We start from the raw sequence: 572,942 nt of genomic DNA on the forward strand, positions 1-572,942 counted from the left end.
TCAGTGAATAAAGGCATCTGCCACCAAACACGACAAGACAATCCCTGGGACCCGCGTGGTAGGAGAGAAACCACTTCCAGAAAGTTATCCTTTGATTTCCACATGTGTATCATGGCTGGTGTGTGTGCACACATGCACACACACACATGTACACACATGTGCCCGCGAGTACTCATGCGTGCACCCCCATACAGAAAATTTCTCATGAAATAGCTCTGTTAAAATCCAAAGCCTCTCAGTAACATGTAAACCCTGCCCCTCCTTGCCCCCACACTAAGATTCACTAAGATCTGTTGATTTCATCTCCCTCCCTTCCCACATTAGCTACATATACTTTCCTCCACAGCTCGCAGGTCATTACCTATTTTGGTGGAATGGGAGGGGCGCAAGTGGTATAGGTCTAAGGAGATTTGATTTTGTGTTTTGAAACAAAGTCTTATAGTCAAGGCTGCCCTCCAACTTGCCAGGTAGTTGAGGACAGCCCTGATCCTCCTGCCTTCACCTCCCAACTGCTGGAATTACAGGCCACCGCTGGCTTCAATACTCTCCCTTAAAAAAAAAAAAAAAATTAGGGGGCTGGAGAGATGGCTCAGTGGTTAAGAGCATTGCCTGCTCTTCCAAAGGTACTGATTTCAATTCTCGGCAACCACATGGTGGCTCACAACCATCTGTAATGAGGTCTGGTGCCCTCTTCTGGCCTACATACAGACAGAATATTGTATATATAATAAATAAATATTTAAAAAAAAAATTATCTTGCCAGGTGGTGGTGGCACATTTGCCTTTAATCCCAGCACCAGGACAGTCAAGGCTACACCGAAAAACCCTGTCTTGAAAACAAAAAAAAATACACAAACACATAAATATGTATTTCCTTCATGTAGTTCTCATTTTTTCGAACCTGTTCTCCCTAGTGTAGCCAGGAAACTGTTCAAATGTAAATCTTTCTGGTTCGTTTTGTTTTTGTTTTCTTTGGTACTCATTTTCAGCTCTTTACACAAATTCTGCTTCTTGGGTTTCCGTTGACTCCAGGATAGTCGAAGACTCCTGTGTTCTCACATCCTGTTCCTTTCCTTCCCAGTGCTTGTCACAGATTATAATTAGATATTTGTTGGGACTGTTTCCTTAGTAGCTGTCATCTCTAGCAGACTAGAAAACCTTGGAGGGCAGGAAGCAAGCCTCTTCTCATACCAAAGTATCTGCAACCACAAAAGCTTGATAGCATAATGCCTTACACATGGAGATACTCAATTACGTGTGTGGGGTGCATGCATGTACATGCCTAGTCAAGTGTCTGCAGAAGTTACAGCAAAGTTGACCTGGAGTGCGGTGACCTCATAAGGACTAAGTTTCCACCCTGTCAGAACAACCCATCCACCTCCCTCACAAGCACCTCCCTGGTTGGACCGCTGTCATGTGCAACATGTAATAGGATGTACCACCTACTTGTTTGGCTTCTGAATCATCTGAAACCACCCTCATTCAGCAATGTGGTCTATCAACTTTCAGAGATAGAATAATAGTTGCCATTTATTCATTTGACTAATATTTATTCTGTGCCTATTCCCTTCTTGCGTTCAAACACTGTGTGGGTAACAGAGGATCAGAGATGAATAAGGCTTCCTTATTATTCTCAAGGAATGTGTGGTTTTGAAGCACAGTCAGACATACATGCAAATTATAGCTTCCTCTGTTAAAACAATCTTGCAAGGCACGCTCGGCGTTCAAAAGGATCACAGAGTGGCTATCAAAGCATTTAGCAAAAGCCTAGCTAAAAGAGGTGTGTTTAGAATGTCCACCCAAGGGACATACTTTTCAAATCTTCTAATCTCTCATTTTGGATCTGTTTATACCACAAGAAAACAATTTACTTGGCGATCTTAAACATGTCCCCTTAAAAAATAACCACCATTAAGTGGCTTTTCATGTCCTTGGCTTTTATTGAACATAAGAAACAGCCATACAAGTCATCTTGAAGGCTTAATTATATCATTCACTGTTTCCCAATGAAGTCACGAGAGTCCACCTTTAGAATGGAGTGATAGACAAAATGATGGTCTGTGTCCTCTGGTGAACTGATTCCTGTCAGATAATAACATCTATTCAGCTCGACTATAGCTTCATTTTCCCTTGGCATCCAAGAAGCTCGGAACTAAATTTTAAATTCAGTAATGGTCATTTAAAGCCAAGATAATTGTGTTCTTTTCCTTTAGCACTAAGGTTTGTTTTGAAGTTTTGTTTGTTTGAGGTTGTTTATTTTGGTTTTACAGGACAGAGTTTCTCTGTGTGTAGCCCTGGGTGTCCTGAACTCCTTCTGTAGACCAGGCTGGCCTCGAACTCACAGAGATCCTCCTGCTTCTGCCTCTTGAGTGCTGTAATTAAAGGTGTGTGCCACCACCACCTGGTTAGCTCTTGTGTTTTATTTCTAGATTTTAGTTTAAACTACCTTTACATCAATATAGACAATAAATATGCTAAAATAAACTTAACAGTACAGGGGCTAGACACATACATAGCTCATGGGTATGCCTGGAGAGGCCCAAGGGGTTGAATAGGGCAAAAAGCAAACAAAAAACCCAACAATTTGCTATGCTGGGCCATATTCGAATTGTTTATTATATTTTACAAAAATCAATGTGAAAATACATGACCAATATTATGATCCTTAAAGAGTTTGTAGAAACAGAAGAAGACTCAGAGAAAACAACCAAAAAAGACTTAAAAAAAAAAAAAGACTGGAGGTAGTATGCCTTTTCTCTAACCCAAGTGTGAAGTACAGAGACAGCCACCTTGGCTATTAGAAATGAGTACTACAAGAGCTAGTTCCAGGACAGGAACCAAAAAGCTACGGAGAAACCCTGTCTCAAAAAAATAAAAAAAGAAAGAAAGAAAGAAAGAAAGAAAGAAAGAAAGAAAGAAAGAAAGAAAGAAAGAAAGAAAGATGAGTATCTCAAGTTTGGACTGTCTGGGAAAGTCGATTATAGAGCTATGTTGAAGCCAGACTACAAGAGCCACAACCATTAATATATGAATAAGGCTTTGGACGAGGACAGGGACTCAGATCGCTCTGTTGATGAGTTTGAAAGCACCTGAGTTACTCCCCCAGAAAAATAATAACCACACACGGTTATAAAAGCAGAACTTCCCTGTGTTCTATTCATTTTGCAGACTATCAAAAGCATTTTCCAGCCAAGAGTGTGGCAGAGAATCTAGATGAACCTGAGGAAGAGCTTGCCGGCGTTGCCAAGTCAGATGAGGAAGCTAGCTGCCAAATCAGCTATCAGGGGAAGTTCCTAGCATTCTGGTAGCACTTGCTTAGACGGTTTAAGCCAGCGAGTTCTCTGGTAGTTTTCTTTTCTTTTCCTTTTTCACCCTTTTTGAGTAACACATCCAGCTGATTAATGGACATGTCATCTAGCTCCAAAATACATTCACTCATAACACACCTCTTCCAATTTTGCCCATGATAGCACAGGGTTCATGGATTAAATAAAGCCTATCCTCAGATAACCCGGCTATGTTTGTGAAGATTTCTTGGGACTGGGCGAAAAGCCCTTGATAACCCTTTAGAATCACCTCTTTTATCAGGGACAAGACTGCCCAAAAGCAGGTCACGCAGCCACGGGGAACCCCGGGTCTCCCTAGGTCTCTCCCATTCCCCCCCCACGACCCCTCCCCCCCGACCCCTGCCGCGCAGGTGCGAAAGACCTCCGAGGCCACCCCAGCCGAGCCCGGGAAGGGGGGCCCTGGGAGGGGCGGAGGCGGGGGCCTTCCCAGTGTTGCTAGGCGACCACGCTCTACGCCCAGACCGGCCCACTTCCTCCGCGGGGGGCGCCTCGGGACGAGCCCAGGCCTGCGGACCTCCTGGAGAGGCCCTCTTCCGGCTTACCCCCCCTCCGCTGGGCGGTGGCGCACGCCCGTGACGTCACAGGAGGCGGGGCCAGCGCGGCTGCCGGGTGCCGGAGGCGCCATTGGAGCCGGCTTGGCTTGGGACCCGTAGCTCAGGAGTTGGGTCCTGGCCGCCGTTGTTGCTGCGTCTGCGTCTGGTCCTTGGCCCCTCCGCGGGATGGCGTGCGGGGCGACATTGAAGCGGCCCATGGAGTTCGAGGCGGCGCTGCTGAGCCCCGGTTCCCCGAAGCGGCGACGCTGTGCCCCTCTGCCCGGCCCCACTCCGGGCCTCCGGCCCCCGGACGCCGAGCCACCGCCGCTTCAGACGCAGATGCCGCCGACGAGTCTCCAGCAGCCTGCCCTGCCCGGCAGCGAGCGTCGCCTTCCAACTCCGGGTAACCTGCACTGCTGCTGCGGACTTGGCAGGAAGCCAGGCCAGGGCGTGGGGAGGGGGGTAGGGAGGGGGCGGGGGTCGCGGACACCGGCCGAAATCACCTCTGTACCTCACATCGGCCTTGGGAGAAAAAGGAACTGGGGTGCTGCTGGGCTCGGTTGCTTCCGGGGACAAGAGACATCCGGAAAGGGCAATGGCCCCGCTGTGTCGGTTTTCGGGGTTTCCGAGGGCTGGAAAGCCTGGAGGGGTGGGCACCAAGATGAGGTGGGGATACCCCCAGGTCGCCGAAGGCGTTTGGTGTCCCTGAAGCCCCTCCTGCCTCCGCTGTACGAAACCTCCCCGCAGATCCAGTGGGCCATGGAAAATTGGATTCTGCTCACGAACCCTGCCTTGAGTGGGGCGGGAGACCAATTAGAGAGGAGGGGGCGTGAGTGTGTGCGGCGCCGCACCGGGCTGGAGCTTGTAGGGAGACTTGATTTCTAGAAGTCTTTAGAGACCAGGAGCCACCCAGCAGCCATGGAATGGGATTTCAGCCTATTTCTTCGAGGGACTGGCCATGTTTTATTGTATGGCTATTGTCTTGTCTCCTGTATGGCTGGGAGTGGGTAAGCTGGTGGGCTAGTGTTTGAGAATTCTTCAGTATACAGAGATTCTGAACCAGAAATACAGATGTCTAATACGGTGACTTGGACTTCATTTGGCCAAGGCAAAAAGGAAGGACTCATGTGACAGTCCAGATACCTATCGTATTGCAGCAGGAGGAGGGAAAGTGCCTCAGCATTCATATTCAGCAATTTCAAAGGGTTCCCAGAAATGAGCTCTCAAAGGGGGATTTGGTCCAATCGTTTCTTTGGATTGCTTAATTATTCTAAGCGTTAGCAAAACCTGTAATCCTTTTAAGTCATTTTTCTCACCTTTTCAGTCGCTAGAGCCTTTAGTTTTCATTTCCTCCCTCTGCATGTCCACTGGGAGATGTTTGCTGCTACCAGCAGACCTCTCCAGCTTTGTCTCTGTGCGCCTCTTCCCTTCTTAATCCTAGAATCTTTAACCGGTGTCTCTGCCCTTTCCCCTAGAGCCACTTTGCTGTATCTTTACCCTTGAGTTTGTTAATCTCAATAGTCACTTCCTTTGCTGATTTGTGACAGTGTCTCACTGTCTAGCTTGGCCTTGAATCCACATTGCAGCCGGCCTTTCTTGAGCTCAGCAGTCCTCCTGCCTCAGCCTCACAAGTGCTGGACTCACAGACTTGAAACTCATCATGGCTGATCCCAATAATTATTTCTAAATAGAGTCTCCCCTTCATTACCTAGTCTGACCCATGATGGAATCTTTTCAATTTAAATGTCCTGATGACTCAATGTTATATATAACCTTACAGAATGACTGAACACTGGAAGTGGTTTTTTGTTTGTTTGTTTGTTTGTTTTTTATGAAGGGCCACCAAAGCAGGGGAAGACAGGACTGAGACAGAAAGATTGCTTGAGCCTAGAAATCCCACACTCGCCAGAGCAGTGTAGGAAGACCCCAGTTCAAAAAGGCAGAGGCATTGAAGTCTGTTTACATAAAGTTTTTTCTTTTTTTTTTGTTTTTTCGAGACAGGGTTTCTTTGTGGCTTTTGGTTCCTGTCCTGGAACTAGCTCTTCTAGACCAGGCTGGCCTCGAACTCACAGAGATCCGCCTGCCTCTGCCTCCCTGGTGCTGGGGTTAAAGGTGTGCGCCACCACCACCCGGCTACATAAAAGTTTTTATTTTTATGTGCATTGGTGTTTTACCTGCGCGTATGTCTATGTGAGGGTGTCAGGTCCCCTAGAACTGAAGTTACAGGCAGGTATGAACTGCCACGTGGGTGCTGGGAATTGAAGCTGAGTCCTCTGAAGAGCAGCCAGTGCTCTTAACCACTGAGCCATCTCTCCAGCCCCAGAAGTTTTATTTTTTCAATACTTAATTTTCTGTACAATTGTGTTGTGGTTCAGATGATCTTAGCTGTTAAATGTTAAATGTATTCAGAAAATTGAATATGACAGAGTTTGCCTGGAGGTGGTGCACACATTGAATCCTGGTACTTGGAAGTCAGAGGAAGGTGGACTCTCTGTGAGTTCAAGGCCAGCCTGGTCTACAGAGTTCCTGGACAGCCAGGGCTGTTACAAAGAGAACCCTCACCCCCCCTCCCCGAAAAATATGGCAGAGTTCTAGAATGAGGCCTCTTTTTGTTGTTGGAGGTGGTGGGTTTGGAACCCAGAGTTTCAGTCATGTTCTGGGGAAAATAAATGCCCAGAATTCTGTTAATGCTTTTTAAAGTTTTTTATTTACTTATTTAATGTTTTTGTTTTTTGTTTTGTTGAGACAGGGTTTCTCTGTGGCTTTGGAGCCTGTCCTGGAACTAGCTCTTGTAGACCAGGCTGGCCTCGAACTCATATAGAGATCTGCCTGCCTCTGCCTCCCAAGTGCTGGGATTAAAGGCAAACGCCACCACCACCGGAAAAGTTTTTAATTTATTAAACATACCCCATTCTCATATTTCTTACTGCTTATTGGATTTTGGTTCTGTCGGTCATGAAAAAAATATGAAGCATTAATGCATTATTTAATGCTTTTTAAAATGTATTTAACTTTATTTTATGTGCATTCGTCTGACAGTATCAGATCCCTGGAACTGCAGTTATGGATGGTTGTGAGTTGCCACGAGGGTGCTGGGAATTGAACTCAGGTCCCCTAGAAGAACAGCCAGTGCGTTCTTCTCTCCAGCCCCCTGTTTAATGCTTTTTATCTTAAGTAAAAAATGCCTTCTGGACTCAAAGATAAATAGGAGCGATGCTGTCAGTAGCTCTACAAATGGAATAAGATTTGACACTCCATACGTAATCTCAGCACATAATGTAATCTCAGAAGCAAAAACAGGATTACTACAAAGTCAGGGCCAACCTGGTCTATATGAGTTCCAAGCTACCCAGGTCTTATCCAGACCCTGCCACAGAACTCCAGGAAACAGTGATATCATCTAAGGGGGAAATGAATGTAACAATCTGATTTTTGCATTTTCCTTCTCTTTTTCCTCACTCTTTTGGGAGTTTGGGGGGAGGGAAACATGTATCTTAGGCTGGTCTTGAATTCAGTAGATAACTAAGGATGACTGAACTCAGCCTTCTGAGCTCTGGGTTTCAGGCATGTCTTGGTTCTGAACCAATCTGGCTGTATTGGACTAGCTTGTTAATGTTGTGTAGCCAGGGATGAGTCAGGGTGAGTTTGAACTTCTATTCTTCCTGCCTCCACCTCCTCTATGCTGAGTGGATTACAGACTCCTGCTACCATTGCCATGCCTACCTTGCGACTGAGTTTTTTTGTGGGATGGGGCGTTAAGACAAAGTTTCTTTAGGTAACCCTGGTTGGCCGGGTGCTGGGATTCAAGGTGTGCTTCCCCCATGCTCACACAGGGAGGGCTGAGTCTTGCAGAGCAGTTTAATTGTGGCTTGTAGTAGTCTAGAAACACTGTAGAATTTTGAGGAGGAATTTAGCCTGATAAATAACTGGGAAGCTGCCGGGCGATGGTGGCGCACGCCTTTAATCCCAGCACTCGGGAGGCGCAGGCAGGCGGATCTCTGTGAGTTCGAGACCAGCCTGGTCTACAAGAGCTAGTTCCAGGACAGGCTCCAAAGCCACAGAGAAACCCTGTCTCGAAAAACCAAAAAAATAAAATAAAATAACTGGGAAGCTAAAAGCTAACTAATAGAAAGGAGGATTAAAAGCATAACTGTTACAAAGAAATTTGCATTTTTAAAATAAATGCTGTTTCCTGTTTTAGGAGGTCTTCAGAAGAAAGTCACACCATGTTCTTGCGTAGATTGTAGTTGGCATCCTGGACTGGGTAGCGGATCCGCTAGCCTTGAAGTTGTGTTTGCACTGTGCACCCTGCTGTGCACCAGAGCCTCTGCCCTCGTGCTTGTCCTTTCTTGTTTCTTACAGTTGCTCACATCCTTGCACTGAATGAATCTGGCAGGTGTGCAGTGCACTTCAGGATCAGGACTTTTTTAAAAAGCCTCTCTGTATTCAAGAATCTAGAGGCTGGATTTCATGCTTCTGTTAAAGAAAAACATTGCTGTGTTTGTTCTAGCATTTAGGCAGAGTTAGTTTACCTAGATGTGCAACTCCTGGACCATACCTTTATCAGCACCATTAATTCATTCTGTGGTTTTGGTTCTCATTACTTGTTCAGATAGGCATTTTCCATTTACATTGAACAACTAGAATAAATATTTGAAATGGCTTCCTAAAATTGCCATGGCAAAATGGTATTATGAGTTTAAGACTATAATTTCTGGTCTTTAGACTGGTCTGGAATTTGTTACATAGGCCAAAATGGCCTCAGACTTCGAAGTTATCCTCCTGCCTCCATCCCTCTCCTCCCTGTACTGGAATCACAAGCTTTGGTCACCATGGATGCAGTCTCTGCTTTTGTTATGGGGGCTTTGTAGTATCTGAAGAAGGAATTTAGTATTATGCCACTATGTATAAAAACTTGAAACCCACATCCTTCTGGACTTTTGTCTCCAAGAATATAGTTTTATGATTGCTAATTGGTGTTTCCTGCATATTGGCAGATTCAGTTTGTGATGACTAACTCGAAACTATCATATGAGTCGTAGCAAACATTGTCCATTATATCACCTTTCTTTATTTTTCCAGTGCTGGAAATTGAACATAGATTACATGTGAAGCCAGTGCTCTACCACTGAGCTGTATCCTGGGCCCTCAGTTTACTTTTTAAGATAGTCTTGCTTGGACTGGTGAAGCCTTGATCTTGGGGTCCTCTTTCCTTGGCCCCCAGAGAAGCTGGGATTACAGGTTGGCATCACCAGGCCCAGCTCAGAAATGTTTTGGGTTCATGACTGGCTTGAGAACATGTGTTTGTTTTGAGACAGGGTCTCACTCAGCCCAACCTGACCTTGACCTAACAGTGCTTCTCTGGTTGCTATTTCCCAATCACTGAGATTACAGGCATGGGCTACCAACGCAGCTTGTTTTTGAGATGGTGTCTCATGTAGCTCAGACTGTTCTCAGGCTCTTTGTGTAATCGAGGATGACTTTGGATTCCTGATTCTCCTGCCTACCTCCTTCCAAGTGCTGGGGTTACAGGCATGGGCTTGCCACCACACCCAGCTCAAGCTTTTTTTTTTTTAAAGAATTAGTTTTATTTTTAATTCTGTGTGGGTTTTTGTTGTGTGGTTGTTTGTTTGTTTGTTTTTGAGACAAGGTTTCTCTGTGTAGCCCTATTTGTTCTGGAATTCACTCTCGTAGACCAGGATGACCTTGAATTTACAGAGATCCTCCCAAGCGCTGGGATTACAGGTGTGCACCACCAGCATTGCCTGGCCTTTAGAAACACTTTTAATGAGCCATGAAAATCCCAAACAGTAGCCCTGAGCTTCTCCCCTGTCTTCTTTTGTCCAGACTGTTACAGTTAATGGTTTTTGCTGTGTGCCACTGTCTTCTCACGCGACAAAAACTTGTTAAGAAACCTTTCATGATAAGAGATTTACCCTTAATACTGTGTTTTGTGGAAATGTAAAACTTAACTGAACTAAGACAGGGAGATTGCTTTAAATTTAAGACTAAGGTGGACTACAGTTTGAAAGCAGATAATGACAACACACCTTTAATCCCAGTGCTTGGAAAATAGAGGAGAACAGCAGGAAGAGTCACACAGTCCTCTCAGCTCCAGCAGGATCAAGTCCAGCCTAGGCTCTATGTGAGACTCTTTCCAAAAACAAAACAAATTAAAAATAGCAACATGGCTTATTTTACTTTAAATTGTAGCAGTGAATGCAGCAAAATTCAGGTCTGACTTGCTTGTTTACCACGGGAAAAAAAATTAAGGAAATTGATTGGAAGGCTTAACCAAAATAGCTGTTATTTGAGGAATTAAATTTTTTTGAAGTTTGTTTATCTTTATTTTATGTATATGAGTGTTTTCCTGCGTGTTTGACTGTACCACTTGCATGCCTGGTGCTGTGGAGGCCAGAAGAGTACTTAGATTCCCTGGAACTGTTGTTAAGGACTATTATGAGCCCCATATGGGTGCTGGGAATCAAATCCAGGTCCTCCAGGGGAACAGTCAGGGCTCTTAACTGCTGAACCATCTCTCCAGCCCTTATTCTAGGCATTTAAAATGTTTTAAAATTTGCTCCAAAGCTACACAGAAAGACCCGGTCTTGAAAAAAGTTTTAAAATGTATTATGTTGTCTGCTTGACACATGTGTGGCGGTCAGAGAACAACTGTAGAGCTGGTTGTCTCCTTACAGTTTGTCAGGAACTGAACCGGGGCACCAGACTTGCACAGCAGATACCTTTATGCACTGAGCCATCTTACCAGCTCCATAGATAGTCAGAATAAGAACACTGAGTCTTGAGCTCTAGGACTGGCATGTGTGAACATTTACCTGTTAATAACATGGAGATGAGGAAGAGACCTATATGACAAAGAAAATATTTAGTCAGAATATCTTCTTTGGGCTGGGATGTATCTCATTGGTAGAGTGCAGGGCTAATGTGGAAAATACTCGGTTTGAACCCCAGCATCTTCTCGAATAAAATAATAAGACCTTTCTTGCCTATCTTCTCAAAGTTTTTAGGGATGGGAAGTTTGAAGAAATGACCACAAATGAATGTTCAAGTTTTTTTTCTTTTATAGAACAAATTTTTCAGAACATAAAACAAGAATACAGCCGTTATCAGAGGTGGAGACATTTAGAGGTTGTTCTCAGTCAGAGTGAAGCCTGTACTTCAGAAAGCCAGCCTCCCTCCTCAGCACTCACCGCACCAAGTTCTCCAGGTAAGCATATTTGGTTTTGAGAATCTGGTTCAGAATTTGTGAGCTTAGTTTTGTGATGCACATCTATGACCCTGGCATTTAAGAAGCTAAGACCAGGATGGTGAGTTTGAAACCAGCTTGTGATCTATAACAGCACTGTGTCTCAGAACAGTTTCCCCTCTCAGCAGCAGTGTGTCCTTTAGCCACCTGTGCTGTGTGACTTTCTCAGTTCTGTGACAACCTGACAAATTAGGCAGGAAGGTTATGGTTTCAGATGGTATTGTTCTTCGTGGCAGCAGAGACATGGGGAAGTGACTTGATTCATGCAGTGAGCTTTTGGCTTCCTCTTCATATGGTACAAACCAGGAAATGGGGGTGACATGGAACCAGATGCAGAAACATAAACTTCAAAGGCCTGTCCTAGTGACCTATTTGCACCTGCTGGGCCTCATCTTTTAAGACACCACAACCTTCAAAATAATGCGGCAAGCTGGGGAACAAGCCCTTAAAACATGGAGTTATGGAGGATGTTCTAGATTCAAACCATGAAGAGCTAGTTCCAGGACAGGCTCGAAAGCAACACAGAGAAACCCTGTCTCGAAAAACAAAATAGATTCAAACCATAAGATGGAGCTAAGTTATTTCTTATTTAAACTTACTAATTAAGTTTTTTTTCTTAAATGTTTGCTTTGAGGTTTTGGTTTTGGTTTGGGCAAGTTTGTTTGTTTTGGTGATTTGTTTTTATTTTATATGCACTGGTATTTTCCCTGCAGGTATCTATGTGTCTGTGGAGGTGTCATATTCCCTAAAACGGGAGTTACAGACAGCTGTGAACTGCCATATGGGTGCTAGGGATTGAATCTGGGTCCTCTCTTAACCACTGAGCCATCTTTCCAGCCCCTGGGCAAGTTGTTTTTCTTTTTTAGTTTTTCGAGACAGGGTTTCTCTGTAACTTTGGAGCCTGTCCTGGCTCTAGCTCTTGTAGACCAGGCTGTCCTCGAACTCACGGAGATCTGCGTGCCTCTGCCTCCTGAGTGCTGGGATTAAAGGCGATGGGCAAGTTGTTTTTAAGATAGGGTATTACCATGTAGCCCTGGCTGGCCTGGAACTCCCAGGGATCCTCTTTGTCTCCTGGGTGCTGGGATTAAAGTTGTGTGCCACCATGCCTTGTCCCTCATTTTGTTGTTGAGACAGTGTCTCAGTATGTAGCCCTGGCTAGACTGGAACTCAGTATAAAGACCAAGCTGTCCTCCAATTTGTGGAGGTCTTCTTGCTTGCTGTCTACACCCTTGAGCTGTCACACCCAGCAAAGCTAAAAATCCAGTGCTTGTATGCATTAATCTTATTTTAGGCACATTAATAGAAACCATATGTGGCACTATATTGGGCAAGCAACTGTGGGAAATTTGTTTTAGAAGTTCTGTTGGACTGTCCTGTTTTGTAACCTTGACATGTGGTTTGCCAGGGCAGTGCTCTAAAATCTCAGGATTTGACATTGTCTCTGTCACTTAGTGAACTAGACTTGCCTGTTTTGTCCCTGTAAATGGTGAACAGGCCAGTGTTGCAAACCTCCGTTCCTAAAACAGTTGAAAGTTTATTTCCTCAAAGTATTTCTTTTCTCCCGCCCCCCCCCCCCTCTTTCTCTTTCTCTCTGGGTGGGATTTCAATACAGTTTTTCTGTGTAGCCCTGGCTATCCTTGAACTCAATCTGTAGATCATGTTGTCCTCAAACTCAAAGAATCTGCCTGCCTCTGCCTCCCGAGTGCTGTGATTAAAGGAGTGCGTCACCACCGCCTGGCCAGAAATACAATGTTAACGTAGTAGAAAACAATGTAAGTAGAGAAATGGTGAGTGGGTAGATGTTTCAGTCATGTTTCATTTGTAGATAAAAAAAAAATACTTTGTTTAGTTTAAGAGGAAAAAGCCACAAAAGATTTGTTTCAGGGTGATAAGTAGCTTAAATACTGACAGGAAAGAAGAAACAGATTCTAGACTGACATCTGAGGCCTGGGCTAGAGCTTGGTCTTTATGTTGATTTATAAGGTTGTTCTTTTACCATCAGCAGGCAGGAGAAGTCCTGTGGACTCTGTTGCTCCAGAATCAAACTTTTGCTGTCTTCTTTTGGCCTCACTTCAAAAGTAGAAGCAGCTTGCTATAATCTTATCCCTTCCATTTTTGCTGAGTGTTTTGAGTGAGCTTGTTTGATAAAACATATTTACATCTGAAATCTTAGCCCCCAAGAAGCTGAAAATTACAGTTTTGATTTCCACAGCCTCTGCTGGTAAAGCAACAAAACAGAAAAAGAGGCCCATAGGTAAGAGATTCATTATTAGGTAGCAGAGAATGATCTTGACCCCAATTCCTTATCCTGATGCCTCCAAGTGCTGGATTTATAGGAGTCTGATTAGTCATAAAAGGAGCATGAGTTAATAAAGATGTGATCACTGGCCCAGTTGGTAGAGTGCTTGTCTCGTGTGCTGATGAAGCCCTGAGTGGGATCCCCAGCACCAAATAAAACTGTAGCCCCAAGGCCGGGCGGTGGCGGCGCACGCCTTTAATCCCAGCACTTGGGAGGCAGAGGCAGGCGGATCTCTGTGAGTTCGAGACCAGCCTGATCTACAAGAGCTAGTTCCAGGACAGGCTCCAAAGTTAGAGAGAAACCCTGTCTCGAAAAACCAAAAAAAAAAAAAAAATGTAACCCCAGTATTCGGAGAGGCCGAGGCAGAAGGATCAGAAGTTAAAGGTTATTTGGGGATACTAACAATTTGAAGGCCAGCCTGGACTTCTTGAGACCATTTCCAAAAAGGGAATCGTAGGAGGTTAATGTCAGTACTTGTTTTATATTGTGAGCAGGTCCTCTGGTCCTAAGCCCCAGACTCCCTGTAGCTTACAGAATTACTTGCGGATCCTAAAAGTAAAAGATGCCCTGGCCCTGGCCTGCTACAGAATCATTATCAGAAAGTGTATTTTTGGTGTCTGTTTTACAGACTTTTCTAATCTGATGTCCACGGGAGTGAGGCACATGTACCCCCAGGGTAGCTGTGAATGAAGTCTAATACAAAGTCATGAACTTTAGACATTTTGAGTGACGGAATCTAGTGTTGAACACCTTTAATTTCAGCACTCAGAGGCAAAGACAGGAAGATCTCCATGAGTTACAGGCCAGCCTGGTTGACATAGCAAGTTCCAGGCCAACCAGGACTATATTTAAAAAAAAAAAAAACAAAAAACCTTGAAAACATTTTTTTTATCTTTCTGTATATCTTGATTATACAGTTAGTTCTCAGGCATGAATTTTGTAGATGACAGTGTTGTGTGTCCCAGTATGTGAGAAGGTTGGATACCTCTGAGTGATTTCCAGTGACCTTATGTTCTAAATGTATTTTTCCTAATCAAGACTGGAGGCAGAGGCAGGTGGATCTCTGAGTTTGAGGCCAGCCTGATCTACTGGAGTTAGTGCCAGGACAGGCTCCAAAGCCTGTCTTGAAAAAAACAAACAAACAAACAAACAAACAAAAAAAGACTGCAGGCTTCAGCTTTAAGCTTTTGGTTCTGGTCCTTTATGGACTATGAACCCAGATTATTAGGACTCAGCTAGCACATGGCACATGTCTGTTCCCCTGCTGCTCAGTTTACCCTTAGTTTTGCTTCTAGAGCACAGACCAGGGAAATAGCTCCCATTTGTACAGGGTATGTCGGAGGGCCTGAGTTGGAGTCCTCAAAATACACATTTTAAAAAACGTAGCCGGGCGGTGGTGACACATGCCTTTAATCCCAGCACTTGGGAGGCAGAGGCAGGCGGATCTCTGTGAGTTCGAGACAAGCCTGGTCTACAAGAGCTAGTTCCAGGACAGGCTCCAAAGCTACAGAGAAACCCTGTCTCGAAAAACCAAAATAAATAAATAAATAATAATAAAAATAAAAAAATAAAAAACCCTAATGTGACAGTGCACATTTGTGATCGTAGCACTTAGAGGTGCAGATGGGCAAGATCCCTAGGGCTCCCTGACCAGCCAGGCTAGCCTAGTTTTTGTGTATTTTGAGTATTTCTCTGAAGGTCATTAATTCTGAACCATAGAACAGGAATATATTGTGTAAAGAAGATTTGTCTTTTTAGGGAGATAGGGAATACTTGAGGTTCAAGCCTTGAATTAGGCAAGTGCCCTACACCAATCTTTGATTTTTGAGGGTCTTTCCCATTTGTGCCTCAAACTCCATACTTTTTGCCTCTAGAGTAGCTGAGTTTATAGGCATTTGCCACTGCACCTGGCTTATGTTTATGTTTTTGCCAGGCTCTTCCTGGATGAAGAAGGACCAGCCCACCTTTACGCTTCGACAAGTGGGGATAATATGTGAGCGCCTCCTAAAAGACTATGAAGATAAAGTCCGGGAGGAGTATGAGCAGATCCTCAGCACCAAACTCGCAGGTAGGCTGAGGCATGGGTTGCTGCCGTTGATGTAACTCAGAAAAGAGGGCTTCGTGCAAGAGAGCTTTTGGAGTTGTGAGCACTGCAGCTACTCTTTGGGTTACAGGTGTTACTTACACATCATATGAGAATTCATTTACATTTCTAAAAGCAGATAAGCCAAATTATATGTAAGAATTTTCTGGAACTATAGGCATTGAGTAGGCCACCAGCTGGCAAATAGGTAGTTGACTTATGGTGCTGACTTCCTAACAGGTGTCAGCAATTTTTCAGTGCAGCATCACTAGCAAGTGTTGTGATAAGGAGCAGCGGGCTAAGTTCCTGCCACCCAGCTCCCGGCCGCCTGCACTGCTAGCTTTATACCCGAAATAATTACACGGAAACTGTATTCTTTTAAACACTGCCTGGCCCATTAGCTCCAGCCTCTTATTGGCTAGCTCTTACATATTGATCTAACCCATTTCTAATATTCTGCACTGGGCGCCAAAAAGTAGGCGGTGTAATAACCAGGCTAGCTTAATATGAAACAGCAAATTTTATTCTTTTTTTTTTTTTTTTTTTGGTTTTTCGAGACAGGGTTTCTCTGTGGTTTTGGAGCCTGTCCTAGAACTAGCTCTTGTAGACCAGGCTGGCCTCGAACTCACAGAGATCCGCCTGCCTCTGCCTCCCGAGTGAAACAGCAAATTTTAATGAGGGGATATCTTACAACACCAGGGATCCAGCGGTAAGCAGGAGATACAAAAAAAGAGAGCGGGCTCACCAGATTTATATGTAAACATTAGCCCGAGGTGAGCACGCCCCCTAAGGGGGCTGGGCTATCCCTACAAGCAAGTTCAAAATTTCTGCACTAGAGTCACTTTGTTGTTGCAGAAGTTAAGCGTTCTTTGGGAGGTATGGTAGAAAAAAAGCAACTATAGGTCAGCTGAGGCTGGAAAAAAGGTGGTTATTAGTAATGACAAGTAGAGCCTTGTGTGATCAAGCATCGTAATTGGGCCGGTGTGGCTCAGCAGTTAGAGTGCTTTCTGTTCTCCCAGAGGACCTGAATTCAGTTCCCACCACCTATAACTCCAGCTCTGGCTGATCCAACACTGTCTAGACTCCAAGGGCACTAGCATTCAAATGCACATACCAACATGTGCATACAAAAAAATGCTAAAGAGCTGGGCTGTGGTGGCGCACGCCTTTAATCCCAGCACTTGGGAAGCAGAGAGAGGCAGGCAGATCTCTGTGAGTTTGAGGCCAGCCTGGTCTACAAGAACTAGTTCCAGGGCTGGAGAGATGGCTCGGAGGTTAAGAGCATTGCCTGCTCTTCCTAAGGTCCTGAGTTCAATTCCTAGCAACCACATGGTGGCTCACAACCATCTGTAATGGGTCTGGTGCCCTCTTCTGGCCTGCAGGCATACACACAGACAGAATATAGTATACATAATGAATAAATAAATATTAAAAAAAAAAGAAGAACTAGTTCCAGGACAGGCTCCAAAGCAACACAGAGAAACCCTGTGGGGGGGGGGGGGGGATTAATAATAAAAATAAATCTGTCGTAAGGCAGAAGCAGGCAGATCTGAGTTTGAGGCCAGCCTGGTCTTAGAGTGTGTTCCAGGACAGCTAGGGCTGTTACACAGAGAAACCCTTCCTTGAAAAACCAAAATAAATAAATAGAAATAAATCTGGAACTTACCATGTGGACCAGGCTAGCTTCAAATCAAGAGCTCCCTCAAGGAATAGGCTTCCAAGGCTGAGCCACCATTCTCAGCTTATTTTTTTCCTTTATTTTCTTAGTTGGGGATCCACCTCGCCCATTTGTGTTTAGACAAGCCCTCTGTTGCTGACCACACTGTAACCCCACCCATTCATGTTTTCATTTTGTGATAAAGGACTTGAGGGCTTCAAATTTGCATATCTTTGTTCTTGGAGACCGCGGGTAGTAGGTGGAATTACGAGAGAGAAAAGAGAATGTTTGAGTAGAGAGTACAAACAGGGAAAACAGATTCCAGCCTGCTTAGTAAATTGCCTAAAGGGCTTAGGGATGGGTTTCTAGGATAAGTATATACTCTTTACTATATCTTCACAGAACAGTATGAATCTTTTGTGAAGTTCACACATGATCAGATCATGCGGCGATATGGGACAAGGCCAACAAGCTGTAAGTTTACCAAGTTTTTCTTTAAAATTTCCAAGTTCTAAGATTTTGCTTGGGAGTATTTTGTGTCCTGAGAGCAGAAGGCCCTGGGTTGTTGTTGCTCTTGCAGAGGACCCAGACTCAGTATCCACATGGCGGCTCACAAACACCTTTAACTTCAGCTCCAGATCTGATGCCTCCTCCTGATCTCCGAGGGCACCTGGCACACACATGGTGCACAGCATATATACAGGCAAAATAAAATACTCATGCATAAAATAAATATATCTGAAAAATAAACGGTTTGAAAGACCTTGTAAAGTGAAGTGACTAAGAATACTTCGGTGTCCAGAACAATATCAAACCACTAAATCTAATTTTACATAATCCTCACAGTATCCTATGAGGTGGGGCTTTTACTGTTGACCCCACTGTATTGTACTTAGAGATGTACAATAATTGACTCATATTCAGCCACAATTGCCGCCTGTGGCCATCTGTCTCCAGCACCAGTCTCTCTGTTATGTCTTTTCTCCAAAAAGGTGGCTCCGGTTAGTTTATGGAAGTTCATTATCCAGGGAGTGGTCAAGATTTCTTAATTCTAAATATTTGAAATACTTGGCAGATTTCTTAAATTCTGCCTTTTAAGTGGTAGCTCAAGCACTATTTGATCGTTTACTGCTAGTGTGTGTTTTAAAAGCATGATGACTGCATCTTCATTGTTCTTTCCGTTTGTCTTTTAACTCTAAATTGCAGATGTATCCTGAAGCCTTCTTGCCTATCTGGGTACCAGGTGTGACCTCAAGAGATGGCTGCTGTACACTTTTTGCAACTGGTTTGATATCACATTTCAGCTCCAACTTTGCATCCTGAGAACACTTAAATGTTCCTGCAGGTCCATTTTATACAACTTGAAAGACCTTAAAACTTTCTGGTTGCCACAGCATATCTTTCTTTTCTGCTCATCCACTACACAGCTGTGCCCTACTGTGATAGGTTTTCCAAACAAAAGTACCTGGAGCAGCAGTTTAGCAAAGAATGCCTTCAGTGGCACGCGACATGTGGAGTTTCCCCAGCACAGCTCTGAGAGAAGTGTGTGTGTGTGAGTGTGTGTGTGTGTGCGTCTGTGTGTTTTAAGTTATTATTTGTAATGTGCAAAACTTTTTTTGATCTTGGGGATTCTGGCTGTGAATTTGATGCACGACAATTATGGTTAGAAACATTTTTTTGGTCTACAGAAGATCATTAATGTTTGGTGACCATATAAGTTGTAACAGTGGATTGTTTTATGTGTAGGTATTATCGTTAAATACAGGGACTGTTTCCAGGCACAGAATTTGAATCATAAGTTAGGATGGACATTAGACATGATTATGATGCTGTAGGGAAGGTCTGCAGTCCTAAATCTGCAAATACATGGTGAGAAATTAGAACAAACTGGAGACGGGCCATCAACACATGGACTCTGCCTAGCTGTGCTGGAAAACTACTTTGACTCCAAGCCTTAAAATACCCTGTGGAGTCTGAGCTCACCTCATTCATACAGTCAAGGAGCTCCCTGCTCCCTGGACACTGAACTTCTACAGGGAAAAGTTCTCCCCTGGAGCGGAACATCAGGGTGTGCTCGGAGCGTAACACGGGGAGTGCAGGGCTGGGCCAGGCCTTGCAGCACTGCTACTTGGGAGGAGCCACTTCACCTTCTCATTGGTTTCAACAAAGAATCTGGATCTTTTGTCCAGGTTCCCCCAAACTCCCCTAAGGTGTCTGTGTTCAACTGTTAGAACTTGGTTTTGGCAACCCCCTGCCTAAAGTCACTTTTTGGCTGTTCTTTGCCTTGGTCCCAAGGCTGTGAGCAGAAAGCAGCCTCTGTGTTGAGGAGGTGGGAGTTAAGTATACATTTATTTTTACTGTGACTTGTTCAGGACCACATTATACAAAATGCCTTGTTTCCTTTACTGTTGTTTTGGAAAGGAAAGTTTTATTAAAATTGTTGTAGTTTGAATATAGAATAGTTTTATTAATTACGGCTTTATTTTGGAAAACTCTTGAGTTTTAATTCAAATGTTTGCCAATACCTTCCAAAGTAAGGTGATATTCAGAGACAGTTGTTGAGATCTGATAGCTTATGGACATTTCTGGGGTATTCACATTTGAAGATTCCTTATTAATGAATGTCTTTGACTTAAATCTAACCAAAAACTGCAACATTATTCTTTGTACATTTTCATTATATAGTGTTAACAAGCTTAGTTGCAAACAAATAAAATCCTTAAGCTATTTGTTTACCTTGCCTTCTTGGTACTGTGATAATGTGTACTCAGATAATTCTAAGGCTGCTATAACCATTTCCATAGTTCAACAACCTGTTGAGATTTACAGATGCCTAGAGCCCACCTTCGCTCTTTTAATAATTAAAGAATGATTGACTCACATAAGGGACAGCTTGTTTCATCTCTTCTTTCTTTAGGGCAGTTACTTGTTCCTTGAAGAGGAGCCATAGTAATGTTTTTGATGGCGTGACTAAAGGCCTGTGAGGGGCCAAGTCCCAAAGGCTGCTCACCCAAGGCCCATTAGACACCAATGCGCTGTGCTCCCTTACTAAGCGTCGGCCAGCTACTTTGATGAGTAACAATCATGCCACCCTCTCAACTGCTAGCAGGGACTGCAGACTGCTCTTAGCTTACCCATTGGGGCCACTGAGTATGATACCACTATGGTTGGCCTTAAGGGCATTAAGGCTACACACAGGAGACCTGGAAGCCTGTGGGTCTTTGAAGTTCAAGGTCATCCTTGATTACGTAGCATTAAAGACGCTGTATGTATGTGTGTGTGTGCGTGCAAGCATGTGTGTGTGTGTTAAAAAAAAATTAACTTCTAGGGATAGAACTTAAGGATATTTCCCGAGTAGGGAAATTCCATTGTCTTACGGAAATCCTAACTTAATAAAACCTACAAAAACTACAAGGATGCATTGGAATGTGTAATTTCAGAAAAAACCTGTCCCGGGAGCGACTTAAGTTACTCAGCTAGGTGTGATAACTCACACTGATAAGTTTTGCCTTTTCGACAGTACTGGGGTTGGACCTAGTGCTTCACAAATGCTGGGCAAGATGACTACCACTGACTGGGCTATTTCTTTGTTGCTATAATAATGACCCTGTGTGCCGGGCGGTGGTGGCGCACGCCTTTAATCCCAGCACTTGGGAGGCAGAGGCAGGTGAATCTCTGTGAGTTCGAGACCAGCCTGGTCTACAAGAGCTAGTTCCAGGACAGGCTCCAAAGCTACAGAGAAACCCTGTCTCGAAAAACCAAAAAAAAAAAAAAAAAGACCCTGTGTGCCTCAGAGGAAGAGTGCCAGGTGATCCAAGAGTCAGGGTTAGAGTAGGCTGGGGATGCAGCTCAGTTGGTACTGTGTGTTCAGCATGCACAAACCTGGGTTTGGCCGGGCGGTAGTGGCGCACGCCTTTAATCCCAGCACTCGGGGAGGCAGAGGCAGGCGGATCTCTGGGAGTTCGAGGCCAGCCTGGTCTACAAAGCTAGTTCCGGGACAGGCACCAAAGCTACAGAGAAACCCTGTCTCGAAAAACCAAAAAACAAAACAACAACAAAAAAAAACCTGGGTTTGGTCTCTAGTACGACTTGAAAGCACACATGTGGCCCATGTGTGTATCGCAGCACTTAGGATGTAGAACTAAGAAGAGAAGGTTAAGGCCCATAGCACGTGATAAGGTGGAAGCTTGTGCTCTGTGAGAGCCTTTCTGACAGTGACATGTACTGCCCTAGCAGAGGACCCAGGTCTGGTTCTGGGTCCTACAGTCCACTCTAGGTAACTCACAATCACATGTAACTCCAGTTCCAGGGGATCTGATGCCTCTGACCTCGGGTACCCATACAACATGCACATTCCCCTACACATAGGCATAATTAGAAACGACAGCCTCCGGGAGTTTTTTGTTTTTTTTTTTTTTTTTTTTTTTTTGGTTTTTTGAGACAGGGTTTCTCTGTGGTTTTGGAGCCTGTCCTGGAACTAGCTCTTGTAGACCAGGCTGGTCTCGAACTCACAGAGATCCGCCTGCCTCTGCCTCCCGAGTGCTGGGATTAAAGGCGTGCGCCACCACCGCCGGGCTTCTGGGATTATTTTTAATGAAATGGTTTACGTACACTGGGCAAGGTTGCTCACACCAAGATACCAATATTTGAGAAGTACAAAGGTCAAGATGGTAGTTCAAGGCCAGTCAAGAGGTATTTAAAGCTCTCAAAGAGGAGCCGTCAGTAGTAGCGCACCTCTACTCCCAGCACTCGGTAGACAGAGGTTAGAGGCCAGCCTGGTCTACAGGATGAGTTCCAGGATAGCCAGAGCTGCACACAGACACCTTGTCTGAAAAAAAACAAAAAGAAAATGAGCTGGAAAGATAACTCAGGGGTTAAGAGCACTGCCTTAGAGAATAAAGGAAAGCGGCCGACATTCTCATGCCCCAATGTGTGTGCACACCTGAATGTGTGTATTCTCACACAAGATTTAAAACGTCAGTGAGATGGTAATGCTAGTAACTGGATGGCTAACCTAGATCGTAAGGGCTTCTGAGGTGTGCTGCACACACAGTACTTCATACCCCTTCATTTTATGCTTTCATAGCATCCTGTGATGCATTTGCTTCGTGACTTCCACTACTACATTGAGCTCTGTATCACTATGGCCCTTTATCTCTTGTCTCCTGGTGAGGGGCTAGCTGAAGTGCGCGTCTGTATTCTGCAGTAACCTAGGACTTCCCTCAACTCCCAGCTCAGATGATTCAAGCCTTGTCTCGGCTATCAGTCTAGTGGACAGAAGGGTAATATGGCTCCCTACTTTGTTAGGTGTGTGCCTCTAGGAAAGAGCAGTGTTCGCTAAGGAAGGCCCCTCAGCCCAGGCAGTGGCCTGCAATGGGGTCTGCTCTTAGGATGCTGACGCAGTAACAGCTGTTGTGGTTTCTGAAACCAGACTGCAGTGTGTTAATCTATGATGAGAATGTGTAGCAGGTGTAGTAGACTCTGGTTGGCTTTACCATGCCACGTTAGAACCCTCATTTGGTGAGCCAGGAGGTAGCACCTTACATCAAGAGGAAATTTAGATTGAGATGGTATTATGTAGTCCAGGCTGTCTTCTCCCTGAGGCTGAGGTGATCTTCTTGAGTTTATCCTCCTTCCTCCACCTAGTTGTGTATATGACTCTGGAGTTGGAATCCAGCACTCTTACCAACCGAGTCACATTCCTAGCTCAAGGGGATTCTTTTTGTTTTTTCCACAGTCTTCCTATATAGTCCTGGCTGTCCTGGAATTCACTATATAGACTAGAATGGCCTCATTCACAGAAAACCACTGTGACTCCCAAGAGCCCAAGGGTGTAGGGTAAAAGAGGCCAAGGAAAACCAACCTGACTCTAGCTTGACCCCCAGGGCTATGGCTTGAAATCTTATGAATCCCTAAGCTTGCCCCAGAATCAGGCTACTAAAACCCATCAATCCCAAGCCATCCTGGAAAGCTCTGCCCCCCCCCCCCATTGTACTCTTAAGTTTCTTGCTGCTTCTCACCCTAGATTCTTCCTTCCCAGTAAATTCCTTGAGTGAGGTTTGTTGTGGGACAAGACCGTTTTGCTGGAGCAGAGCCTGGCTAAGCCTGGGGAAGCTTTCCCCAGAGCAGAGCTGTGAGCTGCTACACTTACGGTGACTGTAGTGTTCCTTGGCTCCCAACTGCCTTTCCATCTGAGCTGCAACGCTTGCAGGAGGGAGTTTACGTCTGGCATCTTGAGCCTGACCTTTTGCTCACTTGGTTTTAGGAATTCATGGTTTGTTCAACTTCCTCCATCTCCAAATGGAATTCACACAGTCTGGTTTCTGTCCTGCAGCTCAATTACCAGCCTGAGAGTTTCCAGTATCATGGCCTTCTCTTGTGCCAGGCTTCTTTTTTGGGGTGGGGGCGGTTCGAGACAGGGTTTCTCTATGTAGCCTTGGCTGTCCTAGATCTAGCTCTTGTACACCAGGCTTGAACTCACAGAGATCTGCCTGCCTCTCCCTCGTGAGTGCTGGGATTAAGGGCGTGCGCCACCACTGCCCAGAGTGCCAGGCTTCTTAAGCTAATACTTTGTTTAGATCTGCTTAGTAGTAAAGTTTCCGCTATGTGAATGAGCTCATGAAAGAAGTAATGGGAGTGGATGCCCAGGGTACCTTTCCCCACCAGTGAAGCCCAGACACCTGGTCCTCAGGCAGCCACTGAATTTTGTTCAGAGGGATTGGGCCCTAGGCCTGAGTTCCGAGAGTCTTGGAGTCTTGATGCTGCGGAGATGAAGACAGGCATGAAGTTCTTTGCCTCATTATGCAGTCCTAAAGAAGCGCTGAGGAAGTTGTGGGAGGTAGGGACTCCTGATGGAGGACCCAAAAGTTCATGTCTCTGCTTCGGGATATAAGCACAGAATTACAGAAGCCTGGGCACCATAGCAACAATGGCTCAGACATAATTTCTGCTTGGTTTGGGAGTTGTGGCTTTTTTTTTTCAGCCTTTACATTCAAGGAAAGGCCAATGTTGCCTGTGAGGACCCTGTTGTTCAGTAGTAGGGACCCACCCATTCATACTTAGATCTACAGCAGACATTGATAGGGCTGACAGACAGTGCCCTCATGAAGGTCTTAAAAATCTCTGAAGAGCCGGGTGTTGGTGGTACACACCTTTAATCCCAGCCGTCAGGAGGCAGAGGCAAGTGGGCCGATCTCTATGAGTTCAAGACCAGCCTGGTCTACAGAGCAAGTTCCAGAACAGCCAGGGCTGTTATACAGAAAAACCCAGTCTCAAAAAGCCAAAAAGGGAAGAAAAAAAGAGAAAACTTAGCAAAATCTTATACCTTAGTTCTCTCAAAACAGTAAGATGGATAGCTCTGCCCCCACCCCCAAGACTGAACTGTACTTTAAACAATACAGGGCTCCAGTTTATCAGATTTCCCACTGCTACTGTCATTCCTCAAACCGAGGCCAAGGATCGTTTGCGACTGAGCACATGCCTGTGCAGTCATTAATATTGGGCCCTGTTTGGCTTCACAAACACTGGGATTGTCCTTCTTTCCGCTATTGCTGCATAATATTTCTGAGGAGAGATATAATAAAGTCTGTACTCTTGAAAGACTGGTCATGAAGATGGATTGAAGAACTGGGGACAGGAAGTAGATACTGAAAACTCGTGAAAGGACTCTGCCTTTACCTGTCTGAGGGACTGAAAAGATACTTCCACCAAGAAATAAGAAACCAAGGGTGAGTCGTGCGGTAGAGGTGCCTGCTTTTAATCCCAGGACTTGGGAGGCAGAGGTAGGCGGGACAGCCAGAGCTGTTACACGGGGAAACCCTGTCTTTAAAAAAAAAGAAGAAAAGAAAGGAATGAAGGAAGAAAAGGGAGGGAGGGAGGGAGGGAGGGAGGGAGGGAGGGAGGGAGGGAGGGAGGGAGGGAGGGAAGGAAGGAAGGAAGGAAGGAAGGAAGGAAGGAAGGAAGGAAGGAAGGAAGGAAGGAAGTATTTTGCTGGGCACACATTGAGTGCTCAGCAAACGAATTGGATTGAAACTTTTCACGTGGAGCATTTAGCTGATGGAAGAGGGTGGGTAGAGCAAGTTGGAGTGATTGACATTAATATTATGGATCTTGGGAATTTTCTACAGAAATGTTTTTTGGGGGCGAATGGGATCTGGCTACGTAGCCCAGGCTGGCCTTGAACTCACAGGCAGCCTTCTGTCTCAGCTTCCTGATGGCTTTTATGCAGATATCCTCTGGTAACATCGAAGAAAATTTTTTCTTTTTCTTCTTGTGTCTGTCCACCTGCCCCTCCTCCTGTCCCCCAAGACAGGGTTTCTCTGTATATTCCTGACTGTCCTGGAACTCTTTGCAAACCAGACTGGTCTCAGACTCAAAGACCTGCCTGCCTTTCCCTCCAGAGAACTGGAATTAAAGGGGTGAGTCACCACTGCCCAGCCAAAGAACTTTTTTTCACCATGTAACAGTCTAAACCAGTTTCTATAGCAGCTCTATAGCTATTTGTAGTCCTGGCGGCCTGGAACTCAAGAGATCCACCTGCTTCCGCCCCTCAAGTGCTGGGGTCTAAAGGCGTGTACCTCGTGCTAGCCCCTATCCGCTATTAACTTTCTTTTAAGATTGACTTTGTTATGTGTATGAGTGTTTTGTCTGTATGCATTCTGTATCACGTGTATGTTCCTGGTGTCGCCGAAGTCAATAAAACATGGTGGGACTCGGCTTCCTCTGCCAGAGCAACAAGTGCTCTTAACCTCTGAGCTCTCTCTCCAGCCGCAGTCACGTTTACTAATAGGGAAACAGGCACCCTGAGCTTAAGAAACATGGAATCACACACGTGCTTTGGGGCCACGGCCCACGGGCAGAACAACTACGTGTGCTTAAAGTGAGAGAAGTAATAATCTTTCCCAAGTGTAACCTCGGACAGTGCTGAGAGCGAGAACACACTACGGCCATAGTCGCCTAAAGGTCAGTTAATCCGCGGTCAGCATCTGGAGGCGGGGCCGCTGGGTGCGCAGGCGCAGATCGGCGTGTTTGGTTTCTACGGCTCCCGCAGGGGTACGGCCGGCGATCGGCTTGCAGCGTCGCGCTGTAAACGTCGCACGGCGAACGTCCTTTACGGCAGGCGTCTGTGTCTCCCCGAAACCGGCTGTCGTGATCTGCGCCCAGGGAGCCTACAAGGGCACTTCTGTGGTGCGGTAGGTGCTGCTGTGTCCGCACAGCCAAGGTGCTTCGCAAAGACGTCTCCTTGACAAACTCCCTTTCGCTGTGGATGGCCCGGGCCCTGGGAATGTCCCCCCGTTCACCGCCGGCCCTCCAAGTCATCTCCGTCCTGTCCCGGACTCCTGCCTTGGCCTTTCCGCCCTGACGTCCCGCTTCTTTTTTTTTTTTTTTGTTTTTGTTTTTGTTCTGAGACAAGGTCTCTCTGTGTAGTCTTGTCTGTCCTGGAACTCACGCTGTAGACCAGGCTGGCCTCGAACTGAGATCCGCCTGCCTCTGCCTCCAAGGTGCTGGGGTTAGCCACCATGCCAGACTGCACCCCGTTTCTTAACCGGATCCTCCAGTGATTTCGGCCCCCATCCTCCCGAGTCTTCTGCATTCGTGTTGTGCGCTCGGCTCATCAGCCGCACCAGAACCTCTGTCCCCACACATGCCCTAACTCTTCCTATTGTCGTTGCCATATTGGAACTCAATGCTCTGTGTGTGTGTGTGTCTGTCATTGCCATATTGGAACTCACTGCTCCTATGTGTGTCCCTTAGAGTTACAGGAAGTTATAAGTTGTCATGTGGATGTGGGACTCAGAATCTCGAAGATTTTTCTCATCTCCTGAGGATTCCTCCCGTGAGCTCTAGCTGGTTTCCCGCTTTGCCTGTAACGTGCAGAGTAAATTATTGAAAGGATAGGAAGGAACTTTATAAGTTAAATTCACTACAAAAAGTATGCATACAGGGTGCTATTGATGGGTGCTGTGCTTGCTTTCCAGTCTTAAGCAGTTTTGTCATTTAGGATTATTTTGTTCTCTCTATGTCAACATTACTATAAATTTTCCACTTATTCTTTTTTCTCAATGTATGTCATATTTATTTGTTTGTTTGTTTGTTTATTTATTTATATTTTGGTTTTTTTCAAGACAGAATTTCTCTTGCTATGCAGCCAATCCTGGAGCTCTGTAGACAAGACTGGCCTTGAACTCTGCCTCCTAGGATTAAGGGCGTGCACCACCACTGACTTGCCTGTCTGTCATATTCTACTGGGCACCAAAATTTACCCATTTCTTTATGGTTGTATGTGTAAATTGTTTGAAATTTTCTGTTTTTAATTGTACTTATTTTTTTTAGCAGTTTCCCAGCATTTGTTCTGATTTTTCTCTTGAAAGCAAAATCCAGTAAGACAGACATTGTTACAGAAATGGATAAAGTACTTTTTTAATTTGATTTTTTTTTAGTTTTTTTTTCTTTTTTTTTTATTTTTCTTTTTTTTAAAAATATTTATTTATTTATTATGTATACAATATTCTATCTGTGTGTACGCCTGAAGGCCAGAAGAGGGCGCCAGACCTCTTTACAGGTGGTTGTGAGCCACCATGTGGTTGCTGGGAATTGAACTCAGGACCTTTGGAAGAGCAGGCAATGCTCTTAACCACTGAGCCATCTCTCCAGCCCTTTTTTTTAGTTTTTTGAGACAGGATTTCTCTGTTGCTTTGGAGCCTGTCCTGGAACTAGCTCTTGTTGACCAGGCTGGCCTCAAACTCACAGAGATCCACCTGCCTCTGCCTCCCGAGTGCTGGGATTAAAGGCGTGCGCCACCACCACCCAGCTTTAGTTTAATTTTTAATTATGTGTGGATGCGTGAATATGGGCATGTAAGTGTAGCTGCTCTGTGAGGCCAGAGGCATCATATTCCCCTGAAGCTGGAGCTACAGTTGGTTGTGAACAGCCCCCAATTTGGTTGCTGAGAACCAAACCTGCATCCTCTGCTAGAACAGCATGCACTCTTAACCACTAAGCATCTCCCCAGCCCAGGGCAGACTACTTCTGTGAAAGGAGACACCCTAGAGTCGAGAGCTTCCGAAGAAAAGTGTCATCTAGGTCAGGATGGAAAGAGTATATAGGAGAATGTAAGGAAATGTGTGTTTACACTTCTGTTTTTGTTTTCTTGGTTGTTGGGGTTTTGTTTTTGTTTTTTGGTTGTTTTCTTGAGTCAAAACAATTTTTTCACTATATATATATATATATATATATATACACACATACATACATACACACACACACACATATATAGAAACTCTAGTTTTCCATGAGTTTTGTGAAAGACCCCTAATTATTCCACTTGGAGAACTTGTTTGATAAAAAAGTTTGGTAATCTCAGCACATGGAAGGTAGAGGCAGGAGGATGAGGAAATCAAGGCCCTCCTTGACTACACTAGTGACTTGAAGGCAGGCTGGGTGAGATCAGGTAGTATCTTAAAAAAAAAAAAAAATGGTTGGTGAGAAAAGATTTAGGGACCAGGACTTCACAGATGAACTGTCTTGTTTTTTCTCAGAAGCATCTCATTTTATTACACTCTTATTTTCTTATCATTTGTAGCCATGCCTTTCTTTGATGTGCAGAAAAAGCTGGGCATTAGCCTCGATCGCCACTTCGTATTCCAAAGTGTTGAGCAGCCCTTCAAGATTCCCTCCCGATGCCATGCTTTCGAAAAAGAGTGGATAGAGTGTTCACATGGCATCGGTGCTACCCGGGCTAAAAAAGAGTGCAAGATAGAATTTGAAGATTTCGAGGAATGTTATCTTCGGTATAAAACGGTCAGTAGGTAACGGTGATGGGAGCTGAATGCCTTCCCTCCCTTTCCCCTTTGCCTTCTCTCTGTCTGGTCATGCTGGGGATCGAATCCAAGTCTTTGCACATGTTAGGAAGGTGCTCTGTCACTGAACATTTCTAGTCCCTTGGGCCATCTGCAGTGTGTTCAGTTGGTCTTTGGGCAGTGTCTTGCTCACAGGTAATTAACTGATAAAGCTTTTGTCGCGAAACATCCTGCACTCAGGAAATGAAGAGCCTCTGAGTCTGAGGCGGCCCTGTTCTTCCCTGGTGCTCTTCCTCTTCTCAGCCTGCCCCCTGACTGAGGCTAGAACTGCCTGTGTATTTAGGCTGTATCTTTTCAGTAGTCTGTAAAGCAGAGACTGCCCCCTGGCTTTAGTTGGTTGTTCCTGAAAAGTTTTTTGGGGTCTGGAGAGATTGGTCAGGACATGGTTAAGAAGCACTGTGACTGCTCTTCTAAAGGACCTCAGTTCCAGTCTCAGCACCCACATGGCCACTCACAACTATCTATAATTACATTTCTAGTGAATCTGATACCAGGTGGCCTCCACTGGCACCTGGCACTCTTGTAGTACAAAAATGTACATGCAGGTAAAACACCCATACACGTAACATAAAATAATTTTTTACATTTAAAAAGAAAAAGTTGGGGTGGAACTCCCACCGTCTTTGAGCCCCCTTGGAGAAGCTCTCAGACCCTGTAGATCTAGCACAGTGAACATGATGGAAGTAGCTGGATGTATTGCTGAAGAAGATGGGGGCGTTCATTAATGTCTGCCTTAAGCAAACTTGACCAAAGGTTCAGGGAGGGAAAGGTCTTAGCTAAATGAACTGCATAACATGTGGGCCCTGATCTTAGAGAAGAAAGCATTGGCTTAGGCCATCATTTCATCTATTTTTATGTTGCAAGTATATCAAATAGAAATTACTTACTTGTTTACTTACTTATTTTTGAAATAGGGTCTCACGGTATAGCTCTGGCTGGCATGTAACTCCCACTCACATGTGCCTTTCTCTGCAGAGTACTGGGATTAAAGGTGTGCACCACTACCCCTGGCTCAAGTTTATTTTGTCTCCTAGTTCAGGGAGACAGTCTAGATGTTTGTTAAATTTACAGCCAAGTTACCTGGATGAGAAATTTTCAGTAACGTAAGGGTGTGACAGCACAGGCCTTTAATCTCATGGCTACACTGTACAAAGTGACACATGCATGGCCCAAAAGAAAGAAAAAAGAAACCAAAAAGAAACTTAGAAAGAATGAGGGAGTCTCATTAATTTTTTGAATCTTATTTATTTATTTATTTTGTGTTCTTCAGCCTTGCAGGTGCTGGTGTTAGCAGGCATAATACTTAATGCCCAGCTGTCCTTAAATATTTTAAAACATTTTATCATGTACAAATGTATTGATTTGTATGTATGCATGTGTGTTCATTGTGTGGGTGAATGCATTTGCATGGTAGGTACATGGTGAAGGTCAGAGGACATCTTTGTTTAGTTGATTCTCCCCTACCACGTGGGTCCCAGGGATTGAACTGCGTCTTCAGGCTTGCATCAGCTCCTTTACCCACTGAGCTAGCTCACAAATATCTCTCTTAATAGTATTGTGATTAGGGCGATGGTGGCACATGCATTTAATCCCAGCACTCGGGAGGCAGAGGCAGGCGGATCTCTGTGAGTTCGAGACCAACCTGGTCTACAGAGCTAGTTCCAGGACAGGCTCCAAAGCCACAGAGAAACCCTGTCTCGAAAAACCAAAAAAAAAAGTATTGTATTGTGATTATATATATGACAACATGGGGTGTTCTCATGCCTGTGTCACAAATTCATTCTATCCTCATATAACCTTAATTTAAACCCCAACACTTGTTGATAGTAGTGTTTGAGGCAGGGTCTTACTGTAGCTCAGGTGTCCTCTCCCGGAGTGTCCTGAGTGCTGGAATTATAGACAGGAGCCACAATGAGCCATTTATAAATTATTTTGTTTTATTTTTTGAGACCGAGTTTTTCTGTGTAGCCTTGGCTATCCACAAATATATGTTATATATAACTATATATGTATAATACACACACATAAGAAATCTTGAGTCCGTCGTTTTGGTGCACACCCTTAATTCTGGCTCTCAGGCAGACGCAGGCAAGTCTCTGAGTTCAAAGCCAGTCTAGTCTACAGAACAAGTTCAAAGATAGGGTCACACAGAGAAACCCTATCTTGAAAAATCAAAAAAGATAGGAATTTTTTTTTTATTTATTTTATTTTATTTTATTTTTTTATTTTATTTTTTATTTTATTTTTTTTGGTTTTTTCGAGACAGGGTTTCTCTGTGGTTTTGGAGCCTATCCTGGAACTAGCTCTTGTAGACCAGGCTGGTCTCGAACTCACAGAGATTCGGCTGCCTCTGCCTCCCGAGTGCTGGGATTAAAGGCGTGCGCCACCACCGCCTGGCCAAAAGATAGGAATTTATTAAAAAGTTGGGAATTGATTTCCAGGTAGTCCTTTTCTTTGTTTTTCAGTTAGTTTTTTAAAGATTAATTTAGTAGGCTAGAGAGTTGGCTCGTCGGTGAAGAGCATTTGCTGCTCCTCCAGAGGATTAAGTTGAATTACCAGCACCCACGTCAGGCAGCTTACAACTGCCTGTCCCTCAGTTCTCACTTCTGTGGATATACACGCTCGTGTGTACACATGCACACACAAATACACATACATAATAAAATCTTCTTGTAAAATGGTAAACTTCAAGTCTGGGTGGGGCAGCATTTACCTAGCATGTCAGAGTCTTGGGTTCAGACCTCAGCACAGAAATTTTACTTTATCTTTTTGGGATTTGGGGGGTGTTTTTGTTTTTGGTTTTTTTTTAGGTTTTTGTTGTTGTTTTGTTTTTTTGAGACAATGTTTCTCTGTAGTTCTGGCTGCCCTGGAACCTGGCTATGTAGACCAGACTGGACTGGAACTCACAGAAATCCTCCAGCCTCTACTTTGGCCTCCTGAGTGCTGTGATTAAAGGCATGTGCCACCATGGCAAGCTAGGAAGTTTTAAAAACAAAGACAGAAGGAGACTCACTGGACTTCTTGCATGAAAGTATTCCTGAATTTAACAGTGCAACTACAACCTAGCTTTTTCTCCAGCCTTCACTTTCTGGGGCCTATTTCCATTTACCTTAATGCTTTTTTTTTACCCTTAACAGATGAAGCGCCTGGGTCAAATCAAACGACAGCGGGATACGCTGGTTAAAGAGGGGAAATACACCCCTCCCCCTCACCACAGGGGCCAGGAGGAGCCCAGGCCCTGAGCAGAGCAGGTGGACGCTGCTTTTCATGCTGTTTTCCGCTGGGAGAAAGTCTAATGAAAACTGCTTCATTGAGTACATAAAAATAAAGAATTAGTCAACCTCACTTGTTGTGTTTTCTCTCGGGCCATGCTTCGCAGTGGTGAAAGTTTGTCTAAGTCCTCCTCCTGATTAATGCCTGAAGAACTGAAGCTGAACCAGGGGCTCAGGGCAGCCAGGCATTCGAGTGCAGTTTGTACAAGGCTCATTATCATCACACCGCCTTTGATAAGAGGGCTGCTTCCCAGGCCAGCTGTGCAAGGTTATTTAAATGCTCAACCATGTTGTTTGTCTTCAGGAAAACATCTGAGGTACAGGAATATTTGAGGAAGGCCGCAAGCATTCCTGTGTTCAAATGTCCTTCTTGGGATAGCAACATGGGGTGTTCCCATGCCTGTGCTACAAATTCATTCTATCCTCATGTAACCTTAATTCAAACCCTAACGGTTGTTGATGGTGGTGTTTGTAGCCCAGGTGTCCTCTCGCTAAGCCTCCTGCCTGCTGGAATTATAGACAAGAGCTACAATGAGCCTTTTACAAATTATTTTGTTTTTTGAGACAGTTTTCTGTGTAGTGCTGGCTGTCCACAATTATTTTATTAAAGCTTCTTTTGACTGCATTTTATTATTTGAATGTGTTTGTGTTTATAACCAGAAGGTAACTTGGATTGACTGGCTCTCTCCTTCCACTATATGGGCCCCAGGGATCAAACTCATGTCTTCAGGCTTGACGGCAGGCACCTTTTATTTAGCTGGTAAGCCATTTCAGTGCCCACAAGTTACTTTGTGCGTTAGAAATGCCTGAAGGCCTGGTGGTGGTGGTGCATGCCTTTAACCCCAGCACTGGAGAGGCAGAAGCAGGTGGATCCCTTGTAAATTCAAGTCCTGGTCTATAGATTAAGTTCCAAGAGGATGGCCAAGGCTACACAAAGAAGCCCTAGCTGCAAAGTGAATGAATTTAGGTGTGCAGTGGTGGAGCACACCTTCAATCCCAGCATTTGGGAAGCAAAGGCAGATGGACCTCAAGAGTTCAAGGCCAGTCTCATCTACAAAATCAAGTTCCAGGATTGCTAGGACTGTTACACAGATAAACCCTGTATTAAAAACAAAAGAAAAAAAATGTCTGAACCTATACCTTAAAAGTTAGTATTAGAAAATAACATTTTTTTGAAACAACCTTTTTTTTTTTCCTGAGACAATCTCTCTTAGTAGTCCTATTCCCTGGAACTTGCTTTGTAAACCAGGCTGTCCCCAAACTCACAGATTCACCTACCTGTGCCCTCTAAGTACTAGGATTAAAGTCCTGCACCACCATGCCCACTTCTTACAGAGGACCCAGGTTCATTTTCCAGCATCCACATGGTGACTCAGCCATCAGTAACTCCAGGGGATCCAATACCCTGTTCTAGAGTCACCACTGGGCATGCACACAGTGCACATATATACATACAAGCAAAACACACACATGAAATTAAATCATTTTAAAAATAGAAATTCAGACTGAGGGGTGTTTTGTGGGTTTATTCATCCTTTGGACTCAGGTGTGTAAGTGTGTGTCAGGTGAATGTAGTGTGACAAAAATGTCACCAATACGTGCAACACCTAGTTTTCTGGTGTGCTAGAAAACAAACCCAACATTACCTTATTATTACATTGATTCATTTATATATGTTTTGCTTACACGTATGTATGGTACTACATGAGTGCCTGGTGCCCCAGGAGGTCAGAAGAGGGCATTAGATCCCCTGAAACTGGCATGGATGGTTATGATTCACGATGTAGGTACTGAGGATTGAACCCAGGTCCAACTGCTCTTAACACTGAGCCATCTCCCCAAACCCCAAAACCAGCACTTGCATGTTAGGCAAACACCAAACTGTGCCCTGCTTTTTTGTTTTGTCTTGAAGAAGGTATCACTGGGCCAGGCTGACCTTGAACTCAGTGATCCTCCTTCCTGAGCACACCAAATGCTGGGATTGTAAGAATAAACTACCAACCCATTAGCCATCCTTCCACCCTTTGTGAAAAATGACAGGAGGCTGCTCTTACAGGGGATTTGGTTCTTAGCAACTACATCAAGCTGTTCATATCTTCCAGTAGCTTTAATTTCAGAAGATTCCACACCTCTGGTCTTTGTGGGACCTACACACACACGATACACATACACATTCGAGCTCAAATATATATAATTATATGGGGCTGGTGAGATGGTTCAGCAGTTGAGAGCACTGGTTGCTCTTTCAGAGGACCCAGTTTGATTTTCAGCAATAGCATGGTGGCTCACAACCATTTGTAACTCCAGATCTGATGGCCTCTCCTAGCTTCCCAGAGTACCAGACGCACAAGTGGTACACAGTCATACCTGCAGGCCAAACACCCATACATATAAAAACTTAGAGTTGTAAATTAATTTGCTAATTTGGATAGGAGAATGTAGCTCATAGGTATAGCGCTTGCTTAGTGTGTGCAAGACACTGGCTTCAGTCCGTAGCATTCCCCTTCCCAACTATTCCCTTAAATGTGCAGTTGGGTGGTATTAACTACATTCATATTGCTGTGCAACCATCACCAGAACAATGCCACCCATTTCCAGAACTCTCATTTCTTTTTTTTTTTTTTAACGCAAACAGCTGACAGCTTTATTTTCACATTTCACGATGTAAGTGAGCGCTGCACTTTTTCTAATTCCACTTCTCCCCTCCAAACTATTCTGTCAGGAAAGGGGAAGCCTTGCTTGTCATGCAGCTAGAAAACACCCAGGCTCAGCACCGTGATCAACTGCTGAAACAGAACAAGAAATACAAAACTGAGAAAGAGCCTTTCCGCTCTTATCTGTCTGGCCGAGTCATGCCAGGCCGTGTGGGCACCATCATAGGGCGAGCAGGGGGTCTCATCATTGGAGGCCCGGGCATCATGGGCATATGGCCACCCATGGGAGGCCTCATTCCAGGAGCAGGTCCCACAGGCATCATCCCAGGAGGAGGAGGACCCATCATAGGCATCATGGGAGGGCCTCCCATGTGGGGTGCAGGCATCATGCCAGGGCGAGGAGGACCCGGGAGACTGGGGGGAGGCGGGATCATGGCCCCTGCAGGAGGAGGAGCAGAGAATGGAGCTGGAGGTATCTTTCCTTGTTGAAATGCAGCCGTTGTTTTGTCAATCAGGCTCTGGGCCTGCTCTTCCATCCATTTCTGGTAGTAGTCTTTCACGTTCTCCTTGTGCTTCCGACCGCTGCAGTGTGTCTTTCTCACAGATGGAGAATCATGGGTAAGATACGTATCACAGTAGTCACAATAAAACTTAGGCATGTTGCTCCGCAGGCCGTTGGCTACCTCCAGAACTCTCATTTCTAAAATGGAAACTTTTCCCAATAAAGGCTAATTCCAGTTCTCTCCCATGAGCCCCTGGCTACCACCATTCTGGCTTCCTGTGGTTCGGTTTCTTTGAAGTACCTCCTTAATGTAACATCCCATAATGTTAGTTTTCTTGCTGTTTTCATGGTGCTGGGGATGCTGTTTCCTCTGAACTTGATGCTGAAAAAGTTTAAGTTCTTTAGATATTGTAGGCATTAAAAGAGGGAGCGGCCTGAGGCTGTGATTCTCTTGGTAGAATCCTTGCTTCACAAGCACAAGGATGTGAGTTCAGATTCCCAGGACTCATGTCAAAAGCCAGAGTAGATGGGTGTGGTGCATAGGCCTTTAATCTCGGCACTCAGCACCCTGAGACAGAGGCAAGTGGATCTCTGTGAGTCTAAGGTCTACATCGTGAGTTCCAGGACAGCCAGGGCTACAGAGGAAAAAACCTGCCACAAAAAATTATTAAAATTACACGGTATGAAAATAGGCACATAAGCCGGGCGGTGGTGGTGCACGCCTTTAATCCCAGCACTCGGGAGGCAGAGGCAGGAGGATCTCTGTGAGTTCGAGACCAGCCTGGTCTACAAGAGCTAGTTCCAGGACAGGCACCAAAAACTACAAAGATGGGGCTGGAGAGATGGCTCAGAGGTTAAGAGCACTGTCTGCTCTTCCAAAGGTCCTGAGTTCAATTCCCAGCAACCACATGGTGGCTCACAACCATCTGTAATGAGGTCTGGTGCCCTCTTCTGGCCTGCAGGCATACACGCAGACAGAATACTGTATACTTAATAAATAAATAATTAAAAAAAAAACCTACAAAGAAACCCTGTCTCGAAAATCAAAAAGAAGAAGAAGAAGAAGAAGAAGAAGAAGAAGAAGAAGAAGAAGAAGAAGAAGAAGAAGAAGAAGAAGAAGAAGAAGAAGAAGAAGAAAGAAGGCAGATACCTATAAACCTAACACTGGGGGACAGAAAGAGGTGGGTCCCTGGGGTGTGCTGGTCAATCATTCTAGTCAAATCAGTGAGCTCCCCAATGCGCTGTCTCAACAAAACAAGGTGGAAAGTTCTTTAGAGAAATGCTTGCTCAGCCTAGGCATCGGTGGAGAAACTGTTATTATAATACAGAAAATCTATTACTTATAAAGAGCAGATCAAAAGTTGTCTATGTGGGCACGTGTATTCTGGCATTCAGGCAGAAGCACACAGATTTCCAAGTCAGTCTTCTGGAACACATAGCAAGGTGCTGTTCAGAAGTGGGAGGACAGGGGTGTGCATGCCTTTACTGGGGTACTTGGGAGGCAGATGAGGATCTCTGTGAGTCTATGAGTTCCAGGCCAGCCTAGTCTACATAGAGTTTCAGAACATCCAAGCCTACGTAATGAGACCCTGTCCCAAAATAAGTAAAAACAAACAAACAAACAAACCCTGAAACCAGGTTGTACATTGTGGTACACACCTGTAATCCCAACACTTAGGAAGTTGACGCTGAAGGATCTGGCGGCGTTCAACCCAACCTGAGTTACATATTGAGATTCTGTCTCTAAAGAAATAAAAATAAAGCAAAACAAAACGGTAACTGGAAAACTACAAAATGATGGTGGGAGCAATTAAAGAACAAGTGGAAAGTTGTCTGTGGAATAGTGCTGGTGCACACCTTTAATCCCAACACTGGAAGGCAGAGGCAGGCGGATCTCTGAGTTCATGGCCAGCCTGGTCTACATAATGAGTTCTAGGACAGGTTGGGATACATAGAGAAACTGTGTCATTAAAAAAAAAAAAATTAAGGGGCTGGAGAGATGGCTCAGTGGTTAAGAGCATTGCCTGCTCTTCCAAAGGTCCTGAGTTCAATTCCCGGCAACCACATGGTGGCTCACAACCATCTGTAATGAGGTCTGGTGCCCTCTTCTGGCCTGCAGACATACACGCAGACAGAATATTGTATACATAATAAATAAATAAATAAATAAATAAATAAATAAATATTAAAGAAGATGAGGAAGAAAGGGAAAAAGATACTATTATGCAATACTGAATGGCAATATTCCCCCAAAGTATTCTACAGACTCAACACACTCTCTTACTAAACCCTTAGTGTCTTAATAGAAATTGGCCAACGTTCAAATTCATATAGGACTATAAAGACACCAGAATAGGCAAAATAATACTGAAAATGAATAACGTGGTTGGGGGACTCCGTTCCCGATTTCTGACCTCGCTACAGATCAGTAGCAACTAATGTGATGTGTACTGGCACAGGGGTCAACAGAGCTCCATTGAGAGGAGCCCTTGTCCCCATATAGCTATGGTCAGTGGATTTTGGCAAGAATATCCAAGACCATTTAATGAGGAAAGAACAGACTTTCGACGGGTTCTGGGAATTCAAACTCAGGTTCTTGCATTTTCCTGGCAAAAATTTTAATATACTGAGTCATCTTCCCAGCCCCCGCTCAGAGAATTGTTACCAAGGTAGATAGAGGCAAGAGTGCCAACATAATCTCATGTCCTAACATCGTCCTAACATCGTTATTGTTCAAGGCCGAGCACACTAGGCACACCACCAAGTTTAACCTTGGGGCACTTAAGGAAGAACCAAGATGGCAGATGGAGCAGTAGTCTTGGACCTCAAACTCAGAGAGCAGTAGGGATGAAATGCAGGCACAAATAACACTTCCTTCAGACGTCTCACTCAGCCCTACAGGGAAACAAATCCTACCTGGCGACCCTGGAGGAGGGAGAAAGACTTAAAGCAGAGGTTCTTACCGTGGGTAGAAACCCCTTTGGGGGGGAGGGGTCGAATGACACTTCCACAGGCATTCTCAGACTGTCAGAAAACATATATACTACGATTCATAATAGTAGCAAAATTACAGTTATGAAGTAGAAAAAAAATAATTTTATTGTTGGGGGTCAGCACAACATATTGGCGAACAGTAGTAAACGGTCCCACCATTAGGAATGTTGATGACCACCACCTTACAGAGTGTGGCAGCACGCCTTGGGGCTGGTAAATGAGTTAGCTCTTTCCTTATGTGGGAGAAGGGAACACTGTTTCCCTTGTAACTGCCCAGAACATTTTGTGCTTAGTTGTTTCTATCCTGGGAGAAAGGAAACATTTTTGCAATGAGGTAGCAAATCCTGTAAGGATCCCTGCCAGGGACTCCTTCCCCACACTACATTCAGTCTTTACTGTGGCCATCACTTCCCAGAGATGACACCAGTTTGATACAGAGGTGTCAAGCTCCAGCTGCAGGGCTGGATGTGAGGTCAGTTTGTAAATCAGCATGGATGATACCCTATTTACAGAGAGATGTATCTGGCTTTGACCAACTGTTTCCAGACAGAAGGATAGGATTATGGTGACAGCGCCCATACAAACGTTTTTGTGAGATCAGAAACGTTTATTTTGCTGTTGTTTGTTTGTTTTATAACAGGGTTTCTCCGTGTAGCCCTGGCTGTCCTGGAACTCATGTAGACCAGGCTAGCCTCAAACCTGGAGATCTGCCTGCCTCTGCCTCCCAAGTGCTGGGATTAAAGATGTGTGCCTCCACTACCTCAAAGAAACCTACATTTTTTATTAGAAATTTGTATTGATGTTATTGTTTTAATGTTGAGATTAATTTTTGTTTTGCTTTGAGACAAAATCTCACTATGTAGCCTGAGCTGGCCTCCAAACCCTCCTCTCTCCACATCTCAAGCACTGGGATTCCAGGCCTGTGCCACTATGCCTGGGTGTAGTGGGAGCTGCAGGCTGCGTTCCGCCACCCGGCTCCTGGCCATCTGGCTAGCTTATGCCCCGAAATAACAACACACAAACTGTATTCATATAAACACTGCTTGGCCCATTTGTTATAGCCTCTTAATAGTTAATTCCACATCTTGCCTAACCCATATTTAGTAATCTGTGTAGCACCAGTCTTACCGGGAAAGATTCAGCATGTCTGACCTGGCGGCTTGCTTCATCGCGTCTGCCCTGGAGAGCAGAAGCATGGCATCTTACCTCACTTCCTCTTCCTCCCAGCATTCTGTTCTGTTTACTCCACCCACCTATGTTCTAACCTATGAGGCCAAGCAGTTTCTTTATTAATTAACCAATGACCTTCCCACATCACCTGGGTAAAGTGTTTTAATATTTAGCCCGGTTTCTGTCTCTGGAAAGACAGAGTAGACAAACTTTTCCTGAATCCTCTTACTCAGTACAGTTAACTTCTGGACACTGTATATAAATGGAACAGGCAGGTTCAATAGGAAATGAGACCTGCTAGGTACTTTGTGATCAAAGAATGACTTGGGTGTCGTTTCCTGGATGTTCTTTTTGTCCCACATATGTCAGGATGGATGCCGGAGAGACACCAAGAACCCAAAACTGCCAGTAATGGTGCCAAGGAAAGTCCGGAGGAGAGCTTGCTTCCTTAGTTAAAGGATAAGGAAAGGTTCTGAAGAGACGGAGAATGTTTAAACAGTGCCATCTTGACGCTAGCCTCATTCTTACCCCATCACTGGGCCAAGTAGAAAGCCTAGAGCTAGCTAGGCTAACTGATGAAGCCCCTCCACCTCCCCTCCAAGTGATTAGAACATCACCAATAATGAGGACATCCATGTCTTTCCACAATAGCAGTGGAGGCTGCTGGGAGACATAAAGAGATACCATCCCACACACAGCTTGTGTGGTGTCAGTGAGGGCCTAAAGCAGAACCTGCCTAGTGTTTAGAAGGACACCCCTCCCGCTCGAGCTCCAGCTGCCAGTGGAGACCAAAGGAGACCCTGGACTTTCGCACCCTCCTGGCATTAGGGGATGCCATTCCTGTTCTTCCCACAGAGTGGTGAAGGAGGAGTAAACACAGAGTAAATTGAGGCCCAGAGGTTGAGCTAGTCCAAACTGTCCTAGTCTCGAGCCAAAACCTCTTCTCATACCAAGAACCTCACAGGTTTAACTTGAGGAAAAGGGAAGACAGATGACTCAGTGGGCAAAGGTGCTGCCCGCAAGCCTCACAACCTGAGTTTGATCCCTGGAATCCACACAGTAGAGGAGAAGCCAACTCTCACATATTGTCCTTTGAGGCAGAGGCAGGCAGATCTCTGAGTTCAAGGCAGCTTGGTCTACAACGTGAGTTTTGGGACAGCAAGGGCTAAACAGAGAAACCTTATCTTGAAAAGCCAAAGATAGATAGATAGATAGATAGATAGATAGATAGATAGATAGATAGATAGATAGATATGAATCCATTCTAGGCACCAGCACAAAATAACACAGATATTAGAGTAATTGGAAAAAGCTTTTTAAATGGCCACCATGAAATGTCTCACTTCACGCCTTTAATCTCAGCACTCAGGAGGCAGAGGCAGGTGGTTCTCTGTGAGTTCAAGGCTAGCCTGGTCTACAAAGTGAGTTTCAGGACAGCTAGGGCAATTACAGAGAAACCTTGTCTTGAAAAAGCTAAAAGATAGCCAGGCAGTGGTGGCGCATGCCTTTAATCCCAGCACTCAGGAGGAAGAGGAAGGTGGATTTCTGTGAATTTGAGGTCAACTTCATCTACAAGAGCTAGTTCCAGTTCCAGGAAAGGCTCCAAAACTGAAGAGAAACCCTGCCTCGAAAAACAAAAACAAAAAAGAAAAGAAAAGAAAGAGAAAGAGAAAAAATGCTTCACTAGCTGGACAGCACGTTGCCACCAAAGGCCGCATGGATACCCAGGGTCTAGGCCACAACTGTGGTCATGTGGGTGTCCAGGGGCCATGCTGTCATTGGGGTCATGCTGATCTGAGTGTCCTGTGCTGCCACTAGGGTCATAGTGACGCCAGGGCCTGGACTGATGCTGAGGGCCATGTCTGGATCCATGGTCCTTCTAAGGGGCTGGGGCCTGTGCTGAAGGCTCATGTCTCCATGAGGGTCACAGGAACCAAGAATGTGGAAATCTGAGGACCATGCTGAGCTGCTGGTCAGCATCTCACTGGTGTGGGATAACCATTTTGTAGACCGTGAAGATGTATCTTTGATAAGGTGCCTTCTGATTGGCTTAATAAAGAACTGAATGGCCAATAGCAAGTCAGAAGAGGATAGGCAGGACCTCATCTTCTACACATCCTTCTGAGTCTGGCTGGTTTCTCCGCCCTTCTTCCCAGCATTCTCTCAGTCTGGTTCTCTTGCCTAACCTCCTCCTGCCTGGGTATTGGCCAGTTAGTTTTTTATTAAACCAGTAAGAGCAATATATCGTCATAATGTACAAAAGGATTATCCCACAGCATCCCCCTTTATTTATTTCATGTGTATGAATGTTTTGTCTGAGTGTATGTCTTTGCACCACATACACACAGTGCCCTGGAGACAAGAAGAGGGAATTGGATTCCTTTGGCTTGGAGTTACAGATGGTTGTAAGCTGCCCTGTGGGTGCTGGGAACTGAACCCTCATCCTCTAATACTAATACTAATAAGTACTTTTAACTGATAAGCTATCTCTCCAGCTCTGCACATAAAGGGGAAATGCTGAGTGTGGGGGCCCATGCCTTAATCTTTTTGTTGTTGTTGTTTTTGGTTTTTGTTTTGTTTGTTTGTTCTCAAGACAGGGTTTCTCTGTGTAACAGCCCTATCTGTCCTGGAACTAGCTCTTATAGACCAGGCTGGCCTCGAACTCATAGAGATCTACCTGCCTCTGTCTCCCAAGTGCTGGGATTAAAGGTGTGCGCCACCACCACCCAGCCCATACCTTAATCTTAACACTCTAGAGGCAGAGGCAGGCAAATCTCTGAGAATTCAAATTCGACTTAGTTAACATAGAGAGTTTTAGAGAGTTCCAGGCTAGTCAGGGCTACATAGACCCAGCCTCAAATTAAAAAGAAAGAAGAAAGGAAAAAAGAAGGAAGGGGGAGAGGGTGTTGAGAAAAGAAGAGAAGCAGATAAACATGTCTGAGAAGGTCGTGTATCAGATATATATATATATATATATATATATATATATATATATATATATACCTCTAATGGGGCTGCAGGTAGTTCAGTGGGTAAAGACTGCAAAGGACTGACAGCCCCCGTTCAATCTGTGGAACACACAGACTGACAGCCTCCCTTCAATCCGTGGAACACCCATTTAAAAAGCGGGATTGCAGCTGGTTGTGTTGGTGCACAACTTTGATCCCAGCACTTGGAAAATAGATGTAGTTGAACCTCTTGGAGTTTAAGGCCAGCTTAGCTGACATAGCAAGCTCTCTGAGGCTACTCTGAGAGACTCTATCTCAAAAAAAAAAAAAGTCTGAATCTCAGCACTAGGTAGGAGGAGAGAAACAGGAGAATTGCCCAGATGGTTGTAGGCCAGTTAACCAGGTATATACATTGAAGAAACAAGATGTCCTGTCTCAAGAAAGTATAAGGCAAGAACCAACTGTCCTCTGACTTCAACACCCTGCCACAGCATGTGCCTGCTTCCCCAGTTTGTCTCACACATACATAACTAAGTAACTAAAACAGAAACTTCTAATGAGCTGGGAGGACCAGACAGACATAGAACAAGTACATGTTTTCCAACACTACCATGGCCAGAGCCAAAGTCAAAAGTTTGCAAAGTTGAAAGAAAATCCTGGATCTCACTGTGATGTGGAGTTTATTGCTGGCTCCAGGTTTGTTAAGCCCCTGAGGAATTTTCATCCATCACACAGTGTAGAAGTGACATAGCGACTCTAAGTGCCTATGAGAGGTCTGCTGAAGAATTTTTGGAAACTCTGAATAAACTGGTTGAGAAAGAAAAATAGTTACCAAAGCAAATCTTGAACATGAGTGAGAATTCTCTGTCCTGGAATCGTGCCTAAAGATTCCATAAAGAGGCAAAGTCAGTGCCAAGTTTCCATGGTATTTAAGGAGAGTTTGACTGTCTTGCTCGGGGATAGATCTATAGGCTACAAGCTGAGTTCTTTTCAGCTCTCGGATACAGTGAGAGCCCCCGGGCCTTTGCTCTGTAAACCCCACCAGTGGCAGCAGGAACTCTAAGAAGTCAAAGATCCAGGCCCCTAACCACTAGCACTTGGAGGCAGAGGCAAGTTAAAGGTCAATCAGTCTACATAGTTAATCCCGGGCCAGCCAGGATTATATTGTGAGACCCTGTCTCAAAAAAAAAGAAAGAAAGAGGTAAAGATGATTTTTTTCTTCTTAGATGTTCTCCTGAGTTGCTATGCCAATGAGATAGAGAAGTACTGTTGGAAATATGCTGCTAGCTTTTGTCAACTTGACACAAACCTAGACACCTAGACATATCTGGAAAGAGAGAATCTTTTTTATTTTTTTATTTGGGTTTTTCTTTTTTGGTTTTTCAAGATAGGGTTTCTCTGTAGCTTTTTTTTGGTTTTTCGAGACAGGGTTTCTCTGTGGTTTTGGAGCCTGTCCTGGAACTAGCTCTTGTAGACCAAGCTGGTCTCGAACTCACAGAGATCCGCCTGCCTCCGCCTCCCGAGTGCTGGGTTTAAAGGCGTGCGCCACCACCGCCCGGCAAAAATGTGTAGCGGAGAGTGCTCCTGCCTCTGCCTCCTTCAGCAAATCCTACCTGCGTGCGCCACCACAACCGGCTCTCTGTAGCTTTTGTAGCGTGTCCTGGAACTACCTCTTGTAGACCAGACTGCCTGCCTCTGCCTCCCGAGTGCTGAATGAGAATAAACATCTATTAATTTAAGCCACCAAGTCTGTGATGACTTACTGGGGAAATCCTAAAAAGCAAAGACACTTTGGGATACTTACTCAGCCATAACAAGAAGCAGACTAAACAGTTGCAACCTGAATCTGAAAGATTGAGAGAGAGAAAAAAAAATCTCTAAAGGCTGAAGGTCGTGGTGCACACTTGTAATCTCAGAACTCTGAGAGGTGGGAGCAGGATCCCAAGTTTGAGACCAGGCTGGGGTAGGTACAGTGAGACCTGTGTCAAGAACCAGCTGTAGTGCCTTTAACCCCAGCATTTGGGAGGCAGAGGCTAACCTGGCTTTTATCACGACATAGCGAGTTTCAGGCTGGCGTTGAACTCACAGAGATCCTTCTGTCTCTACCTCCAGGGAGCTGGGTTAGAGACATATGCCACTATGTGCATCCCCAGTCACTCTTTTGCTGTCTATAACCCTCAGGGAAGGAAGGGACTTGGCGACCCCTCCCATTGTGGTGCTCTGTAGTGCTGACTGCCGTGGCTGGAAGAAACCAAATGGGATGAAATGACATAGAAGTGTATCTGCACTCTGTACTGCAAACGTTGCGTGCTTTTACTATTGTGTTATAGCTATGTCAGATGTGACCCCTGGAGGAAATGGATGAAGGGAGCATGGGGCTGCTGGTTCCCATTGTAACTTCTTATACATTTAAAATGACTTCAAAATAAAAAGCTGAAAATTAGCTCACTGTCACGGGGGAGTCTTTGTGAGTGATAAATGTTTTGACTGGAGTGGTGATTATGACTACTGTTCTCAAACTTCGTCTAACCAGACCCTTCACTTGGCTACATTTTCTTTGTTTGTTTGTTTTTTCAAGACAGGGTTTCTCTGTAGTTTTGGAGCCTGTCCTGGAACTAGCTCTTGTAGACCATGCTGGCCTTGAACTCACAGAGATCTGTCTTCCTCTGTCTCCAGAGTGCTGGGATTAAAGGCGTGCATCACCACTGCCTTGCTTGTTTCATTTTTTAATTTTAAATAAAGACTTATATTTTTATGTGTATTGGTGTTTTATCTGCATGTATGTCTGTATACTACTTGTGTGTCTGGTGCCTGCAAAGACCAGAAGAGGGTATTGTATCTCTTGGAACTGGAGTTACAGAGGGCTGTGAACTGGGTGCTAAGAACTGCACCAAGGTTCTCAGGAAGGGCAACAAGTGCTCTTAACCACTGAGCCATCTGTCCAGTCTCAGAATGTATGTCTCTGCATACTGAGGGCCAGATGTCACTATGTAGCCCAGACTGGCCTTGAACTTGGGGATTCTCCTGCTTTGGATTCCCAAATGCTGGGGTTGCAGATATACAGCACCTTGTCCATCCCAATTTACTTCAATAAAGTTGAATTTTTAAGTCAGAAAACACGAGCAACCCAAGATTGTGGAGAAACGAAGCAGCACTTTTAGCCTGAGATTCCCCAGCCCAAGACTGGGATATTATTTCCTTTGTTATTCCAAACCTTAGAAATATCGTATATCTCTGAAGGCCTCCATACAAGGCTTGTATTGCCTCACCAACATCCCACATGGAATGGATGGATGTAAACATTTATCACATGAAGGAATCCCGAAGGCCGCAGCAGAAGAGATGAAGTCTGGTCTGCAGCCTACTGGAGTAATCCAGATAGTATCTCGCTGACGTATGTTAGGTCACTGTGTGTGGCTGTAGACTTGAGTATACGTAAAAAACCAGCCAACCGCCGGGCGGTGGTGGCACACGCCTTTAATCCCAGCACTCGGGAGGCAAAGGCAGGCGGATCTCTGTGAGTTCGAGGTCAGCCTGGTCTACAAAGGGAGTTCCAGGACAGGCTCCAAAGCTACAGAGAAACCCTGCCTCGAAAAACCAAAACAAAACAAAACAAAACAAAACAAAACAAAACAAAAAACCCAGCCAACCATAGGCTGCAGCCCCATCATCCAGAGTGAAATCACCCCAGGACATCAGGGCTGGAAGTCTGGACCAGAGGCTATAACGGCTTTGGCTCACGTGGGCCATCATTCCTCTTCTATCCTGTCTGCCTATAAGACTGAGCTGTGGGCAGAGCTTTCCATGTCGTTCTAACCTCCTAGTCCTGAGAGTTCATTAAGCCCGGAAGCCCATCAACCATCATTCAGCTGCTGCTGAATACTAGCATCCTGTGCTCAAGAACATATATAACTAATAAGAATATGAAGGAGGGGCTGGAGAGAAGGCTCAGTGGTTAAGAGCACTGACTGCTCTTCAAGAGGATCCATGTTTTACTCATAGCACCTACATGGGCACTCACAATTGTCTCTGACTCCAGTCTCAGAGGATCTGATGCCCTCTTCTGGCCTATGAGAACATTGCATGCACATGGTGCACATAAATACATGCAGACAAAACATCTAAAAAATAAATACATACAAGTTTTTTTTTTTTTTTTGGATTTTTCGAGACAGGGTTTCTCCGTAGCTTTTGGTTCCTGTCCTGGAACTAGCTCTTGTAGTCCAGGCTGGCCTCAAACTCACAGAGATCCGCCTGCCTCTGCCTCCCGAGTGCTGGGATTAAAGGCGTGCGCCACCACCGCCCGGCTACATAGAAGTTTTTAAAAAATAAATAAAATATGGGGGCTGGAGAGATAGCTCAGTGGTTAAGAGAACTGGCTGTTCTCCTAGAGGACCTGAGTTCAATTCCTAGTACCAACACAGCAGCTCACAACTGTCTGTAACTCCAAGAGCTGACACACTCAGACAGACATACATGCATACCAGTGCACAAGTGCACATAAACTAAATATAAAAAATTAAAATAAGTAAATAAATAAATAAAATATGAGCTAGGAAGTGGTGGTGAACACCTTTAATACCTGCACTTGGGAGGCAGAGGCAGGAAGATCTCTGTGAGTTCAAGGCCAGCCTAGTCTACAGAGTAAGATCCAGGACAGCAAGTGCTACATGGAGAAACCCTGTCTTGAAAAACCAATAAATAAATATGTAAAATATTAAGGAGAAGTTCATATTTAAGAAGTTAGTAAATTGGCTGGTCATAGTGACATATACCTATAAACAGAGGTGGAGCCTTGCTTTTGTCCCAACTGCCCAGTCCCAAATAATCACTCAGAGACTTAATATGAATTGCAAAATGTTTGGCCTATAGCCTGAGCCCAGGCTTATAGCTAACTAGTTCTTTAAAAAAATTATTTATTATGTATACAGTGTTCTGTCCACATGTATGCCTAGGTCAGAAGATGGTAGCAGATCTCATTACAGATGGTTGTGAGCCACCATGTGGTTGCTGGGAATTGAACTCAGGACCTCTGGAGGAGCAGCCAGTGCTCTTAACCTCTGAGCCATCTCTCCAGCCCAGCTAACCAGTTGTTACAACTTAAATTAAGCCATTTTTATTAATCTATTTTTTGTCACATGGCTCCTGATTTTGCTTGTCCTCCAGCATTTTGCTTCTCTGGTGGCTGGTTCATCTCTCTTCTCTCCATCCTCCTTTCTTTCTGTATTTTTAGTTTGACTTTCCCACCTAACTTGTTTGTTTGTTTGTTTTTCGAGGCAGGGTTTCTCTGTGGTTTTGGAGCCTGTCCTGGAACTAGCTCTTGTAGACCAGGCTGGTCTCGAACTCCCAGAGATCCGCCTGCCTCTGCCTCCCAAGTGCTGGGATTAAAGGCGTGCGCCACCACCACCTGGCTATCATTCCCACCTAACCTTATTCTGTCTTGCTATAGGCCAATTCAGTTTTAACCGATTAATTAACCAATTGACCAATGAGAATAACACATAGTCACAGCATATAGAAGTATTATGCCATAGCATTTCCCCCTTTCTGTCAAATCAAAAAGGAAAGTTTTGACTTTAATATAGTAAAATTACAAATCAGTTATCAAGTAAGAATTACAGTTACAATATCTAGTCTATTTGTATTTGACAAAATTAGAGAAAATATCTAATTATCTATCCTATCTTGTTTTATATCTAATTTATCTTTTATCATAACTAAGAAAAACTATAATTATAATTATCTAGTCTTCAACTCTATCAAAAACCTGAGAAGGAAATAATATCCTTGAATCCTGGCACTTAGGAGGTAGAGGTAGGTGGATCTCTGTGAGTTCCAGGCCAGTCTGGTCTACAAAGAGCATTCCAGGACAGCCAGAGGTGTTAACCAGAAAAACCCTGTCTCAGAAAAAAAAAAAAAAAAAAAAAAAAAAGTTAGTAAATTGACAGTAGGTAAAATACTTAAATTGGAGCCTTCCTACCCCAAGTGTTGGGACTCCAGATCCATACCCAATTTACTGTTTGAAACAGCCAAAGACCATTTCTAGATATAAAGTCTAAAGAGACAATAACATCTACATAAAAATGCATGTAGAAGCTGGGCCTGCTAAAGTATGCTGGTAATCCTAGCATCTTGAGGCAGGAGGATTGTGAATTTGGGGTCAGCCTAGGCAGTATAACCAGACCCTGTCTCAGAAGCAAGGAGGGAAGAAGGGAGGCCCAAGGGAGGAGGCATCTTGAATAGGCGGATGCCTATTTGTAAGTTGCCTCACCGGGCGTGGCCTGCTTAAAAGAGAACCCTGCCTCTGAGATCAGTAGCTACTGTCCTCCTTTCTGCTACAAAGTATCTGACAAAAGCAACTTAAAGAACAAAGGGTTTATTTTAGCTCAATTTTAACTGTTGTCTCTCAAGATCCAGCCGGAGTTGAAGCAGGCGTGGGACAGTTACCGACTTGCTCTCTCCTTTTCTTCACCTTAGGACCACAGTTCGTGGACAGGTGCCTTCCTCATTTGAGGTGGCTCCTCCTCTCTCTCCACACTGCGGCACTGGCATCTGATACAGTCTTTTCCTCTCAGAATCGCCCAGAGATTTGTCCTCTAGGTGACTCTAGGTTCTGTCAGGGTCACAGATTTACCACCACAGGGGGCTTGGGGGTTTTGTCCATTTCATACAATGAAGCCTAACTTCGGACTTGGTACTAGCTCCACACTGTTGGTGCCTCCTTTGTTAGCGAGCCTGAGTCTCCAACTTTTACTGCCCTGGTGTTGATCACCTTCTCAGAGGCTATTATTAACTCATTCGTTCATTCACCCATTCAATTAAGGAATATTTACTGAACACCATCTTAAAAACAAAAGTAAAACAGAGACCAAGTAGGCACAAGTCCTGCCTCCACAGGCTTTTGTTCTTGTGGGATATTTTTTGAGACAGGTTTTCTAGGCTGGCCTCAAACATGCTATCCAGCTGAGGCTAGCCTTGAAGTCTTGATTCTTCTGCTCCCGGAGTACTAGGGTGATGACTGCTCTACCTTGAGCGGCTCTCAAGCAGCACTCACGTGTCTCAGCAACCCAGGTGACAAAAGGACAGGGACTATAGATGCCTGGAACAAGGTAGCAGAGCCCGCCCCAGCCACACCTATGTGCCTGCCACCTTGATATCCTTTCTCCACTTTGAAGGCAGGCCTGAGTGCCTCTTCAGGAAGCTCACCCCTGCAATACAGTCTTCACAGCTTTTCTCTCTAATATGTCTTTTAGATCAGCCATCCCAGTGGGGTTAGGGGTGTCAAGCACACAGGGTGAGTAGGGGTCTAGTGCTAGGTGGAAAAGGTGACATCTGGAGATACAAATGTGACCCAACTCTGGATGGCGTCATTATACTAATGATGGGTGTGGTGGTTCCTGTGTTTAATCTCAGCACTCAGAAGGCAGAGTCAGGAGGATCTTTGTGAGTTCAAGTTCCACCTGGAGTTCCGGGACAGCTAAGAATACACAGAGAGACCCTGTCTCGAAAAACAAACAAGCAAGCAAACAAACAAACCCAACAAAACCCAATGATCATAACAAAAGAAATCTGAGCACAGAGGCCCATGCCTGCCATCCTAGCCACGAGAAGAGGAGACGAGAAAATTAAGAGTGATTAATTCTCTTAATGAAGGTCATCCTCCAATATAGTGCTTCTCAACCTTCCAAATGCTGCGACCCTTTAATACAGTTCTGCATATTGTGGTGTCCCCAACCATAAATTTACTTTTGTTGCTATGTCATAACTGTAATTTTGCTACTGTTATAAACCATAGTGTAAATATATCTGTGTTTCTGATGGTCTTAGGCCACTCCTGTGAAAGAATCCTTTGACCCAAAGGGGTCTCGACCCATAGGTTGAGAACACTGCTCCAGTACATAGTGCGTTTCAGGCCAGTCTCAAACAAACAAAAATCAAAGGAAGGAAAGAAGAAAGGAGGGAAGGGGAGAGGAAGGCAAGCCTGGTAAAATTACCTGGCACCAATCTTTTGGAAGAGTCCCTTTTCTGTCTGTGCCTATTCTTGGGGTCCCCCTACTGTCTGTGCCTATTCTTGGGGTCCCCCTCTTCATTCCTCTATCTCAGCAAAAATGAAGCAGAAGTGTAATTTCCCATTTATCTATTTTTGTTCTCAAACTGGGAGTAGCTTAAGAACAGGGACTGTTTGTGTCTCATTCATTCATCCATCCATTCATAGATAAGAGTTTCACTCAGGGCTGGAGAGGAAAGATAGGTCAGAGATTAAGAGCACTGGTTGCTCTTTCAGAGGTTGTGAGTTCAGTTCCCAGCGACCACATGGTGACTTATAACCATCTGTAATGGAATCTGGTGCCCTCCTCTGGTCTGCAGGCATACACGCAGGCAGAACTCTGTAAATAAAGTGTGAGCTTTCTGATTCCCTTCCCTTCCCTCCCCTCCCCTCCCCTCCCCTCCCCTCTCCTCCCCTTCCTCTTCCTCTTCCCCTTCTTCTCCTTCTTCTTGCCACAGGCACAAAGCTCAGTGAGTGTTTGACTGCTTTTGTGGAGTGGATGTCATTGTTCCAAGAGTGAAAGGAACAGTGTGGCCCAAGTTGCAGGACTAAGTCAGGAAGGCAGGACTCACAACAGCTGTGTTAGTGAGAAGCTGCTCTGGGCTCCCCTACGGCCCCAAGAGGACCCAGGTTAGGTTGTTTGGGCTGTGAGATTCCAAGCCCACTTGAGAGAAGCAGCAATGACCTGCGTGGGAATAGGATGAGGTGGAAGGGAGCAGTTGAGGGTGTTCTGGAAGGCAATCCTTTTGAAGTGTCTGTCCACCCCTGTACAGGTCCTGAGGTACCTCTACAGTCTTCAAGGACAAGAACCTGATTGGATTGACATCTGTGTTCCCAAAACAGCCCCAACTCCCCCACCCCCACCCCCAGCACACAGTATTCCTCAACAAAAGATTGCTGAAATAAACGGGAGTCCAGTAGCCCAAGGTCATTGGCCCACTGCCAACAGAAAAAAAAAATCTTGGCAAATCTCATCAGCAGCTCAATCCCAGGGTAGTAGTACTGTTGGAGCTAGGGACATAGCCCTGGGGGATTCACAGCTGTACGTCCTAAATCCAGAAGGTTCCGGAAGCTCTACCTTCTGGCAGCTTGCAACATGAATAATTCAGGGCTGGACTAGTGGTCAGATTTGGGACGGTCACTGAGGGCTGGGCAGAGAAAACCTTTAGGTGTCCTCTAGCCAGGCAAGTGGAGCCTTCAGGTTTCTGGTAGTTCTCTTCTTGGACCCCACAGCTCCCTGCCCCTGTGGACACCAGTTCCCCATGCTCTCCCTATATTTTCAGCTTGCCCATCCCCCTTGGCACCCACAGTCCTGTCTCACTGGGCAAGCACTGCGATGCTCATTTCAACATTAAAAATGACCTTTCAGCTTAATGCTCCCACACCTCATAGCATTTTTATTTTATTATATTATTTTATAATCTAAATACAATTTGATTTTTTTATTTTGGATGTTACTGACCATAGCAACAATTAATTTCATGGAATTTCTTTTAAGAATTTCATACAAGCATATCATCATGATGTGTCTTGATCAAATCCTCCCTTCTGCTTTCTCTCCTGCTCCCCCCACTTTCCCTCCCAACTTTGTGTGCTCTGTTTTTAATGTCTTCTTTCTAGATGCATTTATTTCATTTTATATTTATGAGGTATGTATGTGCCAGCGAGGTCGGAAGAGGTTGTCAGATCTCTGGATTCTCCAATAAGCGGTTGAGCTGCCAAGGAACTGACCCTGGGCTCTTTACCTCTGATGTGCTCTGTTTTAAACCCACTAAATCCATCTGGTACTACTTACACATGCATGGAGGCAGGACTGTCCCCAGAACCAGGAACTTTGTTTCTTATATTTGTTTATAGACAAGTTACTGTGGCTGGGGTGTTGTGTTTGTTTGTATGTTGTTTTTGAGACAGGGTTTTTCTGTGTAGCCCTGGCTGTCCCGGAACTCACTCTGTAGACCAGGCTGGCCTTGAACTCACAAAGATCCACCTGCTTCTGCCTCCCAAGTGCTGGAATTAAAGGCCTGCACCACCACTGCCCAGCTATAGCCAAGTTCTTAAAACATAGCTCAGGCTGTCCTGGAACTCACTTTGTAGTCCAGGCTAGTCTTGAATTCTCCAGCCTCAGCCTCTTAAGTGCTGGTATTGTAGTCATAAGCCATCACACAGGGCAGTTTTTCATCTTAAAAATGTATTTTTAGGGGGGCTGGAGAGATGGCTCAGAGGTTAAGAGCACTGACTGCTCTTCCAGAGGTCCTGAGTTCAATTCCCAGCAACCACATGGTGGCTCACAGCCATCTATAATGGGATCTGGTGCCCTCTTCTGGCATGTAAGCATACATGGAGGAATGTTGTATACATAATAAATAAATAAATCTTTAAAAAAAATACATATAAACTATAAAAAAAGTAAAAGAAATGTATTTTTAGGGTTAGTGAAATGGCTCAGCAGGTATTTTCAGCTAAACCTGAGGACCTCACCTTAGACTCTGGGAGCCACATGATAGAGGAGAACCAATTCCCACATGTTGTCCTTGGACCTCCACACTGTGAACCTTGGCACACGTGCACACATACATATATACACAATGTAATAAAAGTTCAAAATTGAACTAGAAAGACAGCTCAGAGATTAAGAACATGGGCTCTTCTTCCAGAGGTCCTGAGTTCAATTCCCAACAACCACATGGTGGCTCACAGCCATCTGTAATGAGATCTGGTGCCCTCTTCTGGCGTGCAGGTATACATGCAGACAGAACACTTTATATATAATAAATAAATCTTTCAAAAAATTTAAAATTATTTGGGACTTATGAAAGTTAAATATATTTAGCATTTACCATATGCAATGACTTCTTTATTTGGGGTTTGGTTTTCCTTTGAGTCAGGATCTTGTGTATGTAGACCTTCAACTCCTGATCCTTGATTCTCTTTCCTCCACCTCTGTGTCCTCTGATTTCATTTTTCCGGCCAAGTCTCGGCTGGCTTTGATGAGCTTGTGATCTTCTGCCTCTATCTCCCTGGAGGACCTTTGAGAACATTATCTGATTTTAGTTTTGCATTCATAAGTGAAAGACCATAATGCAATCTCTTGGGATGCCTTATGGTCTTTATTTGATCTGCTGGACTGTAAACTCATTGGGGCCTGTGGGCAGGGATTAGATGCATACTCCTCTTTTAGGGATCTTCAGTAACTAGGGTGTAGACGTTCAAAGCATATTTGTTGAATGAATGAATGATAAGAAATCTATGTCTATCATCAACCAGGTAAAGTACTTTGCACAGTAACCAGAAGGCATACCCATAAGGTGGCTGTTTCTATGTAGAAACATTCTAGATACATTACTTATCTGCACCACAGAAGATAGCAGATGTGCCTACATCGCTAGCTCACGCATGCAGAAGGAGCTCAATAAACGTCTCATCAGTGGAAGAAGCTTCCTCCAAGCAAGGCGCTGCCTTTACCCTATAGCCTCCAAGTGTCTCCAATCAATCAAGAGACAGAATTCTCTTGGGGGAGGGGGTGCTGGCTCCCCTCTTCCCTTTATCCCTCGGGAGAAATGGAGCCTTCAAGTTCCTCCTGGACTCAATTCCCCCGGGGCCTTCTCCAAAAGGGGCCCCAGGAGTGATGACAGAATGTGGTTTTAGAGGAAGTGGGCAAGAGGGCAGGCCGAGGTTATTCCAGAACCCCGGCCGAGCCGGACCGGGCAGAGAGCCCTAGCCTGGGAGAGTCATCCTGGGACTGGCCGAGAAGAGCTCCAAGGGGCGGGCCAGGGTCAGCGAGCGGCCCCGGGCCGGGGCGGAGAGGTCTGCAGCCCCGAGGCCGGGAAGTGAGGGGTGTGAATCGTCCCCGCGGGCCCTGGTGTCCTTGCAAAGGAAGGGACTGTGAGAGGACGCGGGGTGAGTGCGGAGGGGCGCGGGGCCGCAGACCCGTAGGGCGCGGCGGGAGGGGTGCAGGGCGGAGAGCGCGGCGGGCGGGGGGCGGCGCCGGCGCCGGGGGTGGGGAGCGGGTTGGGCGGCTGCGCGGGCTCGGCTTCTGCCGCCGCCGCTAGGGCGCGGGGGGCGGGGGGCTCGGCGGCGCGAGCTCGGCCATTGTGGGAGCCGCTCCCCTCCGCCGCGCCGCGCCGCGTCGCAGCCGCCCGCCGGCCTCCTCCTCTTGCTCACAGGGTAAGGCGCGGGGCGGGCTCGGGGGGCTCCCAGCTCCTCCGCCGGCTGCGCGGTGATGCTTGGAGCCGGGGCGGCCGCTCCGCAGCCCCGGGGCGACTGGCATGCGGGTTGACAGGCACGGGCACCGCAGCCGTGCGGGCCTCGCACCTGCAGCGCGGGGAGTGCGGAGCGCGCGGAGTCGGGGTTCCCTCGGGCGGCCGCTGCCCGGGCCAAAGGGAGGCGTGTTTCTGGGAAAAATGGGGCACACGACCGTGACCTGCAGGAGCGGGCAGGGCTGGACAGAGAAACTCGCCTCTTGGTTCCCGAGATCGGTCGATGGCACCGACGCCCTGCCGATCCTCGGTCACGCGTCCCCGCTCTTTGTCAGCCACGCGCGGCGGGCACGCGGACCCACCCGCGCCGCCACCGACTCCGGGGAGCGCCCCTCCCCCCCCGGCGCCGTGGGGGTGGAGGAGAGGTGGGGAGGGCAGCAGCTTGTCGGTGCAGGGTCAGATGCCTGTAGAGGACCCAGGTGGCCTGGGGACCTTCGAGATGCATTGGGGGTGTGGGCGCGCGTTCCTGCCAATCCGGGATGGATAGAGTGACCTGACTGATTGAGGAGTAGGGCGGAAGCCCGGAGGTCACACAGGTGTGAGTGTGTGTGTGAGAGGTCGAAGATTGTCACCGGCCTGGCTTGAGCCGAGGAGGGCCCGGCTTCTCACCGAGGAGGCCTTGCCTCCGAGAGCCTTTGTAGTAAAAATGGGCGTCTAGGAGGGGAATGGGAGGCTCTAGAACGAAGCAGGTGGTCAGAGAGGAGGGGCAGTCTCCTGCCCAGGGTTGAGGGTAGAATGGGTGCACAGCCTGAGTTTCCTAGAGGTTGGGGCTGTCACTTCAGCACCCGACCGAACCAAAGAGGTAGGTACTAGAAGGTAATGAGGAGACTGGGGTCAAGTGCTCCGATAAAGGGCAAAGCCGTGCCCGTCCTTGGATCTTTTCAACTCTTTCAGGGGGCAAGAAGGGTCTTGGTGTTCCCTGGGAAGCGCCTCACTGCTGACACACACAGGAATGCCCTGACAGGGCCGCTCTGACTGCCCCCGAGCTTCACAGAAACCCATGCATGGTGGGATCTTTTGTTATCTGAGTTCTGTGCTTCTGAGGGAGACGTCCCTGATCCAGGAGAGTGTCTCTACCTCTTGCTGCTTCTAAACTGAGATATCCCAGGATCTACAAGGAGCTGTGCCCTGGGCATTTAGGCCACTTCCCTGTTTTGCACAGCCCTGTGTGCAGGTATTCCCCGTAAGGAAAACTTGACAGCGTTTCCATGTCCTGCCTTTAGAGCCCAAAGGAAACTATTTACCTGAGCTAGCTCTGGGTCCTTATGGGAAGGCTGACAGCTGAAGGCATGCATCATCTTGGCTCTGAGAGCCCTTGGGGTGGTGGGCCGTGTGTAGCAGATGGTTCAGGGCAGTGAGCTGGGCCTGGCTGAGGGAAGGCTGCCCAGTCTGACTGGTGGAGTCCAGCTGGCTTGGAATGATTGTGTTTCCACTCCTCTCCCTCCGCTAGCTAAACTGACCAGAAAAACTGAAGGTCCTTACCGTCACCCCTGGCCCCACGCTGTGTGATGTATTCCCACATAGCCCTTGGAATGAGCCAATGAATATTTCATCTAATGCCTGCTGTGTGACATACATGGTACCAGCTACGTTTACATTCGCATTTCACGGGTGTCCTTAAAATATCCTGGAAGGAGAAGTACTGCCCCCTCCCCCACTGTGATGAAGCTGAGTCTCCGAGAGGTAGAGTGGCTTGCCCCTGATCTCACCGATTGTGAGTGGCAGGACCAGAATTTACAGCCAGGTCTCTCTTGCTTCAGGTTTAGTGCTGTGTCTAATCTGTGCTGGAGAAATCAGGAATTCCCACTTATTGTAGCTCATGTTTCTTTTCGTTCCTGCCGCTGAGACTGTACATTAGCTTTTTGAAAATGTTTCCCATCTGTTGTCCCATTTTATCCGTATAGATTCCTGGGAGGTAAGAAGGGGAATGTAATAATAGCTTCTGCACTGACTGCTTACTGGGTACCTGGCATCAGATGAAAGGATATTAGTTAGTTCTTGCAATCAACACTACGAGGTTAGATGGTAGCATCGTGTCCATTTTATAGAAGAGAATGTCAAGGGTAACAAAATTAAATCGCTTTTTCAGGGTCATACAGCTAATGAATAAAGGAGTAGAATTTGAACGCATATCTTTCTGTCTGGCTATTAGTAATGGAAGGTAACATTCACACATTATTTTTTTTTTTTTTTTTTTTTTTTTTGGTTTTTCGAGACAGGGTTTCTCTGTAGCTTTGGAGCCTGTCCTGGAACTCCCTTTGTAGACCAGGCTGGCCTCGAACTCACAGAGATCCGCCTGCCTCTGCCTCCCGAGTGCTGGGATTAAAGGCGTGCGCCACCACCGCCCGGCACATTCACACATTATTTTTGTTTGTTTTTAGACAGTGTCTCAATATGTAGCCATGACTGGCCTGGAGCTTGTCATGTAGACCAGGCTGGCCTTGAACTCACAGAAATCTGCCTGCCTCTGCCTTGTGAGTTCTGGGATTACAGGCATGTTATAGTATGCCTGGATAAAAATTCATTTTATTTTTAATTCTGTGTGCATGTATTGTGTGTGCATGGATATGTGCACGTGAGCCTGGTGTCTGAAGAGGCCAGAGGGGGGCGTCAGGTCCCTGGAGCTAGACTTACAAGTAGTTATGAACTGCCTGCCGTGGGTCATGGGAACTGAAGTTGGGTCTCCTACAAGAGCAGTATGTGTTCTTAACCATCTCTCCCTATAGCCCAAGTTTCTTTGTATGTTTGTTTGAGACAGGGTCACCGAATATAGCCCAGAAGACACTGACCTCACAGTCTTCCTGCCTCAGCCTCTTAGCCTCCTGAGTGCTGGGATGACAGGTTTGTGTACCATATCCAGCCACATGGTGCTAATGATTTATAAGTACTTGCGGCTAGGGTTGTAACCCAGTGATATAGCCCTTGCCTAGTATGTGCAAGGCCGGAGGCCCAAGCCCCAGCATTGGAGGAGGAGGGAGATTTCTTTCAACAGACTTCCATGCTGATTCCCAGGCTGGCTTGGTACTCAATATGTAGGCTAACCTTAAACTACTTGTGGGATCCTCTTGCCCCTCTTTCTTTTCTCTTTTAATCTTTAAAGACAGTGTTACTTCTGGGTGATGGTGGTACGTGCCTTTAATCCCAGCACTCAGGAGGAAGAGGCAGGCAAATTTCTGAGTTGAGGTCAGCCTAGTCTACAGAGCAAGTTCCAGGACAGCCATGGCTACACAGAGAAACCTTGTCTTGAAAAACCAAAACATACATATATGTGTGTATGTGTGTGTGAGAGCACATATATATGTAGATATATTACTAATTTTGTCATGTTGTGTGCGTTTTAGCTGCTACATGCATGTCTGTGTACCACAAGCATGCCTGGTGCCTGCAGAGGCCAGAAGAGGTCATCAGATTTTAGTTTGGTTTTGAGAATAGAACTTAGGACCTCTAGAAGAGTAGCCACAGCCTCCCCTCCATCTCTGTTTCACAAGCACTGGAATTATAGGCATAAGCCATCATGCCTGACTTTTTGTTTTGTTTGAAACCAGAACTCATGTAACCCTGGATAGCCTTAAACTCACCATGTTGCAAAGGCTGGCCTTAAACTCTTGATCCTCCTGCCTCCACCTCTTAAGTGCTGGTTCTAATAGGTCTATCTATCTATCTATCTATCTATCTATCTATCTATCTATCTATCTATCATTCACATTCTATCTATAGATAGGTAGGTAGATAGATCTATTACCTAATATAATTTTCCCCTAAGCCCTAAGAATTAGTCTTGGCATGTGCTATATATATATATATATATATATATATTTTTTTTTTTTTTTTTCTAGAAAGGGTTTCTCCGTGTAGCCTTGGTTGTCCTGGAACTCATTCTGTAGACCAGGCTGGCCTCGAACCCAGAGAGGCATCTGCCTGCCTCTGCCTCCCGAATGCTGGGATTAACGCCTGCGCTGCCATGCCCAGCTGTGTTATTACATTTGGTAAAAGAGGAGACTGAGGTTCAGGAGGGTGAAGAGATCAAGTCAGTAGCCGGGCCAGGAGTCGCGATTCTAGTCTCATTGTTCCTTATGTGATCCTTCCATTCTGCTCTCATTCTTCCCTCTCTCCTCCAGATCCTTCTCCCAGGACAGCCAGTCCTTCCCGTAGCCGCCCCTGCGAGCCGCCATGTCTTCCTCAGATGAAGAAACGCTCAGCGAGCGGTCCTGTCGGAGTGAGAGGTCATGCCGGAGCGAGCGATCTTACCGGAGTGAGCGGTCAGGGAGCCTGTCTCCCTGTCCCCCCGGGGACACCTTGCCCTGGAATCTGCCACTGCATGAGCAGAAGAAGCGGAAGAGCCAGGATTCGGTGCTGGACCCTGCAGAGCGGGCCGTGGTCAGAGTCGCTGGTAAGAGAGACCTGCAGCAGCTTTGGCTAGCTGGGTGCCGCGGGGTTGAGGGAAGAGTGGGCCAGTGCGCACCACCATGGTAGGGCCAAGTCAGCTGGAATCTAGCTTGTTGTTATGACTGCTGTTATTATTGAAAGGACATTCAAGAGAAACCTGAAGGAAAAAGAAAAGAAAAACCAGAAAAACCTTGCCTCCCCCAATACTGAATGAGGCTTGTTCTCATTTCTGCACCCTGTGCTTTTCCCACTCCGTTGTGGTTTATGTATGTAATAGTTACCTTCCTGGCCTCTGTTCCCGTGTTTCTTCATTTACCGGGAAAAAGATCTTCTAATTTACATCTCAGATTTTATGGTTATTTGAAAATTTATTTTTGTGTTTTCATCATAGGGTCTCACTATGTAGCCCTGGCTGGCCTGCAACTTGCTTTGTGGACCAGGCTAGTCTCAAAATCATAGAGATTCACCTGCCTCTGCTGGGATGAGAGGTGTCCGCCACCACACCTGGCTCAGACTGTATATATATGTATGTATGTATATATTTCCTTTAACAGTAACTACAGTCAGGGTTTTTCTATGTTCTATTCTTATTTCACTGATCTGCTGTAGTAGGGTAGATAACACTATGACGATCATGGTTAGGAATAAAAACTTTTGATTTCTGTTACATTATTTCCTTACAAGGAAGCCTTTGGCGGAGGCGATTTTACTCACCTTCCGAAGGTTGTGTGCGAGGAGGGCTAGGGCCTACCTCCTCTGATCAGGAGGTGCCCGTTTGCCTTTCCCAAGCAGCAGAGGTTAAGAGTGTAGGCTTTGTTATCAGACGAGGATAAGGAGTTATAGGTGATGAGCTTGGAACTCAACCTGGGTCCTCTGGAAGAATAGCCAAAACTCTTAACTGCTGAGCCTCTCTCCAGCCCTCAGCCTAGTGTTTGGCTTTAATAAAAGAGCTGCTTCACTGGAGGCATCCAGAGCTGGATCCCGGATGTGCGGATGTGCGCTCAGCACCTCAGCAGACCTTGGTGTCAGAGTCATCAGCGGCCTGCTTTGTGTCAGTCAGATAACATGTCTGCCTCCTTCGCTTCATCGTCTCACCTGGACCTTCTGATCAGCCGGATGGTTCTGGTTCCCTCAGTCTTTTCCTCCTGCTTCCACGTGACTATCAGAGCATTTTAGTCTAAGATGCAAACCTGCTCCCATCACCCCAGCTGCTTATAAGTCATCTCTGGCTCCTCGTTGCCAGTGAAGTAAAGGCTTCAGCATAAGAACTCAGCCCAAACCAGGCCCCACTCCATCTCCTCCGCTTTACCAGCTGCCCACCCCCATCCCCATAGCACTGCGCAGTTGCTCGCCCTTCAAGGTATGCAGCATGTGGGATCAAACCTCTAGGCTTTAATTTTCTTCTCTGCAAGATATTGGCCACTCCTCCTCCTCTCTTAAGTACCAGCCCTTCTAGCCCTAATGTCCCCAGTGGTACCCAGAGTCTCCTCCTCCACTCTTATATATTCATGCTTTTCTCTCCTCCTCTTCCTTTGCCCAGCAGAGCAGTGAACCCACAGGGAGCCCATCACTCCCTCATGACTGTGAGCTATTCAGTGCCATGGCTGATTTTATGTCTTGACCTTCAGTAACTTACACAGGGGCCCTGTGCACACTAGAGGTCATCAAGTAAGGAGCGACCGACCAAATGAGTGCAAGAAGTACTTAGAGGCTAATATGTGGCAGTGGGCTGTAACAGGAAGTTAGGAGGGAGGGGCTCTGTAGACTCTGGGTCAGGAAAGATGCAGGAGCGAGCTCTGGAGGAGCCGATGGCAGAGAAGCATGGTAGGCAGGAACTGCTGGTGGGCAAGAGGGAGCCCGTGGAGGAAGTCCTCAGATGTCTTGGTCCTGAAACATCAGCTAGTAACCAAGTTTGGAGCAGGCCCTAGGATGCAGGAAGAGGTTTGCTTGCCCAGCCTTGAAGGGGCATACCTCAGGGGCCGCCGAGTCATAGACCTCTCCTCCTGAAGGCAGAGGGGATGCATCACTTTTGTCTCCTTGTTTCTAGCCCATCCTCCATCTCTTATATATGGTTCTAGATGGCTCAGTGACAGTTTCTCCCTCCAGTTCTCTGAGAGGGCTCTGCTGTTTAAGATTCTGGTCTAGGCAGTAAGTCAAGGGGATTCAAGGGAGTTTAATCATCAGGCAAAGGCCCTTAGGACCCTGCCAAGTCAGTTGAGAAAGGGCTGGGCAGGTGTTGGGCTGTGTTCTTATGCTCTGATTCTGGCATCATGCTGATCTTTGCATCCTGATCCACCAATGGCTGTCTTGGGGAGGGGGCTGGACCAGTGAAGCTGGAGAAGGGGAGGCTGCTGCAGTTAAAAATAACTGTGCTGCCGTTGGGTGTTTCCTTAGGAAAGAAGAGAGGCAGCTGAGTCGGACCAGGCTGCTACTTTAGTGTCTGGCTCAAGTCTCCATACGGTTTTAGAATGTTGTGGGGGCTCCACCAGAGTAATGAAACAGGCGGTCTTGCTTCTGGGGAGACTCCCACATGTGGGTGCTGGGACACCCTGAATGCTCTGAAGCTCTCTGCTGCAGAATTTGCCTTCTGGGGGGAAGTGAAGTCAGGCTCACACTGGAAGCAGCTGTGTCCTGTGTAATCTTCTCCTCCCCCGGGTTTTGGGTTATGAAGCTAAGTGGGGGTGTCAGAATCAGTCTCATCAAAAGCTGGGCAGTGGTGGCGCATGCCTTTAATTCCAGCACTCAGGAGGTGGAGGCAGGCGGATCTCTGTGAGTTCGAGGCCAGCCTGGTCTACAGGAACTAGTTCCAGGACAGGAACCAAAGCTACAGAGAAACCTTGTCTTGAAAAAAAAAAAGAACCCAAGAAGAAGAAGAATCAGTCTTATCAAGTGTAGAGACTTCCAAGTCCCTAGCCTTTACAGTTGGTGTCTTGAGCAGGTCTTAGGACCCCACCTTTGGTTGAGGGGTGTGATGGGAACTCCCTGCTGGTCACTATTGGAGAGAGGTAAGCCAGTGTTGAGAAAGCTTCTTCTCAAGGCAGACTTGCCAGACTCAGAGATGCTGCCATCTAGCCTGTCCCTGCCTGCCCTCACTGCCCTCACACCTTTCTTGCCAACCCTGTTCTTATCTCCCCAAGCCTAGCCCCTTCGAAATGCACCAAGAGTCAATTGTGAGAACTTTAGGGTTTCCAGAGGTTTCAAGAGGCTGTGAGCTGTCAGGACACACGCTAGGCTAAGGCCCTGAGGCCCTGGGGACTTCTGTGAAGTCACACAGGATTGGCAGGCACAGATCTAGGTAACTCCTAGTGTGAGGTTGTTCCCATTTCTTAGACCACTTGGCCCTGTCTGACTCCTGCACAGGTGACAGTTTAAATAGCTGGCCTGATCTCCAAGTCACCGCTGGGAGCAGCCTTCAGATACTGACCAATAGAAAAAGGAGAGGGCAGGGGCAAAACTGGAGAGAGCCAATAGCCTGTCTCAGTATCTCCCTTAAATTCAAATTCCACACCTCAGGCCTCTCTGTTGTTTCTTCTCCTCTGACTCTGTCTAGAGTGAATAGCAGCCCTAATGGCTATCCTTACTCACTGAGGGCGGTTGACACGTGGTGGTGGGGGCTGGGGAGCTTATTTTAACAAGGTATACAACATCAAACTGGGCGCTGGGAGTGCACGCCTTTAGTCCCAGCTCTAGGGAGGCAGACACGGGCAGCTCTCTTGAATTTGAGGCCAGCCTGGTCTGCAGAATGAGTTTCAGGGCAGCCAGGGCTGCACAGAGAAACTCTGTCTCAAAACAAAACAAAACAACAAAGCTCTATTCTTTGAGGCCTGTGGAAATAGGTGAAGAAAATGGTCAGATATCATGTGGTTTTACAACTACACAACTCTAGGGGGCACCATTCACATTTGTTGCGCTGTGGATTTGTACAGTTGTTGCGACTAGTTTCTCGCAGACACCTGTCAAGTGTCTTGTTTTGACTAGGACAGAGTTGGTGCAAAGGGATTCATTCACCTTCCACCCATCAATTAGGTATTCATTCATCCATCGATTTAGGCCTTTCTTAGTTTTTGTTTTGTTTTGTTTGAAACAGGGTCTTATATAGCCCAGGTTAGCCTCGAACAATGAGGCTGGCTTTGAAGTCTAGTCTTTCTGCCTCTACCTACCAACAGATGGATTTCAGATGTGGGTCACCAACCCCAGCTTTGTTCAGTTTGTTTTATTTTGTTTTAAGGTTGAGGAAAATTTTATTAGCATCTGCAAGAAAATCTGCAGGGCAGGCAGCTGTAAATCTCAGCAGCTGCCTGGAGGAGGAGAATGGAGAAGAGAAGGGAAAACACCTTGCGGTTTGCGTTAAGTGGGCCTAGCGGTCAGCGAGCCACACAGTGGGAAGGGGGACAGTGGAGGAAGAGTAAGGACACCCCGTGTGTAAGCATCCTTCATCAGCAGGGAGGAAGAAGGAGAGGAAATTGTGTTTTTCGGATTAATTAGAAAAGTGAGCTAACATAGGAAGCTGAAGCTGCAGGCCTGCAGCCCTACAGGAGACTGCCGTTGTTCTGTTTCTCCCTATGATGTCAGACTCTCAGTCTCTCTGCAGCAGCTTCCCATGCTGCCCCCCCCCCTTTTGCTTTTGCCATTGATATTCAAAGGCAGCTGAAGATGTGGTTCTTTCTTCGTGGAATTCAGTCTAGCCGAGAGGATGGGAAGAAACTGATTGTGCTGTGAAAGTCGTACACAGGAACTCAGGCTAACCAGTTGGACAGCATCGTAGAAAGTGCTGTTCCCAACATCTGCTCCATTGCAGCCTCCTCCAAGAAGCCGCCTCCAATCCCTCCTATAGAACAGTTCATCTCTTCCAAGCCCTTTTCCATCTTATGTTCTAGCTCCTTGTTTCCTGGTTCATTGCCCACACCAGACATGGACCTTGTTCTAATCGGGAGTCCCATCTTGCTTTTCTGACCGTGGGCAGACAGTCCTGAGAACACTGGTGCCACGCTCTTCATGGAAGGGCATCTGCTCCTCTTTTTTGTCCATGCATCTCTCCTCCGGAACAACAGATTCATCCATCCATCCATCCATCCATCCACCCATCCATTCATCTATCTATTCAATAAAAAGATTGAGCCCCTGCTATGTACCAGGAACTACAGACACAGTTGTATCCAGAGTCAGGAAATCTATCTAGCCAGATGACTTTAGCCAGTTTCATCTGTAGAAGGAGCTTCACTTTCATCTGTAAAAGACAGGGCGAGGGGAGGGGAGAGCAGTCATACCTGCTTCCAGCAACCTTTGACTGGGGATCAGAGAGGACTGGTAAAAAGAGGTGTACATGTCCATTACTGCACTTAGTGTGGTCCTTCCTAGTACTTGGTTAGCAACCTAAACTGTAGGAGGCCAGCAGTTTCCTAGGTCAGCAAGGAATGGGCCTGAGCTTGCCACTTCCGTTGCTTTCTTTTGTTCAGTCCAAAGGCTTTGTCAGAGAGCAGGTGGACATGGTTTGTTCTGGCCAAGCCACAGATGGGATCAAGGGCTGTAGGGGTAGGAAATGGGACTCCAAAGAATATTTCTACTGGGGACCCCTATTCCCGGGCAAGCAATCTTTCTTGTTCCGAGCATTTTGGAGCTTTGTACCCAAGAAGGCTCCTTCGCTTCCCAGCTTCTCTCGCTTTTCTTGGCTGTATGTTGTGGGTCCCTGGCTCTGTTCTGGAGCTTGGTTTCAATAGCAGGAGAGGCCTGGGAAAGTGGGGCAGCGAGCTGTAGCTACACCACCAGCTCAGCTGCAGTGCTTTGAAAGTGAATCTGGGTCACATTTGCTGGAGGGATAGAAAATGACCACGTGGGCAGGATTCTGTGCAAGCAGCTAAAAAGACAGCCAAGCCGTCCTTTCTCTGAGGCTCAGGGTCCCTTTGGGACCCCAGCTGGTGAAGGAGGTGGTTGCTGGATGGCGAGGGGCAATCCTTTCTTTGCACCATTGGTTTCCCACCATGCTTTTCGAGTGAGTTCCAGGTAATACAGAGGAATAGCAATCTGGCTTGTGGCTGTCTCTTCTGGACGTTAGGAATGCAGAGAAAGGACTTGGGGACAGTGGAAGGCTGTCACGAGAAGAACTGACTGTCACAGGATCTAGGACCGCACTTGCCTCTACTCTAACAGCACGCCACCTCACAGGCATGTGATCATTCCTGGGTGTGAGAATTAATTAGCCACCACCCAAGTGTTAATTCGAGCCTGTCTGGCATCTTTTCTCATAGTTGCTGTAGCTGAGGCCTGCCGTGGTTTGACTTGATAGCCTGCCGGTAGTTGCCTGGCTTGGCTCTTCTGTAGCATCAGGAAGGGTCTTCCCAGCTGGACTCTCTCCTTGAACTAAAGATGCTGCTAAAGAGAAGTGAAGCCCCGTGATCCGAAGAATGATCACGACCTGTGCCCCACTCTTACCCCGATGTTTTATGGCCAAGGGGAGGATTCTGCTCCAAGCCTCAATGAGTGTGTCTTTGGGCATGCGCTCCTCACACCTTTGCTTGTGGAAGAGTAAACGACAGTTTAGGCTTCCATTCATCCATGCGAGGGAATGATTTTGTGTTCCCTTGGTTGGGGACCCTAAGAAGTTACTAACCTCACATTTTCATTGTTAAAATCGGGGAGCAAGAGAGCTGCCTCAGAGTTTTACAAAGTGGGTTAAGAGATCACAGGAGTAAGCCGCCTGCCCTGTAAACTGCCTCTAACGACATTGGCCAGTCCCCTTAGTATCCTTGATTCGCGCACACGCTTCCTCATTGGTCTGTGGGCGCTGGTTTACCTGTCTTTCATTGGTGCTGCACTTAAATCGGTCCTTTAGCTACCTTGCTCAAGGCTCAGCCAGGGCTTCAGGGTTCAGCTCCTACCAAGGAAAGCGGTGGGGATGCAGGCTGAAGAAAACTGTGGAAGTTCCGTGGGGAGAGGGTTCCTCTTGCACCTGCCCATCTGGGACCTGGAGCCGGGAATGCCTTTGATCTGGGACTTGGAAAAGAACTAGGAGCTTGCTAGGACATCCTGAAGAGAGGGACACACCCACTGGGTTTTCATCCTTTCTCTCCTTTCTTTGCCCTCAGCAAGAAGGGGGAAATGAAAAGGGAACAGTTGGTGGGAGTTAGGAGTTAAAGAACACTAAGGGTGGCTGGGGCGTGAACTCTGGACCCAGCTTGGGAGCTCCTGAGAGCTCATGTCATGGTTGGTAGCCCGACTGCCAAGCCCTAGGTGTGTACCAGGGCTTCACACATGTCATTTCGTCCTCACAGAACCCTAGGACATCACTGCTAGCAGAAAAACTAAACACCTTGTCTAGATTTGTGCAGCAAGCTAACGGGAAGTCGGGGTTCAGCATTATCAGTATGCGGTGTCTCCAGAAGCCCCACAGGCGCACCGCTCCCTGGAGTTACTGAGTACTGGGCGCCAGGTCCAGCTGATGCCAAAGCCTTTGCTCTGTCCAGAGAGCTTCAAATACAAGAGCAGCGAGAATGGAGTTCTGATAGTCATCACCCCAAAACAAGAATTACCAACCAGAGCATGCCTTTGATTGCAGTGCTCATGAAGCACGGGCAGGTGGGTCTCTGTGAATTTGAGACAGTCTGGTCTACAAAGTGAGTTTCTACACCAGCCAGAATTACATAGTGAGACCCTATTTTTTTTTTTTTAAAAAAAGGAAATTTAGAATGATGGTGAGTTTTAACTCTGCCCGCACGCTCTGCTTCTGCCTCTGTACTCCAGTTATAAAGGAAAGTCTGTAGGTGCTGTAGGCTCCTTAGGAGGCTGAGGCAGGAGCATTCATGCTTCAAAGCCAGCTTGAGGAGCTTTAGTGAGACTCTGTCTCATAGTAAAGGTACAAATGGCAGTTGGGAACATAGCTCAGGAGCAGACTACTTGCCTAGCCTGCAAAAGGCCTGACATTCAGTCCCCATTACTGAAAAAGACAATTTGGGCAGTCAGATACTTTTGCATGCCCTCCAACTTTTTTTTTTTTTTATTAGCATATATCTAGTATATAAAATAATGACTTGGCCGGGCGGTGGTGGCGCACGCCTTTAATCCCAGCACTTGGGAGGCAGAGGCAGGCGGATCTCTGTGAGTTCGAGACTAGCCTGGTCTACAAGAGCTAGTTCCAGGACAGGCTCCAAAACCACAGAGAAACCCTGTCTCGAAAAAAACCAAAAAAAAAAAAAAAAAAGACTTTTTTTGTTGTGACAGAGTTTCTTTGTGTAACCCTGGCAGTCTTGGACCAGGCTGGCCACAAACTCAGTGATTTGCCTCTCTGCTGAGATTAGAGGTGTGTGCCTTTAATTTCATTACTTTTTTCTTTTTTAAAAAGATTTATTTATTTATTATATGTAGTGTTTCTGTACTGCATATATGCCTGCTGGCCAGAAGAGGGCACCAGAGCACATTACAGATGGTTGTTGGGAATTGAACTCAGGACCTCTGGAAGAGCAGCCAGTGTTCTTAACCTCTGAGCCATTCCCCCAGCCTCTTATTGACTGATTGGTTGATTGATTGGTTTATTTTTGGTTTTTCTGTGTACTTCTGGCTGTCCTGGAGCACACTCTGTAGACCAGGTTGGCCTCGATCTCTGCAAATTCCGCCTGCCTCTGAATGCTGGGATTAAAGGCCTGCACCACCATTGCCTAGCTTACCTCAGAAGACTTTTTTTTTTAAGTCCCCCTCCCCTAGATTTATTTATTATGTATACAGTGTTCTGCCTGCAGGCCAGAAGAGGGCACCAGAGCGCATTACAGATGGTTGTGGACCATCATATGGTTGCTGGGAATTGAACTCAGGACCTCTGGAGGAGCAGCCAGTGCTCTTACCCTCTGAGCCATCCAGGCCTGCCTCAGAAGACTTTTAAGATCATAGAGAAAAGGAATCCGCCTTGTGAGCAAAGCCTGTGTGTAAGACCTGTTCTGATGCTTAGGGAAGTATTCCACCTGACTGTTCTCACCTAAAACCAGAGACTGCTGCACTGTAGAGCCTGCCTGTTGAGGCCTTGGGGATTAATGCTCAATTTTCTCCTTTCACAGGTTTCTATCATGGGGCAGTGTGGGAAGGAGAGATTTAAGGTGGAGGGAAGTCTCATAGATAAATTGCTGCATCTTTCAATTTTGGAAACATCCTAATTTACTGAATTAAGAACCTCACTGCCAGCACTCGGGAGGCAGAGGCAGGTGGATCTCTGTGAGTTCGAGGCCAGCCTGATCTATAAGAGCTAGTTCCAGGACAGGCTCCAAAGCTACAGAGAAACCCTGTCTCGAAGAAGAAGAAGAAGAAAAAAAAGAAACCTCACTGCCTAGGAGGGTGAGACCCTTCCTGCAGGAAGGGCAATAGGGTGTGAATGAGGTTTGACACTTTTATTTTGTTTGCTTTTGTGTTTTTTGTTGTTGTGTTGTTGTGGGTTTTTTTTTTTTTTTTGCTTTTTTTCAAGACAGGGTTTCTCTGTGTTGTTCTAGCTGTCCTAGAACTAGCTCTGCAGGTCAGGCTGGCCTCAAACTCACAGAGATTTGCCTGGCTCTGCCTCTGGAGTGCTGGGATTAAAGGTGTGCACCACCACCGCCCAGCATGAAGCTTGACTCTTTCAAGAGGGAAAAGAATACAGTTTTATTTGCACAGAGGTTGGGATCGCTATTGATTCGTTCCTTTGCATGTTACATGCTGTTTTGGACCACTGTATCTGGTTTTTCTTTGACCACCAGCTCCCAAATAATGACACAGGGAGGCAGAGGCAGGTAGATCTCAGTGAGTTTGAGGCCAGCCTGTTCTATAAAGTGGCTTCTAGGGCAGCCAGGACTGCTATACAGAGAAACCCTGTCTCGGAAAAAAAGAAAAACAAGCAAACAAAACACAAATTTAAATTAACCTGTTTGTATTAATCTACATTCTGCCGTGTGGCTCATTATCTCTCTCCTCAGTATAATACATGCAATGCTTTCTCTGCATCTTTCTGGCTAATCCCCACCTCTTAGATTCTTTTCCCGGAAGTCCTGCCTATCCTATCCTGCCTAGCTATTGGCCATTCAGCTCTTTAATAAATCAATCAGCAGGTGCCTTTAGGTAGGCCAGGAAGGACAAACACATCTTCACACAGTGTGATCAAATATCCTGCAATAGATCCCAATGGTTAAGTGGACTTTAAGAAGCAGGTGTTCTATAGTATAAAGGAGACAGACACCTTGCCCTGAGGTCTCTCAGCTTCAGTAAGGGGCCAAACTGTGAATGACTCTAGGTCTGCCTAAGGCAACCCACTGTCTTTCTAGTGCACAGTAAGATAACAACAGCTAACATCTGTGCAGCACTTCAAGGTTCACGGAGTGTCTCTGCACCCAGTCATGAGAGGCCAGGGCACGTGAGGCATTCCACACACCTTTGGGACAGCCGCTGATTAGGGCGCCTTTGCTCATTCTCCGCATGGGAGATTCTTTGGCAGTGACTCTGAGAAGCCACAGGAGAAGGCCTAGGGAGACTCTAAGGTGGTGAGACTTGGCCAGTTGCTATGGTTACCCAGCCATCTGGGTAACCATTTTGAAGGTTGCTATGGTGATGGGCTGCATGGTGGCAGGGAACCTTCTTCCTGGGTGGCTGGCACCAGCCAGGCTTTTGAGATGAGGGGTACTGCCCTTCCACAGCAGAAGAGGGCAGCACACATGCGGGTGAAGTCTAGCTGCCCCGAGGGGACGTCAGACAAAACTCAGGCTTCCAGGCAGCAAGCAACTTTATCTGGGACTGGCCAGAGGGAAGGGCTGGACCTGGAGACAGGACTCCTGAGACAGAGACTAGAAACAGGCTGTTTGCTTTCAACCAAATGATAAGATTGAACAGTCTCTGTCTTGCCTGTTACCAGATTCTATATAGGGGAATGTAAAAGACACAGCAGACAGTGCTGTAAAAAGGAATAGAGCTCGCGTGCATGCGCGCACACACACACAAACACACACTCACGCCCCTACTTGCAAATGTATTTATAAAGCATCAATTAACACATAGAAAATAGAGCTGTGTACACCGAATGGAAGAAGTGCTGGGAGTAAGCCTCCAGAGGCTGAGGGGCCTCAGCCGGAGATGCTATCCTTCTCTACTCTTTCCAAGCGGCTCAGAAAAGGACCTCAGTTCTTGCTCACTGAGGAAATGTTGGTTTGACTTTTTTCTTTTCTTTTTCTGAGACAGAGTCTCACCATGTAGCTCTGGCTGTCCTAGAACTATGTAGTCCAGGCTGGCCTGAAACTCATAGAGAGTACCTAGGGAGTGCTGGGAGGAAAGGCATGTGTTACGCCTAGCTTCTGAACTGGATTTGTTTGTTTGTTTGTTTATTGGTTTTTAGAGATAGGGTTTCTCTGTGTAATAGTCCTGACTGTCCTGGAACTCAATTTGTATAGTAGATTTTTTGTATACAAAGATTTACCTACTCTGTGTGTGTACCAGCCACTGGGAGTTCTGGGATTTCTTTCTTCTTATTTTTTTAATAATTTATTTTTTTATTTTCTATGTATTGGTGTTTCACCTGCATGTATGTCTGTGAGAGGCTATCAAATCTTGGAGTTACAGACAGTTGTGAGCTGTCATGTGGGTGTTGGGAATTGAACCCGGATCCTCTGGAAGAGTAGTCAGTCGGTGCTCTCAACCTCTGAGCCATCTCTCCAGTCCTGAATTATGGGATTTCTGCCCGGGTCAGTTAAAAGTAGCTTCATGTGTTAGAGTGAGCTTTCACGTGGGATTTCAGCAGGCAGGAAGAGAGTGGACTTTTTAGGCAAAGGGTCGGAGTTTGGTTCCGGGGAGGACGCTGCCCACAGAGTAGGAGACGCTGTGAGAAACAAGCATACTATTTATGTGGGTGTGCGTGCCTGTAGCAGCTGAGATTGAACTAAGGTCTGTTGCATGCTAAGAATGTACTCTACTACTGAGCTACAGTCCCAACCCAAAGGATTTTTCAAGTACCTTAGCCTAATCAGAAGCCATGATCAGCTGAGTATTTGGGGTCATCTGGTTCACTCATTTTTTTTTTTTTCCTTTGGTTTTTCGAGACAGGGTTTCTCTGTGGTTTTGGAGCCTGTCCTGGAACTAGCTCTTGTAGACCAGACTGGTCTCGAACTCACAGAGATCCGCCTGCCTCTGCCTCCCAAGTGCTGGGATTAAAGGCGTGCGCCACCACCGCCCGGCTCACTCATTTTTTTGTAGTTGATCATAATTTAAAAAATTCAAGGAGCCGGATGGTGGTGGCGCACACCTTTAATCCCAGCACTTGGGAGGCAGAGGCAGGCGGATCTCTGTGAGTTTGAGACCAGCCTGGTCTACAAGAGCTAGTTCCAGGACAGGCTCCAAAACCACAGAGAAACCCTGTCTCGAAAAACCAAAAAAAAAAAAAAAAAAAAAAAAAAAAAAAAAAAAATTCAAGGAGTGTCCTAAATATTAAATGTTATTTGCCATATGCTGAGGATTTCATGATAACTAACACATACAAAAGCCCCAGGCCTCTTAGAGCTAATGTTTTAGAAAGGGTAAAAGTTAAGTTGGCAGGGGCTGGAGAGGTGGCTCAGTGGTTAAGAGCTCTGGCTGCTCCTGCACAGGACCTGGGTTCAATCCCCAGCACCCACATGGTAGGTCACTACTGTCTGCAGGGCCAGTTTCAGGGATCCACAGCTCTCTTCTGGCTTCTGTAGGCACATGCTTTGTACACCTACATCCATGCACACAAAACATTCCTGCATATAACAAAATAAATTTAAAAGATAAGATGGCAGTGCATGCCTGTAGCTGAGGCTGAGGCAAAAGGAACTCAAGTTCAAGGCCAGCCTAGGCAACATTGTGAGAACTTTCAAACAAAGAAGAAAGACCTTGTCTCAAAGAAACAAGAACAGTGGTCGAAGAAGAGATCCAACACCCACACTTTGTCGTCTGACCTCCATTCCTATGCTTTGACACACACACACACCCCCCATGTGCACAAAATAAATAAAAATGTATTAAGAAAGAAACAAAGAAAAGGGAGCAGTGTACAGAGTACAGGCCTGTATCTCAGGTACTCAGTGCTCAGGAGATAAGGTAGGAGAATTGCAAGTTCAAAGCCTGCCTGGGAGCCGGGCGGTGGTGGCGCACGCCTTTAGCCTTTAATCCCAGCACTCGGGAGGCAGAGGCAGGTGGATCTCTGTGAGTTCAAGACCAGCCTGGTCTACAAGAGCTAGTTCCAGCACAGGCTCCAAAACCATAGAGAAACCCTATCTCGAAAAAACAAACAAACAAACAAACAAACAAAACAAGCCTGCCTGGGCAATTTAGATATTGTCCCACAATAAAGAGTAAAAGGGAGGCCTGGTTTAGTGTCAAACAGCCTCAGGAGTCAGAAGCAGGTGGATCTCTTTTAGTTCCCGGCCAGCCTGGTATACAACTAGAGTTCCAGAATAGCCCAGGCTACACAGAGAGACCCTGTCTCAAAAAAAAACAAAACAAACAAATGAAAACAAATGTAAAAGAAGGGGAGAGACAGCTCAGCAGTTTAGAGCACTTGCTGCCCTTACGAAGGCAGGAGAGAGCTTCACAACACACATAGGGGCTACTGACAACTCCAGGGGGCCTTGTGGCCTCTGCAAGCATCCACAATGATGTCCCCCCCCAATTAAAAAAGTCTAAAAAGGAGGGCTGGGGATAGAGTTCACCTGTAGAGTGCTTCTGCCGAACCGGGAAATCGAGGAAGGCTTCCCTGTGAGCATTTCCAAGAGGAAAACGAGTTACACTAAAGGAGAGGAACAACGGAGTGCGTAGTTTTGGAGAAAACCCGATGGGAAGGCTCTGAGTTAAGAGAACATATTTGACGCACACCTTTAATCCTGGCAGGCAGATCTCTGTGAGTTTGAAGCCAGCCTGGTCTACAGAGCTAGTTCCAGGACAGTTAGGACTGTTACACAGTAAAACCCTGTCTCGAAAAACCAAAAAGAAAAAAAAAAACAACAAAGGAGAGAAGGAGAAAGGGAGGAAAAGAAAGGAAGGAAGAATGAAAGAACGAAGAAAGGAAGAAGGAAAGAAAGAAAGCATATTTGAGGGGCTGAAAAGTGTCAGGGTTTTTGGCAGAGGGGCGCTTGACAAAAAGTGGGTTTACTGCCTTGCACTACCGGTCTCACCCACTAGAGGTCCTCCCAAGTTCGTTTTTACGTCTGCTCCTTCCATTGCAACCTCTTTAGAAATTCCACAGCAGGCCCACAAGTCAGGAGGAGCCTCAGAGCTTTCAGGATTGTATGCTTTGGCAATAAACTTAGACTCTCGCTTGGGAAAAAAAAGTAAAACAAAAATAAAAGCAAAAACCCCGCATTTTGGAAGGCTTTCTTCCCCCCCTTCCCCCGCCCCCCAGCAGCTTTGAGCCTAGTACAAATTTCTCCCTATAAAACAGGAACAGCAGCCAAACATGTGGACTTCCCCTTTCCCATTCATCAGAAGAATGCTTTACTTCAAACTCTCAGGGGAGTATTTAAATGCAAATTTCGTCAAGAAAGCCACTTGGGTTGGAGAGAGAGGCACTCTAGCTACAGCGCAAACCAGAGCCTTCTTCCTAATTACCAGGTTTCTTTCCTTTTCTTCCTTTTTCCCTTTTGGGGGCTGTCACTATGTATAAATATAGTTTAGGCTGCCCTCAAATATACAGTTCTCTTGCCTTAGCCTTCCAAAGGCCTGGACTGCAGATTTGCATCACCACTCCTGGCTATACTGTTTTTTCTTTTTTTGGGGGGGGGTAGGTACTCACAGAATGGGGACAATGACACAGGGTGGGGGTGGTGGTGGGGGTCTCACTGTGTAGCCTTTTCTAGCCTAGAACTCACCTTGTAGACCAGGCTGTTCTCTGATTCACTGTGATCCATGCCTGGTTTTTTACTGTGTTTCTTTTTTTTTTTTGGTTTTTTCGAGACAGGGTTTCTCTGTGGTTTTGGAGCCTGTCCTGGAACTAGCTCTTGTAGACCAGGCTGGCCTCGAACTCACAGAGATCCGCCTGCCTCTGCCTCCCAAGTGCTGGGATTAAAGGCGTGCGCCACCACCGCCCGGCTTTACTGTGTTTCTTAATAGGAACCTCAGCCCTTTGCCTTATCCTCCCTAGCCTCCTGGTCTAGACGCTTCCCTCTGTTATTTCCCAAGCTTTGACGAGAATCAGTCACTATTCTTGAGAAACCTGCTCACAAACCGGTGCTGGGAGAAGGCCTAGGAGGGATGGGGGCCTTTTCTGTTTGCTCCAATGTACTGGGAGAGGAGGCAGGTGTTGGTTGGTGAAGGGGGCGAGGGTGGAGGCCTGTGGAGGTGAATTTGGCCAGGCCCTCTTAGCCCTATTGGTGTAAGCAGTGTGGAAAATGCAGTGACTCAGCGCTGGCCCAGTCCAGAGCTCCAGAGGAGGCAATTCCCTAGTCTCTGCTGTCAGTCACCACACTCACGCCTTCAGTTTGAGTTCTCTATAGCTAAGACCCCTTCTCCTTGTGTTTGCAGACTAAGCTCATTAGCAGCTGGCCTCAATCTGTGAACTATGATTTTTTTTTTTTTAAGAACAGAGTAAAACTGGAAAGAGAAGAGCATTTGCCCCAAGGATCTTCCTTGTTCTCTTTCAGGCCCTCTTGGTGTAACCTCCACACTTAGAACTTGGGCAGCTCAGCAAAAAATGGATGGGAAGACAGACAGACGAATGATTAGTTATTTGCTCAGCTGCTTTCCGACCAGGGTGTGACGCGGAAGGCTATATTGCACCTACTAGTGAGAAGCGGCGTTTCTTTTTCTGGTTATTGGTGTGCTGAGCAATGGTTGACCAAATAACTGACATTACTCACGAGGTACAAAGCTACAGTTCTTGCTCTAGGCTAAGAGGCTCCTACCTCAAACTCTTAAGAATGGGAACTGAAGTGGAATTCCAAGTGTCAATTTTGGTTGCTCAATGCCACGTGAAATCTTTTTATATGTGCTCATGTGCCTTCACGGTGGCATTTACTAGTCTAAGTACCACAACCACTTCCCCGTCCCCTGAAAAACAACGGTTGAATGGGGCCTGATGTGGGTTAAAAGTATCCTTTACAATTACCAAAGTTCCTCTCGTTTGTCTGAGACAGGGCCTTACTCTGTGGGCCAGGCCAACTTTGAACTGTAGCAATTCTCCTGCTTCAGCCTCTTGACTGCTAAGATGACAGGTGTGAGCTGCCATAACCGTCTCGGAATCCCTCAATCATTGCTCTTGGTTCCAGCCAACCCATGAATCCTGGGATTGAAGGACACAATGAGAACCTGAGGACGCTGGGAACCCTTTTACAAAATGGTCCCAAAGAAATTCCTGCCCGTATTTACGTTTCTTTTTCTTTCTGGAGGGCGGGGAATAATTGGCTCTTGGCTTCGCTCTTGTTGTCCTAACCAGTTTTACTGCAGAAGCCTTTCTTTGTTCCCTGACAGTCCTGCTGCGGCCTCAGGTTCTCACATTTGTCCCTTTTGATCTAAGTCGCTCCGTTAAGAGAGCTGTCACAGTTTACTAATCCTATTGGGTCCCCCTTCCCTGGGTTGATGCCCTCCTCCCACATGCAGTCGGAATCCTGTTTTCATTGCTTTCTCAGTTGTCATTTCTCAGGCTCTGCTCCTTGGCCTGGTTTACTTTACGGTGATGGCTCTGTCCCCCTGGCTTCCACTTCGGTTTTGTCTCTTTCTGGACAACCCTTTGTTCCTGGGCTTCTTTGTGGTCGTACTTCGGCCTCCCAGAGCAGTCCTGGCCGGGGCTTGCCCTCGTCTCGGTTCTGGAGCCGTCTGGCCTTGGATGTAAGGCGTCTAGGTCTTTTGCTCCCCGCCTGCCTTCAAGGTTTTCTCTAGGACCTTCTCCCGCAGCCGCACAGGCCGTGGCTCCCGCCTTTGTCCCGGCTGCCGGTGTAGGGCAGCGCTGAGTGGGGCTGCGGCTCAGCCTGGGTCGGCCCGGGGGGTCTCCCGGCCGCCACCACCCGCCGGGCCTCTGATCCTGACGGACCCGGGGCCTCCTGTCGGCGGCCCGGCCTGCTCGCCGCCCCGCTCCCTCCCGCGGCCCGCCCGGGCGGTGTTCGGTGGCCCACCCGGCCCAGCAGGCTGCGGCCGCGGGCTGAGACGCGCCCGGCGGCGGAGGCGGAGGGCTGAGGGGCGGGGAACCGGCCCGGCCTGGCGCTCCTGACAGGAGGCGCCGCCGCCGCCGTCGCGCCGGGGCGGGCTGAGGGAGGAGCGGAGCCGAGGGGTGGGGAGGCGGAAACGCGAGCCGGGACCGGCGGAGCGCGAGCGGGCCGGGTGCGAGCGGGCTGAGGAGCCGAGCGCGACTGCCGGACCGGGCGCGAGACGGACGCAGAGCCGAGAGCGAGAGAACCGAGGGAGCCGCCGCCACCGCCGAACCGCACAAAGGCCGAGGCTGGGGCCGCCGCCGCCGCCGCCTCAGCGCGCGGGCCTGGAGCCGGCGCCCCCCGGGGCCCCGGCAGAGCGCGGCGCGGGCAGCCATGGCCGGCTACGTGCCGGGTCAGCAGCCGGCCAACCGCAGCCAGGAGAAGGAGTTCGTGCAGGCGTACGAGGATGTGCTGGAGCGCTACAAAGGTGAGGCTGGCGCCGGGCCGCCGCTGGCCGGAGCCCGAGGCCGCGGCTTGGCCCTCGCTGCCCCGCGCGCGGCCGGCTGCAGGTGGGGCGGGGGGCGCGCCCACCCGCGCGGGCCGGGGCCGGGAGCCGCGGCCGCCACTCGGGGACCGGCTTCTGGAGAGTTGAGATAAACCCGGCGAGCCCTGCTGCCAGGCCGGCGCTCCGCTATCACCACTCACACTGTTTGCTCTATTATCTGGCCGGGGCCGGAGGAAGAGAGACGTGGAACTGGCTCTGGAGACCGACTGCTGTGGGACTGGGTGGCGGAGGAGGAGCTGGGCTCGAGGGAGAGGCTCTCCATCGGTTTCCCGGGGCGAGCTTCCCAGCGGTGGCTCTCCGGAGGTCGCCCGCCCGCTTTTGTCTCCCCGACTCTCGGAGGAGTGGCGCGCGGGGAGCCTAGGTTGCCGAGCAGCGCTCTGGCCGGGGGTCGTGGGGGATCCGGGTGGGTTGCGTGGCCCGTGAGTGTGCAGATTTCGGTGGCGAGGCCTCCCCACCCCCACGTCACTCCCTCCCTCGGTGTCTGGGCTGCCGGCATGAGGCAGGGGGCTATTTTTCCCCCCTCTCAGAAATAAAGATTGGTCTCGGAGCTCGGATTTCAGCCCCTGGAGGCTGTCTTGCGAAGCGGTTGAGCGAGTTAATGCCTAATCTCCGCCGAGTGCACGCAGAGAAAGTTTTGACAGGCCAGCAGGGCTGCAGGCTGCCTTCCCTAAGCGCCCAGGTGCCCCGAGTGGAAGGCAAGGGTGCGTGGCGCTGGGGCCCCAACTTTGATTTATCAGTGTGCTCTCGACCGCAGCTTGCACTTTCTCCCAGAAAGTTCACAGGCAGCCCCCCCCCCCATCCCCTTTTAAAGCTGGGGCTCTGTGACTAGCCTTGAAGGAGAGAAATCTTCAAGCCTTACGACCGAGGCCGGCATACGTGTTTACAACACCTACCCAGTGAAGGGAAACTAACGACAAAGCTGTAACCCACCCCCCATTCTTTTTCTGGTCACACTAGAGCTCTATTTGGAAATGCAGCATGGGGGTGGGGACCAGATGAAATGGTAAAAGGGACCCTCTGGGGTTCTATTTGTTTTTGCTGCATCAGCTTCTATAAGCCGTCCAGTTTTCCTGCCTGCAGGGAGTTTTCTGTCAGCCCCCCGTGGCCCTTTTAAGAAGTACGGATTATTCCCGAGCGCGGAGAGGTTAGGTTGTGCTGTTCAACTTCATTGAAAAAGCTGCTTGCTGAATACTTCCATTAAGTCTCCTCTGCAGGCTTTTTAGCAACCCTGGGCGACTCCTCAGAGGGAGGCTGTGGTGGGGCTGGCTCCGGCTGTGGCAGCTTTCAGCCGGCAGAGTTAAAGCCCAGATACAGGAAGAAATCTCAGGACCTCCCTGGGTTTAGCTACTGGTGACTCCCAGCTGAAAGGAAGTTGGGCTCCCTTGTCATGGTAAAGAGGAAGCAGGGCTTGTTCCTGGATGGGCGCCTGGTGTTTCGGTCTTTCAGGCATCTCACTCAGTATGACTTTGTTCCAGTGTGGAGGAATTCGATTCTTTTCAGATGCAGGCCCATTTCTTTCTTTTATTTCTAAAAGACGCTTTTCTTTTCTATCTATCTTGAGTGTTTTGCCCGCATGTATAGCTTGTATGGCTATGTACCGCGTGGGTGCTTGATGCCTGAGGAGGTCAGAAGAGGGCTTTGGATCCCCTGAAACTGCAGTTATGGATGGTTGGGAGCCACCATGTGGGTGCTGGGAATCAAACCTAGGTCTTCTGTAAGAGCAACAGGTACTCTTAACTGCAGGGCAAGACAATCTTTCCAGTCTGCAGTCTATCAATTTTTTTTTTATTAAAAAAAAAAAAGCCTTGGGGTTAGAGAGATGGTTCAGCAGACAAGAGCATGCACTTCTCTTGCAAAGGGTCAGGGTTCAGTTCCCAGCACCAGTGTAGTAGCTTACAACCTTTGGTAACATCTGTTCCAGGGAATCTGACAAACCTCTTTTGGTGTCCTTGTGGACCAGGTACACATATGGTACACATGAATTCCTGCTGACACACACATGCACAAAAACAAATAATCTTTAAAAAAATTAGCACATCCATGCCCTCAGTTTCAGCATCTGGGAGACCAAGGTAGATAGATCTCTGAGTTGGAGGCCTGCCAAGTGAGCTATGTCTCAAAATAAAATAAAAGTTGTAAATATTAAAAAAGAATTCGTTTTGGAGAGAAATGGGAGAAATTGGTATTACTGCAGGCTTCTAGACCTTCAGTGGTAAGCCTCCAAGTTAGTTGCATCCTTACTGTAATAATTCGAGGAATTATCTTTATACAAAACAAAATGGGATTTTCAGATAGAGCAGGAGGTCTGTAGTTCTCAGCGACATAAATTGCCCATAGAAGGGGCTAACGTGACAAGTGATGTAGTCACAGTGTGGATGGAGCAGAGCTGGGGACGAAGCAACTTTATTGGGAATGGTTGTCAGGATTTTCCAGAACTGCTTGGCAACTCTTACCCTGCGTGTTGGTAGTGAGCATGGTTTTGGCAGGACTGGAAGATTCAGCATGGACATAAATGCTCTCCTTCACTTCCCAAGTAGCCCACAGGCTGTTTCGGAGAGCTGGCCAACAGTCAAGAAGCACTGGATAGCTTGATGCTAACGTTTCGGAGTGGGAGCAACCCCCCATATCCCTCAACAAGTGGCTGGGCATTGGAGATGCTAGGATGATGAGAGAGGTCTGGTTCCTGCCCTGGTTATTCATATCTAGCAGGGCAAAGACAGACACAAGTGATTCTGAGGCTGATGAGGACAGAGAGAATCTTTCTGGGGTTCCTTGGGATGTTTGGGCTTGTCCTTTTGTTTGTTTGTTTCAGGGTCTTGCTGTATAACCCTGCTTTTAATTTTAAAATAGTTAGTCGACTTGAAGACAGGTTTTCAGCCTCGGACGGATGGGCTTGTAACTAGCTGAAACTGGCTTTGAGTTCCCAAGTCTCCTGTCTGTGCTTCTTGGGATTACAGGCTAGTACGCGGCGCCAGTTCAGAATTAGATTTTGTGTTTTCACAAAATTTTGAAACTTAAAAGTCTAAATGTGTCAGCCTGGGCCAGGAATAAGAAAGCGTTTACATTTCAACATGGATAATGTTGACAAACTTCAGAATTGACTTACAAGTTGAAATTCTTGTTATGTAGTTAGTGAGGACTGATGGTCAGCATACCACAGAAAGTCACTGCACAGAGTTACACGAAAGATATGTCTACACACACACATAAATGTGTAAGCACACACACAGGACAATTTGATTGTGGTAGAAAGGTTTTTGAGTTCAGATTTGGGCTCAAGTCTAGCTCTGCATCTCTGCTGTCGTAACCCTAAAAACACTGCTGACTCACTCTTTATGTTTTTGTCTATTAAAATCAAACAACCAATGATTTATTGGTTTTTATGAGAATATCGAGCTGTTAGCATACATTATGCTATCACTGTTTTTAGAATTTTCATGTATAAAATTTAGATTTTCAAAGCCATTTCTTATTCATCTTACTTGAGTTCTGTAATACCCTACACAGGTAGTATTACTAAGAGCATTGAATTTAGACACAAGGACTTGTCCAAACACAGGTTTCCGAGCTCGGGATAAGGGTTTCACATTGAGGAAGTTTTGACATCAGAGCATTGACTTGGGTTTAGTTGTGAAAACGTTAGTAAAACACAATTATTAGTGTCATTGCTGGCCTTTAGCCTCTGAAGGATAGGGGCATGATGGAAGGGCCTTGTAATTCTACAGCTCTGAACTATGGAGACTTTCTTCTCCCCTTGTTTATTTTAAACACAGTCTTGTTATGTAGCCCTGTCTGGCCTGGAACTCATTATATAGACCCGGCTTGGCTCCAACTCCCAGAAATCCACCTGCCTCTGCCTTCTGATTAAAGGTGTGTGCTTTTCTCCCACTGGTTATGGAGAAGTTTGTGATATATAAGCCTCTGAGAATTTTATACACAAAATGATGCAATTTTGCAAACTCATCAGAAAGTGTAGACTGAAGATTTGGAATTGCTTACCTAAGTAACACCCTGAAGAAACCCTAGGTCAAAAGTGAACTCAGTTCTTAAGTTCCCTTTTAGAACAAAGTCCTGGAGTTGGAGTGGATTGCTTCTAGAAAGAACAATGGTGTATTTGCTGTTTCTGGACATAGACACTGTTAATTCAGAAATTGAGTCAAGTTCATCTGCTGGGAAATCACAAGCTTTGGTCTTACCACACTGTTGAAATAATACAACGTGTGCATGTACTAGCAGTGCTTATGGGAACCCTGGCCTTGGTCTGGCTTGGCAAGTGATATGACAGGCGAGGGGGATCCGCTAGCCATGGTCTGTTGTCCTGCTGGGTTTCAGTGCCTGTTCCAGATCTTGGCAGGAACAGAAATGTCCAGGGATTGAACCTAGGACCTCCTGTGTACGAAGCAAGTCTTTTACCCTTGGTCTATATCTCCAGCCCTTTAAATATTCGTTTGTTTATTTAATATATATTTATTTTGAGATATAGTCTCTGCCTGTCCTTTAGTGCTCCATCTTCCTGCCTCAGCCTCCCTAGAGAGCATTTTGTGTTACTTCTAATAAAACATCATTTTTTTCCCTGCAGAACTTCTCAGTTTGGGATAGATTACAGTAGGTCGCTGAGTCTTTGTCTCCAGGGTTGGGCTTTTCCATGATTTGATTTGGTCTGGACACAAACTGTGCCTCTTGCTACTGTTCAACAGGGTCCTCTGTGTCTGTGCTGATCTCAGAGCCCTTCATTCAGGTTCTCATCCTGCCTCTGCCTTTTCTTAGGTCCCCTCTTCTTACAATGGCCTCTTCCTTTCTGGGTATGTGAATCTTACCTCCTTTAATGAAGCTAAAGCATCATATTTGCATCTCCCGTGCATCTTTCCCCAATTATTTTATCCGTTGGTGGCTTCCTTCTTTCTCTCATGTCTTATAATATCTACATCACGATTAGTTTCTCAATTACATATATATTGTAAAAATAATGCTCTTGCGTTGCTCTTGACTTTTAGGGAAATAATGCTCTGTAGTGTAAAAGTGCTAAGGCTTCTGTCTTTTGTGGTTGTACCATCTATGGTATCATCCATGTACTCTCCCATTGAGTGACACCCCAACCCCTCAAATAGGAGCTTTGTTTTATTTATTTAAAAGATTTATTATGGCCGGGCGGTGGTGGCGCACGCCTTTAATCCCAGCACTCGGGAGGCAGAGACAGGTGGATCTCTGTGAGTTCGAGACCAGCCTGGTCTACAAGAGCTAGTTCCAGGACAGGCTCCAAAACCACAGAGAAACCCTGTCTCGAAAAACCAAAAAAAAATAAATAAATAAAAGATTTATTATGGATACATACGCCAGCCAGAAGAGGGCACCAAATCCCACTATAGATGGTTGTGAGCCACCATGTGGTTGCTGGGAATTGAACTCGGGACCTCTGGAAGAGCAGTCTATCCTCTTAACTTCTGAGCCATCTCTCCAGCCCCTCCCCCATTTGTTTGTTAATTTTTTTTTTTTTTTTTTTTTTTTTTTGGTTTTTCGAGACAGGGTTTCTTTGTAGCTTTGGAGCCTGTCCTGGAACTCCCTTTGTAGACCAGGCTGGCCTCGAACTCACAGAGATCCGCCTGCCTCTGCCTCCCGAGTGCTGGGATTAAAGGTGTGCGCCACCACCGCCCGGCTCTGTTTGTTAATTTTTGAGCTAGGGTCTCAATTCAGCCTTTGCTGGCCTTGAACTTACTGGCCCTCCTACTTCAGCCTCTAAGGCCAGGATTGTCCAGGTACCAGTCTTTTAGGGCAGTTGGTATATTTATTGGATGTATGGTTGATTGTTGGGAATCTCTCTCTCTCTCTCTCTCTCTCTCTCTCTCTCTCTCTCTCTCTCTCTCTCTCTCTCTCGGTTTTTAGAGACAGGGTTTCTCTGTGTAGCTTTGGAGCCTGTCCTGGAACTCACTCTTGCAAAACAGGCTGGCCTCGAAGTCACAGAGATCCTCCTGCTCCTGCCACCCAAGTGCTGAGTTTAAACCTGGTTAGGAATTTCTCTTAAGAGAAGGGATAGTTGTATGAGTACTTTCAAGCTATATTTTTGTAAAATTGCTCAATTTGGGTTGGGAAAATGATTTAGTAGTGAAAGCTCTTGCCTTACAAGCAGCAAGTGTGAAGATCAGAGTTCAAATCCCTGTAACCCATGGAAATCTCACTGTGGTCTGGTGGTACCCTACTAAATATAATTCCAGTGCTCCAAAGGTAGAGACAAGGAATTCCTGGGCAAGCTGGCTAGCTAGATTCGCCTTATTGGTGAGCTCTGGGTTCAATTGAGAGGCCCTGCCTCAGTGAGTACAGTGCACAGTGATTGAGGAGGACTCCCAGTGTCAGCCTCAGATCTCTACATGCCGCATGCACACACGTATGAACACACATGCACACTTGCATGAATACCACATATACATGAAAAAATATGATATTTAATGTATAAAATTTTAACATATGGGAATGAATGTATATATAGGTTTTGTGTGTGTGTGTGTGTAGGAGCCAACAGATAGATGCAGTGTGCCTAAGAGAGAGTACAGTGCTCAAGGACAGCTTTGTGGTCAGTGTCCTGTCCTTGTTCTGGCTGTATAAAATTGTGTTAGAGTGGAAAGCTCCCTGCGTATAAGCGTGTGTTTTTCTCTTTTCAGACTTTGAGTGATCATGTGTCAGTAATCAGGGATGTTCCAATTATCAGGGATGATTTGGCCAGTAACCTGAGACAAGTTAATTAATTGGTCAGTCATCATCATTTTTTAGACAGGGCTTTGCCAGCTGTACTGCTGGGTTCTGTCTTGCTATAATACGTTTCTATAGTAATTTTTACTCAGAAAGATAAACATGGTTGCTTTGTGTTGATGCAAAGAATAAGCTTGTTTGGGTTGCCTTTTGGAGTTCAGACAGTTTTCTATCCAAAGGAACATGCTGATTGAAACATAGGAAGTAATTTCTTTTGGCTTTGCTTTTTAGTCAGTGAATCAGCCCACTGTCCTTTATGTTTTGTTAGTGCCTCTAAGAGATACTGTGTTGGAGCATGTGGTACTGGGGAGATGGGTGGGACACTTAAAAGCATGGAAAGAATGAGATTGAGATTAGGAGTAGATGTGGGGCATGATGGTGTGCATGCCTGCAATTCCTTCCAGTTGAGGAGGGGGGTTTGAGACCAGCCTGGCCTGCATAGTAAGTCTCTGTGTTTTTAAAAAAAGGAAAAAGAATCCTGGTGTGGTGGTTCAAGTTTATAACATCAGCTATAGAGGGGCTGAGGCAGGAGTATCTCTAATTTGAGGACAGACTGAACTGCAGAACTGAGTTCCAGATCAGCCTAGGCCAGATAACAAGATTCTGTCTCAACAAAGCAAAATAAAGCATAGCTGAGTTGGTGGAGCACTTGCCTAGCATTCAGAAGCCCTGGGTTTGCTTCCTAGCCCTTCGTAAACTGGGTGTTGTGTTGAATGCCTGTAATTTCAGCCCTTGGGAGCTGTAAAAAGGAGAATCAGGAATTTAAGTCATCCTTAAATACATAGTGATTTCCAGACCAGCCTGGAATGCATGACACCCTGTCCTCAAACCAGACCAGAGCAGAGCAGATCAAAATCTAACCAACCAAATAAACAAAAAACCCCAACCAACCAACCAACCAACCAACAAGCAAACATAACCCCAAACAACTAAACAGAAATAAAACAGAAGACTCTGGATAAAGTGCTTGATGCAGCCTCAGATCCCCACAATGCGCAGATGCAGGCGGGCTGTCTGTATTTCAGAGAAGGGATCACCGGTGCAAGCTGGTTAAGTAGACTAGCCCAGAATAAGGTGGGAAGTAGTTTGAAGAAGACACCCGCTTCTATAGGCAGACATGGGTACACACACATACCTACACATTTTTTAACACTAAAACATGAATGCATAACTTGTGCACATGTGCACTCCCATGTGGTGACACACACACACACACACACACACGAGAGTATGCAGAGAGAGAAAAAAGAAAGGTAGAATCTATTAGGAGTAGGGAGGAAACTCTGAAATGCGACTGTGAAAGCCTGTGTTTCCTACTCTGGGAGGAGTGATGTGGATGATGGTGAGAGTGAGAGTGCTCTGCAGGCGCCAGCTACTCTAGAGGTGATGCAGTTGAGTCATGAAACTAGACTAAGAGGTGATAGAAAGGCTGGAGAGAGTGTTCACAACCACCTGTAATCCCAGTTCCAGGGGACCTGAAACAAAGGCACCAGGTCTGCATATGGTACACAAGCATACATGCGGATGTTCACACCAGGTCTGCATATGGTACACAACCATACATGCGGATGTTCACACCAGGTCTGCATATGGTACACAAGCATACATGCGGATGTTCACACCAGGTCTGCATATGGTACACAAGCATACATGCAGACATTCACACCAGGTCTGCATATGGTACACAAGCATACATGTAGATGTTCACACAATAAAAAGAAAGAGGGATGAGTAAGGTCTGGTGGCACAAATCTTTAGTCCCAGTGCTAGGGAGGCAGAGGCAGGTGGGTCTCTATGAGTTCAAGGCCTGCCTGGTCTACATAGTGAGTTCTAGGCCAACTAAGCCTACATGGTACAATTGTCTCAAACAAACAACCCTCCCCAAAACACACACACACACATAGTAACAGAGAGAGAGAGAGAGGAAAAGAACAAAGATGTTTAGGTGGAAGCCCTACCGCCGTCCATGTATACCCAAAAAGGTTGGGATGTTGGGGATCTCCAGCTAGGGGTTTCATTCCTATTCCATGCTCTGGTCTCCTTTGATTTCAAATCCCGTCTTTGAGAAAGCCTGCCAAAAGTCAACCCCTCCCTGGGGCTGCTCAAGACCATGCCTATAGGCCATATTTGCCGTTTGATTTCTCACCTACTTTCCCAAGGGTCACCCAGGAGATGCTTTGCTCTGTTCATTAAACCTGATTTATCAGTTCGGTTTGATTTGGCTTATTGCATCCGTGATGGAGGAACCTAGCAACCGGGGTTCCAATATCTATCAAAAGATATATTGGATACCATTGGGGCATCTTTACTGACTACACTTCAGGATTTTGTTTAAACAATTTTTAAATTATTTTTAATTATGTGTGTGTGTGTCTATGTTGTGGGTATGTATTTGGTGCTCATGGAGGTCAGGGTTTTGGATCACCGTGTAGCTGGAGTTTAGGGAGTTGTGAAGCATCTGACATAGGTGCTGAGAACTGAACTCAGGTCCTATGCAAGAGTATCAGGCACTCATAAACACTGGGCCATCTCTCCACCTCTGACTTTAAATTCAGATACTAATCTTGCTAATGGTTTCCTGTAAGATTTACCTTCAAAAATAATAATTGGAGGATGGAGAGATGGCTCAGCAGTTAAGAGCACTGACTGCTCTTTGGGAAGACCCATGTTCTATTCCTAGCTTTCAAATGGTGGCTTACAAATCATCTCTAACTCCAGATCCACAGGACCTGACACTCTTCTGGACTCCCTAGGTACTAGGCACACAAGTCGTGCACGACAGACATATATGCAGGCAAAATACCCAAGCACATTAAAAATAAAGAAGAAAATAAATAAAATGAGAATTAATCCCTATCCCAGGACTTCTTTAGAAACTCCTCTTTGTCTGTATACAAGCATCATGTTTTAAAAGGATTTGACTCATGAATTTGTAAGATAGAACCTGCCACTCCTAAGTCATGTTTAACCTTTTCTTCTCATTTAAATTAGCAAATGCTGGTGTCCCATTGCTGTGGGACAAACCTTCTGTAGCCTGTGAATACGTTTCTCTTGTTGGTTGATAATGAAGATGCTTTGGCCGATAGCAAGGCAGAATATAGCTAGTGGGAAAGCCATACTGAATACAGGGAGGGTCTGAAGAAGTGTGGGTCAAGGAGATGCAAGAACCTGCCACTCCTGAGTCTTGTTTAACCCTTTCTTCTCTTTTAAATTAGCAAATGCTGGTGTCCCATGATATCTAGTTGTGTTGGTTGTTCTCTTTTTTCTTCCTCACTGCTCCCCTTTGGTCAGCTTGACACCAAATAGAGCCTCCTGGGAAGAGCAAACTCTAGTTGAGAAAATGCCTACATCATATTGGCCTGCAGGCATGCCTGTGGGCCAGTTCTTTATTAATGATTGATGTGGGAGTTCTCAATACACTGTGGGCAATGCCACTTGGGCTGGTGGTCCTGTATTGTATAGGAAAGCAAGCTGAGCAAGCCAGTAAGCAGAGTTCCTCCGTGGCCTCTGCTTCAGTTTCTGCCTCCAGGATCCTGTCTTGGTTTCCTTTGATGATGGACTGTATTTGTGTATTGGAGGACTATATTTATTTGACTGTTAGCTGTCAGGCAAATGTCCTTTCCTCCTCAACTTGCTTGGTCATGGTTTTATAGCACAGCAATAGAAAGAAAACTAGGATATTAGTCTGCCTATTCTCTGCACAACTTTTGTTGTAATCATTTTAACAATAAATAACTGGCAAGGGTTATATAAGAACCCATTAAATTTTCATCAAGACCTATTTTGCCATTTTTGTTTGTTTTGAGACAGGGTCTCACTCTGTAGCTGTGTGGCCTGGAACTTGTGGCTGTTTTCCAGCCTTAGCTTTCTGAGTGCCTAAGTTACCTACCATACAGCGTTCAGGTCTACCCCGATTTGTCAGTTTCTCAGAGTGTTGGGGGTTTCTTTGGAAGACTTACGTGTTCATCAGTAAATATCTATTGAATTTGTATTCTGAACCAGGGATTAGGTGAAGTGCTGAGCAAGCAAAGATCTTTGTTCTTGAATCTCCGTGATCTTACAGTTAAATGGGGGAAGTGCTGCTAAGTTGATGATTAGCATCTGTTGTAGGCAGTGCTGTAATATAAATAAATGCTGGTATTGTAGTGCCAGTGCAGGCAAGGTGAGAAGGCAGAGGAGGCGTCTGAGGGAGATTAAACTGGGTTTTACCTTAAGAATTTGAGTCTCTTTGGGCAAAAAGGTTGGGTAAAGGGCATTCATGTCTCCACGCATAGAGGAGGGACTGAAAGAGCTTATTGGGAGAAGAGAATATGGGTGGGATTGGGAGTGTAGAGTGTGAGGGAAGAATGAGATGAGTGGGAAATGTGGATAGGGAAATGTGGCTTTGTATACCATACTGTAGTTTGTATACCATACTGTAGTTTGGATACCATACTGTAGTTTGTATACCATACTGTAGTTTGGATACCATACTGTAGTTTGGATACCATACTGTAGTTTGGACTTTTTTTTTTGTAAAGACTCGTGGGAACATTGAAGGTTTTAGGCAAGGATTGTGGTTAGGTTTACATTTTAGGAACACTTCCTTTCTGGCAGCAGTGTGAAGGAAGATTGGAGTAGGGAGTAATAGTGACAAACCAATTAGGAGTCTGTCACAGTAATGGAGGCAGAGAGTAGGCCGTGGAGGTTACTGATGTAGGTAGCTAAGGCAAGTCAGGAACTGGACATGGTTGTGATAGAGAAGTAAGGACTGAGACTGACTTGTGAGTCCCTGACTCAGATATCTGGGTGGGTGGTGTCACAGAACGAAATAGGAACTAGAAGGGGGGTGGCTAATTGTAGTTAAATGGTGGCGGCAAGCCTCAGGCCCAGGGAGAGGCCACCTAAGGAAGAGGTTGAGGACAAAATCACCCTCTATAAGGAGGATCTTTTCTGGCGCAGAGGTAGAAGGTCCTTGGGAAGAAATTGTCTGCAAAACAGAAGTGGGAGAGAGTTAGGAGGAACCAAAGAGAAGTTTCTAGGAGGATATGTGTGGAGGGTGTGTCTCGCAGAGTTAGATTATGTGGAGATAAAAATGAGAGGTGAGCTGTAGGTGTGTAACACCCAGGTCACTTTTAGTGGAGGTGTGGGAAGGGAGTGCAGAAGGGAAGAGCTTTGAGAATGGATTGGAAGGAATTAGAGGAAACTGACCTTTAAAAGAGGTGGTTGTAGGGCAGAGATTTATTTATTTTTTAACTTTCTAAATAGGGTTTCTAGTCCAGGCTGACCCTGATCTTGTGGGTGGTAACCTTGCCTCAGAATGCTGGGATTAAAGGTGTGCGCCATCTTGTCCTGCTTGCCTTTCTTTATTGTATTCTTGGTGAGATTTGAGAATGCCTAACTAAGTGCTGTTTGGAAGGAGCCAGCAGAGCAGGATAAGTTAATAAAATTAAAAGAAGGGAGAAATGCTTGGAGCATAGGGTCTAGTGGGGAAAACAAAAACAAAAAGAGCAGTGGTGGCGCCTGCCTTTAATCCCAGCACTCACCAGAGTTCAAGGTCAGCCTGGTAAAAAGAAGAGCTTGGCAGTGGTGGCGCCTGCCTTTAATCCCAGCCCTCACCAGAGTTCAAGGTCAGCCTGGTAAAAAGAAGAGCTTGGCAGTGGTGGCGCCTGCCTTTAATCCCAGCACTCACCAGAGTTCAAGGTCAGCCTGGTAAAAAGCAAGTTCCAGTACAGTCAGGCTGTCTTGAAAAACCAGAAAAAAAATAATTAAACCACACACACACGCACACACGCACGCATGCACACACGCATGCACACACGCATGCACACATACACCTGTTCCTTTGAGAAGATCAAACAGAGGTAAGAACGCAGGTGATTGAACTTGGTGCTTTCTGAGAAGTGGGACTTGAAGCCTTCTACACGGAGAATCAGCAAAAGAGAAAGGGATATTCTGTCTGTCTGTCTCTCTCTCACACACACCTTTTCTCCAGCTGCAGAAGCATTCAGTCACCTGTCCAAGAAACTGAGGGAGACAAGTAGATTGATCCAAGATCAGAGATTCTAGCATAGTTTTTTAAAATGTGCTCTGTGTTTATGTATATCTCTGATTGGGTCTGTGCAGTGAATGCAGGTGCCCGCCAAACCCAGAAGAGGGGTTACAGTTCTTGGAACTGGAGTTAAGCAGTACTCTGTTAACTGTGGAGCCATTTCTTTCACTCTCCAGTGTATGTCTGATGCTGGAATGAAGGGTTCTTGTCTTTAAAAAACGTAGCACCCAACTTTCTGTTTCACTTGCATTTTGTACCTTGAGCAAAACAGTTTGCTCTTTCTGGGAAGAAGCTATATATGTAAGTTTTGTATTTTATGCCAGCAAAGTGCTGGGAAGAAATTGTTTGTTTTCAGTATTAATTAATTTGGTGGGTAGGGGTTTTTGTTTGTTCTTCTGAGGTCCTGGGGGTTGAACCCTAGGCTTGTGTAAGTGCTAGGTAAATCCTCCATCATTGAACTTTATTATAGTCCCTGAAAAGATATCTTATTCTTGATACAGAGAAGAAGAACCCTTCTCACCTGTGGCCTTTAATCCTATCTCACTTCTGATGCGGAAAGTGCAGGATTCACTGGTTTGGAAACCTCCAGGCCTAGCTCCTACATAAATCTTATAGGTTAGCCTCACTACCAATTTGTTGAGTTAGGAACATTCGTGGGACTTGTGCTCTACGACAGTTCAGGCCTTAGTATACTCCATTCCATTTGTACCAGGCTTTTGAAGACCTGGGTTCTTTGCAAGACTGGACAGAGGGGCTATTGTGGGAGATACAGCTTCTTTCTTGTTTATTTTGACAGGCAGGCAGTGCTGTGATGGGTTTGTTCTCATGACTCAGAGCTCTCTGCTTTACCTTTGCAAGTTCAGTGTAATTACCACCTTCCAGGTGCTGCTGCTGTCCTGCAGTTTATCTGACCTTCTATCTAACAGGAGTATCAGGTTCCCTTGTCCTCTCCTTGCATTTTTTTTTAACCTTTACTCTAGTGTAGAGGGTATTTCCTAGTATTTTAGGCCTACTTCAGAATTCACTTAGGTCTCAATCCCTTTTGGCACATCTCATGGCTTTTGGCTGTTAATTGACATGTTCTCTACATCGTTGCTTGTTTTCTGCACCTTATTTTGTAAATCTGGACTCTGTATCAGATGGTTTATGTGAGTCACTTTAGGGAGTGGAAGGTAATGTCTCCACTAATTTAGAGAATCTTTGATCTTGTTTCAGTCCCTAGTTTGGTTTATCCTGTTGATTTTCTGCCCTGGAAGAGGTGTGTGTGCACTTTGTGTCCTTTGTGCCTTGTTTCATGGGTTGTTGCAGATGTTCTGCTCTCAGAGATGCCACTTGACAGATAGAGATCCCCTCCAGAATCCTGGTTATCTCAATCACAAATAGAACTTTGTTAAGAACTTCTTAGATGTAATTTAGCATATGACACTGAATAGTAGGTTGCATAACCTTCCGCTGCTTTCGGGGGGTTTATAGTATACAATAGATATTACACATGACAAAGGATAATAACCATGTAAATAAATGAACAAATGATGGTTGAAGAAGAGACACAGTGACAGCCTCTGGCCTCCATGTGCATGTACACAAATATACACACATACACATATATGAGTAAGCACACATAGACACAAACACAAAATTAAGACAACAGAATCCTAGGCTTATTTAACAGGGAGACCTACAGAGACAAGAGAATCTTCTGTCCAGTCCGTGGCCCTCACTAATGTTCTTCTAGGCCCTTTGCGCCATATTTTCTTTCTATATTGCTGGGGCAGAATCCCAGTGGGGCTCTTACTCTACAGTGACCTGTGGCTGAAGAGATAGGCTCCAGTTCCAGCAGGGAGAACACCTGGAGGGCCGGCCTTCTCGGTATAGTTGTGTCTGTAACATGAGGACGCTCATCTTAGACCTAGGACAAGCATTTGTGTGCTCATAAACACCCCTAACTTGGCATCAGGGAAGGCTACCTCATACTGAGTATGGATGTCAGGGTTGGTTCAGAAGATGCTGGCCTGGCCCATGCCACCCCTCCAGGAAAATAGCAAGTTCAGTTCCAGTGTTTACTGGTCATTTTTACTAACAGTAAAAACAAGGGCTAGGGCCAGTGAGATGACAGCAGGTAAAGGCACTGTCCACCAAGTCTGACGCCCTGAGATCGACTCTAGAACCAGCACGATTCAGGGGCTGACTGCTACTAGCTGCGCTCTGCTTCCACACCTACGCTGTGCCCCTCCCCCAAATAAATAAATGTAAGTTTACAGAACTTAGAAATCAGGGAAGCCAGACGGGGGTGTTGCATGCCTTTAATTCCAGCACTCCTGAGGCAGAAGCTGGAAGATTTCTGAGTTTGAGACCAGCCTGGTCTACAGAGATCCAGGACAGGGACAGCTAGGGCTACACAGAGAAACAGGGATTAGACTAGTTTATCTGGGATTATTTAAAATCATTGTATGTGTGAGAGGACTTGTTATTTGTTATTTTATTGGAATTTGTTATTATATAATGATAGTATTCATGTAATACTGTCTTTATCAGGAAGAATAGGGAAATGCTAGGGCCTGGAATTTCCCTGTATCCCTCCATCTTTCTTTTGGGAGAAGCAAACAGGGAAAGCAAGGCCCCATCTCTGGGTTCATCTCTCCTGGATTAGCCTGTAATCTTCCAGGAAAGGGAAAAGAAGGCAGTACAGGGAACAGTCTAGGCTCTAGCAGGAACTGGCCTTTGTGAAGGGGTTTGAGGCCAGTTCTGGGGTAACTTTAGCTCAGGTTCTGTGTTAGAGAAGATAGACATGGGACAGAACTGGGAACTAATGGCGGCAGATAGTAGTGTGTGTTGTTATTTGCCTTTTCTTACACATGGTAAGAACAGAACTGAAGTGCTAGCATTTCTTTTTTCTGTTCTTTTTCTCAACTACGTCTCATTTTCTGGCTTTAAAGATGGTATAGTACTTGGGACTGGAGAGATGGCTTAGCAGTTAAGAGCCCTGACGGTTCTTTCAGAGGAGTAGGGTTTGACTCCCAGCATCCACAGGGTGGCTCACAGCTGTCTGTAACTCCAGTCTGTCCCAGGGAAATCTGATGGCTGCTTCGGGCATTGAATGTACATGATAGACATATATACATGCAGGCAAAACACCCATACACATATAAAACCAATCAAAACAAAGCCAAAAAAGATGACATGGTACCTTCAACAAATAGGCTGGTGATGATTTGGAAAGTTCCATTGGAACTGTTATTGGAAGGTAAGTAATGATTTGATTATGCTCTTTAAATGTAGCAAATGTTTTTCTTGCAATTCATTCTTGTAGCCCAAACTGCCTTGCTCACCCCAGTTCTTGTATTTTTGTACTTAACTCAGCATATGTTTATCTGAGCTTTCCAGCCTAATTGTGGTCTCTCTGAGGCCTTTAAATGAGATATATAATATGATCTGTTTCATGAATCGAGCCACTTTGTAAATTGTGATAGCTCTTATGTTTTTTAGTACTTGTAGTAACTTTCAGCACCTTTGACAGCATTTTCCCTGTGGTTATTCTACAGACATCCTAAATGCTATAAGTCTAAATGTCTATGTCTCTCTGTTCCCAGACCTGCTGCTTCTGTCTTCTTTGCTATCTATCCAGTGGCCCATGCCAAAACCCAGACTTCATGTGTCTCTGTCCTGTCCTGCAGCTGCCCAGACAGTCAGTCCTTCAACAAATTTTGTTGAGTCTATTTCCTATGCTTCTCTCTACCTGTCATCTCCTTGGCTCCACCGCTAGCCAACACAGGAGTCCAAGCCTGTTATCTCTGCTAAGGAACTGCTGGTAGCTGATCTTTCTTCACTCTGTTTCTCATCAAGCTTTCTTTCACATTCCAACTAGAAAGATAATCCTCAAAAGTATGGAAGTGCCAGGTATGGCAGCCACCTAGCACTGGGAACGTTGGCGCAGAGGAACTGCATTGAGTTTGGGGCCAGCCTTTCCTATAGAGTGAGACTTACATTAAAAAAATGCTAAATTAATCAGGTAGATTTTCCTGCTGAAAAAGTCCCACAGTGGACCTAGCCAGAGAGTGTAGTCTAAATCCCAGCTACTTAAGAAGCTGAGGCAGGAAGATCTCAAGTTTAAGCCCTGTCTAAGGTATAGAATGAGTCTAGCCTGGGCAGTTTTTAGTGAGATCTATCACAAAGTTTATAAAGGAAAAGAAATGTAAAAGGCTAGGGATATAGCTTAATGGCTTGCTTAGATATGTGAGGCTCTGGATTCATCACCCAGTACAAAAAATTAAAAACAAAAGCTTCCTTAGTAACAGTCCCCATTGACTGGATGATAATGCCTAAGTGCACAGTAAAATCTGCTTCTCTAACCTCTGCGTGCCTCTGGGACCTCTTCCCTGCTCTTTTTCTCCTTTTCACTGTGAACCTTTAGCCTGCTGGGGTGGGGAATGTTGCTGTTGTTTGCTTTGCTTCTAATTTACCCTCAGTCTTGAATTTCTTCTGTACATGTTAAACTAACCTGTAAGCAAAATAGTAAACACAGCTCAAGCCAGACCTTGGTTGTGCAAGCAGTGTTCTCAGCTACTGGAGAGAAGTGGAATAGGAGGAGTGTTCAAGGCCCATGCAGGCAACTTAGTGTGACTTAGTTTTGAAATAAAGAACCCAAAAGGGCTAGGGATAATAGTTCATTAGTAGGACACTTGTCTAACATGCATGAGTCGCTGAGTTCAATGCCCAGTACTGCCAAAAACCACATAAAACAAACAGCTCAGAATTCAGTCTTTGGATGCATTCTTCTTTTTTCTGTCTGTGACTTGTGCATGTTCAGTTGCTTACTATATGGTTGTCCTTCCACATTAAGCCCTCTCTGTTCCCTAGCTGTGCTCAGCACAGCACTTACTATGTATAGGCACAGCAGAGATGTTGATAAGTAAATGCTGTGCACACAGATTTCTTACAAGTATTTCTGCACTTCGCAAAATCATGTCTAAAAACCGAGCAGTGGTGGCACACACCTTTTATCTCAGCACTCAGGAGGCAGAGGCAGGTGGATCTCTGTGAGTTCGAGGTCAGCCTGATCTATGGAGCGAGAGTTCCAGGATTGCAAGGGCTGCACAGAGAAACCCTGACTCAAAAAAAAAAAAAAAAAAAACAAACCCAGAAAAAAAGCCGTGTGGTGGTGGCACATGCCTTTAATCCCAGCACTTGGGAGGCAGAGGCAGGTGGATCTCTGTGAGTTTGAGGCTAGCCTGGTCTACAGAGTGAGTTCCAGGACAGGTTCCAAAGCAACACAGAGAAACCCTGTTTTGAAAAAAAAAAATTTTTTTTTTTTTTTATTTTGGTGGTGGAGATTGAACCCAGGCTTCAGGCAGCAAAGCATGCACTCTGTCTCTGAACTACACGCTTAGCTTTAAAGTAGTTTTAGTGTATCATGTTTGTGTACTCTCTAACATGAGGTCAAGTGTGGGATTTTTATTTATGCATCATGCAGATTTTTAGAGAGTCTTGGATTTGGCATCATTTTGGACTTCACAGTTGTTAGAGATGTTCAATTCGTGTTCAGAACTCTTCCATTAGCCTAAGGATAACATGAGATTGTGAGAATGGTGTATTTCTTTTGTACTTTAAGAGTTCCCTTTCAAGGGCTGGCCTTAGCAGTTCCAGTACTTGGAGGCAGAAGTGGAAGGATTGCCACGAGTTTGAAACCAACTTGATTTTCTTAATGAATTCCAGGTCAATCAGAGTTACAGAGAGACCTAGCTAGCATCAAAGCACAACAAACAAACAAACAAATAGCACAAGAATTTCAGTTTGGGAATAACAAAACAAAATTGACTTTAGAAACATGGCTGCAACCATTCTAGTGGTATTTGTAGAAGCATCTTTGTTCCTAAAGGCTGCCAGCTCCCCAGTAAATCCCAAGGCTCCTGCTGGTTTTCTCTCAGTTTGTTGTGTAAGAACACATCAAATGTCACGTCTTTTCTCCAGTGTAAATTATTTCATGCAGTATTGTTAGGAAAAGGTTAGAGAAGGTGATTGATTCCATGATGTCTTAGATAAAGTTGTCCAGGAGAGGGAAGATGCTTTAAGGCTTCTTAAGACTAGTCAAGAAAAAGTGAGACCTGGTGCTTGGAGAAGGGACTTTTTATTTTTTTATTTTTTTTTATTTAAAGGTTTATTTATTTTGTTTATAGTGTTCTGTCTGCATGTATGCCTGCAGGCCAGAAGAGGGCACCAGATTTCATTACAGGTGGTTGTGAGCCACCATGTGGTTGCTGGGAATTGAACTCAGGACCTCTGGAAGAACAATCAGTGCTCTTAACCTCTGAGCCATTTCTCCAGCTCCTGAGAAGGGACATCTTTGTACAGATCATCTGGCACAGATTCAAGCAGTGGCCTCTACCTTGGTACCTAAGTAAATGATACAACAGGAGATGATTTTTTGCAAAGCCTTATGTGGATCATTTTGTCAGACTAAGACTTTAGTAACAAGCCCACATTGAAGCAAGAAAGAGAAGTTTACAGAAGTCAAGTGTTGTCTGAAATGACATCTAGGAGTATGATTTCATTCTAGTTAACAGTTTATAAAGAAATATTCTTGGCCAGGTGGTGATGGCACATGCCTTTAATCCCAGGACTCAGGAGACAGTAGGTCAACTGGGTCTGTAAAGCATGTTCCAGGACGCCCAGGGCCACACAGGAAAACGCTGTCTCGAAAAACCATTAAAAAAAAAAAAAAACCTGGGCATTGGTAACACATGCCTCTAATTCTAGCACTAGGGAGGCAGAGGCAGGTGGATCTCTGAGTTTGAGGCCGGACTGGTCTACAGAATGAGTTCCAGGACAGCCAAATGTACATAGAGAAACCCTATCTTGTGAGGGAGAGGGTGTCCTTGTTAAACAAAACAAAATAAAAAACTAACAAAATTAACTCCTTTTCCTAAAAAAGTAGAGATATTTGTTTACTAGCTCTGTTTATTCCTAGCTCTCAGAAGAGTGCCTCTCTGATATAACAGGTGTAAATTCTGGTCACTCTTGTTCCTGATAAGGAAGAGACACCGTGACTCAAGGTCAGGTAACTATTAGTAAAGCCAGCTAGCTCTCTTGTTGAGGCAGAGTCTACCCATGTAGCTCAGCCTGGTCTTGAACTCTTGATCCTCTAGCCCTAACCTTTTTAAGTGTCTGGGATCACAGATTGGTGCTGTCATACTCGGGTTTAGTTTTTTTTTTTTGTTTGTTTGGTTTTTTTAATTTTTTTTAAAGTAACATTTACACACTTATGGGGCTGGAGAGATGGCTCAGCAGTTCAGAGCACTAGCTGCTCTTGCAGAGGACCCAGATTAGGTGCCTAGCGTCTGCATGATGCCTTACAACTCTGAATAACTTCAGTTCCTGGGGATCTAGCACCGTCTCCTGGCTCCGGTGGGCATCAGGCATGCACATAATATACTCACATACTTGCAGGAAAAACCATTTATCACATTTAAAAAAAATCTTTGCAAACATCCCCCTCCTGTGTGTGTGTGGGGGGGACATGCACATTCACAGCTAGTGGAGATCAGGGGACACTTTCTGCTTTGTTGAGGAAGGGTCTTTTTGTTTAGTTTTCTGTTTATTGCATACTCTAAGGTGGCAGGTCTACTAGCTTCTGGGTGATTATCTTGTTTTTAACCTCTCATCTGGTCTTAGGAGTGTTGTGATTACATATGCATGCCACCACATCTGGCCTTGTACGTGGGTTCTAGAGATTAGACTCAGTACTCAGGCTTGTGCAGCTAAAGCTTTTACCTGCTAAGCCATATTCATGGTCTAGTGGTTTTATTGTTTTTGCTTTTTAAACAAGACTGTTTAATCACAGCACCTTCCGTGACTTGGTATTAATATGTATTATGACTGTCTCCCCCTATGACAGGAATGGACGAAGGAAAAGTTAGAAGCCTTTGTGTGCTGAAGTCTGACTAAGGATAGATATTCTATCATTTAATCATCCCTAACTACATCCTGTGGCAATTCAATGACACAGTAGATTTTACAGCCGAGGAAACAAAGTTAAGGACCTACATAATTCCGCTGAGGGTCTCACAGCCAGTGATTGAACTTGATTTTCAGTTCAGTCTGATTAACCCGTTTGGCAATGAACCTTTTACCTTAAGTCACAGCTTAAGGTTTGGATTTGTGGTCTGAGTTGCTTTTAGATTTTCATGTCAGATAACTGAATAATAGTCTGACCTGAACTCCTGGAGTAGAGCTGCAGAAATTGTTAACTTTAAGAGAACTGTGGAGCCGGGCGGTGGTTGCGCACGCTTTTAATCCCAGCACTTGGGAGGCAGAGGCAGGCGGATCTCTTTGAGTTCGAGACCAGCCTGGTCTACAAGAGCTAGTTCCAGGACAGGCTCCAAAGCCACAGAGAAACCCTGTCTCGAAAAACCAAAAAAAAAAAAAAAAAAAAAAAAAAAAAGAGAGAGAGAGAGAGAACTGTGGAGCAGTAGGTCTGTACTGTAGAGAGGAGACTCTGGGGCTCCTGAGACAAAAATAATCTGTGCTCTACACGTGCATAATTTAAACTTTAGACTTCCTTTTAGATCGGGGTCCAAAACAGCTAAGAAAGGCGATTATAATCACAATCTTGTGTGCAGAAGCCACTTCTGAATGTGTTTGGTAGTGTTCTTCAGCACCAAGAGCTCCTCACAAACAGGGTCAGAGACGTAGAACAGGTAGAGTGGGAAAGGACTGAGCCCAGCTGAAACTAGCTGTTTCGGTAGTAAGTAGGCAGGTCCTAATTATCTGTGTTGCCTAGAGACCTGAGCTGAGAGTTAGGGTGGAGTTCGGTCATACTCATTAACTTTGGAGATTTTCATTAGCTGATCACAGGATTAGGGCAGGCCAGAGATTCAGGGGTGGGGGGTGGGTGGAAACACAATAGTTTGGCTTTAGCTGGTGGTCAGTTAGTGGTTGGGCAGGGACCTGTCACACCTGAGAGCTTATTAGAGCTGCAGAGTCTTTGGCCTCACTACAGATTGTCTTCATTTTAGCAAGATTCTCCAGTGATTGATTCTGTGCATATTAAGTTTGAGAAAGACCAAATTTATCATTAATTGTTCAGTGCAAAAGCTTTGAGAGTCTGCAGACCCGGTATTAAAATTTGGTGTCACTAGTTACAAACTTTGTTCTTTTGATTATTGGGGATGGAACCCAGGGCCTTCTGTGTGCTAGGTAAGGGCCATACTCTTCTCCTAGGCCACTCATAGGACTGTTGAAGAGAATAAATGAGCTATTGGTGAATTTATGTGCCTTATTTATTAGTGAATTGATGTGCCTTAGAATTAGTGGAATTTGATGATATCTAACAGAAATAGTACTAATAGAGAAAAATAGTCAATGTTAATGTTAACCAAACTAGGCAAATTTACAGGGAGAACCTGTCTTCCTCTCTCCTCTCTGAATGAGAACAGCCCTATACAGCTGTGCTAGTGCATCCATACACTGGCATTTCCCCAGCACTGTCAGTTTTTAAACATTCATTTTTATTTTATGTGTATGCATGTTTTGCCTACATGTATGTCTGGTGTCTGAGGCAATCAGAAGAGGATATCAGAACCTCCTGGGGCTCACAAATGATTGTGAGCGACTGTGTGTGTGTGTGTGTGTGTGTGTGAGAGAGAGAGTGACCATGTGGGTGGATGCTGGGAATTGGACCCTGGTCTCTGGAAGGGTAGTTAGTGCTCTTAAACTCTGAGCCATCTTTTCAGCCTCTCCCTAGTATTATTTAATGCTGACTGTGGCAGCTGCGGCAGCTAAGACACACAGCACTTGTTAATGTGTTCATCACTTTATGTGTTTTTAATTCGGTCCATAGAGCAACCTATGAACTAAGAATTGTGTCTGTTTTCAGAAGAGAAAACAGAACAAAGAGCTTAAATGAACATGCTTGCACAGCCCATAAGTGAGAAGCCAAGTAAAGTGAGAGTCTGATTTGTCCATCTGTGCTCTGTTTTCATAGATTTTGATTGCTTTCAAATTTATGTGGTGTACTAGAAAGCAGACAGTATTCGTTCCAACTTTTCCTCTGGTTGCTTATTTCCTTATTGTAAAGCTGGAATAAGATGAGATTTGTAAGGTTTTTCTCTCTCTTTTCTTTTGTTTTTGAGTTCCAGTTGGCCTGGAACTCAGAGAGCCATTTACCTCTACCACCAGAGTGCTGGGGTTAAATGTGTGTGCCATCACACCTAGCCTTATTTCTTCTTATAAGGTCTCTTTAACTTTTTTAATGTAATACTTAAATTTTTTATGTTACATAGGTAGCATACACAGAGACACATAATTAAAAACAAAAATAGTTAAAAATTAGTTAAAATTTTTTGACACCCATCTCACTATAAAACCCTGGCTGACCTGGAATTCACTGTGTAGTCTGGGCTTGAAATGCAATTAATAAAAACTCAGAGAAATTGGGATTCAACCCTAAGATCTGAAAAGCAAAGCAGCCAGACTCGATCTCGGTCTGAAATGGCGATCCTGCTCCAGTAATCTCAGAGACTGTGTCTAAGAGCTGTTTCCTCCCATGTTATAATCCTATCTATTCTGGGATTAAAGGCATGCAGCACCCGGTTTCTATGGAAACTAATGTGGCTGCTGGGATTAAAGGTATGTGTTATTGCGGCCTGGTCTATAAGGCTGGCCCGTGTTGCTGTTTTACTTTTCTGATCCTTAGGCAAGCTTTATTAAAATCAAGTGAAATGCCACTACAAAGCTGGTCTCAAACCCACAGAGATTCACCTACCTTTTCCAAGCACTAGGATCAAAGATGTACTCATAATGCCTGGCTCAAATTTTAATGTAGTATTTTATTAATTCTTCAAAAATTTTAGGCCAGGTGGTGGTGGCATTTGGGAGGCAGAGGCAGGTCGATCTCTATGAGTTCGAGGCCAGCCTGGTGTACAAGAGCTAGTTCCAGGACAGTCTCTAAAGCTACAGAGAAACCCTGTCTCAAAAAACAAACAAACAACAACAACAACAACAAAATTATACAACGTTCAACGCAATGCCCAGCAAAATCCCAGCAAAATTCTTCAAAGACCTCGAAAGAATGGTACTCAACTTCATATGGAAAAGCAAAAAACCCAGGATAGCCAAAACAATCCTGTACAATAAAAGAACCTCTGGAGGCATCACAATCCCTGACTTCAAACTCTACTACAGAGCTACAGTACTGAAAACAGCCTGGTATTGGCATAAGAATAGACAGAAGGACCAATGGAACCGAATAGAAGACCTGGATATCAATCCACACATCTTTGAACACCTGATAATTGATAAAGAAACAAAAAATATCAAATGGAAAAAAGAAAGCATATTTAATAAGTGGTGCTGGCATAACTGGATATCAACATGTAGAAGAATGAAAATAGACCCCTGTCTATCACCATGCACAAAACTCAAGTCCAAATGGATCAAAGAACTCAACATAAAGCCAGCCACACTGAACCTTATAGAAGAGAAAGTGGGAAATACACTTGAATGCATTGGCACAGGGAACCACTTCCTAAATAGAACCCCAGCAGCACAGAAACTGAGAGAAACAATTAATAAATGGGACCTCCTGAAACTGAAAAGCTTCTGTAAAGCAAAGGACACGGTCAACAAGACAAAATGACAGCCTACAGCATGGGACAAGATCTTCACCATCCCCACATCAGACAGAGGTCTGATCTCCAAAATATACAAAGAACTCAAGAAATTGGACACCAAAAGAACACATAATCCAATAAAAAAAATGGAGTACAGACCTAAACAGAGAACTCTCAACAGAGGAATCTAAAATGGCTGAAAGATACTTAAGGAAATGTTCAACATCCTTAGTCATTAGAGAAATGCAAATCAAAAACAACTCTGAGATTCCACCTTTCACCTGTAAGAATGTCCAAGATCAAAAACACTGATGACAACTTATGCTGGAGAGGTTGTGGGGAAAAGGGAACACTTCTGCATTGCTGGTGGGAATGCAAGCTGCTGGTACAACCCCTTTGGATGTCAGTGTGGTGATTTCTCAGAAAATTAGGAAACAACCTTCCTCAAAACCCAGTAATACCACTTTTGGGTATATATCCAAAGGATGCTCAATCGTGCCACAAGGACACGTGCTCAACTATGTTCATAGCAGCTTTGTTTGTCATAGCCAGAACCTGGAAACAACCTAAAATGCCCCTTGACTGAAGAATGGATAAGAAAAATGTGTACATTTACACAATGGAGTACTAGACAGCAGAAAAAAAATAACAACATCTTGAATTTTGCAGGAAAATGGATGGAGCTAGAAAACATTATTTTGAGTGAGATGATCCAGACACAGAAAGACAATTATCATATGTACTCACTCATAGGTGGTTTTTAAACATGAAACAAAGAAAGCCAGCCTACAAACCACAATCCCAGAGAATTTAGACAACAATAAGGACGCTAAGAGAGACTTACATAGATCTAATCTACATGGGAAGTAGAAAGTAGAAAAAGACAAGATCTCCTGAGTAAATTGGGAGCATGGGGACCTTGGGGGAGGTTTAAAGGGGAAAGGGGAGAGGCAGGGAGGAGAGCAGAGAAAAATGTAGAGTTCAATAAATATCAATAAAAATGTAAAAAAATTACAACATAATTTGATCATATTGACTTCCAAATCCACTATGTCTCCCCACCTCCCCACCTCTCCCAACTTTGACTCCCCCGCTTTGGGGGGGGGGGAGCATTTTCAAGACCGGGTTTTTCTGTGTAGCTTTGAAGCCTGCCTTGGAACTTGCTCAGTAGACCAGGCTGGCCTCGAACTCACAGAGATCCACCTGACTCTGGCTCCTGAGTGCTGGGATTAAAGGTGTGCGCCACCACTACTGCCCTGCTCCTTTTTTTTTTTTTTTTAAACTGCTCAGTCCAATTTATGCTGCCCTCGTGTGTGGGGCTATCCACTGGAGCATTGGGCCACCTATCAGGGATCACACCCTTAAAGAAATTTGACTCTCGCTCCCCCAGAAATAATTAACTGGCCATAGCTCCCTACTCAGTCGTGGGGGCTCATGAGACCCTCCCCACTCACATGCTAGTATGTTGACTGGCTTGATCTTAGGCTTTGTGCAGACAGCTGAAGCTGCAATTGATGTTTGTGAACGCAATGGTTAGTCATGACCAGTCCTCCCTAAACAGTGGTTCAGGGCTTTGGGGACAGGGGTTGAGATAGATGTGTCCCATTTGTGCCTGAGCACTATACTGACATCCATTGTACAATGAAACTTCTGATAGGACTTGGTGCTGTGTTAATCTAGGGGACAGATACAAGAATTTAGAAGGCACCTTAGTACTACTTGTAAGGTCTCTTAAGTGAGTCATTTAACACCTACTGGTTTCAATCAAAACTTTGGAAGAAAATATCTAGGGAGTTGGTTCAAAATTACTTGTTCAAGCAGGTTGGTGGAATTAAGAAGAAGGTGTTTGAACCTTGGCTCAGCTACTTCCTAGGTACATAACCTTGGGCAACTTATTTAGCCTTTCTAAACATTGATTTCCTCATTAGGAGTGGGAAGAATAGTTCATACCTTGCAGGGATGCTGTAAGATTTGAATAAGATAATGTGTTACTATCACCCAGTGTACAAGAAATACACTGTGGATAGTCAGTATACATGGGTTCTCTTTTCTTCCTTTCTATTTATCCAAGGGAGGGATGGGAAGCAAATTGGAGAAACTTTAAAATATTTTAAGTCTCCGGTTCTATGGTCTTTCTGTATAATATTCTTTTTTCGTTTTTTAAAAGATTTTCATTTATTATGTATGCAGTGTTCTGCCTGCATGTATACCTGCACACCAGAAGAGGGCACCAGTTCTCATTACAGATGGTTGTGAGACACCATGGGTTGCTGGGAATTGAACTCATAACCTCTGGAAAAGTGACCAGTGCTCTTAACCTCTGAGCCATCTCTCCAGCCTCTCTGTAATAATATTATTGAGAGATGTTAGCATCTGTTTGTTTTTAAAATCACATTTTGATTTTAGATTAAAATTTGTTTCAGATTACATTTTATAATAGGGCAAGCACCAATGTTTAGTTGCTGCTTTGTGTTTATGTTTTTCGAGGCAGGGTTTCTCTGTGTAACAATCCTGGCTGTTCTGGAACTCACTTTGTAGATCACTCTGCCTCAAATTCAGAGATTCCACTGCTTCTGGGATTAATTTTGTTTGTGTTTAAAGACACCCACCTTTTTTCCCCTTTCGTTTGTTATTTGAAACAGGGTTTCTCTGTGTAGCCTTGGCTGTCCTGGAACTCTGTAGACCAGCTGGCCTTGAATTTGGAGATCTGCCTGTCTCTGCCTCCTGAGTGCTTGGATGAAAGGATTGTACCACTGCTGCCCAGTTAAAGTCTGCTTTTAATTAAAAAACCTTTTTTTTTTTTTTAAACTGGGGATAGAATTTAAGGCCACAAAGATGCTAGATAAGTGTTCTATCAACTGAACAAATATCCCCAATCCCATTGTTTTATAGTTCTGGGGTTATTGGGAAAGTTGGTTTTGAGATTCTTTCTGGAGCCTGTCCTGGAACTAGCTCTTGTAGACCAGTGCTCTGTGTCTTGTTCCTAGTTTCTGGAAACGTCAGGTGTTTTGTGGCATCTATAGATGATATTTATTCTGTGCTTTTACACCAGCTCTAGGGTACTGTTCTTAAATATCCACCATTAAAGTATAATCTAGCCAGGACAATCCCCATCTCAAATCACAAAGCCAACAAATTACATTTATAGTTATAGTTTAGGGTTTGGACTTCAACAGTGTTACTAAGTTTCCTAAGAGTATGGATACTGGTACCACCTAGGTTTACACCTTGTCTTGTGTTGTCAGCATTAGAGAAGCACTGAGATGGAGCTGATTGACAGTTTGGGTGGGAGATATTTCCCTTTTCTGGGCTAATTAGATTAATAATTTTAATAACTCCTTGTAATGAGTCTCTGTCCTACCAGCCAGCTCCCAAATAATGACAAGAAGACTCCTTATTATGAAAGCTCTGCCTGTAGCTTAGCCTTGATTCTTACTAGGTCTTATATCTTTATTTTTGTTTCGTTTTTTTTGTTTGTTTGTTTTGTTTTTTCGAGACAGGGTTTCTCTGTGGCTTTGGAGCCTGTCCTGGAACTAGCTCTTGTAGACCAGGCTGGTCTCGAACTCACAGAGATCCGCCTGCCTCTGCCTCCCGAGTGCTGGGATTAAAGGCGTGCACCACCACCGCCCGGCTAGGTCTTATATCTTAAATTAGCCCATTTATATGAATCTGTATTTGCCTTTTGGCTTTTTACCTTTCCTTTATCTTGAACTTCCTGTTTCCTTTCTGTCCTGCTGGTGACTCTGCCTTTCTTCTTCCCCCAGTCCTCTCTGCCCTGCTTAACCTCTTTCTAGCTATTAGCCATTCAGCTTTTTATTACATCAATCACAGTAATACATTTTCACACAGTGTACAAATATCCTACAACAGCTCCTATTGAGTTCGTACTTTGTGCCAGAGATTATGTTAAGAAATTTATGGATTTCAGATCAAAACAAAACAAACAAAAAACACTGCACATGCCTTTAATCCCAGCATTCGGGAAGCAGAGACAGGTGGATCTCTGTGAGTTTGGGGCCAGCCTCATCTACAGAGGGTGTTCCAGGACAGGCTTCAAATCTACAGAGAAACCCTATCTTGAAACCACCCCCACCAAAAAAGAAAAAAAAAAAGAAATTTATGGACTTCCTCATTTATTTCTCATAACAGACCTATAGATTAAACAACAGACCAACAGATTAATTAAATTAAAAATATGCATGCATGTGTATGTGTATATGATTGTACATGAGTGCAGGTGCTTGCAGAGGTATCGGATTCCCTGGAGCTGGAGTTACAAGTGATTATGAGCACTTCCTGATGTGGGTGCTGGGAACTGAACTACAGATTTATGAAAGAGTAGCCTGTGTTCTTAACCATCTCTCCAGCTCCCCTCCCCCCATAGGTTTTATTATCGCCATTTTATAGCAGAGAAAGTGTGGCTCAGCACGTGAATCCACTTGCTCCAGGTTACACTTGCTTGAGTGGGGAGATGGGTTTTAGAACTGCACTCTTGACCACTGTGTTAAACTTCTGTCTCTCCCTAGGGTAGAGCTCTCTGTCCCGAGTCTCTTTTTCTTTAAAAAAAAAAAAAAAAAAACTCCTAGTTCTAGAATCTTGCCTACTGAAAGGGTCAGGGACATGACATTTACTTGCTTGTCTTTGAGCACTTGTTGAGTCTGAGTGGGAAAAGGAGTGTGGCTTCTGTTGCCACTTCTAATCTACTGGTTTGAATTTTGCCAGCAATTCTTAGGTATGAGAGAAATTGTTATCTACTTTAAAAGGGACTGCCTTAAAATGTAAGAGGAAAAACACAGGCCTATTGGTTTTTATTATTAAAAATAATATTGTAATGTATTTAAGTAGAAAGAATAAAGCAAAAAAGTAGAAGTTTTCTCTTTTGCTTTCCTTTTCTCCACCTAGTCCACTGGTTAGGATTTACCAGTGCTCAAGCGTTATTTATTTACTTACTTGCTAGCTTATGTTGGAACAGACCCCGTATTCAATACTTTTTTCCTTTTAAAAAATGAAGTTGCTGGGATTTAAGCTCTGGTCTTCAGCCTGCACAGCTGTCACTGCAGCCCACTAAGCTGTCTCCCCAGCCAGTATTCCTCTTGTTATTTCTTCTCTTGCTCAATAGGCTTCCTGCCTCCTGCCTGCCTGCCTGCCTAGCTGGCTGGCTATATATTTGTCTAGTTTTTGGAGATAGTCTCATTCTGCAGGATTGGTCCAGACTTCACTGTGTAGTGCAGGCTCTCCTCAAATTCATGGTAACCTTCCTGCTTCAGCTTCTCAAGTGCTGGAATTATAGATAGGCCACTATGCTTGACTACCCTGCGTTGACTTTCTAAGTACCTGGATTTTTTTTTCTTTCTGCTTACTTTTGAGTATCTTTTCGATATGTAAAGGAACTTTTTTATCTTTAAAAAAAACCTTTTGTTAATTTTGTGTGTGTGTGCTGTTTATATCATAGTTTCTTTTTCTTTTTTTCTGTATGCAGTGTTCTGCCTTCAGGCCAGAGGATGGCACCGGATCTCATTACAGATGGTTGTGAGCCACCACGTGGTTGCTGGCAATTGAACTCAGGACCTCTAGAAGAGCAACCTGTGCTCTTAACCACTGCACCGTCTCCAGGCCCCCATAGTTACTTTTCTTTTGCTGTGAAGTGACACTATGTCCAAGGCAACTTACTGTAGAGAGTTTATAGGAGGACTGCAGTCCTGGAGGGTTAGAGCCCATGAACATCATGGTGAGGAACGTGGTGGCAGACATGGCACTGGAGAAGTAGCTGCCAGCTTACATCTCATCCACAAGCGCGAGGCCCACCCAGAGAGCGCTAACTAAGAATGGTATGAGTTCTTGACGTTTTCAAAGTCCACCCCCAGTGACACACTTCCTCTAACAATCCTTCCCAAACAGTTCCATCAACTGGGGAATAAGTCTTTAAACATATGAACCTATAGGGGTTGTTCTCATTCAAACCACCATAGTTCGTATTTCCAGGTCCATGCCACAGTACAGGTATGGAGGTCAGAAGACAACTTGGGAAAGTGAATTCTCTCCACAGTGAGAGTCCTGGGGATTGAACACAGGACATCAAATTCGTCAGCAAATGCTTTCTCCTGCTGAGCTAGTCTAATCCGGCCCATTTTTGAAGCTCAGGTAAATACTCCCTTTTCTACTAATCCTTTGAAAACAGTTCTAACCTGTGCTCACTCACTGGGTTTCCAAACTTAGCATGAATTTCTACCATTCATTTGTGGAGTGTTGTATAGCACCATTAGCCCCTCCCCCTTTGAGGTTGTCTACATTCCCCTTGAGTGCTGGGATTACAGTAGGAGTATCTACTGCATCTGATTTTGGTGTCATGGGGACTGAGCCTGGAGCTTTGTGCAGTCTACCCAGACAGTGTGCCAACTGAACCGTGTCCTAGCCATCATTTGTACTCGAGTTATTTAATGATTCCATGTATCTGTCTAAATTAGCTGGTGCTGCTCATGGCTTATGGTTTATTCTTTTTCTAGTTCCATTTTGCTTAGCCTAGTGCCCTATATTCAGCAAGTATTCATCAAATGGTGATGTGATTAGATTTCGTTAGTACTTCACACCCTGTTAAAGAAGGTGACTAGAACTGGAAGCCTAAAGGAACACTGAGCTGGCTGACATCATCTTGGCTGCCTGACAGGACTGGGAGTGTGCCTAAGAGGAGTGTCCGCAGATGAAGTACCTGTGCTTCAGGTTGTGCTTCCTCCTCTGCTGGATGCAGTCAGGGGAGAAAGGTAGCAAGGAGGAGGAGGCTTGGAAAGGGAATGGATGGGAGGGTACCACACTGTTAGACGTGGGGATTTGGCTTCATTAAAGCCATAAATAAAGGGATGGTGTAATGAAAAGAGGAGCTTCTTAGAACCAGTAGGCTAATTTGACACACTGGCTTCTCTGGTGCAAACCAGTTATTAATTGCCATTTATTATTATTATTTGTAATAAAACTGTACCACCCAGCCACTTACTTTCTTTCTCATTAGAATGAATCTAGAGAGAAAGCTTGAGTTTGAATTAGGAAATCCAAGAGAAGCAACATAGCATGTATGGGAGATATTATTTCTTTCACTTTTCTTTTTTTTTTTTTTTTTGTTTTTGTTTTTGTTTTTTGAGACAGGGTTCTCTGTAGTTTTGAAATCTGTCCTGGAACTCAATCTGCAGACCATGCTATATTGACTGGGCTTTTGTTTTTAAAAGTACTTTTTTTTTTTTAAAAAAAATGAGTTGTTTTATGTCAGATGCCTCTGTGCATGATGAAGTTGCTGTTTAACCTAGTGTGAAGAACAAAACTAAATGACAGACTGAGACTGTCTTGGGGAGAGGTTTGGTCCCTGGGAATAGTGTGGGTTTTGATGTCTACTCCTTTCTTTCTCTTCAAATAAATCCTCCTACACATCCAGTCTCTGGCTCTGGGATGGGGCGGACAATAGGAATTGTTCAGGTCAGGTTTTCTGGGTGTGGTCTTGTGGAACTTCCTCTGAAAGCTGACTCAAGAGTTCTCTTCCCTTGTGGAGCTGTTCCTGTTCTTACACGTCCTGCTAATTGACAGCCTTGGAATTGTGGGCAACATCATTTGGATGTGTTAAGTTGGGAATGAGGAAGGTAGAATATTTTCAGAGATGCTTGATTGAAAGGTTCCTTTCACTGGCTAAAACAGGTATTTCTAGATGTGACTGAGAACCTATACTCTTTCTTTTGATGTTACATCCTGCTGAATAACAATTATTTTCCTTTTTGTCTTCCGTAAGAGTCTGCACATCTTGAGTGCTGGGAAGGCATCTCATTCATCTTTGTGCTCATAATGTTTAGCACAGTGCTCATTTCCAAGTAAGAATTCATAAATGTATTCCAAAAAGCAGCATGTTCCTGGGTGTGGTGCCATATGCCTTTAATTTCAGCACTTGGGAGGTAGAGTCAGGTGGATCTCTGTGAGTTCCAAGCGAGCAGGGTTACATAGTGAGACCTTATCTTAAAAAACAAACAAATAAGACAAATAAAGGATGACCTGGTGGCATATGCCTATAATCCTGAACTTTGGAGGTAGAAGCAGGAGGATTGGGAGTTCACAGTTATCCTTACCTATATAATGAGTTTGGGGCCGGTCTAGGGTATAGTGAGATCTTGTTTTGAAAAACAAACAAATAAATGACTGAATGACTGACTAAATAAGTCAAGTTAAATAGTGGAGGCATGCTTTAAGTGTGTTGGCTGCAGACAGGTACATGCCTGTCATACCATATTGAGAGATACTGGGAGGAAGTGGAGAGAGACGGAGAAGGCCTTTTGTCTGGTAGATCGGATGACTTTTTGTTGGGAGTTTTTGAGAATCCGTTGTGCAGTTCTGTTTCTGTGGAAGAACATTAGCAATTGTTGAGTGCTCCCTTTCTTTAGCTATGGCCTTGGATAAGACTTCTAGTTGACTGTGACCTTTGTAAGCTGGAAAAAAGAAAACCTTTCTGTTTCTCTCCACAAGAAATAGCCTTCAGAGGGAGGGGCCAGGAGTCTGTCAAGAGGCAGAAAGCCAGCACTGTGCCCTTGGTAGCTAGGCATTGTAGAAAGATTGTTATTACAGTCATTGCTCTTGGCAGACAAGAAAGTTTCAGCCAGGTTCTCTGACTTTACCACACAACCCAGTTACAGTCCCAGATTGGGTGGGTACGTACAGGCAAGTATTGTAGTCACCTGTAGCTCTTGGCAAATGTCCTTTGTGTCTCTATATGTATTTTGCAAGCATTACTTTTGGGTTCTTTTCCTTCTGTCCATCAACAAAAGTAGCACAGGGTACTTTCTTTTGCCTATAAGAAGATGGCTTGGCTCAAGAGCAGCTAGGTTTTGTCCCTGTGTACCAGATGGGTGTAGTCCAGAGTATCCTTGAACTTGGTTTAGATTTTGAGCAGCTGATTTCCTGTCTCTATAGGGATGGGATGTGATGCGATTCTTCCCTTTCCTTAGGAAAGAAATGGATATTTTTTCATTTCCTGTTTGTTAGCATATTTTTTGAATACCAGGAGACACTTGGTGACTATAAATCAGTTGGGTGTTGGGTGGGAAGGAAAGAGGCTTTGTTTTCAGCAGAAGTTTTCATTTTGAGGGAAAAAAAAATAAGTCAGAGAGAGCTTCCTCGTCTTCTTTGAAGAGTTGCAGACAGAAGAGGATTGTTTTGAATCCCTGTCCTGGCTGTGCCTACTTGACCTGTGCTTTTAGACCCCTTCATTCTCTGACTTAAGTCATAAAAACTGGGTTCCTCCTGGAGACTTGCATGGTTCCACTCTTGCCACATTCTCTGGGCAGTCCCTTATGTACTTGAACCCTCTAGGAAGTGACTTGTTAAAAGTGACACGGCCTTTGGAATAGAACCTGGCAAGATGTCCCTTGTCTTGACAGAGGGACACAGACTCCTTTGGAATCTGGCTGTCCAGATTTCCTGTCCTCTCCCCATCAGATGACCTTGAAGCTTCCTCCCCCCCCCCTACCCGCCCCCCCACCCGCCCCGCCCCCGGGGCTGGGAGCCGGTTGTTAACAAGCAGCGCCACCTGTGGGCCCCCTTGACCACTGCAGCTCTCCTAAGCCAGTGCGCCTGTTCAGTCTGGATCTGTTTTGCTCCACCCAGATGGAAAGAAGAGGCCTTATTAAGTTTTAACACAGATCTAAGCAGAGGTTTAACAGAGCAAGGGGCTCAAGAGTGTGGATATAGAATTCTCAAGGACAAAGTCATCTTTATGTGTCTTTAGAATAGTCATTATATATGCTTTCTAAACATTTTTGATGTATTACAGTCATGCATTTATCTTGTATTTGTACATATGTATTGCGTGTGTGCAAGTCAGAGGTCATCTTGTGAGGGTTGGCTCTCTTCTTCCTTCTTATGGCTTCCAGGGATCAAATCTGGGTTGTCAGTCTTGGCAGTAAGTGCTCTAACCAGATATGATTTTGGTGGCTTCTGAAGTTACACCTTAAAGGATCGCTAAGGCACTTAAATGAGATCACAGGATAGGGTAGTTCCTAAGGGCTGACTGGATGGGGTTACAGCTGATAAGATAAAACCTGAGGGCACAGAGTTCTACAAAGCAGTCAAAATGTTCTTGCTGTAAAAGTTTTATTTGTGAGATTCTCAGAAAATTGTCGGTTTACATCTGGAGGAGTAAGGTCATGTATGTTTAGGCCTTAAGCATGATCGATTGCTGTTCTAACACTCTTATTTGAAATCTCTCTATAAAAAAGAAAAGAATCTTACGGTTAAGGATGTAGCTCAGTAGAGTGCTCACCTAGCATTCATGAAGCCTTGGATCTGATCACCAGTGCTACATAATCTGGGCATGCTAGTTTAAAAAAACAAAACAAAACAACAACAAAAAAAAAAACTGCTGTGGTCATGGTGTCTCTCCACAATAGAAACCCTAACTAAGGCAAGTGGTTTATATGAATTTTTTTGTTTTGTTTTGGTTTTCGATACAGGGTTCCTCTGTAGCTTTGGAGCCTGTCCTGGAACTTGCTCTGTAGACCAGGCTGGCCTCGAACTCACAGAGATCCGCCTGCCTCTGCCTCCTAAGTGCTGGGATTAAAGGCATGTGCCACCACTGCCTGGCCACAAAAAATTTTTTTTAAAAATTAATTTTTTAGATACCCCCTCCCCTTTTGGTGTGTGCATATGTATGCATGAGTGTAGACTCGTGCAGAGGGTAACTTTCAAGAGTAGGCTCTTCCCTGTTCTGAAGATTGAGCTCAGGTTATCCAGCTTTTCTTTTTTTGGTTTTTCGAGACAGGGTTTCTCTGTAGCTTTGGGACCTGTCCTGCAACTAGTGCTGTAGACCAGGTTGGCCTTGAATTCAAGGAGATCCACCTGCCTCTCCCTCCCGAGTGCTGGGATAAAGGCTTATTCCACCACTGCCTGGTGCGGGGGGATTCATTTTAGAGAAACATGTAAATATGAACGACAGTAGGGGGCCCTTGTGCAACAGTGGAATAAAGACACGCACAGGAGTGTGTTCAGTTTGAAACTTGGCCTCTGATGTGACTTTTCTTTGGGAAATAAATGCTTTTTTCAGTGTAATTTTCTTTATGCAAAATTGCGAATTATATAAAATATTTGACATGATTTAGTTACTTATTTTTTATTGAGTAAAAATGTACTTCCTTCAGAATATGTTGAATTTACATTTTAGTTTCAGATACTCTTTGGCAAGTAAGAATGGCTAGTTAAATGTATATTGGGTTAGGGTTGTAGTTTGGTGGTAGAATTTTTTTTTTTTTTTTTTTGGTTTTTCGAGACAAGGTTTCTCTGTGGTTTTGGAGCCTGTCCTGGAACTAGCTCTTGTAGACCAGGCTGGTCTCGAACTCACAGAGATCCGCCTGCCTCTGCCTCCCGAGTGCTGGGATTAAAGGCGTGCGCCACCACCGCCCGGCTGGTGGTAGAATTTTTGCTTGGTATTTGTGAGGTCCTGTACTAGGGGAAAAGTATATTATTTCATTCAACTGCTTCCACATATAGAACAAAAATTTGCCTGCAATGTTTATAGGAAGCCTTACTTTCCTGTGTGAGTGTGTGGGGTGAACGTGTGTGTGTCTGAGAGAGAGGGAGGGAGAGAGAGGGAGGAAGGAAGGGAGAGACAGAGAGAGAGAGAGAGAGATAGTAGATGAATCCAGGGCTTTGCACATGCTAGGTGAGTGCTGTGCCAATTAGCTACAATCCCATTTATATTAATGTAGTTTCTCTTTGAGCAGTTTATATTTCTCTAGTTTGCATGCCAAGGATTTGTTGAAGTGTTTCTCCTGTACACAAAGAGTGAATGAAATAAAGCAAACCTCCAGGCCTGGTGGCAGAAGCAGGCAAATCTCTGTGAGTTCAAGGTCAGCCTGATCTCTGTAATGAGTTCCAGGCCAGTTAGGGCTAGAAAGGGGGAAGAAAGGAGGAAGAAAGAGGGAAGGGAAGGAAGGAAACGAAAGGAAGGACAAGTGCGAAAGCAAACACCAGATAATGATGAGGGTGCTTCCTTACTGTCTTTGAATAGAGGTTTCACAAACTTGAAGAATGGCTGAGAGGGTTCAACTCAGCTAATATAAGAGGATTACAAATTTTCGGCCAGTTTATATAAGATAACAAATTGGCTATCTTGAATAATGATATTGAAAAATTCTAAAGGACAAAACAAGTATTAGAAGCTATATTTTTTCATTCCCAGTGAGAGCTTTGATGAGGAATAATGGTATAATCTTCAAGTTGGCCTATACACAGATGTTGTAATTATAGGTATTTTCTGTTCCATGCATACAATATAGCTGCTTTCTAATTACTTTTGAAAGTAGAGTTCATGGTGTACTGAATACTTCAAATAACAGGCCAATCCTAGAATAAATTTAACCAGTTTTTTCACTGACTTGAATTATGAGGCTTATGGGAAGAGAAACAGATTCTTTTCCTATTTATTTTATTTTTTAATTGTGTGTGTTGAGGGTATGGGCACATGTGAATGCAGGTGCCAGTGGAGTTCAGGAGAGGGTGTTAGATCCCTGGAACTAGAGTTACAGGTGATTGTGAACGGTCTCATGCAGCCTGGACACCCTAGAAAACACTATGTAAATCAGTTAGTCTAGCCTTAGACATATGAGGATTTTCCCGTGTGTACCAGCACTTACAGGCCTCACTCTCAACCCGTCCTACACTTCAGTGCTGGAGATTGAACCCAGGGACATTGAGCTACCTAGTCCTACATGGCTATTTACAAAATGTGGCTGTAGGGCGTCTAAAGCTCATGTTCTAAACTATGAATGATAGTGCGCATCTGTAACCCCGGCTACTGGAGAGCTAATATGGGAAGCTACATGCTTGAAGCCAGTTAAGGTAAGGTAGCAAGTTGCTGGCCATACTGGACAACCTGGTGAAATCCTGTTTCTTTTCTTTTTTCTTTTTTTCTTTTGGTTTTTTGAGACCAAGTTTCTCTGTAGCTTTGGAGCCTATCCTGGAACTAGCTCTTGTAGACCAGGCTGGCCTCAAACTCAAAAGATCCACCAGTCTCTGTCTCCCAAGTGCTGGGATTAAAGGCATGTGCCACCATCGCTCAGCTGAGATCCTGTTTCAAAAGCAAAAACATTTGTATTCTTTCAACCAAATAGGTCTTTATTGTGATTATTTATTTATTTATTGGGCAGGGTTTCTCTGCATAGAGAAACAGTCCCAGTTGTCCTAGAATTTGATATATAGGCCAGGCTGGCCTCAAACTCAGAGGTCTTCCTGTCTCTTCCTCAACAGTTCTAGAATTAAAGGCGTGTGCCACCATGCCCAACCCTTTTATTAATCATTCCATTTGCTATTATCTGTAGTTACTGGTATGCTGTGCCTGGCCTAGCTGTGCAATGCCCTTACAGGAAGGTGGAATGCTTTAACTTGTGTAGTTTGCATAGCACAGCAGTAGGTCAGTGAACATTTGTGAAGGTTTTTGATAACAGTGAATACATGTGCCTAGTACAGTGTCTAGCACACACATACATGCAGTAGTTAGAAAGAATTTATATGCCATTTATTCATTTTCAAGCTTATACAATACTTTATATGACTCATTTTCCCTTAGTGCCCAGGATCTAGGCAAACACTCTATCACTGAACATGATCCCTAGCTCTGACTTTGGTTTTTTGTTTTTGATTTTTTCATTATTGGTGATTATTGAACCTAGGGTCACACACATGCTGGGCAAGTACTCTGTCACTGAGCCACATTCTCCCTTATTATTCCATTTTTTTTCCCTCCTTAAGACAGAGTCCTACCATGTTGGCCTAAAACTTGGTATGTAGCCTAGGCAGGTCATGACTTTGTAATCTTCCTGTATCAACCTGGTACATAGTTGAGATTACAGGCCAGACCACTAGGCCCTGATGATAGTGATATTTTTGAGCTAAAGTTTCTATTTTTAGCTCCATTTTACACTTGATGAAAGGGAAGATCAGAAAGGCATAGTGGAGTTCGATGCCAGCCTGCTCTACAGAGCGAAAACCCTATCTCGAACTCCCTGCACCCCCCACCTTCCCAAAAGACATAGTGACATGTGAAAGACACACAATTGGTCAACTGCAGGACCAGGTCTCTGATGACAGACAATATGCATGTATCATTTTCATGTATTCTTAACCACTATGCTGTGGTCAGTAGTTCACGGTGTTTTTGCATTTTTAAGCTTCTCCTAGACTCTTTTGTCTTGGGTGTGGCTCAAATACAGACAAGCCAAAGCAGCATAGTTTATGACTGTGCTCCTGGGGTTCTTCACCTTGCACCAGCATCAGAACCACCTGGAGGGCCTGTTAAAACAGATTGCTGGGTCCCTCCCTGCTTCTGGCTCAGTATGTACTGAATCACGGGTGGGGCTTGAGAATTTGTGTTTATTGTGAGTTCCCAGGAGATGCTGATACAGCTAATCTGGGGACCACTGGTGCAGAGGATTGAGGTTAAGATAGAGAATGAAGCTGTCATGGTTTGAGTCTTGGCCTTGCCATTTACTTGCTGAACTCCGTCAAATGCTTGCACATTCATGTGCTTTGGTGTTTATCTGTAAAATGTTTTGCTGATAGTACTTGCATTGTAGGATTCTTAGGAAGATTGAATGAAATAGTATGTGTAAAGTGCTTGAAATAGCACACTTTGCTACAATGGTAATGAGATATGTTCCTTCTTTTGTAAACTTTAGGGTCTATTTCTTAGACTAATAGTAGCAAAAATAGGAATTCAGGTATTAGATGATATAGTTCGGACAGGTCAAATGTATATTGGAGCACAAGGGAGGCAGTGAGAGACCAGGAGGAGGAGAGGTGAGTGCTATGAAAGGTTGGGATTGTCAGGGGTTTGGGTTTCATTCTCAAAAGATCCCAAGGAAGATGGGGGGAGGGGGGAGAACAAGGTCCCTGCACACATTTGTCTAGAGCTGATATCTGTCTGGTCCTAAGGTTACTGCAGTGTTTGCTTCTTGTGGAGAACAATGGTGGAGGAAGTGGTTTGCTGTTGACTTCTGGAGCTGGGCTCAGCAGCCTTTATCCTCTGCAGCTGCCGCACATACTTTTGATTCTTGCTGAGAAAAGCAGTTGTTAGGTTTGGAAGTCTTTAGATTCCAGAGCCAGCTGGACAGCTGACCTGGTAGCTGTTTCCCAAACTGCAGCTCTCTGTCACCTCATCTCTTTGCCCCCCCATATTTTTTTTTTAAACTTTGGAATGATATTCTATATTTAGTGAGCTAGACAGAAGGTTGGGGGAGACTATGGATGGAGTATTTGAGCCAAGGACAAAATATATTCTGTCCCCAAACTTTAACCCTTTCACTCTCAAATGGCCACTTACGGTGTCAGGAATGTATCTCTACTTCATGGGTGAGAGCAGTGTTTATTTTTGGGTGTCTTGGATAAAATATTTGGGGGGAAGGAGTGGGGAGATGTTCGTACCACTCCATTTATGGCTGAGCAATGCTTGGTATTCTACAGAGGGAGCTGTAAGAACAGCGGGAGAAAGAACTCCACATTCTGACTGTACACCTTTCCTTCAGGATGGCTACGACCTTGTGAGCTCCAGAGGGGAACAAGGATGTCTCAGGCTCACATGAGCCCCAGCTGATTTTCCTGGCCGTCTTCTACTCTCCCGGGCTCTTGAATCACCACCTAGGAATGACTAGGAATGGCAGTAGCGAGGTTCCTTCCTGGAGCACCTGGAGGGCTCTTGGCATACTGCAATGTTGGTCTCCTAGACACAGATTGGGCCTCTTCAGGCTCTTCGAATCATAGGCTGGGACTTAGCTCTCCCTCCAGCTTGTTCCAGGAGGCACTGACCTACTTTTCAGGGACAATTAAGTGTTTGTGAGCAAAGGAAGGCGGTGACCAAAGTGAAGGTAAACTAGAGTTACATTAAACATTGAGAGTTTCTTTTTCCATCTCAAACATCAGAGCCTATCTCGGTCCAGTGGTATGGTAGACCAGGCTGATGGGGGCCAGATTCTAGATGCTTATTGAGACGGCCACCCAGTCCTTGAATTCTTGTCTTGTCAGTATACTTTAATATTAGAAGTTTCTTTTCATAATCACACCCCCTCTGTCTTTTTTAGAACAAGATTTGGAAGGAAGTGAATTGGCTAGTAAGAGACAGCAGTCCCTTAAGGTGACAGCATTATAGTTAGTTTGTAGCATCTCTGAAAGAATATAATCTCTTTTCTTATTGTAACAGACTGGAATAATAAGCTAGCTAGGAACCTGGATCTTTAGGGAATAAGTAGAGTGTTTAGGTTTTTCTTTCCTTATAAGGCAAGAGATTGAGAACTATTATATGTATAAGCTTTCAATAAATAAATTAGAAAACTCAGCAAGAATTAGTATTAAAAATTAGATTCAATAGCCGGGCTGTGGTGGTGCATGCCTTTAATCCCAGTACTCAGGGGACAGAGACAGGTGAATCTCTGTGAGTTTGAGGCCAGCTTGGTCTACAGAGTGAGTTCTACAGAGTGAGTTTATTTTTTTTATTTTTTTATTTTTTTATTTTTTTTGGTTTTTCGAGACAGGGTTTCTCTGTGGTTTTGGAGCCTGTCCTGGAACTAGCTCTTGTAGACCAGGCTGGACTTGAACTCACAGAGATTCGCCTGCCTCTGCCTCCCGAGTGCTGGGATTAAAGGCGTGCGCCACCAACGCCCGGCTACAGAGTGAGTTTAAACAGGCTCCAAAGCTACAGAAAAATTCTGTCTCGAAAAAACAAAACAAAAAAAATTAGATTCAGCCTTTTTCTTCCTTTTATCCCCTCCTTCCCATTCCCATACTGGGCCTGTAGTCATTTTCATTATTATTTTTCTTTCTCTCTTATTGTTTTTAATGAGCTATATATATTTTTCCACTCCCTTACCACCCTACCCTTCCACCCCACACCCCAAATTCTCTGGAGCCGTGGATTGTAGTCTGGTTATACTTTGCTTTGCTTTATATCTTGCAGACACAAATTTCTGTCCTGCTTGGTCCTGCAATTGTTCAGTCCCAAAGAAACACACAGAAGCTTATATTAATTGTAAACTGTTTGGTTAGAGTTGCTTCTGGGTGAGTTTGCTTCTTTTTGTTCTAGAGCGTTCAGGTGTGCTGTTAAGTCACTAGTGTGGGATTTCTCCAATTTCTTTATGTAGGCACTTAGCGCTATGAACTTTCCTCGAAGCACGGCTTTCATTGTGTCCCATAAGTTTCGGTATGTTGTGTGGTCATTTTCATTGAATTGTAGGAAGTCTGTAATTTCTTTTTTTATTTCTTCCTTGACTCAGTTGGGCAATATTCAGTTTTCATGAGTTTGTGGGCTTTCTGGAATTTGTGTTGTTTTTGAATTATAACTTTAAGCCATGATGATCTGATAAGTTATTCCATTTTTTTGGGGGGTGGTATCTGTGGCGGTTTGCTTTGTTACAGAGTATGTGGTCAATTTTAGAGAAGGTTCCATGAAGTGCTGAGAAGCAGGTATTTTCTTTTGTGTTTGGGCGGAATATTCTATAGATGTCTGTTAAGTCCATTTGAGTCATAACATCTGTTAGTTCTCTTCTTTCTCTGTTAAGTTTCTGTCTGGCAGAACTGTCCAGTGGTGAGAGTGGGGTGTTGAAGTCTCCCACTATTAGTGTGTGGGGTTTTATGTGTGATTTAAATTTTAGAAGTGTTTCTTTTACAAATGTGGGTGCTCTTGTATTTGGGGCATAGATGTTCAGAATTGAGATTCATATTGATGGATTTTTTTCCTGAGTCAAATATGAAATGTCCTTCTTTGTCTCTTTTGATTGATTTTAGTTTGAAGTCTATTTTGTTAGATATTAAGATAACTACACCAGCTTATTTCTTAGGCCTATTTGCTTGGAAAACCTTTTCCCAACACTTAACTCTGAGGTAATGTCTGTCTTTGAAGTTGAGGTGTGTTTCTTGTATGCAGCAGAAGTATGGATTCTGTTTTTGTATCCAATCTGTTAGCCTGTATCTTTTTACTGGCAAATTGAGTCCATTGGTATTAATGGATATTAATAACCAGTGATTGCTGTTTCCTGATATTTTTTTGGTGGTGGTGGTATTGTGTGTGCCTTTGCCTTCTTTGGTGTTTGCTGGTGTGGGATTATCTATTACCTATGTTTTTGTGGGTGTTGCTAACTTCCTTAGGTTGGAGTTTTCCTTCTAGTACTTTCTATAGGGCTGGATTCGTGGATAAGTATTGTTTAAATCTGGTTTTTTTCTTTAATATCTTGTTATTTTCGTCTATGGTAATTGAGAGCTTTGCGGGGTATAGTAGTTTAGGCTGGCATCCGTAGTTCTCTTATTTTCTACTTAATGCCTGTCTAGGATTTTCTGGCTTTCATTATTTCCATTGAGAAGTCAGGTGTATTTCTGATAGGTCTGCTTTCATGTATTACTTGGCCTTTTTCCTTTACAGCTGTTAATATTCTTTCTTTATTCTGTATGTTTAGTGTTTTGATTATTATGTGGCAAGGGGACTGTTTTGTGGAGTCCAGTCTGTTTGGTGTTCTGTGAGTTTCTTGTACTTTCATAGGCGTGTCCTTCTTTAGGTTGGGAAAATTTTCTTGTATGATTTTGTTGATTATATTTTTTGTGACTTTGAGATGAACTTCTTCTTCTTTTATCCCTATTATTCTTAGATTTGGTCTTTTCATGGTATCCCAGATTTCATGGATATTTTGTGTTAAGAGTTTGTTGGAGTTAACATTTTCTTTGACTAATGAATCCATTTCCTCTATTGTATCTTCAATGCCTGAGATTCTTTCTTCCATCTTTTGTATTCTGTTGTTTGTGCTTGCATCTGTAGTTCCTGATCATTTACTTAACTTTTCCATTTCCAGAATTTCCTTGGTTTGTGCTTTGCTTTTTTTTATTGCTTTTATTTCAGTTTTCAAGTCTTGAACCCTTTCCTTCACCTGTTTAATTGCTTTTTCTTGGTTTTCTTTAAGGAATTTGTTGATTTCTGCCAATTTTTGTTGGTCTTTTCCTCCACTTCCTCAAGGGAATTTTTTATATCCTCTTTAAGGACATCAATCATCTTCATCAAGTTATTTTTAAGGTGATTTTCTTCTGCTTCATCTGTGTTGAGATATTCAGGTATTGGTGTTGTAGAACCACTAGTTTCTGGTGCTGCTGTATGTACTGCTCTCTATGTTGTTGAGTGTATTCTTGCACTGGTGTCTACCCATCTCTTCCTTCAATTAGTGGAACCTGTGCTTCAGAGGGTCCCTCTTCCTCCAATTGGTACAGTTGGCGACTGTGGGTCCATTGAGCAGGCAGGGCAGAGCTTCAGGCGTTCACTTCTCCAGGTGCAGGTGGTCACAGCTCTAGTGCTCTTGGTACAGGTGTGTCTATAGCTCTGGTGGTTGCTGATGCAGCAGGGTATCTCATACAGATGCTGGCTGGGACACAGGTGCTCTTTCCCAGTGGGACTTTTTAATATAGTTTCTGGAAGCCGCTGCTGTCCATGCTTCCAGGCTGCCATGCCTGTGCTCCTTCACTGATGCTTCTCAGGCTGGCCAGCCACCTCAGCGTTTCCTCTCTCTCAGCCGCTTCCAGGCCGGGGCTGGGGGACCGCTGCTGTCCCTTTCCCTGTCCCGTAGTCATTTTCTCTACTGAACTTCTGAGTGACTCCTTGACGGGTTCATGAGGGCCACCACTTGGCTGCCACTCCTGCCCTGAAATCTTGTAATCCAGTTCCTTTTCCCTGCAGCAGCTATTCTAGATTTGCTCACAGTCCTCGCTGGTTTCCCCCGTCTCCTGTCAAGCCATCGGTCTTTACTTACCACACCTTACCTTTCATTTCATCTGTAATCTCTACCAGTTCTCACCTCCTTAGAAGCAAGTTGCTAGGTAATTATTAGTTTGTCTTTCTCAATCAGCCTACAACTCCCCCATCTCCTTCCTCTCTTTATATTGCTTTACTCTTCTAGATAAACATTACCAGTCTGTCATCACAACTGAAGTTGCTCTCACTTACATGACCTACTTGAAGAACTCAGCAGTCTCTTATTCCTTCTTGTGACATTTGCCATAGCTTTTAATAGTTTTAGACATTTTTTAATCTTTATTTTGTTTTTTATATCAACTGATTGCTTACATTCTGATTATTTCATTTATTAACTTCATCTATGATTCTCAAATCAGATTTCCTGATTACGAGTTCCCCCTCCCCCAGGTTCATACTTGTATGTCTGTCTATACTTGATTTTAGTGGGAAGGTTGAAAAGCGATGCTTACCGGTGTGTAAAGTGCTTGCTGTGCCTTTTCTACAGAAATGCTAACTTTTTCCAAGCCGAGCCCATTGCCACCATCCTTTCCCTTGCCCAAACCCGCTTCTCTTTTGAAGATCTCTCCTAACAACTCTCCTCCTGGTTGGACCCACTGTTCTGTTTCAGGTCACATCTCTGGAAAGGATTATCAGTTTTATCCTTTGTTGATGTCCTTTTGCCTTCTGACTTACCTGCTTCACAAACACCTATTTATACAGTAATCTTTGGTTCCCAGTGAAAGGTAGCTAGTGAGTGGTGTTCTTGCCGTCTACCCCAGCCAGGGAAGTTCAGCTTCTCCCGGAGCTCTGCGGTACTTTGTATATTGTCCTGTCTTTGTGCTTGTCATCTTATTAGCAGTTATCTTGTTAGTTGTCTGATTCCCAAGACTGAGTTCATGAGAGCAGACTGTACCATCTTCATCTGTTCTTTGATGCCATGACAGTTGGGTGCATTGTTGAATTGTCTGTTACATTCCAGACAGCTTCAGATAAAGGGTACTTGGAAAATCTAAAAAAAAGATGTTAAATTGTAGCACAATTGCCTAGCTTCATTTTCTTTCATAAAATAACCATGTCTATTTTAGAAGAAATATAAGATAATGAACAAAAGCATAAAATGAAAGCAAGCTAAAATTATAGTGTAGCATTTTGAATTTAGGACCTTGTGCATGTTAGGCAAGTTCTCTATTTTCTTCCTCTTTCATCCTTCTTTCATTTTTTTCCTTCCATTGTCATTTTTATTCTGTGAGAATTTCATACATATAATGTAATTTGATCAAATCCACTCTCCTTTTTTTTTTCTGATTTCTTCCCTGTCTTTCCCATTTTAATTTGCTTTTATGTGTTCTTTTTAAAATAGAGTATATTATAAATTGGTGCTCAGTATGGTGGTGCACGCCTTTAATCCCGCACTCAGAAGGCAAAGATATCTAAGTCAGAGGCCAGCCTGGTCTACATAGTGAGCTCCAAGACAGCTGTGGCTATGTAGAGAGACTATGTCTAAAAAAACAAAGAAAAGTTTAGTATCAATTTAAATGGCTTTCAGTATTCCCTTATGTGGCTGTATTTCTCTTTCTTAAAATAAAAAGTTATTAACTTATGTATATGGGTATTTCACTTGCATGTATATCTTTGTACTACATACATGCTTAGTGTCCTAGGAGGCCAGATGTCAGTGTGGAAGTGGAGTTAAAGGTGGTTGTGAACCACTATGTGGGTGCTGGGAATTGAATCTGGGTTCTCTGGAAGAGCAGCTAGTGCTCTTAGACACTGAACCATCTCTCCAGCCCCAGATGTATTGCTCTTATGTCAGTCTCCTGTCACTGTATTTTAAAAGAAGTTTGGCATTATTTGGTATTATAAATAGTGAGATGAATAAACTTGTATTATAAAAATATATTTCACACCATGTTGACAGTAGTTTCAGTCCTGCCCAGTCCTGCAGCCATTCAGTCCCAAAGAAACACACAGAGGTCTACATTAATCAAACTCGTTGGCCTATTAGCCCTTCCTTCCTTCCTTCCTTCCTTCCTTCCTTCCTTCCTTCCTTCCTTCCTTCCTTCCTTCCTTCCTTTTCTTACATCTTACAGTAACCCATAACACTTGTCTGTGTTAGCCACATGGCTTGGTACCTTTTATCAGTGAGGCATTCTCATCTTGCTGCTTCTGTGTCTGGATAACGACTGCAGACTGAACCTTTCCTCTTCCCAGAATTCTCCTGTTCTAGTCACCCCACCTATACTTCCTGCCTGGCTACTGACCAATCAGCGTTTTATTAAACAATACAACTGACAAATCTTTACAAAGTACAAGACTGTTGTCCCATAGCAACACCAGGCTAGTGCCTTTATTTATCCCAGCCATCAGAAGGCAGAGACAGAGACAGGCAGGTTGATTTCTGTGAGTTTGAGGCCAGCCAACGATATATGGTGAGACGCTGTCTCAAAAAATAAAACAAATCCAGGCCTGGTGTACACCTTTAATCCCAGCATTCAGGAGGCAGAGACAGGTGAGTCTCAGTGAGTTTGAGACCAGTCTGGTCTACAGAACAAGTTCCAGGACAGTCAGGACTACACAGAGAAACCCTGTTTTGAAAAACCAAACCAAAATAAAAAATCCATAAGCCAGGAGCTCAGCAATTAAGAGCATTGACTAATCTTCCAGAGACCCTGGTTCAGATGACTACAACTATCTGTAACTAGTTCCAGGTGATCTCATACCCTCTTTTGGCTTCCATAGGCACATGGTACACTTACATACATGGAGGCAAAACACTCATACATATAAAATAAAAATAAATATTTCTAAAAAAATAACCATAAGTATAAGATAATATATCCTCTGTTTTGTTTTGTGTGTTATCTTTTTTGGCGAAGGGGGTCTTGTATAGTACAAGTTTGCCTCAAATTTACAATTCTCCTGCCTCAGCCTCTGGATTGCCAGAATTATAGGTATGTTCCATCATGCTGGTTCAGGCTTACATGCACATCTTTTTTTTTTTTTAAAGATTTTATTTATTTATTATGTATACAGGATTCCTTCCATGTATATCTGCACACCAGAAGGGGGCACCAGATCTCATTACAGATGGCTGTGAGCCACCATGTGGTTGCTGGGAATTGAACTCAGGAAGAGCAGGCAGAACTCTTAACCACTGAGCCATCTCGTCAGCCCTTACATGCACATCTTTAAGAAAAGTTTTTAGATCTGGAACTGTGGGGTCAAAGGATATGAACAGTAAGCTTAGTGAATAGGTAGATCCATTGCTAAATCTAAAACCTTTTGTTCCAAATACTTTAGTCTTATAACCAGAGTTGAGAGCATAGAAGCCATAGATGTTTCCAGTGTTTGTTAAACAGATGTGGACATTCTCACTGAAATTCTATAAAGTACTTTCTTTAATCCCTTAATTTTGTGATGTTTTTCCACAGATTCTCAGAACTTGTGCTCCGCCGTCCTGAAGTCACCGTCATGTGCTCTGTCCTGGGATTTCTTTTTAAATATAACCCTATTGTTAGCAAAAGGCCGTTCCAAGGGAAAATATCGTTAATACTATATTTAGTGTCTGGAATCTGATTTCTTAAAAATGTTTATTTTGCCTTTTTCCTCTGCTAAAGGTACAAAAGAATGCTACTGAAGTGGGTAGCCTGTGTTTTTTGTAGACTTGTTTGCTTTTTCTGGCAGACCCACCCAGGTGACTTGAGCCAGTAAACACCTTCCTTAGTTTTTTTTTTAGAATAACCAATTGTGGTTTTCCTAAGCCGTGCCCTACCTTTAGCCGATTCGAGTGCCACTGTATTCTCCATGCCTTGATAGTGGTGATAGGAATCATTTTTAGAGGTGATGACTTCTTATACAGTGGGGATCTAAAACCTCACTCTAGTGGGAAGGGGATCTTGTCTCTGTCTTTTCCTTAAGTCCTCATAGTTCCTGGCACGGAAGCTTTCTTTCAGGCTGTTTGGTGATTTTATAAACTGCCACAGCAACCTTAGTTTCAGGCAGGGTTTGCATCTCAAGTCAGGCAGGAACACCCTAGGGCAGGTGTTTGCCTTCCTTCCTGGTCGCTAGGACTTTCTTACATTGTTGGTTCCTATACTACTAGCATGGGAAGGTAAGGACACAGGATTTGACCTTCATGGCAAAAAGAAAAGGACTGTGGTGGTTTGAATAAAAATGGTCCTTATAGGCCCATATATTTGATGTTTAGCCATAGGGAGTAGAACTGTTTAAAAGGATTAGGAGGTGGGATCTTATTGGAGCGGGTGTGGTTTTGTTGGGAAGTGTGTCTTTGAGAGTAAGCTTTGAGGTTTCAAAAGCCCAGGGCAGGCCGGCCCAGTGTCTTTCTCTGCTTGTAGATCAGTTACTTCTCCAGTGACCTGTGTGCTACTGTGTCGCCATGATGACAAGGCCCTAGCCTCTGAAACTGTTAGCAAAGCCCCCAATTAATTTTTTTTAAATCAGAGTTGTCTTGGTCATGGTGTCTCTTCACAGCTATAGAACAGTAGCTAAGATAAGGACCCAGGAGTATTAACTGATTTGAGGGTCTGTGGGCCTCATGGATCGTCTTTCACAACAATGTCAGGCCGATAGTGGGTGTCTAAGCCATACCAAGTACCTCCTTAGGTCTTGGCCAGACCTGTACTTGGTTCTCTTGAAGGCTCCTTTGACTTACTAAGTCAGTCTTCTGTCTAAGCTGAGGTCTGAGTTCTTTGTCTTCTCTTGCTCATCCCTGGAGAGGTGGTTTGGCCCTTGGATAATCCTTTCCTCAGAGGGCAAACTAATTTTCTCTTCAGCAAGCCAGAGGACCAGGTGTAATTCCACCCTTCTCACTCTCGAATGTACTGCCATAGGGAGACAATGAAGAAAGTGGTCTTTGCTGCTCTCAGAGTAAGACCCTGAACCTGGCACCTGTTTTCATTACTGGCCCCTGAAGTCATTGGAGACATTTTTGCTCCCTCCCTGGGCCAGCTGCTGCGTTGGGATAGTGGTAGCAACTGGCTGTCAGACAATCAAGTCTGCTGCACAGAGAACCTGTGTATTCCCACACAGCACTTCCTTTTTGTGTCCCTCACCTGCTTGTCTTCACAGTTCATGTGGTGAGTGAGCAGCCAGAAGTCATCTTTCCCCTTAAGATGATGACACCGTGGCCCTCATCTCTCAGGAGGAGATACTGCCCTTTCTTTTTCCTCCTCTCTCATTATAAGTTCTGTGTCTCCAGTCCCTAGTCAGTGTCTAGTACCCCGTGACCGTTTAAAAAGAGTGCTTGGGGTAAACTCTGTGATTGGCTGTCCAGATTTAGTATCGCTGACCTGACAGGCAAGTACCCTGTGGGAAGAGGTTCTTTGTTTAGGAGAAGAATTGCTTCTCATGGAGTTTTGGAGCCACTTATTTCCAGAGGAGCCTGGGAAGCTGTGGCAAGTCCAGGAAGATTTGTTCTCTCTTCATAAGCCTAGTCTAGAACTTTCTTTTCAGTCCCAATTCTGCTGGCATACTGGCTCCCCTTTCTCAGGAGCAGTATCCTCAGTTTGACTCAGGGCTTCCTGTCACCTGGCTTCTGTCTCCAGGGCAAGACATTGCTTTTGAGCAGTCACTCTATTATCGAGAGTCAAGCCAGAAACCATCAGAACCATACCCTGTGTTTGGATTCTACACTTCCTGATCTGGCTGCATCTAGTCAAGCTCCACTCAACTGTTAGGTGTCTGTGTCTTTGTTAGGGCTGTGGGAGACAGCGGAGCCTTTTTCCCTTTGTCAGCAGCTGGCTAGTGGGTGCCTTTGGGTTGCCAGATCTGAAGCCATCCACATTTGTCTGTCTGTGTCTGAAACTTAGAGAGAATCTCTTTTACCACCTGAGCTGACTTCTCACTGTACACCTTTGTGAGACTTCGCACAGGATAAAAGACAAATAACTGCAGAATGTGTAGAGCTTGTTTGGACTGTGTTACTTTGAAATACCCAGTTTCTGGAGAGAAAGGCCCCTGTCTCCAAGAATGCAACTGGAGTCCCGACCATTTCACCCTGCTCCCCAAAGAGCCCTCAGCTGGAACCACCACTTATTCGGTTATTCCAAACATCCTTGTTTTTGTTTAATTTTTATCTGATAAAATTTTGTTAAACAATTTTATGGTGCAACACACAGAGGAAATGACAAAGCAGCATGCTGTCTTTTAAGTGTGCTCAGTTTAAGTCAGCTGCTCCTGCAGTCGAATTGCTGCTGTGGGGCTGCTCTCCTCCTGGAGGCGGGAGGAGTATCTGAGAGATGTAGACCCAAGGACCCAGCTCTTCTCTGGCTGCTTGACTCACTCTATTCATATCTCATTGTGTTAATTGCTTAACCCAGAAGAGGTTCTTATCTGAGATCAGCTCAGGACATCTTTACCTGAGGTTCATTGACCCCTCTCCATTCAGTTAATTAACAGTTAGTTTTTTTTTTTTTTTTTTAATTTTGTTTTTTGGTTTTCAAGACAGGGTTTCTCTGTAGTTTTGGAGCCTGTCCTGGGACTTCCTCTGTAGATCAGGCTGGCCCTGAACTCACAGAGATCTGCCTGCCTCTGTCTCCCTAGTGCTGGGATTAAAGGCTTGCACCACTACCTCCTGGCTCAAAACAAATTTGAATAGAGGTGAATATGTGGTTTTTTTCCCCTAGGAAAGACTATCCTTAGCTTTTGTCAGCTTCTCAGTGGTGTTTTCAATTAAAAGAAATTAAGAACTAGCATTTTATGAGCATTTGGGACTTTTTTTTTTTAAGATTTATTTATTTATTTATTTATTTATTTATTTATTTATTTTTTTATTTTTTTATTATGTATACAACATTCTGCCTCCAAAGAGGGTGGCAGATCTCATTACAGATGGTTGTGAGCCACCATGTGGTTGCTGGGAATTGAACTCAGGACCTCTGGAAGAGCAGCCAGTGCTCTTATCCTCTGAGCCATCTCTTCAGCCCAGCATTTGGGACTCTTGTCCACAAAGCTAGTTAGCGGCAAAACTGAATCTTGAGACAGTCTCTGAATTTAAACTTTGACTCTGGTCCCGTCCCCCCCCCCCCCCAAACACTATTGCCTGTTCTTTTCCTGGAGAAAAAGTAGAATGTCTCCAGAAGACCGAAAGGACCTAGGTTCTGTGTTTATCTTGCTCAGTCTACAGCTGCTTCCATAGACAAAGAACCCAGTTGCCATGAGTGAATCAGGGAGTTTGCCTATTAGACTCCATGATTGGCTTTCCCCCGCTTCAGTGCTGGAGATGGAATCTAATACATTATAAAATCTATACTTTTCTTTTTTTCACTGTATCCTACTGTTTGATTCTTTATCTTAAAGCATTAAATTCCTATTTATCTTGCCCACTAAGTTGCCTTTTGAGAAAAGGAATTAGGCATTTAAGTTTCCCTTATGTGAATCTTGATGCTTAGATTTCTACAGAGTGGTTGGCTACATTGCTGGGATATGAAAAAAAGCTGAAAGTATGTTTGCTTTATGACATCTGCCCCTTTACCATGTGATATTTGCCTCAGAGTTTCTGTTGTGATGATATTTTTTGTGATGAGTGTGGCACTTTATAATTTTTGTTCTCAAATGCTGATTGGACCCTTCAGTTGGTGTACTGAAGAGTGTTGTTCAAGCCAGACAGAGGAGCAATAAATCCCAGAGCCTGGGCTGGGGTCTAGAGGGAAGGTGGCTGATGGCAGGCTGGACTTGTTATGGTCTCCTGACTCTTTTGCACAAAGGAGGGGCTAACTTCTGCGGGGAGGTATTTCCGCTCACTGCAACAAATGAGGGTACACAAAGGGCTGTAATCTAATGAGGCTTCTCTGGTGATGTCACTTGTACTCGTGGTCAAAGTCCAGTTCTTGGGAGCTAGCAGTCCGGGAATAGACTTCAGTTGGTTTGTTCATTCTCAGTCCTCAGCTGTCACTGCACCATGGTGTCTACTTCCAGCCGCTGAACCAACACAGCTGGGCCGGGACATGAACGCTTACAAGTACCAGAAGTTCCTGGAGGGACTCAACAACCTTAGAGGTATTCAGGCTGCCCTCGCTGATTGTGTGAGCGCTGGTGGATGAGCGTGCTTGCAGGCCGAGGTGGGGGTGGAAGCCTTTACTTTTTCTTACAGGCAAAGGAAGCCCTCTTAGCCAGAGCTGCCCCCTTCATGTGTTTAGGTAGTTAAATGTGGAAGGAATGGTTTGTGAACGCAGCCCAAGTTAAGTTAGAAGAGAATGCCTCAGGCATTTTAGCAGTATCCTGCTTGCTCTCTTACCTGAGTGGGTGTCTAAGAACTGTCCCCTAATCTTCTTAAGCTCAGCAGGACTCGGGCCACGCCCTGTTTTCTCTGAGACTGCTGGCAGTGTAGGTGGAGGGCTCTTGCTACCTGGCCCTGCAGCCTCTCCTAGGTATTGCTAGGTTTCTTGGGCAGGGGTTTCTAGCCATTTGAAGAAAACAGGGAGTGGGCAGAGTGGCTGAGGAACAAGCATGGGTTGGTGGTCTATAGTGACTTCAAAAATATGAATCAATGATTTTTCTGAAGGGGACAGCTTTTTATTAAAATGATATTTTAAAAAAAAGAATAGTTTGTTTTGTAGCATTGACAAACTCTTTCCTGACTATTGATAAAAATAATCCATGCAGCCAGCGTGATAGTGAGCATCTTCAATCCCAGCACTCAGGAGGCAGAGGCAGAGGCAGAGGCAGGTTGATTTCTGTGAGTTCTAGGCTACCCTAGACTACATAGTAAGTCCCTGTTCTGTTCCCTCTCTGCCTCCCACCCCCAAAGTCACTCAGATATGACAATGCAGGATTCTTTTGGCTATTATGGAGGAAAAGGATTGAACTCCTTTACTTTCCCTTCTCTGGTTACCAGATGCTCCGGCCATGCATCCCCTTTCATCAGGAGCCAGAATCAGAATAAGCATGGTGTGTGGAGGAAGGAGGAAAGAGTAAAGGGTCCTTTTCAGGAACAGAGGAGTGGCTGACAGGGTGTGGGCAGGGTTGGTAGACATTTTCCCTTCTTTTAAAGGCTGTCTAGGAAACATGAGAGACGTGCTGTGTGCTCTGAAGGGATGGGTGCATTGAGATCCCTAATCAGAAATGCTGTGGAATCTGAGACTTTAAGTGCCTTATCAACATTCAACACACTTTCAGTTTCAGAGTGAGCCGGGTCTTTGGATTTAGAGATGCTTGGTTAGTAAAGTATATGTAATTTTTTTTTTCTTTCCCTGAGACGGGTTCTCTGTGTAGCTTTAGAGCCTGTCCTAGAACTTGCTTGGTAGACCAGCAAGTGGCTTTAAATTCACAGAGATCTGCTTGCCTCTGCCTCCCGAGTGCTGGGATTTAAGGAGTATGCCAACACAGCCTGGCATATGTAAGTATTTTTTAAAATCAAATCTGGAACACTTTCCCAAGCATTTCAATATAAAAGATAGTTAACCCATAAAACTATAAAGTACTATGGTATTGGTACTGTTTTCTGTTTTCTCTCCGTGTATCTCATGCAGCTTTATTACTATTTTTTCTTCCTTTAAAACTTCAGTAGTTTGCACCAGTTCCTTTTAGGTTTATCATATATCAGATAGATCTTCGCAAGAGTGACATTAATTATTCTCATTTCCCTGTCCGGGAAGTCTTGTTTCTGTTATGTTGAGAGAGCCTTACCACATACTCCACACTGAACTCAAATTGGTGTTCCTCCTCCCTCTGCCTTCCAAGGGTTATATATGCCAGGCACCATGTCTGCCTCAAAGGAAGGCTGAAGAGGGTAGAAGAGTGGTTTCTTAATCCAGTCTCATTTAGAAGAGGGGGCAGGAGTCAGTGCTGTATTTCAGCAGGCCTCCCCATCCTGAGCTTTGTCAGGGTCTTCAACAAAAGATACACGAATGTATCCTTGTCCTTATAAAATCCCAATGTTGTTACCCTGCTGTCAGTCCTAGGCCTCTCTCTCTGTAGGCATGAGATCTACTCTCACAGCAGGAGCCCCACCGTTCCCTTCCCTGCAAAATTCAGGCAGAATGATCAGAGGTCACATGCACATTCCCTGAATTAAAGAGACTCAGAGTAGAAATCTCAGGCCATACTTGGGTGGTCCCTGAGCTTTGTTGCATAGCTGTTCTGCCCATTGGTGTAATTCCAGGGCATTCTCAAGATGGACCTGTGATGGCATGGTTGGAAACTATAGGGAATTTACTTGTCCATAGAATTGGAAAGCGTAACTTAAAAAAATATTTTTTTATTTTTGAGACAATTTTACTTTGTGATTTCTGGCTGACCTCAAATCACAGGTATGTCTGCCTCTGCTTCCCAGGTGTGGGAGTCAAACTCACAGGTGTGTCTGCCTCTGCTTCCCAAGTGCGGGAGTTAAAGGCATCCACCACCATACCCAGCATATTTTTTTTGCTGCTGCTTTCTGTAAAAGTATTGGAGGAATAGTTAGTCGCATTAGGATGGCTCTGTGACTCAGATTCAGCAGTATATCTCTTAGTGTGCTGGCTAGTGTTTGTCAACTTGATACAAGCTAGAGTCATTTTGGAAGACTGAACCCTAATTGAGAATATGTCCAGATTGACTAGTGGTAAACTTGTGTTTCAGTTTCCCGATTGATGGATTGATATGGGAGGGCCCAGCTCACTGTGGATAATGCCACCCTGGGCTGGTGTTCCTGTGTACTAGAAGGAAGGTTGAGGAAGCCATGAGACGCAAGGCAGTAAGCAGCCCTTCTCCATGGCTTTTGCTTCAGTTCCTGCCTCCAAGTTTTCTGCCCTCAGATCTGGCTGTAACTGTCTTAGATGATGGACTACAAATTGTAAGATAAAATAGAATCCCTAACTAAGCAAGACACTGGGGCTCTCAGCAGACCCTTGGCAATCGTGTGTTTTCTCAGCCCACCAGTGTGCCCTCCACGCCCACTTCCTTTTAGCCCATTTGTACTAGAAATGAGTAACACTGCTAGGAATGAATGAGCAACAGGCGAGTTGTACCTGTCATAGGGAGCGTCCTACATAGGGCTGAAGTCAGAGAACGAAAAAATCACAGCGACAGCAGCTTCTTGTACTTTCCCTGTTCCAGATACTGGGCTCTCTAAGATAGACTCAGAAGTACTGATTACTATGAGCCTTAGTGCACACACATACAGACACACTCATTCATTTATTCACTCATTCATTCATTCATGTACACTTATTGCACTTATCCAAAGTGAGATTAGGGTTCACCAGATGTTACTTCTAATACAGATGTTACTTCTAATACTTCTGTGTGTTTTTCCTCTCTTCTCTCAGGGCGGGCTGGCTGGATAACTGTGCAGACAGTCTGCCTCGTGCCCACTTTCCTCCCTCCTTCCCTTCATTGAGACAGATAGGTTGGCTTTAGATTCCCTATGTAGTTGAGAATGACCTTAAATTTCTGATTCTCCTGGCTCTACCTCCTGAGTGCTGAGATTAACCCATGTAGCACATGGTTTTAGGAAGAACTGGGCATCAAACTCAGGACTTCATGTATGCAAGACAAGTAGTCTGCCAAGTGAATCACATTGCCAGCCCTTAGGGATTTCTTTGAATCACAGAATTCTTGTATGCTTTGGTCCAGGATGAAGTAGATCAGATCACACCATGTGTTACAAAGTTCTAGCCTGCTACCCATCCACATTTTTGTCTCCTGGATCTCCACATGGAGTCAGTAGGATGGTTGAGATCAGCTGCCTGCAGTGCTGGTGGTACCAGTAGAAATGGTGAGCACTCAGCAAATGTCAGTTGCTGACTGAGCTACCTAATTTATCCTTGATTTGGCTGACTTCAGGATAGGGATCATTCAACCTACTAAGGTAATAACAGTACCATGCCAGCCAAGAACATGGCTACTATTACTGTGTTGCTGACCACATGAAGTAGGCAAGAAAGCCCACTGCTGACCAAGTGCACGCACCTTTATCCCAAGAGAGCAGCAGTATGGTGCTTTGGAGGGAAGTAATAAGCCTTTTCTTTTCATACTCCTCTCTTGAGCTTTGTTTCTAATTGTTTAGTCACTGGTATTTGCTCTTCTCTCTCTGTCTCTGTCTCTTTCTGCACATGCGTGTGGTAAAAAGTCTTTATAGCACGAAGTATACAACACAAATCAGTTTCTCCGCCAGGCAGAGTGCGGTACAAACTGCTGCTTCTGTCAGACTGTAGGTGTGTTGACTTGCTGTGTAGCTTGAGTATGGGAACAGTTGCTTTCCCTTTTATCATCTGTATCTTCGTGTGTTCCTGAAGTGCTGACCAAAAGAAGTAATTGGCTCCCCCTCTTCATTCAGTTGCTGACTTTTGCTTTTCTGGACATGGTTCAGCTTGTAGCCATTCTCCCATCTAGTAGATAACTGTTGAAGGGAGTCCTGTGGGGACTAGAGACCCTGCAGATGTTATTTTGACGTTCTAGTCCCCTATTTCCTATGCCTTTGGTGGAGGTGGGTGGCGGGGGTATGTGCTTTCCCAGGATTGGAGTGGATTATAGTTCATTGCTGCTGCTGTTTGAGAACTTTAACTTACATTTCTCAAGTCTGCCACAGTCTATGTACTGAGACTCTCATAGGTATAAGCTGAATCGTTGGCCGAGTCCTGCTCTTTGGCTCAGCTCAGGCCTATGACTTGGTTTGTGATTGGGGATTAACTAAAGGAACAGAGATGGAGTGATGAGAAAATGCTCTCTCTAGACTTTGCTAAGCACACAGGGACTGTGGAATAGGGACGAGGTTTTTTATTTGCAGCCTATTCCAGCGTAGTGCTTGTTGCACTTTCGTCTGTGCTGTTTTGTTTGAGACAGGGTCTCACTATCTAGACCACCAGCCTGGCACCTTCCCTCCCTCCTCATTACCAGGTTATGACTCTCATAGAGCTCCTTAGTCATTTAGCAGCTTTAAGTAATTTTGGTCAAAAACGGTATTACTTTTGTGGCCTAGGAGTGAGCACATTTAATGCTAACTTGGGAGGCAAAGGCTGGTGAATCTCTGTGAGTTTGAGGCCATCTTGGTCTACAAAGAGGGTACCAGCCATATTCAGTGAGATCTTGTTTCAGGCAAAACAAAACAAAAATGATATTAATCAAGACATAATAAAATCCAATTTCAAAACAGGGAAAAACACTGCCACTGAACACATTGGAAAGCACTGCTCATCTGTAGCTAGCTATAAGAAGGGCCCCAAGTATCACACAGTATCAGTGGGAAAGATGACCTGGGGGTGTACTGTAGTGGAGAGTATTTGCCTGGAATGTATGAGGCCCTGTATTCGAACCCGGCACCAGGGTTTAAACACAAGTGACTGCTGAGGAGTGAAAAAGACTTTTCTTAGTGTTACTCCCTTTGGTATAATTTGTCAAATGACCTTTCATATTAATTTACAACTTTATTTACATATCTACTTAGTCTGACGATCAAGAAGCCTGTCTCCTGTTGCCACATTTGAGCAATCAGGACAAGCCTTAGCACTTGAACCGAGGTGTCCCACTTCTTTGACACAGTTGATAGGGGGCTGTGGAGATGGCACAGTGGTTGAATTCTTGCTGCTGCTGCTCAGCAGAAGCTCTGGGTTCTGCTCCCAGCACCCACATGCTGACTTTCAACTGTTCTGGGAACTGGCGCCCTCTTCTGGCCTCCTCAGACATTAGTCACACACACCATATGCACTAAAACATACATGCAGCCGGGCGGTGGTGGCGCACGCCTTTAATCCCAGCACTTGGGAGGCAGAGGCAGGCGGATCTCTGTGAGTTCGAGACCAGCCTGGTCTACAAGAGCTAGTTCCAGGACAGGCTCCAAAACCACAGAGAAACCCTGTCTCGAAAAACCAAAAAAAAAAAAAAAAAAAAAAAAAAATAGACCTAAAATTTTAAAAAGTAAAGAAAAGGCATGGCTAATAAGGTAGTAAGAAACTCAGTACAAAACTTAGGTCATAATGATAGATACACTATATGGGAAATAAGAAACAAGACTCTGTGCCTTCAGTTACTATTCTTATGTTGTCATAGTTCCCTCTGCTTTTCCCTAGCCACACATATGTGTGGAATATCTTGTTTTTGTATATTTCTTGTTATAATGTCAGCATTTTTAATATTATATTTTTATTTTATGTTCATTGGTGTTTTGCTTGCATGTCTGTGAGGGTGTCAGAAGCCCTGGAACTGGAGTTACACACAGTTGTGAGCTGTTGTGTGGGTGCTGGGAATTGAACCTGGGTCCTCTGGAAGAGCAGCCAGTGCTGTCAACCTCTGAGCCACCTCTGTATCCCCAAAGAGAATAATCCTATGCCTTTATTTTCCTCAGCATTTTCCTCCCCAAGACAGTGTCTCACTGTGATGTTCCAGATGTCCTGGAACTCATTATGGTAGACCAAGCTGGCCTGAATGCATACAGATCTGTTTTCCTCTGTCTCCCGAGTCCTAGAATTAAAGGCATGTGCCACCACACACACCTGGCCTTACAGGATCACCTTTAATACCAGGTACTAAGGTAATTTTCATGTAACATTTTCTAGTTGTGGGAACAAATATAATATGTATCTTTTATTTCTATAATATGGCAATGAACATCCTTGTAAATGATTTTTTTTTTTTTTGATTTTTCGAGACAGGGTTTCTCCGTAGCTTTTTGGTTCCTGTCCTAGAACTAGCTCTTGTAGACCAGGCTGGCCTTGAACTCACAGAGATCCGCCTGTCTCTGCCTCCCGAGTGCTGGGATTAAAGGCGTGCGCCACCACTGCCCGGCTGTAAATGATTTTTTAATGCTTTTTTGCCATTTTTTTGGACAGATTTGTAGAATGGAATTATTGGGTCTTAATACATCTATTCAAAACTCTGAAAATTGGTTGTTGGTTTTTATTTTACCTCTAAAAGCCATTGAGAAGTTAACAGCAGGATACCTGTACATTGAGTGCCCTTCTGATGGATTCCAGTCTCTTTTCCTCTAGGGAGAGTTCTGGCTTCAGGCTTAGTGGCCAGCTGGCTCAGATGTTTTATTATCCAGTTAATTTCATGGTGGGACAAGTGCCAAGTTCCTCACTTAGTCAGCGTCTCCCACATGTCACCATCATATCATTGTGCTGTTTTACTCTGAAGGTTCGCTCTCAGCAGCTCCTATCATTCATCAAGCTTCAATTATGTTTCCGATTTTATTATTCCTTTCTCTTATGCTGGGGAATGATCCACTGATGTTGAATGGGAAACTGCAATACCAAAAATGACCTAGTCAGTGCTGTATGGAAATACCACACTGGGACCTAGAGTGCTAGCTACCAAACTGAGGTTCCCATTGTATGCCCTGGGAACATAAACCTAGTAAAGCTGGGACGGCTAGCCAGCTTGGCCTGCTATCATAGGCAGACAGATGACTGGTTTATGGTAGGTGCCTATTCTTCAAGTTAGAGTTTTAAAATCACATTATTGGTCAAGTGCAAATCAGCTTCTATTTCTTGGGTAGAAGTATACGCTGATGAACATACACATACAGACAGGACACTGTGGGTTTGCCTCCAAGTTGACCTCCTGTAGCAGATAATATGATTTTTGGTTTTTTTTGACTGATGACAAATTAGGTTTTTAGCTATTGGAAATTGGCATGAGGTGTGCCTGAAAGAAGCTATGTACGTATGTGTGGCTTTGGGATCCAGCAATAGAGCCTGCACAACAGCCAGGTTAGTGGAAAATGGCTTGAGTCACTGACAGGATTGCATCCTTCACAATGAGAACCGTCTGCCCCTCCCATTCCCAGAGCCCTTAAGCAAACCTGTCACAATGGCTTGATTCTCTCCACTGCAGGAACTCTGTCAACACCTTTTACTGTACTAGGACCTGTAAGACACTGTACCTGTTTGAATGGCTTGCAAACTAGTGTGGCTGCTAGGATTAAAGGTGTGTATCATGGCTACCTGGTCTGTGAAGCTGGCCAATGTAACTGTTTTACTTTATTGATCCTCAGGCAAGCTTTATTTATTAAAATGCAAATAAAATGCCACGACAGTGTTTGTGGAGTGTTTTTCTTTCTTTTTAAAATTTTATTTATGTCTGTGTCTTTTTTTTAAGGTATGAGTGCTTTGTATGGATGTATGCCTGCATGCTAGAAGAGGGGATCAGATCCCATTATAGATGGTTGTAACCACTGAGCCAAATCTCCAGCCCCTCCCTCCCTCCCTCCCTCCCTCCCTCCCTCCCTCCCTCCTCCTCCTCCTCCTCCTCCTCCTCCTCCTCCTCCCTCCCTTCCTTCCTTCCTTTTTTAAAGATCTATTTATTTTTCTGCTACATGTGTACCTGTGTTCCATGTGTGTATATCTGATATCTGTAGAGGTCAGAAGAAGGCTTTGGACTCCCAGGACTGGGGTCATAGATGGTTGTGTGTGTTGGAATCAGACCTTGGTTCTCTTCAAGAACAATACGTATTTTTGACCACTCAGCCATCTTCAAGCTCCATCTTTTTTTTTGTTTTATGTCTTTGTGATTGAATTTAGGACCCAGCACATCTAAGTAATACTGTTCAATTGAATCACATCCCCCATATACCTTTTTTCTGACTAACTGTACAGTATTCTAAGGGGTAAGGTGTTCTGATAAGGTGACAGGCCTATGTTTAAGTCCATGTTTCTGGGTTTATTGGCTCAGTGACCTTGGCTAGTTGGTTTTTGTCTTTGCGTTTTAGTATGTTTTAGTATGTACGTAACCCAGGATGGGCTGAGTTTAAGGAAATCTTCCTTCTCCAGCCTTCTGAGTGCTTGGATTATAGATATGACCTACCTAACCACCTCCCTCCCTACCCCTACCCGTGCCCAGTGCTGAGGATTGTATCCAGGATGTTGTCTATGTAAGGCAAGCATCTTATTACTGGGTTTTAAAACCCTAGGGCCTTGAAATGAGTATTTTCAACATTAGGCTTAGACTTGACTTCTTCTAGTTTTTGACAGTCGTGTTAACATTCTTCTAGCCTGCGAGATCAGAAACCCTGGAGACAGTGTTGACTCTTCTCCCTTCAACAGCCCTCTTTTCCAGTCTGTCATTGAGTTCTTTTGTTGCTTCAGAATGTTTGTTAAATCTACTCGGGGAAAGTCCAGTTTTGTTTTTAAAGATTTCTTGTGTTCTGGTCCCTTTCCACTTGATCAGCCTTCCTTACATAATTTCCTAGAGTACACTCACAACCCGAATAAATTCAACTCATTATGTTCAGTGTCCCCTACGCATTCTTCCCCTCTTGCCTTTTCCTCATAGTTCTTTTTTAATTGTTATTTTGGATTTATTTTATTATTTTTGTGTGTATGAATGTTTTGCACCACATTCATGCCATGGAGGTGGTGAACCTTCATGTGGGTTCTGGGAATTAACCTGGGTCCTTTGCAAGAACACATGCTCTTAACCACTGAGCCATCTCTCCAGACCAGTAGTTCTTTCTTTAAAAATTTCATTCATTCATTCATTCATTCATTCATTCATTCATTCATTCATTGTGGTGTATACTTATGCCATGTGCACAAGTGGAGGTCAGAGGACAAGTTGAAGGAGTCAGTTTACTTCTTTATAGGGTGGACTCCAGAAGCTAGGCTCCTATAGTCTCATACTAGCTCAGCTGAAATGCTCATACTCGAGCCATCATTAGGCAGAGTGGCCAAAGTTAGTGATTTTGTTTCATTCAACAGATATGTAGAAGCATCTACCATGCCTGAGGCCTCTGCTGGGCAATAGGATCCATCCGGCTATAAAGAACACAGTAAAAGACTGATTATACTAGCCGGGCGGTGGTGGCGCACGCCTTTAATCCCATCACTCGGGAGGCAGAGGCAGGAGGATCTCTGTGAGTTCGAGACCAGCCTGGTCTACAGAGCTCGTTCCGGGACAAGCTCCAAAGCCCTGTCTCGAAAAAAAGACTGATTATACTGTACATAAGTAGGTACTAGTCAAAGATTTGTTGATGAATTTGATTTGAGGAAATCAGTCAGGACTCTTAAGTCAGGGGAAATGACAAGAAGGAGAGCTTAGGAAGTAAGGAACCCATGAAACGGTCCTTATAGGAAGAGCGTGTTCAGTGGACCCGTCTGGGAGTGGTTTGTCAGTAGCCTTGGTAATTTAGTGTAGGCATGAGAGATGCACCAGCAACTACAATAAAAGTATTTCCCCTTGTAGAACTTTTTTTTTCTATTAATCTTTTAGTGCTTTTTTCTAATATAATTTATTTATTTTTGTTTTATCTGCATTGGTGTTTTGCCTGCATGTGCGTCTGTGTGAGGTGTCAGGTCTTGGGGTTACCGACAGGTGTGAGCCGCCATGTGGGTGCTGGGGATTGAATCGGGGTCCTCTGGAACAGCAGTCAGTGCTCTTAACCGTTGAGCCATTTCTCCAGCCCCTAGTGTTTTTTTAAAGGTTTACTTTTAGTATTTTTTAAAATTTGTGTGTGTGTGTGTGTGTGTGTGTCTTTTGAGTGAATGCCATGTGTGTTCTCTGACCACAGAGGCCAGAAGAGGTTGTCAGATCTGGAGTTAAAGGCGGCTGTAAGCTTCCTGATGTACATCCTGGGAACTAATGCAGTTCCTCTAAAGGAGCAAAAAGTTACTTTAACTACCAAGCCATCTCTCCATTCCAAGAGTCATTTATTAAAAAGGGAAAGTGCTTAATGTTAGTTGAAGCCTGTCATAGGGCAGCAGTGAAGGAGTTAATCCTTGGCTATGTCTCAGGGCTTTGTTGAAACAGATGTTTTTTTGCCCTAGGGATTAGTGGTCTGGGCTGAGAGACCTGTCTCGCTGTCCCCTGGCACACACCTGTCCTTCTGGGCTTGACTAAACTATGAGCTTGTCCCCCTCCGTAAGGAAGTACTTGTTTGCAGGCCTGTGACTGTAACTGTAGCTCTGACTATGTGATTTTGACACTTTTCTTTTTTTGATATTTATTTACTTCCAACATTGTTCAACAGAGTCCTCCTATTTATTTGTTAAATATTTTATTTTATGTTTGTGTGCACAACATACATGTAGGAACATGCAGAGGTCAGAAGCGGTGTGAAACCCTTGAAACTGAATTACAGATGTTTGTGAGTTGCCATTTGAGTTCTGGGAATTGAACTCAGGTCTACAGGAAGAACAGCCAGTGCTATTTACTGCCGAACCATTTCTCCAGCCTCTAACAAAGTCCCCCCTTTTTTTTTTTTTTTTGATTTTTGATTTTTGAAGACAGGGTTTCTCCGTAGCTTTTGGTTTCTGTCTGGAACTAGCTCTTCTAGACCAGGCTGGCCTCGAACTCACAGAGATCCGCCTGCCTCTGCCTCCCAAGTGCTGGGATTAAAGGCGTGCGCCACCACCGCCCGGCCAAAGTCCCATTTTTAATTTAACAAATGTTAGGACTTGTCTTTGTTTCCTTCCTTGTCCATATTTTGCTTTTACATAATTATAACCCATGTGTATGTGTTTTCTGACCTCATTAAAATTTTTTTAGATTCATTTATTTTTATGTGTATAAGTGTTTTATTTGGAGGTATGTATATATACCATGTATGTGCCTGGTGTTCCCTGAGGCCATAAGAGGATGTTAGATTATCCTAGAACTGGTGTTGCAGATGGTTGCCATGTGGGTGCTGGGAATTGAACCTGGCTCTTCTGCAAAAGAAGTGAAATACTCTTAACCATGGAGCCATCTCTGTCTCCCCATCCCCCATGTTTATGTGTGTGTGTGTTGTTTAAAGATAGTGTTTCTTTGTGTGACTGTCTTGGACTCTATGGATCAGGCTGGCTTCTGCCTCCTCAGTGCTGGGATTAAAGGCATGAGCAACCACCGCTCAGCTTCCCTTGATTTTTTTTTTTTAAATCAAAAAGTATACATAAAGTTTACATTGCAACGATTTTCAGCTGACCTTAACAATATTATACACCATCATGATTATCTAGTTCAAAGACCCCCTCCTCCCCACTCCAAATAGAAACCCTTTAAGCAGTCACTACTCTAGCCAAGCCGCTGGCAAACACTAGCTGCTTTCTGATTTCCTATTCTGGGTATTTTATTTAATAGACTCATGGGTTTTGTTTTGTTCTGTTTTTTCCAAGACAGGGCTTCTCTCTGCAACAGCTCTGGCATCCTAGAACTTGCTTTGTAGACAGAGATCCTCCTGCCTCTGCCTTCTGAGATCAAAGCCATATGCTACCACTGCCTGGCCTCACTCGTGTTTTTTCGCAACTAGTTTCTTTCAGTTAGTGTCTTGGGGTTTCTGTTGCTGTGATGAAACACCATGACCAACAACAACTTTGGATAAAAGGGATTATTTCTGTTACCCTTCCATCTGAGTAATAATTCATCCTCAAGCACAGCAAGAACCTATAGTCAGAGCTGGTAGAAGCCATAGAGGAGTGCCAACTACTGGCTTGCTTCTTGTGGTTTGCTTAGCCTGCTTTCTTACAGAACCCAGGACTACCAACCCTAGGGGTGGTCCCAATGGGATGGGCACTGCTACATCAATCACCCATTAAGAAAATGTATATGGGCTTGCCTACAGCTGGATCTGGTGGAGCCATTTTCCCTGTTGAGATTTTTTCCTCTGAGACTTTTATCAAGTTTACATAAGTAGCTAGCACACACAAACACCCTTCTTATAGGAATATAAAGAGGTTTTTTTTTTTTGTTTGTTTGTTTGTTTTTTTTGTGTGTGTGTTAACTTGTAAGCATTATAAATTTTGTTACCATGTTACTAACTGTGGATATCTCCCTGACAACACACTGCCCTCTTTCATGGCACACTGCACACCACTTGCAGAAGAACCATGGTCTCTGATTTAAAATGGCATGGCCAGTTATCTGCTGTGAATGAATGGTGGAGTGATGAGCCTTATATAGACGAGAACACCATTCTTTGCATCGTATGAGCTCGCTCATCAGGAAATAACAGTGAGGGTTTTGTTGTTTTCTTTTCTGTTGTCTAACATTGTCTAACACTCATTTGCATAAACGTAGAAAATAATTGATTTCAGCGATTGAAGATAAAATGTTTTATTTGTCACTCCTGAAGTATATATTTGAGAGCCTACTATATGCCAGACCCATGGAACTTGGGACTGAGTTGTGCCTGACTGAACTACACCTTTCAGTCCATGAGCCTTTGCTACTTAGGAGTAAGACTAGGACCTATTTCCAGAGGCCCGAGTCACGTGGGGACATATTACCTCGTAGCTTAACACCTGAAGCTTTGGTGCCATTGCAGATATTAAACACACTTTAACTTAGGCTGCTTTCCCCAGGGGTTTCAAGGCCAAGCTGAGAATCCCCAAACATGGCTACTCTTGTTCACCACCTGAAGTTTGGGCTGCTACTCTTGCCTTTGTTCATATAGCCTCCCGATAGTTTTGCTCATAATTTCCTGGGCAAAGCAGCAAATGGGAGGGTGCTTGTCAGCTGGGTATAAAGACTTCAGGGACCCTTTAGTAATAACGTTATAGTGCTCATTAGGGGTGGGCTGGAGTGTCACAGATTGGAAATTTAGAATCGCGTTTCTTGACCTTCTTCAACCGGTCTATTTCTTCTCCCTTCCCTACTCACCCATTTAAGAGAATGACCACCTGCTCCTTCTTTAGTGGGAATGAAGTCTAGAGCCTTTCTTAGCTCCATCACTGTGTAGCCCTGGGTGGTCTGGAACTCTATCTGTGCTGGACTGGTCAGAACTTTCAGAGATCCTCCTGCCTCTGCCTCTCAAGTGCTGGGATTAAAGGGGTGCACTATCGTGCTTGCCTTCCATCCTCGTTTTATTTAAAAAACAAACAAACAAATAAACAAACAAACATTTTTTCAAAAGAGTTTTGAGACGGGCACTCAGGCAGACCTTGAAATTGAGATTTCCTGAGTAGTTCAGATCAGGCCTGACCTAACTAATTTTTTTTCTGTGCTTCTGGAAAAATGCATACCACCAAAGGCCATTAAGGACTATGCCTTTAAACTCACTGTTCAGTGGAGAAAACGCTGGGACAATTGGTAATTTGTAACCGTTCACTCAGAGAAATGCTAACGCAGGGAATTGTTGATTTGGGATGAGGAGCTAGTGTGAATGCCAGGGGCTAGTCATGATGGCCGGCCGCTGCTTGCCACTTGGAGCAGTCTTTCTTTTGGGCCACCACCCAGCTTTCAAATCATGACTTGGAGACTTATTAGTTATGAATGCTCAACTTTATCTTATGCTTGTCCCATGACTCTTATAACTTCTTTTAACCCATTTCCCTTCATATATGTTTTGCCTCATGGATTTTTACCTTTCTCTCATTTTGTATGTCCTACTCCACACCCGGCTGACCGGCTGCTGGCCCCAGATGTGTCCTTCATTCTCCCTTGTTTCCCGTCTCTCTGAGATTCTTCCTATTTATTCTCTCTGCCTGCTAGCCCCACCTATCCCTCTACTGCCTAGCTATTGGCCGGCCATTCAGCTTTTTATTAGACCAATCAAGGGCCTTAGGCAGGCAAGGTGAAACAGAACACATCTTTACGTAACTAAACAAATGCAGCATAAACAAAAGCAACACCCTTTACCTAGTTAAAGTATTATTCTGCAACATAAACAAATGTAACACCCTTTACACAGTTAAAGTATTATTCTGCAACATAAACAAATGTAACACCCTTTACACAGTTAAAGTATTATTCTGCAACATAAACAAATGTAACACCCTTTACACAGTTAAAGTATTATTCTGCAACATAAACAAATGTAACACCCTTTACACAGTTAAAATAATATTCCCCAACAGCCACTTGTTGCTTTTTTCTTCTTTCAGTGTCAGTATTTGGTTGTTCTATGTCTTGGGGTCTGTTATCTCTGTGCACTTGAAATCTTTTGAACTGAAACAGTTACAGGAAGGATGGAGGGAATGGGACAGACTACAGGTAGTAGGATCTAGTTTCAGTCTCTCTAGAACCTGGCGTCAGCCAAAGGCCTAGGGTTTACTGGCTGAAGGCTATGTTTGTTTTCTAGTGGGCAGGCTTTACTGAGGGGTTATAAAGGCTCAAAGCACAGACCATTCCCACAAGCCTAACATTTTCATATTTCTTTCTGTGCCAAAGAATCTTTGGTTGGTGTTAAGAATAAAGAGTTTGTCTGTGGAACTACCAAGGCCTTTTGTCTGTCAGAAGAAAGGGGCTTTTGATTAAAGCCTTCTTTGCAGTTACTTTTTCCTTCTTTCTTCTTCTTAAACTGCTATGGGGAGATTGCAGTGTGTCTGTAGGTGCTGTGTATGAGCGGCGTGGGGAAGGAAGGAATAGCTCAATAGTCTTCAGTGCCCTCTACTGCCCATTCTTGCAGATGAAGAGCAGCAGACTCTTCTGACTCTTGATGCTGGCTGGCTTCTTCTTGCCCTTTTGCACTCTCATGAAGTCTGCCCCAGACAGCAGTTCCCGTAGGTCCTGAAATGCTGATATAACCCTGTACCACAGTGCACAGTACCAAAGCTTAGGGTGACTTTGGGCTATATATTTAATCTCAGAATTTCATGGTTACGGTGTGGTGGTTTTTTATTTATTTATTTATTTATTTATTTATTTATTTATTTAGAGACAAGGTTTCTCTATGTAGTTTTGAAGCCTGTCCTGGTATTTGCTCTGTCAACCAGGCTGGCTTCAAACTCACAGAGATCTGCCTGCCTCTGCCTCCCAAGTACTGGGATTAAAGGTGTGCACCACCACCAATGGACCATTTATTCATTTATCTGTTTGTTTGTTATAGATTGTATGTGTGTTGTTTTGTTTTTAGATAGGGTCTCATGTAGCTTGAAGAATTTATTCTTTGGCAAAAACAGTTTCTGAGAACTGCACGATGGAAGTGGTTATGACTAAAGGTCTTTTAGTCTCCCTTTCTCTAGGCTGAAGACAGTGATGGAGAAAGAGTTATATTGTAAATAAATTTTAGAGTGTTTATGTCAAGATCCAATGCAACGTTCCTTTATTTGAAAGCTGTTGTTGATGGTAAATCAGTTTCTAACACTGTAATCTACCTGTCACCTTATTTCTCCCCTGCCCCACTTCATTTTCTCAAGATAGGGTCGTCTGTGTAGTCCTGACTGTCCTGGAGACAAAGCCAGCCTTTAACTCAGAGATCTGCCTGCCTCTGCCTCGGAGTGCCACCACACCCAGCATTACACTCTCAGTTTTTGTCTGAGGGTAGTGATGGTTCTTTTCCTCCATAAAAATCTGAGCCAAAGTACTAAGGAGGGCTCCCTAGCCTTCCCCTCAAAATAGTAAGAGGCGATTTCTCAGAGGAGCAGGCTTTCTCAGGACTGAGGCTGGGCTCAGTGATTGCCACCAGGTTGAGGGAGCGTTAATGCTGGGGCATTGGATTTACCTGGCCCATGTCTCCAGGGTACTATATGAGCTGTTGTGCCCCCCCCCCCCCGCTCCACCAAATGGCTAGAAGTGGCTTAGGAAGTGATACAAATTTAGGTCTTTTACCTCTTTCTAATTTTTTCTATATTGCCTTTAGCATTTATTCATTTGTTTAGTGTGTACATATATGTGTGCCTGTGGAGGTTAGTAAACAGCTTGTGGGAGTCAGTTCTCTCCTTTCATCATATAGATCCAGAGGATCCAATGGCCTCTTCCAGTCCTGAAGGCACCAAGTATGCATACAGGCACTTGGTTTACATACATACATGCAGGACAAATACACATGTACATAAAATAAAAATAATTCTTAATAAACAAACAGACATGGTTTTGACTATATGATAGGGCAGAACTGAAACATCATATAAAAGAAGGGACATTTTGTATTTGAGAGTAATCTTACACTGAAACAGGCACGTGGGAACTGACACTTGAAGTCTCACATTCAAGGCCTCTCCTTTTAATAGCTTCACCTTGGGGTAGAACCTCCTTGAGTGGAATCAGGACTTCTCCTCAGCACTGCTTAAATACTTTTTCCTCTTTCTTGCCAGACTTGGGGGAAAAAAAAGGAAAAAAAAATGTGTGTTGTGATTTTTCTGCTGTTCTTCTTTAATTTTTTAAAATTACACTTATCTGTTGTGGGTATACATCTGCTGTGGCTCAGGTGGAAGTCAGTTCTTTGGCTAAATGGGCTCCAGGGATTGAACTTGGGTTCTCAGGCTTAGTGACATATATGTATGGTATTGACTGAGCCACCTCACTGATCCCGCTTCCTGCTGTTTTTCTGTTTTTAGTCTTCACTTCTAAACCCATTTCATAGCTAAGTTTGTTGTAATTCTTAGACCTTTTTGGGTGCTGGAGATGGACCTCAGATCTGTAGACCAAGCTGGCCTCGAACTCAGAGATCTACCTGCCTCTTCCTCTGAGTGCCGAGATTAAAGGTGTGAGCCACCACTGCCCAGCTTTTCCTAAGGCTTTCTAAACAAACTGCATAACTTCACCCAGCTCACATTCAGGATCTTTAAAGAAGTCTTGTGGGGGGTTGGAGATATGACTCAGAGGTTAAGAGCACTGACTGCTCTTCCTGAGTTCAATTCCCAGCACCCACATGGTGGCTCACAGCTATCTGTAATGAGATCTGGTGCCCTCTTCTGGCCTCCAGGCATGCATGCAGGCAGAACACTATACATAATAAATACATAAATCTTTTTTTTTTTTTTTTTTTTTAAAGAAACCGGGCAGTGGTGGCGCACGCCTTTAATTCTAGCACTTGGGAGGCAGAGGCAGGTGGATCTCTGTGAGTTTGAGGATAGCCTGGTCTACAAGAGCTAGTTCCAGGACAGGAACCAAAAGCTACGGAGAAACCCTGTCTCGAAAAAACAAAACAAAAAAGAAGTCTTGTGGGGGCCAGGTGGTGGAGCACACCTATAATTCTAGCACTGAGTTTCAGGTCAGCCTGGTCTGCAAAGCAAGTTCCAGGACAGTCTGTTTACACAGAGAAACTGTCTGGAAAATCTAAAAAACAAAAAACAACAGAAAAAGCAGTCTTGGGGAACCCATAGAGCCTTTTCCATTTTAGATTGTAGTACTAGCACCTGTTTCCACCTTCCAGGCCCTGCTCTGCGGCAGAAAAGGTCTCACAAAGGGCAGTTTCTCTGCAAGGCTTTGATGGCGCGCAGACAGCTGACCTGGAGGGAAGGCTCTGCATCTAAGTAGCTGTGGCCTTGGTCAGGTAGTGTTTCTCTAGGGGGGCTTTCCAGGTGGATGGTAACATGCTGAGAACCGCCTTAGTCCTTAGCAGCTGGTGTTTAAAAAGAGCATCAGAGAGCTAGCTCTCCAGGAGCCACCCACCTGTCCTGACAGAGAGGAAGTAGTGGTGGTGGCAGAGGTATTTGTGTTCATAGAGGAAGACGGAACTCTAGTACTTACGCCTCCCCCTTGCTGGGCACTGAACCCTGGGCCTACACACGCTGTGGAAATTCTACCACTGACTCATGCCAGTGTCACCTGGTGATAGCGTCAGCTCCAAGAAATAGCTTTGGGGAAGTGTCTCCCCAAAGCTCTGCGCTGTTTACTTTGGTATCGTGAGCAGCAGCTGTAGTAAATGGGAGAGCCATTGCCCTCCAAAGTGCATAGAGGTAGCTAGCTCTCAGTGACCCAGGCCTCAAGAATCATTTGAATGAACACAATGCTAAAACCCCCGCAGTCAGCTGGTTCCAAAGAAAAGTTGTACTGCCATGGCAATAACGCTCCCCATTGAATAAGTAAATGGCAATTTCCAAGAAGCTGTGTGGTAGTTATTTCAGTCAGGTTGAGAAATGGGGAATGGTGGGGGATGTGGAGAGGGGGGTTTCCACAGAATGGAGGCTGTCAGGGAAACGGTCACTCCCCACAGGCTTTTATTTACAGATTCCTGGGGAGGAAGGTTTTGGAAGTGCACAGAGCTGGCCAGTGAACTGGCTCCATTATTAGCTTTCCTTTAAGAGAAAGGAAAATCTAACACTCATTGCAGAGGGCTCCTGTGTTAAATTCATCCTAAGGCTGAAAAGAAGAGATAGAAATGTGTGTGTGTTTTCTCCTTGTCTTTTGTCCTGGCACACTCACCTCGTGAGTGAGTGCTCAGCATTTTCTCTTTTTCCTTTTCTGTAGTTCACCCCACTGGGGCAAATAGTTGCTGGAATTGGCGACATTCTTTCCCAAAAGATTTTTGATGCATGAGGGCCACTGAGGTTTATTTTTAAATTCTCTTGATGGAGGGAAAGCAGCTGGCCTCAGTGAATTCCCCTGTGGAGGCTTCCAGCTGCCCAGACTCCCCGCATCTTACCAGGCACATTCCATCGCTCCGAAGGCCTGACCCTCAGGAGTGAAATGCTAGCGTCTCTTCTGGAATTTCTTCTTACAGCAAGGCCATGGAATGAATTAGGTGTCCCAGTTGAGAAATTTATGGAACAGGTGGCTTGTGACTTCACTATAAAACTTCCGACTGGTGGAATGTTTTGTAGATCTAGACTTATCAGAAGTTCCAGTCACCTTTCTTGTTTCTTGTCCTCTTACCATCCTCCTCCTTTTGAGATAGGGTCTTAATTTGCAGCTCTATCTGGCCTGGAGAGGTGGACCAGACTGGCCTTGAACTCCAGAGATCTTGCTTCTGCCTTCCCAGTGCTGGGATTAAAAGTGTGTACCACTATCTCCTGCACTTGCTATCTCTTGATTGTCTCTCAAGTTCCTTCCTAGGGTCTTCTAGGAAGCTGTCTGTTGGAGGTGGAATATGAGGAGTTAAACCACAGTGAACTTGTAGAGAATGATTAAACAGAGATTAAGGAATAATTTAACTGCTTTTTACAGGGGACAAATCACCAGCGGAAGAAGAATGATGTTTTGACCGTCTTTATATCTTTGTTGCCAGGACTGCCTGCCCTTATTCAATTTCATTTTTTAGCAACAAGGTGAACTCCCACACAGACTTATTTTGGGGGGACAGGGGTTCTAGAAATGGTTTCTCTGTGTAATAACAACTCTGGCTTGGAACTTCACTCTAAACACCAGACTGGCCTCCAGCTCAGAGATCCACCTGCCTATGTTTTCCTTGAGCTGGGATTAAAGGCATGCGCCACCATGCCCACCTTCAAATAAGACTTCTTTTCTGATGTCCATCGTCATTTTTACTCATTCCTCCTGCTTCTGTTCTCCCACCCACATGCTGTTCTAGTTGTTCTAAGAAAACCAGCCATACACAGAGCAGTTTGGGTGGGACTCAGCTGCCCTTTGTGCGGTTTCATGAAGGCCTTCAGGTGAATAGATAGGGTGGGCATATTGGGGAGCTTTGGAATTGGTAGGAAGAGCACTAAAGTGGGGGTTGAAGAAGCCTGGGTTTGCATCCAGCTGTACTCCTGAATAACTGTTTGATCTGGGACAGGTTACTTCATCTTTTTCAGTCTTGGATCTCTGTTATAGAAAGTACGAATGAGGACTCCTACTTTTATGAATAGAAGTAGGAATGATTCAGGATGTATGTAAAGAACATTGCCTGGCACACGTATTAAGCATTTAATTATGTTAGACTAGCTTTGCTGTGGATTGATAGTCTAGATTGCCTTTGGTTAACATTTTATCTCTTCTCACAATGTTAGCTTAAAGTTTAGATGCCATAGTTTGAAACTGTGCTTTTCTTAGTCTTTGTTAGAGCCAAGTAGTTGTAGTAATACCCAAGGGCCTCGGTCTTTGAGCCTAATAATCCCCAGCATTTCTCTAAAGCTGGTCTAAATAGACAAACTGAAGAAAACACTTTTCTGTATACATGAAGTGTTCAGTGTTATTGTGATCGCTTGCCCCAAGCATATTGCTGCGTACAAGCCTACTTCATACTTGTCATCCTGTACTTATCTATCTCTCTTGAGAAGTGTTGACTGCGGTTTTCTGTCCCACCTGGTTCTGCAGCTGTCAAGTCCCAAAGAATCACACAGAGGCCTACATTAGTTATAAACTGATTGGCCCATTAGCTCAGGCTTCTTATTTACTAATTCTTATAACTTACATAATTCTTGTCTGAGTTAGCCACGTGGCTTGGTACCTTTTTCGACACGGCAGTCATATTTTGTTTCCTCTGCATCTGGGTCACAGCTGCAGACTGAAACTTCCCTCTTTCCAGAATTCTCATTGCCCCACCTCTACTTTCTGCCTGGTTGCCCTGCCTCTACTTCCTGCCTGACTACTGGCCAATCAGCATTTTATTAAAAATAATACAAGTGACAGGATAAAAGACAATTGTCCCACAGCACCCCCCCTTAAAAAAAAGAACTCTGAATCTAATACACTTTGTTTAGTTTTTCTCCTGACCATTATTCAATTTAACAACTTGTAACCAACATTCTAAACAAAGGAAAATATCCATAGTCCATTTTTTGGAAATGTGGACGTAGTTTTCCAGGCTTCCTGCTGATTGGGGGTGCTGATAATCTTATGAGGATCTAAAGAAAATATAGAATTAATCAGTGTTTATTTAAAATACAAGTGACAGGGTACAGACCATTGTCCTACAGCACTCCCTCCCCCCCTTTTTTTAAAAACAAGAACTCTGAATTGAATCTCCTTTGTTTAGCTTTTCTCCTGACCATTATCCATAACAACCTGTAACCAACATTCTAAACAAAGGCAAACATCCAAACTCCATTTTTTTGGGGGGGGAATGTGGGTGTAGTTTTCTAGGCTATTTCCTGCTGATTGGGGGTACTGATAATCTTAGGGAGACCTAAAGAAAATTTAGAATTATGATCAGGTCCTGACTGGAGTATCCTGTGTGGCTTGATCATCTCAGGCAGCAGCCTTTGAACTGTTCTGGATGTAGAACTCAGACATCTGGGCCTTTCCACCTATTGGAGATTTCTCAGGGGGTCTTCTTTGGTCAAACCTGATTTTTCTTAACACAGAATGAATCCACAGTCCCTCATTTCCTGTGGAAACAAAAGCAAAACCTGTTCTCCAAGGTAGCATATCTTTTGACTTAAATTTTAAAGTCATCATTATATATATGATTAATCCAGCAGCATTTATAATCAAATGTCTTTTAGCAGCTTTTGCTCCTTCCTCAGTCATCAAACAATTTAAAGACAACACAATAACATACAGTATCCAGACTCTCTGTGTAGTTTTCATCTTTATGTGGCTTTATTTAACTTCTATTTCTTTTATTTTTATTTTTAATTTTTGGCATTTTGAGACAGGGTTTCTCTGTGTATCTTTGGCTGTCCTGAAATTCACTCCATAGACCAGGTTGTCCTTGAAGTCACAGAGATCTGCCTGCCTCTGCCTCCCAAGTGTTAGGATTAAAGGTGTGTACCACCATACCTTAAACTCACAGAGATCCTTCTGCCTCTGCCTTCCAAGTGTTGGGGTTAAAGGTGTGTGCCACCACACCCAACTACTCTTTTTCTTTTTTAAGGACTTTAATATTTTTCTTTTCTCTCCCAAGCCTACATATATTTTTAAACACACTGTAAACCATTTAGAGGTTTTCTTCGTCTTTGAATCTATCTTTACTGTATATCTCTCTTTTTCTGACCACATGAGACTTTAATTTGCTAAGCGATATGGCAAGGATTAAAGCTGTGGCTTTGATGGCTGGATCCACCCCATTCCTTAGCTTTCTGAGAATCTAGCCTCCTGGTGGAGGTACTGGCCAGAGCTGTGTTTATTGTCACAATTGTGTGGCAATTCAAGGTCCATGCCACCACCAAGAAGCATGCTGTCAGCTATTCATAAATACCATTTAAGTGTTTTGTGGCAGAGCCTCTTAAAGGGGCAGCAAAGTTTTTGCAGCTAAAGCTGAGTCAGGAAACCTCCCTAAAGATTTATTTATTTATTTCGTATGCAGTGTTCTGCCTGCGCGTATGCCTGTACGCCAGAAGAGGGCACCAGATCTCATTATAGGTACCTGGGAGACACCATGTGGTTACTGGGAATTGAACTCAGGACCTCTGGAAGAATAGCTAGTGCTCTTAACCTCTGAGCCATCTCTCCAGCCCAGGAAATCTCTCTAAATGAGACACATTTGCCTCTAGCAAACAGAGCCCATCTGAGAAAATGCTGCTATCAATAAGCCATGCTTACCTCCATTCTTTTCTGTCTAGAATTACTTCCCAAGCTCACTCAGGCTTTATGTGGATGATGTTGTCCATATGTTGGGCACCATTAACTAATTCTTACATCTTATATTAGACTATTAATCTTGTCTGTGCTAGCCACATGGCTCAGTACCTTATTCAGCGAGGCAGTCACATCTTGTTTCCTCTGCATCTGGGTCACAACTGCAGACTGAAACTTCTCTCTTCCCAGAATTCTTGTTGGCCTGCCTCTACTTCCTACCTGGTCGCCCTGCCTCTACTTCCTGCCTGGTTACTGGCCAATCAACGTTTTATTAGAAATAATACAAGTGACAGGATAAAAGACCATTGTCCCACAGCAAAGAAGGATTTGTAGGTACTTATACATAAAAATATATGATTCTGGAGAGGGGAGAGGTGGTCAACTAATACTAAGTATGCATGAAACAGCCATAAAGAAATTTGCTACTTTGTAAACTAAAACATAAATTAGAAAAGTTATAATTCTTAAGGAGTTTTTAGTAGAGATGCAGAGCACAGTAATTCTTTTTGCTTGTTTGTTTCTTTTTTCTTTTTCTTTATTGGGGAGAAATGAGCCACATCTGGCAGACTCTGGCATATCTCAAGCTGTTTGTGTTCTTCTCAACTCTAGTTGTGCTTGGCTGGGTCTATATGTCTTATGTCTTTTTAAAAACAATATTTAAATTCATTTTATGTGCATTGGTGTGAATGTGTCAGATCCCCTGGAACTGGAGTTACAGACAGTTGTAAGCTGCCATGTGGGTGCTGGGAATTGAATCTGGGTCCTCATAAAGAACAGCCTGTGCTCCTAACAGTTGAGCTAACCCTCTAGCCCATGTCTTAAGACCTGTGGTGGCGGGCTGTTTTAGAAAGTTGTTAAAAGGTGTTGTTGTCATAGTTAACTTTAGCTGTTAACTTGACACAAACCTAGAGTAACCTAAGAAGAAGGAAATCTCAAGTGAGGAATTGCCTTGATCAGATTGGACTGTGGCCCTGTCTGCAATGAATTTTTAAAATGGATTTAGGAGGGCCAACCCACTGTGGGCAGTGTCATCTCTAAGCAGGACTGGGCTGTAAAAGAAAACTAAATGATCAAGCCAGGGGAGAGCAAATGGTCTTTCTAATGAACTATACTGGTCAGCCTGGGTTACATAGTAAGTTCTAGAGTAGTCTGGAGTCTAGCTGAGATCCTGTCTCAGATAGACAAGACAGACAGACAGACAGACAGATAGAGGACAGATAGGCAGATAGATATAGATATTAAAATTGAAAATGGTCATGCTTCAAATGATAGATAGTATCTAGAAGACGAGAAAACATAGCTTGATTGAAAATATCCCAGTTTAACGGCCCCTGTACAATAAATATACACAAAGAAAATGGGTGTTTTTGTTTGTTTTTCTGAGGCAGAATTTTTCTGTGTAGCCCTGGAGATCCTGGAACTTACTCTGTAGACCAGGCTGGCCTCCAACTCAGAGACCCAGCAGTCTCCTGAATGCTGGGATTAAAGGTGTGCACCACTTCCAGCCAGATGAAAATGTTTTTAAAGTGAAAAACATTCCACACAGTAGGAAAGTATTTGAAAAATCATGTACTTAATGTACATATACTTAACACATATGAAGAAATCTTGGAATTCAACAGAAAGAAGACAACTAAATAAAAAACAGACAAAGAATTTGAGTAGCCATTCTCCAAAGCAAGTATGCAAATAGCATAGCAAGTAAGCACAAGGTAAACACATGAAAAACGCTTCATATTACTGGGCCTTAAAGAAATAAAGGTTTGCTGAGCGGTGGTGGTGCACACCTTTAATCCCAACACTTGGGAGGCAGAGACAGGCGGATCTCTGTGCGTTCGAGGCCAGCCTGGTCTAGAAGAGTGAGTTCCAGGACACCTAGGGCTATTAACACAGAGAAACCCTCTTTCCAAAACCCAACTCCTCCCCCTCAAAAAGGAATGCAGATTTAAGCCACAATGAGACACCAGCTTCAATTCATATTCAGAGTTGTAGCAAGATGTTTTAAGATTTACTTATGGCCGGGCGGTGGTGGCGCACGCCTTTAATCCCAGCACTCGGGAGGCAGAGGCAGGCGGATCTCTGTGAGTTCGAGACCAGCCTGGTCTACAAGAGCTAGTTCCAGGACAGGCTCCAAAACCACAGAGAAACCCTGTCTCGAAAAACCAAAAAAAAAAAAAAAAAAAAAAGATTTACTTATGTTTATTTATTTGTGTATGTGTGCGTACGTGTGTGTGTGTGTGTTTGTGACATGTTTGTGGGGGGCCAGCAAATAGAGGTGTCAGATTCCTTTGTACCTGGAGTTACAGGTTTCAGTGAACGACCTGATATGGATGCTGAGAACCAAACCCAGGCCCTCCTGTAAGAGCAATAAGCACTCTTAACTCTCCAGCCCCAAATTTATTTATTTTTTTATTTCTGCACATATGCTCTGCCTGCAGGTGTGTGTGTGCAGCCTGTGCAGCCTGGTGCCTGAGGAAGCTAGAGAGGGCACTGGGTCCCTTTGACTGAAGTCACAGATGCTCTGAACAGCCATGTGAGCGAGCACTGGGAATCCCATTTGGGACCTTTAAACTGCTGTGCCTTGAGCTTGGAATCTTTTTTTTTTTTTTTTTTTTTTTTTTGGTTTTTCGAGACAGGGTTTTTCTGTGGTTTTGGAGCCTGTCCTGGAACTAGCTCTTATAGACCAGGCTGGTCTCGAACTCACAGAGATCCGCCTGCCTCTGCCTCCCGAGTGCTGGGATTAAAGGCGTGCGCCACCACCGCCCGGCTGAGCTTGGAATCTTAAACCTATAATCCTAGCACTCGGGAGTCAGAGGTAGGAAATATATTGGAAATTTAAGGTCCGGCAGGGTTATAGAAACCTTGTCTACCAAAACAAAGCAAAAATCAACTAAACAACAACAGAAAGTAGACAGTGAAGATGTAGAGAAATTGGGACCCTTATATTTTGCTGTTAGCAGTATGAAATATTGCATCTAATTTAGAAACAGCAGTTTTCCTAAAAATATATCCAAGAAAACTGAAAATATACTTTCATAGAAAGGCTTTATAAAAATGTTCATGGCTCAACGTATGTAATAGTGTACACAACCTAAGTGTCCATCAGCTAATGAGTGGATTAAACAAAGTTTAGTAATAAATAAAATATGTTTTGTCAATTGAACAAAAATACTGATCAGTAAGAACATGGGTCTACCTTAAAAAGTAGATGGGTTCACATGAGATAGACGACTTTATAATGCTTGGTTCCATTTATACACAATAGGCAAATCCCCAGAGACAGTAAGTAGGGTAGTGGCTGCAAAGCCAGAAGGGAGAAAGCTGAAAGTGACTGCTGATAAGATGTATTTTTTAAGGGGTAATGAAATGTCCTCAGGTTAGATGGTTGCACAGTTTCATGAATATAGTAAAATCCATTCGTTGTAAACTTTAAAAAGTGAATTGTGGACTTGTACAGTGTGTTAATTCTCAGTGAAGTTGCTGTTAAAAATATTAGAGTAGAACTGGCGTTGGATGGCTCAGCTTGGCACAAGGTGCCTGCTGCCAAGCCTGCCTGAGTTTGATCCCTTGGCCCCACATGGCGGAGACGAGAACTGACTCCCAAACATTTTCCTCCGACTTCCACAACCTCACCACCACCACCACACAGGGGATAAATAAATACATGTAAATTGAGTAAATAAGAATATGATGATGATTTGTATGTCTGATGTCACTCTGTCAGACAGTTTTTACCTTGCCCATTAGGCTGCCATCGAGACTCCTGAAGCTGGACTGTGGCTGTCTGGAGCTCTGGGCAGCTTCTGTGTCCCTAACAGATTTGCAACCATTTACTAGAGTAGTCGATGACATTTTGTATCAGAATCTAAAATTTTATAAGCTAAACCCCTGGGGGTGAAGTTTTCCCACCTCCACGTAACTGTGCCCTTTTCTACTTTAATTCTCAGCTCTGTGTCCCACGGGAATAGCCAGTTTGTATTCTGGTTCCCAGCCACCTTCCTAGATCCACAAAGAATTACTTCATCTACAAGCTTGCTCTGAAGCATTCTTTCCTGGGTGGTGTGGAAATAAGGTCTGGAAAAGCCGCTGGGTGGCGCCTTGCTCCAGAACACTATGGCAAAAGAATGGCATGCCACAGGCTCCAGCCTGTGTTGGCAGGAAAATGACTCATTTTTTATCAAAGGAATTTCAAAGAAAATATAATGACAGGGTGATGTCAGAGGAACAGGTGGGGACAGGAACTTTGATTGAGTGTGAATGGTGTGGTTGGTTGCCTGGGCAGCGGGAATGATTGACTGGCATAGATCACAGGACACATCACCTGCTTTTTAGTTACCTCCTCAGAAACTCTCGTGTGGGCAGTGTTGTTCATGTGCCCTCAGAGCCTGTGGTCGAGTCTGTGCATGTCTTGGGTGTATTTACGATTGGCCCACAGCATCCTGTGCTAGTCATGGACTTCTTTCACAATGCCATAATCTCATGTGGTTTCTTTCACTCAACACCATTCTCTGGCTAGTAGGGTCTGTGTCTTGGAATTGAGACTGACATATTTTTTGGTAGCTGACTTAGAGGTGTGTCACTTTCCTTGACATAAATGCAGGAACTTGACATCAGAAGGCCTGATGTCAGGGGTGCTACCTATTGCTGAAAGTACTCTGGTTTCCTCCAGTGTTTTGGAAAGAGCTTGGTCTTTAGGCTTCCTAACCTAAGCCCAAGCCCCCCCACTCTTTTTTTTTTTTTTTAGTAGAGCACCCTCCAGTGGTTAATGTGAATAAAGCTATTAAGGATAGATGGGTTTTGATAATATTGTCAAAGCACTAAATTTGGTTATTTTCATTAGGTTTATAAGAGTATGTTCATAGTCACCACTATGTCTTAGCAGCCGCCAGAGTCTGTATGATTGTACAGTTAGAGGTTAAATCAGTTTACAGGAAAAGAAAGAGGTATTTCAGGCCTCTTAAGGAAGGTCTTAGGGGAGATGGCTTAGCAGTATCAATTGCTCAATTGCTGTTCCTCTTTTATCCAAAAGTACATAGACATTAGACTGCATGGGCCACCACCAAAACTAGAAGACATTGCTTTTTCTTTTCTTCTTTTTGGGTTTTTTGAGACAGGGTTTCTCTGTAGTTTTGAAGGCTTTCCTGTAACTCACTCTGTAGACCAGGCTGGCCTTGAATTTATCCACTTGTCTCTGCTTTCTGAGTGCTGGGATTAAAGGCATGCTCCACCACCGCCCAGCTGACATAACTTTTTGTGGTATATCATAAGCAAGACTAAAAAATTGAAAAATGCAATTCCAAAGTGAGGGGGGGGAATTGCTTGTTTTTTGATAATGTCTTCACCGGAAGCCTCCTGGCTGGTTGGCCATGATCTCTGCTTTTAGACAGAACTAAATGCACGTGAGGTGAAAAGTGATTGCTGAGAAGAAGGAAGTGAGTCAGGAGGGGCCGAACTTACAGACAAGGGTGCTGCGCTTCCTGGGTCTTAGCAATATTCTCCCCCTCGCCAGCTGTGCTGCTCTCTGCCTCTCTCCATGGAAGAACAGATCATTAACAGAGTTCTAACCTAAAGTGCCAAAGGTCCCAGGGAGACGTGCTCCCTAGGGGAAATTTAGTTTGGGGGCTTCCCAAAGGTTGTCTTTGTGATTAAGTTTTACAAGTCATCCTTGACTTACTAGGTCAGATGCATGCAACTGAACAGAAATAATTTGGAACTTGACGTGTTCTTGTTCGTGGCATACAAAATGTATAGGCTGTCTTTTCTCCTTGAAAAGAGCTAAATGTCTTTAATGAAAGGTGGAACAGCAACCGGTCATGGAGAATATTCTGAAACCCCAGTTAGCCAGAGTGTTAAAGGTCTCTCTCCTTCACCCTCCCTCAGAAAATACTCTATGGACTATGGAGTAAAAGCCAAAGTTTTCATTTAAGACTTTAAATAGTCCTGCCCAACTTTTCTTTTGTTTGTTTTGTCTTTTTAATTTTTTAAAGTTAGGTCTGTGTGTCCAGAGCTGACCTGGAACTCTCATTGTAGTTGAGCCTTATAGTCCTTTTTTTGTGTGACACTACCCATGGCTCAAACGCCATCCTTCCGGTACGAGGACTCAAATTCAGGTCTTCTAGGCAAACTTCTACCCACTAGCACTCTTTCTTGTTGTTTTATTTTTTTATTTCTAAAGATTTATTTTTATTTTATATAATGAAAATTTGATCTGAATGTATGAAGGCATGTGTATATATGTGTTTACCATAGTTTGTCAGAGAGGGCATTGGATTCCTTAGAACTAGAGTTAATGACAGTTGTGAGCTACCACATAGACATGGGGAACTGAGCCCAGGTCCTTTGGAAGAGCATCTAGAGTGCTGAGCCATCTCTTCAGTACTCAGCCTAAGTGGGCCGACTCCTAAATCCCTTGCCTTGCCCCTCCTTCTTCATTTTGCAGTTGGGGAACCTCTTCTCACGCTGCTTACCTAGTGGGTGTCCGCTATTGAAATTGGGTTGCCAAGCTGGGTGGTGGTGGCACATGCCTTTAATCCTGGCACTCTGGAGACAGAGGCAGGCTGATCTCTGTGAGTTCAAGGCCAACCTGGTCTACAAGAGCTACTTACAGGACAGGTACCAAAGCACCAAAGTTTTGTCTCGAAAAAACAAAAAAACAAAACAAAACAAAAAAATTAGGTTGCCAAGCTTGTACTTTTGCCTATGGAGCCGTCTTACTGGCCTCTGAGTCAGATGTCTCTCTCCCCTGCTCCTCCTGGTTTTTTGTTTGTTTTTAATTTGATTTATTTCCACCAGTGCCTGTTTTTCATGTAAATGCTTTCTGATTGTTTAGTTTTGTTGCTGCCAATGATGTTAGAATCTCCTTTAAAATGTTCAGCATTAGGGCAGACAGGAGGATTACCTGGGCTGTATAACACCCCCCTTCCACCAGTTTAATGTTTTATGTTTTAGTGTTAGTTCTTAAGCTGATTGGTGAGTAATTAACCAAGGGTTGGAGAAATAGTTAAGTTGGTAAAGAGCTTCCCCTGGAAGCATGAAGACCTGAGTTTGAGTTCTAGGAGTTTGAGTTCTAGGATGCCTGTATGCAAAAAAAGCTGGCTGTAGTGGGACACTTTAATCCCAGGACTGATGAGGTAGAAAGCGGGCAGATCCCTGGGATTCCTGGCCACTCAGCTTGTCTACTTAGTGTGTCCTTGAGTTGTAAGCCTGAGAACCTGTCTACATAAAAGTACTACAATCAAGATTGTTCACTGTCCTCCACCACTCATACATAGGTCATTGCGCGCACGTGCACACACACACACACACCACAAAATAATACATATAAAAATTTTTTAAGAGGGACACCCCCCCCCAAAAAAAAAACAGTGCCAGGGATCAAACCCAGGAAATTTAAATTTCTGACTATTTGGGGCTGGAGAGATGGCTCAGTGCTCAAGAGCAATGCTGTTCTAGTCCAGGGCAGTAAATTTGATTCCTAGCTTCCATTTCCTGTGTCTCCTGCTCCAGGGCATCCAACATCTCTGACTTCTGAGGGTCCCAGTACACACACCCACACACAGGCCCTTACACATAACTAAAAGAAAAATATTTGTTTGAGCTGGTTGGTGGTGGTGTCACATGCCTTTAATACCAACACTCGGGAGGCAGAGGTGTATCTCTGAGTTCGAGGCCAAGGCTAGCCTGGTCTACAGAGCGAATTCCAAGACAGCCGGGGCTACGCAGAGAAACACTGTCTTGAAAAACAAAAACAACAAAAATTTGTTCATCTACTCTCCAGTTTATCATTATTTTTAAATTGATATCTTTTGTTTTGTTTTGTTTTTCTGTAGGCTTGTGGAATTTCTTTATTCCTGTGGTCACTTTTCTGAAGCTTTCAGAAATGTAGATAAATAAAATTGGGCAGAAGTTAATTTTCTGTTTTCTCTTACCACCCCATTCACAAGCTTTATTCTAAATATTTGTACACCTTTTCTTTTCCACTCTCCTTCTTGAACATTCTCTCCTTCTGGAAGGTCGACTCTTCTTATTTCAGATGCTTAAATCCTTGGCAATGTTCCAGGCCTATCTTCACATGCAAAGCCTTTTCTGATTTTTCCAACAGGCAATGACTATTTGATTGAATTTCTTCCTTTAAAAATTTATTTATCCATTTTATTATATGTGTACCTGAATGTACGTGTGTGTGTGTGTGTGTGTGTGTGTGTGTGTGTGTGTGTGTGTGTGTGCCACGTGCATGTGGTGACAGCAAAGGCCAGACGAGGGCTTTGGAAACCCTGAAACTGCAGTTGCAGTTGTCAGCCAGTGTGTGTGCTGGGATCTGAATTCTGGTGTTAGTCACTGAGCCACCCTCCAGCCCTCAGTTACTGAGCCACCCTCCAGCCCTCAGTTACTGAGCCACCTCTCCAGCCCTGGGCACTGAGTCACCCCTCCAGCCCTGGACACTGAGTCACTCCTCCAGCCCTGGACACCGAGTCACCCCTCCAGCCCCAGACACTGAGCACTGCTCCAGCCCTCAACTGAGTTTCTAAAGCTCCCTACCCGGAGTCCTTGAGTCTTGCCATCAGGACAAAAGAAAACACATGTGTGAAAATTACTTTATATACGTGTTATTTTCCTAGTGAATTCCCACTATGGGACCAGCTTTATAATTGTCTTTTTGTTACCAGTAATAGTTAATGTAGTACCTAGAAAGTAAATATTTCACAGAACTGAAGAGTTTTTGAGTTAGAAAAGACTGTAGAGATCCAGAGTGTTGACTTCCTATGAACGAGTAAGTAGATGCAGTGAGGTTGGAAGTCATGTAGTACTAGGCCTACACTCGGAACTCTAAGTTCATTCTTGAGTTCTTGACTTGCTAAATATCTACATATGGTCTGGTGTATGTTTACTTAGATATTCTGAGTTATCCAAGATTAGCCAGACGGTACTTTATGTTTAATTCTTACTGAAATTCTTTTGCATATTTTGCCTTTAGTAACTAGATATACCATAAATAATTCTCTTTTCTCCCTTCTCTCCCCACTTCCCTCAATGCCTCCCTACTTCTCAACTAGGAATGTGATTATTTGGGGATAATATAATATATATATTATAAAATCCCAATATATATCCAAATATCCAAGCTAGATAAGTCTTCTTGCAAGGCACATGAGCATCTAAGACTAAAGGATTGTATCTGAGGGAAAAAAAATTGCATGTCTACTGGTAGGGCCCAAATTTCAAGGAAACTAAACAAAACAAAACTGTGAAATATAACATCTTTGAGATGATTAATTTTGTGTATAATAGTAAAGTATAACTTTCTTGAGTCCTAGTTAAAAACTTAAAAAATTTCAGCCAAGTGACAGTGGCACACACCTTTAATCCCATTACTAGGAAGGCAGAGGCAGGTGGATCTCTGTGAGTTCAAGGCCAGCCTGGTCTACAAAGGGAGTTCCTGGACAGCCAGGGCTGTTACACAGAGAAACTCTGTCTTGAAAACAAAACAAACAAACAAAAAAAAAAAACTTAAGACAAATTTGACTGTTCATTAGAGGTGTTTTCTTTTTCTTTTTTCTTTTTTCTTTTTTTTTTTTTTTAATGTGTTGGGGTGCTTTTTCCTGCATGTATGCCTGTACATCATTTGTGTGCCTGCTATCCGTGGAGGTCAGAAGAGGGCATCAGATCCCGTGGAGCTGGAGTTACAGACAGCTGTGAGCCACGGTGTGGGGATGGAAATCAGAGCCTGGCCCTCTGAGAGAACAGCTCTTGAGTGCTGAGCCATCTCTCCAGCCCCTGGAAATATTTTTGAAGTAAACTGACAAAAGTTTAGCCACAAATTTTCTCACCTGCCCAACAGCTCTTAGAATCTATTCTGAGATTATTGGAGTAAATTCCAGATTTTTGTTTTTAAGAGTCAGAACTTCATATACCCCAGATGGAAGAAAATTGAGCTTCAGCTGTCACCTAACTAGGAAATGTTAAGTGTCAAGATGCCTGTCGCTCACTGACCAGTAATGCAGATGCTCTTCTTTTTCTTAACTCTCCTTTGGGCGTTTGAGGTTGGCAGGTAAACACAAGGTCTTCCCTTCCTCTGAGATGACAGATCTGGGTTTTGCCCTCACGCTGTGATCATGGGACTAGCTTGTTGTCTCTACCAGATAAAGCAGGGCATGACCTGTAACCAACTCCCTGGGTTAGCTTGCTTTGCCTCATGCCCATCACTTTTGGTTTTATGCAAATTAGAAACTGGCCTCCAGTTTCCAGAGAAAGGCTTTGTAGGTAGAGACTGTTCACAGATAGTTTCCTGACTGCTCAGACTCAAATAATCACACAGAAACCATATTAATCACAACACAGTTTGGCCTATTAGCTCAGGATCCTTTTTTTAAACATTTTTATTGATATTTATTGAGCTCTACATTTTTCTCTGCTCCCCTCCCTGCTTCTCCCCTCCCCACTTCAATCCTCCCCCAAGGTCCCCATACTCCCAATTTACTCAGGAGATCTTGTCTTTTTCTACTTTCTTTTCTTTTTTTTTTTTTTTTGGTTTTTCGAGACAGGGTTTCTCTGTGGTTTTGGAGCCTGTCCTGGAACTAGCTCTTGTAGACCAGGCTGGTCTCGAACTCACAGAGATCCGCCTGCCTCTGTCTCCCAAGTGCTGGGATTAAAGGCGTGCGCCACCACCGCCGGCTCTTTTTCTACTTTCTACTTCCCATGTAGCTTAGATCTATGTAAGTCTCTCTTAGTGTCCTTATTGTTGTCTAAGTTTGTTAGCTCAGGATTTTTATTAACTAACTCTTATGTCTTAAATAAACCCATTTCTATTAATCTGTGTATTGGCATGAGGCTGAGGTTTACTGGTAAGGATCTGGTATCTGTCTCCTTTGGAAACTACCCTGACTCCTCCTACTCTTTCTTTATATATCTCTTCCAGCCTGGCTATATTCTGCCCTGCTATAGGTCAAAGTAGCTTCTTTATTAACCAATGCAATAAAACACACAGAGGAGAATCCCACATCAGGACTTGTTTTACTAATTGACATTTTTACCTTTTTCTGTTTCTGCATTGCTACCAACTGACACTGGAGTGAATTCACTGCAATTCTAAGCCCTACAGAGGTTGAAATTATTTTATTACTATCTCTAAATAGTAACTATTTAGAGAACTGTCTGTTTTCAGGATGGGCCATGTGTTTTCCTTAAAACTGACACTGTTACCCAGATTTCCTTTTATGACTTGTTCAGTCATGGGCAGCTGGAAGGATACTCTGGGGAAGTATTACTCACCAGGCATGCAGAGTGACCCTGACTGCAATGAGTTCCGGGGCTCTTCTGAGAATGTGTCACCACAGCAGTGGAAGGGGGTGCTCAAGAGGTCAGGGACAGTGAGTGCACCTTCTCTGTCTGTCCTTTTTCTTGGAGGACTCATTACAGCCCAGACACTGGCTTCCACCGGCTTTCCGGTGATGCCATTTCCCATGAAAGGATCGTCACCATTCCTCCTGTGCTGTAGGAACATGTTAAGACAGGCTTGAGCATGCATGATCAAGGTTCTGTGTATATTTTACTAGAAGACATGCAACAGTTTAGTCTTCTGTATCTGTCTTTGTCCAGTAGGGGTCACTGGGGGTTTGGGCTCCAGATGAGACTCACTAAGCCCATGGTAGACGATTTCCTGTCTATTGAATGTTATCCCAAGTGCATTGGTGCAGGGATGACACACATTTTATGCATATACATTAGAGCGTTAGCAAAAAATGGGAGCTTATAGTAAAAACTTTGTGAGTTTACTGAGTGTTTGAAGATCATTTATTCCAGACACCAGGCATTTCTGTTCTATTTAGAGATGGAGTTTTGCTCTGTTGTCTAAGCTGGTCTCCAAAACTCAAGTGAGCCTCCTGCTTCTGCCTTGCAGGTGCTGGGGTTACAGGTGTGCTGGGGTTACAGGTGTGCTGGATGTGCCTCTCCGGATGCTTGGTAAAGAATGAAACCAAGGTGGAGAGAAATTGCTTTTGTTTAATTTCAGTTTCTTTTTCTTTCTTTCTTTCTTTCTTTCTTTCTTTCTTTCTTTCTTTCTTTCTTTCTCTTTCTTTCTTTCTTTCTTTCTTTCTTTCTTTCTTTCTTTTTTGTTATTTTGGTTGTTTGAGACAAGGTCTTGTTTATGTACCCCTGGATACTGTGGTATTTACTGCGTAGCTGAGGCTGGCCTTGAACTCCCAATTCTTCTTATTTTACCTGCCAAGTGCTTGGATTACAGTCATGTCTCCATGCCTTGCTTTGAGGAGTAGGTCTTTGAGAAATGGAGGAGAACGGACAAAGGAAATGCAGGAATTCTTTAACCTGGGTAGCTACTCTGAGAAAGTTTCTCTTCCCACTGCCCATCTTTCTCTCCCCCCCCCCTCCCTCCCTTTATCCCTATTATGGACGCAAAGCACAGAATAGTAGGTAGCTTTGTCACGATCCCATAATTATGAAATGTACTCATGGGGGAGTGCCTATTGAGTACATTTTATGTGGTGTTGATCCTTGAATTCTGGGCAGGGGTCATTAGGGCAAAGGTGTTATTAACTAGAAGCAGAGCCTGGTGGTAGACTCTCAAGAAAGAATAAAATAGTTCTAATCAATAGATTGCATGTTTTTGTTTTTTTGAGAGAGGGTTTCACTGTAGCCCTGGGTGGTCTGGCACTCACTGTGTAGACCAGGCTGGCCTCTGTCTATTGGGATTAAAGGTGTGTAACAACAGCGTGCCTGGCTTAGATTTGAGTCTTGACCAGGCTCAAGAGGTCAGCAGTTGAAAGGAAGCTGATGGGTCTACCTTTGTTTTCATTGACAAATTCTTCCTTTTCATTTAGGGCTATTGCCAGGGTCTGAAAAACTGTTAGGGACCTAAAATTAGCTGTTGTAGGCCAAAGCCTGGTTTCAATGGATAATTTGTGTACGTCTCATGTTCAGCTGGGACTTGAACATTTCTACCTACTGTAGGTACAGACCTGCCAAGTAATTGTACTACCTTCTTGTGTTAAAGGTATCCCGGGACATCTGAAGTTTATCTTTAATACTTCCCTTTTACAGTAGAGAAAACTAAGGATTACAGAATGTAAGTAATTGCTTCAAAGAAACACAACTAGGGCTGGAGAGATGGCTCAGTGGTTAAGAGCATTGCCTGTTCTTCCAAAGGTCCTGAGTTCAATTCCCAGCAACCACATGGTGGCTCACAGCCATCTGTAATGGGTCTGGTGCCCTCTTCTGGCCAGCAGGCATACACACAGACAGAATATTGTATACATAATAAATAAATAAATAAATAAATAATTTTTTTAAAAAAAGAAACACAACTAGAGATGAATCCAGAACTCAGTGGTGGTGGTGGTGGGAGGGGGCAGCATGCAATGTCTCATATAAGGAGGCTGGCCTCCAACTCAGTATGTAGGTAAGGGCTTTGAACTCTGGATGCCCCCTTCACAGCTTCCTTATTACATACAAGGGCCACCTCCCTCAGTATGAAGCCAGAATTTGGAAGTAGATTTGGTTAACAGATCATATTAAAGTCTTGGTCAGAGGGAAAGAGACAGACAGACAGACAGATTGACTGACTGATAGAGACTGCTTTCCCAGGTCACCCCCACTTCATTTTGTACTCTGTCCCTCAGCTTATCATTTCTCTTATCTTTGCCTTTCTTAAGAGCCGCAACTGCTGAACTGGGCAAAGTGTCCAGAGCTTGGATGCCAGGCATAGTCCATATCCGGAAAGAATTCCAGAAGTAGAATTTCTGAATTAATAAATCAGTTTTTTTCCCCCCTTTCCTCCATCTCTGTAGGAAGAGACCGCTTGTTGGTTCCTAGCCACCTGGCTAGCTTAGACCAGAAATATTCACACAGAAACTGTATTAATTAAATCACTACTTGACCCATTAGCTCTAGCTTCTTATTGACTAACTCTTACATATTAATTTAACCCATTTCTATTAATCTGTGTATCGCCATGTGGCAGTGGCTTACTGGCAAAGTTTTGGCATGTTTGACTCTGGTGGCTCCATGGTGTCTTTCTGACTTTGACTTCTTCCCAGCATTCAGTTCCGTCTTCTCCACCTACCTATTAACAGGCCCTATTAACAGGCCAAGGCAGTTTCTTTATTCAACCAATTTTATTTAACCAATAAAAGCAACACACAGACAGAAGGACCTCCCACACCACATTTCTTCCTCTGGAACTCACTTTATAGACCAGGTTGGCCTCAAACTCACAGAGATCCACCTACCTCTACCTCCCGAGTGCTGGGACTAGAGATGTGCCTGGCTTCGTTACAGCTCCAGGAAAGAGGAAAGCTTGCACATGTGTCCTCAGGGTCATCTTTCTCTAAGTTCCCAGGTAGATCTGAAAGTCCATCAGTAGAGGTGGTTTGACTCCTCACTTTTGCTTATTGCCTGAGGGACCCGACTACTTAGAACTCTTGGAGTTGTCCCTGTGCTGAGGTGAATGGTTTTCTAGATGTTGGTCCTCTACTCTGTGAAGTAGGTGTAGTCTCAGAAGGAACTGAAGCTTTCATATTTGGGAATATTCCTGATTTGTTGGTCTCAGTTTTACTCTTTTGAGTTTGTTTCCCCTTATGTCCCTCCCTCCTTCCCTCCGTCTGCCACTCTCTCCCTTCCTTCCATGGCACTAAGTCAAATTCAGGGCCTTGAGCATGCTAGTTAAGTGCTCCACCACTGAGCTGTTACATAGTGAGTCTTTTACCACCTAACTCTTATAGCACTTTTTAGACCCTTTTGTTCACTCCACAAATATCCAGTTATTAAGATTTTATGAAAAACATACAGGCATTTTTTGTCTCTTTTACTCTTTGGGGGGTCTGCCACCCAACTCCCAAGTAAATCATACACCGAGGCTTATTCTTAGTTGTGAATGCCCAGCCTTAGTTTGACTTGTTTCTTGCCTATTTTCTCAATTTAAATTATTCCATCTATGCAGGGCAGTGGTGGTGCTGACCTTTATTCCCAGCACTTGGGAGGTAGAGGCAGGTGTATCTCTGTGAGTTTGAGACCAGCCTGGTCTACAAAGGGAGTTCCAGGATAACCAGAACTGTTACACAGAGAAACACTGTCTCAAGGAAAAACAAAACAAACAAACAAAAATCCCATTTGTCTTTGGCCTTGGGGCTTTTATCTTTCTCTATTCCTTGCTACCTTTCCTTCTAACTCTGTGTCTGGCCCCTGAGATCTTCCTCCTCTTGTTTCTCTTTTTATTTATACTATCTGCCTGCCAGCCCTGCATCCTTGTTCTTGCCTTGCTATTGTTCATTAGACCCCAGCCTGGTCTACAAAGGGAGTTCCAGGATAACCAGAACTGTTACACAGAGAAACACTGTCTCAAGGAAAAACAAAACAAACAAACAAAAATCCCATTTGTCTTTGGCCTTGGGGCTTTTATCTTTCTCTATTCCTTGCTACCTTTCCTTCTAACTCTGTGTCTGGCCCCTGAGATCTTCCTCCTCTTGTTTCTCTTTTTATTTATACTATCTGCCTGCCAGCCCTGCATCCTTGTTCTTGCCTTGCTATTGTTCATTATACCACCAGGCGTTTTATTTATTTGTTTGTTTGTTTTGGTTTTTCGAGACAGGGTTTCTCTGTAGCTTTGGTGCCTGTCCCGGAACTAGCTCTTGTAGACCAGGCTGGCCTTGAACTCCCAGAGATCCGCTTGCCTCTGCCTCCCAAGTGCTGGGATTAAAGGCGTGCGCCACCACCGCCTGGCCACCAGGCGTTTTAGACAGGCAAAGAATTACAGCTTCAAAGACTTAAATAAATGCAGCAAATACAAAAGTCACACACCTGAAAATATTCCCCAACAGGCATTCATCTAGCTTCAACAAAATCAAGGGGATGAAAAGATGACTCATTGATTAGGAGTACTTGCTGTCCTTGCAGAGGACCCAGTACTCACGTGGTAACTCATAGCCATCTGTAAGTCTAGTTTGAGCGGATCTGATGCCCTCTTCTGGCTTTTTTGGGCCCTAAGCATATGGTATACATATATACATTCAGGCAAACACTCATACACCTTTAAAAATAATTTAAAGCAATCTAGTGAGGGATTAAAAGAATGTATTCAACTGCATTATAAAGTCCTAAACATCATGGAAGACAGATGAAATATAAAATAAGAAAGGAAAAGGAGTTGGGGAAGTTCTGTAGATATACTTACTGGTCTTGATGATTACTAGAAATCTGATTTGTGTTCAGTGATTGAACGGAGAAATAGCACAATGCAAATGCGAAGAATATTGTAAAGCCAGGAGTTTGGGGCTCAAATTTCTGGCAGGAAGAAACCAGAAACTTTAGAAAACATTACTAATGAAGTGTGGCTGGAGAGATGGCTTAGTGGTTAAGAGAACTTGCAGTACCCACATGATGGCTGACAACCATCTTGGCCAGCAGTAATTCCAGTCCAGAGACTCCAGTGCCCCCTTCTGGCCTCTACAGGCATTGCATGCACGTACTGCACAGCATGCATTCAGACTTAAAACATTCAACAATGTAAAATCAAAATAAATAAATATTTAAAAATTGCAAATAAGGAATGGAATATTTAAGATGTACTAGTCATTTTTTATGTACCAAAGAGATTAATCTTGTAGTGACTAAGGTCAGGATTGGAAGGTGAGAGACTGGGATTAGGTAGGTTAGGTGGGGTTGTTGAGGTGATGAGGTCAGATACCAGTTTGCCAGAGTTTTGTGCAGTCTGAGCAATGACAATAATGTCCATTAATTATTGGGTATATGCCAAGCACCTTGAGTGCATTAAGTCATTTAATCCTCACATAACTTTATTAAGACATGTTCTGTTATCATTATTTTCAGATAAAGAAGTAGAGGTTTCCTTAAGTTGAGTAAATTACCCACAGGCACTAAATGCTTTATAGATGATAATCTAGATGTGAAACAGGCCCATTTGGCTATCATAATGCTAATGTCTCAGGTTTGCCGAGTAAGAAACAGGAAAGTTTTGCTATTTTATTATATCCAATGAATGCTTGAGTATGTGGAATATTTGTAGATGTTCTAGGCCTTGGTGTTGTTTAGCATTGTCTCAGTATCATGGAGATGGTCATAAATGTCTCCTAATTCACTTGTGTGAAGATCACATCCTCTGCCTTTGACAGTTAGATGCCAAGTACTCACAGGAGAATGTAGGCCACAAGAGTTTCGGGGCCACACCTTGATGTCTGGATCCTGACAGTTCCAGATACCTAAGGTTTCTAGTTCTCTCTGTAATACTCCTTTCTTCTACTGAGTTTATCCCTGCAGGTATATTTGGGTGTGGATGTGTGCTTTGGTGGTTTAGGGCCCTGTCCTTTTGCTGTTAGGTAGGAATATTCTGGGTGCTAAACATGACATTAAGTGACTTGTTCTGTGTATAATGAATGATATCTAAAAAGAAAACTAGCCTCTCCCTTCTGCCAGCCTCTAACCACTTCCTGTAAGTGACAGAGGAGCACAGATCTCTCATTTTCACTAAGTGATATATCTATTTTATTTTCTCAAAGGCGGTTCCCCTTTTGCCTTCACAAATATATACACATATATGCTTAGAAAAACTGCAGACTGGAGGATTCTACCTGCTGTGTGCAGAGATGTCATTTATCTAAGGTAGACCATATCCTTCCCAGGGATAGCATAGAGACGAAATGAAATAACATATGGAGGTTTTTGATGTGTTGTTTTGTTTTTGAGTCAGCGTCTCAATGTATATCCCTGACTGGCCTGAAACTCACTATGTAGGCCAGACTAATCTTGAATTCACAGAGCTCTGCCTGCCTGTGCTGGGATTAAAGGTGTGCGCCACCACCCCTGGCCCTGAAGCCGCTTTATAGTAGCTGCATAATAAATGTTAGTTTTCCTTTCAAGCAAATCCGTTTATGGACACCATAGCTCAGGAGTTTCTCTGCTTGCTTCCCCACTGTGGGGAAGCAGCTATCTTTGTATCCAGGGCATCTTTATTTAAGGCTGTGTTTTTTTATTGAGTGAATCAAGCTCTGTGAACCCCTACTTTTTAATTGAATGAAGTGCTCTGTTTTAGGGAGCACAACTCAGTTTCACGGTACTGTGCCATTGATTTGTATTCTTCAGTGTTTATGCCTTTAACAAACACAGTTATGTTCATTACATCGCACATGCTAAGAAGAGTTCTTTTTTGCTAACACGTCTCTCTTACTGCAAGACGCCTTGACAGAGTTGTCGTCACTTGTCACTGATTCTTCTCCTTCCATCTGTTCTTGGTTTACTCTGATTGGGCATTTTCTCTACTTTATCAATACTTCCCTTATGAAGAACTTAGTGATCTCCACCAATTGACAGTCAATTTCAGTCCTCACCTGCTCCTGGGACACATGCCCCTTTGGTTCTCCACTTCTGATGCCTCGTTTTTACAATCTCTTGCTGTTTTTATTCTTTCACATCTCATGCTGGAGGTTTTCTAGGGCTTAACCCTTGAGCTTGATCTTTTCCCTCTTCATGTTTACTCTATAAATGACATCATAAAGTCTCCTGGATTTTAAGACCAAGTGTGAACATTTCTGAACTCTAGAATAGTATGTTCAGTTGTTTGTTCAACGTTCTATTTCAACATCTAGTTGGCATTTCAAAACTACTATTCAAAAGGCCATTTTTTTACACACTTGCCTCCCATACAGTGAACAGCCAGTCACAGCTACCTGCCAACCCTGGAGCCTCTGCTTCCCAGACAGCCTTCAGCTTCTCAGCCCAGACCCTGGTCTTTTCTCCCCCTCCCACCATTCCCTCCTTTCTCTTTTGTCAACAAACCCTGACAGCTGAAATTCTTATTTATTTTATTTGTATGGATGTTTTGCCTGTATCTGTATCTGTATCATGTACATGTCTGGTGCCTTCAGGTTAGAAGGCGTTGATTCCCCGAAACTGAAATTACAGGTGGTTGTGAGCCATCATGTAGGTGCTGGGAACTGAACCCTAGTTCTCTGCAGGAGCAATCAGTGTTCTTAACCACTGATTCATCTTTCTAGTTCAGCTCTTTAAAAATTATTTTATTATTTTCTCACATGTATGTGTGTGTATGCTACATGTGTACAGTGCCCATGGAAACTAGAAGAGGGCATCTGATTTCCTTGGAGCTAGAGTTCAGGTGGTTATGAACCACCAGATGGGGATACTGGGAACCAAACTTGCAAGAACAGTACACTCTCATAACCACTGAGCCATCTATCCAGCCCTGCATCCCTGCTCTTCCTTACAGGCATGAAGCGCCACATTAGGTGGTGAAATACAGAGGGCGCACACAATTGTAGATGATGCTGAATTTAAAAGCTCCTATTGTATTCAGTCCTCCATCAAAACACATTGTCGTCTTGGGCAATAGATTAAAATCTTTCCCTTTTACCAGGGAAATAATAGAGCAACAGATATGTAAAGCAGCCCCTACCATTTTTTTAAGTAAATAGGATCTCACTCCGTAGTCCATGCTGCCTGCAAACTCCTGATCCTTCTGCCTTGGTGTTCTGTGTACTGACTACATAACAGCTGGTGATGGGTCTTTTGTTGTTTCTCCTCAGCCCCCAAAACTTGTAGAGCAGTTTGCTCCGCTGGATGCCCAGTCCTCGGGTCTGTCTGTCAGCTGGGGTCTGTGTGCATCCTCCTTCCTGTGGTCTTCTCTAAAGTTGTAGCTGTGGAAGGGTTGCTGTCTGTCTGTGCCAAGGCTCTCTGTCCTTTGCCTCCTCCCTGCAGGAGTTTCTCTAGTGCTTCTGTGACTCTTTCCTTCTGCCTGCATCCTGAAGTTTGGCATTCCAACCAGGCGGGGAATGGAAAGTTCAGAGTGTGACGTCCTCTGGTCCTACACCCTCCCTTCTTGTAGAAGGGTCTGAGGTTTGTTTAAGCTGGCCAGAGGATGCCAAAGATAGAGGTTTGAGTCAGCTTGACATTGACTTAGGCCTCCTTTTTACTTTTCTTCCTCCTTTCTTTTCCCCTCCCCCGCTGGCCAGTTGTTTCCTGGCCTTTGTCTGAGACTCACTGTGCAGTTTTAGTCCCAGTCTGCCGCTGTTTGCTGAAAACAGGCAGAGGCGAGATGGAAGAAGCTGCCAGAAGTTTCTTACTACGTTAAACCCAGGCATCTGCCTCTGCTGCTGAGCTGATAGTAAGGAACAGCAGTAACCTCAGGAGAAAGGCATCCAGGGCCAGCACTGGGCTCTGCCTGTGGCTAGCAAGAGGAGAGACACAGTCCTGGAAATGCCTCTTTTAGATTCATCTTATCTGCCGTCAACCGTCTTTATTTTGACTCACATTCTTGGAATTGCTGGTGTTCTGTACTGGAAGAGATGTGTCAGAGACAGAGCAGGTAACTTAGCGGTGCCTCCCTTCTTTAATCTTCAACGGGGCTCTGAGGGTGCGGTAGATGCGGGAGGTCTTCCTGCTCACTTGTTTTTCTTAAAGGGCCAGTGTACCCTTCTGCCGGTGTGCTGTGGGGGGTTGGGGGCAGGGAGGGAAAGACAGACAGAAAGAGAGATGCGCGCGCCCCTCCCCCCCCACACGATTGGGGGCTGGAGAGAACATCAACCTAGGAAATGGCTGTTCTGGGTCATCCGGGATCCAGACTCCTCCTTCCTGTTCTGTGGCACTGACTGAGGTTGCTGGACGGATGAGATGATGTCTGGACTCACAGCTGAAGGGAAGTGAGCGCTATTCTAACATGCGTCCTGCTTCAGAGGATCAAGTCCTTTCTTACTTTGTGTTCTCAGTCTCCAAGTGGAGTTTTGGAGGCCTGTCACCATCTTCTGAAGTATGGGATTGGTGTATTTAAGACAGAGGAGGGTCAGGAGGGTCAGTACAAGAAAGGGTTTCGTGGTATCTTTCCCGAGATACAGTCTGTGTTGTTCTTTGATGGAGTTGATGCTGTTCCTTTTGGGGCACTTCACAGTCTAGCTATACCTAAGCCATAAGTGTTAGGAAGCTTGTGCTTGTTTTCCCCAGGAAATCAGGCTCTGATAATTATGGCACTAGAACTCTCTCTTGCTGTTAGTTATATTATACATTGATTTCTAACTGCCACCTGTAGGAATCAGCACCAAGTACAGCTGATTCTGAGATGCTATAGGTGAGCATTAGAAAGCTTAATTGTCCTGGAGTATATACCCTTGGACCTTAGTGCTTTTAATATTGTCCCTGTTACCAGCTCACTACCTTCATGCTAGACTATTTAGATACTTGTTACTGATCTCTTATAAGCTAAGATGGGGACTTGGTGACCTATTACTTATCTTTCTATTAAAAGTTCATGAATGCCTGACGGAATTAGAATTAGATGCAGTCATTGCCCAGTGTCCTTTCCAGTAACTCCCAGAAAAGCTGTTGGCTAAGTATTCAGGTTCAGTATGTGGCTCTATCAGCAGAAACAGAGACATTTACAATTATGTGTACTTGTATGGTGCTGTGTTTAAGGGGTACCCCAAAGTGACATTCCTGTATTTGAGCTTAGAAAGAGATGGGTGGTGGAGTCCCTTTGTACACACCTGCAATTCTAGAACTGAGAAAGCTAAGGCTGGAAGATCTTGAGGTCAAGACCAGCCTATTACATAGGGAGATTTTGTCTCAAAATAACCACAGAGGCAGGATTGGCTTAGTATGAGCCCCCTGGGTTCAGTTCCCAACACTGCAAAACAGAAAGAAAAGGGTGGGCAATGTTTGAACCTGTGATTTATCTTTTATAAAAAGAAAATGTTTAGATGGAGTCTGCTGTTTTCCCTTCTAGTGCATGGTAATGAGATTGGCTAATGGCTTAAAGTTTATCTTTAGTATAGGATGTTCTGTGGAAATTAAGAGCCATTGACTCCTTTTTAAGTACTTTCATTTTTATGTTTTAAAATATTAACTTATCTAGCAACAATAAAGTACATGGAAATTAAAAGAAGATAAATGCCTTGTAAAGCCTTTTATTAGTGAAATGGCTTTGACCCTAATACCTGTATTGGGGGTGCACTGTTTGATTTATCTTCAAAATTAAATGATGGTGACTTTTTAGTTGGAAACAGTGGATACCAAATCATACATGGAAGTACTTAGGGGATTCTGAACCAATTTTATTATCATTTGAATTTTAATGTGTATTTTGTCTGTTGAAGTGGTTTTTGGAAATAATGCGTACACTCTAATTAGTAGTTGCCAAATGAACATAACCAGAATAAAATTTCTTAACCATCCCTGTATATTTGTATTACTCATAAATTGTGTGTATGTGTGTGTGTGTGCGTGCGTGTGTGTGTGTGTGTGTGTGTATATATATATATATATATATATATATAATGATAAATAGGAAAGTTCTTGTTTTCTGTCTCTGGTTCAGCCTCCTGCTTCAGCCTCCTGCTTCAGCCTCCTGCTTCAGCCTCCAAGTGGCGGGATTATAGGATGTGATACCACATCCGCCTGAATATTGTCTTTTTTATCTGGTCTGTTTTATTTGATTAGAACATATGGAATGTGACAGACAAGGCTCAGTTGTGGGTCAGGTGTTTAACCGTAGCCATGTGGGTGACACACTGCTGTGGCGATGTGAGACTGCTGTAGTCTGTGGAGGGTCTTGCTCTTCTTGTCTCACTTTATTTGTATTTCCACAGTATGAATAATGGGCATGGTTTTAGCTATTGAAGGCATTGAATTTTAAGATATATTTAGTTATTTGAAGATTTTATATTGGTTTATTTTAGAGAAATGGTGATAATGTTTATTTCTGTTTTATTTTATTTGTATGAGTGTTTTTCCTGCGTGTATGCATATATACCTTTTGGTGCATGCTTAGTGCCCTTGAAGGTCAGAAGAGGTCATTGAATCCCCTGAAACTGGAGTATAGATTGGTGGGTGCTGAGGATGAAACCTAGGTCCTTTGCAATAGCAGCAAGTGCTCCTTACCACCAAGCCATTTCTTTAACCCTATGTTTGTTTCTATTTATTTGTATGTGCCAGTCTTAAAAGTATTGACTCTTTAAAAAAAAGTATTGAATCTTGTCAATAAAACACAACATAGAAATAAGCCAGATACTGATGTTACTGAAATTCCCCAACAATCAAAATTATCTAGTTGGTGTCATCATTTTGCTTTAAAATAAGTGATGTGCCAGGTGGTGGTGGCACACTCCTTTAATCCCAACACTCGGGAGACAGAGACAAGTGGATTTTTGTGAGTTCGAGGACAGTCAGGTCTACAAGAGCTAAATCTAGGACAAACAGGGCTGTTACACAGAGAAACCAGAAAACACTGTCTCAAACCCCTACCCCCAAAAGTAAATCTGAACACATAAATTTACTTATGTTATTTGTTTATGTTTTATATGATGAACTCAATATGCCCCCTTCCTTTTAGTTTTTTAAGATAGAGTCTCTAGCCCAAGTGTGCTCTGGACTCATTCACGATCCTCCCAAATGCTGGGATAATAGGAGTGCGCCACCAGGGTAAAAGAGTGTTGCCAGCTGAGTATGGTGGTACAGGCCCATCTCTGAGTTCAAGGCTAGAGTTCTACATAGAGAGTTACTTCTAGGATCGTAAGATAGGGCTACATAGAGAAACGCTTCCTTTTTCAAAAACCAAACCAACCAACCAACAAATAAACAAAAAAGGCTTTAATCTCAGCACTCAGGTGGCAGAGGGAGGTAGATCTCTGTGAGTTTGAGGCCAGCCTCTACAGAGTGAGTTCTGGTACAGCCAGAACTACACTGTGACAAAAGTATTATATCAGAAATGCATGTTGCTGGGTGGCTGGTTGGTAAAGCCCTTCCAGCACTGCAGTCCTGGGACCCCATGTTCTGGCAGAGCCTCATTGTCTGGGTAGGTATTGTTTCACACACCCTTAGAGTGGATAGAATGTTAGGTTTTGCTTTAAAGATGGGCAGGGTCGGGGCTGGAGAGATGGATCAGTGGTTAAGAGCATTGCCTGCTCTTCCAAAGGTCCTGAGTTCAATTCCCAGCAACCACATGGTGGCTCACAACCATCTGTAAAGAGGTCTGGCGCCCTCTTCTGGCCTGAAGGCATACACACAGACAGAATATTATATACATAATAAATAAATAAATATTAAAAAAAAAGATGGGCAGGGTCCATATATATTAACAGATCCAATGTCCTATTTAGTTTTACATTTTTTTCATAAGACATTTGCGATAGTTTGAATGAGAATGGCCCCATTGGCTCATATTTGAGTGCTTAGTCTCTAGATAGTAGAAATGTTTAGGAAGGCTTAGGAGGTATGAGCTTGCTGGAGAAGATGTGTCACTGGGGTTGAGTTTTGAAGTTTCAAAAGCCCATATTAGGCCAAGTCTTGTTTCCTCCCCCTCCTCTGCCTGCAATTTGCAGATCAGAGGTGAGTTCCCAGCTACTACAGCAGCCATGACTGTCTGTCTGCTGCCATGCTCCCCACCATGATGGTCATGGACTAATCCACCTAAGCTGTAAGCAAGCCCTCAATTAAATTCTTTCTTTTTTTTTTATGTGTCAAAATAATTTAATTTTCCCTGTACATTTCTGTTCACATGAGAAATCAAGATACACATTTATAATATTTACCTGTCATGAAACATTCAAGTGAATTTCAGATGGCATAGGTAGAATTCAATCACTAGTGAAATGTTTAAAAATATAGATATATTAAACAAAAATGTCTTTATATGATAAAATAATCTTCCACAATGCAATAAATTGCAGATCACTGAAACTTTAACTCTAGATTATTTCAGTTCAGTTTTTGTTTTCAAAATCTAGAGACAGAATTAAAAAAGAAAAAGAAAGACTTGGCAGAATTCCTATCTGTTTTTATGCTTCTCTTTCTTGTTTCGACTACTTGTTACACTGTTTAAAGATGATGATGCTGAGGTTGCTCTTGCATGACCAGTAGCCTTTAGATGATGATATTGCCAAAGAATTAGAAAATAGGCCCCAAGAAAAAGACTGTGTCACAGAGACCACAGAAATCTGTGAGGCTCCACAGAGTGAAGCTAAAAGTGTTTCTAAATCCAAAGGAAAGAAAACCAAAGATGTGAAAAAATCTGTCAAAATACCTGCTGAACCACAAACAGTGAGTGAAGTTCTTATCAACTGTGCAACCTGCTATAGGGAATTTCCATCTCGGAATAAACTTTTTGATCATCTAAATACTTTCTTTTAAACTGCCTTGGTCATGGTGTCTCCTCACAGACAGCATTTATCTTTTGCGCGAAGATACATGATTGTAGAATATAAACTATGGACCCTTGTGTTGGTGACTGTTGACAGATGCTCCGCTGACTTAAACTCTTAGTTCAAATTCTTCCTGGAAAGATCATCTGTTCCTTCTTTTAAGAATCAAGCTAGCTTACATTTGAAAATCACCACCCTTTCTCGCCAGACACCTACCTTCCATTACTGGGTGATTTCCTAATTCTTTGCTATTCTAGCACTCTTCTTTGGACAATAAAGTTTATTGTTTTTACTTTGAAAATGTGATGCCCTATGTATGCGTGGTGTATGCGTGGTGTGTGTGTGTGTGTGTGTGTGTGTACATGCATGCGTCCCGGAATACAGCAGAAAGGTGGGGAAGAAACCACTGGGAGTGAGATCTGGTTATAGAATGTAAGGCTCTAGATTTAGGGCCATATTCTCAAGGCACCATTTCTTAGGAGATGTAGACAAGACATAAGAAGGCACTGCAGTTTGTAAACATTCAATTAGCATTTAGAATTTGAAATATTTTCAAATATTTACATTTTAAGTATTTAAATATGAACTGCCAGCACTCACATATCTTCCTGTTCTCAAATTTACCGCTGTCTTGAGTCTTCCGTTACTCCTCTACTTCTGTTGAAACTGCCCCGACCCCCATTCCACTTCATCCTGTGTCCTCATGGGAGCCCGGATGATCTCCCTAGCATACAGAGTTGGGCTGAAGACGGCTTGGTGAGGAAAGGCACTTGCCATGCAGGGTCCTCTTTTATAGTCTTAATATTTGGTGGTTTTGGTGTTTTAGGAAATAGATATGTTAGCTTAGTTTTCTGTACTATGTAAGAAAGCCCACAGCTATAAATTTCCTCATGACTTCTGCCCACATGTGGAATCCTGGCTTGACTGAACCTTTGTGAAGTCTGCTGGTGGTGGTCAAGTCACCCATTCCTGCCTGTAGCATGAAGAGATCAGAGTGGCCGAGTACCTTACCAGCTCCTGATCGTCCTCTACTGGCTACAACGTCTCTTCCTTTGAAGCTCAAGATGTGTTAGAGACCTGAAGGGAAGCCTCTTTGGGTCTTCAGTGTCTCTAGGTTCTTCAGGATGCCAGGGGAATAAAGAGATGGCACCTGTTGTTGCTCAGACTTACCTAGGAGTAGCCATGTTGAGTTTTGGATATTGCAAAGGTGTATTTTTGTGGTATGCTCTAAATCTCTAGTCAGATGTAGTTTCTTTTTGTTGTCAAGGGTTTGAGGCAGGGTGTCACTTTGTTGCCCGGGCTGTCCTTGAACCTGAAGCAGTTACTCTGCCTCAGTTTCCTTAGCTGGGATTATAAATATGTGTTACCACTTCTGTCTGGCTTTAGGGGTTGTTAGTTCTTAATTTTCAGAAGAATATTCTACTTCCTTAGTTATTCTGGTTTTGTTCCTTTCAGAGACAGCAGATATAGTAAAAGGCACAGCCTTAGAGCTGGACAGATAAATATCTAATCTTGGTTGTTTTTTAACCTCTTACATTGTAGTTTATTTTACTTCTAAAATGGAAATGATACTTTTCTTAGAGAATCGTGATTAGATGAAATGAGAGCTTTTAGCCCATTCATGATTTGTGAATTGTTAGTCACAGCAGATGATCAATTAGGTTTATTTAGCTTAGACTACTGACTACTTTCTAGCTGCTAGAAACTGAGCTTTGAAGATGAAGTATAGCCCTTGGTGCTCAGGATTTGGATTTGATAAAGGAAAGGATTACTAAATATGACTCAGAAAGTATTCATTTTTATTCTCTTTCCCATCTCTTACGCATTCCCTTTCCCAAGACAAGGTGACTTCTAGAAGGATTCTTCCTCTCCTAGGCTGAAGAGTAGAGATGAATACCTTGGTCACAGGTTATGAAGGCGACCCAGAGCTCAGTCAAGGAGGAATTGAGTTAGCTGAGCACTTTCTTAGTAAGCAATTACAAGATTATTAGCAGTTTGTTGGTGGGAGTGAAGGAGCTTTTCAGGTGACTGAGGTCACAGGACTTGTCCAGTAGGCAAACTCCTGTTCTCTTTTTCCTACCTGTGGTCTTTTGGGATACTCTTGCTGTCCTGGGTGCCAGCCCCCACCCCCACCCCGCGCCTGTTTGTGAACAGGATTGAAAGCAGCATTAGCCTAAAGAAGTTGTTCTATTTAGGGAGCTAGAGCAAGGGCAGTGATTAGGTCCTTATCAGAAGCCCGCCTTTCGGAGAGGTGAGGGCAGAGGTGGGGTGTCTTTCTTGACAGCCTGTGCAGGGATAGGGTCAGAATCACGAAGAAGCAAAGATAGGCTGGGCCATCTGAATGAAAAAGCCATTCATTGTGGGGTTTTGTTTTTTTTCAGTATTCCAGTGTCTGGTACAATTAATCAGGACTCGGAAAACAAGTTGGACAAACAAGCCAGCAGCCTTCCACTGACGGACAGAGGGGTTTCTGGCATGGCTGAGTTAGGTGCACTGACTGAAGGAAAAGACAGGCTATAGGAAAGGGAACCGGGCTTTGTGATGTCATTTCTGGCTGGTTGAGGGGAAGGAATGGAGCAGCAAGCAAATTTTATTTCTGAAGCTGTTGAAGTCTCTAAGCTGATTGCTACTGGCTTCGGCTGGGTTGTTTTGTAAAGAAGTTGGAATCAAAAGTTTTGGGCAACTGTAAGTCGTGGGAATAAATCTCCCTTTGGAACCTAGGAATCTCTTGACAGTGGACAGTGTTGGGGCTTGCCGGCATGGTCTCTTCAGTTGGCTAACATTTTAGATGTGCTTCTGCCTGGCTAGAGGCTAGCCCGAAGAGCAGGTTGTTGGGCAACCCTGACTCGGCAGTGAGCCATTTAGCTCACTAGCTCACCTGCCACTGTCTGAGATGCACCAGGTCACAGGCTTCTGCTTTGCTAATTCAAAGGCCAGCTTCTATCTGTCTGCCTAGGCTTATTTAATGCCTTGTTTGGAATTTTGCATATGAAGCTTCCACTTCTTCCCTATACTGATCTGGAAATTGTGAGTTGGTGCCACTTTTGAGAAGTATGTTCTCTACCTGAAGATTTGTACCCAGCCTTTGGAAGAGATCTAGGGAGGAGCTTCCTCTCTGACCTCAAGGGAAGAAGGAGGTCAGTAGGAAGTTGTGGGTGGAGCCACTTCTCTGTTCTTTTTTCTCTGTGTGTTAGTCGCACAGCCCTTTGGCTGTCTGTCTCTGTTCACCTTGACAACCACTTGAGGAGCTGCAGAGGGTTCAGAGGTCACTAGCTGGAAGTCCTCTGGGACCCGATTTTCTTAGGTGGGGCCAGTAGAGCCATGTGGCCCAGTTACCAAGATGAGCATGAGTTCAACGTCCACCTGGTCTGCCGCATGTGCTGCATGGGTTAGTATGCGAAGTTTCTTCTTGTCTTACAGCCTTGTGCGCTTTGACTCATGGGAATGCAACTCTTTTGAAGCCCTGCAGGCATTACTCAACCTCTGGGCTTTTGAAATGTGGGGTGGAATGAACTGGGGTTCCCCACTTCCTGGGGACCATCTTTGGTTTGTAGGGCAATTAAGAGCCCAAGCTTTGGGCGTGGGGCTGTTTTATAGAATGTGAATTCATGCTCATGCATCTGTCTGTGTCAGGAAGCCACTGTTAGTTATGCTGCACAGAGCTGAAAGTCAGGGTATTTTTAGCAGAAGTTGGTTGGTTAGGGAGTTCACCTCTGGGGGAGGGAGGAGTGAAGGCCCAAGTTTCCTCTTTGGGGCCCACTGCTAGTTGTTTTACATTTACCTTTCTAGCTGAGCCAGAGAAAACACTTAAGATTTAGGAAGGTCGGGGGAGGAGGCCTCCTGTTAGCTGTTGCTTAGGTCCTTGGTTAGGGAGTTCATTAAATAATATTTTGTGACCTTAACCAAATGGTCTAGGGTTTATTTTGTTTTTACATTTCCTGTGGAGTATAGAGACTGGTACTGGTCTGAGTAGTTCCTTGATTCTCAGTGAATTGAAAAAAACTAACAGTTATGTTTCATAGAGCTGTACTAACTCTCCTTAAAAGCCAAATTGTACTCTGAAAAACTCTTATACTCTGAAATGTCCTCCTAGTTTTATATTAAAATACCCTTTCTTTTATGGAGATATTGTTATTAGATATTAATATCTAGATAGTCTTAATTCTTATGTATGTATGTATGGTTCTTTTTTTTTTTTTTTTTTTTTTTTTTTTTTTTTTTTTTTTGAGGCAGGGTTTCTCCATGTAGCCCTTGCTGTCCTAGAACTTTGTAATCCAGGCTGGTCTTAAACTCATAGATCCGCCTGTTTCTGTCTCCCGAGTGTTGGAACTAGAGGTGTGTACACCACTGCTGACCAAGTTAGAGTTTCTAGTCAGTCATCTTGGAGAGTTTATTGATCTATAAGATAGTATATCTTTTGATTTTGTATTTTTGGTTTTCTTAAAGCAAAACAGAAGTATGATCCAGATTGGGCAGATTTTCCTAATGAAATTACTGGTGGTTTGATCTAGACGGAGCCTGGAAAGAAATCTGGAGGAGAACAGTGGCGAGATTCTGATCCCCTGCCTTCAGGGTCAGAGCTGCCAAATTCTGAAGTGGTTTTTGAGGCATAAACTATATGGTGTTTATGATACAAGGAGAGGCAGAATTAGGCTGTTATTGCCTAGCTGTCTAGCTTTTTATCTTTCCAGAAAATTTCTTCCTGGGACCTGAAAAGAATGATCTGCATTTGAAAGTGCTTGGAGATAAGCTCGAAGCCCAAGGGTCCTTTTCTTTATTATCAACAAAGGAGTGCGAGGAAGTCCAGGATCTTCACTGATTTACACTTTCACCTCTGAATTCCCTAGAGCAGTGGTTCGGTTCTCAGTCTTCCTAGTGCTGTAACCCTTTCCTCAGTTTTAGTGACACCCCCCCCCCCCGCCCGACACACCATAAAATTATTTTTATTGCTATTTCATAACTGTAATTTTGCTACTGCTATGAACCAAAATGTAAATAGTTGTGTTTTCTGATAGTCTTAGGTGAATCCTGTGAAAGGGTCATTTGATCCCCAAGGGTGGGAAGCCCCTGGTCTAGAGGCTCTGCAGCCTAATTGGTTAAGAGAAGGCGCCACAGTCCCAGCCATCTCCCAGCCAATGTTACACAGACTCAGAGAAAATTGCCAAACATTTCTGTGCCCTGATTTCCTCACTGTTAAGAGGATTAAAACAGGTCCTAGTACATGAAGTAGTTATGAGAAGTGTATGATATTAAAGTGATTAGCCTAGTGTCTTCTGAACACATTCATAAATCCTAGCGGTAACTGTGGTAGTATGTGTATAGTATGTTAAGTCTGTGCTTCTCACTCTCCCCCTCACACAGCCAGACTTGTGAACGGATCCTGGTACCCTCAGTGGAGATTGCTGTGGGTGGTCCTCACTTTGGCTAGAGTGCCTGGTAGCTAGAGAAGGTAGCTCTTCCCTAAGCCTGCCTAACTCTGGTACCCACAGACCTGTGGCTCTCTCCTGAGAAGGGAAGCCAGTTGAGCTTTGCCTTAGACCGTTTGCTTGAATTTGAACTTTTTAAGGTGCTCCAGGTGATTTTGATATGGCTGTTCACAGACCAGTATTAGCAACATTGGCCTAGTCTAAACTCCTCATTTTATAGGCTCTACTCAGGCTCAAAACGGGAAAAAGAGTATCATAAAAAGGAAAGCTCCAGGCTGGAGACCGAGACTACACATTATAGACTTGCCCTGTGTGATCATGTCTACTCTTCTACCTCAATCTCTTTCAAGTCGTTCATTCTTTTATTTATTTATGTGTATGAATGATTTGCCTGAATTTATGTATATGTACCATATTTGCCTCGTTCCCCCAAAGGACAGAGGCATCAGATTCCTGAAACTGGAGTTAACAGATGGTTGTGAGCCATCATGTGGGTCCTGAGAACTGAACCTGCAAGAGCAACAAGTACTCGAAACCATTTGAGCCATCTCTTATCCCATCTTACCTCAATTACTTAACACACTCTTAGACAAGCTGGACCTGAACTTAGAGATCCACCTGCCTCTACCTTCTGCTGCTGGGATTAAAGGTGTGCACCACCACCACCTGGCTTTTTTTTTGAGGATTCTTAAGTGTCTGTGTATCTATAAAATATTTAGCCTTCATGAATGTAATACTTTGGTGAATATTCTAGAAAATTATGCCCTTGTCTCCTTCTGTTCTCTGTTTTAGTTTCTCCTACTTTGTCTTTGTCCTTTTGCCACTGTCCCTACCCTGACTCCTTTATTTTATCCCTCTTTCCCTTTCCTCTCCTTTGTTTTTTTTTTTTTCTCTTTTTCTCCTACCATCTCCTATTTTATGGGTGCCAGGGTTCAAAGCCTGGGTCTCAGGCATGCTAATCACAAATTCTTACACTGAGCTATATACACTTATCCTGATTGTGTGTGTGTAGTGTGCTGTATGTGCATGTGGATGGACCCACCCCATTGTGGGCAGCAGGGGAGGGTAGTAGGGTCCTCCCTTTATTGCTTTTCACCTTCTTTTTGAAACAGGATCTCTTATTGAGTCGGAAGTCCTGCATTTTGGCTAGGCTGACTGGCCAAGGAGCTCTGGGGATCCACCTGTTGCTGTATCCCCAGTGCTGGGGTATAGATATGCATCTGTGCTTAGCTTTTGTGTGGGTGCTGGGGATTCAAACTTGGGTCTTCATGTTTGCACGGATAGTGCTCTTAACCACTGAGCAATTTCCTCAGCACCTGGCAATTTTCTTTAACTAACTGTGGTCCTGTACTTTCCAAAAGGCCAGACAGTTATTATTAATACAGATAAATCTTTCTTAAGAAATAAGGTAAATTTTAATTTTACCCTGAGGACTCTAGAGTTACTATTTCTCTAAAATCCTGAATTACCCTGTGGAGACCTTCTTGGCATCACTAATTCTTGATATTACATGTCCTTTGTGAACACCTGTCATCCTCATCGTTCACATTGCTCTTTTCCCCTTGGGTATGTGGGACATTATTGTGCTGGCTTGGAATAAGTCCATGGAGGATACAAAACTATGACTTAGAATATAGCAAACATGAATTTGTATTCTACTACTTACTGTGTGACTTTGGAAAAGTTAATAAGCCTTGCTGAGCGTGACTGGAATATAAATGAGAATAAATAGGGGCTGGGAATTTTATGGAAGCGTGAAAAAGAATGAGCAGCAGGTAGGGATCAAGTAATAGTGGATCTGTAGGTCCTAAGCTATGAAGTGTGAGTGCTGTCCTGAATGAAGTATTAGGCTATGGCATTATGCAGAGATGGGTTCATATGTGACTCCTATGATCTTGGGCAAGTTGCTTGTTGTTGCTGGGCTTTATTGTTCTATTAAATTAGCATAGTAGCCACTTTATAGGGCTGTTGAACATCAGAAAGAGTATGGATGTGCAAAGCACATGTGAGTAGATATTCAGTAGGTTGTAACTACTAATTTTTGTTTTGTTTTGAGTCAGGGTTTTACTATGTCACCCAAGACAGCCTTGCACATGCTAAAGTCCCACTGGCCCAGTCTCTTAAGTGCTGGGACTATAGGCTTGAGCCATCTCACACACAACTTCTGACTACTAAATAGAAACCCACTGGAAGATTTTTTTTCGTATGAGTGCTCTGTCTGCATATATGCCTGCATGCCAGAAGAAGGCATTGGATCCCATTACAGATAGGTGTGAGCCACCCTCTGGTTGTTGAGAATTGAGCTCAGGACCTCTGGAAGAGCAACCACTGTTCTTTAGCTGCTGAGTCATCTCTCTAGCTCCCGACTAAAAGATTTTAAGGTAGACAGTAGTAATTTCATTCTGGCTGATATAATACAGGCAGAAATGATGCAAGCAAAACCTGTTGAGAACAGGGAGAAGAGCTTTGGGGCCTGGAGGGATGGCTCAGTGGTTAAGAGTAGGTCTTTTTTGTTTTTTTTTTTTTTGTTTTTTTTTTGGTTTTTCGAGACAGGGTTTCTCTGTGGTTTTGGAGCCTGTCCTGGAACTAGCTCTTGTAGACCAGGCTGGTCTCGAACTCACAGAGATCCGCCTGCCTCTGCCTCCCAAGTGCTGGGATTAAAGGCGTGCACCACCACCGCCCGGCAGAGTAGGTCTTTTGTAAAGGACCCAAGTTCCAGCACCCATGTCAAAGTGGCTCATAACTGCCTGTAACTCCAGGTCCAGGGGATACAATACCTCTTTTGGCCTTTGTGGACATCTGCACATATTCACACACATATCCGCACAATTAAAATACTAAATATGTTTATTTTAAAAAAGAGGTTTTTTTTTTTGCTGCTTTTCTCTTTTCCTGTCTTGCTTTCCTCCTTTCCTCCTCCTCCCCTCTCCTCCTCTCACCTCCCCTTCCCTCTCCTCTCCTCTCCTCTCCTCTCCCTCCCTCCCTCCCTCCCTCCCTCCCTCCCTCCCTCCCTCCCTCCCTCCCTCCCTCCTTCCTTCCTTCCTTCTCTCCCATGTGCTTGCTGCCCCCCACCCCCACACCTCGGATACTGAGTGGTGAACCCAGAGCCTCATATATGACAAACAAGTACTCTGCCACTCACCTGTATACCCAGCTCAAGAATTTAATTTTAGAGAAGTTCAATTTCAGATGAGAGTGATATAAAATATTTGGGAGGATATTTAAATATGAGAGTAGTGTTTGGATTAAAAGCCTGAGCTGAAGATGGATTTCCCAGTATGTAGGTTACATTTAAGACCAATGGGATAGGACTAATAATTCTGGGACAGTGTAAATGACAGGTATTAGTAACTTTTTTTTTAGAAAAAGCTACATACTCCCCCTTCACATAACACCAACATTTTTGCGTCTAATTTTAAGAAGTTTATGAACACTTTTTTCAAATTTATCAATAGTCTTCAGTCCATAGGTACTTTAAGAAACTATAATGTAGAATAAAGAAAAAAGAGGACTAAGCGTGAGTAAATATTTAAAGAGTGAGCAGAAGACAAGGAGCAACCAGAGGAGGGGGAATTAGGGTAGAGTGAATCTCAGCTTCAAGGTAGAGATTGAAAAGGCGGGAGGCCTGGTGTGTGGTCCATACCTGAGCGGCTGAAGCAGGGTAACCAGCCTGAGCTATCTAGTGATCCTCTGTCTTGGAGTTGGGGGAAGGGAAAGGAATGTTTGACCATATCTTTTACCACAGAGAATTTAAGAGAGATGCTGAGGGCTGGAGAGATGGCTCAGCAGTTAAGAGCATTGCCTGCTCTTCCAAAGGTCCTGAGTTCAATTCCCGGCAACCACATGGTGGCTCACAACCATCTGGATTGAGGTCTGGTGCCCTCTTCTGGCCTGCAGACATACACACAGACAGAATATTGTATACATAATAAATAAATAAATATTAAAAACAAAAAGGAGAGATGCTGAATATGTTGATGCATTCCTGTATTCCTAGCACTTGGGGCGTGGAGGCAGGAGGATCAGGTCTATGAGACCCTGCCTTAAAATAGTAAACTAGCTGGGCGGTGGTGGCGCACGCCTTTAATCCCAGCACTTGGGAGGCAGAGGCAGGCGGATCTCTGTGAGTAAGTCCCACTTCTTAAAAATACTGATTAGGTTAAAATGAATTTTGTTTACCTTTTTCTTTTCTATCTGTGAATTAGTTGACCTGTGATGGTAGCACAACAAATGTTTTGTTGTGTTTATTTTTCAGAGTCTCTCTCTAGTCCTGGCAAGCCTTGAACTCAGAATCCTCCTACCTCAACTCGTTAATGCTTGGGTTACAGGTGTGTGCCACCACCCCCTGCTTCTAAATGTGTAAGTTTTAAAATGAAATTCTGAAAAGCAAACAGCAGAAAATGTGTGTCTTCAGGGTGAGAGGTTTTACAGTTGGAATCATACTGTTCTTGGTCTTTGAAAGCAGTTAATGTAGTGCAGCAGAGCGTGTCTGGCGTGCGTGAAAGTGCAGTGTCGGAATTCTGTTAGCTCCGATCTTTCCATTGTGGCTGATGGCCCAGCATACAGTACAGGTGGCACTCAATTGAAGCTTGAGGAGTTTATGTATGAAGTTGGGTTCTTACACAGAATTCAGCTGGGTCTTGAGCTCACGTGGGGTGCCCACTCTGCACCTTGCTCTCGTTCTTGGTTTTCCCCTTATCTCTTGTTGTTTCACTAATCATAAAACCATGTATTTGGCCAGTCGTGTAAGTTTTTGTTCTGTTGTTTTAGGGCTTATTATTTAAAACTTTAGCATTACTTTAGCATCATTTATTTATTTATTTATTTATTTATTTATTTATTTATTTATTTTTTGGTTATTATTGTTCTTGTTTTTTTAAGACAGGTTTTTTTTTTTTTTTTGTAGCATTTGGAGCCTGTCCTGGAACTCTGTTATTGGCTCTATAGACCAGGCTGGCCTCGAACTCACAGAGATCCGCCTTCCTCTACCTCCCAAGTGCTGGGATTAAAGATGTATGCCATCACCACCAGCATGTTTTGTGATTTAATCTCTAGGAATGATTGAAATTCACCTTGCGGCAGTGGGAGGCAGCAGGGAATGGTCGGTGACAATGAGAATGATTTTTTTTTATAGTTTTGTTCCCTTTTAAAAATTATTATTAGAGACAGATAGTTGAGTGGAAAACGTTGTTTGCTGCCAAACTTGACAAACTGAATTCAATCCCTAGCACCCATATGATAGGGAGAGAGATGACTCTCAGGTTGATCTGTGATCTGAAGACACACATATCATGGCACACACACACACGTACATATGCTTTGTCTCTTTCTCAATAAAATGTAATGCAAATTTAAAAATAATTATTAGCATATTCACTATTCAAAAGATGGGTTTCACTGGGCGGTGGTGGCACATGCCTTTAATCCCAGCAGTTGGGAGGCAGAGGCAGGTGGATCTTTGTGAGTTCGAGGCCAGCCTGGTCTACAAAAGCTAGTTCCAGAACAGGCTCCAGAGCTATAGAGAAGCCCTGTCTCGAAAAAAAACAAAAAAAGAGAAAAAGAAAAACCAAAAGACAAGATGGGTTTCGTTATATTTTTATACACATATATGATGTATTTTGCTCATGGTCACCCAGTGAGGATGATTGAATAGAGCGCTCTGTGGGTGGTGCAGTCTTAAGATATATAGAAAAGAATCAGGGCTGGTCCCTCAGTTTTCTGAAATTGGCTCTTGGGAATTGCCTCAAGTGAACCTTCATAGGACTGGTTGTCTGTGGGGGCCATAGTCAGGTATTGGCAGAATGGATGTTTCTGTTGAAGAGGTCTTTGGTGGGGGGTTGTGAGAGAGATGAGGAGTTTGTAAGATTTAGGAGAAGGGGAAGGGAGAGATGTTCAGGGAAGCTAACCTGGATGGCTTTGGGGGCATTATCTGGATGTTATGGCTTGTGAGGAAACTGGAGTGGAATACTGGGCATGAGAGGAGGCAGCAGTTAGGTGGGCTGAGTGATGTAGAGAGAGTTAATGATTGTAGTGTCTGTACTACACCTGAGCCTCCCCACCCTTCTCTTGCTACCATTTGTAACTTTATCCTGTTGGGACTTGTGAGGGACGTGGGAGATCGGCCATCCTGTTCCCTGCTCTACTCAAATTATTGTGCTGAGGAGATGTTGCCATGATGAGATTTTGAGTCATGTGATTCTGTCCAGAGGCAAAATGGTCATAATCAAAAAAGGAAAAAGAGATGTTTGAATGACCCAAATCTTCCTAACAAGAAGTCATCGTCCCATGGTTCTGTACCTAAAGTCAGTCTTTTATATTGGTTCTAGAGAAACTGGGATGTGGGCAGGGCAGAGATGTGGGAAAGAGCTGCCTGCAGAGCACTCATTCAGCTCCTCTTCTGTGTTTCCTTTGCAGATGAGCGGGATCGAGTTCAAAAGAAAACGTTCACCAAGTGGGTCAACAAGCACTTGATGAAGGTAGGATTCTTTCCTGTTTCCCTAGCTTTTCTTATTCTGTGTATGTGTGCACACGCGCATGTTTTTTGCATGTGCATGGGTTCTTATACATGTGTAAGCCATGGGATTGATGTCAGAAATGATTCTCGATTCATCTTCCATTTTATTAATTGAGGCAAAGCTCATTCGTACAGCTAGTCTTGCTAGCCAGCTTGCTTTGCGGATCCCCGTGTCTGCCTTCTGAGGCTGTAATTGCAGGCAGGCCATCGTACCCACCCAGTATTTATGTGGGTATATTGATTCCAGGCTTCATGCTTGTCTTATCCCCAACCCCTGCTCCAGTCTTCATGCTTGTGTGTTAAGCACTTTAACTACTGAGCCATCTTGCCAGTCCCCCTATATATTATAAGTGTGGAGCCAACAGTGTTACTGTACTGCCTCAGCAGAATAAGGTTGGCAATACCAGGGGATGGTTCCTAAGATCCTAAGAACACCACTTCACATTTTAAAAGTTATTTTATAAGGCTGGAGAGTTGGCCCAGAGGTTATCAACACTTCCAGAGGACCTAGGTTTGGTGCCCTGAAGCCACATGGAGGCTCACAACCTCCCATTCTTTCCAGTGCTCTTTCTGACCTCTGCAGGCAACAGGCACACATGGTGCACAAGCGTACATACTCATACACATAGAATAAACAAATAATGGATCTAACTTTTAAAAAGAAGTTGTTTTATAACCTCTCTTAACCACCATCTTATTCTTGTGGTACTAGAGGTTTAGCCCAGAGCCTTGCTTTAGGCAAGTGCTCTACCTTTTTCTTTTTCCTATTATTTTCAGGCAAGGGCTCCCTGTGTTGCCCAGACTGACTTTCAACTTTCAACCTTCCTGTCTTGGTCTCCAAAACAGTAGGCATTATAGGCATATACTACCATGCCTGAAAAACCCATTTATTTTGAAACCTGATCATGTATTAAGAATAGGATTAGAGGGGCTAGAGAAATGGCTCAGCAGTTAAGAGCACTGACTGTTCTTCCAGAGGACCCGGGTTCAATTCTCAGCACCCACATGGCAGCTCACAACTGTCTGAAAATCCAGTTCCAGGGGATCTGACACCTTCACACCAATGCACATAAAATAAAGATAAATAAATCGGGCTGGAGAGATGGCTCAGAGGTTAAGAGAATTGCCTGCTCTTCCAAAGGTCCTGAGTTCAATTCCCAGAAACCACATGGTGGCTCACAACCATCTGTAATGGGGTCTGGTGCCCTCTTCTGGCCTTCAGGCATACACACAGATAGACTATTGTATACATAAATAAATAAATATTTTTTAAAAAGATAAATCATGAAAAAAATTAAAAAAAAAAAGAATAGGACTAGAGTGTTTTGTAAAGCTGAAGTATTTAATTGATTTGGGGAGAGAGAATGGGGGCTGTACTGGGGAGAGAACCCAGGGGGACCTTGACTTTGTCAGGCCTTCGAGCTATACCTCCAGCTGATGGAGTTTTATATTAATTTTATTAAAATTAAAAAGCACGGGGAGGCCGGGCGGTGGTGGCGCACACCTTTAATCCCAGCACTCGGGAGGCAGAGGCAGGTGGATCTCTGGGAGTTCGAGGCCAGCCTGGTCTACAAGAGCTAGTTCCAGGACGGGCACCAAAAAACTACAGAGAAACCCTGTCTCGAAAAACAAAAACAAAACAAAACAAAAAAAAGCACGGGGAGCTCTCTCCACTGATAGCATTTGTAATCCTAACACACAAGAGGCAGAAGCAGGTGGTCCCTGGTACAAGCTGGCTAGTTAGACCACTTGGAATTGATGAGATCCAGGTTCAGTGAGCAGCCCTGATTCAGTCAGTGCATAAACAATGGGGAGTGATTGAAGAAGACCTGCTGTCAGCTCCTGGCCTTCATACACATGCACACACATGTACATTCTTATTCTTCCCTACAAGTGACCCCCACACAAATGCATACCACACATGCACAAACATGCAAAGAATAATAAGATCAAAGCAGAAGTGTGGGTTAAACTCTCTTAAGGTTGGTAGCACTTGGGTGGCAGAGACAGGTGATCTCTGTGAGAGTTTGAGGCCAGCCTGGTCTACAGGACGTAACGCTACACAGAGAAACCCTGTCTCGAAAAAACAAAACAAAATAAAACAAAAGGACTCTCTTAAGGTTCGCCTGCAAAGTTTTTATGTTCCATTATTACCGCTGTTCTATGAAGAATCACCAGTGACTGAGTGATTGATTTACTTATTTAAAAACTTTAAAAATATATTTGTTAACTACTCTGTGTGTGTGTGTGTGTGTGTATACAGGTGGTGCTTGTGAACTTGTGTGTGTGGGTGCTTGTGAGTGTGTGTGTGTGTGCAGGTGGGTGCTTGTGAGCATGTGTGTGTACACAGGTGGGTGCTTGTGAGTGTGTGTGTGTATACAGGTGGGTGCTTGTGAGCATATGTATGTATGTATACAGGTGGGTGCTTGTGAGCATGTGTGTGTATACAGGTAGGTGCTTGTGAGCGTGTGTGTGTGTGCAGGTGGGTGCTTGTGAGTGTATGCCATGGTGCATATCTGGTGGTTGGGGAACAACTTGGCAGGAGTTGGTTCTCTCCACCTTGTGAAACTCCAGAAGCTCAGTCACTTGGCTTGGAGGTGAGAACCTTTGTTTGCTGAGCCATCTTGCTTTTCCTCAGCCCTTATTTTGAGACAGGGGCTCACTATTGTAACCCAGGCTTCCCTTGAATTTGAGATCTGCCTGTCTCTGCCTCTCTATTTGACTGCAGCAGCAATCTACAATACAATTGCTATATTCAGTGACGTAGTTTTATCTTCCTGTTTGTTGCCTGACTTCTCTTTTGTACTTAACACTGTAATCTATTCCTCGGAACCCTCCCCTCTGTTGACTTACAGAAACACTGTTTCTCCCTCAGTCATTTTTCTTTCTATAAATACTGTTTTTTTTTTTGGTTTTTTTTTTTTTCTGTTTCCCACCCCACCCCTCTTTCTCTTTCTCTATGAGACAGACTGGTCTCATCTGTATAGTTGAGGGTGATCTTGAACTCTTGCTCCTTCTGCCTCTACTTTTGGTGCTTTATGTGGTCTGGGAAAGCCTATGGCTTTGTGCCTGCTAGGCAAGCACTCTATCCACTAAGCTACATCCTCATCCCTTTTCTGCCTCTTCCACTGGCTTTTTTCTTTGTTTCCCTCTTCTGTGTTGATGTTTCCAGGGTTCTACCCTTGACCATGCTCTTGTCTTATTCTATGTTCTTTAGCAATTTTGTTTCTTTTAGTCATAGTGATTGTTTGATTGCTGCAATACAAAGAAACACAAGTAGAAGTAGCTACAGGATGATCCCATTGAATCTAGATGCTTAAACTTTATCAAAACAAGTTATCATACCACTTCTTTCTCTTTCTCTTTTTAAGAGGCCTCATTTTTCTGTTTCTGTTTTTGTGTCCCCTATATTCATCTCTCTCTTTAATTATGTGTAAGTTATGATGGCTTTCCCTCACGTGGTAAGGCGCACCTATCTGAACCACATGGCTTTAAAGGCACAGACGGAAAATTTGGTTGATTGGATTTTCTTTTTCTCAGTTGGGTCATTTGTTCAGGAAACCGGACCAGGAGGTATTACATAAATCAGACGTAGTTCCTTAGTACCACTGGTTCACTGGCAGCTACAGTGAGGGTGGTTTTTAAATCACAAAACCTGAAGAAAAAGAGCCTTTCCCACTTTTTACCTCAAGCCCATATGTGCCTTTCTCAGGTTTACTTGGCTGATTCATCTGCAAGTTACCCAGCTGTATCCTATTTTTGACACATCTCAAATTGCTAAATACCTTTGCTTCTTGTTCTGGTCAGGAATCTAGAATCATATTTGATTCAGGACTACCAATAGTAATCTGTCTGTCCCTTGTTACCAAATCTAATCAGTCAGCTCAGAAAGGTTGCTTGCTTCTGTGTTTTTCACATCTGTGACTTGTGCTTCTGTCCAAGGACTCTTCATTTCTTGCCTTGCCCACCATAACAGTCTCCTAACAAAGTGGCCTGTAGTGACACTGATTGTGACATTGGTATTAGTAGTTTATTGATGCCTTCCAATAAGTCAGACGTTTTAGAGTAAGTCCTTCCCAAGGATTAGCTCACAGTCCTTTACTGACCGTGCTGAATGTTCTATTAATAACCTTATTTTGTCAGTGAGGAAAATAAGGTTTAGGGAGGATGTGCAGCTTGTTCAAAGTTACACCACTAAAACAGGAAACTGAAATTTTAGGCCTCAGTTTGTAACACATGTTCCTTAACATGTAAAACCAGCCCTGGCTTCTGCCGTGTATTGGGGTTGAAGGGTTGGGGAAAGGAAGAGAACCAGTGAGTTTAATTAGGGTTTTCAACTTATCAGTGGCTGCTACTGAAGAAAGCATGTTTTCCTCAGCAACCATTAACTGCCTGTGGCCCCTGAGGAGTGGTGGGAGGGACCACAGCCTACTTTTCTTATCCTCCCCACCCCCATAGTGCCAAATTCCTCTCCTATCTAAAGTTGTTGCCAAGCCGTGAGACCTGCTGTTTTACTTCTCCGTATCTTTGCTCTGCTCTCCCTCTGGCTGTTTTGCCTATCAACTTAATATCCTTCAATAAATATTTTCCTGACTCTCCCTGTAGAATGCAACCTTTCCTTCATGCACCTCTTAGTCTTTCTTATGTACTTGTTACTGAAATTATATGCCTTATTCTTCCTGCAAGATTACAGTTTTTGTTTTCAGATTGTATCTTTGTTCTTGTTTCTTTCCATTGTTATGAGAGCATTTTGATAAAATAACTTTAGGGGAGAAAGGGTTTATCTGGCTACGATTCTAGGTCACAGTCCCTCATTGTGGAAAGTCCCAGCAGGCATTTGAAGCAGTTAGTCACATTGCATCCACAGTCAAGAGCAGAGGAATAAATGCACATGCTTGAACAGTTCATGGCCCAGCCCACAAATGGTCTCCCCACATTTAGGTTTTGGCTTCCCATCTCAGTTAATGCAGTTAGGAAAAACACTTCCCAGGCATGCCTATAGGCCAACCTGATCTAGACAATCCTTCATTGAGACTCTCTTGCTAGGCGAATCTAGGTTGTGCCAGGATGATAATTAAATCTAACCATCACAATCTTGAAGAGGAATGCGTCTTGTTTTTGTTTTGTTTTGCAGTTTTGTGGTTTCAGAACCAGCAAAGACAAGAGAGAGGCAGGGAAGAAAGAGGACAACAACCAAAAGCTTATTTACTGCTGTAAATTCCTAGAGTGGTTTCCAGTTATCTCTAATTGATCTCTGATGATTTGATATGCCTCCCTGTCCTTCTTCAGAGTCCTTCTTAACCTGGCTCTAACCTCCTTCTCCAGCTTCATTTCCAGAAACTTCTGCTGTGGTCACACCTGTTAACTGTTCTTCTTGATTGCTTTATTTGTTCCTCTTCCTAGAATGCTCACCCCAGTTTCCTATGCTTGGCCACCGTCTACTGACCATTTTTGGCTAAGGGATATAATCTTTCTGACCTAAATTCCTTACAATAAGTGACTTGCAATCCCCTCTCTATTCTGAGTCACTTGGAACAGTTGCCTGTGTGTTTGCATACTGTCTCCTGTTAGAGTGCCCATGGAGACCGAGACAGTATAATATTACTTTAGCTTCAAGCATTGTGCTGGGACATGAGGAAGAGCCAATAATATTTGCTATCTTGAGTAAATAGTAGTAGTGCTTTATAGCTTATTAAGTGCATTTTATCTGGTTTGCTTTTTACAGTAACCTCTGAAGAGGGCTGCTGCCTAAATAATGATGCTATCTTTTATGGATTTTAGAATATAATCATCTCAGCTTTCATGACAAAAGAGGTGAAAATTAGAGAGGTGAAATGAGTTCCCCAAGATCATGCAGCTAGTGAGGGACAGAGGTTAGGGGCATTCATAAGCCGTTATCAAGGCTACTAGGTCTGTAATGGTTGGACAAGCCAAATGTCTGTTTCAAGCTAGACCACTAAACTTTGTATTTGGATTCAAATGCTCCGGCTCTCTGATATTCCTTTGTAGCTGATGTTGCCTGTTGGACTTCTGCCTCAGTACTGTGTGATGACAGGAGGCCTGGGAACAGGGAACTAGAGGAACACATCACAGCATTGTTGGACACTGGAGGCCAGCCAGAGCTTTACTGAACCCCTGGGCTGTTTCCATCATTCTCAGGCTGTCTGATTCCAGCAGCACTTGTTCATCTTGGGATGTTTAGGAGAGCGAGATCCACTACTAACCACAAGCAGTCTACTAAGACTGAATTTTTTTGAACTTTCGGTTGAATGTTAGGGAACAAAATTTATTTTGTGAAACTCAGGCATCTTTTGTTTGGCTGTAAAACTACACTCAGGGGGCTGGAGAGATGGCTCAGAGGTTAAGAGCATTGCCTGCTCTTCCAAAGGTCCTGAGTTCAATTCCCAGCAACCACATGGTGGCTCACAACCATCTGTAATGAGGTCTGGTGCCCTCTTCTGGCCTGCAGGCATATACACAGACAGACTATTGTATACATAATAAATAAATAAATATTTAAAAAAAAAAAAACTACACTCAGATTCTTTGGTCAATAGGCCAGTGTAGTATCAAAACCAATTAAGCCTCTCAAATTCTAGATTTAGTTCTCCCCGCACCCCTCCTTACCTTTTGTGTGGTTTGGGTTTTTGAGACAGAGTCTCACTCAAGCCCAGGGTGGCCTCACACTTTTCCTGCTCCTATTTCAGTCTTTCAAGTGCTGAGATTACTCGTGTGCAATGCCACATCTGACTTCCCGGTACAGTCGAAGACTCAGTTGTATAGGACAACACTGAGGGTTCCCAGCACTGTTTGGTATGCAGCCCCTGCTCAGGCCGCCTATAGGGTTCACTACTCTCCAAACTCTTCCCAGCTGACCCCAAATTTCATTCTGAGAACTGAACCCAGAAACTTGCACATGCTAAACAGGTATTCTAATACCACATCCTTTACCCATCTTTTCAAAAATGGAGACAAGAACCTGAGACACACTGCAGCGCTTGTTTTGTTTTCGCTTGTTTTTTTTTTTTTTTTTTCAAGACAGGGTTTCTCTGTAGCTTTGGAGCCTGTCCCAGAACTAGCTCCCGTAGACCAGGCTGGCCTTGAACTCCCAGAGATCCACCTGCCTCTGCCGCCCGGCTTGTTTTCTTTTGTTGAGACAGGGTTTCTCTCTGCTGTTCTGGAACTAGCTCTGTAGACCAGGCTGGCCTCAATCCCACAGAGATCTGCCTGCTTCTGCTTCCCAATGTTGGAATTAAAGGTGTGCGCCTCTGCGCCTATCTGAAAACTTCCTTGTTTGTTGTTGTTCTACTTAGTTGGGTCAAGGACATTAAGCTGCTGTGCTTCCTATTAATACATTATCTTAGAGGAAAGGTTTTGGATCAAGTTTCCCAATGTCAAAAAAATGACACAGGAAAGCTGTTTGCTGTTGTTGCTGTAGAGACTATCGAAGCCTTTTAAGGGGAAGAACGCAGCTAAAAATAAGGGCACAGTGATCTGGATCCAGCTCTGGCACTTCCTGCAGTGGCTTATGCATGTAGACCCCGGTGTTTGGGAAGCAGAGGTAGAAGTATTGTGGGGACCAGGAGTTCTGAGCAGCCTAGGCAATGTAATAGGACCCCATTTCAAAAACAAAGCAGCCCTCAAAAGAAGAATCATGTATATCAAGTTCAAGGTGGAAAGGGATGAGTGGTTTTTCAAATTGTTTTTATTGCGCTATACATTTTTCTCTGCTCCCCTCTTTTCCTCCCCTCTCCTGTGACTCCCACACTCCTAGTTTACTCAGGAGATCTTCTTGACTTTTTCTTCTTCCTGTGTAGATCCATGTAGGTCTCTCTTAGGGTCCTCTTTGTTATCGAGGTTCTCTGGAGTTGTAAACTGTAGGCTGATTTTTCTTTGTTTTATGTCTAAAAGCCACTTATGAGTGAGTACATATTTTATTTGTCTTTCTGGGTCTGTGTAGCATAATTAATAAAAATCCAGGGACAGAAATTGGGGTTCATCCTGAAGGTCAGAAAAGCAAAACAGCCAACCACTGGCTCTACCTCAACCTCAGTCCGAAATGGTGGTCCTGTCTCCAGAAATCTCAGAATGAGACTGTGTGTGAGAGGTGCCTCCTCCCGCTTTATAGTCTTCTCTAGGACTGGAATTAGAGGTGTGTGTTACAACTACCTGGTCTGTAAGGTTGATCAGCTGCGCTGTTTTATTCTCTGATCTTCAGGCAAGCTTTATTTATTAAAATACAAATGAAATATTACTACAAGTCTGGGCTACCTCACTCAAATTGGTTTTTTCTAGATCCAACCATTTGCCTGCAAATTTCAAGATGTTATTTATTTATTTTTTACTGCTGAATAGTACTCCATTGTGTAAATGTGCCAAATTTTCTTTATCCATTCTTTGGTTGAAGGGCATCTAGGTTGTTTCCAGGTTCTGACTATTACAAATAATGCTGCTATGAACATAGTTGAGCACATGTCCTTGTGGTATGATTGAGCATCCTTTGGGTATATACCCAAAAGTGGTATTGCTGGGTCTTTAGGTAGGTTGATTCCTAATTTTCTGAGAAATTGCCATAGGGATTTCCAAAGTGGCTATACAAGTTTGCACTCCTACCAGCAATGGAGGAGTGTTCCCCTCACCCCACATCCTCTCCAGCATAAGCTGTCATCAGTGGGTTTTTTGTTTGTTTGTTTTTTGTTTTTGTTTTTTGTTTTTTTTTTTCGAGACAGGGTTTCTCTGTGGCTTTGGAGCCTGTCCTGGAACTAGCTCTGTAGACCAGGCTGGTCTCGAACTCACAGAGATCCCCCTGCCTCTGCCTCCCACGTGCTGGGATTAAAGGCGTGTGCCACCATCGCCGGGCCAGTGTTTTTGATCTTGGCCATTCTGACAGGTATAAGATGGAATCTCAGAGTTGTTTTGATTTGCATTTCTCTGATAGTTAAGGATGTTAAGCATTTCCTTAAGTTTCTTTCAGTCATTTGATATTCATTCTGTTGCGTGTTCTCTGTTTAGGTCTGTACCATAAGCAGTATTTTGAGACAAGGTTTCCTCTAGCTCATGTTGGTCTTCAGTCTCCTTATTCTCCTGATTGTACTTCTTGAGTGCTAGGATTATGGGTGTCTGCCATCATGCCTACCAAAAATGTCATTAAAAAATAATATATCTCATCAGTTGTCCCTTTTTATAATCAATTATGAGTTATTTTCTAGCATTTAAAAAATGATCCATGTATGTGTGCACATGCACCCATATGCCACATGTGTGTTGTAATACCAGAAGAGGGCATTGGATCCCTGAAAGCTGGAGTGTTGGTAGTTAGGAGCTACCTTACATGGGTGCTAGTAACTAAACTCAGGTCTTCTCAAAGAGCAGAAGTACTCTTAACCAGTGTGATGGAGGAAGGTCATTGGTTAATTAAAAAAGAAACTGCTTGGCCCTCATAGGTTAGAACATAGGTGGGTGGAGTAAACAGAACAGAATGCTGGAAGAAAGAGGAAGTGAGCTCAGACTCCATGCCTCTGCTCTCTGGGGCAGACGCAATGAAACTCTGACCCAGGATGGACATAGGCTAGAATCTTCCGGTAAGCGCACCTTGGGGTGCTACACACATTAATAGAAATGGGCCAAGCGGTGTTTAAAAAAATTACATTTGTGTGTTGTTATTTCGGGGCATAAGCTAGCCAGGCAACCAGGAGCTGGGGCGGCAGGAACACAGCCCGCAGCTCCCACTACACCAGTGTGTCCTTTTAAAAAACAAATGATACCAGAGAGTGAGCCCAGGGCTTTGTGTTCATCAGGCTAGCACTTCACCACTGAGCTATGTTCCCAGGTCCTGAAATTTTTTTTAACTTGGACATTCATTAATTTATGGTATGATTTCCATTATATTATTCTCTTGAAAATTTTCTCAATTTGCATGCTTGCACATACACACAACCAACTTGTACTAATTTATAGGGGCATAAAACATTTTTTAAAAAGGACCAGTGGGTAAAAACACTTTCTGTGTAAGCCTGATAACCTGAGCTTAATTCTGGAAACTCACTGTGGAAGTAAGAAAACTGACTCCTGAAGTTGTCCTCTGACCTCCATAGTCTTGCATTCACAATACATATGTGCACACACACACACACACACCACATAAAAATAATAATGATGATGATGATGATTTTTAAAAACTTGGGACAGTTTTAGTTGCCACCCTCCTTGACTCCTGTCACACTTCTTTCATGCTACAATCTCCTACCTTGACTGTGCTTTTTTGTTTTGTTTTTCTTCTTTCTCTTACTGCTTCTGCTTTTTCTTTGCTTAGTTTTTCTCTCTCCCACCTCACTCCTGGCCTCTATTTTACTGATGGTTTTTCCATCTCCTGACTTCTAATTTAGGCTGCTCCCTAAGGCCCCATTCCTAGCACTCTGTTCTTCTTCCTTACTCCTATCTTTGAAAACCCAATATTCCTCATGTCTTTAGCTAGCATCTCAATGCATATGGCTTCTAAAGTGAAGCTCTCAGCTGGCCTGGGTGAATTCTGATCGTTCCCACGGCTTCAAGAACATTTCCATTTGGAGGTCTTTTTACTGACATTTAAAACTTGCTGTATTTGAATTTTTCCCCTTCTGGCCTTTGTGATCTCTTCATTTGTTAGCAGTTGACTATGCTTTATGTATACCAAAATCTTGAAACATTGAATCATTTGAGGGAGAAAATGTTGATATCTTGGAGTTGTTGGTCTGGTTTGTGTATTCAGACGTTCCTTTGTGCCACTAGCTCACAAAAACAACACAGAGACTTACTATTAATTATAAAACCTCGGCCTATAGCTTAGGCTTGTCCCACTAGCTCTTAGAACATTACCCATTTATATTAATCTACATTTTGCCTTGTGACTTTTTATCTCTCTTTCATTTTGTGCTTCCTGTTTCCTTTCCACGTCTTCTGGTGTCACTTCCATGCCTTGATTCTTCTCCTCTTCCTCTCTCTGCCCTGACGTCCTGCTTAACTTCTTCCTGCCTACCTGTTGGCCATTCATATCCTTTTTTTGTTTGATTTTTATTGTTGTTGTTTTCTTTGTTTTGTTTTGTTTTTTTTTTTTCAAGATAGGGTTTCTTTGTAGTTTTGGAGCCTGTCCTACCTCTTGTACAGCAGGCTGGCCTCGAACTCACAGAGATCCACCTGCCTCTGCCTCCCAATTGCTGGGATTAAAGGCGCATGCTACCACCACCTGGCTCATTCATATCTTTATTAAACCAGTCAGAAGGTGCCTTGACAAAGACACATCTTCACAGTGTACAGAAAAGTTATTACACAACAGGTTTGGCTCTGTAGAATCATGAGAACAAATGTTAAATGCTCAGCAATTTGTAAGCTGGTTGTCAAATATAATCATTATTAAAATTATAAATTTATAATAAATTATATAAAAATAAAAGAGGACAACCTGTGGTGTTGTTCTTCAGGCTACCATCCTTCTCCCCCCCACCCCCTCCCGAGACAGGGTTTCTTTGTGTAACCTGTCCTGGAACTCGCCCTGTCGACCAGGTTGGCTTTGAACTCAGAGAGATCTGCCTCCCGAGTGCTGAGATTAAAGGCGTGTGCCACTCCCCCCCTCCCCATCTTCTTTTTTAAGACAGGGTTTGTCACTTGGATCTAGGGCTTTCCAATTAGCCTAGACTGGCTGGCCAAGCAAGGATTTCTGATCTCTAGAATTGTGTTACAAGTGCTTGCCATTGTACCCAGCATTTTACATGAGTGCTGGAGATCAAATTTAGTTCTTCTTACTTATAAGACTTTATATACTGATGTCTCTCTGTAGTGATGTGGCGAGCAGGCCTGCTTTTCATCCTGCCCGGCTCCCGCACAGCTAGCTTTACACCCGAAATAACAACACACAAACTGTATTCATTTAAACACTGCCTGGCCCATTAGTTTCAGTCTCTTATTGGCTAATTGTTACATCTTGATTAACCCATTTCTATTAATCTGTGTAGCACCACGATGTGGTGGCTTACTGGGAAGGATCTTAACCTGCGTCCATCTTGGAGAGGAGAGGCATGGCGACTGATTCACTTCCCTTCTTCCCAGCATTCTGTTCTGTTTACTCCGCCTACCTAATTTTCTGTCCTATCAAAGGGCCAAGGCAGTTTCTTTATTAACCAATGAAAATAACACATAGACAGATAACCCGCTTACATCATCTCTCTAACTCCCAAATTGCTTTTTGTTTTGAGATAGGACCTCACAGCTTGAACTCATTACTTCTGAAAACATCCTTTCTTTTGTTGTCTAGAAATTTATTTATGTAAGAATTGTTTTCTTCCCATTTTTATCAGTCTTCTCTTAGTATCTCTTAGTGGAATTGTTTATAAACTCAGAGTCAGAAGACTTGTGGCAGCAAAGCCATAGCTATGAGACCTGAGTTCTTCGAAGCCTCTACTCCCTGTGTCTTCTGTGGAATCAGAATAAAAAAATTTACAGTACAATTCTTCAGAAGAGAAGATCGTGACTGCCCATACAGCCTAATGCTAATGGGGAAGACTAAGCCAAAAGTACCAAACTGAAGCCAAAGCCTCTACTTCGTGAGCTTGAGCTGTGCTGAATCCTCATGTATAAACTAGGAATGACTAAATACCCACAGTTATGAGTGATGGATAAAATAAAATATAAAGCATTAAGCATCATGTTCAACATCAACCACATTTTTCAAAGTGAGATCTGTTTTTTTAACCATAGTTTTAATTATACAATTGTATTTATTTCGATTAATACAATTTAAAAATTAAAGATAATTCTCAAATTTATTATTAGAAATATGTAGCAAGAGATTGTTAAATTGGAGTATGCCAAGTAAAATGCTGGGTGTCTCTCTTTTGGCTTTTTCTTAGCATCCCATAAGAATTTTCAGACACTGAGTAGCCTCATCTGCCCATTTTAGCCAATCACATTTTTAGTCTGTAGTCATTCTTGACATGATTTCAGGATAATTGATTCCCTATGTCCTTGTCACGCTTTCTAGAATAACCAATGTTGGTTAGAATATGATAGACATGGCTTCAATTTAAAAAACACATATACTGTGATAAACACTATTATTCCATATGAGTTTTGCTCAGACTTGGTAATTCCTGAGTTTTATTATTACTTCTTGATTCCCATTTTTTAGTTCTCAGATTTATCTAGAACTAGATGTTGTCTGGTGGTTGATCAAATGATTCCAGGTCAGGTAATGACTGGCTTGTCTCACTGTCCTTCACAGGTTCGCAAACACATCAATGATCTATATGAAGACCTTCGGGATGGACACAACCTGATCTCCCTGTTGGAGGTTCTCTCGGGCATCAAACTGGTAAGAACCTTTCTTCTAATGAGTATCCTGCAAGTGAGGCTACTGATGGCAGTCCATACAGATGACCTGCTTGCTCCACTGGGTAGCAGGGAGGAGTAGACGAGGTTATTGATACACTTTATTTCTAACTGAGGCATATAGTTTACAAGCAACATCATCTCAGTTTATGCATTATGTATTGTCATATGAGACCCCTCTCCCCTGATCTCTAAGGATTGAACCTGAGGCCTCACCTGCTAGAAGGCACTGTACAACTAAATTGTATCTCCAGCTATAGGTCTCATGTCTTGATAAAATCAGAAATAGTTGTACTTTGTACTGCCTGACAACTTCTTCATCATTCTTCATTCCTCTCTAGATACTAATATTTTAGGAACATTTATTCGTGTTTAAAGTTTTTTTTTTTTAATAAATTGCATTTCCTTCCTATAGGTTGTTTTGTTTTGTTTATAGACTCCCCAGTTCTCTATTATTTTTTTGTTTTTTCTTCTAATTTTTCATATTCAGCTAAGGATTTAAAATTTAATTTAAAAGCCCAGGTGTTTTATCTAATTTTCTTCCATGATCTGTTGAATCTCACAGATGCTGAAGTTGGTGCCTGTACGTAGTCTCAGAAAGCAGTACCTATGGGCTCTGTAAAGAATGCTTGCGGGAAAGGAAATCCTGACTGGGCCTCCTGGCCTGTCAAAGGATGGGTCTTATATTATACTTACTTTGTCTGAGGTGTTAAAATAACACTCCTTGGGATGTTTGTTTCAGATATCTAAGCCTGATGGGAGCAAGTGTTTCTTGTGCTCCAGTGTTTCTCTCTTTAGTGCCATAGGCAACACAATTTTCACTTGGATATTGGAAGCATCTGTTGGGGAAAAAGACCTGCAGAGGCGCACAGCACAAGCTGTCTGAATCTCAGCCCACTCAGTGCCTCTGGTGGATTCTTAGTCAGTGTTTGTTGTGTTAAAAGAATAGAATTTGGCAGACTACATTTCACTGCTTATGTGATGTTCAACTCCTTCTAGGATTGGGGCTTGGCTTCCCTGAGCCCTTTGTTTTGGGTTTAATTAAAAAAAAAAAAACTTGTAGAGCAATTATTTACATGTATTTTTAGTGGCCAGAATTGCCATAAGCCTTTGTTAGCATAACTAGCATGTATTCTCCTAGTTCTCTTCTGGCCCTCATTCATAATCTGGTAAGATATTGGAATTCCATTCTTGTCTGGTGGACTTTATTCCACAGTACTACTTCAATCTATCTCAGACAATTGATTATTGTATTGATGAGTTAACAGTGAGTTTCATGTTGGAAGGTCATCCTTGTTTTGTTTGTTTTTTCGAGACAGGGTTTCTCTGTCTGTGTAGCAAGCAGTCCTGGCTCTCCTGGAACTCACTACTGTAGACCAGGCTGGCCTTGAACTCAGAGATCCACCTGCCTCTGTCTCCTGAGTGCTGGGATTAAAAATGTGAGCCACTATTGTCTGGCTTGATGTGTCTTTCAGAGTTTCTCATGTCTTCTTTTCCTCCCATAGCAGATTTTACAAATGTAGGGTAGGCACACCTGGAGAATTGATGATATTCTCAAAACCAGAAGCATTCATTATATTCTACTCTTATCTTAACTTGATTATTATTCTCTCTTTTGGAGGTGGGTGGTGTTTTCACTTTTTTTTTAAAAAAAAAACATTTATTCATTGTGTGTGTGTGTGTGTATGTGTGTGTGTTTCTTTTCTGTTCCTCTGTTGTGTTTTCTTTGGTTGGTGGTCAAAGGAGCCAGCAGGGCTGAAGACCCTTCGTCTTGTGAGCATGCCCTCCTGGCGCCATACAAACAGCGAGGATCAGGAGGAGGAAGATGATGATGATGTAGTAGGTCTTCCTGGGAATGCCAGCATTCCAGCTGGCACTACAGGGCCATCAGAGAGGTCAAAGTTCTCAAGGTCTTCAAGTAGCTTGGTCACCAATTGCTTTCTCTTTCCACCAGGGAATATGGGTCCCAAAGAAAATAATTAAAACTAATTGTGTCTATTACTACTGTTAGAGGATCCTGAAGTGGGGATGTTTTGCTTATCTCAGGATGATTGGCACAAAAATAATCACAGTACTTAGAAATGTCAAGTCCCTTTGTGACCTGGAGACCTATGGCTTTCTGCTGGCCTTGTTGTGTTGCCTGAATCGATTGCAGAACTGTGGACGTGTAGCTGACAGCATGAAAATCAGTTGCTCACAGTTCCACAGTATAGACTAACCGATATCTCTCTCCACTTTTCCAGCCTCTGGGTTCTTACCAAGCACATGCCAATTGTTTTCAAAATGAAGTGTTGTTTGCAAACTCACTGCATGAGATGCTTTGGCTTTGGTCAGTGATTCTCTAGTTACTGTAAGGAACAGGTTTTAACTTGCATGCTCCTAGCTGTTTACTTTTAGAGATAGATCCTAAATTATAACCCATAATCTGTTTTCAGAGACAGGGTGACACTCCCCAGTCCTGAGCTCTTCAAGTCATCTTTTCATCTCCCTCCCCTGTTGCCTTAGAATTTTGTTTTAGACTGTAATTCTCTAAGCTGTATTCATAGTTGGTTTGAAATGATTGAACAAAGGTTCTTGCTGGAAAAAAAAAATGTCCCTAAAGCTTCACAGAACAAGTTATTCTGTTTTGCAGAGAGGCCTTGGCATTTCTGTACATTATCCCATTTGGAGAATGTTGTTTGGAAATGCTGGCATGTACCAGAAGGAACACTCTCTTCGCTCTCCTTGTGTTGGGCTACTTTTTTGCTGCTATAACATTTCCTTATTATAGAACTACCTTATATTTGGTCAGCCTTTAATTCATGTATCAATTTAATATTTACAAATGAATTGGTGTAATCTAATGAGGATGATGCCCCAGCTCCAGCCTTAGAAAAATAAATCAGCACTGCAAAGTGAAGAGCTGTGAGAGCAGATGCCTGTTTATATAGCACTCGCGGGCGGGCAGCCCTCACTCACCTCCTAGTAGTCATGATTGAGCCCTGGGCAAGGGTGACAGGCACCAGATAAAGATGACTTTTGTTTTTTGCTTTGTTGTGTGACCCAAGGATTAAGTGGCAGAAGCCGTTTTCTCCGTGATTCTTAAACAGCCCGTCACCATTAAGACTTCATTGCTCTGAGAATTTCATTTGTGGATGTATGGCTTTCCCAGAGTGACACTCACCTTAGTGGGAGATGGATTAATTCCTAGATTTTCTCTCCCAGTTTGGATCCCCCCCCCTTTTTTTTCCTTTTTAGCTTTTCTTGGGCACCTTTAACTCCATTCTCTGTACTTAAAAATTGCCCTCCTAGAGTCAGTCACCCTTCTCTGGTCAGTTGCAATACGGTTGGTTCTACTTGTTACTGAGTTATGCAGTTAGGAATTTCTGGCTTTTCTCTACAGTGCAGGCAACTGTGCTTTTAGGAGCCATAGAGCTACACTCTATGTTCCTATTAACCTCACAGCAAGCTCTGCTACACACAGTCACAGAAGAGCCTGTGGAGGAGGCGACACCGGTGCAGTGACGGAGCTCAGATTAGTTTGTGGTTTGTGTGATGCAAGGCGTTGTCAGCTGCCGAGTGTCTGGTCCATACATGAAGGCCCTGCTCTCAAAGGTGCTTCATCTAATGCTCCCTCGCCTGGCTTCAGCCCTGAGGAATTCTTGTGTGGTCTTTTAGTCCTTGAAATGAAAGAGGAAAGGCTGTATAGAGGTAAATTGGCATAGCTAAAATTAGCATCCCTGTTTTTCATTGCAGCCTCGGGAGAAGGGCAGGATGCGTTTTCACAGGCTGCAGAATGTGCAGATTGCCCTGGACTTCTTAAAGCAGCGGCAGGTAAGAATATCCAATGGGATCCAGTTCGGACACTTTGTCCTTACACAGAACTTGTGCTTTTTTGAGAGGATCCATGTTCATGAACAAAGATGAAACTAAAAGACCTATGGGGGTTCAAAATGAAGATAAAAAAAACCTGCAAAGAAAGTGGTAGGACAAGGGAAGTTCAGGGTAGTCAGTCAGACACATCAATCTGAGAAAAAGGTCTGACTTTCATGCAGTGATGGCTTTTGTGGTTCTGGGTATTGAACCCAAGGCCATGTGCTCAATAAGCAAGGAAGGACTCTATCACTGAGCTAAATCCCCAGTAGTGACTTAAGGGAATGGCTGGCTGTTTATTTGTGCCTGCCTGCCTCCCTTCTTCCCTCCCTCCCTCGCTCCTTTCCTTCCTTCCTTTCCTTCTTTCTTTCTGAGTCTCACTATGTAGCTCAAACTGGTCTGAAACTTACCATATAGACCAGGCTAGCCTCAAATTTACAGAGATCTGCTTACCTCTGCCTCCAGAGTGCTGAAACTAAAGGTATATGCCACTACACCTAGATTATTTATTATCTTGAGGCAAGCCTTATAGTTCAGTCTGGTCGCAAACTCTAGGTGCTTCTATATGAGCCTCCCAAGTACTAGGTGCTTCTATATGAGCCTCCCAAGTGCTAGGGTTGTAGAAATGCACTCCCAAGTCTGGCCAAGAAAAGGTTTTTAATAGAGTAGAAAGATTTGGAACATAGTAAACCTAGACATCAAAGGGAAAAAGACAAAAGACATTGTTTCCTTCCTAGATAAGGAAGACAGCAAGAGGTTTCAGACAAGGGTGGAGAAGCCAGTAAAAGAAAAAGACTGAAAATTATCAGGAGAATTAAGAGTCACAGAGCTGTGTGTGGTGGCCCATGTCTATAATCCAGCAGTTGGGAGACTGAGACAGGAGAATCATCGTGAGTTTGAGCCCAGGCTGGGCTACATTGCAAGACCCTAACTCAAAACAAAATGACCAAGGACCGAGGGATGGGGGGTGGTAGAAAAAGATAGAAGTCTCCTAAAATGTTTATCCTAGAAAATATCATAGAGATCCAAGAATCCAGTTTCTTTCAGTGATTTGCATTAAAGAGAATGAGATCTGGCTATCTGAAGTGACCTGGTCCAGATCCCAGAAGTTAGAGCAGAGCTAGGACTTGAACTGAACTCCAGTCTCCTGACATGTGGGCCTATGCTCCTCCTCCGGTCAGTGCTGGTCTCTACCCCTCTGTCCTCTCAGGCCCAAGAGATAAGAAGCAGAACACAATTTCTCTAGTTATTAGTAATTAGTTAATTTACAGATAGGGTCTCACTATGTTGCCCTCGCTGGCCTGGAACTCTCTATGTAGACCAGGCCTACCTTGAACTCATGGGAGATCTACCTGCCCTTGCCTCCTGAGTGCTGGGAATAAAAGCATGTACCACCAAGCCTTGCTGGTGAAGTTGTTTTTGAAAGGGAAAAAGACTTGCCTCTCACTAGGGAGAAAGGATAGGAGGGTGAAGATAATGCTGTCTTGTGGTAGGGAAGAAGGTGGATGAGGCAGGGAGAGTCAGAGGGTCCACCTCCCTGGTGTGAGCTCTATGGAAAAAAAAATTGGCATAAATAGGATTGACTAACAACAGTAAGTCAACCTGACATTAAATGGTTTGCATTTTTTTAGTCTAATTAACTTGGGAGAATGTTCTTAGTGCTTCTACAATAATGTATGAATGTAATATTTATTGCTGTATTGTTGATTCCTCATATGCTCCAATGTACTGCAGGTTCTCTTAGGTTAGGAAACATGTTCTTAACATTTTTAGCTTCAGTACTCATCAAATCGAGTGGCCTGTAATTGATGAAGATCTATCTCTATGTTTACATAGTTTAATAATGAATGGTAGGAGAAATGGAGGCTATTGGAATATGTCGGAGGAAGCCATGTTGGAATGTCTGTATGTTGAGTTAGAAAAACCTCAGAAATGTCTTTACAGACAAGCTAAAATGAGAATTGATAAGCTGGAAGTGCAAATAGGGACAGAGGATCAAATCAATGACAATAATAGAAGGAAAATGTGGGCAAATGAGAGCCATAGCTACTCAGAAGGGCAGGGATTCACTAGAGCAGTTTCCTGTAATGGGGAGCCCAGGCCTAGTTATGCAGGTGACCAAAGTGTCTTCAGAATTGAGAAGTCAAGCAAACTGCAGATAGGGTGACACTTGAGTCATCAATGTGTGTGTTAAGATTGTAAGAAGGGTGACAGATGGTAAGGAAGGAAAAGAAAATAAGAGTCGGGGCTGGAGGGATGGCTCAGAGGTTAAGAGCACTGCCTGCTCTTCCAAAGGTCCTGAGTTCAAGTCCCAGCAACCACATGGTGGCTCACAACCATCTGAAATGAGATCTGATGCCCTCTTCTGGCTGCAGACACACAGACAGAATATTGTATACATAATAAATAAATAAATATTAAAGAAATAAAAAAAGAAAAAAAAAGAAAAAAAGAGTCAAGTGCTAGGGTCATTGAGGAAATTATTAGAGATATTCTGGCCAAGGGAGGTGCATCCCAAGGGTAGGGGAAGGACTGTGCCATATGGACACAATGGTACCGTCCTTATGGCAGCTTTCGGTTGTTAGTGACTAGGGAAGGAAGAGCAGGTTCTCCCATCTCCACGTCGCCCCAGGGTTAGACCTTTTGCAGATGAACTTTAGTGTAACCTCTGAGTGGAGATCACAGGGGTCCTTTACAGATAGATTTCAGTTCAGTAGACGAGATAGAGACCTCCCCTTCCAGCTGTCACAAGTAGCAAGAACTCTGAGAGAACAGCAGAAAAGACCAGTGGAGTTGAAGTAGATGAGTGGCTTGCTAAACACACTCTGTTTAAAACTTTACATCTTCGTTAAGAATCCTCAGTTTTAGGCTAGAGAGACGACTCAGTGTTTAAGATCACTTGTTGCTCTTTCAGAAGACCTGTGTTCCTATCTCTAGCACCCACATGGCCCCTTATTCCGTCTGTAATTCCAATTCCAAAAGATGTGATGCCCTCTTCTGGCCTCCTTGGACATCAGGCATACATGTAGGTGAGACACTCAGAAAATAAAAATAAATATCTTAAAACAAAGCAACCAAAAAGAGCAAGGGTGGTGGAATACACCTTTAATCCCAGCACTTCAACACTCAGAAGGCAGAGGGAGGTGGATCTCTCTTCAAGGCCAGTCTGCTCTACATAACTGATCGGAACAGCCATGGCTACAAAGAGAGACCCTGTCTCAAAGAACCAGCAAATTTAGACCTCAGTTTCCTGCATAGTAGGACAGTCGATCCTAAAGGGAGGGGCTACCTATGCACATTGTGTTCTTGGAAAGGGTTTTGACACTGTGGTCTTGGGATGGGTTTTAGGAGTGAAGCTGAGATGGGCATTATATCAGGAAGAGAGATCTATGACAGAGAGAAGGAAATGGAGAGAGAAACAGGAGTAATGACGGAGAAGAGGCATCTCTTTTAACCCCCAAAGAAACAAGTCAGGATTCTGACTATTGACATGACTTGCAATGCTGTGAGTTTTACTGGTGAGAGTACCGAATAGTTCAGCTACCCTGCAAAATCATTTGACAGTTTATTACAAAGCTATGTTTATCTAGCTATGTATGATCTAGCAATCTCCAAGGAGTCTACCCTAGAGAAATAAAAGCATAATCCACACAACAATCTGAACAAGAACATTGAAGCTTTACTCAGAAATTCCAAAAGCTGGAAATAATCCATGAACCCTTCAGTGGGTGAATGGGCCATGTCAGGGCAGGACAGCTGCACAATAGAATGAATGCTCCCTGGCACTCACAGGGAAGGGAATCTCAAGAACATAATGCTCTTATAGGGGTGGGGGACAACCTAGTACCAAAGGTTACATGTCATGCATATGATGTTCTAGAGAAAGCTAAATAAGCCGGTGGTGGTTGGGACTTCAGAATGAGGCAGGGTTTGACTGTTTGAAAGGGGTGTCATGGAGCCTGTTTTGGAATAATGAGAGTTGTTTTATGTGGTGCTATAAAGTATTTGAATTCGTAGACTCTTCAGCCAAAAATTAATTTAACTGTATATTAATAGTGAAAATGAGGAAAAATCAATCCAGAAAGAAACTTCTCAGGCTCTAGACCGGCTGAACTTTCTTTTCCAGGTGAAGCTGGTGAACATCCGCAACGACGACATCACGGACGGCAACCCCAAGCTCACCCTGGGGCTCATCTGGACCATTATTCTGCATTTCCAGGTAAGGTCTCGGGTTCTTGTTACTCGATTTGTTCATGGCCTATAAACCTGTGCTGCCTTCTGCAGACAGAATTTGCGTCACTTCTCTGTGTTTGGTTAACAACGATGGGTAGCAATTGTAAAGTAGAATTAAAATGAGCCTGGAAACACGATGCTGTATCCTTAGCGGTCTTGTCCCTAGAAGTCTGGAATTAGAAGTCTGCTTTTTTGGTGATGTCAAACCTGGGCTCATTAGGGTCTCAGCATGAGGGGTATGGTGATGTTGGGTCTGATACGTTAGGGGATGCGTGAAGAGTCGTAATCCACTCTGACAAGACTCTCCTCACTTGACCTTTGAACACTGCTGGTTAATCATGGCCCCTTAGTTGTTGCCTGTGTGTGCTGCGGGGAACACAGCCTGTAGGAAATTTTCTGTTTGTTTGTTTGTTTGGATTTTTCGAGACAGGTTTCTCCATAGCTTTTGGTTCCTGTCCTGGAACTAGCTCTTGTAGACCAGGCTGGCCTCGAACTCACAGAGATCCACCTGCCTCTGCCTCCCGAGTGCTGGGATTAAAGGCGTGTGCCACTACCGCCCGGCTCTGTAGGAAATTTTGTAGGGACAACAGTGACATTCTAAAATATCTACAGCCCTTAAGGCCTTTCCAGTGTCATTTCTTTCAAAGTTGGCAGAAATTCTTTTAAAGTCTGGATTGCTGTTAGAAAAGAACAGCATTCTTTTAGGAAAAAGAATGTTCGTTTTAAATCACTCTTAGTCCGACCTAACATAGCTGTTTCTCACAACTCTCGGTATCCACTTGTTGCATGTAGGATTATTGGCTGAGGGGAGCATCTTTTTGTAGGTGTCAAGAGGCACAGGGATGAGGCCAGAGTGACATCCTACTTGGAGAGATTGCACCACCTTCTGGTTGAATAGAGCAGCAAGTGTCTCAGAATTCCTTAGACCCTGAGAAAACTCTCAGATTACAGGCTCGTTGCTTAGGACTTTGGTGTAGGGCCAGTGCTGGCACTCTGCAGCTTGAGGAAGGTTGGGAATGTGTAGAATTAGTGTGTATTCTTGTGGTGTCTACACCCAAGGTTTGAGTGTAGGAATAACCGGGATCCTGAGCTGGGTGAGTGTACCCTTCAGTGTAGAAATAAAAATTTTGCTGAGCCTTTACATACAACTGCAATTACCTCCTTGAGACTCATATGAACGGAGAGAGTCTTTTGATTGTTTGCTGTTAATTTTTTGACATTAACTGCCGTCATTGTGAGCACTTAATACTGTGCTCACAGATATGAAATGATACCTGATATTTCTCTGTTTATCTTGACAGCAACTAATTCTCCTTTAAAGGAGAAAACTTAGAGGCCAAAGAATAAAAAACTGTGTCTCTCAGTTAAAGCTGTGGTGATAGGGGAGAGGGGCACAATGGAGTGGGTGCCCAGGAAGCTGTCTTCTCTCCGCTTACAGCTCTTCCAGTGCTGAGGGTGTGGCTGGGTAGCAGGCTGCTTGTCATGCAGGCAGGAGGCCACGTGCGCCATACCTAATACAGCAAACACATTTCTTTTTTTTTTTTTTTTTTTTAAATATTTATTTATTTATTTATTTATTTTGTATACAATATTCTGTCTGTGTGTACGTCTGCAGGCCAGAAGAGGGCACCAGACCTCATTACAGATGGTTGTGAGCCACCATGTGGTTGCTGGGAATTGAACTCAGGACCTTTGGAAGAGCAGGCAGTGCTCTTAACCTCTGAGCCATCTCTCCAGCCCCCTTTTTTGGTTTTTCGAGACAGGGTTTCTCTGTGGTTTTGGAGCCTGTCCTGGAACTAGCTCTTGTAGACCAGGCTGGTCTCGAACTCACAGAGATCCGCCTGCCTCTGCCTCCCAAGTGCTGGGATTAAAGGCGTGCGCCACCACCACCCGGCTCAAACACATTTTCTTTAATTGAAAAATTTGTTTATTTTATGGATATGAGAATTTTGTCTGCATATGTGTCTGTACATGCCAGGCCAGAAAAGGATGTTGGACTCCCTGGGACTAGAGTTATTAGATGGTTGTGAGCCATCATGTAAGTGCTGGGAGTTCAACCCAGCTCGCCTACAAGAACAGCCAGTGCTCTCAGTAGTTGAGTCGTCTCTCCAGCTCCACAAACACATTTTTTGTTATAAGAAATTCACTCATTTATGGAAATAGAAAAAATGTAGTAAAGAATTAGCACATACTCCACATCTAGTTTAAGAGTTATCAACTCATAATCATATCTCCTTTATAGCTAACTCACTCCTCAAGCCTCAGCTCAGACCTTATATGCATTTATCTGTAAATAGTTTGGTGTGTATCTCTGAAAGATCAGGCCTTTTCATTTATGCAAGTCATAAAAAGTTCATACCTTAAAATTTAATACTTCATAAAATTATCACATGTCTGATCAATGTTATGATGTGCTCAGTGATCTCACTTTAAAAAAAAAAAAAAGCTTGGTTTGACTCAGAATCCAAAATAGGTCTACATATATATTGTATCAAATCCATCTTTTCCCATGTACAACTTGTTGGAGAATTTAGGACTTTTATAGAGTTTATTAAGATGCTGATAGCATTCCTGGAATATCTTCTAACAATGTCCTCTGTCCCTGTGTTGCCTGTAAACTGCTAGCATGGATCTAAACCTGAGACTTATTGGCACAGCTTTAGAACATCTTCCCTTCTCCCTCTCTTCCCCCTCCTGAGACCGGATTTCTCTTTGTAGCTTTGGCTGACTGTCCTGGAACTCTCTATGCAGACCAGGCTGATCTTGATCTCATAGTGATCTCTCTGCCTCTGTCTCCTGAGTGCTAGGATTAAAGGACTACACCACTATGCCTGGTACATTGGAATTCCACTCCCAACCCCTCTAGTCCCCCACCCCCGACAGGGTTTCTGTCTGTAGCCCTGGCTGCCCTAGAACTTTCTATGTAGACCAGGCTGGCCTCGAACTCAGAGATCCATCTGTCTCTGTCTCTAAAGTGCACCACCACCTCCTGGCATATGTCGGCTTTTCACTGCTTTTTAGTATTTTGTTATATTACATACTATAGATGTCATTTTTTTTTTCTTCAGAAGTAGATGGCATTTGGGCTCTCCCCCCCCCCTTTGGGTGTGGGATTATTATAAACAATGATGTGATTTATTATTTTTTACATTTTATTTCTGTTTGCATGTATATGCACTCATACTCATGTCACAGTGTGCATATGGAGTTCAGACTTTCAGGAGTTCTCCTATTCCGTGGGTTCCATTCACTGAAGTCAAGCCATCTGGCTTGGCAGTCAGTATGCACCTTTCACCACGAGTTGTCTCACTATCCCAGCATGAATATTTTTATAATAGTCTTTGTGTAGATAATGCTCTCATTTCTTGTTGTGGGTATCACAGTACTGGTGTTTGGGTTTATGAGGGTTCGTGAAATGAATACTCAATGACACCTTGAGAATTAACTTAACCTTTGTGGCCACAGGGGTTCCCATTCTCGGTGGACTGAAAAGCACTTTCCCTTAGTTTGTGGCGTTTTTATTTTTCTCTATATTTACACTTTAGCCTGTAGGTTTCCATATCCCAAAACAGCCTGAATGAAGCTTCCAAAAATACAATACCAAGTGTAAATACCTGATTCATGAGGTACCACAGTTTTCCGGGATGCCCCTAACCAAGTTTTGCATAGGCTCTGTATTCTTGGGAAACTCTTAGACAAGATTCACATAGAGCAACAAAAGGTATCTGTAACACAAAGGATGAATTAGGGCTGGGTGCTAACAATGCCAGGTATGGTCCAGAGAGGGCTATGGCTGGTGGGGGTGGGGTTGCTTGCTGTCTCTCTGGCGCCAGGCCAACAGGACACTCTGCCACAATTTATCTCTTTTAAAAAATTTTTTATTGCCAGCTGGGCTGTCAGCACACGCCTTTAATCCCAGCACTTGGGAGGCAGAAGCAGGTGCATCTCTGTGAGTTCGAGACCAGCCTGTTCTACAAGAGCTAGTTCCAGGATAGGCTCCAAAGCTACAGAGAAACCCTGTCTCAAAAAAAAAAAAACCAAAAAAGATTTATTGTCTTTTTTCTTATATCTTGATTGTATTATTTTACCTCCCCAGCTTCTCCAGATTTCCCCCACACAACTTCATGTTCTTTCTCTCTCAGTGGAAAGAAAAAAACAAATGAAAAAGACAAAACAACCACCACCCTCACAAACACACACAAAAAAGTAGATTCCATTTGGTGCTGACCAGCTGTTCCCTAGCATGGGACCTGTGCTGGAGTGTGGTTGGTGTATATGCCCAGAAAAATGATTTTTCCTCTCTCGCTGACATAACTGCACATAGCTTCTTTTGATTAAGGGTAGGACTTTCTGTTCGCTTCCCCTTCTCTGTGCTAGGGTTTTGTCTGGCTTGAACTTTGTAGATTCTTTTTTTCTTCTATATATACTTATTAGATTCTTATCAAGATTACAGTATATACATATATATTGTAATATCTTGTTACTATATGTGATTATATGTAGAAACACACAAAGCACTGTTAGATGTTAGGAGATCACAAAATAGTCATTTTATCCAGCCTTTGCCATTGGTGTTGATGAAGGAGAACGCTGATGTTTGTGTACATGTAGATGAGAGATGGTGGTTTTTGTTGAAATAGAGGCTAGGTCCAGATTAAAACTTGCTAGTACTGATGAGATTGGTAGTATCAATATCTTTATAGGGAGACTTACAGTTTCTAGAATATTTTTGACACATTTTAAAAATATGTGTTAAGTGGTCGGAGTTCTTTCATTTCAACTTGTTTTTAGTTATGAAAATTCTGAGGGCTCAGAAGCATATGCGATCCTTATGTGTAGTCACTTTACAATGAGACAGAGGCTAATATTTTGTTCTTTATACTTCAGAGACTTTTTCCCTCTTCTTTTTCTTTAAAGAAACAAAACCCTTCAGATACAGCCAATTTTCTTGTTCCTTTTGCCCATGGTAAATTCTCTTCTGAAGTTGACATATCATTCCCTAAATGCTTTTGTGTCTTTACAGCAGATTTGGAGTCATAAACAATATGTGCTAATATTTGTATGTTTTATATTTTCAATGTGCCCATTCCGGCCTTTTATATGCAAGGCCCATGCTCTATTACCAAGCTAAATACCCAGCCCTTTTTTGGGGGGGAGGGGGGTTTCAGTGATGGTGAAGGGTGGCCTGGCTTGTTCATCTGAACTGATTGCCAGAGTGTGACATGAGTAGTACTCCTCACAGCTGTGCCTCACATACGTTGTTCGTAGATTATTACTTAGTTATATAAACAAACTGCTCATTGTTGCAGTGAACCGTCTGTATGTGGCCTTCCATTAATGGAAGGAGTCTGGGAATAGACCCCTCGACTGCAGTTTCTAGGTTGTATGTGGAGCCAGAGGACAGCTTTATGGAGTTGCTTCTCTTCCACATTTGTGTGGGAGGGGTTTCAGTGATCAGACTTTGGTGGATTACCTTACTCAGCACATCTCTTAACCTGCTGAGCCATCTCACCAACCCTTCTTTCCTTTTTCTTGCTTATAGCTTGTCTACAAATTGCTCTCGAAACTACTGTATGACTTACAATACTTGTTAGGTAATATAATTATTTGGCGTATTACATGTTTCTTGTTTGTTGGTTTGCTTTTGATCCCTGCACTAGGAGTAAGCTTAGCACTGTCAATGGTGCCTTCCTTGTCTTTGCTTGTCATAGAATAGGCACTCAATGAATATTCATTAAGTGGATGGATTGTTTTATGAATTTGATCATCTAAAAGCTGTGAAGGTAGGTTAACCAGAAAAATGGGCTATGATGGCTGTTTTTTATTAGCATGCTCAGGTGAGGAGACTGGATAGAGAGGCCAGCTGGCCTCTTTGGGCCACGTGCCTTTATAGCGATGGCAGAGCTCCTGCTCTAGGTTTGCTCATGCCTATTTTGTGCTGTTGAGAACTTTTAGTTTTCTCTCTCCCAACCTCCCTCCAGAGAAGGTTTCTTGTGGCCCAGACTCTTATTGAGCTTGTGATCCTCCTGCCTCCACCTCTCCAGTGCTTAGGGTTATAAGTATAAACCACCATGCCGACTGATTGCCCCTCCTCCTCTTTGAGGCATGCGTTTTATGTGCTTTATGTGCTCAGCACTTGGGGCATGATGAGACGTCATTCTTGTTCGTAGAGTGAGTGAATAGATGTGCTCCTTAACTCTGATTATTTCTCAAGTAGAACGATGGGTAACAAATGGCTAATTACAAAAAGCCAAAGGAAAAGACTTTTATTATAAGTAGATCTCAAAAGCCCACTTTCCCAAAGGTACAGCCGTGTGTTCATAGGTTGTACCAGGAGAAGCTCCATGGAGAGGTTAGTCCTGTGGTGAGAATTAACTTAGTAAAACAGCGGAAGCAGCCTCCTCTAAGAACAAAACGCAAGTTTCTAAACTTTGGATCTTGGTTTCCTTAGAATCTAGTCAAAGGAAAAAAAGTGTACTGGGATCTCTGTGGGAGCTAGGGATGGCTCCTAATGTTTAGCTCCAGACATAAATGGGAATAAAAGGAATTGCTATAGATCGGATGGGAGTACTTTATGGACATTGTATCATTAGTCTTGTCTACACCCCCATTATGTAGGTGGTTGTGTCCACATTGTATAGGTAAGGAATCTGAATCACTGAGTAAATTAGTTAAGCCACTTAGCTTAGGTGGGGGTTGAACCTAGTTCAACCTCACTGAAACTTCTGTTCCTGTCTTGACCAGTTTTTCTCTGTAGCAGAAGAAAACGATACAGCGGATATATGTAGACATTTAGAAAAGAGTAGGTGCACAGAAGCAAATATAAGTTCCATAAGCTCCCAGAGAAACCCACGGCACTGATGGTTATAACTAAGCTGCCGTCTCCCTCTTGTCCCAGGTTGATCTGTTTCAGCGATTTGTTTGCGTATTTGTAACTGATGACAGTCAAGCTTATACCTTGCTGCATGCAGCTTAAGAGTTCCATTATTTCTGTTTTCGTCATTGGATTTGTAAAGGTTTGGTGACTGCATTAACAACTTGGTTGTATTGTCATGGTTTTTGTTGGGGAACTGATTTACTAAATCTGTTTTCCATGCTCTTTCTTGCTGTGTTTCATGTTGTCCATAAGATGGCGCTGCAGCTTTGATGTCATCTTTAGCAACAGACTTAGGGGAGAGGCTCCTGCTGAAGTAGGTGGGGCAGCCTCAGGAGCGCTACATAGGAGCAGAGGCTTAAGGGTTTCTTTCGTTTTTCCTTCCAGGAAGGTTCATTTTAGGTCTTCAGGGAAGGTGGGTAGGGCTATGCTGATAAAAGTTTTTAGTGCTTATACAGAGCTGGCATGGCAGAGAATTCCGTGAGCCCAGGGGTTCAATGCTAGCCAGAACAACATAGGAAAACCCCATTACATTTATCACACACACGCACTGGGGATGTGTGGCTCAATGTGGTGTGCTCGTCTCTGTCATGTACAAGGCCACAGAGCTGGCATGACAAAGAATTCCTTGAGCCCAGGGGTTCAACACTAGCCAGGACAATATAACAAAACCCCATTACATTTAACACACACACACACACACACACACACACACACACGGAGGGTGTGGCTCAGTGGTGGTGCACTTGCCTCTGGCATATACAAGGCCCTCTGATTCGCAGCACTGTGGAAACAGAAAAGGGTAAAAGCTACAACAGGGAAGAAACGTACATAGCTCTTTTCTCCATTCCATTCAGAGACAACCTTTGGGTTGTAGTGCATTCTCACTTGTCACTGAAAACACCAGGGTAGGGGAACCCTGCCATAGCACAGGGTGTGGTCTGTACAGCTCACTTAAATGTAATTCAGACTTCATTCCCTGGTTCAGTTTGAGTGAAGATCACCTGAGTCTTAGTCCCGCCGCCACGACTCCCTCCTCCAGTTGGCAGCAGCTGCTAGATTTCTTTGTTGCTCAACTGCAGAGTCCAGTTGCTGGTTTAGAACTGTGGGGGTATCTTCTTGTTCATATGGCTGAGAGCCGATTTCCCTCCCTCTAGTGATTAGAATGGAGCTGAAATGAAAGGTCTCTTTTATGCTTTAGGTATTTCTGAGATAGGGTCTCACTCAGTAGCCCAGGCTAGCTTCAGACTTGCTTTGAAATCCTTCTGTTTTAGCCTCCCAAGTACTGAGATTACCGATATAAACCATTTTGCCTAGTTAAAATGAAGTCTTAGAAGGATTGTGCCTGGTGTTGTCACTTATTTAAACTTGGACAAGTTAATCAGCTTTCTTAAATCTGAATTTCTTTACTTACAAAGTTGGGCTTCACATGATTGATGCGAGAAACAGGATAATGCGCACGCATGCTCGCGCACACACACCTTTACAGTATTTGGCACATACATAGTGTTTAAAATATGGTAGTGTCATATTTTCATAAAAGCAGCATTGATGATTACTAATGAACAATTGTCAAATGCTGTTGGTGACCTGGCTTTTTACATTTTATTAGCAAGTGATCACCCGTCCATCAAGCTTTAACATACTATACTCATAAATCGATTTCCAGGTTTTTCATCCACATGTTAATGGCCATCAAAATTAATGGATATTTTTCTTTCTTTCTTTGGAAATGGCCATATATGCCACAGGAGATTAGATTGTCCATGCCCCTTTTCCTTTTCTTAATGGAAGGATTCAGCTCCAGTCTTTCTTAGGTTAAAATATGATTACGTATATTTTACTTGCTATTCTCTTTTGGACATCTTGGAGCAGAGATTAAAACGTATTTCATTTTGGAGTTTGGGAGCCATAATTGCAGCTTCTCCAGTCTCATCTTCCCTTTCCCTTGCTGGTTAGTACCAGCTGAGCTGGTTTGCTTTCCCCCTCTTTGATATTGTTCTCCTCCTCCTTCCTCCAGGGTACCTCTCTTCCTTTCCCCTCCCTTTTCCATTTACTCTTACGCTCTCCCCTCCTCCTCCCTCTCCCTGGTTTCTAGCTCCTTTTTGCGTTCTGTTTGTGTTACTGAGGGCAGTGCTCCAATTACCTCATATTTAGAGAGAGGAAGCAGCAGCCAATCCGGTTTCTGTCTGCTTTTAGGTCAAGTGATTTCTGAACTGCAGTGAGATGCTTTGAAATTTGTCTTGCAGCTCTGAGCCTGTAAGATGGCTGTCTGAATCGAGCGGCTGGTAGAGACAGAGAGAGGCGAGAGGCGGGGAGGGAGGAGAAAGGATAGGAGGGATTGCCGGCATAGTGCTTTTTTTTTATTATTATTATTATTATTTTTTTAATGTGCATCGAATCCGATGAAGCCGACATTGGAATTTCTCTGGGATTCAAGGACTGATTTAACTGCATTTTTTTCTGAGATTGGGAGAGGAAAGAAATGGGAAATTCACTGGGCTGTGTTAAGGAGCCGAAAGAGTCCATAGCTGTTCCTGAGAAGGCTCCCATATCTCCCAAGAAGAGGGTTCGGTTCAAAAGGAAGTGGAGAGGGAAGAAAACCCCTATTCTAGAAGCACCTCACAAAGAGAAGCCTTTGGAAGTCACTGGAGTCATTGAAGAGACTAAAACCCTAACCAAGTTCACAGCGAGTCTCCCAAAGGAGCACGGAGTGGGAGGGGCAGAGCATCCCCCATCAGACATTTTGTTGCTTGGAGACTCAGCTCCCAACTCAGGGGTGGGCGATCAAGGGATGATTGTGCAGGTAAAGGAGAGATTCCAAGCAGAGATCCAAACTGCTCACCTTCTGTTGGAGGCTGAGTCATCGGTTGTTGGAGAGGTCTGGGGTTCCCTGGAAAAGGGTATGACAGTCATTGCTCACCTGCTTGATAACCCGGCGGAAAGGAACTGTGAGAAGTCTGTGAGCCAACTGGTGGAATTTCCGAGGACAGCATCCTGCAGCAGCAGGGCTGTGCTGCTGCCTTTGCAAGGAGAGACTGCAGTGGAACAGGGAAGCACGCTGCTTGGATTTCAGAGCAGCACTTTGCCTGGGACAGACTACCCCTCTGACACAGGAGATCAAGACCAACTTTCAGAGGGATGGAGTGTAGGGGGAAGAACCAAGAATGTTCTGAGTGCCCCTCCCACAGGTTCTTGGATTGCTAAGTATTCTGTTGCTTCATCAACACTAAAACAGTCAGTGGACCCTATTCACATAGAAGCTACCCACGGAGGTGAAGTGTCCCTCCGGGGTCCCATATTGCCTGCTTCCCAGAGTGATTTATCTGTCGGTGGCATCACTGTGAGCATTTTGCCATCTTCCTCTGGCTATGGCAGTGATGGGCTGCCCCTCCATGGGCTCCGGCCTGAAGATACAGAACCTGAAAAGACCTCCACACCCTTCTCAGAAGAGGATGGTACCTTGTCTTTGGAGGCAAGCCATACTGATCGTGGGGTCTGGAGGAGGTGGGTGGTATATTTGGGGTAATCAAACTGTCTTTTGGATTCCTGCCTCTCAGACATATTAGAGTGGGGTAAACAGTCAGGGTCTTGGTGCATTTCAAACTTTGCACTGCATGGGGGATTGCTAGAGTTTGGCAAGCAGAATCTATTTCAGGTCTGTCCCTTGATGCTTAAAACCAAGTCTTGTTAGCTCTGGGGAATCCCAGGTTTATAATTCCATGTAGTAGAATTGCTGAAGCTATCTGGTAGGATTATCTTTCAAGGTGCAGTGCTAGATATTCTGCTTACTTAGGCCAGAGGTGTTGTTTTGTTTATCCCCTTTAAGAAGTTGTGATGTAGCATAAAGGGAAGCCTAGCTTAGTTCCTAAGATTGATATAGGGGCGTAAGGGATCTTGAAGGCTTGGGAGCAAGGCAGCTGTCTTCAGGGTGCTTGCTTTTCTCTCCGGAGAGTAGTATTCTTAGTAGAGCTAATGTAGTTTCTTCCCTGGGAGGTTATGTCTAGTGATCACACTCGTTGAGTGTTTCTTCCCTGGGAGGTTATGTCTAGTGATCACACTCGTTGAGTGTTTGTATAGGAGAAGAGGAATGAGATTGGGGCAGTTTGAAATTTCAAAACTACAAAGTTCACTTTGTGATTGAACTTGTTTAGGGCTTTAATATGTCTTGTTTGGTAATGGTAATATTTCTAGAGCTCAAAAATCATGTGAGAATTCAGAAAACTGGAAACTGAGGTACGGTCACAGAGCAATTCTGGGTAGCATACAGTATAGTATGTAGATCATCCATGGTTGAACTTTTATTGGTGTATTGGCCTCTGCAGCATATGAAACACAAGCTCTAGAGATGCAGACATTTTTGTGTGTGTGACTAAGCTGTTGACTATGGACTGACATATGTAACCTAAGAAATAACTTCGTAGGTTAAATGTGAAGTTCCTTCAGAATGAAAATCTTTAAAGCCACAGGGCATGAAACCTGCATCGTCTTTGTGTGGTAATGTGTCTTCAGGGACCTTGTCCCTTATTTGCCAACTAGCCACAGGCCTACAGGGCAGCAACAGCTAGGAAGAGAGGGGGCAGCATGTTCTGACTACGTGGGTATTTGTGAGTGTGGGGTGGGACTCCTGGGCAAGCATCTGTCTGGAGGACAAGCTCCCACTGTAGAGTGGGAGCGTGAGGCCAGCACGATCGGAGGAGCAGCTGTGGCTGGTCACACACCTTCTGGCTCTGTACTGTTGCTTTATTGTGTTTTGTTTCTAATGTGTTAGAGTAATAATACATCTCAGAGAATAATGTGAGTTACAGAGTAACATCTGTCTGCATAAACTTGTTCTGCCTCATGCTGTTTGGCTCAGGTGTGCTCAGGGAGCTTTGGTGTACAACCTTATACCATGAGTTTGTTGCTTTTCAGAAACGGAACTGCATGCCCATTCTTGCCAAGTGCATATTTTAGACAGTGGAAGTTATTTGTGGCCAGTGTACAGTTGGAGCTTCTGTTATTAGGAACTAGTGAGAGTAGAGGCAGGCGGGCGGAGGGCAGCCGGCAAGCATGGCTTTCAGAGCACTGAGAAGACTGGATTTGAAGCTGGAGGGAGAGTAGCTGTGCTCTGAGGTCAGACAAGGCCTCATGGCCCTTCCCTCCTTCCAGGACTCTGTTCCTGTCTGCCGTTCAGTGTCTAGAACACTGGGCTCATTTAAACAAGGAAAACGGTTGGAAAATCCCTTCATCTTCCCATCTTAGCTCCTGCCGCCAGTGTCTTGCCCATACAGTTAGTGGATCCCAGTGCACAAGGAAGTGAGCTTCATATGTCCTTCCACACACCTCAGCACCCCTATAGTTTGGAGTGGGGGGTAGCTATATAAGATCCGGGGCAGCAATGGGGATGAGGTCAGCTGGTATACTGTTTTCTGGGCCTTTTTCAATCCTTTCCCCATTTCTCCTCTTTAATCATAGGGGAGTTGTTTTACTCACCTTGATTTTATATTGTAAGAAAAAAAGCAAAACTCAACTAGACATGATATTACTGGGAAAATGTAGACGATAGTTTTGATTAGTATTTTTTAAGCTTTTCTTTTTAAATATGTACTTAATTAAATACTGGGCAGGGTAGCTTGTACATACTCAGCCCTTGGGAGATAAAGGCAGGAGAAGTAGCAGTATTTCATGGCTCTCAGCCACATGGTGAATTCTAACCCAGCCAGGGGCCTGCTATGTGAGACTACCATCTCAAAAAACAGATCAAACAAAAAGTTAATTAAAAACATATAGAATTATTACTTTGGACCTACAATAGTGATATTATCTTAAGAAACATTTGAAGACAATTACTGAAGTGTTTATGGAGAAAGTAATATATATCTTTTAATAGTAATAATTAAAGTCAATTGGGCAGTGTGGATGAAACAAGTAGTTATGAGCTAATAATGGTGAAACTAGGTGCTTTTACTGTTACCTTTTAGTATGTATTTGAAATTTTACATTTTCTAGTGATATTTTGTTTGTGATCTAACAAATAAAACTTGCCTGAAAATCAGAGTGCTGAGTGAGCCATAGAGGCCAAGCAGTAGTGGTACACGCCTTTAATCCCTACACTTGGGAGGTGGAGGCAGACTGATTTCTGTGAGTTCAAGGCCATCCTGGGCTACAGAAAATCAATCCAGTCTAAAAGAGAAACAGAACCAGGCAGTGGTGACTCATACCTTTAATCCCAGGACTTGGAAAACACATATCTTTAATCCCAGCACTAGGGAGTAGACACAGGAAGGGATATGGCTGGACCGAAATAGGAATATAAGGAATATCATGCAATCAGGTTTCATTGAGATAGTATGCTGTCTGAAACTGTCAATCTGAGCTGCAGTCAGTCTGAGGTTGCAGTCTATGCAGTCAGTCCGAGGAGACAGTCTGAGGACAGGATACCCCTTTCCAGTGGTTGGCTGCTCTGCTTCTCTGATCCTTCAACTTTCACCACCTCGTAGCTGACTCCGAGTTTTTATTATTAAGACCAATTAGATTTTGTGCTACAACATTTCATATAGTAGATTGAGGAAAATGAAGCATGACAGTAGTGATAAAATTATTATATAATAATGGCCGGGCGGTGGTGGCGCACGCCTAATCCCAGCACTTGGGAGGCAGAGGCAGGTGAATCTCTGTGAGTTCAAGGCAAGCCTGGTCTACAAGAGCTAGTTCCAGGACAGGCTCCAAAGCCACAGAGAAACCCTGTCTCGAAAAACCAAAAAAAAAAAAAAAAAAAAAAAAAAATTATATAATGCATATACTAAAAGGGGGCTACAGTTTGGAATGTTTGACATGTCCAGCTGAAGTGGTTACAAGTGTGGAATGGATTAGCTGGTTTTGAATCCCAGCCCTGCAGTTTACAGTATACCTTGTGAATCTGTGTATTATGGGTCATCATAGCATGCACTTGGTAGGGCTGTTAATAGGAGTTAAATGAGTTGAAAGCAAAGTTCAGTGCATATTAGCAATTAAAATCATTTAAAAAGTTTTACAAATAGCATGAAAAGGAAAATTTCCTTGTATAAAAATGAGAACCAGCCTGGTCTACAAAGGGAGTTCCAGGACAGGCTCCAAAGCTACAGAGAAACCCTATCTCGAAAAACCAAAAAAAAAAAAAAAAAAAAAAAAAAAAAAAAAAAAAAAAGTCTTTCGGCCATCTTCCCGCGCCGCCACCATGGTGCGCATGAACGTCCTGGCCGATGCTCTCAAAAGCATCAACAATGCAGAGAAGAGAGGCAAACGCCAGGTCCTCATCAGGCCCTGCTCCAAAGTCATCGTTCGGTTCCTAACCATGATGATGAAGCAAGGTTACATCGGTGAATTTGAAATCATTGATGACCACAGAGCTGGGAAGATCGTCGTGAACCTCACAGGCAGGCTGAACAAGTGTGGAGTGATAAGCCCTAGATTTGATGTGCAATTCAAAGACCTAGAAAAATGGCAGAACAACCTGCTCCCGTCCCGCCAGTTTGTCTTCATTGCACTGACCACCTCAGCTGGCATCATGGACCATGAAGAGGCAAGACGAAAGCACACAGGAGGGAAAATCCTGGGATTCTTTTTCTAGAGATGTAAAACATAAATAAATAGCCTTTATGGACTGTGAGAAAAAAAAAAAGAGAGAGAACCTCTCAGGAACAAGCAGTTCACGCGCACGTACACACAGCGCACATTCCCTACAGATGCCTCATACACATAAGAAGACTCACTGCTGAGTCACATGATGTCATTTTACACTATTCATGGCAGAAAAACCTTAAAAATGCCTATTGCAGGAGGATTTAGCCTCTCGGGACAAATATAAATTTGTACCATAATTTAGAATAAAAATGTATACACCCTATATGACCTTAGCCTTTCATTCTTGTTACCTTCTCTTACAAAGTTCTGAATTAGACCTTCCACTGAACTCTCCCAAGATACACAGCTGCTAGGAAGTTCCCCTGCCTGGACGTTTATAATAAGCTCTGCGCTTACTTGTTCTTAAATGAAAGTTTTCAGGGTGTGATGGCTTCTTTCTAACCGTTTGAGGTCAGCTGGGAATTTCCGTGTACCACGATCAAGCACCCATGTACTCAGAGCATCTGGTCCTTTCGTTTCCTGAGGCTGATACGGAGTTTCAAGTCTAGTTCCTCAGCCGAGCATTCCAGTGCATTCCAGTGCTCCATAATCTAATATCTGCCCAACATTCTTTCCTTTCTTTTCCCATTTCAACTTTCCCGTCATAACACATCAACCCCTTATTTGCCATCTTAACACATCGACCCCTTATTTCCCATCTTAACACATCGACCCCTTATTTCCCATCTTAACACATCGACCCTTTATTTCCCATCTTAACACATCGACCCCTTATTTGCCCCACCTCTAGGGTATGTATCAGGTCTCACTACGTAGCCTAGATTGGCCTCAGAAGATAATTTTATCTCAGTGTTTGGTTTGGAATTCTCTTTTCCTTTCCGTTTTTCAGTTCTGTAACATCCTTTGAGGATGAATCTCAGTCATGCTCATTTAGGAAATCTTATTGATCTTTGCAAAGCACAGTAAATTTCCATCCTCCTGAGACTGTCTTTGGGGTGCTATTATTATTGCTGCTTATTAGGCATAGATAATAGATAACTTTTAGATAACTGTTAGATATGACAAAGCTGAGTTGAACTTTTCAGCTCTAGATAGCTGCTGTAAACAAAACTTATTACTGTTTTTGAATTTTTATACAGTTTTGTTATGGCCTCCCAATGAAGTTATAGCCAGCTCATTACCAAAAAACAAAAACAGACAAGATTAACTGAATAAATCTATGTCACCATGTACTAGTTCAATCTGTACTAATTTGGGTAGAGATCAAGTGACATAATCCATTTAAAGAAGAGACAAAAGAGCCAAGGAGATCTAGTTATTCTCCTTGGGAATACAGCCTTCTAACTTGGAGTGTTGGGTGTGACTATATATAAACCTTAGTACTGAAAATGTTTTTCAAAGGACAGAGAGATGCTTCAGTGGATGAAAAGAGTACTTGCTGTCCAGCTGAGCTCCACCTTTGGAACCTGCATGATGGAAACAGAGAACCCGCTCCTCCAAGCTGGACTATACTGATCCCCACATGCATGCGTGGAGCAAGCACACACACCCTCCAACACACAGACACAAGCACACACCAAACAAACAAATAAATAGAGAAATAAAGAAATTGAAATGTTTTTAAGAGGTTGGGTGGATGGCTTGGTGAATAAAGGTCTTCCTGCGCAAGATTGCAGGCCAGAGCTTGGATCCCCAGTACCCATAGAAAGTCAGGAGAGTGGCTATTACAGCTGAATTGCTGAGTTCTAAATTCAATGAGAGACCCTATTTAAAACAACAACAACAACAACAAAAAAAAGGTGAGCAGTGGTAGAGGAAGAAGAAGACACACAAAGTTGATTTCTAACCTCTTTCTTTTTTTTTTTTTTTTTTTTTTTGGTTTTTCTAGACAGGGTTTCTCCTGGAACTAGCTCTTGTAGACCAGGCTGGTCTCGAACTCACAGAGATCCACCGCCTGCCTCTGCCTCCCGAGTGCTGGGATTAAAGGCGTGCGCCACCACCGCTCGGCTGATTTCTGACCTTTGCCTGTGTGTACATGCATGCATGAATGCACACACACACACACGCCTAAATGAGTTTTGTAGATAACTCAGTAAGTGCTTGTCTTGCAAACACAAGGATCCTCTGAACTCATATATAAAAATCCAGGCATGATAACTTGTAATCACAGTGCTGGAGAAGTGAAAACAGCCAGCCAGTGAGTTTCAGGACTGTAATAGATCCTGTTATGTCTCCTCTTCTCCCTGACAGGGCTTCTCTATGTAGCCCTGGCTGTTCTGGAACTCTCTGTAGACCAGACTAGCCTGGAACTCAAGCTTTGCCTCTCAAATTCTGGGATTAAAGTGCGCCACCACAGTCCAGCTGATTCAGTCTTTAAAGACAAAACAAACAAAAAGGTGTTTGAAAACTGAGCAACAACAGCTGAGGTTGTCTTCTGGCCTGCACACGCACCTCGTGTGTGTGTGTGTGTGTATAGATCAGAGAACAACTTGGAGGAGTCACTTCTCTCCATATACTCTATGGGTCCTGAGAGAATTTAACTCAGGTTGTCAGGCTTGGTGACAAGTGCCCTTTGCCCAATGAGCCATTTTGCCAGCCCCACATTAATGCTTTTTAAGTTATTTATATTAGTTATAAAGTTCCCATAGCCTAGTGGTCATCAATCCGTATGAAACAGCTAGATTCTTGAGGTTTGGAAGGAATCAAATTTCTGGGAACCCAGACTCAGAAAAACATGGCTGGCTGAATTACAAAAATATTAAAAGAGAGATGTAGGTGATATTTCTAGAAAATTGCTCATCAAGTAGTTTTTCTTATTAAAAAAAAGATACTGGTAGCAAAGATAGCATTTGAATAGTATTTTTAATATAATTATAAAAATTCTAAATCAATTATACAGTGTAACTTTAATATTGTTTTTCATTTTTTCTGTGGAGGGGGCATGGACATAAGTAGAAAATGTGTGTGCGTGTGCACACATGTGCATGCAGGTGTGCACATGAGTCTAGAGTTCAGAGGTTTATAACATGGAGCATCTTCCTCAGTTTCATTCTAAGTTGGCTTTTGGTTTCTTACTGAACCTGCAGCTTACCTATTGCCTAGTCTAGCTGGCCAGTGAGCTCTAAGGGTCTGCCTATCACGCTTCCACACCTGACTTTTCTGTAAATGCTGGGGATGTTTGTATGTTGTTACACTTTACTACGGAGCCCTCTCCCCAGCCCACCACTTATATTAAATCTATGTCTCGGTGTGGGTAGCATTGTTTCTCTCTCTTTTATTTCCACTCGTCTGTCATTGTTTGGGAAAGTAATTGGGGAAGCTTTAATTTATTGAGATATAGCATATCTTAACTAAATTCTTAGAGGACTGACATATCTCATTTTGTGTTTCCTCTTTTTTCACTTGGTTGGCATCTGCTTACTGAAACAGCACAGGCATTGTCTCTGAGCCCTTCATTAACATTGCTGGTTGGGGTTACTTGTTTACCTCTGTCTCAACTTACTTTTTCTGTAAATGATTTCCCTGACTGAGTTGCTTAAACCCAAACCTAAAATTATGCTTTTATTTTGAGCTTTGAAAACATAATGTTTTCTTGATAACAGAATGAGTAGACAACACGTGACTTATTTTCCTCTCCATACTATTTGGCATAGGGTTAGGATGTTGGTAAATGCTTATGGAATTATTAACAAATATTACATTTGTGGGAATGCTTTGGAGAAGTAATTAACTAACCTTGGGTAGTGTGTGATGGGAGGAAGTTCGATTAGATACGTGTAGTCTCTGGCATGATATTGAGGCTCTCTCCTTTCCACTCGGCCAGGGGAGGAAACCGATGAAAGCCAGGTTTCTGTATCGCTAGTGCAGACCCTAGTGACGGTGCGCATACCACATGAGAGTATCACAAGAAAAGGTGAATAAAAACCAAACTTAACTACTGAGATGCTTACACTGATAATCACACTTTTCACAACCCAGTTTACAGTCTAGAAAGGCTGCAATCCAAGCCTGGTACTGTTTTCTTCCCCTAAAGAACCAAACATTGTCTCATCCAACCTGTGTTGAAAACCTGAAGCAAAGCTCTTCACGGAAATAGCTTCAATGCAGGGACTGGAGAAATCGCCTTAGTAGTTAAGAGCACTGGCTGCCCTTGAAGGGACCCAAGTTCAGTCCCGGGGGCTCCAGTGTCTTCTTAAGGCACTGCATGAGTATGGTGTATAATACATGCTGGCAAAACTTATGTACATATAACAAATAATGCAATGTGCATATAGGCATTGTGGCTGAAACTGTGATTGGCGGGTAGGGGATGTCATTAGAGAGACGGTTGTGCTTATTTTGGTTAAATAATTAAAATTTAGATTTAGGTAAAGAACTCTAATGCTCAGAATTTGTTTTGTTAATTCTTTCCCTGTTTCATTTCACCAAATCTATTTTCTGATCCTTCTTAATATGTACATGAAGCAGCTGCAATGAAAGTGATGGGTATATGTCATTGTCTAGTGACAATTATCCATCACAGTAGGAATGGAGAAATATGAAGGGAATGGAAATAGAGCTGACTTTAGAGAGAGACTATTTATACTGAGCCCGTAGGGTGCTGGCTGTTGGGTTGAATGTACTATTACTGAATCCTCACTTTGCAGCTTCGTGGCTTTCTCTATCAAACTTGGAATTGATTGAATTTTATAGCATAGTTTCACATGGTTTCTATTTATAAGTGATTGATGGATCTGAATTAATTTACAAAATGAATTTTAACTGTAAAATTGTTGAGTATCTGCAGCAATCATTTAGCTTTATAGTATATATATGTATGTATGTATGTATGTATGTATGTATGTATGTATGTGTATGTGTGTATGTATGTATGTATGTGTGTATGTATGTGTATGTATGTGTGTATGTATATGTGTATGTATGTGTGTATGTATGTAATGTATGTATGTGTATGTATGTAATGTGTGTATGTATGTGAAACAATAATTTGGAAGTTGTCAGGTAAATACGGAGTCAGCAGAGAGGTGGTGAGTGATAAAAAAATTTGTAGAATCATCTTATTATTAGGCATTATCAAAGTGCACTAGCCTGAATTTCCTTTGTATGAATATACCTGTCAAGGGCAAAACTCTGTACCCACGAGTTTGCTGCTTATTCTGCCATTTCATTTCACTTTGACACGTAAGTGGCTTCCTGGGCTCTATGCAAACTATCTATACTATTCTTGCAGTCTGCCTTCAAACATTTTGGCAGTATTTAGAAGTCTGCAGGGTTTGGTTGTTTTTTGTTTTGTTTTGTTTTGTGTGTGTGTGTTTTCCTAAATAAAGTATTGAACTTTCTGGCCCCAATTTTCCTGATTTTAAAATAATAGAAGTACCCTTACTCAAAACAGGGCTATATCCCAGTTTGATTTATGTATTTAATTTGAAATTGTATTATCACTGTAATTTTAAAATGTATTTAATACATTAACCTACCGAGCCTCATAATTTAACCTGGACCACTTTAGACTACACAGAACATTTTTTGCCCATAGTTGGATAAAATTATCTAGCACAATGCAAAGTCTCTTATAATAATAAAATATTTCATAACTGGTATAACTTATTGAATATGATTTTGCTGAACATATAAAACAGTACTTGACAGTAAGTACACTCTTTTTAGTTTTTTGAGACAGGGTTTCTCTGTAGCTTTGGAGCCTGTCCTGAAACTCACTCTGTACACCAGGCTGGCCTCGAGCTCACAGAGATCCGCCTGCCTCTGCCTCCCAGTGGGATTAAAAGTGTGTGTTACCACTGGCTGGCCAACAGTAAGTACAGTCTTAAACTATTATAAAAATTTAAAAATAAGTTGAGAACCTAGTGGATGGATGTTCTGTTATAATCTCATTTATTTTGAGTTAAATATGTAAAATTTAGTATAAGACACTTGGAGGTGTCTTATTGTCTGCTATATGTATATATGCATATTGTCCTCACATACATGCAAGCAAACCAACAATGCATATAAAATAAAAATAAATACATTATTTAAAAAAGGATTTTATTCAAAACTGACATCCTGCATAAATGTGCTGTTTGTATTCTCCATAGTATACTTTTAAATGATAATATCCAATTCTGAATATTCTCTCCATTTTTGATTGTTAGCATTATAGACCAACCAGCCTTTACTGATCTGATAGGTTTTGGGTGTTTTGTTTTTGTTGCTTTGTTTTTCTTGTTTGTTTGGTTGATGGGTTTGGTTTTTTGGGACAAGGTTTCCCTTTGAAGTCTTAGCTGTTTTGGAACTTATTCTGTAGGCCAGGTTGGCTTCAAACTCAGAGATCCAATTGTCTCTACCTCCCAAGTGCTGGGATTAAAGACATGTGCCCCCAGCACCAGACCGGTTTGGTTAAGTTTTAATTTGTGTTTTTCTGACCACCAGAGAGGTTAAATATCTGTTGGAGTTGTCATTAACAGTGTTCCTAGCTAGTCTTGGGTCTTTCTTCCTTTATTAGTCATAATATAGAGAAAAGAGAAAGACAACAGACTTTATTGTATTTGAAGGAGTTATTCCATGTCCTATGTGTTTGCAGATATCTGATATCTACATTAGTGGGGAATCAGGGGATATGTCAGCCAAGGAGAAACTACTCTTGTGGACTCAGAAAGTAACAGCTGGTTACACAGGAATCAAATGCACCAACTTTTCTTCCTGCTGGAGCGATGGGAAAATGTTCAATGCACTGATTCACAGATACAGGTACGTACAGTGGAATCTCACTGCTCTTAGAAGGAATTCTTCCCATTACATTTGTAATGAGCTGCCATACCGTCTTCCCCTTCCAACAAGGATTAGACTCTAAGTCATTGCTCTGTTTTGAAAAGCAGTCTTTATTGAGCCCTACTGTTCTAGGCACTGGCCAAAGCAGTGAAGCAGTCAGTGTTCATGCTTTCGGGGAGCTGACTGTCCGCTGGGGAGAGTAGGGAGTAAACAGAGAACTGGGTGTTTGTCACATAGTGGCAGGCACCGTGGAAGAACGTGATTATAGGGTTGTGTAATTTGAACAGAGATGGCCAGAGGTAGATGAGGGTCTCAAAAGTGAGCCATGCAGGCTCTGCGGTCAGAGCATCCCAAGTAGGTGAAAGAACAAGTGCACAGGGCCTCAAGAGGGACCAGACCAAAGTAAGGAGAGGCAGGTAACTTGGTATGACATGAGGAAGGAAGATAGGAATTTTAACCACACACACAAAAAAATAATAATTTGAGGTCTGGGTGGTCATACACATATACTAGTTTATGAATTTGTGTAAACTTGGAATTGGGTAGCATTAGGTGCCTGGTGTGCAATTAAAAGTAGGTTCAAGATTAGTATCTTCCTGTCTCCTACTTTCTCTCTAGTTCACTCAGTGTTTTTCTAACCAGCTCCAAGACTCTCTTCAAGGTTTAGATTGGCCACACAGCAAATGCAAAGGACTTTTTTCTTTGGATATCTGAGGGCAAATGATCAAATTCTCTCACTATATGCTTTTCCAAATCAGTCTCTTTATTGTTCTGCTTCTATTCTAATTCTCCTGTACTACTTCTAATTCCTCCCAATTTATCCTCCTACCTTCTTCTCTTCTAGACTGAAAACTTGTCTCTTTACAGGAACGTTAAAGTGATTTTAAAAAATTATAAAAGTTAGTCTCATTGGTAGAAAGCACATCCCTAGGGTAAGCAATAGGGAGCTGAGCCTCTTCCATAGCAACCCAAAGTTCCAAGGTTACTGGAGTAAGATCATGACCAGATTGGGGAGAGGGCACAGTGCCCAGTGACAAACTTTGAAACATAGTTCTGTTGTTAGCAGACTGGCAAGTGAAGACTTGGCATGCTTTTCTTAGAGTGCTTTGTGTAGCAACCTAGGTTTGACATCTGCGACTCTGACTTTGTGCATAACTATAAAATTTTAAACTTACGATCTATTTACAGAAAGCCTTTAGTCTAGTTTGAACTTGCTCTGAGGTAAAAGTGAGCTAATTGTGTGCAGTTAGTCTAAGCCAAAAGGAACAAAGTAGGCTTTTAAGTGTCTACAGTCTTCATGGAACAAATAGATCTAGTTATGAAGCATGTCCCAGTATATATTCTATATATAAAGATTATACAGGTAAATGAAGAGTCATCTTCCTGATCACCCACAGATATATGTGCCCCCCATAAGATTGAGATGTAATCATGAGATTACATATATACATATAATCATGAGATTCTCATGGCCTCTGACAGTTTTCAGTCCTGGGAACTGTTAGGTCCTCCTTGTGTGAGCTCATGTGCTGGATAGACAGTGGCTTTTCACATGCCGTGGTGAACCTTTACAGACCCGATCTGGTAGATATGGAGATTACATATACACATCACATGAGATTATATACTACAAGGCAGGTATTGGGGAGACATCAAGATGTTTTAGCAAAAGCAAGCAAAAAAGAACTGATGGTCCTTCAGGTATTGCCTTGACAAGATTAACCCCCAGCAGAGTCAGCCCTCTGCTTGGTTGACACTTGAATTATCAACTGCCATATACTGTATATTCTCATGGCCTCTGACAATTTTCAGTCCTGGGAACTGTTAGGTCCTCCTTGTGTGAGCTCATGTGCTGGATAGACAGTGGTTTTTCACATGCCGTGGTGAACCTTTACAGACCCGATCTGGTAGATATGGAGAGAGTACAAATCCAGAGTAACCGGGAGAACCTGGAACAGGCTTTTGAAGTAGCTGAGAGACTCGGGGTCACCCGATTGCTGGATGCAGAAGGTGAGAGTTACTGAGATTTAAGTACATTTAACATGTTTTCATAATTCCTTCTCCTGGCATTTTCCTCATTCTGACCAAGACATTCTATCTTTCTCTCAGATGTGGACGTACCATCTCCAGATGAAAAGTCTGTAATCACTTACGTGTCTTCAATTTATGATGCTTTTCCCAAAGTCCCTGAGGGTGGAGAAGGGATCAGTGCTACGGTAAAAGAATATTTTCCTAAAATACCTTGTTTCATTGAAGTAGAGTACCTTCATTAGATAGTGTTACTTAAATTCTTTTGCATTTACAAAGACCCACCTGAGTCTATATTATCTCTATCATAATGGACACTGTCCTTAAGAATGAGCCTTGGTATTGCTAATTTTATGCCATCTGACGTAGACCATTTGATGTTAAATGCCAGCAAAGAATGCTATTTCCGTCCCCAGCCTTAATTCAAGATGACATGGTGTTTTCTTGGCAACTGATACACGTTTGAATAGGCAACATGGCTGAGCTCTAGGCTAGCCTTGAACTCATGGTCCTGCTGCCTCAACCCCCGAGTGGAGCAATTACATTGTGAAGAATCACCATGTCTGACAAATATTGTTGATCTTAATTTTAGTAGCTTGGTTTATAGTCTTTCTACGTGTCAAGATATTGAATGGCATGTTTGGGTTCCTCAGGGAGCTTTGAAACTGAAACTTTGAGTATTAAGTTGGACATCTGTCTAGGCAATTAGAAGAGGGTTTTGCATGGCCTGGGGTGGTCTGAGCCACTTTGTCCTTGCTGCTGCTGCTAAGTGCAAATCTGGTCTACAGTGTCTGTCTTCTGACCATAGGACGTGGATGCCAGGTGGCAAGAATACCAAAGCCGAGTGGACTCCCTCCTTCCCTGGATCAGACAGCATACACTCTTGATGTCAGATAAATCTTTCCCCCAGAACCCTGTTGAACTAAAGGTAAAAGCATGGACTTAAGTTGCTTTTTCTGAATTCTCTCTGGGAGTAAGCTTCAGAGATTTATGCTGCTGGGATGGGGGAGGTGGTGTGAAAAATTGGTCCCTGTTGCTTTGGTCTATTAATTCACTCATCAAATATTAATATTTGTAGGCACTTTATAACCAATATATACACTTCAAAGAAACAGAAATTCTTGCCAAGGAGAGAGAGAAAGGAAGAATCAAAGAGTTATATAAATTACTAGAGGTAAGGAAGCATATTTCTTGTTAAGACATGGGGTTTGCCAGTTTGTACTGTCGTTGTTTTCTAATAGATTCCCACATGCTCCCCTTTTATCACTACCGAGGGTAATGATACCCTCAGCCAGTCTTGGAACTCTGTGGTAAAGGAACAGTATCAACAAACTGTCATTAGTAAAGGAGTCATTGAAAAACAGTATCTCTATTCAGAAATCCTTTTTTCCTTGCTTTTTAGAGGGAAACTATAGAGTTGGGTGAATTTAACCTTGCCAGAATCAAGTTTATTTAGAAGACAGATTTCTAGAAATGATAGAAGGGATGGGATGGTTTAGAGCAAGTGGTCTCTGCATGTTAGAGTTTAGATACAAATGTTTTGGCTCTTAAGTTGTTAGATGCTTTATTCTTTTCCTATATTAGATAGTGTGGAAAACTACTGCTTGACTGGAACAACAACAACAAAAGCAAGAAGAAAACTACAAAAAACAGATAAAAATAGTCCGGAGGGTAGGGCTGTGGTAGGGCACTGAAAAATATCTCTTTCAGGTGTGGATTGAATTTGGCAGAATTAAACTGCCTCAAGGCTACCACCCTAATCATGTAGAAGAAGAATGGGGGAAGCTCATCATTGAAATGCTAGAGCGAGAGAAATCCCTACGGCCCGCTGTGGAGAGGTGGGTCCAGGTGGCAGACTGGCTTTCTTTAGGGCTGCTTTGAGTCTGTACTTCATTATGGTTTTTATTTTTTTAGGCTGGAATTGCTGCTTCAGATTGCAAACAAAATACAGAATGGTGCTTTGAACTGTGAAGAAAAACTGACACTAGCGAAGAATACACTGCAGGCTGTAAGTATTTGCTTCGTCCTACATCTTATGTCACATGCTTTCCACTTTGTACCCAGCTGCTCTAACAGTCAAAGTTAACAGCTGAGGAATCCAGCTGTGTTACTTCCTTTTCCTCCGTTCCCTCCCTCCTAGTGGGTGAGAGCAGCGACATTTTCTCACCCAGACTCTCTTCTGTCACAGGATGCTGCACACCTGGAATCAGGACAGCCAGTCCAGTGTGAGTCAGATGTCATCATGTACATTCAAGAGTGCGAAGGTCTCATCAGGCAGCTGCAGGTGGATCTCCAGATCCTCCGGGATGAGAAGTACTACCAGCTGGAAGAACTGGCCTTTAGGTGAGGAGGAAGGGGCTCATAGGGAGGGCTGAGATAAGAACCAGGTACTGAACCTTTAACTTGAATATCAGAACTCTGTTTCTGGGGCTGCTGCATGCACACCCTCTAAGCAGGACATTGCCTGGGCTGAGTTTCCCTTTTGGCACACCCATCCTATTAAGTGTCTATGGTATATTTCTCGGTCACTGTGCCATCTTACCGCATTTCTGTTTCAGAGTGACCTGCAGAGGTGTGCTAGCCTCTTGACTTTGAGTAAATGGGGTCTAGTGAACTCATTTTATAGATGAGGAAACTGAGATCTGCAGAGAGGAGAAGCAGTGTTTAAAGTCACATGGCAGTCCAGCATTTATTCTCCTATGACCTTCAGGAATCATATAAATATTACATTACTTCCTTCCAATTAACACTTTAGTTTTGCATTTGCCTCGAAAACTCCAAGCTAGATGATGTTAAAAATACCACTTTACATTTCTGTAACACTTTTTCAAAACACTTTTCCTGATATGGTCCCATTTTTATTTTTATCATGTGCTTGTTAAATAGATAATGAAGATTTTATTTTAAGCATGTTTTAAGTTTACTCTTCTTCTCCAGGGTCATGCGTCTGCAGGACGAGCTGGTCACCCTGCGCTTAGAGTGTACAAATCTATACCGGAAAGGCCATTTTACTTCACTTGAATTGGTCCCACCCTCTACCTTAACCACTACACATCTGAAAGCAGAACCCCTGAACAAGACAACTCATTCTTCTACCTCTTGGTTTCGAAAACCTATGACCCGGGCTGAACTTGTGTCTATATCCTCCTCTGAAGATGAAGGCAGTCTTCGATTTGTATATGAACTACTTTCTTGGGTAGAAGAGATGCAGGTGGGTGTATGTCCAGAAAACTGTCTTAAGTGGACCAGGTTGCTTTGTATTTCTGGTAGAAAGAGCCTTAATAATTGATCCTGTCTGCACCTGAGACCCCTTCTCCTTAAATGTCCCCTTGCCTCTCCACTGTTTAACCCATGCTGACCTGGAAGTCAGTGTAGTCTCATTGTCCTTGAACACATGATCTTCCAACCCCAGCTTCCTGAGTGCTGGGATTACAGGCATATGCCACCATGCCTGATTCCTTTCTCCTTATATTCTAAATGGATAGGATTTATATAGATTGTCCCAGGCTTTTCTGACTTGAAGCTCTTGGCAAGTCCATTACCTTCTGTTAAGCCCTAAGTGGTAACTTGTGGGAAACTTGTAGTGTCTATATATCTCGGTTATCTTTTTTTTTTTTTTTTTTTTTTTTGGGGTTTTTTTTTTGGGTTTTTTTTTGGTTTTTCCAGACAGGGTTTCTCTGTGGCTTTGGAGCCTGTCCTGGAACTAGCTCTGTAGACCAGGCTGGTCTCGAACTCACAGAGATCCGTCTGCCTCTGCCTCCCGAGTGCTGGGATTAAAGGTGTGCGCCACCATCGCCCAGCTTCTTCTGATGGTTCCTTGTTGATAGGAAAGTGCATTCTTCGGTTTTTGTTGTTTTGGTCATACATTTTAAATCTAAGCAAGACTGATATATTTATTCCACAAGCCCAATGCTACTAAATTATATTTTAGGTCAGTAATAGCTCAAATTTGACATTGTTCTGTGCCAGGCTATCTCTGTAAACCCAGGACCCAGGAGGCTAAATCAGGAGGTGATGAATTCCAGGCCAGCCTGGGCTATTTTATAGGATTTCCATCTCATGGAAGAAAAAAAGGAAGGGAGGACAGAAAAAGGGAGAAGGGATCTACTGGCTAGTAGCTGATGCTGTGAATCAAAATATTTTTTAGATCTTTCTCTTTTCCTTTTTTTTTTTTGTGGGGGTCTACTCCATTAAATTAAGAGACTCATAATGATTTATTGTTGTTTTGTTTAAGACAGGGTCTCATTACATAGCCCAGATTGGCCTGAAACTCAGAGATCTGCCTGTCTCTCTGCTTACTGAGTGCTGATATTAAATGCATGCACCACCATGTCTTGTAACCCTATAAAAGGGAGTGTTAAGCCCCACTTCTGACAAACTCAGGGTTCTTTTCTCATAGGCCACCATTGCTGTAGTTAATGGGGCTTCCTCTGTAGGCTCTTGAGGGTTGATTGTAATGTATTTTCCTGTACAAAGCCATAGAATGATAGAGACAGTTTAGATGCCCAGTCCTTACACCTTGCCATTTTGTTTATTTAAGTCATGGTCTTATGTAGTCCAGGCTGACCTGGAAATCCTGAGCCTTCTGTTCTAAGTGCTGAGATCACAGACATGTGCTACTGTACCCTGCTCTTACCCCTGGTCATCTCATCCAGATACTGGACTGACCACTCTCCTGTCCTTTGCAAGTTATAACGCATATGTGCTTTCTTTTTCAGATGAAGCTGGAACGAGCAGAGTGGGGTAATGATCTGCCTAGTGTGGAGTTGCAGCTGGAAACACAGCAGCATATCCACACCAGCGTGGAAGAGCTGGGCTCGAGTGTCAAAGAGGCTAGGTCGTACGAGGTAAAGAGCATTGAGAATCTGCATTATGAGAGTTTTGGGGAGGAGCAGGTAGTGGGAGTTTTATTCCACACTGCTGTTTCTGAAAAGGAGGAGGCCCCGAAAAGTAAAGTATATAATGAATAATACTTTACAACTAATTCTGGCTTTATTCAATGTGTCTCTATTAACCTTTGAAATGACATTGTGAAGAAAGTAGGTTTTTTTGGTTTGGTTTGGTTTTTTTGAGACAGGGTTTCTCTGTAGCTTTGGATTGGAGCCTGTCCTGGAACTCACTCGGTAGACCAGGCTGGCCTTGAAATCACAGAGATTTGCCTGCCTCTGCCTCCCGAGTGCTGGGATTAAAGGTGTGCGCCACCACTGCCCAGCAAAAAACTGAAAAACTTTTAAAAGTGATGCTGACAGCTGAAGTCAGAATTAATAAATAGCAGAATCTAAACTCAGGAGTTCTGTCTCCAAAATTCATTTTCTTCTCATTTTGCTGTGAGCCTGCAGTAAAGAGCTGGTATGAAGAAACTGCTCACTTGGTCAATCCTGCATCAGTCACTGTCTTATTTTTTGAGTGTCTTGGTTTGTTTTCTGGTGGTAATGGACCACACTTAGGGACTCTCTGCCTCTAGGCAAGTGCTCTACTACTGTGCTGCTGTCTTCCTGTTTTTATTTTGTCACCCCCACCACCTTTAAAGGAGCAGATGAGGAGTTCGATAGTCATCAGGCGTAGGATTTGCTCAGAAGCCCTGATTGTTGAAAATACGTGCAGGGTGCTGGCAGGTCACCCTGCTGAATTGTCCACTCAGTGCTGCCTCTAGCTATGAAGTCTGGTCTCACCTAGAAAATTGTTGCCCAGGCCTGTGTTTCCCAGAGCAGTGAGCCCTCACCTCCATACCTACATCTTGTTTACATTGTTGAAGCAGGGCTACATAGTTTCCCCACTGTTTCTCTAATGTCTTTTCATTTCATTCCTTTTGTGTCAGGGAAAGATGTCCCAGAATTTTCATACCAGCTATGTTGAGACTCTTGGAAAGTTGGAGACACAGTACTGTAAACTGAAGGTGAGTCTTTCTCCCAGACCTTGACTAGTCAACTTATACTGTGCTCATAGAGACTTGGGCTCCCTCCAAATAAGACTCCTTCCTAATTCAGAAAGCACATGGTTCGGCTCTGTCTTTGTTTGTTTATTTGTTTTAGATTATATTTACTGTGTGTAATTATTTATATGGTTATAATATTCTTTTTAAGATATTTTCTCTATATAGCCCATGCTGGCCTTTAAACTACTTTTGCCTCAGTGCCCAAAATCCCAGTATTATAGTTTTATTCTGCCACAATGAACTTCCAAATTTTTTGTTGTTGTTGTTTTGTTTTTGGTTTTGTTTTGTTTTGTTTTTTCGAGACAAGGTTTCTCTGTAACTTTGGTGCCTGTCCTGGAACTAGCTCTTGTAGACAAAAGACTGCTCGAACTCACAGAGATCTGCCTGCCTCTGCCTCCTGAGTGCTGGGATTAAAAGCGTGCCCCACCACTGCCCAGCTGAACTTCCAGGTTCTTAAAGGTCAGAAACCACTGCTCTGGGAAACTGTAAGCAAGTTAAGCCCATCTTAGCTATGTTCCTTACCAAGACGGTAGTCATCTGTATTTTGAGATACTATAACTAAAAAATTTAGATGATTGAGAGGGAATTCTCTATTTATTGTTTTTTACTCCCATCTATTGTCCATGGTGGAATAAGCCAAGATCACTCTTTATACAACAACACTTACAAAAGTCTTGTGAGTCACATCTTCAGTGTAAGATTGACAAGGACCCTGGAAGTTTTGTATCAAACTATGTAAAATGAGTCCATCAAAAAGAATCCAGGAGCTGGAGAGATGGCTCAGCGGTTAAGAGCACTGACTACTCTTCCAAAGGTCCTGAGTTCAATTCCCAGCAACCACATGTGGCTCACAAGCATCTGTAGTGAGATCTGGTGCCTTCTTCTGGCCTGCAGGCATACATGCAGGCAGAACACTGCCATAATAAATAAATAAATAAATAAATAAATAAATAAATAAATAAATAAATAAAGGCTAAGGGTGTGTGTGTATGACTTAATGGTAGAGTGTTTCCTTGCATGCCAATGGCCTTAGGTTTAAATACAAGCACTTTAAAACAAAACTAAACAAACTAGACCTAATGCATTTCCTGGGTTATTCTTTCCTGACGTCACTGTGCTATCTTCTCCAGATGCAAAGGCTGGCACTTTAATCTTTTACTTCTTGCTTTTTCCAGGAGACTTCTAGCTTCCGAATGAGGCACCTTCAGAGCTTGCACAAGTTTGTCTCCAGAGCTACAGCTGAGCTGATCTGGTTGAATGGGAAGGAGGAAGAAGAGCTAGCCTGTGACTGGAGTGACAGCAACCCTAACGTCTCAGCCAAGAACACCTACTTCTCTGTGAGAGTCACACAGCAGGACCACCATGCTGAGTAGCAGTAGTGAGAGGCAGAGAGCCAGTCTGCAAAGACTGCTGCTCCAGCAGTGGCTCTCAACCCTTGCAACAAGCCATCTCTAAGAATTTTTATGTTACAGTTCATAAGAGCAGCAAAATTACAGTTATAGGAAGGTTGAGAACCACTGGGCTGGGGCTATGTGCTGATAGATAGAATCGGGGACTCTGCTCCTTACGTCTGTTTTGTGAGAAAGATGTGTGGAGGAGAGAGAGCCCTTGAGTGGATTTATTTAGAAGAGTGTATTTTGAGTTAGATAGAGCAGCAGTCTGTATGGTGAGTCATTTAGAAATTAATACAGCTTTATGATTAAGAGTATAGGGTTTGTAGTGTGACGAACCCAAATTCAAGTTCTTATTTGTCCACTAATTGGCTCTGTGACCTTGGGCAACACATTAATCTCTCCGGGCCTACATAAAAATGAGATAATAACTTCTTGAAGGGGTTGTATAAAAGGTTGAGTAAGACTTAATAAGATAATCTAAGCAAAGTGTTTTATAATGCAGGAGTTAATATTATTTAACTGAATTGTACTTTTAGATTTCTATAATAATTTGAATTCTTATGAACATTTTAGTCTTACTCTCTTAAAATGTAAAATGGTCAGGAAATCTGTAATTAATGGGGCAATGCCTTATATTCTCTCTTCCCCCCCCCCTCCCTTTTCTTTCTCTGTCTCTCCCCTCTTCTCTAATCTTTAAAAAAAATCATTTTATGTGTATGGGTATTTTGCTTGTATATATGTCTGTGTACCACATGTGTGAGTTACAGACGGTTGTGAGCCACCATGTGGGTGCTTGAAATTGAATCTGGGTCCTCTGGAAGAACAGTCAGTGTTCTTAACTGCCAAGCCATCTCTCCAGCTCTGCTTTCTATTTTTTATAATGAAGAAGTAGACAAGTAAGTAGGAGCATTTTTTGCTACTTTTAGTATTTCCATACTCAGGATATTAAAACATTTTATAGTCCTCTATGCAAACAGACAGCTATTCCACTAGTACCCACGTTGGTTGGTTTAGTTCCATTACAGCTCCAGTTATATTAAAAATGTGGTCAAGCACTGGTGGCACATGCGTTTAATCCCAGCACTCAGGAGGCAGAGGCAGGCGGATCTCTGTGAGTTTGAGGCCAGCCTGGTCTGCAGAGTGAGTTCCAGGACAGGCTCCAAAACCACAGAGAAACCTCGAACCCCCACCCCCGCACTCCTCCCAAAAGTAAGGGTCTTCTGATCAGAGAAGGACACAGGAATCTTCTGAAGCAGCCTGTGTGGAAACTGCGGCAAGGCTGCTAGACATAGACAGTGCTCTGGAGTTAAAGGGGAAGAGCTTGAATCTGGTAGTGAGGGTTCACTGAAAAGCCAGTATCTAATTTGGGTCTTCTATTAACAGAATTTTGTTTCAGAGGAGGACATTTTAGCTGAGAGAATGTTTAGCAAAGCTTCCTAGTCAGTGGTCTTTCCACTAGTGTGTCTGCTTGTGTGGTGCTGGCTAACTAGTATCTCTGCTTGTGTGATACTGGCTAACTAGTGTGTCTGCTTGTGCGGTGCTGGCTAACTAGTGTGTCTGCTTGTGTGGTATTGGCTGACTAGTGTGCCCCTTTGTTAGTTTTTGGCTAACTAACCACTCTAGCCATGTTTGCTCTTCCCTCTACCTCCTGAGTTCTCACAATCTACTCAGGGCTAGCTCAGGTCTTATGCTTTCCGAATTCCTTCCCTTTAGTTCTATCATTTTTGCCTTTTTTTCTGAGATTCGCCCAAGCGTTTCTGGTTTATACATCACGTTTTGGCACCATTCCAAATTCTTTAAGTCAGGAGGGAACATTGTGTTTTCTTTATTGCCTCTTCTTCTTTAATAGCATTTATTCCATAAAATTAAATTCAATTTGCAGGAGTTGACAATGGAACTGGAAGGGAAACAAGATGTATTTCGTTCTCTACAAGATACAGCAGAGCGCTTGTCACTTGAGAACCATCCAGCTAAACAAACAGTGGAGGTTTGTGGTCTTAGTGTGTGTTAAGGTCAATGTGTTGTTGTGAAGCTGTTGAAATGAGAAGCTTTGTCCTCCAAGGCCAGAGGAGATGTCACAACTCTTGTTTTAGATCATCTCCCTTCCTATCCCAGACTGTTCGGTAGCCCCCAAAAGCCTGCACAGTTTCAGTAGTTTGAGGAGACTATTATTAAGAAGAAGAAGTTAAGAGACTTTGACTCTCTCTCTCTCTCTCTCTCTCTCTCTCTCTCTCTCTCTCTCTATATATATATATATATATATATATATATATATATATATATCTTCTCTCTTAAAAAAGATTTTTATGTTACATTATGAGAGTGTTTGTATGTCTGTGTACCACATGCATGCCTGGTACCTATAGAGGCCTGAAGATGGCATTGAATGCCCTGATTACTGGGCGCTACCATGTGGGTGCTGGAAACCAAACCTCTATAGGACCTCTAGAAGAGTGCCAGTGCTCTTAACCACTGAGCTGCCTCTTGCCCGCATCATGCTTCTTGTTGGTGTAGTGCTGTTGCCCAGAAAGCCAAACAGTAGAAGAACCAGGAGGGATTTATTTATTTATGCTATGTATTTTTCTGAATTAGTTATAACTGAGTATAGAAGAAGCTTTTTCTGGGTAACCCATTTTTAACCAAGGCAAGCTTCTTTCTCCCAAGAAGCATTTTACTGGTGTCAGTTAATGTCTCTGTGTCTCCCTTTTGTGTTCTTCATCAGTAGCAGAGTTGTATTTGGAAAGAGACTCACATATAATTTGAATCTCTTAAACTCCATGCCCTCTGCACATGTGCTTGGCTGTTTACAGGCATATAGTGCTGCTGTCCAGTCACAGCTGCAGTGGATGAAGCAGCTGTGCTTATGTGTGGAACAACACGTGAAAGAGAATACAGCTTACTTCCAGGTATGGTGGTGGTGGTGGTGGACGTCTGTACTTACTTACACCAAAGGTTAGATTTAAAATACACCAATATAGTAAAACTGGGTGTGGTGCTACACACCTGTGATTCTAGCATTCAGGAGGTAGAGTTAGAAGGATCAGAAATTCAAGACTAGTCTTGGGCTACATGAGATCCTGCCTCAAAAAAATGGGGAGAGGTGACTAACAAACATTCATTCATATCAGTTATCTTTTACTATATAAGACAACTCTAAAATCTTAGTTGTTTCAACTATTAATCATGAGTGATTTCAATTTGGTCTTTGCTCAGCTAAGTGGGTTTTTTTCTCTATAGCTTGTCTCATCTTGCCTGTCATGTGCATGGCTGCAGGTAGCTATGGCTAGTGGGCAGGTATCTGAAAGTTGGCTAGGGGACAGCGTGTATAGAAAACCCTGGTGTCCAGTAGTCTTCTTTACCACAAGAGGGAACCGCCCACATGCACAGGCACTTTCTTCTGTTTCTGACATTTGTGTTGCATTGGTGAAAGCAATGCAGCTTCAAGAGTGGGAGACAAATTACCCCTTGAGGAGAAGATCATAAAATATTAAGATTCTCCTTACCTCCACCTGTCACAACAGCAAAAAATACACATTTTTCTTCATGTGAGGGTGGAGGAGGAAAGAAGCTATTTTCTCTCTTACATTTATCTCTTTAGTTATATAATTACATCAGTGAGGTAAACATTGTTTCACCTAGCTTCTAGGTTATTTCATGAACTAGGCCTCATACCAAGTACTGCCACCAAACAAAAGTCAAAAAGGGTGAAGCAGGCTAGCTTCATATCAGATCTAGTGAGTGTTACTGGAAATCATCACTAATACTTTTACACTGTGCTTTTTTAAGGCCTCTGGCTTGTACTCTGGGGCCCTTTGTAATGGGTGGTCACAGGTCCAAGAGAGTGTAATCAGCTTGGTTCAGCTTGGCACAGAAAATTCCTTCTTTGTGAACCTTTCACTGTGCTGCGGCATTGAGCACAATCCAGTCTTTCCCTGTGATTCCACAGTTCTTCAGTGATGCCCGAGACCTGGAGTCATTCCTGAGAAACCTCCAAGACTCCATCAAACGAAAATATACCTGCGACCACAGCACTAGTCTGTCCCGCCTCGAGGACCTGCTCCAGGACTCCATGGTGGGTGTTCCTTGGTGGGAATTTTTGCTTCTGAGAAACAGAGTAAACGGTGTCGGCTGCTGCCACATCAACATCCTTGAAGGCTGCGGGGCAATAAGGACGGCTCGCCTCCCAGTTGTCCAGTCAGTGCTGTCGTCTCTTCTGCTTTCCTCCTTTGAAGAAGTTGCTGATGAGATTCCTTTGGGGAACTATGAAGTAAAGTCCTTGTAACTGTTCCCTGGGCCACCTGGTGCCCATGTTTTCTCTGCATCATCCTTGTTTTAGTGCAGTCATTGGAGCCGAGACTGATGCTAAGAGATCAAGTTGCATAGATATGTTTTTACTCTTTTGAAACACACACACACACACAGAGATCTGAACCAGTTTTTTCTCCTTGACCGTTTTCTTTTGGTAATGATGAGATATTAGGAAGTTGATTTTAGTTACTAAGGGCAGCATTAATATCTTAAGTAGAGATAATTCAATATTTGTCCAAATTTTTAAATGTAATATTAACTTTTAAAGAGAGTTCTTAGGCTGGGCGGTGGTGGCGCACGCCTTTAATCCCAGCACTCGGGAGGCAGAGGCAGGCGGATCTCTGTGAGTTAGAGGCCAGCCTGGTCTACAAGAGCTAGTTCTGGGACGGGCACCAAAGCTACAGAGAAACCCTGTCTCAAAAAACCAAAAAAAAAAAATAATAATAATAATAAAATAAAAAAAAAAGAGAGTTCTTTATGCAGTTTTTATTCAAAATCAATTTTAGATTTATTTGCTCCAGTAAGTTATTCCTTTAGGAGTTGCAGTTGTAAACTCAGCATCAGAACCTGTGTTTATTGAATGCAGTATACAGAATTGTCAAGACAGGGCTCAGCAGCATTGCAAGAGATATGCTGCAGGGGAGAAGCTAGAAGATTGCACATCTCAGGAGATGAGTCCAAATAAGAGAGACACATTTTTGTCTCTCTTGTAACTCAAAAGCATTTTTGTTTTGCTTCACTTTAGCTTTATTATTTGACTTACTTTTTTTTTTTATTCTTTTTTAATTAAAATTTCCACCTGCTCCCCGTTTCCCATTTCCCTCCCCTCCTCCCAAATATTGCCCCCTCCCCCCACTCCCCTCCCCCTATCCCCACTCCTCTTCTCCTCCCCCCACACCATTCCCCCTCCCTCTCGATACTGAAGAGCAGTCCAAATTCTCTGCCCTGCGGGAAGACGAAGGTCTTCTATCTACGTCCAGGAAGGTGAGCGTTTGAGACAGGGTTTCTCTGTGGTTTTTTTGGAGCCTATCCTGGAACTAGCTCTTGTAGACCAGGCTGGTCTCGAACTCACAGAGATCCGCCTGTCTCTGCCTCCCGAGTGCTGGGATTAAAGGCGTGCGCCACCACCGCCCGGCCTTGACTTACTTTTTTTGAGACAGGGTTTCTCTGTAGCTTTGGAGCCTGTCCTGGAACTAGCTCTTTTTTTTTTTTTTTTTTTTTTTTTTTTTTTTTTTGCTTTTTCAAGACAGGGTTTCTCTGGTTTTGGAGCCTGTCCTGGAACTAGCTCTTGTAGATCAAGCTGGTCTCGAACTCACAGAGATCCACCTGCCTCTACCTCCCGAGTGCTGGGATTAAAGGCGTGTGCCGCCACCGCCCTAACTTCCTTGTTTTGTGGGTGAAAGTAGGACCTTTTTGGTGTTGAGGATCAAACCTCCAGTCTCATTTACAACATGCAACCTCCGTACCACTGTTATCGCTGTCCTAATTTTCTTTTCATTTTTTTCTCTCTTTTCCCTTCTTTCTGTTTTTATAATGGCTTCAGACACAAGTAGGCTTACATTCAGTGCTTCACTTGGGCAAATGGAATGTTAACTTGAAATGAAGGATGCAGACTTGACTTTACAGTTACTGTCTTTAAAATGTCTTTCTCAGAGGTACTGCAAGTGTGAAGGAGGACTGTCATCCTTGGCTCTGCTCTCCTCCCTCCCACAGAGTACCTTCCTGTCGTAGGGTAACCCCCTGCAGTTGTCATATCTTCTCTTCTCAAGGAGGGTGGTTGCTGCTCTGTTCCCTCTTCTCCAGGTCAGGGACATCGGGTTGGTGGCATCATCGGGGCATGGAGTCACGGCTGGGTCTGCTCCTCAGCTTCTTCACCAGGTTCCAGAGCACCTGTCCTGGCCTCTGGTTCTTTTCAGAGCTTTACCCACGATGAACACTTGGTCTTTGGATGTTTGGCTTGTGGGTTAGACATCTTTATTGCAAGGAAACTGGAATGGGAAGACCAGCTCTCAAGTGTGGAAATGTGGCTGTCTCCCCTGTATCTTCCATTCCTCTTTCTTAACTAATAAGTTAAAGTTGTATTTCTTCCAATCATGCTCCCGGGGACAGGCACAGGTAGTTTTTTAAGAATTTCTTTTTCTTTACCTGCATATTCTTAATTCTTTAATGGTATATTTCTTAACATTATTAACTCTTTACTCTTACTGCATCCCTGTCCATCCTAAGAAAGCCCTCTTTCTGGGGACTTTCATGTCTCAACATGGGTTGGACCATTCTGGACAGTAGATAAAGGTTATCATTTACTCTCCAATGGAATTGATAGCATTCTGCTACCAATTTTGTTGACAAGTTTATTAGCTTTTAAGGTAATTGGGTTTGCAGAGATTTTAGAATTTTGACTTTTTGCATGATACTACATTCAAGCCAATCAAATTTATGCGAATACAGCACGGCAAGATAAATCCAAAATCATTTGTCATGATGCTCTCACCAACAACATTTGTTCTGAGCTGTATTTGAGAAAATCCTTCATTAGTTCCATTGCTGTGCTCGGCAACTAGGCATTTGTTTTATTTATTTCTTGCATGTGGCTTCATTGGTCATTGTTTAGAGTACAAGGAGAAAGCTGCAAATTTAGAGTACAAAAGCATCTGAAAGAAGACAGACATTCTCTCCTTTTTTCCTTTATCCTTGTCTATACCATTATCTAAGATAGCTCCACTAAGGATCCCTACTTAACTGAGAAATGACATTCTCTTAGGGAGTGGAGCATTGCATTTTCATTATTGACTTAGTGACTTAGAATACCAACATTAATGTCTTTTTGTTTTTCTTGTTTTATAGGATGAAAAGGAGCAGCTTATACAGTCCAAGAGTTCCGTTGCCAGTCTTGTTGGGAGATCAAAAACCATTGTCCAGCTAAAACCGCGCAGTCCAGACCATCTGCTAAAGAGCACTATATCTGTGAAGGCCATTTGTGACTACCGGCAGATTGAGGTGAGATAGGAGCAGGCACCTGGCCTCCAAAGGGAAGAGGGTGAGAAGGGAAGCCTTCAACTAGTGGTACACTAGCAGGAAAAAGGAAAAAACTAACTCTATAAACCGGGTACTTATGGAGGCCAGAGGATATGAAGTTTAAGACCAGTTGGGTCTGTTTGAGACCCTGTCTTTATAAGAAAGAGAGACCAAAAAGATATAAAAGCAAGAGAAGAGGATTTTAAAATGGGAATTTAAGTGTAATCTTTTACCAACATAACAACAAACCCTCCAGTCTATAATCCTGAGGTGCTCCTTTCCTTAGTGATTGGCATCATCGTCCATCGTCCATTCACTGTGTGAGTGTTGATGGAGAAGGACTTTGTTACACTTTGGGGATACATTTAACTCCCTTGTCCTGGTTGTTTCTACAGTTCACAGAGTCACCAAGTCAATGCTAACTTGTAAATCATCTCTCGGGGCTGCTGTTACTCTGCCTAAATCAGATTGTATGTTTCTTGCATTTGGATTGTTATACTAGCCTTCTCGTTTAGTCCATTCTTTATCCTACCTCCAGCACATTCTCCTTAAGGAAGCTACACTCCTGTGTTGGTCCTACAGCATGTCATTGTTGTTCTTAGGGAGAGAGGCCTTAACTCCTTAATGTGGCTTTGAGGTTCTAAATAATGTCTTTAGCTCTAGCCAAGACTGGGTCATCCTTTGTACCACTTCCTGGTACTGCATTTGTCATAGAAAACTGTGGTACTAAAAGTTTTGAATGTAGACCATGTTTGTTTGCTGACCACTGTGCTACTTTTATCCTCTGTGTTGTAGCTGATACAGCACATCCCCTGACACATAGCAGACATGAATAACAATCCGTTGCACATGAGTGTGAGTGAAATGAGTCTGATATACCCCTATAAGCCTGGCACTAGAGAGGCTGAGGCAGAGGGTCACTCCAAATTCAAGTCTGCCTTGACTACATAGTATAAAAAACAAAAACAAGTTAAAATAGTTGTCTCAACATTTTTTTTCTAAAGCAGATTGTGTTTATTATTTGTCTCTCAAGAGAAAGAATTGATGACTCAAAATGATCAAACCTTTTTAGGAGCCTGGTAGGAAGAGGAGGAAGAGAGGGAGGCGTGTCCCAGAAGCAGAGCTGTCCTGCCTATCTCAGCGACTCTTATTCCATAGATGTTGGTCCAGAGCTAGCTCTTAACGGTCTTAAGGTCTCCTTGTAACTCACATGCTGGTTATTCCCCATGACAGGCACTTGATTAATACCTCTTTCCTTGACTTAATATGGATTTATATATTTTAGGGACCCTCACTAAGTGGTAGCAAATCAATCCTTACTTTCCCTTTCTTTTTTTTTCTTAAAGAAAGTAAACAGATTTATTGAATATACTTGCAAGGGATAGTGAACAAAAATACTACCTTAATAACACAACTTATTTTTTGCCTATACATGCATGTATGGTGTGTATGCATGCATGTATATGTGTTTACATGGCAGGATATATGTACACCAGGGTGCTTGTGCATGTAGAGGACAGAGGTAGTTCCTCCATCACTCTCCAGAGTAAATTTACTGAGGTGGGGATTCTTGGCAATTGGAGCTTACTGATTGGACTAGTCTAACTAGGCAGTTTGTCCCGGGATATCCTCCTCTGCCTCCTAACCCATGGGATTATGGTGGTCTGCCTTGCCCACCTGACTTTCTTTTTTCTTTTCTTTTTTTTTTTTTTTTTTTTTTTTTTTTGGTTTTTCGAGACAGGGTTTCTCTGTGGTTTTGGAGCCTGTCCTGGAACTAGCTCTTGTAGACCAGGCTGGTCTCGAACTCACAGAGATCCGCCTGCCTCTGCCTCCCGAGTGCTGAGATTAAAGGCGTGCGCCACCACCGCCCGGCTCCACTGACTTTCATGTGATACTAGGACTCTGAACTTTCGTTCTCATACTTGCACAAAAAAATTCTTTATGCACTGAGCCTAAGGAAAGCATTTATTTTATGCTCGTGTATATGCTTGTGTAAATGGCAGGGGACACAGGAGTTCCATGGTGCACATGTGTTCCAGTGTGAGTGTGTAAGCCAGATGGCAACCTTTGGGAGCTGGTTTTTACCATGTGGATTCCAGGAATTGAACTCAGGTCATCAGGCCTGGCAGCAAGAACCTTTACTGACTAAGTGATGCTATGGCCCTGCAGATGTTTTTCTTAAGGAGACTTTTTTCTTAGATATTTCATAGCCTTGAGATCAGGCCTGTTGTTAGATTTTCTATTAGCAGTAATTTGACTTCATCTTTTCAGATCACTATTTGCAAAAATGATGAATGTGTGTTGGAAGATAATTCTCAGAGGACCAAATGGAAAGTGATCAGCCCTACGGGGAACGAGGCAATGGTGCCATCAGTCTGCTTCATCATTCCCCCACCCAATAAGGATGCCATTGAGATGGCCAGCAGGTAACTGTGGCAGTGTACAGACCTCCCATTAGAGGTTTCAAGTGCCCCACTACCAGCCAGGTGTTTTTCATGATGGATGGTTGTGAGCCATATGTGTGTGCTGGGAACTGAACTCAGGACCTCCGGAGTAGCAGCCAGTCCTCTCAGCCTCCGAGTCATCCTTCCAGCCCCCGTTATTTTTATTTTTTATGTAACTGAGATCCTGATGCCTAGTTTTCCTTTCTAATTTTTGTTTTTCAAGATAGGACTTCTTTGCCTAGTTCTCCAGACCAGGCTGGCCTCGAACTCACAGAGATCTACCTTTCTCTGCCACTGGAAAATTTTAATCTGTAGTTTCCTTGTTTCCCAAGTGGACTTCAGTAGCTTTTGTAATTATTTCAGCATGTTTTGACTGCGTGGAGAACAGTAAAGTACGTGTAAGAAGTAATGGTGCGGTTTTCCAACAGCTCCAAAGGGGATATTTTGTCTATACTCTTTTATTCATGCTTTCCCTGTTATTTCTTCTCTCTGGCTTCTGGCAATCTTTTTACATGCTGGTAACATTTCTGCTACTGAAGGTATGTTCTGACAGAACACCATAGACAGTCCAGATGGATGTCTGACAGAACACCATAGACAGTCCAGATGGATGTCTCACTGAATTCCAAAGTTGCCTATACTGTCAGAACTTGCTACCTTTTCCTCTTAGCACCCAAGCTCTACCTTGCAGTCAGACCTCTAACATGCAGCCCCATTATTTCTAGGGTAGAGCAATCTTACCAGAAGGTGATGGCCCTTTGGCACCAGCTGCATGTTAACACCAAAAGCCTTATCTCTTGGAACTATCTGAGGAAGGACCTTGACCTCGTACAGACCTGGAACACAGAAAAGGTAATTGTGAAGCTGTTACCTCTGACTGATACCTGGAGAGTAAGCTTTATCAGAAGGGTTTCTTTCATTACTGACACTTGTCCCCAGATTAATGAAGGAAAGTGGAGTCCAGGATATATTTCAGTATTAAGGACCTGAGCGCCTTATTAGCAACTAAAAGTGTCAATTAGAATGGTTAAAGAAATGGCGAAAATAAGAGAGAGTGCAGTCTTCTCACTATGTAGAACAAGCACCATCTCTGTGTGCAAGCAGGTAGAATGTGTGGAGTGTGCACACTAGTGTACTGTGTGACCAGGTAGAGTGTGGACTGTGCGCACTAGTGTACTGTGTGGGCAGGTAGAATGTGTGGGGTGTGCACACTAGTGTACTGTGTGAGCAGGTAGAGTGTGGAGTGTGCACACTAGTGTACTGTGTGAGCAGGTAGAGTGTGGAGTGTGCACACTAGTGTACTGTGTGAGCAGGTAGAGTGCGGAATGTGTGCACACTAGTGTACTGTGTGAGCAGGTGGAGTGTGCACATTAGTGTACTGTGTGAGCAGGTAGAGTGTGGAGTGTGCACACTAGTGTGCTTTTATTGACTCATATCCAGGGTGGAACTAATGACATAACTTGTGAGTCCAGCCCCTGGAGCTGAGACATGATTATGAGTTCAAGGCCAACATACATTGCATAGTAAGACTGTGAATGTGGGTAGAACAATGGACGTTGTCCAATGGCGCACAAGGGGTATCTGGTGGGGGAGTGCTACTGTGCTACTGTTTACTCTGAATGTCGATTATGTCGATGGGTTTGGTTAGTGAAAATCAACATGTTCGGGCTGGAGAGATGGCTCAGAGGTTAAGAGCATTGCCTGGTCTTCCAAAGATCCGAGTTCAATTCCTAGCAACCACATGGTGGCTCACAACCATCTGTAATGGGGTCTGGTGCCCTCTTCTAGCCTGCAGGCAGACACACAGACAGAATATTGTATACATAATAAATAAGTAAATATTAAAAAGTGTAGTAGGGAGCTGCGGGCCTCTTCCCACAGCCCGGCTCATGGTTGCCTGGCTAGCTTATGCCCCAAAATAACGACACACAAACTCTATTCTTTTAAACACTGCTTGGCCCATTTCTGTTCATGTATGTAGCACCCCAAGGTGCGCTTACCAGGAAGATTCTAGCCTACGTCCATCCTGGGTCAGAGCTTCATCGTGTCTGCTCTGGAGAGGAGAGCATGGCGTCTGTCTCTCAGAGGAGCTGCCCTGCATCTGAGCTCACTTCCTCTTCCTCCCAGCATTCTATTCTGTTTACTCCACCCACCTAAGGGGTAGCCTATCAAATGGGCCAAGGCAGTTTGTTTATTGACAAATGACCTTCCTCCATCATTTCCCTTTTTTCTGTTTAAACAAAAAAAAAAAAGGAAGGCTTTAACTTTAACATAGCAAAATTACATATAACAAAACAGTTATCAAGTAAAAATTACAATATTTACATCTATTTTATCTTTATCATAACTAAGGAAAACAATAACTATCTATATATTCTTTAACTCCCTCAAAGACTCCAGAAGGATATAGTATTACCTAAGCAAACAAGAAATAAGCAACTTTCAAACTCTAGAAATGACAGAGACATCTCACTGCCTGGACAGTCACCCAAAGTTCCTCTGTACCGTTGGGGCATCCATCTTCGGCCTAAAGGCCCATAGTATCCAGAGACGTTTCCATGAAGCAAGAAATTTAAAGGCAGTTCAGTCACTATCTGCTGTGTCCTGCAGAATGTCTCACAGACTCTTTCATGAATCAGGAACCCCGAAAGATCATCTCACCTTTAGGCAAGTTCAGCAGTCCTCTCTCTGCGGGTTCTTTGTGTCCAGTTTATAAAATAGTCCAGGCAAGAGCAGTTTCTTGCCCAAATGGCTATCAAACTCCATAAGGATCCTCTTCGATGCCCATCTCCTTCTTGAAGTAGATTGGTGCTGCCAGGAGCAGAGTGTCTCATTGTCATGAAAAACCCTAAGTTATTAAAACATTTAAAATACCATATTCTCTAGTCTTTGAAAGATATGATGAATGCCTATCTGAAATATATGCATGCACATCTAGAAAATCTAACTAACATGACTACAAACTTGACTATTATTGATAATTATCCATTAACAACCTATATACATTACATTTTGAAATAAACTATACAATCACAATACCTTAATTAATATCAGAAATACATACACATATAATAAAATTGACCTTAAATTAATATCAGTAAACCAAGATTCATATCAATGCAAATTATTCACATCTATATCATCTCCCCCTTTAAATGTAAAAGAACATTTATAAACAATATATGGGAACATGGACGCAGTTTTTTCTCTCCAAACTGCTTCCTGCTGAATGGGGGCGCTGTTAATCAAGTCTTTCATGGTATAACCTGTGTGCTAGGTTCCTCTCAGTCGGCAGTTGAGCAAAGTAATTTTTTGAAGGTGTTCACAGCAACCCTTCAGGAGGACGTGGTCTATCATACCATATTGGGATCGAAGAAGCAATCCAAAGAGTCTCATCCTCTGTGAAAACAAAAGAAGAAACTCTTTTCCAAAGTATCATATCCTTAGATCCAAATTCTGAAGTCAAGTTATTTTGAAAATACCTATCTTGGATTAATTCAGCACCATTTATAAACAAATATCTTTTAGCATCTGTTGCTCCTTCCTCAGCATTAAAACAATTCAAAGAGAGCATAATAGCATACAGTATCAAGATTCTCATTGTATTTTCCATCTTTGTGCAGCTTTATTTTAACCTCTATTTCGTTTACTTTTACTTTTATTTTATATTTTCTGTATATCTTCGTCCTGGAATAACTCTTTAGGCCAGGCTGTCCTTGAACTCTCAGAGATCAGTTTGTCTCTACCTTCTAGGCACTGGGATTAAAGGCGTGTGCTACCACACCTTGAAGTCTCAGAGGTCAATCTCCCTCTGCCTCCCAAGTGTTGGGATTAAAGGTGTGTACTACCACACCCAACTACTCTCTTTCTTCCTTATTTTACTTTTAAGAACTTTAACTTTCAGCCTGCATATATTTTTAAACACACTGTAAATCATTTAAAGTTTTCTTTTGTCTTTGAATCTCTCTTTACTGTATCTCTCTCTCTTTTTCTGACCACATGAGTCTTTAATTTACCAAGCAATATCAGTAGGAAGAAAGCCGTGCCATTCCTTAGCTTTCCAGCCTCATGGCGGAGATAGCGGCTGTAGCCATGTTTATCACAACTCTGTGGCGTTTCAAGGTCTTTGCCAACAAGCAAACTGCAGCATTACATCCACAGACAACAATCAAGTCCTCTCTCTGTAGTTGGCCCTCCTGCCTCAAACAGTCAAGAGTTTGCCCTGGCAGGATGGCCCAGAAAGCCAGCATTTTAAAACAGCACAACTTTTTTCCTGCTACGGCTGAAAACCGAAAAGCATGTCTTCAGCTTTTCACCAACACTGTTTTAAGTATTTCGTGGCAGGACCTCTTAAATGAGCTGCAAGGTTTCACAGCTGAAGCTGAGTCAGGAAGCCTCTCTTAGATGAGAGCACTTGCTTGCCTCTAGCAAGCAGAGCAGACCCGAGAAATTGCTGCTACCAAGAAAACACGCTTTACTCTATTCTTTCCCAAGCTTTCTCAGGCTTTCTGTGGATGCAGTTATCCACGTGGGCGCCATCTGTAGTAGGGAGCTGCGGGCCTCTTCCCACAGCCCGGCTCATGGTTGCCTGGCTAGCTTATGCCCCAAAATAACGACACACAAACTCTATTCTTTTAAACACTGCTTGGCCCATTTCTGTTCATGTATGTAGCACCCCAAGGTGCGCTTACCAGGAAGATTCTAGCCTACGTCCATCCTGGGTCAGAGCTTCATCGTGTCTGCTCTGGAGAGGAGAGCATGGCGTCTGTCTCTCAGAGGAGCTGCCCTGCATCTGAGCTCACTTCCTCTTCCTCCCAGCATTCTATTCTGTTTACTCCACCCACCTAAGGGGTAGCCTATCAAATGGGCCAAGGCAGTTTGTTTATTGACAAATGACCTTCCTCCATCAAAAAAGAATTTTTAAAAAAAAGAAAATCAACGTGTTCACAACAATTACACGTAACAATTACACGTATTTATTTATTTGTTTGTTTATTTTGGAAACAGGGTCTCACTCTGTACCCTGGCTGGCCTGGAACTATGTAGACCAGGCTGACCTTGAAATCACACAGATTTTCCTGCCTTTGTCTTCTCAGTACTTGGAATAAAAAAAAATCATTTGCCATTGTGCCCAGCCGATTTGTACACTTTTGTATTTATGACAGAATCAACACAAAAGGAAGGAGAGGGGCTGGAGATATGACTCAGTGGTTAAGAACACTGACTTTTGCCAGGCGGTGGTGGCACACACCTTTAATCCCAGCACTCGGAAGGCAGAGTCAGGTGGATCTCTGTGCATTTGAGACCAGCCTGGTCTACAAGAGCTAGCTCCAGGACAGGCTCCAAAGCTACAGAGAAACCCTGTCTTGAAAAACTGAAGGGAAAAAAAAAAGAACACCGACCTTTTCCCCAGAGGACCCAGGGTCAACTCCCAGCATCCACATGGCAGTTCACTACTATCTGTAATTTGAGTTCTAGGGGATCTGACACCCTCACACAGACATATGTGCAGGCAAAACACTAGTGCACATAAAAAATAAAAGTATATTTCTAAAAAAGGAAGGAGAGTGAAAATAGTATTTTTCTATTCTTTTGAAATTTATTTATTTATTTTAATTTTTTTTTAAAGCTTCGTTCCTTAGCCCCAGGAGAGTGCCACCAGGTTATGAAGAACCTCCAGGCCCACTATGAAGACTTTCTACAGGACAGTCATGACTCTTCTGTCTTCTCAGTAGCTGATCGCTTGCGAATGGAAGAGGAAGTAGAAGTTTGTAAAGCCCACTTCCAGCACCTGATGAAATCAATGGAGAATGGTGTGTGCAAGAGGCAGAGGGAGGGAGGGCAGTGGGAGGAGCGCCCTGAAGGGTGCTGATGACCCTTCTCATACAGAAAACCTTAGAGATGAGTTCTCGCAATCCTGCTGTGGAAGTTGATACTCTTTGGTTGTTAATGATAACCAGCCTGTCACATTTCCTGGTGTATGTAAAATGTTCAGACTCCTAATGTCAGTGTGTAATGCAGGGACTTGGATCAGGCAGGTCTCCAGAATAAGACCTTGCTTTCATCAATGGGACTTCTGATCTGCTGGAGCCATTGGTGCCCTTTGTCTTAAGTAGGCTCTGTTGTCCTCAGGTGGAGTTAAGTGATCTGTGCTTGTGTGTTCACAGAGGACAAAGAAGAGTCTGTAGCCAAAGTGTACATCTCAGAGCTGAAGAATATCCGGCTACGCCTGGAGGAGTGTGAACAGAGACTCCTCAAACAAATTCAGTCTCCGGCCAGCTCTAAGACTGACAGAGATGCCAGGCAGGACATTGCATTAAGGATTGCAGAGCAGGAGGTAAGATTCGGGAAGAAGAGGAAATCCTTTTAGAATGAATTAGGAAGCAAACATGTAAGGACTCTAAGAAATGAGGCAGTAGGCTTAAGACAGTCCTACTCAGGAATTCAGCCTACAACGGTATCATTTACTGTGGGAAATGAGGATTTAAGCTACAAATATATTATTGAATTGATTTGTTTCCAGTATTTTTTTCACTGAAAATAAGGACTACTTCCTAACATTGTTGTTCATATCTGTCTCCATTGTTGTGCATTTTGTTCCCGATAGCACACTCAAGAGGATTTGCAGCGTCTGAGATCTGACTTGGATACTATTTCTATGAAATGCAACATCTTTCTTCAGCAGTCTCCATCAGGCTCAAGTGCCACCACTCTGCGCTCAGAGCTGAACCTAATGGTAGAAAAGATGGACCACATCTATGGTCTGTCTACTGTCTATCTGAATAAGTGAGTACCATATCTATGGTCTCTGTCTGTCTATGCTCTGTCTACTGTCAGTCTGAGTAAGCTGAAGTCTTGGATTCAAAGGGCGGGTATTTTTTTATTGAGCTCATTCCATGAATGATCCAGAAAAATTACTGATCTTGAAGAGTAGGTATCTATGCTGAGAAACTTTGGCTTCAGTTCCTAAGTAACATGGAGTGGGTTTATTGGACTGTCCCTGTTATGGGTGATGAACAGATTTGCATTGTTGGGTCATTTCTTACCTCATTTCTATTCGATTAGATACCTTTGAAAATAACAGTTAAATACAGTAAGGAAAATGGAAAGAGACAAAGAATTATTAAGACTAAACCACACATTAGTGTTTGAAGTTCTTTTGCTATTCATCCACCTCTACCTGTCACTTTGAGGAATGACAGATCTTAGGTCCATTAGCCTCATTCCTTCTTGCCACCAAAGGTGGCATGTCCCAGTACCACTTAGAATTTCACTCTGAGCTAGCTTAAGCTAACAATATTTATGTATCAGACTCTCTCATTTTTACAAAAGCCTATTATCATTTAATGTGATAAAATTGGTTTGGGCAATTGTATTTTGTGATTCTAGGTAATACACATTTTAAAACTCAAGTGCTGAGTTGGGCATGGTGGTACATGCTGTGGCCCAGCCCTTTGTAGACAGAGACAGGTGGATCTCTGAGTTCAAGACCAGCCTGGTTTACTGTGTAAGCCCCAGTATAGCCAGGGCTACACAGAAAAACCCTGTCTCAGAGGGAAAAAAATTAAATTAAAGAATTGATTTTATCCCCACAGATTAAAGACTATTGATGTGATAGTACGTAGCATACAAGATGCTGAGCTGTTGGTCAAAGGTTATGAGATCAAGCTGAGTCAAGAAGAAGCCGTGCCAGCAGACCTCTCAGCTCTGGAGTCCCATCGGGCCACACTGCAGGTTGGCTGCTCTAGTTTCCTAATAGGTTGATTTACCACTGCTCTGGCGTTACAGAGGATTCAGGGGGATGACTTGACACTGATCTGTGTTTGCACTTGAATTAGGCCGAGAATTGTTTTAATATATTTTAATAACATGTAGCCAGAGGGAAAGAGAAAAAGCTAAAAGGGATGAGACAAAACCCCTTTTTTCCAGTAAAATTATGGTTTATTAAATATAACCAATGATTGTATCAAAATAGCTTTGTAAGGCATTTTGCTGTGGCTTCATTGCAGCTCTCACAAGTTGCTGTAAGAAGTGAATAGGAGAGGGGTGTTTGTCTCTTGATGGCTGAAAACACCAAGATCTAAGCCAGCCACAAGCCTTTGCTTAGTTTCATAGCTTATATGTAGTAAGGTCAGATTTCATACATGAAGAACTATCTGCATATTTTCCCATGTGGTGTTCTGGGCCTGGTTTCTGGGTCATTGATAACACTGTAGACTCCGCTGCAGACATTGTCCTTTTGCTTGTCTTAGCCTGAGTCTTTTTTAGGAAGAAAAATATTTGACCTGTTTCTTATGTTTCTGTAGCATTGGCTTAATGACGTGAAGGACAAGAATTCAGTGTTCTCAGTCCTGGATGGGGAAATCACTAAGGCAAAGGAAGTGGCAGAACAGCTCCGTCACCTAACGCCAGAGCAAAACATGGATTTGGAGCGCTGTCAGGAGAAGGGCGCTCGGCTGCAGGAGCGCTGGCACCGAGTCCTTGCCCAGCTGGAAGCCCGGTGAGGGGTGCCTACCTTTCCTCCTCTTAGGGTTCAGGGAGTGAGGCTTAAACAGAAACAGTTACCAACTATTTCAGCATTCATGTCTAGAAGTAGGAATTGATATGGGGTGCAGAATTTTAAAACAGCATGAATTCTGAGCAAGATAAGCCCCAGAAAATTGGAATCCTCTATTGTAAGGCAGACTAAGGCCCTAACACATGTGCTCCACCACTAGACTGCATTCCCAGCCCACTGCTTGTTTTTGAGAGCTTTTTTCTTGGGGAGGGAAGCAAAGCTTTGGGAGAGATTATCCACCTAGCCAGTCATATCAGTTCAGTCAACTCTGACAGTCAGTAGGCCCCGATCGCCCTCACATCCCCAAGTTTGGGGCAGCCGTGATTCTTCTGTCCGGTGCTTGGGAGTAAACCACGTGCTAGGCAAGCCTTGTAACCACTTAGTCACATCTATAATGCCATGTGTTTTTATACTACAGTTCTGAATAGTGTTATGGTGACCATTCCTTGAGGAGAGAACCAAGGTTTTGGTGCTTGTTTTAATTAAGTGTGAATTTAAATTTGATCCATTTTCAGAGCTAGGCTTTATAGAATTCAGTGCTTCTATCATCCTGTTGATTTAGTGGGTCTGCTTTACTTCTGTCATCTGAGGTCTTGTTTCTGATGTAAGGTGTGACTGGTAAAGACAGAATTGGCTTTCCTGTGTCTAAGAGTAGGAACGTGTGCAGGGACTCTTACAAGTCTGCCGTTGTCTCTGCTTAAATCGCTACCCTGATGATACTAAAGGATATCTAAAGATTCTAATTCCTGTCTTTCCTCACTTTCTGCTACAAGAATTTACAGTGATTTAGCCGGGTGTGGTGGTACACACCTTTAATTCCAGCACTTGGAAGGCAGAGGCAGGCAGATCTCTGTGAGTTCCAGGACAACCACAGAGAAACCCTATCACAAAAGCAAAACAAAAAAAAGGACTGTTACTCAGAGAAACCCTATCTCAGGGGGAAAAAAAAAAAAAAAAAACAAAGGGGAAAAAGAAAGAAATTACAGTGATTTACAAATCATGGTTCATTTAATCTGTAAAATGAAAAAATTTGATAGGAATTATCATGAGATGCTTGGGCTCTGTAGGGTTTTTGTGAAAATTTTATGAAAACGACCTATTTCTATTCATTTTAGGGCCCTGGCTATACACATAGGTATCACTCAGCCTTGCAGCACTGTTCCCATAAGTAAAACTGCATCCTCCAAAAAGGAAACTGCTTCACTCAATGTGCTCTATTTATATCAACATTAGGGTGTCTAACAGTGCTCCCCTTTGTCCCTCTAGGCAATCTGAGGTGGAAAGTATCCAGGAAATTCTGAGAGATTACCGAGCCTGCCACGGAACTCTTATCAAGTGGATTGAGGAAACCACTGCCCAGCAGGAGCTAATGAAGCCAGGCCAGGCAGAAGATAGCCGGGTGCTGTCAGAGCAGCTCAGTCAGCAGACGGTGAGTGTGGAGTTAGCTCATCCTAAAAAATGATAATACAGCAGCAATCAAACCTTCCTCCAGCAAGACATCTAAGCTCTTAGAGTTCAAAGGATAGTCTTAATGTACTGTTTGTTTGATTGTTTGTTTTTGTTTTTTGAGACTGGGTTTCCCTATAGATTTGGAGACTGTCCTAGAAGTTGCTCTGTAGATCAGGCTGGCCTCGAACTCACAGAGATCCGCCTGCTGCCTCCCTGCTTATTTTTATAAGATAATTCTTGCCAGGTGGTGGTGGCGGCATACACCTATAATCCCAATTCCCAGGAGGCAGAGGTAGGCAGATCTCTGAGTTCAAGGCCAGCCTGATCTACAGACTGAGTTCCAGGACAGTCAGAGCTGTTACACACAGAAACCCTGTCTCTAAAAAAACAAAACAAAAAATCAAGGTTCCTGGGCTCAACTCAAGATCTAGGCCTAGCCCTTCATTCTGATTGTGATGCTTCTAAGGCTTGAGAGTCACTGCCATAGAATATAGTAAGTGTTCACTGCTTGGTGATGATATCTCAGTGGTAATGTTGTGATATTTTGGTTCTAGGAACTGTTTGCAGAAATTGAGAGAAATCAGACAAAACTGGACCAATGTCAAAAATTTTCCCAGCAGTATTCCACTATTGTGAAGGTAACTGTACCACATCCCAGAAGGAATAAGTGATCTCCATCTTGGGAAGATTTCACCATCACTGTAGGTCCTTCTCTGAAGAGATTATGCGGAGCTCTTCTAGAGGCCACCCCACCCTGGGAGTTGTCTCCCCACCAGCAGTGTCAGCGTCACCGAGAGACTGCTTCAAGTACCCTCCCATCTATTGGATCTGATCCCATAGTTCATAGGCTTCCCAGGTGCTTTCTACACATGTTGATGTTTGACAAAGTAGGGTCTACATCCTTGAAAGATTTTAGTCAGAGGAATAAGTGGTCATATTTGTTTTTTGGAAAAGATAGCAGTAGCAGATGAGAGTGGAAGCAGGGAAGATAGGTAAGATACTGTTTAAATGAAGAGAGCTGGAGGGGAGGGAAAATGCTGCGGGCTGCAGCGGAAGCACAGCACGTGTAGTAAAATGAGAAAAGCATTTTTAAAGGCTTTGGAAACAGTTTCTAATCTGTGCTGGATTAATTAAGGAAATCCACTTCCCATGTTTGAACTTCAGTTCTCTTAAGAGTAAGTTCAAAGAATTGGGTATCAAATCACAAGTTGGAAATTCAGGATTCAGCAAGGTATGTATGACCTATGCCATACACTCTTGGAGTATTAGAAGTTCAAGGTCAATATTTTTGCTTCACAGATGGTTTGAGACCACCCTAGGCTACATGAGACCCTGGACAATAAATATAGTGATAAGAACTTGAACTTTGAGTGCACATAAATTATATTGCAACAGTGATTTTCTTTCATTTCCATACTATAAATAGCTACATTCATTTATAGAGACAGAATTAGTATTTCTGACAGGCAGAGTGGCCCAATATTTGCCAAACTATAGTCTGAACAAACACTAAACGTAGTCTAGCAACAAGCACTGTGGTCTTGTTGTACCGTGTGCCGGCTGTGAAGCTCTGCAAAGGCAGTCAAGTCTCTCCTTCTCCTAGGACTATGAGTTGCAGCTGATGACATACAAGGCCTTTGTGGAATCGCAGCAGAAATCCCCTGGCAAGCGCCGCCGCATGATCTCCTCTTCAGATGCCATCACACAGGAGGTGAGCAGGAAGGGAGGGATGCCACCATCTTCCCTTAAGCAAAGATCTCATTTGTGTCACCTTTCTGTTGCCCTCCTTATTTCCAGCTATTGAATTTTACTTTTCCGGCAGATAACTTACCTAAATTGTTCTTTATATAGTTCATGGACTTGAGGACTCGATACACAGCTTTGGTGACATTAACAACTCAGCATGTGAAATATATCAGTGATGCTCTCCGGCGGTTAGAGGAGGAGGAGGTGAGGATAGTTGGTCCTAATTCTTCTTGAAATCATGATAAAAAATGCTATGTCTCACCAGACATGGTGGCCCATGCCTTTAATCCCAGCAGAGGCCTCAGAGGCAGATGGATCTCAGAGTTTGAAGCCAGCCTGGTTTATAGAGTGAGTTTCAGAACAGTTAGGGCTGTACACAGAAACCCTGTCTTGATAAACCAACAACAACAACAAAAAACTGAGCCTCAGGCAGAGAGTGTGGCTCATTAGTAGAGCTTATAGCTACCATGTGCCAAGTCTTAAAGTTTATCCTCGCACTACATACTAGAATTCTGTCTCATCTCTTAAAAGGTAAAGTTCATGCAGTTGTTGTCCTTATTTCCAGTGATCATGTTCTAGAAAGTTTGGTTGTTGGTTAATACTAAACCAGTGCTCTTATGGAAAACAGTTGCTTTCTATAAGCCTTGGATTACATATACAGCCTTGTTTTGTGTGCATTTTTGTTTAAAGATACTTTATTTAATGTGTATTATTGGTTCATGGAAACACTATCACTTTTTTCTGCAAAATGTTTATCAAAGATAGATTTATCTCTAAGACGTGTCATCGCCCTTTTAGGCTTAGGAATATTAAACACTTCAATATTAGCCCAGACCTAAATTAGGAAAGTTAGCAAGATTTTGTATGTAAAGAACAATTTATTTCCTGTCTGGCTTTGGAAACATGAAGCCATGCAGCACAATGAGACCGACAACAGTACCACTTTCTATTTTCTGCTGTAGAAAGTGGTAGAAGAGGAAAAACAGGAACATGTGGAGAAGGTTAAAGAACTCTTGGGTTGGGTATCTACCCTGGCAAGAAATACACAAGGAACAGCTACCTCATCCCACACCAGTGCGTCCACAGACATTGAAAAGGCCATTTTGGAGCAGCAGGTTAGTGGACTCATTCGCTGGAACAACAATTCTCATAGCCGTTTTATTCTAAAGTATTACTTTAGAAAAGACTAACTTCTGAGACAGCAACTTCAGCTGTCTTATTTGTTTACTTGACAGTTTAAAACATCTGTAGCTCATTTGTAATGTGTGACCTAGGTTGTATTTTCTCCTTTGGTTTTAAAAATTTATTTGAAATCATGTTTGACTTGTTTAAATTTTGTTTGAAAAGTTTCTTTTTACTTCCTACTACTAGGTTCTGACAGAAGAACTGACAACCAAGAAAGAGCAAGTTTCTGAGGCCATTAAAACATCACAGATCTTCTTGGCTAAGCATGGTCATAAGTGAGTGTAATCTTTTCACCTGGATGAATCTTAGGTTTGGGATGAGAAGTTTGAGTAGAGAATTCTTGACAACAAGAGCCAATTGTCGAGAGCCTTTTAGTTTGTACTGAGGAATTTTTTGTTTTGGTTTTTGATTCTTGTCAGATATGGGGATTAATTTTAAGCATGATTGACATGGGGGTGCAGGATAGAAGACAAGAAGCAAATTAAGAGGCTGTCCAGATAATGAATGCAAGAAATGTGGTAGGGGCAGGTGGATCTCTGCGAGTTCGAGGCCAGCCTGGTCTACAAGAGCTAGTTCCAGAACAGGCACCAAAAACTTCAGAGAAACCCTGTCTCAAAAAATCCAAAAAAAAAAAAAAAAAAAAAGAAATGTGGTAGGTTACAGAGGTGACAAAGATTCAAGAGCTATTCAGGGGCCAGCAAGATGGTTCAGCACATAAAGTTGCTACCAAGCCTGACAACCTGAATTTAATACCCAGGACCCACAGGGCAGAAGTAGAAAACTGACTCCCCAAATTAACTGCTGACTTCCATATGTGCACACATGTGCCTGTGCACATACACATATGCTAAATAAATGTATGAAATTAAAAAATATTAAGAATGAGTCTTTGGGAAAATCATTAAATAAACTGCTAAACTTGCTGGGCATGATGGTACACGCCTTTAATCCCAGCATAGACAAATGGATCTCTAAATTCAAGGCCAGCTTGCTTGATCTATGTAGTGAGTGCTAGACCAGCCAAGACTATATAGTGAGACCTTGTCTCAAAACAAAACAAACAAAAAATTTGGTAGGCTTCTAGCATAGGCTATTGATCATATAATATCAGCCACAAAGATAAGAAACAGAAAGAGGAGTGAATTGCAGAATAATGCAGCTTAGACATTGTTGAACATGAGAGCCTCTAGGATGTCAGAGTAGAAACACTTAATATTTAGTAACATTTGTGGACTACCTTATGTAGACTCACTAAAGATTCCCTGTGGCCAGGGAATAGCAAGTTTGGAATTAATGACAGAAGTCTTAAAAAGACAAAGATTTTAAGTCATTAATATAGTAGAAATCATAAAGGTAAGTTAACCTAAAAGACTTTCAGGGCTTCTCAGTTTGTAAAGGGAACTTCAGAGAAGAAATAGAAAAATGTAGGTGAGTAATACCTCAGAACCCAAGAAGGTTCCAAAGAGGAGGGGGGTTCAAAAGTCAAAAAAGATTAATGAATATCTAATACAAAAGATTAATGAATATCTAATACATTTGGCAGCTGGGACTTTTGGTGACACTGATGAAAAGTTGATGGTGAGTTCAGAATCAGCCTGATGAGCAGTAAATAAATGAGAGATGAGGGGCTGTGGTACTGAAACGCAGCTCCTTTCCTAAGGCATGGTCATTGGAGACGAAAGCTCTAAACACAAGCAACAAGGAACGGGATATACCCTTACAAGCCTGTGACTTCTGTGTTTAGACTGCCTTAAGTCCAGCAGAGAAGAGCTAGTAGGAGGGAGGTGAGAGAGGCTGGAAAGTACAACCTTAGTCAGGAGATGTAGGCTCAGGAAAGGTGTGCACAAAGGTGATCTTTGTCAAGAGTGAAGTCCAAAAGTAAGAGAAGTAATTTCTAGTGCTCCATATGTATTTTCTTTTTTAAATAGGCAAAGGGGTTTATTGAAGATTAGGGTGGTGCTCGGGCAGAACGACAAGGGATTAACTCTGGCCTCTCACCTGGTTTTTCTGAGGGAAATACTCAGATCCAGTTAAGATTGCAAACCAGGAAGATGTCCACATGGCTACGGGATCCCCTTTCCTCACGGGATATATTTGCAGCAGTGGATCTTAGAGATCTGGTTTTTATCGAATTAATGAATGGACAGGCAATATTAAGAAAATCCACTGTAGGGTTTGGATGCCAAAGATAAACTGAAGATAAATAGAGAAGATGATAGATAAAGAACAATTGGAAGAGCCACAGAAGGCTTGGGGAATCTCATTGAGTTTGTAGGGAATTCAAACAGAAATCGACATAGTTCATTCTCAGAATTAATATGGAGAGGGGGACTTTTAGTAGTCACCAGATTCAAGTTGTGAACCTCTAGGAAGACGACAGGAAAAGAATGGACTTAGTGACAAACACACGGTGGCTTTAGTTACATATGTAGTATCATGTTTCCTAGAAAATGTTCTAAAACAAATGCGGTTGAGTAGTAAAACTTTGAGTTAAGTGAGCTGTTGAATGGTAGTAATCCCATCATGGGGAACTAAACCAGAAGGATCACCAGCTCAGCCCCCACTTCTTGGGCTACATAGAGACCTTGTCTCTTAAAATCAAAACTCAAAGCAAACAAACAAAAATGACTAAGACTGGGGTGGGGAGACCAGGGAAAAGGAATGTGCTCAGAAGATCCATCCATGTACTAGTGGGGACTGGAGAGATGGCTCAGAGGTTAAGAGCAGTGGCTGTTGTTCCAAAAGACCCCGGGTTCAACTCCCAGGACCCACATGGCAGCTCACAACTGTCTATGGCCCAGGTTCCAATGCACATAAAATAAATAAATAGATAATTTTTTTAAAAAATTAGAAAAGTTAAAGATGACTAGGTAGAGAATAGGTAAGTGAAATTTATACTTTGTTTAAAATGAGAATAACCACAGGAGTAAAATATAAAGTAGGACTTTATCATATATTCTGAGGTCTAAGAATTTAAATATAAAATAATTTTATATTATTTCAACATCCAAATTTGCTGTGTATGGGTAAGACTAAGGTATTGAGGCTACCATTTTGATTGAGATTTGCAGAACTACAAGCAAGGAGTTATTTATTTAGCATTGACATCATCGAGAATCGTAGAAGGATATGAGTAAGATGCCAAAGTTGAGTGTAGGAGACTGGTTATATCCAGATAATCCATTCATGGCAGCAATATAGCAGTTTTTGAATATAGTTTGGAGAATTTTTCCCCTGAGAAAGATGTAATGCTTCATCTTTCAGGCTCTCAGAAAAAGAGAAGGAGCAGATCTCTGAGCAGTTGAGCGCCCTGAACAAGACTTACCACGACCTTTGTGACGGCTCTGCCAACCAGCTCCAGCAGCTCCAAAGCGAGCTGGCTCAGCAGACAGAACAAAAGGTATTTTTAGTTTTGGGATCCATGTATTATGGGTGCCGTTTTAATGGTATGAAAGTGGCTTTGCTGATTGAGAATCATGTCACTAGCTTTCCATGACCAATGTAACTTAATATTTAACCTCACCTTAGCAGCCATTTGTCACGTGTTTCTCTACTGGGGTTCCATGATGTGTTGGTCAGTCAGAAACACTAGAGAGCACTTAGAGCGAAGCCTCTGGATCCGGTTCATTCCACCCCCACCCACACTCAATCATTGCACATCAGAATAGCTAAGGAGAACTTAAATTCTGTGTTGTGTCTGATGACATTCCTTATGATAAGATATGATAGGATTACTCCTTTGTGATCTTGTCACTCAAGGTTGATAGCCAGGAGTTGTGGAAGTTGGCAGGAAAATGCTTACAAACCTCTTCCCCCCGCAGAGTGACCAAACTGCCTGGCAGATTAGCTTCACTGACTGAGACGCTGGTTCCCCTCACCCATGGTCATCCCATCGTGCAGCACAGTTAACAGTTCTCACTTCACGTTCATTTTGTACCCATGAAAGCCATAGTTGCTGTTGGTTGTCTTAAATCTTTCCTGGATGCTTATGTGTGTGCGCGTGTGTGCATTTAACAAAATTATATTCATGTGTCTCTGGGATATACATGTATGTTTGCCTGCTTATTTCCTATGTTGTGAAGCAATGGCCAGTTTATGTGGGGAAGGCTAGTATGTCATAAATCACATTTGGTTAATGCTGCTCAGAATGATTGTTCAAACAAATATCTTGATTCTGGCCCATGTATATAAATATGTAAATTCATAAAATCTACAGAGTAGAACCAGCCCTGCTTTGATGGTATATTTCCAAAAAGAATGTGCTGGTGTCGAATTTTCTGTGTAATGTAGCCCACTTCCAATGGCTTGTTGCTTCACCATATAAGGGAGTATGTGAAAAGTTTTAACAATTGCTTGCTGAGAACATCCAGTTCTCATTTTGAAAGATTAAGAAGGGGTGGGGGGAAAGAAAGAGAAAAAGACAAGCTGCTGAGCACCACTACATTGAGCATGATGTGTCCCTGTACTGTGTGTGTTTCATGTAAAGTATTGTTCTGATTAACTGACATCCTTGCTTACAAGTTTCACTAACCCTTTGGAGTTTAAGCACAAATGCACAAAGGGAAAAGAGGACGACCTGTTTGGGGTTCTTTTTTGCAAAAAAACAAACAGTCGCATGCTGGACGCTAACACCAAGCTTACACTGTGTATGTGACACGGCTGAGCTGCTCCGTAAGGCTCTATCTCTTACCTGCTGAGGCGGGCCCTGCAGTTTGGGTAAGTAGAAGCCTGTTATGTTTTCTTTCCATTTCTCCCCCTGTCTTTTACTGTTCATCTGGGTCAGACTGTCCATGTTTGGTAGACTGGATTTCTCTGGATTACTTCCCAACTCAGTGTGCCTGCCTGTCCTCCAGGAATGAGCGTGCTGGGAGGAATTATGAAGGCTTTTCTCTTTGGCTTGATTCCAGGCTTTTCTTCAATGTCAGTATTTTTGAGATTATAAATCTTACAGAAGAAATTAGAAATTTTCGACAGTTTTCCCCTTTGTCATAGTATCTCTTTCTCAGCAGGCTTTAAGTGGATTTTTAAAAAGGAAATTATTTAGGTAATACAAGTGTCATATACCAGTGAACTTTTTTTCAATCTCTATAAAATAAGTATATAGTAGATTTGTATAATTTGTGTGTTTTACTTATATAAATTGAACCCTACACTACAGAAAATAAGTTGGGGAAGAAAATAGCAAATAATATTTTACATAGCATGGGGAATTATACCAAAATGTACCATCATCAGTTGAGCATATATAATGAAATGGAGACATGAACCAAATCTTTGCTATGCATTCTATATGCATATGCGCTGTCACCATGCTTAAACTTTTCACGCAATCTTCATGTGGAGGATGCAGCCCAGTGGTGCTAAGGGTCTGCATACACATTTTTATTCATTCGGTGTTCGCTGCATGGCAGATACTGCCCCTGTACACTGAGGGGCAAACCATGTTTTTATATAGTTTGCTTCTTATTGAGACTAGAAATGAGGTACACTTGTTAGTAGACAGGGAAGTGATTGACAAGTCAAGATTCTACACGAATACGTTTTCATGAGCTAAATAAAAACCAAAAATAACTCTCTCCACAGAGGAGACAGATAACGTCATTAAAGAAAATAAAGATGATGACTAGGAAGGGCATAGTGGCTCCTGCTTTTAATCCCCACACTCTGGAGGCAAAAGCAGGAGACCATGGTGTGTGAATTTGAGTCCAGTCTGGTCTACATAGTGAATTATCAGGATAGTCAGAGCTACATAATGAGACTTGTCTCAGACAAACAAACAAAACTGTAAACTTGAAGTGTAACACAAGTAACAAAGCAGTCTAGGCAGTCAAGCTCTTAAATGATTTAAAGTCTGGGATAAAAGGCTTTAAATTGAAAACCAGCAACCTGTTTTTAGAATTTGCAAGGGTAATTTTAACAATGTATAAGGTTTACCTTATTCCTTGGATTTAGAGACTACTTTTGTTTTAGGTGTGACTTTATTGTTTGCTGTTTCCCCAAACCATCCAAAGAGATAGTGTAATAGCAGAAGACCGGAGGCCGGGTCGGCTTCTGGCACTCACCTGTTCTAGTAGTTCCACCGTCTGAAGTCCCTAGTCTGTTCCTTCCTTGACTTACGACTTTCAGGTTTTCAAACTAATTTAACTCAAAGTCATTGCCTTTGGAAAAGCCAGGATTGGCTTCCAAGAGAGTTAGCTCAATTACACACTCCTTGAATGATATATACAAGCCCATTTATTAGGATGTACAACTACTTTGTAGCTAAAAATCTCTCATCCTTTGTACTAACCCTGTTATCAGTCCATCCGTCCCCCCAAAAAAGCTGTTTCCAGAGCCTGCATGGGCTGCAGCACTGAGAAATTATATTGGGAACTGGTATGTGTCTGTAAGAACCTTTCTAATAATTTGATCTTATAAATAACTATCCAGATGTTAGAGCATGGTTCAGCGATTAAGAGCACTTACTGCTCTCCCAGAAGACTTGAATTCAATACCTACATTAGACAGTTCACAGTGCTCTGTAACTCCAGCTCTAGGAGATCTGTCACCTTTGGTCTACTAGGGCACCTGCACTCATATACTCATACCCACACATATATGTATATAATTTAAAAACTAGCTACCCAAGGCCAACAGTGTGGCTCAGCCAGTTAGAATACCCACTGCCAGACTGGTCACCTGAGTTTGCTATCCAGGGCCCACATGATGGCAGGACAGAACCGAGTCCCACCAGCTGTCCTCTGCTTACACATTTGCGCTCTGGCTCTTGAATGCCTACATGTATACACATACACATACCTTACACGCTAAGTAAGTAAATAAGATGTAAAAATTAAAAGAAAAAACTAGCTATCCTTTTTTTAGCTGCTTGCCTCTTTGTAAAACTTTTTACTCAGATATGTTTAATGCTTTCATATTTTAAGCAATGTATGAACTTCTGACTCTATTAAATATTCTGCAATTTAGAAAACTGATTTCTTAGCATGAATGGGCTGGCTTGCATTTGATATTTCGTGTAGGTTTCTCTTGTGATCAGAATTTTATCTGCTGTGGTTCTTTAAAAAGATTCCTTCCAACAGTTACACTTTACCATTGACTCTGATTTAATTTTCTTTTTTTTTTTTTTTTTTCTTTTTTTTCTTTTTTTTAGGGTTGCAGAGCTGTTGCTGGGGTGATTGACCTAGGCACAGTGGAGATATTTCCCATCTTCAGAGCCATGCAAAAGGGCCTTATTGACCAAGACACAGGCCTTGTGCTCCTGGAATCCCAGGTTATCATGTCTGGCCTCATTGCCCCTGAGAACAGTGAAAAACTGTCTTTGGAAGAGGGTCTCGCCAGAAACCTCATTAACCTTCCAATGTACCAACAGCTCCTGGAGCTACAGGATTCTCTGTCATTAATAAGCAGGCTTACAGAGACCCAAGGCCCCCTTTCTGTGGTGGAAGCAATTGAAAAGAAAATAATCAGTGAGAGACTCGGACTGAAAATCTTAGAAGCTCACCTGGCAACTGGAGGTTTCAGTCTCTCCCCAAATGAGAACTGTATTAATCTGGAGGAAGCTTTTCATCAAGGCTTCATTTCATCATGGCTTCATTCAGTATTACAGTCTCACCTGAGATCATCCAAGAATTTGATAGACCCTAACACAGCTGAGAAAGTTAGCTTGCTGGAACTGATGCAGAGATGTATCATCCATCAAGAATCAGGCCTGAAATTGCTGCCTGTCAAGCAGTTGGCAGGGGGAATGGTGAGCTTGAAGTCAGGTCGGAAGGTTAGCATTTTCCGTGCCGTTCAGGAAGGATTGATAGATAGGCAGGTCACTGTCCGACTGCTGGAAGCTCAGCTTTTTGCTGGTGGCATAGTAGATCCAAGAACAGGACACAGACTTACAGTGGAAGAGGCTGTGAGACATAATTTGATTGACCAAGATATGGCCTGTGCTATTCTCATAAGGCAGCTTCAGACAGGAGGCATCATTGACACTGTCACAGGGAATAGGATGACTATGGATGAAGCAGTGAGCAATAATCTAGTAGCTGCTAAGACTGCCCTTGTAATTCTGGAATCCCTCTGGTCATTCATGGGATTACTATGGCCTGAATCTGGCGAGATACTCCCAATTACAGATGCTCTAGAACAAGGTATTGTGTCTACTGAATTAGCACATAAAATTCTCAGTAAACGACAGAAAATTGAGGCTCTTTTTCTACCAACAATTACAGAGATTTGGTCCTGGAAGAAAGCAACAGAGAGTGGTATCTTGGATAAAGAACTTGCCAATAACTTAAGATCAATTTGTATCCCTGATGTTATGCCTCACATACAACTAGCAGACTCAGCAGAACAAAGTAAATTAGGTTTTGCTCCTGGTACCCTACCGCTGTCGTGCCAAAGAGAGAAAATAGTAAGCCAAGGAGAGAAGCTATTGTTTCAACTGATGACTCACAGCTACATTAATGTACAGACCGGGCAGAGACTGCTTCTGTTGGATCAGGAGCTGCTGGAGATGCTATCATCCAGAGATGAATATCAAACAGATCTTCCAGATGTATTTGAAATTCAGCATCAAAGACTAGACATGTCTGGGGAATTGCAAGAATTGGATACTGAAAATATCTCCCAAATTTCCAGTGTTAAATGTACTAGGAAGCCCTGTGAATCCCAGTTTCTTTCTCAGAACAAAGACTATCCCAAACCGGAAAACTATACTGAAGCAAAAGGCAAAAGGACTGCTGTAGGAATAGAATGCTCTTCTGAAGAGAACCTTGAGAAGGATCTGTTTGTAGAAGAACAAAAAGCAATTACTGCAAACGTTGGCACTTTGAAGGTCATAAATAAAGTCAACTTAGAGCTTCAAAGTCCATTGTTAGATACTAGAAAGGAAGAACAAACAGAAATGTTTAGCAAGGAAAATATCAGTGGAGGACCCCTCCTAGTGGAATGTCCTGAGGAATCTGAAGGTATGCCTTTGGTGCTTGAGAAAGACCTCCTTTCTACTGAGAAATCAGAATGGCAAGCTCCCACAAAGACTTCCTTCACATGTCAGAAAGAAAAAGTAAAGACTGTCAAAACTGAGTTTATTCCAAGTGAAACTATAATACCCCTCATAAAGTTCCAAAACAAAAATTCACAATGTCAGGTAGAGACTTCAAGCTTGAAATCAGAATTTAAGTCAGAAAATGGTATGAATATTAATTCCTTGGAGAAAGAGTTAAGTGGAACACTTTTGGTTAAGGATAGCCACAGGCAGAGCCAAGAAGGACAGAGTGTTGCAGATGGTCGTATGGTGGTGTTAGAAAAGACTGATACAGATGGTGATGGTGGTGAACCTTCCTTGTTGTGTGGTCATCCTTTTGAATTGCTGGAAGAAGATACCTTAAGTAAGTTATCTTCACAGCTACTGGATGGTGGTATCATCCATGAAGAAACAGGTCAGAAACTCTTACTAAATGAAGCAATAGGCCAAGGCCTTGTGTCTAGCCATACTGCTGTGAAACTAATGGGAAAACTGAACATGTTTCGGGGCTTCTTTGACTCTCAGACCTGTGAGTCTTTGACAACTGAAGAAGTCATTGATGAAGGTCTGATGGATGAGAAATTACTACATAATGTCCTTATGTCAGACCAAGCTATAAGTGGTGTCTTAGACCCCAGAACCAACTCACTGTGCTCTGTAAAGCAGGCCGTGGCAGCTGGACTTCTCGACAAGGAGCTGGCCACCAGGATTTTAGAGGGCCAGGTGGTAACTGGGGGAATTGTGGACCTGAAACGGGGCAAAAAGCTTTCAGTAACTTTGGCCTCAAAACTTGGTTTGGTAGACAGTGCTGACCAGACAGACCTTATAAATCTGGAAAAGGCTACCAAAGGCAGAGACGCTGAAAAAGCAGTTAAGAAGAGATTAATTGGGCTACAAATGGAAACAACAGGACTTATGGACCCTGATAGTAAAGCACCATTAACAGTTTTGCAGTCCATTGATAGAGGTCTTCTGGAGAGAGAAGAAGCTGTTTTTCTGTTGGCTAAGCAAGTACTTGATGGTGGTATCATTCATCATATTTCTGGGTTGAGACTTTCTGTTGATAATGCCTTCAAACATGGCTTCATTGGTGAAGATGTAGCCAGGCAGCTCAAAAAAGTTGAGAATTTAAACCACCATCAATTTTTTCATCCTCAAACAAAGGAAGCTCTTTCCTTCTCAGAAGCCATAAAATTAGATCTTGTCTCTCCAGAGTTGAAAAGAGAAATCCAAGAGATTCAGGACTATAGTGGGAACTTGGGAGATCTCATTTATGGTCAGAAATTGACCTCGGCAGAAGCTAACAAAGGAGGATCCTTAGCTAATAAGACAGAATTACCTTCAGGAATGATACATGGAGTCGTAGATCCTGAGAACTGCAGAGTTATTCCCTACTCAGAATTAGTAAAGAAATGTAGGATTGACACTGAGTCTGGATGGAGATATCTTGAAGTAATCCCATTCTCTGATATTAAAGATGAGGTGAGCAACCAAGTGCTACCATTGTCTGAAGCAGTGCAGCATGGCAAGGTAGACTTTGCATCTACACTGAAGGTTTTAGAAGCCCAGGCAAACACTGGTGGAATTATAGATACAACCACAGGAAGAAGATTGACATTGGCATCAGCTTTGGAACAGAAACTGTTGGATGAAAACATGGCCAGAATTATTGCTTTTCATCAGATTTTAAGTGGAGGAATTATTGATATATATAATGATCAAAGAGTGACTTTAAAGGATGCTGTAGAGAAAAGATTTATTAGCCCTGAGCTGGCATCTGTGATCCAAGCAGATACCTTAGAAAAGCAAGGTGGGACTGAAGTATGTGAATTGAAGGGTGAATTCCCAAAAACGGAGTTACTAGTTGAGTGTGGTGAGACCTCCAAGGGGAGCTATGATAAAGAACAGCATGAAAGAGTAGTCCAAGTTGGAAGTCAGTGTGTTCAAGAAAAGGTTAAAGGAAGGGTTTCTAGTAGGGGAAAGGCAGAAAGAGGCAGGAAGGTTTCACTAAAGGAGATGGAAAGCAAGTCTCATGATGAGGAGAAAGCTTCTTTGGACAATAAAGTTCCTGCTGACATTATAAGTCCTGGTGGTCTTGAAGGTGAACCTTCACACCAAGTTTCAGTGATGCGTCCCTGTTCAGGAGCTTCTGATTTGAAACCCAGAGAAGAAGCTAGAAGTCGCATGAGAAAGTGTGCAGATGTAGAGCAGGAGAAAGTAGTGACACAAATAAAAACAATTTCTCACGTAAGACAATCTATGTCAGGCCTGGATGCTGAAGAAGCAAGAGAATGTCGAGGGAAAAGGATTTCAGGTCAGGAATCTCATCGCGAATCAGTCGGTGGACTGTTGAGTAAGCAGCCAGTGAATGTGAGGGTCAACAGAGGAGTGGCTGTCGCTGAAAGTCTCCACACAGGCAAAGCAGCAGGCCTTCCTGAGGAAAGCTTGGACCAGGAAGTTACTGTTGGTGATGAACATGACTCGTGTATAAAGAGCCAGTCTTTGTTAATGATTGGAAATGACAAGAGAAAAGACATTGGTAGAGAAATGAACTTTTCTGTTATTTGTAAAACTGAAGACTTCCCTTCCCAAGTGACATCCAAAGATGCTTCCCTACGGAATCAAGGTGCTTTAACATTCTTCAGCGAAGAGGAAATGAAAACTGTGAACCTCTGCTCCATCTTAAAACCAGAAGAAAAGTTACCTCAAGAAATTGCTAGTGATGTCCAGAAAAAACCATTTTCTTCTGAGATCCCAAGACCTGAAAGACTAAATGACCCGGACTCAGATGGAGAAGTCCCCGCTTCAGACACATTCCAAATTTCCAAAAGAGACTTGTCTGCCCAAAGACCCAGCAGACAGAGTACTACTGATGGCCACAACCTGTGTGCTACATCTAAGACTATGGAGACCAAAGATAAGATTTTCACTTGTCCCAAAGATAAGATTTTCACTTGTAGAGATGATAAAGAAAAGTTATACCAAGAAATACCTTTGGACTCAACAAGAGCTCATATATGGAAAGAACCCACAGTTTCTACCATAAATACAGAAGTAGACTCCTCAGATAGAAAACATCTTCATGAGGATAGCAAAGGGGATCGTGAGCTTTGTGGACATGAAAAATCTAAAATAGCAACAACCCAGGAAACAAAATTTCTTGAAATAGTAAATCCCATAATTAGAGATCCAGAAGAAGGGTCCTCTGAAGACACAGTGGATCAGAAAGGACCCAGGGTTTTTTTTCCAGAGAAATTGCCCAAAGGAATATTTCTGAAGGAGAACGTAGAACAACACAGTGCTGTCACTCGTCCCACTGTTTCAGAGGTCAGTGAAGAAATGCCAGTGTCCCTGCCATATTCTACGATGAAGATAGGTGAGAAGGTGCCTCAGGAAAAATACAAAGAAATCCTTGGTAAAGAACAAGCTCCCTTCATGGCTGTGCCTGGTGAGAAGGGGGAAGAAGGTGTAAATCCAGTGCCCTGCAGAGCTACTCAGGCAAGTAAATGTTTCTGTTTGCTTAGGATTTGGGACAATTTGTTTTGTTTTGATTTTGTTTTGAGGCAGGGTTTAACTTTGTGACCTGAGCTGACCTGGTACTCATTATGTATCCCAGGGTAGCCTCAGACTTATAGCAACCCTCTTGCCTCCCATTCTAGAATTAGAGAGCATACACCATCATTTCTGGCTTGTAGTTTGTTTATTAAAGATAAAAGTAACTTTAGTGCTATGATGATTTTTTTCTTCCTTTCTTTTTTGTGCTGCTTCCTAGGCAAGTACTCTACTACTGAGCTATATTCTCAGCCCTAACTTGATGCTGTAATTCTTTTTTTTTTTAAATATTTATTTATTATGTATACAATATTCTGTCTGTGTGTCTGCCTGTAGGCCAGAAGAGGGCATCAGATCTCATTCCAGATGGTTGTGAGCCACCATGTGTTGCTGGGAATTGAACTCAGGACCTTGGGAAGAGCAGGCAATGCTCTTAACCGCTGAGCCATCTCTCCAGCCCCCGATGCTGTAATTCTTAATTGGATACAGAAGTCACTTGTGTATAATTGTATGCACTTATACATGCATACATACATATAAATACATACATATTTATTTATGGCATTACCTAAATCTCTTAAATTACCAACTCATTTATTATCTATAATATAGTTGTTGGAAAATTAAGCATTGCTTGTGAATATCTTCCTAAAAATTTGTAAGAATTTTTGTTTGTGCCGGGTGATGGTGGCGCACGCCTTTAATCCCAGCACTCAGGAGGCAGAGGCAGGTGGATCTCTGTGAGTTCGAGACCAGCCTGGTCTACAAGAGCTAGTTCCAGGACAGGCTCCAAAGCCACAGAGAAACCCTGTCTCGAAAAAACCAAAAAAAAAAAAAAAGAATTTTTGTTTGTTGTTTTTTATTTTTGTGATTCTAGCGTTGGACCCAGGGTTTGCTATGCAGTTATTATACTGTCAAGATCTACCACCTGCCCAAGAGTCCTAAAGTTAGAAACTTATTTGAAATATTGGAATGATTTTACTTGAAACTAGAATGTCTTTTAGAAATGTTTTTAAATGAATCTAACTTATTGGTAATGATGTGCTTCTCTTCTCTAAGAAAGTTAATAAAATCACTTTGCTTATTGCTTAGAAATGACTCAGACAGAATAGCATATTTCATCCTGTCTTATTTGTAGTAAAAATAGCTTCTTTCTGTCACAAACAACTACCTCCTTTAAAAGCTGACTTTTAGGAAAACAGAGCTTAGTTTTACTTTTGGTTCCACAGAATGTGTTTACCCGACGACTTTGTTTAGAGCATGATGAGAAGCTGGTGTCCTGTCTGTCTCTCTTACGGGACATTGAAATGAGAACCAAACAGATTCAGCCTGTGGAGCTTAATGTGGCAGAGCTGCAGGATCTGCTGTGTCAGGCCAAGGTACGTTCCCAAACATTCTTCCATGCCCAAGATTTCAGGGCTTAAAGTGCTTTTCACTCCTCTCATTGAAAAAACACTCTGGCCGGGCGGTGGTGGCGCATGCCTTTAATCCCAGCACTTGGGAGGCAGAGGCAGGCGGATCTCTGTGAGTTCGAGACCAGCCTGGTCTACAAGAGCTAGTTCCAGGACAGGCTCCAAAACCACAGAGAAACCCTGTCTCGAAAAACCAAAAAAAAAAAAAAAAGAAAGAAAAAACACTCTGACTCCTTATTAGGCATTGGTAGGTATTCCAGGCTAGAACGATAAGAGCCAGATTTGAATCTACTTTGGATGGGCGTGTCCTGCTTTGCTTGTGTAGTCTTTGATTTAATGAGGTAATTTCAAAAGCAGTGTGGTTAGTTAAGAAACTTAAAGTAAGGTAGGCATGGTGATACATGCCTTTAATCCCAGCCCTGGAAGTCAGAGGCAGGAGGACCCCCATGAGTTTGAGGGCAGCATAATCTACATCGTGAGCTCCAGGAGAGCCAATACTACACAGAGACACTCTGTCTCCCCACCCCCCAAAAAAAGGAAAGAAAGAAAAAAACAGAGCTTACTGCTGGGACTGGAGAATGACTCAGCAGTTCAGAGCACATGTTGCTCTTCAGAGGTTCAGAGTTCAGTGCCTAGAAACCATGTCTAGTCAATCACAGTCGACCGCTGTAACTTCAACTCCAGTGAACTGACATCCTCTTCTGGCCTCCGTAATACATACACAAACACATATACATGTACTTAAATTAATAAAAAATAAATCTTTTTTAAAAAGAAAGAGAAGGTTTGCTTTTAGCTAACCAGAGAATATAGCTTGCAAACTTCAGTGGATGAAGTTAAACAGCAGTGTGAGTTATATTACATAAATCCCTAAAGTCCCTCTTTAATAGTAACACCAGAAAATAGATAAATTTGCATATGCAGAAGAGTTCTAACTTGTTTAAAGCTTAAGTAGCAATTAAACCTACCAATTGCCAGCTCTTTCAGTAGTGTAGCAGCTGCTTGTGCTGTTTCCCTATAGAACAGGAAAAGTTGTCTTCTGAAGAAGCGTCCCCTTAGACTCTGTGGGTGGACACCGTGGAAGGTGAGGCTTCTTTGCTGCAGGGATAAAATTAGATGAAAGTGATAGACCCATGGGCTTCATATTCATTCTACTTCCAATGATTTGACTCACCCATGGGAAAAGAAGACCCAGTGGTGATAATGGAAATGTTTCCTAACTCTATGGCCTAATACCATCACCTCAGTGAAGCCTGCATTTATGAGACCAACCCATGCATGTGGTTTGTAGAACTTTTTAGGAAATTCAAAGTCACCATTTATGTCAGTAAGACATCTCATTGAGGCAGGGTGGTGGTGCACGCCTTTAATCCTAGCACTTGGGAGGCAGAGGTTGGCAGATCTCTGTGAGTCCAGCCTGGTCTACCAAACGAGTTCCAAACCAGGCAGGACTGTTAAATAGAGAAACCCTGTCTTTTTTATATATATATAAAAAAACCCATCTCATTGGATAAAGGCACTTGCTGTCAAGTCTGTTCAATCCCCAGTATTGAACTAAACCTGTATAGTGTATACTAAACCTGTATAGTGGAAGGAGAGAATGAATTCCTGCAAGTTGTTCTCTGACCTCTGTACTGTGTTTGCATTGTATCAATGTCCTTTAAAAGGCTATAATATAATATAACTTTAAAAAAAAAATGCAGCTAGGACTCTCCAGGAACAGAGATCTAAGAACACTCTTTCCATCCATGAGGTAAATAAATCATATGTTTGTATGTGTATCTCTCTGTGTGAGTATGTGCATATGATTGTATGTACCTGTACCTGCAGATATCATAGTGTAGGATCTCCTGGAGCTAAAGTTAACAGGTAATTGTCAGCTGCCCAACATTGGTGCTAAGAGCAATAGGTGCTCTTGACTGCTGAGCCATCTTTCCCATAATGCTTGTGCCTTCTTGCTGGGGAAACCAATAGTGTTTTACTTACATTTCTGGCTGGATATGATAGTATATGCCTGTAATCCTTCCCCTGAGAGAAAGAGACAGAGGATCACCACAAGGTTGTTTACATCATCACCAGCCTGGTCTACATAGTGAGTTTCAGGCCAGCCAAAGCTACATTTTTTGTCTTAACAGAAACAAAACCCAGGAGAATCAGGCACACTTGTAATCCCAGCACTGGGAAAGCAGAAGCAGGAAGGAGGATTCCTACAGTAGCTTGCTCACCAGATAGTTTGGCCTATTGATTCAAAGGAGGTAAATGGCATTCCTGAGGATGACAGCTTGTCCTCTAGCCTGCACATACTTTGTTTTTGTCTGTTTATTGAATCAAAAATTTGATTCACAATTTCAGAAATGAAGCCAGCTATATTTAGTTGATTAGTTGGTTGGTTTTAGTGGTTTGGTTTTTTTCTTTTTTCTTCTGTGTATTGTGCATGCACATGTGTGGTTGTACACTCTCACAAGTGGGCCATAGACATTTATTTCATTGTCCCATTCTATCACCCTCTAACTCACACCTTTTAGACAGGGTCTCTCACTGAACCTAAAGTAGGATGCTTGCCGCAAACCCCAGCAATGTTCTTGTTCCTCATCCTTCTCTAGTACTGGGGTTACATGTGTTCATGGCCATTCCCAATTTTTTCTGTGGGACTATAGAATTTGAACTCAGGTCTTCATTATTCTTCAAGCAAGTTCTCCTACCTGCTTGTAGTAAGGAGCGGCAGGCTATGTTCTTGCCGCCCAGGAGGGCTCCCGGCCACCGGCCACCGACTAGCTTTACACAAAATAATTACACTGAAACTGTATTCTTTTAAGCACTGCTTGGCCCATTAGCTTTAACCTCTTACTGGCTAATTCTCACATCTTGATTAACCCATTTCTAATAATCTGTGTAGCACCACGAGGTGGTATCTTACCAGGAAGGATCTTAACCTGTGTCCATCTTGGAGAAGAGAGTTATAGGGACTGCTTGAATCTGCTTCTTTCTCCCAGCATTCTGTTCTGTCTACTCCGCCTACCTAATTTTCTGTCCTATCAGGGCCAAGGCAGTTTCTTTTCTTTCTTTCTTTTTTTTTTTTTTTTTTTTGGATTTCCTGGAACTAGCTCTTGTAGACCAGGCTGGACTCGAACTCACAGAGATCCGCCTGCCTCTGCCTCCCGAGTGCTGGGATTAAAGGCGTGCGCCACCACCGCCCTGCGGCAGTTTCTTTATTAACCAATGAAAGTAACACATAGACCCTCCTCCATCACCTGCTGAGCCATATCCCCTGTCCTGTCTCAGATTTCAAAGAACACCTAGAAATGGAGGAAAAGATCTCTAGGAAGAACAGAGGCCACAGATACTGAATCCAGTGAAGACAAATTCATTATTATCATGGTAAAAATGGTTCCCATGAGAGGCAGACCAATCTGAGTTCGAGGCCAACCTGGTCTACAGAGCAAGTTACAGGATGGCCAGGGCTACTCAGAGAAACCATGTCTCAAAAACAAAAACAAACAACAACAAAAAGGGTTTCCATGGAATGAGGAGATAAAAACTGATGGCAGATGATTACTGTATGTCATTCTTTCCAGAAGTGTTTGTGTTGCAGGCAGCAGCTAGAGGATGTAGAGTGAGTAAGGAGTGTTTTCAGTGGATTCCGGAGAAGGGAAGAGAGGGAGACTTTGATAATAGATAGTATCAGGCTCTTACAAACATAGAAAGGATAGAAAGGCAACCTTGAAAGGGAAGATGAGTCACTTGTTGAAATTGGAAGCCAAAATGAAGATGGTGGAGCCTGTGGAAGTTTGCCATGTTTCCCAGTATCCGGTATGTGGCATAGGTAGGGTGGCTAACAGGGAAATGAGGCTGTACTCTAAATCACTATTATGCTTTTCCACCACCCATTGCTGGCTTCTCTGTTGAGGAGTAAGAAATTATAGAAGTGGGAAGACTGTTGAGGAGTAAGAAATTATAGAGTGGGAAGACTGTTTCCAAGTATTTTTGTAATCTTTGGATCTTCCCCTTAGAATTTGGATTGAAAAAGTCTTTTTGGTTGAGTTCCCTTGGTGCACTCTAACCCCACATGTCAGCTGCCTGGGGATTGCCGCCACCAGGACCAGCCTCCAGCAGCTCAGGGACTGAAAGGGGAGCCAACAGAGCTGGCTAACTAATCGCTCCACTTGGCTTTTCTATCTGAGGAAGTTAAACTTAACTCTCTGGGACTGACAAAAAAGGAAAAACACACACACCTATGGGATCTCTTTATCATCTTCCTCTCTTCTTTATTTCTTTCCTTTCCTTTATCTAGATCCCTTCTGTCTCTCTTGATGTCTTCCTTCTAACTAGTTTTATTTTTACCCTTATAGCTTATATATCCCAGCAACATCTTTGAAGCAGTATAAAAATTAAAATATGGTTAATGTTTTTAAGTGAATGATTGCAATGACTATAAGTTTTAAAACTACATGTTTTCCATATTCCTTTCATGAGTAACATTTTATGTATTATAGGTGAAAAATTATCCACGAACCCACATACATTCATATTCAAGCAACTTATTACAGATTAATAGTGTAAGCAAGCAAAATATTTTTTTCTCAGCCAGTTTTTTTATAGGCAGGCTGCATTTTGTGGTTACAAAGAAGGGATCAGTCATTTTATTATTTATCTCTAAGGGTAATCTTATAAAAAAATCTTAAAAGAATTGCAAATCTAAACTTTTGTATATGAAAAACAACCAGTCAGCTCTGACTCCTCAGGTGCAGACCCATTCTCAGCAGTTCTTTATATCAGGAAACTGAGAGCAGAATTGGGTTCAAAGAGTTAGACTTCTGATCACAACGCTTGCTAGCGAGACAGGTACACCAGCTAATAATAATTGGAATGCTTTTTCTTGTTCCTTGACCTCATTAGTCCCTCATTCAACTATGTGCCTTTCTAAACTTTAGATTGTTTCTCAAGGGTTTTTACCTCAGAGTTATTAACAAAAACATCTTAACCTGTCAGGCAATTTTGGTGTGCGCATTTAATCCCAGCACTTCAGAGGTAGAGACAGGTGGATCTCTGTGAGTTCAAGGCCAATCTGGTCTACAGAGTGAGTTCCGGGACAGCTAGTACTGTTACACAGGGAAACCCTGTCTCGAAAAACAAAGGAAAAAACAAACAAAAAAAAAGTCTTAACCCACCCTTACCTTATATTTAAAGGTTTGTTCAGCTATGATGCTCACCGAAACCTGCAAACACGTCTCCACGTTAAGATGAAAAGAACTTGAACTGGGTTTCTGGGGCTCAGCTGTTTCTCTTTTCTTTTTCTTTTTAAAATTATCTTTATTTCATATGGATTTGTGTTTTTGCCTGCATGTATGTTCATATGAGGTGCCCTGGAACTGGAGTTACAGATAGTTGTGAGCTGCCATGTGGGTGATGGGAATTGAGTCCAGATCCTTTGGAAGAGCAACCAATGATCTTAATCACTAAGCCATCTCAGCCATCTCTCCAAGCCCTCAATTGTTCTTCTTAATCATTAACCTAAGCCACAGTCTATAGAACTCCTCAAGAGAAGCTCATGTGTCCTAGCTGTGTGACACTTCCTTGTTCTTATTTTTTATCCTCTACAGCCCCTGTTTTTTCAGGAGCTGAGTCAATATTTTATCCTATCTTTACCTAAGTTAATTTTCCCACTAAACTTAACCTTTCTCACAATCCCTTACTATATTAAAAACCCTCAATCATCAAAATTCTATGTAAGCTAACACTATTAATGTATAAAATTATTGCTTCAGTTAGATAGTACAGTTTAGGAGGAAAGCATCTTCATAGTAATCCACAGGTCAAAATGCCCAGTAGAATGGAATATTTCCATGAGATGATCACACTACACTAAAGGCAGTGGAGATCTCCTTGCGCCTGTTCACACCATACCAGATGGCAGTGACAAACATGTAAAGACACAGCAGTAGCAAGAAACATTCTGGGACTGAGGCTCTCAGGGGCCTTGCCCATCCAAGAGTCACCCATCAGTGCCTTGCATGCCGATGGGCCGATCCCCTGCAGTCAGTTGCCACCTGCTGCTCCTCTGGCATAGCCGACATCACCTGAGAAAGGAAAATTGACATTCCTAGAGAGGAGTCAAGGTCTAGTGGTCAGAGTACCACACTGAGTCAGAAACCTGAGTCCAAGACCTCACCTATTTCAGTTTGGTAACCTCAGAGGAAATAATTCTTGATGTTTAAGCTGAGAAATATGAATTAGTTAGTGATTAAACTAAGGAGCCTACTTTTCTAAGCCCCAAGTTCTATGTAGACATGAGGTGAGCTGACAGATATGTTCACAGCTGATTTCCTGCAGGCAAAATTGCTGTTCTGTACAGAGGGTTGAATCTAGGTCTTAAGCAAGGTGGGCACATGCTCTACCGCTGAACCCCAGCCACAGCACTGCTCTTGATTTTGGAGGTGACTTTACTCTCTGTTCCCTCAGGTATTAGACAGGGAACTGAAAGATCTGTCCACCGTGGTGAGTCAGGAATTGGAGTGTGTGGATCGGATTGTTATCAGCCAGCCGCAAGAAGTTCCTGCTCAGCTGCTGAAGGCATTAGAGAAAGATGCCAGGAATCTTCAGAAGTCTCTAGACTCCGTTAGTGACTCTTGGGGTTCCAGACTCCTCTACCTCCAGAATGCCATGGAAGTGAAACAGGTAGTGTCTTGGTTTGGGGGCTTTGTTCTTTGTGAGCTTTTTGTTTGATTAAGTTGGGGTCTTTTAAGATATATTTTTTATTATGTATGTGTATATTAGGGGCTATGTTCATGTGAGTGTGTGCCAGCAGAAACCAGAAGGAAGGTTCCAAATCCCCTGGAACTGGAGTTACAGGTGCTTGTGAATTCCCTGGTGTGGTTACTAAGAACCAAATTCACGTACTTTGTAGAGCAGCAAATGCTCTTAGCCACCCAGGCATCTCTCTAGCCCTTGTGTGTTGTTTTTATGCCTAAGGACTCACACAAAGCCTGCAGAGATCTGGAGGGTCATGGTCTGACTTGCTGTGTATTTCCTAGACCACAGTGTTCAATCAGCACACAGAACTAGAAGGCAAACTTGAAGACCTGAGAGCCTGGGTGGACAGAACCAGTCTTACTCTGAACAGCAGGGGATGTGACAGTGAAACTGATGGGGACAGCCTGCGCCACTCTCTCCAGCAGTGTGAGGTAAACTCCCACCCATCCCACCCTGTCCTTTCACTTACAACACTGATTCGTAGAAAGTCTGAGTTTCCTCTTAGAAATGAGATCGATTATGTTTAATTTTTAAGATTTTTATGCTCCTAGAGGTTCAAGCCCTGTGACTCTTTTTTTCTCTCAGTTATTCTCTGAGAGTACCAAGAGTAACTTTATATTACCAACTTTGTATCTTTTTTGTATTGTGTTTCTGGGCTCTGTTTCATCTTTCTCTTTTGATAGTATCCAATCTTGCACAATTTCTGAAGACATTTTCACCTTTGACCTAGAGTGTGAGTAGCCAAGCTTTTTCTGTAGGCCAGATGGTGCCTTGTAACACCAGTCTTTATGGGTCAGATTTAGCTTAGAGGTCACAATCCTAGACAACTTGATATAGAGAGATTTTTTTTCTTCTTCATAAGCTCCAAACTAATGGTTCTTCTTACTAACCAGTGAAAGGAAGTTAAAACTATGGCATATAGCTACATAGACGTATGTGCCCACGTGTGTCTTCGTCAGTTGTTCTTTTGTTACTGTTCTGTTCAGTGCATTGTTCTCTCTGTTGCTATATCCTAGAGTGTATCAGCTCTTAGTACTAGGTCATGAATTTTGTGTTACAGAAGAATGTCACCTTGTAAACTCTTTAGAAAGTAAAAAGGAAATAGAGCTATTTCTCTTCTGTCCTCTCCCCTCTAAGTTCAATACCCAGAACTGGGTGTAGAAGGAGGGAACCAATTCCTGATCGTTGTCATCTGACCTCCGTATTCCAGCAGTGCCATGAGTGCATCTGGGTTGATACACTTAACACACACACACCAACACCAACACCATTATCATAGATTTTAAGATTTGATTCTGGGGGCTGGAGAGATGGCTCAGTGATTGAGAGCACTGACCTTTCTTCTTGAAGGTCTGGTTCAATTCCCAGCACCTATATGGCAGCTCACAACTGTCTGTCACTCCAGTTCCAGGGGATCTGGGACCCTCACACAGATGATAACTTGTAGGCGAAACACCAATGCACATAAATAAATCAATTTTAAAAAAGATTTTATTCTGGGGCTTGAGAGATAACTCAGCAATTAAGAGTACTAACTGCTTTTCTAGAGACTCAGGCTCAATTTCAAGTGCCCACATAGTTTTAACTCCAATTTCAGAGGATCTGATGTTCTCTGGCCTCTGTGGGCTCTGTGTGCACATGGTACACAGACATACATGCAAGCAAAACAACCATACACATAAAATAAGAGAAGATAAATATTTTTTAATACAAAGATTTTTTTTTTGGTTTTTTTATTTATTTATTTATTTATTTATTTATTTATTTGGTTTTTCGAGACATGGTTTCTCTGTGGTTTTGGAGCCTGTCCTGGAACTAGCTCTTGTAGACCAGGCTGGTCTCGAACTCACAGAGATCCGCCTGCCTCTGCCTCCCAAGTGCTGGGATTAAAGGCGTGCGCCACCACCACCCGGCTAATACAAAGATTTTTTTTTAAAAAAAAATATTATGTATATGTGTTGGGGACCTGGGTGTTTGTTTGTGGCACACCAGAAAGGAAGTCAGATTCTCAGGCACTGGAGTTATAGACTGTCCTGAGCTGCTCAGTGTCCTCTGGAACAGTAGGTATTCTGAACCACTGATTCTCTCCAGCCACCTAAAAGTAAAGTTGGCTTAGTGAATCCAAGTAAGCTTCCTGCTTTCTCAAGACTGGACTATAATTAAATAAATATAGATGCTTAAGTTTACATGCAAGATGTTTGGCTTGCATGTGTGTCTGTTTGTGGTATGCACATGGTGAGGCCAGAAGAGGGCACTGAATCTCCTAAAGCAGAGTTACCACCATATGGGCTCTGGGAATTGAGCCCAGGTCCTCAGGAATAGCAGTATCTCCAGCCCAGAATCTTACATCAGAAATTGATGTTGTATTTTTTTAAAAACTTTTGTTTGTTTGTTTATTTATTAGATTAAACTAGGACTGTGGCATGGGCCTCTGATTTCAGCTGCTTGGGAATTTGAGCTGAGAGAATCACAAATTCAAGGCCTTTCTGGACTATAAAATGAGTTCAAGGCCAATTTGTTTTGTTTGTTTATTTGTTTTGTTTTATTGTTTTTATTGAGCTATATATTTTTCTTTGCTGTCCTCCTTTCTTCTCCCCTCCCCTTCTACCCTCTCCCATGGTTCCCATGTTCCCAATTTACTCAGGAGATTTTATCTTTTTCTACTTCCATGTAGTTTAGATCCTCATTGTTGTCTAGGTTCTCTGGGGTTGTGAATTGTAGGCTGGTTTTTCTTTGCTTTATGTCTAAATGTCTAAAAGTCAAGGCCAATTTGAACAGCTTAATAAGACCCTGTCTAAAATAAACCAGACATACAAAAGGAGCTGGGATGTATCTCAGTGATACACTAGCTATCCAGTATACACAAAATCCCCAGCTCTACCAAAATAAATAAATGAGAAGATTAAGTCATATATATTTTGGCTAGCAATAGTATAATTCTGTTAGCATAAATAATTGAAAGGTTGCTGAATTGTAAAGCTGGGTTCAGTAATGGAAGCATTCTAGCAATTAGTGCCTTGTTTGGGGGAATTTGTAAAGAACAGAAAATGATCTTTGCAGTGCTACTCTGGTCCTGTAGTCATCAATACCAGTTATGAAATATGAGGTTATCTTTTAATTCTCAAAACCAGTAACTTTTCCATGACTAGAGAAATAAAAGTTATTTTCTTCCGTTTGTTTTTTTTCCTTGCTTGCCTTAGGTTATAAAACAGTCTATAGCTGAAAGGAAATCTCAGCTGGACGTTCTTGCTTTGGATGTTGAACTCTTTACCACTGAGCATGCACAAGATCTATCTCTTGAGCAGAACCAACAGATGCTGCAGTTTCTGAATGAATTACAGAGGTCCTTCCAGGACCTTGTGGAACAGACTGCAGCTCAGATGGATGCATTGCAGGGCCATCTTCAGCAAATCCAGCAAGAAGTTCAGGTTAAGGTCAGACTGAACCAGCAACTGAGTTCAGTTGTCTATGGGGATGTCTTCTGGGGGTTTTCTGACCTATCTCCAACGATCATGAATCTGGGAACCTGGGTTTATCAGCTTCAAAATTTTATGTCCTTCCAGGCCAGTATGACCTGGCCTGAGAAAGAATTGTTCTCTTTTTCTTGTTTTATGTGTGTAAGAGAATATATATGTTTTTGTGCGAATTGCATGTGCAAGTGTTTTCATTTTAGTGAGACGCTACTCTTACTATGTCCCATTGTCTCAACTGCCGTGCAAAATTTGTAGCTAGCCCTTTCTACCTGCTGCTTTCTCAGCATTCATTTGAGACTATGAAGAGCATCTCAGTACTCTGAGCTCTGAACAAGAATGGCTCTGAAGTCAGTTTTATTAAAAGACTTTTAAAAAATAACTCAAAATAAGATTTCTTGACAGTCTTCAAATATCTGGTAGAAATATTGAATTAGAATAATATTGTTTTTAAGACAGTGTTTCACTGTGTAGCCTAGGCTGACTCTATGTGGAGCAGGTTGGCCTTGAGCTCACAGAGATGCCCCTGCCTCTGCCCATATGCTGTAATTAAAGGCATTAACATGCCTAACCTTGTTTTGAGAATATTTATGTTATTATTTTCTAGCACTTTATTTTTCTACGTGCTGAAGTGACCAGTTTTTCACCATGCAACATAGTGTACAAAAACAGGGTTGATGGTTTCCTTTCTTTTTCTTTCTTTTTTTTTTAAAATCTGATGATAGTCCTACCATTTCCCAGCTTATCTCTCACCTTGCAAAATTTAAATTTACATAATTCAATTTTTAGTATCATTATAACTTTAGACTATCTTGAGTAATGCTTTTGCCATTTCTGCTATCTGAATAAATTGGTATGTAACAAAATGAGAGTAGAATTGTCATGTTCCCCAGAAAATCTGTCTCAAGGGCTCCTGTGTTATGCAAAGTATAGTTGAGCTTTTGGATCAAACTTAAAGAAAATTAGGTTAATCTGTGCCTCTGTCCCCTGGCACTGTCTAATTATCTCAACTATTTTGAAATTGAAGTAAATCCTGATAAGTTTTTCAGGTCGCTTTCCATACCTGAGCACGTATAATGCTCCTACCTGATCATTTAGATAGTCTAGTTTATCCTGTGTGTAATTAGTAAAGCACATTGGTTTGAGCCACCTTAAGCTTAACTGCAGCAGGTAATAAAATTGCATGTGAACATTTTAAGCATGGAATTAATTTCACGGTATGCATTAACCTTGTCAGAAACACTGCCTCTCTCTGTATTTGCTCTGAATGTGTGTGCGTTAACTTGTTTGCTTTGCTTTTTCAGATTCAGTCTGCACTCATCCTAACCCATGAAGATCCTGTCTCACAGCTGAAGAACTCTTAGGAGTTCTCTTCCAGTGCCCTTCTGTTTTTCCTTAAAAAAAAGGGGGGGGAGTGAGGGCCAGTGTGGGCACCTGTTTGTAAGTGCAGGTGATTGTGACATCAGAACGCCATCAGAAGGCAGTCTGGCAGAAACAGTTTTTAGAACGATTATCAGGAAAAACACATCATGCTCAATTGTTGCTCAGTCGGGTACTCTAGTGTCGTAAACTGACCTTAGAGATGGGGAAAGGATCAGGCATGGAAACATATTCCCCCCCCCCCTCCCTGGGCCTCACTTTTCCAGTGGTATTAGTATAGACACCCAAAAGACTAAGACAGTTGCTATTCTTGGGCAGTTTTCTTCTCAAAATAGCCAAACCACACTTCTTGTCTCTGCCATGTAATCATTCTATTTAACGGTCTTATGCAGTTTTAAGACATTTGATTTATAAAATCAGTTCAATTATTAAGAACCTCATTTAGCTTATCAATTATCCAAACTCCTGAGTTTTCACTTTTTGTTCTGATTACACTTTTCCACATTTCTGACATAAATTGCAGCATATCCTCTTGTTCCAAAGGAAGAACTTCTCAGAAAGACATCATCACCACCACCACCATGTGTGGTTTTCATTGTTGTCCATTCCAAAAATGATAATAGCAGTCTCCAAAGGAGCTTCTAAACTAATCCGCATTAGGAACACATCTCTGCAACTGTCATTGACTATTATTCCAACTGCACACCAGATGACAGACAGCCCAGATGAGGGGAGCTTCCAGAATATGACTTCTGTGCCTTTTTCTCTCCCTGTTTTCCACCAACCTTTCCATCTTTGATATATAATTGTCCTGTTTTACATTTCAGGAAATTATCTTGTATCTGTAAAATGAAAGTTGATTGTTTCTTGACTCCTCTGCATTTTAATTAGTCTCTGCAGAAGCAACAAAATACCTGCCATCAGAAGCTGGAGGACCTTCGCAGCTGGGTCGGACAGGCAGAAAGAGCTCTGGTGAGACACCAGGGCGGAGCCTCTCAGCAAGAGCTTTCTGCTTTGCAGAAAGATCAAAGGGGCTTGAAGGTGAGTAAATGTTTGTCAAGGCTCCATAACAGTGCTTAGTAGCAACATCATTGCTAACCCAGACATTGCTACCCTCATGAAAGCTTACAGTTTGGTGGAAGAGATAGATAAGCACACAAACTATCACAAAAAAGGCATCAAACTGCTAACTATTACATGTATAAAGTTACATGAAAATATGCCAGAAAGACAATCTAGGGTTTTCTGTAGGGTGCCAGGAAAGATTACTTCAAATAGTGTCATTTAAACTGAGAAGGATATATAGGGCTTAGTGCACAAAGGGGTAGGAGGCAGAAGGTACACCAGGCAGAAGCTTCTACAGCAGGCTTAAGGTAGGAGGGGAACTGAACACAGCACGGTCAGAAACTGGAAGAAGTCCCTTCCTCTGAGAGTGCTGATCGGAGACATTGATGTCATTCTCATCTTCTTGGATTTGTAGGCCACACAGAGAGAAAAGGTGATAACCAGGAGAATGCAGTAGTCTCTCCTGTCAGTTAAACCCTAAAGAAAGGAGTAGGTACTTTTCAAGTCTCCCAGTCAGTCCCTGAAAACAGGTATCAGTAAACTATTGTTCTTGAACATATGTATTATTCTTGAACATACACAGTTTAATTTATAAATTAGGCACAATGAAAGATACATCCATAACTAAATTAGAACAATTATTATAATATACTAGAATAAAAATCATCACTATTCTTGTCCTTTGGGGCCACTTTTATATGAAATGAGGACTCTTGGAGTATAAGCACCATCATACAGCAGATGACCTGATAGCTGAGTCTACTACTATGTGTCTAATAGTCAAGTAGCATGTACAACTTGGATGAACTAGACAAGGAGCTATTCACATCTCAAACTGGGTAGAGCAAGGTGAAGTGAGATTTTTTTTCTGTGTGTAGGTGTTTTGCTTGCACGTGTGTATATGGCCGCATGTGTTTATATGGCGACATGTGTCAATGCCCTTGGAGGTGTCAGATCCTCTGGAACTGGAATCATGGATGATTGTGAGCTGCCATATACATCCTGGAAACTGAACCCAGGTCCTCCCTAAAAGCAAATGCTCTTAACTGCTGAGTCAGCTCCCTCCTCCTTCCCCCCCCCACCTCCACACATCATTTTGTTTGTTGTTTGCTTGTTTGTTTGTTTGTTTGTTTGTTTGAAGACAGGAACCTTGACTGGCCAAGAATTTGATGTGCAGACCAAACTAGCCTTGAACTCATAAAGATTCCCCTGCCTCTGTCCCTGCTTCCCCACTTCCCCTACAGTGTAGGATTAAAGGATAACCACCATGTCTACTAGGAGCGAGTTTCCATCACTTAAGTTTTTTTAATTTCTTCCACTTTGCAAATCTAGAATTTTTAAATCTTTTTTTTTTAATTTATTTATTATATATACAGTGTTCTGCCTGCATGTATGCCTGCAGGCCAGAAGAGGGCACCAAATCTCATTACAGATGGTTGTGAGCCACCATGTGGTTGCTGGGAATTGAACTCAGAACCTTTGGAAGAGCAGGCAATGCTCTTAACCTCTGAGCCATCTCTCCAGCCCCAAGAATGTTTAAATCTTAAAGTTCTTTTTTATTTATCATAATTGCAGATGTGTCTCTTGTCTTCCCACCTCCACTTTGTGTATGTGTGCCCCACATCATGCTTTTAGAGGCCAGTGACAGCAGTGTAGAGTTGGTTTTCTTTTTCTGTCTTTACATGGGTTCCAAAGAAGGAACTTACAAGTCAGTAGGATCTCATTGAAAGGATGCTTACTGGGTGTGGTTGTGTGCACCTTGAATCCCACCAGAGACAAGTGGATCTCTCAGTTCATGGCCAACCTGGTCTACAAAGTGAATTTCAGAACAGCCAGGGCTACACAGAGAAACTTTATCTTGGGGGGTAGGGGGAGACAGAAGAAAAGAAAAAGAAAGGAAGGAAGGAAGTTAGTTTGTTCTTTGAAGACAATATCGCCAAGTAAAAATCTCTACTATTCAACACTGAATGTTTGCGGGAAAATTAAATATATTAATTTTTTCTTTCAGTATAAACTATAAGTAAACTCTTATCAAAAGATCAGAGACTGTGTGTGTGTGTGTCCTCCTTATTCTATTAGAAGACTTGAAAGAACTAAAAATAAACGCAGTCATCTTTGTTTCTCTTTGCTAGGATTTGCAGGATGATATTCAGAATCATTCTGCCTCATTTGCCTCGGCTGTCAAAGACGTTGAAGGGTTCCTGGAAGAGAACCAGAGCAAGCTGAGCCCCCAAGAGTTAATGTCTCTTCGAGAAAAACTTCATCAGGCTAAGGAGCAATATGAGGTTCTCCAGGAAAGGACACGGGTAGCTCAGAAGGAGCTGGAAGAAGCAGTGATGTCAGCCTTACAGCAAGAGACAGAGAAGGTACCAATCTGCCATACTTGATTGTTTTCCAAAGTTAAATCTTATGCCAGGATAGAAGCTGGATGACCTTTAGAGTCACAGAAGAACACTTTAGGAGCAGGTACATGAGTTGGTCTTTCTTTACCAAAAGTGTCCAGGAGTTCAGATCAGGAGTGATTGGTAAAAAGTATATTCTACTAAAAACAAAATGAAAACTTGCTTAATCTATAGTTTGTACTTTAGCTTAGATGCGATATTAGGCTGGGTAAGAAAAAGCAGATGGTATGCTTTTTGCATGAATATTGATTGATGACCTGAGAGTATTAGAAAAATATCTATAGGATCTTTAGGAGTTATAGGCTTTATTCCCAGGTGGGCGGTATAGTTACAGTGTGGACTGTGGGACTAGGAGAAACTGAAAAGCAAAACTAAAAGGTGAAGTCTTGAATGGTTTTACTCAGTACTGGCGGGTTGAAGGGTTGAATTGGATCCTTTGTTTGGCTGTATACTCCTATACTAATTGGAGAGTAGAAATCATGGGAAGGAGAAGTGAGCTACACAAAGATGAATGTTAAAAAATATATGAATATACATCTTAGCACATCCTTTTTTTGTTATTTTGGTTTTGGGCTTTTATTTTGTCTTTTTTCCAAGGCAGAGTTTTTCTGTATAACAACTCTGTAGACTAGGCTGGCCTTGAACTCACAGAGATCCATCTTCCTCTGCCTTCTGAGTGCTGGGATTAATGGCATGTGCCACTCTGCCTGATTTAGTGTAGCCTTTTTAAGTAAAATACTTGAAGAACTAGAGAGTAGAATTGAAAGGCAAATTTAACAACTAAGTGCTCAGTTTGGCTGTGATAAAGGTGACAGTTGTCTTCAGGAAAGAATAGCCAGATAAGAATGGTACCTACGGCATACCTTACTCTTCCACCAAGTGTGTCACCTCTGCGTAGTTAGGAAGGATCCAGGGCATCTCCTTTGTGTAGTTAGGAAGGATCCAGGAATAGTGCTGCGTTTGCAGGACCTTTCTAAATTCTGACGTTTGTCCATTTCATTGCGGTATTTTTGGTTATTTTTCTTTAAGCTAATCTGCTATTGAGGAATGCTGGAGTTTATCTTAAATAACTATTTTCACAAGTTTTAGAAGATTCCCATTCTTTGTTGCATGGAAAGATTTTACAGCAGGACAGAGCATCACTTTTTAGCACTGGCCTCGTCTCCCACTTGCCTTATCAACCTGTACTCGCACAGTGGAGTGCCAATGGTGTTCTCACTGGAGTACCTCTGGGTTTCAGAGTAAAGCAGCAACCGAGCTGGCAGAGAACAGGAGGAAGATTGATGCTCTCTTGGATTGGGTGACTTCTGTGGAGTCATCTAAAAGACAGCCGCAGGCCAGCCTTCTAGGAATGGAGCAACTCTCTGGAGCTAGCCTTGAAAAACGAGCCTTGGATGCCCCCGATGGTTGTGTGGAGGTGAACCAAGTACCAGAGAAACTGGACACGCAATATGAGTTAATGAAGGTAAGGACATTGGCTTGTCTTTGATGGGTTTAGAAAGGAACTGTCTCACTCTAGAAAACTGATCACAGCCTTAGTTTGTGTCTTTGATATCACAGCAGCTTGGACACTGTTCTTTTTGTTTTGTTTTGTTCTCTGTGTAGCTTTGCCTCGAACTCACAGAGATCCACTTTTCACTGCCTCCCATGTGCCACCACTTCCTGGTGACTGTTCTCTCTCTCTTCTCTCTCTCTCTCTCTCTCTCTCTCTCTCTCTCTCTCTCTCTCTCTCTCTCTCTCTCTCTCTCTTTCTTGAGGCAAGGTTTCTCTGTAGCTTTGGTGCCTGTCCTGGAACTAGCTCTTGTAGACCAGGCTGGTCTTCAACTCACAGAGATCCGCCTGCCTCTGCCCCCCCCCACCCCCACCCCCGGGTGCTAGGATTAAAGATGTGCACCACCACTGCCCGGCAACTGTTCTCTTGAAATGCTTTCTGCTTTGACTTCTCTAGCATTTTTTCATCCTGATTATCCTTCTTTTCCTATGGTCAGCCTTTGAGATACTGTTATCCTTCCAGGTAGATCCAGGCCTCTTTTTTTCTGTTGTAATATACTTTCCTGGTACTGAGAAGATAGTTCAGTTGGTAAATTATTTGCCACACAAGCATGAGATCCAAGTTTGAATATCAGAACCCATGTTAAAATGTGGCATAGTGGGGGCATGCTAAGAATCTTAGCATGGGGACTTCATGTGGGGGTCCCAGCCAGCCTAGCCTGATTCTAGGTCCAAATGAGAAAGTAACTAAAAAAAATAATGTGTGTGGCTTTTGAGGAACAGCACCCAGAATTGATCTCTGGTTACACCTGCATGCACTTGTTCATGTACATATATAGAAACTCTTATACCCCAAAACAATACGTTTTTCTTGGATACCCTTGTCTATATACCAGATACCAGTATTGACAAATTCCTTGAAAACAAATTTTGTCTGTAATCTGCAGCCTGACCTTACCTGCCTGTTCATCCAACCTGTTCTTTGCATATTCCTAACGTCCCAAACTAATAACTATCCTAGATTTTTTTCTATTGTTCTCCCATATTGAGCCATCTTATTTGTAAGATGCTGTATCTTCACATAACTTTATTTTACCTTCCAGATTAAGTCCAAACTCTTAATATGGGTTACTGTCATTATTACCACCCTCCTAGGATCTGTTTCTGCTTACTTGACCTCATCCTTCATCTTCCTTCACTTTGAGTCTCCAGCTGCCGAGCTCTCACACTCCTGAACTCCTGCGTGCTCTTAGAATTTTCTTTCCCCTTAACTGCTGAACATAAAGGAAGGCATGGCTCATAGTTAATTTTTTCTTTTATTCTTCAGATCCTAGCTTAGAGTTCACGTTCTCTAAAGAGTATTCTTCACCACTCCCACGTTTAATATATTCTTTTATTTGTCTATTCTTAGGATTTCAATATAGAGTTTTATCATATCTGACCCTTAACTCATTCCATAACTTTAGTGGGGACCTGTAACATCTTTTGACATTCACATATCTCATCTTAAATATGATATTATCTACCTTGCAATAGGGTCTCACTTCACTATATAGCTCTTGTTCTCCTTGAACTCACAGAGATTAAATGCATATACTGCCACACTTGGTCCTACAGTGAGTGACATTTTGAAACAGAGGTGGAAATTGCTCCACCTCTAGCTGTAAATAACCAATTGTTCACATTTTCCCACTAACAATCATCTTTGGGGTGATTATTCACCAGGCACGTCACCAAGAATTGCTGTCTCAGCAGCAGAATTTTATTGTGGCCACCCAGTCAGCTCAGGCCTTCCTGGACCAACATGGTCACAATCTTACACCTGAGGAACGACAGAAGCTACAAGAGAAACTAGGTGAACTGAAGGAACAATATGCAGCTTCCCTGGCCCAGTCAGAGGCAGAGCTGAAGCAGACGCAGACACTGCGAGATGAACTACAGAAGTTCCTGCAAGACCATAGGGAATTTGACAGCTGGCTAGAACGATCTGAGAATGAGCTGAACAGTATGCATAAGGGCAGCAGCAGCCCTGAAGCCCTGTGCTCCTTGCTAAAGTGGCAAGGAAGCTTCTCAGAGGATGTCATTTCCCACAAAGGAGACTTGAGATTTGTGACTATCTCAGGACAGAAAGTCTTAGACACAGAAAACAATTTTGAGGAAGGCCAGGAACCATCAGCTACCAGAAACTTAGTGAATGAAAAGCTGAAGGACGCAACAGAAAGATATAGCACGCTCCACTCTAAGGTAAGGGGAGACCCCCATCAACCTCCAGAGAAACAATCATGGCAGTCCTCAAACAACCATGTTTAAAAGTTTCTCAGGCTCAGAATATGGGCCACCGTGTGTTAACCATAAGCAAATTGGTTTCATGAGCTATACAATAAATGCAGACTATGGGCCCATGGTCTAACACCTAGTCCATCAGTGTTGGAATGTGTATCTCACCATTGGGGAAGGGAGAGGTGCTCATCTTCCTGTGTCCTGACCAATGTCTTGGGCTTATCAGAGGCATAGCACAGCAAAATTTAAACCAACTATTTATTCCTATACAGTGTGTTCTAGGATGAATCCTTATCTTCCTGCAAACGCCCCCACCCCCCAAAAAAAAAAATCCTTGTTCCTCCTAAAGTTGAGAATCTACACACCACTCCCTGTCAACAGCTCCCAAAAGGAACATTTTTTTACCTTCCATTCCTGACTTTTGCCTACAGTCTGATGTATGTTTCTTTGGCGGCACCTCATGTAAATCATTAAGTCTTCCCAGGGACATGAAAGGGTGAGATGAGTAGTCTAGTAGAAATAATGACGAACTTGCTTGTAGACACTAAAACCGTGGTGTGAAGCTGCAGTGACCTCCCCCTCATCCCCAAAGGACAGGGTTCTCTCTTTGAACACTGTTCTGAAAGCTGCTACCTTTTGGCTTCTTTCTTCCTTTGGCATAGTGTACACGATTGGGCTCTCACTTGAACATGCTGCTAGGCCAGTATCAGCAATTCCAGAGCAGCGCTGACAGCCTGCAGGCATGGCTGTTGACTTGTGAGGCCAGTGTGAAGAAGCTCCTCTCAGAACCTGTTGCCTCTGACCCTGCAATCCTGCAACAGCAGCTTGCAACAACAAAGGTAAGCAGATGCAGACCATGTTTGTGTGTCAAGGTCTTCTATTTCATGACTTAGAGGGAACTAATAAAATAAATACTAATGCATTAGTTGAGGTAGCTTAAGCAAGATCTGATTCATAAATTCTTTAATATCTATGTCTGTGGATAAACAGAATATTTCTATAAGGTTGGCTACTATTTTAGGTTAATAGAATCACCTTTAATTACTCACTGAAATGTGGGGGTTTTGTTTTTTTATTTGTTTGTTTGCTTTTGTTTTGGACAAGCAGCAGTTACAGGAAGAATTGGCTGAGCACCAAGTCCCTGTAGAGAAGCTTCAGAAAGCAGCCCATGACCTAATGGAAATTGAAGGAGAGCCAGCCCTGGACCGCAGGCCTATTCAAGAAACTACAGGTATGGCACAGCAGCGGTACTCCTACCCCCTTAGGTCTACTGTGATCTTTGGTTTGCAGTATATAGCACACAGTGTCAGCAGGTATCCAGAGCACTAAGATAAGGGCAGGGGACAGAGCTCACTTTCCAGTGAACTCTCTTACCCACTGCCTTCAACCCTTTCAGTATCTGCTGTCTACTTGTACCATGCTTCTTTCATTTTCTAAGTAAACTTGCCATTCTCAAGTTTTACTGCCTTTGAAGTTTCTTCTGTTTGTTACCTAACATTTATTTCATTGGGTTCTCCACTAGTGATGAAATTCTGTTCATCTTCAAGATTTAGCCAAAGGTGCAGCATGATGACTTTTAGTCAATGCATTATATATCTGAAAATTATTAAGAGGGTGAATTTTTAAATGTTCTCACCATGAAAAATGCTAAGTACGTGAAGTAACCATGTTAACTAACTTAATGCAGTCATTTCATAATGTGTGTACATTCTAGAATATGATTTGTATGCCATAAATATCTATCCTTTTTACTTGCCAAGAGTCAAGGGGAGGAAGGGAAGGAGACAAACCTGAGATTTTATGGCCTTTGTCAAATCCTAACCATTAATCCAGTACCTTAGTTGCTTTGCTGTGATAAAAACACTCCTACCAAGGCAACTTATTTAGGAAACATTTAATTGGGCCTACTGTTCTAGAGGGCCAGAGTCCCAGATGGCAGAGCAAAGTCATGCTGGCAGGAAAAGCTGAGAGCTCATGGCTTGAACCACAAGCAACACAGAGAGAGTGCACTGAGCATGTCAGGAGGCTTTGGGGGCCTTAAATAAAACCGCCCTCAGTGACACACTTTCACAACAAGGCCATCCTCCTAGTCTTCCCATCTGGGGATCAAGTATTCTAGTGTCAAAGACTCAATGAAGGAACATCTCATCAAACCACCACACCTTGTCACTCAAAAAGCAAAAAATAAGAAATAATTATTGTTGAGTTCCTCTAGAACGTGCTTCTAGTACCAGTATGACAGTCAGGGATTTTTTTTTTAAATATTTATTTATTTATTTATTATGTATACAATATTCTGTCTGTGTGCATGTCTACAGGTCAGAAGAGGGCACCAGACCTCCTTACAGATGGTTGTGAGCCACCATGTGGTTGCTGGGAATTGAACTCAGGACCTTTGGAAGAGCAAGCAGTGCTCTCAACCGCTGAGCCATCTCTCCAGCCCCCAGGGATTTTTATAGTTAGTTGTTATGTCTATTCTACCAGTGCTGATTTGCAGTCTTCATTTTGTTAAGACCAGAACTTTATCTTAACTATTTTAGTCCTTGGCATATTGCGTAATTCCTGGCTCGTACTGAATGCCAAATAACTAATTATTGAATTTGGCTCCTATACTAATATACTTCAAAAATATTCCATTTGTTTTAACACGAATTATTTTTAATTAATGTATGCAATTTAAATACTTCTACTTTCTGAGTATTTTATTTGTTTGATTTTTGTTTCATTTTGTATTTGAGGCAGGGTCTCACTATGTAACAATGACTGTCCTGGAACTCATTATATAGGCCAGGGGAACCTCAAACTTACAGAGACCTCTGCATCTTGAATGCTGGGATTAAAGGCATACACTACTGAGCTTCCTTCCTTCCTTCCTTCCTTCCTTCCTTCCTTCCTTCCTTCCTTCCTTCCTTCCTTCCTTCCTTCCTTCCTTCCTTCCTTCTTTCCTGATACCAGAGACTGTAAACGGAGACTGCATGTTCTTTTCCTGGCCACCCAGACCTGAATAATTACACTAAAACTATATTAATTGCAACACTGTTTGGTCAATGGTTTAGGCATGCTCCTAGCTAGCTCTTACATCTTGAACTAGCCATTTCTATTAGTCTATGTATTACCATGTGGCTGTGGCATTACCTTATTTGGTACATGTCCTGTTCCTTTAGTGACTGGCTGGCATTCTCCTTCGGCAACTACATGGAGTCTACTGACTCCACCTTCTTTGTCCCCCTGCATTCAGTTTAGTTTTCCCACCTACATATATTCTGTCCTACCATAGGCCAAAGCAGCTTTTTTATTAACCAGTGATAATAAAACATACTCATAGCATACAGAGGGAAATCCCACATCAAGAGACTTTCTATGTATGTATCCTACCTAGTATTGAACTCACTGTGTAGCTCAGGGTGGCCTCCAAGTTCTTCTGGGATTACAGGCATGTCCCACCACACCCAGCTTTTTATTCTTCAAAACACCTTATAAAATTAGTATCCAGTGTTTCTTCTTGTGGCTTTGATCTTCCAGATTCCATATTCAGCCGCTTCCAGAGCCTCTCCTATAGCTTGGCTGAGCGCTCTGCCCTGCTGCAGAAGGCAATTGCTCAATCTCAGAGTGTTCAGGAAAGCCTAGAGAACCTGTTGCAGTCCATGAGGGAAGTTGAACAAAACCTGGAAGGGGAGCAGGTGGCATCACTCTCATCAGGAGTCATCCAGGAAGTCTTGGCCAACAACATGGTAAGATTTTGTCCTGAGTGTTACAGTAGAGGATGTGTTTGTCTTTTCTGTAATAATATAACTTTGAAAAAGTAACAAGAGAATAATTCTTATCTAGGAATCTTCTAAAAGGTTTACAGGTGTTGACTAATCCATGCAGATATTTCTGCCACTCAGACTGGAAGTGTAGCTCAGTGGTAGAGAATACACTTAACATGGACAAGTTCAATCTTGTTTGTCTTTTCTGTAATAATATAACTTTGAAAAAGTAACAGGAGAATAATTCTTATCCAGGAATCTTCTAAAAGGTTTACAGGTGTTGACTAATCCATGCAGATGTTTCTGCCACTCAGACTGGGAGTGTAGCTCAGTGGTAGAGAATACACTTAACATGGACAAGTTCAATCCTCAGCACCACAAAAAAGAGAGAAAAATTTTTCTCCCTGATTTCCAAACCTCTGTTGAACCCAAAGAAAAGTGATGGGATCAAAGTAATTTGGTGAGGTGGATAGAGAACTAAAAGGATGTAGCGTTCTTCGGGTTCATACAGTCTCCCAATCTCATTGATCGTGGAGTTATTAAAAGTTATTAATTAATGACTCAGATATATTAGAGTAACTAAGCCCTAACTGACAGACTCATTCTTGATGACAGAAACTGAAACAAGACATTGCTAGACAAAAAAGCAGCTTGGAAGCCACCCATGAGATGGTCACTCAGTTCATGGAGACTGCTGACAGCACTACAGCCTCAGTGCTGCAGGGCAAACTGGCAGAGGTGAGCCAGCGCTTCCAACAGCTCCAGCACCAGCAGCAAGAAAAAGAGAGCAACCTAAAGAAGCTCCTGCCCCAGGCAGAAATGTTTGAGCAGCTCTCCAGCAAGCTTCAGCAGTTCATGGAAAACAAAAGTCGTATGCTGGCCTCTGGGAATCAGCCAGATCAAGATATTGCACATTTCTCTCAACAGATCCAGGTAAGTCTACATACCTGCCATCTTGGTACAATACAAGGAAGGGCAAGAAAAGAGCTAGCATTTACTTAGCACAGACTGTGTCAGTAATGCTGGAAACTTTACTTTCATTGCCTTTGAATTATGAGGCCCAGCTTGTAAACTAGAAGTTGTTTGTCCATTCTGAAAAAGTGTGGATTTTTTTTCACTTCTGCTATATAAGGTCATTCCAAGATCAGCAGGTTCATGAGCTCACTGTAATAATAACCATATGCAGGTTGATATAGTCTTCACTCTGACATGTGCTTTGATGGTTTCATCTCTTAAGAGGAAGAGTGCATAGCGTAACCATTTATATTTCATTAGTCAAAGCAGGTTTTAGATACTGTCAGAGACCAGCTAAAATACCCATACCCAACTTTCAAAGATGTTGGAAAATAGTCCTACAATATATCTAGAAGTGGCAGAACTGGAAGTAATAGATGAAAATATTATCAACTACCACTAGGAGTAGAATATCTGGGTCATAATATTATGTATACATTTAACCTGAGTAAGGAGTGGCCGATTTGAGTTCCAGAATTTCTAGATAGCCCACATTCGCATCTGTAGTACCTCACATACATGCCTACATTATTGCCTTGTTTATTCAGCTTACTCTTTTATTTTTCACATTTCATTCATGGGAAAGGGATTGCAAGTGGCGGTCAGAGGACAATTAGCATAAGTCCTCCTCTTTCACCATGTGGTACAGGGTACCAGGTTTCTACATTACTTTTCTGTTGCTGTGATGACATACCATAACCAACACAACCTAAAGAAGGAGAGTTGACTTTGGCTCATTTAAGGTTCCAGGGAGTAAGGGTCTGTCATGGCAGGAACAGGTGGCAGCAAACAGCAGGCATGGTAACTAGAACAGGCAGCAGAGCTTATAGCCTCAGTCACAAGCATGACACAGAGAGAGACTGGAAGTGGTTAAAGGCTTTAAACTCTCAGAAGTGGCCCTCAGTGATGTACCTCCTCCAGCAAGACTATACCTCCTAAACCTACCCAAGCAGTGTCACCAAATGGGAACCAAGTGTTCAGATACCTTAGCCTATGGGGGACATTTCCCATTCAAACCACCACATCAGGTATGAGAGAAAGTACCTATGCTGGCTTTTCACCAGCCCTACCCAATTTTCTTTTTTCCATTTTCTAAGTAGGATCTTAATATTTTGTTTTGGTTCCTAAATTTTTTAGTTTTATTTTGAGTCATTTTAGACTTTGTAGTAAAGTAGGAATGGCTCAATAAGTAATAGCCTTCCTTGATTCACCAATTGCTAATTATTTTCTCTCTTTATAAAAATATCAGAGAGAGTTTAATTATGAGTATTATTCATTGTTTGTGGTATGCAAAAGTTTCACCTAATTCAGTCAGTAGGATCCCCTTTAAGCTGTGTTCTTATGTCCTTCTGACATATTGGCATCAACATAGGAGTACTTTCTAATTTCCTTGTCTCATACCTGAAACCAGTTGTTTTCCTGAAGAAACCCCGCTTTTGGTAGGGAATAATGGTTAGAAATCAAAGTCTAGACACTAGATAAAATAGATAAACTACTGGAATATTGCTTCTAGGTCCTGTCATCAGATATTATTAGGAATACATCATGAAATCATGCTAATTATCCAATAGAAACACAACACTTTAGGATTCTTCCTTTATTCCACATTTGTATCTTCCTTTCCTATAGGGAGAATCCTGGGTTCCAACAACCTCATATACTATATAAATAAAATTTTGAAATTGTGCTATTGTTTCTACCACAACACATGCATATTAAATAGAATTGGAGATTTTTTTGTTTGTTTTTGCATGTAAAACTGAATGCAAGTTTGCTTCTGTAATCCCAGTGCTCCTGCAGGGGTATGGGAGGCAAAAACAAAAGAATCCTTGTAAGTTCTTGGGCCAGCTAGCCTGGGCATATGCCGGGGGGGGGGGGGGGGAAGAGTGAAGACCTGCAGTTGAAGATGTCCTGTGACCTCCACATGCACAGTGTGGTATGTGCATGCCCACACTCACACATAAGAACACACAAACTGGGCTGGAGAGATGGCTCAGTGGTTAACAGCATTGCCTGCTCTTCCAAAGGTCCTGAGTTCAATTCCCAGCAACCACATGGTGGCTCACAACCATCTGTAATGAGGTCTGGTGCCCTCTTCTGGCCTACACACAGACAGAATATTGTATACATAATAAATAAATATTTAAAAAAAACACACACACATACAAACCACGACATATATACATACACACACATGCACAGAAAAATTTTTTAAAAAGTAAGATAATGGGTCAAATAATTTAATATGTTGCTTACTCAACAGGAGCTCACTCTGGAAATGGAAGACCAAAAGGAGAACCTAGATACTCTTGAACACCTAGTTACTGCGCTGGGCTCCTCTGGCTTTGCACTAGACCTGTCTCAGCACCAGGACAAGATACAGACACTCAAGAAGGATTTTACAGAGCTGCAGAAGTCAGTTCAAGAAAGGTGAGTGCTCATCAGACTTGGTCATTGATACAGAACTTGTCTTGTCTTGCTGTGAGATGAGATGATCTTACTTCCTTACCATAAAAAGTGGTGTCCAAAACTCTGCTACTGAGCCCATACATCTAAAAGGGCCTCCTTTCCTAGCAGTGGTAGCTTATGCCTTTAATCCCAGTGCTCATGAAGCAGAGTCAGGGACCTCTCTCTGAGTTTGAGGCTAACCTAGTCTACAGAGCTAGTTCCAGAACAGCCAAGGCTACCCTCTCTTTTTTTAGGGGAAAAAGAAAGTTTCTTCTTTAGGTAAGTTACCCAATACACTTCATGTTTATTGGTCTCTATTGTCAGTATTCAGACATCTGTACTGGCCTGACCTTGGAGTATACATCCTCAACTGTAGCCTCAAAGAGCACCTCCTGTGCACATTCACTATGTTTCCCTTTCAAAGGACCCTGCCCACCTCCTATCTCTCTTTCTGTCTGTCTGTCTCTCTCTCTTTTCTCTCTTCTCCCACTCCTATCCCCAGAGGCCAGCCTCCCCTCCCCTTCCCCCATTTCCATTCACTTTCCCCCTATATAAACCCCTCCACCTGAGCTCTGTCACATGGCATCTTTCTCTCATGAGCCACTTCTTTTTTTTATTGCTTTATAAATAATACCATTCAAAATTTCCACTTCCTCCCCTCCTCCCATTTCCCTCCTACTCCCCTAATCACCCTCCCCCTCCAGTCCTAAGAGAGGGCAGGGTACCCTGCCCTGTGGGAAGTCCAAGGCCCTCCCCTCAAGCCACTTCTTTCAAATTACAACATCTATTACTAATTGATTCTTCTCAGTATCAGGTCTGAATGACCAAAAGCCCAGGTCACCCAAAGCAAACAGAACAAATTTGGAATAGTAAGTAGGATTACAACTGAATTTAAAATAAACACCAAAACTAGAGACTTCCTAGATATGATTATGAGTTTTATTCATGGACTGGAGAGGTGACTTAATAGTTAAGAACACTTGCTAGTCTTTCAGAGGACCAATGTTTGGTTGCTAGCATCCACAGTATAATTTCAGGGAATCCAGTGCCCTCTTTTGGCCTCCTTGGGCACATGGTTTACATATAGACTAGCAGACACACACATGTACTTGTCAATGTCTTTTGGATAACGTTAAGTTATTTAAAAGAAACATCTTTTAGCACAGACGCAGGAATGTATGACAAATACTTGCCGATTTTAGTTTGCTGTTAGATTCTCACCATTTCCCATTAGGAGTCCCACGTGGATTTAAGGTCATGAATGAGACTTCTTACTTGGTTTAGATGCAAATGCAATATTGATTTATTGATGACTAGAGGAAAACTTGCTCAAACCAATACTTAGAGCCATGTGTGGTGGCACAGGCTTGTAATCTCAGCCAGCAGGAAGTAGAAACAGAATGATCAGGAGTTCAAAGCCGAACTTGGCTACATATGTAACTAGTGTGAAGCCAGCATAAGCTATAAGAGACCCTGTCTCAAAAATAAATAATTACTTAGTGGCAGATTGAGTGGCTTGGCTGAGGACAAAGGCCAAGAGGGCTTTTTGCCTTCTCAACTGTTGAAGCTACAGGAGAGCCAGGATCTCTGAATTGATCCCTGATATGTCCATTCCTTGGTTTATTTTATTTATGGGCATGTGGAGCCTATGGCCAATCATCTAACTTCCGTGAGCCTTAAATTCAGCGCTCAAGTCAGACTTCTTTTTTTCTCTTCTTTTTTTTTTTTTAAGTTTATTTATTTATTTATCATGTATACAATATTCTGTGTATATGTCTGCAAGCCAGAAGAGGGCACCAGACCTCATTACAGATGGTTGTGAGCCACCATGTGGTTGCCAGAAATTGAACTCAGGACCTTTGGAAGAGCAGGCAATGCTCTTAACCACTGAGTCATCTCTCCAGCCCTTCTTTTTTTTTAAAAAAAAAAAAATTTGTGTGCATTGATTGTTTTCCCTGCTTCTATGTCTATGTGAGGGTGTCATATCTTGACGTTACAGACAGCTGTGAACTTCCATGTGGTTGCTGGGAAATGAGCCCTGGTCCTCTGGAATAATAGCCAGTGCTCTTACCTGCAGCACCATCTCCCCGGCACCAGATTTCTTTCCTAGGACTCGTGTGTGTCTGTGTGTGTGTGTCTGTGTGTGTGCATACACCTGCCTAAGTTTATATTTAACACATATATACATACAGGCCCCCAGAGGCCAAAAGGCAGCTTCTGAAATGAGAATCACAGGTGATTGTAAACCACCATATTGGGAACCAAAGCCAAGTCCTCTGGTAAAGCAGTAAGTGCTGTTACGTCCTCTCTCCATCTCTCCAGCCCTTAAGTTAGTTCTTGAAACAGTTGAACTGTAACAGAGCTGGACTGGAGATCCAAAGGCAGCATTCTTTCCATTGTATCACAGTGCCTAAATAGCAGGCTCCCTTTAGCTTTCTCACTTTCACTTTAGCCTAGAGGAAGATTAAAGACTTCTTTCCCTAAAAATGTCCAAAGAAGGGCAATAGAGTCTCGAGTTTGATGCTTTTCTACATTGTGTGTACAGTCAAACCTTACTATGGAAAGGAAGGGCCCTGTTAGGAAATTGGTACCTAGAGTCCCAGGATGAACCTAATTTTAGTTCAAGTCCATTTTATAAATCTTAGTCTAATGAGTAACACAACATTTTTGTTTACAGAGAGAAAGATGCATCAACTTGCCAGGAGCAGTTGGATGAATTCCGGAAGCTGATTAGAACCTTCCAGAAATGGCTGAAAGAAACTGAAGGAAATATTCCACCTGTAGATACTTTCATGAGTACTAAGGAATTGGAAAAGCAGATTGAACACTTGAATGTAGGTAAACAAAAGGTCTCCAGGAGTCTGGCTAGAGAGTAGTTTGAAAGTGTATACAGACTGAACTCTAGATACAATAGGGGAGGTAGCATGAAAAATCCAATTTATCTGTCCACACCGGAATTCCCTTCTTCACGTGGTTCCAAATGCCTACCAAGAACTGAACATAGCAAAGTTTCTTATTCAAAACCAAAAACAAAGTTAAGCATGGTGACACATGGTTTTAATTTCAAAATTCGGAAATGGAAGTTGGAGAAATTCCTGTCAGCCTATGTTATTTGAAACACGGTTTCCCCAAATCTACCACAGGCTATTTCTTAGGTGCCTTTCATGATATGATAGGAAATTTAAAACACATTATAGAAAAGATTGGTAAAATTCCATTTCTTGAGAAGCTTACATATTTATCTTGTGGTTGAGAATATTATTACTCATGCTTGAGATTTAGAGAGCTTCATATGAGCAGCTGAGCAGACACTGGGTCAGCAGGCTTGGTGAAGAGAGCTAGAACTTGTCTAGTTCATCAGAAGTGAGACACAGGCTGGAAGACCCTTCATGGCTGGCAGCAGTCCTCTGCATTGACTCATACTCACACGGGAGCTGACTAAATAACTGTCGTGTGTTTGTCATTTCTCCCAGCAAAGCTAGCTGAAACAAGAGCAGATGAAAGAGAAAAATCTGGTTAGTTTCATAGAATGGAAGCTAAGAGTATTTGCTGCTAGAATAACCAAAGGAGCCGGCCATGGTGGCACATGTCTTTAATCCCAGCACTTGGGAAGCAGAGGCAGGTGGATCTCTGTGAGTTCGAGGCCAGCCTGGTCTACAAGAACTAGTTCCAGGACAGCTAGGGCTGTTACATAGAGAAACCATGCCTTGAAAAACCAAAATAATAATAATAACCAAGAGGAGAAGAGGAGGTTCCTCAACTTTATTAGTTCATTGGGCCCTTAGTGTTTCAAGAAAAATTTTAATCCTAATACAGGGTTTCTCTGTAGCTTTGGAGCCTGTCCTGGAACTAGCTCTTGTAGATCAGGTTGGCCTAGAACTCACAAAGATCTGCCTGCCTCTGCCTCCCGAGTGCTGGGATTAAAAGCGTGCACTACCACTGCTCAGCTTCCCTGAAAATTCTTAAATATTCTCCATGTCTACACATCATTTTAAGTATGAAACCCTACAATTAAGAGTGATTAGTGTGACAAGCAGTGACTGCCTGCCAGTCTCTTCTTTTTCACATTCACAAGTTGATATCACTCAGTGCTTCCCTCCCCTGGGTCTCCTCTTGTGGCCTCAGAGTTCATTAACTATACATATTTCTATAATAGCATTTATTACATTATAATCTGAACTCATATGTCATAAAATCAGGTATGGAGTCCCAGTTCTCAGAGGCTAAGGCTAAGGCCAGCCTGGGCTACATAGTAAGACACTTTCTTAAAAACCAAAAACGTCCAGGCGAGATGGCACATAACCTTTCATGTCTGTTGTGAGACAGGCAAGTGAGTCTCTGTGAGTTTGAGGTCAGCCTGGTCTACACTGGGAGTATTACACAGCCAGCATTACATAATAAGACCATTTTTGTTGTTATTTTAAAAAAGAAAAGCCAAGCTGGGCATTGGTGGCACACGCCTTTAATCCCAGTACTTGGGAGGCAGGTGGATCTCTATAAATTCTAGATCAGTCTGCTCTACAGGACAGGTGGGACTACACAGAAAAACCCTATTCCAAAAAACTAAAAACAATTTAAAAAAATTAATGAGGGCAGGCTGGAATATGTAAGAACCTCATCTCTCTCTCTCACACACACACACAAAAGAAAAAGGGGAAAAAATCCTAAAATATAAAATTAAATAAATAAGTCAAAAGGGAACTATGTCATATAATCCTCTTGATCCTCACAGAGACTCACTTGCCTGTCTCACAACAGACATAAAAGGTTGGGGTGGTGCCTAGTCAAAAAATATTTGATATATGACCAAATAAAACAGAAGTCTTTGAAAATTTTAGAGTATCATTTTTGCATTTCTTGACTGACTAAGCCAGTATCTTGTAATGGCTGAGTACATAAGCTTAGGATTTTTTGTTCATTTGTTTGTTTCATTCATTCGTTCCTTCCTTTGTTCTTTTTTTGTTTGTTTTTGTTTTGTTTTTATTAATTATATATACAGTGTTCTACCTGCATGTATTCCTGAAGGCCAGAACAAGGCACCAGATCTTATTACAGATGGTTGTGACCACAATGTTAATGCTGGGAATTGAACTCAGGATCTCTGGAGCAGCAGCCAGTGGTCTTAACCTCTGAGACATCTCTCCAGCCCCCTTCCTTTGTTTTTTGAGACAAAGTCTTACTTTGTAACTCTGGCCGCTCTAGAACTCACTTTGTAGACCAATCTGGCCTTGCATTCACAGAGACCCTCCTGCTTCTGCCTCCAAAGTACTAGGATTAAAGGTGTGCACCACTACACCCAGAATAAGCATAGTTTCTTGTCAAAGTGGTACGGGAGTTGCTGCTCAGCAGTTAAGAGTTCTTGTTGCTTTTGAGAGGACCCAGGTTTGGTTCCCAGCACCCACATGGTGTTTCACAACCCTCTGTAACTCCAGTCCTAGGGAATCTAATTCCTTCTTCTGGGATGCACATGGAATGTGTATGTGTTTGTGTGTGTGTATTTGTATGTGTGTGTGTGTGTGTGTGTGTGTGCGCGCGCGCACATGCACGTGGGTATATGTGTGTATATAAATATATATACACATACACATACATACGTGCAGGCAAAACACTCATACACATAAAATAAAATGGTAGGGACTATGTCTGTAACAACTGTCCCTACTGATGAGGAAAAGGCCAGATGTTACATTTACCAATTTGGTTCTTTAACAGGGTCTTCTAGATGACTGGGCAAGTAAGGGGATTCTGGTGAAAGAAATCAGTTGTAAGGGGAGTTCCTTAGAAAATCTCATCATGGAGATCACAGCACCTGATTCCCAAGCTAAGACAGGTGAGTACAGGTTCTTCAAAATGGGATGACTACATGCACCACTCAGCTTGTAGCCCCTGGAGAAGCCTTTTTGTTTAACTAAACTAAAAATCAAAGTTGAATATGGGAAGAAAGAAGCCCCACAAGACCATGTTCTCTTATTCTTACCTGCTTCTTGTCCTGCTAAACAATGCTGCTCCCTTTTCCAAAGTTCGTATATCAGTGAGCCTGATATCATCTTGGGGGCTTTTCCTGTTTTGAGCAATAAAGATTTTTTTGTTTTGTTTTTCAAGACCTGTGCAGGCTGTCCTGGAACTTGCTTTGTAAACCAGGCTGGCCTTGAACTCGCTGAGATCTGCCTGCCTCTGCCTCACAAGTGCTGGGAGGCAGGAGACAGGCGCCACTGCAGGGCCCATGTAGGTTTTTGTTATTGTTGTTTTTCGGGTTTTTTGGTTTTTCAAGATGGAGTTTTTCTGTGTAACAGCCCTGGCTGTCCTGGAACTCACTATGTAGACCAAAATGGCTTTGAAATCACAGAGATTTGTCTGCCTCTGACTGTCAGGTGTTGGAATTAAAGGTTAGAACCATTACACCTGGCTATTAATACTTTAAAGTTAATTATTTCTTTGAACACTCTAGACGTAACATTTCAAAGAACTGATTATGTGTATAGTCTAATATAGGACTTCATATACATTTGCTCTTTGTTATTTCGGTGAAGTAGATTGGGCTTTAATAAAGATATTTTAATGTAGGCTTGAACTCAAGAATTATGAAAAAGGTATTCAGAAGATAGTAAGACATACCCAACTCTGTGGGTCTGGGTTCCCACAGTTTTAAGAAGCTGGTCACGGTGGCACATGCCTGTAATACCAGAACTTAGCAGCTAGAGGGAAGTGAATTCCATAGTTAAGGGTTACTCTCAGTCACCTAGGAGATAAGGCTGTATATAAACTTTTCTCAGAAACAATAGCAACAACTAAAAGAAGTAGTGCTCTAATGTATGAACCTCTTTGTTGGTGAATTATGAGCATGTGGCTAGATTAGTCAGTGACTTATTTCTGTAAATATCCATATAGTAAAAAGCCTTACAGACCATATTCTTATATACCCCTAACACTGAGGCATAAAAGCAGCCATGGACAAAATTTAAATGATGGTGTAGCTGTGTTCCAAATAATGTTTTTTATTTTTAAAAACAGAAAAAGGGCCATAATTGTGCACTGGGCTATGATTTGATGATTTGATGGCTCCTGGTTTAAATTGGTTGTTTTTCATGCTTTTTAAAGTATCTTCGTTAGGAATTTTGTTTATTTGATCGAATAACTGTTTGGGGATTCTAAAGGGATGCTGGGGATTGAACCCAAGGCTTCGTGTGTGTTAGGTGCTAAATGTTAGAAAGACTATTGAATCAGTCTTAATATATAAAAAATTTGAAGTAGTATTATTGGGTGGCTGCTTCATTGTGTAGTATTGTGTTTGGTACCCTATCCATAAAATGTGGTTCATACAATCAAGTAGTTGCAAATGTTGACATATGTTTTTAACAGTTCGCTGTTAGAATACTATTGAATTATACTGAAAATGATGTAGGGGACAGGGGATCATTGTTTTTGAGGTAAGCCACTAAAAAATCTAATAAGGGATTCAATTTTTTTTTAAACACAGAAGACACCTAAAACTAACATTAATGACAAAAGCTACCTCAAAGTTGACATCTTCATGACCCTGAATATTGAGAATTCTGTGATTATACAGTTCTGTCCTAATGAGCATTTGCTTGATCTTTTTTTATATATAACTGGTTTTGTCATGTTCTACATGTGCTATTGCTGTTTTCCTTTGTATAGTACTATGCAGCAGTTTTCATATACAGGTTTCAATATTATAAAACACTAGCAAAAAGCTATGGCCTTTACAATCAACGAGACTGAAAAAATACTTTTAAAAATACACACACACACATACACCTGTTACTGAAATAGCAAGAGCTGTCCGTTCTCCACAAAAGCAGCATGTGTTGATTGTCATAGCAGAAGAAACTGAAGTTGCCCACAGATTAAGACTCACATATGAGTTAGTGATGGTCTTGACCAGGACTCTCTCCTCATCACTAGTCTAGTTTGTTTTCCATGATCACATTATTGCAATGGAAAATGATTTTCTGTTTGTTCCATTTTTAATTGAAAATACATGAAAATTAGTAGTTAAGAAACCTACCTACCAATCTAACAACTACTTTTCAGTTTAATCTTTGATAAAACTTAGCACCACGTAAAGAGTACATAGAGAAGTGTTTCCCTGCCCTCTTTTTGTCCCACCCTCTTTTTATTAGTACCGGAGATAAAAACTAGGGCTTGGTATGTGCCAAGCAAGTGCTTTACCTCTGAGTTATAATCGCAGTCTGATTCTGTCCTTTCGATTCAGCATTATGTCATGAATATTTCTCTTGACTTCTCTAGAATCTTAATAATTCCATAAACTGATTTATACTTAGAAAGGTCTCCAAAATAAAAGGAAGAAATTTAAGAAGAATATAGGTGAAACTGTGGCAATTAGAAACAGGACCAGATGCCCAAGGAGAATTTTTAGAATGCTTACGGGCCATATTTTTCAATGCTTTTATCAGTCTTCTGATAGAGGGAGTAGAGCCAAAAGATGCTGGGAAGAAAAAGATAAGCAATTTCCTAGAGAAACAACATAAGAAGGGCTTTTTAGTAACCCTACTTTTTTTATGTTCGTAATTGTGCTCTGTGCTCACTTTTTTTAAAATGACAGACTCTGATATTAAAGGTAATGTTTTAACTTTATTATAAATCCTTATTCCAAATGTGGCAGATACCATTCTAAAGACTTAGTTGTTTTAGCAATACTTGTTTCCCAAAATCAAGAAAGGTTTCCAGGAATCCAAGGTGAAGATTTAAGATGAATTGTTATTTCTATAGAAAGAGCTATAAATCATACTGCAGAGGAACTGAAATATCACAAGTGACACTTTGTTGCCTGACAGCTAAAGTGACCTGTCTCCATGAGCTGTTGTCTTGTGTTGTGTTAGCTTTCTGATAACCCAAGCTCAAAAATGCAAGCCAGAAAAGAGAAATGCTGTGCCTATATGTATTCCTAACACGTTGGTCTTGCCCTGTTTGTCTCCCTGTCCTTCTGCTCAGGTTCCATACCACCCTCTGTAGGAAGTTCTGTAGGCAGTATAAACGGATACCACACCTGCAAAGGTGAGAACTCATTTCAACAGTGCTTCCTTGATGGGTGTGTCAGTGTTCGTGTTTGCTATGTATGTGTTCCAATATGTGTGAATTAACAGCTGCCAGGAGGGGCATGAATGATGGTGAAAATAATGGCATGAGCCGGGCGGTGGTGGCGCACGCCTTTAATCCCAGCACTCAGGAGGCAGAAGCAGGCGGATCTCTGTGAGTTCGAGACCAGCCTGGTCTACAGAGCTAGTTCCAGGACAGGCTCCAAAGCCACAGAGAAACCCTGTCTCGAAAAACCAAAAAAAAAAAAAAAATAATAATGGCATGAGGATGGTGAAAATCTGGAGAGGATCAATTGTGGTGCCTCCCTGTTGGCTGGCTATAGACTAAACAGGTTGGCATCCTGGAACTAAAAGTTCTGAGCAAAGATACAAGGCCACCAGATCCAGTCAGTAAGGAAAGGTCTTCTATAAAGTGTGTGTGGATCTATGAGTTATAAAGAAGTATTCTAAAGCCAGATACAGGGGTATTAGTCTATAAACCCAGCTCTTGAAGGTAGAGGCAAGACAATTAGGAGTTCAGGCTTTCACTAGCCTTGGTTATATCAGACTATCTCAAAATGAGAAAAGCTAGTCCACCCTCAGTCTCCTGCTGAAATACTGTCAAACTATTTCTCAGCAGCTTGAAGAAGAAGGAGAAGAATGTTCCAAGTTGATTAATCCCAGAAGTATGCTTTAGTGACATCTTATTTCTTTTCCTCACTCTGTCCTTCCCATGTTTATTCAGCATTTTATGGCATGTATCTTTGTATAAAATGCCAAAGCCAGAAAGCAGATTAATAGGGGTTATTTTACTTTGTGTATTTAAGCAGGAACTTCGATGTGATTTGGAGGAAGACAATTACTAGTTGACTAGAAGAATTAGGAGAGGTGCTTATCCTGACAAATCATTTGGGAATGAGAAATGAAGGGGAGCAGGATTACCAATCTCATTGTTTTTTCTCTGATACTAGATCTTACAGAAATCCAGTGTGACATGTCTGATGTAAATTCAAAGTATGAGAAACTGGGAGAAGTCCTTCGAGAACGCCAGGAAAGCCTTCAGACTGTCCTCAGCAGAATGGAGGAGGTTCAGAAAGAAGCAAGCTCTGTATTACAGTGGTTAGAATCAAAAGAGGAAATTCTGAAAGCCATGGATGCCTCTTTGTCTCCAACCAAGACAGAAACAGTAAAAGCCCAAGCAGAATCTAACAAGGTACCGTGTTTACTAGTGAGCTGCATTCCAGCAGTACGGGTGCTCCTACAGGTGCTCCTGTCCAGTCTTAGGACTGAGCCTGAATGGAGACAGTTCCTGACTGTGATTGGCGGTATGTTAGCCCTCATTTTTAAACACACCTCACTCAAGTCTCCTTGAGAATTTTTGTTACCTGTTGTTATAATTCAGATTCGAAACGGGGAAAAAAAGACATGTTTGCAGAAAGAGAAGTGATCCCCCCCGCCCTCCACATTATCAGCTCATTGAGAATCGAGTCTTATATACCATGTAATGCTACCAGAGAGCTAAGCCTTTCTCATTTATGCATCCTTACAATTATAAGGAGAACCTAAAAAAAATTGCCTATGTATTTATTCTTAAGATTGAAATGTAAAGAGCTGGAGAGATGGCTTAGCAGTTAAAAACACTGATGCTCTTGCAGAAGACCCAGGTTCAGATACCAGCACTCACATAGTATCTCACAACCATCTATAACTGGTTGCATGGGATCCAGCTTCCTCTTCTGGCTTTCTCTGGCAACAGGCACATATGTGGCACATATAAATACAGCAGACAAATACTTGTTTACATAATAATTTTAGTGTTTTAAAAAAATTGAGGGGCTGGAGAGATGGCTCAGTGGTTAAGAGCATTGCCTGCTCTTCCAAAGGTCCTGAGTTCAATTCCCGGCAACCACATGGTGGCTCACAACCATCTGTAATGAGGTCTGGTGCCCTCTTCTGGCCTGCAGACATACACACAGACAGAATATTGTATACAAAATAAATAAATATTTAAAAAAAATAAAAAAAGGCTGGGCCGGGCGATGGTGGCGCACGCCTTTAATCCCAGCACTCGGGAGGCAGAGGCAGGTGGATCTCTGTGAGTTCGAGACCAGCCTGGTCTACAGAGCTAGTTCCAGGACAGGCTCCAAAGCCACAGAGAAACCCTGTCTCGAGAAAAAAAAAAAAAAAATTTCTTACAAAAATTTTCTCCAAAATTTTAAATATCCCAATTGAGTATGGCATGTCAGCTCTCCAACTACCAAGATATTGCCATAATCTTAATCTTATCTTGGCACTTCCAATTAATAAGAAGTGATGGTCCCTACTTAGTTGAGTTTTATTGACATGTTGTGCTTAAATGAACTCAGATCTTGTCACTTTCATTGTAGAGTCAATACTGAAGCTAAGTTCATGAAACAAGCCATACACAGGGCCAGAACAAGTGAGGCTTCCCACTCAGTCTCCCACTCATTTCTACCACACACAAAGCCGTGTTTCTGCTCCCAGAATCTTTTTTTTTTTAAATATTTATTTATTATTTATTATGTATACAATAGTCTATCTGTGTATATGCCGAAGGCCAGAAGAGGGCACCAGACCTCATTACAGATGGTTGCTAGCCACCATGTGGTTGCTGGGAATTGAACTCAGGATCTTTGGAAGAGCAGACAATGCTCTTAACCACTGAGCCATCTCTCCAGCCCCTGCTCCCAGAATCTTATGGTATGTATGATATACTTTCTTCTAGGCTTTCCTGACTGAATTGGAACAGAATTCCCCTAAGATCCAGAAAGTAAAGGAAGCTCTGGCTGGATTACTGAGGACATATCCCAACTCAAAAGAAGCAGAAAACTGGAAAAAAATGCAAGAAGAGCTCAGTAAGTCATCACAGTAATGTTTTATACTTAAAATATCTTGTCTCCAAAGCAAATTGAAAATTTCAGTACCCCCTGTAAAGCTGGAATTAGTTTTAATTAACTTTTGAAAGCAAGCAAAGGCCTGTCTCTGTCTCTCTAGGACCAGAAAATGACCTGGGTAGGGAAGATTTTAGAAATTAAATCAACAGAAATCTGGTTTTCTAGGACAAGTCAAGCTGATAGTCTGCTCTGATCAGAAGTTTAAGAGAATATTGAGGATAAAAATGAAAGTGGGAAGTGGTGGCCCACACCTTTCTTTATTCCAGCACTTGGTGGTAGAAATGGGTAGTTCTCTGTAAACCTGAACCAGCCTGGACTGTATAGCAAGTTCTAGTCCAGTCAGGGCCACAGAGGAAGACCCTGTATCAAAAAAGAAAACAACAAAACAAACCTGGGGTTAGAGAGCTGGCTCAGTGGCTACAGCACACCCTGCTCTTTTAGTGCACCAGAGTTCAGTTTCCAACAGCCATGCTAGGCAGCTCACAGACTTCTGTGACTCAAGTTCCATCACCTCTGGCCTCTGAGGAGTACTGCATTCGTGTGCACAAACCCACACACTGACATATATAATTAAAATTAAATTAAAAGAGAAATGGGAAGTAATCTAATAAAGAGATAAGTAAATTGTGTGTTCATAGTATTTGACTACACATAATTTAGGTGGATATTTGTTACAAAGATTTCTTTTAATGAAAAGAATATATATTTTATGTATATAATTGCATATCTAATTAATAATAACACAAGATAATTTATGTAATTCATTCTTATAGCCTGTAGGGGACAGGGTGTTTCCATTCACTTTCATCAGTGTAGTTTCTTGTTACTACCAGGCCAATGAATATAGAACTATTTGTATTACTTTAGTTCTTAAATATTTTTAAGGTTATTTTTAATTTTTAAAAATGTCGAATAATGGCTCTTATGTCATTTCCTGTTGTATATTAGGAGTACAGCTTAGAGACCAGGCCAACGGCATTCTCTCATTTCCTCTCAACAGATTCCCGATGGGAAAAGGCCACCGAGGTTACTGTGGCTCGCCAAAAGCAGCTAGAGGAATCTGCAAGCCATCTGGCCTGTTTCCAAACTGCAGAATCCCAGCTCCGCCCTTGGCTGATGGAGAAGGAATTGATGATGGGAGTTCTGGGACCCCTATCTATTGACCCCAACATGTTGAATGCACAGAAACAGCAGGTCCAGGTGAGCAATGTAGATTAACACTTAGAGCAAAGAAATGGGTATCATGGAATCTGGATTTGAGTGCTTCTTCTGGTAAGTGGATTCCATTACCCAGACAAGGTTCTCTTTCCTCAGATTTGTTTGTGTTTTGTTTTGTTGACACAGGGTTTCTCTGTGTTACCTTGGCTATCCTGGAACTCACTTTGTAGACCAGGCTGGTTTTGAACTCACAGAGATCCCCCTGACTCTGCTTCCCAAGTGCTGGGATTAAAGGAGTGCACCACCATAGCCCAGCATATTAAGCAATTCTTTTTTTTTTTTTAATATTTATTTATTTATTATGCATACAATATTCTGTTTGTGTGTATGCCTGCAGGCCAGAAGAGGGCACCAGACCTCATTACAGATGGTTGTGAGCCACCATGTGGTTGCTGGGGATTGAACTCAGGACCTTTGGAAGAACAGGCAATGCTCTTAACCTCTGAGCCATCTCTCCAGCCCCCTAAGCAATTCTTAAGATAATGCTACATCATCTTAGTAATCTGGTCCCTGGAGTTTTATGGCTTATTTTCAAAATGGACTGGCACAATTCAAATTCAGTTTTTGTTTGACACTGCTTTTAGATCTGTTTTCTCTGTCTAAACATCTCTGTGTCATTTCTATTTCAGTTTATGCTGAAGGAATTTGAAGCACGAAGGCAACAGCATGAACAGCTGAAGGAGGCAGCTCAGGGCATCCTAACAGGGCCTGGAGATTTCTCTCCATCCACCAGCCATGTGCAGAGAGAACTCCAAAGCATCAATCAGAAGTGGGTTGAGCTCACTGACAAGCTTAACTCCCGTTCCAGCCAAATTGATCAAGCTATTGTTAAAAGTACCCAGTACCAAGAGTTGCTCCAGGACTTATCAGAAAAGGTGAAAGCGGTCGGACAGCGACTGAGTGGCCAGTCGGCCATCAGCACCCAACCTGATGCTGTAAAGCAGCAACTAGAGGAAACCAGTGAGATTCGGTCTGACTTGGGACAATTAGACAATGAGATTAAGGAGGCTCAGGCACTGTGTGATGAACTCTCGCTGCTCATTGGTGAGCAGTACCTCAAGGATGAGCTGAAGAAACGTTTGGAGACAGTTGCCCTGCCACTCCAAGGCTTAGAAGAGCTTGCAGGTAAGCTGAAGTGAGAATAGCAAAATAATAGCACAGCTGGCCAAGACTTTAGGGTGACCCTTAAGTCACTTTTTAGGGTTGGCATAATGTCTAGCCTTATTTCCAGTAATCATGAGAGCTGTTGTGGTTATTATCCATTGAGCACTGGCATCTGTGGAGCTCCACATAACTGAACACAGTCCTGGAGATAGAAACTCTAACATTACATCAGCTAGCCTGCAGGTGCTCGTGTCCAAGCATGCACTGATGGATGGATGAGTTCTATACACACTTTAGCTGAAACACTTGTTTTCTGTATGTTGTTGATGGGCATGCATAGCCTTGACCCCATTATGCAAAGTTATAATGTATTTTGCAATTTTTAAGTTTTTCATTTTTAATTTTATCATTGCTTACATGTAGTATCTGTAGAGACCAAGAAGGGGTGTCTAAACCCCTGGAACTAGAGTTACAAGGAGATGTGAGCTGCCATGTTGGTACTAGGAACCAAACATGGGTCAGTACTCCACAAGAGCAGTCAGTACTCCTGACTGCTGAGCCATCTCTCTACCCTATTTTGACTTTTTTTTTTTTTTTTTTAAAGAAAAAATTTGTTGTTGACTTGTTCCTGTTCTGGAAATGTTATGACTTAGACATGTCAGGTCATGTTACATGATTAATAAGAGGATTGAATATGTGTATAGGAACCTGGCTTGGCCAGGTGGTGGTGGCACACGCCTTTAATCCCAGCACTCGGGAGAGGCAGGCGGATCTCTGGGAGTTCGAGGCCAGCCTGGTCTACAAGAGCTAGTTCCGGGATGGGCACCAAAGCTACAGAGAAACCCTGTCTCGAAAAACCAAAAAAAAAAAAAGGAACCTGGCTTTATACATTTTTTTATGGTAGATTCTCAATATTTATTTTCTGTTCTTAAGATTAAACCATACCCTGTTAGCAAACATTTTATTTCCCATGTTCAGGCTTGATTGATTTTAATTTCATTTTCTTATGTCAGCTGATCGCATGAACAGACTCCAGGCAGCTCTTGCCAGCACCCAGCAATTCCAACAAATGTTTGATGAGCTGAGGACCTGGTTGGATGAAAAACAAAGCCAGCAAGCAAAAATCTGCCCAATTTCTGCAAAATTGGAGCGACTCCAGTCTCAGCTACAAGAGAATGAAGAGTTTCAGAAGAACCTTAATCAACACAGTGGTTCCTATGAGGTGATTGTGGCCGAGGGGGAATCTCTACTGCTTTCTGTGCCTCCTGGAGAAGAGAAAAAGACTTTACAAAATCAGTTGGTTGAACTCAAAAGCCACTGGGAAGACCTTAGTAAAAAAACTGCAGACCGACAGTCTAGGCTCAAGGACTGTATGCAGAAAGCTCAGAAATATCAGTGGCATGTGGAAGACCTTGTGCCCTGGATAGAAGATTGCAAGGCCAAAATGTCTGAGTTGCAGGTTACTTTGGATCCAGTGCAGTTAGAAGCCAGCCTCTTGAGGTCAAAGGCAATGCTGAGTGAGGCAGAGAAGCGCCGCTCCCTGCTGGAAGTACTGAATAGTGCTGCTGACATTCTGATCAATTCTTCAGAAACAGATGAAGATGAGATCCGGGATGAGAAGGCTGGACTCAACCAGAACATGGATGCCATTACAGAGGAGCTACAGGCCAAAACGGGCTCTCTAGAAGAAATGACTCAGAGGCTCAAAGAATTCCAGGAAAGCTTTAAGAATATTGAAAAGAAGGTTGAAGGAGCCAAGCACCAGCTTGAAATTTTCGATGCTCTGGGCTCTCAAGCCTGTAGCAACAAGAATCTTGAGAAGCTAAGAGCTCAGCAAGAAGTTCTGCAGGCCCTGGAGCCTCAGGTAGACTACCTGAGGAACTTCACTCAGGGACTGGTGGAAGATGCCCCAGCTGGATCTGATGCCTCCCCACTTGTGCATCAAGCTGAGGTGGCCCAGCAAGAGTTCCTAGAGGTGAAACAGCGAGTGAACAGTGGTTGCCTGACCATGGAGAACAAGCTAGAGGGGGTCGGGCAGTTTCACTGTCGAGTTCGAGAGATGTTTTCTCAGTTGGCTGACCTGGATGATGAGCTAGATGGCATGGGAGCCATTGGTAGAGACACGGATAGCCTCCAGTCACAAATTGAGGATGTGCGGCTATTCCTTAACAAAATACAAGCCCTCAGGGTTGACATAGAAGACTCTGAAGCAGAGTGTCGAAAAATGTTGGAGGAAGAGGGGACTTTGGACTTACTAGGTCTCAAGAGGGAGCTAGAAGCCCTTAATAAGCAGTGTGGTAAACTGACAGAGAGAGGGAAAGCCCGCCGGGAGCAGCTAGAGCTCACACTGGGCCGAGTGGAGGACTTCTACAGGAAACTGAAAGCGCTCAATGATGCCACGGCAGCTGCAGAGGAGGCCGAAGCGCTCCAGTGGGTTGTGGGCACTGAAGTGGATGTCATCAGCCAACAGCTGGCAGATTTTAAGGTAAGTCTTGCTCTCCTTTTTTTTTTCTCCTTTTTCTCACTAATGCTTAATATTTAGATGACAGTTGAGATTGCATTTTTCTCTTGGGTCCTGATTTCCTGGTTTTCACTTCCATTACTACTAAAGCACTTGTGTGGAAGTCTAAGAAAATGTCTTTGAACATTTTTCTGTTGTGGTTTCTTTCCATTTTTATAGCCAGTTAAGGATATGGAAGAAAGTGTTTAAGCCTTGTCTCTTAGCCTAAGAATCTCCTCTTGATTTCTTGGACTTTCAAATTAACTGATTTGGTTACTGCATTGAAATTGTATTCATAGTCCTGTTTTTTTTTTTTTTTTTTTGGTTTTTTTTTTTTTTTGGTTTTTCGAGACAGGGTTTCTCTGTGGCTTTGGAGCCTGTCCTGGAACTAGCTCTTGTAGACCAGGCTGGTCTCGAACTCACAGAGATCCGCCTGCCTCTGCCTCCCAAGTGCTGGGATTAAAGGCATGCACCACCATTGCCCGGCTCATAGTCCTGTTTTTCAAACTGAGCTCTTATTAGCCATTTCCTGAAGTGTTAATTTTGCACACCTTTCAGGGAGACTTTATTGATATGAAACAATGTAAGGTTTTCATGAATTATTAAATGAAACATTGAGTCAAAGAAATCTCTGACTTGCAACAAGCAGCCCATGAATCCTCCTGACACTCCTCAAATACAAGTTCCTTACCTGTAGGAGAGTTGGAGAAGTTCTGCCTTAATTGCAAAGTGTTTAGTCCTTTGCCATAGTTAGTCTTTCTGGTACTAAAATTTTGAGTCTAAATCAAAATAACAGGAGGTGATCAAATGACTAGACCCTAAAGTGTGGGTTTGCTGCTCAGGTGCTTGGTTCAAGATTCCTGTAATTATAGTTACCCAAAAGTCTCTCATTCTGCTGGCATACCCTTCACGGCACCAGGAATAGATTTGGAAATAGTATAGGTAGCACTTCATTCTATCACCAGTGCTGGTTACTCCCACAGATGACACTGCTGCCATCCAAATATAAAGTGAGGACATGGTAGCACACACCTGTAATCTCAGGTCTTAGGCATCTGAGACAACATTGAAAGTTCTAGGACAGCCTTTAAAGCAAGACCTTATCTCAGAGGAGGAAGGGGCTACTGGCACCAACACAGAGGCACACTGACCCTGGAAGGTCATAACGTTAGAGGCCCTAGATCCTAGTGTCACATAGGCAGAAGCCACATTCGGAGACATACCTCTGTTTCATCGGCAGTGGGAAAACTGGCATCTATCCCTATAGGCTACAAAATAGTTTCATCTTAGCGGATCCTAGTTTGTGGAACAAATTATTTAAAAATTTGTGTATGCAAGTATTGGGGCTGCAAGTTGCTGGGCAAGTATTCTGCTAAGCTGTGACCCCAGCTTGCCTCATTTTCTCAACAGGGTATTAGGCATACATTTTCCATAAAGAGTACAAGTTGAGGGCTGGAGAAATGGCTCAGCAGTTAAGAACACTGACTGCTCTTCCAGAGGTCCTGAGTTCAATTCCAAGCACCTACATGGTGGCTCATAACCATCTGTAGTGAGATCTGGCACCCTCTTCTGGCCTGTAGGCATACATGCAGACTGAACACTGTATACATAATCAATAAATCAATAAATCTTTTTAAAAAAAGAGTACAGGTTGACATTAGAAGATATTGTTCTCTTATGGTGATATTTTCGAGGATACAAGAAATAGTTGGGGCTGCTTTGTAGTAAATGTCCTTGAGTCACCATAGTCTGAGTGCCTATTAAGTTCTTGTTTGGGGTTTCTACAGTGTTGTACTGGTCAGACTGACAATCTATATAGATGAATAGTGAGGAGGTAATTTCTGAATTTTTTCCCCACTACCATAATGTTAAGCATTATATTTTGTTCTCTGTATAGCTGGTTTCAACTAACTACAGATTGAAAATATTTTAGGAAGAAACCCAAAGTATAAGAAATAGCAATATAACAATAAAAAATAAAACAAAGTTTTAAAAATATATAGCATAACATGATCTATATTGCATTAGGTATTATAAGTAACCTAGATATGATTTAAAGTAGATAAGGAGATACAAATACTATGTCACTTCTAAACGTGGATTAAGAATGTGTGAATCTGGATAAGTATAGGGTTCTGAAACCATCTCCTGAAGGACCCGTGTACTGCTGCCGTCACTTCCACAGCAGTCGCTGGGTCTGCCTGTAGCAGCCTGGTCTTCAGTGAGCTAGAAAATGAAGTAAACAAGCTGTGAACATTGTACTAGTCAGGCATGGTGGCACATGACTGTAATTACAGCACTAAGGAGGCTGTGGTTGGGAGATCATGAGTTCAAGGCCAGTCTGGGCTACATGACCGTATTTCAAAAGCATTAGATGCTAACTTTTTTTTTCTGAGCCGGGGCTTCTCTGTGTAACAGTTACTGGCTGTCCTGGAACTTGCCTTGTAGATTAGACTGGCCTCAAACTCATTGAGATCCGCCTGCCTCTGCCTCTCACCTGGCTAGATAGAAATTTTAAAAGGAGCACCTGGAGGGCATGAGTTCTGTTGGATTTGATAAGACTTTTTTCCTTGGTTTACTGCAGTGGTTCTCCACCTCTTACTCAGTTCCTCATGTTGTGGTGACCCCCAGCCATAAAATTATGTTCGTTCCTGTTTCATAGCTGTAACTTTGCTGCTCTCATGGATCATGATGTGAATATCTGAAATGCAGGGTCTCTGATATGCGACCCCTGCGAAAGTGGCATTGGACCCCAGGGGTTTTTGAGAGATGTTCTGGAATTTGATGAGGCTAGAAGATTCACTGGGCGTTGCTGGGCATTACTGCTTTTATGTCTAGCCTGTTAGTTCCTTCAGGGTGCTCAGAGTTCAGTAGCTGCTTAGCTGTTAGAGCCAGCTAGCTTCGTTGTTTTCTAAGAATAAGCTTCCTACCACTGAATATTATGGCTATAAAGGTTGGAATCAGTCAGTCAGCTGGGTACTGGCAGGGTGTTTATCTACAGGGGTGGGGGAAGGGAGTGGTGGATGTTGGCATGGCAAGCCTAAAAGTGAAGGGAGGAGGGTGCTGAAGTGCTTTGTTAAAGTCCATAGGGACTTACTAAAAAATGGTCAGTACCCCCTCCCCACCACTCCCAGGTTTGTGATCAAGTCCGAGTCACTAACTTTCCTAATAGGGAAGCCTTTTTTTGCCTCCTCCCAGCAGAGGACTTTGGTCAAGGAGGGAGGAGCACTCTTTTGGCTGAGCTCTTGGGAAATGAAAACAATGAGAGAGAAACTCTCAGCCGGTTGCCCAGCCCTCTAGAAGTTGCATAATTGTCTTTTTGAACCTATTCTAAGGACTGAATCATTTTCACGATGGGGATAAGTGTTGAGCTTCTGGATTAATGTGTTGGAGTTCAGCAATTGATTAATCTGCCCTTGCCCCAGCAGCAGACTGGATTCATAAAGATCGACTCAACTTTCAGATGTAAATTATTTTCAATAAGAAAAATCAAATGAAAATACATATTAAAAGTCATTTTAGTTTAAAGTTTTCTTTAGCACACACTCTGAGGGAAGATAAGAATCTGTGAGGCAGAAACTCAGGCCATGCTTTGACTTGACTAACTCCTCTGGGGATAGCCAGATAGTCCAGTCTATGGAGATCCTCAGGCTTCCTTGGCACAGCAGTGCTGATAAACCTATAGGTTGCAGGTTAGTCTGTGGGAAATAGTTTCCATGATGTGGAAAAATAAAAGTCATTATTCCTAGGAAAGATTTTCCTTTGGTTGCCTCTGGGTGACTTGTAGGATCTGGTTGGCTGGTGGGGTATCATTCAGACACCAACAGAAGACCCTTTTCTATTCTAAGCAAGTAAATTCCTCAGCCATCTGCATTGAGATATTCACCATGGCCCCATCTCTTTCTGTGGGAAATAGACAGGAAGGGGCCTTTCCAGAAACCATGACTGAAGCATGTTTTCAAAAAACTGTGAGGAGAAGCTGTTAGCTAACCTCTTCAGGAAATCCCGTTTCTGATTATTGAGGAAAAGGAATTATGTATGTCTAACAGGAGATTAATAAGAAAGGAGGAACTTTTGTTTATAACACTGAAACTTGAGCCAAAGAATTCTCCTAGTATGACCTTCCTGGGAAGGATAGGGGAGCGGAAAACAAAACAAACAAACCTATTCAGTCTGGTGGTTAGTAAGAAGCTTTCCTCATTTGGAAACTATCTGTAGATTGACATTCTGAGTCTTAACTTCACCTGTCCTCTGTACCCCTGTTCCCCAACAAGAGTCATGCTTGAAGCCCGGGCAGAAAGGATATAATAGTTTGGGCATCACATTATGAACAGCATCTGCGTCTCTGTGGAGTCATTTCGGTTTCGTGCCTGTGATTAGGATAAACTGTAGACTTAAGAATCTCCTAGGGCCTGCCAAGTTTCCCACATTGTGTAATAAATGTCACCTAATGGTACAGTTGAGGCATCCAATCCAGTCAATCTTTTGGTTTTGGTTTTGAGACGGGGTGTCTTGTAGCTTAGGCTAGCCTTAAACTTCTGATCCCCCTGTCTCTGCCTCAGCTGCTGGGATTACAAGCTTCCATGCCAGGTTTTATGGAGCTCTAGGAATGGAACAGGACTCTGTGCATGCTAGGCAAGTATTCTACCTTGTGAACTATAGCACCAACCCCCAACTTCCTTGTTTTTGAGGCTGGCTAGCAGGGTGTAGTTGCAGCAGCAGGTTTAACACTGTCCTCTTCTACCCCAGTGATTCTCAACCTTCCTAATGCTGTGACCTTTTAATATAGTTCTTTATGTTGTGGTGACCACCAACCGTAAAATTATTTCATTGCTACGTCATAACTGTAATGTAAATATCTGATATGTGACCACAGGCTAGAACCATTGCCCTAACTCAAGCTGAACAGAGTTTAGGGTCAGTGATACTTGCAGCTTCTGTCTGGCAGAGTCAGGTAGCCTTCTAGCAAACCAGAGCGGAAGCTCTTCAGTCACAGTCCTTTGATTCCCCATCCCCCGCCCGTGGTAAACAAGCCTGTACAGCCTCTTATGTGCACAAGTGAAAACCCTTGGCTGATGGAGCCCAGCATGGTACTGAAAGACTGCCAATTTGCAGATACTTGTTTGTTCCTTTCTCCATAGAACAAAGGTATTATCAGTTGGCCCAAGGTTTGCCAGTTAGTACACCTGCCTGAGAATGAGTCACTAGCCGATAAAGCAAATGAGGTCAGCATTATCTACCTGCCTTGGGAGAGAAAGAAAAATCAAAGCAGGGAAAACCTGTCTGTCACTGCTGGGTTAGACACCCCCTTTAAAGCAGCCAACTGGAGGCAGACTCCGCCCTCTAGCCTCCTCCTTTGCCTAGTGCTAACTGAACTTTGGACTCTTTTGAGATTTTTTTGTTTGTTTGTTTCGTTTTATTTTTCTTTATTTCTTTTTCAAACAAGCATTCTGTAGTGCTACTCCAGTGGCAACTGGGATCCAAGGAAGAAAATACCCTAAAGTGGCTTTCTCACCTTCGGCTTGTTTTTTATTGTGGGGGGCTGTCTTGCTCATTGGAGAGTGTTGAGCAGCATCTCTGACCTGTATCTACTTGCAATAGTAGCTTCCCACTTGTAAGAACCTGATATTCCCAAAGGCCCCCTGAAGGCAGAGCTGCCCTCTTTAGAACGTCTGCTCTGGGAGAACATGGCCTCAGTTGGGATGGGTACTAGCTGATTAAGTTAAATATTTGTATTGCAGACAACCTCCTGGTAATCTGATTATGACTGTGTGTTAGCAACACCGCCTCTTGGTCAGCCTGCCTTTAGACCAGCTCTGAAGCCTTTGTTTTTCTGGTGATAATAATTTGTGTCTGGTTGAAATTCTCCTCGACACTTTCCCTGGCGTGTGAGATTTATATGCAGTTGTTAGCTCAGGTATTCAGCTGATGATGCACTGGAGCTTCCTTGGTGGAAATACCTCAGGGCACTTCCTTGTTCTGTGTCTTTAACAGAGATTACAGTGTGTCAGTTGTTCTCTGGAACCAACCCAAAGTTTGGCTGCTGGTATTTATAACCCTTATGTGACCACCCTCCACCCCTCACCCCCCAGAATTCCAATGCACTGCAATAATCTTCTCCACCTCCACTACTAGCTGAAGGGGGAGGAGGCAAAAGAACATTTTACATTATGTCGAACCTTTTCTAGTTCTCTTTTTAAAATATTACTCGCCAGACAAAAGGACTACTGGCAACCAAGAAAAACAGAGACAGAGGAATTGTCTTCCCTGATTGGTGATCTAATCAGCAAGTCGTCAGCCCTGAAAACACATACAAGTAGCATTATAAAGTCTGAGCAGGTTGTATTTTTATATTTAGGAAGGAATATGTGTGTGTGTAGCCACAAACATATGCATATAACAACAACTAAAGGAAAAGAGGCCTTGAATTTGAGAGAGCAAAGCTAACATGGGTTAGAGGGAGGGAAGGGAAGGGAAAGAAGAAAATGATCTGATTATATTAAAATCTCAAAAACTAAGTTCTAATAAAAAATATTTTAAAAGTATTGCCACTTAATATTTTAAATATAAGCATCACTTGGCATAATCTGAAGCCTTTAGACATTGCATTGTCCTGAGAAGCCTTGTGCTTCAGTAAATGTTAACTGGAATATCATCAAGAAGTGCTGATAAATCTCACTTTTGATAGTGAAAAGATTTTTTTAAACAGTAAACAAATATATTCTCAACCAAAGAAAAGGACTGAGCACTTGGATTTGAGCTTATGGAAACTATATACAGTATCGCACCTAGCATTCACAGCTGCAAGGCATCATATAGCTTTGTACAGAAAGAAAGAAAAATCTATTTCCAGAAAAAAGCAGAATACAGTCTGTGCAAAAAGAAGTGTTTTTGAATATTCGATTAAGTAAACATGAATTGTAGAGATCATTACAGACTTGCGGAACTAGACAGTTTATTGCTATGTCTAGGAATGGGTGCAGGTGGTCTCAGCCTTAGCCTGACCTTTAAAAAAATATTGGAGCCTGATGTAGTCATGTGTGCCTGTAGTTCCGGCTGCTGGAGGCTAAAGCAGATGGGTTCCTTGAGGCCAGGAGTTCAAAGCCAATTTGGACAGTATAGGAAAACCTGGGTACTTTCAAGCTAGTGCACAAACCTTTTGGGGACATAGAACATCTCTGACCTGACAGTTGGTACAGTTGTCTACTTTGCCAAGAATAAAGTTAATGCCACAGGCAATCCAGTCAGGTCACTGCCCAAAAGGACTGCCTCCTGCCAAATGGATATGTCCCAAGTCTCAGCTGTCATAATTGGAAAAACCTGGCTATGAGAAGAATGTGTTTCCTCTTACCTTCTGTAAGACTCTGACACAATCAGTCCTTTTCAAATGAGTTTTTCATGATAGCTGTGCAAGATTAATGGGATACACTCTGGAGGCCCTCACAAGATGCTCCTGCCACCAGTACTGTGCATAAGCATTGTGCTTCTTGCAGTTCAGGGGCTTTTCAGTCCATCCTTACTTGCTCTGTTCCAGTACTTTGAAGGGTAGTTAACAGTGGGAAACAGGCACAAAGAATCCCTCTGTAAGACGGTAATGGGAAGTGCAGCAAGAAAGTCTAAATGAGTTCTTATAATCCTTCTGTAAATCAGGCATTTAAAATGTCAGCTTGCAGATAAGAAAATTTAGACTTACTAGGCAGTGCTGGCCCATGCCTTTAATCCCAGCTCTTAGGAGGCAGAGGCAGACGGATCTCTGTGAGTTCAAGGATAGCCAGGGCTACATAGAGAAACCCTCGGAGGTGGGGGTCGGGGGATAGGGAGAACTAAAGTTTAAGAGGAAAAAACAAATTTGCTCAAGCATGGAGCTGGAGAGATACTTAGTAGTCAAGTGCTTTCTGGTCTTCAGAGGGAAGATGTAAGTTCAGTTCCCAGTACCACACTGCTCACAGCCACCTGTAACCAACTCCAGGTCCAGAAGATCCTCTGGCTTCTGAGTTTGTACTCAGGTACAAACTCACAAAGAAACACACAGACATATACACATAATTTTTAAAAAATAATATATTTTAAAAAATAACTTGCTCAAGCAACTTAGCAAATTAAATTTTGAATGGAACTGGTGTGTTTGGTATGAAATTTATACTATGCCAGTGGCTCCTCAACTGGAGCATGTGTGCTTGTTGGGAGACATTTAGCAATGCCCAAGAAACAGTGTTTGTTTGTTTGTTTGTTTGTTTGTTTTTCTCTCTCTCTTTCTTTCTTTGTTTTTTTTGTTTTGGGTTTTATTGTTGTTGTTTTGAAATAGGATCTCCACTACGTAGCCCTCGCTGGCCTTGAACTCACAGTTATATACCTATCACTGTCTCCTGAGTGCAGTCAGCAATAGGAAGGCTGCTAATGGTGTCTATTGATTGCTACTGGATATTCTTTTTTTTTTTTTTTTTTTTTTTTTTTGGTACTACTGGATATTCTAAAATACACAGGATAATTCCTCGCAATGAAAAGGTTACTCAACCCACTTTTAGAAAGATAGCATAGGGCTGAAGATCGCTTAGCTGATAAGGACATTGACTTCTCTTCCAGAAGACCAGGGTTCAATTCCTGAAACCCATGTGGCAGCTCACAGCTGTCTGTAACTCCTGTTCCAGGGAATCTGGCATCCTGTAGGCAAAATACCAATACATATGAAATAAAAATAAATATTAAAAAAGTAAATATTAAAAAAATATTTAATGTTTTAATAAATAAAGCTTGACTGAAGATCAGAGTGCAAAGCTAGCCACACTAGTCAATCATACAGGCCAGGAGTGTTGGTACACACCTTTACTCCCAGAACTCAAAGGCCCTCCTGGGCTACATGAGAGTGAATCAATCTGAAAGAGAAACAAAGCTCACACCTTTGATCCCAGCACTAGAGAAGAATATAAGACAGGACTGCAGTCTCAGTCTTCAGTCTGAGGATTCGTGAGGATAGGATCTCACCCTTTTGGTAAAGGTAAAAGGTCTCTCTAGTGGTTGGCTGCTTTGCTTTTCTGATCTTCAGCTTGAACCCCAATACCTATCTATTGCTGTGTTTTTTTGTTGTTGTTGTTTTTGTTTTTGTTTTTCGAGACAGGGTTTCTCTGTGGCTTTGGAGCCTGTCCTGGAACTAGCTCTTGTAGACCAGGCTGGTCTCGAACTCACAGAGATCCGCCTGCCTCTGCCTCCCAAGTGCTGGGATTAAAGGCGTGCGCCACCACCGCCTGGCTCGCTGTGTTTTTAGTATTTGTACTACAATAGGGACTGTTTTTTGTTTTTTTATCTTTCTTCAGACTACATGAATACTGCATAGAGAAGCTTCAGTGGCTCTCCTCACCTTACTAAAATTTAGTTAAGAAATAGGGTTGCTTCCTGGGATGACTTCTGCAGTCAGGATCTTTGTGAATTGATTTGACTCAGTGGCTAAAGAATTCTCTGTGCTTCATTAGTCCCCACCCCACCTGCCACAAGGTTCCTGCTGTGGACATCAATCAGCTGTGTATCTCAAGCTACTTCCTGTAGGGTGTGTTGTGGAATGGCATCAGCCCCTGCACCAGATGGGAGTGCTGATCTCAGTGTCATTTTATCAGATGCTAGTTGGAACAAAGGATTCCCTCCTGAAAGAGTTGAGAGCTGGTGCAGTTGGACCGTCAGTGTGCATATGGTTCCCATGGAAAAGGGAGACGCAAATCATCCTGTAGCCCTTTAAAACATGGGTTTCCAAGGTGGAATTCCTGCGCTTCTGACTTTACGTTTGTCTTGGCAGTGCTTATTCTTCTCCCAAATCAATGCATGAGCCGTCAACCTGATGAACTAATTGGTGGCATCCTTCAGAACCGACTGGCTTCTTTATCCCAGCCTTTTCCTTCAGTCTTCGACTAAGTACTTGATTGCCAGTTTTTCTGGTCCTGTTTCTGATATAGTTACTCCTGCTCTTCAGTTAGTTTTTGCTCTATAAGTCAATATTATTTTCAAGTCATTAACCAGAATTAACCAGAGCACATTACCGGCTCAGTGAGTTTCCTAGCCACCCAGTTGCTCGTTAGATCAGCTTTAATAATCTCGGAGTCCTAATTAACTGTAGCTTTCATCACACACCACCGCATCATCTCCTCCATCGCCATGCAGATGCATTGGCTGAGTCAGCGTCTTTAGGAGAGACATTGCTTAATATTAATCAGTCTTTAATTAAAACATCAGAGCGTAAAAGGAAAAAAACATCAGTTTTGTTCCAGGGACAATCAGCTTTTGAAAAGATAGAATTTATCTCTCTGCAGTGTCAACCCAGACTGAGATGTTTTACAAGTCTTTATTTATGGTTTCAGTAAAAACTGACTATATCTAATATTTGGTCTAATATGTGTGTATATATGATCTAGAGGAAGATGATGAGAATTTAAGGCACCTGAAGGTTTATCCTACTTGAATTCATGATATCATTCGAGTGAACCATTAGGCTGTGTGATTTTACAGTTAATCTTCAAAAGTGAGCTAGCTGTTTTGGATCTTCTTTCCTTCCTTCCTTTCCTTTCCTTTCTTTTATCAGAGAGAGGGGTGAAGGGATGGAAGGATGGACAGGTGGAGATCAGACAACCTGTGAGAGTTGGCTCTTTCCTTCCACCATATGGTTTCCAGAAATTGTACTTAGGTCATCAGACTTGGTGACAAGCACCTTTATCCATTGAGTTTTCTGGCCAGCCCTTTGGTCGAGTTCCTTAACCTCAAACCTAAGTTGTCTATTTGTTCATTTGTGATCAAAGATAATTATTTGAGTGGGGGCTAGAGATGTACCTCCAAGGTATCATACTTGCCTAGCACGTAGAAGGCCCTAAGTGATACATACACACACCAAGTAACAAAATTAAAGAAGTGGGGCTTTTTGTTGTTTGTCTTTTGGTTTTTTGTTACAGGGTTGGGGGAACTCACTCTATAGACCAGGCTGGCCTGAAACTCACAGAGTTCCGCCTGCCTGTCTCTGTCTCCCTGAGTACTGGGATTAAAGGCATATGCCACCACTTCCTGCCAAACAAATGTTTATTAAAATGTCTGTATTATTTGTTCTAGCTTATTTTCTCATATTTGAGAGGGGACACCTGCAATAAGATTGTTCAGTGATCTGACCCGGGAAAGCAACTTTGTGATAGTCATGGTGATAGTCGTGCCACCTTGAAACTAAAAAAGACTACTCAGTCCCAGGGAAAGTCTTTGTCATGGTGTTCTCAGCAAAGCAAGGCAGGGTCCCCAACTCATGCTTTCAAAGCACTGCTTGCTTTTTTTTTTTTTTTCTTTTTCTTTTTTGGAGTCCTTATACAGTTAAAATGAGCTCCTATCTCAGCTACTAGGATGGAGATGCCTGACCATGTCTCATGAAGATATCTCAATTCCTAGTCTAGAGTACATAGTAGGTTCCAATAAATATTTGTTGAACAAATAAAAAGATTAAAAAGTACAACTTTGAGCCAGGGTATGAGACATGAGCCTAGTTATGTGTGGTCCTGCTTCAATCCTAAGCATTGTTAATTAAGAGAAAAGAATATTAATACAGCCTCAAAGGGACTAGAGAGATAGCTTGGCGCTTAAGATCATTTCTTGTTTTTTCAGAAAACCAAGGTTCTGTTCCCAGCACCCATGTGGTAGCTCATGTTCATGAGGAGTTCTGAGGAGTTCTGGATGATCCAGTGCTTTCTTCTGATTTCTACAGGTCCCAGGCATGCACTCATATGGCTAAAACAGTCATACACATAAAATAAAATGAATAATTTTTTAAGAATATAACTTCAGTTGTCCAGGGGTGGGGTGGGGAGCCAGAAGAAGGCACTCTCAAGGGATGGCAAACACTCCCTTCACACACCCATTAGCCTTGACCTCTGCTGTCTGACTCAGCACCCACACTCCTGAGACTGTCTCTCTAGAAATAGTCATTGGCTTCCCATTTGACTAATTGGGTAACTTGTCTAATTCATTGTCCTCTTTCTTAAAGACTTGGTTTTAGGGACTGCTGGCTTAGTCAGCCAGAACCTGCCACACAAGCGTAAGAACCTGAGACCAGATCCCCAAAACCCACATAAAAGAAGTCAGACATAGTGGCATGCATCAATAAGCCCAGAGATGGGGTGTGAGTAAAAGGTACTCAGAGGCAAGTGGATCCTTACAGCCCATTGGCCTGCCAGTCTGCCATAGCGGATGAACTCTAGGTTTAGGGAGAGTCCCTGTCTCAAAAAAATGAAATAGAATGAAATAGAGAAAGACATTGTCCTCTGGCCTCTAGGTACACGTGTATGTGTATCTACATGTACACATCCACACAAACATGAGAAACTTTGACTTGAGGGTGGCCTCAAACTCTTTGTCTTATGCCTCACCCTCATGAGTTCTAGATTACAGGTGTATGCTACCGTGCCTGGCATCTGCTTACTCTCTCAGCCTTCTCGTCTCTTCTGCATGATCTGCTTTCCTTTGGGTTTGCCTTCCTACTAAATGTGTGACTTCTGGAGTTCTGCCATCTGTCCTCTTCCTTCTGGATGTCCTCATCCATGCTGAGATAGCCAGCCCCACACTGCTCCATGGTGAAAGGCTTCTTTTTTTTTTTTTTTTTGGTTTTTTGAGACAGGGTTTCTCTGTGGTTTTGGAGCCTGTCCTGGAACTAGCTCTTGTAGACCAGGCTGGTCTTGAACTCACAGAGATCCGCCTGCCTCTGCCTCCCGAGTGCTGGGATTAAAGGCGTGTGCCACCACTGCCCGGCTAGGCTTCTAAATCTATATCTCTACCCCAAAATGGAATCGTCTATGTGAGGGACCATTCTAGACAGCTCTACATGAGTTGTCTTTGAATGCTCTAAACAAAATGAATCAATTCCTTCTTCCCATAGTGTTCTGTAAGTGCTACCATGTCCTTAGTAACCCCAGAGTAATAGTATAGCATTATCTCTCTAACCTCTACTTTCTACCCAGTTTGCAAGTCCACATCTGACTTCATTTTTTCATAGTCCCTTATTTCACTTGTACTTTCTTTTTTTTTAAAAAAAAGACAAGTATATTTACCACCTCAAGATTCAAAAGTTAAGGATTTAAATTCTCAAGAAAGGCAAAAAGAGATAGATGTTAGCTGAGTGAGTGTTGTGTCCTACACATGTTTCTGTTAAGTATTTTTTTTCTCTTTCTTGAGACAAGATCTTATTCTGTAGCACATCCTAGCCTCAATTTATGTTAATCCTCCTGTCTCAGCCATGAGCTACCCCACCTGATTTATAGTTAGCTAAGTCTTGTAATAATGCTTTTCTGAATAAAGCATAACATTCCCTCAGTATGGACTTCTTTTCCTTCCACGCAGCCTGTACTTAAGCCATGCTGAATTAAAATTTGCTTCTTTGGGAACTTTATTTTTTCTGGGCATGCTGGAGCATACTATAATCCCAGCACTTGAAGATAAGGCAGGAAAATTGTCAACAGATAAGAAGCAGCCTAGGGTTACATAGCAAACACCTATTTTAAGAAGAAGAAAAGATAGTGGTGCAGCCTTTAATCCCAGCACTTAGGCAGGCAGATCACTGTGAGTTCAAGGCCAGCCTGGTCTACAGAGCTAGTTCCAAGATATCTAAGGAACCCTGTCTCAAAAACCAAACAAACAAACAAAAGTAGAAATAGAAAATATTGTCCTGTCTTAAGTTCTTTACTTGAAATACTTGTTTTGTACTATTTCTATGTATCTGAATCCCAATGTGGTGGACTGTGGGTGTAGTTCAGTTGTTGAAATGCCTGCCTAGCATGCACAAGGCTCTGGGTTCCATCCGTAGCACCGCATAAACCAGGTAAAGTTTTGTACACTTAAGTCCAACATTCTCAAGAAGTGAAGGTGAAGGCAAGAGGATCAGAAATTGAAGGTCATCCTTGGCTACATAGACAAGCCTGGACTACATGAGACCCTGGCTATAAATAAATAAATACCTTAATGCCTATAAATAAACAATAAATATCCCAGTGAACAAATGTTCCCTCCTTGAAACCTTCTCTGATTCCTCTTGCCTTCCTGTCTCCTACCTTCTGTCAGGTCTCTCTAACTTGTAAAACCTCACCATTTTTATTGTCATCTCCTTCTTGGTAACTAACCATTAATCTAAACAAGAAATCAATACACTGTCTTTTGGAAAGTCTTCAAGCACCAAAGGGCTTTCAAGGGCCATGGGAGTTCCTGTAGAGTGTGTAGAAGGTTTTCTTAGGAGTTCAGGAATACACAAGAACTTAAATATCCTCAAAACCTTTGGTTTCCTATTTAAAACAAAATTTAAGAAAAAGAAATTCATATCATATTCTGTTGATCTGTATGCCACACAGAGTGTGCTATCTTTATTTTTTTTTTCTTTTTTTTTTTTTCTTTTTTTTTTTTTTGGTTTTTCGAGACAGGGTTTCTCTGTGGCTTTGGAGCCTGTCCTGGAACTAGCTCTTGTAGACCAGGTTGGTCTCGAACTCACAGAGATTCACCTGCCTCTGCCTCCCAAGTGCTGGGATTAAAGGCGTGCGCCACCACCGCCCGGCGTGTGCTATCTTTATAATAACAAAAACACAAAACATGGTAGTCACTGATGCCCAGCACTTAATACTGTGGAGTTCTCACTTGTCTCTGAGTAATGCTCATGAAGTCTAGATTGAAGTTTTTTTTTGTTTTTTTTTTTTGTTTTGTTTTTTTTTTTTTTTTAGTTTTTTCGAGACAGGGTTTCTCTGTGGTTTTGGAGCCTGTCCTGGAACTAGCTCTTGTAGACCAGGCTGGTCTCGAACTCACAGAGATCCGCCTGCCTCTGCCTCCCGAGTGCTGGGATTAAAGGCGTGTGCCACCACCGCCCGGCTCTAGATTGAAGATTTAAAATTCCCAAGATCTAGCCCCCCTGTATCCAACTTCTGTTCAGTGAATCCTGAGAGAGAGAGAGAGAGAGAGAGAGAGAGAGAGAGAGAGAGAGAGAGAGAGAGAGAGAGAGTGTCTCTGGCAGGTAGATGAAAAGGCATTTCATTCACTGAAGTGTGGTAAATGTGGGAGTCTCTAGTTTGTTCAGGCAAGCTGGCAGTTCAATTTTGGGCAGACAAAGGCAATGCCAGATCCAAAGCTTGAAGGGGGCTGGTATGAGTGTATGAGAGGACTCCACCCAGCTCACTTTAATTAGGAAGACAGCAGGAAGAAGCTAGAGGGGTCAACATTGTTCTCTCTTTTAGGTTCACTAAAGGAAAATCTGATACCACATTCTTTTCTTAGGAATTCCAAAGTGTGTAGGAATTTTTTGAGCTCTGTAATCAACTAACGGGACACTAATTTGAAATGTGGCTTGAACACATCCATTTGTGGTTTCAGGGTGGGGAAAGCATCGGAAGAAGTACTCTGGAGCTCCCTGGGTTTCTTCTCAGAAGTTTAGTAGGGCATGTGAATGTACAGATGCCTTTTGTGTTAGAGCTATCAAGGCAACAAGAGGGTGAGAACTGAATCAAGTGTTTATTTCAGTCAGATGGCTACTGGCAGAATTCCATATACCAAAACTAAAGGGATACTCATGAACAGATAAAAAATAAGACATAAAGGAAAGAGGCCTTCCTTGTGCTTTATCTCCTTGCTTTTGTGTAACAGATACCAAGGACAAAAAGGAGTAAAGCTAGGAGGCTTCTTGGTGGTTGTTTTTGAAGGGGTGGAACCATTGGATTGTGTGAGTCTATAATGTCTTGGTGTGTGTGTGTGTGTGTGTGAGAGAGAGAGAGAGAGAGAGAGAGAGCGTCCTCAGTGAAGACCATGGCCTCATGCTCACAGAGATCTGCTTCCTGAACGGGAGGACTGTGGTTAAAGGAATAGTCATCGTGCCTTGTGGAATCTTTTCTAGAGGCTTTGTTTAAACTTTTAGGAAGTTTCTCTGTGGTATTTTAACACCTTAATTAAATAGAGTATGACTAAAACTGATAAGTAATTTGAGTCTGACCCCAGTTGCTAGATTGTTACTAGAAGAGTAAAACAAGGTAGATAGGTGTGGGGAGGGGTTAGTTAGGAAGACTGCTGTGATAGGCACCTGCCTTGGTGAGGAAACAGGAAAGGAATTCCTGGCTGTGAAGGCTGTGATTCCACATCGAGATCATTCTTTATAATGGGATAACCACCCACTCTTAAGTCCAGAGCCAGAATTCCTTAGATTCTTCCAACCAGAGGGGCCCTGGCATGCTACACAATCTGTTAGGGTATCTGAACACTTGGTAGATGTATTTGGCTAGGAAGACTTGCTAGTGAAATTAATTCTGTCCTCTTTGGGGTTTTCTAGTTGTATTGAATAATTACAACAAAATTAAAACCTGAATTCCATGAATTGTGAGGAAAAAGGGCAGTAAGCTGATCTGCCCTTTGGTTACAGTGTGCCAGGGGTGCAGGAACTTTAAGGCTCATCCTGAACAAGCTGTAAGATTTGTGAATCTGATTCACAAGGTTGCTCTGCCACATGACTGCTTCAATTTCTGCTCACACTCCTCTGGGACCAGAAAAGTCACCCTTTTAGGAGACACCTTCTTCTTTGAATAACTGTGAGAAAACTGATGGTTTGAAATCTGCCCTTGGATCTTGGCGTACCAGTTTAAGAAGACATTCAGAACAAATTTCCTCCCTCCCACGTCCCAGCTCCTCGGATAGTTAATGTTGCTCATATCCCCTGGAACATGCTCTAGATCAAGTCTTCTTGATTCTTTTCACGCTGTGTTTATAGAAGAGTTTTCTGGTGTCTTGCAGGTCACTGGCCACCAGGTCACTGGATTCTAAACAGCTCTTTTAAAAGTTCGAGACCAGCCTGTTCTACAAGAGCTAGTTCCAGGACAGGCTCCAAAGCCACAGAAAAACCCTGTCTCAAAAAACAAACAAACAAAAAAAGAATAAATAAAATTAAAAAAAATAAAAGTTGTAAATTTAAGGAATAGGGTATCTAGAATAAAACAATACAATCTAGAACATCCCAGCACTTCCATTTGCAGATGAAGAGTCTTTGTACTTGAGTGGGTAGAACTGATCAGCTTCTTTTGAAGTGAGAAATGAAGTGTGAAGCGTTTTGCCAGGCAAAGCTGTCTTTTACTTGCCTAGTCTGATCATAGGCTTCAGCCTGTACCTCATTTTACAAAGGAAGTTGCTGCTTCTCAGATATGTCTATGGCTTAACTCCAAGCTTCACTGCTGGGTCTCCACACGCCAATGACTGGTTTTATTTACTGTTTGTGTAGAGAGTGGAAATAACTTTTTCCTAAATTTTACCATCTAAGCCGGGTGGTGGTGGTGCACGCCTTTAATCCCAGCACTCAGGAGACAGAGGCAGGAGGATCTCTGTGAGTTCGAGACCAACCTGGTCTACAAGAGCTAGTTCCAGGACAGGCTCCAAAGCTACAGAGAAACCTTGTCTCGAAAAACAAAGACAACAACAAAAAAAGAATTTACCATCTATATTGATCACGTGGACCAATAGGAATTTAGACATTCTTTTTTACCTTCATAAAATCAGAGGGACCATCCCAAAGGAGGTCTTACAGAGATGCAAGCTGCCTCTTGCAGGCAGTCTCCTGGGTTACTCTCTGTACTTCGTTTAACAGTTACAGGTCACCAGGCAGTTTTGCTAAAAGGCAGAAAGGGGTGTTCATTATTGTGTAACACGTTTCTCTAATATTTTCTCTTTTGAGACTTGAAATACAGACTCATACTTTTCATCTAGCCAGAAGGAGGCTTCAGGTTTCCTTGGACGTGCACGGCAATGAAAAAGCAGTCCAGGTGTTGGGCATGGGCTGTTCCTGCTAGTGTGCCTACAGCTCCCCAACCTGAACCCCATTTTCTGGTCATTAAGACCGCTGAAGACTGGACAAAAAAGTCCAGGTGGCGCAATGAACCAAAATCTGACAAACTTGAGAAGGGAAACTGTGCCTAGAGTTTACCCAGTAACTTGGTTTCTAAGTCTAACTTAATTCCATGGGATACCAAGAAAAGACTGTGTTTAAGACTTGACTGTTCTTTGGTCAGCGCCAGAGGTGACATTGGAAAAATACACGGACAATAGTTGGCGGTCGAACTGGAGCCTAGGGTAGTGCAGACCGCCCACCCCAGCCTGTGAGTCTCTATTGGCAGATGGGTCCCCGAGTGGCCCTAGGCACAACCGGCTGGCAGTAGGGGAGGCGGGGGCGCCCCTTCTGGGTTCGCCCTTGGGCTGGGCTCGTATCCCGTGGGTTGGAAAGAAGGGGGGGGGGCAGCGCTAGGAGGGTGGGGCTTTCCTTTGTCAGGGGATTTGCCCGGTATGACCAGGACTGCTCCTCTCCGCTCACCCTCGCGGGCAGGGACTCTCCGACGCTCACGGGTGTGGAGAGAGTGAGCTGCGGAGGGGTGGTGCGGGATGTTCTGGGGTCCTTCGCCCCAACCCCGGGACGCCCCTCCCTCAGCGCCTCAGCCTCCAATCCTTGCCTCCGCCCCCTCCCTTCCCGGCGGGGCTCCCTGTTGGCCCCGCCCCCGTCTTCCTCCCTTGCTGTCCTCGCCGCGCGCTCCCGGGCTTCCAAGGGGGCTGCCCGGGCGGGGCGGCGGCTGTGGCGGTGCTGGAAGGGGGAGGAGAGTCGCCCGCCACCGGAGCAGTTCCAGCCGCCGGCGGCTGAGCGGGCCGCGCGGCGTGAGAGAGGCGGGCTCGCCCCCCTCGTGCGGCCGGAGCAAAGCCTTTTGTTCCCAGCAAGAAGTTTGCATGCCGGGACCGTGACAGCTGCGGGCGGGGAGGACGGCCGCAGGGCCGGCGGCGTGGTCGAGAAAAGAGGCGACTGCTTGTCATGCAGCCCACGACGCAGCGGCTGGGGGTCGGGGACCTGGGAGGCGGCACCCACAGGACACGGGACTCTGCTGCCCGAGGGACAAACTAACTTCCTGAGTGCGAGACTGGAGGCCAGCGCGTCCGGAGCCACCTGCAAGGCTGCGGTGAGGCGACCCTGGCCCTCCGGGCATGAGGCTTGGCGCGGGTTTGCGGGGCGGTGCTGAGTGAGTCCTTCAGACTGCCCCTTGGCCGCTGCCGCAGCCTGCCCGCCTTCTGAAAGGCCCAGAGAGGGCCTCCTCTCTCCTTGTTTTGCGGCCACGATACAGTGTTGGCTTGGAAGCCACAACAATGCCATGATGTTTTGGAGACAGGAAGCCCCAAGCTGGCCCCGAATGAAGGACTTCCTGTGTTTAAAGTTGCAGGAATATCCGCTGACCAGCCCTGTTCAAATGCAAACACCCCAACTAGAGAGGACGAATGGCTAATTCAGACCAGCTGGACTCTTCAGGGCTGAACACAGGATAAAATGAAAGGAATTCTTAGGAGCTTGGACCATACTTGAAGGCTAGAGAGGGTGTGCCATTGTTATTAAAGGACATACTTGATACAAATTTTCTGCTTTCAACTCAGCTTCGGTGAGAATTGAGTGAAAACTAGATACCGAATGAGACTTGTCAATATCAAATGTTTTTTGCTGACCGAATTTGAAAAGGCAGTGCTCTTTCAAAAAGTAAAACCAGAAGCCATACAAGTAATTATTTTATGCTTGTTGATTAAATAATATCATTTGTCTGCCTGCAGTTATGAGGCTTCTAGCCTGTGAGGAAAAACCTGTTTGTCTTAGAGTTTCTCCCAAAATGGTTTCAAATTGGAACTTCCAGATATTTCTGAAAGGCAGATGCAATTGGTGGTTTAGAGTATAAACATGTAAGAAGACTTACAACTCGTGTAGAATGTATTTTGGGAGAACCTGTGGGAGAAAAAAACTTGTGAAAGATTGATAGTTCATTTTTATTGAAAAAGTATGGGTAAGCCACTTAGCAGGCCAGACTGTTTAAGGCGGAACCCCACCTGCCTGGGGAAAGGGGAAGAGGAAGATGGCTATATAGAAGATTGCTATGTTCCACAGCGCTCTATATATGATACCATGAGGATAAATGAACAGATTGACCAGGGGTCAAAACTTAATCAGACTTCCAAAAGCACCATGGAGAAGATGGAAGGAAGTACCATATCCAGCAACGGTACATTAGGAGCATCATCTAATGTTTTTGAATCTAGAGTGCCAGAAGGCAAGAAACTGGATGAGAGAATAATATTTGATGCATTAAAACTAAGCAGTGATGTGCAGAAGTCAGCTCCTGTGCCACCCAGACGTCGGCCAAATGCAGAGCGCAAAGATAACGTTAACAGGAGGTCATGGAAGTCCTTCATGCCACCCAACTTCCCAGAATTCGCAGAAAGGATGGAGGCTTCTCTCAGTGAAGTCTCAGAAGCTGGTGCTTCAAATCCTTCCTTACAAGAGAAAAAGGAATCCAGTTCTGCATTGACAGAAAGTTCTGGTCACTTTGACAACAGGGAACCTCATTCTGAGTCTGTAACTTTGGAACACATGTCCAAATCTGTAGATACTCCAGAAGTGCAAGATGGAAAAAACTTGCAAGACTGCCAGGATTTGAGATTCCAACTGCATAGTGAGAGCTCTCCCCATGAATTCCAGCCTCTGGAGTCAGAAGCTACAGCAGCAAGTGGTAACTCCGATGAAATGCAGGAACACAGATTCTCAAGTGCAACCTGGCCTAGGGCCATGAAAACTTCTAAGGGAGGCTTCAGTGAGAAGCAGCTCCCCCTTGGGGACACTGCCTGCACTGTGGAACTGCCACCTCTCTCTCCTTGCCTGAGTGAAGAGCTGGTGGATCCAGAATTACATAGTCTTATAACACCTAACCTGAGAGAAAAAACAGAGTCTGAGTTAAAATTTGAGGAGGATGAGCAATGGATCATGATGGAGGCTGAGGAGGAGTGGGAGGAAGAGAAATTGTCAGAGAAAAGAGAGAGCTTGACGGGGATTTTTGAAGAAAGAGAAGCAAACACAGTAGCGGTGGTAGAGAGTGGATCTGACTGCTCATCCGCCTTGGGAACTTCTGACCATCTAGCTCTTCCTCAGATTTACTGCTCTGATGACCTGCGGCCAACTAGAGACCACCTTGCTTCTGTTCCCAAGGGTACATCCCCTGACTGCCCCTGTATGCCTACAGGCAAAGATGTTATCGGTGAAATGAAAAACGGAACTGCTCAGGGCCTAGAGGATCTGATCTCAGGGTTCCAGAGCCCTACCGAAGCTGAGCAACTCTCTGACACAGATTCTGTGCAAATGTTTCTTGAACTTGAGAAGGAATGTTTATGTGAGGAGGGAGTAACTTCTTCAGTTGAGCTGCTGAGTCAAGCCTCTTCGGAAGGACTGGCCCCATCCCAGGATGCAGAAGATTCTCTTTTAATTAGTCATTTTCCAGGAGCTGCCTTAGAAAAGGAACAGCATGTGGATCTTGTAAGGATAAAAGACCATGATACAGGATTAGATGGTGAATATTGTAATGCCCTGGATTCTTCTCAGGTGCCTAAAGCTGTTGAACTTAGTACTCACCCTGATAGCAGGAGGGATACTTTCACTGTTAGCGAGGAGTGTGAAAAAGTGCCTTTCAGCCCCAAGATTGGTGGGGAATTTAAGTCTCTGGCTGATCTGGAGCCGCTTGGAGAGCTGGACACAGGAGGATTGCTGAACTCTAATCCCAGAGCCTCTTGTGAAGAAAAACTACCAGCCTTTCTTGTTTCTGAGCTAGCCAAAGAAAATGGCAATTTGTCCCAGGTAGACTGCAGTCAGACTAAGGGGAATGTAGAGGTGTATATGGAAAAGATGCCTCTCAGTTTTGCTTCCAACTACGAACAAGATGTTACCTCAGGACCTGAAGTAGAGGTGTTATCATCTGACTCAAATTTATTAACAGATGAGATTCATTTAAAAGGTGGGAAAGGAGCTATAATTAGTCCAGAAAACAATCCAACATCATTGGAAAACGTAGACCCTTGTGAGTTGTCCATGAAAGAAGTTTGTGATAAAGACAGCGAAACAAAAGAGCTAGATTGTCGAGTGAAGCTTTTAGAGGCTGGAGCTCCAGTATGTTTTCTTAGAGACTTACAGAGGAAGTCTCCAGAGTCAGAGGTTCTGAGTCTAAGTCTGCCTCTGCTGGCTGGAGAACTGAGATGTAATAGAGCTGCAACAGAAACCATAAATGATAGAGAACCTGAGCTGAGAATGGCATCATCACACAAAGGGGAGATAGGAATGAGAGATTTAGATTCAACCCTGAACATCTTCCTAGAAGAACAAATCACCAAAGCCAATAACACTGTACCAGGTTTAGAGGAATGGATATCTGGCCAACAGGGGCCTGCCCCAGCTGCTATAGTACCCATGATAGACGATGTCCTGGATGCTGTAGTACCCATGCCAGGACCAGGAGAGGCTATCCCAGCTCTAGCAGTGCCTGCCCTGGAGGGCCCTGCTGCCAAAGCCTCTACCTCAGAGGGACCTGCTGTGGCTGCTCCAATAGTGTCTTTCCCCAAGGAGGATATCCCAGTTGCCTCAGTGGTCATCTTAGAGGAGGATGTTACAGCTAAAGTGTTATCAGCCCCAGAACAGGCTGCCACTTCATCTGGTATAGTGCCCTTCAGAGATGAGGATGTTACCTCAGAGGAGCCTGACCCTCAGGCTGCTGCAGTGCTCCTCCCAGAGGAGCTTGCCGTAACAACCCTTTCAGGGCCCGCCTCAGAGAAACCCAGTGCTCCAGCAGTTGTTGTTTCTGCGGCACAGGAGCCTGGCACTCCTCCTCCGGCAGAGCCTGCGCTCGAGGAGGTTGCCGCCCTAGCTCTTGAACCTACTCCAGAGAAGCCTGATATTCAAATGGTTAGTGTGTCCATCCCAGGATGGTCTGTCACTCCAGCTCCTGCAGTGCCTGCTATGAAGGAAATGTTCTTTCCTGGTGGCCCTTTCCTGGGAGGAACTACCCACACTGATTCAGTGCCCATTGCAGAAGAAACTCCTGTTCTTGAGGCTGCTTCCTCCCCCGGAATGTGGATTAAGGAGGATCTTGATTCTTCAGCATTTGGAATAAAAGAGGTGCCTGACCCAGTGCTACATGGGAAAGTGCCTCTGGCTACAACTGATGGATTAGATTCACATGAGGTAATTGTTGCTCATTTCATTGGCAGGAAGGGACTAGGGAGTAAAGTGAGACTTGCCAGTTCTCTCACTTGGTGGTAACTAGTAATGGCAGAAGTCATTTGTTAATTCTGTGCCTTGAGCTGGAGTTTCTAGATTTTCTGTTGAGTTTAGAGGAAAAATGTATCTTAATTTTCTCTGGTATGAAATTTTGTTCATTTTTTTTCTTACATGTTGGAGCCCAAAGGAACACAATTGTAAATAGGCATTTTACTTTTAAAAAATTGTTATTAGCAGTAAAATGTGATTCCTATTAAAACTATAGCAAGCCTGTTTCCTAAAATCAAGAGAGTTTATGTTTATTAGTGATGTACAGTTAGTCCAAATTACACTGAGCTTTGAGTGAGACCCGAGTACTGCTGAACCACCTGGGAAGATTAGGTATTCTGAGTCTTCTCGCTCAAGATTCCTCACTTGGTCAGGCAGAACCCTGAGAGGATTGTAGGATAAGGTGGCAATGCATTTAAAGTATCACATATGTAAGATTTCGAGCTTTATCTTCTTCCTTCATCCTGTAAATAGGTTTGCAGAATTCACAGAAGCAGATTAGGTGGAAGCCATGTCAAAATACAAATGTGTGTTTCTTTTAGAGTTTCTCTGTGTAGCCCTGGCTGTCCTGGAACTCTCTGTAAACCAGGCTGACCTCAAACTCAGAGAACAGCCTGCCTCTGCCTCCCAAGTGTTGGGATGAAAGGTGTGTGCCACCACCAACAGGATAAATAATTTTGATTGTGTTCAGTTACCTTGTGATGTAACTTCTTGTCAAGTTAGAATTTGTTACATTTATGGACTGCAGGCTTGATAGTGAGTGTAGTCACCTCTCAAGTCAGTCAGTGACAGAACAGTTCCTTGCACCCCTGAAATATGAGACACGTGTGGAGAAAGCCTACAGCAGTAATCAGTGATGTCAGTTTGATCCTGCATAAAGAGGAGTTCAGAGATCCTTCCGGGTACAGGAGATCCTCATTTTATAAAATACTGCCTGATAAAATGATGGAGAAGGAAATGGTGCCATCCACCACTCATTCTTTAAGTGGGATTATCTGGAGGAAAGTGTCTCTGTGTAGTCCTGGCTGACCTGGAATTCCTTGTGTAGACAGTCCAGTCATGGAGCTCTCCTTGCCTCTGCCTTTGTGCACCACCACACCCGACTATTTTGAAAGTGTTTATGGAAGCCAGGCATGGCAATGCATGCCTACAGTTTGAGCACTTGGGTCACTGGGGAAGGGATGGATATTTGAGGCCAGCCTGGGATACATAATTATGGGGTAGCCTGAGCTGTAAGAACGGGGCGGGAAGACAGAAACACACTACTGAAATAGTTATTAGTTGGATTTCAAAGAAGTTTTTCCAAGTTGGACATGTGTGTGATTGGTAGAGTACTTTGCCTGGCATGCATATGGTCCTGGGACCATCTGTAGCACTGCAGGAAATGGAAAAGTGTTTACCAAGATTGTATGAATTCCAGTTTTTACATTTTTAGAGTTTTTTGGTATATGTGGGTCTTGAGAGAGGTCCTATTCTGGCTGGCCTGGAACTCACTGTGTAAGAACAGACTGGCCTCAGACTTGTGGAATCCTCCTGCCTCAGCCTCCTGAGTGCTGATATTGTAGGTGTGAATCACCATACTTGGCTTTTAGGAAATTTTTAGAGGCAAAAGAACTTGTTGTTTCTATGCAGAGATACTTAGGACTCAACAAGTGATCATAACCTGGAATTTGATTTAGAGCAAAAGGCTTCAGAGCTTGCGTGTTTGTTTATGTATGTACAAAGACACATGTGTATACCTAGCATAAAATATAAACTTCCCAGCTCTCTTTTAATATATAAACTTCATAATAGGAACTAACAAGAGCTTGGTTAGAAGAAGCAAAATATTAGTTTATTCATTATTTCTATATTGGTATTTCAGGTCACAGAGAGCAGTCCCCAGTTACTTTAACCTCTACCTATAGGTTCCCTCCGTCTTACAGTCAAAAGTTCAGAGGAAGAGGGAGCAGCCTTTTATACAAAGTAGAGCTTTCAGAAAATTAAAATTGGCCAAGGAAGTCTTTTTAAGCAAAAATTTGGAATTGTCACAACACCAATTCAGTGTTCAAATGTCCAGCTGATGGGCAGATCTGCCGTGGGTTTGTTTGCTTTCCCTTAAGCAATTTCTATATAAGGAGTCATTCATTCAAGAAAGAAATAGTTACTAAGTATCAACTTTGTGCCAGATCCCAGCCTCTTACAGTGAATAGAACTGGCACAGTGCCTGCCTGCCCTTGTGAACCTTACAGTAGCATGTGGGAGGCTCTTGTAAGTATATGATTATAAACTGACAAAGTGGATTTGGAGACCATTGGATAGAGTCAAGAAATACTTTAGAAGTAAAATTAAGACCTGTTGATAGATTTTCTATTAGAGATGTGTCAGTTATCCAGGATGACATGGAATCAGATTTATACAATTAAGTACAAACTGAACTGTACAGTAGTAAACTATTGTTTTCAAGACCAAATGTTAGTTTGATTTTGGGAAGAATAAATTTGAAGGGATGGGAAAGCAAAAGATACTGTTTAATTGAAATCATTAGGTTCAAGGTACCTGTAAGTTGTTGTTATATAAATAGTAAGAAAACAGTTGGATGTGTGGATTTGAAGCTTAGAAGATTTAAGTTGAGAACCATAGTATTTATCAGAGTTAATAATTAAAGTGATAGAGATAGATTAAATTGCCCAAGCAGGACACTAAAAGAGATAGCCAGGCATGGTGCTGTACAGCTAACAATTAGCCTAGCATTCAAGAGGCTAAAACAGGAGGCTCATGAGTTCCAGGCTAGCCTGAGCTATATAGTAAAGCTTTATAATGGTATATTATTTATATTTTATATTTTAATAAATCTTGCCTGAAGACCAGAGGCAAAGCTAAAATGGTGACAGACACCTTTAATCCTAGGATTTGGGAAACAGAGGAAGATGGATCTCTGTGAGCTCAAGGCTATCCTGGGCTAAACAAGATCAATGCAGAAACAAATCCAGGTGGTGGTGGCCTCCACCTTTAATCCCAGTACTAGAGGGAATATAAAGTGGGAGGAGAAAGAGGCTTAGTCTACTTAGTTTGCAGTTGCCCAGCCTTGGTAGAGGTAAGACTTCTCTAGTGACTTTGCTGCTTTGCTTTTCTTAATTTTAGGTTGATTTATTTATTAATATACAAATAATATACCACTATAAAGCTTGTCTCAAATAAATAAGAATTTTAAGGAAGTCTTTTGACTAACATCCTCCATTTAGAGGTAAAGAAGAAGAGAAAGAGACCAAAAACATCAAAAAAAAAAAAAAACCCAACTTGATTCAAATTGAAATGCAATGCAATACCACCAAAGATAAAAGTAACTACAGCCCTTACCAGTACCCACTTACGCACAAATAAAAGCAAATCTTTTTTAATATTTATTTATTATAGATACAATATTTTGTCTACGTGTATGCCTGCAGGCCAGAAGAGGACACCAGACCTCATTATAGATGGTTGTGAGCCACCATGTGGTTGCTGGGAATTAAACGTGGGACCTTTGGAAGAACAGGCAATGCTCTTAACCGCTGAGCCATCTCTCCAGCCCCCATAAAAACAAATCTTTAAAAAATAGCTTGCATGTATTTGGTTTGATAGAGTAAGGAGGACCCTTCAGAGTGAGTCTGACACCTTCCTTCTGTCTTCCTGGCCTTCTCTCCTGTGTCTTTCCATTTCTCTTTTGCTCTGTGTTGTTTTGTTTTATTGTTGTTTTTTCCAGACAGAGTTTCTCTCTACATAGTCCTGACCCCTGAACTCACTCTGTAGACCAGGCTGGCCTCAAACTCACAGAGATCCACGTGCCTCTTTTCTGGTTTCTCCCTCCATTTCTTTTCTTTTTCTTGTTTTTTTTCCCTCCCAAGAGAAAGGAGTCATCTCTGAAACTCCGCCGGATGGGAACCATAAGGGTATCATCACGGCATTGTCCCTCCATGTCTAATCCTCACCGTCATTAGTCACCTTCAGAGCCCGTGCCCTCGTAGTAGCCTTCATCTGTTCTCATCCTCTCTCCTTGGTTTTTCTTCAGATCACTGTCTTTAGTGTTACAGAATAGAGTTATGTGGCACTTGTGGTTTGTTTTTGAAACTGAATTCTTTGTAGTTTACCTAACAAAATGCAATCTAATCAAGGTGTAGTATATGGTGAAATGTACTGGTGATTTCAGTTTGTCCTGGGCTTTTTTCCCCTCTACCGACTCACTTATCCAACCATAGGCATTCCTTTGGAATTAGATTCCTAACTATGGTGTGATATATGGTCTGTTGTAGAACAAAATTAGCCTTCCTTAAACACTCAGTTCTTGCTTATGTTCGTTTTGTTCTCTTCCATTCTCTGTTGTCTCTGGCTTTAATAGACATACCTGTCTTTTTGAAACTGAAGGAACTTTGTATAGAAGAGAAAGAAAAAAAACTGAAGTATATATAGCCAGGTTGGCAAAATATGACTAATTTTATGCTCTAATAATTAAGAGAAACCATTACTTAGGGATAAATATTTGACATTCTTTTCATTAAGACTGAATTTGGCAAAAGTATGTCAAAACTAAAGTTTTGGTGTTTGTTTGTTTTGTTTTTTGATTTCGAGATAGGGTCTCATGTACCCCAGAAAGACCTCAGATTCTCTATGTAACTAATAATGATCATGAACTTTCTGATCTTTCTGACTCCACCTGGGTGCTGAGATTATAGGGTTGGTGGCTTACACCCAGTTTTCAAAAATTCCATTTTTCATTCAGACCATTGCATCTAGAAATGTCTAAGTTTTAACTGTAGTAAAGAAAAATAGGAATCTTGCTTACTACACTTTTATTCTCATTGTTTTAAATTCTTTTGTTTCATGGTGGACATGATCCATGGTATCAGTTTTTGAAAGTATTTTATACCCCTGTGTCTTACTCAGCACACGTGTCAGAGTTGTTAGGAGCATTTTTTCTTGTAGACAGGAGAGTTCTGTTTCAAGATGATTGAATGTGGCCTGTGGCCCTGAAGCAGAATGAAATTAAATGATCACAGGGGTATTAAGCTATGAGCTTTGCATTTTTCACACTGTTGATTTATTTTAACTGATTGAGTTACTCATCCGAGCCAGAAAAGTACGTTGCCTATTGTCAGTGGTCAAGCTGCTATTCTCCACAGCATGTTCCCAAGTTCTTAAGTACTTGTAACTTGATAGCATCCTTCCCTTTCAGGATCCATAGTATTTTAAGGCTAACACTTCACTATTCCCTATAGCTTTTATCATTAAAAATTAAGCAATTGATTTGAAAGAAGATACTGAGTCATTGAGTTAAAGACCTAAACAGTGTTGCTATAACTGCCTCTGGATGTATGCTACTAAGAGGATACATAAGAAGATATGTAACTGAAACATGAACCCGTGTGTCTCCTTAGTATCTCACTGTTCTGATGCTTACATCAGTTCCTTGCCCTCCTTCATTAAGTTGTAACTCTCTTGAGGATGACCAGATACTGCAGTGTAGAAGGCTTAATGTCCTTTAGAGTAAATCTGCTTTGTTTTGCAATTATCTAGACGTTTCAGAAAGAACAAGTGGATCCTCTACAGGTGAAACTGCAGCAAGTGAATGGACTTGGCCAGGGATTAATTCAGAGTGCAGGAAAAAACTGTGACGTGCAGGGTTTAGAACATGACATGGAGGAGATCAATACTCGATGGAATACACTGAATAAAAAGGTGAGTGCTGAATGAGTGACTCGTGAAAGAGAAACACTGAAACCTCAGATTTTCCTTGAAACTAAATGCCAACAAAATTCAGTTGTTGCCATCTGTAATTACTAAAAGGATAGTAGGTCTAAATGCTGCCCTCGTTCTCGTTACTGAGCTCTCCATGTCTGTGACACAGGTTGCACAAAGAATTGCACAACTGCAGGAGGCTTTGTTACATTGCGGGAAATTTCAAGATGCCTTGGAGCCATTGCTCAGCTGGTTGGCAGACACTGAGGAGCTCATAGCCAATCAGAAGCCTCCATCTGCTGAGTATAAAGTGGTGAAAGCACAGATCCAAGAGCAGAAGGTAAGTGGGAACGTAGAGACAGAGAACTGAAATGGCCACGCTGACAGACAGCACATTTGCTTATCACTTAAGGAGCAAATCCAGAGCTTCAGTAGAACTGTAACATACATCGTGTTCTCCTGAGAAGAGAGATGGAAACTGATTTTCAGTGGTTTTACTATGGAATTTGTTAGACTGAGCAAGTTACATATTATGTGTTGTGTTTTATGATCAGCAGTGTTTATGTTATATGTCATGCATGAGTTGTCTATATTTTTGTCTTATTTGCTTAATGCTAGCATGTTAATTATACATAACACTGGGTTTAGTTATGACATTTTCATTCATGTACATAATATATTTTGATCACATTCGCCCTCTTGTCCCTCTTCTACTCATCCCTTTCTTCCTACTTAGCCCTACTTCTGCTTTGTGTGTAAGAGAGACCTAGTGAGTGTTACTAAAACTGTTTACACGAATATGGGTACCTTGTCAATGGCTGTACTACTTAAAGTCTTTCCCTCTCCTGTCTGCTGTTAACTATATCAGATCTATAGGAAGGGTAGGATGAGCCCTTCCCATTCTGTGACAGGCTGTCGAGAAGCCAGTGTTAATGTGGATGTATACATGTATCAACACGCACACACACACACTACTTACTCTGGCTCTTACATTCTTTCCTACCTTCCTTTTATAGTAGTTCCTAAACCCAGGGAGAGGAGATGGATAGATGTCTTTATGGCTTGGAATTCAATAGTCTTTGACTTGTTTGAGTCAGGGTCTCATGTAGTGTGATGGTCAGCAACATTATGTTGCTGAGGATGGCACTGGATTTCTGATCCTCTTGTCTCCACCTCCCAAGTGCTGGGATTACAGGTGTGAACCTCAGCTGGTTTGTGCGGTGCTGGGGATCAGACTTCATGGATGCGGAACCAGCACCGTACCAGCTCAGCTCTTTATCTCCCCAGTCTTCTATTTATATTTTTGTTGGTTTAATTTCTGTTTTATTGCAGTTTTGCTTTTAAATTTTTTTATTTTATGCCAGGCATGATGACACATGCCTTAAACCAGCTCTTGGGAGACTGAGGCAGGAGGATTTTTTTAGAGTTTCAGGCTAGCTCTGACTACATGGCATAGATCATGTTTCAAAATAGCCAGGTATAATGAATGTACACCAAGGGGAAAAATTTTATAAACCATGTTTATCTTAAAAGAAATTTGGGATTTTTCTAGTTTTAGTAAAATATAATAACAAATGAAATTTTGTATATTTACAACATACAAGGTGATATTTTGATATATGCATATAATACATTGTGAAATGGCTGCCTTAGGCTAATAACATATCTGTCATTTCAGATCCTAATGATTTTTCTGTGTGATTTTTGTCTTTTGCTTGTTTGTTTTTTGAGACTATGGCGGGCTTAAAATTCAGTATGTGGACAGGCTGGCCTCAAACTCACAGAGATCCACCTGCCTCTGCCTCCTGAGTGCTGGGATTAATGGTGTGTATATCACCACTCCTGGCTCATGTACTTGTGTCTTTTTTTTTTGGTTTTTCGAGACAGGGTTTCTCTGTGGCTTTGGAGCCTGTCCTGGAACTAGCTCTGTAGACCAGGCTGGTCTCGAACTCACAGAGATCCGCCTGCCTCTGCCTCCCGAGTGCTGGGATTAAAGGCGTGCGCCACCATCGCCCGGCTTACTTGTGTCTTAATTCAGAGGAAGTTACCTGTCAATAATATAGTGACAGCCATGGTACTATTAAAGAATTGAAGTGAGTGGGGTGGTAGGAACTATACTGTCTCATACTTTTTGAGTCAAGAAAGCTTCAGATTTGCCAAGATGAGTTGTTTGGGTTTTTGTTGTTGTTGTTTTTTTTTTTTTAAGATAGAGTCTTATTATGTAGATCAGGTTGGCCTCAACTCATAGAGGTCCACCTGCCTCTATTTCCCCAGTGCTGAAATTAAAAGTGTGTGCCACTACAACTGGCTCTTGTTTTATTTTTAAATGACCCTGTGTTGCTACTTACCTTTCTCTTTAAACATATATGTCACAGTTGCTCCAGCGACTCCTAGATGATCGAAAGGCCACAGTGGATATGCTTCAGGCAGAAGGAGGCAGAATAGCACAGTCAGCTGAGCTGGCTGATAGAGAGAAAATCAACGGACAGCTGGAGAGTCTTGAACGTAGATGGACTGAACTCCTCAACAAGGCAGCAGCCAGGTAAGGGACTTGAGTCGTGTTCAGAGGATTATTTTGTCCTATGTTTGGTGGACAATCACTGAAGTGCTTTAAAGGCTCTTGGATAACTCAGGGATTGCTCTAGAGGGTGTTCAGTAACTTTTATTGACAGGTGATAAGTATTTAGAGATAATTCACGTATTACTCTCAGAAACTGAGCTGTAGTTACTAAAAAGTTCTGAGGCTGGAGACTGCTTGCTGTGAGTGGTGGCTCTGCCGTGGCGGAATTGCTGTTCCAATAACAGATGCAGAAGCCTACAATCTAGCCAAGTTATAGTTTGAGTTTTTAGGAAGTTCTTTTTCATATATATAAACTATGTTTTAATGTTTGTAATTGAAACTTGTCATGTTTCTGTTCTGTTATTTTATACTAATATTTGATTTTTTTAATATTCTCAAGCACTAGTCTGTGATACTGTTAAAATATATACACATTCAAGAGATATATAGCTATCCTCTATCTCAAAGAAGTATATTAATAAAATATGCTTGTTAAGTGTAACTTGGAGAAAGTAGATGTTACGTAAAGTTTTACTGAAATACATCACACAGTCCCAAGTCTTTTTATTTATTTTTTTTTTTTTTTTTTTTTTTTTTTTGGTTTTTTCGAGACAGGGTTTCTCTGTGGTTTTGGAGCCTGTCCTGGAACTAGCTCTGTAGACCAGGCTGGTCTCGAACTCACAGAGATCCGCCTGCCTCTGCCTCCCAAGTGCTGGGATTAAAGGCGTGCGCCACCACCGCCCGGCCCAAGTCTTTTTATTTTTATTTCATTTTATTTATTTTGCCAATGCTAGGGATTGTACCTAGGACTTCATGCATGCTGGTCTACTACTGCATGAGCCGGTAGTACCGGACCTCTTTTTTTTTTTTTTTTTTTTTTTTTAAGTTTTTCGAGACAGGGTTTCTCTGTGGTTTTGGAGCCTGTCCTGGAACTAGCTCTTGTAGACCAGGCTGGTCTCGAACTCACAGAGATTCACCTGCCTCTGCCTCCCAAGTGCTGGGATTAAAGGCGTGCGCCACCACCGCCCGGCAGTACCGGACCTCTTAAAGTAGCTGTCTTCTCAGCCTGTTCATCGCACCCAAACCCAGCATTATGGCATTTCATTACTAATTTGGTGTTCATACAAATCTGTGGTTATTTCCAGGTTCTCTGTCTAAGACAGTTTCCTCTCTGCCCTTTGTAATTGACAGTATTCTTAAGACCCAAGCTTAGCGTGGATATTATATAAAATTTAAGATTCCAAATGACCTGTAAAGTGTGTGTGTGTGTGTGTGTGTGCATGCTAGTCTTAAATTTGGACTCAGTACAGTTCTGGCTTGAAATTGCCAGGAGCCTAATTGTGTTGACAGAGGTTTCTGTCCCTTATTATATCTGGGACATAATTGGATTTTTGAAACTGGGGAAGGACTTCTAGCTTATAGAATTGCTACTTTGGTTTTCTCTTCACTCATGTGCAGAGATAACAAGGATAGAGTAAGACAAAGACAGTTGATTTGGGGTTCCTTTAAGTTTTATTTATTGTGGCCATTTGTTCTGGTGGTGCACATCCTACATTCCATTCTGATATGGGAAGGTAGTCTAAGGAGGAGTGCTAAAAGAGTTCCTTCTATCCTTAGCCTACTACTACTTATGAGGTGACTGGAGAAATATTTGTTTAAGCCATCAGGGTTAGCTTTCTCTGTTTTAATCATGAGATAATTATCCAACCCACCTTAGAGACAGACAGTGGAAAATAATTCAGCGAAAGCTGCAACCACAAAGCAGGGCTCCCTACCAATGTGTTCTGTTTACTGTGGGCATGCCTGGGAAGACGCTCTTGTACTGATTTGATGCTCCATGACTGTTCTGCTTGAGCATCTTGTTCTGTGTATTTGTGTAGGCAAAAACAGCTGGAAGATATCTTGGTTCTGGCCAAACAATTCCATGAGACAGCTGAGCCTATTTCTGACTTCTTATCTGTCACAGAGAAAAAGCTTGCTAACTCGGAACCTGTTGGCACTCAGACTGCCAAAATACATCAGCAGATTATTCGTCACAAGGTAGGAAGGTGTTATGATAGATGAAACACAGGACTGGAGATAGAAACTAAAAAATTAAAGTATTCTCTAGAAAATGTTTTATGGAGTTTTTATTTTAAAATAAGATCAAATTATTAGATGGAAACGATACTTTGGGTTGGAATAAGAATAGACATTGCCTAATAGGCTAACAGCAAAGGAGGAAAAACAGCTTATGTGCTACTTTTCATACTATTTTTGCCATGCAACAGGTGAATTTTTATTTTAATTTGTTCTGTTATTTGTTATTCATTGTTTCATGTTTGCTTTTCATTTATTTATTTATTTTTGTTACTCATTTTTTTCCATCTGGATTTTCAGGCTCTAGAGGAAGAAATAGAAAACCATGCAACAGATGTGTACCAGGCAGTTAAAATTGGGCAGTCCCTCTCCGCCCTGACATGTCCTGCAGAGCAGGGTAGCATGTCAGAAAAGCTAGATTCATTGCAGGCCCGATACAGTGAGATTCAAGACCGGTGCTGTCGGAAGGCCACCCTGCTTGAGCAGGCACTGTTCAACGCTAGACTGTTTGGGGAGGATGAGGTGGAGGTGCTCAATTGGCTGGCTGAGGTTGAGGACAAGCTCAGTACAGTGTTCGTAAAGGATTACAGACAGGATGTCCTGCAGAAACAGCATGCTGATCACCTGGTATTTGTGTTTTCATTCTTATATTTATGTTACTAAATTATTTTGTCACTTTGATATGTGTTTCTCTTCATTTCTTTTTCTTTTAATTTCTCTCCCCTTCATTCCAAACACTTCAACTTTATTGTATGCATAATAAATTTATGCATATAAGTGCATAGTTGAATTGGTGCCAAGTACTTATTCATTTTGGATAGGTCCAGGAAAATACTTGTACTTAACAGGCTTAGCTGATGATTCTAGAAGATCATACAGGTTAGAGTCAGGGCCCGTCTCACCTGCAGCTTGTGATTTACATCATTGGGATTGGGTAATATAGCAGTAGATTTTTGAGTAGATGAGAGCATACTGTAATAAAACCATATATATCTAAATGATATCCATAATATCATCATGTAGTTGATATAGTTCTGAAATCCCAGGGATTCTGTGTCATCTTATAAAATATTCTTGTTTCCATCTTTTTTTTTTTTAATTATGTGTCTGTGAGTGCAGAGGCCAGAGGTGTCAGATCTGTGGAGGCAGAATTACAGTGGATGTAAGCTGCCTGATGGTGGTGGTGGGAACCAAACTCAGGTCCTCTGGGAGAGCAGTGCATGCTCTGAACTGCTGAGCCGTCTCTCCAGCTGCATTTCCACTTGCTTTTATGAAGTCTCTTTATTTTTAATATAATGGGCATTTTTTTTTATAATGGGCATTTTTGCTGTATTTCATTTCTAACATTCTTGTGTTTAAGTTTAATACTGATAGATTGGTAAAGCTGATTTCATCCTAAGTCTTTTCTCATTCAGCACAAAAGAGAGCTTGCCTATAAAGCATCTCTTAATTGCCTTGAATAATCAAATAGAGAGTAACCAAAGAAATAAATAAGGGAATTAAATATTTGATTTTAAACAAAACTGCTAACTCATCTCTTTAAATGCCCTTTTTTAAAATTACATTTTTATTAAGATTTTTTAAATACATTCTTTCCTCATTTTGCACAGCTATCCTCGTTCCTTTTAGAGAAAGCTCTCACATCTCTTCTCTTTGGTATGCCATATTTTTGGGGTTAATGCTATTTTTTCCTTTTCAGGCCTTAAATGAAGAAATTATTAATAGAAAGAAGAATGTAGATCAAGCTATTAAAAATGGTCAGGCTCTTCTAAAGCAAACTACAGGTACTTTGAAAAGTGTACCTCTTAGCACCTCTGTGGTCTTTTAGATTTTTATTTTATGTGTTGAATGTTTTGCCTATATACATATATGTGTATCACATGTGTGCTTGATTCCTTAGAGGGTATTGGATTTCCCTAGTACTGGAGGTATGTGTGGTCGTGAACCACCAGATGGTTCTGGGAACCAAACTGAGGTCTTCCAAGCCCCACCAACCCTACCTCTCTAGTCTTAAAGATCATAAGCACCCAGCACTAATCACTTCTCTTGGTCTATGAGAAACTTGGTATTCAGTGACTATGACTGTGTACTCCAGGGAAGCTGGTTATGTGTTCATTTCCTGCTAAGTCTTTTGAAAACTACAAGACTTCGTTATTTTATATCTGGTTATAGAGAGCAGTTCCTCCTGCCTCCTAATACACTGAATGCTAGCATTGTCTGTAAAGTTCTAGAAACACCTGCAGTTGGATTAAAAACTTAATCTTAAAAGTCTTATGCGGTCAGGTTTATTTCAAGTTAACCGTCAGTTTGGGATATTAGGATATAAGTCAGCACCGTAGCAAGGAGTCTATGAAGTTTAAGCTGTTAAAGACAAGATTGAAGAGAATTCCTTCATGTGAACAGTGCTGTGCTGTTGAACTCCTTCGTGTGAACAGTGCTGTGCTGTTTTTCCCAGGTGAGGAAGTGTTACTTATCCAGGAGAAGCTGGACGGAATAAAGACCCGTTACGCAGACATTACAGTCACTAGCTCCAAGGCCCTCAGAACTTTAGAACAAGCCCGGCAGCTGGCCACCAAGTTCCATTCTACATATGAGGAACTAACTGGGTGGCTGAGGGAGGTGGAGGAAGAACTGGCAGCCAGTGGAGGACAGTCTCCCACAGGGGAGCAAATACCCCAGTTTCAGCAGAGACAGAAGGTAAGCCATAATTTTACACTGTAACAAGGAAAGAGGTTTCATCTTTGTCTGAAGTGTGTTTCCTTACCTTTACCTTAAATCTAAACCAAATGTACTCCTGCTTTCTCTCTTGTTTACTCATGACAGTAAAATTTGTCAAAAAGATATATATGAATGACTATAGTCTGAATAAGAAAAAGCATCAATTTCCAAGTTCATAGGAAGTTTGCTTGCTGGTTTATGTTGTATAATTTACCTCCACGTTCATTCTCTAAAAGGAGACACTATTTGGAAACCAGAAGAAAGTAAATGAAAAGGAGGCAAGGGAGATGGATGAGGACACTGGGAGGGGAAAGAATAAGAACAAGACAAGAATTAACTGGGGGGAGGTGCTTCATAGTTACTTCTGATCCTGCTGCAAGATCAGATGCAGTTCTTTGTTGTTTTGTTTTCAAGACAGGGTTTCTCTGTGTAAGAGCCCTGACTGGTCTGGAACTCACTTTGTAGACCAAGTTGGCCTCGAACTCACAGAGATCTGCCTTCTTCTGCCTCCCAAGTGTCAGGGTTAAAGGTGTGCACTACCACTGCCCAACTCAAACGCAGTTCTTGATGCAAAGAAATTCTGGACAGCTATTCATTAGGTTAAATGTCTGTCTATAGTTGGAGCATTAAAGAATAGAAGGAAAGGAACACTGTTTGTTTTACCCACAATGTGGCTCAAGCCTTGCAGACAATTCTAAGCAAGCATCAGCTAAGTCTAAAGTCATATTTCAAAATGATTGAAAAATGTGAGGCAAGGAAAAGAAGAGCTGAAGGAAGGAGGTCAGTGCCCTGCTGGGATGTGGTAGAGGCAGCGCTTTCCACTGTTCCACTGCTTAATTTAGTAAGGTGTGGCCTGAAAACTTTTCCCTCCTTAGGAACTGAAGAAGGAGGTCATGGAGCACAGGCTGGTGTTGGACACAGTGAATGAGGTGAGCCATGCTCTCCTAGAGCTGGTGCCCTGGAGAGCCAGAGAAGGGCTGGATAAACTTGTGTCTGATGCCAACGAGCAGTACAAACTGGTCAGTGACACTATTGGACAAAGGGTGGATGAAATTGATGCTGCTATTCAGAGATCACAACAGGTAATGTTTATAATGTTGTACGTTAGTGTTTTAGACTGTGGGATACAGTGCTATAACTTATGTAAATACAAGTTCAGGAAGAATAATGAGATCAAAATAAATACAATAAGCATGCTTCAGTAATAGTAAATACTTGGAAGAGGTTTGATCCAGATTTGAGCCAATACTCAAACCTTTTGAATAGAGAATACCTTGCAAGAAGAAACCTTTGTGAGGCTTTTTGTTTTTAAAGATTTTTTTTAGCTTTTATGTGTATGGATGTTTTTGTCTTCATACATGTCTGTGCGCCATGTTTATGCCTGATACTCAAAGAAGCCAAAAGAGGGCTTGAGATCAGATGGTTGTGAGCCGCCGTATGCAGATCCTCTGCAAGAGGAAGTGCTCTTAACCTCTGTGCAACTCTCTAGCCCTGCCTCTCTGCCTCCCTCATTTATTTTATTTGTTTGCTTTTGTTTTGTTTTTCTGTTGAGACAGGATCTCACTATGTAGCTCCAGCTTGCCTTAAATTTACAGAAATCTGCCTGCCTCTGCCTCCTGGAAGCCGAGGATAAAGGTGTGTAGCACCACTGTTTAGAATTTGATGGAAAAGGGAAAGATACCAAGACTATAATTACTTTCGAATATGCAAACCAAAATAGCACAGTCACCCAAAATAGAATCCCTTAGTAAACACAGGTGTCATGTTTCCCTCTTTTTCCTTTTGCTTTCTGGCAGGGACGGGAGATAATTACTTTTGTCCGTAACTATATATATACTTTTTATTGAGACAGACTCTCCCTATGTAACTCAGATTGGCCTGGAACTCAAGCTCCTCCTGTCTCATCTGTGTCATTGCTGTCACATGAGCTGGCCACGCACCTATTAATATTCCAACATACACACACACTCTCTTGAATGAATGGATGACCCCTTGAGTTCACAATGGTTATGAAGACTTTTTTAATGATTCCAGCTACATCCCTAATTTGTCTTTAGGATTATTCCTAATCAGTGTAGCATTTTCAATTGCAGTGTATTATGCTTGGTTTGTGATTCTTATAAAATTGTTTTTAGTTTTTAATTTACCTTTTGAGGTACAACTATACTTCTAGAAATCCAGGCTTTTCTGGTGTTGGTTAATTTATAGCTGTAAGAAAGAGACCTTGGCTGCATGTAACTCTTCATTTTTCTTGACTCTGTTAGTACGAGCAAGCTGCAGACGCAGAACTAGCCTGGGTTGCTGAAACAAAGCGAAAGCTGATGGCACTTGGTCCAATCCGTCTAGAGCAAGACCAGACCACGGCTCAGCTGCAGGTACAGAAGGTGAGTATAGACAGCCAAATGCTCACATGTCCTGATTGGGAGAGAGTTAAGGGGGATGGTTTAATGGAATATGATAGAAATTAATCCTTAAATACTTGATTTGGCAGCTGGAGAGATGGCTCAGCGCTTAAGAGCACTGGCTGTTCTTCCAGAGGACCCGAGTTCAATCCTCTGCACCACATGGCAGCTCACAACTGTCTGCACCAGGGAATCTGATACCTTCACACCAGTGCACATAAAATAAAGTTAAATTATCAGAAAAAAAAAAAAAACTTTATTCGGATGAGGAAAATATATTATGTTTGTTCTTTTTATAAAAAAGGATAAGTAGATCTTTGAATCCCAAAAAGAATAGTTAACAGTCTCCTGAATGATTTAGGAAGGAAATGTTTTTGTGAACAACTAAAAATAAGCACTGAAAACAATTTTTCCTTTAAAGATAAGCATTGATAATAGGTAAAAGCTAACCTTTAAGAATACTCTTTATGGCCGGGCGGTGGTGGCGCACGCCTTTAATCCCAGCACTTGGGAGGCAGAGGTAGGCGGATCTCTGTGAGTTCGAGACCAGCCTGGTCTACAAGAGCTAGTTCCAGGACAGGCTCCAAAGCCACAGAGAAAACCCTGTCTCGAAAAACCAAAAAAAAAAAAAAAAAAAAAAAAAAAGAATACTCTTTATGTATTTCACTTGTTGTGTCTGACATTTCACCAGCATGGGCACAGGGCAGGTCCTTTCGCTTCTTGGCTTAATTGCAGTTTACTTTTCAAAGGCTTTCTCCATTGACATCATCCGACACAAAGATTCAGTGGATGAACTGTTCAGTCACCGTGGTGAAATATTTAGCACATGTGGAGAGGAGCAGAAAGCTGTACTGCAGGTGAATTACAGTTGTTATTCGTGCTGCATTTCTTCATCAAGCTAAACTGGAAATAAAACAATGAAGTAATGTTTTAAAAGTGTTGCTTCTCCTACTAGACTTTCTGATAACTGATGGTTAGGGCAGGGCATGGGGCACACGCCCATAGTACCTGAGAGAGTGAAGCAAAAGCCTCTCAAGTTCCAGGCCGTCTAAGTCGTATCTGTCCTTATCTTAAAAGTGCAACCAACACAAGGTGCGTGGTGACCGCTGTTTCTTAGACAAAAGTTGGCCTGAGCTGTTCCTCCTACACTCTAAAGACTAAGTACACGTGTGGAGGCTTCCTCTCCAGTCAGCACTGGGCGTGTGTCTCTCTGCTAGGCTTTTGTTGTTGTTGTTATTTTTGTTTGGTTGGTTTTGGGGATGGAACCTTGGCTGGCCTGGAACTTTCAGAGATGACCTGGCTCTGCCTCCTGCGTCACCATACCCAGCCCTAGAAGATTATTTTTAATTATTTTTCTGTGTGCTGTTTTACTACCTTTTCAACCATATCCATACTTTTCAAATCCTAGACATAATGTGTATGTATGGTAGTTAAATTTGAATTAAATATAAAGAAATTAAAAATCACTTATTCATTAGTCTATTTTAGTTAATTTAGTGTGTTTCTTTACACTTGTTTGTGTGCATGCAATTTTGTGGGAGGCCTTTATGCATCCTGCATTTTTTTTTTAAGGAAAAGAAGCTTCTAATAATATTTCTTTTTCTTTTTCTGTTTGACTTGTAGGAGAAAACTGAGTGCCTAATACAACAATATGAAGCCGTTAGCCTGCTCAACTCAGAGCGCTATGCCCGCCTAGAGCGGGCACAGGTCCTGGTGAACCAGTTTTGGGAAACATACGAAGAGCTTAGCCCCTGGGCTGAAGAAACTCTAGCATTAATAGCACAGCTGCCCCCTCCAGCTGTTGATCATGAGCAACTCAGACAGCAGCAGGAAGAGATGAGGGTAAGGAGCATGCCACTTCTTCCTCAGTGGGGACGGGCCCTGTAACTCACTGAAAACACTTATTAAGGCTTATGGGGTGAATTTTAGGATGCAAAGTTAATTCCTAATTAGAATCTCTTTTCACAGTGAAACGTGTGTTGAAATTTCTTCATCATTCAATATTAATTGATTAAAGATTATAGATGTGTCAGGAAGCTGTCAAGCCAGACATAGTAGTACATACCTGCAGTCCCAGCACTCTAGATGTTGGTGGTCATGAGCTAGAGAACAGCCTAGGTTACAGAGAAAATTCTAGTTCAAGCAGGCTTATAGCCAAATAAGTTAAAAAGTTAAATTCTTCAAAAAGTCAAAGAAATTTTTTAAAAAACGTTTGTATATGGGGAGAAAGAAAGAGCTCACTTGGGCCGGGATTCGCTCAGTGGTAGAACACTCAATGCATGCCTGAGGTCTCAAGTTTGATCCCCAGTGTACAAGAAAAAAAATTGAAAAAAACAGCTAAAAATCAAAGAAATTTAAAATATTTCTGAGATTATTCAGGTATTAAAGTGTGGCTGGCTCTTTCACTTGATGAGAATGGGAGCTGTGAGGGAATTAGAATATTTTTGCCTCCTAGATTTAAGATGAAAGAAATTTATAGATGTATCAGCTACAACTATTGCATGAATTTTTATTAAATGTTCATTTCTGGTTTGTGATTTCTCCTTAGTACTATCCCCATGTTTCTTTAAGTGGAGGTGTAAACTGGACATAGCAATAAAGTCAGAGTGGTTGAGTTACCAAGTGATTGCTGTTAAGTTACCCTGCTTGGTGACTCAGTCTGATGTGTAGATACTGAGCTATGTAATATATTCTATTATGATAATGTGATACCAAGACATACTTAGAAGTGGGATGGATATGCCCAGGAAGACTTGCATAGTGACTGGACATCTGATCTGGGAAATTAAGAGAATTACATAGTATTGGAGCCCAATGGTGAGAGGCTAGGACTTGCTGGTTAACAGTTCAGTTTGTTTCTCTCAAAGCTGTTATTACCTATGATCAAGGTATCTAAATAACCTGATAAACATGCTCATTATTTTTGGTTTGTTATGACCTAGGAATCCTCATTGTATTTTTGTTGCTAATTGCTTATTGTCTTTACTTACTATGTTTTAATTCATGTTTCTTTCCACAGCAACTGAGGGAATCCATTGCTGAACATAAGCCTCATATTGATAAGATACTAAAGATAGGGCCACAGTTAAAGGAGTTAAACCCTGAAGAAGGAAAAATGGTGGAAGAAAAATACCAGAAAGCAGAAAACATGTATGCCCAAATAAAAGATGAAGTGCGCCAACGGGCCCTGGCTCTGGATGAGGCTGTGTCCCAGTCCGCTCAGGTGTGTATGTTTGTGGTAGTTCTCAACTGCCCACTAGCAGTTAGCCTCTCTGTGCAGGAGCACCCAGACACCATGTTGCTAATCCATTATCTGTAGAGTAGGGAACTCTGTCTCCTTGCATTGGTGCACTGACACTGTGAAAGGTGGAATGCATCCTGGCTGATCTATGTAATTGTTTATTGATAGCTTCTCTGAAAGCTTCATGCTACAGTGACTCTTTAGTGGGGATGATTTGAGGATAATTTCATTTTGCAGATCCAAAACTAATGATTACCTCAACAGAAGTCAAGTTCTAATTGAGGCTATTAATGGTGAGATTTAGAATGACAGCACATTAATTTAAGCAGCCAACTTTTTAAGTTCAGAAAAAAGTATGCTTCCATAGGAAATACACCAGAGAAGGGAAAACCACCAGCAGTAGACTTTCAAGCATGTAACTACACACTTCTCAACTAATATATTACTGTTAGTGGTACTCTTGTCATGTCTGGATATTTTATTCCTTGTTGAGTCAATATTTTTGGTTAATACTTGTACTTACTCACGTTTTTCCCCCCCCACCTCCTGTCCCATCTCACTCACATTGTGGAATGTGTTACTTTGTGTTGTTGCTGCCTGCTCCTGTCTTCCCCACATCGTCACATTTCATTGTTGTGTTGACCGCGCCCACCATTACAGATCACAGAGGTAAGGCACCCACTCACTCCGTGGGAGTCAGTGTTCTTATAGAGCTGAAAATTGAGGACAATGCCTATAAGAAAGCTTCATCTTACCTTTTCTGGAAGTTTAATGTGACCATTTTGTTTGACATGGAATATAGAAGTAAGGGAGTAGTGGGAAATGATTTAAGACATTTGTTTCTCTTGTAGGGCACTTGACATTGATGAGCCTTCCTCAAATTAATAAATCCAGAGTTGATTTTAGATGAGGTTTTTATACGAAAACTCTTTCTGTGGTATTCTCTCTTCCCAACTTATATATCAAATTATAAATTCAGAATTTTATGATTTTAGTCATTTTATTCAAAGTACCAGAAAAGTGGGAAGGTTAGATTTGGCCTTCCTTGTTACCATTCATCATGCCAGCACTTCCCTTTCTCTTGTTGCACAGTGTGGGTTGTTAAACTGCATACTATAGTATTTCAGACTCCAGGCACTCAGCAGGTTAAGTTCCCACCATTTACATAGCGGTGGAAGGCACCTTAACTTGTTGCTCTGGTCTGTTGCATGCAGCTGTCATCTGAAGTGCTGAGTTACTGACTCTCAGCAGTTCATAGTCTTGTACCTATCTGATCATATTAGTTGGAGTTTGAGAAGTATTGTGACAATACTAACCATTTTGTGACTTTTTGGTGTATTACTTAGTATTTTTTGACTCAAAAAATAAATACTGTCTTTTTGCCACTCTAATATACCAACACTAGTTTACTAAGTCCAAAACAGGTTTTTAGACAAACCCAACCCTTTAACATAGCCATTGGGCCAGACTGAACATGGGCAATCCTAAACAATAGGTTTATAGTTTGACTTTATGCCCTAACATGTTCCCCAATGTGATAAAGTATTGCTATGATGGCTAATAACCCAATTTTGTTTAGTTTCATGATAAAATTGAACCCATGTTGGAAACTCTGGAGAATCTTTCTTCTCGCCTACGGATGCCGCCCCTGATTCCTGCTGAAGTCGACAAGATTAGAGAGTGCATCAGTGACAATAAAAGTGCTGCCATGGAGCTAGAAAAACTGCAGCCATCCTTTGAGGCCCTGAAACGTCGTGGAGAGGAACTCATTGGGAGATCTCTGGGAGCAGACAAGGATCTGGCTGCAAAAGGTACTTGGTGGATATGATTATTCTTTAAGAAAGAGCACAGACTGAATTCCAGGATGTGGCTATCTCCAACATCCTACCCAGAGTCACTGCTCAAGTAATGAACATTCTAAAAAGTCGTGTAGGATTCATTTAGAATTCAGAACACATTTTCCTATTGAAACAAGTTTACAATTGGGCGCTAGATTCCCATGCCAGGAAACAAATGTTCCTTTAACCCCTAATGTGAGTATCACAGTATCAATAGTGGGCAGAACATAACTACCTTTTGTAACATTTTCCATGGGAAATTCACAGAAAGTTCAACAAAAACACTAGAAAGAAGCATTCCCATTTCAATCCTTAAGTTAAGGACTTTTATCTGATCAGATATTTTGTATGATATTTCCAGATTGCTTCTGTGGTTCCTTTCTTTATAAGGGAGATCAACAAGCAGAAAATACTAGTGTAGAAATGATAGTGATAAAGCTACAATGAACTATAATTTCAGAATTAGATTGAATTTCAATGAGAAATTTAGATTTCAGATTTAGAGAGATTCTGTTCACATCTTTGCTTTACTACTTCAGAAATTCAGGACAAGCTGGATCAAATGGTATTCTTCTGGGAGGACATCAAAGCACGGTCTGAAGAGCGAGAAATTAAATTCCTTGATGTCCTTGAGTTAGCGGAAAAGTTCTGGTATGATATGGCAGCTCTCCTGACGACTATCAAAGACACCCAGGATATTGTCCATGACTTGGAAAGCCCTGGCATTGACCCATCCATCATCAAGCAACAGGTTGAAGCTGCTGAGGTAACAAAAATACAAAACATCATCTTGTGTGTGTGTCCTTTAGCAAAATACTATATCCAAGTTGATTGGGGTGTATGTGCATGTGTGTGGTGGTGATTTTTATTTATTTATTTATTTTTTGTTTTCTTGCAATGCTGAGGATTGAGCCTAGGGTTTCATACATGCTAAGCAAGTGCAGTGCCTCTGAGCTAAGCCCCCAGACCAAGTATGTTGTGGTAGCTGCTTTGTTTCCTTTTTAAGGTGAGACTTTTTTTCCACTTTCAGGGAGGAGATAGACAATAGAAAATAAAAGATTCTGAATTCCTCATCCAGGGATAGCAAGTCACTTAAACACATCTTTTTCCTAGTATTTCTGGGCACTCTAATTTTTGACTAGACGGACCTCACTTGAGAGCCGTTTGGCACAAGCAGTGCCTGTCTCACCATCTTATTTGAGACACTTTTCATATGGAAACTCTCCTCCTCCTCCGTTATCCTTCTCTGTTGGTATGTGAACTGTTTAGATGCTAACAAAGAGCTGATGGTATTTAAGATTATAGCCCAGCTGTGACCTAGTCTATCAGCACCAGCTTTGTGACTGCTGGGTGTTGTTTCATCATATGTTTTTTTCTTGGAACAAGAAGGGCTGGTTAATTATCAAAGCTCATTATACCCTTCAAGTTAATGCTTTCCCTGCCATTTTTGTCATCATTATGTGCTCATATTTTGTGACTTTGTATATAATACATTTGATTTACTTATTTTTTTGATATGTAATTTACATTGACCACTTGAGTATGAGGCTGCACTCTTCTGGATAAGCAATATCTTAAGAGAAAAGACATTTTGTGATTTTTTCAGGTTCTACTTAGTGTTTGCTCTTGATGCAGAGGGCTATGTTGCATTTGCAGAATTTGAGAAGTTATGTTCTGCTTTCTGTTTTGACTCATTTTCTGTCCTTCTCATCTAGACAATTAAGGAGGAGACAGATGGTCTGCATGAGGAATTAGAGTTCATTAGAATCCTTGGAACAGATTTGATTTTCGCCTGTGGAGAAACTGAGAAACCTGAAGTGAAGAAGAGCATTGATGAGGTGTGGAGAGTGGGTGAGGGGTCAGATGAACACAGTGGGTTAGACCAGAGAGGCATTGCTGGAAGGGTTTGATTCAATATTTCTCCCGTAGATGAATAATGCTTGGGAGAATTTAAACAAAACTTGGAAAGAAAGGCTAGAAAAACTTGAGGATGCCATGCAAGCGGCTGTGCAGTATCAGGACACTCTCCAGGTAAGAGGCTAGGAGATGCCCACAAAGGAAATACGTGCTCTACTTTCTCTTGTCATTTCTAAATCTGGAGCGGAGTGGCTCACCCTCAGCATCACAGTATTTTGAAACCTAAGACAGTTGCTTCTACATCTCTGGCCTAAGTTTCCCACGTCTGCTGAGAAAATGTTGACATAATACACATCCAGGTTTCTGCTGTGCTACTGCCATTTTCATTGTCGTTGCCTGCTTGTCATTCCCGTACCCATGCAACTATTCAATGAAGCTGGCCAGATTGTGTAAGTCGCCACCTGCTAGAGGTCCTAAACCCATTTAATCGCGAAGTCCATAGTTGGGAAGGAAATGACCCTTCTCTTCTAACCTCATGTTTGTGTTTTTCAGGCTATGTTTGACTGGCTAGACAACACTGTGATCAAACTCTGCACCATGCCCCCAGTGGGCACTGACCTCAACACTGTCAAAGATCAGTTAAATGAAATGAAGGTTTGTATCTAGGAATGGCTTTGAAAAGAGAATTGCTTCTCTTTAGTCTTGAAAATTTGGTTTATTGTTAACATTAAGTACATCTTTTATAGGAGTTCAAAGTAGAAGTCTACCAACAACAAATTGAGATGGAAAAACTCATTCACCAGGGTGAATTGATGTTAAAGAAAGCTACTGATGAAACAGACAGAGACATTATACGAGAACCATTGACAGAACTCAAACACCTCTGGGAGAACCTGGATGAGAAAATTGCCCATCGACAGGTAAAGCTAGTGGTACCATAGTTTAGTGAACTGTTGTGTACCTTCTCTGATTTCCTAACAAATATTCCTTGTCTTGTCCCGAGCAGCATAAGCTAGAAGGTGCTCTTTTGGCCCTTGGCCAGTTCCAGCATGCCTTAGAGGAACTAATGAGTTGGTTAACTCACACTGAAGAGCTGCTTGATGCTCAGAGACCAATAAATGGAGATCCAAAAGTCATTGAAGTTGAGCTTGCAAAACACCATGTAAGTATTTTCATTTCTACCTAACTCTGTCCATTTGAGACCAGATACTACCAGAAGCTTATGTTCTGTGAACCTTGAGCCAGGTTTATTTGACATCAATTGAGATATCAGTTATGTCATTCAACATTTTTTAGGTTCTGAAAAATGATGTTTTGGCTCATCAAGCCACCGTGGAAACAGTCAACAAAGCTGGCAATGAACTTCTTGAATCTAGTGCTGGAGACGATGCCAGCAGCCTAAGGAGCCGCCTGGAAACCATGAACCAGTGCTGGGAATCTGTGCTGCAAAAGACAGAGGAGAGGGAGCAGCAGCTCCAGTCAACTCTGCAGCAGGTATGCATGTTGTCCAGGTGGCAGAGAGTGTTGGGAGGAGGCCTAAGTGAGGGAAAGGAAGCCCCTTATATAAAGAGCAGCTTTTGATTGGTGGGTCCCTTGGGATTTGTTTGCAGTTCTGTGTATTTACTAATCACAGTTAGTCTTTACTCTGACCAACTTATTTTTTTTTAATTTTTTTATGTTTTATTTAGCATTATTTTATGTGCATTGGTGTGAAGGTGTCAGATCCCCTACAACTGGACAGTTGTGAGCTGCCATGTGGGTGCTGGGAATTGAACCCGGGTCCTCTGGAAGAGCAGTCAGTGCTCTTAACCACTGAGCCATCCCTCCAGCCCCCGACTAACTTATTTTGAGATTCAGGTTTTTCCTATATCATCAAGTCAGGCTTCTCCCTTTTCAGCAATTCCTTAGTCCATTCATCAGATTGTATTAGGCATCAATACTGTGTTATAGTTAGATTTTGGTCATAAGCAAGCAGATTGTGCCATTCCAGAAACGATATAACTACTGTGCCTGGGAGCAGCTTCAGATTCCTCCCAGTAAGCTCAGGATCATTCCAAAAGTTTGCTTTTACACTTGCTTACTGATACTGTTGATATGTCTTTTTCTCAAAAGGCCCAGGGTTTCCACAGTGAAATTGAAGATTTCCTCTTGGAACTCAATAGAATGGAGAGCCAGCTTTCTGCATCTAAGCCTACAGGAGGACTCCCTGAGACTGCTAGAGAACAGCTTGACACACACATGGTAATAGCAGCTCTTCAAATTGCACATAAGCATCTCTGTTCAGTAGCCTCTCTGAGAGACGCTAGTGCAGCTCATCTGCAGACCTTAGTGCCTGACACAGGCAGCAGTAGTGAAAGGAAGAGCCAGCCAGAGCGGCATCGGTGAGCTGGTAAACCATCCATCTGGTGGGCACCAGGGTATTGACTAGAGCTGAGAGCATTGCCAGAGTGTTTGTGTTCAGTAAGGGTTCAGGAGAAATCTGAGCAGTGTTGACAGTGTTTTAAGAGAGCCTATTGAGAACAAAAGGCAACATAATTTTTAGGGAAATCCTTAATAAAAAGCAATAATAAATTATTACAGACTACTTTTGAGATCTTTGATCCTTAAAAAAATTATTTTCTTGGTGAGTTGATTGTTTTCATATTAAGGAAGAATTATAGATTTTATTTAATAATAGCTCATATTTTGACCTGAACCTAAAAGAAACTTCTATCAAGACAAGGCCTTTAGGGATTTTCCCGGGCTGTGCTATTGAAGTCTATGTATATGGAGTCTTCCAGGAAGTAGGTATTGTTGATATCTTTCCCTGCGTTCTCTTGTAGGAACTGCATTCTCAGCTGAGAGCCAAGGAAGAGACTTACAATCAGCTGCTTGACAAGGGAAGGCTTATGCTCCTCAGCCGTGGTGATTCTGGGTCTGGCTCAAAGACTGAGCAGAGCGTGGTTCTCTTGGAACAGAAGTGGCACGTGGTCAGCAGTAAGATGGAAGAAAGAAAGGTACCACCACAGAAACGTTGTTTGGCAATGTGTTTGGTGACCATAGGCATTACTGTCCCTGTTTTGGGGAGATTTTGAAGATGGTATGTTGTGATGGTGAACTTACCCTCACAGTGCGCTCCATATTAACCTGTCTGTGATTCCTGTCGTCTGTGTCCCTTACGGCATTAGCTCCTGTCGGTCTTCGGTTTATAGTTGCTCCTTTTCCCCACCTCCAGGAAGACACCGCTGCCTGTTACTGTTAGTACTGGACTTCATATCTGACACTAACGCCAGTGTGGGTTTCTACTTGAAAACAAAGTTTAACATAGAATCGAGAAGTCGGGGACAGGGCATTATAAGTGTGACCAGCAACTTTCTGTAAGGATTTTTACTAGAAACCAGGAGAAAGGTCAATTATGACCTCTTCCTGCTAATCCTCAGAAACAGGATTTTCTTTGTTTTTTGTTTTTTTTTTTTCATTTTTTAAAATTTTTATTTAAATATTTTATTTTCAGGAGTCAGGCCCAAATCAGTCCTCATTGCTCTAAAAAATCATTTATTAAAGATGTATAGTGCCTTATTTAAGAATAGACTTCAGTATTAATTTCTAGATGTGTCTGAAAGCTTTGTGATTATAGTGTCCACCAGAGTTGTTTATATTGGTTGATACTTTTTTTTTCAGTGGTGGAGATTGAACCTAGGACATCATTCATGCTGGGCAAGCATTCTACCACTGCATGTTGTATGCTTTTAGAACATTAATTATAAAGTAACCTGAAATGATAAAGAAAAAAATGTAATTTAATCAGCTGCAATTAGTTACAGTTTAAGTTTTCAGTGTACTTTTTGAATGTATTCATTTTTAGTATATTCTGGATATAATCATCTTTTAAAAACCATCATTTATTTTGCCTGCCTAGTAGATGGCCCCAAGTATCCACTAAGAAGCCAGGACTAGAAATCCCTGAGAATGGAGCTCGTGAACCCTGGGCTGGGATGTACTAATGGAGATTAGCTCTCGCCCTGAATGACCATTACTTTCTGTCATTCTGATTTAAGTGAGAGTAGCTTAAAAAGTTATATTTCAGTGTGTTCCTAGAGTTCTGTGGCATCAGCACACATTTCAGACTCAGGTACTTCATGTTACACTTTCTAAAAACATGTATTTAGACAGTGAACACTGCAGGAGCAGTGTCTTTACAGCCAAGCACTCTTCATTTACTTTCTCCACACCATAAGATATGCATTAAATGTGGGTTTTTACCTGGATCAGGATTTAGGTTCTGTAGCTATCACTACCACTAGAGCATGCTCACTTCTACTTACTGAGTAGTTTGTGCTTTCCTTAAATGATCCAGGAAGCAGAGAGTGGCCAAGAAAATGTAAACACTAATTATGCCTTTTCCTTGTTCATTTATTCAGTTCTTGTCCAGGTGTGTCTAGATTCAGACACCTAACATTTAGAATTTCCATCTTTTGTATTTGAGGTGTATTTAGTGGTTCATTAGATGAGTTTTCCTATCTAGGATTATTTAATCTGGTATACATCTCATGTTTTTGTTGTATAATTTCTGAACGTGGTACTTTTTCTTCTGTGTGTTTTATTTAAAATTTAGTCAAAGCTCGAAGAGGCCCTCAGCCTGGCAACAGAATTCCAGAATTCCCTGCAAGAATTTATCAACTGGCTTACTCTGGCAGAGCAGAGTTTAAACATCGCCTCGCCTCCCAGTCTGATTTTGAACACTGTTCTTTCCCAGATAGAAGAGCATAAGGTAACTGCCTTAAGATGATGTCACTTTCCCTTTAAAAGGATTCATGCAAAGGAGTGCTCCTTTGTCTTTTTCTTTTATTTATTTATTTATTTATTTATTTATTTATTTATTTATTTATTTTATTTTTTATGGATTTTCGAGACAGGGTTTCTCCGTAGCTTTTTTTCCTGTCCTGGAACTAGCTCTTGTAGACCAGGCTGGCCTCGAACTCACAGAGATCCGCCTGCCTCTGCCTCCCGAGTGCTGGGATTAAAGGCGTGCGCTACCACCGCCCGGCTTCCTTTGCCTTTTTCTATGACTAAAACAAGCAATATTTTCCCACAGGTTTTTGCAAATGAAGTAAACGCTCATCGAGACCAGATCATCGAGCTGGATCAAACAGGGAACCAGTTAAAGTTCCTTAGTCAGAAACAGGATGTTGTCTTGATCAAGAATCTGTTAGTTAGTGTCCAGTCTCGGTGGGAGAAGGTTGTTCAGAGATCTGTTGAAAGGGGGAGATCACTGGATGATGCCAGGAAGCGGGCAAAACAAGTAAGTTATTAAAGAAGGCACTGAGTCTGTGAAAGCCTTGAGTCCTGAACCTCTGAAATGGTGATCATGGATGAGTTGTACAGTTCGCATATTCTTTTCTGTTACAATATACATCTTACTTAATTTTAGTTCTATGAAGCTTGGAAAAAACTGATTGACTGGCTAGAAGATGCAGAGAGTCATCTGGACTCAGAACTGGAGATTTCCAATGACCCAGACAAAATAAAACTCCAGCTTTCTAAACATAAGGTAAAGTGGTTCATTGCTGTGAGGTCCTAAGCTTGGTATTCACCAAAGCTTGTTGCTTGATAAAAATAGAAACCAGAGCCTATTTAAAATAGTTGATCACATTAAAATATCAACAAGGGGCTAAGAATGTAAATCATTTGATAAGAGTTCTTGCTTGGCATGGACAAGGTCCTACATTTTGTCTCAAAAAAAAAAAAATTCAAGATGAAAGTTAAGCATGGTGGCAAATTCCTATAATCCTATTCTATTGCTTTACAACCTGAGGCAAGAGGGATGAGAGTTAAAGAGTAGCTTGGGCTTCATAGAAGAATTCCAGGCCAGCTTGAGCCACATAGCATGGTTTGCAATGCTATGGATTAAATTTAGGCTTTATATAAGCTGGACAAGTGTTCTTGGTGCTATGCACCAATCCTAAGAGTCCATGGGATACCTAGATAAGATAAAAGTCATATTCTATCTAATAGTTTAAACAAACTGGTTATATGAGCATTTAAGCCAAAATATGGGGTTTTAGAAATTACCATGTGCTGTTTTGTATGGTATACATGAAAGTTACAAATTTCTTTTAAGAGTAAGCTAGTTTAGTTTAGTTTTTAGTTTAGCTTTGTTTTATTTGGGGCTTTCTGTGTGTGCGCACGTGTGTGTGTGTGTGTGAGAGAGAGAGAGAGAGAGAGAGAGAGAGAGAGAGAGAGAGAGTTGTTGTTTTTAATGCTATATATAGTTTATAAACCTGGAAACTAAAAAAAAGAATTTGATTACAAATCAAAATATACCCTACACTGTTGGGACTGGGAATTAAACCCAAGACCTCATGCTATTATCTAATTTTTAGTAAGTATGTATGTATTATTTGCTTATTTTTCTTTATTTCTGGAAACAGGAATTTCAGAAAACTCTCGGTGGCAAACAGCCTGTGTACGACACCACAATCAGAACTGGCAGAGCACTCAAAGACAAGACTTTGCTTGCTGATGACACTCAGAAACTCGACAACTTGCTAGGAGAAGTCAGAGACAAATGGGATACCGTCTGTGGCAAGTCTGTAGAGCGGTAAGCATGCGTCTGTCCCCTCGTAAGGGTAGACCCATACAGATATGGTATGCCAAATTATCTTAAGAGATTGTCACTAGATAGGAATGAGGGGGGCTGGGTAGCTAGTGACTTAGAACACCTGTTGCTCTTGCAGAGACCTGGGTTTGCTTCCTGGCATCTATATGTGGCTCATGTTCATGTCAGTGATAGATACCTGTAACTCCAGTTCTCGGGGATCCAACTCCCTCATTTGACCAGACACACATAGGTGCACATATACACCTGCAGGCAAACCACTCATAAAACAGATCAGTCTAGACATCTAGGCATCTAGGCATTTCTCTCATTTCTTTACAGTCTATATTCCTAACTATTCTAACATAGAAACTTACAGAGTTTAAGCAGTATTCCATTTCAGCAATCAGGATTGTGAGCATGTCTTCTTTTTTTAAATCCCTAAATTCTGTATGCCTTTCTTAGGCAGCACAAGTTGGAAGAAGCCTTACTGTTTTCAGGCCAGTTCATGGATGCTTTGCAGGCCTTAGTTGACTGGTTGTACAAGGTGGAGCCACAGTTGGCTGAGGATCAGCCTGTACACGGGGACCTTGACCTCGTCATGAACCTCATGGATGCCCATAAGGTAAGGAGTAGAAATTGACTTCTGCTCTGTGTTGACCATCTGGAGAAGAATAAATGTCTGATGTGGAGGAGCAGCCCTTTGTCCTCTGTGTCTAAACAAACTTTTGACCATGTGTGGTGGTACATGGCCTTTAATCTCTGTAGTTCAAGGCTAGCCTGGTTCCGGGACAGCCAGGGATACAGAGAAACGCCCTTGCAAAAAAGAAAAAAAAACTTGCTGGGATTCTGCATCAGTCACAAAGAATTTACCAAAATTGGTTTGATTCAGATTTGGCAGCATGTGAAGAGCTTCTCCCTGTTTGTCTCTTGGTTGAGTCACAAATGAAATTAAAATTCAGAGGAAGACTGTTAAGAAATCCATTCCCGCTAACACCTAAAATGGAAATGGGAGATTTTTCCTAAGCACTTTGTATAGTAACAAGCCTACCACCTTGTATACCACCAGTTCTCTGTCCTATACCTGTTGTGTTGAGCTGTATAATGGTCTCCTGTTTTAACACAAAACATTCCACTTTGCTTTGAAATTATATCACATTCTATGGGCTAATGAGATAGCTTGACAGGTGATGGTGCTCGCTGCCAAGGCTGATAGCCCAGGTTCAATCCCTGGAACCCACATGGTGGAAGGAGAGACCTGACACATAAACAAAAACAGGACTAAGTATAATGTACCGCATCGTCTGGACTCCAGATAGGTTCTTACTGTTCCCCTCCATTCTAGAAACTTTTCAGATTAAGAATCATTTCTAGAGTCAAGTGAATCAGAATGTCTGAACTAACGGCTACAGCTTCTGGCTTTTGGTTGGGGGGGGGGTTGTTTTTGAAGACAGCTCTTGCTGGAACTGGCTTTGTAGGTCAGGCTGGCCCCAAAACTCAGAGATCCACCTGCCTCTGCTTCCTGTTTTTGTTGTGGTTGTTTGGTTTGTAGACTGTGTTTTACTGTGTTGTGTAGCCCCTGGTTTTGTTTGTTTGTTTGTTTGTTTGTATGTTTTAAAAGCAAAGTTGGAGTTTGCTGAGAAACCGGTTGAATATAAATTTAAGCCCAGGCATTAAGGGATAAAGGGGTTGGTAGTGCAGGCTTCTTGAGAGTCACCTGTTTGTTCTCTCTGACATGCCATTCTGCCTTGCTGTGCATAATGAAGACACATGATAAGAACCTACCAAGCAGATTACAAAACACGGGTCAGACACAGGACTAGAGAGATTGCTCCCCAGTTAAGAGCACTTTTCGTTCAGTTCTCAGTACCCATATGGTGACTCACTACCATATTTCTAGTTCCGAGATCTGACACCCTCTTCTGGCCTTTATGGGCACTAAGCATGCACATGGCATACAAACTACAGACACTGCCCTCATACACAAAATAAAATAAGTATTTAAAAATTAAAAAAGAAATTAATTCTCATTTCTTCTTTAACTAGGTTTTCCAGAAAGAATTGGGAAAGCGAACGGGCACTGTTCAGGTCCTGAAGCGGTCAGGCAGAGAGCTGATTGAGAACAGTAGGGACGACACAACGTGGGTCAAGGGGCAACTCCAGGAACTGAGTACTCGCTGGGATACTGTGTGCAAACTCTCTGTTTCCAAGCAAAGCCGACTTGAGCAGGCCTTAAAACAGGTAAGATAAATTTGTAGGAGACCTGAGCATATGGGTCTTAGTTTCTTTACCAGGACAATGAAGTCCCATGGTCTTGGAACAAAAATGAAGTTGATAATCTGAACATTCTGTGGGACTTTGATCAGTCATTGAACTGTTTTTCAAAGGTCTACAAATTAAAGTGACCTTCTTGTCACTGGATCTGGATACTTTTCCAGCATGCTTTTGGTGTCTGGTGCCTCAGGCACAGAGGGAGTCCAGATCTTCTTGTGCTTGGTTGTTTCAGGCAGAAGAGTTTCGGGACACAGTCCATATGCTGTTGGAGTGGCTTTCTGAAGCAGAACAAACACTTCGCTTCCGAGGGGCCCTTCCTGACGACACAGAGTCCCTACAGTCTCTCATTGACACGCACAAGGTAGCCTAGCCTCAAGGTTTGATGATCTGTGCTACTTGACCATGGTGAGAATTGCCCCACCAATAACGAAAAGCGGGACTTGCTTGTAAATGTCAGACCTCATGAAAAGAAAAACCAGAGTGGTCTGTGTGTGTACCCAGCAGAAACCTGAAGCTTTGTGATGCCTGTCATCAGTATTCATTCATTTGTATATAACTCACTCATATTGGCTTTATATTTTTTAAGATGTATTTATTTTTATTTTATGTATATGGTTTTGCCTATGTGTATGTCTGTGCACCTTATGCATGGCTGGTGTGCAAGAGAACCAGATCAGATTCCCAAGAGCTGGAGTTACGGATAGTTGTGGACTAACATGGAGGTGCTGGCAATCAAACCCAATTAAACAAGTAAAACCACACAGGGTTCTAAAAGGAAATGCAGAACATTTCCCTTTCTAAGTTTTGTTTGTTGGTTGGCTAGATTTTGAGATGGGGTCTTATGTACCGTTGAACTCCCAAACACCCTACCTCAACCTCCCAGGTGCTAGGATTACAAGTGTGTTATCATACCCAACTCCATTTTACTTCTCTCCTGTACATGCCTTTATCTGACCTAGCTTATGTTACTAACTTTTTGGTCCTTATCTGATCTTCTAAAACCACTTAGCATGCTGCAGAATAAAGCATGGTCTGTGGGGCCTCAGTCAGCTCTAGTGAAGGAGGAAATGTTTCATCTTATCTATATAGATATTTTAATTTTAGTTTTCTTGTCAAATTCTATTGTGGTAGGAATTTTTAAATATTAGGGCTTTACGGCTATCATCATTTTTCTAAAAAAAAAATACTTTAAATACAGAAATCAAAGGTCTGGAGAGATGTCTCAGCAGTTAAGAATGCTGCTTTCTTAGAGATTCTAACATCTACATGGTAGCTCATAGCTGTCTTTAACTCTTCTGGCCTCGCCGGGCGGTGGTGGCGCACGCCTTTAATCCCAGCACTCGGGAGGCAGAGGTAGGCGGATCTCTGTGAGTTCGAGACCAGCCTGGTCTACAAGAGCTAGTTCCAGGACAGGCTCCAAAACCACAGAGAAACCCTGTCTCGAAAAACCAAAAAAAAAAAAAAAAAAAAAAAAAAACAACTCTTCTGGCCTCTTCCAATATCAGGCACACACATGGTGCACATACATACAGGCAAAATATTCATACACATAAAATGTGTTAATAAAATGGAAATGAAGCCGGGCGGTGGTGGCGCACGCCTTTAATCCCAGCACTCGGGAGGCAGAGGCAGGCGGATCTCTGTGAGTTCGAGACCAGCCTGGTCTACAAGAGCTAGTTCCAGGACAGGCTCCAAAACCACAGAGAAACCCTGTCTCGAAAAACCAAAAAAAAAAAAAATAAAAAAAAAAATAAAATGGAAATGAGAACTGGAGCAGAGGGAATAGACGTACACCATTGTCCCTAGTCTCTGTGTCATCTCTAAGTGAGCATCATTCCTACACTTTTGACCTGGATACACCATGTTAGTCACACCTGCATACAAACAGGCTTTTTCACAAACACAGCAAACTGCTCACATGAGGGCTCCAATGAATTTAGTAGTCCTGTCATCATGACCATTTTCACTCTGCCAGGTTGCTCTCACCTGCTTCCATTTTCCTTTGTCGACTATTGCTTGTTCTTGTTGCCTTTAGATTTCTGTGGTCTCCTGTAGCATTAGCTTCATCCCAGTGTCTTAACACTGTGTGTGGCTGCTTACAGGGAGTTACCCTGCAATTTCAAGGCCTGTGTTAACACATAGGAAGAAAACAATGAAATGTTTCTTCTTTTAATATAAATTCATGGTACTGATAGGTAGATTTGTCAAGTTTTGGGTTTTGGCTCATGTTTATATAGGAGTTTATGAAGAAAGTAGAAGAAAAACGGGTGGATGTGAACACAGCAGTGGCGATGGGAGAAGTTATCCTGGCTGTCTGCCATCCTGATTGCATCACGACCATCAAACACTGGATCACCATCATCCGAGCTCGCTTTGAGGAGGTGAGTCGGAGTCACAGTGAGTCCATCAGATAAAGGCCCTTTTGAGTGACTGGTACAGTGAACTGCTCGTCACTAGCTTCTACGGACACCTTATGTTTTGCTTCCTTCCTTCCTGAGAAGTTTGTGTCGAATAGAATGTGTTAGGTTTGCGTTTGGCAGAAATGACTCCTTTTTCTACCTCTCGGCTTGAGCTTTCTCAGCTGAAGTCAGAGAGGAATCTCTTGGTTCCTTAAGTTGGTCCCTCCTCTGAGTAAAAGGTGTATGATCAGGTGGCTTTGAAACAAACAAAAAGATGTGTTTTTCTGTTTTCTTTCTCTCTCTACAGGTCCTGACATGGGCAAAACAACACCAGCAACGCCTGGAAGCAGCTCTGTCAGAACTGGTGGCTAATGCTGAGCTCCTGGAAGAACTCTTAGCCTGGATCCAGTGGGCTGAGACCACCCTAATTCAGCGGGATCAGGAGCCTATCCCTCAGAATATAGACCGAGTTAAAGCTCTTATCACTGAGCATCAGGTATCTTGCTTCTCTGTGTCTTCTGTGTGTTGTGGACCATATTCCCATCCTTACTGTATCTACCACTACAGACTTAGCAATTTGCATCAGCTCTGTTTATAAGTTTTCATGCATTAGAAGTCAAGGCATGGTTTAGCATCTTAGGGTGTCATCAGGCAGAAATCACGATTTCCTCAATATTGAGGTGTTGTGCTTTGAGATACTGCTCTAGCCAATAGTTTTGCAGTTCTCATGTGGAGCTCTCATGGATCCTCTGCCATATTTATTTGTTTTCTTGACAGTTCAGTTCCTTGTACTTGTAGGATTGAAGACTCTTATTTTCTGCTGGGTGGTGGTGGCACACACCTTTAATCCCAGCACTCAGGAGGCAGAGGCAGGCGGATCTCTGTGAGTTCAAGGCCAGCCTGGGCTACAGAGAGAGTACCAGTACAGGCTCCAAAGCTACATAGAGAAACCCTGTCTCAAAAAAACAAAAAAAGAAATAAAAAAAAAAAAGACTCTCTTTTTTTTTTTTTTTTTTTTTTTCTGGCTCCAGCTGTTCTTGGAGGCCACTAGCTGAAACAGTTTAGAGTCTTCTTTTGAAGATGAAGTGTGCCCCATGGAGTATCCACTCACGGTTTCACAGGCATTGCACGGGGAAGTTCACCAGAAGTGGAAATCTTAGAGCCCAGCTTAGAAGCCTGACCTTTGCTGGAGCCAGAAACCTATTGGCCTGACAGCATTTTATCACAGAGATAGGAAAAGTAGTCCTAGCCAATCTCCTGTCACTCTGCCTTCTGTACTAAAGGAATAATAATTCCTCTCAAGCATAGGTCAGATCATGTTAAAATCCTTCACTTGCCCCCTATTGGTCTTGAGAAAATCCTAATTCCACAGCTAAACATGGGCCTTTGGGATCCCCTGCCTACCCCTCCAGCCCCATTTGTTGCTAATCCTTTGATTGTACCCTCTCGCCACTAAATGAAATGAAGAGTCCTGGTCCACAGCACTTCTGGTCAGCCTTCTGTGTCTGTCCAGACTGTCCGTCAGAACTGCCCTCTGTTCCTCAGCAGTTCAGCCCCAGGCCACTCTGTTGTCACTTACTCAGGTCTTCTCTGCATAGCTGTGTAACATTTAGCATTAACTTCTTGGTTTTCATCACTCGGCTGTGAGTTCCTTGAAGGCAGAGGCCATCTCTTCTCTTCCTCCTTCAGTCTTTAGTCCTAATCAAGTGCTTTGGTCAGTCATTCTCCATATGTATCTGTCTGTCCCCTCTCTTTTTTCTTTCTGTGTGTAGTGTGTTTCAGTCCAGGGCCTTATATGTGCTGAGCAAATACTTTACCATTGAGTTATACTCCCGGCCCAATTTAGTTTTTTGTTAGGGGGTAAGAAGTTACACAGGCAGTCTGTCACTTGGGCAGTCTACCATGGGTTGGCCTTTGTTAGTAAAGACTTTCCATTTTAGATAAAAAAAAACTCTGAATTTTCTTAACTAATTTCTTATATTTATCAGTCATTCATGGAGGAGATGACACGCAAACAACCTGATGTGGACCGGGTCACCAAGACATATAAGAGGAAGAGTGCAGAGCCTGCCCATGCTCCTTTCATCGAGAAGCCCCGCGGTGGTAGCAGTATGTTTCCAGCCCACTAGTTTAGGATGCTTCCTTCTGCTAATCACAGATGGGGCTTCACAGTGCCATTGCGAGAGCTGTGTTCATATTGACTCTAGACAATAATCTCTCGTTTTGAAACTTTACTTTTCTAACAATGACTAGTTATACTTTATTTGTTTATTTATTTTTATTGATTAATAAGAAGCTTCGAGGTGGTGAAGCCTGTTCTGTTATTTAACAGTGGCCTTTCATTGTTGTGTTTATATTGCACTGGTCTAATTGTAAATAAGCCCTAATGGAATCCACCGCTGTTTTCTGAGTTGATGTGTCCTCGGGTTTCTAAAAGCCTAATTGACTGGGTGTGTGTAGGGGTGGGTACTTTTCGCTGGTTTAGAGGAGAGGCAGTGGTTCTGGAGTTAGTATGCCTCTGTTCCCATGTTTCTTCTTGGTTATGAAGTAGATATTATTGTAAAACATTAGTTCATATATTCAGTACTTTCTTGATTTTTTGAGGCAGTGTCTCATCTATCCCAAAGCTAGCCTCAACTCGATATATAGCCTAGCATACAGCTGTTTCTTTATGGACTAGCAAAAGCATTTCTAATCATGTGATTATTTTTCCACTTAGGAAAGTCCTTGAGTCAACCCACACCTCCTCCCATGCCAATCCTCTCACAATCTGAAGCAAAAAACCCACGAATCAACCAGCTCTCTGCCCGCTGGCAGCAAGTATGGCTGTTAGCACTGGAACGCCAGCGGAAGCTGAATGATGCCTTGGACAGACTAGAGGAGGTAAACACTATCCTTTAGAGCTCGCTGTGTGCCTTTATCTACTTCTCAGAAGTAAAGTCAGCCCTTCACTCACTTACTCTCCTTTTTCAAGCCCCCGAATAAGAAAAGATAGGTTTCTTAAGAAAACCATTCAAACAAAAGAAATCTGAGCCATATGGTATAAAACTATAAATCAGACCTTCCATAAAAGAGGGAGGTCTGTGGTCTGAGTTTCCTCAACAGCTTACTATAATTCAGTTTCAGAAACAAAGCTTCCAAGGTTGCTTCTAAATGTGTAGTTTGTATAAAAGGGGAGTTAGGCATGGTGGCACATGCTTATAATCCTAGCACTTAGGCAGAGACAAGTGGATCTCTGAATTTGTGGTCACCCTGGTCTACAAATGAGTTCTAGAATAGTCAGGGCTACACAGAAAAATTCTGACTCAGGAACCGCCCCCCCCCCAAAAAAAAAAAGCCTTGTTAGTGATGCTGTCTTCCTGTCATAGGAAGGTAGAAAGGTAGGTAGGTATTCCACAGCTATGAAAGAAGAGCAACTTTTTATAATCCTGTTTCTTGTTAGTCTTAGAATAGATCAGGAAAAGCAAGTCAGTTCTGAACTCTCCTCTAAGGTACACGGCACTGCACTTCCTCCTTTCTAACACAAGCATCTAATATCTTTTATATTCTTTCGTTTGTGCATATCAAAGCAGCTATGCCCAGAAGTGAGTGTTCTATGTTTTTTTGTTGTTGTTGTTACTTCCGTAGGTCAGTTGCATTTTAAGCACATTGGTTGCCGCCTCTCCCTTTCCCCATTCCTTCTAACTTTTAGTTTGAAAGACCAAAGGGGAAAATGTTGTGCTGTTAAGTCATTCTGTGAATCACTAACATGGTCCAAGTAGCTTAAAAAAAAAAAAAACCCTGCCCTATCTTTATACAGGCCTGCTTTCCACCAGTCCAACTACTTAGTAGAGATGTTGTGTGGGCATTTGCTCCCTCTGGTGAAATTCCAAAGAAACATGCTTGGATGTAGGGTTGCATTCTTAATGCTTTCCATCTCGATCTATAAGATCTCAGAAAATGATGGGAAACATGAGCCTCTTGATGTGGTTCCTATGTGTGTTTATAGTGCCTTCCCATGCAGCCTAAGAGAGGGTGCTGAGGCTTTCCCTTCAAGACAGAATCCATCCCTTACATCTAAGTAGATGATCTTGGAACAGTCCAAAGAGAAAGCAAGACTGGCTCTCCCAATTCTTGTTCTGCCTGCTCCTTATTTTCGAAAGTTGTTTTGCAGTTATTCTTTTTCCTGCTCCACCATTATATCACAGCTTGTTATATAATATATAGGAGGCAGATGGTGCTTTCACCAGTGAGCATAGATAACATTGTTGGTGTCCCCTGGAAGGCCTGCATGGCTTTACTGGATGTCTGAGAATTTAGATATGCTCTGGGGTCAGAACAGCAAGACTTATGGATATCTCTGACTTCCATCTAGTTAAAGGAATTTGCCAACTTTGACTTTGATGTCTGGAGGAAAAAGTATATGCGTTGGATGAATCACAAAAAATCTAGAGTCATGGATTTCTTCCGGCGTATTGACAAGGACCAGGATGGGAAGATAACGCGTCAGGAGTTCATCGACGGCATTTTAGCATCCAGTAAGTGGATTCTCACTCTACACACAGGTCACATCTAGATTCCTCACACTTGGTAGAAGTTGTAACATTGTGGTAAATTGGTATTTCTTAAGAACTGTAGTTTGAGGGAAGAAGCTCTCTGCTGAGTGTGATCTGTTGTTTTCATGAATGGAAGAATCTCATTTCAGTAGGAATAGGAAGAGTTCAAACATGATTTTGAAGTTTAAACAGGACAGGATGCTATTCCAAAGCAACACTATTTTATGACATCATTTTAAGCATCCAACAGGGCTGGCCTAAATAAATCTTATGGGTGGTTGTAATATTGTTTTAGTTTATTTTTTTTTTTTACTATATCTAAAGTCTAATACTACTTTTTGTTTTTAAAATGGGGAAGGCCTCTGGAAATATTACTCTTATTAAAGTGCTTGTATAGCTTGTATGAAGCCATAGATCCTATCCTCAGTACCCCATAAACTGGTTATGCTTGTCTATATCTCTGATCCCAGCACTTTGGAAGTAATGGCAAGGAAGATCAGAAGTTTAATGTCATCCTTGGCCAATCTGGGTTATATGAAACCCTGTCTCAAAAAACAAAACATACAAAAAAGGTGAGGGGTCTGTAGGTAAAAACATTTAAAAGTCAGCAGTGACTACTCCTCGGGTGATACCATTTTTAAATGATTTGTATCTTTTAAAATTAGATTTATTCGCTTTATGTTATGTGTGAGTTTTTTGCCTGTATGTACATATGCTTGGTGCCCTTGGAAGTCAGAGGAGGGCATCAGGTCCCTGGATCTGTGGTTGTAGATGGTTGTGAACCACCATGTGGGTGCTGGGAATTGAACCTGGGCCCTCTACAAGAGCAACAGTACTCTTAAAGCTGAGCCAATGATTTGTATCTTTAAAATTTGTTGTCTCCTGAATTTTCTAGAGTAGATATGTGGTGGTTTTGTTGTTGTCTAGGAAAAGATCAAGATATAATTCTTTTTCTTCAGGTACTTGTATAATTGCCAACCAGCCGCATACATTTCAATGTTTCAAATCATGGTTTCTTCTCCCCAGAGTTTCCTACCACCAAGTTAGAGATGACGGCTGTGGCTGACATTTTTGACAGAGATGGGGATGGCTACATTGACTACTATGAATTTGTGGCTGCCCTACATCCGAACAAGGATGCCTATCGACCAACAACTGATGCAGATAAAATTGAAGACGAGGTATGGGGAACTGGAGTAGAGTGTTTTGACCATAGGTTTATATTGTCCTGAATTTGTATGTGTGAATCATTTTGAGAAGCAATCATTTAGAGTTAGTGTTTCAGCAAAGCCTAGAAGGCCTTTGACGACTGAGTTCTACTTGGTCTAGAGGACGGCTCCAACGCTAACACTCACGTCTGTAGTGCCGTAAGGTCCATGGGGCTTATAAGGGATCGGGTGGGCTTCAGATGCAGCGATAAGGGGTGGACTGTATCATGGCTCAGTGGGAAAAGTGCTTGTCATGACCTGATTCAGTCCCTGGAACCACATAAATGTGGAAAGAAACTGATCCCAGGAAATTTCTATGTAGAAATTTCGTTCAGTTCATGATTTACTTTATTGATCATTTGATTTTGATAGGTCTGTTTTAGCGCTTTTCCTCTAAAGAATTTTAAAACAATGATGAAGAATATTTCTTTCATCTTGTGTTTTTTTTTCTCAGTATCTGTTATCTCAAGAAGGGTTAAATTTTGAGTAAAAGATAAACACATGTATTAAAAGCCTAAGATGAACCAGGCAGAGGCCTTTAATCCCAGCAACTAGGAAACAAAGGCAGACAAGATCTCTCTGAGTTGGGAACCAGGGTAGTTTGCATAGCAAGTTCTAGGACCGCCTGGACTTCAGAGTGAGATCCTGTTTCCAAAGGCAAAAGGCAAAACTCTTTAAAAATAATAATAATAATAATAACAATAATGACTAGCTTCTCTGTTTACATTTAAAACAGAAAGTCCTTCTCTGCCCTTACACCATTTTGCTGTTCACAACCAACAGGTCACAAGACAAGTGGCACAGTGCAAGTGTGCAAAAAGATTTCAGGTGGAGCAGATTGGAGAGAATAAATACCGGGTAAGGAAGAAAACACAAACCCACTGTCTGTGGAGGTCACTTCCTCCTGTGTCGTCCTGCCTTTTCATCCCTGGTGCCTCCAGAGGCCTGGAACCCGTGTCATAGGTGTCCAGTTTCATGCCCTGTGTAATTTCATCTGAAAAGTTACCATTTTCCAGGGAGACCATAGTTTATATTTCTTTTTTTTTTTTTTTTTTTTTTTTTTTTTGAGACAGGGTTTCTCTGTAGCTTTGGAGCCTGTCCTGGAACTCCCTTTGTAGACCAGGCTGGCCTTGAACTCACAGAGATCCGCCTGCCTCTGCCTCCCGAGTGCTGGGATTAAAGGCGTGCGCCACCACCGCCCGGCCATAGTTTATATTTGACAACATTGAAAACGTTTAGCCGGGCGGCGCACACTTTTAACCCCAGCACTTGAGAGGCAGAGATAGGAGGATCTCTGTGAGTTCAAGGCCAGCCTGGTCTACAAGAGCTAGTTCCAGGACAGGCTCCAAAACTACAGAGAAACTCTGTCTTGAAAAACCAAAAAAAAAAAAGAAAAGAAACAAAAGAAAACTTAACATTTTAGAGCTCTCATTCTCACTGCTGACCTAGGTCTTCAGGGAAGTGAGGATCAGGGACCTTGGGAAATAGTTTTATCAAGACTCATGAAGCAGAGCCTGGTAATCTGCCTGTAACCACACAAGTTGAGAGGCAAAGGCAAAAGGATCATTGTAAATTCAAGGTCAATTCTACATAGTAAGTTCCAGCTCCCCACATCTATATCACAAAATTACCTCAAATTTTTTTTAAGTAGGGATGAGGAGTTGGAAATGGTTCAGCATATAAAGGTACTTGCCACCAAGCCTAACAGCCTGAGTTCAAGTCCTAGGATTCACATGGTAAAAGGAGAAGCATACACCCAAAAAATGTCCTCTGATGTGTTTGTGCACATACACATTTTCCTTTGTTCTAATTTTTTCACTTTAAAAAAAAAAAAAAGAGTGATTGCTTTATCCCCAAGAACTGGTCATTGCAAATGTAAGTGCTCCCACGCTCCTGGAAGACGATGTGTCAAGGCCCCAGCACATTAGTGTTCCTGTGCTGAGCTGGGCTACAGCTGGGACCCACATGCACTGAGGAGCCAGTCTCCTTCTCTGGAAAGACTTGTTAGGAATGGCCAGAAGAAACAGTAAAGAATACTGTGTCTTAAGCTTCTCTTGGGACTAGAGTCAGGAGTGTAGTAGAGACCTAAACCAGGTCTCCTTAACTGTTCATCAGCTTGTCAAGGAGCCTTAAAATCTCAAGAAAAAAAATCTATAGTTAGCAAAGAAGACTTAGATGGCAATCTTCAGTTGAAAACACAGGAAGATCCAGGTTCCATTAGGAACTCAAAAATGTCCTCAGAGGCTAAAGCTGTAGCTCAAGAGGAAAGTGCTTGGACAGCATGTACAAAACCCTGGGCTCACCTGGGGTTGGGATGTCCTGAGTGCACCAAGTTCATGCTGTCTTTAGCTGAAGAGGGCAGGTAGCTTCGCCTCTTACCCAGCCCAGAGCACTTAGTAAGCTCTATCTTAAATCTTGGGTTTTGTTTTCTTGTGTTTATTTTTGTTGTTGTTTTGTTCGGAGTTATTTTGTTTGTTTGTTTGTTTAATTACCAGTGAGTAAAATGGATTGACAAAAGAAGCACAAGATGGAGAGTTCAGGCTTTAGTTGTAAAATCTTTTCTGTGTCGATGCTCAGTAAGAATGTGGTCAGTGTGTACTTAGATTAGTAATATGATAAAATTGCTGTGTCTTAGTGTTAACTTGACAAAAATGTTCTCTTTTTTCCCCTGCATCCTTTACTCTTACTGTCTATAGTTCTTCCTCGGCAATCAGGTACAGTGTGCCTTGCAATGTCCTTCTTGGTGGATGTGGTCTTTGTAGCTGATGTTGCCTGTTCTTTGCTGTGGGGAAAGGACATAATCTTCTGGAAGCATGCCTGGGTCACATCTGGTTATCTTACCAAGTGGAGAAACTACTAACAAAGCTATTATCACAAAGCTGTCTTGTCAGCAAAAAGATACAATTTTATATTTTTTTAAAAAATAAATTTTGCCATTTCAAATTAGGCTGGCTAAAAACAATGATATTGTGCTGCACTGAGTTATTACTATTATGACTCAGGAAAATCAAGGCTCTGATAACATCCATTCCGCCTGTAAAGAGCCTGGACTTACACTTCTGTATTTGGGGTCAGAGTACCATTGGCTTAGTTCTGATTCATTACCAGTCTTTTAATACAAATTTTCTAATGTATACTTGAGTGAAAAAGTTCTGAGGGTATCTTAATATTATCTAAGTACTAACTTAATAGTTACAGGTCTTTATATTTACATTTTGAAATACAAATTATAATTTATAATGTGGAAAACGTAGTTGATTTCTGCCTGAAATTTGCAGATATAACCAACTATCCAAAATGAAATGAGTTCAAATTAGATTTTCACAAAGTATTGAAAGTCTTGACTCCACTTGGCAACTCTAACCTCTGAGATTTCTTTTGAGGGTTCTTGGGTGCTGTCTCTCAAATGTGAAAGGAAGTTGCATGAATGAAATCTATCTGACAGGAAGTTAGAAACACTAAGAGTTAATTTGAAGTCCTAAATCACTGTTAAATAAATTACTACAATAATCACTAACTACAGTAATATTCTGGGCCAGTGGGAAGAACAGAGACTAGAAAAATATAAGATTGAGAACAGTCAAGTTGGTTTTAAATAAATCCTCATGAGCTGGGCATAATATCTTCCTTATAACTGTAAAAACCTAGCTCCTTGGGAGGCAAGTTTGAAGCTAGCTTTGGAAAGTTGACAAGTCCCTGTTTCAAATTTTGAAAATAAAAATAAAAATCTAATAGTGTATCTCAGTGATAGAACATTTGCCTTACACGCCCTTAGAGTCTGTCCCCAATGCTATAACTAGTTAATAATAATTACAGTCAAGCACCCAGCATGCCTGCTTCTGATGATTGCACCTATTAGATAGGGTCCCTTTGATGGCACACTGACACCCTGCTCTACTACTCCATTAACCTGGGGAGGATTTGGTGAGTCGCTCTAATATTGTGAGATGATGAACTCTGAAGTCCGTTTTATACATGTTGTACTGGAGGCCTCAAAGGTTGCCTGCCACGCTCACACAGCTGATATCATAAGAACTTAATTCCCAGTGAGAGAAGGAAACAGTGCCTGGCAAGATTCTGCCTGAGTTCTCTGTGGCTCTTCCCCAGCCTTGTTCTGCAGGCCTCTAGAGCTATATAGCCCCCCACTTTCCAACAGCTTTGGGGAGATACTAAGGAAAGGCAACCCTGAGGTCAGTAGGTAACAAACTAGAGGGTTTAATATTTCCAGACCACCCCTTCCCTTTGACTCTGGGAGCCACACAGGTGCACATCCTTTCTGGTCCTCACTTATTCAGAGAAAACCCAAAATAGCTCAGGTTACTAATACCACATCAGGCCTGTTCCCTCAAAGGTAGGGAATAGCTTCCTTTCCAGAAAGGGTCTTTTTCCTTACAGCTGTGAGAAGTGCTGATTCTGCTCCACCGTGCTGTCCCTTTGACCACTTTGTGTAAACATTTAAGCACTGTGGGAGACAAATGCTGTAAGCATTTGTTTTTGGAGTAAATGGCTGGGGAGGGAAGAGAAAGTGTTTTCCAAGCTTCTTCCTGTGTACATAGTGCACCTGAGCCAGAGCAGCAGAAGAATGCAGAGATAACCAATAAATAGCCACTGTTTATTATTACTGAGGAGGATGGCTGTGTGTCCTCCTCAAATGGCCTTTCTTGCAATTTCAGTTTTTCTCCCTGTTTCAAAGTTATGATTCTTCTATAACTTTGAAAATCCTAGTTAAGAGGTTAAGTCCTTCTTTTTACTTACCTGCCCCAAACAGTCTCCTTAATAGCCTTAGGAATTCTATTTCTTTGACTTTTGGTCTGGTGTTTGTTTTTAAATCTTAGTATGCTTCTTTTTTGTTGTTGTTGCTTCATTTTGGGAAAAGGTGGTTTGTACACTGGGAAGCTCCAAATATTAAGGTAGAACTGGGAAGTAGGAGATTAGGAGTGGAGACAATAAAAAGCCCGTCTTACCTTTTTCTAAGGTCCAGAATGATTATTGAACACTGTTTCTAATCATGATAAGAGATTAAAATTTCTGTTTCTTCAACTAAATTTTAATTCCATCTAATCATTTATTCAGCTTGAAAACTTTTTCTCCTGGTGACATCACAATCAGAGTTCATACAGGGTTTACTTCTGAGAACCGGATGAACAGAAACCAAACTTCTTCCTAAGCTTGTAATGAGGATGCTTTGCAAGAGTCTTTTTAATGCTTGACTTAGTATTTGCTGCCATCCATTTAACTTTCCAGCACACTGTATTCAGAAGTTGATCCCCATTCTTTAAAGAAATAAACATAACAGTGTGGGGTGCTCCCTTCGGCAGAACCTTCAGAAGAATCCAAGTGAGCAAATGGATGTCCTTCTTGCCTCCTTTACCTGTGGTACAGGAGCCAGGATGTAGCCATCAGGAGCTAATTTTATCCCAGTGGAAGGATATCATGACAGTGGCTCATAGGTAGTCTTTCTGGTTTTCTGTTTGCTGATCTTTTTCTGACAATGTAAAAATGCAAAATTGAGTTCTAAATTCTTCCCCGACTGCCACATCATTTCTGTCTGAATACAGTCTGCTTTGGGAGTGTGGGGGATATAAGTCTACACTGAGGTGCTCCTGTTAACTGAATTTCCCCTTGATTCCAGTTTGGGGATTCTCAGCAGTTGCGGCTGGTCCGTATTCTGCGCAGCACTGTGATGGTCCGTGTTGGTGGAGGATGGATGGCCTTGGATGAGTTCTTAGTGAAAAACGATCCCTGCCGAGGTAAGGAAGCACCCCACATTACATGGAAGGATATATGATCAACCCACACTGATTTTCTGGGAAGCATTGATGGTGGGTCTTTCTGATTTTTGTCTTGTTATTAAGGTGTCTGATATTGTATCATACAGCCCAGATTAGAACCCGGAGTTTCAGGTAGAAAGACCTGAAGAAGCTAAAACTGTCAGGAAAGAACACAGGAATGAGAATTAAGAATTTGTTGGTATCCAAGCTTTCATATTTGTGAGGTAGCAGCAGGAGATAAAGTGTTGAAAGTCATCCTCAGGTTCATAGCAAGTTCAAAGCCAGCCTGAGCTTGAATAACACCCTGTCTCCAAAACAGAAAAAGAATCTATTGGTTTTACCTATTTATGTTTGTGACATTAGCACTAACCTAGAGGGAAGTCTTGTGTACACTTTAGGGTTCTTCTTAAAGCCTCTGATCCTCTAGTCTGTAATTCTGTGACTGAGACTCAGAACCCCTCCCATGCAGAGGACTGGTGACCATCCTTACTGTGGGGAAGCTAAAGGACATATGCCTGCCGCCCCACAGACGGTTGCCTAAACAAGACAAGAAAAGACAACCACCCCCAGGCAAAAGAAAATGGGAACTTAGCTTGAGCAGCTGGTAGTCACAGCTGCAGCAAGGGGACAAATGGCCAGATCCCAGCTGCTGCATCCTGCCCAGCCACGTCCTCTCCTTTTTCCTGTTAGAACTGCATGTGGGTACACAGGAGCCCCAGATCTCTGTCTTCCTTGACTGGTTTCTGTGTTTCCTGCTCTGTCTCTGTCTTTGTGTTTACATCTTTTTTATTCCAGTTCATCATCCCGGAAGTAAAATAAAGCGTTCTGATTCCAGCTCTTCGATTTCCAGTCAGTCTCCCATAGGTTGGCTTTTATGCTTTGTCCCTCTTCACCTGTCCTTTGAGAATGGCTTTGCTTCCAAAACTGTAACATCTCTTGGCTCTCTGATGTCCACTGCCTTGGCTATCTCTAATGAGATGGTATCCACAGAATTTAATACTATTTACTAAATATCTCTACATTAAGAATAAGTAAATAAAAATAAATAAATATCTCTACATAAGTACTTTACAAATAAAAACACAATTGCATCTCATATTCATCCTATGAGGTGTAGATTCTATTATCTCCATTTTATAGAGTAGGAGCTTGAGGTATGGAAATTTTAAGTAACTTAAGGACCAGCCAGTCTTTTGAGCAGTGGTCCTGACCACCACCCTATTCTCTTGCATGTCCCCTGTGTGTATAGTTGGTCCAGCTTGTGCAGTTAGGTTATTAAAGCTTATTCATAAACTAAGCAAAAATAAATGTTTGCAGTACAGTTACATAACTTCTTTGGGAGTAGTTTTTAATCATTCTGAAAGATTTAGAGAAACCTATAGGGTATGGTTCTCACATGAGTATATGAGTATCTATAAATTTCTTCTCTTTAATTCATTCTGCATTTACTCCAACAAGCCAGAATAATAGCTGGGGAGTAAATGATTGCTCAGATGTTTTTAAATTTGAGTTTTATTTAGTTTTAGTATTTAATTTTATCATGAACCAGTGTCCTTGATTTAAGAATCTTTTCACTGTTTTAAATGAGGAACAACATACGCATCTTTTTAACCTTATCTCTGTAAAAACAACAAAACAGTGTTCTCTAAATCTACCATGGCCCCGTTTTTCCCATCGTGTAAAAAGTTACTAAGCAACAGCGGTGCTGCATGTGGCGTTTATGACCCTGGTTGCCTGTTTGCTGCCTGCTCTGTTCACAAGCTGCTGGCTGGAAGAATACTGCCTGCTTGATCTTCCTCAGTAAAAATCGGAAACCCAAGGACATTTGGGAGGGCAGTCTAGTAGCTATTTTCTGTGGGAACTGGTGGCCCTCTTCTTCATCTTTCAGAGCAAAGGTAAGACATTCCAGGTATCCAAGAATGCCACCTTGCAACTTGGCGATCAACTTCTGTCCGTTGACTGAAATAGGACTTACCAGCAGCTTTCAGTAGCTGCCATCAGTGGGCAAAATCTTGTCCTGTCAGAACAGTGCTAGAAGAACGCCCGAGGGCTAGGGGCCGGCAGGAAGCGGTGGGGGGGGGGGGGGGCAGGGACCAAGACGACAGGTTACTTGCTGGACTGGTAGTATTTGCTGTAATTCCAGTATTTAAGGCAGAAGCAGAAGGATCAAGAATGGTAGCCTGAGCTACATAGTAAGACCCTTCATCAAAAAATAGAGTGGATAAGGACCTATCCAGGGCTTCTGTAGGGCCAACTGCTATTGTAGTCTTTGTGCCTGTGAACTATAGAAGATAACATACTGAGGACATCATAGAATAAGTGACAAGATTATTAATCCCAAATCTTTTGTTACTTCTTTTACATAGCTACTGAAATGATAAACAGTCTCAAATCATGTGTTGGTTTAGACAAATTTAAAAAATAATCATATTCCACTAAAGATGGGTTTGCTGTTTATACAGTTTTCTGATACTGCCATTGTGGGTCTTGTTTGTCTTTGTGCAAAGATCATACATAATGCTTTGGGTGGAGATAAAAACAGTGCTTCTAGGTCTAGTGAGATGAGATGGCTCAGCAGATAAAGGCACTTGATGACTGGACCCACATAGTGGAAGGAGAAAACTGACCCCGAAGTGTTCCTCCCACTTACACACACACACTGTGCCGTTTTTCTGCTTTTAAAAACCAGTACACCTGTGCCTAATGTACTGCGTATGTTTTAAAGGGTTAGCTGTTACTTCCCTCAGGTAGTAAAGATCTAGAAATCATTTATGGAGATTTTAAAAGGTAGTTTTCAGGACTGGAGAAATGGCTGGGTCAGCAGTTAAGAGCATATAATGCCCTTTTAGAAGATCAGAGTTCAGTTCCCACCCACATTAGGAGACTTAGAACTGCCTATAAGTCAAGCTCCAGAGGATCTAATGCCCTCTTCTGTCTTCTGTGAGCACCTGCATTCATGTGCACACAGACATTCTCAGTCTCGCTCGCTCTCTCTGTCTCTGTCTCTGTCTCTGTCTCTCTCTCTCTCTCTCTCTCTCACACACACACACACACACACACATTAAAAAGTAAAAATAAAGGGCTAGAGATCCAGCTCTGCAGCTGGAGTTAATTCTTACAGAGGACACAGCGGTTTCAGTTCCCAGAACTCATCTGATGGCTCTGTTTCTAGGGGATTCCCCTCTTCTGACCTCCACAGTCATTAGACACACATGGTACCTATACGTATATGCAGACAAGGCACTTGTACTCATCCTAAAAATACTTAGCTTAGAACCTGTGCAAGTGTGCGCCCATTGAACCAGAGTTTAATTAGGGTTACTGAAGGAGCAGAGACAAGTGGTTACACCTCTGAAGAAAATGTCTCCCCCTCCCCCAGCAAAGCTACTTGTATAAATTTATCTTTAGGAAGTGTCAGAATATGTACAAAAATATTTTAGAAGCTGTATTTTTAAAACTTAACAAATTAGAAATGCAACATTTAACAAGTAAAGTGACATATATGATGAAATTATACCTTGAAGTTAGGTGGAATTTAACATGAGAGACACAGGAAATGGAAGTATGGTCCTAATATTTTTGTATTAAAAGTATGTATGCAGTTGCTCAAAGAAATGAAGATATGCCAGTATGTTAATCGTGATATGCCTGCTATAGGTTGTAAGAATGAGCAACTTCTGTTTTTGTCAGAGGAAAGGTGCAGGTGTGCTAAAACTTGTAAAAACCAAAGACTGGCGTTGGGATAACTAACCCAGAGCTTGCTGTTTGGACTAGGCTGACTACCCAGTGAGCCCCCAGGATCTGCTTACCCCTCTCCCTAGCTCTGGAGTTACAGGTGCACACCTCCATACCTGGTGTTTACATGGCTTCTGGAGCTCCAAGGAGGTCTTGTTATGAAGTAGACCTTTACCCAGCAAATGCCATGGAGATAAGCTGATATGGGTGATGCCTTAAAGAGAATGGCCAGGAATGTCATGGAGGCAGGGTAAAGAGAATAGCTAACAAACAGGCTACCTCTGCTGTGACTTAACCAGTCTTTGTAGGCTCTTCCATTCCTTTGTCTAGTGAGATAAAGATGCTTCTGAAAATCAAGTGTAGTATTGCATGTGGTAATACTGTATAAATTGTAGTGTGGGGAGGGATATAATCTTATCACTCCGTTACTATAGATTGTCCTCTTTATTGTATGTTTGTTGAGATGGAATTTTGCTCCGTTTACCCAAGCTAATCTCAAACTCGTGGGCTGAAGCATCTTCCCTGCCTCAGTCTATGAAGTACTCGTTCATGCTACCACCTGCCTATTGCCTTTTATAAAACATTTTAAATGTGGCTGTCCCCAACTAGTTACCATTCCCAAGGCTTCCTCTTGTATCCTCTGATGATTTTTTTCTTCTCTCGGGCAGTATGTTTAGAAGGGAACTATCAAATGTTTACTCAATTAGTACTCCTCTACAGCCTGCTAAATAGGTATAATACAGTCTTAAAATGAACCATCTAGAATAGACAAGCAGGTCCAGGGTTACTACAGGGCATTGTCCAGTGAGAAATCAAAAGATCTTTTCCAGAGGAAGTATTTCTTTTAAATTAGCGGTGTCTTTAACACCAACATTTGTTCTGACTGTACTTGATAGCTCTGACTGCATCTGTATTTGAAGGTCTGGTCTCACAGCTCCAGAAGACCCTGAGGTAGCACTGGTTAGCCTTCACTACTGTTCCCGAGTCTTCCCCTTCAGTTCCTCTCTCTCCTGCTGCAGTCGCTCTTCCAGCTTCTGCTGCTCTCAGCTTTTTACCTAACGGATTCTCACCCACAGTTTTGTGCACGGTCTTGGTCTTTCTCTCTCCTTACATGTTTACTTCTTAAAGAATCTGTCCTCAGCCGGGCGATGGTGGCGCACACCTTTAATCCCAGCACTTGGGAGGCAGAGGCAGGCGGATCTCTGTGAGTTCGAGACCAGCCTGGTCTACAGGCTCCAAAGCCACAGAGAAACCCTGTCTCGAAAAACCAAAAAAAAAAAAAGAATCTGTCCTCATCTTTACTGTCCTGGCTTCCTGGACCCCTTTCATTAGGATTGTTATTGACAGAATTCAAATGGAAGAGTCTTGATGCCACTTTTTTCCATTTTATCATTACCATATATCTTGCAAAAATTCAGCAAAAAGTACACATGTCTATGAGAGAGAAAATAGGAGTTTGATTAAGGTCAGAGGCTTGTGTCCTGTTGCATCTGTGTCTCCTTGGCAACCACAGTTTGCTTACCCCAGGGGACAGCAGCAAAGCCAGATGATGACAGCAGAGTGGGTGGTCCTCTGTTGATAGGCTTGCTCGTTAGAGCAGGCTAAGATCTTAGCCCGTGTATCTGCTGTGGGTCAGAACGTGACAAAGCTGTTTTTAAAGACTCCATAGGTGGTATAAAACCTATGCATACCCTACTGTTATCGTGGGGTCAAGCAACTGTATGGCTATCCAAGATACATTTTTAAGGTAATTGACTATATGCATGTATGTGTGTTTGTTTTCTTTTTAGCACGAGGCAGAACTAACATAGAGCTTCGAGAAAAATTCATCCTGCCAGAAGGGGCATCCCAAGGAATGACTCCATTCCGATCACGGGGTCGAAGGTCCAAGCCATCTTCCCGAGCAGCTTCTCCTACTCGCTCCAGCTCAAGTGCTAGTCAGAGTAATCACAGCTGTACGTCCATGCCTTCTTCTCCAGCCACCCCAGCCAGCGGGACCAAGGTGTGTGCTGACCTCCTTTGTGCTGTCCTTTCCCATCCTCATCTTGGTAGATGTTCACTGATGGGCAGCCCCTGAGAAGACTAGCAAGGAAAAGAACATAAAAACGTAGAGCAACTCTGCCCAAACCCCCACAGTGCACAGATCACCACCCTTGAGGGATTTTGTAAAATGCATATTCAGGCTGCTTATATCAGAAATGATTCTTCCATCTTACTCCCATTTTGAGTTGGAGCTTGTCCAGAGTTAGGTCACTGGTTTGGAAAGTCTAGGTACTGTCTGTGCAGCTGGAGCTGACAGATGAGCTTGTTGGTACAGCGAGCTATAGGTGAAGAATACCTTTCTACCTGCTCCATCTCGGCCTATTGGACTTCCGTGTATTTTATTTGTTTCTGTTTATTTAAAATTTAGTGTCGTCGTCCCCCTCCCCCAATTTACTCCCTTTTCTGTTCGATCTTTCAATTGTTCCCACCCTTCCCTTTGGATTTCCATTCCACAGACTCCACTTCAGTTTTCTCGCTGTTATGACAAACCCTGGTTGGTAAACAGTAAAGCTGGCACGCATGTCAGGGACAGCCATTGTCCTGACCTCCAGCTCCTCAGCCCTGAGGTAGAGTATGGCTTTGCTGAGTGGGACACGGTCATGAAGAGGCCCTCACTCATGCCAAGAACCAGCCCAGCTCTTTTTCCTGACATGAGGCCAAAGTCTCTTCCATCTTTGGGGTGCTTGCTGACACAGCTGATTGATCGAGTTGGCCAAGTGTTTTCAGGAGTTTCTAACTCGGATTCACAAAATTGGAGATGAGTAAGAGATGCCTAAAACAAGATTGCTTGGCAGCTTTATAAGTTTTTAAGCATAACATTTGTTCAGGATGACAGATAACAGTCATTCCTGGCTGTTTATTTGTTGACAGTACTTGTAATTAGGTCTCTTGAAATCTCCAAATGTCAGCTACATAGACGAGTTATAAACACCTGAAATTAAACCACAGTGCATGTTCATCAATGTTCTATGTGTTTAGAACAGGAGGATGATTTGCAAGACCCCTCCCTAGGGTGGTTGGTGCTGCCACATGGGTCGAAGGCATGGGTGCTATCTACTCCAGTCAAGCACAGTTTCCCTACAAGTGGCCACTGCTCTGGGGCTCCAGTTCCACCTTCTTGGTTCCTTGGCTTAGGTAGCTTTGATTTAAATACACATACCAACAGTTAAGCATGTTCACATAGAGCCATTAAAATACCTAAACACTTTTGGAGGAAGAGTGTTTGAGAATCAAAACATGGGTAGGTGTTGTAGCACACACCTATCATCCCAGCACTTGGAAGGCTGAGGCAGCAGGTCTGATGTCAAAACCCATGTGGAGCATGTATTGAGAGCCTACCTCTAAAGAGGAAAAGAAAAAAGCTGAAACAAAACCTGGGCAGGGAGGCTGTGCACTAGCAGCATATTTTGCATCTCTCAGCCCCTGCAGAGCATGTTGGGCTCTAACCCTCCAAGCACGGTGCCATCTTTGGTTGGGCACAGAAGCCAGGGCTGTGAATGAACAGCCGCTTGTGGACTTATCCCACTCCCGGGTCAAACTCCAGCTGAGAACTGTGGTCTCAACTTAAGATCCGGCTGACTGCCCAAGAACCTAAGATTTAGCTTGCCCTTGCTTTTTCCCTCTGGGATTTCCAGCTCCATTGAAATCCCAAATGTGGAAAGTGTCAGTGTTGCTCATGACACAGACTCTATAGACTCTGAGATGACCCTTTTTGTCTTATCTTATAATATAACCCTTTATTGCAAGTTCTTTACTCATCGGTACTCTGTGGCCAGGCCAGGCCCTAAATTAGAACACCAGTTCAGAAGCGCCAGATCTGTGAGCTCCAGGCAGCAGTGCTCGGGAAGGATAGCTCTTGGAACTGGTGCTGCCCCTCCTGGTGGCCAGGAGAGTTCCTGCTTGAGTATCAATCACTTCCTGTCGCTTTTGCTTTTCCTTTGTGAAGAAATTCACCCTGCACAGTGAGATGGGGCGCTTTACTCTCTTATCTATATAAGCATCTTAAAGGTTCTGGAAAACAATTTACCCAACTTACTTCAATGAAAAGCTGGAATTGTATACCATGTCATAGTAATATTTGAAAACAGACTTTAAAATGTTCTTTCTCTACAGTATATTTTTAGAAATCACGTAAGGAAATGCAGCAATAGCAGCAGTTATAAGATGCAGCTCTTATTCAGGTTAGGATTATTCAGCAAGGTGGGATGGAGTCCTTTTTAGCCACATAGGTGCAAAGACGTGAAAGTACATCAATGACACAAAAGCTTCTGCTTTATGGGACTAATGCTTTAATGTGGGGCAAAGAGGCCATGAGCAGATGTGTACGTCAGGTGTGAGAATGCCATCTTTAAAAGTGGAAACGCAGAAGTGGAAGAAAGCTTCGACCTCTCAACACAGCCCTGAGGTACATGGTCTAAGTCATGCATGTGTTTGGAGAGGAAGGTTATTGTACAATAACAGTGTGGGCTCAGTTAAGAACAAGGGCACGAGACTTCCCAGGATATAGGGCAAATAGCAGGGAGGCCCAGACAGCTAAGATGGCTGAACCAGAAGGGTGTGTGATAGAAATGGAGAGACCTTCCTGAGGGTCCAATGAAGAGATCTTGACATCTGTTGCGTGTGCTGATGGCAGGTGGCTGTTGCTTGAGCCTGCTTTAGATTGCTGCCCCAGCACACTGGTACACAGGGCTATTCGAATTTCTCGTCTTGTTACCCATCATTCATTTGTAGCTGTAATGTCTTACTAATTGAAGATCTCACATTTCTAGGGAGATTTATCAGCAGGATAACAGCACTGAAAGGCCGCCATTCCTAGGGAATAGCAGGCATTAGAAGACACTCCGAAGGTTTTAATTGGACCTTGAAACCTCTTCTTGAGAATATTTTTTAAAAAATCTATGATCTAGGGCATTTTGTGAATTGATCTTTGTTTTCCTGGACTTTTAATTTGCTTTTTCAAATGGTTGTCTATAAAGAGACTTTTAAATAGACATTATAATTACATACTTATCAAGGATTTTATCAAGTAAGTGTGACCTTTTATTATTTTGAAGGTTATTCCATCGACAGGCAGCAAGCTGAAACGGCCAACACCAACTTTCCATTCTAGCCGGACATCCCTTGCTGGCGACACCAGCAATAGCTCTTCTCCAGCTTCCACAGGTGCCAAAACTAACCGGGCAGGTAAGTACCCACCATACCCAGGGCTGAGGATGGGAGGAATAGCCCAGCTGCTTTGAATTGGTCAATGTCAGCCTCTCAGGAGCCAGTGTTAGGATGAGCCCTTGATGTCCTGCCCAGAAAGACACTTGCACTCTTTGGGCAGCCATTGCTTTTCTTGTCAGTGTAGCGAACTCTGACCTCCTACACTCAACACTGGAGCTAATGCAAACTGTCAGCAACTTTCCCAGGGTGCCGTGTTTTTATGACTGCTGGTGGACTGGGGAAGTGGAAGCTGGCTGACTGCAACTCCTCCTGGGAACCTAAAAATTGACCTCTTAGTTCTCCACCTGCACCTCCACTTGCCGTCTGCTCACATATGCTGCAACCTCATCCTTCACCTTCCTGAGCCACGGTGATCCAGCAGCTTTGTTTTCTGCTGCTCAGGGTGACAGGGAGCCTCACAAACTAGACAGGGCTCACTGCCTGCTGTACTGATAAAGTGTGGGTCCAGAATGGCGTGGTTTCCCCCAAGGCCACTCAGCAAATCAAGTGCTATTAGCAGCAACCTCTTGGCCTCCGGTCACTTGTGTTTTCATAGCATGCCTTCTCCATTGCATCCCCTGCTTTACTCTTCAATTCCAGACCCTAAAAAGTCCGCCAGCCGTCCTGGGAGTCGGGCCGGAAGCCGGGCCGGGAGTCGAGCCAGCAGCCGGAGAGGAAGCGATGCCTCTGACTTTGACCTTCTAGAGACTCAGTCAGCTTGTTCAGACACTTCTGAGAGCAGCGCTGCAGGGGGCCAGGGCAGCTCCAGAAGAGGGCTCACCAAACCTTCCAAAATCCCAACCATGTCTAAGAAGACCACCACTGCCTCCCCCAGGACTCCGGGTCCCAAGCGATAACACTGTACAAGCACCCCATACCACTATCCACTTTGAATCCTGCTCCATACATTGGGTGTATATTTATTCTGAACGGGAGAAGTTATATTGTTAAAATTGTAAAAGAATAATTGTGTTATGAAGCTGCCTTATTTTTTTTTCCTTTTTGTAAGTTACTATTTTCATGTGAATATTTATGTAGATAAAATTTGCCTCCTGGTAACCCTGTAATGGATGGGGCCCAGAGATGAAATATTTGAGGAAAACAAAAGGTCAAGACGTAAATGTGTATTAAAAAGAAAAGCCTAAATAGGGTTCATGTGGCGCAGGGTTGTAAGCCTGCTTTATCTTTTAGGAGTATTCCTAAATGCATCTTTATAAACTTAACTTGCTATATCAGCAAGATAAATTATATTAAAAAATAAGAATTCCGCAATGTTTAAGGAACTCTTCTTTTTAAATCACAGACACCTCAATTAACAAGAACTAAGGAGAGGGCACTTAAGATTGCATTTCCATTGTTCTACTGTCATGGAATTTTAGCTGAAGAGACAGAACCTCATCTAGATAGCTTTTGCATATGATACAGCAAAAAGTTCATTGCAATACTGTCTTAAAATAAAGTCTCAGTACTGGGTGTTAAAGGCACATAGCTGCTAGGATTCAGGGGTAAAAGGAAACTTCAGAACATTGGGGTTTTAAACTGATTTGTAACAACTGTCCAGCCTAGCCATCAATAACTCCTGTGCTCACCAGGCCCCAGGCCCTGGTGAGGGAGACTCCTTGGTGGCACTGTGAATTACAGATTTGTTTATCTGCTTTTTTCTTTCTTTCTTTTTTCTTTTCTTGCTATTTATTTAATACGATCAACCTCCCACAAACTGAGGAATGAATTCCATAAGCCTATTTTGAAATGTGGACCTAAGACAAACACTTGCTCATCCTTTGACGGAGTTCACCAGCACACCTGTTCACCAGTCCCGTTTGCTTCCGTCTTTTTGTGTGTAATAAAGTCAGCTGACCAAGTGACCATGAAGGGGGGCTGTCTGGGGCTCCTATTTTTTAGCTGCTGTTCCTCGTCAGCTCGGACCATGTTGCTGTGTGATTATCTCAATTGGTTTTAATTGAGGCAGAAATTGAAGCTCTACCAATGAACTGTTTAAAAACAAGACACACTTTTGTATTAAAATTGCTTGCGGTAACAAATGTTTTGTAATTCCTGGCTTTATTCTGAACCACTACTTTATATTTAAATGTTACCCCTAAAGCATAAAAATGTTGTAGTACTTATTCAACAAGAGTTTTCTTGATGGAAAAAAAATAATAGAACTCATTACTTTTTTCTTTATTTTATCCTTGTTAATTTTAACAAGGCACCGAATGAGTGGGATGTTTTCTCAAAGCTATGTAGAGACACTGTCCACGTATGGGGGTGGGCAAACTTCCCACAGTAGGATGACACTCCTGTGACCTGATGGAACTTCATGAGCCTGAGTAGTTACCCTGCTAACCTGAGACCGCTGTTGAGGATGGAAACAAGTAGACACACAGGGCTGTGGCACAGAAAGAACTTGATTCTGCTGAACTAGCTGATCGGTTGGCACTATAAAGAGATGTTTGCAGGGTGGGTGATCATAGACTGGCCCACCCCTTCCCACAGTGGCCAGATGATAACATGTCGCCTGGTACTCACCTAGACAGAGTTGCAGTTATATAAATCCTTCACTATTTGAATTTACTAGTTTGCCCACATGGTCCACAGTGGACAAGGACAAGGAATAGCTGCTCTGAGGCCCTCTTGCTGGTTTCCAGACTCGTGAAGGAAAACACTACCTGATTATTGGAGAAGATGGGTCAGGAGAAGTTGAGCCCACTGGATATCTGCTCTTGGTCCCGGAAGGCAGTCCATTCCGATCCCTTTGTTTTATAGATGGAGAAGCAGGTGTAGTCAGGACACTGGTGTGAAGCCTGGTGGATGCTTCTGGGGATGAGTCTTGGGCTCCTGTGCTAGTGTGATGCCTCTGCTCCTTCCAGTCCTTAGCTGGCCCTGGCATGACTACAACAACCAGCTACTGACTTGAATAATGAGGGGTTCAAACTCAGATCTGTGTTCTTACCCTTCAGGCCACATGCCCCTCTTAAATTCTAGAATTTGGCAAAGTTGTAAATGCATGTTTGCCAAAGCTACGTGAGGTCACATGTTCAGACTGAAGGAAATATATAGTCTGGTGTGTTCCACACTTACTCCTTTCATGGAATTGGATGACCCGAAAGCTGTCAACCTGGGTTTGGAGAGTTGGCTCAGTCATTAAGAGCATTTGCTGCCCTTGGAGAAGACTTGGTTCAGTTCTCAGCATCCATATAGTGGCATACAAGCACCTGTAAGTCCAGCTGCAGGGATACCTGTGCATAACATGCACATAAACACATGCTACACGTACTCATAATCTTCTGGGGCTGGAGAGAAGCTAGGAGCATTTGTTGCTCTTCCAAAGAACCTGGGTTTGTTCCCAGAAGCCTTATCAGGCTGCCTCTGTAGGCATCTGCACTCACATGTGCATACACTCACATGTACCTACATGTGCCACACAGACCTATTCATTTTGGTTTTGAGTCAAGGTTTTACTATATAGTCATGGCTGCCCTGGAACTCACTAGGTAGACCAGGCTGGTCTTGCATTGCCTCTGCCTCCCAAGTGCTGGGGTTAAAGTCATATGCCACAACCAGCTTTACATACACATAAATAGATTTGTTTTTAGTTTAAAATCTTTTTCTTAAAAAGCTGTTGGAATTTAGTGTAAGATAGTGTTTTCATCCTAATTGGCTTCTGCCTCCTGATGCCCAGCAGCATCCATCCCTCCAGGGTAGACTGTCTGCTCTTACTATCTTTCCAGGAGACTTAGGTTCTAAGTATTCAATGAAGCTCAGCTGGCCGGTGGGGTGGGGAGTACTTGGAGAGGTGGCTCAGGGCTTAAGAGCATACACTGTTCTGGCAGGTCTTGAGCTACGTACGTTCCTAGTACCCACGTAGGGTAAAGGTAATGCTTTAGCTTCTAAGTACATAGGCATTCATGTGTGCGTGCACACAATTAAATCTTAAAAACAAAACCAGAAACTGGCCGGTGGTGGTGCATGCCTTTAATCCCAGCAAAGGCAGACAGATTTCTGTGAGTTCCAGGCCACCCTGGTATAAAACGCTAGTTCCAGGACAGCCAAGGCTGCACAGAAAAACCCTGGAGGAAGGGAGGGAGGGAGGGAGGGAGGGAGGGAGGGAGGGAGGGAGGGAGGGAGGGAGAAAATAACCCAAAAAAGGGGGGGGCTCAGTAGTACCACAGAAAGCTTATTTCCATTAAACAGGGAACTGTGTAAGACATGGGAAATAGACAAGAAAGAGGCTTAAAATACTGCAGAGGCTGACAAGGTGGATCAGCAGGAAAGGTGCTGGCCACACATGCCCGGAGACCTACTTCCCTTTAGTCCCCAGAACCCACAAAAAGGTTGGAAACGGCTCCCACAAAATCATCCTCTAACCTCTACACGAGCCTCTTCCCCCATAATAACAGTTCTGAGATGTGATTTAAAAAAAAATACATGTTTGATGGCCAGTGAGTGGGTTCAGCAAACAAAGGTGCTTTCCACCAAGGCTAAAGACCTGAGCTCAATCAGAGCCCACACGGTAAGAGAAGACCAGCTACTCCCACAAGTTGTTTTCTGACCACACACGGCACGCACATGCATGTTGCCTACACATTCGGCATAAATGATACAATTTTTGTGCCTGCTGAAGCTTTACATCGACAGCTAACATTTATGGGATGCTTGCCAGCATTCCATACATTACAGAGAACTTTACGCTAGATAGTTCTCACTACACATCCCAATTCTATGATCTTGAGTCCCCACTAAGGATAAAGTTGAGCATCTTAGCAAAATCACAGTCGGCAGGTGAGCCAGAAAGTCCACACTTTGACGCTACCTTCTCCAAGAAACTTGAGCCACCTTAGACTTTCTACTGTTCCTGGGTTCCACTGAGGAACCCTTCTCTTCCCAGCAGCCCAGCTTTGCCCTTTCAGAAGCATCACCAGCTCCTCTGGAGGAGGAACAGCTTTTATTCTGCCTTTGAAATTACCATGTTCACAGATGGTCAGCCCTTTGAGTGGGAACTACTCAAAGGTGGAGTCTTGGGTCAGGGCCCAGTAGAGCAGCCCACCATGACTGTTAATAAACCGAATTCTTAGTGGAGGCTGTTGGGTGACTGGCTAAACCCTGTTTCAGTTTACAAGAAGTAGGTAGCTAGCTCCTAAGCTGAGATAAATGATCCCCCACCCGCCCACCCAAGAACCAGTCCCAGGCTTGGCTGCGTGTAGTAAGTAGCCTGGCAGTCTAGCCTTGCCTAGAATGAATGCAAGCTGAGACTTACAGGTGGGTGAAAGGTTCTTGGTGGTATGGTGTGGCGTTTGGTGCAGAGGGCACCCAGAGTTGAGAGGGGACCAGGGGGGAACTGTGGGTAGGAGACTCGAGCTCCTGAACAAAAATCATATGGAGAACATCTCACTGCCTTCTCCAGTCTCCAAGCCCTATGGATTCAGCCTCTCACTTCACCCTGTCATATTAGAGGACCATTGTCAGTCCCTCCTCCATTACTACATCTGTCTCCAACTTCAGCCCCTGTCTTGTCTCCTGCCGCCCACACGCCCCTCAACATTCTAGTTCTAACCTCAGTGTGGGCAGTTTCAAAGGCTACTTGGTAGCATCGTCCTTAGAAGGCCAGCATTTCCCCCTTTTCTCCTTTCTTTCCATTCCCCTCACTCTCCTCCTCCTTGTTCTGCTTGCTTTTGTTTGGAGACAAGGTCTGACTGTGGAGCTGTGAAGCCAGCCCTAGCCTTCTGGAACCGCATAAACTATTCCTGCCTTGAGTTCGCAGTGATCTTCCTGATTCCCGTGCCATTCTTTATCTTTATGGGGACTTTGAAGTAGTATGGAAATTGAACTGTTGAATAAAAGACAGACTGTGGATGATTACTTGAAGAATTTAGCTGATTCTTGAAACTTGAAACAAGGCTAGAGAAATGGCATGGCAGTTAAAAGCACTTGGCTGCTCTTCAGAGGACCTGGGTTCGGTTCCCAGAGCAGCAGGTGGCTCACAACAGGCTGTAACTCCAGTTCCAGGGGATCCACTGCCCTCTTCTGACCTCAGAGGAGAGGACACTGTACACAGGAAGTACACACATTTAAGAACAAACTTTTGAAAGGATCACCTCAGCATATTTTGGTGACCATTATACAGTTATTTGGATTTTTATTTTGAATCCACACTGGAGAATTCATAACTGGCCCAAATCCACATGTAGCACCCACTGCCTGCAGGGCTCTTTATGGTCTCTCTCCTGGAGCCCCTCTTCAGCTCTTCAGTTCCTCTGTTGTGCGACCAGAGGTAAGACACTTAACCTCTGTGTGCCTCAGTTTCCCCATCTGTTAAAAAGAAAGGTTCTTCGGGGCGCAGCAGTGCATGTCTTAATCCCAGAGGCAGGCGTATGCAGGCATATCATCTCTGAGTTTGAGGCCAGACTGGTCTACAGGGCAAGTTCCATGTCAGCCAAGGCTACATAGTGAGAACCTACTGGAAAAAAAAGAAAGGGAGGAAGGAAGGGAAAGAGGGAGGGAGGGAGGGAGGAAGGGAGGAAGGAAGGAATGAAGGAAGGAAAGACCGCTGTGTGCTCCGTAATGGTGTGTGAACACTAAGAATAGGGCTGGAAGCGCTGCTACTTACCATTATGACACTCCCAGCCTTGACATAGTCATTCCCTTTGCAGGGCACTTTCCTCCCACTGACTTCCATCCTTCCTGGTCAATTTCTTTCAGTGACACTTGAGCCGCTTTGGAGCCTTTACCACCTAGAGGCAATGCTGTCAGTCAGGAGAAGCCCGAGTGCAGAAAGCGGTGTAAGTCAGAAAGTTTTCCTGGGGTTCCTTTCTTGCAAGCAGCTGGCGGCTGTCACAAATGAGGAGCTAAGCAAAGGTGTGTCCCCTTTGGGAGGCTGCAGAGGCCATCCATGTGGGATCATCAACGGGATCCGCCGGGTGGAGAAGGATCCTGGCACTCGAAGAGTAGCGGGGACTGGGCCCTGGCAGCTGAGGGCAACGGAATGTGCCCCACCTTCCCGGCACGGCTGGCACCAGCCCAGTCCAGACAACCGGAACTGTGTGTCTGGGCTCCGTCTATGTCGCTGTGTGGAGAAGGGCGACCCGGCGGGTCCCATGGCTACCCGGGACCTCGGGATCTCGCCTGCCCCAGGGCGCAGGTGCCTGCTTCAGAGACCCCGACGTCTCCGCGCGGAGTCCGGCGTGCGCCCCGGAAGCTGGATGGGGATCCAGGACACCCTTGAAGGCCTCTCCCCAGCCCGCCCACTACTTACCTCGGGGTCGCACCAGGCTCTCCCACCACTGCACCGCAGTTGCTGCGGAGACGCCGGGCCGGAGTCTGCCCGGGCTCGGACACGCCCCCGAGGCCCCATTGGTTGCCCCGGGCAGGGGCGGGACCGAGGAAGCTCTCTCCCGTCCGTGAGGCCACGGGAGGTCCAGCTCCGGACACTCGAGGGTCCGCGATTCGGGAGCCTAAGTTGCTCAGTGGGACCTACGGACTTAGCGACCGGCTGCCGAGCGCGTGGTGCGCGACCGCTGCAGAACTCCCGCGACAGGTGCGAACTCAGGGGACCCGCCGCACCGTCCGGTCCTCGCCATCGGGGCGTCGCTCCCGGGTCCTGCCGGCCGCGAGTGGATGCGCGTACGCTGAGCGTCCGAGATGGCCGTGCGACCCGGGCCGCTCTGGTTGCTGGGCCTGGCTCTGTGCGCCCTGGGCGGCGGCCACGGCCCGCGTCCCCCACACACCTGTCCCCAGCGTCGCCTAGGAGCGCGCGAGCGCCGAGACATGCAGCGAGAGATCCTGGCAGTGCTCGGGTTGCCTGGGCGGCCCCGACCCCGTGTACCACCCGCCGCCTCCCGGCAGCCAGCGTCCGCGCCCCTCTTCATGCTGGACCTGTATCACGCCATGGCCGATGACGACGACGGCGGGCCCCCACAGCCTCACTTGGGTCGCGCCGACCTGGTCATGAGCTTCGTCAATATGGGTGAGTAAGTGGAGGGCCCCTCATGGCAGCAGTCTCCATGCGGAGTGGGCATGGCCGCCTATCTGGGGATGATGCTCTCTGGTAGTGCAAGGCCCCCTGGGACAGAGAGTCAAGGTACAACAGCACCACTGGACTGTAGTCGACTGTAGGGATCAGGACTGGAAGATCTGAGGGCTACCGCGGGTTCCCAGGGTGTTTGCCCACCAAAGCGGGCAGGAGTGGGAATCTGGTGATGCCCAGGTCCCCTAGGCCCAGGAAGACAGCTGGTCCTGGGAATGCTGATGAGTAAACAGAGGGCTATGGTACTGTCCCAGTGATAAACGCAGTCCAGAAGAGAGGGGCAAAGTTCAGTGTGGAAACCTGTGGTCATATCATCAGAGTGACCAGAGCTGACCCACACGCCCTGACGGCAGGTTCTTTCTGTGCAGCAGGAAGCGGGTGGGTGGGGTGCACTGTCAGGAGGTGGAGTGGACAGACTTAGACCATGACTGCAGTTTTGTGGGACTGGGCCCGAATATCTGGACCTTGGTCTGGCACAGGGTGAGTGTTCAGGCCAGTGAACGATTCAAGAGGCAGCTGTGGGTCTATTCTCCCAAAGTGTGGCTCTTCCTTTTTCCATGTATCTCAAGACCTCAGGGCCACCAGTCTTTTGTTTGTTAATTTACGTGTATGAGTGTTTTGCCTACATATATGTCTGTGTGCCACATTTTTGCCTGGTGCTGGAAGGGGTCAGAAGAGGTCATCAGATCCTCTGGAACTGGAGTTACAGACAGTTGTGGACAGCTGTGTGCATGTTGAAAAATCAAATACAGGTCCTCTGAAAGAGCAGCAATCAGTGGTCTTAACTCCTGAGCCATCTCCCCAGCTACATGCCCCGCCTTTAAAAAATATTTTTCTTCTATGCATATGAGGTTTTGCCTTTGTGTATGCATGTGTACCAAGTGCATGCAGTGCCTCATGGGGGCAGGAGAGAGCGTCAGGGCCTCTGGGACTGCAGTGAAAGATTATAGGAAATCCAGAGCAGCAGGTGCCCTTAACCACTGAGCCTCTGTCTCTCCAGCCCCGACCTCTAATAGTCTGAAAGGTACTTTTCCAGAATACCTTTTCATCACAGCTGGTCGGATCCCTACCTGCTTGCTGATGTTTGTGGTGGGTGAGGGCCTAGGCAGACACAAGGCCTGGGTGGGTCTGAATAACCTCCAAGGTCACCACACCACACACACACACACACACACACACACACACACACACACCTGCATGGCAACGGAGCTTGTCCAGGTAAATAGCTACAGTCTCTACTCCCATTGCCCAGGGATGGGCAGGGAGACCCAGAGAGGCAGTGACTGCCTTGAAAGAGTTCAGCGTTCAGTGCTCATGTTGGCGATATTCCCTCCAAGATGGGGAGAGCTTTTGATAGGATGGGAACACAGGGGACTGGACAGCAGGGTGTGTGTCCTCAGGCATTTGTTTTCCTGCCGGAAGGCAGGAAGAGAAGACACCCAAGTCTCTCTTTCCCACCCAGAGCTGGTGGTGGCAGAGGTAGGAAGGCAGCTATTTAGCCAATAGCCCAGCTCTAAGGAGGCACTGCAGCCAATGGGCTCTAGATATGGCCTTTCTGCTTAGAGGGCAGGGTGGGAATTTAGGATGGACCGTATGTGGGGCTGTAACTGCCTCTCCATCCTTAGGACAGGCTGACCCAGGGCTTAGGACTAAGAACTAAGGATAGAGTTGCCCAAGAATGTCCCCAGAGAAGCTGCCGATCGGAATGAATCACCACCCAGCCCGTGTTCTGCACCCCACCCCCATCCTCTGATCAAAACACGAACTGCTCTGGAGGAAACTGTTGCTGTGAATAGAGCAGGACCTGCTGCTGCTGCTGCTGCTGTGCAACTTTAGGGAAGCCCCCCTTGTCTCTGAGCCTAACACCTGTCCTTTAAATGGGACTCCTTGGCTGGGCATGATGACACAAACTTTCATTCCAGCACCCCAGAGGCGGAGGCAGGAGGATCTCTATGAGTTCCAGGCCAACCAGCCAGGGCTGTATAGTGTGAGACCTTGTCTGAAAAATAAATGAATAAATGTGACCCCTAGTGACCTGTCCTCAAGGTTGTATGACTGACTGACAAGTGAACAGGAGCAGAAAAGCAGCCTCCCTTCACTTAGAGTGTGAACTGGGCCACTGCCGACCCCCAGGGTGATCAGGAGCCAGGCCACTGCCGACCCCCAGGGTGATCAGGAGCCAGGCCACTGCCGACCCCCAGGGTGATCAGGAGCCAGGCCACTGCCGGCCCCCAGGGTGATCAGGAGCCAGGCCACTGCCGACCCCCAGGGTGATCAGGAGCCAGGCCACTGCCGGCCCCCAGGGTGATCAGGAGCCAGGCCACTGCTGACCCCCAGGGTGATCAGGAGCCAGGCCACCGCCAACCCCCAGCCCTTCCAGTTACAGCTCAGCTGTGCAAAGAAAGCAAGAAAATCTGTGTGGCTGAGTGTGGTACATTACAGCTCTAACCCTAACACTCAGGAGGCTGGGGCAGGAGGACTGCCACAGCTTCCAGGCCAGCCTGGGCTAAATCGCAGGTAAAGCCATCCAGAGCATCAGAGTAACCACAGGCCCTAGTGAAAGAAAGACAGTGGGAGAAGGGAGAGGAGAGATGGGAAGGAGGGAGGGGGAGAGAGGGAAGGAGGGAATTCAACCCCATGTGTCTGTGTCTCATGCATACTGAAACCTGGAAATAGATTCTAAAAGCCAACCAAAGGTTGTGTGTCCTGTGTTTGAAAGAAAAGTTATCCTTTGACCTTTATGTCCTTCTATTTCTCATTTGATTGGGGCAGCAGCACGAGGACCTGTTTTGCCATCCAGTTTCATGGTCCCAGAGAGGATAAGTAGCAGGGCCAGGGACACACAGCATTTAGGCCACACCCATGATGATGGTTTCTAAATCCTGTTTCCCCCACCAACCACTGCCTGAAGGATCTGTGGAATTAACAGCAGGTCCTTGCTGAGTGCAGACTCACTGTGAGTGACCTACACTGGCCACGGCAGTAAACTCTCCCAGCTAGAGTGATCTTGTTTGTTTATTTGAGACAGAGTCTCACTATGTAGCTGTGGCTGTCCTGGAATTTCCTGTGTAGACCAGGCTGGCCTTCAATTGACAGAGCTCTGCCTGCCTCTATCTCCCCAGTGCTGGGATTAAAGGTGTGTGCCATTATGCTCATCTTAGAATGATTGCTTACCTGCTGAGTGCCAGGCCCCATGTATCACACATGTACTGATGCCTTCTGTTGGCAAGCCCAGGTCTGAGCCTGAAGGTCAGGGTCCTGGAACCAGCATCCCAGGGTGGCAATGTCTGTGACCCTGTGGAACAGCATGACAGCAGACTCCTGTCCCTGGTGTCCCTGTGCTCGGAGAAGGGAGAGCCCCAAGCTAAGTTGGTACTCTCAGCCCCGGACCCCACTCTTGTCCCCTCCCGATCCACCCTCAGTCCCTGCTGGTTTCTGCTATGCATCCTCCCTTCTGTGGGCCTCTGTGTCTGTCTGTGTCTGCCGTGATAGCATCAGAAAAAAACAAGATGCCTCCCAGCCCTGATCCTTGCTTCTGTTTCTTTGGCACCTGCTGGCCTCACAGCTCTGTTCCTGGGTGGGGTAGCCTCAGGCCCTCCTGTCCTTCCCAAGGGTGAAAGGAGGCGGGAAGGACAACAGCCCTGCCTGTTCATGTCTGTGAACAGGCAGGCAGCTCTGTTCTGGATGGGGAAACTGAGGCACAACCAGCACCAACAGGCAGAGCCCAGCAGGACCACAGGGAGCCATCTGCACATGCATCAGCCCCTTTCCCAGCCCAGGAGTTTTTCTTCCCAAGGCCTCAGATGGCTGAGGGCAGGGGCAGCAATGAACTATGAGGGCCAGATCTGAGGGCACGAGAGACCGGCCTTGGTCCTGCTCTGTCCTGCCAGCCGTGTGACCTTGAAGGTGATACTTCCTCACCACTGACCTCAAGGTCACTTCCTGGTAAATTGAACCAGGTCCTGTGGAAAAGCAGTCAGTGCTTTTAGTCGCTGAGCCACCTCTCCAGCCCCAGAGATGCTCATCTTTAAGGGGCTTCCGGGGCTGAGTGAGATGACAGCAGCACTGACCACTTGGCCAGACCTCCACATCTGTCTCTGCATTTGCATTCACAGTCCTGGCTCAGGAGAGCGAGGCTCAGAGAAGGCTGGTGATATTCCCAAGGCCACACAGCAGTTCCTCTGCACCCTGCACTGTGCCCTCCATACAGCTGCCATCCACAGAAGTTTCCCATGCTCATTACATAAAATTCAGACCATCCACAATCAGATAACGAGTTCCCCTGGGAATCCTGCTTCTACCAACCAGTCCCCCTAGGCAACTGCTGGGATTCCTGTCACCCGAGTCTCTCGGCCTCTTTCTAAGCTTCACAGACATGGGATCATGCAGTACGCCAACTTTTAACCCACTCCACGAATTTCTCTGAGAGCCACCCACGTTCCTGTTTCTATCATTCTTCAGAGTTGCATGAATGGTCCAAGACCATCTTTGTTTTCTTTTTATTAATGGAGATTTGGTTCTTTTGGGAGGGTTTTGAGTAAAACTGTTCTATGACTATAGTTCCAGGTACTTGGATACCTGAGGCTGGAGCATTCTGAGTTCAAAATGAGCCTGGGAAACTTACTGAGGCCCTGTCTCAAAGAAGGGAAGAAAGAGAGAGAGAGAGAGAGAGAGAGAGAGAGAGAGAGAGAGAGAGAGAGAGAGAGAGAGAGAGGAAGAAGGAAGGAGGGAGGGAGGGAGGGAGGGAGGGAGGGAGGGAGGGAGGGAGGGAGGAAGGGAGGGAGAGAACCAGGGCTGGAGAGATGGCTTGGGGTATGGGGAGATTGCTGCTGTCCCAGAGAACCTGATTTGGTTTTCAGCACGCATGTCAGCATGTCAGCCTGTTTACAACCCCAGTTACTCCAGCTCTAAGGGGATCTAATTACCTCTGGCCTCTGTGAGCACCTGCACTCAAGGGCACGTACCCACATACAGACAGACATGCATACATACAATTATAAGTAATAAAAACAAATCTTCTTTAAAAAGAAAAGAAAAAAGAGACAAGGGTCAGTGGTGGAGCCCTTGTGTTAGGCCCTGAGTTTATTCCCCAGCAGCACCCCCCAAATTCTCAATCTCAACTAAAGCTGGTTTGTGTGTCTGTGTGTGTGTGTCTGAGAGAGAGGAGAGAGAGAGAGAGAGAGAGAGAGAGAGAGAGAGAGAGAGAGGGAGCATGCCCTGTACATCAGATTCAGGGCCTTTCCCTTCCTAAGCAAATGCCCTTACTGCTAAGCTTCGCCCATGCCCACCTCCATTTTTAGAGACTGGATGAGAAACCCCAGCCCTGTTGTAAAAGAGGTGGTCAAGATTTCCATACCCCTGACTTAGCCCCACTCTTCCATCCTTGACAGGCAAGCTCCCCCGTGATGAAGTCCCAGCCTGTCCCACCTAGGGTGCCTGGCTTTCTCTGCCTGAGTTGGGGTCACAGACAGTCCTCTTTCTCCTTGTCCTTGGGAAATAACCTAGAAATGACCCAAATGGGACCCTACCATGGCTCTCACCCCACCTTGTGCCACAGACCCCATGGGCGGGTGCTCAGGGCAGACTGGCAGAGGGGAGGGAGACAACCCAGTGGAGTCAGGGAGCACCGAGAGCTGCACTGGGTGGGATGGAAGCCGGCCAGCCCCATCTCTGGGACACCAGCAGAGATCACACCTCTGTCTCCTCACAGCCCAACTTCCATGAGACCCAGCAAGAAGAAGTGGCTTCAACAGGCATTCTAGGGTCCTTGTGGCGTCACCTCCACCCCAGTGTGCCACCTGTTGAACTCCAGGGCCACTCAGTTCACCTGGCTGAGGCTAAAAGTCGGGATCACACAACCCTGAGTTCATGTGTGACCTCAACGGAGACCTGCCTCAGTTTCCCTGCCTCTGAACCTCAACCCTAAAGACCTTCCCAAGTTCTGACTCAAACTGTGTTCACACACCCTGCCCACTGGTGGGGGTCTCTCCAAAAGCGAGTCGTGGGATAGGGAAGTAAACAGGCATGTGTCGTCATGACCACATCTTTCTGGAACATTCCCACAGTTCAGTTCTTCTTTGAGTTTCTTCTGGAGGAATCGCGCCCTTGCTCACATCTCCTGGGAATTATTTTTTACCTCGGCAGGCTTGATGTGGTGGCCTGTGCGGGTGTTCCCTTTTAATTTGGGGTCTGGAGCCAGCTGAGGACTGGACCAGTAATTATGTGTGCAGAACCATTTATGGAAACAGCCTGTGAAGAAAGTCAGTGCGGAGACTCAGCTGAAAATACCCCAGGAGTGAGCCTGGGCATCTGCACAGTGCTGGGGCTCCTGGTGGGAGAAATTCCCTCAGGTGCAGAATGCACAGGTCACTAACCCCAGGCCCCACCCTCCTCTGAGGTCCTGCAGGAGCCCAGGGTCTTGTAAGTCTGGTGTGGGCCCCCTCGGCCTTTGATATCAACCGCATAGGGCAGTCATGTCCAGCCCCTCCTCCTCAGGGCCTGGAAACCTGTCCCCACCCTCAAAGGTCCCACCAGAAAAGGAAGCAAATCTCACAGCAAGTGCAGACATCAGTGACCTCTGATGGAGATTTCTCAGGCAGGAGAGAGCAACCGGGAAAATGAGCCCCAGGAGACTGGAATATGGGGAGGGTCTCGGGCAGAAGGCATAGGAGGCTGTGGTGGGTTGACAGACAGCTTGTGGGATTGGGGGATGAGGGGACCTGAGACAGCATGGAGGCTCACTCTTACATGGGCCCTGAGGGGCTGAGGAAGGCTGCTTGCTTCAGGCTAGTGAGAAGGCCCCACCCTCCAGCCAGCCCCTCTGAGCAGAGGAGGAGGGTGACTTCTGAGGTATTTCTTCTGGTCAGGAGCAGGACAAATTTAGGTTGTCTGGGTGAATCTAACTTTGTCTAGAAGAAACATTTTGTGGGTGTCTCGCTGATCAGCGCAGGGTTTGGCATGTGGAGGTCTGGTCTGGCTGGAGGAGCACAGGGCCCCAGATGGACTGGCAGGATGTGGATACTGCTGTGGCCGGGGAAGCCACCTCCTGCCCACAGTGGGCCTTTTTCGAAAACATGGCATCTGGAGTTAGTTGTAGCAGGGTCTGGAGAAGGAGACCAAGGGTTCTACAATTGTTTTCCCAAAGCCTCAGGCAGCTCAGAGGGTAAACTTGACTTCCCTGTTTACAGTGTTTCAGAGGGCAGCATGTCTGTCGCCACACTGAGCGCCCCCGCCATCTCTCAGCTATGTGGAGCTGCCTGTCTAGAGTCCTTGCTGAAGACTCCATTTTTCTTTCATGTGTATGTGTGCGTGCGTGCATGTAATATGCATGTGTGTGTGTCTGCATGTGTGAGGGTAGGTAGGTGTGTGTAACATATGTAGGCCTGGAGTTGGCACTGGGTCCTTCTTTGACCACTCTCCTTAGGTATTGACAGGGTCTCTCCCTGAACCCCAAGCTCGCCAATTCCTAGTCTAGTTTGCCACCTTGCCCTGAGCATCCTTTCTCTGCCTCATGAGTACTGGGATTGCAGGCGGCCGGCAAGCCTGTGGGCTTTCCTGTGGATGATGAGCATCTGCCCGCCTTTGGGCATCAGTGATTTCACACCGAGCCTCTCCCCAGACCCCATTGCTGGAGACTCTAGACGCACATCGCTACCCAAATGGCAACAGGCTTGCTCTGAGTCCCATTGACTGTCACGGCATCAGCAACAATTGAACTGAATAGAATTCTTCCTAAGTCACAGGGGCGTCTGGGACCACTGTGCTGAGTTATTTGAGGTAAGGAACAGAGTGTCCTATGACTGGCCTGGCCATTCCTGTTATTCTGTGGTGCTCTTGTGTACCTCAGCCCCTGCCGCTGGATTCCAGCCTCGTCAGCTTCTTTAGGGCTTGCATACAGAGGCCCTGTGTTTCTCAGGGGTTCTCTGCTAGGACAGCTCTTCCTTCACCCCTCTGAATGCTGGTTCTTTTTTTTCCATTAAATATTATTATTATTATTATTATTATTATTATTATTATTATTATTATTATTATTGGGGCTGGAGGGTTGGCTCAGTAATTAAGAATTTGCGCTTCCCTTGTAGAGGACCTGGATTTTATTCCCAGCACTCAGGTTGGGCCAATTAAAACCACCCAGCTCCAGGGGATCTGACGTCTTCTTGTGGCATCCAAGGGCCCCTACACTCACGTGTACATACTCTCTCCCTCCAGTTAAAAATAAAAACAGACCGGGTAGTGGTGGCGCATGCCTTTAATCCCAGCACTCAGGAAGCAGAGGCAGGCGGATCTCTGTGAGTTCAAGCCCAGCTTGATCTACAAGAGCTAGTTCCAGGACAGGCTCCAAGCTACAGAGAAACCCTGTCTCAAAAAACCAAAAATAGGGGCTGGAAAGATGGCTCAGTGGTTAAGAGCATTGCCTGCTCTTCCAAAGATCCTGAGTTCAATTCCCAGCAACCACATGATGGCTCACAACCATCTGTAATGGGGTCTTCTGGCCTGAAGGCATACACACAGACAGAATATTGTATACATAATAAATAAATAAATATTTTTTAAAAACCAAAAATAAAATAAAAACAGATCTTTTTAAAAAATTAAAAATTGCTGGGTGGTGGTGGTGGTGCATGCCTTTAATCCAGCACTTGGGAGGCAGAGGCAGATCTCTGTGAGTTCGAGGCCAGTCTGGTCTACAAGAGCTAGTTCCAGGACAAAGCTACAGAGAAAAGCTAAATAAATAAATAAATAAATAAATAAAGGAATTTAAAAATCTTTTTATTTATTGTTGTTTATGTGAGTGCACATAACCACCTGGCACAGTGGCTAGTTGGAGGTTAGAGGACAACTTTTGTTAGTCAATTCTTTTCTTCCACTGTGGGCTCTGGGATCAAACTGTGAGCATTAGATTTGCAGAGAAACTCAAGTCACAAGCCTCATTCTTTCTCCTTCTACAGTCCTGGCTCACCAGGCTTTAAAATAGAACATGGTTGCTAGCGTCATCTGTAGACCGGTTCTCAGCAGGAGAATTTTGCCTCCCTGAGGATCTTGAGCAGTGTCTAGTTGTTGTCTGTTCCTGCGGCTAGGGGAGGGAAGGATTCACGTGGGCATCTGACAGGTCAGGGATGTCGCTTACAAGCCTACAACAGAGAATGAGGCCCACAACAAAGAGTGTCCTGCCCAAATGTCAGCCTGCGTGTGTTTTTAAGGTCAGGGGACAGGTTTATATTATTCCTCATGACCTCTCCACCTCTTGGCTTGTTTTGTTTGTTGTTTGCTTGTTTGTTTAAGACAGAGTCTCTCCCTGGTTAGGTTAGGCTAGTTGACCAGGTAAATCCAGGGATCTGCCTGTCTCTGCCTGCCCAGTGCTGAAGTTAGAAGCCCTACTCACTGTGCCTGGCTTGGTTTTTTGTTTTTTATTTTGTTATTTTGGTGGTTTTTTGTTTTGTTTTGTTTTGTTGTTTTTTTGCGACATTTCTCTGTATAGCTCTGGCTGTCCCGGAACTGGATTTGCAGACCAGGCTGGCCTTGAACTCACAGATCCACCTGCCTCTGCCTTCCAAGTGCTGGGATAACCCGAAGGGGCCAGAAGAGAGCTGCCGACCCCCTAGAACTGGAGTAACAGTTCTTAGCTGCCAGCTGGGTGCAGGGACCGGAACGCAGGTCCTCTGCAAAAGCAACAAGAACGCTAACTGCTGAGCCATCTCCCCAGCCCCTTTATTTTGTTCTTACACTCCCTCACTAAGCATGTATGATCAAATTGCTCTGGTTTAAAAATCACACACAAAAAAATTTCCTCATTGTAGCTGAGCCACTAAATCGATATACAATTGGTTCAATTGCTATGCTTTTGAATTTTCCTAGGTTTGGTCTTTATTCTTGTATTTGAGTTGGTTTTTGTTTCATATTCTGTGACATCTTTCAAAACATATAAAGCAGAGAGCCTTACAAGTGGTCTGATTCCCTTTTCCATGCCCTGCACTCGGTTTCTGTCCCCTTTCATGATTCAATAGTATTTTTTTTCTTTGTGGCTTAGCTCCCTATTTAAAATATACAGTTGGGAGCAGGGGCAGTAACTCAGTGGTTAAGGCTGGTTGCTCTGCCAGTGAGGACCTGTGTTTGAATCCCTAACACTCATGTTAAAAGCTGAGCACAGCTGCATGTGCTCCCAGTATTGGGAGGTAAAGACTGATGGATCCCTACAGGCTGCTGGCCGGCCAGCCTCACTGCACTGGGAAGCTTGCTGTTCAGTGAGAGACAGAAGACAAGGTGGCCAGTGACAGCAGAAGACACCCAATGTCCCACTCTGGCTTCCCCATGTGTGCACACAGACACACCCACCCACACGTTCACATGCAGACATCACACACACACACACACATGTGCACACAATTAATATATACCTGAGCATGTATGCATGATGTATGTATGTGTTTGTCATATTTCTACTCTTACCCTTTATTAGACAAAGGATGCATTATCTGCATTGCTCTCCATGCGCTTTCAAAGCTGTGGTATTTCTAGGGAACATGTCATGACAGACTACAGACGACATGCTTCGATGGTTTTCCTAGCTGTGCGGCATCCCACTGAGATGTCCGCAGTTCAGATTCTCCTGTTGATGTCTGGGTAGTTTCTGGTCGTCGGCTAATGCTGCAACAGCCGTGTACACAGCTCTTTATGTAGTTTTGTTTTGTTTTGAGACAGGGTTTCTCTGTGGCTTTGGAGCCTGTCCTGGAACTAGCTCTTGTAGACCAGGCTGGCCTTGAACTCACAAAGATCTGCCTGCCTCTGCCTCCTGAGTGCTAGGATTAAAGGCGTGCGCCACCACTGCCCTGCCCGCTTCTTTATGTATTTTTGTGATTATCTTTGGGACATTTTCCTGGAAGTTGAATTGGGAAGTCAAAAAATTTCTATTTTTTTCTTGATTATTACTAGATGCCCACCATGGCTGGAGAGAGAGGTGTGGCAACATTCAAAGGACGTACTTTCCATCCAGGGTCAGTTTTGCTTCCCTGGGGGCCCTGGACAATATCTCGAGTCAATTTTGGTCATTGCTGCCAGGCGGTGGTGACGCACGCCTTTAATCCCAGCACTCGGGAGGCAGAGGCAGGCGGATCTCTGTGAGTTCGAGGTCAGCCTGGTCTACAAGAGCTAGTTCCAGGACAGGAACCAAAAGCTACGGAGAAACCCTGTCTCAAAAAATCCAAAAAAACACTTGGGAGGCAGAGGCAGGTGGATCTCTGTGAGTTCGAGACCAGCCTGGTCTACAAGAGCTAGTTCCAGGACAGGCTCCAAAACCACAGAGAAACCCTGTCTCGAAAAACCAAAAAAAAAAAAATTCCAAAAAAAAAAAAATTTGGTCATTGCTAATGGGGAGGGGAAGGTGATCCTGCATCCTCCTACGCTCTGCAGGACAGTGCCTAAGACAGACCAGCCCAAATGAGAATCTGGCTCAGGAGAGCCATAGTCAAGGAGCACATCCAAAGTGAGCAGCTCTCGGAGGGTCTTAATCAAGAGGTCTAGGTGTGGTAACACCTAAAGTAGCTCCACTCCAGACTGGGACTGGATGCTCAGATTCTTGCACGAGCTGTGTCCCCATGAACATGTGGACACAGAAATACATGTGTATACTCAGATGTGTGCTGGCTTGTTTCTTGACCCTGGCCACTAAGTCAACCTAAAAATGATACTCCAATGTCACGAGCAGCCTGGTACCCAGATGCTGCTTTCTTTTTTTTTTTTTTTTTTTTTTTTTTTGGTTTTTCGAGACAGGGTTTCTCTGTGGCTTTGGAGCCTGTCCTGGAACTAGCTCTGTAGACCAGGCTGGTCTCGAACTCACAGAGATCCACCTGCCTCTGCCTCCCAAGTACTGGGATTAAAGGCGTGCGCCACCACCGCCCGGCAGATGCTGCTTTCTAAAGACCCCCCCACCCCAGCAAAGGAAGCCGAGCTCTCCAAGCATCTGATGTAGAGTATGATGCCAACATAGTCTCAACATAGAATGAAGGAGCCGTGTGTGACAATGCATGCTTGTTCTCAGAATTTAGGAAGACCATGAATTTGAGACCAGCCTGGGCTACCAGAGTGAGACCCTATACCAGGAAGGAAGGGAGGGAGGGGAAGAAGAGAAGGGAAAGTATTGGATCTTAGCCTATGGGATAGAATAAACATCTATTAATCTATAATTGTGTTAATATAATTAAGAAAAAGGACAACTCAATAAGTGAGGAAGGAAACAAAATACTATTGCAGATAGTGTAGACTGATGAGGGCAGGATCTACTTGTAGATTCTAAAGTAGCACAGGTTTAAGAAGAAACATGTTATTCATGTCCTGGAGATGGAGAGATGGCTCAGCAGTTAAGAGCACTGGCTGCTCTTGCAGAGGACTCAGATTGATTCCCAGCACCCACATGATAGCTCACAGCCATCTGTAACTCCAATTCCAAGGGATCTGATGCCCTTTACTGGCCTCCATGGGCACCAGGCACATATGTGGTGCATGGACATACAAGCAAGCGAAAAAAAATCCATACAAATAAAATAAAATAACAAGAAAAGCCTGAAGATACCTTCCCCATATTACGAAAGGAAAAATGGTAACATCATAGAAGGGGAACTCTGGCAGACACCAAGGATTCAGTTACTGTCATGGAGACTGTATCGCCTAATCTGATGCCCTCAGAAGGCATGGTCATTTGTGCCATTCTCCAAAGTGCTTATCATCATTCTCCCCAGGAGCAAACAGGCAAGCTCATCCTGAGACATGCCACTAGCACCATACAAAGGTGCCGGGGTATTGAGAGATAAGGAAAGGCTAGCAATTGTGATAGATCGGAGGAGCCCACAGAGAGGTGACAAGGACATGCCATGTGGATCCCAGATGACAGCCTGGAACAGAAGGAGGATGTCAGAGAGACGAGTCTGGTTCGGTTGCACTGGTATTGAGCTCATCTTCCTGTGATAGTCGAGATTGGGTTCAGACAATGGTAACAGACAGGTAGATAAACACACACTCAATAATGAATGGATGAATGAAATTTTGAAATGTGATGAATAAATGAAGTAATCTTTGTGAATGTTATTAGGGAAAATGAATGCAGAAACTGAAGGATTAATTAAAAAATGATGGTTTTATGTATGTGTGCGCCTGTGTGCATATATGTACACTGTGTATGCAGAAGCTCTCTGATCAGAAGGAATCACATCCATTGGAATTGGAGTTGCAGGCAATTGTGAGCTAATAAGTGAGCTCTGGCAACTGAACCTGGATCCTCTGCAAGAGCAGTAAATGCTTTTAACCTGAGTCATTAGAGCAGAATTGAAGGATTTTATAAAGCTGTGAGAACCATGAGAAGAAGCCATCCAGAACCTTCTCCCACATACCCCGAAGTGACATTCTGGGACCCCCACTTATCCATGATTAACTGCCCAGGCAGAGACACTCTACTCAGAGACCTTGCTCCAAACATCACGACCCCTCCTGGAGTCACCTCAGAGAATTCCTGGCAGGGCATCTCACATGGTCAGGATGCAGCATAGTGGCCAGGAAATCGGCAGTGCCTCCCCAGGCCCCCACTGAGTCTATCTAACTCTTCCAGAGACCGAGTTTTGCCAGCATCACAGCCAGCAACAGGATTTTACTGGGAAAACCCGAGAAACCACATCTTCCAGGCCATGCCCCTTTCCCAGATCCACTCCGTGGACTCTACAACCAGGGGCTGGGAAGCACAGCCTTTTGTTTCCCCTGGTCATCTGTCTTGCTGTTGGCTAGTTCTAACTCACTGTTCACCATTATATGGCACATGGCGTCAGGATGCTATAAAGGAAGGAACTCTGCCGGGAGATAGGATTCCTGGGTGCTGTGCCCATGTGTGCACTAAAGTCCAAATGCCACACGGTGCTCTCATCCCAGCCAGAACATCGTGAAGGGGCTGCCGCTTGGAGTCTCGGCATCTTTGAGAGATTCCGGACCCTAATTTATAGGAAGGTGAGGGTTGGGCATGCATGGAAAGGGAAATGCTTCTCGTGGGGTTCTTTTGGCATCATGTTAGAGGCCCGTTACACAGCCGAGGACAAGATCCCAGTGAACTGCCAGAGACCAACGGGTAGATCAGGCATCTGGAAACATTCCATATGCCTTTGAGCTGACAGATTTTCATGATATGGTTTCTTGTTCATTCTTTTGTTCAGAAAAATAAAATTGAGCCAGGAGTGGTGACACATGCCTTTAACCCCAGCACTCAGCACTGGGGTGGCAGAGACAGAAGGATTTTTGTAAGCTCAAGGCTGGCCTGGTCTATATAGCTAGTTCTGGGACAGCTGGGGCTACATAGAAAGACCAGTTTCAAGAGAGAGAGAGGGGGGTGGAATCAAATATGTCTCCTGCTCTCCTGTGGCACAGCCTTCCAGTGGGGCTCTCTGAAGGCTGTCCCATTGATACACGGGGAAGTTAAAAAATTAGAAATCAGATGGCTACTACTCATCCCTCAGCTCCTGTACTTCCGTAGTCCTGCATGGAAAGGATCCCCATGTGTACCCACTTCACATGGACACGCTAAGCTCACAGGGGATGACCCTGGAGCGACCACGGCAAACAAGCCACACTTCTGAATGCAACCCCATGACTAAAGTGGAGACAGTTATTCAAGGAGTCTCATAGGGAAAGCAAAGCCCCAGCAAATGCTCTGCAGTGCCCCCACCCCAGCCTCCCAGACTCTAGTGACACAGAGGAAGTGCAGCTCCACGTCCTACAAAGAACCGGCTGCTTCCCCTGAGCCACTTCAGAGGAAAAGCACATCCATTTTGCTAAAAACATACCAGATCAGCCTGGTGGTGGTGGCAAAAGCCTTTGATCACAGCACTCGGGAGGCAGAGGCAGTCAGACCTCTGTGAGTTCGAGGTCAGCCCGGTCTGCAGATTGAGTTCCAGGACAGCCAGAGCTATTACATAGAGAAAACCTGTCTCAAAAAACCAAAAACCAAACCAAACCAAAACGAAACAAACGAAAACCTTCCCAGACCCACTACTTGCCTGGGACAACCACAGCAGTTTCCGGTGCTGGAAACCCTGCCTCTCGATTCACAAGCCCATAGCACAGAAGGCTGGAAGTGAGGACCAGTTCAGTCTAAGAATATTTCAAGACACCCTGTGAAGGCCATGCACATCATTAAGGGAGGGTGGCCACAGAGTTCGGGATCGGTCCCCAGATAAAGATCCCGGGATGCCCTTGTGTGCCCCACTTTGTCCTGAAAAAGGTGGGGAGGAGGATGTGCCCGAGGGGCCCTATCTGACCACACCCTGTTACAGAAAACAGCCTGGACCAACTTTATCCTGTACATCAGGGCCTGAGCACAATCATGTAAGATAGGTGCCTGTGCAGCTCCTGTACCCACTGAAATGGTCACCAACATTGTGGGTGTGCAAGTAGCTAGATAGGAAGGAGGACACATGAGGATAGATATTCATAGCAGGAAAAAGCACTTGGCCAGGGCTCAGAACCCACTCTCAATGCGGTCTGCCTTGTGACCTATGAGAAAGAGACCAACAGCTGTCACGTTCTATCTCGACTTTTAGGGCACATGCTGTATGCCCACCACCTCTAGATGCTATGGGACACTATCTACTCCTTCCTCTCCCTTTCCACCTGCTGCTCCTGCCCAGATGTGTCTATCCTTTGGCTCTGCCCAGCACATCTGTATTCCATCTATCACTGGACCAGAACTCTAGGGAGAGGACAGGAAGTGCTCCTCACATCCGCTCACCCTGGTGCTTTTTAAAACCTGGTTTGTGGTCACTGAGCCCATAGCCACAGAGAGGGTTTTTGTTTTTTTTTGTTTTGTTTTGTTTTTTTAAGACTAAAACATATAATTAAAATCTCTGTTGAGTTTTGGGGACGGTGCTGGGTGGCTCCCCACCCCTTCTTTCCGGAAACACAGATTTTTGGCATTTGAAAGTGACAAGCAGCTGAAGTGAGGTTACCCTAAATATACCTTCCCGAGCACATCTGGGCAGCTGGGCACATGTTTTACTCTAAAAACTTGGCATTTGCTATAGGGAGCAAGGATAGCTCCCAGCCTTTAGCTATCTACCTAGACTGCCATTATCTTCACCTCCAGCAAGGTCCTGTAGGGGGTCTCTTAGACCACATAGCTCCCACTGGCACAGCCTTGCTCCCAAACCTGGATTCCAGCCAACCCCACTGCTCCACCCAAGGACCATGGTCTACAGACAACTCCCCTCTGTCTAGAGCATGCTTGGCCACTGCCAAGACTCTATCTTGTCCATCATTTCAGATGTCACTGTTTCCTCCTGCTTTCTGCCTGTCTCCCTTGCCTTTATCCTCTAGCAGGTCCTTTGTCCCCTGGTTGCTGGCACTGGGTGTCCCTCCCTTTCCTAAGGTCCTTAGTGCTGGCCTTGTAATGTGGCCTGCACTCTGCACATCCCTCTCCCAGGACACCCAGGAAATTCAAACACAGAACTAACAGCTCAGTTCAGCTGTCAGATCTGAGCTCCCCCATCCCACCTTCTCCTTAAGGGCAGGCGCTGGGAGTCCTCTGTCCCACTGAAATTCAGCCAATTATGTCCCTGTAGACAAGGTTTTCCCCTAGAACTGTGCTAATTTTCTGCCTTGGGACCAATGTCCATCTCGCTGTTGGCCTAGCAGCTCTAAGAGGAGGCATCATGATTCATCAATGGGACCAGGACCTTGCTGAACACTTGCTGAGTTTCCCACTACACCACCTCCTGGAGCCTGGTGTGTTCCCAGAGCAGACCACAAGCTGTGTGTATAGCAGGAGCAGGCCCCCAACCCCAGGCAACACAGGGAGCCCTACTCTGAGCACAAGCCATCCTGGCTCCCAATAATGACCCCACTCCCACTTTCTCTTCCAGTGGAGCGCGACCGTACCCTGGACTACCAGGAGCCGCACTGGAAGGAATTCCGCTTTGACCTAACCCAGATCCCTGCTGGGGAGGTTGTCACAGCTGCTGAGTTCCGGATATATAAAGAGCCCAGCACCCACCCGCTCAACACAACCCTCCATGTCAGTATGTTCGAGGTGGTCCAGGAGCACTCCAACAGGTATCTTCCCTCTGCCCAGGTACCCACCCCACTCATGGTCTCATGGTCTAGGCTCTGGCAGGGCCTGACCGAGGATGCATTTCCAAGAAAGGAAAGGGGCGCTTCCTGGGAGAGGCACCTCAGACACGAGAAAGGGGCTTGGCCTGGAACCCTCTGCGCTGCCACGATGACTGTGGAGCCCTAATAGGCCACAGCAGAGCCAGTGTCCCATCAGCGCATGGCCACAGTAAAATGTCCAGGGTTGGTTATCAGCGAATTGTGGTACCAGAGGAGGCCAGCCCAGAGCCGAGCAGGGAAGAGGCTCTGAAAGTGGTCCCCCAGGCAGGCACAAGATACAGGCAGGCGTGCGACCTCAGCCCTTGGTTAACTGTTCTTTCATGTCCACAGGGAGTCTGACTTGTTCTTTTTGGATCTTCAGACGCTCCGATCTGGGGACGAGGGCTGGCTGGTGCTGGACATCACGGCAGCCAGTGACCGCTGGTTGCTGAACCACAAGAAGGACCTGGGACTCCGCCTCTATGTGGAAACCGAGGATGGTGAGGCTCCCAGGCTTAGCAGGGAGCTGCCCTGGGGGTCCTGGGAGGTGGTTCCAGCCCAGGCTGCCATCCTAATACACGGAGCCCTCTCACTGGGCCACACTTGGCCTTTCTTGAGGACTCAGTGGGTAGTGGTGGAGGTCCTGGACACAGGGAGGCCCCAGCCAGGGCTGCTTTCCTGAGGCTCCTAATAGCGACTGACCTCCCGAGAGCCAGCTCCGGCATCCAATGGGGCGGGTACTTCTTCATAGGCAGCAGATCTCCACTCTGAGAGGTTCTGTACTAGGAAGGAGGGGTGGGGGACCCGCACCCCAGGTTCTTAGTGCAGAGCCTGGGTTATCCCTGCTCTGCAGTGTTGTAGCTCAGTACCCGAGCCTCAGTTTCCCCGTCTACACAGGTTTACAGCCGCTGCTTCACTCTCAGGGTTTTCATGCCCTTTATGTGGGGCAGTGAGGCAGAAAGGACAGCAGGGCAGGAGACTGGCCTGTCTGGGGTCCAGCAAAAGGCTGGAGGGATAGCTTGGAAGGAGAGGGGCAGAGCGGTGGCAGGGGTCACTCTGAGTTAGGGAAGAAAGCTGGCAAGGTACTTGGAAAGTTTCGAGCAGTTTAACAGCAGCGGGGGACAGATGTGATTGTGGCTTTAAAAGACCCAGCTAACTTCAGCCCCTCAAGGAATCCTAACCCCGCCCCCAGGTGAGCTTTCCAGGGTACTTCAAGTGGGGGGGGTGGCGGACTGGACCCAGCACTGGCAGTCAGTTTCAACAGCATTACCAAGGAGTGTCTATCCAAGATGTTGTGAGACAGGTCAGGCGACAGGGATGGCCAAGGGTGTCCTCAGGCAGAGTGTGACCCATGGCGATCCCAGTGAGTGCCCTCCCAGCTCTGTGACGCAGCACGGTGGTGGCGTGGGGCAGCTCACAGGCCTTTCCCGCTCTGTCCGGGTCTTGGGAGCCTCGTGGCCTGTGGGCGATGGCGGCACTGAGGCTTTTGGCTTGGGCGCTCCCGCGCGGGGTCTCCATCTGCCGCCCACCGCCCGCGCTGCCCCACCGCCTTGTCCTCCGCTTTGCTAGCGACCGCTACGGACGGGTCCACTTCTACACGGACCCTGTGAAGGCGGTGGAGGGCGTCAAGGATGGGGCGACCGTCATGCTAGGAGGCTTCGGGCTCTGTGGCATCCCCGAGAACCTGATCGGCGCGCTGAAGACCAAGGGCGTGAAGGACCTGAAGATCGTCAGCACCAACGTGGGCTTGGAGGACATCGGCCTGGGCATCTTGCTGGCCTCCAAGCAGGTCAGGCGCGTGGTGTGTTCGTACCTGGGGGAGAACGCGCTGTGCGAGAAGTTGTTCCTGGAGGGCGAGCTGGACCTGGAGATGACGCCGCAGGGCACCCTGGCCGAGCGCATCCGCGCAGGAGGAGCGGGCTTGCCCGCTTTCTACACGCCTACGGGCTACGGCACGCTGGTGCAGGAAGGGGGCGCCCCGATCCGGTACGCGCCAGATGGCCACCTGGTCACCCTGAGCCAGCCGCGGGAGGTGCGCGAGTTCAATGGCCGCCACTACCTGCTGGAGCACGCCATCCGCGCCGACTTAGCCCTGGTCAAGGGCTGGAAAGCCGACCGTTCCGGCAACGTGATCTTCCGGGGCAGCGCGCGTAACTTCAACGTGCCCATGTGCAAGGCCGCGGACATCTCTGTGGTGGAGGTGGAGGAGATCGTGGACGTGGGCACTTTCCGCCCAGAGGACATCCACATCCCCAACATCTACGTGGACCGTGTGATCAAGGGACCCAAGTACGAGAAGCGCATCGAGCGCGTGATCACGCGCGACAGCCAGCCCGCAGCCGCAAGCAAGCCACAGGACTCCATCAGGACGCGCATTATCAAGCGCGCGGCTCTCGAGTTCGAGGACGGCATGTATGCCAATCTGGGCATTGGGATCCCTCTCTTGGCCACCAACTTCATCAGCCCCAAGATGAAAATCTACCTGCATAGTGAAAACGGGATCCTGGGCTTGGGCCCGTACCCCTTGAAAAATGAGGTGGATGCCGACATCATCAACGCGGGCAAGCAGACGGTGACCGTGATCCCCGAGGGCAGTTTCTTCGCCAGCGATGACTCTTTTGCTATGATCCGCGGAGGACACATCCAACTGACCATGCTCGGTGCCATGCAGGTTTCCAAATACGGTGACCTGGCCAACTGGATGGTTCCAGGCAAGAAAGTGAAGGGCATGGGCGGAGCCATGGACTTGGTGTCGGGTAACACCAAAGTGGTGGTTACCATGGAACACTGCACCAAGACAAAGGAACCCAAGATCTTGGACAAATGCACCATGCCGCTGACGGGCAAACGCTGCGTGGACCTCATCATCACCGAGAAGGCCGTGTTTAAGGTGGACCCAAAGAAGGGGCTGACGCTGGTGGAGCTGTGGGAGGGCACGTCGATGGATGACCTCAAGGCCACCACAGCCTGCTCCTTTAAGGTGTGCCCCAACCTCAAGCCCATGCAGCAGATCAAACCTGATGCTTGAGGAGCCCTGACCCCTCCCTCCAGGGCTGGTTTGTGAAGGAGTTAGCATCCACAGGGACATCTGACCTGTGTGCTGCTGACTCCTCAGTCTTCCTGCTGCCAGATGGTATCTTCTCAAGAGCCGAGTGATTTTAATTAAAAATTCTAAGCTGAGGCTGTGTGTTTGGTACCTAACCATCGAGGAGACTGGTCCACCTCTCCCAGTTTCTGTGACTTTCGCATACAAGGCTCCAGAGCATCCCCCGACAGGTTTCAAGACCAGCGCTGCTCCTCATAACTGAATCATGAACCATACAGAAAAGCAAAGAGCGTGAAGGAATCCAGAGTTCACCTGGTGCCACGAAATGCAGAACTAGGGGTCTTGAGCAGGAGGAGCTCTGGCTTCTCTTCCTGGGCCCTTGTTTCTACTCCTAATTTTGTTACCCCGAATATGGCCTTCACCCTCCTTCCTCTTGGGAGCTACTTATGTGTCCCTAGAAGGGAAGCAGGCCTGTAGCCTGTGGCCTGTAGGATGAGACAGAGGGAAGCTGGTTGGTACTGTTTCTCTACCTGGAAAATCCACTGTGCATAAACAGTGTTCCGCATGTCTCTGAAGAGGCCCAAGCTCAGCAGATGGATGAATTCTTACCTAGTGAACTGCAGTGTCTCCTGTTGCCCCTACCACACTGACATTCTGTCCGGGAAGTCCTCTGGCCTCCCTTCCTAACTCCAATATGGCATCTTGGGGTCTGTCATTCTGAATCTGTAATCTCACAGTGAAAGTGAAAAAAGTTACATAAGGGTGTGTGTGTGTGCGTGTGTGTGTTTGTGTTTCCTTTCTGTCCAGAGCTGGGAAGCCTGGTGGCATTTGACCAGATATAGTTCTTTCTGATGATGGGGATCGAGGAGCAGAGCTGATAGGGAAGGTGCTCTCCGATTCAGGCGAGGAACACCTTCTCTGGGCGCATCAAATACAGAACTCTGTGGGCTTCTGCCCTGCTTCACTCGGTCTCTGCCTTGTGCTGGGTGGGGTAGGAGTTGCTTGGCTCTGCAGCTGCTTGCTCCAGGCCTTGAAGAGTTGATGCCCTCTCTGGGTCTTAGTTTGTGTGCCTCTAAAATGGGAACCTTGGCTTAGCTGCATCCATGGGCTCCCAGTACAGCCAACCTTGCCTTGGGAGCCCCCAGAGGTCCCCAGCACCCATCCAAGCTTTGAGGAATTCAGCCAAGGTCTGCTCTGTGTCCAGCAGAGCCTAGAAAACCAGTTACGTAAAAGAAAAGCAAACGTGGCTGAGTCTGGAACACTGATGGCCTCTGAGTTCCGCAGAAACCAGGCCTCAGGGACTCCACAGTGAGAAGCAAGGACACAGGCCTGTCCTGGGCCCAGCCCGCTCCTTGTGTCATTCACAGTGCCTGACACTGTGGGTCCTTCCAGCTCCCAGCTGCTCTGCCGTCCCCATGTGTGGCCCCGGGGCCCTGGTTATCTTTCCCTCTGCCTGAAGCTCTGCCTTCACACACCACCTGCTTCCCACCAGTCTCACTCTGGACCCCATTCCTCCTGCCTGACCTCACCTGGGTCTCTTCCGGGCCACGCCTGCAGCCCACGCCCCTTGTCCCCTTGTCCCATAGCCCTCAGCCATGGTCCTGCGATGGAGTCTCAGGCCTTGCACTTTTGTTAGTAGTAGGTGAAGTCATAGGTCAAAGGTTGCATTGATGAGCTTTCCTTTCAAGTGGCAGGTGGACATCTGGAGTCCGGTCCAGATGTGGAGTGGATGGAGTCCAGGTGCCTGAAGGGCTGACCTTTGAGTGGACTGTCCACCACAGTGGACAGTGGCCTTGACTCAGTGTGTGACGAAGAGCCTGGTAGAGTGCAAACAGAGCACACAGACCTGCGTGTGCATGCATGTATGAATGTGTTCTTTTTTGTTACAGTTGTGTTGGGATTATACGTAAGGTTTCGTACGTACCAGACAAGGCTGCACTCCTGAGCTGTGGCCTCAGCCCTTTGGGCTCTTTTACCTCCTTCCAGGGTTGGGGTAGAACCCAGAGCGCTGAGTACACTAAGTGAGAACACTGAGTCACATTAGTGTCTGTAAATATACATGCATGTACATGTGTGCATCAGTGCTTGTGACATGTCAACTGAACAATGGAGGTGTGTTTAGTGATGATAATGTGAGCATTGTCGGGCTTTGGTGTAGGAATCTCACAGGGCACCAAAGGGAATGGTTCTGAGCCCTGTCATGCCTGCTGCGTGTGGCCATTGTCGTGCAGAATGATTCTAATGATTCTAACGATGAGAAAGGTTTGCAGTGCTAAAGACTGTTACAACTTAAACCAGCAGGACATAAGCAGCCCAGGATGTGAAATAGAAGAGCTCTGGAGTTGTGAAGGAAATTTATGGTTACTCTTCCTTCTTGAAAGTTCTTTACCCTCCTGTGTTAATCACACTGTTTGCCTGTTTTTATTTGGTTTGTATCTTTAATTTTATTTTTTTGTAAGGTTGGTTGTTTTTTCGTTTGTTTGTTTGTTTTGAGACAGCCTTGGTGGGTCTAGAACTCACCAGGCTAACCTCAAATTCATAGCTATCTGCCTGCTTCTGCCTCCTGAGTGCTGGAATCAAATACATGCACCACCATGCAGAACCTTTTGGAAACAGGCTTTTACTTGTCTGACCCCCAACTCAATATGTAGAATAGAATGACCTTGACGTCCTCATCCTCCCGTATCCTCCGCCTGAATGTCAGGTTTGCAGGAGAGTGCCACCATGCCCGCTTAATATGTTACTTCTGCAGTTAGCAAGGACAGGGCCCCTGCAAAGTCTGCGCTGGTGCTGGAGGCTTTGCTCTCCTGGGTTGACTGTACTGTGGAGGCATCTGCAGTCCTTAGTGCCTCAGGGGACCCCCCATAGGCTCCACTGTTCCTGTGGACAAGTTTCAGTCTGGCTCCCTCAAGCCCCTCCCTTTCTTTGAAGCCATCGGGTGGCCTGGTGAACACACACCAGCACTGGATTGAGCCTGATGTGAACTGGACCCAGAACTTTGTGACTGTTCTGACCTCTGGCTCTGCTTAGTCTGGGATCAGGGTCGTGGGCATCAGTGGGCATCAGGGCAGTGACTGTCCTGCCCTTGGATGATCAAGCTTGCTGGGCTGGAAGGATAAGCCCTAACAATGTCCTTGCAGAGGCAGCCATGAGCTGGTGGGTCATGAACCCCACGTTCTAGTCCCCAGAAAGTGCAGGATGAAGATGGGACCGGGTATTAGATCACCGGACCAAGGTAGTCCGGGTCCTGAGCATTACCAGCAGAGGACTCTGCTCATCTCTGAGCGACTGTGACTTGGGGTACAGTGATGACCGCCTAAGGAAACTAACGGGCGGAACCCGCCAAATGTTCCCATCTATGTCAGGTTATGCCTGTGGCTGCTGAGGTCCTTGTCCCTGCCACCTCATACCTGCTCGCCCAAGTGCTTGGGTTGGACTTCAGATGAGAAAATAGGTTCATAGATGCCACACCACCATCCACAAGTCAGTTTCTCTCTCTCTCTCTCTCTCTCTCTCTCTCTCTCTCTCTCTCTCTCTCTCTCTCTCTCTCTCTCTCTCTCTCTCTTTCTCTCTCTCTCTCATCTCTGTCTCCATCTCCCAGGGCACAGCATGGATCCTGGCCTGACAGGTCTGCTGGGACAACACGCACCACGCTCCAGACAGCCTTTCATGGTCACCTTCTTCAGAGCCAGCCTGAGTCCTGTGCGGGCCCCTCGGGCAGTGAGGCCTCTGAAGAAGAGGCAGCCAAAGAGAACGAACGAGCTTCCCCATCCCAACAGACTCCCAGGGATCTTTGGTGAGGGTGGGATTGAGCCTCATCTGAGGCCCCTTCAGAAAGCGGTGGTCTGCCAATGAATCTAACTGGTGTGCCAGGCAGGGAAGGTGGGAAGTGTGCAGAGAAATCAGAAGCCATGTGTGCCGAGGCCACCTGCTGAACACAGCCACACCCTGTGGTGACGGGAGCCACTGAGGAGCCACTGCTGAGCTGGGTCATGGCCTGAACTTGTGATTCCAATGGTTTAGCTTCCTGTTGTTCTCCATTTGTAAATGTGCCTGTTAATGCCACCCCAACACTGGGAGTACCCATGGCAACTCCGTAGAGTGGAACCCCTGAATAGACTTGGTACTGTTTTGTCCCTGCAGATGATGGCCACGGCTCCCGAGGCAGAGATGTTTGCCGTAGGCATGAACTCTACGTCAGCTTCCGGGACCTCGGCTGGCTGGTAATGTCTGCTTCTCCTCTCTGAAAGCCACCTGAAGAGCCTGGTGTCACCAGGGAGGGGGTGGAGCTACTGTGCCTTTAACTGTGCATTATAGCTGTGAAAACGGAGGCCACCTGAGCCCTCTGCCCAGTAAACTGTCAGCGCTAGAATGGGGAAACTGAGGCTAGGTGGGCGGGGCCTTTGCGCTCTTCCTCACAGCTGCTGCAGGAGGCGTGGAGGCAGCTGTGGGGGTCACAGCAGAGGAGGGTGAGGCCTGGAGGACAGAGCTGGGGTCGCACCCTGCCTGCTGAGGGGATGAGGGGACGAGGGTTCACAGCCTCAGGTCACCCTGTGACAGGAATTGCGCCAGTGGTCTTGGAAGGACACGCTGATGTGACTCACCTTTCCCCCCACAGGACTGGGTCATCGCCCCCCAAGGCTACTCAGCCTATTACTGTGAGGGGGAGTGCGCCTTCCCACTGGATTCCTGTATGAATGCCACCAATCATGCGATCTTGCAGTCCTTGGTCAGTACCACAGTGGCCAGCTGGGACCCAGGGGGTGGGAGCAGGCAGTGGGAACAATGTCAGCAAGGGGGGGAGGCTTTCTCTGCAGACTTAGCTACAGAGTATCATTCCATGGCAGCCTGTGTGACCTCAGTGTGCCCAGTGGACATGGTGGCCCTGACCTTTCTAGTGTGCATGTATGCTTATCGGTCATGCCTGGCCAGGTGGACCTCCCCTTGGTCTCTCTGCTCTTCTGGGCCTTGGCTCATTCCTGGTGTTTCCCCCTCATATATCCCAGGCTGGATTCAGACTCTGTGTGTAACCAAGTATAGCTTTGAACTTTTGCTCGCCTGCCTTCAGCCCGGAGTGCTGGTATTATACATGGGCAGTATTATGCCTGATTCATGTGATGCTGTGGATCAAGTCCAGGGCTTCCTGCACTAAGCAAGCACATAGCCAGCTGAGATCTCCCCAGAGCCTTGCCTCTGCCTCTGTGTTTTGACCCCATTTTTTCCCTGACTGATCCTTCAGGGGGTGAGCGATGGAAGTAGATTCTAGCAGGAGCCACACCACAGCCTGTATTTGACAGGCGTTGGTGCTTACTGACTCTGGGGTCTAGACCTTATTCTAGAATGTTTTTCCTGGAATCCTGGAATCCCGTGGTTTTGTGTTTATCTAGCAAGAGGCTGTGCCAAGTGATGCCCTGGACTGAGCATCATGAATTACAAAGAGCTGTCTGAGCTGATGCTAAGGCACCCTTTCATCGCGGCCACTGCTGTCGTGGGAAGAGCAGCCCAGGGTGACACTGAGATACTCAGTCTTTAGTCCCCTGGGATGATGGGTGGACCTTCGCCTCCCAGGTCTCATCTCCTCCCCACTTTGCTCTGGCTTCTGTTTCCCCTGTTGACAATGGCTTGGCCAAAGTAAGCAAGTACTCATGACCTGCCTGGCGGCAGACGTGACCATCTCTGTCCCCTGGGGAGGCCGTAGCAAGAATGTAAGCAAAGCAACAGTGAATGAGAGGAGAACCACGTGTTCTGATGATGGGGGAGTCTGGTTTGGGTTTCTGCATCAGGACCATCCAGGGCAGCAATAGAAAGAAGAAAGTCATGCCGGGCACTGTGGGGGTGCACACCTCAATCCCAGTACTCAGAAGGTAGAGGCAGGTGGATCTCTCTGAGTTCGAGGTCAGTCAGATCTACGTAGCAAGTTTCATGCTGTGCTGTGAATCAGTTTGTAGATGCTGTTTGAGCGAAAGGCTGTTCTCCACATCACCGCTCAGTGAAGCCTAGGGCTGTGGCCAGTGTGGGAAGGAGGAGGTACTTTGTGGTGTCTACCCTCTTCTCTCCAGTGGCACAGCTCAGGAAAGCCCCCTCTGGAGTTCAGCCATTTCAGCACCTCTCCACACACACTCATACGCACGGCAGACATCTCCTAGTTCTGCCCCATGCATTTGTAGATCGAGAGGTGGGCAGCAGCTACCCCCAGGTGCCAGTCTGGCTATATGTCACCCTGGATACCTGTCTTCCTCCACGGCTGCAGTGGGGCTGCCGCCCCATACCAGGCCAGTCAGCAGGGTTGCAGTGCAGAGGCTATGGGAAAAGAGTGTTCATCAGATTGGTTTATGTAGCCCCTGCTCCCAGGACCTGGAAAGCCTGTGGAGCTCGGGGCGGCTGAACACACACACACAAATGCACGCACACATGGAGGTGTTAGATTCTTGTCTCCTCTTCTGGTGGGAACCTTGAGAAGAATCCAGTTTGAACTCCGGGATAAGCATATTTAGAGACTGAAAGATTATGACTCACTGAGACTTTCAGGAAGGCAAAACTGCTTTAGCGATGGGTGTGCGGATTAACACCGCTTTCAAGGCCAGTGGCGGTGGGAACCCCACTGCCTCTGTGCATCACCTACAAAGCCAGTCTTGTCTCACAAGTTTGGAGGCTGAGCCATATCAAGTGGGGCAGAGTTCAAGAGTTTATGCGTTCTAACTCAGTCTGCACTCTCTCTCTCTCTCTCTCTCTCTCTCTCTCTCTCTCTCTCTCTCTCTCTCTCTCTCACACACACACACACACACACACACACACACACACGGCTCTACACCTGTTGGGGATATAGTAACGCACAGAGCAGTGTGGGGCAGTGAGGGTCCAGAAGAGGCACCTCAGCGGGTACACAGCCATGGGCACCCAGTGCCAGAGACCAACAGAATTGTCTGTGTCTGGCAGATCGGATATGGCAGTGGGCCGGGGGCCAAGAGTGCCAGTGGGTTTGTGTATCAGGCCCTCTAAGCTCGTGCCTGGGCTGTGCTCTGAGGTCAGAGGGTGGGACAAAGGTACAGCCTGGAGCTACTCTGGCCAAAGGTAGAGAATGACCTTGGGCTGGCCAAAGACGCTAAGAGCATCTGGAAAGGGAGCAAGTGAGAGCCGGGCTTTGCTGGACAGGTGGTTGAGGAGGGCTCCAGGGTCATACCCTTGCCTGCATCCCCTCCCTCCTTGCCAGGTACACCTGATGAAACCAGATGTCGTCCCCAAGGCCTGCTGTGCACCCACCAAACTGAGTGCCACCTCTGTGCTCTACTACGACAGCAGCAACAACGTCATCCTGCGCAAGCACCGCAACATGGTGGTCAAGGCCTGCGGCTGCCACTGAGGCCCTGCTCCGCAGCCTGCTTCTGCTACCTTACCCATCTGATCGGGCCCCTTTCCAGAGGCAGGAAACCCTCCTATGCTATCGTAGCTCAGACGGGGACAACAGGGAGGCCCTGACTTCCCTTGGCCACTTCCTGCTAAAATTTTGGTCTTTTCCCAGCTCCTCTATCCCCTCCTTGGGGTTTGTGACCTATTGCCCGCCCCCTTCCGCTCCCCCAAGCACAGACTGAGTGCACGTGGCATCCCAGAGCTGTGCTGACTAAGGGGTTTGGGGTCAGCACTGAAGACCCCCCCACATGAGAGGAAGGCCGGTCCTTGGCCATCCCCAGCCCAGAATGGTCAATCCTGAATGGTCTAAGGCGGCCCTGGAGTGTGAAACTGGCTGATCTGGGCTTTGCACCATTCACCGCGGCAGGGAGTGGGGGGGGCGTGTCTAGATATAACAGGCACGCCCACTTAGATCAGTGTGTGGCTGTCCTCCTGCGCTGTGGAGTTAGTTAGAAATAGACTAGTCAGAAGCAGCTGTGGTAGTGCACACCATTAACCCCAGCACTAGAGAGACAGATCTCTGTGAGTTCAAGGCCACACAGGGAGATCCTGTCTCAAAAAAGAGAAGACGAACCATCTGGCTGGGACCAGTGAAAGGGACATTTTATGACCTGTGTCCTGGGCCTGCCCTTCTGCCTAGGAGCAAAGGACCCTGGGAACTTCCAGTTCCCTCTACCACGGCTACCATGCTGACCAGTTGGGGGCTGGACGCTGAGACAGAAGCGAGAACACTCTGAAGTGACTGGTGCAGGTTGGCACCAGTGGGGGCCGCTGCTTCTTCTAGCTGATGTCCTGCTCAGGGATGCCCTCCGAGCGCTCAGCTGCACCTGGACAGGCCTCCACATCCTCAGCACAGAGCCGCAGAATGCCGCCACCAGCTACTCCGAGGGAAAGGTCTTGGCTTCCCTCTTCTCCAGGAAAAGCCACCCATTCCCATTCCGCCTAGGCCCTCCAGTCAGGCGTGGGGCAAAGGGGAGGAGTGTCCACGTTTGCTTATGTCTGGGAACTAAGAACAGGTTGGTCACCAAGTTGGCGTCACCCTGGGGGCCCAGCAGCCCCATCCTGTTTCTGGGACCTGTGAGTCAAAGAAAGGGCCCCTGTCCCAGGGGATGGCAGGTGGTAATTAGGCCGAGTTGGGTGGGGAGGCTCAGAAACCACTGCTCTCCTTGGGGCAGCCGCTGGGAGCTGGAGTGTTTATTTGATTTCTGACTTGCTAAGCCTGTAATTTACCTGCGGGAACAGAGTCCAGCTGCCCAAACTGTGTCATTAAGAGCAGGTCCCAGGCCCATCCCCATCTAGAGACACACCCAGCGGAGATGGACCCACCCAGGTGCCCAGGGATGCACTCGCTGGGGTTCACACTCTGCACCCCTGAATGGGCCTCAGGGAGGCTAGGACTCACCAGAGTGAGGCTGGCGGGAGTGAGATTGGGGCCATGCTGCAGGCCGGCAACCTTTCCCCTTGGGCCTGGGAGGGTTTCCTGTGTGAAGTCGGAGGTGGGAACCCCTCCATGTATACAAAGAATGGGCCCAAGATATCCACAAGATGGTGAGTTCACCAAGAGCTTCAGGCTTCTGGGGCTGGAGAGATGGTTCAGGAGTTAGGAACACTGGCGGCTCTTCCAGAGGACCAGGGTTTGATTCCTGGCACCCACATGGCAGCTCACAACTGTCTATAACTCCAGTTCCAGAGGACCCAATGCCCTCTTCTGGCTTCCGGTAACTCTGCATGCATGTGGTGTACAGACATTCATGCAGGCAAAACACTCATATACATACAAGTAAATAAATCTTTTTTTTTTTTTTTTGAGACAGGGTTTCTCTGTAGCTTTGGTGCCTGTCCTGTAGACCAGGCTGGCCTCGAACTCACAGAGATCCACCTGCCTCTGCCTCCCGAGTGCTGGGATTAAAGGCGTGCGCCACCACCACCCGGCTAAATAAATCTTTAGGAAAGAACAAAAGAGCTTTGGGCCTCAAAGAAAGGCTGGCTGGGATTGCACAAGGCCTCTGCCTGAACGTCAGGACACTGACTTCTTAGTGTCTGGACAAATGACCTTCTTTACCCAAGCTTACATCTCCCATCTGAGCCGGGCGGTGGTGGCGCACGCCTTTAATCCCAGCACTTGGGAGGCAGAGGCAGGTGGATGTCTGTGAGTTCGAGACCAGCCTGGTCTACAAGAGCTAGTTCCAGGACAGGCTCCAAAGCCACAGAGAAACCCTGTCTCGAAAAACCAAAAAAAAAAAAAAAAAAAAAAAAAAAAAAAAAAAAAAAATCAAATAAATATTAAATCTCCCATCTGTAACACAAAGCTGGCTTTCTGTTATTGTAACAAAACGCCAGAGACAATCAATTGGAGGCAGGAAAAGGTTTCTCTTGACTCATAGCTTCAGAGGTCTGTGGTTAGCTTGTCCCACCGCTTTTGGCTGGTGGTGAGGCAACCAATTGTGGCAGAGAGCAAGACGGGACAAAACCACTCATCTCAGGGAGGACAGGAAGCTGAAGAAAGGAAAGGGTAGATTGAGCCCCAGACTCTCCTTCAATGACACAAGCCCTGTGACCAGAAAAACCTCCTCAGTCGTAGCTGCCACCAGCTCCTGAGCCTGGGACTAAACCTTGAGTCCACAGGCTGTTAGGGAAATGCCAGATCTAAATTGGAGCCATGTTTTTTCATTTCCTGCCAGAGGACCTCTCTACCTCCCTGACCATCCTCTCAATCTTAACCGACAAGAATCCCCTTAACCAGCCGGGCGGTGGTGGCGCACGCCTTTAATCCCAGCACTCGGGAGGCAGAGGCAGAGGCAGGCGGATCTCTGTGAGTTCGAGACCAGCCTGGTCTACAAGAGCTAGTTCCAGGACAGGCTCCAAAACCACAGAGAAACCCTGTCTCGAAAAAAACCAAAAAAAAAAAAAAAAAAAAATAGCACCTAGGTGTCAGCATTACCACAAAGACCATCTGGCTTAACGGTGCCCTCTGACCACCCAAGGTATACATCAGAAGCAAAAATGACCTTCACTGGAGGCCCCTAAGGGCAATGAGAAAACACCACAGGACATAAAGGCAGGACTGACTGTGGGGGATAGACACCCTCATGACATCTTCATGGCTGCAGCCCAGCACATCTGGATGCCAGCTGGGTACAGTGCTTTTCCCGTGTCTAGCTGCAGGAAAGTAGGATGTGCACTGTGGAGAAACTCCCTACTGTTTACAGGAAGAGGCGCTGGGGGCACAGGTTTGGAGTGGAGCAGAACAGAAGTACCATCAAGTCCTGGTTCTGGTGTCCCTGTACTCTGCCCTGCCTAGCCCTCAGTGCTAACACGGGCCCACTGGGTGCTGGGTTAGACCTGCCCTTGTGAGCCCCCTCACCCAAGGCTCAGATGTGCCCACAGGGCCCGCAGCACACACCACCTATAGAGGTGTATGTAGATAGTCTCTCTTTCTCTCTCAATTTTTTTCTTTCTCAGCTTCATTTTTTTTAGATTTTTTTTATTGCTTTATAAATAATACCATTCAAAATTTCCACCTCCTCCCCTCTTCCCATTTCCCTCCCACTCTCCCTCCCCCTCCCTCTCTCTCGGTTTTTTGAGACAGGGTTTCTCTGCATATCCCTGACTATTCTGGAACTTACTCTGTAGCCCAGGCTGGCCTGAAACTCACAGATATCTGCCTGTCTCTGCTCCCTAGTGCTAGGGTTAAAGGTGTGCGCCACCACCGCCTGGCTGATAGTATCTTGTTTTAAATGGACTTAGCAGTGTGGCCCAAGCCAGCCTTCCTAGCAATGCCATCTTCCCCCCAGAATGTCCCCCTGCTGTTGCTGTATTGACAACAAAATTATGCTTACCCCAAAACAGCTCAGAGTGAGGGGGGTTCCTGTGCTGTGACCACCTATGGGACAGACCAAGCTGTAGCACTAGGGTCTCTGGGGTGAAGAGATGGCAGGTGTGGCCCTAACTGGTGGCCCTCCTGTGTCCTGTTAGCAGTCATGTGCCCGCTGTGTCCTCGTGGGTGAAGGGACTTGAGAGGTTTGCCTCTTACTAGGAGGGAAAACCTGAGCAGACATCTAGCCTTTAAAAAAAATTCTTCTTAGGAAACTTACATATATACTGGGGATGTTTTTTAAATTAATTTTAAATTTAAAACTTAAAGGATAAACTACAAATTTTATAATTGCACCATCTGCAAAACTAGGGTTAATAATCCCCCAGTCTCTTCTGTGTGCACACACATGTTTGTACAGCATTTGTGGGTAACCTACTAAGTCAGAGGGGCACTCTACACTGCCGGTAACTGGTTTATCCAATAGAGGGTGTGCTTTGAAATTTTATATTAAATATGTTTTAAAACAAATCTGAACAGCTGTCTATGCCTTGATCCCTGCTTCCTCCCTTCAGGACTGGCTTGTCAGCAGGCAGCAGATGCCCTGAGCTCACTGGATGTGATCTCAAGGTCGGCCCACAGCTGGGGTGGTGGTGGTGCACGTCTTTAATCCCAGCACTGGGGAGGCAGAGGCAGGTGGATCTCTGTGAGTTAGAGGCCAGGCTGGTTTACAGAGTGAGTTCCAGGACAGCCAAGGCTAAACAGAGGAACCCTGTCTCAAAAACCCCAAAACAAAAAACAAACAAACAAAAATAGGAGTCAGGTCCTGCTGGGCTCTAAAGTCAATGACCATGGCCCAAGTCAACCTCATGTGAGAAAGCCCAGCCTGTCAACAGGCAACTAGTCTGGAGGCACCAAGGCTAGAGCAGCAGTCTCCTCCTCCCCTCCAGGTTTATCCTCACTGTGACCCCAGATGAGAAGACATCCTGAGAGAATAGCGCCACCCACAGGTTCTTGATTTCAAAACAGACACTGGGCCCGGCGGTGGCGCACGCCTTTAATCCCAGCACTCGGGAGGCAGAGGCAGGCGGATCTCTGTGAGTTCGAGGCCAGCCTGGTCTACAAGAGCTAGTTCCAGGACAGGCTCCAAAGCTACAGAGAAACCCTGTCTCGAAAAAAAAAAAACAAACAAACCAGACACTGGAACAGGTGGCAGCTAGTCTGGGTGAGGCTTCCTGGTGACTGGTGGGGCTCCGCCTCTACACTAGAGATGCCATAGGGGCATGACAAGTCACAACCAGGTGTAGAAAGTGAGGCTAGCCTACTGTAGCTGCCATTTCCAGGCAGGACTTGGGAGAGGTGGCGTGAGAACAAATCCGGCTTGTGTATGTTTGGCCAGTTCCAAATGGAACCTGGCTGCCCGTGGGAGAAAAATTCTGGCTTGGTGTCAGCGGGTGAATGAGGAGAGGCCACGTTGTGAGACTGACCACAGACAGCCGTTAGACACGGTACCAGTGCGTGTGAGAACAGAAACAGGCCTGGCCAACCTGGTCCCTGCCTGGTACCAGCAGAGCAGAGAAGCACTTCTGCCCAGTTTGATCTCAACCCTTCCTGCACTGAGCATGTGTGAATGTTTCCCCAAGCCTCAGAGGAACAGCAGCAAGGTTAGGTCTATCCTAGCTGCCACCTTTGGGTACCAGCTGGAGGTCACAGATGGCCAAGACAGGTTGTGGCACTCCAAGCCTGGGAGGAACAAGCGTGGCTTCCTGCACCCTGCTCCCAGCCCTTAAAGCGCGCCTGCGCAGACGGTCGGCAGCCCTCTGCAGGCTGACCCCGGCTCTGGGATGCGTTGGCCTCACAGATGGGGCACCTGGTTCTTTCCTCACCGGTGAAGCAGGCGAAGGAAAGTTGTTTTGATCTTTTAACACTGCTTTCCCTTCTCATTTATTCAGCAAATACGAGCTACGCGGTAATAGGATTCCGGTGGAGGTAGGCCCCCAGCCATGGGGAGACTCATTCCCTGGTGGAGAAGAGCCCCCAAAAGATGGCCGTAGAGAGCCTGGGGTAAAGTGCTCGCCGTCACATGGGGAGTGGAGTTGGGATCCCCATAAAGTCGGACACAAGCCTGTAACCTCAGCACTGAGGACGGGGGCAGAGATGGGCAGCTCCGAGAGCTTGCTAGCCAGCTGGCCTGCCGAAATGGGGAGCTTCCGTTTTGGCGGGAGTCGCTGTCCAGGAAGACACCACACATCCTTCTCCACCCTGGGAAGCTGGAAGATCAGCTGCACAAGACCATTCTCAGTGGATAGCGAGTTCGAAGGCAGCCAGGGCTCCATGAGATTGCCTCAAAAGCAAAAACAAGGGGAATTGAAAATGTAGAGGTTGGGCAAGATGGCTCAGAGGCGAAAGCACTCGTTGGGTGTGCTGACCTGAATTCTGTCCCTGGCACCCAAATAAAGGAGGCAGGAAAGGACCAAGGCCGCAGTTGTTGACTTGGCTGTCACGCAGGCATCACGACGTGTGCCCCACATGGCACACACAATAATTGCAAGAATTTTGTATTTTTTGGTTTTTCGAGACAGAGTTTCTCTGTGTAGCTCTGACTATCTTGGAACTCACTCTCTGGACCAGGTTGGCCCCAAACTCAGAGATGTACCTGCTTCTGCCTTCTGAGTGTTGTTATTAAAGGCCTGGCTATGAATACTTTTTTAAGTTAATATTAAAATTGAGTGAGAAAATGATCTGCCCAAGGATGATAGCACTTGGCTGTACTCCCAGCACTTGGGAAGTAGACGCAGTTGGCAGATTCATGGCCAGCCTGGGCTATGTGTTAAGTTCCAGTCTATTCAGGGCTACATAGTAGGAACGTGTCTAAGCAACAACAAAAAGATAGCTCTGACCAAACTAGCAGGAGGCAGAGGCCATCTTGGAGACAGAAAGATACCTAGGAGAGCTGTGTGGTGGGAGGGAGGGAAGGAGGGAGGGAGGGAGGGAGGGAGGGAGGGAGGGAGGGAGGGAGGGAGGGAGGGAGGGAGGGAGGGAGGGATCCAGCTGGGCCCAGATGAATGCCAAGAATGAGGCCCAAGACCCTGACCAGCAAGCTAGGTGGTAGTGTCTGCTAAAACAGAGAGTGTGGAGAACTCGATGGCTTTGATTTGAGAAGTCTAAGGGGATCTGCGTAGGAGCCACTGAAGACCACAGGCAGACAGCGGCCAGGAGCAAGAAGGTATAGAGCGGTCAGCTTGAAGACTCACTTAGAGACCAGTTCATCCTGGGGCAGGAAGTTCCTGCCCAGGACAGAGGCTCTCAGTGGGGTGCTACTGCCCTCTAGAGGCTACTTGGAAACTGCAAAGTATGTCCGTAATATTTGGCCTAACTACAAAATCAGATCCTGTTTTAAAAACTAACAGCCCAATGGTGTCTAGGCCTTTAATTCCAGCAGAGGTAGGCAAATCTCTGTGAGTTCAAGACCAGCCTGGTCTACAGCGTGAGTTCCAGGACAGCCAGGGCTACCCAGAGAAACCCTGTCTTGAAAAACCATACACAGATAAAGCCTGCCTCAAAAAACAAAACAAACAAAAACAAAAACAAAAGGCATGGAGGAGACCTTTGTAACCTCAGAAATTAGGAGATGGGGGTGGGAGAATTGGGAGTTCAAGGTCATTCTCAGACCAGTTGGGCTATGTGAGATCCTGCCTCAAAACAACAAACAAACAAAACAAAACAAAAAACACCAAGTGCTGTGATGCATTCTTTAATCCCAGCATTCAGAAGACAGAGGCAGCCGGATCTCTGGGAATTCCAGGCCAGCCTGGTCTACATCATAAACCTTGGGCCAATCAGGGCTACACAGTGAGGCCCTGTCTTTAAAAAATAAAATAAAAGTTTAATTAAATTACATAAAAACAAATTTTTACGCAGAAAAAATACATTATAAACAAAGTGAAATAAACAGCCTGATAAACCAAGAGAAATGTTCATGTGCCTCCCACAACACATGGTGTCTGATACCCGAAGACAGGCAGGAGCTTGCATCAGGCGTTTGGCTCAGGCGGTGGTTGTTGGTGGTGCACCTGTGTGTATAGCGTGCCCGATGGCTTCATTGCGCAGCTCCAACGGGGGTGTTAAGTCTGAAAGGTGGAGGGGCTGGAGAGAGGGTTCAGCAGGTAAGAGCTCATAATGGTCTTTCAGAGGCGGAGTTTGATCCTCAGCATCCACATCCGATTGCTCAGAACCACTGTAACCCCAGCTCCAGGGCAATGGACACCAGCGGCTTTCAGAGGCCCCTGCGCTCACGCGCCTGCACAAATACACACACATATACACACACACAATTAAAATAAATTTAAAAAATGCTTGAAAGGTGGTAGTGACACACCTATAATACCTGGAAGGCAGGAGGATTTGGGCTAGTTTGAGGCCAGTCAGTCTACACAGTGAGTACCAAAACAGACAAAGCCGTACGGTAAGAGCCTGTCTCCAAATAAGACAGCTAGCTGGATGTAATTCCTGCTCCAGAGGAGCCAACACCCACTTCTGGCCTCCTCAGACACCCATATCTGCTGATGTGAACACACAGCACATAAAATTACAAACAAATCTTTTTGTTTGAGACAAGTTCTGTGTAGCCCTGGTCGTTCTGGAACTCGCTCTGTAGACGGGGCTGGTCTCAAACTCATAGATCCATCTGCCTCTGCCTCCAGAGTGCTGGGATTAGACTCAGGCGTGACCACAGCTAGTTTCAGTAATTTGACCCTTTGACCCAGTAATTCTGGTTCTAGGAATTTACCCTCAAGGTTGTTGTGGGATGCATTTCCTCTGGGCAAAGCGCCCCCATCTTCGACAGATCGGCTGCAGGATTCAATCACCTTCATTTGGAGGGGATTTGGAAAATTATTGCAGGGTCACCCTTACCTGAGATTAAGACACACACATACATGTACATACACACAAACAAGCACACACACATACACACACACAGGGTCACCATTTGTGTGCAGTTCTGCCCTAATTGCATGTGGCCTGTGAGCTGAGTCTCGGGAGGTCCTAGATGCACAGGTTGGGGACGGTTTGGTGGGGTGGGGTCCATCTCTATGACTGTAGGAGTCGCCCATGGTTAGTATGGTCTCTATTGCAGCTGTTTGGAGATACCACACACCTGTCAGTAATCCCTCCCCCAGTAAGGAAGCCTGGTAAACTCACTGGGTGAACTGGTAGACTACTTCCATTTGCTATAGGGACCTTGCAAGGAGAGAGCAGACTGTTCACACCTCCTCAGGGGAGGATTCTGACTAAATGGGCGTGCCTCTAAATGTGCACACTGTGCGTTACTCCATCAGACACTGCCCACCTGCCGTCACAGGGCCCCGGCTGGGTCAACGGTGGTCAGTCTGCCATGGATGCCTTAGGACCTGACGTGGACTGAATTCCAGAGGCTGCCAGACCAATAAAGCAAAGTGAGAAAAAAACACTGTAGGTTTTAAACAGGAACAGAGGAGAATAAATAAGGACTTATTTCTGTTTGTATCTGAAAAAAATAACAAAAACAAACCACGAAAGGATTTGCCAGAATTGGTTGCTATGCTTAGAACTGGAAGTTCTCCCACCCCACACTAAGGCTCTGAAGCGTGTTCCTCAGTCTTTAGGGTATGGGGACTCAGAACCTGAGTCGCTAGGCTGTGTCTTTGATGTCTGCCCCAGTGCTGGCTCACGCTGCTCTACCCTTCGGAATCTCCTTCGCCATGAGCAAGCCTTCCCTGCAGTGATGAAGTGAAATCGGGTCCAAAAGAACTCTTTCTTGCCGGGCTGTGGTGGCGCACGCCTTTAATCACAGCACTTGGGAGGCAGAGGCAGGCGGATCTCTGTGAGTTCGAGACCAGCCTGGTCTACAAGAGCTAGTTCCAGGATAGGCTCCAAAACCACAGAGAAACCCTGTCTCGAAAAACCAAAAAAAAAAAAAAAAAAAAAAAGAACTCTTTCTCCCCAGAGGTGCTCCCATCGGGCATTTGTCCTCCCCAGAGCTTCTCCTGTCAGGCATTTTGTCCTCCCCAGGGGTGCTCCTGTCGGGTACTCTGTCCTCCCCAGGGGTGCTCCTGTCGCACCTCTGTTTTTTGTTCCAGAGATGAACAGGTTTAGACCCGAGCTGGAGGAGAAGAGGCAGCAGTGTCACGCAGAGTTCTTAGCATGTGTACGGGTGTTTTGCCTGCGTGTTATGTCTGTGTACTCGTGTTCCTGAGGGCCGATGACGTTGGATCTCTAGGAACCGGAATTACAGAAGGTTGTGAACCCCCATGTGGTTGCTGGGACCCAAATCTAGGTCTCAAGGGCAACAACGTGTTCTTAACCACCCAGCATGTTTTGTTGTTGTTGTTTTTTTTTCCTTTTTATAAAGATAGGCATAGCGGCACACAGCGCTCAGGAGACTGTGAGCTCCAGACCAGGCTGGCCTATGGATAGCCAGTTCCATGTCAACCAGGGCTACCCACTGAGACCCGGACTCAAAATTTTTAGTAACAAAAAACTAAAAGCCAAGCATAACATAGGCCTTGTGATCTCAGTATTCAGACAGGCTGAGACAGGGAAATCTCAAGTTCCAGGTTACAACAGTGAGACCCTATGAGGGAAAACTGAAAAATTCTCAAAAATGAAACCTCATTGACTTTGCCTTAACCAAACCTGTACTTCTTCACAGGGAGACTTAAGTCGTCCCCACACCTTGTTCCTTCAAAGACAGGACAACAGGAACCTGGGAAGCAGATTCCTATGAAGGGGACTGAAGAGATGTACCAACCAGCATAGACTGGAACCCTCAGTCAGGGACGAAAACCACCAAAGCCACTATAACATAAGGTCTGAGCAGGGCAGAAAAGGGCCGTGCTGTCCCTCTATTGAGTTTGTACTTGTAGTTTTTTATTTTTAGTTTTTTGAGACAGAGTTTTTCTATGTAACAGTCCTAGCTGTCCTAGAACTCACTCTGTAGACCAGGCTGGCCTCGAACTGAGAGATCTGCCCGCCTTTGCCTCCCGAGGGCTGGGATTAAAGGAATTTTGTTCTTGTTTTTAGAAAGCATATTAAAGCTAGGCACTGTTGCCCCTAGTACACAGGAAGAGGCCGTGAGCTGAGAGGTCAGCTAGGCCGACACAGTGACAAGATGAAATTTAGAAATTAAAATTTGAGTAAATGGGGTGTAATGTCCTGTTTCCTCTCAACCAGTGCAGAGTGAAAAAATGTTTGTGTGTATATATATATGTATATATTTGTGTGTATACATATATGCATAAAATATATACATAAAAGCTGATTATAATTATGTATAAAGAAAATGATATGTATGCCCAAGGGCCTGCATGGGTTCCATGCCAGTTGGAGACAAGAGGGAACAACCGAGCCAGAGTACTGAAGTGTTCCTGTGGGGATGCTCAGGAGATAAAGCAGCTGTTGCAAACCTGAAGACCCGAGTTAAGATCCTCAGTACAGTACTGATAGTCACTGACAGGCACCCAAACCCCAGAGCCAGGGGTGGGGGGGTTGTGGGGGTGGGTGGCAGGAGGCAGGCAGAAACCAAGGTTCTGAGGCCATCTCAGATTCAGAGAGACTCAGAAACAGGAGGGAAGAGCATGCTCTAAACGTTAGGCTTGACTGGTCACTATTGGGTTTGAAGATGCCATATGCAAGTAATGGAATCCTTAGAAGCTGGGTAGGAAAACCGGTCCTACCTGCCCCCGCCCCCGCCAGCCTCCAAAAGGACAGTTCTGAATAGAACACCCTGTTTTAGCTCAGTGAAGCCCACCTTCCAGAACTGCACCCAAACCTTTCAAGCATTTTCAAAGCGCCCACACGTCAAAATCCCTGTTAGCTGCTCACAGCCTACTTTTCAATCTCTTGTGTGTGTAGTGTCTGTGACAGCCAGATCATGGTTCAGTTAGTCATGAGGCTCAGTTATCTTTCTCTACCAACCCTAAAGATTATTTTGGTTTTTCAAGACAGAGCTTCTGTGTAGCCTTGGCTGTTCTAGAATTTAAACTGTAGACCAGGCTAACCTTGAACTCCGATTCATCTGCCTCCCAAGTGCTGGGATTAAAGAGGTCTGCCACCACTGCTTAGTGTAGCTCTGTGGAATGTGCACATGAAAGTGACCAAGGAGGGAGGTCTTAGATACCCTGGAGTTACAAGTGGTTTTAAGCCTCAATGCATGCAGAAATATTAAAGTTATTTTGTTTTTAGGACCTGTCACTTACAGGAAGACCAGCCACCAAAGGAGCCAGCCCAGAGACAACCTACCCACAGCCCTAAGAAGGGCAAGGCTGGACAGACAGCTGACCTTGGCCAGCACTTTTGTGCTCACACGGGGGGTGGGGGACTCCTGAGCATTTCCCACAGCTGAAGCCTTGCTGCAGAAACCGGGCCACTGCATCTTCTGCTGTGTGAACAGGGTGAGTGACTGCAGGATGCTGGACAAACCTTACCCACCCCTGGGGTATGCAGCTACCCAAGGGAAGCTGGACTCTCCTGCCTTTAGCATACCATACTCAAGCATAGACCCTGCCATGGGGATGCAGCCAGCGTCCTATGCTGGTTCAGTTCACACTTAGCTTTTTCATGTTTGAGCCAAGCTGGCCTCCACGTTATCATTGGGCCTTGGGCATAGTGTGTGCCAGGTAAGCTCCTCCCAGGCCCACATTTAACTTAGGGCATCCTTGCTATAACCCTGTACTATTCTAAAACACTCACACACACAAACACAAAAGTAAATTCATTTGCTATGTTCAAAGCCTAACAACACACCCAGCAAAAGCCCCAAATTACGGAGTAAAAACAATGGCAACACAAATGAGATTTTTTTCTTTATTGAGAAACTTAAAAGTCTTGGGTACATTAAATCCAATTTCTGGGAGGGGAAAAAAAAAGCAGAATCCACAATAGAAAAAAAAAGTTACCTCCTGGGCCATAGCAGAACCCAGAAAATATATTCTCATGATTGAAAAATTCTAGGTGCTTCATAATTGACCTCTTGATACAAAATGACCTATTGAATTTGCAACTGTGGTTCTTGGTGTGGAGGTCCGCAGACAAACCAGGGAGTCTTCAGACCTCAGCTTTTGCCACGAGGGATTATTTGGCTTTTGACGCCTGAATCAAAGAGAAACACAAACAAGCAAGCACGTTACCAGTTGTGTCGGATTACCACCAGCTGCCCACACATAGCTGACATCAACTCTCTACCTCTGTCTTTCACTCCTTCCTTTCTCTATAAAAGAACCCACCAGTCCTAGGTCATTCTAGGCAGAGGCCACAGCTCTCAAAGTCCCCGTGTAAATATAACCAGGTGTGCCCATTCACCCACTAGATGGCGGTATCAATGCCCCTCCATGCCTGCAGCACCATAGAGCAGTGAATACCATGCGCCAACCTCACGCCAAGCTAGAAAGACCTGTACAGACAGCAGGCGGATTATATGTTGTAATTACGACAACTGTTTCTTTCTGTCAAGGTGGGGGGCGCTGGGCCTTGAGAATGCCAAGCCACACACGATCAGGCACTTTCGAAGACTACTTTTACGTGTGCATGGTGAGGACGTCTGTGTCGCTCACTCAGATGAGATTGGGCACAAGGGATCTCCGGCTTTAGCCACACGGGCAGCTGGGATTAGAGGTTGATGCTGTGTTATGCCTTTAATCCCAGCATTCTGGAGACTTGGGGCATATGGGAGACCCTATCTGGAAAAACACCAAACCAAACCCAACCGTCAAACCTACTTTTTCCTTGTCTAGGAGGTAGCAGCAGCAGCAGCAACAGCAGTGCCCACCTTCTGGGCGGCTTCTTTCTTGGCATGATGAGCCTGCAGGACTGCCACAGCTTCATCCACCTGTGAAAGACCCGAGTGCCAGTGATGGAGGAGGGCCACCTGCCTCTCCCTGTGTCACCTTCAGCAGTAGCCCACATCACAGATGAGGCATCAGAGGGGTCACCGGGACAAGACCCTAGCATTTGCCATACACCCCCAAAGTCCATTCTCTGAAGTCACAGGGCCTGAAGGACAGCCCACCTTGGAACGGAGAGACTCGGGGGACTCCAGCATGTGGAGCAGCTCCGAGTTGTCGATTTCCAGGAGCATCCCTGTGATCTTGCCGGCCAGGTTTGAATGCATTGTCTGGATAAGTGGGAACAAACGCTCCCCTGGGGGCAGAACAGTCAGCATCACAAGGGTATCCAATCCCAGGGAACACAAGCTGGCACCAGGCTCCCCGCTCTTCTACAAGCACTGGACACTTACCCAGCATCTGCTTCTGTTCCTGGGGGGGTGCTGCAGCCAGCATCGAGGCAGTCAGCGGCTCCTGGCCCTGGACATGGACCGCAGGCTGGGGTGCCTGTGAGCCAGCAATAGTGGGGTTAGCACTATGGAAGACACTCAAGCTGAACACTTGAACATGCACCCACGAGAATAGGGAGAGATGGGGAAGTGGCTGTCTAGCGCTTAAAGAACTAACTAATCCTGTCCTTGGGGAACTGAACCACCATTGAATGGCAAGTTGTCAGAAGTCACAGTCCTCTGAGCAAGCAAACCTGCCATGCTGGGTGAGCATTCGCCTAACAATTCAAGCCCTTTCAGTAAAAATCAGGCCACAGGGAACTTAACTTTGTGTTTTTCATGTGGTCTTGTTGGCCTTGAGTTCTTGATGATCCCTTTACCCCCAGTCCCCGAGGGCTTCACATGTTCCAGCTTCACAGTAAACTGTCCACGTACCCTCCTCTTCAAAGTTTCCTTTACGTTAGTTAATTCCAGCACAAACGAAGCCAGGAGTCAGAAAAATCAAAGCATGTCTAAACATACCTCACCATCACCTTACCAGGTTTGGTTTTCCATGTAGTCTCTCTTAAGCCAGGCTGACCTTGAACTCAGTGTGTAGCTAGGTGCTGACCTTCAAGTCCTAACCCTTCAACTCTTGCCTCTACCACCCCAGTGCCGGGATTGGAGGCTATACCAACATCCTGGCTATGTTTTTCCTTCAGCACCAGGGCCTGGACCAGATTTTTACATATATGCAGGATGATTTAACATGTAATAGTAACATTGCTCAGAGCTCTGAAAGGCCTTCCAGGTGAAAGACAACCCCCACTTTAGACCGCGGAGGAAGACACTGAAGAATAGCAGCTCTCACTCCCAAAGCTGTTTTTGCACAACCAAGGCCAGGCACAGCAAACTGCTACCAAGCTCTGAAATGAACTGGTTGTACCCTGGCTCACACTTAGTGGAAGGAGACAGCTTGCTTAGGCAAGGATAAAGTTCCCCACATTCTGTAAAGCCTTTTCTTCTGGGTATTTGTGTGTAGGGGCCAAGGCCAACCTAGGGTCTCATCCCAAGCTCAATATTTTGGTCATACCGGCTAGCCCAACAGCACCAGGGAAACCATCGTGTCCGGCTTTCCATGTGTGTTTGGGATCGAACTCAGGTCCTCACGGTTCCAGGGCAGAGCCTGGTCCTGAGCCTTGTAAAGCCCGCCAACTGAGCCATGTCCCTGAAGACGAGCTTCAGTTCTAAGTGAGAAGTTACTAACAGCCGTTAAATCCCAAACCAAGGATCAATTAGGTCACTGGGTGTGAAAGTGACGCCAGGGCTCCGCACTGTTACTAATCAGAAGGCTTTCAAGCCTGTTGCTCTCAGGGCCAGCGTCTGAACCGCAACAGGGCAGACAGAGCAGGCGTGGAGATCCTGGTGAGGGAATCAAACCAAGGCATCTTTAAAACTGAGCACAAATAGGACAAAGGCCTCCATGGCTGTGGTGGACCTCACCTGCAGCGGCTGGATGGCAGGGTGAGGACTGCGGACACTGGAGGCGTACTTGTATGGAGCCATGGCCCTGGGAGCAGCGGCAGCGACTGCGGCACGAGGCGCAAGGCTTGGCACGGCGGCAGGGACGCCTGTGGGAAGAACAAGCGTGATTAAAGCCCGTCAGCCTGGGCAAAGGCCCGTCAAATCCCAGCTTTCCCCCGCTGTGTGCAGCCAATACCACCTCCAGACTGGCAGCTGTCAGTCAGCCCTTGCTGGGCGGCACCAGCCCCACCAAAGTCCATAGCCAAGCGGTCCGGGCACTCAGACCCTACAACAGACCAGCAAATGCGCATCAGTGTCGGCAGCGGATGTCCAACTGGCCACGTCCCACGGAAGAAGAATCTCCAACACATGACCACACATGTCCCTCACAGGGCCAAAGGACACCACACAAGTCTTTGCACATTAGAATATGGCATACTCTCCCCTGACCCCTCAACAACAGGTCGTCTGTATAGTAATCCAGAGAGTACTCCCGGTTAACCCTTCACGTGCCACCGTGAGCAGGAATGTTCAAAGTTACCAACACACCCAGGGTTCATTTCGTCGCTGCTCCTGCCTGAATGAAGAGCCTGCCTAAGCACACAGCTAAAGAGTCCCAGACTGACCAAGCCAGGGCAGAGCTAATCATCCTGACTCCCTCCTCCCCGGCCATGCTCCTACAGGCGAGTTTGCTCACCGACTCTCTGAGTGGTAGTAGGAAGGCCACGAGAGGCCGGAGCATTACCAGTTGGAGCCAGATGGCGAAGAGCTGGACGAGGCCCAGACTGCCGTATAGCACTTGGCATTCCCTGGAAGCCTGGCCAAGAGACAGGGACAAACAAGTCACCAACAAGCCAGAGGCTGGGCTGCAGAAGCAGGAACTGGACAGGCATACCTGGTGAGGAAGCCCCTGCTTCCAGCTACCTACCTTGAGGTCTCCCGCCTTGCTGCCAGCGTGGATTAGGCCTCATCTGTGCTAGTTGGTTAGGTGTGTAATATGGAGGTCTTCCCTGAGCCTGGAGGGGAGACGAGCACCCAAAACCTGAACACACCAGTCTCGACTCCCTCACCTTACTACTAAGCCAAGTTAAGGAGTGAAAGGCACTCTACCCAAAAGCTGAGGATCCGTTAGCAGGACGGGTTCACTTTCTCTGTGGTCATGAGTGTGAATGATCACAGGTTAACTTCTCCTTACTTCAGCACCAGTATCCTCAAACCCCTCCCCCAGCTACAGAACACAGAAGCAGCTGTCCCCTGGCAGACCCACCTGCGGAACTGCTGGCACGAAGTAGCCACCAGCCGCGGGCTGGAACTGATTTAAGATGGCATTAGCAGGGAGCGCTCTCATGCCAGCCACACGCTGCATATACTGGTTGGTCAGGTGAGCCTTCCGCTCTTCCTTCCTCTGCGCTAGGGCAACATACAGCGGCTTGGAGCCCACAATTCGTCCGTTCATCTCAGTGACTGCTTTGGTTGCCTCTTCAGGAGACGAGAAGCAGACAAAGCCAAACCCTTTGCTTCTTCCATCTTCTAGCATCACCTACAAGGAGAGCAGCTCATGCTGAGGAAGGCACATCTGCCAGAGGGGCCAGAATATGCGCGCGCGCACATACACACACGGGGGGGGGGGGGGGAGAGCAGAGGTTCAGAAGCTCAAGAGCGGCTGTGAAATTCTATCTCAAAAAAACTAATTGTAGCTTAGTTTTTTCCAGGTCGCCAATGGCTGCCACCAGTTCAGTGGGAGGCAGTGACCTGGAAGCCAGGGAACCCAGATTCTGAACAGTCTCTGAGCCTGTGTTTCCACAACTACAGAGCAGCCACTATTGTCTTTCCCTGTCCTGAAAGGGCACTTGCTTTCTCTGAGTCTTGTGTGTGTGGGCATCACCAGCCCAAAGTTAAGTGTCATCAGCTCAGACAATGTCCTACCCACGGGATAGCGCTCGGCCATGATCCTGAAAGCGGCACCAGGGACCTCAGGGGGATTCTCCAACAGGCCAGCCAAGTGAGGAAAAGTTCGCCAGCACCAAAGCAGTCATGTTACCTCCACAGCTGCTCTGGCTAATCACCCACTCTCCAGGGTTCCTTTTGCCAACACCCCGAACAGGCTATCATTTAAACACAATAACCCCAGCTCAGCAGAGTGGCACACACCCCAATCCCAGCCCTCAGGAGACAGAGGCAGGTGGATCTCTGTGAGCTTGAGGCCAGCCTGGTCTAACGTAGTGAGATCCTCTCTTTAAAACCATACCAATACAAATGGTAACACCCTTTGTACAACGTCCCTACCCTGAGAGCAGTTTACACTAAGGACCAGGGCAGGGTCACCAAATCCCACTTAGTCACACAGTCCCCTTTCTCAATACCAGTGGCATCTCGTGTCAGGCTGTGCAGATTCTACACAACAGTCTGTCACATTCCCTAAGTGCCAAGGACATGCCACCGCTCATGCCCATGTAAGCATGGCTACCCAGCCAAACTTTCACGTAGAGCTTGCTCAGGAGGAAGTGTAGCAGAGCTGTAGGGACAGGCCCCAAGACAAATGGAAAACGACCCGTCTGGATATTCTCTGCTCTACTGTAGCACCGTCTGTCCCCAGACCAGCACCAGGCAGCAGGACTGGGAAAGATTTGAGTGCTGTAGGGGCTACAGGGAGGAGCTGGGCCAGGGGCTACAGACTCCAAGCTCCAGTGCAAGCAGACATCACACATCTCCTTCTCCAGAGCGAGGAGGAATATGCTGGAATAACACCATACTCAGGACCACTGTCATAACTGACATCTACTGATGTCACCAGAACGTGCTGCTTCCAAACCCACAGGCTCACACTCACATTACCTTAGCGCTGGTGATCGATCCAAAAGGAGAAAACTCTTTCCGTAATTTCTCATCATCAATGGTGTCATCCAAGTTCTTAATGTAGAGATTCACTCCCTGGGGAAGGGACCACTGTTAATTACACCTGTACACACAGTCACTTCCCAATGTGAGCCCCAGAACATGCTTGGGAACTTGTCAAATTAAAACTGTTGTCTGTTGAAAAAAAAGTCTCAAAAACAAACCCTTGCACGTAACCCTAACACTCAGAGGGTCAAGGCAGGGGGGTGATTGAGTGTCTGTCTTGAGGCTAGACTAAGCTATATGGCAAGACCTTGACTCAAAACCACAAAACCTGAAACTCCAGAGTTGGGGCCCAGCATGTTTTGAGAGTTTCTGAGAGTTCAAGTCAACCTAAGGTAGACTGTGACTTTCTCCAGGCCAGACTGGGTTAAGGTCTCTACAAGCCCAAGTTGAGCAACTTCTGCCCTAAAACTGCCAGGGCCAACAACAATGCAGCCACGTCACCTTCTCCACAGCTGCCCTGGCCTATCACTCACTCTCCAGGGACCTTTGAGCTACCAGAGGGGCATCAGTTTAAGAAAAAAGAACCCACACAGCAAAGAGCAGTGAGTATAGACAATTTCAGAACGGAGAGGCCTCTACTCAGCAATGCCCTCCACACCTGAGGCCATAACCTTTATTGGCAGGCAGGTAGGTACAGATGCCAAGAGTCTAATGTCCTCTTAGATGACAGCCCACCTCACCTGGTACCGACTAATTCGCTCCTGCTTCAGCTGCTCAAATTTCCGTTTTAATTCAGCTTGACGTTCTACTTTTTTCTGTGCACGGCCTACAAATATGGCTTTCCCACTCATTTCTTTTCCATTCATTTCTTCCACAGCCTAGAGAGAAGATGTATGTCTGTAATGCAGGTGCAGAGACAGGGTCTTCTGGAGTATCCAGACCCATCTGAGAAGTGGGGCTAGCATCTAACTGTGTTACTGGGTCTTAATTCCCAACCCCAGCTCCAGCATCTTCCAAACACCCTCACTACTGCCCAGGAGGAAGTGTGGCAGAGCTGTAGGGACAGGCCCCAAGACAAATGGAAAACGACCCGTCTGGATATTCTCTGCTCTACTGTAGCACCGTCTGTCCCCAGACCAGCACCAGGCAGCAGGACTGGGAAAGATTTGAGTGCAGAAGGCAAAAAGAGAGGGAGAGAAGACTCCACACCCAGTAGTTGTATAAAACATAGGCAGATGCCAGTCTTGACCAATGATCTAGCTATAGGCTTTTCAGGCCCCTTTGAAGCTTAAGAGTCCAGCATACTGCTCTGCCCACAGGCAGAGGTCCAACTTTCGAGGCTTCAGTCCCCCTAACAAGAATGGGAACAACTACCTATCTCAATCTTTCAACAGCAAGTAACAGGTACAAGAAAATGATGGGTGGTGTAACCGACACTTTAACTGTGGACTTGCATGAGCACTGATGCCAGGGCATAGCGCTGCACACCCACCACTAGGCAAGCCCACTCCAGCCCGGCTCTACCGGGCACCGTCTACAGGTTCTGCCCGACCCTCACAGTACACTCACCTTATTGGCATCCTCGTGCTTCTCGTAACTCACAAAGCCAAAGCCTTTGGATTTCCCACTGGGATCTCTCATCACTTTGACACTTAGGGTTTTACCTATTATCAAAGGACAGAACTATTAGTGACACCGTCTCTACCACAGCTCAAGATTTCTTGCTAGTAACTCAACTGAAGGAATCCCTGGCTGAGCCCAGACGGGCTTAAGGCAGAAAGAGGTTAACATGCCTGGCCTTAAAAAAAAAAAAAAAAAAAAAAAATCAACGATGAAAGGAGCTAGGATGAAGCTGAGAGAAAAAGGTCGGGACCCTACCCACCCTCTGACCCTGAGACAAGTGCCCTGCTTGTTAAGTAAGAACAGGTTATTTCTCGAGCCGATGACCAGGACCAAAGAACATGTGGGCTACAGACACCAACTCACCAAACTGACTGAATAGCTCTTTCAGGTTATCATCATCCACGTCTTCCCCAAAGTTTTTGATATAAACATTGGTGAATTCCTTGGCCTTGGCTCCAAGCTCAGCTTCGCGCTCTTTGCGAGACTTGAATCTACCCACAAACCTACAAAGACACCAGGAAGCACAGCGTTTACTCAGAAGGAACAGACATGACCTCCGGGGTCCCAAAGGAGTGCAGAGGAAAGGCTGACAGGAGAGGTTAATACCAGGGCCCCATTCACCGTGAGAACAAGCTCAGACGCCCAAGTCCCCAGCAGGAAAAGAAAGAGGCAGGACTGTCCGCAAGGACCGGTCCCAGGGCCCCTGGTTCAGACCAGGTCCACTCCTACCACATCACACTGCCTTCGTGAAGAAACCTGACGACCATGTTTTTAAAATGTTCATTTCTGTGCATCTATGTAAATGCATAGAAAACGTCTGGAAGGGTACAAACCAAACTGTTAACAGCGGTTAGTGTGATCACTGTCACCAGGAGCCTTTGCTTTCCTGTTGTATCACCTGGTAACTAACTCTACCAGGAAAATAGCTCCACACCCGATAGACATAAGCACAGCCTTGTCTGTCCCACACCACAAAGGACAGAAATGATTGCTGCTTCTTCTAATAGCCAAAATCTAACAGTACTTTTGCTTTCTCCCACATGGTTCAGCTAAGTTCTGTCCCCACCCCACAGTAATGACAAGATGTTACACGGTGTCCCCACAAAGATGTATTTTTCACTGTATGCAAACTATGCCTGCAGTAAAATGGGAGCTGCAGCTCAGAGGAAGGAAGAACTAGGTAGAGGACAATTTAGTGACCCATGGGCAGACCCAGAGTCAAAGGAAAGCCAAGGTCACACAGCTAGTAGTATCCAGCTCCTGGTCAGCCCAGGGCCTCTCCACTCTGCCGCTGGCCAAGACCCCTGCTCAGAGCGGGCTCAGAGCTGTCTTCTAGCCAGTCCCAGTTGCTGATGCTCACAAAACCCACAGATGAATGCCTTTAAGGGAGAGGCAGCAGGCAGGCCATGGCTCGGGCAGGGAGCCCACCGTGGCGAGTCAAAAGGGCTGCCATGGCTCGGGCAGGGAGACTCACCAGCCCTGGAGTGGAGAGGTAGGAGCAGGCCACACTTGGGCCGAGAGAACCAGTAGCCGCCTTGTGTGTGCCAGTTAATACCGAGGTGGGGCCATGGCTGGCTCATGCGATGGTTGTCGCTCCAGACTGGGACACTCACACTTTGCGGTCATTGAGGAGCATGCCATTCATCTTCTCGATGGCCTTGTCGGCAGCCTCTTGGGTCTCGAAGTGGACAAAGGCATAACCCTTAGAGCCATTCTCATCACAAACCACCTGTTGAAGAAGAGGCAGACCACCTGAGCATCCGCCAGATGTACCAGCTGGGACCTCCTGTGACCCAACATCACACAGCACCAGTACTCCACTCATAAATAGTTAGCCTGCTTCTACCCAAAAACATGCTTGGAGGTGAGCTCAGCTCCAGGGGATTCTTTTGGATACAGTCTGGTCAGGTCAGGCTGCCTGGCATGCGAGCCCCCAGGAATTATGTTTCAGGAATTCCATATCCCTCCCCGGTACTGGTATTATATATGCATGCCCCATGTCCACTTTTTATGTGGACAAACTCAGATCCTTTCTTGTGTAGCAAGCATCCTACCACATGAGTTTCCTGCTGAGCACAGGCTTTTGTTCCAAATTTACTTTCATTAATTTTTTTTTTTTTTTAAAGAATCTGGCTGAGTGTAGTGACAAGCTTGTAAGAGTACTTGGGATAGCCACAGCTTGGATGAGGTTCAAGGTCATTCATAGTACACAGAACATTTTGGAGCCCAGCCCAGATTGTAAGATCCTGCCTCAAAAATAAATAAAAAAAAAAACCCAACAAACAAACACAAGGGGTCTGTATGTGGTTCAATGTGTGAAGGAGTTTATCTAAGCCTATAGCCCCAGTTCATTCCCCGGGATCCACAAGGTGAAACGAACTGACTCTTGTTAATCATCCTCTGACCTCCACAAACAAACCACGATACAATGTATTCATAAGTGAAAAGATAAAAATTTAAAGAGAGAAGGCTGGAGACTAGCTCAGCAGTAGAGCCCCTGCACAGCACTGGACAGGCCCTGGCCCTGGGTTCAATTATCCGCGCAACAAAGCAATAGGAAAGAAAAAAAAAAATCAAACCCAGGAGATCTGGGTGGAAACCAAAGTGCTTAGGAAGAGACGCTTCTCAACCACGTGAAGGTTGAAGAATGCCTGAGATGGCTAAGTAACGGGTCCTGGAAGCACTGAGCCTCTGTCCTCCCCTTGCCCTTAGCCAAAATGAAAACTGTTCAAGCTTCCAAAGCAGGTAACATGAAGGCAGGGAGGGTGGAGAATAAGCACAGAAAAACACCTGCCAAAAGGCCATCTGTCCTCATCCAGCCGAGGGCTGCCTGGAATGCAGCCCTGTGCTTGACCACACAAATCACAAGATTACATGCTTGTAATCTCGGCATTTGGGAGCTGGAAACATAAAGGTCAGAAGATCAAAGTCACCCTTGGCTACATTCTATACAAGAGTTCAAAGCCAAGCTGAGCTATATGTACTCCTATCTCAAAGCAACAACCATCCTTCCTCAGGTTACATGAGGCCGTGGTTGGGACAATCTACAAGCACTTCTGTGAGGATTCCATTCCCAGATTGGGATCCAGCTTGGTGGATGAGCATCTGCCCAATGGTAGACCTCTAGTAACAGCTATTCAGGATGCAGAGACTTAGGACAATCACAAGTTCAAGCCAGACTAGGCAACTTGGTGAGGTGTCTCAAATAAAAGTAAAGAGGGCTAGGGATAAAGCTTGCTGGACCCCAGAGGCTTTATGCAGAGATGGGGAAGGACTTATGAACAACCCTAATGAAATGCACTCAGTTGCACACAAAGATAAGACAGAAAAGCTACACAGAGAAACCCTGTCTCAGAAAACCAAAAAGAACTAGGGATGGGATTACAGGGAGCAAGCCAAGAGGAAGTAATGGGGGTGTGATATGATCGAGTCATCATGTATAATGTAAAGGCCCCGAGTTCAAGTCCTAGGACTGAAGGAAGAGGGAGATGCTCCATTTTCAGCGTTTAAAAAATGACCACACCCAACGGTGTAATTCTAAGGCACTCTCCCGTTGATATTATCCTGTTGAGTCTTTCTACACCCCAGGCTGTGTTTGAGATAGCTCCTATCTCAGCCTTGAGAGCATACCACACCCAGCCATAGCATTTATCTTGGTTTCAAGATCCAGTAAATATCTAGCTAAAATAATACAATGTTGGGGGGCTGGGGATATGGCTCAGAGGTTAAGAGCTCTGGCTGCCCTTCTGAAGGTCCTGAGTTCCATTCTCAGCAACCACATGGTGGCTCACAACCATCTACAGAGATGTGGCGCCCTCTTCTGGCCTGCAGACATACACGCAGACAAAACTGCATACATAATAAATATTTTTTTAAAAAAGAATTTTACTGCTTACCTTACAGGACAGGATGTTTCCAAAAGCTGAAAAGGTATCATAAAGTGCCTTGTTGTCTATAGATTTGTCCAGGTTCTTGATGAAGACATTCCCCACACCAGACTTTCTCAAAGAGGGATCCCTCTGAGACCACATGATCCGGATTGGCTTTCCCTTAATCACATCAAAGTTCATGGTGTCCAAGGCTCTCTCAGCTGTAGAAGAGGAACATATTTTAATTAAGAATGCTAAACATCAACCAAGATGACTGTCACCATTCCAGATCACTGAACTATTAATACCCAATTGAAAAATAAGGTTCCCAGCCATGGGCTATGCTCATGTTCCAGGGTCTTCACTGGCTACCAACCCTGCCCCACATGAGCAGCCAAGAGTCACGCCTAGACCTTTCAAAGGTTTAATCACAATTCTACAGAATCTTAGGAATTCAGCTGCCCTACCAAGCCCACCAGGTGCCACAGAGACAGTGAAGGACCAAAAAATCTCAGCACAGGAAGATCACAAGTTCAAGCTCAGCCTGGGCTACATAAGGTTCCCAGCTCCACAGTCCAAACAAGGCAGCTGGGTGCCAGCTCTTGATCCCAGCCGTGCTGTGCAAATTTCCTCCCAAATTAAAACATATTCCATCCTACAAGAAGGTAGAAACAGTTCAAAATGACTTTAGGAAGTCCCTGAAACTGATCAGATTCACTAGGGCACTCCCTGCAAAAAAATATTAAAGTCACCTCCTCCCCCAGTGGGAAGGAAGCCACGCTGCCAAGTTGCTCAAGAGAAAGCTGTAAAAATGTTAAGAGTGGACCGGCTGCCTAGAAAAAGCAGGAACCAGTCAAACAGCCTAGAAGAGGGTTTCAGCTTTCTGAAGGTCACACACACTGGAGAGGCCCTTGGTCATGTAGATGTCTCACCCAATTCCTTCAAGGAACCCCAATCAAACTCATTGGCTTTTGTTGGTATCTTCACTGGTATCCACGCTTTGTTCTGCCATGAGCTCTTATTTGGGGTGTGTTGTGCTTCCAGGTTTTGCCACATGGCAAAGGCAGGTGGATCCCCCAGTTCAAGGCTAGCCTGGCTTACATTAAAAATCGAGCTCAGCCAGGCGGTAGTGGCACACGCCTCTATCCCAGCATTGCTTGCGAGGCAGAGGCAGGAGGATCTCTGTAAATTCGAGGCCAGCCTGGTCTACAAGAGCTAGTTCCAGGTCAGCTACGACTGTTACACAGAGAAACCCTGTCTCAAAAAAACCAAAGAATTGAGCTCCAGTACAGCCAGGACTACATAGAGTACCCGTCCCCAAAACAACAAAAAACCAAGCAGGCAAGCCTAGTTCTCACCTTACCCTCACTTCAAAGCAGGAAGAAGACAAGCAACAGGCCTAGCAGGAGGACGATGCCCAATATGCTGAGACCCTGGCTTTAATCCCTAGCGTTACCAAGAAAAGGGAAAGCTCCCTAAACTGCTCAACAAATCCAACCATCCAATCAGCCAAGAGGATTTACTCCCAACCTTGCCCATAGCGTGTGGGCTAAATAAATCTTCACGGGCGCTGGGGACTGTGGCTGGGCAGAGGGGAAACAAGCCAGTTCAGAGAAAGTCCGGTAGGAGCTTATCCCTAAGTCTGCAAACTCAAACTATTCCATTATATCAGCAGTAAAGGAGACCATCCCAACACAATCCCTGATCTATTTCAGACAGCACCAGGAGTTGGTAAGCTGGCAAATCGGGCTACACTTATTTATAGCAGGCAGAAAGTCCTACAGAGGTATGTGTTGGCAGACACACCGACCAATGGCTTCCGCTATCTCTAAGAGACACAACTTTCGTTAAGAAGTCAAGAAAGCAAGGCAACAGCCAAGGGACTACATTACTCTCCCGCTTAAAAAAAAAAAAAAAGAAGGCAAGCCCCCTCTTTATACCCCCATGGGCAAGCAATAGGATTAGCTTCTAAGTACTCTGACAATAGAAATGCCTGTAGTCTATAAGACCAATTCCCTGGTCTTAGCTGCAACCCAGGGAGAAAAAAAGTATCTGCCTCATCAATGTTAGGAAAATAGGGGCCTAGACATTCTCGGCCACAGGATGGCTCGGGTACGGCCTCCACCCCTCCCCCAGAGGTCTCTGCAGTTGCTCCCTTTTAATCTGGAGCCACGTGCAGCCCCCGGTTGGGTTTCTCCAGGGCTTATCCAAGGCTTGCCTGCAATCTCCACTGCTCCACCTAGGGACGGCACTGGGAGCCCAACTTGGTGTGGTTCTTTTCCGTCACAAGGGGTTTCCACAACCATAACGCACCACCCACAGATGCCCAGGAGATTTAAAGTGACCACCCCCCCTAGACTACCTAGGCACCGTCCTCCACAGCCTAGAGCTTTACCAGAGCTGAGAAAAGTCCCCAAAACACTGTGGCAAACGTGGGAGTGGGGGGGAGGTGGCTGGGTAGATGCTGCTGGGGACACTAGCAAAGTGCCCTCAAGGTTAAGGCATGAAATTGCTCCCCTTGCTTCCCACTGCCCTACAGTCACCCTAATCAAGACAAAAATCAAGATTCTGGACAGGTTAAGGGGCGGGGAGGGCCAGCAGCTTTGCAACCTGGTGGTGGGCACTGCTTCAAGCCACCGAGGAGTGCCAGTCTACAACAGACCCACTTCGGCTTGAGTGGGACTAGACACACTAGCCCAGTCCAGTCACTTCATTCAGATCCCAATTTACAATCTCCTGGCGTTCCAACCCCCACTCCACCCCACCCCCACCCAGTAGCCCAAGGTCATCAGGTTAGCGAGTGGTGGAAGACTGGAAACCGGGGTCGTGACCACGAGCTCGGCTCTCAAGCACCACATCTTGCTTCCACCGATGGCTTCTCTGGCACCGTGCTGTCACGTTCCTCGCCAGCTCTTGCCAGATCGGCCTCCGCCTACAGGACTCCTAAGGTCCCCCCGGAATCTCCCGACCGTGTAGACACTGTTTCTACTCACCGTCAGCTGGCTGCTGGAAGTTGACGTAGGCATAACCCAGAGAGCGGCGGGTGATCATATCGCGGCAGACCCGGATGGACAGCACAGGCCCCGCAGGACTGAACTTTTCGTACAGCATGGCTTCGGTGACGTCCGAGTGCAGGTCGCCCACGTACAAGGAGGCCATGGGGTAGCTGCTGGCCGCAGCGTTCATTTCCCCACCCCCCACCACCCCGAGCCCCGCCAGGACTTCTTACAGGGCTCACTACAGGACAAAAGGGGCTCCGAGGAGCCGTGGCCCGCGCTGCAGCGCACAGGTGGCACCAGCGACACCGGCAAAGGCTGGAGCAGGCGGGACGGGAGTGCGGGAACGCTTGCACGGAACCGCAAAAGCCCCAAAGACAAAAGGCTTTTTAAAAAAATATGGCCCTCTCCTGGAGTTTGTACTCTCCAGCTGTCCTAGCTTGGGGCTTAAAAATAAAAATCAAACTAGGGAATCCCCTGGCAAAGGGGGCCCCCAAAATTTTTTTTTCAAGAGGCAGACAGATGCTGCGCTCACAGCGGCCCCGGGGACACGCGTTTCTCGATAAATATAGGCCCCGGGCTCCCGGCGGTTTACAATTACAGCGGCCCGGGAAGGGGGAAACCGAATCTTTGCGGGTGCCGGCGAAGGGCAGCGGACACGTGGTGCGGCCGGCCGGGGCGCGGGGCTGCCACGCGGCGCAGAGGCGTGCCGTGCGGGTCGGGGGCGGCTCACCACCGGACGGACTGACGCGGACAGACAGGCAGGCCGGAAACGTGCGAAAGTCACTTCCCCGCGGGCACTCAGCACGATTCGCTCTCCCGTTCTTTTTCTTTTTCTCCTTTTGCTCTTTTTTTCTTTTCTTTTCTTTCTTTTTTTTTTTAAGGTTTTTAGGCTTTTTTGTAATTTTTTTTAAGCTTTTTCTCTTTTTTGCTTCAGGCTTGCTGAGCCCGAACGCAGCACAAGCTGCTGCGACCCGGGGCGGAGAGAGGCAGCCGGGGCAGCCACCGCTCCATTTATACCCGCCCGCCCCGGGCGCTGCTGGTCGAAGGGCGCCTCGCGACCTGGGCGCAGTCGTGCCCGCCCACTCTGCCCGGGGGCCCGAGGCGGGGCGGCCACACGAGAGTGACCTGGAGCGGCGGCGAGGCGCCACAGCGACCCCTGGCGTGCGGAGGACCGACCGCTCGCACCCGCCGAAGAATCTCAACACCCGTTATCCCGAATGGAATGCACGTAGCCAGAACATTAAAAAAACAACCATGAAACCGGGCGGTGGTGGTGCAGACCAGCCTGGTCTACAGAGCGAGCTCCAGGACAGGCCCCAGGGCTACAGAGAAACCCTGTCTCGAAAAACTAAAATAAATAAATAATAACCATGAAATGCCTACCCCTACACAAAGGGACGCTAAATTACAGTTAATAGGTGGCCCACTAAATGGTCGAGCTGAAAACACAAGACAGACTGAAGTTTTGAGAACATATAACCTTGAGGTTGGATTGTAGAGGTCACTGAGTTCGAGGCCAGCCTGGTCTACAGAGTGAGTACTAGGAAAGTCAGAACAACGCAGAGAAACACTGTCTCCCAAAACCAAACTAAGCCGGGCAGTGGTGGCACACGCCTTTAATCCCCAGCACTCAGGAAACAAAGGCCGGGGATCTCTGTGAGTTCAAGGCCAACCTGGTCTACAAGAGCTAGTTCCAGAACAGGCTCCAAAGCTACAGAGAAACCCCGTCTCGAAAAACCAAAACAACAACAACAAAACCCAAAACCAAAATAAAACAAATAAACATTTATATAGCATTTGATCCCTCCCCAGAGAAGTCAACCCAGACCACCCAGTCATCTAAAGTAGCCTGCCAACATTCATAATCACGATTACATCATCACAGTTTTTTTTAGTTTAAAATTTATATTATATTATGCTGTGCACCCATGAGCCAAAACTTTGAACCCTGACTCTGCCCAGGTGTAGTGACACAGTGCTCTACCCGACTATACCTTCAACACTTAGGACGCTGAGTCAGGAGGACTGAGAGTTTGAGGATCACATACATTGCAGTAGGATCCTGTCTCAAAAACTTATATACACAAACAAATATTGCCTAGGTTATATATGATCAAGTGAGTGTGAGCATGTATGTAAAACTGGAAACTGCAGTCTGGGGATGGAGTTCAGCTGTAGAATGCTTGTGTTACATGTACAATCCCCAAAAGCTTATAAAAATGGGCACAGTGGCCGGGCAATGGTGGCGCACGCCTTTAATCCCAGCACTTGGGAGGCAGAGGCAGGCGGATCTCTGTGAGTTCGAGACCAGCCTGGTCTACAGAGCTAGTTCCAGGACAGGCTCCAAAGCCACAGAGAAACCCTGTCTCGAAAAACCAAAAAAAAAAAAAAAAAAAAAATGGGCACAGTGGCCGGGCGGTGGTGGCGCACGCCTTTAATCCCAGCACTTGGGAGGCAGAGGCAGGTGGATCTCTGTGAGTTCGAGGCCAGCCTGGTCTACAAGAGCTAGTTCCAGGACAGGAACCAAAAAAGCTACGGAGAAACCCTGTCTCGAAAATCTAAAAAAAAAAAGGCACAGTGGCCAGCCTGAGCTAGATGAAAAAAGAAAAAAATGTAGAGAAAATGTGAGTGAAGCTAGGAGGCTTGGAGGACACCTCCCAACTCTGGGGAGGGGGAGGCAGGTGGATCTCTGTGAATTTGAGGCCAACCTGGTCTACAGAGTGAATTCCAAAACAGCCAGGACTGTTTCACAGAGAAACCCTGTCTTGAAAAACAAGACAAAAAACAAAAACACACACACACACAAAAAAGATTTAGGCCTTATATCTAAGATATATTTACCTGTAAATATTCCAAAATCTGAAAAAAAGGAAGGATTCAATGCACTCTGGTCTCAAGCATTTTGCCTATTTCCTTATTTAGTGTCTGTCTTTCCCCAAAAAACAAGGTTCACAGTAACAAGAACTTAAAATGGCATCTAAGATGGCACAGACTAAATGTTCAATCCATATCTGTTAAATAAACCATGAATTCAAGGCATAGAGAAGCAAACGCCACACGCTCTTATGCTCAGGACTGCCTAGTATGCCTGTCACCAAGCTAGCTGACATCGCTGGTTTTTAACACCTAGTAAAGTCTATTAACACAAGGGTTGGAGAGATAGTTCGCAGGTCAAGAACACTTGCTGCTCTTACAGAGGACCTGGGTTTGATTCCCAACATCCATACCACAGTTTCTAATCTCCCCTAACTCCAATAGCAGGGGATCTGAGGCTCTCTTCAGGCCTCTGCAGCACCAGGCATGAACACAGTACATGTACATACAGGTAGGTACTCACATAAATACACATAAAATAAAAATAAATTTTAAAAATTCCTTCAAAGTATATTAAACACTTAACAGGAAAATATAAGTACATATTAACTCTTTGCATGGATATCAGAAGTACTATAGAAGACGGGCATTGTGGTGCCTACCTGTACTCCCAGGACTTGGGAGGCAGAAGCAGGTAGATCTCTCTGAGTTCGAGGCCAGCCTGGTCTACATAGTAAATGCCAGAGAGACCCTGTTTCAAAAAAAAAGTTTTAAACCATCTAGGACTATATAGCGAGACCTTGTCTCAGGAGGTGGGGCATAAGTAAATAAATAAGGGACTGAAGAAATGGTTCATCAGTTAAAAGCACTTGTTCTTGCAGAAGACTTGGGTTCGGCTCTTGGCAACTTCATTGTGCTGGCAACATCTGTAGCTGTAGCTGCAGGTTCAGGAGATCTGACGCCTTCTTTTGGCATCCTGAGCACTAGGCACAGGTGTGGCACACATACACACGTAGGCAAACACTTATACACATGAAATCAAAAAGTAGATCTTAAGAAAATAAGTAAATGAAGCCGGGTGGTGGTGGCATACTCTTTTAATCCCAGCATTTGGGAGACAGAGGCAGGTGGATCTCTGTGAGTTCCAGGCTAGCCTGGTCTACAAGAGCTAGTTCTAGGACAGGTTCCAAAGTTACCGAGAAACCCTGTCTCAACAAACAAACAAAAAAGTAAATGAAAGTTATGAGTATGAAGCTAGGTAAAGGTGAGAAGTTCTAAAGTGAAGAGTGGGGGTGGGCTCCTGTGAGCCTGTAGCCTTGTGTGGGGCCCAGGATGACACGAAGGACCTTGGACTTTATCCCCAAGAATTTTTAGAGGTTAAGTGGCTTTTGGCTAAAATTATGTTAAACAAAATAAATAAATAAATAAATAAATAAAACAAGAACTCTGACTTTGAAAGAAAAACGGGTTGAAGAATTGGAATAAGGAGGGATAGCGTGACCCTCTCCCAAGGAGGCCAGCAGGTAGTGGTCAGGGAGGCGAAGGAGGTTCTCTTCCTTCGCTTTTTTTTCTGTGTTGTTGTTATTGGTGGTGGTGGTGGTGGTGTGTGTGTGTGTGTGTGTGTGTGTGTGTGCATATGTGGTTTCCTGTGGGTGTGTTCACATATGCACATGGAGGTCACAGGTTCACATTAGGTGTCCTCCTTGATTCCTTTCTGCCTTTAGAAAATTTATTTATATATTTATATTTATATATGTGTGCCCCCCTAACTCTAGGTCAGAGCACAGCTTGCAGACATCAGTTCCCCCCTTCTACCACTCGTGACCCAGGGATTAAGCTCAGGCTTGGTAGCAGTGCCTTTCCTGATAAGCCATCTTCCATCCTATGACTTCATTTTCTGAGACAAGGTCTCTTGTTGAATCTAAAGCACATAGATTTAAAATAGACTAAAGGTTGGCCAGTGAGTTTTAGGGCAATTAGGGACATGAACTCAGGTTCTCATACTTGTATGGTATCCATTTTGCCAACCCCCAGAAATTTGATTAAAGATACATTTAAGCAAGATATGGACGCTATAATCCCAGTAGCTAGGAGACTGAAGCAAACAGATTGCTGTGAGTTCAAGGTCATCTTGGACTCTCTCTCTCTCTCTCTCTCTCTCTCTCTCTCTCTCTCTCTCTCTCTCTCTCTCTCCCTCTCTCTCGACAGTATTTAGAGAGTGGAATTTGTGATTAATTTGCATGAGGGAAAGGAGAGAGGGGAGTCAAGAATGGCTCCCAGGTTTACGGGAAATCTGAAGCACAGGATGGCAGCTGGACACAGTGGCTTACACCTTTAATCCAAGCCCTTGGGGTAGCAGAAGCAGGAGGATCTCTCTACATAGCAAATTCCCGGATAGGGAAGACCATGTAGAGATCTTGTAGACACACACCTTTAACCCAGCACTTGGGAGGTTGGCCTGCAGGTTTCTGAGTTCAAAACTTGCCTGGTCTACAAGAGTGAATTCTAGAACAACACCCAAGGCTACAGAAAGAAACCCTGTCTGGAAAACAAACAAACAAACAAACAAACAAACAACAGCATAAAATATCAGTCTCCTCCTCCTCCTCCTTCTCTTCCTCTTCTTCTTCTTTGGTTTTTTGCAAGACAGGGTTTCTCTGTGTAACAGCCCTAGCTGTCCTGGAACTAGTTCTTCAGAGCAGGCTGGCCTTGAACTCACAGGGATCTGCTTACCTCTGCCTCCCAAGTACTGGGAGTGCACCATCACCGCCCGACTAAAATATCAGTCTTAAGGGAAGGGTGTGTGCCCTTATTAGACTATGTACGCCTTCATAGAGGTACAGGAAAATTTAAGAAGTATCCCATCATGACAAAAGGTAGGTAGGAAGAGTCTGGATAAAGCACTAAGTCAGATATCTGGGACGAAGCCTGGTCACCTTAGTACAAATCAGTATACTCTCACTGGGGGCCTGTTTCCTTTTTTTATTGATATTTATTGAGCTCTACATTTTTCTCTGCTCCCCTCCCTGCCTCTCCCCTCCTCCCTTCAACCCTCCACCAAGGTCCCCATGCTTCCAATTTACTCAGGAGATCTTGTCTTTTTCTACTTCCTACTTCCCATGTAGATTAGATCTATGTAAGTCTCTCTTAGTGTCCTCATTGTTGTCTAAATTCTCTGGGATTGTGGTTCGTAGGTTGGCTTTCTTTGCTTTATGTTTAAAAACCACCTGTGAGTGAGTACATGTGATAATTGTCTTTCTATGTCTGGGTTACCTCTCTCAAAATAATGTTTTCTAGCTCCATCTATTTTCCTGCAAAATTCAAGCTGTCATTTTTTCTGCTGTGTAGTACTCCATTGTGTAAATATACCACATTTTCCTTATTCTTCAGTTGAGGGGCATTTAGGTTGTTTCCAGGTTCTGGCTATGACAAACAAAGTTGCTATGAACATAGTTGAGCACATGTCTTGTGGCACGATTGAGCATCCTTTGGATATATATCCAAAAGTGGTATTGCTGGGTCTTGAGGAAGGTTGTTTCCTAATTTTCTGAGAAATCACCACACTGCCATCCAAAGGGATTCTACCAGCTTGCATTCCCACCAGCAATGCAGAAGTGTTCCCTTTTCCCCACAACCTCTCCAGCATAAGTTGTCATCAGTGTTTTTGATTTTGGCCATTCTTACAGGTGTAAGATGGAATCTCAGAGTTGTTTTGATTTGCATTTCTCTGATGCCTAAGGATGTTGAACATTTCCTTAAGTGTCTTTCAGCCATTTTAGATTCCTCTGTTGAGAGTTCTCTGTTTAGGTCTGTACTCCATTTTTTTATTGGATTATGTGTTCTTTTGGTGTCCAATTTCTTGAGTTCTTTGTATATTTTGGAGATCAGACCTCTGTCTGATGTGGGGTTAGTGAAGATCTTTTCCCATTCTGTAGGCTGTCATTTTGTCTTGTTGACTGTGTCCTTTGCTTTACAGAAGCTTTTCAGTTTCAGGAGGTCCCATTTACTAATTGTTTCTCTCAGTTTCTGTGCTGCTGGGGTTCTATTTAGGAAGTGGTTCCCTGTGCCAATGCATTCAAGTGTACTTACCACTTTCTCTTCTATAAGGTTCAGTGTGGCCGGCTTTATGTTGAGGTCTTTGATCCATTTGGACTTGAGTTTTGTGCATGGTGATAGATAGGGGTCTATTTTCATTCTTCTACATGTTGATATCCAGTTATGCCAGCACCACTTGTTAAATATGCTTTCTTTTTTTTCCATTTAATATTTTTTGCTTCCTTGTCAAAAATCAGGTTTCCGAAGATGTGTGGATTGATATCTGGGTCTTCTATTCGGTTCCATTGGTCCTCCTGTCTGTTCTTATGCCAATACCAGGCTGTTTTCAGTACTGTAGCTCTGTAGTAGAGTTTGAAGTCAGGGATTGTGATGCCTCCAGAAGTTCTTTTATTGTACAGGATTGTTTTGGCTATCCTGGTTTTTTTGCTCTTCCATATGAAGTTGAGTACCATTCTTTCGAGGTCTTTGAAGAATTTTGCTGGGATTTTGATGGGCATTGTGTTGAATCTGTAGATTGCTTTTGGTAAGATTGTGGGGGTCTTTTTCTAAAGCAGAACTTACTTAGGGCTGTACTTGGTAGACAGGTCTGGTATGTCTACAAGAAGAATATGTTCATGGGTGGGAGGAAGAAGTGGAGGGGAGCATGACTACGTCCAGACCTGTGGGGGAGGGGCGTGGCTACATGCAGCTCTTTGTGGGGGTGTGGCTATATGCAGACCTTTGTGGGGCGTGGTGATATGCAGATCTTTGCAGGTAATTTTACATAGAGAAGTATAAAAGCTTCGTCTTCTAGATTCATTTGCTTATTTAGTCAACGAGTTTTACATGGCACCCTGAAGAAGCATCTGTGCTCTCAGTGGTGGTGGTGGTGCACGCCTTTAATCCCGTTAATCCCATCACTTAGGAGGCAGAAGCAGGCAGATCTCTGTGAGTTCAAGGCCAACCTGGTCTACAGAGCGAGTTCCAGGACAAGCTCCAAAGCTACAGAGAAACCCTGTCTCAAAAAACAAACAAACAAACAACCCAAACTGAATAAATGAACAACAAAAGAAGAGCCAGGGGAGTTTACTCAGCACGGAAAGCACTTGCCGTGCAAACCAGAACCACAGAAAACTGGAAGGAGAGAGCCAACTATACAGTTATCCTCTGCCCCCCCACATATGTGCACCCCATGTATATCACACACACAAGAATAATGAGTAAAAATTCATAAACAAGCCGGGCGGTGGTGGCGCACGCCTTTAATCCTAGCACTCGGGAGGCAGAGGCAGGCGGATCTCTGGGAGTTCGAGGCCAGCCTGGTCTACAAGAGCTAGTTCCAGGACAGGCACCAAAGCTACAGAGAAACCCTGTCTCGAAAAACCAAAAAAAAAAAAAAAAAAATTCATAAAGAAAATAAACAATTGCAGAAAGCAGTATTTTAGAAGACAGGCATGAAGTAAGGGCTGGAGCAGAGCTCAGCAGCTGAGAGCACTTGCTGCTCTTCCAAAAGACTGGGGTTTGATTCCCAGCATTCACACCTGGCAGTTTACAAACATCAGTGACTGAGGTTCCAGGGAATCCCATCCCCTCTTCTGACCTCCGTAGGTACCATACATATGTGCAGGCAAAACGCTCGCACGTATGAAATAAAATAAGTAAATCTAAAAAAGGAAATGAGCCGGGCGATGGTGGCGCACGCCTTTAATCCCAGCACTCGGGAGGCAGAGGCAGGCGGATCTCTGTGAGTTCGAGACCAGCCTGGTCTACAAGAGCTAGTTCCAGGACAGGCTCCAAAGCCACAGAGAAACCCTGTCTCGAAAAACCAAAAAAAAAAAAAAAAAAAAAAAAAAAAAAAGGAAATTAAATGGGGCAATGATCAAATCATCCAAACAGATGTCCAGAGGAAACTAAGCCGTGTATTAGCTGGGTAAGTCATTCCCTAGGTCCTGGCCTGGATTGCCCCATCAGTAAAAAGAAATAAGATGAGACACTAGAGACAAACACAGGAGTAGGTAAGCAGTTAACATTGGGTTATTACAATGTAACATTTTCAAGGTTACTGCCAACAGATAAATAAGGCTAGAATTTAGAAAAGAGAGGGAGGGGAGCAGTGTGTGCCTTCTGCGTGCATATACGTACTGGGTGTATGCCTGTGTGTGTGCTCGCGCTGGTGTGTGCATTCCTACCTATGGTGCAATAGAAAACTGCAAAGCAGAGCTGAGACTGCATAGAGGTCCTGTGACGTCACTCTGGAGCCTGCCATTTCCAGAAATCGTTTCTCTAGTACTATTATTTGGAAATAATGACACAAATCCATAACACAATGTAGTGTCGCCCACATGCCAGACACTATTCTCAGCCTGGAGAGTCACGGCCAAGATCACGAAAGCCAGCAAGAGTGGGCTGAGACTTAACTATCTCCTTCCTCTTCCTCTCACGCTGCCTACAGCAATGCTAATAATAACATCGCTGGCATTTACTGAGCTCGCACGCATCATTTCACTGAATCCTCTCAACAGGTACAGAGTGTGCAGATGCTGTGGGAGGTGGGTGGGGACCAGCTTCAGAGGCTGAGGAACAGGGTGTTGGCCTGACCACTGGCAATAGCTGGAAAACCGTCAGCCATGGAAGTATGCCGCTTCTAACTCTTGGAAGATAACTTGCTGTGGAGAGTGGACTTGATTGACAGTTGTCATTCATTTTTGAGGACTGACATTGTCCTTGCTGAGGTCACATTTGCCCCAGCCTGCTCCAGCCTATGCTGAGCATAGTAGAGTTTTGTACAGAACAGGCCTCTTCTCATAGTTGGGCCTTCCTTGTGCACTCCCCATCAGCCTAGCAACAATTTCAACTTTAGATTTGGATGTACCCAACCCTTCTTCCTGTTTCCTTGCTTAGCTCTCAGGCCTCTATCACAGGTATGATCCCAAGACTCTCCCTCCTCACTTCTAATCCCCCCCTTTATCCTTCTCAGTTATTTCTCCAAATAAAAATCGTTTGCATATCTAATCCCACCTGATTGTCTCTTCTTGGGGAACCCAAACCTGCCCTGCCGGATGCTCTACTATTGTCTTAGTCGTTCTGCCTTGAGAGGACAACCTTGAGGTTGGTGACGCATTTACACCTTCAAATTCATTTCGCTGTCAAGAGAATGCCTCTTGGAAAACCTGGTCCTGAGTTCTTAGGAACAGAGCCTCTCAGTCATGAAAGTCTAATGTTCAAAGGCAAGGATATGGATATATTGTTCAGGAGGGAAGAGCTGCAGCGCCAGAGCAGCGGTTCTCAACCTGTGGGTCATGACCCCTTTGGGGGTTGAACAACTTTTCACAGGGGTTACTTAAGACCAAGTGAAAATACAGGTTTGCCAGGAGATGGTGGCACACGCCTTTAATCCCGATCTCTATGAGTTCAAGGCCAGCCTGGTCTATAAGGGCTAGTTCCAGGACATGCTCCAAAGCTACAGAGAAACCCTGTCTTGAACCCCCCCGCCCCGCCGAAAAAAAACAGGTATTTACATTAAGATTCATAACAGTGGCAAAACCACAGTTCTGAAGTAGCAACAATAATTTTATGGATAGTGGTCTCTACAACACAAGGAACTGTATTAAAGGGTCCCAGCATTAGGAAGGTTGAGAACCACCATTCTCAGAGTAACGGCTACAGACTTAGCTTCCTGACCCAATCCGGCCCCAATCCTAAAAAGAGGTCCAGAGAGAAAAGGATGCCTCAGCAGCTCTGACCGCTAGATCGAACCAGCCCTCAGACTTGAAAAGCTACTTTTTTTTTTTAATTTATTTATTATGTATACAATATTCTTTCTGTGTGTATGCCTGAAGGCCAGAAGAGGGCACCAGACTCATTACAGATGGCTGTGAGCCACCATGTGGTTGCTGGGAATTGAACTCAGGACCTTTGGAAGAGTAGGCAATGCTCTTAACCGCTAAGCCATCTCTCCAGCCTGAAAAGCTACTTTTATCAACTTGAATTGCATAGCATAAGAATTGCTCTCTACCAATGGAAGGTCCAAGAATCTAGTAGTTGTTCAGTCTACGAGCCTAGATGTCTCAGTTAGTCTTAAGTATAAGCCAGAATCCTGAAGAAGTAGATTCTGATGCCAAGAAATAAATGACTTGGCGCCAAGAGCAAGGGCAAGCTTCCTCTTTCCATGCCAGCAGAAGGTGTAGCCCAGATTAAAGGTGATCTTTCCCACCTCAAAAGATCAGGATTAAAAACAGGCCTTCCCACTTCAAATAGTTTAATTAAGAAAAAAATCCTAGCCGGCTGTATGGATAGACACTTTAATCTCAGCACTTGGAAGGTGGAGGCAGGTGGATTTGGTGAGGTCAACACCGGCCGACTCTATATAGTGAGGTTCCAGGACAGCCACAGCTGTATAGTGATACCCTGTCTCAAAAAGGAAAAGTATTTTTATTTATTTTTTTATTTTTTCTTTTTGGATTTTCGAGACAGGGTTTCTCCATAGCTTTTGGTTCCTGGGATGCGCCACCACCTCCCTGTGGAAAACTATTTTTAAAAAGAAAGAGAAAAATTCCCTCACAAGTCACAAGTGTACCCAGCTGCTTGGGTTTAGTTAATTCCAGATGTAGTCGAATAGACCTGGTTAGCCTTTCTCTCTCTCTCTCTCTCTCTCTCTCTCTCTCTCTCTCTCTCTCTCTCTCTCTCTCCTCTCTTTCTTTCTTCCTTCCTTTTTTTTTTTTTTTTTTTTAACATTTTAAACTACACTTCAGCTGGGTGGTGGTAGCATGAGCCTTTAATCCCAGCACTCGGGAGGCAGAGGCAGGTGGATGGATCTCTGTGAGTTCGAGACCAACCTAGTCTACAAAATGAGTTCTAGGACAGGCTCCGAAGCGACAGAGAAACCCTGTCTTGAAACAAAACAAAAAACAAAGCTCCACGTTTGTAGACCACAGCGCACAAGTGGAGGTCAGAGAACAAATTGCAAGAGTCAGCTCTCTCTTTCCCTCCTGTGAGTCCTGGGGAATCTAGCTAGAGTGTCAGACTTGGAGGCAAGCACCTTTACCTGCTGAGCCAGGGCCTCTACCCCCATCAGCACCTTCACCTGCTGAGCCAGGGCCTCCACCCCAGTGGTCTTGTTTAACCTTTGCACGCTTATCTCCAGCATCTTGGAGAATACCTTTGACCCAACTTTCCCATCACAGGGTTGGTGAGCTGGAGGAAAAGAGAGAGAGAGAGAGAGAGAGAGAGAGAGAGAGAGAGAGAGAGAGAGAGAAGGTTGGTGAGCTGGAGGAAAAGAGAGAGAGAGAGAGAGAGAAGGTTGGTGAGCTGCTGGAGGAAAAGAGAGAGAGAGAGGGAGAGAGAGAGAGAGAGAGAAGGTTGGTGAGCTGGAGGAAAAGAGAGAGAGAGAGAGAGAGAGAGAGAGAGAGAGAGAGAGAGCGCAAGCAGGCTTGCGGGAGTTTTAAAGGCCAGCGTGCTAGAGCCAGCAGAGGTGCTGCAGATCTGTAATCCCAGAATTTAGAAGGTTGAGGCAGGAAGATCCTGAGTTCGAGGTGACCCGGGCCCACCAAGATCTTCTCTCAAATAAAACAAAAGGGAGTCAAGTGTGTTGGTATATACCCCTATTCCAGTACTCAGGGGAATCATGGGTTGGAGGCCAGCCTGAGCTATGTAGGGGAACCCTGTCACAAACACAAAAGCGATAGCAAAAACAAAAGGGGTGGGGGAAGGAGGGGGTGTGGTAGTTAAGAAATAATGAGAAGGAAGGACCATTCCCTGGAGAAGCCCTCAGGGAGGCCATCTGGGACAATACCAGCTTCCTGAATAGAGGTTTGGGGGAGGGGCAGGCACAGACTGGGTCACCAGCATGCCTGAAGCAGTCAGGTGTGGACTTTGTGGTGGCCTTCTCAGCAGCTGTGAGGTACAGGATCCAAGGACCCATGACGCAGTGTACAGTAATCGGAAGACTTTTTTCCTACTGGGGGAAGCAGGCTAGCCTGGAGTGTACCACATAGGCCAAGCTGGCCTGAAACTCAATGGAGATCGGTCTGCCTCTGCCTCTTGAGTGCTGAGATTTAAAGCTGTGTACCACCACACCCAGCCAAGGCAGGGATCTACACTATGAGGCAGCAAAGAACTTCATTGTGAGCCAATTATGAAGCACAGTGGCATATTATAAAGGAAAGGTTTTAACTTGGATTTAAGCATGGAATTAACAACAACAAAATAACAAAAAGAGAGGCAGTCAAGGGAAGGGATAGGATATACCCAAGTGTGGCTGTGGGTTCTCAAGAGAGAAACACATAAATATTTTTGCTCACATGTGTGTATGTGTACCATATGTGTGCCAAGGCCAGAAGAAGGTATCAGGTCCTCTGGGGCTGGAGTTACATGCTGTGAGTCATCACATGGGCTGTGAATGGAACCTGGGTCCTCTGGGAGAGCAACCGGTGCTCCTAACTGCTGAGCCGTCTCTCCAACTTATTAAATGCCTTAACAATCGTCATATGTATGGCTTTGGTGGCCTCTCAATTTATACCTCAAAGAATTGCTAAGAGGTTTTTTTTCCCCTTGAGTTGGGGTTGTGGCTGAGTTGATGAAGGGCAGATCGTCTCCCTGTTAGCAACCTTCACAGCAAAATCTGATAAATTGCGTTAGAGTTCTTGACTCTTGGTTGGTCGGAGACTTCAACGAGACTCCCATGAAGGAATTCCTCTCCTTCCCACACCCCCTGAAAGTTCTCGGTCTTTATCCTGCCTTTGCCACAGAGGTGGACAGGCCATCGGTGTTTAGGTGACAAAATGTACCCGCCTTAGTTCCTGACAGAGGTAGTCAGTCAACTGAAAAGACTTTAGAGCCCAGTGGGCTGTCATCCCGTGGTTCTCACTGTGGTCAGCCTGAACTAGCCAGGGAACTGGGCTCTTCTGTGCAGTGCACCCACCGTCCCGAGTCCAGCAGCCCTGGGGCTGATACAAAGACGGGAGGCTTGAAAAAAAGCTACACTTATCTGGCAAGGGCTTGCGTCAGCACAGAGGGATAAAAGGACGGACAGCTTCTTGAAGGGTGGGACCTGTGCAGCCTCTGATGGAATCCACCAGCCAGCTCCCCATTCTCCGCCGAGTCAGAACCGCACAGCCGTCTGATCCCTCCAACTCCCACGATTGTAACAACTTTCCCTGCCTTCCTGCAGCACTCCCGCTGAACCCTGCGCGTGGCAGCGGAGGTCATTTATCAAAAAAATGTAAATGAGACCCAGTCACCAGCCTCCTCCAGCTGCGCCACGGTTAGAGGCTTCCCACGGCTCTTAAGATAGGAGCTGGCAATGGTGCCTTCAGACAGGTGTGGAGTGGGAACAACTTCAGGTGGGGCCGGGCAGAACATTTTATAATTTCAGTATGGCTTAGCCAAACACAAGTGGCATATGGGTCATTTATTATTATTATTACTACTGCGATTATTACTATATTTAAATCTCTAAATTTAAAATTCAATTTTTAAACTTATGAGTGTATGTATGATGCAGGTTGAGTGTGGCAGTCAGAGGGACTCTGTGGAGTCATTTCTTTTCCACCTCTCCGTGGGGTTCCAGGGACTGAAATCAGGTCATTAGGCTGGCACGAGAAGCATCTTACCCATCTTGCAAGTTCCTACGTCGGTCTTCGGCCTTTTGAGCTCACAAATATTCTCTGTAGCTTTGGAGGCTGTCCTGGAGCTCGCTCTGTAGACCAGGCTGGCCTCCCACTCACAGAGATCCGCCCGCCTGCCTCTGCCTCCTGAGTGCTGGGATGAAAGGCGTGTGCTACCACCGCCCAGCAAGCTCACAAATATTCTTGCTTAGAAGAGGACCCAGAGACAAAAACAAAAGAAAAATATGAAAATTTGAGGCTGAAGAGATGACTCAGTGGTTAAGAACACTTATTGCTCTTGCAGAGGATCCAGGTTTGGTTCCCAGCACCCATATCGTGGCTCCCAACCACCTGTAACTGGTTCCAGGGGATCTAGCAACCTCTTCTATACTCTGGGGTCTCTCCAGCATGTATATGGAGGTATAACTGGTATAGGTATACAGAGAGAGAGAGAGAGAGAGAGAGAGAGAGAGAGAGAGAGAGAGAGAGAGAATAAATATACCTGAAGGGAGGGAGGAAGCCAGGTGTTGTGAAATATGCCTTCAAACCCAGCAGAGGCAGGGGAAAGACCTCTATGAGTTCAAGGCCAACTTGGTCTACGTATCCAGCTACAGACCATCCATGGTAGAACAAGTGGACCCTACGTAGGAGCACTTAAACAAAGGTCAGGACATTGGGCCCTTCTTTAATCTCACCCAGACTCCTTGTTCCTCCCTCTTTGGCTCAAGCTGCACTGGTTTTGCAAGATTTTTTTTTTTTTTTTTTTTTTTTGGTTTTTCGAGACAGGGTTTCTCTGTGGTTTTGGAGCCTATCCTGGAACTAGCTCTTGTAGACCAGGCTGGTCTCGAACTCACAGAGATCCGCCTGCCTCTGCCTCCCAAGTGCTGGGATTAAAGGCGTGCGCCACCACCGCCCGGCCTTGCAAGATGTTAAAGAGGCTGCATGTTCCTCTGCTAGAATGTTCTCCCACCCCCACCCCCAGACCACTTCCCCATCTTCTCATTAGCTCAGAGCTCTGAGGTGTCTGTTCCGGAATCACCCTTGAGGAGTCTCTGGCCAGGGGTCCCTGGTGTTACTGTCTCACAGGCCCCTCCTACTTTCTTTTACTGAGTCTGTTAGGTACCTCAGTGATGACATGGCTACCCACCCTGGAATGTAAGCTTCCTGAAGCTTGGCCATGCTTGCTCACCACTGTAGTGTCCAGCATCTGCTACAGCGCCAGGCACATACCAGTGCTAAACAATCAATTGAACAAATGAATTTGTGAATGAACAAACCAGTAGTTCCATAATTCCACCTGCATCAGTGTCTGGGGGGTGTAGATTCCGCCTGCATCAGTGTCTGGGGGGTGTAGATTCCGCCTGCATCAGTGTCTGGGGGGTGGTGTATATGCCCTCTGGGATCACCAGCATCCCATTTAGACGAGGTCTCACAAATTATGCATGTGATCCTGGGTGGAGGTCAGTGTCAAATGAGCTCAGGGGAAGGGGAAGGGGATGACTCCCCTCTTAGCACGCAGAGATGGAAGGAGATGTGCCCAGGGTTCATGGAGACCAGATCTGGTCCTCTTCCTGGAGCCCCAGGGAAGCCATTCAGCCACCATCAAGGCCTCAGGTTCTGAGGCACTCCGTCTTCCCTCCCTGGCCTTGGAGTTCGCTTCTTCCTCTTCAACAGGCTTCCACAATGCCTGAACCCAGACACTACAGCCCCTGATGCCAGACTTTTGCTGTAGGTCCAGAAGCATGTTATTTTCATTCCGACTTAAATCAGAAAACCCTGAGAATAATATATGTGCTGATTGTCCAGCATATAGTAATCAACTATTAGCGCTTTTGCTTCATATAGACTTATTTGAAACAAACATATGTATATATGAAACAAGCATATTAGCTGACTATTGTATTATATATTTACATTTTTGCATGTTGTCTTTTTTCTTCCTTTCTTTTGTTTTATGGCAGGGGTCTCATCGTTTCCAAGCTGGCCCCACGCTTTCTATGGAGCCAGGGATGATGACCTTGAACTCCTGATTATCCTCTTCCTAAATACGGGGGGGATTATAGATATATACACCACCACATCCAGCTGTTTTCTTTCTTTCTTTTTTATTAAAAGTTACATTTAAGTTGTTTCTGTGTGAATGCTGGTTAGAGGACAGCTTGTAGGAGTCGCCTAGGGTAGAGGGACTGAGCTCACAACATTAGGTTTGACAGTGAGCCCTCGCACAGATCCTGTGTGTCCTTCTTGAAACAGGATCATTGGAGCTTTGGCTGGCCAAGGACTTGCTATGTGGACCACAAGGGACAGGTCTGGATCTTATTGGCTTCCTGCTCTGCCTTCCAAGTTATTGTTTTGATTTGAAAATAGGGCTTCTCAATCCTCCTGTCTCAGCTTTCCAAGTGTTGGGATTATAGGCATGAACCTATGCTCAGATACATTTTAATTTTATTTTTATTTTGTGATAGGGACTTACTATGTAGCTCTGGCTGGCCTGGAACTAGCTATGTAGACCAGGTTGACCTTAATCTCATACCTACCTACCTCTGTCTCCCAAGTGCTGGGATTTAAAGGAATGCTCTACAGACCAGATTCAGAAACATTTATTTTAGTTTTTTTGAGACAGGGCTTCTCTGTGTAGCCCTGGATATCCTGGAACTTACTCTGTAGACCAGACTGGCCTCAAACTCAGAGAGATCTGCCTGCTCTACCTCCCAGGTGCTGGGAATAAAGGCAGGTGTGTGCCACCACCTGACAGCTTATTTCTTTACGGAGATTTTATTTTTATTTATGTACAAGTGTGTGTGTCTGTGTGAATAAATGCCTTATGTATGTGGTGTCTGAAGGCTAGAGGTGAGCACAGCTCTCTGAGTTCTAGGCCAGTCTGGTTTATATAACGAGTTCTAGGACAGCCAGGGCTAGAGAGCACCTGTCTCAAACAAAACAAAACAACCCCCCCAGAAAAACAAACAAACAAAAAAAACCCTACCAACAAACAAATAATACCTTCTCAGATTCACCCAGAATAGTGCCAGGACAAACAGCTGAGTACATCACTATAATGCAAAGGTGACCATGAAGTCAGGTAAAGCTGTACTTAGAATTCTGATCTCTTTATGCAGCTGTATGCAGTCTGGTACTTGGGATGGTGGACAATAGCAGGGAGCTGCAGTTCCTAGCTGTTTATTCAGCTGTGAGGGTGAAGAACAGGGGTTCTGCAGTGTGCCCTGTTGTTCTGCAGGCGTAGAAAGCACCTCAGGCATGTTTGAATCATTTATCAGGATAAGGGTACCTATAAACTAGATAGCCCTTACTGTAAACTAGATAGCCCTTACTGTATTCTGATGGACCACTAGGGGGCAGTAATGGATAAAGAGCAGGCACATGGGCTGTGAGAAACGCTCCTGTCTTTAAGGGACTTGCTAAAAACCCTGAAGACTCGAATTTGATTCTGAACCCATTTTTATAACTTATTAATAGAAACATTATTTATTACTAGTATGTTCTATTACTGTTTTCTAAAAAGCTAGTAATTACACACATACACAGAGAAATCTCTTCCTTTAGCTGAGCTTGGTGACTCATTCCAGTCCCTGGGTTTGGGAGGCTGAGGCAGGAGGGCAGATAAACCTAGGCTACCCAATAACTTCAGGGCAACCTGGGCTGCAAAGTGAGACCCTATCTTAAAAACAACAATTTTTTTGTTGTTGTTTTGTTTTTCTAGACAGGGTTTCTCTGTGGTTTTGGAGCCTGTCCTGGAACTAGCTCTTGTAGACCAGGCTGGTCTCGAACTCACAGAGATCCGCCTGCCTCTGCCTCCCAAGTGCTGGGATTAAAGGCGTGCGCCACCCCGGCCCGGCTAAAAACAGCAACAATATTGAAAAAGAAAGGAAGGAAGGAAGGAAGGAAGGAAGGAAGGAAGGAAGGAAGGAAGGAAGGAAGGAAGAAAAGAAGGAAGGAAACTTCCTACCACCGGAAGCATCCTAGGAAGAGAAACTGACAAACAAAAACCAGAAAAATTTACGTTTCTATTTTATTAATTATTATTGTTGCTGTTGGCAATGTTATTTGGCCTAGAACTCCTTACACAGATTAGACTAGCCTTGATCTTACAGTAATAGACTTGGGTGAGTATGAAGAATGCCAGAACGAGGGCAGAGAAGAGAGCTGGGGTGCTGGGGCTTGAGGAAGCATGCACGGAAGAGGGGGCTGTTAGAGAAGCCAGTACCACACCGGCATTGTGGAAAATCTAAAGGAGACACAGAATCAGCTGTGTGGGCATCCGGATGCGGCATGGAGGTCTAGGAGCAGGGCCTTTGGGAAGAGAAGAGAATCTCAACAGGAGTCCTGTCCTCAGGGACTTGTTGGGGTCCAGATTCGACAGGTTCGTATGTTCCAGGGTAGGGGTATGTGAATTAGAAATGTTAGGCAGAAAGAACAGAGTCACAAAAGAAATAGACAGAGACGCAGGATAGAGTCGGGAGGGCAACCCAGGCAGCCCAGTGAATATTGAATCTGCTCACATTTATTTCTCAAAGGCTTTACATACCCTGATCCAAAGAGGAGGGGAAGACAAAAGACTTCTTTGCCAAGATTTAATGAACACCCAAAGCATCAAGTAATCACATCCTAGGTCAAAACATCCTGTTAGTGGCCACACCTTGGGTCAAACCTCCTGTCAATAACCTCGAAGGAGCAAGAATAGGCCTGAACTCTCTGACCTTTGGTCAAGGTGGGATGAATTTACACCCGTGGGCTCTGACAGGGACTAAGGAAATTACCCACACATATTCCCTGCTGGTCATGGCCCAGGGCCAGGTGCTTCGGGCTAATAATTCACAATACTACAGGAATGAAGCTGGAAATCCTCAAGCCTGGTTACCTATGAACTCAGTCTTGAGTGAGGGCCAAACAGAGCTCGTCAGTCTAGAGAAGGCAAATGGGTTTTGTCTGCTGTGCCAACAATGATTAGCCACATTTGCTTCTGGATTTCAGCTGTCTTTAGAAGGGACAAGGGTGGGCTGGTGAGATGGCATCGTGGATGAAGTACCTGCAGTGCAGGCCTGGAGATGTGAGTTCGACCCCAGGCACCCATGAAAAAGCTGGATATGAGGTGCCTGCCTGTGATAACGGCGCTCCTGTGGTGAGGCGGGAGGCAGAAACGAGAGCCAGCTGGAAGTTAGAATATGCAGAGAAACAGCAGAAAAGAGAGAGAACTTGCCTGAAAAACACAGTAGAAGCAGAGACTGATTCATGTGGCCTCCACATGAACACACACACACACACACACACACACACACAGAGTGATATGAGCCCCCATAGGCTCATAGATTTGGGTGCTTGATCATTAGGGAGAGATGCTACTTGACAGGAGTTAGGATGTGTGGACTTGCTGGCGTAGGGGTGGCCCTGTTGGAGGAAGTGTGTCACAGGGGGCGGGCTCCGAGGTTTCAAATGCTCAAGTCAGGCCCAGTTATCATTCTCTCTTGCTGCTGCCTGTCTATCTGGATGTAGAACTCTTAACTACCTCTCCAGCACCATGTCTGCCTGCAAGTCACCATGATGATAATAGACTAAATTTCTGAAACTGTAAGCCAGCCCCAATCAAATGTTTTTCTTTATAAGAGTTGCTGTGGTCGGGCTGGAGAGATGGCTCAGTGGTTAAGAGCACCAGCTGCTCTTCCAGTGGTCATGAGTTCAATTCCCAGCAACCACGTGGTGGCAAACAGACATCTACAGTCGGATCTAATGCCCTCTCCTGGCATGCAGGTGTACATGCAGATAAAACATTCATATACATAAATAAATAAATCTTTATTTTTTTTAAAAGAGTTGCTGTGGTCATGGCGTCTCTTCACAGCAATAGAACCCTGACTCAGACACCCCCAAATAAAATAAAAAATAAATCTTAAGAAGAAAATAACAAGGGGACAGGATGTGAAATTGATTAGTAATGTCTGCCGTGAGAGCAAGATCAGGGGTGTCTGCACCGGGTATGGTTTCTCCTCACTTACCTCTATGTGTTTTGGACCTTGGCTTCAAAGGGGCTCTTGCAGAACTGTGCACTGTGTGTTAGTCAAACCACATTCAAATCACAGTAGCACAGACGAAACATTCCTTAATCTTCTGCTATTTGGACTAGGGACTGGGAGAGAAGCCAGGGGATGGAAATGTCACTGTAGAAATTAATTCTACTTTGCCCTGTCTTCAGAGTGCTTGTTTGGCACACATGAGGTCCTGGACCTGAGCCCCAGCATAAACTGCATAAGCCAGGTCCAAGGGGCACACCTGTAACCCAGCCTTTGAGAGGTAAGAGGCAGGAGCAGAAGTCCAAGGTCATCCTCAGCGGTACAGAGTTCAAGGTCAGTCTGGACTATGTTTTGATACTCTGTAAATAAAACAAAGCCACCCACCCAACCAACAAGAAAAAAAAAAAAAACCTAAACTAAAAGTAAAGCAATCAAGCGGTCATCAGCCTTCTTCAGGTTGGACTCTAAGCCACCCATTGAATAGAAATGTCTAACCGGGGAAGATCCCAGTTCTTCTCTTTGTATCTCCTAATAAGAAGCAGGCGAAACCACAGTTACCTGGCCTGAGCACTGTTATCAAAAGTACCTAGGTGTTTCAATGAATAGGTGAGGTCGAATCTCCTCTCCTATTCCTTTTCTTCCTCTTCCCCCTCCTGCTCCTCCCTCTTCTTTTTCATCATCATTTTGTTATTGTTGCTATAATTTTGTTATTGTTGCTATACTTTGTTTCTGTGTTCTGCCTGTACATCTGTACCATAAGCAACCAGTGCCAAGAAGGCAAGAAGCAAGCCTCCGAGCCTCTGGAACTGGAGTTACAAGTGTTTGTTAGGTGCCACGCTGGGAACCGAACCTGGGTCCTCTGCAAGAGTCACAGTGCTCTTAACCATTGAGCCATCTCTCCAGTACACCCCCCTGCATTGTTGTTTGTTTGAGACAGTCTCATATTGCCCAGGGGAGCCTTGAACTCCTGATCTTCTTGCTTCACTGAATGCTGAGGTTACAGATACACCTCTATGCTCAGCACCACCAAATTCTTTTTCTTTAAAACAATTTTATTAAATTTGTATTTGTGTGTATACGTGTGCACAGATGTGGGTAGCCATTACTGCACTGTGGCCATTGAACAGATGAAAACTGTTCAAGAAGGCCAAGAACTTGAAGAAAATCCCTTCTCGTTAATGAGAAAGATCAGTCTCAGAGCTCAGGCAAACTCATCTTTCACTTGCACCGAGGGACTGCACTCAGGAGCTCCAAGCTTCTGTAGCTTCCTGCTTGAATTTCTAGATCTTTGCAAGGGGAGTCCCTTGGTCCTCTTCCAGGAGGGCTTCCTTCCAGGGCCCCCTCCCAGAGAAGCACACCCATTCTGCAGCCCTCAGCCTTCTCCAGAGCTCTTTCCATGTCCATCTTACTTAGGCAGAGGATACGCTGCCCTCTGAGTGACTGTGTGCTTGTTACCTTAGGCTCTGTCTGTCCTGGCTGGCACGGGGTAGGGCTCCGCGAATATTGGGTTTGTTGGGAGATGGATGTATTACGGAGTTAGGCCAAGAGCAAAAACAAACCTGCTGGCAGCCTCGGCTGGGAGCATGCACCCCAGGGCCAACATGCTTGCTTCTCCTCTGGCTGGGGACTCCTGACCATTCTGCCAGAACACCCGGTCCCTTGGCCTTGACTCCCCTGTCTCCTCTCTAAGCCAGCCAGAAGGAACAGGGGTGGAATCCACTCCCAGTGGGGTCTGTGCTAGCCACACAGGAAGCCAGAAGCCTTCTCACTGCCTCCATCTATATATTCAGCAAAGGTTCATAGGCCAGTGATGATGAGCAGGCGTTGTGCTCAGGGCTGGGTACAGATGTGAGCACAAGCCAGGTGTGGCCCCTGGACTCATTGGGCTCACATTCCAGTGGGGAACATACCTAGCCAACAAGCACACAAGCAGGTATGCATTAGCAAACTCTTCATGAAGAGAAACAATTGGGACTTTGGAGATGAATGAGTTATTCAAGCACATCAGTCCCGGAAGGCCTCCAGGAGAGGTGATGTGGAAGGCCAGGCCTGAGGAGCTGAAGTAGGTCATGCCAAGGGAAGGGAGGAACATTCTGGGAACCTCATAAGTTCTAAAGATGGGAATGCTGGGGATATGAGACCAGGCCTGTGTAGCATAAGCACTGAGAAGGTTTGGGGCCGGCAAGAAACAAAGGCAGAAGTCAGGTTAGGATTTAGAAAGAGAGCTGATTTTGTCATTAGAATAACAGGGTGTGGGGTAGGGGTGGCGTCTAGGTTTCAGGCTGGGTTGATATGGCGTGCTCTGCACACACCACATGGCTGCTGAGAACTGACTGGTACAGACAGAGCAAAGCAAAGAAACTGGGGCAATAATCTAGGGGAGACGGGGCATTGCCAGACCTGGAGCTATGGGTCAGAGACTCTAGAAACATCCAGGAAGTAGAAGTGGAAGTTTGTTGGTGGAAGTTTCCAGAACTAAACATCTTTATTGCTTGTCTGCAGCTCCCTGCAGTGGGATGAGAGCGCTGGGGCCACCAGAAAGGCTTGGGACTAGAAACAGGAGATTTGAGTACTCAGCTGGGTGTCGAGGAGTGGGGAGACGTCACCTGCCCACTCTCCCGGGAAAATGTCCCAAGGCCAACCAGGATGGACGCTCAGAGGGTTCGGTCACTTCTGCCGTATTTCCGTTACATTCCAGGTACCTGCAACATGGAAATGTGTTTCCCACAGCTCAGCTATGAGTGAACGCGGAGCCTCTGGCTAGGAAGCTGCCAAACTGCATGCCTGTGGTAAGATCCTAATATCCAGGGACTTCTATCACCTCTCCGCAGCCCCAGGAACCTGCATGACTCTTCTACCCCCCTCCCCATCTGAAATGACCCTTATGCTCCCAGTGTTTGGTAGACTCTCCTTTTGTGCCCACATGTTCCTTACTACAGCTCTGACGACCGCGGTTCCATCAAAGGCTGGGACCAGGATGGGGGGCTTTCTGGAACAACCTTGCAAGTATTTCATAATCATCAGCATGGCCCCCAGCATCAGTGAACAGGAGTTCCAGCTTCCCACAATCTTGGTTTTGCCAGGCATTATCCAGGGTGTTCCTGGATGGCACACTGGGCAGTCCTCAGGGGTACTGTGGGGAGCTAGTGCTCACCAAAGAGGACAGAAAGGCTTCCACACTTTGTCCCCTGATAGGGTGACCCTAAATGTCAGTTCAGTCTCTGCTGGTCCACTGGCCGTTTATTCCCATTAGAGAAGCAAGTGGCCTGAGGCAGAGCTGGGGAGTGAGCTGGCCTCTGAGCAGAGGCAGCTGTGTGAAATGTGGACGAGCAGGCTCTCAGGCCCTCGACCTGCTGCATGACCTTGAAGAGTCCAACCGCCTCTGCCTGTATTCCCCCTCCTCCAAGTTATTTTTATCCCGCCTGACAGCCCTTGGCTGTGGCAGCAGTCTGGGTTCTGGGAGCCGGATGCAAACCAGGCGGCTCAGATGTCTGGTGCCGAATCCCAAGAGAATGCTTCTTAGAGTGCCACCATCAGGACCACAGGTCGTCAACTCTCGGAACCCTGTGGGAAGGGTCACAGTCCCAGAGGACGGTACCCAAGAGAGAGTACTCCTGTTCTCTCTCAGCCCTGGTTCCTGTCTGAAGCACTGTGGAGACCTGGTGGTAGGGACATCCCGCCAGAGCTCCGCTGCTGTGGGGAATCCTCCTGGCCTGGCTTGTCAAGCCTTAGTGGGTAGTCAGTCATGTGGGCGGCTGAAGTTGGGAAGATGGTAGCTGCAGGCCTTAACCGATTGGTGAGCAGATTTGTCCTGTGCTTCCCTGTTCTGGGAGGGGCCACAGAGAAGGCTCAACAGCCACTGCTTCAATTCTGTCTTCAGGAAGTGAAGCAGATGGCACATTCCATCCTGTTGGCCTGGGGGTGGCTGAATCCCACCAGTCCTCAGGACTGCGAGTCCCACCTCATCATGGGAGCAGCCTATGCCTCCATGGCAGCCTTTAGGTTAAAGCTTCAACTCCAGACTCAAAGGCCATGAGTCTTGGGTCCACAGTGCCTCAGGGGTCACAGGCACCATGTAGTTCATCTGTGCCTGTGGGAAATGAGACTAAGGTTCTGAGCTCTGAAAAGGTGACAGGAGACAGGCAGGCAGCAGGATGGGTCGTGAGTAGGGGCCTGGGAGGGCTCTGATGGGGGAGGAGAGAGGCCTTTGTATGGAAGCTGGTCTAGAAAAGGTGGCGCCATTTTCAGAGCTCCTGGGGGAGAATAGCAACGCTCCCCATTTCTAGGGGATGGGTGTAGGGGGTCATCTCAGAAAGCCCCAATTTCAGTGATTTCAGAGACCCAGGAGTGGCAGAGCACCGCTGCTGGTGGCCTCCCAGTTGGCCCCAAAGGAGACGGACTGTCATCAGACTTCCCAGCTCCAAGGGTTGTCGGGGAAGACAATGGCAGGACAGAGAGCACATGGTTGCTCCTGGCAGCCCTGCTACCAGGGCCTGTGGGGGGAGGGGCAGCTGGCCTTTCAGGAGGATGGGCTCTCTGGGTGGAAGTTGCCCCTCGACTAGGCAACAGATTCCTCCGGGCTGGCAGGATGGTACCAGCCATTCTGTGTACTGGTGTGGACCGGAGGGCAGAGATGGGGTAAGTGGGAGAGGAGACGTTGGGGAGGACAGGGCCAGGCACTCTTCCCAGAATGGCGAGCTGGCTGCTCAGGGAAGGCCAGCCTGGACAGCTATGGAGGAAGGACCAGGGCCACACAGGGAAGGCCAGGGCCCCAGTGGGTGTGGGGGAAGGCTCCATCTCAGCTGCATAGCTGTTGAGGTGGGAGAGAAGGCGAATCCGGACAGGATCTGCATGGCTGCTGGGTCCTTCCAGGACCCCCAGGTACCTGATGACCTCAGTGAGACATTCCCGAAAACCAATGCTCCGGAAGTCAACAGCCAGGGCTCGGGCATCGAAGGACCCTGTAATAAGTAAGGTACCATGAGGGCATGCCAGGGAGAGAAGCACAGGGCCTGGGGGAAAATACCCTGTGTGACCTGCCCCACCTACGTAGTCTATAATGATATAGACATATCTCTGAGTCCCAGTCTCCCATTATAAAGCACAAGAAACCACGCTGCAACACAAAATGTATTTTCCTCACACTTCGTGATTAACATGAATGCAAAGAAATTCTTGTGGCCCACGTGGTTTCTCTAAGCACACACCTGTGAAAAGACAGCACCTATAGAAGATGTAGACCAACTCTGAAAAGAGGCAGGTTTGGGGGGAGGAGGGAACGGCAGCAGCTATCGGAGGAGACCTCTTGGAGAAGGCACAACTGTGCAGTGGTGAAGCCTTTAGGAGCCACCAGAGCTGGGTTCGGATCGTGGATCTGCCACTTAAACTGGCCACGGATGAGCATCCCTAAGCCTCAGTTTCCTTGGCTTGGAAACGGGGAGGCAATGGAAGTCATGCTCGCTGCTGTAGTATCCGCTGCTGCCGTGAGGGTAAAACGAAACGGTACTCGGACGCGCTCCATAACTGGCAACACAGCGATCACTTCCGCCACTGGCCCAGCTGCTGCTGCATCTGGGTTCATCCTCCAGCTCAGAACGCAGCTGGAATGTCCTGGCCCCATGCAGCTGCCATCAGGCAAGGGCTCTCTCTTGACCTGATGTCACTGATGGGCAGGCCAGATGGACCGTCCACACCGGCATCTACACCTCTACTGCCTCTACATACCTGCCCTTCTCTCAGCCACCTCTGGACTGGCTCCTGGCTGGTTCATGGCTGGGGACCCTTGGAGGAACAGGACAGCTCAGCAGGAGACTGCCAAGTCTGGGCAGTTTGGAGTGAGCTATGCCATGTGATGATGCACCTCTGTGTTTGCTGTGCTCTTCATTTTACACACACACACACACACACACGAGTTTCTTTCTTTGTTTTTTAAGGCAGGGTTTCTCTGTGTAGCTCTGGCTGTCTTGGAACTCCCTCTGTAGAGCAGGCTGGGCTAATACTCAGAGTGCTGGGATTAAAGGCATTCACCACCGCTGGCCTGCTTAAACATTTATTTCTTTATGTACTTTGAGACTTGGTCAAATGTAGTTAAAGCTGACTTTCAACTCACTTTGTAGTTGAACTTTGACTTTCTGATCTTGTCTCCACACTCTAAGTACTGGGACCACAGGCCTGGGCCACCATGCCTGGTTAATACAGAATTGAAGCCAAGGCTTTGCGGAGAGCAAGCAAGCATCTGCCAACTGGGCTACATCCTCAGACTCTTCTAATTAATTAGTTAATTTTTATTTTTTTAAATATTTATTTATTTATTTATTATAAATACAATATTCTGTCTGTCTGTATGCTTACAGGCCAGAAGAGGGCACCAGACCCCATTACAGATGGTTGTGAGCTACCATGTGGTTGCTGGGAATTGAACTCAGGACCTTTGGAAGAGCAGGCAATGCTCTTAACCTCTGAGTCATCTCTCCAGCCCCAATTAGTTAATTTTTAGATAGCCATTCTCATAGTCCAGACTGGCCTGGAACTCACTGTGTTGCCTACAACAATCTGGAACTCCTGATCCTCCGGCCCCCACTTCCCAGAGAGCTGTGGTTCCCTGTGCACACCACCATGCCTGGCTAGGTTGTTCTTTTAAACAAGCGTCTGCTGAGTTCACGCTTACTACACATTTCACGCCAGTATCTAATTCAATCCTGAACACGCTTGTACTGTACCCACTTTACAGCTGAAGAAACCCAGGGGCAGAGAGGATAAAACCATTTGCCTTAAGCCACAGAGTTAAGAAGCAGCAGAGCCAGAATTCAAATCAAAAGCCTGCAGTCCCAACCACAATTCTCTGACCTCGCCATTAGCCTGAGCCAGAGTGGCGAGGACAGCTGCCCCCCCCCCCGCCCCCTCCTTCCTGGATCTTGTGAGATAAGTGAAACCATTTGAAAGCGCTGCCCACATGCTAATCACCGCTTCCCTTTTAATAGGATAACCAGGAATATAATTTGAAGCATCTCCCCACTGGGTGCCACTGCTAGGAATGTGTTCCTTGGCAGAGTTATTGGGTAGGTCTGCGAAACTTGTGAATTCCTATAGTCTAATGCCTCCTTCGGGGAGACCCCGCGGTGCTGCCTGTCCCCAGGTGCCGCTGCCTAGCAGCACACGGGTTTGGACCACTTAAAACGTCACTGTTCGGGGCTGGAGAGATGGCTCAGAGGTTAAGAGCACTGCCTGCTCTTCCAAAGGTCCTGAGTTCAATTCCCAGCAACCACATGGTGGCTCACAACCATCTGAAATGAGGTCTGGTGCCCTCTTCTGGCCTGAAGGCATACACACAGACAGAATATTGTATACATAATAAATAAATAAATATTTAAAAAAAAATGCCACTGTTCTCCCCCAGAGTTGAAAGCTGTTCTTGAGCTTTACATCTTTGTAGCTAAGGTCTGTGGAGCCTGAAGGCTTCCCGATCATGAGATCGCCAAACACACATAGAAACTTCGAGACAAGATTTTCATTCACCAGGGAGTCCTTCTAAAGCTCATAGCTGCTCCATGGCTTTAAGGGAAGGCACTAAGGAAACGATGGCGTGCCTCGTCCTGTGTGCTCTGACACCTGCTGCGAGCACAACTGGCTTCTCAGGCTTCCCAGTGCCGCCAAAGATACAACGGCAGTCCAGAAGCTAAGGCCGACGTGCAGAGACATCAGCAAGATGTCTGTGGCTAAAACTCTCAGGCAGGTTCGCCCCTGGGTTCGGGTTAGTTGAAGACGGGGATTCTAGTGAAAATTTGCTTATCCAAGCTGTCTACCTGTTAACCAGGTCTTGCCGGTGGGTCTTCTAGAAACCCGTTGCACAAAGACCGGGAGGAGTCAACTGAAGAAAGGGTTAGGCCAAGTGGAGACGCGGGAAGTGGTGAGGAAGGGGGGCAATTCGATGTAGCTGCTCCTGCCTGTCATCTCAGAGCTCTAGAGGCTGAGGCAGGAGGATCTGTGAGTCTGAGGTCAGCGTGGGCTCCAGAGCGAAACTCTATGCTCAAAGCAAACACCAAGGAAGAACACAAGGAGAGAGAGGAGCTTGGCAAATGGCAGCTGGAATCTAAGTCAGTCCTTCCACAGAAGGACAATGACAACCTACTTTGTTGTCTGAGCTCACTTGTTGATCCTTACGGCCCTATGTCAAAGTACATGTAGTGTGAGTAACACCGTACCTGTGCCACCGGAGGCGTGGAGCATCTTCAAGTGATCCACCGTCATCTGCAAGACCTCAGCCTTCTCCAGCTTGGAGGAGCCCTGTGGGTACCAAAGGCAGAGGGTGCAGCCTGCAGGTAACTGTTGTTGCTCACTGCCCTCCTGTCCCCATCCGCACTCACCGCTAGGATTTCCTCCCTTTCCTCCCATGCCCTGACCACTCGGGTTGCTCCTCTGTCCAAGCTCTCCAAGTCTGAAAGGGTGCTCACCAGCTCCCTTCTCAGTCTGCCTGTTCGCATCAGTGCGGGGCTTCCATCCTAAAATCCCTCCCTGACTCGACTGCCTTGATCGAAACCTCTTTAGTCTCCTCCCACCTTGCCTCTCTGCTGAAATGCTCTCAGTGAGTGTCAGCCCACCTCTCTCCCAGAAAGACTCATCTGTCTCCATGGCCTCCTCACCCTCACTGGACTCCGGCTGTTATCCACCATCACCTGCCCCACAGACCTGCTATCCTGGGACCTCACCTGCTATCCCACCTCCGACCTCAGTTTCCCCAGGTCCCAGCACTGCATCTGAAGCACTTGCCCTTCCTCCGTTCTCTTTTGGGGATATTTCCTAAGCCTCCGGGGAACCTTGGCTCCCGTGGGAAACCTGAGGGTCAGACTCTCCATGCCAGTCCCTTAAAGACAGACACCGAGTCTAGTTCATTGCTGGCTCTGAGAAGGCTTTACTGAGCATCTGTGGAATGGCTGACTTGGACTTACTGGCCTAAGGGAAGGCAGATGCTGTGTGACCTGAGCCTTGAGCACAGGGTAAGGATCTTTGGGGCGGTCCGATACAACCATTTGTCTCTCCACCTTATGCCCCCCACCATGTTCAACAACAGCTGCTTACTCCCTGAGTGGCCTGTTTTACTATCAAAGAGTTCTAGAAATGCCTGGAGACACGTGATACAGCTCCGTGCTGTTTGTGCTCAGATATGTACTAGCCATGTAATGGTAGATAGCTCTGTCTACTACATGACAGCTCTGTCCTTCACTTCCTTATGTGCCATGTGCAGAATAATCCCTGCCTCTCAGGATCACTTTTAGGATTTAACCCAAAGGAACACATCAGGTATAAAGCCGCCATACCCAAGACACCTTGCTAAGAATAATCATCTATTCCCCTTGTCCCCTGGCCAGTGACAACTATGCATACATATGTGTATACACACGTGTGTGGCACATGCACACCTTGTGTATGTGCGTGTACACATGTGGAGGCCAGGAGATGATATAAAGTATCATCCTTTTAATACTCTCCTATTTTTTCTTAATTTTTATTGTTTCTATGTAGTGTGTGTATCTGTGTGAATGTATGCTCATGTGTGTACAGGTGCCTGCAGAGGCCAGAAGACACCATCAGATCTCCCGGAGTTGGGGCTGTATGCAGTTGTGAGCTGCTGGCTGGGAATTAACTCTAGTCCTCTGGAGAGCAGCACATGCTTTTAATTTCTGGAGTGCCTCTCCAGCCCTACATAGTAAGAATTAATTGGGGCTGGAGAGATGGCTCAGTGGTTAAGAGCATTGCCTGCTCTTCCAAAGGTCCTGAGTTCAATTCCCAGCAACCACATGGTGGCTCACAATCATCTGAAATGAGATCTGATGCCCTCTTCTGGCCTGCAGACAGACAGACAGAATATTGTATACATCATAAATAAATATTTTTTTAAAAAGAATTAATTGTGTGTGTGCATGTGTGTGTGTGCGCACGTGTGTGTGTGCGTGTGTGGGCGCGCATGCATGTGTGTGGGCGCGCATGCGTGTGTGTGTGTGTGTGTGTGTGTGTGTGTAGCTCAGAGGTCAGCTTGCTAGAGCCATCTCTCTCCTCCCACAATGGGAGACCCAGACTGAACCCAGGTCCTCGCTGTCCTGGCTCCTAGAATCTGCCTGTCGCTGCCTCCCAGTGCTGGAGCTACAGGTGTGCACAGTCATGTTTGACTTTTACATGGCTGCCGTGGATTTGAACTCAGATCTTCAACAAGTGCCCAGACCCCAGGGACAGCTATTTATAAATGATCACAGCTCTGTCGGCAGTAAGCGATACCAGGGGAATCGCACCCTGCCTCCTACCCAATCAGCAATGTCACATACCTGTTTCTCAAAGGCCGTGGGCACCAAGCGTCGCAATTCGGAAAGGCTGCTGTTGATGCGGTCTCGGCGCCGTTTCTCTATGATCTGAAAACCAGTGACACGAAGTTCCCTGAAGGCATTTCATCACACTTTCCAGTGTGTCCTGCTGGACACTGACTCACATTTTCCCCAGAGATATTTTTTTCCTGGGGGATAAATCTATTCCTTATTTATGGAGGATGAGAACGAGAGTTCAGGATGACTATAATTTGCTTAATGTTGCAAGTAAAAGTGTAAAGCTGGCACTAGCACTGAGGCCTCTTGTCCTGGTCTGTAGAAATGGCATTCCCCATAGGTAAAGCAGGGCACTGCCTAGCAGCATGGGGGCACCAGCCTCAGCACCGGTGTAGACCTGGGAGACCCCGCCGGGCCAGAGTTAGCCCTCACATTTCTGGGTCATGAGAACCCCTGAAGAATTCTGAGGCTGGGCGGTGGTGGCGCACGCCTTTAATCTCAGCACTTGGGAGGCAGAGGCAGGAGGATCTCTGTGAGTTCGAGACCAGCCTGGTCTACAAGAGCTAGTTCCAGGACAGGCTCCAAAGCCACAGAGAAACCCTGTCTCTCTCCAACTGCAGAGGCCTTCATTCACATTCTCTGTTTTCCCCACAATTCTGGCAACAGAAACCTCATGGATGGGTAGAAATTATAATCCATCACTTCTTAGAGGCAGAATACAAGGTAAGGAAAAACGATTTGCCTAAGTCTTCTGGTGAGTAAGTGAATGGCTGGCTCCTGCCAGATCCCAGGCCTCTGGTTCCCTAGGACAAGGAGGGGTGGGGTACGATGGAGAGCTGCTAGCAGGGGGCTCCCCTCTGCATCTTCCTGATCCACACAAAGAGGACGAAGTTCTGGGTAGAGGGGAGACTACAACCAGAGAATTAATGGTCCATTGTCAGGTGCTCAGCAGAGTTTACAGGAATGCACTCAGTCTTCAGAACAGCCCTTTGTGGGCTAGGGATTTGCTCAGGTGGTAGCGTGCTTGCCTCTAGCATGTATGAGGCCTGAACTAGATCCTCAGGACTGCAAAAACCAGGTAGCACATGCGTGTAATCCCAGAGTTTGGGAGGTTGAGACAGGGGTTAAAGGGCATTATTTTTATTATTATTTTTGGTTTTTCGAGACAGGGTTTCTCTGTAGCTTTGGAGCCTGTTCTGGAACTCCTTCTGCAAACCACGCTGGCCTCGACCTCACAGAGATCCTCCTGTCTCTGCCTCCCGAGTGCTGCGATTAAAGGTGTGTGCCACCAACACCTGGGTACAAATCAGTCTTTTGAGGTAGGTGCTACCTGTCACTCAGAAGAAGAAGCAGCAAGGCATTGGAGGGGCGGTGGCATACCCAGCCACCAAGATTGCAATGGGCAGAGCTTGGGTTTGAATCTGTCTAGTCTGCTGGGATGATGGGCAAGGCCTCCTGAGATTCAGTGCAAACCCCGCCTGGGCTCCTCAAAGCCTGCTGCTCACTCACCCCTCTGCGCTTCTTCCGGGCTTGCATCTGCGAAGGGCTGGGGGTGGTCAGCGGTCTGGCCATCTGGCTGCAGAGAAAGAGAAAGGCTAGTTTCTCAGAGCTGAGGGACCATCTCCCTGGCCTAGGCTGACCTAGAAGGCCCAGCTGGAAGCAGGCCAGGACCTGAATGCGTGGTGGGTGGAGTAGGGCTCCGGGGTGGTTCTAGTCTCCCAGACCAGGAAGGGACACAGAGCATGCGAAGGGGTCGCCTGCTCTCATTTCTCCCCGGAACCCATTTGTCTGGTGCCAAATCCTCGCCTAGCTTCCTGTCTGTCAGCCTCTGGCGGACGTGGGTAGCTCGCCTATCCCCTTCCCTCCCTTGCGGACGGCCGACCGTCGGGGAACCGCGAACCGAGATGCTCTTTCTCGGGTCCTGCAACCCGATCCCAGGGGCGGGTTGATTGAGGGCGCGGGCCAGCGGCCGCCGGGCCGGCCCGGGAGGGTTGGATTTCAGAGCTAGCCGCTGGGAAGGAGCGTGGAAAGCGCAGATGCCGCAGCTTCCCACGGGCCGGAGCGCCGCCGCCCGCCCTCCGCCCGGCCCGCAGCTGCCGCCTCCTCCCACGCGGCGCGGCCGGGGGCGAGGTGGAGGCGACATCTGTGTCACAGGCTCCTCTCGCACGCTCGGGGACAGTGGTCTGGCCTCCCAGGAGGCACCAGTCCGGGTATCCTCGCCCTGCCTCCCATGCCTGTGCTTCCCTCTTGAAGCCCAGGCTGAATGGTGCATGTTTGTTCCAACACTAATAGTTGTATTACAAAGATTCAGCAGAGCGGTTCCCTGTCCAGGTTTTTGGCCAGAGTAATCACCCCAATTTCTTCCCCTTTGAATGGCTTTTTGCTCCAGCTGTCCTTGCAGAAGGCAGAGGTTCCCTGGAGAGCAGCAAGGACCCAACCCTATTGATGCTACGCTTCACACCTTTGAGCAAGGTACCTCCTCTGCTGTTTTGGAATCCCAACAAACATCTCAACAGAAGCCCAGGAGCTCCCCGACATCTGTTTCTTGTTACCTAGGTTCTCCATCTCAGTAAGGGCTGCCCCCCCCCCCCCCCCCGCTTCTAGTTCTCTGGCATTTTCTGTGATTGAGCCTTTTCTAGATAGTTTCATGTGTGTATTTTCTTGTTCCCCATGGCCCTCTGTCTCTCACTCACAGGCTTACAAGAAGAGCCTTCCCTTGGTCCCAGTGCACTTGTTTTTCCTGCCACTATCAGCAGAGCGAGCATTTAAATGTACACTTGCTCTTAACCTTCTTAAATCGCCTCCCCGTGGCTTCTCAATGCTTTTAAGACCCCAAAACATCAGCCTTTGGTTGGTCCAACTGGTTCCTGTCACCTTTTCGATTCAGCTGTCTCTTGCTCCGCACGCTCCAATCTGAATGCACTAACTCTCCTACGTTCGCATGTGTGCTCTGTAGTCTAGAAATCTCTGGTCCAGTCCATCTCCTCAGCACCTCACCACAGCCTGACAATTTCAGCCAACCTTCAGATTACCACTCATCTGCCACCTCCTTTAGGAGCCCCCCTTTTGAATTGCTAGTCTGTCACATGGCCCCTGCTGTTTACTTTCCCAGACTCCCGTGTCCACACGCTGTCTTACTGTTTTATTCATGCACGATTATTTAATTAAAGTTCATCTCTCCAGCAGACAGGTCCATGAGGTTACGAGGCTCATCCATTTCACTCACTGTTACAGCTCAGGTCCTCAACAAGCTTGGGACACAGCAGATCTCATAGGATTTCTTAACTCCCACCCTCATCTTTAGTGTCACAGAGACCATAAATATGAACACCATAGAAATCTGCCTTTTGGACTTTTGTGGACGGGGCATAGGCAGTTCCCCAGAAGGGTCTCTTCTGGTGGCATCTGAAGTTCGGTCATTCTCAATGTCTCACAGAAAAGCAGCTTCAGGAGAGACCAGATAGCACATTGATTCAGGCTTGTTCCAACCACATCTGGAAAAAGACGTATCTTTCACCCACACATCTGGACAAACAGAACCGCTAAGAGGGCTGCGAAAGCTCCTGGGAGGCCCGGCCCGGTGAGCCAGGGCCTGAGATCTGTAGGGCAGTTTGTTTACAAAGCTTCCCTGGTTCACTGGGGACAAGCTCTAAGAGCCAAGGTACATCAGAAATACAGCCTTTGTTTCCCTGGCAGGATAAAGCATCTCTCTGGGTATTGGGTTAGCCTTGTGCACGTCACTGCCTCACAGACTGATCCCTCCTCAGGGACCGTCTGTCAGAGGTTGACAGGCAACACCCAGCTTCAGGGCTAAGGGCACCATCCACCTTTCCCCAGCCTCCTGGTCAAGTCCCCCCTGCCAGCTGGTCTGACTCTTCCTCCAGATTCCCCAGGCAAATCTCACCTTACAGTTTGCTTGGCATCACCACCAAGAATCTCTCTTCTCTGGGTTTTATAAAAGTCCATTTTCCAGATGCGGATGCTGAGCCTCAGGGAGCCCAAGTGGCTTGGCCAGCCCACACAGCTGCTAAGGAGCAAAGCAGCCTGGGAACCTATCTGCTGGCTTCCAATTCAGCATTGTTTTCCTTCTTAAATCTGACTTCCTGTCTGTCTGACTAGTCCTCCAATCCCCTTATCCTCAAGGCTCCCAGCCAGAGCTCACCACAGCCTGGGATCTGGCCCTGACGGTGGGAGGAGGGCTGAGAGCCCCTCCTCTGAGAGTCTAGGCAGATCATGGGTCCAGGGAAGAGATGGTGAATGCCAGTGTTTCCATGGGCTTCCTGCCGCCCCTACACAGGATCCCAGGGCAGTCTCTTCAGGTGATGTCGTTTTCTAAGTGGTCTTCCTGCCAGTCCTGAACACCCCCAGTCCCAACTCCACCTAGGAACTCGCCTATGTGGGACCTTTGGAGATGACTTCATTCATTTTGTATCAAGCAAAGATAGTGTTCCAATCAATGCTCTAAATGATGGATAGTCACACAGAACTCAGACCACTTATAAAACTGAGAACAGTCAGAGAGGGAAAGGACCTTTGACCAGCCACACTCACACTGCAAGCAAGAGGAAAATCCAGGAACCGAGTTACGTCTACTGCCTTTTAAAAAGAAATATATGAAGCCGGGCGGTGGTGGCGCACGCCTTTAATTCCAGCACTTGGGAGGCAGAGGCAGGCGGATCTCTGTGAGTTCGAGACCACCCTGGTCTACAAGAGCTAGTTCCAGGACAGGCTCCAAAACCACAGAGAAACCCTGTCTCGAAAAACCAAAAAAAAAAAAAAAAAAAAAGAAATATATGTATGCATATTTTCTATGTGTATATATATATACACACACTATACATATATATGTATAGTGTGGGTGTTTTGCTTGCATGTATGTCTGTGTAAAAATGCACTAGATCCCTAGGAACTTGGATTATGGTGCCGAGAGTCAAACCTGGAAGAACAGCCTATGGTCTTCACCCACTGAGCCATCTCTCCAGCCCCACATCGACCGGCTTTTAATTCAGAACTCTTGCCAATGTCTTCCAAACATGCACCCTCCCACCATGTCTCCCTTGTAGCCTGCACTTTCTGCTCTAGACAGCAGAACGTAGCCATTTATCTCATACATTGCATAATAGAGCTTCGGGAAAAAAACAACAGTTTTAGGGGGAGGGGTGTGACAGATGCGGAGTTGAGAAGGCCCCACAATGCGGTCTCTAGATTGCTAGTTTTCCACTAAACTTTGCTGCCTTGTCAATGTGGCACCCTCCCCACAATGTGACAACATTCATTAGAAATTACGCGTGCCAAAGCAAGAAGTTATGTGCTATATGCAGATACAACCTCATCCAAGGCTAACCCTCAGAGGCAGATAGTTATACACTCGTTTTGTTAAAAAAACAAAAAACAAAGAAAAAGAAAACGTCAGTAGTTCAGGAAAGAGTAAAGTCACTTACACAAGGAAATGGTGGAGAGGGTCAAACTCAGGTCTCTTTGACTTCAAAGACTACCATGTGCCTTAAATCATACAGGAACAGCCCATAGACCCCAACTTTGAGTCTGACATGTGGGAGGTGCTCAGGAAATATTTGAAGATGGGTAAGAGAGAGGCCGTATTCTGTGTGGATCCAGACTGTTTCAGGGGGCCAACTTCACACAAGAGCTCTGTGGGTGATTCCCACGGATGGAGCAGGTCGCTCCCACCAGACAGATGTCCTTGGTGACAGCAGAACACACCCTGCCTCTGTGGTCTCATGGCTCTGAATGTGGAGGATTTGTGCACTGCCTCTGACCCCCAGAGTCTGGCTGCCCCAGCCCTGTGGCCTCTGCCACTGTTTATCTGGCTTTCTTTGTACATGAAGCTCTTCTTCCCTGAGAGTTCCCTGAGGGCAGAGGCTGAGCAGGATACATCTGGGTTCTGATGCCCAACCCAGGGTCTAGGCCACAGCAGGCATCGTTCAGTGGTCTCTGAATTGAAGCATTTATGTCTGCTGGGGGGAGGGCCCTTTGGAAAGTGCTACAAAGAGGCATGTTATAAGTCAGTCTGCCAGATGTCCAGCTGCCTTCCCTCCTTGGAGGGGTCTGGTCTTCTGGAACAGTCTCTGGCAATGAGCTCTGGCTAAAATGACACAAAGATAATAAGGGGAAAGAACCTGCAGTGACCTTTTACACCTTAGCCACAGTGCCGCCGCCATCAGGAAGCCATTATCATCATCCCTGGCTGTGAGTGGCCTCTCCCCACTTAGGGGTCCTCAAAGCTGACACCCGATCCAGAATCTCTGTAGCCCTCGGCAGTACTGCCCAGGCTGTATACTCATGAAGGAGAGAGGCTGGCTATGATTCATCTCAGCTCTCTGGCATCAACTCTGTTCGCTGCTCCTTGAAGACCCAACGGCCCTGAGTTTGAGCTGTTCTGTTCTCCATCACTATGGGGTCCTGGTTCCCCCCTATTATAGCAGGTGCTGGCCTTGAGAATTATTGCTATACATAGTCATTTCTGCTAAGTAATTTTAAAGGGTTTACATAAGGAACTATATTATAAATCCCCTAACATGCGAGATGAGAGAGAGAGATCTATTGCCATTGTTTTTTTTTTTTTTTTTTTTGAGGTAGCATCTCACTATCTTGAAAAGTAGCCATAGAAATCTGCCTGTCTCTGCCCCCTAAGTGCTAGAATTAAAGGCATGTGTGTTCATGCCTGGTCATAGCCTCTTTAAAAAAAAAAAAAAAAAAGCTATGTGTGTGTTTTGTGTGCCAAGGCACGAGCATGGCGAGGAGAGACAAGGTTTAGAAGGCCAAGGGAGATAAGCTACTTCGGTAGCTCTCTCTTCCCTTCCTACCCTTACCCTTTCCCCAGAGTGGAAACAGACCCAGGCAGGGAAACCAAAGGCTCAAAACTGCTTGGCAGGAGGTTCCTTGAGTATCATGCACCTGACTCTGGATCCAATCCCTAGTATTGAATAAGGAAGTGGGGGGAGAAGGGGAGGAGAGAAAAGGAGAAAGGAGAGAAAGGCAGGCTCTATGTGACTTGGTGGCACATGTGGGTCGGGTGGCAGGGGCTGGGAGACGCAGAGTGTGAGCCTGACACTAAGCATTCACCATGAGCTGCTAAGGCCTTGGGGTTCCTTCTTCCACTTGACTTTTACCAATCCTATGGAGCTGGCTTTGTTGTTTATTCCCATTTTACAGATCAGAAAACTGAAGCTGATGGAGTCACAGAGCTGGGAAGTAGCAAGAACTATACAAGTTCAGTTTGTTCCACAGGTTAAAGGTCAGATCATTTAACAAAAGTGGAACAACACTGACAATTTGGGTGGTTTGGTTAACGGGGCACTGGGATTGGAGTCTAGGCTCTTGCAAATTGGGTATTTTTTTTTTTTTTGTACCTAAACCCAAATTTCCGCGTTCAGGGTGCTTAAAGGGAAAAACATCCCCCCATTCTTTTGTGCACGATGTGAAACTGCTCCCAAAGAAGGGTAAATTGGAAAAGTACAGATGTCTTCATAATAAATAGATTAGGGGCACCGGGACTCGGGAGGCAGAGAAAGGCGGATCTCTGTGAGTTCGAGGCCAGCCTGGTCTACAAGAGTAAGTTCCAGGATATGCTCCAAAGCTACAGGGAAACCCTGTCTCAAAAAACAAACAAACAAACAAACAAAAAACCAAACAAAGAAGCAAACAAACAAACAAAAAAACCAAAAGAAAGGGAGGAAGGAAGGAAGGAAGGAAGGAAGGAAGGAAGGAAGGAAGGAAGGAAGGAAGGAAGGAAGGAAGGAAGGAATGTGGAATCTAGTCTATTAAGGTTTTCTAAGATCTGCAGGAAAACTTCCCAGGGGCATCCATCCCTGGTGTAGCCAATGGCATAATATATCCCCAGTTGAACTCTACTTCCATACTTCCATCCCAGCGTCCTGAACCCTAGCTGGCCCGGGGTACCCAGGAATCTACCGCCCTGGTGCTATGGACACACTGGAGACACAGCACACACCCCCGCACCCTGGCTGACACCTGCTTGCTGCTGTGCACACCTGAGTGTGCTGGACTCTCTCTCACCGTAGACGGCCTCAGCCCCACCCTGTCTTACCTGAGGTCGCTCTCCCGACCCACGTCAATGGCTCCGTCAGACTCGCCATCCGAGCCACTGGGCGCCCTGGGCCGCTTCATGGCGAGAGCTGGCAGTGGGGTCTCAGCCCTGAGATCCGTGGAGTTGGTCGGTGGGCCCCGCCCCAGCCCCGCCCCGCCCCGGCCCGGGAGCCGACACCGCCCTTTCCCAGGGCCCTTTCCTGCACCGCAGTCCAGAGCGCCCCGGCGCCCCCTCGCCCCCGCGGTGACGCGCCACCGAACCGTGGGAAGGCCCCGGGCGGTCACCGCCCCCATCGGCCGCTGGGAGGTCCGGCTCCGCTCCACCGGCGCTGCCTGAACTGGCGCGCTGGGTGGCCTTGGGCAGGTGCCCTGGGAGGCCCCACGGGGGAAGCCCAGACAGACTCTGGATCTGTCCCTAGTTTATGTGCGACAGGCTTCGCTCTGCAGTGCCTCAGCTTTGGGAGGGACAGACCTGCACCTTCCTTCTCCATGGGGTCCAGGGCAGACAGATAGGTTTGGAAAGGTTACTGGGGGAGTCTGTGACCTCTTGGACAGTAATTTCTCAGTCATTCCTTCTGCAGAGAACCAAAGTAAGTGGGGGTGGGAGGCAGAGTGCGCTTCAAAGGTCTGTGATGAACTTCAAGAGGGACGGCTGCTGCCGGTCAGCTGAGAAGGCTGGTCTCAGTCAAATGCTGTTTAGAGAGGAGAAGACAGGGTCTGCTAGAGCCCAGACTGGCCTTGGACTTGCGGTGTAACAGAGGATGATTGTGAACTACTGATCTTTCTGCCCCCACATCCCGAGTACGTTACAGTGGCCAAGACCTTTGGTGTACTGACTTTTAGGAGGGAATGCAGGAAGGTAGAAGGTAGGGAAGGTGCGGTGGTTGGTGGGGTGTCCCTGGGAGTCAGTTCCCAGTTCACTTAATGACAGAGCTTTCCTATCAGGTCTCAGGAAGAGAAGAAAGGAGCCTTGGGCTTCTCTTTCTGGGGGAGCCTGTCTGACAACAGACAAAGCTGTTTAGTCAGTGAGAGTTCCTGTCCTTAGAGAGGAGATTCAGCTGTCATCGTCCTAGGTCACTGTCTCAGAGAAGTCCCCCCCTTACACACACACACACACACACACACCCCGTGTGCAGAGGGTAGCTCTTCGTCCTGCTCACTGGGATGGGCACAGAAGAAAGCAAGCTTTTGGTGTAGAGAACTGGGGTCGGTCGTCAGAAGATGTCTGCACTTTCACTCAATAGTAACGTCTGCTTGCAGACACTTCCTGACGGGAAAGACAGGCCTCTTGCCATACAGACCCCACACAACCACCTGGCCGAGTACAGAAACCAGGCACACAGACGGTAGGTAGTACAGGCACCGCCTGGCATAAACACCCAGTTTCAGGAAGCCCTGCGAGCCTCCCCAGCCACACATACCAACTCTACTGCTCCAAATACTTTCTCTGAGGGCACACACTGAAGCCGTGGAAACCTCAGCCAGTAGAGAGGTTTCCCAGTCCATGCACTATGCGTTTCCTGGAAAGGCAGACACTTGCTCCATGTAATTGGCCGAGACAGCAAAGGTTGGTGGGGAAGCTATCTTTATAGCAATATAGGGAAGCTATCCCCTATCAATTTACAGGGGAAGGTAAGGACTCTGTGGTGGGCATGTTCACAAAAGATGTCCCAGGTCCTCAAAATACACTGCATAATTAAATAGGGAGTATACGGTTCAGAAAAGAGATCTAGAATTTGAAGTTATTTAAAGCTAGGGGAGTAGACCAATGGTTGGAGGCGGAGCCTATTATTTACTGCTTTACTGTGGGTACTTATCACAGTACCAGGAAAGGTCCCAAGTGACCAAATAGCAATAGTGATTATTTCCTCACCTTTGCAAATGATAGGATAGAGGCAGAGTAAATCAGCCCATGGCCAACAGGCAGAGGAAGAAGGGCAGGGATGTCACAGGCAGCTTGATCTCAGAGGCCAATAGCTAGACTTTATTATCTATAATAATAATTTATAATTATTATTATAGAGCTCTCAGACGTTAGGCTCTGCATCCTGGCACTGAGCTTAGTTCTGGGCCAGCAACACAACAGCCTTGAGCCATGCACGGCTTTGAAGAACTAGAAACAGGAGTGGCTCAGATTCTTGAGTGCAACACAATAGAATTTTTTAAATTATTTATTTATTATGTATACAACATTCCTTCCATGTATGCTTGTCAGAAGAGGGCACCAGATCTCATTATAGATGGCTGTGAGCCACCATGTGGTTGCTGGGAATTGAACTCAGGACCTCTGCAAGAGCTGTCAGTGCTCTTAACCTCTGAGCCATCTCTCCAGCCCCTAGAATTTTTTTTTAATATTACTACTATCTATTTATCTAGTGTGTGCATGTATGTATGCGTGTGCACGCATGCGTGGTGTGCCTGTGGAGAACGGAGGACAGACTGTCAGAGTTCATCGTCTCCTTCCACTGTGAAGGTGGGTTTCAGCTCAGCTTGTCAGATTGGGTGGCGAGCATCTTTACCTGCCGAGGCATCTCTCCAGATCAGAATTTGTTTTTGTAGTTAAAAAACTTAGTTTTTTTTAATAACTATTTTCTCTCACTTCCTCCTTTCCTTCCCCTCCTCATCTCCTTATTCTTTTGTCTTCTTTCTTATGCCAGCCCATACTCCAGGCTGATGTTGAACTCAAGAGCCTCTTGCCTCAGCCTCCTGAGAGCCAAGATTACAGGTGTAAGCCATGCTACCTGGCTTTTGTTTCTGCCTCCACGGTGATTGCTAGAACATCTTCAGATATATGTGTAGCTCCCATGATGCTTTTATTGACTAGTGCTAACTCAGCACCGCCTGCTCAACCTTCGTACTACTAACATCCAAAGCTGGCTAACCAGTGGACGGGGCTACTCTGTGGCCTACAGAATGTTAAACACCAGCCACTTCCCATGAGATACAAGTCGCATTTTCCAGAAAATATGCAGAGAATATCAAATGGGAGAAATTGCTCCTGATTGAGAAGCACTGATCAAAGAAACTCCAAACAGGCTTGTCTAACCCACTGATCATGGGCCACTTGCACCCAACACAAAGTTGAAAACTTACTTAAAGCATCAGATTTCTTTGTGTGTTCAGAAAACACGACTCCATTGCACAGTCCTTGAGGATGAACTTTGTGGTTGGCAGCGTCGAGTGGCAGTGGAAAAGGTTGGACACACCTGAAAGATGCTGACTTTGGATCTTGGGGGTTACTGCTTCCTGGACCATAATGGGCTGCAGCTGAGGAGTAGCTAAATTTTACAGAAGAGCCATGTTGTTCTTTCTTAAATATGACCCATGTTAACTAATTCTTTTTTTTTTTTTTTTTTCGGTTTTTCGAGACAGGGTTTCTCTGTAGCTTTGGAGCCTGTCCTGGAACTCCCTTTGTAGACCAGGTTGGCCTCGAACTCACAGAGATCCGCCTGACTCTGCCTCCCGAGTGCTGGGATTAAAGGCATGCGCCACCACCGCCCGGCATGTTAACTAATTCTTGTTGCCACCTGAGGACTTAGCCTTGGAGAATCCTGTCTGAGGATGAGATTTGGTTGAGTGAGCTACGACTGTAAACACAGTCAAAGACGTTTGGTGCTGTTGTCAGAGAGGTAGACTGACCCTTGAACTTCGTGGAGAGGAACCTAGGCTTCGGATCACTCGAGTCTGGCCGCAATCCTGGTTTTGCCATTTACGCTGTCTTGGAATATAGGGGGCATTGTGTAAATGACCTTGAACGCCTTCCTCCTGGACAATGCGGCTACTGCGGGGTCCCTTAGAGAGGTGACGTGGTGAGTAGCAGAGTGATTGGTTTCAGAGTAAAGTTTCTCTGGCTAAGACATCTCCTAGCTACTTCCCATCACACCCCAGCTACTTTTAATAAATTCGGAGTCACTTGAGCAGGTTGCAAGCGAGTGGTGTAGCCCAGGAAGATGATGACATTTCTTAGGAAGACTAAGAAGGCACAGCAGGAGCCCAAAGAGGGCTGCCAGGACTTGGTTGGGACAGGGGTTCTCTGTGTGGCTCTGGCTGTCCTGGAATTCGCTTTGTAGAGAATTTGGCCTCGAACTCACTGAGATCTGCCTCCCAAGGGCTGGGATTAAAGGCGTGCGCCACCACTGCCTGGTGGTTGTGATCCTGTAAAATGTCATCAGAGCATGTCACCTCCCGCTCAGTATCACCCACAGGCTTCTCATCGCATCTTAAACCAAATGCCAGCTGCTTTCCCTGCTGCCACAGGGAGTATTGTGTATAACACATCATCTAACTTCAGCATCTTTAAGATTGAAGGGGCACAGTACTAGCATTTATTCCAGAATGGTTCCGGGAGCACCAGAGGTACAGCCACCTATTAGTACTTGCCCCATCTCCTTAGCTTCGTCCCAGCCTGTTCCTGCCTTGCTCCTGCAGCAACTCCAGTCTTCCTGCCTTCCTCCCCCTTGGTACTCCATGCTTGTCTGTGAATCTGAGCCCCTGACTATGCTGATGTTTTCTTCCTGGAGTCTTGCACGTGTCAGTTCTTATCAGCTCTCACTCCATCCAGGTCTTGGCTTAAGCGTCACATGCTTAGAGAGAACTCTCCTGATTGTGCCCATAGCCACTAGCCTCCCACCAGTCTAGGCCTTCTACCTCTGCAAACCCTTTCCCACAGTAGCTGGCAATATAATTTACATGATATTATATATGTCTAGTTATTTACTGTCCACGCCCCATAAGAAGGTAAACTGAGTGACGACAGAAATATGCGCCTTGTGTTTACTGCTGAAGTGTACACCTGGGACATTTGGCAGGTGTGGTAGTTTGAATGGAACTGGCTCCCATAAGCTCATAGGGAGTGGCACTATTGGGAGGTGTGGCCTTGTTGAAGTAGGTGTGGCCTTGTTGAAGGAAGTGTGTCACTGTAGGGGCGGGCTGTGAGGTCTCTCTTGCTTAAGCTTTGCTCAGTGTCTCAGTCCACTTCCTGTTGCCTTCTGATCAAGATGGAGCCAGCACTATGTCTGCCTGCACACTGCCATGCTCCCAGCTGTTGTGCTTCTAAGATGATAATGGACTGAATAAACCTCTGGAACTGTAAGCCACCACCTCAGTTAAATGTTTTCCTTTATGAGAGTTGCCATGGTCAGGGTGTGTCTTCACAGCAATAGAAACCCTAACTAAGACAGCAAGCAATAGGTGTGCAGTAACTATGTGCTGTCAGAACACTTGTTTGAGAAGCTTGACTGGGGCTGTACCTAAGCTGGGGGAAGAGAAGCGTGAAGTCTAAGTAGGGTCTGTTGCTTTTACTTTGTTTTAAGATGGGTAGGCATTACAAACAGGCTTCATAGCCGGGCGTGGTGAATCTCTATGAGCTGAGTTCCAGGCCAGCCAGGGTCGCATAGTGAGACCCTGTCTAAAAAACCAAACCAAACCAAACAAACAAAAAAGTTGAGTGTTGTGGTGTATGCCTGTAATCCCAGTGCTGAGGATCCCTAGGTCTTGCTGCTCAGTCCGAAGTTCTGAGGATGCAGAAATAGGTGTGTCTAGGGAATGAGTCGGGTGGAGAGGGACCAGAAGCAGCCCTGGGGCCAGCAGGAGCCACCTGTTGGCTGGAGATGATGAGCTCAGCTGCAAGCAGAGGGGTAAGGGTCGGGGATGGCAGGTGCTTGGAGTGCTAAGAGGATGGAGACCAGGAAAGGACAGCGATTCTCCCCACTTCCCTTGTGACTGTGCTCTGGCTCTGAGCAAGCTGGAGATATTCAGGGACAGCTTTCAGCTCTCACAGTACTTTTCTGATCCCTGAGGTCATGCTAGGTCAGTCCCATCTTCTCTCAGACCACCAGACAGATGTGACCCAGGCTACTAGTGGTTAGCCACCCCGTGTCCATACGTGGCACCAGCTTTGCAAAGACCTCAGCTGGGCTGACCACGCGGCCTCTCACGCCATGGGGGGGGGCGGGGAATGGATAGGAGCAAGAGATGATTTGACAGCAGCTGGTAAGTTAAGAATTGTGCAATAATTTACGTCTGCCTTGGGGACTGCTTTGGAACCCCATAAAAGCAGCAATTGTGCTAGGCTTGGTTGCTGTCAACTCCCATGTCTAGCCGAGTCTGGCACATAGCGGGTGTTTGGCACATGGTGGCTAAATGTCTAGTGTTAAGACAGAAGCAGGAGGGCCCCTGAAGATCTCCACCTTCTCTGTGGAGGATGCCGTGCTGTGACCACTGGGAAGACAGCACAGTTGTGACCAGGTCTGTCCCTTTGCCTATAGCGCCTTAGGACCATATGGTCTCTTAAGGAAGCCTTGCTGCTTCCTTCGCGTCTGAGGCCTTAGGATCCACAGAGGGGCAGGAATACCTACTGGTGCTCACAATGATACTTCACTTTCCCCATTTATAAAGTAGGCTCATGCTGAAGCTCTTATTGCCGTAGGTGTGCGGGCATGAAACGAGGGCGTCCCAGCACAGTGCCTGGTGTACGGAGGGCGCACCTTTGTCTCTATCCATCCTCTCCCTAAGTGATTCGCTCACACCCTTGGCTTCACCTCTTACAGTCATTCCCAAATCCTGCCTCTTGTAAGGCCTGCCTGAGATGCAGGCTCATGTATCTCACTGTATAGTCTTCATACGCCAAGCAATAGTTAGGGCCTTCTGGGGCTGCCCTGACCTCCCCAGACGCTCTATGCCAAGGCCCAGATGTCAGGTTCCTAGCGACTGCTTTTCTGCTCTGTGGTGCAGCCTGAGAATGTTATGAGCTTCCTTGTCTCGCCCCATGACCCCTGCTCATCTAAGGCCCTTCCTGCAACCCCCTCCCCCCGCCCACCCGCCCACCCTTCTGGGACCCATCAGCACTCACTCCCACCTCCACAGCTGCCACCACAGCTGGTCATTGACGGAATGTGCAGCTGCTGGGAGCCACATGTGTGGAACAGGCGGTGCACAGCTTCCCCTGGGGCTGGTGGGGATGAGAGTGAGACCATCTGTCTCTGTCTATTTGTCTGTCTATAACATACACACATGAACAAAGACACATGTTCTCCGTTCTTTTTCTGCATAATGCGGGGGATGATACTGGCTTGATTCCTTTTTCTTAGTCCTGGACTACAAAAGTCATGATGGTCATATTGTCTTTGTATGTGGGGTGCTTCCTGAGAGTGACCCACAAATCTGCTGCTGGATACTCCCCTGCTCCTCACTCCCATGCTGAAATAGCCCGAGTCCTGAAATGGCTGCTCAGAGCTGGGATGACCTTCAGAACCTCCCAGCTTTCCCAGGCCCTAAGGGACAGCCTTCCATGGAGGAAGCCAGAAGCTCCAGACACATTCCAGAGCCCCCTTGGCAGCACCCAGGGGCTCTGGACTAGACTCAGCCTGGGGCAGTGCCAGCAACATCTGCCCTGGTTCCCACACTCAGGCCCCTCTGGAATCTCACAGATTTCTCTTCCATGTGTGCCTGATGTCAACAGGACTAGGACACTGTGGGAGGCAGGGAAGAGCTGAGCTTCTTGAAGTCTGATGGCCATGGGTGTGGGGCAGGGATAGAAGGAGCCCCTGGTCCTTGCTGTGCTCACATATGAGGACAGGGAGGCTCATTCTCTGGCTCTTGGACCTAACTTGGTCCCAGAAAGCTGCTCAGCTCCTCTTAGACCTGGGCCTGCTCTGTAGCATGGGAGGAAAGTAGGTTCCCATCTATGGGCTTTCTCGTCTGGTCCTTCTTTGTTTTTCAGATAGAATTTTGCTGCGTAGCTCGGCTGGCTTCAGACTTGTTATCCTTCCTCCTCAGCATCCCTAAGAGCTGGGATTATAGGTGTGCATCACCACAATAATTAAGTCCTACCACCGTAATTAAATCTTTTTCTTTTGAGGGGGAGTGATAGTGGTGGTGGTGGTAAAGGGAGCAGGGTCTCATGTCACCCAGGCCGGTCTTTAACTCACTATGTAGCTGAAGATGACCTTGAATTTATTATGCTCCTGCCTTCACCTCTCAAGTAATGAGATTATAGGTGTGTGCCACTACACCTTGTTTTATGTGGGTGATACAACCCAGGGCTTTATGTATGCTAGTTAAGTATTCTATAAACTGAGCTACATCCCCAGATTCTTTCCTTCCTTCCTTCTTTCCTTCCTTTCATTTTTCATTTTATGGTGTGTGTGTGTGTGTGTGTGTGTGTGTGTACACGTGTGCACATGTTTGGAGGTTAAAGAACAGCATGCAGTTGATTCTTTTCACCGTACAAGTTCCAGGGATGAGCTCAGGTCATCAGGCTTGGCAGCAGGTGCCTTTACCTGTTATGTCACCTTGCTGGCCCCAAATTAAGTCATTGCTTAAAGCCCCAAAGCAGCCATTTCTGCCTTTCCCCACTAAGATTAAATCAAAGTCCCACTGTGTAAACAGAGTTAAAACAGCCCAGAGCAGGAAAGTCAGTAGTAGAAACTGGGTTAGAATCCAGTCAAGGGTTCTTTTCTCTGCCTCCAATCTCCTTTTCTGATGCTTTTATATGGAGGCCCAATGGAGGTGAGATCCAAGGCCTTGGGAAGTAGCTGATATGGCTGAAATTGGAGCCTACCAGGTCCTCTGTGTTGTCAGGGAAACCACACTTCTCCTTCACTTCTTAGTGATGATGGAGGCTTTTAAGAACACACTGCCCAGTGCTGTGCTCTCCTGAGTGTAGACAGACATGGGTTAATGGCCCAGGAAGGCTATGCTGCATTAGCTCTTCTCGGAGACCAAGGCTGAGCCCAGCTGGAGGGACAAGAGATTTCCTGGAGAACCAGCTTGGAAGGATAGGTGGGAGGGAGCCCACCCCCACAGCGGCCAGGAGGGCACACCCCTGGGATCTCCCTTTCAGGACACCTGCTTTAGAAATGTCACTGCTCACAGACTGCAGGGGTCACACCTTCAGCCTTCAGCTTCCAAAGGGAAGTCCTTAGACAAGCTGAGCCACCAAGAAAAGGCCAAGACCAGCAGAGCCACCTGGAAGAGACAGACACCGCCCGAGCTGTCTGGAGAAAGGAGAGTCTAGCCCAGCTGCCTGGACCAGACCAGCTGCCTGGAGAGGACAGTCCCCCTGCTAAGCTGCCTGCAAGCTGTGCAGTGAGCTCCAGGTTCCCAGCTTTAGTGAATAGTCACCAGGCTGGGGGGGCCTTTGGGGAATGTCCTGAGTCATTTCTGTGCCTGTAAATCACCCCTCATCCCTACTCCGGTAAGTACCCCCTAACCCCTACTCCTGTAAGTACCCCCAGGAAAGCTCACTAGTTCACTGAGCTGGACTCTGGCTGGTATTTGAACTGTTTGACCTGCCACTGGTTCCCAATCTGGAGTGAGTAGATGTTCGTTCCCATCTCCCTGGGAATTGTGGGACATGACATGGGGCTCTGTCCTATGAAGGAGAAGGGAGAGGAAGGAGTATTACAAGTCTTTTTCTGTCCGGTCAGCCAGTTCCCAAATCATGACATGGAGACTTATTATTAATTATGAAAGTTCAGCCAATAGCTTAGACTTATTTCTAACTAGCTCTTATAGCTTAAATTAACCCATTTTTATTCATTAACTGTCTGCCTTGTGGCTTTATTATCTCATCTCTGTATTGCCCATCCTGCTTGCTCTTCATATCTTGGTGGCTCCCTTCTTCCCAGTGCCCTCTCTGCCCCCAAAATTCTGCCTAGCTATTGGCCGTTAAGTTTTTTATTAAGCCAATCAGTGACACATCCTCACAGTGTACAAAAAGACTATTCCATAACAAAGGAAGTTTGCAGAGTAGGAGCCACCCGCAATCTTTTGGTTGTGAGGGAGCCATGAGCAGGTCCAGAGTAGACAGGAGAATCTTAGTTCAGAAAGAGCCAAACATGGTGCCTGGGGAGACGGCTGAGGGGGTAAGCATTCTTGTGGTATGTGTATGAAGTTCCGAGTTTCTTTTCTTTTCTTTATTTATTTTGTTGCTGTTTTGTTTTTTCAAGACAGGGTTTCTCTGTGTAGCTTTGGAGCCTGTCCTGGAACTCACTCTGTAGACCAGGCCAGTCCCAAACTCACAGAGACCTGTCTGCCTCTGCCTCCTGAGTATTGGGATTAAAGGCGTGCACCACCACTGCCCAGCTCACACAGTTGTTTTTAAAAGAAAAAAAAAAACTAGAAAGAAATGCCTGGTATTTGTGCCCCCCGCATGCCCAGTCACTCCTGCAATATTGAAGGAGAAAGAATCTGAAAAAATCCAGCTGTCCCTGGAAGCTGAAGGCTGAAGGTGTGACCCCTGCAGTCTGTGAGCAGTGACATTTCTAAAGCAGGTGTCCTGAAAGGGAGATCCCAGGGGTGTGCCCTCCTAGCTGCTGTGGGGGTGGGCTTTACAAGGTCAGCCAGGCTGGTGACAAGTTCACACCCCTGACTGCACTATTGTGGGAGGTACTTTGTAGCACACAGCGGAACTTCCAAGCCTTCCAAATGAAGATTCAGACAGCTGTAGTCTGCATGTTGGGCTCTCCCCACTCCCAATTGCTGTGGATAATATTAGGATGTGTGACCCGTGGGAGGAAATCAGCTCATGAGGGTCTGCCCTCATGAATGCGATCAGTGTCTGTGGGGAAGAGACCGGGGCAGCCTTTGTCCCTTCTACCACACAGTGAGGTGGCCATCCATCAGACAGAAAGGGCACTCAGCAGAAACTCCATTGGCCAGATGCCTGATCTTCAATTTCAGTCTCCAGGGTTTTGAGAAAGTGGTTTTCTTTTCGTTGTTTGTTCAATCGTTTGTTTGTTTTTGAGATGGGGGTCTCTCTGTTTAGTCCTGGCCATCTTGGAACTTGCGAGTAGACCAGGCTGTCTTAAACTCACAGAGATCATCCTGCTTCTGCCTCCCAAGTGCTGGAATTAAAGACGTGCGCTAGCATGTCTCACCTGAGAATTCAGTTTCCATTGTCTCTAAGCTCCAAGTTTCTGGGAGTTTGGAAGAGCAGCTGGAACAGCCCAACACATGCTGCTCTAAATCTGCAGTGACAGTTTGGTGTTCAGTTTCCTTTCTATATCCGACAAATGTTTTCCTTTTCTCTGCAAGATGTAAATAAAAAACTTTACTTGTATTTCCAACTCAGGAAAAAAAAAAAAGAGCGGGGTGAAGGCAACCAATAGTTTTGCCTTTATACAGAGGGACCTGCTTCTCTCCAAAGTCCCCATGGGAAACCATTTCATGCACTTCTGCTCAGTCACTCAAATGAAGAGGCTGGTCCACTCCTGAGATTTGGAGACACATAGTTCAAACTAACTTAATGACAGCTCAACATTTCTCTAGGTTTTAGAAATTATTTTTGAAGCCAGGTACCCACACCTTTAATCCCAGCACCCAGGAGGCAGAAGCAAGTGGAATTCAAGACAAGCTTGCTCTGTGTAGGTGGTTTCAGGCCAGCCAGGGCTACGTAGCAAGAATCTGTCTTGAAAGAAAGAAATGGGGGAGGGAAAGAAAGAAGGAAGGAAGAAAAGAAATGAAGGAAAGAAGGAGGAAGGAAGAAAGAAAGGAAATAACAAAAAAAGATAGGAAGGAAGGAAGGAAGGAAGGAAGGAAGGAAGGAAGGAAGGAAGGAAGGAAGGAAGAAACCTGTTCTTAGTTGTTGTTTATTTTCTGGGAGGGCCTTCAGATGTACGCCAGGCTGGTGTCAAATTTTGAAACTCCCTTTCTCAGCCTCTCCAGTTCAGGGAGTAAGGGTGTTCTCCATCACATCTGCAATTCCTGAGTTTTATGTTTTAACATATGTATAAGGGACCAGAGAGATGGCTTTTCTAGAGGACCCCAGTTCAATTCCCAGTAACCACATAGTGGCTCACACTGTAACTCCAATCCCAGGAGAAAAAAAAAAAAAAAAAGAAGAAGGGGGTAACTGGTTTTTTGGGATGATTGGTATTTGTGAATTACTGTCTATAGAAAATTGTACTGGTACTGTTTCTTGTATATTGATATGTTAAATATTGAATATGAGTGTTCCTACCTCTATTTTTGTATGAGTATGCTTATAACTTTGTCCATATTGTATTGATACATCTACCATATTACATTGTACATTTCTACCTCTGATACTATGACATTGTTTACAGTTGAAGATCATTGTCTTCATATATTACACAGTTGTTTATTCTTTTAGTCTTCAAAGTTAGATAGGTATTGAGAATTATATGTTTGTCATATTTATTTTTAAGTTTATCAGGTCTTTTAGTTACATAGAGATTATATTTAGTATAGATAGTATGATCTTCAGCCTCTTCGAAGAGCTGTAGAAAATGGCCTTTAATCTAACCTAAAATTTCTATGCCAAAGAGACACAATTACTCCTGGCAACACCACTCTACTCCCGAGAGAACGTTGAGCACCAAAGACACTCCACTGGGAGCTTGTCTTCTTGGCAGAACTGGCCTTTGGGTTAAAAAAAAGCCCATACCTCAACTTCTGACAAAGATACAAAATATCCCTAAGTGGATAAAACAGGATTGTCTTATCTTGCCAAGACAGGGTAGGATAGTCCTAAAAAAGTTCCTTGCCTTTAATAATGGTATGCCAGTTATGTTAGGCCTTAGCCAAAGTTGGTTGACTCAACATTGCAAACGAGACTTTGGGTGATTGCCCAGGTAGTCAGTTGTCTCTGTCAATTGTTACACATTTTGGATATCTCTCGATTGTTAAGTAATCTTTATTCCCTTCTCAGATCTTTAACGGAGTTGAAGATTATATAATTGTAGTTACTCTCTATGTTATTTAGACTCCTTGAGATAAAATGTTTAACAAAAGTTTTGTTCTCAATATTGTTTGTTATATTTATTATTTGTTATTATTGTATATAGTTGTATTTGGTTTGGTTTTATCTTATTTAGACAAAAGGGGGAGATGTAGGGACATAGCCCCACCCATTGGGGGCGTGTTTGCCTCGGGCTAATGTTTACGGATAAATCTGCCGGGCGTGAGCCCAGCAACCCTTTTCTTTGGCTCCGCTTTTCCGGTACACTGCGGGAACCTGTGGTCCTGTAAGTTTATTTCCTTATTAAAGCTGTATATATCTATATAATCTGTCTGCATTCATTTGCGCCGCCACAATTCAGCGCTCTCTTCTGGCCTCTTTGGGCACTGCATGCAGGTGGTGCACAGACACACATGCACGCAAAACACCCATACACACGAAACAAAACAAAATAATAAATAAACACATGTTCTCAAGACCCAGCTGTGGCAGCGCAGCTTGACCTATGATCTACACGGAAAGTTCCAGGTCAGCCCATGACCAGACCTTGTCTCAAAAACAACAAAACAAAACAACTAACAAAAATGCGGTTGTTTGTTTATTCTGTTTTTAGAAGCCTGTAAGCGCGTCAGGACAGTGTAGCCCTTAAGAGACACCTGCGGTCAATCGATAAGTTGGTTTGTGTATGGGTTTTGTTTGGTCTGAAGGGTCTACTTCCCTTCCTTTTTCTTCCCTCTCTTCCTACCTTCCTCTTCCCCTTCTGCCCTCCTTTTCTTTGAGATGGGGACTCTCCATGTAACTTAGGCTGGTTTGAAATCCCGGTTCTTCCTGCTGCAGCCTCGAAGTGCCAGGACTACAGGAGTGCAGCACCACCCTGGATCCAGGTGACAAGCTGACGTCCAGCCTTACCGACGGTTGCGAGTCACCAAGTGGGTGCTAGGACCTGAACCTGGGTCCTCTGCAAGAACAGCGAGTGCTCTTAACCACAGAACCATCTGTCCAGCTCTAAATCTCTCTCTCTCTCTCTTTTTTTTTTTTTTTTCAAGACAGGCTTTGAAGCCTGTCCTAGAACTAGCTCTGTAGACCAGGCTTGTCTTTTTTTTTTTTTTTTTTTTTTTTTTGGTTTTTCGAGACAGGGTTTCTCTGTGGCTTTGGAACCTGTCCTTAACCTAGCTCTTGTAGACCAGGCTGGTCTCGAACTCACAGAGATTCACCTACCTCTGCCTCCCAAGTGCTGGGATTAAAGGTGTCCACTACCATCACCTGGCCCCTAAATACATCTTTTAGAGAACACGGTGTACCCTCATGAACTATGGTCATAGTCGTCAAGACTGTTTATTTTTAAAGTGACCTACTGGAGAGTGTGGCCAATGAGCAAAAAGAAAGGAGAAGAATATGTAACCCCTGGGCCATCCCTGAGCTCAGCAAGTAGGAAAGAAAGGGCGCACAGAGAGAAGGAGCGGTGCCCAGGCGCCTTCTATTCTGTTGTTCCTGTGTTTCAGCTCCAAGGAACATACATGTCATGGCGTTTTTGTCCTCAAATCCAGTTTTGGGAGCATGTCAGAGAGTAGAAGATTCAGTCCCAGCAGCCGTCCTCCATCCAGTCGCTTCCCCTGCCTTGGATGTGACCCCCGGCTGCTAACCCTTGTGAATAGCTCCAGGACCACCAGTCAATGGACGTTATAAAAGCGTCTTGGTGTCATCAAGACATCTACAAACACAACTGCTATGACATCCCCCAAGATGGAGGCTCTAGGGCTCCTGAACTCAGGAACCTGCTGGGTGGGAGCTTGGAGGGAGGAAGTGAAAGACCATGCACCTCCCCTCCCCTGGTGACCAGGATGTGGGAATGGGAGGGAGAAGACTTAAGGTTGGAGAATCAAGGAGGCATATTTCCTTCTAGTCTTAGAAGTCACAGGAAGTGCTAGGACAACCTTGGGGGCTTCTGGCTATACCAGGCCTAAGGAGGTATGAGCTGTGGTAGCCACCCCCTGATTGGCCCAGATCGCTTCCCTCCTGGAAGTCACACCCTTGGGTAAGACTGTCTCACCCTGAATCAGGGTTGTGGCCCATAGACAATGGCTCCTGAAGTGTTGCTCCTGAGGCTGGGTCATCAACGACAAAGTCCTCTTTCTTCTTTCTCCTTTCACAACCGCTGTCTCTTGAGGACATTCAGGCAAACTGACCAGCTGCAGACTACACCTGCCACAGCTGCGTCACCTTGGAAGCAGACACCGACCCCCCCCCACACACACACACATAGTCCTAGTGGGGCTTCAGATAACTCTAGCCCCATCTGACAGTTGGCCGCAGCTGTTCTGCCACCCTGTTGAGATGCAGGGAGATGCTGGGGTACACAGGAAGGACTGTGTGGTTGGGATGAGTGTCAGGTGACCTTCGCAATCTCATATCCTTTCTCTCCCACTTCTCCCTCACCCTCCAGAGGAAACAGAGTCCACAGCAGCAGCTCCGCTGGGGTGTTCGTTTCTTTTCCTGTTGTGTGACAAACACCTGACTAAAGCCGCTTACGGGAGAAAGGGCTTCCGTTAGCTCACAGTTCAAGGGTACAGTCCATCTTAGCAAGAAAGCCAAGGCCACAGGGCTTTAAGCAGCTGGCCACATCAAATCCGTGGAAAGCAGCGATGGATGCTTGTGTCCAGCTTCCTTTCTTCTTATGCAGTCTAGGACCCAAGCCCAGGGAATGGTGCTGCCCACTTTTAGTGAGGATCTTCCCACCTCAACTTAATAACGAGTTCCTCACAAGTCTGCCCAGAGACTAGATGATCCATCACAGCTATCTAGCGGCTTGTCTCCTAGGTGTTTCAGATCTGGTCAAGTGGACGTGGAGAAGCCTCCTCTCAGGGGCTCAATCTTCCATCCGCCTCAGAATCTCCCCCTCATGAAAGAGAGGCCTATGGAGAGACCTGAGCATCACCGGATTTTGAGCCAGGCAGGTTTGGTGACACATTTCTGAAATTCCAGAACTTAGGAGATTTGATGCAGGAGGATTTTGAGTTTGAGGCTTTTCTGAGCTAAATGGCAAGACCTTCTCTCTCTCTCTCTCTCTCTCTCTGAAGCTTGAGGACAATTTTACTAAGAATCTAAGATTAAAACAGCAGGGAAAGAAAGCTGTAAATCTAGGCAGCTGCCAGGAGAAGGTAGAAGAGGAAGAGAGAAAACTGAAAACCATGTCATTTGTTAAGAGCTTCAAGGTAGAAGGGCAGGGGAGCTTCAGTGAGAGTGAAGAAGCTCAGAACATCAAGAAAAACATGGCCAGGCTCTCACTGTGTAGCCCTGACTGACCCTGACTATGCCATGCAGACTAGACTGACCTCAGACTCACAAAGGTCCATCTGCCTCTGCAAGGATTCAAGCCACAGTGGCTCAGTCTAAGACCAGGCTTTGGGGAAAATAATAGAAAGAAAAAGACAGACGAAAACAGAGGGGGCAGGGAGATGGCTCAGCAGTTAAGCACACTCTTCCAGACAACCCAGGTTCAATTCTCAGCACCCACAAGCAGCTCACAACCACTTGCATTTCCAATTCCAGGTCCTAGAAGCAGGCAGGCAGGCCCAACAGTGCTGTGGCAGAAACTCGGCAAACACCTGCAAGACTGGTCTGGTTTCTTCCTTCCTTCCTTCATGCCTTCCTTCCTTCCTTTCTTCCCTCCCTCCTTCCTTTCTTTCCCCTTCCCTTCTTCTTTCCTTCTTCCTTTCGTCCACCTGTCTGTTCTCTCTCTCTCTCTCTCTCTCTCTCTCTCTCTCTCTCTCTCTCTCTCTCTCTCTCTCTTCTTTCTTTTTGAGGTGAAGTTTCTCTGTATAGCCCTGGCTATCCCAGCACTCACCACTCTGTTGCCTCTGGATTAAAGGCATGTGTCGCCACCACCTGGCTTGTTTTATTTCTTAGGGCTTATACCAGCTTCTGGATTCATTTTTAAGAAATTAAAAAAAAAAATAGGGAATGCAGGAAAGAAGACAATATAAATACATTTGAATGGCTGTTTATTTGTATGGCTTTTAGGAAGCAGAGCAATAAGCGTGTAGCACCTTTATCATCTGACCAGGAAGTGAGTGGACAGAGCAGGAGCCACTGATGTGCTGAAAGTCGGCAATGGGGAGGGGCTAAGAATGGTGCGTGCCCACTCTTATCCCAGGTAAGGGGTCACAGACAAAGGACCACATGTTCCCACTCTCCAAGGAGGCACTTGGGGGTTCATGCCAAACAGCAAGCCAGCGAGGCCAGGTGAAGGAGCCCAGGGCAGCAGAGATAGAGGTAAACAGGGGCTACTGCTAGGTGGGCCAGCACAGTGTTTGCTACGGTGAGGGCTTCGTTCTTGACCTTGTTCTCAGTAGGGGATACTTGGACACTATTAACAGAGGAAATTGGAAGTTAAGGTTAAAGGTGTGTTGATTTAAGAACGAGGTTTGTGCCCATTCGTTCAGTTTTTTGTTTTGAAACAGGATGTCATTGTGTAGCTTTGGAGCCTGTTCTGGAACTCATGCTGTAGACCAGACTTCCCTTGAACTCACAGAGATCCACCTACCTCTGTTCCTGAGGCGTGTGCCACAGTACCCAAGGACATTCAGGTTCTTGTTTTGTCTTGTTTGCTTTTTAATAGGGTCTTGATGGTAGGCAAGGCTGGCCTTGAATTTAGCATTCTCTAACCTCAGCTTCCGGTGCTGGGATAACCGGTACGCACTTCCCATGCCCAGCTTGTACCTAAGCCTTTAAACACACAGGGGATGTTCTATACCATCCCCAAGGTCTCATAAAGACCCCAAGCTGTGATTCTGAGAGCAATGTCCTTCCGTTCTCAGTTACTTGAGTCTAACAGCCCCATTCAGCTGGCTAGGGCCAGCAGGAGCAAACTGGAGATTGGAGGGATAGATTTAGCAGACAAGATAAGCTTCCTTTGGCCTGTGCAGTGTTTTCTAAACTTGAAATAGTTGCCAACATTTGAAAGTTCAAGATTCTAACTTCTCAGAACAAAACAAAACACAGTGGAACATCAGGTCCTACCAGCCCAAATTTCTACATGGCAGAGAGGTACAGGACCCTGGATGCCATTGTCCTCAAGACCTAGCCCAATGCCCTTTGCTTCTATCTGCTTCCTGAGTGGCTCCTTAAACATAGGGTTTGTGACCCCCACTCACACAATATGTTTGCAGTGACCTTGGCAACCTTCCGATCAGTGTCAGTTAGTGGTGGTGTGACCGTCAGGAAGATACTTCCCAGTCAAGGTCAAAGATAAACCAGGGCTGGCAAGAACAGAAGGCCAGGAAGGAAGTCAGCTTGCCTCACAGTGGCCGTAGGGTAGCTCCTAATCAGACCATATTAGCTCTGGCTCTGTTGGAGGAGGGAAGAGATGTGGGGAGACTGAGTCAGGTGGCGCCTGTTCTGTCACTTCCTCTCCCCAAAACTGCAGAGCCACAGGGAAAGGAGGTGGAGAAGTCAGAGGCAACAGAAGTGAAACAGAAACAGGAAACTAAAGAGAAAGACTGAGAGGCCCGGCCTCCATGGCCCTTGATTGAGGTACATGCAGTGCCCATGAGATGATGGGGGGGCAGCCAGGACCAAGGAGTAAGGCTGGTTATCAATCAGTGGGGCCCAGGATCCTCAAATTACAGAGACAGCCATCCGTGCACACTCCAAGCTTGCAGGTGTGTGTGATACACAGAGACACAGACACATACAAGTATGCACACACAGTCCTCAGCAGAGAAGTGTGTCCATCACACCCATAAACACACAGTCTATATGGCAGGACATGGTCACAGGTGTTTCTCCAGACACACCATCACAGTGGTTTTCGGTGAGAGCTGCCAGCTCGTCATACAGAGATGTTTCAGAAACATGGTCAGAGCACCTGAAGTCCTTTTTGGCTCCTAGAGTGGCTCCCTGTGAGAGTCCAGGACAGTAATCGGTAGCATGAAAGGAGAGAAAAGTAAACCACAGGCACAACGGAATGCCAGTCTGCAGTGCCACCTACTGGCAAGAGAGGTTTCTGCACCTTGCCTTCAGGGCAGAACACAGGACACCTGTGCAGTGAAGCTACCAGCCACGGGGCCAAGGGTCGTTGTCCTCCTCCTCCTCCTCTTCCTCCTCCTCCTCTTCCTCCTCCTCCTCCTCCTCCTCCTCCTCCTCCTCCTCCTCCTCCTCCTCCTCCTCCTCCGATTCTGCTGGAGATAGGTGAGAATCTGGCATCCTTGGAGCGTACCACAGCATCAGAGAAGGAATATTAAGGACCATGCCTGCCCACAGGAAAGCAATGGTCCAGTCCACAAAGGCAGTAAGGTAGTAAACCAGGTTCCGTCTTTCATGCCACCTCCATCTGGGACAGGCTGTCTGAAGTGCTGCATGAAGAACCTGAGTCCAGCCGGGCGGTGGTGGCACACGCCTTTAATCCCAGCACTCGGGAGGCAGAGGCAGGTGGATGTTTGGGAGTTCGAGGCCAGCTGGTCTACAAGAGCTAGTTCTGGGATGGGCACCAAAGCTACAGAGAAACCCTGTCTCAAAAAACCAAAAAAAAAAAAAAAAAAAAAAAAAAAGAAGCTGAGTCCAAGTCTGGGCTTTATAAGGGGGACTACCATGATGGGTGACACCAGCTATTGCGGCAGGTGAGACAGTCTGGCATGTTTGCACTGAATTCAGAAATTTCCATTGCAAGGGTGGCTTGGTTGCTTGTGCCTCATACTTGAAGAAAATGTCTACCTTGTAGTGGAATCTGGCTTCTCACTCCATCTGCATCCTTCTGAGCCAAAGCCTTCCGGGGACACTCGAGAATTTGTTTTCAGAGACGGGGAGTGAGGATGGCTTGCTAGATCGGAGCTGCTGGAGTCAACACTGGGTGCTCCCCTTTATTCAAAGCCCATGTTTCACAGTCATTCACTTACCAGCACTCATTAGGGCTCAAGAGACCCCATGGGGCCAATGAGGAGCTGAGATGACGGCTGCAGAGATGGGTGTTGGGGAACCAGCAAGGCCACCTGTAGCCAAGGTCATGTTCCTGTTCAGCTTGAGAGGGTGAATTCAGTCTGACTTGTGATTTACAGTACTTGGAATTTTAAACCCTTGAGTGTCAGGAAAGGGTTAGATAGTCATTAAGTCCCCATCTCTCCCTGCCTCCTTTAGCTAGGGAGTCGATTTCTGTCCTTAAATGCTTAAATGTTGTCCCAGTGGCCAGGATATTTACCTTGATGCAAGGGTCAGCAGACATTCTCTGTAAGAGGGTTGGAGAATATTCTTTTGGCTTTGGCGTTTCCGTTGGTACCATTGAGTTCTGCTGCTGTAGTGTGTCTATAAGCCCAGTGGACGTAGAGTTTAAGACGACAGAAGCTTCTTCACGACAACAAGAAATGGATCCAGTTTGGCCTCACCCCTTATTAGCTCAACTCAATGATCTGCAAACTGAGTTTCACATAGCTTGAAGTTGTTCAAAAGCGGTTTGGAAGGACTGCCCTAATTTCCATCACTGTCAGTGAGGCGGCTTGAACCAGAATGCACTTGCTCAAATGTGTCCCAGCTTTTCAACAGGTCAGCTTTGGGTGAATTCTTCCAGAATGGAGCTTCTCTGGCCACTGTATGGAAAATGATGGACATCCAGGTCCCAGCACTGCCACCTACTAGCTGGGCAACTTTGAGCAAGTTATGACAGCTCCCCAAATCACTGTGTCCTGGACACCTCAAGAGGGTAGAAATGGCCACAGCGTGGTATCTCCTCCAGCAGACTGGATCACAGGAAGATACAGGATTCCCAATGGAGGGCCAGGCCTTCTGAGGTTACCAAGGGACACCCAGGGACACATTTGGGGTCGGGCTATTTACCACATGCTGTGGAGGGGCTTTGATATTCTGATCATCGCTTTACTGCATGCCAATCAAACAGAGGTGTAGTAGCATCGAGTCTGTCAGGGACTTGAACTTCTTGCTAGCTTCTGCTCCTTTTAGCCCATTCTGCTGCATTCCCACTAATGTAGCTGGGCCGTCACGTAGGGGAGGGTTTGTTTTTTTCTTTTTGCGATGGGGATCTCATGCTGCCCAGACCGCAGCTGAGAAGCACCTTGACCTTCTGACTCCTCCTGCTTCCATCCCTCCAGTGTTGGAGTTATAGGTGTGCACCGTCATATCTAGCTTGTGCAGTGCTGTGGGTTAAACCCAGGCTTTTGTATTCGGTATGCAAGCACTCTGCTAGCTGAGCCCAATGCCCAGCTACATCTCCGTCCCCCAGGGGCGTTCTGTAGTAATCTTAGCTGTCTCCATTCCTAATAACAAACAGAGCTACTGTTCTGCTGAGTGGCAGTTCCACGGGGCCTGGGACTCGGTTGGCAAGCACCCCCTAGGAGGAGTGTTCTGCCAGGCCTAGGGATGTGGTGCTTCCAGCTAAAGGCGTCCAGGGTTCTGAGGGCGGTTGGCTCTTCTGCCCCAGTGCTGCGGTCTGAGGCTGGGTCTGGAGCTTTGATGCTCAGCTGGTTTTTAAATCTCCTGGTAACACAATAAACAATGCTTCGTGCTGTCAGGCTCCTCTTCAGCCCTCGAGTCCATCAGGAGGACTGTGCGGCTGCAGCTGGAGCCTGCCCCCAGGACTTCTGGCCTTTTAGTCCAGCTCCAGAAGCTTTTGTCCAGGCTTGAGATGCTCAATTTTGGTTTAGGTAATAGAATTTGGACCTTTCTGCGCTGCCCAGGGCTGTCTGTATCTATTCATGGTGTCTCCAGTGAATTCCGCAGCTTTTTACTGCACCTTATCTCCTTGCTTCTGGGATGGTACCGTTCCTGTTTCCTGAGAAACCTGGATGCGTTTGCCATGTTCATGACCAGGCCCTGGCCACTAAGCCTCCTGCATCCCAGCACATCAGTCTTTCTGACTGGGCACTCTAAGAACACTCTATGAGCCTGCATTCTGCACATCTCTACAAGCTTCTTGTGACCACTGACTGAGCCTTGAGGAAGGAACCCTTCAAGAAGGTGATGGTGATGATGGCCTCACGGCAGAAGGCTACTGTGTGATCTAAGGAAGGCGGAAAGTGCCCTGTGGCTGAGCTTCCTCTCTCACCCCCCTTTTCATTCCCTTGCAGCTGTTCTTAGGTTGCACGACATCTCTGGTCTGTCGTGGAGAACCAGTAGGGGAGGAAGCCCCTTACAGACTTTGTTCTACCCCAGGCCTCCTCTGCTGGCAGGAAGGGTCCTGGCTATAATGATGAAAACGACCCTGTGCAAAAACACCTTTGCTAGCTGGGCGGTGATGGCGCACGCCTTTAATCCCAGCACTTGGGAGACAGAGGCAGGCAGATCTCTGTGAGTTCGAGGCCAGCCTGGTCTAGAAGAGTTAATTCCAGGACAGGAACCAAAAAGCTACGGAGAAACCCTGTCTCGAAAAATCAAAAAAAAAAAAAAAAAAAAAAACACCTTTGCTTTGTGCCCTCCCCGGTGCAGTAATGCCAGTGGCTCCATAAAGCAGCTCTGTCTATCTCACGTGCATCACTGTTTTCCAGGAACAATGTCCGCATGTAACACAGACGGGAACCACATCTGCATGCTGCAGACACAGACAGGAACAGTGTCTGCATGCTGCACAGACAGGAACTGCATCCACATGCTGCAGACACAGACAGGAACAGTGTCCACATGCTGCAGACACAGACAGGAACCGCATCCACATGCTGCAGACACAGACAGGAACCGCGTCCACATGCTACAGACACAGACAGCAACAGTGTCCACATGCTGCAGACACAGACCGGAACCGCATCCACATGCTACAGACACAGACAGGAACAGTGTCCACATGCTGCAGACACAGACAGGAACCGCGTCTACATGCTGCAGACACAGACAGGAACCGTGTCTACATGCTGCAGACACAGACAGGAACCGTGTCCTCATACTGCAGACACAGATGCACACTCAACCCCATGTTTCTCATTTGGCCCAAGCTGGTTCTCATTTCCAGGAGCTCCTGAGCCTTCATCCTCCTTCCTGCAGCTGCTACCCTGAGACACACCGCCCAGAACATGTTCTCGTTCAGATTCTGAGTCAAATGCCTAGAAAGGCAGAGGTCAGAGTCTCCGGTTGCCCTTCTCCCCATTTCCAGGCCCTCTCCTGGCCCTCTGATGGTGCTTTGGGTTTCCCCATTGCTGAAATCCCTGTGGGAGCCAGGTAATCAGAGCACAACCACATGTCTGTTTGCCCCTCCCTTCTCCTCTTAGGGGACCAAGCATCCACTCTTCCACCCTTCCTCTGAGTGCCAGGACCGCTTAGCAAAGGAGGAGGTGACTATCGCTCATCATGTGGAGAAGACAGAGCTGCCTGGTTTCATGCAAAGGTGGAGTCATCACTGGTACCTCTCAGGGGGTCGGTTCATTCCAGAGTCCTTTGTACCGCACCCCAGTGACAGCTCATCACCTCCAGGGTAGCTCAGACTGGCTTTTCCTTCTCCACAGCAGCATCATGCTGGTGCACGTTCAGGGCATCCCTCTCTAAGCCGGCACGTCCTTAGTGTCTTTGGGTTCACATAAGATCAGACCTCACACTTCCCGGTCTCCCTGCAGCAGCTTGCCCTCAGACTCAGCCTGGACAATCACTCACTCAGAGCCTGTGGTTTCTCCATATTTGGGGCTGGAGTGCTCTTTTGTTGCTGGGAGACCTTCCTTACATCATGGTAGGTGGCAGTGACTGGTAGACCCAGGACTGAGGTGAGGAGCTTGGCAGGCAGAACTGCTGAACTTTGCCAAAAAGCTGAAAGCAAAGAAAGCCCCCCCACCCCCAGAGTTGTTAAGCCACTAAAGCGCAATCCAGGAGGAGCCTGCAGTGCCCCCTGCTGGCTAGAGGAAAATTTGCACGTAGGGTACATTCCTCCCATCATTTCCACTCCCATCATTTCTTCCAGCTGGCAGTCAGGTTAGCTCAGGTTAGCAAGTCACAGGAAACAACAGATCACCCTGTGCAGTAGTTCCCAAACATGGCGAGATATAGACAGGGCTGTGCGTATTTTCCATCTGATGGGCTGAAGGGCTGAGGAGCGAAGATCTGGAATCTAGCCTATGTCCGGGCTTGGGCCAAAGGAAGGGCCATCATTTTGTCATTCATTCACCTAGACAGAGTGTTATCTTGTAATCTACACAAGTGCCATAGGAACCAGCAGTCCAGCACAGGAGGATCCATTTAGGGCATCATCCAAGCTTTGACTAAAGGACAGCTTGGAAATCACCTAAAAGGGGGGTAAACTGAGGCTTACAAAAAAGAGGGACTTAAGTCATGCAGTCCATGCCTTAATCCACCCTCTCCTGCACAATGCTCTTCATACTACATGTGACAGTTTCATCCCAAGCCCTTTGACATCCTGGCATCTCTGACTGTGCCGCTCTCGGTCCTATCAATTTCTCCACAACACCCTAACTACCCTGCCAAGTCCTGCTTTCCTTGCCAGGATCATGGCAGTGTTTGCCCAGCAGGGACTGTGAGAATGCTGGCCCCGACTTCCTAAATTCCTTGGAGCATCTGAGCAGAGGGAAGAGGGCAACAGGCAGGATGGTGGACAGTGAGGCGCCAGGAAAGGTCACCAGATGAGGCTCGGAAGTGTGTCAGGGAGCCTACAGCGAGGTAACCCTACTGCTGTGAACCTAGAGTCTGCTTAGCCGCAGCCGCCCGCCGGGGTGTCTGGGCCACGCCGTAAGGCACATGGGCAGCCACTGTGCCCATCTCCTGTGCCCCAGCCACATGAAACATCTGGTCATCAAAGAAGATGTGTGGGCGGATCTTCTCAAGAAGGGGGCCCTTGGGCGCTCCAGCTAGGAATAAGGCCTCATCCGTCTCCAGGCCCCAGCTTCGCAGGGTCTTGAGGGCCCGAGCCCCAGAACTGGCTGCGCTGCGCGCTGTCACCAAGTAAGTACGAATCGGGCACTCCAGCCGCAGGCCTTTGGAGTAGAATTTCTTCTGCAGTCTACCGAGTGCTTCCAGAAAGCCTTTTAGGGGGCCCTACGGAGTTAAGGAGACACTGTAAGATCACCCTGCTAAACATCTGCCCTTTTATCCTAAAGCGCTAGGCTGTTGGGGTAGGAAATCCCTAAATCTTTTTGTTGCTTTGCTCTGCCTCTTCTGGCTACTGTGTACCTGCCGGGCTGTAGGTACCTGTAGTCTGGGGTCTATCTTACTGTGACCAGGGCGGTGCCAGGGTAACTGTTGCTAGGCAAATCCATCCATGTCTCTTGCAGCAATCTATCCTGCAGCTCTGTAAGTGTGGTTGTCTGTGTTCATTAGCAAAGAAGGAATTTAAACAAGCTAGTAATGACGGCATGGGCACCTGCCAACCAGAGTAGACTCTCTATCTGTGAATATCTGGGCCAGATGGCTCAGTATTGACCATGAACCTGTCTGTGGACAGACGGACATGTGGCTCAGGGTGTTGGGCTTAGGCTCTCTGGGGTCAGGGGATGTGTCTACAGTAATAAAGCTACGGCAGGTATATGAATAAAGAACTAGATGGTACAGAATGTCGCCCATTTTCAAAGCAATTGGAGCCAAGGAAGGTGGGCTGCTAGTTCTGGGGATTTCCCTAGCTGGGTAACCTGGGGTAAGCAGTCTTCTTCAGGGTCTCTGTCAACCACTTAGTGCAGAAAGTGTCCTGCCCGCAGCTCCTAGATTTCTGTAAAAGCTTAAGTTGGAGCTCCCAGCAAGGCCGTAGAATCCCATTGCTCCACCCATAGGGAATTTCTAACAAGCTCCAAGACATGTTCTGTTCTCAGAGAGCCATTGAGAAGAGTGAGGGCAGGTGAGGCTTTCTGAGTCACGTAATCAAGGCAACAGTAAGAGGTGGTCCCAGGTCACCACAGCCTCAGCTACCCACACTAGGGTAATAGAGTTCTTCTTGTCTCCTGGTGACAGGAGCAGGGGCTTCTGGAAGGGTAGGTGCTTACTCAGAAGGGGATTTAAAAAGAGGAGCTGAGGTTTACAGGGTAAGGTCAGTGGATTGGGGGGGTGGCTTGGATTTTAGGGAGGGCTGGGGACTTCAGAGAAGGATTGAAGACTCAGAATGGGGGTGGGTGCTTCTGAGAGGAGACGGAGACCTTAGAAAGGGGTTTGGAGGAACAAAGCAGGGAGGCAAAGGAGTCTTCAGAGAGAAGCTTGGAGAGATGCTAGAGGCCCCGAGAGGTGGGGGATGCGACTTGAGTGAGGAGGTGGGACTCAGTGAAGGGGTGGAGTCTCACTGAAGGGAGCCAGGGGCCAAGTATGAGAGAGGGTTAGAACTTGGGAGGCAGAGGCAGGCAGATATACACAGAGAAACCCTGCCTTGAGAAACGAGAGAGAGAGAGACAGAGAGAGAGAGAGACAGAGAGAGACAAAGAGAGAGACAGAGAGAGAGACAGAGAGAGAGACAGAGAGAGAGACAGAGAGACACAGAGAGAGACAGAGAGAAAGAGAGAGACAGACAGAGAGAGACAGAGAAAGGCAGAGAAAGAGACACACAGAGAGGAGAGAGAGAGAGAGAGAGAGAGAGAGAGAGAGAGAGAGAGAGAGAGAGAGAGAGAGGAGGCTTGAGTCTTGGCAAGAGAACCTGGTGGGGATGTGGGCTTAGCCTGGGTTTGGCCCTAAGCTGGGTTCTGGGGAATAAGGGGCTATTCGGGGGTCCTGGGAGTGTGGAGCACCTGAGCCAAAGGTTTGTTCTCGTGGGCCTTCTCATGCTCGAAGAATCTGTCCAGTCCATGGGCCTTGACAATGCGCTCTGACTCGTCAGAGAAGAGCACAGCGTCCCCATCGAAGGCCACGCGGAGCTGACTCTGGGACACAACCACGTCCCTGCTGGGGCTGAAGATGGTGGCAGCAGCAATCCCTGCACAGAGAGAGGTAAGTGTTGTCTGCCTAGGCACAGGAGAGGGTGTCTCACGCCGTCCTTATTCCACCAGCTTCCCCAGAACTAAAGGCAAGCGTAACAGGGACTCCTATTGAAAGTTTAATTTGGGAGTCTGTGGATCCTGGCTATAGGTATGCAGCAGCTGTAGCTTAGAGGTGTCACTCTGAGGGTTCCCACCAAGGTCTAGAGGCCGCCTCATTAATACTATCTGCGTGGAGAGCTCCAGAGGTGACCTTGGGCAGGAGGACACTGAAGAGCTATTTATCAGCCAGCGTGAAGAAATTCGAATACTTTAACACTGAAGAAGATCAGGCTGGTGTGGACTAGTCAAATACCAGTCTTGGCTGGGAGCACAGGACTCCTACATCCCTGTTCTGTTTGGAGTTCTGCACCCTATATGAACCTCCAGCAGACAGGGAAGCATGCCTTGGGGGGTGCAGACACTCCTTCACTAGCCAAGTTACATACTTTCTCTAGACCAAGATAAAATTAAGGTTCTTTCAGGTCCGTTTGAGGCTGAGCTCTCAGACTGCAGGAGAGATGGGTGGGTGTGGACACACTGTCTACAGCTGCCAAGCACCCAGGTATACTGACGTCACGCTGGTTCAGACTGTGAAATATGTGCTTGGTCCTGGGAAGCAGCGTTAACTATCTGTGACAATATATAGAGACTTACTGCAACCAGGGCTCCTCTGGGTGCAAGGAGGCCTGTCAGAGACCAAGGCTCCAGGTTAGAATCAGCTGAATCCCCTTCCCATGGTTGTCATCTCTCTAAAGGCCCCTTCTACCCTACTCCTTGGGAATCTAGGGTCATGGAGGTAGGCTTCCGCAGAGCTCTGGCAAGAGCTAGCAGCAGGGTTGTTGGCTGCTTGAAATACGAATCTTCCCTCTTGTTCACTGGCCCAGTGATGGATGGAAGCTTCCTGATCACACAGGAATCAGAACTCCCATCAGTCCTGAGGAATCTTAGGAAGCAGAAGCTTTCTGGGCTGTCAGGAAAGTTTCTATGGAAACAGAAGGCTAGGTGATGCTGATGGATGTACACAGTAGGGCGGGAGATGGGAAGGAGCATTAGGGAGGGCTTCGCTTTCACTTTACAAGGCAGATCATGGGGGCTGGAGAGATGGCTCAGTGGTTAAGAGCATTGCTTGCTCTTCCAAAGGTCCTGAGTTCAATTCCCAACAACCACATGTATTCACAAACATATGTAATGAGATTTAGTGCCCTCTTCTGACCTGCAGGGATACATGCAGGCATCACACCGAATACATAATAAATAAATATAATCTTTAAAAAAAAAAAGGCAGATCATGGGATGTATGCACAGATCCCTTTGCAGTTACCTTGGCAACCCCAGCGCTTGTTCAGAGCTTTAGGACCAGGACCAGGCTCCTCCCCACTGGGACCCCTTTATGTATGCGCAAGTGTCCCCATATTCTCCCTCCTCGTTCTGACTTACCCTCATCAATGGCTTCTCGCACTTTTTCCGCATCAGCTGACAGGTAGAGGTTGGTGTGATAGGCCTTGAGGTAGCAGATGGGGCTGTTCCCACCTGTCATGCAGAATCGCTCAATGAACAGGTCTGTGGAGGTAGAGAGAGCCCAGATGAGGCCCCAGAATGGTCTCTCTGTGCCTAGTATGAGCTGCCTGGGATCTGAGTGGGGGAGGGGGAGCAGAGGGCCTCTCTATTTCCGCCTGGCATTTCCCCTGCATCTTTCCTCAAGGAAACAGAATGGTCACACATCTGGAGAAAGCTCCTGGTTCCCAGCCTCCCTCCTACTCAGACCCGGACTTCCTGGTCACAACTGATTGTACTAATTGGCAGAGTCTGGACCCAGCCGAGCCGATCAGAGTCCAACCTGGGGAGCTTGCTCCCATGGTGGCAAAAGCTGTGTAATAGTTGCTGACTGACGAGTGGCCACTAGCCTCAGCCACTACCCGAGGACTGCTGTCTTCCTCACAGCCCACAACAAGCAAGGTTAATACCACCCCACAGAGGTTCCCCCAGGGCCCTACGCAAGCACGGAGTGCTGCTGATTTTGACTGCTCAGTACCTATGGTTAAATAGCGCTAACCTCGCCCTCACACTCAGAAATTTGAAATCAGTATTATAAAATGCCAGCTGGAGACTAAGGGTGTGGCTTAATGACTGAACACACACAGAGGCCCGGTTTCATTCTCCAGCACCCAAAATAAGCAAATACAGTTTGAAGTAGTGAATGGGGCTGGAGAGATAGATGACTCGGTGGTTAAGAGCCCTGGCTGTTCTTCCAGAGGACCCGAGTTCATTTCCCAGCATCCATGTAGCAGTTCCTAACTGTCTGTAACTCCAGCTCCAAGGCTCCTGATGCCTCTTCTGACCTTCAAAGGTCCCTCACACAGGTGGTATGGCATTCACTAACAGACACACACATAAAGGGTTTTTTGTTTTGTTTTGTTTTACAAAGGTAGTAAAGCACATGTTTTTAATCCCAGTACTCAGGAGGCAAAGACAGACAGAACTCCGCAAGTTCTAGGACAGCTAGAGTCGGAGATGCCCTGTCTTAAAAGAAAAAGAAAGGAAGAAAGGAAGGAAGGAAGAAAAGAAAGAAGAAATGGTGGCACATGTCTACAATCTGAAATTCTAGTACTAGGAAGGTTAAGACAAGAGACTCTCAAGTCTAAGGCCAGCCTGGAATACACAGTAAGATCCTGTATCAAAATTAAGTTAAAATAAAATGAACACCTAACTGGGTTGTTGGCTGCTTGAAACAAGAGCTTGTAAAGCTATAAATATGGATGAGTTAGTGTTGGTATTTTTTTCTTTATGATTTATTTATTTATTTTTTTTATGTGCATTGGTGTTTTGCCTGCATGTGTGTCTGTGTGAGAGTATTGGTTCTCCCAAAACTGGAGTTACAGACAGCTGTGAGCTGCCATGCAATCTGAACCTGGGTCTTCTGGAAGAGCAGCCAGTGCTCTTAACCACTGAGCCATCTCTCCAGATCCTGGTTTCTCTGTTTTAAAAAACGTCATGTGTTTGGGTGTTTTGCCTGCATGTGTGTGTATGGACCCTGTGCATGCCTGGTTGCCTGTGGAGACCAGAAGAGGGGCTGGAAGTATTCAGATTTCCTGGAACTGTAGCTACAGATTAAAACAAAGGAATATGCTTGCTAAATAAGCACAAGGGTCCATTTGGCCCGGAGAGAATACAAACCAAAGAGAGATCGCCAAGACTTGGATTCTGGCCTCTCCGGGCCCATTTTTTCTTCCTGCTCTGTGGTTCTGAGTCATCCTGGAATCGACAATGGTTCCCTTTGCTGGAAGCTTGCTCTGAGATACTGAGAACCTTCAATCAAAACTGTAGCAAAAGGAGACACACCCTTTCATCCTGAACAGCCCCTGATCTCCCATCAGTCTCATGAGACTTGCTAGTCTCCTCCAGCTAGAGAAACCGAGGCACAGAGACAGCAAACACCTTTCCTTTTACACAGGGAGCAGGGCCTGTCTCGTGTGGGCTGTAACTGGCTGGTGCCAGCTTGCAAGAGTCAGCTATTAAATATCCAGGAATTTTATGAGCCAGTTATGTTGATCAACCATGGGTAGCCAGAAATCGGCCACGGGCAACATCCTGTAAACAGGCAGCATTTTCAAATCAGTTTTGTTTATTTTTACAGGTTTTTGTTTTTCGTCAGTGTTTGTTTTTCTAGACAAGGTTTTTCTCCCTGTAGCCGTTGACTCTCCTGGACCTACCTCTGTAGATCAGGTTGGCTTTCAACTCAGCGATCAACCTACCTCTGCCTCCCAGGAGCTGGGATTAATGGTGTGTGCCACTGTACACAGCATTATAGTCTTTTTTTTTTTTTTTAATTTTTTTGAGACAGTCACGTGTAGCCTAGGCTGGCCTCACTGTGTATCTGAAGATGCGCTACTCATTCTTCTGCCTCCATTTCACCGACTGCACAGCTGCTGGGGTTACAGCTTCATATGCCACCATGTCTTGGTTGTTTGCTTTCTAATGTGGTACTGGGGGAGGGGTCTAGCCAAGGACTTCACGCATGTCCGGCAAACACAATTAAGCCACATCCCCAGCTCCTTGTTTGTTGTTTGTTTTAAAACAGGGTCTCATGTATTTCAGACTGGCCTTGAACTCACCGCATAGCCAAGGGAGACTTCGAATTCCTGCCCCCATCTCCTGAGTGATGGCATAAGATGCATGCATTGCTATACCTAGCTTTTAAGCAGTGTTGGAGATTGAGCCCAGGACTTTCTGCCTGCTAAGCAAATACCCTACCAGTTGGATCACATCCTCAGCCTTACATGTTTTAAAAGACCAGGTTAAAAATATAATACAATGCCATGTTAGTAGAACATCACTGGGCTTAGGAAGGCAGTCTGTAAAGCCTAACCCAGCCTGACCCTGCAAGGTGTGGCCTTCCCCCAGGGGGCGTGTGTGGTAGGGGCATCCCGTGGTCACTTCCCATGCCTACCATAGTGGTTGATACTGTTGATGAGACGGACTCCCACTTGAGCATGGTTGTTGGTCATGAGGACAATGTCAAAAACATCTTCGCTATCGGGATACAGCTCCCGAAGCTGCTTGTTCACAGCCTCCAGGGCCTGGGAGGGAGAGAGCAAAGACCAGGTCAGAGTTCCAGGGATTGAGTGTAGTTGGTGGCTAGGGATCCATTGAGAAAGGAGAGGGGAGGCCAGGGACAGGCGTGATTTTGAATGAGATCTGTGCACACTACCACCCTTTAATGCCATAATTCCACCGTTGTGGGGGTTGTTCACTACTCAGCTATTCAAAGGCATTTCACTAAAGGCGGATGAAGGGGGATCGATCCTCAAGCTGGTTACCCATTCTGGGGCTCCATCAGTCCCAAGGACGGTGGCCTCCTCTTCCTACCAAGTCTCAGTCCTCTAGCTGTGGGGTTTGCCTCTACCAGGCAGAGCTGCTGAGGGAGGCCTCCTGTGGGCTGCTTCAGGAACCGGCCCCTCACCTTCACAAAGGGGAAGGCTGGCCCGGGGCTGAAGGGCTCATTCTCGTGCTCCAGCTGATACCGCACATACTCCTCCACCCCCTGCTCCGTGTAGATCCTCTGCTCCTCGTCCATGCGAAACAAGGCTCTGGAGGACACAGCGATGGTGACCGCATTCTGAGGCTTTGGCTACGGGAAGGACAGTGGGACAGGCCGTTACTCAGACTCACTCTGAGGCAGGTGTACTGCAAGCCCTCCCTGGACCTGGGGACGTGGAGAAGACCAAGGCTCTGATCCAGAGCAAGTCAGTCTTGGGCAGAGGTCACTCTGGGTTGGACCCTGCTGGAGACCGGCTCCTTATTACGGGTGTGATAAGAAGGAGGGCAGGCCCTCAGGGAGTGTATGATACTGCTGGCCATCTGGACACCATGGAAAATGAGTACAATGCATACAGACAAAGTAAGGCCGCACTGAGATGACTCCCAAACGGTTTCCATCATGAAAGAAGGGCTGCATGTCGCCAGGAAGAAATTAGTGCCCAGGAACACAGTAATTATATAAGAATTTTTAAAATCTCAGCTTGGATCTGTTTCCTGAGAAATCTGTTTCCTGAGCTGCAGACTCATGTATCTAACTGCCCCAGTCAACCAACAGACCCACAGACACCCCAATTTACAGCTCCTGAGGCTGAGTTCCCCACCCTTACCCCCAAACCCAAACCCAAATCCCCCCTTTGTTGTGTCTTGTTCTCAACGCCCCATTTACTCATCCAGATCACCACGAACAGACAACCGAAGCCAGGAAGTAAACCTTCACCCCGCCTTCCCCCACTCCTTTCTGTGTTGATTAAGCGTCCAAGTCACCCATAGCCCAGGCCACCATCACCTCTACCCTTCCCACATTTTCAGAGGGTCTGTCTAAAGTGCACACACAATCACAGCTCACCTGGTCACACCTAGTCAGCGGTACGGAGTCAAGCAGACTGCCTTTCCCGCAGAGCAAGAAGTCCTTTGCAAGAGGCCTCTACTTCCTTTCCACTCTCAGCTTCCCCTTACCCATCTTTGCTCAACCTCTCCTTTCTCATGTCTTCATGCACCTTCCCCTTGTCCACTGACCCTTGAACCTGGTGTTCCCTTGCTCACTATCCTCACTATTGCTCACTATGGCAAATATACTATTCCCCGCATCCTCTGTCTAGTTGACTCGTGCCCTTGCTCTGGAGCTCCTCTTCAGTTGGTTCCTCTATGGCGTCTGGGGGGAGGGGGGAGACAGGAGGACAGAATCCGGAGGCAATGGGATGGGAGTGTATAACAGACACGGGAAGCAAGGTTTCAATGATGGCTTCAGGGAAGTCATTGGGGGATTGGAGGCCTTTGAGGAAGGCCACGAGAACTGGTGAGCACAGACCCGGCCTTCACAAAAGTGAGCAGAGGCCAGGATGGAGGAGAATGTAAACATGTCCAGAAGGATAGGTGGGGGCCGGATTTCATAGGGGCCTCCTCACAAGAGGGTCTCAGCACTCCTTCCCAAATGCTGTATCTGAATGAATCCCCTAAATCTCACGTTGAACTATAATCCTGAATGTGATCATATTAAGGGGTAGAGCTTTTGAGAGTGGTTAGGGCTTTTCTTAGAAGAAAAGTCACAAGAGTTTGCCTTGACTATTTCACCATGTGTGGATGTAGCTAGAAGTTAGCATCTTTAAACGAGAAAAGGAACCCCAGTCTTCTGGTTCCTTAATTTTGGACACCCAGCCTCCAAAACTGCAAGAGAGAAATTTCTATTGTTTACAGTGTAAGTCATTCAGTCTGTGTCACTTTGATACAGTAACCCAGATGGACCAAGACTTGGGTAGAACAGGGTGAGAGGAATGTCACCATGGACAGCAGCTGGACCCCGACTGAATTCTGGGGAAGACCTGAACATGGGTGTGTAGGAAGCGCATGGACATCACTTCTCTGCGACAGTCTTAGGGTCATGATCCTTTACAGTTGAGACGACATGGGTTCAAACTGAAGCCAAGACTTACAGGGGGACCTAAAACTCTGGCTCGTTTATGATAATCGGAGGATGATGTATTCCACCCACTGCTAGGCTCCAAAACGATTGGCAGCATTGAGTGATGCTAGGCTGGGGCCATGTCAGGAGGCAAGACAGGTTTAGTCTCTGTCCCCAAGGAGCTTCTGGCCCATTCTCCTTGCAGAGACTCCTTTAGAAGATGGGGCGAGGAGGCTGCCACCATGGACAGCGGCTGCAGAAACAGACCGTAGGTGTGTGAGGACTGTGCGGACGGACGCCACTTCTCTGTGATCTGGGCAGCTCTAGAAGCTGGGCCTTTATGGAAATGCTCTATAAGCTGTGCTGTGTGGCTGTGCAGTAACTTCAAAAACGACGGGTGATGCTGAAGATTTGAAATCTAACATCACTTACTTTATAAACACACACACACACACACACACATGAATGCATATGTGCGTGCGGAGCCCAGAAGCGGGCATCAGTGTCTTCCTCTATTACTCGCCACTGAATGTTTTGAGACAGGATCGCTCCCTCACTAAGGCTGGAGCTCACTGACTGGCTACACTGACTGGCCAGTGGGCCCTGTGCTCCAGGGATCTGTCTCCACTTGCTGACTCATACACACTTGTATGAGCAGTTACATATATGACTCATCACACATGTAACTGCTGGAGATCCAAACTCAGGCTCCTTGTGCTTCTGTGCCAGGCACTTCACCGAGTGACCCATATTCTCGGTCCTAAATTCACCTAATTTTAACGAATTTAAGCTGCTTAAATTAATGGCCAGTGAAACCCCAGAGCCTCAAAATAGGAATGGAAAACCCAAAGATTTCTGCAAAGTCGTGTAGCTGACCACAGCTTGTATTGAACTTTTTAACTTCAGCCAAGATGGTGTAGGTGGCCAGCGGGGCCGATGAAAGACAATAGTGCAAAGGTGCCCCTCCCCTCTGAGGTTCAACCCAATCTTGCCAGTTTCTGACCATCTGTGTGTCCATTTGTCCATATGGGTTTGGGAATTTCTCAACGTCATCAGCACTTGGGAGTCTTAGAGACAGAACTGTCATTCCCTTCTTTTAGCAACTTCCTTGGACACAACCCAGCTTCCCTTCCCATATTTTGAAGAAATGATGAGAAGCATCGTGTCCTCATCCTGGGATGTTTCATGGTGCGATACTCTTCTCCTGGAGAACAGTGGTCTCTGATACAGCATAAGAGAGGTGCAGGAATCCAAGTGCTATAGATTGTCCGGCCTCCAAGTGGGTCTGAAGGAACAGGTGACAAGGTCTGTGCAGAGCCCGGAAAAGCTGAGCCCTTGTAGACTGGCCCTTTTATGCCTGACCAGGTCACTTAACACCCAAGCCAAATGTGATGTATGCCAAAATCTGAACATCCACTTCAGGCTAGGAACTGGGTCAGAACAACCTAGGGGCTCAGCCTGGGCTGAGCTTTAGGGAGCCATGGTCTTGTCAGCTCTGAGACTCAGCTGATCGCTGTGGCTTCGGGGTGAAGGTGAAGAATTAACAGTGGGTAGCCCAGTGCCACTGGCCTGTCCAAGGAGCTTCCACTTAGACCAGCAATCTGTCTCTTGCACTCGAGATAGGAACATAGCCAAGCAAACTGCTATTTCTGGAAGGACATAGGAGGGATGCTCGGGAGAACAGGACAGCTCTGGGTGAAGGCCTCTGGTGGCCTTCACTAGGTTAAATATTTCACTCAAACTCCTGGGAATTAAAATGAGCCCAGACAAGGCCCTGATGGGACCCATGAGACTTGCAACCCCCAAAATAGCCTGTGGGAAGAGGGGCTATGACAGGAAGGAGCAGGAGCTGAGAACGCCACCTAATCAGACAAGGGTTCAAGGGCAGAGGAAGGGGCCGTGACTGACACGGCCTGGTTCTCAGAAATGGGTTTTGGAACACTGAGGACTCATTCCTGTTTTCCAGTGTTCGTCCCTCCCCATCCCTCAGGCCAGGACATTGGCCCAGGTTTGCATCTCACTGGCCCGACTGTGGCCAGACCCAACCTCAATCCACCCAAATAGCAGGCCAGTGTTGTCTTTATAAAATGAAAGTGGAACCAAGTTAATCTCTGCTTAAAAAAATAAGCAAGATCCTGCAGCAGTCCCATTATGATTTTTATACTTTTAAAAGTAGATTGATCTTTTCTTTATAGTTAAGTGAATCCTTAGGCAGAACCCCAATATGTAATATGAGCAACAATATAATTGCTTTAGCTCTATTTTAGAACTCAGATGTGATAGCTACCTACCTACCAACCTATCTACATGAATGTATTTGTTACAAAACTAACCAATGGATACAACTTCTGGGTAACAATGCATTTGAAAGCAGGAGTCAGGGCACTGCCACAGACTTAAACTTTGGTATCCAGCCACTTTATTTTTATGTTTCTGCACAGCCCCAAGAAAGCCCTGATTCGCACCACTAAACACTTGAGAATGGGAAGAGCTGCTTTTTGCAGTTATTTAAAGTGTTTTTTTTTTTAAGAAAATAAATTGGATTCATGGGTCTGAAGACTGCCCGAGACATGGGATTCCACAGAACCCAGTAGGAAAGCCTCAACCCACTAAATAAGATCCATCCATCAGGGCTGTCCCTGGGCTGGGAGCCTTTTTGGGTCCTTGTAAGACTTCTCCCAAAAATCCCACACAGTACAGATTCTGAACAAGGCCCTTGGCTCCAGAGACAGCTCCTTGCTTTTCAACCATTCTGTTCCCCTCGGTCCAGGAGGCTACACTCACTGAAGATCAAAGCCTTCCCGGTGGCAGTGGCCCCCTCCCCTATGATCCCACAGTACTGTGAGATCTTTAACCTGAACATCCACCATCTCTGTTGCCTCCGTGGGCACACTGCAAACTCCTGAGACAGGCAGCTTAATCTCAGTAACCAGGATGAGTGAAGGCCCCCCTGAGATGACGGTGGATAGCGTGGCCTTCTGGGTAAAGTCACTGGAGTGAAGCGGTGGGATGCTTTAAGATCAGTTACTGGGTCTAAGGTAGTGGCGTGAATAAGACCAATGTGTCACGAACTTGTCCAATAGAGGAAGAGAAATTCTTGCCTCTGCGAGAAGTTGCAAAGGGCTGATGCCACCATTGTGATTTCTGTATTATTAATGCCCACCACGAATCAGAAGCATTGTCTAGGATGCAAGGCCTAGCGTTGGGAGCTCAGAGCCTGGGAACGAGGCCCTGAGCCTGGAGCAAGTAACAGTTTCTTTAAAATGCAGGGAAAGCGACCCCTCTGATTCCCCAGGGCATGGGTCTCCAGTTAGAGCCCAAGCGCTGAGGCTTGAGTTGGGAAGCCCAGCTGACTCCACGGACGCTGGAGACCTGAAAACACTGCGAGCAGCGGGGCTTCCACTTCCCACTGAGCCCGGGCGCTGCTGCCGGGGTCGCTGACCAGCTCTGTCAACAAGTGCAGTCCGCGAGCGCTTCAGGGGCTGCCAGCGCTGCAGGGGAGGGGACAGGTCCCTGATGACAGCATGGGGGAGGGGGGTTCTGGCGTGGAACCTGAGCCCGGGATGGGGGAATAAACCACCGCCACCAGAGCAGAGCTCCCAAAATAAACTGGAGCCCGAGCCAACTGCCGGGCACATTCTGGGGCGAAGGAGCTGTGTCCCCTCCGGGAGGGGCTCCACGAGTCCCTTTCCAGAGGGCTTGAGACCCCTCCTTGGAAGTTGCTCATCCAGTGTCCCTCCCAAACCTAAGCCCTGCGTTTTACCGATTTGGGTTTCTTCTTGGGCGAGAGATTATCATAGAAAGTCTTGGCCTCCTCCCAGCGCGGCGCCGCAGTGTTTTCTGCCCCTGGTCCGGGTTCACGAACCTCCCGGGGCTGTCCGGGTTCCATGGTTCGGCTCGGATCCGATCCGGCCAGGCGGGAGCAGGTGGCGGCAGAGACACGGAGCTCGCAGAACTGGATTGCGGGAGGGAGGCGCGTCCCGGGCAGAAGAAGCAGGCGGGCAGGGCCGGGAGGGAGTGCGAGTGAGCCCGCCCCGCCCGCCCGCCGCGGGTTGGGGGGGGGGGACAAGTGGGTTCAAGGAGCCGCTGGCGTTTAGGGGACCGCTGAGCTCTGGTTCTTCGACTGACCCGTGTCTGAAACAAGTCGGGGCAGGTGCAGCCTGCTTTCTGGAGAAGGCCAGCTGGAACCAGACTTGTAGGGTGCTGCGGATTCAGGGTTATAGGGATGAAGTTCAAGGGCACTGAGAAAGGAGGAAGCCTAACAACTTCCCCCTAACACAGGGATTCCCAAAGCAAAAAATAAATAGGTAAGCACTCCTCCAAACTAACAGGCCCCTTGTCCCTTGGGTGCCAGCATCCTGGGACCCTGCTCAATCAGCCGCCTTTTCTCAAATCCCGGCCCATCCTTGGACCCAGGGAAGTGGTGGGCAGACAACTCCGTTTATGAATAGGGTGCCTTATTGCAGGTGGGGTAAGTGTGGGACTTCCACATACAGACGAAGGGGCTCTTGAATCCAGGGCGCTGTTAAGCTCGCCTGGTAGGCGACACAAGAGAGATTCCAAGGGACTCTGAAACCGGATTCATGTCGGCTCCCCTGTATTCCAGCAGAGGGCGTGAATTTCCAGGTCCCGGGTGCTGAACTTGGGGTGGTTAGTGACAGTTGTGAGGTGGCTGAAGGAAGGGAAGGGAGGAATGGGGTCTGGGACCCAAAGAATTATAGCCTAGCATTTTTGAAGATTAGGGTATTGTCCACGCTGGTAAAGAGCCTGTGTTATCGAGTCCAGGACACAGCCATCTCTCAGAGGTGAATAGGATACCCTGAAAAATATTAGCCTAACTGGGGGCATCCTTTGCCTGGGACCTGGGAAAGAGTGGAGCAGTGTCTAGCTTCCGCCGTGCCCTGGGAGGAACCAAGTAAATCTTGTTCTGTAGCTGCTTCCTCCTGCCGAAACATTCCTTCCTGGGAGGTTTGTAGGCCCAAGAAACTTACAAGGATCAGGAAGCCCAGGAGGTTTTAAAGACTTGGGGTTCCCTCCCAATGATATAAAGGGCAAAGTAAACCAGAAGAGGTGAGCACCTTTGGTGGTGTAGCCAGCCTGCAAGCTGAATGGGAACCCCAACCTTATAGCTTTTCTGAGTCACCACCAGTGCTGAATTTTCTGGTGAGGCTGTTTCCCCCAGTTGCCCAGATTCTTTAAAGAACCGTCACCCACACACCTGTACGTAACCCCAGTGAGCTCACCCGTAGGCTGGACTTGGATTACATCACTTTGGGTGTTGCCTTGTATCTGGAGTGAATAGAGATATCTCTCTGGAAAGACAGTAACATAGATTTGGGTGAGAGGAGAGGGGAAATTAAAAAATAAAAATAAATTTGGGAAAGTAGTTTCCGATGTATCCTTTTCCAAACTGGAATGGATGGGGATGAGTGTTTTATTTACATAAAAGTAATCCATCCCCAACAATTCTGATTTATGTGACTGGCTTGAAAAGATGACCTGGGTCAGTCACATTTCTCTTTCTTTAGAATGTGGAGTTAGGTGGTCAGCCTCCAGCATCTCCCAAAAGGCCTGGATGAGCCTCTGCAGAGTGTTAGAGTCCTTCTAAAACAGAGCGTGTGTAGTCAGAGAAGTCTCTGTGGGCGGATATGGGTAAAGACGTCAGAGGGCCCCATGAGAGAAACAAGCTGCCCGTCTCTCTCCACTACTCAGGGACCAGCACGTTCTGAGACTGGGTTGACTATTTGCTGAACTTACTGATATAGGAGTGGCTGTGTTGCCCCCTTCTGGGCAGTCATAGGGATGCTCTGAGACTCGTTGTTTTTTGCTGTTGTTTGTTTGTTTTTAATCCCCTTGGGGTTTGTTGTTTTTGTTTTTTGTTGTTGTTGGTTTTTGTTTGTTTACTTGTTTTTGAGATAGCTTCTGCTTATGTATTCCTGACTGTCCTGGAAGTCCCTATGTACACGAGACTGGCCTCAAACTCACAGACATCCTCCTGCCTCTGCCTTCTAAGTGCTGGGATTAAAGGCGTGCGACACCATGCTGGGTTATCCCTTTGGGGTTTTGACTGGGAATAACTGAGCAGATGAACGGATACAGAGAAGCCAGCCATGATGACCTAGCCATCAACTAGGTCAATGGCGTTGGAGAGAGAAGGAATGGGGGAGGAGTGGTGAGAGAATGAGGCAGTGGGAATGGGTGGAACGTTGAGCTTCCAGATCCGGTGGGGTGAGTCAAGAAGCCCCGTTTGTTTGAGCTTGTTTAGCTTGTATTTTTGCTCATGTTTTGCTTTTGTTGTTTGTTTTTAGATGGAGTCTTACATCATAGCTGAAGCTGTCCTAGAACTCACTTTGTAACCAAAGCTAGCTTCAAACTCAAGACAATCCTCTGCCTCGGTCTCCCGAGGACTGAGACTGTAGGGTACATACTTCTGTCCTGAGCTTGTGTCCACCTGTAAACAGAAGCCCAGCCTAGCCCGTGCCTCCTTACGCTGACAGGACTAGATGTCTGTTCCTTGCCATCAAAGGATGCTGCCATGACGTATGTCAGTCCCTGTCAGAGCTTTGCCTAGAGCCTGTTTGAACGGTTAGCGAATTGACCTTCAACTATTCTTTTGACCCTCTGGTTTCTGGCTGTCCTCCTGGCTTGCATGGTCCTCCCTGAGAGCTGGCTGCTGTAGGGATTCCCTGGCTTTGCCTTCCTGCATTCCTGCTAACAATTTCTCTTGATGCTTAGCACCTCTTCAGATGATAAACCGTGAACAGACCCTCTAGGTACTAGGGCATCCACATACCTGAGCTGCTTCCAAGGGATCCTGCCTCAGAAGGCCTGGTACCAATGGCTGGTATTTAGTGAGGCCCATGGCATATACCACATCTTCACGTAACCATTGCTCCGTTTGGCTCTTTACCTCTTACTATCTCCACCAGGCAAGACACTTGGCTTGCCAGCCCCATTCATAGTCTGGATTGGGTTTACTCCCATAACTGAGAAATCAGTGGCCTCAATGTCAGCATATTTGAGCTCAAGCCCCTGAGGCAGAATAGCAACTCTGTGAGCCTGCAGCTCCATCTTTTGAGGAAAATCATATTTTTTTGAGGCAGATCATATTTGCCACTTTGGTGTGGCTGTGACAAACTACCTGGCGGAAACGAGTTAAAGGACTTAAGAGTTTACTTTGGTTTGTAGTTTTAGAGGGTTCAATCTAGCAAAGTTGGAGCAAGCACCTGTTGCTTCTGGTTCCGCAAAGAGGCAGAGTGTCCTGGCAGTGGGACACTCCTCATGTGGACCAAAGGGGCAGGGAAGGTGACTGGGGGCACTATATACACAAGGATCTACACCTAGTGGCCTATGTTCTCCAACTAGGTTTCTACTTCATATCCAAACCATGAGAGACTTAAATGTGCTCGGCCTGGCTACCTGGGAACCACGCAGGAAGGTCTTCTGACTGCAATGAACCCTATAAACATGAGGGACTCTTATTGGAGGACTGCAAGGCTTTATGAAGATTGGGGGGAAGGCCAGTGGCCCAGAAAGGAGCAATGGCTTATGGGAGTACATAGACCTATGAGGCCCCAGGGAAGAGATCCTGGGTGGCTCCAACACAGGGAGCAGGAGGAAAACGTGACCTCAAGGATTATGAGGTCAGAAGGTGGCAGATCATACAGGGTCTTGAGGAATCTTTAAGGAACAGATCATAATGCAGGGGAGGGGCCCTTGAAATGACGACTTAATAGGAGGTGCGCTTTAAAAATGCCGCCCTGGCTTGGAGGCGAGGTGGAAGGCAGGAAGGAAAGTAGGAGGTAAATCCACCTGCCTGGTGAGAGATTGAGGGATTTGTCAAGAAGGCAACCAGGGACCTGTGCATCTCCAGGGAGGCGGGACTGGACTTCCCATCCTGCGTCAACTCTAGGTTTTCCAGCTTCTGAGTCAGGCTCCGGATCTGGCTCATGGTTACCCTGAGGCAGGTCAGCCGCCTTCCTCTGTCCTAATTGCTTCCTGCCAAGAAAGCTGCCTTCTCCAGGTGTCCTTGAGGCAACCCTTGTAAAAGCAATGGAGCGGCTCAGAAAGAAGCTGGTCCCTCCACCTGCCACTGCCCCTGAACCCCTCTGGTTGACGAGAGGGTATTCTGAAAAGAGCTTTCCACCGCTTCCTCCCACGCTGGGTCAGTGTAGGAACTCTCCAGGGTTAGACTGAGTTCCTGAGGATGGTGGGGCAGGTTTATACTACAGTGATTCTGCAAGCAGGGCAGGTGGGGGCTGAAATCCGTCACACATTCTGCTTGTTAAACTGAGAATATTGGGACATTTGTGCAAAAGGGGAATTAGTCTTTCTCTCTCTCGGGTCTCACTGTGTGAGCTCACTATGTAAACTAGGCTGGCTTTTGCTTCTCTCTGTCTCTGTCTTTTCCTTCCTTCCTTCCTTCCTTCCTTCCTTCCTTCCTTCCTTCCTTCCTTCCTTCCTTCCTTCCCTCCGTCCCTCCCTCCCTCCCTCCCTCCCTCCCTCCCTCCCTCCCTCCCTCCCTCCCTCCCTCCCTCCTTCCTTCCTTCCTTCCTTCCTTCAAGACTGGGTTCGCCTGTGTAGCCTTGACTGTCCAGGAACTCACAGAGATTCACCTGCCACTGCGTCCCAAGTACTGGGATTAAAGGCGTGCATCCCCGTGCCTGGCCATATGTTTCTAAGGAATCCAAAGGTGCTGTTCGCTGCTCAGTTACACACTTCCTTCCACTCAGAAGAGTGTCTCTTCTCCATTTACACAAAGTCAGCATACAGCCATCGTCTGGCTCTTAGCCACCAGTTACTATCCACTCATTTGGATTCTTGGGATGCCTTCTACCAACGTCTCCTGCCATTAACATCCTCCCAGGAATGATGGAACAGTCCTACAATCCCAGGGCTCAGAAGGCTAAAGGAGGATTAGGAGCATAAGGCCAGGTTGAGCTACTAAGTAGTAGACCCTGTTTTAAACAAACAAAATACAAAGTAACCATTACCCAGAGACTCAAAGCCCGTGATCCCAGGGTTGGAAAGGGAGAGGCCCAGTTGCCACATTTGCCAGTTCTAGTTTGGAGGCCAAACAGTTTTTTATGTATTTTATGTGTATGAGTGATCTTTTGCATGTATGTTTGCATGACAGAAGAGGACATCAGACAGAAGAGGGCACCAGATACCACACTATAGATGGTGGTGAGCCACCATGTGGTTGCTGGGAATTAAACTCAGGACCTCTGGAAGAGCAGTCAGTGCTCAATCACTTAGTCATCTCTCCAGTTCTAAGCCCAGATCTTTTCATTTTTGCTTCTTAGACAAGAACTCATGTATCCCAGGCTAGGCTTGAACTCAGTAAAATAGCCTAGGATGACATTAAGCTCTGAATCCTCTTGTTTCCACCTCCCAAATGCGGAGATTACAGACATGTACCACTATATCCATTTTTTTTTGTTTTGTTTTGTTTTTGTTTTCTGAGACAGGGTTTCTCTGTGGTTTTGGAGCCTGTCCTGGAACTAGCTCTTGTAGATCAGACTGGTCTCGAACTCACAGAGATCCGCCTGCCTCTGCCTCCCGAGTGCTGGGATTAAAGGCGTGCACCACCACTGCCCGGCTCCACCATATCCATTTTAAGCAGTGCAGAGGATTGAACCCGTGGCTTTGCGCATGCTGAGTCTACTAACTGAGCTACATCCCCAGCCTGGTCCCCATGTCTTGAATTGCCTGCCATTGGGACCCTTTGTGATCTGTGTCCCTTTTCCTTGGAAGTAGCTGAAGTGGATCGCCGTGCTATATGACTAGATTCCCCGCCAGACCAAAGATCGAGCTTGACCTTAAGGAGGCTCCAAGGTGCTCTGTGAACTCCGTGGGCCTCTTTCCCGTGGCCCCACCCTAGCCCTGCCCAGCCAGCTTAGGAAAGAAGAGGAGACATTACACAGTCACGCCTTTTATTCATTGTCAGTGGGGAAAACACACACCACACGCACAGGATTAGTCAGTGAAGATGGTTGCTGTGGGCGCAGCTAGAAGCGGCACATCTGGAGGTTAGCGGGGGTCTGCTTCCTCCCTGCTGTTACTGGAAGGCCCTGGACCTGGTCAGCCTCCACTAAGCAGGGAGACTCACGCATCCTGGGAGGCCTTGCCCTGACCCCACACTCTGACAAAGCTAAGAAGAGAAAACCATGGAAAGTCTAGAAAAAAAAGCCCATGTCTCTCTAAGACTTTCAAATTGAGCACATGAATTATTTCTTTCTCTAAGAACAATGAAGGAGCTATGTAAGAAATGTATTTGTAACCCTACGGTGATTTCCAAAGTCAACACAAAGCCTCACTGATCTTTCCTCAAAGATCCTGGGTGGATCCTCAGGAAATGACTTTTGCTTTCCTAAGTTTTTGTGTAAAAATATCAACAGTGTTAGCTTACTCCTGCCCTGCCTGGGAGGACCGGCTCTCTTTCCTCTCTTTCCTTGCTCCCACGACCTCCCATGTGAAATGAATTTCTGCTGCTGAGCTTCCACCATTGCCAGGGCAGAGAAGAATTAGTGCCTTTGCTAACAGGCTTGTTTTTGTTTTCATCTTCTTAAACGGAAGTCAGGAATTATGCAGCTGCCCGGGTTGGAGTGGCACCTGAGCTAAGCAGCCTACGCGGATGAGTCTTAGAGATGAGAAATAAGGGACTCATCGCTTAGCCAGAGAGGATGAATGAGGATAGCAGGTATGAGGAGGCTGAATCTGGAACCAACGCGATTCACAGAATCCCCGGAAGAGGATACAGAACCTCAAAGGAGAACTTGGGTCTATCAATGCTTTGACTGCCTGTGTGTTTTCATGTCTGTGCAAGTCATGCATAGATCTCTGCTAACCTTGTGCTTCGTGCTAAGTGCTTCTTCTTAAGCTGGAGCAGAGACGGGGGACCTATCGCTCTTCTCAAGACAGGGACGGGTGCTCTACCATATGGTCTCCTGGGCACGCAGTGCTGTAGACACCCAAGAGAGTGTGGGAGCAAGGTCTAACCTGCCTGTGGCTCCTCCCATCAGCAGGAAGGCAGAGACCCTTGGCAGTAACAAGTACTGCCCATGAATAGGCAGCCTGAAGCCTGGAGTGATCAGTCACATGGGAAGAACTTGCCTACTAGCTTGGAAAAACAAAAGCGATTCTCTCAGGGAGGAAGAGAGTGGGGAAGACAATGTAAGATGCTTCTGGAATTTGGTTAGCAGCCTCCAAGAATGGCATTGGTCTATGCAAAGCCACCCGGAAGCAGAAAAGAAGATGCTTGAAAATGGAGAGACTTCAAGTTCCTCGTCTTTTTTTGGAAGACTATAGCCTCAGAAACTTCTTGGCAGGAAGCTTCGGAAAGACAAAAGTCAATTTGTCCTGCAGTGAACATCTGAACAAACAGATGCAAAAATGAACAGGGCAGAGAAAAGTCTCTTAGAGAACCTAGTGTTCGAGTCTCGGCATTGTGTCATCTCCTGACTACTTGCTCTCACACAAGAGGCCTCCCCACCTTCAACCCTTAGTCTTAGCTTCCAAGCCATCTCTCTGGACAAAATGAGAAGCAAATAGATACGAGCCTCTGAAAGCCGAGGAATTCTGGTTGCCGTGAGACATTTGGGGGGAAGGAAAAGCTTGTCACTAGGAAATTCAGGTCCCAGCTGAGCCAGGCTGTTGAGCGGTGCTGACGACAGCACAAGACGTACTTAACAGGCAGCTCATGAGCGCTATAGAACAGCCCCAAGAAGCGTCACCAGATAAACACCTGCTAGCATCATTTGAGGCTATGAATTCCTCAGCCTCACCACGTGGCCTGGATAGGTAGGACAGGAAGAAGGTGGCTTGCTACCTCCAAATACCATAAGGAAGGAAGGTCTGACAGAGTTTTGGACCACGGGTCAGCATCTCCAAAAGTTTCTAGCAGCAGGGAGGTGAGCACTCAGGAGAGAGAGAGAGAGAGAGAGAGAGAGAGAGAGAGAGAGAGAGAGAGAGAGAGAGAGAGAGAGGCAAACAGCATCCTTCCTGCAGGGCAATCTCCACCACAGCACGCCCCGGCTTCACAGGCTTTCTCTACTCCCACCCTGACTGAGAACATGAGGCAGTTTTCCTAGCAGTTCAGGAGGAAGTCAACTGTCACTGCACGTCAAAGCTAACTCCTGCCTGATCACAAGCACAGGCGAGATGAACGTGAAGGACTGGAAGAAGCACGATAGGTTTCTCTGGAAAGCATGCAACACAATAGTTAGCTCCTAGACCCCAAAGTTCAGAAAGCCTAGCTGTTGAGCCTGGAAGGTGACAGATTTGTTCTCCTGGCAGATCTAGGGTGGAGGAGTCAGAAAAAGCCTTTCTCATGGAGTACGCCCAGCATATTTTTTAGGCATTTGGTCCATACATGCCACCCAGAAGGCCGAACAGTGGCCGGATGATCCTTTTCCTCCAGCTCCTTCTAGCTGAGGCTGTGAAGGAACAAGCCAGTCCCTGAAACCAGCCAAACTCAGAAACAAGCCGCTGAGATGTGGGACATGAACTGCTCGGGCTCAAGGCAAACCTTTTCTCCACCTCTGACGCCAGCACCCAAACCGTGCGACAGAAAGTCACTTGTGGGATTGAAAAGGGGCGAGAAAAGGAAGTAGCAGAAGCAGCAGGGACTGCTGATGGGTGAGCGCAGGTTCTCAAAGTCTGCTGGTGCCTCCACCCCTTTTGCCTAAACACTTCCCCCCTTGAAAATTAGCATTTTTATATCCATTTAAGTCATTTTTTATAAGAAACCAAGTAATATAGAGTATATCTTAATAGTCTAGTAAAATGATTTTAGCTCTTTGAAAGGGCCCTAAAAAAATAAATATTACATAAATTTTCATTTTTCTTAAAATTTCTACCCATGTGGCACCTAAACTCCCATAGGCTTTTCATCTGGTCTTTCTGCAGCCCTGGGTGGCGCAGCTGGAGGGCACGCTTGTTCCAACAACTTGCCAGCTGCCTTACACCCTCATCTCCGCTGTGTCCCACTAAGACCTCAGCCCTTGGAAGTTGTCTCACTACCCTGTGAGCTTTCAGAGGGCATGGGATGTGTTTTTGTAAACAACCGTATTCCTAGCACCTTCAGGTGCCTGGCATTGAACAAGGACTCAACAAGCATTAGCTGAAGAAAAGGACTCAATGAACGTTCCCAAGGGTGGGGCCAGAGGAGCCAGGTGGAGTCAAGGGGGGCAGGGCAGAGACCACCTCTCAAGGAATCTGCAAAGGATAGAGCTAGTTTGGTCCCTTGACTGGGGGCCTGTGGGACCACACTGCTTATTTAGAGCAGAATCCTGGGAACAACAGGATTGCCCTCAGCCCCCTCCTTAACCTCGCCTCTTGGGTCAAAAGCCAACTCCCCTAAGCCCAAAGGATGTTGGTCCTAGGCCAAGGCTAGAGGTGGAGCTAGTGACAGACTATCTGAGGACAGGCTACTTGAGAGGACCCGTCTCTTTTGCAGGATGAGGTGGTCCCTCATGGAACTTGACTGAGGAGAGAAAGGCTTGGGCAGAGGAGTGGGTGACCTAGAGAGTGAGGCTGGAAGGCCCCTCCCCCTGGGAATGGGCCAGCAGAGAGGACATCAGGTTGGGTGGTGCCATGCCTGTCCTGGCCAGGGACCCCGCCCCTCACCAGTCTACTTCTGCATGTCACACTGCAACAGCAACACAATGGATGGGTCGCTCTTGGCTGCCTCCTTGAACTCCTCCAGAGTAATCTGGTCATCCTTATCCTGGTCCATCTTCTTGAAGATCTTGTCCACGCGCTGCTGGGGTGTGAGCCCATCCTGGTTCATGCGCATCATGATCACGGTGCCGACCATCTTATAGATAGCCTGATGGAGCAGAGACGGAGGTGTGAACACCCGACCGGCAGGGAGGACTGAGGATGAAGAAAAGGGATCTGGGGGTGGACTGAGGAGACACTGGGGGAGGAGAAGGCACTAGAAAGAGACACATGCTTGTTAAGACTGGCTCTTTAGGGCTGGCTAGGTGGCTCAGCAGGTAAGGAGCTGGCTGCACAAGCTTGATGACCTGAGTTGGGTCTCCAGAACCCACATAAATGTGGAAGGAAAGAACTAACCCCACAAAGTTGTTCTCTGACCTCACACAGACACTGTGGTAATGCACCCCTCTCCATCGTGTACACACACACACACACACACACACACACACACACACACACACACGTTTCTTTACTCATGGAATTCTGAATGACCCGGAGCTTGCTATGTAGACAAGGCTGGCTTTGAATTCACTATGTAGACTATGCTGGCACAGAGACTCATCTCCCTCTGCCTACTGAGTCCTGGGATTAAAGGCGTGCTCCAACATACCCAATCAATTAAAAAGACAAAAAGACTGTCTCCCTGATGAGTACCTTAAACGAATCATTGTCTTAACAACTCTTTAACCCACTTCTCACCTGTTGGGCCTCTAGAATTCTGTCTCAACAAGTATCGACTTCATTCTGCCAGATTTAAAACAAAAACAAAAACAAAAAAAACCTCAAGTTGAGACAATGCTTCACCTGTAGCCCATGTTGGTTTCGAACTCATTATGTGCTCAGTCTAGTCTTGAACTCACCATCCTTCTGCCTCAGCTTCCTGAGTGCTGGGATGACAGAGGTGGGACACCATGCTTAGTTCTCCTGCCTCCCTGTGGGACGTCTTCCTGTCATTCTCTGCGCCCCCTCCCCCAACTCACACCTCCACTACCGTGGAAACACAGCTTCACAGACACGGGTGGTTCACTCTGCAGACTTCAGCAGCAGCACCCTCTCATCTTCCTCCATCACTCTCCCTTCCTTTGCTTATTTTTTCATACCATTTTTGCCTGGCAAGACCCAAATTTACTTACTGATTTACTAGAAGAAGTCTCCTATGAAAACACATGACAGACACAATATTTAAAAAAAAAAAAAAGACGAAACTTAAAAAAAGAGAGAGAGGGGTGGGGAGAGAGGAAGGGAGATAGAGAGTCAGCAAGGGCGCAGCCTGTCTCAGATCAGAAGCCAAATGTGTGGGAATTGGTTCTCTCCTACCACGTGGGGTCCCAGGCTCAAACTTAGGTAGTTAGACCTGGTAGCAAGCACCTTTACATGCTGAGCCGTCTCTTCAGACCTCAATACTTACTTCTTGAAAAACCAAATGGCTGCCACATGCTGCCTTTTGTTCATCTGGAAATATACGGGGTACCTGACACCATCTACCCCACGGGTTAAGCACTGAACAACGGGCCTGCAGAACTGTGGTGGGAGAACGCTGGGGAGCAGCTAGGAGACTCCTGAGGATCAAGAACACTAGACGCCCACCCTGGCCCCGCACCTCGATGATCTCCAGCATCTCCAAGCGCGTGATGCGCCCGTCGCCATCCAGATCGTACATCTCAAAGGCCCAGTTGAGTTTCTGCTCGAAGCTGCCACGGGAGGTGACAGAAAGGGCGCAGATGAACTCCCGGAAGTCGATGGTGCCGTCGCCGTTCTTGTCGAATGTGCGGAAAGCATGCTGTGCAAACTTGGAGGCGTCTCCGTAAGGGAAGAACTGAGGGAGGGGTACGTGTTATTGGGGTGCAGCGACAGTCCCACCCTCCCCGTCTACCCCATCCTTCTGAGTTCCGCCAGCTTTCAGGTCCCCAGTACTCGCCCACCCCGCCATGCCACGCCCCACCCTGCACCTTGATGTAGAGTTGCTGAAACTCCTCCAGGTTGAGGATGCCGCTGGGACAGTCCTTCAGAAACCCCTTATACCACTGCTTTAGCTCCTGCTCGCTGAACTCTGTGTTCTGCACCAGGTCTTCCAGCACCTCGGGGGCCAGCTTGCTGTTGTTCTTCCCCATGGTGGGCCTGCAGGACAGAGAGCTCCCTCAACACAGCCCAGGCTAGAACCTCACCTCTGCAAAGTGATTCTTCACCCGTCCACAAGGGGGCCCTCTTCCTAAAGTCAATATTCCTCTTTCCACAACAGCCCCCACCCCTTTCCCTGGCCACCCACTTCAGGAAGCCCCACCTTCCTCAACATACTCAGTCTTCACTCACCCCCTTCTCATAGGAAGCCTATTTTCACTGGGTCTCCCTCTCCCCAGAGCAGGACCCCCCTCTCCCCTCACAAAACACTGCACCCCAGAGCAGACCCCTCCTGGAAGGACATTTCCAGCCTTTCCTGAGGACAACTGACCCCCTCAGTGACTTGTGGTACAATCTTCATCCCCACCTCTCCCATCACCCATCCTTCCGTAGGTCCCTAGCATAAAGCCTCCACTAATTTCCTGCTAGCAAGGGCTGTCTGCACTCTGCACCCTCTCTCTCGGGTAGACTTCTCCTCTCCCAGTGTCCCTCAGGAACCATTTCCCAAGTTCTTCCTCCAGGCCTTCCTGGGGACCCCACACAGGAAGCATTTCTTCTTCCTTCCTGTGTATAAGGAAAAATCCTCGCCTGGAGCAGGGATGGCCCTGATTACAGTTTGCTTTTCATTAACCCATTCATTCCCTGAGCATTTGTTGGAGGCTTGGACTCAGTATGAAGACAAAACTAAGATGAGCCAGCCTTCAGCAGCTCATACAAGGTTTTCAGAGATAGATGACAAAGAGCCTTCAATTCATGCCAACCTGGACTTTTTTTTTTTTTTCAGATTTATTTATTTATTATAAAGACAGTATTCTGTCTGTCTGTACGCTCGCTGGCCAGAAGAGGGCACCAGATCTCATTACAGATGGCTGTGAGCCACCATGTGGTTGCTGGGAATTGAACTCAGGACTTCTGGAAGAGCAGTCAGTGCTCTTAACCTCTGAGCCATCTCTCCAGCTTCTAACCTGGATGTTTTAAAGCAAGAATTTAGAAGTCAACATTCATCCCATAGAATAGGATGCTCACAATATGCCAGGTCCTGATCTATGTCCTGGAAATCCAGGCATTTGGGGGGGAATTTCTTTCTTTCTTTCTTTCTTTTTTTTTTTTTTTTTTTGGTTTTTCGAGACAGGGTTTCTCTGTGGCTTTGGAGCCTGTCCTGGAACTAGCTCTTGTAGACCAGGCTGATCTCGAACTCACAGAGATCCGCCTGCCTCTGCCTCCCGAGTGCTGGGATTAAAGGCGTGCGCCACCGCCCGGCTGGGGGGAATTTCTTTTGGCTGCAATGGGCAAGATGATTTGAGGGTAGAGCTGAAAAGATGCCTTAGTGGCTAAGGGCACTTGCTGCTCTTCCAGATGATCCAAGTTTGGTTCCAGCACCCAGGGTATGTCAAGCGGCTCACAACCAGCTGTAATACCAGCTCCAGGGCATCTGCCACCTCTGGTTCCTGAGGGCACCTGCACTCATGTGCACATACCCACAAACGCATGCCTATACATCATTGAAAATAATAAAAACAGATCTCGAGTTCAAGATGGCTTGAGGTGGAGAGCCGTGTGCGGAACAAGGAAGGGCTTGGCATACAGTTCAAATAGAGAGATGTGGACGGACTGAAAGGTGCTGAAAGGGGGCATTGGTAGCCCTTGCTGACTCGATTGAGGAGTGAGATGAACATAGAAAACAAGGCAAATGATTCCCAAGCTCCTTACAGTATATCTCCAGATCTCAGGATCCTCCTCTGGGTCATGAGATCAAGGAGCAGATCCTTCCCTAGCTACTAGCCTACCACCTCCAGAAGATGAAGAATTCCACAGGAGAAGCCAAGGAGGGGGACTCATGCTATCTTCGGGAGCTTAAAACTGCCCCACGGCCGGAGTCAAGGGTGCCTCTAGACCTCCCGTAGGCAGAAGTGAGGGACCATCTCAGCTGCATCCTCCCCCAACAATTGTGTAAGCTCAAGGCGTAAGGAAATTGGAAACCCCGGAAGCAAAGGTGTCTGGTGGAGGAGGCAGAACCTCTCCCAGGGCTCTTGTAGGATGTGCCTGAGTGTCTGCACGAGGGGCTGGGTCTATGTGTAGGAGGGTGTCAACGCATGAGGCTGCAAATCTGTCAGAGTGCGCACGTCTCTATGCGTCATGGTGTCTGTGTGGTCCTCACCTTCTGCTCCCTTTCTTCTCTCTCCTGTGCTACCTTTCCACCCTCCCATCTTCGGGGTCCTTACCTGTGTCCTGCCCCTCCTTGGCCCTAGACCCAGTGAGGACCAGAAAGCACCCCCTCATCTCTTTTAGATTGTCAGAAAGCTAAAGTAGGCAGCACCTTTTGATATCATCCCCTTGTTTTAGTGAAAGACAAAATTGAGAGAGAGCAGTGGCTTAGACAGGAGTGGCTGTCAGTGCAGGAGTTCGCTGAGCATCCAGGCTGAGTCCCTACCACCTGCCTGATTGTCCTCTCTACATCATGACTATTCTTTCTCAGCACAAACCTTCTCTACCCCTACCTGCCTTCTTGGAAAAATAGCTCTAATCTGTGGTCTGCGAGAGACCATTTTGCCTGAGCTGCAGCCCACAGTCTCTGATAGGAGAAACTATCTGTCCATCCTAGTGGGTGCCCACAAGGAACCTTGAGCCAACACAGCCGCAGCCAGGTTCAGCCTCAACTCGAACTTCTTCCCTGCCCCCACCTCCTTCTCTCTTTTTCATTCTCTCTTTCCCTCTCTCCCTCCCTTCTCTCTCTGCCACCTCTGGCAGAACCTATGGACTTTTCAGATTTTCCCCTTTCTCCAGGTCCTGCTTGCCATCGGGTCTAGTGTTTTATCCTTTTGAAATGTTCCTGGAACTTTTGCTATGTCCATGAGCTCACAGTGCTGAAGACCAGCAAAGCTCTTTGCCAAGTCAAGCCCATGGTCAACAGGGCTTACCTGCCCCACAGAAGGGCCTTCCTTCTGGCACCTCTGTTTCAAGACATGATCTCTCCTAGTTACAGTATGGGGTATAGTGACACCCTGAAGTGCCAGGATCTTCTAGAATCTCATCTTAAGGTTAGGGTAGGCACACACACACACCACCACCACCACCACACCCTCTGAAACTCTAGAATCATCTAGAATCTTGTCTCAAACTGCTCACCTGTTGATCTTGACCCTCCACTGCTCTTTCCATAACCACACACTCTCTCTGACTCAGGTATCTTGAAGCCAGAACCCACCTTATCTATGTGCTTAAATAGTATCTCTCACTTAACCCTTTCTTCTCTGGGCAGACATAAGCTGCAAGCTGCCTTCACTTCTTCACTGCCGCCTTCTCCTTTGCAATCAACCCTTTCCAAGCTGGGCAGTGGTCAGGCAACAGCGTAGGCTCAGCCCTCTGGGCACAGGCAGACCCTGTGAAGCTATGGGGTGGGATTCTCACACATATACCACCTCCTGACCTATCTAATAATCCAGGATTCTAACGGAAGCCTTTGCATTGCCTGAAACAAGGGAAGTCCCCAGGTCCTTCTGCCCAACAATAAGTTTTTTCCCCTTCCAACAGAACTTTGACTCTTTCTGAGCATCTTGGGTAGGGGGAAAGGTGCCTTTTTTTTCCTATTGTTCCTGTCTGTCTGGTTCCTGCTTTCCCTCTGTGCCTGCACGAGAGCACCCTGCAGAAGCTTGAAAGCAAAGCCTAGGATGCAGTCATGTCCAGTGAATGGCACGTAGATTATGAGAGCAGAGCAACATGTCCTCCCTTCCTTGGTACTATGTCACATTGTTTATCTGGGATTTCCTATCGTCAGAGACAATGGAACCCAGAGTCAGGGAAAGGAAAGGTTCACCCAAGGTCAACTAACTGGAGCCCATCAGCTGCAAAACAAAGACCAGAGCCTAGTTGGGGGTATGTTCTGTGCTGGCTTCTGGAGGACTGTCCTCCAGTTAAGGAGGCACCTCTCGCTCTAAACCTGACCCTCTGTGCTCAGAGATTCCTTCTAGAGGGCTCAGGGTTAGCAGGTTCAAGTGGAGTGGTGGCGGTGAAGGTAGGGAGGGACTGAAGGAGGCAATAATCCCACATCCTTGCCTAGCTTCAGAGGAGTTGGTGCTGAGGCAGTTGCCATGGTGACAACAGCTCCCTGGTCAGGAGATTTTCTCTTTCCCTCTCCTCCCTTTGCTCTTCTCCAAGCAGCAGCAACAGCAGTAACAGCCAGGTCATGTTCTTCCCCTTCATAAGAGGCAAAAGTGATACCTGCAAGATGAGCGGGGTTGACCACCTCCAATTTGGAGTTTTCATGCCAGGGTGGTCTGGAAAAGACCCCTAAGAGAATGACCCTGCAGGATGTATAGAAGGCCTGAGGAAAAAGGATGTCTGTACAGGGAGGACTGGGGCCTCTCGGGTCTCCTCTGAGCAATATCCTAATGGTTTACGCGTTGTTTTCCTCTAATCAGCTGTGGAACCAGAGTTTGTCAGAGTTGGAAGGCTGTTCAAGACCACCTCATCTAATCGTCCTCTGTCCCGCTCTTTCCCCCATCGCATGAAGTCTGAGAGGGAAAAGACTTGGCTGAAGTCAAGCAGCAGCAAAGCAAAGGGGAGGGTTACAGCAGACTGCACTGCTTCCACAATCAGGTTCAAAGGAGAAAGCAGGGAGGAAGCAGAGCTCCATCTCCACAAACAACAGGAAGTGGAAAGCGAGCAACTAGGCGCAAAGAAGGGCAGAGAAGAATGGATTACAAAGAGAGGAGAGAGGTGCAAGGTGTGCAGACTGGAGCTATGGGGGGTCTCCTGGAAGGAGCACCCCTGCTTCATGCTCCATACAGGACAAAAGAGGCAGAGATCTCTGTCTAGCCTGGGGGCGACTAGTGGGGAGCTGCTGAGTGTGCCTGGGGTAGGACACTGGGGTGGGGGATCTTCATCCTTCCCTTGGGTACCCTGTGAGCTGTCAGCATCAGGGGCAGAGGCAATGTGCTCAGAGAATGAGTTTGCTATGGAGGTATCTTTGGGAACAGGACCCCGAGGTGCAAACGACAGTGAACTGTTGGTGTGGGTGTGGGCTACCTCCAGGTAGAGGTTTCCATGGGGCTGGCAAACCACCATCTCTAGAGGCAACAGGAGATAGAGTGACTGAAGCCTCCTCCAGCACCAGCGACACCACACCCCCGTGTGTGTGTGTGTGTGTGTGTGTGTTTGCACTGGGGCCTGAGGAATGGTTGTTCTTACCTGAGCTAGGGGTAAGAAGGCAGCTGTACCGCCTTCCTTGAACTGGGGACCCGGCTTGAAGTGGAGGTCCCTTGCCCAAGGCGGGCCCTCCAGATAGCTGTCCACCTATGGATAGACCCAGGGTCAGGAAGATGGATCTGAGCAGCTGAGGATGGGAGGGGAACGCGGAGGAGGAGGGGCTCAGGGCCTCCGCCCCGTGGGGTTACTCCGAGGTCCCGGCCCCACCCGCATTACCTGAGGCCGCTCGCTGACTCGTTGGATGGCTCCGAGCCTGGGCGGCCGCTGGGACAAGGCTGGCTAGCAGGTGGACGCCGTGCTCTGTAAGGTTCGCGTCGGAGCCGCCTCCCCAGCTCTTGTATCACTATGTGCTTCTCGAAGACGACACGATTTGCATAAGGCCCGCCCCCTCTCAAGAACCTTGGACATCGATAGGCTCAGCTGGCACCGAGTGACAGCCGGAGTTTCAGGTGGGGATGGGGTGGCCTGTGAGTCTGGGCCATTGGAGCGCGCCCCGCCCTCCCGCCCGCGCTGACCTTCCCCGAGTCGCCAGGATTGTAGAGGACTGTACCCCCATCTGTCCCTCAATCCTGAGGCTCAGAGCCTGGGTCACAGTTTGGAGCGAAAAGTACAGATGATTAAAGTGGATTCGCAAAAACAACCGCACCGTTGCTATGGGAACAGAAGAACCACAGTTGAATCTCTAAGCCTTCTCTTCCTGGGCCCCAGCGGGGGTGGGGATAGGAGAGGGGGTGATTCACAAGGTGCGACCCCATCCCGTGTCCTGCCCGAACCTGGAGGGAATCAATGAGGAGCTGCAGAGTGGCAGGGTGGAGGGGAGAGGAGATAGGGTGGTCAGGACCTCGGGTCTTTGCACCAGTGTCCTCCCTCCCACCATGAAGCAGAGGGGAGGGTGGGTACAGCAAGAGCTGGGTGGATGAGGTAGTACCCTCTACCTAGACACATGAGGGCGTGGGCTTCCGCCAGTCACCCCTACAACCTTAATTCAGATCCATTCTCAAGCTCTATCCATACTTCTGGAGAACCCCCAAACGGACTCTTTAGTTCTTCTGCAGAAGGACCCTTCTACGTACCCCAAGGACTGCTCCATTCCCCACCCTCCCGCATTCCCGTTGCTTAGATGGAGCCGATTCCCAGCCGCCGCCAGTCTCCGGCCTCGGATGTTGACACAAACTGGAGGCGGTTTACACTGAGCGGGTCTGGAAGGTTTCAGGGCAGCGAAACGCCTCTTTCCCGTGCTTGAGGGTCTCCCCACAACTTGCCCAGCCGCCAGGGATGTACTGGTGTCTGAGCGCTCACAACCCAAAGTGGTGGTAAGGGCTCTTTAATGCCAAACTCGGGGCGAAAGGGGAGCAGAGATCCCTGGGCTGGGCCACGTGCGGAGGAGGGACTTCAAGGGATCTATCAAAACTGGGGGGCGGGACGCGTGGGGATTGGTTAAATAGGATTGCAGATGCTGGAGAGCCGCGGCGAAGAGGCAGGGTTTCTGACCTAGCAGCAAATATAGAGATGGGTAGTATGCTAAGAGATGGGGACAGGCCTGCCACGAGCAAAGGCCCGGCTTTTGGGGACTGGTCTTAGAAATTCCCAAACCGAGCACCCTGGGAGGAAACCAGTAGGACCTCTTGTCTTCCATATGAACCCCATTTTCTCTTAAGCCAGTTGCTCTGTCCTGTTCCCCTAGCAACTGGGTATGCCTCCTCTCTGGGGCTGTAGCAAAGGGCTGGAGGCTCTACAGTGCCAGATAAGAGACATCCCTGGCACCTTTGGTTGGTGACTCATGATGGGTGACTTTCCAGGCACCTTCCATGCTCTAGGCCCTGAAATAGTAGGCAAGAGTATTTGTTTACCGTTAACCATAACCAATAACCATAACTAGTCTTATCACAGCAATAAAAACCCTAAGACAGCCAGCAGCTGTGGATGCTGGGGTGTAGGGTTAGAGGAAAGTCTCATCTCTGTTCAGCCAAGAACTAACTTCTTGGATAAGGTGGGGACATGGTGGTGTATAAGTGATGGGCAGTCCGAGGCTATGGTCGTCTGTTTACCATTTGGTTTGGAAGCATCTTGATGCTTTCCAGAACCACTTAAGCCATACTGGTGCAGAGGCAACGGAGTTTCAGCTGGGTATCATGACTTCTCGGCAGTGAATAGAGGCTCAAAGGTCCCTTATCACAGAGGTCAGCAGCAACAACATTTGGATTCCAACCTTGGTTTCAGTTCAGATTCCTCACTTGCCACCACTGACTGTCCTGTGTACCTAGGAGTGGAGTCCTCCGCTGGGTTGGGGTCTTCTGTGAAGCAGCAGCAGACAAATCAGAGAGTAGTTTGATTTAAATTCTGGAACTTAGGACTGGGAAGATGCACCAGCCAGTAAACTGCAAAAACCCAGATGGGCGGCAGGTGTCTAGTCTCAGTACTGGGGAGGCAGAGACAATGGGTCCCTGAAGGTCACTAGCCAGTTAGCCTAGCCTACTTGGCTAGCGCTAGGCCAGTGAGAAACACTATTTCAGTGATGATGTTGATGATGATGATGAGGAGGAGGAGAAGGAGGAGGAGGACAGAGAGATAGCTCAGCGATTAAGAGCTTGCTCATTCTAATCTAAAGGACCTGCGTTAGAGTCCCAGTGTCCATGTCAGGGGGCTCACAATTGCCTGTAATCCTGGATCCCTGCTCTGCAGGAACCTGCACTTCTGGGTACATACTTACACACATCCCCATACCTAATTATAATAAAAATTGCCAAGTTTGGTAGTGCACATCTGCAATCCTAGCACTCAGAAAACAGGGCAGGCCATCTCTGTGAGTTCATTGCCAGCCTGGTCTACACAGCAAGTTCTAAGCCAGCTAGAGCTGGATCATGAGACCCTGTCTATAATAACAACAGCAACAATAATCATATAAAATCTTTTAAAAAAATATGATCGAGATTATCTGGAGAAGGCATCCAACACTTTGGGCCTCCACATGCAAAAGCTTACATGTATACACACACCTGTACACATACACAAATAAGCATCCACACAAACACACTACACACACACAGTCAAAAACTCTGGGGTTTTGTCTGCTGTTCTTAGCCTTGCACTTTGGCAAACACATGTTCTGTGGAGAATGGGGTGGGGGGGGGCAGAAAAAACTGTGTGGAAGGACAGTGTGACCGGCTGTATAGGAAGCCCTTAAGTGGGCTGTGGAGCCCATAAGGTTCCGGGGAGGCGAGAGCAGTAGCCACTTCAATCTGCCCCACTAAAAAGCTACCCTTCCTCTCCCTCTGGGTCCTGAACAGTGCCCATGTGATGGATAATGCCTCTCTGATTCCCTGGGTTTTCTCCACCGTGGCTAGTGCAACCTGGTGACAGCTGGAATTCCCTTGGGCCCTAGATATTTCACTGTCTCTTTGTGTCTGGGAGAGAATGAGGTCACTAGAGCCCAGTTCCTTCCTTCCCCCATATTTGCTAAGCATGACTTTGTTTTTAGTTTCTCAAGAGCAAATCAATCATTTCTGGGTCTCTGTTCCTCCCTCACTGTGGCCCTACCCCTCTCTGCCAGCTTCATTCCTCCCTGCGTCCGTGCTAACATGAATCTGGGAGGCAGTTCGTTAGTATTGGCCTATTCCAGAGCAAATGCCGTAATGCCGTTGTCTATTTGTCCTTGTTATCTCAGTCCCCAGGAACCACTGTGGCACATGTCCTTTCCCAAGCCTGCCCTTTAAGGCTAGTGCACATCACTTGCAAAAGCATTTCTTTTTCTTTCCATTTCTTAGATAGAGGTGGTTGCTGTTTTCTTGCAAAGAACATGTATGAGTTTTATATATTTCTCTATCTGTTATCATGTTTGATTGCAAGTGGCAGAAAACCCAGAGCATAGTGGATTAGGTAGAAAAGAGAAAGCAATAGCTCAGGGAGAGAAAAATCTAATAGATTGGACTTTAGGGATAGCTGGACCTAGGGGCTTACTCAATATGGATAATATTTAACTGAGACCCAGTCTTGTCTCCTTAGTTTTCCCTTCTTTCTTTAAATCAACATAAGGATACAACCTCCTCCAGCATCTCAGACTGGAGTTCTACAGAAAGCAAGAGTGCTTCTCTTTCCTGGTGTTGTCACCAGCATCCCGACTGTAACCCACGCTAATCTCCCAGTCCTTCACTGAAGGCCGTGGATGCATCCCTCTGATTGGCCAGGCTGAAGCACTTGCCTACATCTACAACCTGAAGCAAAGCCAATGCTTCCCACAGCAGGCATCCTAAGTCAGAAAGGTGGATGCTCTTTCCAAGGAAGAAGGGAGTGCAGTTCAGGTGCAGTACGCTGTGCAGTCTGGGTGCTGACTGCGATCTCTAAAGCTGCAGGTGTGCTGTGCAGTCCGGGTGCTGACTGCTGTCTCTAAAGCTGCAGGTGTGCTGTGCAGTCCGGGTACTGACTGAGGTCTCTAAAGCTGCAGGTGTGCTGTGCAGTCCGGGTGTCTGACTTCTCTAAAGCTGCAGGTGTGCTGTGCAGTCCGGGTACTGACTGTGGTCTCTAAAGCTGCAGGTGTGCTGTGCAGTCCGGGTGCTGACTGCTGTCTCTAAAGCTGCAGGTGTGCTGTGCAGTCCGGGTGCTGACTGCAGACAGCACTCAGAACTATTCTGCTAGTGGCTTGTCACACTGCTGTGATTTAACATCCTGGGAAGGGCAACTTAAAAGAGAAAAGGCAGAGCCAGGTGGTGGTGGGCCTTTAATCCCAGCACTCGGGAGGCAGAGGCAGGTGGATCTCTGGGTTCAAGGTCAGCGTGGTCTTTAGAGTGAGTTCCAGGACAGCCAGAGCTACACAGAGAAACCTTGTCTCGAAAAACCAAGAGAGAGAGAGAGAGAGAGAGAGAGAGAGAGAGAGAGAGAGAGAGAGAGAGAGAGAGAGAGAGAGCGCAGTGATGGAGAGATGGCCCAGAGATTAAGAGCACTGACCTGGGTTCAGTTCCCAGCACCCACATGGCAGCTCACAACTGTCTATAACTCTAGTTCCAAGAGATCCAACACCTTCATGCAGATACATATGTAGGCAAACACCAATGCACACAAACTAAATAATAATAGTAATAATAATAATAATAATAATAATAATGAAAAGAGAAAAGGCTTATTGTGGTCCACAGCACATGGCAGGGGCTGGCTGGAGCTCAAGGCATCAGTCACATTGCACATGGAGGCGGAGAACAAAGAGCGATGCAGACTGTGCTCAGCTAGGCTTGCTGTAGCCCAGGACCTCCGCCCAGGGAATGGCGCTACCTCACCTCAATTAGTTTAATCAAGATAAACTTCCACAGACGTGTCCAAAGGCTAACCTGATCTTAATAGTCCAGGCCTAGGTGTGCCCAGAGACTGGTTCCTAGGTGACCCTAGAACAGTGACTCTCAACCTTCCTGATGCTGAGATTCTTTAATACAGTTCCTGATGCTGTGGTGACCCCCACATAAAATTATTTTTGTTGCTGCTTCATAACTGTAATTTTGCTCCTGCTATGAATCATAATGTAAATATCTGAGTTTTCCCATGGTCTTAGGCAACCCCCGTGAAAGGGTCACTCAAGCTCCCAAGGGCGTCGTGACCCACGGGTTGAGAAGCACTGGTGTAGAGCCTGTCAAGCTGATAGTTAACACTGGCCATCACAGGGATTGTCATTTCTCATCACCAATCACATTTATCACCAATTGAAGATAAGTCAGTCGGGGTACTCTACACAGGAGCATCGGGCTGAGAGAAACTAACAAAATGCTGTCAAGCGCCCCTAGACCTAAGACAGTGGAGAGCCACTACCAGTGAGCTCCCACCACCCAGATGGTTTTGTGGTCTTTGGCAAAGGGACACAGCCCGTTCTGTCAGGTAGTCTGAGAAAGAGCTCAGAGCGGGTGGAACAAAACCTCTGTCTCCTCAGTTCTGTGCACCTCACTCCTGCTTGTGTCTCCCACTGGCCAACCCTCAGGGAAAGTCAGAGTGATGCAACCCAGACAGCTTCCTGTAGAGCAGAGAAGATCAGGAGGAGACAAGCAGAAACCGTCTCCAAGCACCCACGCTTTCAAACCAGACAAACCTTGGACAATGTACTTAATTTCTCTGCGACAGGGTGTCCTCGCCTATACGTGGGTAACAGGAAGCACTTGGGAGTGAAGATCCAGCGAGGACAGAGTGCCTAAGAGTGCCTACCGTTAGTAAGCGCTACATTCCCACGCTGTATTAATCCTGGCTGTCATCCGGCAGAGGCTGAGCTGCTGTAACAAACAGAGCCACCTTCAGTGTGACTCAGAGGCAGTAGGTTATCGTTAATTCTGATTTGTGTGCAGTCTACGGTCCGTACCAGGTTGATAAATGGCTCCCCACCCTTTGGGGGGATTTACAGACCTTGAATCTTGCACTCTTGTAGTTGGACTGTTCCCTAGAACAGCGGTTCTCAGCCTTCCCAGCTCTGGGACCCTCTAATACCGTTCCTCTTGTTGTGGTGATCTTCCAACCATGAAATCATTTTCGTTGCTACTGCTATGAATCGTAATGTAAATATCTGATATGCGACCCCTGTGAAAGGGTCATTTGACCCCCAAAGGGGTCACCACCCACAGGTTGAACACTGCTCTGTCGTCCGTGAAAACAGAGTGAAATAAGCATACCTCTGTCAAGGCTTTTCTGAGGAAGCGGCACCATCCCTTCCCCTCTCATTCCAAGGAAAACAAAATCCATTCTAGAATTTCTGAGAAGGAATGCAGTACTAGGGACTGGATACAAGTGTTGGGAGAGCTGGGGGAAGAAACGCCAATCATGAGGTTACCCAAAGATGTCTAAGTACAGGAAGCTGCCACCACTCCAAGGCTGGGAGGGCAAAAACAGAACAATGAAACAATACTCTGCAGAGCCCACGTGTTACCTTCATAAGAGTAGCTCTGGCTACTGCCACCCTTAGGAGCAGCATCGCTACTGCCCCGCAGGAACCCAGGAGTTCACAGTCTCGCTGAGGTTGCAGCAGAGGTGTCTGAAGGCTGCTGTTGCTGCTGCTAGAGCTGGAGTCCAAGAATGCCTCGCTGCTGAGGCTCCTGGTGTGCCTGCGGTCCCCCTCACAGCTGGAAGAGCTGGAGTAGCCTGTGTCTGCCTTGATATTTTTGACGCTGTGGTGGCTGTTTCTCCTTCCGTCGCTGTGCAAAGAAATAAAGGTGTACCTCTCCTGTCATCCAGAGCCTACCAGCACCGCCCATTACTATAATCTAATATCAGAAGATAAAGGCTCCATCCCTTTAAGGGGGAGAACCTGTGTTGAGTGTGAAGCTGTCATCTCTCAGGCTGGAGGTCTGGATGGAATAAAAGGGGAGAAAGGAAGAAACTAGCTGACACAGGCTACCATCTGCTTCTTGGTCACCACGAGGTGAGCAGCCTCTGTCACATGCTTCTACTGTCGTAATGTTCTGCCTGGCCTTAGGGTCAAAGCGGTGGGTTCGGGCAATCATGGACCTTTGAGATCATGATGCAAAATAAATCTTTCCTTTAGTGGTTTCTCTCGGATATTCATCACAGCAAGTAAAAGTCTAAAATGAGAGACATCAATGGATTAGCTCATGATGTTTTGACCTATCTTCAAAAACAGCAGAGTAACTCCCTTCCCAGTTGTATGTCAGCTGACCCCATAGGGTGTGTGGATTTGTCACAGCGATTCTAAATCCAGACATATTGACAATCCGGAGTAACCAACACACGGGCCATTCAAGGACACAACCTTTATTCTCTCTCTAGTTGATACTTGCACTATCATCTTTTGTCTCCAACTCTTCTTCATACCTCACCCCACCCCTGTCCTTGCAGAGGAGCCTGGGGGAAGCAGTGACTTACCTAGTGGGTCCAGAAGTCTTCAGTGTCTTAACAAGCAATGTGGCTGTTCTAATGCGAATGTTGGCCCCTGGAATCACCATGGAAACACACGTCTAGGTTCTTCAACGAGGATGTTTCCAGAAAGGTTTAATTGGGCAGGGAAGACTCACCCTGAATGTGGGTAGCATCATTTCGTGGTCTGGGATCCTGGACCACTGAGTACAAAGGACAAGGAAGGCTGAGCTGCAGCATCCGTCTCTGCTTCCTGACTGCAGAGGGACTGGGAACCAGCAGCCTTGTGCCCCTGCTACGGTGTTGTCCTCATTGTGACAGGCAGTGCCCTTGAAGTATGAGCTAGATAGAATAAATCCGTTCTTTGATAAGTTTCTTTTGTTGAGTATTTTGTCATAGCAAGGAGAACAAGAATTAATGCAGTCAATTCCTGAGAGTTACAGAAGACAGACGCTGTAGCCCAAGCACTGAAATAGTCTATGCCTATCCCACCCAGAAAAGTAGTCACAGGGCATGAGTGATTAGTGAGCACTTGAACTATGGCTAGTGCAAAAGTGACTGAATCTTATTGATTGATTGATTGATTGATTGATTGATTTTTGAGACAGAGTTTCTCTGTGTAATAGCCCTGAACGCCCTGGCACATAAATTGCAGATTAGGCTAGCTTGAACCCACCTGCCTCCGCCGCCTTAGTACTGAGGTAAAGGTGTGCATCACCATCCCCAGCAAGCAACTGAATTTTAAACTCCATTTAATTTAAATTTGATTAATCTTATGTAAGCCACTGTCAGTAGGTTAGACAGCATGTTTATAAACCTTAATTTTAGGCTTGTTAGCCAGTGGTGACGGCACATGCATCCTAGTACGCAGAGGCAGGAGGAACTCTGAGTTTGAGGCCAGCTTGGTCTACAGAATTCCATGACAGCCAGGGATACACACAGAGAAATCCTGTCTCAGAAAACCAAAACCAAAACAAAAACAAAAAAATGGAATTTAGGCTTGTGAGATGGTTCCATGGGTAAGGAACCCTCCCACCAAGCCTGATAACCTGACTTCCATCCCTAGAACCCTGAGGTGGGAGAGAACCTACTTCCACACATGGTACTCTGACCTGTACATACACAGCACAGGATGTATATGCACACATGTACACACACACACACAATCAATCTGTCAATAAATGGATCTTTAAGTCTAGGGGTACAGACTAAAGATGAAGAGTCATGAGCTTACTGGGACCCTTGCTAAGAAACACATCACCCTGCTATCTGGTCATCTACAAACAATGTAGCTATGTTTCACAGACCAGCAATGCCTGAGAGAATGGCTTGGGATGGTATCCCTCACCCGGGGCTTCCCTGGTGGCTCTGAGAATAGATGGCAAATTAGGTTAGCATAGGCCGGAAAGGCTGAATCCACATCAGAACAGCCACACTGATGATCGGCACAAAGAAGCACTTCAGTACCCCTTGGTACGTGTGGAACCACTTCCTACAAGCTGCCACGTGAGCTATCTCCTGGAGTCTCTATTTCCCCTTCCCTCCAGCCCAGCACAGAATAGAACTGTTAGCATACTGTTTAGAGATTGGTCAATGACTTCTGATGAGTCCTTGCCAGTGCCATTCTGGCAGTTCAGTGTTGGGAACAGCATCCTTGGTCTCAGATGCTTCCATGGCCCTCTACAAGTCCATGGCCAGATACACGGGGCCCAGTTTGGCTCAAGCTAGCCCAGTTAACTGCTGTGTCCTGGTAGTCTGGAACTGTGAATGGAGAGACATGGGGACTCAGGTGGGTCACCTGGGTAAGGATGCAGTATGAAGATAGTCACAGGAACTCTAGCTGTGGGGACTGGGACCCACCCTTCTCTTCTGTGACAATTTCTTGGTTGTTCAACCCTTTCTCAGTGACCCTGAGATACCACATCACCCTTCTAAGCTGTCATCCCTGGCTGACCCTACCTCCCCTCCCCAGTCTTCATCCTCTAGCCTGTGATAGATAGCCTTTCCCCCGTCTGATAACCAGAGCTGGTTGTTAGGGCTTATAGCCAGAGGCATCTCAACTAATAGAGGGCATTCAAGGTCAGAGAAGGACTGCAGTGAAAAGCAGCTGCCAGCAGAGGGGACTGTGGGTTCACTTTGACGGGTTCTGAGTGACCCTAAAGGGCTTTAAAAGGAAAGGTGGGTAGAAGAGCCAGGCGGAGACAAGAAGATTCTCCCTTGCAGTATTATCTCCCAGCAAGGCCAGCAAGGGCAAGGAAGGCACACAGGGAGATAAAACCCCTCAGAGCTACATCACTGACCCCGCCCACTGTGTGACCTTCTTTGGGCAAGTCATCTCACCTTCTATGTTGTTTATTTATGACGGCAACCTCCTATAGAGAACACTGCAAGTATAGAAAGTAACAATGCATCTTAAGTACTGCCGAGAATATTGTCCAGCATATATTTGACAATACACTTTTCTTTCTCCTTTTGTGGGGCTGGAACCCAGGGCCTCATGTATCCTAGGTAAGTCTTGTTATGTATCCCTGGCTGTCCTGCAACTCTGTAGACCAAGCTGGCCTCGAACTCAGAGTTCTGCCTGCCTCTGCATCTTCAAAGCATTAACCACACAAAATGGTTAAAACTTGAGACACCACCAACGGTCAACAAACAGTGACTGTCACTCCGCTCATCACTATGAGCTCTGTATGACTGCAGGTAGGATTCCTTCAACTGTCAAGATGGAGATTTGGTCCATGGGACATCGGGTGGGGCTCAGATTTCAGCTGTCAGCTTCATTCTTTCTGATCAGACTGAACCAGAGCTGAGATTTCCAACAGCTGTTCACAGTCCAGTCAGACCCCTGGACAGGGCTTTGGAAATGTAGATTATGGCCACACAGGAACCCATCTTTGATTCAGTGTTGGCCTGTTGCCATTTTGAAATTCTTGATTGTTTTAACAAGTTCTATGTTCCCTGGGGCTCTTGGTATCCATTGCCTTAGACTGTGTATCTATCTGCTTATCTGCCTGCCTATCTAAAACTGTACGCGGCTCAGTGGGGTAAAGGTGTCTGCTGTCAAGCTTGGGGACCTGAGTTCAATCCCTGGGTCAATCCCACACTTGGTGGAAGGGGAGAATGGACAGAGAACGGAAGGAGAGAACAAGTCGTGTACTGTATCCACGTAGGCACCATGGCACTAGTGCACACATATACATGTACATATAGAAAATATATAATAACATGTAACAAAACTGTAACTAGAAAAATACATAGCTCATGAATTGTTATTGCAATTAAAAGACAAAGAATGAAGAAGGGAGAGGAGGACAATTTTTAAAAAGCGGCATTAATTTTTAAAGTTTCAATCAAAGTTTAAACGTGTAAAAAAACTAAACTTTAGCAAACTTATTGTGAGATTTTGGAGAGCAATGTGATATCTTAGTCAATAATGTTAGATGCTCATGGACAAATTGAGAGTTGATAGGTTTTTTTTTTCTCCCTTTGGAGGCAAAGTCTTACTTTGTAATCCACCACTGAACTCGTTCAGCAGTCCAGGCTAGCCTCAAACTAATGATCCTCCTGCCTCAGTCTCGTAGTGTTGAGATTACGAGTCTGCGCTACTATCTTGGTGTGCTGGTGTGCATTACACACACACACACACTCACTTTTTTTTTTTTTTTTTTTTTTTGGTTTTTTGAGACAGGGTTTCTCTGTGGTTTTGGAGCCTGTCCTGGAACTAGCTCTTGTAGACCAGGCTGGTCTCGAACTCACAGAGAACCACCTGCCTCTGCCTCCTGAGTGCTGGGATTAAAGGCGTGCGCCACCACCACCCGGCCACACTCACTTTTTTATTATTACAGTTGTTTATTTGGTTGTAGGGAGAGGATTCATGAATGCCACAATGTTTGTGTGGAAGTCTGTTCACTCCTTCTAATAGGTGGGTCCTAAGTCACCGATCTTGAAGGCGAGTGCTTTTACCTGCTGGGCCATCTCACTGATCCTGTTATATATTTTAAATTTTATCTTCTTATGTATTTTGGCCATATTTCAAAAGAGTACGCATTTTTCTACAGTTCTTTTAAAGCCCAATATCCTATTCTATGTGTGTTCATGTGGGAGGGGGTTATAATTGAGGGTGCAGGTGTTTGTGTATGTACGCATATGTGCAGAGGTTACAGATAGATACTGGCTGATTGGGTGTACTCCTCAGATGCTAGGTAACTGGTGTACTCCTCAGTTGATGGTGATGGGTGTACTCCTCAGTTGATGGGTGATGGGTGTACTCCTCAGTTGATGGGTGATGGGTGTACTCCTCAGTTGATGGGTGATGGGTGTACTCCTCAGTTGATGGGTGATGGGTGTACTCCTCAGTTGATGGTGATGGGTGTACTCCTCAGTTGATGGTGATGGGTGTACTCTTCAGTTGATGGTGATGGGTGTACTCCTCAGATGATGGGTGATTGGTGTACTCCTCAGTTGATCTCTGCCTTAGTCATTTGTTTGTTTTGTTTTTTGAAACAGGGTCTCACTATGTAGCCCAGGCTGTCCTAGAACTCTCTATGTAGACCAGGTTGGCCTCAAGAACAGAGATTAGCCTGCCTCTGCCTCCCCAAACCTTAGTTTTTGAGTCAAGATCTCTTACTCAACCCGGAACTAACTGATTCCGTTAGGCTTGGTGGTTCATGAGTGCCAGGACTCTGCTCTCCACTCCCCCAGCGCTATGGCTCCAGTCCTGCACCACTGTCTGGGGACCCGGCTTAGCTCTTCAGGCTCGCACAGCAGGAGCCTTGCTGACTGAGCCATCCCCTCCTACCTTCATCTTCTATGCACCATAGTTCATTTGGGCAGTTTGCTCTTGTTAGATATTGAAATACTGCTTACAGCTTTCCAGTATTATAAATCATGGTGCAAAGTTCTTTATATTCCTGATGGCTAGTGTCTATGATTTACCACCAGGACAAAGTCTAGAAATATAAAATATTTCTATGAAATATATCCTCATGGTTAAAATTCAGTATTCAAGAAGGAGTAAAGAGTGACATATTTGCTTCCCTAAACAAATTCCTGCTGTCTACTCTCCCTGTCCTCTAGTCAGTTCCTAGGAATAGAAGACATCAAATTGCTCTCCAAAGCCTCTGAGGCTCCAGGTCTCACAACAGTTTTATTATAGTTTAGTATTTTGGGGTGACTATGCATGTATGCATGCCTGTACAGTATGTGTGTGCATGCCTCTACAATGTGTATGTGCATGGCTGTACAGTGTGTGTGTGCATGCCTGTACAGTATGTGTGTGCATGGCTGTACAGTGTGTGTGTGCATGCCTGTACAATTTGTGTGTGCATGCCTGTACAATGTGTGTGTGCATGCCGGTACAATGTATGTGTGCATGGCTGTACAGTGTGCATGTGAGCATGCCCATACATAGATATGTAGAAGTCCAAAGTCAAACCAGTGTCTTCCTTGATCTCTCTTCAAGGTCTCTCCCTGGACCTGGAGCTCGTGAATTGCCTAGGCTGTCCAGACAGGGAGCATCCCATCACCCAAGGGTTCCTCTTGTCATGCCTCTCAGTGCTGAGATTATAGGTACAGAATTATAAACCTGGCATTTTACCTGGTCTGGGAACCCAAACTCAGGCCCTCATGTTTGCTCAGCAAGCTCTTTAGCTACTCCTGAACCATCCTCACGACCCCCAGCTTAGTAATTTTATTTATTTGTTATTTATTGGGTTTTTGGGGGCAGGGTTTCTCTGTATAGCCCTGGCTGTCCTGGAACTTACTCTGTAGAGCAGGCTGGCCTTGAACTCACAGAGATCTGCCTGCCTCTGCTTGCTAAGTGCTGGGATTAAAAGTGTTTGCCACCATCATCCCATCAATTTTTTTAAAATGTAAATGTTTATTAAAATTTTACAGGTCAGTCCTTGCTTTTTCTGTCTTTTAAAGAGATTTGTTTATTTGTGTTTGAGTGTTTTGCACCAATGTGTGTGCACTACATGCATGCAATGCCCAGAGACGTCAGAAGGGCGAGTCAAATTCCCTGGAATTGGAATTACAGATTGTTGTGAGCTCCATTTGGGGGCTGGAAACTGTGCCCAGATCACTGCAAAAATAGCATGTGCTCTTGAACACAGAACCATCTCTCCAGCCCTTTCTTTTGTTTTTGAGAGAGGGCCCCTACTCTAGGCTATTCTAGAACACATGATTTATCCCACACTGACTCCAAACTCAGTCTTCTGAATGCTGGGATTACAAGCATGAGACACAATGTCCAGATTTCTCTTTCTGTGTTTCTTAGTTACAAGAGTAATTCATGATGCAAGTGTGGGGGTACACTCCTGTAATTGTAGCATTTGGAGAGTGAGGCAGGAGGATTATAAATCTGAAACAAGTTTATACTTCATAATGAGACCTGTCTCCACTACCAACAAAAAAAGATTAAAGAATGATTAAGTAAATTAAATGAAAAAAAAGAGAGAAAGAGAGAGAGAAAAGAAAAGAGAGGGGCTGGAGAGATGGCTCAGAGGTTAAGAGCTCTGGCTGTTCTTTCAGAAGTCCTGAGTTCAATTCCCAGCAACCACATGGTGGCTCACAACCATCTGTAATGAGATCTGGCGCCCTCCTCTGGCGTGTGAATATACATGGAGGCAGAAAGTTGTATACATAATAAATAAACAAATCTTTAATGAAAATAAAAATAAAAGCCTGTGGGGACCAGAGAGTGCGGTGTGGTGGTTTGAATGAGAATTGCCTCCGTTGGCTGGGTATTTGAACACCTGGTCCCCAGTTAGTAGAGTTTGGTAAGGGCTAGGAGGTGTGGCCTTGTTGGAGGAAGTATGTTAGTAGGGGCAAGCTCTGAGGTTTCAAAAGAACTACATTATTCAGACTGTGCCTCCCACTGAGAGACTAACCAATAGAGAGACTCCCCTGGGAGGTAGACAGCTAGCGAAGGGGGCCATGCCGAGGTAATAAAGGTGGCAGATTTTCAAGATGGCTGACTTCTTCCTCACTTTCCTGACTTGACACCAAAGCCTGACAGCATAAAACAAAGGTCTTGAATGTTTTTGTCTCCCACCATCAAACTGCTGGCTGATGAACTTGTTCAAGTTCCAGGCCAGATCAGGACGTTGTAGCCCCAGTTATTGGCCAACCAACCATCCTGTTTCCAAACTGACCAGCCCTAAGCTAGGGGAGGAAAATTCTTTAGAGACTTAAAGAAAATCCCAGCCCTTGAGTAGAGATTGGATATGTTTTGCTACCTGAAACCCCCTCTGTTTTTCTCTGAGTGTCAGCTGCGTGTATGTCTCCTCGCCCCCAGTAAACACCTTTCTTCAGCTGTTGGTTGTGTAAGCTGCTGTCTGTGGTGTCTGAGGCTTCTCCCCTGCTACCTGCTGCATTGGAGGGTTTTTTTTTTCATTTAATTTAATTTAGTTTTTTCTTGCCTTTTCGTTCTTTAAATGGCAGAGAAAACAAACCCAATCAAGACCCCTAGACCGTGGGTCAAGATGTGAGCCCTCAGCTGTCCCTGCCACCATGCCTTTATTCTGCTGTCGTGGACTCCAACCCTCTGAAACCGTAAGTTCAATTAGGAGTTTTCTTTTATAAGTTGCCTCGGTCACTGTATTCTGTCACAGAAATAGAAAAATAACCAAGACTAGAATCGGTAACAGGTGGCTCACAGTCATCTGTAACTCCAATTCCAGGGAATCTTGATCCCCTCTTTTGGTCTCCAGGGCACCAGACAGGCATGCGATACACACACATACATGCAGGCAAAATACTTGTGCATATGATAGAAAAAGTAAATCTAAAACAAAACCAAACAAACAAGAGCCTCACTAAAAAGGGCTAGGTCCCGGGACTTCTGGGGCAGAGGCAGACGGATCCCTGGGAGTTAGAGGACACTTGATCTACAAAGCAACTCCAAGGACAGTCAGGGCTACAACTGATGCTTGTGTCAAACAAATAAGCACCAAATCAAACAAAAATATCCACTAATAATAATAAATAAAACATTTTTAAAAAGTCAGTTAAACTTGCATTCTGAAAGGAGAATTTGCAGGCAAGGAGAAACCTGTCAGTGTGGGCTTGGTGACATGGCTCAACAGAAAGGCTACTACCACCAAACCTGGTGGCCCCAAGTTCCTGTCCTCATGGCAGAAAGAGCGAACCAACTCCTTCAAGCTGTTCTCTGGCCTCTGCATGTATTCCATGGCGCATAGATACAAATAAATGAGTAAATGTAATACGAATTTTAAACCAAGAAAAGAAAAATCCCAGTTCTGACAAGCTCCGCGTAACCCCACAGTGACAGGCACCGTGCAAAGCAGGGCTGGAAGCGTGTGGGAGCGAGGAAGCATCCAAACCCTGATGCGCTCCCTGGCCAGTGCATACAGACACTGCGGTGAAGAGCAAGCAAATTCTTTACAAGTTATAAACTCGTTAGGGCACCATCGTGACCATTGATAAATGAGCCTCCCAAAATAGCCACCCCTGAGAAACATCAGCAGCCTCTGCTGCCTCGCCCACGTCGCAGCTGACAGCGCGCAGCGCATTGCTCATTGCTGCAGAGAAATCGTCGGTTTATCTTTATCCCGAATTACTCACTTGCTAGAGCCCTAACCAGCCAGCCTTCACTTTGGCTTTCTAGTCTCTCTTATTTGGGAAGAACAGTTTGTGGAGCATGCTGAAACGGGGCTGTAACTAGAGTCCTCCCTGCCCGAGTTAGCTCCATTGCTTGCGCAGCGTAATATTTGTAGTGTGTAGAGAGATGTTTCTCTTAAAAGACCCAGAACCTCAAGACAAATGCCTGGGGTAAGGAGACAGCAGCTGGGGCTGGAGAGATGGCTCAGTGGTTAAGAGCACTGGTTACTCTTCCTAAGGACCTGGGTTCAATTTACAGTACCCACATGGTGTCTCAACGCTGTTACCAGAGGCCAGAAGGTCTCTGCTGGTGACAGGCATTCAGATGGGTCACAAATACACACACAAGCATCCATCTTCATAAAAATAAAATGTAAAAGGAAAGAGTTGGCTATAGTAGGGCACACCTTTAATCCTAGTACAGGAGGCAGAGGCAAGCACATCTCCATGTGTTCAAAGTCAACCTGACCTACACAGTGAGGTCCAGGCCAGATAGGGCTACATAGTGAGAGCCTGTCTCGGCGGGGGGGGGGTGAGAGGGGTGGGGAGGTTCAGCTTTCACATCTCTGGGAACAGCTGCTGACACTTGCCTGGGGAGCCAGAACAGCCTTGGAAGTGGTTTACCTTCCTTTACTTACAGTTTAATTTTTATCTGCTTATTTATTTTTATTTATATTTATTTATTTATTATACAATGTTCTGCCTGCATGTATGCCTGAAGACAGAATGTATGACGGAAGAGAGCACCAGATTGGTTGTGAGTCACCATGTGGTTGCTAGGAATTGAACTCAGGACCTCTGGGAAGAACAAACTGTGCTTGTGTATGGTTGCTGAGACTTGAACTCGGGACCTCTAGAAGAACAGACTGTGCTCTTAACCTCTGAGACATTTCTCCATCCCTACAGTCGAATTGTTCTCTAAACAGACATTGATCTTTCAAAAGCAAAACCTGTCCTGGCAGCCTTCCCTCCTCCTGTGCCTGGGCCCATTTCATATATATCTCAGGCCTATATTTAATGTACTCCAGAGAAACGGAACCAATGGGACGTGTGACACGCATGGAGGCACAGCCTTAGGGGACCTGGCTCATGTGATCTGGAGTCAGGACAGTCTGTGAGACAGGCTGGCTGGCGGGTCAGCAGGAGGAGTTGGTTTGCTTTCTTGTGGAGTGAGAAGGCTGGAGAGACAAGGACAATTCCTTTTTATTTTTATTTCTATTAATCATTTTATTTGTTTATTTTTAATACAATCTTTTCTCATGTTATGTAACGATCCCGTTCCCACTCCCTCCTCTCCTCCCACTCAAACTTTCCCCCCAGCCCAAACCCCATCCGCTCCACAGCAAGGGTAAGGCTTCTTCCTCACGGGGAGTCAACATCTGGCCCATCACTCCGAGGCAGGACCAAGGCCCTCAGCCCTGTATCTAGGCTGAGCATAGGAGGGATCCCTCCATCCCCCCAAAGAGAATGTGCTCAGAGATGCCGGATCAAGCACTAGGGATAAATTCTGGTCCCATTACCAGTGGCCCCACAGACTGCCCAAGCCTCACAACTGTTCCCCACACTCCGTGGGCCTAGTTGGGTCCTATGCAGGTTCCCCCGCTATCAGTCCAGAGTCTGTGAGCTCCTACTAGCTCAGGTCAGCTGTTTCTGTGGGTATCACCATCACGGTCTTGACCCCTTTGCTCATATTATCACTCCTCCCTCTCTTGGACTGGTCTCCGGAAGCTGGGCCCAGGGCTTAGCTATGGATCTCTGTATCTGTTTCCATCAGTTACTAGATGAAGGTTCTTTGATGACAATTACAGTGGTCATCGATCTGATTACAGGGGAAGGCCAGTTCAGGCTATCTGTCCAGTATTGCTAAGAGTCTTAGCTGGGAACATTTTTGTAGATTCCTGGGATTTTTCTTAGTACCAGGTTTCTCACGAGCCCCTGAATGGCTCCCTCAGTCAAGATGTCTGTTTCCTTTCTCTTCCTCTCTGTCCTTCCACCTTCTTGAGCAGACAGGGCGATTTCTAAACTGGGGTCTGGAGGTAGAATTCTTCCTTCCTCAGGGTCATCAACTGACTGAATGAGACCAATCCATGCTATGGAGGTCAATGTGCTGTACTCGGAGTTCACTGAAGTTCGCTGTTTTAAATATTGATCAGATCTCAAGTAAATACAAAAACAACAGCTAGATTCTCCTTTGCCCAAACAACTGAGCACCATAGCCGGACTATTTAACAATAAATCAGCATCACCCAGCCTCTTGGTCATTCTTGAGGGCTGATACAAGTCTTATCTCGGGGTATTTCTACTTACCCTTCCCAGCCTAAGGTTCTGCTCCCTGATACCCATGCAGCTGTAAGATACGCACGCAGTTGCACGGCAGCTCTCTCTAACAGACCCGTGGCCAACCTCCTCTAGTCTTCTTCCTCCTTGCCTGTTTCTGCTAGCCTTCCTTCTCCTTGCCTGTTTCTGCTAGCCTTCCTCGACACATGATGCTCCCAAGTGTGGCAATGCCTCAGAGATGCATTTTCTGTTCTGCTACATTTCAGTCATAAACAGTTTGCCCTGCTCTGTAAGCTCCT

General features: G+C 45.0%; 11 protein-coding genes and 2 non-coding genes across 31 annotated transcripts; 6 read left to right on the top strand and 7 right to left on the bottom strand.

Annotated features, from left to right (window-relative positions):
- The first annotated feature begins 3,948 nt into the window (after positions 1 to 3,948).
- Akirin1 (akirin 1) lies at positions 3,949 to 20,579 on the top strand. Its single transcript, XM_057784955.1, has 5 exons — positions 3,949 to 4,283; positions 10,968 to 11,108; positions 15,380 to 15,514; positions 17,589 to 17,660; positions 18,393 to 20,579. Exons 1-5 carry the CDS (start codon positions 4,067 to 4,069, stop codon positions 18,401 to 18,403), a joined length of 576 nt encoding a protein of 191 aa, XP_057640938.1. The 5' UTR covers positions 3,949 to 4,066; the 3' UTR covers positions 18,404 to 20,579.
- A 5,657-nt stretch (positions 20,580 to 26,236) lies between these two features.
- On the top strand, positions 26,237 to 32,904 carry Ndufs5 (NADH:ubiquinone oxidoreductase subunit S5). 2 transcript variants are annotated; one of them, XM_057784606.1, is made up of 3 exons: positions 26,237 to 26,377; positions 28,768 to 28,985; positions 32,182 to 32,886. In XM_057784606.1, exons 2-3 carry the CDS (start codon positions 28,770 to 28,772, stop codon positions 32,284 to 32,286), a joined length of 321 nt encoding a protein of 106 aa, XP_057640589.1. In that variant the 5' UTR covers positions 26,237 to 26,377; positions 28,768 to 28,769; the 3' UTR covers positions 32,287 to 32,886. The 2 variants fall into 2 exon arrangements, with proteins under 2 accessions (XP_057640589.1, XP_057640590.1); XM_057784607.1 differs by having other exon boundaries at positions 26,264 to 26,406; positions 32,182 to 32,904.
- Positions 32,905 to 34,942: 2,038 nt separating this feature from the next.
- LOC130884052 (U1 small nuclear ribonucleoprotein C) lies at positions 34,943 to 35,649 on the bottom strand. The gene has a single exon (XM_057784974.1). It carries the CDS (start codon positions 35,627 to 35,629, stop codon positions 35,150 to 35,152), a length of 480 nt encoding a protein of 159 aa, XP_057640957.1. The 5' UTR covers positions 35,630 to 35,649; the 3' UTR covers positions 34,943 to 35,149.
- A 19,048-nt stretch (positions 35,650 to 54,697) lies between these two features.
- On the top strand, positions 54,698 to 400,143 carry Macf1 (microtubule actin crosslinking factor 1). Of its 13 annotated transcripts, XM_057784478.1 has the most exons (99): positions 172,261 to 172,369; positions 189,032 to 189,093; positions 202,384 to 202,473; positions 206,226 to 206,303; positions 210,469 to 210,561; positions 231,635 to 231,801; positions 233,720 to 233,832; positions 233,932 to 234,038; positions 234,659 to 234,778; positions 234,929 to 235,024; positions 235,561 to 235,688; positions 235,765 to 235,858; positions 236,039 to 236,193; positions 236,788 to 237,061; positions 238,569 to 238,697; positions 239,669 to 239,746; positions 240,961 to 241,122; positions 243,062 to 243,166; positions 243,990 to 244,085; positions 245,126 to 245,251; positions 248,332 to 248,484; positions 250,774 to 250,928; positions 251,672 to 251,798; positions 256,576 to 256,759; positions 257,114 to 257,283; positions 257,554 to 257,732; positions 258,542 to 258,680; positions 259,253 to 259,446; positions 260,770 to 260,932; positions 261,507 to 261,590; positions 262,556 to 262,663; positions 262,804 to 262,902; positions 263,661 to 263,813; positions 264,070 to 264,158; positions 267,148 to 267,283; positions 271,034 to 276,397; positions 277,681 to 277,830; positions 284,323 to 284,538; positions 284,895 to 285,044; positions 287,814 to 288,047; positions 290,355 to 290,504; positions 292,661 to 292,894; positions 294,171 to 294,395; positions 296,147 to 296,665; positions 297,364 to 297,540; positions 297,809 to 297,932; positions 300,224 to 300,432; positions 301,066 to 301,383; positions 303,728 to 303,894; positions 306,590 to 306,746; positions 309,625 to 309,742; positions 312,889 to 312,951; positions 313,943 to 314,184; positions 315,718 to 315,847; positions 316,887 to 317,086; positions 317,734 to 318,229; positions 319,222 to 320,693; positions 349,357 to 349,518; positions 349,688 to 349,858; positions 351,894 to 352,060; positions 353,959 to 354,118; positions 354,458 to 354,784; positions 355,857 to 355,941; positions 356,613 to 356,854; positions 357,751 to 357,957; positions 359,140 to 359,259; positions 360,027 to 360,134; positions 360,901 to 361,119; positions 362,297 to 362,500; positions 364,098 to 364,329; positions 364,896 to 365,122; positions 366,072 to 366,194; positions 366,286 to 366,387; positions 366,766 to 366,867; positions 366,960 to 367,133; positions 367,220 to 367,375; positions 367,510 to 367,707; positions 368,326 to 368,454; positions 369,036 to 369,209; positions 370,808 to 370,963; positions 371,288 to 371,494; positions 371,624 to 371,743; positions 372,624 to 372,793; positions 373,256 to 373,415; positions 374,837 to 375,031; positions 375,297 to 375,425; positions 377,302 to 377,445; positions 377,771 to 377,959; positions 379,452 to 379,572; positions 380,183 to 380,346; positions 381,818 to 381,980; positions 383,025 to 383,179; positions 383,990 to 384,064; positions 385,903 to 385,920; positions 388,839 to 388,956; positions 394,503 to 394,714; positions 395,211 to 395,321; positions 397,809 to 397,938; positions 398,560 to 400,143. In XM_057784478.1, exons 1-99 carry the CDS (start codon positions 172,261 to 172,263, stop codon positions 398,814 to 398,816), a joined length of 22,413 nt encoding a protein of 7,470 aa, XP_057640461.1. In that variant the 3' UTR covers positions 398,817 to 400,143. The 13 variants fall into 13 exon arrangements, with proteins under 13 accessions (XP_057640455.1, XP_057640456.1, XP_057640459.1 ...); XM_057784472.1 differs by lacking the exons at positions 172,261 to 172,369; positions 271,034 to 276,397; positions 277,681 to 277,830; ... (1 more) ...; positions 284,895 to 285,044; positions 287,814 to 288,047 and adding exons at positions 54,698 to 54,795; positions 59,006 to 59,277; XM_057784475.1 differs by lacking the exons at positions 172,261 to 172,369; positions 271,034 to 276,397; positions 277,681 to 277,830; ... (1 more) ...; positions 284,895 to 285,044; positions 287,814 to 288,047 and adding an exon at positions 76,554 to 76,829.
- LOC130883741 (40S ribosomal protein S15a-like) lies at positions 224,632 to 225,061 on the top strand. The gene has a single exon (XM_057784482.1). It carries the CDS (start codon positions 224,648 to 224,650, stop codon positions 225,038 to 225,040), a length of 393 nt encoding a protein of 130 aa, XP_057640465.1. The 5' UTR covers positions 224,632 to 224,647; the 3' UTR covers positions 225,041 to 225,061.
- A 5,454-nt stretch (positions 400,144 to 405,597) lies between the features above and the next one.
- LOC130883985 (bone morphogenetic protein 8A) lies at positions 405,598 to 433,500 on the top strand. Of its 2 annotated transcripts, XM_057784868.1 has the most exons (8): positions 405,598 to 405,922; positions 422,869 to 423,058; positions 423,446 to 423,594; positions 429,742 to 429,936; positions 430,284 to 430,363; positions 430,759 to 430,892; positions 432,310 to 432,325; positions 433,351 to 433,500. In XM_057784868.1, exons 1-8 carry the CDS (start codon positions 405,598 to 405,600, stop codon positions 433,498 to 433,500), a joined length of 1,239 nt encoding a protein of 412 aa, XP_057640851.1. The 2 variants fall into 2 exon arrangements, with proteins under 2 accessions (XP_057640851.1, XP_057640852.1); XM_057784869.1 differs by lacking the exon at positions 432,310 to 432,325 and having other exon boundaries at positions 430,759 to 430,869.
- LOC130883984 (succinyl-CoA:3-ketoacid coenzyme A transferase 2A, mitochondrial-like) lies at positions 424,563 to 426,122 on the top strand. Its single transcript, XM_057784867.1, has one exon. It carries the CDS (start codon positions 424,563 to 424,565, stop codon positions 426,120 to 426,122), a length of 1,560 nt encoding a protein of 519 aa, XP_057640850.1.
- Positions 433,501 to 446,191: 12,691 nt separating the features above from the next.
- Pabpc4 (poly(A) binding protein cytoplasmic 4) lies at positions 446,192 to 461,549 on the bottom strand. 4 transcript variants are annotated; one of them, XM_057784184.1, is made up of 16 exons: positions 460,500 to 461,549; positions 457,534 to 457,727; positions 455,251 to 455,366; positions 454,001 to 454,140; positions 453,584 to 453,678; positions 452,755 to 452,892; positions 452,009 to 452,104; positions 450,441 to 450,713; positions 450,102 to 450,189; positions 449,919 to 449,990; positions 449,373 to 449,459; positions 449,153 to 449,280; positions 447,635 to 447,728; positions 447,407 to 447,537; positions 447,117 to 447,226; positions 446,192 to 446,490 (listed from the first exon to the last, which is right to left on the bottom strand). In XM_057784184.1, the coding sequence occupies exons 1-15, from the start codon at positions 460,690 to 460,692 to the stop codon at positions 447,128 to 447,130; spliced, it is 1,944 nt and encodes a 647-aa protein (XP_057640167.1). In that variant the 5' UTR covers positions 460,693 to 461,549; the 3' UTR covers positions 446,192 to 446,490; positions 447,117 to 447,127. The 4 variants fall into 4 exon arrangements, with proteins under 4 accessions (XP_057640167.1, XP_057640166.1, XP_057640169.1 ...); XM_057784183.1 differs by having other exon boundaries at positions 449,871 to 449,990; XM_057784186.1 differs by lacking the exon at positions 449,373 to 449,459 and having other exon boundaries at positions 460,500 to 461,548.
- Positions 451,676 to 451,808, bottom strand: LOC130884523 (small nucleolar RNA SNORA55). The gene has a single exon (XR_009058049.1). It is a non-coding gene; the product is annotated as a small nucleolar RNA SNORA55 (small nucleolar RNA).
- On the bottom strand, positions 453,056 to 453,188 carry LOC130884521 (small nucleolar RNA SNORA55). The gene has a single exon (XR_009058048.1). It is a non-coding gene; the product is annotated as a small nucleolar RNA SNORA55 (small nucleolar RNA).
- A 20,510-nt stretch (positions 461,550 to 482,059) lies between the features above and the next one.
- Positions 482,060 to 499,474, bottom strand: Heyl (hes related family bHLH transcription factor with YRPW motif like). The gene is made up of 5 exons (XM_057784326.1): positions 499,363 to 499,474; positions 492,804 to 492,870; positions 491,301 to 491,384; positions 489,186 to 489,267; positions 482,060 to 485,945 (listed from the first exon to the last, which is right to left on the bottom strand). The coding sequence occupies exons 1-5, from the start codon at positions 499,440 to 499,442 to the stop codon at positions 485,293 to 485,295; spliced, it is 966 nt and encodes a 321-aa protein (XP_057640309.1). The 5' UTR covers positions 499,443 to 499,474; the 3' UTR covers positions 482,060 to 485,292.
- An 18,763-nt stretch (positions 499,475 to 518,237) lies between these two features.
- Positions 518,238 to 536,807, bottom strand: Nt5c1a (5'-nucleotidase, cytosolic IA). Its single transcript, XM_057785278.1, has 6 exons — positions 536,630 to 536,807; positions 530,890 to 531,057; positions 530,377 to 530,506; positions 527,367 to 527,489; positions 525,702 to 525,886; positions 518,238 to 524,034 (listed from the first exon to the last, which is right to left on the bottom strand). Exons 1-6 carry the CDS (start codon positions 536,753 to 536,755, stop codon positions 523,666 to 523,668), a joined length of 1,101 nt encoding a protein of 366 aa, XP_057641261.1. The 5' UTR covers positions 536,756 to 536,807; the 3' UTR covers positions 518,238 to 523,665.
- A 5,983-nt stretch (positions 536,808 to 542,790) lies between these two features.
- On the bottom strand, positions 542,791 to 554,286 carry Hpcal4 (hippocalcin like 4). Of its 2 annotated transcripts, XM_057785124.1 has the most exons (5): positions 554,128 to 554,278; positions 553,894 to 553,998; positions 548,538 to 548,706; positions 548,189 to 548,404; positions 542,791 to 546,697 (listed from the first exon to the last, which is right to left on the bottom strand). In XM_057785124.1, exons 3-5 carry the CDS (start codon positions 548,697 to 548,699, stop codon positions 546,500 to 546,502), a joined length of 576 nt encoding a protein of 191 aa, XP_057641107.1. In that variant the 5' UTR covers positions 548,700 to 548,706; positions 553,894 to 553,998; positions 554,128 to 554,278; the 3' UTR covers positions 542,791 to 546,499. The 2 variants fall into 2 exon arrangements, with proteins under 2 accessions (XP_057641107.1, XP_057641106.1); XM_057785123.1 differs by lacking the exon at positions 553,894 to 553,998 and having other exon boundaries at positions 554,128 to 554,286.
- Positions 554,287 to 572,942: the final 18,656 nt, after the last annotated feature.

Source organism: Chionomys nivalis, chromosome 11 (assembly GCF_950005125.1).
Source record: "Chionomys nivalis chromosome 11, mChiNiv1.1, whole genome shotgun sequence".
Lineage (NCBI taxonomy): Eukaryota > Metazoa > Chordata > Mammalia > Rodentia > Cricetidae > Chionomys > Chionomys nivalis.

Bases quoted from the DNA above. Each gene is read 5' to 3' on its own strand.
- Akirin1 (XM_057784955.1), top strand. From the start codon at position 4,067: ATGGCGTGCGGGGCGACATTGAAGCGGCCCATGGAGTTCGAGGCGGCG. The intron at 4,284-10,967 runs GTAACCTGCACT...TTTCTTTTATAG, and splicing joins GCGTCGCCTTCCAACTCCGG to AACAAATTTTTCAGAACATA. The intron at 11,109-15,379 runs GTAAGCATATTT...TGTTTTTGCCAG, and splicing joins CACCGCACCAAGTTCTCCAG to GCTCTTCCTGGATGAAGAAG.
- Ndufs5 (XM_057784606.1), top strand. From the start codon at position 28,770: ATGCCTTTCTTTGATGTGCAGAAAAAGCTGGGCATTAGCCTCGATCGC. The intron at 28,986-32,181 runs GTCAGTAGGTAA...TACCCTTAACAG, and splicing joins GTTATCTTCGGTATAAAACG to ATGAAGCGCCTGGGTCAAAT.
- LOC130884052 (XM_057784974.1), bottom strand. From the start codon at position 35,629: ATGCCTAAGTTTTATTGTGACTACTGTGATACGTATCTTACCCATGAT.
- Macf1 (XM_057784478.1), top strand. From the start codon at position 172,261: ATGCCTCTTTTAGATTCATCTTATCTGCCGTCAACCGTCTTTATTTTG. The intron at 349,859-351,893 runs GTAAGTGGGAAC...TATATGTCACAG, and splicing joins CACAGATCCAAGAGCAGAAG to TTGCTCCAGCGACTCCTAGA. The intron at 364,330-364,895 runs GTACTTGGTGGA...TTACTACTTCAG, and splicing joins CAAGGATCTGGCTGCAAAAG to AAATTCAGGACAAGCTGGAT.
- LOC130883741 (XM_057784482.1), top strand. From the start codon at position 224,648: ATGGTGCGCATGAACGTCCTGGCCGATGCTCTCAAAAGCATCAACAAT.
- LOC130883985 (XM_057784868.1), top strand. From the start codon at position 405,598: ATGGCCGTGCGACCCGGGCCGCTCTGGTTGCTGGGCCTGGCTCTGTGC. The intron at 405,923-422,868 runs GTGAGTAAGTGG...TTTCTCTTCCAG, and splicing joins CATGAGCTTCGTCAATATGG to TGGAGCGCGACCGTACCCTG. The intron at 423,059-423,445 runs GTATCTTCCCTC...TCATGTCCACAG, and splicing joins GTCCAGGAGCACTCCAACAG to GGAGTCTGACTTGTTCTTTT.
- LOC130883984 (XM_057784867.1), top strand. From the start codon at position 424,563: ATGGCGGCACTGAGGCTTTTGGCTTGGGCGCTCCCGCGCGGGGTCTCC.
- Pabpc4 (XM_057784183.1), bottom strand. From the start codon at position 460,692: ATGAACGCTGCGGCCAGCAGCTACCCCATGGCCTCCTTGTACGTGGGC. The intron at 450,190-450,440 runs GTGGGTCTGCCA...TCTCCCCTCCAG, and splicing joins TCGTGCCAGCAGTTCCGCAG to GCTCAGGGAAGACCTCCATA. The intron at 447,538-447,634 runs GTAAGTGTCCAG...TTCTGCCCCCAG, and splicing joins GGAACAGAAGCAGATGCTGG to GGGAGCGTTTGTTCCCACTT.
- Heyl (XM_057784326.1), bottom strand. From the start codon at position 499,442: ATGAAGCGGCCCAGGGCGCCCAGTGGCTCGGATGGCGAGTCTGACGGA. The intron at 492,871-499,362 runs GTAAGACAGGGT...CTTTCTCTGCAG, and splicing joins GGTCGGGAGAGCGACCTCAG to CCAGATGGCCAGACCGCTGA. The intron at 485,946-489,185 runs GTACGGTGTTAC...TACTTATTACAG, and splicing joins CCACGCCTCCGGTGGCACAG to GGTCCTTCGATGCCCGAGCC.
- Nt5c1a (XM_057785278.1), bottom strand. From the start codon at position 536,755: ATGGAACCCGGACAGCCCCGGGAGGTTCGTGAACCCGGACCAGGGGCA. The intron at 531,058-536,629 runs GTAAAACGCAGG...TCCTTCCCGTAG, and splicing joins CCAAGAAGAAACCCAAATCG to CCAAAGCCTCAGAATGCGGT. The intron at 527,490-530,376 runs GTAGGCATGGGA...CTACCTCCACAG, and splicing joins CAACAGTATCAACCACTATG to ACCTGTTCATTGAGCGATTC.
- Hpcal4 (XM_057785123.1), bottom strand. From the start codon at position 548,699: ATGGGGAAGAACAACAGCAAGCTGGCCCCCGAGGTGCTGGAAGACCTG. The intron at 548,405-548,537 runs GTGCAGGGTGGG...CCCCTCCCTCAG, and splicing joins TTCAGCAACTCTACATCAAG to TTCTTCCCTTACGGAGACGC. The intron at 546,698-548,188 runs GTGCGGGGCCAG...CTGCTCCATCAG, and splicing joins AGATGCTGGAGATCATCGAG to GCTATCTATAAGATGGTCGG.